The sequence below is a fragment of the Gorilla gorilla genome, chromosome Y (genome assembly GCF_029281585.2).
Source record: "Gorilla gorilla gorilla isolate KB3781 chromosome Y, NHGRI_mGorGor1-v2.1_pri, whole genome shotgun sequence".
NCBI lineage: Eukaryota > Metazoa > Chordata > Mammalia > Primates > Hominidae > Gorilla > Gorilla gorilla.
In genome coordinates this window covers 63190541-63767256 of record NC_073248.2, presented here as the reverse complement: position 1 = coordinate 63767256, position 576716 = coordinate 63190541, and positions in this window count along the sequence as shown.

Here is a 576716-nt window from a genome sequence, read left to right as displayed (position 1 = left end):
AGAATTAAATATATATTTGTTGAAATGTGAAATTTTATGTACAGTATAAAATATGTATTTGGTGAAATTTGATATATTATGTACAGTTAATAATGTATATTTAGCGCACTTTCATACTTTATGTACAGTATATAATATATATGTGGTGAAATTTGATATTTTATGTACAGTATATTATATATTTGGTGAAATTTGGTACTTTATGTACATTAAATAATATATATTTTGTGAAGTTTGATATTTTATGTACAGCATATAATATATATTTGGTGAAGTCTGATATTTTATGTACATTATGTAATATATATTTGGTGAAATTTGACATTATGTGCACAGTATTTAATATATATCTGGTGAAATTTGATACTTTATGTACAGTATATAATATATATGTAGTGTACTTTCATATTTTATGTATAGTATATATTACATATTTGGTGAAATATGATATTTCATGTACAGTATATAATATATATTTGGTGAAATTTGATATTTTATGTACAGTATATAATAAAGATTTGTTGAAATTTGATATTTTGTGTATAGTATTTAATATACATTTGATGAAACGTGATATTTTATGTACAGTATAAACTATATGTTTGGTGAAATTTGATATTTCGTGTACAGCATATAATATATATTTGGTTTACTTTGATATTTTATGTACAGTGTATAATATATATTTGGTCAAATTTGATATTTTATGTACAGTATGTAATATGTATTTGGTGTAATTTGATATTTTATGTACAGTATATAATATATATTTGGTGAAGTTTGATATTTTATGTAGAGTATATATTATGTATTTGGTGAAATTTGATATTTTATGTACAGTATATAATAAATATTTGCTTAAATTTCATATTTTATGTACAGTATATAATATATATTTGGTGAAATTTGATATTTTATGTACAGTATAAATTATATATTTACGGTACTTTCATATTTTTTGTACAGTATATTATACATAGTTGGTGAAATTTGATATATTATGTACAGTATGTAATACATATTTGGTGAAATTTGATATTTCATGTGCAGTACATAATAAATATTTGTTGAAATTTGATATTTTATATACAGTATTAAATATATATTTGTTGAAATGTGAAATTTTACGTACAGTATAATATATGTATTTGGTGAAATTTGATATTTTATGTACAGTTTATAATGTATATTTAGGGCACTTTCATACTTTATGTACAGTATATAATATATATTTGGTGAAATTTGATATTTTATGTACAGTATATTATATATTTTGTGAAATTTGGTACTTTGTGTACATTAAATAATATATATTTTGTTAAGTTTGATATTTTATGTACAGCATATAATATATATTTGGTGAAGTTTGATATTTTATGTACATTATGTAATATATATTTGGTGAAATTTGATACTATGTGCACAGTATTTAATATATATTTGGTGAAATTTGATATTTTATGTACAGTATATAATATATATTTGGTGAAATTTCCTATTTTATCTACAGTATGTAATATATATTTGGTGAAATTTGATATTTTATGTACAGTATATAATATACATTTAGTGTGCTTTCATACTTAATGTACAGTATATAATATATATTTTCTGAAATTTGATATTTTATGTATGTTACATAATATATGTGGTGAAATTTGATATTTTATGTACAGTATATAATATATATGTAGTGTACTTTCATATTTTATGTATAGTATATAATACATATTTGGTGAAATTTGATATTTTATGTACAGTATATAATATATATTTGGTGAAATTTGATATTTTACATACAGTATGTAATATATATTTGGTGAAATTTGATATTATAGGTACAGTATATAATATATATTTAGTGTTCTTTCATACTTTATGTACAGTATATAATACATATTTTGTGTAATTTGATATGTTATGTACAGTATATTATATATTTTTTGAAGTTTGATATTTTATGTACAGTATAAACTATATATTTGGTGAAATGTGATATTTCATCTACAGTATACAATATATATGAAGTGTACTTTCATATTTTATGTTGAGTATATAATACATATTTGGTGAAATTTGATATTTTATGTACAGTATATAATATATATTTGGTGAAATTTGATATTTTATGTACAGTATGTAATATATATTTAGTGTTCTTTCATACTTTTTGTACAGTATATAATACATATTTTGTGAAATTTGATATTTTATATACAGTATATAATATATATTTGGTGAAATTTGACATTTTACATACGGTACGTAATATATATTTGGTGAAATTTGATATTTTATGTACAGTATATAATATATATTTAGTGTTCTTTCATACTTTCTGTACAGTATATAATACATATTTTGTGTAATTTAATATTTTATATACAGTGTATTATATATTTTTAGAAGTTTGATATTTTATGTACATTATAAACTATATAGTTGGTGAAATGTGATATTTCGTGTACATTATATAATATATATGTAGTGTACTGTCATATTTTATGTATAGTATATAATACATATTTGGTGAAATTTGATATTTTATGTACAGTATATAATATATATTTGGTGAAATTAGATATTTTATGTACAGTATGTAATATATATTTGTTGAAATTTATATTTTATGTACAGTATATAATATATATTTAGTGTTCTTTCATACTTTATGTACAGTATATAATACATAGTTTGTGAAATTTGATATTTTATGTATGTTATATAATATATATGGTGAAATTTGATATTTTATGTACAGTATATAATATATATGTAGTGTACTTTCATATTTTATGTATAGTATATAATACATATTTGGTGATATTTGATATTTTATGTACAGTATATAATATATATTTAGTGTTCTTTCAGACTTTATGTACAGTATATAATACATATTTTGTGTAATTTGATATTTTATGTACCTTATATAACATATATGGTGAAATTTGATATCTTATGTACAGTATATAATATATATGTAGTGTACTTTCATATTTTATGTATAGTATATAATACATATTTGGTGAAATTTGATATTTTATGTACAGTATATAATATATATTTGGTGAAATTTGATATTTTACATACGGTACGTAATATATATTTGGTGAAATTTGATATTTTATGTACAGTATATAATATATATTTAGTGTTCTTTCATACTTTCTGTACAGTATATAATACATATTTTGTGTAATTTGATATTTTATGTACAGTGTATTATATATTTGGTGTTGTTTGATATTTTATGTACATTATGTAATATATATTTGGTGAAATTTGATATTATGTGCTCAGTATTTAATATATATTTGGTGAAATTTGATATTTTATGAACAGTATATAATATATATGTAGTGCACTTTCACATTTTATGTATAGTATATATTACATATTTGGTGAAATTTGATATTTTATGTACAGTATATAATATATATTTGGTGAAATTTGATATTTTATGTACAATATGTAATATATATTTGTTGAAATTTATATTTTATGTACAGTATATAATATATATTTAGTGTTCTTTCAAACTTTATGTACAGTATATACTACATAGTTTGTGAAATTTGATATTTTATGTATGTTATATAATATATATGGTGAAATTTGATATTTTATGTACAGTATATAATATATATTAGTGTACTTTCATATTTTATGTATAGTATATAATACATATTTGGTGATATTTGATATTTTTTGTACAGTATATAATATATATTTGGTGAAATTTGATATTTTACATAAAGTATGTAATACATATTTGGTGAAATTTGGTATTTTATGTACAGTACATAATATATATTTAGTGTTCTTTCAGACTTTATGTACAATATATAATACGTATTTTGTGTAATTTGATATTTTATGTACAGTATATTATATATTTTTTGAATTTTGATATTTTATGTACAGTATAAACTATATATTTGGTGAAATGTGATATTTCGTGTACAGTATATAATATATAAGTAGTGTACTTTCATATTTTATGTATAGTATATAATACATATTTGGTGAAATTTGATAATTTATCTACAGTATATAATATATATTTGGTGAAATTTGATATTTTATGTACAGAATGTAATATATATTTGTTGAAATTTATATTTTATGTACAGTATATAATGCATATTTAGTGTTCTTTCATACTTTATGTACAGTATATAATACATAGTTTGTGAAATTTGATATTTTATGTACGTTATATAATATATATGGTGAAATTTGATATTTTATGTACAGTATATAATATATATCTAGTGTACTTTCATATTTTATATGTATAGTATATAATACATATTTGGTGAAATTTGATATTTTATGTACAGTATATAATATGTATTTGGTGAAATTTGATATATTACATACTGTATGTAATATATATTTGGTGAAATTTGATATTTTATGTACAGTGTATAATATATATTTAGTGTTCTTTCATACTTTATGTACAGCATATAATACATATTTTGTGTAATTTGATATTTTATGTACCTTATATAACATATATGGTGAAATTTGATATCTTATGTACAGTATATAATATATATGTAGTGTACTTTCATATTTTATGTTTAGTATATAATACATATTTGGTGAAATTTGATATTTTATGTACAGTATAAAATATATATTTGGTGAAATTTGATATTTTACATACGGTACGTAATATATATTTGGTGAAATTTGATATTTTGTGTACAGTATATAATATATATTTAGTGTTCTTTCATACTTTCTGTACAGTATATAATACATATTTTGTGTAATTTGATATTTTATGTACAGTGTATTATATATTTTTTGAAGTTTGATATTTTATGTACAGTATAAACTATATATTTGGTGAAAAGTGATATTTCGTGTACATTATATAATATATATGTAGTGTACTGTCATATTTTATGTATGGTATATAATACATATTTGGTGAAATTTGATATTTTATGTACAGTATATAATATATATTTGTTGAAATTTATATTTTATGTACAGTATATAATATATATTTAGAGTTCTTTCAAACTTTATGTACAGTATATACTACATAGTTTGTGAAATTTGATATTTTATGTATGTTATATAATATATATGGTGAAATTTGATATTTTATGTACAGTATATAATATATATTAGTGTACTTTCATATTTTATGTATAGTATATAATACATATTTGGTGATATTTGATATTGTTTGTACAGTATATAATATATATTTGGTGAAATTTTATATTTTACATAAAGTATGTAATACATATTTGGTGAAATTTGATATTTTATGTACAGTATATAATATATATTTAGTGTTCTTTCATACTTTATGTACAGTATATAATACATATTTTGTGTAATTTGATATTTTATGTACAGTATATTATATATTTTTTGAAGTTTGACATTTTATCTACAGTATAAACTATATATTTGGTGAAATGTGATATTTCATATACAGTATATAATATATATGTAGTGTACTTTCATATTTTATGTATAGTATATAATACATATTTGGTGAAATTTTATATTTTATGTACAGTATATAATATATATTTGGTGTAATTTTATATTTTATGTACAGTATGTAATATATATTTGTTGAAATTTATATTTTATGTACAGTGTATAATGTATATTTAGTGTTCTTTCATACTTTATGTACAGTATATAATACATAGTTTGTGAAATTTGATATTTTATGTACGTTATATAATATATATGGTGAAATTTGATATTTTATGTACAGTATATAATATATATCTAGTGTACTTTCATATTTTATGTATAGTATATAATACATATTTGGTGAAATTTGATATTTTATGTACAGTATATAATACGTAATTGGTGAAATTTGATATATTACTTACAGTATGTATTATATATTTGGTGAGATTTGATATTTTATGTACAGTATATAATATATATTTAGTGCTCTTTCATACTTTATGTACAGTATATAATACATATTTTGTGTAATTTGATATTTTATGTACCTTACATAACATATATGGTGAAATTTGATATTTTATGTACAGTATATAATATATATGTAGTGTACTTTCATATTTTAGGTTTAGTATATAATACATATTTGGTGAAATTTAGTATTTTATGTACAGTATATAATATATATTTGGTGAAATTTGATGTTTTACATACCGAATGTAATATATATTTGGTGAAATTTGCTATTTTATGTACAGTATATAATACATATTTAGTGTTCTTTCATACTTTATGTACAGTATATAATACATATTTTGTGTAATTTGATATTTTATGTACAGTGTATTATATATTTTTTGAAGTTTGATATTTTATGTACAGTGTAAACTATATATTTGGTGAACTGTGATATTTCGTGTACAGTATATAATATATATGTAGTGTATTGTCATATTTTATTTATAGTATATAATACATATTTGGTGAAATTTGATATTTTATGTACAGTATATAATATATTTTTGGTGAAATTTGATATTTTATGTACAGTATGTAATATATATTTAGTGTTCGTTCATACTTTTTGTACAGTATATAATACATATTTTGTGAAATTTGATATTTTATATACGTTATATAACATATATGGTGAAATTTGATATTTTATATACAGTATATAATATGTATGTAGTGTACTTTCATATTTTATGTATAGTATATAGTACATATTAGGTGAAATTTGATATTTTACATAAAGTATGTAATACATATTTGGTGAAATTTGATATTTTATGTACAGTATATAATATATATTTAGTGTTCTTTCAGACTTTATGTACAGTATGTAATACGTATTTTGTGTAGTTTGATATTTTATGTACAGTATATGATATATTTTTTGAATTTTGATATTTTATGTACAGTATAAACTATATATTTGGTGAAATGTGATATTTCGTGTACAGTATATAATATATAAGTAGTGTACTTTCATATTTTATGTATAGTATATAATACATATTTGGTGAAATTTGATAATTTATGTACAGTATATAATATATATTTGGTGAAATTTGATATTTTATGTACAGTATGTAATATATATTTGTTGAAATTTATATTTTATGTACAGTATATAATGCATATTTAGTGTTCTTTCATACTTTATGTACAGTATATAATACTTAGTTTGTGAAATTTGATATTTTATGTACATTATATAATATATATGGTGAAATTTGATATTTTATGTACAGTATATAATATATATCTAGTGTACTTTCATATTTTATGTATAGTATATAATACATATTTGGTGAAATTTGATATTTTGTGTACAGTATATAATATGTATTTGGTGAAATTTGATATATTACATACTGTATGTAATATATATTTGGTGAAATTTGATATTTTATGTACAGTATATAATATATATTTAGTGTTCTTTCATACTTTATGTACAGCATGTAATACATATTTTGTGTAATTTGATATTTTATATACGTTATATAACATATATGGTGAAATTTGATATTTTATATACAGTATATAATATATATGTAGTGTACTTTCATATTTTATGTATAGTATATAGTACATAATAGGTGAAATTTGATATTTTATTTACAGTATATAATATATATTTGGTGAAATTTGATATTTTACATACAGTATGTAATATATATTTGTTGAAATTTGATATTTTATGTACAGTATATAATATATATTTAGTGTTCTTTCATACTTTATGTACAGTATATAATACATATTTTGTGTAATTTGATATTTTATGTACAGTATATTATATATTTTTTGAAGTTATGTTTATGAACAGTATAAACTATATATTTGGTGAAATGTGATATTTCGTGTACAGTATATAATGTATATGTAGTCAACTGTCATATTTTATGTATAGTATATAATACATATTTGGTGAAATTTTATATTTTATGTACAGTATATAATATATATTTGGTGAAATTTGATATTTTACATACCGAATGTAATATATATTTGTTGAAATGTGATATTTCGTGTACAGTATATAATATATATGTAGTGTACTGTCATATTTTATGTATAGTATATAATACATATTTCGTGAAATTTGATATTTTATGTACAGTATATAATATATATTTTGTGAAATTTGTTGTTTTATGTGCAGTATGTAATATATATTTGTTTAAATTTATATTTTATGTACTGTATATTATATGTATTTAGTGTTCTTTCATACTTTATGTACAGTATATAATACATAGTTTGTGAAATTTGATATTTTATGCATGTTATATAATATATATGGTGAAATTTGATATTTTATGTACAGTATATTATATATGAAGTGTACTTTCATATTTTATGTATAGTATATAATACATATTATGAGAAATTTGATATTTTATGTACAGTATATAATATATATTTGGTGAAATTTGATATTTTACATACAGTATGTAATACATATTTGGTGAAATTTGATATTTTATGTACAGTATATAATATATATTTAGTGTTCTTTCATACTTTATGTACAGTATATAATACCTATTTTGTGAAATTTGATATTTTATATACGTTATATAATATATATGGTGAAATTTGTTATTTTATGTACAGTATATAATATATATGTAGTGTACTTTCATATTTCATGTATAGTATATAATACATATTTGGTGATATTTGATATTTTATGTACAGTATATAATATATATTTGGTGAAATTTGATATTTTACATAAAGTATGTAATACATATTTGGTGAAATTTGATATTTTATGTACAGTATATAATATATATTTAGTGTTCTTTCATACTTTATGTACGGTATATAATACATATATTGTGTCATTTGATATTTTATGTACAGTATATTATATATATTTTGACGTTTGTTATTTTATATACAGTATCAACTATATATTTGGTGAAATGTGATATTTTGTGTACAGTATATAATATATATGTAGTGTACTTTCATATTTTATGTATAGTATATAATACATATTTGGTGAAATTTGATATTTTATGTACAGTATATAATATATATTTGGTGAAATTTGATATTTTATGTACAGTATGTAATATATATTTAGTGTTCTTTCATACTTTTTGTACAGTATATAATACATATTTTGTGAAATTTGATATTTTATATACGTTATATAACATAGATGGTGAAATTTGATATTTTATATACAGTATATAATATATATGTAGTGTACTTTCATATTTTATGTATAGTATATAGTACATAATAGGTGAAATTTGATATTTTATGTACAGTATATAATATATATTTGGTGAAATTTGATATTTTACATACAGTATGTAATATATATTTGTTGAAATTTGATATTTTATGTACAGTATATAATATATATTTAGTGTTCTTTCATACTTTATGTACAGTATATAATACATATTTTGTGTAATTTGATATTTTATGTACAGTATATTATATATTTTTTGAAGTTTTGTTTATGAACAGTATAAACTATATATTTGGTGAAATGTGATATTTCGTGTACAGTATATAATGTATATGTAGTCTACTGTCATATTTTATGTATAGTATATAATACATATTTGGTGAAATTTTATATTTTACGTACAGTATATAATATATATTTGGTGAAATTTGATATTTTACATACCGAATGTAATATATATTTGTTGAAATGTGATATTTCGTGTACAGTATATAATATATATGTAGTGTACTGTCATATTTTATGCATAGTATATAATACATATTTGGTGAAATTTGATATTTTATGTACAGTATATAATATATATTTTGTGAAATTTGTTGTTTTATGTGCAGTATGTAATATATATTTGTTTAAATTTATATTTTATGTACAGTATATAATATATATTTAGTGTTCTTTCATACTTTATGTACAGTATATAATACATAGTTTGGGAAATTTGATATTTTATGCATGTTATATAATATATATGGTGAAATTTGATATTTTATGTACAGTATATTATATATGAAGTGTACTTTCATATTTTATGTATAGTATATAGTACATATTATGTGAAATTTGATATTTTATGTACAGTATATAATATATATTTGGTGAAATTTGATATTTTACATACAGTATGTAATGCATATTTGGTGAAATTTGATATTTTATGTACAGTATATAATATATATTTAGTGTTCTTTCATACTTTATGTACAGTATATAATACCTATTTTGTGAAATTTGATATTTTATATACGTTATATAATATATATGGTGAAATTTGATATTTTATGTGCAGTATATAATATATATGTAGTGTACTTTTATATTTTATGTATAGTATATAATACATATTTGGTGATATTTGATATTTTATGTACAGTATATAATATATATTTGGTGAAATTTGATATTTTACATAAAGTATGTAATACATATTTGGTGAAATTTGATATTTTATGTACAGTATATAATATATATTTAGTGTTCTTTCATACTTTATGTACAGTATATAATACATATTTTGTGTCATTTGATATTTTATGTACAGTATATTATATATATTTTGACGTTTGTTATTTTATGTACAGTATAAACTATATATTTGGTGAAATGTGATATTTTGTGTACAGTATATAATATATATTTTGTGAATTGTCATATTTTATGTACAGTATATAATACATATTTGGTGAAATTTGATATTTTATGTACAGTATAAAATACATATGTAGTGTACTTTCATATTTTATGTGTAGTATATAATACATATTTGGTGAAATTTGATATTGTATGTACAGTATATAATATGTATTTGGTGAAATTTGATATTTTACATACAGTATGTAATATATATTTGCTGAAATTTGATATTTTATGTACAGTATATATAATATATTTAGTGTTCTTTCATACTTTATGTACAGCATATAATATATATTTTGTGAAATTTGATATTTTATGTACAGTATATTACATATTTTTTGAAGTTTGATATTTTATGTACAGTATAAACTATAAATTTCGTGAAATGTGATATTTCGTGTACAGTATATAATATATATGTAGTGAATTGTCATATTTTATGTACAGTATATAATACATATTTGGTGAAATTTGATATTTTCTGTACAGTATATAATATGTATTTGGTGAAATTTGATATTTTATGTGCAGTGTGAAATATATATTTGGTAAAATTTGATATTTTATCTACAGTATATAAAATATATTTAGTGTTCTTTCATACTTTATGTACAGCATATAATACATATTTTGTGTAATTTGATATTTTATGTACAGTATATTATATATTTTTTGAAGTTTGATATTTTATGTACAGTATAAACTATGTATTTGGTGAACTGTGATATTTCGTGTACAGTATATAATATATATGTAGTGTACTGTCATATTTTATGTATAGTATATAATACATATTTGGTGAAATTTGTTATTTTGTGTACAGTATATAATATATATTTAGTGAAATTTGATATTTTATGTACAGTATGTAATATATATTTGGTGAAATTTGATGTTTTATGTACAGTATATAATATATATTTAGTGTTCTTTCATACTTTTGTACAGTAGATAATACATATTTTGTGAAATTTCACATTTTATATACTTCATAAAACATATATGGAGAAATTTGATATTTTATACACAGTATATAAGATATATGTACTGTACTTTCATATTTTATGTATAGTATTTAATACATATTAGGTGAAATTTGATATTTTATGTACAGTATATAATATATATTTGGTGAAATTTGATATTTTATCTACAGTATATAAAATATATTTAGTGTTCTTTCATACTTTATGTACAGCATATAATACATATTTTGTGTAATTTGATATTTTATGTACAGTATATTATATATTTTTTGAAGTTTGATATTTTATTTACAGTATAAACTATGTATTTGGTGAACTGTGATATTTCGTGTACAGTATATAATATATATGTAGTGTACTGTCATATTTTATGTATGGTATATAATACATATTTGGTGAAATTTGTTATTTTGTGTACAGTATATAATATATATTTGGTGAAATTTGATATTTTATGCACAGTATGTAATATATATTTGGTGAAATTTGATGTTTTATGTACAGTATATAATATTTATTTAGTGTTCTTTCATACTTTTTGTACAGTATATAATACATATTTTGTGTAATTTCATATTTTATATACTTCATAAAACATATCTGGAGAAATTTGAAATTTTATATACAGTATATAAGATATATGTACTGTACTTTCATATTTTATGTATAGTATTTAATACATATTAGGTGAAATTTGATATTTTATGTAAAGTATATAATATATATTTGGTGAAATTTGATATTTTATCTAAAGTATATAAAATATATTTAGTGTTCTTTCATACTTTATCTACAGCATATAATACATATTTTGTGTAATTTGATATTTTATGTACAGTATATTATATATTTTTTGAAGTTTGATATTTTATGTACAGTATAAACTATGTATTTGGTGAACTGTGATATTTCGTGTACAGTATATAATATATATGTAGTGTACTGTCATATTTTATGTATAGTATATAATACATATTTGGTGAAATTTGTTATTTTGTGTACAATATATAATATATATTTGGTGAAATTTGATATTTTATGTACAGTATGTAATATATATTTGGTGAAATTTGATGTTTTATGTACAGTATATAATATATATTTAGTGTTCTTTCATACTTTTTGTACAGCATATAATACATATTTTGTGAAATTTCATATTTTATATACTTCATAAAACATATATGGAGAAATTTGATATTTTATATACAGTATATAAGATATATGTACTGTACTTTCATATTTTATGTATAGTATTTAATACATATTAGGTGAAATTTGATATTTTATGTACAGTATATAATATATATTTGGTGAAATTTGATATTTTACAGACAGAATGTAACATATATTTGGTGAAATTTGATATTTTATGTACAGTATATAATATATATCTAGTATTTTTTCATACTTTATGTACAGTATATAATACATATTTTGTGTAATTTGATATTTTATGTACAGTATATTATATATTTTTTGAAGTTTGATATTTTATGTACAGTATAAACTATATATTTCGTGAAATGTGATATTTCGTGTGCAGTATATAATATATATGTAGTGAATTGTCATTTTTTATGTACAGTATATAATACATATTTGGTGAAATTTGATATTTTATGTACAGTATATAATATATATTTGGTGAAATTTGATATTTTATGTACAGTGTGTAATATATATTTGGTAAAATTCGATATTTTATGTACAGCATATAATATATATTTAGTGTTCTTTCATACTTTATGTACAATATATAATATATAGTTTGTGAAATTTGATATTATATGTACGTTATATAATATATATGATGAAATTTGATATTTTATGTACAGTATATAATATATATTTGGTGAAATTTGATATTTTAAATACAGTATATAATATATATTTGGTGAAATTTGATATTTTATGTACAGTATATAATATATATTTAGTGTTCTTTCATACTTTCTGTACAGTATATAATACATATTTTGTGTAATTTGATATTTTATGTACAGTATATTATATATTTTTTGAAGTTTGATATTTTATGTACAGTATAAACTATATATTTCGTGAAATGTGATATTTCGTGTACAGTATATAATATATATGTAGTGTACTGTCGTATTTTATGTATAGTATATAATACATATTTGGTGAAATTTGATACTTTATGTACAGTATATAATATATATTTACTGAATTTAGATATTTTATGTACAGTATATAATATATATTTACTGAAATTTTATATTTTATGTACAGTATATAATATATATTTAGTGTTCTTTCATACTATCTGTACTGTATATAATACATACTTTGTGTAATTTGATATTTTATGTACAGTATATTATATATTTTTTGAAGCTTGATATTTTATGTACAGTGTATACTATATATTTGGTGAAATGTGATATTTCGTGTACAGTATATAATATATACGTAGTATATTGTAATATTTTATGTATAGTGTATAATACATATTTGGTGAAATTTGATATTTTATGTACAGTATGTAATATATATTTGATGAAATTTGATATTTTATGTACAGTATATAATATATATTTAGTGTTCTTTCATACTTTCTGTATAGTGTATAATACATATTTTGTGTAATTTGATATTTTATGTACAGTATATTATATATTTCCTGAAGTTTGATATTTTATGTACAGTATAAACTATTTATTTGGTGAAATGTGATATTTTTTGTACAGTATATAATATATATGTAGTGTACTGTGATATTTTATGTATAGTATATAATAAATATTTGGTTAAATTTGATATTTAATGTACAGTATATAATACATATTTAGTGTTCTTTCATACTTTATGTCCTGTATATAATACATATTTTGTGTAATTTGATATTTTATGTACAGTACATTATATACTTTTTGAAGTTTGATATTTTATGTACAGTATAAACTATGTATTTGGTGAACTGTGATAATTCGTGTACAGTATATAATATATATGTACTGTACTGTCATATTTTATGTATAGTATATAATACATATTTGGTGAAATTTGATATTTTGTGTACAGTATATAATATATATTTGGTGAAATTTGATATTTTATGTACAGTATGTAATATATATTTGGTGAAATTTGATATTTTATGTACAGTATATAATATATATTTAGTGTTCTTTCATACTTTCTGTACAGTATATAATACATATTTCCTGAAATTTCATATTTTATATACGTCCTATAACATATATGGAGAAATTTGATATTTTATATACAGTATATAATATATATTTAGTGTACTTTCATATTTTATGTATAGTATTTAATACATATTAGGTGAAATTTGATATTTTATGTACAGTATATAATATATATTTGGTGAAATTTGATATTTTACAGACAGTATGTAATATATATTTGGTGAAATTTGCTATTTTATGTACAATATATAATATATATTTAGTGTTCTTTCATACTTTATGTACAGTATATAATACATATTTTGTGTAATTTGATATTTTATGTACAGTATATTATATATTTTTTGAAGTTTGATATTTTATCTACAGTATAAACTATATATTTGGTGAAATGTGATATTTCATGTACAGTATATAATATATATGTAGTGTACTTTCATATTTTATGTATAGTACATAATACATATTTGATGAAATTTTATATTTTATATACAGTATATAATATATATTTGGTGAAATTTGATATTTTATGTACAGTATTTAGTAAATATTTGGTGAAATTTGATATTTTATGCACAGTATGTAATATATATTTAGTGTTCTTTCATACTTTACGTACTGTATATAATACAGAGTTTGTGAAATTTGATATTTTATGTACAGTATATAATGTATATTTTGTGAAATTTAATATTTTACATACCAAATGTAATATATATTTGTTGAAATTTGATATTTTATGTACAGTATATAATATATATTTAGTGTTCTTTCATACTTTATGTACAGTATATAATACATATTTTGTGTAATTTTATATTTTATGTACAGTGTATTATATATTTTTTGAAGTTTGATATTTTATGTACAGTATAAACTATATATTTCGTGAAATGTGATATTTCGTGTACAGTATATAATATATATGTAGTGAATTGTCATATTTTATGTACAGTATATAATACATATTTGGTGAAATTTGATATTTTATGTACATGATATAATATATATTTGGTGAAATTTGATATTTTATGTACAGTGTGTAATATATATTTGGTAAAATTCGATATTTTATGTACAGCATATAATATATATTTAGTGTTCTTTCATACTTTATGTACAGTATATAATATATATTTTGTGAAATTTGACATTATATGTACGTTATATAATATATATGGTGAAATTTGATATTTTATGTACAGTATATAATATATATTTAGTGTTCTTTCATAATTTCTGTACAGTATATAATACATATTTTGTGTAATTTGATATTTTATGTACAGTATGTAATATATATTTGGTGAAATTTGATATTTTATGTACAGTATGTAATATATATTTGGTGAAATTTGATATTTTATTTACAGTATATAATATATATTTAGTGTTCTTTCATACTTTTTGTACAGTATATAATACATATTTTTTGAAATTTCATATTTTATATACGTCATAAAACATATATGGAGAAATTTGATATTTTATATACAGTATATAATATAGATGTAGTTTACTTTCATATTTTATATATAGTATTTAATACATATTAGGTGAAATTTGATATTTTATGTACAGTATAAACTATATATTTGGTGAACTGTGATATTTCGTGTAAAGTATATAATATATATGTAGTGTATTGTCATATTTTATGTATAGTATATAATACATATTTGGTGAAATTTGATATTTTATGTAAAGTATATAATATATATTTGGTGAAATTTGATATTTTATGTACAGTATGTAATATATATTTGTTGAAATTTGATATTTTATGTACAGTATATAATATATATTTAGTGTTCTTTCATACTTTCTGCACAGTATATAATATATATTTTGTGTAATTTGATATTTTATATACAGTATATTATATATTTTTTGAAGTTTGATATTTTATGTACAGTGTAAACTATATATTTGGTGAAATGTGATATTTCATGTACAGTATATAATATATATGTAGTGTACTTTCATATTTTATGTATAATATATAATACATATTTGGTGAAATTTTATATTTTATGTACAGCATATAATATATATTTGGTGAAATTTGATATTTTATGTACAGTATTTAATACATATTTGGTGGAATTTGATATTTTATGTACAGTATATAAAATATATTTAGTGTTATTTCGTACTTTATGTACAGTATATAATACATTTTTTGTGTAATGTGATATTTTATGTACAGTATATTACATATTTTTTGAAGTTTGATATTTTACGTACAGTATAAACTATATATTTGGTGAAATGTGATATTTCGTGTACACTATATAATATATATGTAGTGTACTGTCATATTTTATGTAGAGTATATAATTCATATTTGGTGAAATTTGATATTTTGTGTACAGTATATAATATATATTTCGTGAAATTTGATATTTTATGTACAGTATGTAATATATATTTGGTGAAATTTGATATTTTATATACAGTATATAATATATATTTAGTGTTCTTTCATACTTTATGTATAGTACATAATACATATTTTGTGAAATTTGATATTTTATGTACGTTATATAATATATATTGTGAAATTTGATATTTTATGTACAGTATAAAATATATATGTAGTGTACTTTCATATTTTATGTATAGTATATAATACATATTTGGTGAAATTTGATATTTTATGTACAGCATATAATATGTATTTGGTGAAATTTGATATTTTACATACAGTATGTAATATATATTTGGTGAAATTTGATATTTAATGTACAGTATATAAAATTTATTTAGTGTTCTTTCATACTTTATGTACAGCATATAATACATAATTTGTGTAATTTGATATTTTATGTACAGTATATTACATATTTTTTGAAGTTTGATATTTTATGTACAGTATAAACTATATATTTCGTGAAATGTGATATTTCGTGTACAGTATATAATATATATCTAGTGAATTTTCATATTTTATGTATAGTATATAATACATATTTGGTGAAATTTGATATTTTATGTACAGTATATAATATATATTTGGTGAAATTTGATATTTTATGTACAGTGTGTAATATATATTTGGTAAAATTCGATATTTTATGTACAGCATATAATATATATTTAGTGTTCTTTCATACTTTATGTACAGTATATAATGTATATTTTGTGAAATTTGATATTATATGTACGTTATATAATATATATGGTGAAATTTGATATTTTATGTACAGTATATAATATATATTTGGTGAAATTTGATATTTTACATACAGTATATAATATATATTTGGTGAAATTTGATATTTTATGTACAGTATATAATATATATTTAGTGTTCTTTCATACATTCTGTACAGTATATAATACATATTTTGTGTAATTTGATATTTTACGTACAATATATTATATATTTTTTGAAGTTTGATATTTTATGCACAGTATAAACAATATATTTCGTGAAATGTGATATTTCATGTACAGTATATAATATATATGTAGTGTACTTTCATGTTTTATGTATAGTATATAATACATATTTGGTGAAATTTTATATTTTATGTACAGTATATAATATATATTTGGTGAAATTTGATATTTTATGTACAGTATTTAATACATATTTGGTGAAATTTGATATTTTATGTACAGTATATAATATATATGTAGTGTACTTTCATATTTTATGTATAGTATATAATAAATATTTGGTGATATTTGATATTTTATGTACAGTATATAATATATATTTGGTGAAATTTGATATTTTACATAAAGTATGTAATACATATTTGGTGAAATTTGATATTTTATGTACAGTATATAATATATGTTTAGTGTTCTTTCAGACTTTATGTACAGTATATAATACATATTTTGTGTAATTTGATATTTTATGTACAGCATATTATATATTTTTTGAATTTTGATATTTTATGTAGAGTATAAACTATATATTTGGTGAAATGTGATATTTCGTGTACAGTATATAATATATAAGTAGTGTACTTTCATATTTTATGTATAGTATATAATACATATTTGGTGAAATTTGATATTTTATGTACAGTATATAATATATATTTGGTGAAATTTGATATTTTATGTACAGTATGTAATATATATTTGTTGAAATTTGTATTTTATGTACAGTATATAATGCATATTTAGTGTTCTTTCATACTTCATGTACAGTATATAATACATAGTTTGTGAAATTTGATATTTTATGTACAGTATATAATATATATCTAGTGTACTTTCATATTTTATGTATAGTATATAATATTTATTTGGTGAAATTTGATATTTTATGTACAGTATATAATATGTATTTGGTGAAATTTGATATATTACATACAGTTTGTAATATATATTTGGTGAAATTTGATATTTTATGTACAGTATATAATATATATTTAGTGTTCTTTCATACTTTATGTACAGCATATAATACATATTTTGTGTAATTTGATATTTTATATACCTTATATAACATATATGGTGAAATTTGATATCTTATGTACAGTATATAATATATATGTAGTGTACTTTCATATTTTATGTATAGTATATAATACATATTTGGTGAAATTTGATATTTTATGTACAGTATATAATATATATTTGGTGAAATTTGATATTTTACATACGGTAGGTAATATATATTTGGTGAAATTTGATATTTTATGTACAGTATATAATATATATTTAGTGTTCTTTCATACTTTCTGTACAGTATATAATACATATTTTGTGTAATTTAATATTTTATATACAGTGTATTATATATTTTTTGAAGTTTGATATTTTATGTACAGTATAACCTATATATTTGGTGAAATGTGATATTTCGTGTACATTATATAATATATATGTAGTGTACTGTCATATTTTATGTATAGTATATAATACATATTTGGTGAAATTTGATATTTTATGTACAGTATATAATATATATTTGGTGAAATTAGATATTTTATGTACAGTATGTAATATATATTTGTTGAAATTTATATTTTATGTACAGTATATAATATATATTTAGTGTTCTTTCATACTTTATGTACAGTATATAATACATAGTTTGTGAAATTTGATATTTTATGTATGTTATATAATATATATGGTGAAATTTGATATTTTATGTACAGTATATAATATATATGTAGTGTACTTTCATATTTTATGTATAGTATATAATACATATTTGGTGATATTTGATATTTTATGTACAGTATATAATATATATTTAGTGTTCTTTCATACTTTATGTACAGTATATAATACATATTTTGTGTAATTTGATATTTTATGTACCTTATATAACATATATGGTGAAATTTGATATCTTATGTACAGTATATAATATATATGTAGTGTACTTTCATATTTTATGTATAGTATATAATACATATTTGGTGAAATTTGATATTTTATGTACAGTATATAATATATATTTGGTGAAATTTGATATTTTACATACGGTACGTAATATATATTTGGTGAAATTTGATATTTTATTTACAGTATATAATATATATTTAGTGTTCTTTCATACTTTCTGTACAGTATATAATACATATTTTGTGTAATTTGATATTTTATATACAGTGTATTATATATTTTTTGAAGTTTGATATTTTATGTACAGTATAAACTATATATTTGGTGAAATGTGATATTTCGTGTACATTATATAATATATATGTAGTGTACTGTCATATTTTATGTATAGTATATAATACGTATTTGGTGAAATTTGATATTTTATGTACAGTATATAATATATATTTGGTGAAATTAGATATTTTATGTACAGTATGTAATATATATTTGTTGAAATTTATATTTTATGTACAGTATATAATATATATTTAGTGTTCTTTCATACTTTATGTACAGTATATAATACATAGTTTGTGAAATTTGATATTTTATGTATGTTATATAATATATATGGTGAAATTTGATATTTTATGTACAGTATATAATATATATGTAGTGTACTTTCATATTTTATGTATAGTATATAATACATATTTGGTGAAATTTGATATTTTATGTACAGAATATAATATATATTTAGTGTTCTTTCAGACTTTATGTACAGTATATAATACATATTTTGTGTAATTTGATATTTTATGTACCTTATATAACATATATGGTGAAATTTGATATCTTATGTACAGTATATAATATATATGTAGTGTACTTTCATATTTTATGTATAGTATATAATACGTATTTGGTGAAATTTGATATTTTATGTACAGTATATAATATATATTTGGTGAAATTTGATATTTTACATATGGTACGTAATATATATTTGGTGAAATTTGATATTTTATGTACAGTACATAATATATATTTAGTGTTCTTTCATACTTTCTGTACAGTATATAATACATATTTTGTGTAATTTGATATTTTATGTACAGTATATTATATATTTTTTGAAGTTTGATATTTTATGTACAGTATAAACTATATATTTGGTGAAAAGTGATATTTCGTGTACATTATATAATATATATGAAGTGTACTGTCATATTTTATGTATAGTATATAATACATATTTGGTGAAATTTGATATTTTATGTACAGTATATAATATATATTTGGTGAAATTTGATATTTTATGTACAATATGTAATATATATTTGTTGAAATTTATATTTTATGTACAGTATATAATATATATTTAGTGTTCTTTCAAACTTTATGTACAGTATATACTACATAGTTTGTGAAATTTGATATTTTATGTATGTTATATAATATATATGGTGAAATTTGATATTTTATGTACAGTATATAATATATATTAGTGTACTTTCATATTTTATGTATAGTATATAATACATATTTGGTGATATTTGATATTTTATGTACAGTATATAATATATATTTGGTGAAATTTGATATTTTACATAAAGTATGTAATACATATTTGGTGAAATTTGATATTTTATGTACAGTATATAATATATATTTGGTGAAATTTGATATTTTATGTACAGTATGTAATATATATTTGTTGAAATTTATATTTTATGTACAGTATATAATGCATATTTAGTGTTCTTTCATACTTCATGTACAGTATATAATACATAGTTTGTGAAATTTGATATTTTATGTACAGTATATAATATATATCTAGTGTACTTTCATATTTTATGTATAGTATATAATATATATTTGGTGAAATTTGATATTTTATGTACAGTATATAATATGTATTTGGTGAAATTTGATATATTACATACAGTTTGTAATATATATTTGGTGAAATTTGATATTTTATGTACAGTATATAATATATATTTAGTGTTCTTTCATACTTTATGTACAGCATATAATACATATTTTGTGTAATTTGATATTTTATGTACCTTATATAACATATATGGTGAAATTTGATATCTTATGTACAGTATATAATATATATGTAGTGTACTTTCATATTTTATGTATAGTATATAATACATATTTGGTGAAATTTGATATTTTATGTACAGTATATAATATATATTTGGTGAAATTTGATATTTTACATACGGTACGTAATATATATTTGGTGAAATTTGATATTTTGTGTACAGTATATAATATATATTTAGTGTTCTTTCATACTTTCTGTACAGTATATAATACATATTTTGTGTAATTTAATATTTTATATACAGTGTATTATATATTTTTTGAAGTTTGATATTTTATGTACAGTATAAACTATATATTTGGTGAAATGTGATATTTCGTGTACATTATATAATATATATGAAGTGTACTGTCATATTTTATGTATAGTATATAATACATATTTGGTGAAATTTGATATTTTATGTACAGTATATAATATATATTTGGTGAAATTTGATATTTTATGTACAATATGTAATATATATTTGTTGAAATTTATATTTTATGTACAGTATATAACATATATTTAGTGTTCTTTCAAACTTTATGTACAGTATATACTACATAGTTTGTGAAATTTGATATTTTATGTATGTTATATAATATATATGGTGAAATTTGATATTTTATGTACAGTATATAATATATATTAGTGTACTTTCATATTTTATGTATAGTATATAATACATATTTGGTGATATTTGATATTTTTTGTACAGTATATAATATATATTTGGTGAAATTTGATATTTTACACAAAGTATGTAATACATATTTGGTGAAATTTGATATTTTATGTACAGTATATAATATATATTTAGTGTTCTTTCAGACTTTATGTACAGTATATAATACGTATTTTGTGTAATTTGATATTTTATGTACAGTATATTATATATTTTTTGAATTTTGATATTTTATGTACAGTATAAACTATATATTTGGTGAAATGTGATATTTCGTGTACAGTATATAATATATAAGTAGTGTACTTTCATATTTTATGTATAGTATATAATACATATTTGGTGAAATTTGATAATTTATCTACAGTATATAATATATATTTGGTGAAATTTGATATTTTATGTACAGTATGTAATATATATTTGTTGAAATTTATATTTTATGTACAGTATATAATGCATATTTAGTGTTCTTTCATACTTTATGTACAGTATATAATACATAGTATGTGAAATTTGATATTTTATGTACGTTATATAATATATATGGTGAAATTTGATATTTTATGTACAGTATATAATATATATCTAGTGTACTTTCATATTTTATGTATAGTATATAATACATATTTGGTGAAATTTTATATTTTATGTACAGTATATAATATGTATTTGGTGAAATTTGATATATTACATACTGTATGTAATATATATTTGGTGAAATTTGATATTTTATGTACAGTATATAATATATATTTAGTGTTCTTTCATACTTTATGTACAGCATATAATACATATTTTGTGTAATTTGATATTTTATGTACCTTATATAACATATATGGTGAAATTTGATATCTTATGTACAGTATATAATATATATGTAGTGTACTTTCATATTTTATGTATAGTATATAATACATATTTGGTGAAATTTGATATTTTATGTACAGTATATAATATATATTTGGTGAAATTTGATATTTTACATACGGTACGTAATATATATTTGGTGAAATTTGATATTTTGTGTACAGTATATAATATATATTTAGTGTTCTTTCATACTTTCTGTACAGTATATAATACATATTTTGTGTAATTTGATATTTTATGTACAGTGTATTATATATTATTTGAAGTTTGATATTTTATGTACAGTATAAACTATATATTTGGTGAAAAGTGATATTTCGTGTACATTATATAATATATATGTAGTGTACTGTCATATTTTATGTATGGTATATAATACATATTTGGTGAAATTTGATATTTTATGTACAGTATATAATATATATTTGGTGAAATTTGATATTTTATGTACAATATGTAATATATATTTGTTGAAATTTATATTTTATGTACAGTATATAATATATATTTAGAGTTCTTTCAAACTATATGTACAGTATATACTACATAGTTTGTGAAATTTGATATTTTATGTATGTTATATAATATATATGGTGAAATTTGATATTTTATGTACAGTATATAATATATATTAGTGTACTTTCATATTTTATGTATAGTATATAATACATATTTGGTGATATTTGATATTGTTTGTACAGTATATAATATATATTTGGTGAAATTTTATATTTTACATAAAGTATGTAATACATATTTGGTGAAATTTGATATTTTATGTACAGTATATAATATATATTTAGTGTTCTTTCATACTTTATGTACAGTATATAATACATATTTTGTGTAATTTGATATTTTATGTACAGTATATTATATATTTTTTGAAGTTTGACATTTTATCTACAGTATAAACTATATATTTGGTGAAATGTGATATTTCATATACAGTATATAATATATATGTAGTGTACTTTCATATTTTATGTATAGTATATAATACATATTTGGTGAAATTTTATATTTTATGTACAGTATATAATATATATTTGGTGTAATTTTATATTTTATGTACAGTATGTAATATATATTTGTTGAAATTTATATTTTATGTACAGTGTATAATGTATATTTAGTGTTCTTTCATACTTTATGTACAGTATATAATACATAGTTTGTGAAATTTGATATTTTATGTACGTTATATAATATATATGGTGAAATTTGATATTTTATGTACAGTATATAATATATATCTAGTGTACTTTCATATTTTATGTATAGTATATAATACATATTTGGTGAAATTTGATATTTTATGTACAGTATATAATATGTAATTGGTGAAATTTGATATATTACTTACAGTATGTATTATATATTTGGTGAGATTTGATATTTTATGTACAGTATATAATATATATTTAGTGCTCTTTCATACTTTATGTACAGTATATAATACATATTTTGTGTAATTTGATATTTTATGTACCTTACATAACATATATGGTGAAATTTGATATTTTATGTACAGTATATAATATATATGTAGTGTACTTTCATATTTTAGGTTTAGTATATAATACATATTTGGTGAAATTTAGTATTTTATGTACAGTATATAATATATATTTGGTGAAATTTGATGTTTTACATACCGAATGTAATATATATTTGGTGAAATTTGCTATTTTATGTACAGTATATAATACATATTTAGTGTTCTTTCATACTTTATGTACAGTATATAATACATATTTTGTGTAATTTGATATTTTATGTACAGTGTATTATATATTTTTTGAAGTTTGATATTTTATGTACAGTGTAAACTATATATTTGGTGAACTGTGATATTTCGAGTACAGTATATAATATATATGTAGTGTATTGTCATATTTTATTTATAGTATATAATACATATTTGGTGAAATTTGATATTTTATGTACAGTATATAATATATATTTGGTGAAATTTGATATTTTATGTACAGTATGTAATATATATTTAGTGTTCTTTCATACTTTTTGTACAGTATATAATACATATTTTGTGAAATTTGATATTTTATATACGTTATATAACATATATGGTGAAATTTGATATTTTATAAACAGTATATAATATGTATGTAGTGTACTTTCATATTTTATGTATAGTATATAGTACATATTAGGTGAAATTTGATATTTTACATAAAGTATGTAATACATATTTGGTGAAATTTGATATTTTATGTACAGTATATAATATATATTTAGTGTTCTTTCAGACTTTATGTACAGTATGTAATACGTATTTTGTGTAGTTTGATATTTTATGTACAGTATATTATATATTTTTTGAATTTTGATATTTTATGTACAGTATAAACTATATATTTGGTGAAATGTGATATTTCGTGTACAGTATATAATATATAAGTAGTGTACTTTCATATTTTATGTATAGTATATAATACATATTTGGTGAAATTTGATAATTTATGTACAGTATATAATATATATTTGGTGAAATTTGATATTTTATGTACAGTATGTAATATATATTTGTTGAAATTTATATTTTATGTACAGTATATAATATATATTTAGTGTTCTTTCATACTTTATGTACAGCATGTAATACATATTTTGTGTAATTTGATATTTTATGTACGTTATATAACATATATGGTGAAATTTGATATTTTATATACAGTATATAATATATATGTAGTGTACTTTCATATTTTATGTATAGTATATAGTACATAATAGGTGAAATTTGATATTTTATTTACAGTATATAATATATATTTGGTGAAATTTGATATTTTACATACAGTATGTAATATATATTTGTTGAAATTTGATATTTTATGTACAGTATATAATATATATTTAGTGTTCTTTCATACTTTATGTACAGTATATAATACATATTTTGTGTAATTTGATATTTTATGTACAGTATATTATATATTTTTTGAAGTTATGTTTATGAACAGTATAAACTATATATTTGGTGAAATGTGATATTTCGTGTACAGTATATAATGTATATGTAGTCAACTGTCATATTTTATGTATAGTATATAATACATATTTGGTGAAATTTTATATTTTATGTACAGTATATAATATATATTTGGTGAAATTTGATATTTTACATAGCGAATGTAATATATATTTGTTGAAATGTGATATTTCGTGTACAGTATATAATATATATGTAGTGTACTGTCATATTTTATGTATAGTATATAATACATATTTCGTGAAATTTGATATTTTATGTACAGTATATAATATATATTTTGTGAAATTTGTTGTTTTATGTGCAGTATGTAATATATATTTGTTTAAATTTATATTTTATGTACAGTATATAATATGTATTTAGTGTTCTTTCATACTTTATGTACAGTATATAATACATAGTTTGTGAAATTTGATATTTTATGCATGTTATATAATATATATGGTGAAATTTGATATTTTATGTACAGTATATTATATATGAAGTGTACTTTCATATTTTATGTATAGTATATAATACATATTATGTGAAATTTGATATTTTATGTACAGTATATAATATATATTTGGTGAAATTTGATATTTTACATACAGTATGTAATACATATTTGATGAAATTTGATATTTTATGTACAGTATATAATATATATTTAGTGTTCTTTCATACTTTATGTACAGTATATAATTCCTATTTTGTGAAATTTGATATTTTATATACGTTATATAATATATATGGTGAAATTTGATATTTTATGTACAGTATATAATATATATGTAGTGTACTTTCATATTTTATCTATAGTATATAATACATATTTGGTGATATTTGATATTTTATGTACAGTATATAATATATATTTGGTGAAATTTGATATTTTACATAAAGTATGTAATACATATTTGGTGAAATTTGATATTTTATGTACAGTATATAATATATATTTAGTGTTCTTTCATACTTTATGTACGGTATATAATACATATATTGTGTCATTTGATATTTTATGTACAGTATATTATATATATTTTGACGTTTGTTATTTTATGTACAGTATAAACTATATATTTGGTGAAATGTGATATTTTGTGTACAGTATATAATATATATGTAGTGTACTTTCATATTTTATGTATAGTATATAATACATATTTGGTGAAATTTGATATTTTATGTACAGTATATAATATATATTTGGTGAAATTTGATATTTTATGTACAGTATGTAATATATATTTAGTGTTCTTTCATACTTTTTGTACAGTATATAATACATATTTTGTGAAATTTGATATTTTATGTACCTTGTATAACATATATGGTGAAATTTGATATCTTATGTACAGTATATAATATATATGTAGTGTACTTTCATATTTTATGTATAGTATATAATACATATTTGGTGAAATTTGATATTTTATGTACAGTATATAATATATATTTGGTGAAATTTGATATTTTACATACGGTACGTAATATATATTTGGTGAAATTTGATATTTTGTGTACAGTATATAATATATATTTAGTGTTCTTTCATAATTTCTGTACAGTATATAATACATATTTTGTGTAATTTGATATTTTATGTACAGTGTATTATATATTTTTTGAAGTTTGATATTTTATGTACAGTATAAACTATATATTTGGTGAAAAGTGATATTTCGTGTACATTATATAATATATATGTAGTGTACTGTCATATTTTATGTATGGTATATAATACATATTTGGTGAAATTTGATATTTTATGTACTGTATATAATATATATTTGGTGAAATTTGATATTTTATGTACAATATGTAATATATATTTGTTGAAATTTATATTTTATGTACAGTATATAATATATATTTAGAGTTCTTTCAAACTTTATGTACAGTATATACTACATAGTTTGTGAAATTTGATATTTTATGTATGTTATATAATATATATGGTGAAATTTGATATTTTATGTACAGTATATAATATATATTAGTGTACTTTCATATTTTATGTATAGTATATAATACATATTTGGTGATATTTGATATTTTTTGTACAGTATATAATATATATTTGGTGAAATTTTATATTTTACATAAAGTATGTAATACATATTTGGTGAAATTTGATATTTTATGTACAGTATATAATATATATTTAGTGTTCTTTCATACTTTATGTACAGTATATAATACATATTTTGTGTAATTTGATATTTTATGTACAGTATATTATATATTTTTTGAAGTTTGACATTTTATCTACAGTATAAACTATATATTTGGTGAAATGTGATATTTCATATACAGTATATAATATATATGTAGTGTACTTTCATATTTTATGTATAGTATATAATACATATTTGGTGAAATTTTATATTTTATGTACAGTATATAATATATATTTGGTGTAATTTTATATTTTATGTACAGTATGTAATATATATTTGTTGAAATTTATATTTTATGTACAGTGTATAATGTATATTTAGTGTTCTTTCATACTTTATGTACAGTATATAATACATAGTTTGTGAAATTTGATATTTTATGTACGTTATATAATATATATGGTGAAATTTGATATTTTATGTACAGTATATAATATATATCTAGTGTACTTTCATATTTTATGTATAGTATATAATACATATTTGGTGAAATTTGATATTTTATGTACAGTATATAATATGTAATTGGTGAAATTTGATATATTACATACAGTATGTATTATATATTTGGTGAGATTTGATATTTTATGTACAGTATATAATATATATTTAGTGCTCTTTCATACTTTATGTACAGTATATAATACATATTTTGTGTAATTTGATATTTTATGTACCTTACATAACATATATGGTGAAATTTGATATTTTATGTACAGTATATAATATATATGTAGTGTACTTTCATATTTTAGGTTTAGTATATAATACATATTTGGTGAAATTTAGTATTTTATGTACAGTATATAATATATATTTGGTGAAATTTGATGTTTTACATACCGAATGTAATATATATTTGGTGAAATTTGCTATTTTATGTACAGTATATAATACATATTTAGTGTTCTTTCATACTTTATGTACAGTATATAATACATATTTTGTGTAATTTGATATTTTATGTACAGTGTATTATATATTTTTTGAAGTTTGATATTTTATGTACAGTGTAAACTATATATTTGGTGAACTGTGATATTTCGTGTACAGTATATAATATATATGTAGTGTATTGTCATATTTTATTTATAGTATATAATACATATTTGGTGAAATTTGATATTTTATGTACAGTATTTAATATATATTTAGTGTTCTTTCATACTTTTTGTACAGTATATAATACATATTTTGTGAAATTTGATATTTTATATACGTTATATAACATATATGGTGAAATTTGATATTTTATAAACAGTATATAATATGTATGTAGTGTACTTTCATATTTTATGTATAGTATATAGTACATATTAGGTGAAATTTGATATTTTACATAAAGTATGTAATACATATTTGGTGAAATTTGATATTTTATGTACAGTATATAATATATATTTAGTGTTCTTTCAGACTTTATCTACAGTATGTAATACGTATTTTGTGTAGTTTGATATTTTATGTACAGTATATTATATATTTTTTGAATTTTGATATTTTATGTACAGTATAAACTATATATTTGGTGAAATGTGATATTTCGTGTACAGTATATAATATATAAGTAGTGTACTTTCATATTTTATGTATAGTATATAATACATATTTGGTGAAATTTGATAATTTATGTACAGTATATAATATATATTTGGTGAAATTTGATATTTTATGTACAGTATGTAATATATATTTGTTGAAATTTATATTTTATGTACAGTATATAATATATATTTAGTGTTCTTTCATACTTTATGTACAGCATGTAATACATATTTTGTGTAATTTGATATTTTATGTACGTTATATAACATATATGGTGAAATTTGATATTTTATATACAGTATATAATATATATGTAGTGTACTTTCATATTTTATGTATAGTATATAGTACATAATAGGTGAAATTTGATATTTTATGTACAGTATAAAATATATATTTGGTGAAATTTGATATTTTACATACAGTATGTAATATATTTGTTGAAATTTGATATTTTATGTACAGTATATAATATATATTTAGTGTTCTTTCATACTTTATGTACAGTATATAATACATATTTTGTGTAATTTGATATTTTATGTACAGTATATTATATATTTTTTGAAGTTATGTTTATGAACAGTATAAACTATATATTTGGTGAAATGTGATATTTCGTGTACAGTATATAATGTATATGTAGTCAACTGTCATATTTTATGTATAGTATATAATACATATTTGGTGAAATTTTATATTTTATGTACAGTATATAATATATATTTGGTGAAATTTGATATTTTACATACCGAATGTAATATATATTTGTTGAAATGTGATATTTCGTGTACAGTATATAATATATATGTAGTGTACTGTCATATTTTATGTATAGTATATAATACATATTTGGTGAAATTTGATATTTTATGTACAGTATATAATATATATTTTGTGAAATTTGTTGTTTTATGTGCAGTATGTAATATATATTTGTTTAAATTTATATTTTATGTACAGTATATTATATGTATTTAGTGTTCTTTCATACTTTATGTACAGTATATAATACATAGTTTGTGAAATTTGATATTTTATGCATGTTATATAATATATATGGTGAAATTTGATATTTTATGTACAGTATATTATATATGAAGTGTACTTTCATATTTTATGTATAGTATATAATACATATTATGAGAAATTTGATATTTTATGTACAGTATATAATATATATTTGGTGAAATTTGATATTTTACATACAGTATGTAATACATATTTGGTGAAATTTGATATTTTATGTACAGTATATAATATATATTTAGTGTTCTTTCATACTTTATGTACAGTATATAATACCTATTTTGTGAAATTTGATATTTTATATACGTTATATAATATATATGGTGAAATTTGTTATTTTATGTACAGTATATAATATATATGTAGTGTACTTTCATATTTTATGTATAGTATATAATACATATTTGGTGATATTTGATATTTTATGTACAGTATATAATATATATTTGGTGAAATTTGATATTTTACATAAAGTATGTAATACATATTTGGTGAAATTTGATATTTTATGTACAGTATATAATATATATTTAGTGTTCTTTCATACTTTATGTACGGTATATAATACATATATTGTGTCATTTGATATTTTATGTACAGTATATTATATATATTTTGACGTTTGTTATTTTATGTACAGTATAAACTATATATTTGGTGAAATGTGATATTTTGTGTACAGTATATAATATATATGTAGTGTACTTTCATATTTTATGTATAGTATATAATACATATTTGGTGAAATTTGATATTTTATGTACAGTATATAATATATATTTGGTGAAATTTGATATTTTATGTGCAGTATGTAATATATATTTAGTGTTCTTTCATACTTTTTGTACAGTATATAATAGATATTTTGTGAAATTTGATATTTTATATACGTTATATAACATATATGGTGAAATTTGATATTTTATATATAGTATATAATATATATGTAGTGTACTTTCATATTTTATGTATAGTATATAGTACATAATAGGTGAAATTTGATATTTTATGTACAGTATATAATATATATTTGGTGAAATTTGATATTTTACATACAGTATGTAATATATATTTGTTGAAATTTGATATTTTATGTACAGTATATAATATATATTTAGTGTTCTTTCATACTTTATGTACAGTATATAATACATATTTTGTGTAATTTGATATTTTATGTACAGTATATTATATATTTTTTGAAGTTTTGTTTATGAACAGTATAAACTATATATTTGGTGAAATGTGATATTTCGTGTACAGTATATAATGTATATGTAGTCTACTGTCATATTTTATGTATAGTATATAATACATATTTGGTGAAATTTTATATTTTACGTACAGTATATAATATATATTTGGTGAAATTTGATATTTTACATACCGAATGTAATATATATTTGTTGAAATGTGATATTTCGTGTACAGTATATAATATATATGTAGTGTACTGTCATATTTTATGCATAGTATATAATACATATTTGGTGAAATTTGATATTTTATGTACAGTATATAATATATATTTTGTGAAATTTGTTGTTTTATGTGCAGTATGTAATATATATTTGTTTAAATTTATATTTTATGTACAGTATATAATATATATTTAGTGTTCTTTCATACTTTATGTACAGTATATAATACATAGTTTGTGAAATTTGATATTTTATGCATGTTATATAGTATATATGGTGAAATTTGATATTTTATGTACAGTATATTATATATGAAGTGTACTTTCATATTTTATGTATAGTATATAGTACATATTATGTGAAATTTGATATTTTATGTACAGTATATAATATATATTTGGTGAAATTTGATATTTTACATACAGTATGTAATACATATTTGGTGAAATTTGATATTTTATGTACAGTATATAATATATATTTAGTGTTCTTTCATACTTTATGTACAGTATATAATACCTATTTTGTGAAATTTGATATTTTATATACGTTATATAATATATATGGTGAAATTTGATATTTTATGTGCAGTATATAATATATATGTAGTGTACTTTTATATTTTATGTATAGTATATAATACATATTTGGTGATATTTGATATTTTATGTACAGTATATAATATATATTTGGTGAAATTTGATATTTTACATAAAGTATGTAATACATATTTGGTGAAATTTGATATTTTATGTACAGTATATAATATATATTTAGTGTTCTTTCATACTTTATGTACAGTATATAATACATATTTTGTGTCATTTGATATTTTATGTACAGTATATTATATATATTTTGACGTTTGTTATTTTATGTACAGTATAAACTATATATTTGGTGAAATGTGATATTTTGTGTACAGTATATAATATATATTTAGTGAATTGTCATATTTTATGTACAGTATATAATACATATTTGGTGAAATTTGATATTTTATGTACAGTATAAAATACATATGTAGTGTACTTTCATATTTTATGTGTAGTATATAATACATATTTGGTGAAATTTGATATTGTATGTACAGTATATAATATGTATTTGGTGAAATTTGATATTTTACATACAGTATGTAATATATATTTGCTGAAATTTGATATTTTATGTACAGTATATATAATATATTTAGTGTTCTTTCATACTTTATGTACAGCATATAATATATATTTTGTGAAATTTGATATTTTATGTACAGTATATTACATATTTTTTGAAGTATGATATTTTATGTACAGTATAAACTATAAATTTCGTGAAATGTGATATTTCGTGTACAGTATATAATATATATGTAGTGAATTGTCATATTTTATGTACAGTATATAATACATATTTGGTGAAATTTGATATTTTCTGTACAGTATATAATATATATTTGGTGAAATTTGATATTTTATGTGCAGTGTGAAATATATATTTGGTAAAATTTGATATTTTATCTACAGTATATAAAATATATTTAGTGTTCTTTCATACTTTATGTACAGCATATAATACATATTTTGTGTAATTTGATATTTTATGTACAGTATATTATATATTTTTTGAAGTTTGATATTTTATGTACAGTATAAACTATGTATTTGGTGAACTGTGATATTTCGTGTACAGTATATAATATATATGTAGTGTACTGTCATATTTTATGTATAGTATATAATACATATTTGGTGAAATTTGTTATTTTGTGTACAGTATATAATATATATTTGGTGAAATTTGATATTTTATGTACAGTATGTAATATATATTTGGTGAAATTTGATGTTTTATGTACAGTATATAATATATATTTAGTGTTCTTTCATACTTTTTGTACAGTATATAATACATATTTTGTGAAATTTCACATTTTATATACTTCATAAAACATATATGGAGAAATTTGATATTTTATACACAGTATATAAGATATATGTACTGTACTTTCATATTTTATGTATAGTATTTAATACATATTAGGTGAAATTTGATATTTTATGTAAAGTATATAATATATATTTGGTGAAATTTGATATTTTATCTAAAGTATATAAAATATATTTAGTGTTCTTTCATACTTTATCTACAGCATATAATACATATTTTGTGTAATTTGATATTTTATGTACAGTATATTATATATTTTTTGAAGTTTGATATTTTATGTACAGTATAAACTATGTATTTGTTGAACTGTGATATTTCGTGTACAGTATATAATATATATGTAGTGTACTGTCATATTTTATGTATAGTATATAATACATATTTGGTGAAATTTGTTATTTTGTGTACAATATATAATATATATTTGGTGAAATTTGATATTTTTTGTACAGTATGTAATATATATTTGGTGAAATTTGATGTTTTATGTACAGTATATAATATATATTTAGTGTTCTTTCATACTATTTGTACAGCATATAATACATATTTTGTGAAATTTCATATTTTATATACTTCATAAAACATATATGGAGAAATTTGATATTTTATATACAGTATATAAGATATATGTACTGTACTTTCATATTTTATGTATAGTATTTAATACATATTAGGTGAAATTTGATATTTTATGTACAGTATATAATATATATTTGGTGAAATTTGATATTTTACAGACAGAATGTAATATATATTTGTTGAAATTTGATATTTTATGTACAGTATATAATATATATCTAGTGTTCTTTCATACTTTATGTACAGTATATAATACATATTTTGTGTAATTTGATATTTTATGTACAGTATATTATATATTTTTTGAAGTTTGATATTTTATGTACAGTATAAACTATATATTTCGTGAAATGTGATATTTCGTGTGCAGTATATAATATATATGTAGTGAATTGTCATTTTTTATGTACAGTATATAATACATATTTGGTGAAATTTGATATTTTATGTACAGTATATAATATATATTTGGTGAAATTTGATATTTTATGTACAGTGTGTAATATATATTTGGTAAAATTCGATATTTTATGTACAGCATATAATATATATTTAGTGTTCTTTCATACTTTATGTACAATATATAATATATAGTTTGTGAAATTTGATATTATATGTACGTTATATAATATATTTGATGAAATTTGATATTTTATGTACAGTATATAATATATATTTGGTGAAATTTGATATTTTAAATACAGTATATAATATATATTTGGTGAAATTTGATATTTTATGTACAGTATATAATATATATTTAGTGTTCTTTCATACTTTCTGTACAGTATATAATACATATTTTGTGTAATTTGATATTTTATGTACAGTATATTATATATTTTTTGAAGTTTGATATTTTATGTACAGTATAAACTATATATTTCGTGAAATGTGATATTTCGTGTACAGTATATAATATATATGTAGTGTACTGTCGTATTTTATGTATAGTATATAATACATATTTGGTGAAATTTGATACTTTATGTACAGTATATAATATATATTTAGTGAATTTAGATATTTTATGTACAGTATATAATATATATTTACTGAAATTTTATATTTTATGTACAGTATATAATATATATTTAGTGTTCTTTCATACTATCTGTACTGTATATAATACATACTTTGTGTAATTTGATATTTTATGTACAGTATATTATATATTTTTTGAAGCTTGATATTTTATGTACAGTGTATACTATATATTTGGTGAAATGTGATATTTCGTGTACAGTATATAATATATACGTAGTGTATTGTAATATTTTATGTATAGTGTATAATACATATTTGGTGAAATTTGATATTTTATGTACAGTATGTAATATATATTTGGTGAAATTTGATATTTTATGTACAGTATATAATATATATTTAGTGTTCTTTCATACTTTCTGTATAGTGTATAATACATATTTTGTGTAATTTGATATTTTATGTACAGTATATTATATATTTCTTGAAGTTTGATATTTTATGTACAGTATAAACTATTTATTTGGTGAAATGTGATATTTTTTGTACAGTATATAATATATATGTAGTGTACTGTGATATTTTATGTATAGTATATAATAAATATTTGGTTAAATTTGATATTTAATGTACAGTATATAATACATATTTAGTGTTCTTTCATACTTTATGTCCTGTATATAATACATATTTTGTGTAATTTGATATTTTATGTACAGTATATTATATATTTTTTGAAGTTTGATATTTTATGTACAGTATAAACTATGTATTTGGTGAACTGTGATAATTCGTGTACAGTATATAATATATATGTACTGTACTGTCATATTTTATGTATAGTATATAATACATATTTGGTGAAATTTGATATTTTGTGTACAGTATATAATATATATTTGGTGAAATTTGATATTTTATGTACAGTATATAATATATATTTAGTGTTCTTTCATACTTTTTGTACAGTATATAATACATATTTCCTGAAATTTCATATTTTATATACGTCCTATAACATATATGGAGAAATTTGATATTTTATATACAGTATATAATATATATTTAGTGTACTTTCATATTTTATGTATAGTATTTAATACATATTAGGTGAAATTTGATATTTTATATACAGTATATAATATATATTTGGTGAAATTTGATATTTTACAGACAGTATGTAATATATATTTGGTGAAATTTGCTATTTTATGTACAGTATATAATATATATTTAGTGTTCTTTCATACTTTATGTACAGTATATAACACATATTTTGTGTAATTTGATATTTTATGTACAGTATATTATATATTTTTTGAAGTTTGATATTTTATCTACAGTATAAACTATATATTTGGTGAAATGTGATATTTCATGTACAGTATATAATATATATGTAGTGTACTTTCATATTTTATGTATAGTACATAATACATATTTGATGAAATTTTATATTTTATATACAGTATATAATATATATTTGGTGAAATTTGATATTTTATGTACAGTATTTAGTACATATTTGGTGAAATTTGATATTTTATGCACAGTATGTAATATATATTTAGTGTTCTTTCATACTTTACGTACAGTATATAATACAGAGTTTGTGAAATTTGATATTTTATGTACAGTATATAATGTATATTTGGTGAAATTTAATATTTTACATACCGAATGTAATATATATTTGTTGAAATTTGATATTTTATGTACAGTATATAATGTATATTTAGTGTTCTTTCATACTTTATGTACAGTATATAATACATATTTTGTGTAATTTTATATTTTATGTACAGTGTATTATATATTTTTTGAAGTTTCATATTTTATGTACAGTATAAACTATATATTTCGTGAAATGTGATATTTCGTGTACAGTATATAATATATATGTAGTGAATTGTCATATTTTATGTACAGTATATAATTCATATTTGGTGAAATTTGATATTTTATGTACAGTATATAATATATATTTGATGAAATTTGATATTTTATGTACAGTGTGTATTATATATTTGGTAAAATTCGATATTTTATGTACAGCATATAATATATATTTAGTGTTCTTTCATACTTTATGTACAGTATATAATATATATTTTATGAAATTTGATATTATATGTACGTTATATAATATATATGGTGAAATTTGATACTTTATGTACAGTATATAATATATATTTGGTGAAATTTGATATTTTACATACAGTATATAATATATATTTGGTGAAATTTGATATTTTATATACAGTATATAATATATATTTAGTGTTCTTTCATACTTTCTGTACAGTATATAATACATATTTTGTGTAATTTGATATTTTATGTACAGTATATTATATATTTTTTGAAGTTTGATATTTTATGTACAGTATAAACTATATATTTCGTTAAATGTGATATTTCGTGTACAGTACATAATATATATGTAGTGTAATGTCGTATTTTATGTATAGTATATAATACATATTTGGTGAAATTTGATACTTTATGTACAGTATATAATATATATTTGGTGAAATTAGATATTTTAAGTACAGTATATAATATATATTTGCTGAAATTTGATATTTTATGTACAGTATATAATATATATTTAGTGTTCTTTCATACATTCTGTACAGTATATAATACATGTTTTGTGTAATTTGATATTTTATGTACAGTATATTATATATTTTTTGAAGTTTGATATTTTATGTACAGTATAAACTATATATTTCGTGAAATGTGATATTTCGTGTACAGTATATAATATATATGTAGTGTATTGTAATATTTTATGTATAGTGTATAATACATATTTGGTGAAATTTGATATTTTATGAAGAGTATATAATATATATTTGGTGAAATTTGATATTTTATGTACAGTTTGTAATATATGTTTGTTGAAATTTGATATTTTATGTACAGTATATAATATGTATTTAGTGTTCTTTCATACTTTCTGTACAGTATATAATACATATTTTGTGTAATTTGATATTTTATGTACAGTATATTATATATTTTTTGAAGTTTGATATTTTATGTACAGTATAAACTATATATTTGGTGAAATGTGATATTTCGTGTACAGTATATAATATATATGTAGTGTACTTTCATATTTTATGTATAGTATATAATACATATTTGGTTAAATTTGATATTTAATGTACAGTATATAATACATATTTAGTGTTCTTTCATACTTTATATACAGTATATAATACATATTTTGTGTAATTTGATATTTTATGTACAGTATATTATACATTTTTTGAAGTTTGATATTTTATGTACAGTATAAACTTTGTATTTGGTGATCTGTGATATTTCGTTTACAGTATATAATATATATGTAGTGTACTGTCATATTTTATGTATAGTATATAATACATATTTGGTAAAATTTGATATTTTGTGTACAGTATATAATATGTATTTGGTGAAATTTGATATTTTATGTACAGTATGTAATATATATTTGGTGAAATTTGATATTTTATGTACAGTATATAATATTTATTTAGTGTTCTTTCATACTTTATGTACAGTATATAATACATATATTGTGTAATTTGATATTTTATGTACAGTATATTATATATTTTTTGAAGTTTGATATTTTATGCCCAGTATAAACTATATATATTGTGAAATGTGATATTTCGTGTACAGTATATAATATATATGTAGTGAATTGTCATATTTTATGTACAGTATATAATACATATTTGGTGAAATTTGATATTTTATGTACAGTATATAATATATATTTGGTGAAATTTGATATTTTATGTACAGTGTGTAATATATATTTGGTAAAATTCGATATTTTATGTACAGCATATAATACATATTTAGTGTTCTTTCAAACTTTATGTACAGTATATCATATATATTTTGTGAAATTTGACATTATATGTACTTTATATAATATATATGGTGAAATTTGATATTTTATGTACAGTATATAATATATATTTAGTGTTCTTTCATAATTTCTGTACAGTATATAATACATATTTTGTGTAATTTGATATTTTATGTACAGTATGTAATATATATTTGGTGAAATTTGATATTTTATGTACAGTATGTAATATATATTTGGTGAAATTTGATATTTTATGTACAGTATATAATATATATTTAGTGTTCTTTCATACTTTTTGTACAGTATATAATACATATTTTGTGAAATTTCATATTTTATATACGTCATAAAACATATATGGAGAAATTTGATATTTTATATACAGTATATAATATATATGTAGTGTACTTTCATATTTTATGTATAGTATTTAATACATATTAGGTGAAGTTTGATATTTTATGTACAGTATAAACTATATATTTGGTGAACTGTGATATTTCGTGTAAAGTATATAATATATATGTAGTGTATTGTCATATTTTATGTATAGTATATAATATATATTTGGTGAAATTTGATATTTTATGTAAAGTATATAATATATATTTGGTGAAATTTGATGTTTTATGTACAGTATGTAATATATATTTGTTGGAATATGATATTTTATGTACAGTATATAATATATATTTAGTGTTCTTTCATACTTTCTGTACAGTATATAATATATATTTTGTGTAATTTGATATTTTATATACAGTATATTATATATTTTTTGAAGTTTGATATTTTATGTACAGTATAAACTATATATTTGGTGAAATGTGATATTTCATGTACAGTATATAATATATATGTAGTGTACTTTCATATTTTATGTATAATATATAATACATATTTGGTGAAATTTTATGTTTTATGTACAGCATATAATATATATTTGGTGAAATTTGATATTTTATGTACAGTATTTAATACATATTTGGTGGAATTTGATATTTTATGTACAGTATATAAAATATATTTAGTATTCTTTCGTACTTTATGTACAGTATATAATACATTTTTTGTGTAATTTGATATTTTATGTACAGTATATTACATATTTTTTGAAGTTTGATATTTTAGGTACCGTATAAACTATATATTTGGTGAAATGTGATATTTTGTGTACAGTATATAATATATATGTAGTGCACTGTCATATTTTATGTAGAGTATATAATACATATTTGGTGAAATTTGATATTTTGTGTACAGTATATAATATATATTTGGTGAAATTTGATATTTTATGTACTGTATGTAATATATATTTGGTGAAATTTGATATTTTACGTACAGTATATAATATATATTTAGTGTTCTTTCATACTTTATGTACAGTACATAATACATATTTTGTGAAATTTGATATTTTATGTACGTTATAGAATATATATGGTGAAATATGATATTTTATGTACAGTATAAAATATATATGTAGTGTACTTTCATATTTTATGTATAGTATATAATACATATTTGGTGAAATTTGATATTTTATGTACAGTATGAAACATGTATTTGGTGTACATTGATATTTTATGTACAGTATATAGTATATATTTGGTGTACTTTGATATTTTATGTACAGTATATAATATATATTTGGTGTACTTTGATATTTTATGTACAGTGTATAATATATATTTGGTCAAATTTGATATTTTATGTACAGTATGTAATATGTATTTGGTGTACTTTGATATTTTATGTACAGTATATAATATATATTTGGTGAAGTTTGATATTTTATGTACAGTATAAATTATATATTTACGGTACTTTCATATTTTATGTACTGTTTATTATACATAGTTGGTGAAATTTGATATTTTATGTACAGTATGTAATACATATTTGGTGAAATTTGATATTTTATGTACAGTATATAATAAATATCTGTTGAAATTTGATATTTTATGTACAGTATTAAGTATATATTTGTTGAAATGTGAAATTTTATGTACAGTATAAAATATGTATTTGCTGAAATTTGATATTTTATGTACAGTTTATAATGTATATTTAGTGCACTTTCATATTTTATGTACAGTACATAATATATATTTGTGAAGTTTGATATTTTATGTACAGTATATTATATATTTTGTGAAATTTGGTACTTTATGTACATTAAAAAATATATATTTTGTGAAGTTTGATATTTTATGTACAGCATGTAATATATATTTGGTGAAGTTTGATATTTTATGTACATTATGTAATATATATTTGGTGAAATTTGATATTATGTGCTCAGTATTTAATATATATTTGGTGAAATTTGATATTTTATGTACAGTATATAATATATATGTAGTGCACTTTCATATTTTATGTATAGTATATATTACATATTTGGTGAAATTTGATATTTTATGTACAGTATATAATATATATTTGGTGAAATTTGATATTTTATGTACAGTATATAATAAATATTTGTTGAAATTTGATATTTTATGTATAGTATTTAATATACATTTGATGAAACGTGATATTTTATGTACAGTATAAACTATATATTTGGTGAAATTTGATATTTCGTGTACAGCATATAATATATATTTGGTGTACTATGATATTTTATGTACAGTATATAATATATATTTGGTCAAATTTGATATTTTATGTACAGTATGTAATATGTATTTGGTGTACTTTGATATTTTATGTACAGTATATAATATTTATTTGGTGAAGTTTGATATTTTATGTAGAGTATATATTATGTATTTGGTGAAATTTGATATTTTATGTACAGTATATAATACATATTTGCTTAAATTTCATATTTTATGTACAGTATACACTATATATTTGGTGAAATTTGATATTTTATGTACAGTATAAATTATATATTTACGATACTTTCATATTTTATGTACAGTTTATTATACATAGTTGGTGAAATTTGATATTTTATGTACAGTATGTAATACATATTTGGTGAAATTTGATATTTTATGTACAGTATATAATAAATATCTGTTGAAATTTGATATTTTATGTACAGTATTAAGTATATATTTGTTGAAATGTGAAATTTTATGTACAGTATAAAATATGTATTTGCTGAAATTTGGTATTTTATGTACAGTTTATAATGTATATTTAGTGCACTTTCATATTTTATGTACAGTACATAATATATATTTGTGAAGTTTGATATTTTATGTACAGTATATTATATATTTTGTGAAATTTGGTACTTTATGTACATTAAAAAATATATATTTTGTGAAGTTTGATATTTTATGTACAACATGTAATATATATTTGGTGAAGTTTGATATTTTATGTACATTATGTAATATATATTTGGTGAAATTTGATCTTTTATGTACAGTATATAATATATATGTAGTGCACTTTCATATTTTATGTATAGTATATATTACATATTTGGTGAAATTTGATATTTTATGTACAGTATATAATATATATTTGGTCAAATTTGATATTTTATGTACAGTATGTAATATGTATTTGGTGTACTTTGATATTTTATGTACAGTATATAATATTTATTTGGTGAAGTTTGATATTTTATGTAGAGTATATATTATGTATTTGGTGAAATTTGATATTTTATGTACAGTATATAATACATATTTGCTTAAATTTCATATTTTATGTACAGTATACACTATATATTTGGTGAAATTTGATATTTTATGTACAGTATAAATTATATATTTACGGTACTTTCATATTTTATGTACAGTTTATTATACATAGTTGGTGAAATTTGATATTTTATGTACAGTATGTAATATATATTTGGTGAAATTTGATATTATGTGCTCAGTATTTAATATATATTTGGTGAAATTTGATATTTTATGTACAGTATATAATATATATGTAGTGCACTTTCATATTTTATGTGTAGTATATACTACATATTTGGTGAAATTTGATATTTTATGTACAGTATATAATATATATTTGGTGAAATTTGATATTTTATGTACAGTATATAATAAATATTTGTTGAAATTTGATATTTTATGTATAGTATTTAATATACATTTGATGAAACGTGATATTTTATGTACAGTATAAACTATATATTTGGTGAAATTTGATATTTCGTGTACAGCATATAATATATATTTGGTGTACTTTGATATTTTATGTACAGTGTATAATATATATTTGGTCAAATTTGATATTTTATGTACAGTATGTAATATGTATTTGGTGTACTTTGATATTTTATGTACAGTATATAATATTTATTTGGTGGAGTTTGATATTTTATGTAGAGTATATATTATGTACTTGGTGAAATTTGATAATTTTAGTACAGTATATAATACATATTTGCTTAAATTTCATATTTTATGTACAGTATATAATATATATTTGGTGAAATTTGATATTTTATGTACAGTATAAATTATATATTTACGGTACTTTCATATTTTATGTACAGTTTATTATACATAGTTGGTGAAATTTGATATTTTATGTACAGTATGTAATACATATTTGGTGAAATTTGATATTTTATGTACAGTATATAAAAAATATCTGTTGAAATTTGATATTTTATGTACAGTATTAAGTATATATTTGTTGAAATATGAAATTTTATGTACAGTATAAAATATGTATTTGCTGAAATTTGATATTTTATGTACAGTTTATAATGTATATTTAGTGCACTTTCATATTTTATGTACAGTACATAATATATATTTTTGAAGTTTGATATTTTATGTACAGTATATTATATATTTTGTGAAATTTGGTACTTTATGTATATTAAAAAATATATATTTTGTGAAGTTTGATATTTTATGTACAGCATGTAATATATATTTGGTGAAGTTTGATATTTTATGTACATTATGTAATATATATTTGGTGAAATTTGATATTATGTGCTCAGTATTTAATATATATTTGGTGAAATTTGATATTTTATGTACAGTATATAATATATATGTAGTGCACTTTCATATTTTATGTATAGTATATATTACATATTTGGTGAAATTTGATATTTTATGTACAGTATATAATATATATTTGGTGAAATTTGATATTTTATGTACAGTATATAATAAATATTTGTTGAAGTTTGATATTTTATGTATAGTATTTAATATACATTTGATGAAACGTGATATTTTATGTACAGTATAAACTATATATTTGGTGAAATTTGATATTTCGTGTACAGCATATAATATATATTTGGTGTACTATGATATTTTATGTACAGTATATAATATATATTTGGTCAAATTTGATATTTTATGTACAGTATGTAATATGTATTTGGTGTACTTTGATATTTTATGTACAGTATATAATATTTATTTGGTGAAGTTTGATATTTTATGTAGAGTATATATTATGTATTTGGTGAAATTTGATATTTTATGTACAGTATATAGTACATATTTGTTAAAATTTCATATTTTATGTACAGTATACACTATATATTTGGTGAAATTTGATATTTTATATACAGTATAAATTATATATTTACGATACTTTCATATTTTATGTATAGTTTATTATACACAGTAGGTGAAATTTGATATTTTATGTACAGTATGAAATACATATTTGGTGAAATTTGATATTTTATGTACAGTATAAATTATATATTTACGGTACTTTCATGTTTTATGTACAGTATAATATACATAGTTGGGGAAATTTGATATTTTATGTACAGTATGTAATACATATTTCGTGAAATTTGATATTTTATGTACAGTATTTAATAAATGTTTGTTGAAATTTGATATTTTGTGTACAGGATTAAATATATATTTGTTGACATGTGAAATTCTATCTACAGTATAAAATATGTATTTGGTGAAATTTGATATTTTATGTACAGTATATAATATATATTTAGTGTTCTTTCATACTTTATGTACAGTACATAATACATATTTTGTGAAATTTGATATTTTATGTACGTTATATAATATATATGGTGAAATTTGATATTTTATGTACAGTATAAAATATGTATGTAGTGTACTTTCATATTTTATGTATAGTATATAATACATATTTGGTGAAATTTGATATTTTATGTACAGTATGAAACATATATTTGGTGTACATTGATATTTTATGTACAGTATATAGTATATATTTGGTGTACTTTGATATTTTATGTACAGTAAATAATATATATTTGGTGTACTTTGATATTTTATGTACAGTGTATAATATATATTTGGTCAAATTTGATATTTTATGTACAGTGTGTAATATGTATTTGGTGTACTTTGATATTTTATGTACAGTATATAATATATATTTGGTGAAGTTTGACATTTTATGTAGAGTATGTATTATGTATTTGGTGAAATTTGATATTTTTTGTACAGTATATAATAAATATTTGCTTAAATTTCATATTTTATGTACAGTATATAATATATATTTGGTGAAATTTGATATTTTATTTACAGTATAAATTATATATTTACGGTACTTTCATATTTTATGTACAGTTTATTATACATAGTTGGTGAAATTTGATATTTTATGTACAGTATGTAATACATATTTGGTGAAATTTGATATTTTATGTACAGTATATAATAAATATCTGTTGAAATTTGATATTTTATGTACAGTATTAAGTATATATTTGTTGAAATATGAAATTTTATGTACAGTAAAAAATATGTATTTGCTGAAATTTGATATTTTATGTGCAGTTTATAATGTACATTTAGTGCACTTTCATATTTTATGTACAGTACATAATATATATTTGTGAAGTTTGATATTTTATGTACAGTATATTATATATTTTGTGAAATTTGGTACTTTATGTACATTAAAAAATATATATTTTGTGAAGTTTGATATTTTATGTACAGCATGTAATATATATTTGGTGAAGTTTGATATTTTATGTACATTATGTAATATATATTTGGTGAAATTTGATATTATGTGCTCAGTAATTAATATATATTTGGTGAAATTTGATATTTTATGTACAGTATATAATATATATGTAGTGCACTTTCATATTTTATGTATAGTATATATTACATATTTGGTGAAATTTGATATTTTATGTACAGTATATAATATATATTTGGTGAAATTTGATATTTTATGTACAGTATATAATAACTATTTGTTGAAATTTGATATTTTATGTATAGTATTTAATATACATTTGATGAAACGTGATATTTTATGTACAGTATAAACTATATATTTGGTGAAATTTGATATTTCGTGTACAGCATATAATATATATTTGGTGTACTATGATATTTTATGTACAGTATATAATATATATTTGGTCAAATTTGATATTTTATGTACAGTATGTAATATGTATTTGGTGTACTTTGATATTTTATGTACAGTATATAATATTTATTTGGTGAAGTTTGATATTTTATGTAGAGTATATATTATGTATTTGATGAAATTTGATATTTTATGTACAGTATATAATACATATTTGCTTAAATTTCATATTTTATGTACAGTATACACTATATATTTGGTGAAATTTGATATTTTATGTACAGTATAAATTATATATTTACGATACTTTCATATTTTATGTATAGTTTATTATACATAGTAGGTGAAATTTGATATTTTATGTACAGTATGAAATACATATTTGGTGAAATTTGATATTTTATGTACAGTATAAATTATATATTAACGGTACTTTCATATTTTATGTACAGTATAATATACATAGTTGGGGAAATTTGATATTTTAGGTACAGTATGTAATACATATTTCGTGAAATTTGATATTTTTTGTACAGTTTATAATGTATATTTAGTGCACTTTCATACTTTATGTACAGTATATAATATATATGTGGTGAAATTTGATATTTTATGTACAGTATATTATACATTTGGTGAAATTTGGTACTTTATGTACATTAAATAATATATATTTTGTGAAGTTTGATATTTTATGTACAGCATATAATATATATTTGGTGAAGTTTGATATTTTATGTACATTATGTAATATATATTTGGTGAAATTTGATATTATGTGCACAGTATTTAATATATATTTGGTGAAATTTGATATTTTATGTACAGTATATAATATATATGTAGTGTACTTTCAGAATTTATGTATAGTATATATTACATATTTGATGAAATTTGATATTTTATTTACAGTATATAATATATATTTGTTGAAATTTTCTATTTTATGTACAGTATGTAATATATATTTGGTGAAATTTGACATTTTATGAACAGTATATAATATACATTTAGTGTGCTTTCATACTTTATGTACAGTATATACTATATATTTTGAGAAATTTGATATTTTATGTACGTTATATAATATATTTGGTGAAATGTGATATTTCGTGTACAGTATATAATATATATGTAGTGTACTGTCATATTTTATGTATAGTATATAATATATATTTGGTGAAATTTGATATTTTGTTTACAGTATATAATAAATATTTGGTGAAATTTTCTATTTAAGGTACACTATGTAATGTATATTTGGTGAAATTTGATATTTTATGTACAGTATATAACATATATTTAGTGTTCTTTCATACTTTATGTACAGTGTATAATATATATTTTGTGAAATTTGATATTTTATGTACGTTATATAAAATATATGGTGAAATTTGATATTTTATGTACAGTATATAATATATATGTAGTGTACTTTCATATTTTATGTATAGTATATAATACACATTTGGTGAAATTTGATATTTTATGTACAGTATATAATATATATTTGGTGAAATTTGATATTTAACATACAGTATGTAATATATATTTGGTGAAATTTGATATTATATGTACAGTATATAATATATATTTAGTGTTCTTTCATACTTTATGTACAGTATATAATATATATTTTTTGTAATTTGATATTTTATGTACAGTATATTATATATTTTTTGAAGTTTGATATTTTATGTACTGTGTAAACTATATATTTGGCGAAATGTGATATTTCGTGTACAGTATATAATATATATTTGGTGTACTTTGATATTTTATGTACAGTATATAAAATATATTTGGTCAAATTTGATATTTTATGTACGGTATGTAATATGTATTTGGTGTACTTTGATGTTTTATGTACTGTATATAATATATATTTGGTGAAGTTTGATATTTTATCTACAGTATATAATAAATATTTGTTGAAATTTGATATTTTTTGTATAGTATTTAATATACATTTGATCAAACGTGATATTTTATGTACAGTATAAAATATGTATTTGGTGAAATTTGACATTTTATGTACAGTTTATAATGTATATTTAGTGCACTTTCATACTTTATGTACAGTATATAATATATATTTTGTGAAATTTGATATTTTATGTACAGTATATTATATATTTTGTGAAATTTGGTACTTTATGTAGATTGAATAATATATATTTTGTGAAGTTTGATATTTTATGTACAGCATATAATATATATTTGGTGAAGTTTGATATTTTATGTACATAATGTAATATATATTTGGTGAAATTTGATATTATGTGCACAGTATTTAATATTTATTTGGTGAAATTTGATATTTTATGTACAGTATATAATAAAAATGTAGTGTACTTTCATATTTTATGTATAGTATATATTACATAATTGGTGAAATTTGATATTTTATGTACAGTATATAATATATATTTGGTGAAATTTGATATTTTATGTACAGAATATAATAAATATTTGTTGAAATTTGATATTTTATATATAGTATTTAATATACATTTGATGAAACGTGATATTTAATGTACAGTATAATCTATAAATTTGGTGAAATTTGATATTTCGTGTACAGCATATAATATATATTTGCTGTACTTTGATATTTTATGGACAGTATATAATATATATTTGGTCAAATTTGATATTTTATGTACCGTATGTAATATGTATTTGGTGTACTTTGATATTTTATCTACAGTATATAATATATATTTGGTGAAGTTTGATATTTTATGTAGAGTATATATTATGTATTTGGTGAAATTTGATATTTTATGTACAGTATATAATATATATTTGCTTAAATTTCATATTTTATGTACAGTATAGAATATATATTTGGTGAAATTTGATATTTTATGTACAGTATAAATTATATATTTACGGTACTTTCATATTTTATGTACAGTTTATTATACATAGTTGGTGAAATTTGATATTTGATGTACAGTATGAAATACATATTTGGTGAAATTTGATATTTTATGTACAGTATATAATAAATATCTGTTGAAATTTGATATTTTATGTACAGTATTATATATTTGTTGAAATGTGAAATTTTATGTACAGTATAAAATATGTATTTGGTGAAATTTGATATTTTATGTACAGTTTATAATGCATATTTAGTGCACTTTCATACTTTATGTACAGTATATAATATATATTTGGTGAAATTTGATATTTTATGTACAGTATATTATATATTTTGTGAAATTTGGTCCTTTATGTTCATTAAATAATATATATTTTGTGAAGTTTGATATTTTATGTACATTATGTTATATATATTTGGTGAAATTTCATATTATGTGCACATTATTTAATATATATTTTTTGTAATTTGATATTTTATGTACAGTATATTATATATTTTTTGAAGTTTGATATTTTATGTACAGTATAAACTATATAGATGGTGAAATGTGATATTTCGTGTGCACTATATAATATATATTTGGTGTACTTTGATATTTTCTGTACAGTATATAAAATATATTTGGTTAAATTTGATATTTTATGTACAGTATATAATATATATCTGGTGAAATTTGATATTTTATGTACAGTATATAATAAATATTTGTTGAAATTTGATATTTTATGTATAGTATTTAATATACATTTGATGAAACGTGGTGTTTTATGTACAGTATAAACTATATATTTGGTGAAATTTGATATTTCGTTTACAGCATATAATATATATTTGGTGTACTTTGATATTTTATGTACAGTTTATAATATATATTTGGTCAAATTTGATATTTTTTGTACAGTATGTAATATGTATTTGGTGTACTTTGATATTTTATGTACAGTATATAATATATATTTGGTGAAGCTTGATATTTTATGTAGAGTATATATTATGTATTTGGTGAAATTTGATATTTTATGTACAGTATATAATACATATTTGCTTAAATTTCATATTTTATGTACAGTATATAATATATATTTGGTGAAATTTGATATTTTATGTACAGTATAAATTATATATTTACGGTATTTTCATATTTTATGTACAGTTTATTATACATAGTTGGTGAAATTTGATATTTTATGTACAGTATGTAATACATATTTGGTGAAATTTGATATTTTATGTACAGTATATAATAAATATCTGTTGAAATTTGATATTATATGTATAGTATTAAATCTATATTTGTTGAAATGTGAAATTTTATGTACAGTATAAAATATGTATTTGGTGAAATTTGATATTTTATGTACAGTTTATAATGTATATTTAGTGCACTTTCATACTTTATGTACAGTATATAATATATATGAGGTGAAATTTGGTATTTTATGTACAGTATATTATATATTTGGTGAAATTTGGTACTTTATGTACATTAAATAATATACATTTTGTGAAGTTTGATATTTTATGTACAGCATATAATATATATTTGGTGAAGTTTGATATTTTATGTACATTATATAATATATAATTGGTGAAATTTGACATTATGTGCACAGTATTTAATATATATTTGGTGAAATTTGATATTTTATGTACAGTATATAATATATATGTAGTGTACTTTCATATTTTATGTATAGTATATATTACATATTTGGTAAAATTTGATATTTTATGTACAGTATATAATACATATTTGGTGAAATTTGATATTTTATGTACAGTATATAATAAATATTTGTTGAAATTTGATATTTTATGTATAGTATTTAATATACATTTGATGAAACGTGATATTTTATGTACAGTATAAAGTATATGTTTGGTGAAATTTGATATTTCTTGTGCAGCATATAATATATATTTGTGTATTTTGATATTTTATGTACAGTATATAATATATATTTGGTCAAATTTGATATTATATGTACGGTATGTAATATGTATTTGGTGTACTTTGATGTTTTATGTACAGTATATAATATATATTTGGTGAAGTTTGATATTTTATGTAGAGTATATATTATGTATTTGGTGAAATTTGATATTTTATGTACAGTATATAATACATATTTGCTTAAATATCATATTTTATGTACAGTATATAATATATATTTGGTGAAATTTGATATTTTATGTACAGTATAAATTATATATTTACGATACTTTCATATTTTATGTACTGTTTATTATACATAGTTGGTGAAATTTGATATTTTGGGTACAGTATGAAATACATATTTGGAGAAATTTGATATTTTATGTACAGTATATAATAAATATCTGTTGAAATTTGATATTTTATGTACAGTATTAAATATATATTTGTTGTAATGTAAAATTTTATGTACAGTATATAATATGTATTTGGTGAAATTTGATATTTTATGTACAGTTTATAATGTATATTTAGTGCACTTTCATACTCTATGTACAGTATATAATATATTTTTGGTGAAATTTGTCATTTTAAGTACAGTATATTATATATTTTGTGAAATTTGGTACTGTGTGTACATTAAATAATATATATTTTGTGAAGTTTGATATTTTATGTACAGCATATAATATATATTTGGTGAAGTTTGGTATTTTATGTACATTATGTAATATATATTTGGTGAAATTTGACATTATGTGCACAGTATTTAATATATATTTGGTGTAATTTGATATTTTATATACAGTATATAATATATATGTAGTGTACTTTCATATTTTATGTATAGTATATATTACATATTTGGTGAAATATGATATTTTATGTACAGTATTTAATATATATTTGGTGAAACTTGATATTTTATGTACAGTATATAACAAATATTTGTTGAAATTTGATATTTTATGTATAGTATTTAATATACATTTGATGAAACGTGATATTTTATGTACAGTATAAACTATATGTTTGGTGAAATTTGATATTTCGTGTACAGCATATAATATATATTAGGTGTACTTTGATATTTTATGTACAGTATATAATATATATTTGGTCAAATTTGATATTTAATGTACAGTATGTAATATGTATTTGGTGTACATTGATATTTTATGTACAGTATAACATATATATTTGGTGAAGTTTGATATTTTATGTAGAGTATATATTATGTATTTGGTGAAATTTGATATTTTATGTACAGTATATAATACATATTTGCTTAAATTTCATATTTTATGTACAGTATATAATATATCTTTGGTGAAATTTGATATTTTATGTACAGTATAAATTAAATATTTACGGTACTTTCATATTTTATGTACAGTATATTATACATAGTTGGTGAAATTTGATATTTTATGTACAATATGTAATACATATTTGGTGAAATTTAATATTTTATGTACAGTATATAATAAATATTTGTTGAAATTTGATATTTTATGTACAGTATTAAATATATATTTGTTGAAATGTGAAATTTTATGTACAGTATGAAATATGTATTTGGTGAAATTTGATATTTTCTGTACAGTTTATAATGTATATTTAGTGCACTTTAATACTTTATGTACAGTATATAATATATATTTGGTGAAATTTGATATTTTATGTACAGTATATTATATATTTTGTGAAATTTGGTACTTCATGTACATTAAATAATATATATTTTGTGAAGTTGGATATTTTACGTACAGCATATAATATATATTTGGTGAAGTTTGATATTTTATGTACATTATGTAATATATATTTGGTGAAATTTGATACTATTTGCACAGTATTTAATATATATTTGGAGAAATTTGATATTTTATGTACAGTATATAATATATATTTGGTCAAATTTGATATTTTATGTACAGTATGTATTTGGTGTACTTTGATATTTTATGAACAGTATATAATATATATTTGGTGAAGTTTGATATTTTATGTATAGTATATATTATGTATTTGGTGAAATTTGATATTTTATGTACAGTATATAATACATATTTGCTTAAATTTCATATTTTATGTACAGTATATAATATATATTTGGTGAAATTTGATATTTTATGTACAGTATAAATTATATATTTACGATACTTTCATATTTTATGTTCAGTTTATTATACATAGTTGGTGAAATTTGATATATTAGGTACAGTATGAAATACATATTTGGAGAAATTTGATATTTTATGTGCAGTATATAATAAATATCTGTTGAAATTTGATATTTTATGTACAGTATTAAATATATATTTGTTGAAATGTGAAATTTTATGTACAGTATAAAATATGTATTTGCTGAAATTTGATATTTTATGTACAGTTTATAATGTATATTTAGTGCACTTTCATACTTTATGTACAGTATATAATATATATGTGGAGAAATTTGATATTTTATGTACAGCATATTATATATTTGGTGAAATTTGGTACTTTATGTACTTTAAATAATATATATTTTGTGAAGTTTGATATTTTATGTACTGCTTATAATATATATTTGGTGAAGTTTGATATTTTATGTACATTATGTAATATATATTTGGTGAAATTTGACATTATGTGCACAGTATTTAATATATATTTGGTGAAATTTGATATTTTACATACAGTATATAATATATATGTAGTGTACTTTCATATTTTATGTATAGTATATATTACATATTTGGTGAAATATGATATTTTATGTACAGTACATAATATATATTCGGTGAAACTTGATATTTTATGTACAGTATATAATAAATATTTGTTTAAATTTCATATTTTATGTACCGTATAAACTATATATTTGGTGAAATTTGATATTTCGTGTACAGCATATAATATATATTTGGTGTACTTTGATATTTTATGTACAGTATATAATACATATTTGGTGAAATTTGATATTTAATGTACAGTATGTATTTGGTGTACTTTGATATTTTATGAACAGTATATAATATATATTTGGTGAAGTTTGATATTTTATGTAGAGTATATATTATGTATTTGGTGAAATTTGATATTTTATGTACAGTATATAATACATATTTGCTTAAATTTCATATTTTATGTACAGTATATAATATATCTTTGGTGAAATTTGATATTTTATGTACAGTATAAATTATATATTTACGATACTTTCATATTTTATGTACAGTTTATTATACATAGTTGGTGAAATTTGATATTTTAGGTACAGTATGAAATACATATTTGGAGAAATTTGATATTTTATGTACAGTATATAATAAATATCTGTTGAAATTTGATATTTTATGTACAGTATTAAATATATGTTTGTTGAAATGTGAAATTTTATGTTCAGTATAAAATATGTATTTGCTGAAATTTGATATTTTATGTACAGTTTATAATGTATATTTAGTGCACTTTCATACTTTATGTACAGTATATAATATATATGTGGAGAAATTTGATATTTTATGTACAGCATATTATATATTTGGTGAAATTTGGTACTTTATGTACTTTAAATAATATATATTTTGTGAAGTTTGATATTTTATGTACTGCTTATAATATATATTTGGTGAAGTTTGATATTTTATGTACATTATGTAATATATATTTGGTGAAATTTGACATTATGTGCACAGTATTTAATATATATTTGGTGAAATTTGATATTTTATATACAGTATATAATATACATGTAGTGTACTTTCATATTTTATGTATAGTATATAATACATATTTGGTGAAATATGATATTTTATGTACAGTACATAATATATATTTGGTGAAACTTGATATTTTATGTACAGTACATAATAAATATTTGTTGAAATTTGATATTTTATGTATAGTATTTAATATACATTTGATGAAACGTGATATTTTATGTACAGTATAAACTATATGTTTGGTGAAATTTGATATTTCGTGTACAGCATATAATATATATTTGGTGTACTTTGATATTTTATGTACAGTATATAATATATATTTGGTCAAATTTGATATTTAATGTACAGTATGTAATATGTATTTGGTGTACTTTGATATTTTATGTACAGTATAAAATATATATTTGGTGAAGTTTGATATTTTATGTAGAGTATATATTATGTATTTGGTGAAATTTGATATTTTATGTACAGTATATAATACATATTTGTTTAAATTTCATGTTTTATGTACAGTATATAATATATATTTGGTGAAATTTGATATTTTATGTACAGTATAAATTATATATTTACGGTACTTTCATATTTTATGTACAGTATATTATACATAGTTGGTGAAATTTGATATTTTATGTACAATATGTAATACATATTTGGTGAAATTTGATATTTTATGTACAGTATATAATAAATATTTGTTGAAACTTGATATTTTATGTACAGTATAATCTATATATTTGGTGAAATGTGATATTTCGTGTACAGTATATAATACATAAGCAGTGTACTTTCATATATTATGTATAGTATATAATATATATTTGGTGAAATTTGATATTTTATGTACAGTATATAATATATATTTGGTGAAATTTGATATATTATGTACAGTATATAATAAATATTTGTTGAAATTTGATATTTTATGTATAGTATTTAATATACATTTGATGAAACGTGATATTTTATGTACAGCATAAACTATATATTAGGTGAAATTTGATATTTCGTGTACAGCATATAATATATATTTGGTGTACTTTGATATTTTATGTACAGTATATAATATATATTTGGTCAAATTTGATATTTTATGTACAGTATGTAATATGTATTTGGGTACTTTGATATTCTATGTACAGTATATAATATATATTTGGTGAAGTTTGATATTTTATGTAGAGTATATGTTATGTATTTGGTGAAATTTGATATTTTATGTACAGTATAAATTAAATGTTTACGGTACTTTCATATTTTATGTACAGTATATTATACATAGTTGGTGAAATTTGATATTTTATGAACAATATGTAATACATATTTGGTGAAATTTGATATTTTATGTACAGTATATAATAAATATCTGTTGAAATTTGATATTTTATGTACAGTATTAAATATATATTTGTTGAAATGTGAAATTTTATGTACAGTATAAAATATGTATTTGGTGAAATTTGATATTTTATGTACAGTTTATGATGTATATTTAGTGCACTTTCATACTTTATGTACAGTATATAATATATATTTGGTGAAATTTGATATTTTATGTACAGTATATTGTATATTTTGTGAAATTTGGTACTTTATGTACATTAAATAATATTTATTTTGTGAAGTTGGATATTTTATGTACAGCATATAATACATATTTGGTGAAGTTTGATATTTTATGTACATTATGTAATATATATTTGATGAAATTTGATACTATGTGCACAGTATTTAACATATATTTGGAGAAATTTGATATTTTATGTACAGTATATAATATTTATGTAGTGTACTTCCATATTTTATGTATAGTATATATTACATATATGGTGAAATTTGATATTTTATGTACAGTATATAATATATATTTGGTGAAATTTGATATTTTATGTACAGTATATAATAAATATTTGTTGAAATTTGTTATTTTATGTATAGTATTTAATATACATTCGATGAAACTTGATATATTATGTACAGCATAAACTATATATTTGGTGAAATTTGATATTTCGTGTACAGCATATAATGTATATTTGTTGTACTTTGATATTTTATGTACAGTATATAAAATATATTTGGTTAAATTTGATATTTTATGTACAGTATGTAATATATATTTGGTCAAATTTGATATTTTATGTACAGTATGTAATATGTATTTGGTGTACTTTGATATTCTATGTACAGTATATAATATATATTTGGTGAAGTTTGATATTTTATGTAGAGTATATATTATGTATTTGGTGAAATTTGATATTTTTTGTACAGTATATAATAAATATTTGCTTAAATTTCATATTTTATGTACAGTATATAATATATATTTGGTGAAATTTGATATTTTATGTACAGTATAAATTATCTATTTATGGTACTTTCATGTTTTATGTACAGTATAATATACATAGTTGGTGAAATTTGATATTTTATGTACAGTATGTAATACATATTTGGTGAAATTTGATATTTTATGTACAGTATATAATAAATATTTGTTGAAATTTGATATTTTATGTATAGTATTAAGTATATATTTGTTGAAATGTGAAATTTTATGTACAGTATAAAATATGTATTTGGTGAAATTTGATATTTTATGTACAGTTTATAATGTATATTTAGTGCACTTTCATACTTTATGTACAGTATATAATATATATGTGGAGAAATTTGATATTTTATGTACAGCATGTTATATATTTGGTGAAATTTGGTACTTTATGTACTTTAAATAATATATATTTTGTGAAGTTTGATATTTTATGTACTGCTTATAATATATATTTGGTGAAGTTTGATATTTTATGTACATTATGTAATATATATTTGGTGAAATTTGACATTATGTGCACAGTATTTAATATATATTTGGTGAAATTTGATATTTTATATACAGTATATAATATACATGTAGTGTACTTTCATATTTTATGTATAGTATATAATACATATTTGGTGAAATATGATATTTTATGTACAGTACATAATATATATTTGGTGAAACTTGATATTTTATGTACAGTACATAATAAATATTTGTTGAAATTTGATATTTTATGTATAGTATTTAATATACATTTGATGAAACGTGATATTTTATGTACAGTATAAACTATATGTTTGGTGAAATTTGATATTTCGTGTACAGCATATAATATATATTTGGTGTACTTTGATATTTTATGTACAGTATATAATATATATTTGGTCAAATTTGATATTTAATGTACAGTATGTAATATGTATTTGGTGTACTTTGATATTTTATGTACAGTATAAAATATATATTTGGTGAAGTTTGATATTTTATGTAGAGTATATATTATGTATTTGGTGAAATTTGATATTTTATGTACAGTATATAATACATATTTGTTTAAATTTCATGTTTTATGTACAGTATATAATATATATTTGGTGAAATTTGATATTTTATGTACAGTATAAATTATATATTTACGGTACTTTCATATTTTATGTACAGTATATTATACATAGTTGGTGAAATTTGATATTTTATGTACAATATGTAATACATATTTGGTGAAATTTGATATTTTATGTACAGTATATAATAAATATTTGTTGAAACTTGATATTTTATGTACAGTATAATCTATATATTTGGTGAAATGTGATATTTCGTGTACAGTATATAATACATAAGCAGTGTACTTTCATATATTATGTATAGTATATAATATATATTTGGTGAAATTTGATATTTTATGTACAGTATATAATATATATTTGGTGAAATTTGATATATTATGTACAGTATATAATAAATATTTGTTGAAATTTGATATTTTATGTATAGTATTTAATATACATTTGATGAAACGTGATATTTTATGTACAGCATAAACTATATATTAGGTGAAATTTGATATTTCGTGTACAGCATATAATATATATTTGGTGTACTTTGATATTTTATGTACAGTATATAATATATATTTGGTCAAATTTGATATTTTATGTACAGTATGTAATATGTATTTGGGTACTTTGATATTCTATGTACAGTATATAATATATATTTGGTGAAGTTTGATATTTTATGTAGAGTATATGTTATGTATTTGGTGAAATTTGATATTTTATGTACAGTATAAATTAAATGTTTACGGTACTTTCATATTTTATGTACAGTATATTATACATAGTTGGTGAAATTTGATATTTTATGAACAATATGTAATACATATTTGGTGAAATTTGATATTTTATGTACAGTATATAATAAATATCTGTTGAAATTTGATATTTTATGTACAGTATTAAATATATATTTGTTGAAATGTGAAATTTTATGTACAGTATAAAATATGTATTTGGTGAAATTTGATATTTTATGTACAGTTTATAATGTATATTTAGTGCACTTTCATACTTTATGTACAGTATATAATATATATTTGGTGAAATTTGATATTTTATGTACAGTATATTGTATATTTTGTGAAATTTGGTACTTTATGTACATTAAATAATATTTATTTTGTGAAGTTGGATATTTTATGTACAGCATATAATACATATTTGGTGAAGTTTGATATTTTATGTACATTATGTAATATATATTTGATGAAATTTGATACTATGTGCACAGTATTTAACATATATTTGGAGAAATTTGATATTTTATGTACAGTATATAATATTTATGTAGTGTACTTCCATATTTTATGTATAGTATATATTACATATATGGTGAAATTTGATATTTTATGTACAGTATATAATATATATTTGGTGAAATTTGATATTTTATGTACAGTATATAATAAATATTTGTTGAAATTTGTTATTTTATGTATAGTATTTAATATACATTCGATGAAACTTGATATATTATGTACAGCATAAACTATATATTTGGTGAAATTTGATATTTCGTGTACAGCATATAATGTATATTTGTTGAACTTTGATATTTTATGTACAGTATATAAAATATATTTGGTTAAATTTGATATTTTATGTACAGTATGTAATATATATTTGGTCAAATTCGATATTTTATGTACAGTATGTAATATGTATTTGGTGTACTTTGATATTCTATGTACAGTATATAATATATATTTGGTGAAGTTTGATATTTTATGTAGAGTATATATTATGTATTTGGTGAAATTTGATATTTTTTGTACAGTATATAATAAATATTTGCTTAAATTTCATATTTTATGTACAGTATATAATATATATTTGGTGAAATTTGATATTTTATGTACAGTATAAATTATCTATTTATGGTACTTTCATGTTTTATGTACAGTATAATATACATAGTTGTTGAAATTTGATATTTTATGTACAGTATGTAATACATATTTGGTGAAATTTGATATTTTATGTACAGTATATAATAAATATTTGTTGAAATTTGATATTTTATGTATAGTATTAAGTATATATTTGTTGAAATGTGAAATTTTATGTACAGTATAAAATATGTATTTGGTGAAATTTGATATTTTATGTACAGTTTATAATGTATATTTAGTGCACTTTCATACTTTATGTACAGTATATAATATATATTTCATGAAATTTGATATTTTATGTACAGTATATTATATATTTTGTGAAGTTTGGTACCTTATGTACATTAAAAAATATATATTTTGTGAAGTTTGATATTTTATGTACAGCGTATAATATATATTTGGTGAAGTTTGATATTTTATGTACATTATGTAATATATATTTGGTGAAATTTGATATTATGTGCACAGTATTTAATATATATTTTTTGTAATTTGATATTTTATGTACAGTATATTATATATTTTTTGAAGTTTGATATTTTATGTACAGTGTAAACTATATAGTTGGTGAAATGTGATATTTCGTGTACAGTATATAATATATATTTGGTGAAGTTTGATATTTTATGTACATTATGTAATATTTATTTGGTGAAATTTGATATTATGTGCACAGTATTTTATATATATTTGGTGAAATTTGATATTTTATGTACAGTATACAATATATATGTAGTGTACTTTTATTTTATGTATAGTATATATTACATATTTGGTGAAATTTGATATTTTATGTACAGTATATAATATATATTTGGTGAAATTTTCTATTTTATGTACAATATGTAATATATATTTGGTGAAATTTGATATTTTATGTACAGTATATAATATACATTTAGTGTGGTTTCATACATTATGTACAGTATATAATATATATTTTGTGAAATTTGATATTTCATGGACGTTATATAATATATATGGAGAAATTTGATATTTTATGTACAGTATATAATATATATGTAGTGTACTTTCATATTTTATGTATAGTATATAATACATATTTGGTGAAATTTGATATTTTATGTACAGTATATAATATATATTTGGTGAAATTTGATATTTCACATACAGTATGAAATATATATTTGGTGAAATTTGATATTATATGTACAGTATATAATATATATTTAGTGTTCTTTCATAATTTATGTACAGTATATAATACATATTTTGTGTAATTTGATATTATATGTACAGTATATTATATATTTTTTGAAGTTTGATATTTTATGTACAGTATAAACTATATATTTGGTGAAAGGTGATATTTCATATACGTATATAATATATATGTAGTGTACTTTCATATTTTATCTATAGTATATAATACATATTTGGTTAAATTTGATATTTTATGTACAGTATATAATATATATTTGGTGAAATTTGATATTTTACAGACAGTATGTAATATATATTTCGTGAAATTTGATATTTTATGTACACTATATAATATATATTTGGTGAAATTTGCTATTTTACACACGGTATGTAATATATATTTGGTGAAATTTGATATTTTATGTACAGTATAAACAATATATTTAGTGAAATGTGATATCTCTTGTACAGTATATAATATATATGTAGTGTACTTTCATTTTTTATGTATAGTATATAATACATATTTGGTGAAATTTGATATTTTATGTACACTATACAATATATATTTGGTGAAATTTGATATTTTATATACTGTATGTAATATATATTTGGTGAAATTTGATATTTTATGTACAGTATATAATACATATTTAGTGTTCTTTCATACATTATGTACAGTATATAATATATATTTTGTGAAATTTCATATTTTATGTACGTTATATAATATATATGGTGAAATTTGATATTTTATGTACAGTATATAATATATATGTAGTCTACTTTCATATTTTATCTATAGTATATAATACATATTTGGTGAAATTTGATACTTTATATACAGTATATAATATGTATTTGGTGAAATTTGATATATTACATACTGTATGTAATATATATTTGGTGAAATTTGATATTTTATGTACAGTATATAGTATATGTTTAGTGTTCTTTCATACTTTATGTACAGTATATAATTCATATTTTGTGAAATTTGATATTTTATGTACGTTATATAACATATATGGTGAAATTTGATATTTTATATACAGTATATAATATACATGTAGTGCACTTTCATATTTTATGTATAGTATATAATACATATTAGGTGAAATTTGATATTTTCTGTACAGTATATTATATATTTTTGGTGGAATTTGATATTTTACAGACAGTATGTAATATATATTTGGTGAAATTTGATATTTTATGTACAGCATATAATATATATTTGGTGAAATTTGATATTTTACATACGGTACGTAATACATATTTGGTGAAATTTGATATTTTATGTACAGTATCTAATATATATTTAGTGTTCTTTCATACTTTCTGTACAGTATATAATACATATTTTGTGTAATTTGATATTTTATTTACACTATATTATATATTTTTTCAAGTTTGATATTTTATGTACAGTATAAGCTATGTATTTGGTGAACTGTGATATTTCGTGTACAGTATATAATATATATGTAGTGTACTGTCATATTTTATGTATAGTATATAATACATATTTGGTGAAATTTGGAATATTGTGTACAGTATATAATATGTATTTGGTGAAATTTGATATTTTATGTACAGTATGTAATATATATTTGGAGAAATTTGATATTTTATGTACAGTATATAATATATATTTAGTGTTCTTTCATACTTTTTGTACAGTATATAATACATATTTTGTGAAATTTCATATTTTATATACGTCATATAACATATATGGAGAAATTTGATATTTTATATACAGTATATAATATATGTAGTGTACTTTCATATTTTATGTATAGTATTTAATACATATTAGGTGAAATTTGATATTTTATATACAGTATATAATATATATTTGGTGAAATTTGATATTTTACAGACAGCATGTAATATATATTTGGTGAAATTTGATATTTTATGTACAGTATATAATATATATTTAGTGTTCTTTCATACTTTATGTACAGTATATAATACATATTTTGTGTAATTTGATATTTTATGTACAGTATATGATATATTTTTCTGAAGTTTGATATTATATGTACAGTATAATCTATATATTTCGTGAAATGTGATATTTCGTGTACAGTATATAATATATATGTAGTGAATTGTCATCTTTTATGTACAGTATATAATACATATTTGGTGAAATTTGATATTTTATGTACAGTATATAATATATATTTGGTGAAATTTGATATTTTATGTACAGTGTGTAATATATATTTGGTAAAATTCGATATTTTATGTACAGCATATAATATATATTTTGTGAAATTTGATATTTTATGTACGTTATATAATATATATGGTGAAATTTGATATTTTATGCACAGTATTTAATATATATTTGGTGAAATTTGATATTTTACATACAGTATATAATATATATTTGGTGAAATTTGATATTTTATGTACAGTATATAATATATATTTAGTGTTATTTCATACTTTCTGTACAGTATATAATACATATTTTGTGTAATTTGATATTTAATGTACAGTATATTATATATTTTTTGAAGTTTGATATTTTATGTACAGTATAAACTATTTCGTGAAATGTGATATTTCATGTACAGAATATACTATATATGTAGTGTACTGTCGCATTTTATGTATAGTGTATAATATATATTTGGTGAAATTTGATACTTTATGTACAGTATATAATATATATTTGGTGAAATTAGATACTTTATGTACAGTATATAATATATATTTGGTGAAATTTTTTATTTTACAGACAGTATGTAATATACATTTGCTGAAATTTGATATTTTATGTACAGTATATAATATATATTTAGTGTTCTTTCATACTTTCTGTACAGTATATAATACATATTTTGTGTAATTTGATATTTTATGTACAGTATATTATATATTTTTTGAAGTTTGATATTTTATGTACAGTATAAACTATATATTTGGTGAAATGTGATATTTCATGTACAGTGTATAATATATATGTAGTGTACTTTCATGTTTTATGTATAGTATATAATACATATTTGGTGAAATTTTATATTTTATGTACAGTATATAATATATATTTGGTGAAATTTGATATTTTATGTACAGTATTTAATATGTATTTGGTGAAATTTGATATTTTATGTACAGTATATAATATATATTTAGTGTTCTTTCATACTTTATGTACAGTACATAATACATAGTTTGTGAAATTTGATATTTTATGTACAGTATATAATGTATATTTGGTGAAATTTGATATTTTACATACCGAATGTAATATATATTTGTTGAAGTTTGATATTTTATGGACAGTATATAATATATATTTAGTGTTCTTTCATACTTTATGTACAGTATATAATACATATTTTGTGTAATTTTATATCTTATGTACAGTGTATTATATATTTCTTGAAGTTTGATATTTTACGTACATTATGTACTATATATTTGGTGAAATGTGATATTTCGTGTACAGTATATAATGTATATGTAGTGTACTGTCATATTTTATGTATAGTATATAATACATATTTGGTGAAATTTGATATTTTATGTACAGTATATAATATGTATTTGGTGAAATTTGATATTTTATGTGCAGTATGTAATATATATTTGTTGAAATTTATATTTTATGTACTGTATATAATATATATTTAGTGTTCTTTCATTCTTTATGTACGGTATATAATGCATAGTTTGTGAAATTTGATATTTTATGTACGTTATATAATATATATGGTGAAATTTGATATTTTATGTACAGTATATAATATATATGCAGTGTACTTTCATATTTTATGTATAGTATATAATACATATTTGGTGATATTTGATATTTTATGTACAGTATATAATATATATTTGCTGAAATTTGATATTTTACATAAAGTATGTAATACATATTTGTTGAAATTTGATATTTTATGTACAGTATATAATATATATTTAGTGTTCTTTCAGACTTTATGTACAGTATATAATACATATTTTGTGTAATTTGATATTTTATGTACAGTATATTATATATTTTTTGAATTTTGATATTTTATGTACAGTATAAACTATATATTTGGTGAAATGTGATATTTTGTGTACAGTATATAATATATAAGCAGTGTACTCTCATATTTTATGTATAGTATATAATACATATTAGGTGAAATTTGATATTTCATGTACAGTATATAATATATATTTGGTGAAATTTGATATTTTATGTACAGTATATAATATATACCTAGTGTACTTTCATATTTTATGTGTAGTATGTAATACATATTTGGTGAAATTTGATATTTTATGTTCAGTATATAATATGTATTTGGTGAAATTTGATATATTACATACAGTATGTAATATATATTTGGTGAAATTTGATATTTTATGTACAGTATATAATATATATTTAGTGTTCTTTCATACTTTATGTACAGCATATAATACATATTTTGTGTAATTTGATATTTTATGTACCTTATATAACATATATGGTGAAATTTGATATCTTATGTACAGTATATAATATATATGTAGTGTACTTTCATATTTTATGTATAGTATATAATACATATTTGGTGAAATTTGATATTTTATGTACAGTATATAATATATATTTGGTGAAATTTGATATTTTACATACGGTACGTAATATATATTTTTTGAAATTTGATATTTTATGTACAGTATATAATATATATTTAGTGTTCTTTCATACTTTCTGTACAGTATATAATACATATTTTGTGTAATTTGATATTTTATGTACAGTGTATTATATGTTTTTTGAAGTTTGATATGTTATGTACAGTATAAACTATATATTTGGTGAAATGTGAAATTTCGTGTACATTATATAATATATATGTAGTGTACTGTCATATTTTATGTATAGTATATAATACATATTTGGTGAAATTTGATATTTTATGTACAGTATATAATATATATTTGGTGAAATTTGATATTTTATGTAGAGTATGTAATATATATTTATTGAAATTTATATTTTATGTACAGTATATAATATATATTTAGTGTTCTTTCATACTTTATGTACAGTATATAATACATAGTTTGTGAAATTTGATATTTTATGTATGTTATATAATATATGGTGAAATTTGATATTTTATGTACAGTATATAATATATATGTAGTGTACTTTCATATTTTATGTATAGTATATAATACATATTTGGTGAAATTTGATATTTTATGTACAGTATATAATATGTATTTGGTGAAATTTGATATATTACATACAGTATGTATTATATATTTGGTGAAATTTGATATTTTATGTACAGTATATAATATATATTTAGTGTTCTTTCATACTTTATGTACGGTATATAATACATATTTTGTGTAATTTGATATTTTATGTACCTTATATAACATATATGGTGAAATTTGATATTTTATGAACAGTATATAATATATATGTAGTGCACTTTCATATTTTATATTTAGTATATAGTACATATTTGGTGAAATTTGGTATTTTATGTACAGTATATAATATATATTTGGTGAAATTTCATATTTTACACACCGAATGTAATATATATTTGGTGAAATTTGCTATTTTATGTACAGTATATAATACATATTTAGTGTTCTTTCATACTTTATGTACAGAATATAATACATATTTTGTGTAATTTGATATTTTATGTACAGTGTATTATATATTTTTTGAAGTTTGATATTTTATGTACAGCATAAACTATATATTTGGTGAACTGTGAGATTTCGTGTACAGTATATAATATATATGTAGTGTATTGTCATATTTTATGTATAGTATATAACACATATTTGGTGAAATTTGATATTTTATGTACAGTATATTATATATATTTGGTGAAATTTGATATTTTATGTACAGTATGTAATATATATTTAGTGTTCTTTCATACTTTTTGTACAGTATATAATACATATTTTGTGAAATTTCATATTTTATATACGTCATATAACATATATGGAGAAATTTGATATTTTATATACAGTATATCATATATGTAGTGTACTTTCATATTTTATGTATAGTATTTAATACATATTAGGTGAAATTTGATATTTTATATACAGTATATAATATATATTTGGTGAAATTTGATATTTTACAGACAGTATGTAATATATATTTGGTGAAATTTGATATTTTATGTACAGTATATAATATATATTTAGTGTTCTTTCATACTTTATGTACAGTATATAATACATATTTTGTGTAATTTGATATTTTATGTACAGTATATGATATATTTTTCTGAAGTTTGATATTATATGTACAGTATAATCTATATATTTCGTGAAATGTGATATTTCGTGTACAGTATATAATATATATGTAGTGAATTGTCATCTTTTATGTACAGTATATAATACATATTTGGTGAAATTTGATATTTTATGTACAGTATATAATATATATTTGGTGAAATTTGATATTTTATGTACAGTGTGTAATATATGTTTGGTAAAATTCGATATTTTATGTACAGCATATAATATATATTTTGTGAAATTTGATATTATATGTACTTTATATAATATATATGGTGAAATTTGATATTTTATGCACAGTATTTAATATATATTTGGTGAAATTTGATATTTTACATACAGTATATTATATATATTTGGTGAAATTTGATATTTTATATACAGTATATAATATATATTTAGTGTTCTTTCATACTTTCTGTACAGTATATAATACATATTTTGTGTAATTTGATATTTTACGTACAGTATATTATATATTTTTTGAAGTTTGATATTTTATGTACAGTATAAACTATTTCGTGAAATGTGATATTTCATGTACAGAATATACTATATATGTAGTGTACTGTCGTATTTTATGTATAGTGTATAATATATATTTGGTGAAATTTGATACTTTATGTACAGTATATAATATATATTTGGTGAAATTAGATTCTTTATGTACAGTATATAATATATATTTGGTGAAATTTTTTATTTTACAGACAGTATGTAATATACATTTGCTGAAATTTGATATTTTATGTACAGTATGTAATATATATTTGGTGAAATTTGATATTTTATGTACAGTATATAATATATATTTAGTGTTCTTTCATACTTTTTGTACAGTATATAATACATATTTTGTGAAATTTCATATTTTATATACGTCATAAAACATATATGGAGAAATTTGATATTTTATATACAGTATATAATATATATGTAGTGTACTTTCATATTTTATTTATAGTATATAATACATATTTGGTGAAATTTGATATTTTATGTACAGTATATAATATGTATTTGGTGAAATTTGATATATTACATACAGTATGTAATATATATTTGGTGAAATTTGATATTTTATGTACAGTATATAATATATATTTAGTGTTCTTTCATACTTTATGTACAGCATATAAAACATATTTTGTGTAATTTGATATTTTATGTACCTTATATAACATATATGGTGAAATTTGATATCTTATGTACAGTATATAATATATATGTAGTGTACTTTCATATTTTATGTATAGTATATAATACATATTTGGTGAAATTTGATATTTTATGTACAGTATATAATATATATTTGGTGAAATTTGATATTTTACATACGGTACGTAATATATATTTGGTGAAATTTGATATTTTATGTACAGTATATAATATATATTTAGTGTTCTTTCATACTTTCTGTACAGTATATAATACATATTTTGTGTAATTTGATATTTTATGTACAGTGTATTATATATTTTTTGAAGTTTGATATGTTATGTACAGTATAAACTATATATTTGGTGAAATGTGATATTTCGTGTACATTATATAATATATATGTAGTGTACTGTCATATTTTATGTATAGTATATAATACATATTTGGTGAAATTTGATATTTTATGTACAGTATATAATATATATTTGGTGAAATTAGACATTTTATGTACAGTATGTAATATATATTTGTTGAAATTTATATTTTGTGAACAGTATATAATATATATTTAGTGTTCTTTCATACTTTATGTACAGTAGATAATACATAGTTTGTGAAATTTGATATTTTATGTATGTTATATAATATATATGGTGAAATTTGATATTTTATGTACAGTATATAATATATATGTAGCGTACTTTCATATTTTATGTATAGTATATAATACATATTTGGTGAGATTTGATATTTTATGTACAGTATATAATATATATTTAGTGTTCTTTCATACTTTATGTACAGCATATAATACATATTTTGTGTAATTTGATATTTTATGTACCTTATATAACATATATGGTGAAATTTGATATCTTATGTACAGTATATAATATATATGTAGTGTACTTTCATATTTTATGTACAGTATATAATACATATTTGGTGAAATTTGATATTTTATGTACAGTATATAATATATATTTGGTGAAATTTGATATTTTACATACGGTACGTAATATATATTTGGTGAAATTTGATATTTTATGTACAGTATATAATATATATTTAGTGTTCTTTCATACTTTCTGTACAATATATAATACATATTTTGTGTAATTTGATATTTTATGTACAGTGTATTATATATTTTTTGAAGTTTGATATTTTATGTACAGTATAAACTATATATTTGGTGGAAAGTGATATTTCGTGTACATTATATAATATATATGTAGTGTACTGTCATATTTTATGTATAGTATATAATACATATTTGGTGAAATTTGATATTTTATGTACAGTATATAATATATATTTGGTGAAATTTGATATTTTATGTACAATATGTAATATATATTTGTTGAAATTTATATTTTATGTACAGTATATAATATATATTTAGTGTTCTTTCAAACTTTATGTACAGTATATACTACATAGTTTGTGAAATTTGATATTTTATGTATGATATATAACATATATGGTGAAATTTGATATTTTATGTACAGTATATAATATATATTAGTGTACTTTCATATTTTATGTATAGTATATAATACATATTTGGTGATATTTGATATTTTTTGTACAGTATATAATATATATTTGGTGAAATTTGATATTTTAAATAAAGTATGTAATACATATTTGGTGAAATTTGATATTTTATGTACAGTATATAATATATATTTAGTGTTCTTTCATACTTTATCTACAGTATATAATACATATTTTGTGTAATTTGATATTTTTTGTTCAGTATATTATATATTTTTTGAAGTTTGATATTTTATGTACAGTATAAACTATATATTTGGTGAAATGTGACATTTCATGTACAGTATATAATATATATGTAGTGTACTTTCATATTTTATGTATAGTATATAATACATATTTGGTGAAATTTTATATTTTATGTACAGTATATAATATATATTTGGTGTAATTTTATATTTTATGTACAGTATATAATATATATTTGTTGAAATTTATATTTTATGTACAGTGTATAATGTATATTTAGTGTTCTTCCATACTTTATGTACAGTATATAATACATAGTTTGTGAAATTTGATATTTTATCTACGTTATATAATATATATGGTGAAATTTGATATTTTATGTACAGTATATAATATATATCTAGTGTACTTTCATATTTTATGTATAGTATATAATACATATTTGGTGAAATTTGATATTTTATGTACAGTATATAATGTGTAATTGGTGAAATTTGATATATTACATACAGTATGTATTATATATTTGGTGAGATTTGATATTTTATGTACAGCATATAATATATATTTAGTGTTCTTTCATACTTTATGTAGAGTATATAATACATATTTTGTGTAATTTGATATTTTATGTACCTTTTATAACATATATGGTGAAATTTGATATTTTATGTACAGTATATAATATATATGTAGTGTACTTTCATATTTTATGTTTAGTATATAATACATATTTGGTGAAATTTGATATTTTATGTACAGTATGTAATATATATTTGTTGAAATTTATATTTTATGTACAGTATATTATATATATTTAGTGTTCTTTCATACTTTATGTACAGTATATAATACATAGTATGTGAAATTTGATATTTTATGTATGTTATATAATATATATGGTGAAATTTGATATTTTATGTACAGTATATAATATATATGTAGTGTACTTTCATATTTTATGTATAGTATATAATACATATTTGGTGATATTTGATATTTTGTGTACAGTATATAATATATATTTGGTGAAATTTGATATTTTACATACCGAATGTATTATATATTTGGTGAAATTTGCTATTTTATGTACAGTATATAATACATATTTAGTGTTCTTTCATACTTTATGTACAGTATATAATACATATTTTGTGTAATTTGATATTTTATGTACAGTGTATTATATATTTTTTGAAGTTTGATATTTTATGTACAGTATAAACTATATATTTGGTGAACTGTGATATTTCGTGTACAGTATATAATATATATGTAGTGTATTGTCATATTTTATGTATAGTATATAATACATATTTGGTGAAATTTGATATTTTATGTACAGTATATAATATATATTTGGTGAAATTTGATATTTTATGTGCAGTATGTAATATATATTTAGTGTTCTTTCATACTTTTTGTACAGTATATAATACATATTTTGTGAAATTTGATATTTTATATACGTTATATAACATATACGGTGAAATTTGATATTTCATGTACAGTATATAATATATATGTAGTGTACTTTCATATTTTATATATAGTATATAGTACATATTAGGTGAAATATGATATTTTATGTACAGTATATAATATATATTTGGTGAAATTTGATATTTTACAGACAGTATGTAATATATATTTGGTGAAATTTGATATTTTATGTACAGTATATAATATATATTTAGTGTTCTTTCATACTTTATGTACAGTATATACTACATATTTTGTGTAATTTGATATTTTATGAACAGTATATTATATATTTTTTGAAGTTTGATATTTTATGTACAGTATAAACTATATATTTAGTGAAATGTGATATTTCATGTACAGTATATAATATATATGTAGTGTACTTCCATATATTATGTATAGTATATAATACATATTTGGTGAATTTTGATATTTTATGAACAGTATATAATATATATTTGGTGAATTTTGATATTTTATGTACAGTATCTAATGCATATTTGGTGAAATTTGATATTTTATGTACACTATATAATATATATTTAGTGTTATTTCATACTTTATGTACAGCATATAATACATATTTTGGGAAATTTGATATTTTATGTACAGTGTATTATATATTTTTTGAAGTTTGATATTTTATGGTCAGTATAAACTATATATTTGGTGAAATGTGATATTTCGTGTACAGTATATAATATATAGGTAGTGTACTGTCATATTTTACGTATAGTATTTAATACATATTTGGTGAAATTTGATATTTTATGTACAGTATATAATATATATTTGGTGAAATTTGATATTTTATGTAGAGTATGTAATATATATTTGTTGAAATTTATATTTTATGTACAGTATATAATATATATTTAGTGTTCTTTCATACTTTATGTACAGTATATAATACATAGTTTGTGAAATTTGATATTTTATGTATGTTATATAATATATGGTGAAATTTGATATTTTATGTACAGTATATAATATATATGTAGCGTACTTTCATATTTTATGTATAGTATATAATACATATTTGGTGATATTTGATATTTTATGTACAGTATATAATATATATTTGGTGAAATTTGATATTTTACATAAAGAATGTAATACATATTTGGTGAAATTTGATATTTTATGTACAGTATATAATATATATTTAGTGTTCTTTCATACTTTATGTACAGTATATAATACATATTTTGTGTAATTTGATATTTTATGTACAGTATATTAAATATATTTTGAAGTTTATTATTTTATGTACAGTATAAACTATATATTTGGTGTAATGTGATATTTCGTGTACAGTATATAATATATATGTAGTGTACTTTCATATTTTATGAATAGTATATAATACATATTTGTTGAAATTTGATATTTTATGTACAGTACATAATATATATTTGGTGAACTTTGATATTTTATGTACAGTATGTAATATATATTTGTTGAAATATGATATTTTATGGACAGTATATAATATATATTTACTGTTCTTTCATAGTTTATGTACAGTATATAATACATATTTTGTGTAATTTGATATTTTATGTACAGTATATTATATGTTTTTTGAAGTTTGTTAGTTTATGTACAGTATAAACTATATATTTGGTGAAATGTGATATTTCATGTACAGTATAAAATATATATGTAATGTACTTTCATATTTTATGTATAGTATATAATACATATTTGGTGAAATTTTATATTTTATGTACAGTATATAATATATATTTGGTGAAATTTGATATTTTACATACAGAATGTAATATATATTTGTTGAAATGTGATATTTCCTGTACAGTATATAATATATATGTAGTGTACTGTCATATTTTAGGTATAGTATATAATACATATTTGGTGAAATTTGATATTTTATGTACAGTATATAATATATATTTTGTGAAATTTGATGTTTTATGTGCAGTATGTAATATATATTTGTTGAAATTTATATTTTATGTACAGTATATAATATATATTTAGTGTTCTTTCATACTTTATGTACAGTATATAATACCTCTTTGGTGAAATTTGATATTTTATGTACAGTATATAATATATATGTAGTGTACTTTCATATTTTATGTATAGTATATAATACATATTAGGTGAAATTTGATAATTTCTGTACAGTACAAAATTTATATTTGATGAAATTTGATATTTTACATACAGTATGTAATACATATTAGGTGAAATTTGATATTTTCTGTACAGTATATAATATATATCTAGTGTACTTTCATATTTTATGTATAGTATATAATACATATTTGGTGAAATTTGATATTTTATGTACAGTATATAATATTTATTTGGTGAAATTTGATATATTACATACAGTATGTAATATATATTTGGTGAAATTTGATATTTTATGTTCTGTATATAATATATATTTAGTGTTCTTTCATACTTTATGTACAGTATATAGTACATATTTTGTGTAATTTGATATTTTATGTACCTTATATAACATATATGGTGAAATTTGATATTTTATGTACAGTATATAATATATATGTAGTGTACTTTCATATTTTATGTATAGTATATAATACATATTTGGTGAAATTTGGTATTTTATGTACAGTATGTAATATATATTTGGTGAAATTTGATATTTTACATACCGAATGTATTATATATTTGGTGATATTTGCTATGTTATGTAGAGTATATAATACATATTTAGTGTTCTTTCATACTTTATGTACAGTACATAATACATATTTTGTGTTATTTGATATTTTATGTACAGTGTATTATATATTTTTTGAAGTTCCATATTTTATGTACCGTATAAACTATGAATTTGGTGAACTGTGATATTTCCTGTACAGTGTATAATATATATGTAGTGTATTGTCATATTTTATGTATAGTATATAATACATATTTGGTGAAATTTGATATTTCATGTACAGTATATAATATATATTTGGTGAAATTTGATATTTTATGTACAGTATTTAATATATATTTAGTGTTCGTTCATAGTTTTTGTACAGTATATAATACATATTTTGTGAAATTTGATATTTTAAATACGTTATATAACATATATGGTGAAATTTGATATTTTATATACAGTATATAATACATATGTAGTGTTCTTTCATATTTTATGTATAGTATATAATACATATTAGGTGAAATATGATATTTTATGTACAGTATATAATATATATTTGGTGAAATTTGATATTTTACAGACAGTATTTAATATATATTTGGTGAAATTTGATATTTTATGTACAGTATATAATATATATTTAGTGTTCTTTCATACTTTATGTACAGTATATAATACATATTTTGTGTAATTTGATATTTTATGTACCTTATAAAACACACATGGTGAAATTTGATATTTTATGTACAGTATATAATATATATGTAGTGTTCTTTCATATTTTATGTATAGTATATAATACATATTTGGTGAAATTTGGTATTTTATGTACAGTATGTAATATATATTTGGTGAAATTTGATATTTTACATACCGAATGTATTATATATTTGTTGATATTTGCTATGTTATGTACAGTATATAATACATATTTAGCGTTCTTTCAAACTTTATGTACAGTATATAATACATATTTTGTGTAATTTGATATTATATGTACAGTGTATTATACATTTTTTGAAGTTTGATATTTTATGTACACTATAAACTATGAATTTGGTGAACTGTGATATTTCCTGTACAGTGTATAATATATATGTAGTGTATTGTCATATTTTATGTATAGTATATAATACATACTTGGTGAAATTTGATATTTTATGTACAGTATATAATATATATTTGGTGAAATTTGATATTTTATGTACAGTATGTAATATATATTTAGTGTTCTTTCATACTTTTTGTACAGTATATAATACATATTTTGTGAAATTTGATATTTTATATACGTTATATAACATATAGGGTGAAATTTGATATTTATATACAGTATATAATATATATGTAGTGTTCTTTCATATTTTATGTATAGTATATCATACATATTAGGTGAAATATGATATTTTATGTACAGTATATTATATACATTTGCTGAAATTTGATATTTTACAGACAGTATGTAATATATATTTGGTGAAATTTGATATTTTATGTACAGTATATAATATATATTTACTGTTCTCTCATACCTTATAATACAGTATATAATACATATTTTGTGTAATTTGATATTTTATGTACAGTATATTATATATTTTTTGAAGTTTGATATATTATGTACAGTATAAACTATATATTTGGTGAAATGTGATATTTCATGTACACTATATAATATATATGTAGTGTACTTTCATATTTTATGTATAGTATATAATACATATTAGGTGAAATTTGATATTTTATGTACAGTATATAATATAAATTTAGTGTTCTTTCATACTTTATCTACAGTATATAATACATAGATTGTGAAATTTGATATTTTATGTATGTTATATAATATATGGTGAAATTTGATATTTTATGTACAGTATATAATATATATGTAGTGTACTTTTATATTTTATGTATGGTATATAATACATATTTGGTGATATTTGATATTTTATGTACAGTATAAAATATATATTTGGTGAAATTTGATATATTACATAAAGTATGTAATACATATTTGGTAAAATTTGATAATTTATGTACAGTATATAATATATATTTAGTGTTCTTTCACAGTTTATGTACAGTATATAATACATATTTTGTGTAATTTGATATTTTATATACAGTATATTAAATATATTTTGAAGTTTGTTATTTTATGTACAGTATAAACTATATATTTGGTGAAATGTGATATTTTGTGTACAGTATATAATATATATGCAGTGTACTTTCATATTTCATGTATAGTATATAATACATATTTGGTGAAATTTGATATTTTATGTACAGTACATAATATATATTTGGTGAACTTTGATATTTTATGTACAGTATGTAATATATATTTGTTGAAATATGATATTTTATGTACAGTATATAATATATATTTACTGTTCTTTCATAGTTTATGTACAGTATATAATACATATTTTGTGTAATTTGATATTTTATGTACAGTATATTATATGTTTTTTTAAGTTTGTTATTTTATGTACAGTATAAACTATATTTTTGGTGAAATGTGATATTTCATGTACAGTATAAAATATATATGTAGTGTACTTTCATATTTTATGTATAGTATATAATACATATTTGGTGAAATTTTATATTTTATGTACAGTATATAATATATATTCCGTCAAATTTGATATTTTACATACCGAATGCAATATATATTTGTTGAAATGTGATATTTCATGTACAGTATATAATAAATATGTAGTGTACTGTCATATTTTATGTATAGTGTATAATACATATTTGGTGAAATTTGATATTTTATGTACAGTATATAATATATATTTGGTGAAATTTGATATTTTATGTGCAGTATGTAATATATATTTGTTGAAATTTATATTTTATGTACAGTATATAATATATATTTAGTGTTCTTTCATACTTTATGTGCAGTATATAATACATAGTTTGTTAAATTTGATATTATATGCATGTTATATAATATATATGGTGAAATTTGATATTTTATGTACAGTATATAATATATATTTGGTGAAATTTGATATTTTATGTGCAGTATGTAATTTATATTTGTTGAAATTTATATTTTATGTACAGTATATAATATATATTTAGTGTTCTTTCATACTTTATGTGCAGTATATAATACATAGTTTGTGAAATTTGATATTTTATGCAGGTTATATAATACATATGGTGAAATTTGATATTTTATGTACAGTATGTAATATATATGTAGTGTACTTTCATATTTTATGTATAGTATATAATACATATTAGGTGAAATTTGATATTTTATGTACAGTATATAATATATATTTGGTGAAATTTGATATTTTACTTAAGGTATGTAATACATATTTGGTGAAAGTTGATATTTTATGTACAGTATATAATATATATTTAGTGTTCTTTCATACTTTATGTACACTATATAATACCTATTTTGTGAAATTTGATATTTTATATACGTTATATAATATATAAGGTGAAATTTGATATTTTATTTACAGTATATAATATATATGTAGTGTACTTTCATATTTTATGTATAGCATATAATACATATTTGGTGAAATTTGATATTTTATGTACAGTATATAATATATATTTGGTGAAATTTGATATTTTACATACCGAATGTAATATATATTTGTTGAAATTTGATATTTTATGTACAGTTTATAATATATATTTAGTGTTCTTTCAGACTTTATGTACAGTATATAATACGTATTTTGTGTAATTTGATATTTTATGTACAGTATATTATATATTTTTTGAATTTTGATATTTTATTTACAGTATAAACTATATATTTGGTGAAATGTGATATTTCGTGTATAGTATATAATATATAAGTAGTGTACTTTCATATTTTATGTATAGTATATAATACCTATTTGGTGAAATTTGATATTTTATGTACAGTATATAATATATATTTGGTGGAATTTGATATTTTATGTACAGTATGTAATATATATTTGTAGAAATTTATATTTTATGTACAGTATATAATGCATATTTAGTGTTCTTTCATACTTTATGTACAGTATATAATACATAGTTTGTGAAATTTGATATTTTATGCATGTTATATAATATATATGTTGAAATTTGATATTTTATGAACAGTATATAATATATATCTAGTGTACTTTCATATTTTATGTATAGTATATCATACATATTTGGTGAAATTTGATATTTTATGTACAGTATATAATATGTATTTGGTGAAATTTGATATATTACATACTGTATGTAATATATATTTGGTGAAATTTGATATTTTATGTACAGTATATAATATATATTTAGTGTTCTTTCATACTTTATGTACAGCATATAATACATATTTTGTGTAATTTGATATTTTATGTACCTTATATAACATATATGGTGAAATTTGATATCTTATGTACAGTATATAATATATATGTAGTGTACTTTCATATTTTATGTATAGTATATAATACATATTTGGTGAAATTTGATATTTTATGTACAGTATATAATATATATTTGGTGAAATTTGATATTTTCCATACGGTACGTAATATATATTTGGTGAAATTTGATATTTTATGTACAGTATATAATATATATTTAGTGTTCTTTCATACTTTCTGTACAGTATATAATACATATTTTGTGTAATTTGATATTTTATGTACAGTGTATTATATATTTTTTGAAGTTTGATATTTTATGTGCAGTATAAAGTATATATTTGGTGAAATGTGATATTTCGTGTACATTATATAATATATATGTAGTGTACTGTCATATTTTATGTATAGTATATAATACATATTTGGTGAACTTTGATATTTTATGTACCGTATCTAATGCATATTTGGTGAAATTTGATATTTTATGTACAGTATATAATATATATTTAGTGTTCTTTCATACTTTATGTACAGTATATAATATATATTTTGTGAAATTTGATATTTTATGTACGTTATATAATATATACGGTGAAATTTGATTTTTTATGTACAGTATATAATATATATGTAGTGTACTTTCATATTTTATGTATAGTGTATAATACATATTTGGTGAAATTTGATATTTTATGTACAGTATATAATGTATATTTGGTGAAATTTGATATTTTACATACCGAATGTAATATATATTTGTTGAAATTTGATATTTTATGTACAGTATATAATATAAATTTAGTGTTCTTTCATACTTTATGTACAGTATATAATACATATTTTGGGTGATTTGATATTTTATGTACAGTGTATTATATATTTTCTGAAGTTTGATATTTTATGTACAGTATAAACTATATATTTGGTGAAATGTGAAATTTCTTGTACAGTATATAATATATAGGTAGTGTACTGTCATATTTTACGTATAGTATATAATACATATTTGGTGAAATTTGATATTTTATGTACAGTATATAATATATATTTGGTGAAATTTGATATTTTATGTAGAGTATGTAATATATATTTGTTGAAATTTATATTTTATGTACAGTATATAATATATATTTAGTGTTCTTTCATACTTTATGTACAGCATATAATACATATTTTGTGTAATTTGATATTTTATGTACCTTATATAACATATATGGTGAAATTTGATATCTTATGTACAGTATATAATATATATGTAGTGTACTTTCATATTTTATGTATAGTATATAATACATATTTGGTGAAATTTGATATTTTCTGTACAGTATATAATATGTATTTGGTGAAATTTGATATAGTACATACAGTATGTATTATATATTTGGTGAAATTTGATATTTTATGTACAGTATATAATATATATTTAGTTTTCTTTCATACTTTATGTACAGTATATAATACATATTTTGTGTAATTTGATATTTTATGTACCTTATATAACATATATGGTGAAATTTGATATTTTATGTACAGTATATAATATATATGTAGTGTAGTTTCATATTTTATGTTTAGTATATAATACATATTTGGTGAAATTTGGTATTTTATGTACAGTATATGATATATATTTGGTGAAATTTGATATTTTACATACCGAATGTAATATATATTTGGTGAAATTTGCTATTTTATGTACAGTATATAATACATATTTAGTGTTCTTTCATACTTTATGAACAGTATATAATACATATTTTGTGTAATTTGATATTTTATGTACAGTGAATTATATATTTTTTGAAGTTTGATATTTTATGTACAGTATAAACTATATATTTGGTGAACTGTGATATTTCGTGTACAGTATACAATATAGATGTAGTGTATTGTCATATTTTATGTATAGTATATAATACATATTTGGTGAAATTTGATATTTTATGTACAGTATATAATATATATTTGGTGAAATTTGATATTTTATGTACAGTATCTAATATATATTTAGTGTTCTTTCATACTTTTTGTACAGTATATAATACATATTTTGTGAAATTTGATATTTTATGTACGTTATATTACATATATGGTGAAATTTGATATTTTATATACAGTATATAATATATATGTAGTGTACTTTCATATTTTATGTATAGTATATAGTACATATTAGGTGAAATATGATATTTCAAGTACAGTATATAATATATATTTGGTGAAATTTGAAATTTTACAGACAGTATGTAATATATATTTGGCGAAATTTGATATTTTATGTACAGTTTATAATATATATTTAGTGTTCTTTCATTCTTTATGTACAGTATATAATACATATTTTGGGTAATTTGATATTTTATGTTCAGTGTATTATATATTTTTTGAAGTTTGATATTTTATGTACAGTATAAACTATATATTTGGTGAAATGTGATATTTCGTGTACAGTATATAATATATAGGTAGTGTACTGTCATATTTTACGTATAGTATATAATACGTATTTGGTGAAATTTTATATTTTATGTACAGTATATAATACGTATTTGGTGAAATTTGATATTTTATGTAGAGTATGTAATATATATTTGTTGAAATTTATATTTTATGTACAGTATAAAATATATATTTAGTGTTCTTTCATACTTTATGTACAGTACATAATACATAGTTTGTGAAATTTGATATATTATGTATGTTATATAATATATGGTGATATTTGATATTTTATGTACAGTATATAATATATATGTAGTGTACTTTCATATTTTATGTATAGTATATAATACATATTTGGTGATATTTGGTATTTTATGTACAGTATATAGTATATATTTGGTGAAATTTGATATTTTACATAAAGAATGTAATACATATTTGGTGAAATTTGATATTTTATGTACAGTATATAATATATATTTAGTGTTCTTTCATACTTTATGTACAGTATATAATACATATTTTGTGTAATTTGATATTTTATGTACAGTATATTAAATATATTTTGAACTTTGTTATTTTATGTACAGTATAAACTATATATTTGGTGAAATGTGATATTTCGTGTACAGTATATAATATATATGTAGTGTACTTTCATATTTTATGTATGGTATATAATACATATTTGGTGAAATGTGATATTTTATGTACAGTACATAATATATATTTGGTGAACTTTGATATTTTATGTACAGTATGTAATATATATTTGTTGAAATATGATATTTTATGTACAGTATATAATATATATTTACTGTTCTTTCATTGTTTATGTACAGTATATAATACATATTTTGTGTAATTTGATATTTTATATACAGTATATTATATGTTTTTTGAAGTTTGTTAGTTTATGTACATTATAAACTATATATTTGGTGAAATGTGATATTTCATGTACAGTATAAAATATATATGTAGTGTACTTTCATATTTTATGTATAGTATATAATACATATTTGGTGAAATTTTATATTTTATGTACAGTATATAATATATATTTGGTGAAATTTGATATTTTACATACCGAATGTAATATATATTTGTTGAAATGTGATATTTCGTGTACAGTATATAATATATATGTAGTGTACTGTCATATTTTATGTATAGTATATAATACATATTTGGTGAAATTTGATATTTTATGTACAGTATATAATATATATTTTGTGAAATTTGATGTTTTATGTGCAGTATGTAATATATATTTGTTGAAATTTATATTTTATGTACAGTATATAATATATATTTAGTGTTCTTTCATACTTTATGTACAGTATATAATACATAGTTTGTGAAATTTGATATTTTATGTATGTTATATCATATATATGGTGAAATTTGATATTTTATGTACAGTATATAATATATATGTAGTGTACTTTCATATTTTATGTATAGTATATAATACATATTTGGTGATATTTCATATTTTATGTACAGTATATAATATATATATGGTGAAATTTGATATTTTACATAAAGTATGTATTATATATTTGGTGAAATTTGATATTTTATGTACAGTATATAATGTATATTTAGTGTTCTTTCATACTTTATGTACAGTATATAATACATATTTTGTGTAATTTGATATTTTATGTACAGTATATTATATATTTTTTGAAGTTTGATATTTTATATACAGTATAAACTATATATTTGGTGAAATGTGATATTTCGTGTACAGTATATAATACATATGTAGTGTACTTTCATATTTTATGTATAGTATATAATACATATTTGGTGAAATTTGATATTTTATGTACAGTATGTAATATATGTTTGGTGAAATTTGATATTTTATGTACAGTATGTAATATATATTTGTTGAAATTTATATTTTATGTACAGTATCTAATGTATATTTAGTGTTCTTTCATACTTTATGTACAGTATATAATAGATAGTTTGTGAAATTTGATATTTTATGTACCTTATAAAACACACATGGTGAAATTTGATATTTTATGTACAGTATATAATATATATGTAGTGTTCTTTCATATTTTATGTATAGTATATAATACATATTTGGTGAAATTTGGTATTTTATGTACAGTATGTAATATATATTTGGTGAAATTTGATATTTTACATACCGAATGTATTATATATTTGTTGATATTTGCTATGTTATGTACAGTATATAATACATATTTAGCGTTCTTTCAAACTTTATGTACAGTATATAATACATATTTTGTGTAATTTGATATTATATGTACAGTGTATTATACATTTTTTGAAGTTTGATATTTTATGTACACTATAAACTATGAATTTGGTGAACTGTGATATTTCCTGTACAGTGTATAATATATATGTAGTGTATTGTCATATTTTATGTATAGTATATAATACATACTTGGTGAAATTTGATATTTTATGTACAGTATATAATATATATTTGGTGAAATTTGATATTTTATGTACAGTATGTAATATATATTTAGTGTTCTTTCATACTTTTTGTACAGTATATAATACATATTTTGTGAAATTTGATATTTTATATACGTTATATAACATATAGGGTGAAATTTGATATTTATATACAGTATATAATATATATGTAGTGTTCTTTCATATTTTATGTATAGTATATCATACATATTAGGTGAAATATGATATTTTATGTACAGTATATTATATACATTTGCTGAAATTTGATATTTTACAGACAGTATGTAATATATATTTGGTGAAATTTGATATTTTATGTACAGTATATAATATATATTTACTGTTCTCTCATACCTTATAATACAGTATATAATACATATTTTGTGTAATTTGATATTTTATGTACAGTATATTATATATTTTTTGAAGTTTGATATATTATGTACAGTATAAACTATATATTTGGTGAAATGTGATATTTCATGTACACTATATAATATATATGTAGTGTACTTTCATATTTTATGTATAGTATATAATACATATTAGGTGAAATTTGATATTTTATGTACAGTATATAATATAAATTTAGTGTTCTTTCATACTTTATCTACAGTATATAATACATAGATTGTGAAATTTGATATTTTATGTATGTTATATAATATATGGTGAAATTTGATATTTTATGTACAGTATATAATATATATGTAGTGTACTTTTATATTTTATGTATGGTATATAATACATATTTGGTGATATTTGATATTTTATGTACAGTATAAAATATATATTTGGTGAAATTTGATATATTACATAAAGTATGTAATACATATTTGGTAAAATTTGATAATTTATGTACAGTATATAATATATATTTAGTGTTCTTTCACAGTTTATGTACAGTATATAATACATATTTTGTGTAATTTGATATTTTATATACAGTATATTAAATATATTTTGAAGTTTGTTATTTTATGTACAGTATAAACTATATATTTGGTGAAATGTGATATTTTGTGTACAGTATATAATATATATGCAGTGTACTTTCATATTTCATGTATAGTATATAATACATATTTGGTGAAATTTGATATTTTATGTACAGTACATAATATATATTTGGTGAACTTTGATATTTTATGTACAGTATGTAATATATATTTGTTGAAATATGATATTTTATGTACAGTATATAATATATATTTACTGTTCTTTCATAGTTTATGTACAGTATATAATACATATTTTGTGTAATTTGATATTTTATGTACAGTATATTATATGTTTTTTTAAGTTTGTTATTTTATGTACAGTATAAACTATATTTTTGGTGAAATGTGATATTTCATGTACAGTATAAAATATATATGTAGTGTACTTTCATATTTTATGTATAGTATATAATACATATTTGGTGAAATTTTATATTTTATGTACAGTATATAATATATATTCCGTCAAATTTGATATTTTACATACCGAATGCAATATATATTTGTTGAAATGTGATATTTCATGTACAGTATATAATAAATATGTAGTGTACTGTCATATTTTATGTATAGTGTATAATACATATTTGGTGAAATTTGATATTTTATGTACAGTATATAATATATATTTGGTGAAATTTGATATTTTATGTGCAGTATGTAATATATATTTGTTGAAATTTATATTTTATGTACAGTATATAATATATATTTAGTGTTCTTTCATACTTTATGTGCAGTATATAATACATAGTTTGTTAAATTTGATATTATATGCATGTTATATAATATATATGGTGAAATTTGATATTTTATGTACAGTATATAATATATATTTGGTGAAATTTGATATTTTATGTGCAGTATGTAATTTATATTTGTTGAAATTTATATTTTATGTACAGTATATAATATATATTTAGTGTTCTTTCATACTTTATGTGCAGTATATAATACATAGTTTGTGAAATTTGATATTTTATGCAGGTTATATAATACATATGGTGAAATTTGATATTTTATGTACAGTATGTAATATATATGTAGTGTACTTTCATATTTTATGTATAGTATATAATACATATTAGGTGAAATTTGATATTTTATGTACAGTATATAATATATATTTGGTGAAATTTGATATTTTACTTAAGGTATGTAATACATATTTGGTGAAAGTTGATATTTTATGTACAGTATATAATATATATTTAGTGTTCTTTCATACTTTATGTACACTATATAATACCTATTTTGTGAAATTTGATATTTTATATACGTTATATAATATATAAGGTGAAATTTGATATTTTATTTACAGTATATAATATATATGTAGTGTACTTTCATATTTTATGTATAGCATATAATACATATTTGGTGAAATTTGATATTTTATGTACAGTATATAATATATATTTGGTGAAATTTGATATTTTACATACCGAATGTAATATATATTTGTTGAAATTTGATATTTTATGTACAGTTTATAATATATATTTAGTGTTCTTTCAGACTTTATGTACAGTATATAATACGTATTTTGTGTAATTTGATATTTTATGTACAGTATATTATATATTTTTTGAATTTTGATATTTTATTTACAGTATAAACTATATATTTGGTGAAATGTGATATTTCGTGTATAGTATATAATATATAAGTAGTGTACTTTCATATTTTATGTATAGTATATAATACCTATTTGGTGAAATTTGATATTTTATGTACAGTATATAATATATATTTGGTGGAATTTGATATTTTATGTACAGTATGTAATATATATTTGTAGAAATTTATATTTTATGTACAGTATATAATGCATATTTAGTGTTCTTTCATACTTTATGTACAGTATATAATACATAGTTTGTGAAATTTGATATTTTATGCATGTTATATAATATATATGTTGAAATTTGATATTTTATGAACAGTATATAATATATATCTAGTGTACTTTCATATTTTATGTATAGTATATCATACATATTTGGTGAAATTTGATATTTTATGTACAGTATATAATATGTATTTGGTGAAATTTGATATATTACATACTGTATGTAATATATATTTGGTGAAATTTGATATTTTATGTACAGTATATAATATATATTTAGTGTTCTTTCATACTTTATGTACAGCATATAATACATATTTTGTGTAATTTGATATTTTATGTACCTTATATAACATATATGGTGAAATTTGATATCTTATGTACAGTATATAATATATATGTAGTGTACTTTCATATTTTATGTATAGTATATAATACATATTTGGTGAAATTTGATATTTTATGTACAGTATATAATATATATTTGGTGAAATTTGATATTTTACATACGGTACGTAATATATATTTGGTGAAATTTGATATTTTATGTACAGTATATAATATATATTTAGTGTTCTTTCATACTTTCTGTACAGTATATAATACATATTTTGTGTAATTTGATATTTTATGTACAGTGTATTATATATTTTTTGAAGTTTGATATTTTATGTGCAGTATAAAGTATATATTTGGTGAAATGTGATATTTCGTGTACATTATATAATATATATGTAGTGTACTGTCATATTTTATGTATAGTATATAATACATATTTGGTGAACTTTGATATTTTATGTACCGTATCTAATGCATATTTGGTGAAATTTGATATTTTATGTACAGTATATAATATATATTTAGTGTTCTTTCATACTTTATGTACAGTATATAATATATATTTTGTGAAATTTGATATTTTATGTACGTTATATAATATATACGGTGAAATTTGATTTTTTATGTACAGTATATAATATATATGTAGTGTACTTTCATATTTTATGTATAGTGTATAATACATATTTGGTGAAATTTGATATTTTATGTACAGTATATAATGTATATTTGGTGAAATTTGATATTTTACATACCGAATGTAATATATATTTGTTGAAATTTGATATTTTATGTACAGTATATAATATAAATTTAGTGTTCTTTCATACTTTATGTACAGTATATAATACATATTTTGGGTGATTTGATATTTTATGTACAGTGTATTATATATTTTCTGAAGTTTGATATTTTATGTACAGTATAAACTATATATTTGGTGAAATGTGAAATTTCTTGTACAGTATATAATATATAGGTAGTGTACTGTCATATTTTACGTATAGTATATAATACATATTTGGTGAAATTTGATATTTTATGTACAGTATATAATATATATTTGGTGAAATTTGATATTTTATGTAGAGTATGTAATATATATTTGTTGAAATTTATATTTTATGTACAGTATATAATATATATTTAGTGTTCTTTCATACTTTATGTACAGCATATAATACATATTTTGTGTAATTTGATATTTTATGTACCTTATATAACATATATGGTGAAATTTGATATCTTATGTACAGTATATAATATATATGTAGTGTACTTTCATATTTTATGTATAGTATATAATACATATTTGGTGAAATTTGATATTTTCTGTACAGTATATAATATGTATTTGGTGAAATTTGATATAGTACATACAGTATGTATTATATATTTGGTGAAATTTGATATTTTATGTACAGTATATAATATATATTTAGTTTTCTTTCATACTTTATGTACAGTATATAATACATATTTTGTGTAATTTGATATTTTATGTACCTTATATAACATATATGGTGAAATTTGATATTTTATGTACAGTATATAATATATATGTAGTGTAGTTTCATATTTTATGTTTAGTATATAATACATATTTGGTGAAATTTGGTATTTTATGTACAGTATATGATATATATTTGGTGAAATTTGATATTTTACATACCGAATGTAATATATATTTGGTGAAATTTGCTATTTTATGTACAGTATATAATACATATTTAGTGTTCTTTCATACTTTATGAACAGTATATAATACATATTTTGTGTAATTTGATATTTTATGTACAGTGAATTATATATTTTTTGAAGTTTGATATTTTATGTACAGTATAAACTATATATTTGGTGAACTGTGATATTTCGTGTACAGTATACAATATAGATGTAGTGTATTGTCATATTTTATGTATAGTATATAATACATATTTGGTGAAATTTGATATTTTATGTACAGTATATAATATATATTTGGTGAAATTTGATATTTTATGTACAGTATCTAATATATATTTAGTGTTCTTTCATACTTTTTGTACAGTATATAATACATATTTTGTGAAATTTGATATTTTATGTACGTTATATTACATATATGGTGAAATTTGATATTTTATATACAGTATATAATATTTATGTAGTGTACTTTCATATTTTATGTATAGTATATAGTACATATTAGGTGAAATATGATATTTCAAGTACAGTATATAATATATATTTGGTGAAATTTGAAATTTTACAGACAGTATGTAATATATATTTGGCGAAATTTGATATTTTATGTACAGTTTATAATATATATTTAGTGTTCTTTCATTCTTTATGTACAGTATATAATACATATTTTGGGTAATTTGATATTTTATGTTCAGTGTATTATATATTTTTTGAAGTTTGATATTTTATGTACAGTATAAACTATATATTTGGTGAAATGTGATATTTCGTGTACAGTATATAATATATAGGTAGTGTACTGTCATATTTTACGTATAGTATATAATACGTATTTGGTGAAATTTTATATTTTATGTACAGTATATAATACGTATTTGGTGAAATTTGATATTTTATGTAGAGTATGTAATATATATTTGTTGAAATTTATATTTTATGTACAGTATAAAATATATATTTAGTGTTCTTTCATACTTTATGTACAGTACATAATACATAGTTTGTGAAATTTGATATATTATGTATGTTATATAATATATGGTGATATTTGATATTTTATGTACAGTATATAATATATATGTAGTGTACTTTCATATTTTATGTATAGTATATAATACATATTTGGTGATATTTGGTATTTTATGTACAGTATATAGTATATATTTGGTGAAATTTGATATTTTACATAAAGAATGTAATACATATTTGGTGAAATTTGATATTTTATGTACAGTATATAATATATATTTAGTGTTCTTTCATACTTTATGTACAGTATATAATACATATTTTGTGTAATTTGATATTTTATGTACAGTATATTAAATATATTTTGAACTTTGTTATTTTATGTACAGTATAAACTATATATTTGGTGAAATGTGATATTTCGTGTACAGTATATAATATATATGTAGTGTACTTTCATATTTTATGTATGGTATATAATACATATTTGGTGAAATGTGATATTTTATGTACAGTACATAATATATATTTGGTGAACTTTGATATTTTATGTACAGTATGTAATATATATTTGTTGAAATATGATATTTTATGTACAGTATATAATATATATTTACTGTTCTTTCATTGTTTATGTACAGTATATAATACATATTTTGTGTAATTTGATATTTTATATACAGTATATTATATGTTTTTTGAAGTTTGTTAGTTTATGTACATTATAAACTATATATTTGGTGAAATGTGATATTTCATGTACAGTATAAAATATATATGTAGTGTACTTTCATATTTTATGTATAGTATATAATACATATTTGGTGAAATTTTATATTTTATGTACAGTATATAATATATATTTGGTGAAATTTGATATTTTACATACCGAATGTAATATATATTTGTTGAAATGTGATATTTCGTGTACAGTATATAATATATATGTAGTGTACTGTCATATTTTATGTATAGTATATAATACATATTTGGTGAAATTTGATATTTTATGTACAGTATATAATATATATTTTGTGAAATTTGATGTTTTATGTGCAGTATGTAATATATATTTGTTGAAATTTATATTTTATGTACAGTATATAATATATATTTAGTGTTCTTTCATACTTTATGTACAGTATATAATACATAGTTTGTGAAATTTGATATTTTATGTATGTTATATCATATATATGGTGAAATTTGATATTTTATGTACAGTATATAATATATATGTAGTGTACTTTCATATTTTATGTATAGTATATAATACATATTTGGTGATATTTCATATTTTATGTACAGTATATAATATATATATGGTGAAATTTGATATTTTACATAAAGTATGTATTATATATTTGGTGAAATTTGATATTTTATGTACAGTATATAATGTATATTTAGTGTTCTTTCATACTTTATGTACAGTATATAATACATATTTTGTGTAATTTGATATTTTATGTACAGTATATTATATATTTTTTGAAGTTTGATATTTTATATACAGTATAAACTATATATTTGGTGAAATGTGATATTTCGTGTACAGTATATAATACATATGTAGTGTACTTTCATATTTTATGTATAGTATATAATACATATTTGGTGAAATTTGATATTTTATGTACAGTATGTAATATATGTTTGGTGAAATTTGATATTTTATGTACAGTATGTAATATATATTTGTTGAAATTTATATTTTATGTACAGTATCTAATGTATATTTAGTGTTCTTTCATACTTTATGTACAGTATATAATAGATAGTTTGTGAAATTTGATATTTTATGTACGTTATATAATATATATGGTGAAATTTGATATTTTATGTACAGTATATAATATATATCTAGTGTACTTTCATATTTTATGTTTAGTATATAATACATATTTGGTGAAATTTTATATTTTATGTACAGTATATAATATATATTTGGTGAAATTTGATATTTTACATACCGAATGTAATATATATTTGGTGAAATTTGCTATTTTATGTACAGTATATAATACATATTTAGTGTTCTTTCCTACTTTATGTACAGTATATAATACATATTTTGTGTAATTTGATATTTTATGTACAGTGTATTATATATTTTTTGAAGTTTGATATTTTATGTACAGTATAAACTATATATTTGGTGAACTGTGATATTTCGTGTACAATATATAATATATATGTAGTGTATTGTCATATTTTATGTATAGTATATAATAAATATTTGGTGAAATTTGATATTTTATGTACAGTATGTAATACATATTTGGTGAAATTTGATATTTTATGTACAGTATGTAATATATATTTAGTGTTCTTTCATACTTTATGTACAGTATATAATACATATTTTGTGTAATTTGATATTTTATGTACAGTATATTATATATATTTTGAAGTTTGTTATTTTATGTACAGTATAAACTATATATTTGGTGAAATGTGATATTTCGTGTACAGTACATAATATATTTGTAGTGTACTTGCATATTTTATGTATAGTATATAATACATATTTGGTGAAATTTGATATTTTATGTACAGTATATAATATGTATTTGGTGAAATTTGATATTTTATGTGCAGTATGTAATATATATTTGTTGTAATTTATATTTTATGTACAGTATATAATATATATTTAGTGTTCTTTCATACTTTATGTACAGTATATAATACATATTTGGTGTAATTTGATATTTTATGTACCTTATATAACATATATGGTGAAATATGATATTTTATGTACAGTATATAATTTAAAGGTAGTGTACTTTCATATTTTATGTATAGTATATAATACATATTTGGTGAAATTTGGTATTTTATGTACAGTATATAATATATATTTGGTGAAATTTGATATTTTACATACCGAATGTTTTATATATTTGGTGAAATTTGCTATGTTCTGTACAGTATATAATACATATTTAGTGTTCTTTCATACTTTATGTACAGTATATAATACATATTTTGTGTAATTTGATATTTTATGTACAGTGTATTATATATTTTATGAAGTTTGATATTTTATGTACAGTATAAACTATGTATTTGGTGAACTGTGATATTTCCTGTACAGTATATAATATATATGTAGTGTATTGTCATATTTTATGTATAGTATATAATACATATGTGGTGAAATTTGATATTTTATGTACAGTATATAATATATATTTGGTGAAGTTTGATATTTTATGTACAGTATGTAATATATATTTAGTGTTCTTTCATACTTTCTGTACAGTATATAATACATATTTTGTGAAATTTGATATTTTATAAACGTTATATAACATATATGGTGAAATTTGATATTTTATATACAGTATATTATATATATGTAGTGTACTTTCATATTTTATGTATAGTATATAATACATATTAGGTGAAATATGATATTTTATGTTCAGTATATAATATATATTTGGTGGAATTTGATATTTTACAGACAGTATGTAATATATATTTGGTGAAATTTGATATTTTATGTACAGTATATAATATATATTTAGTGTTCTTTCATACTTTATGTACACTGTATAATACATATTTTGTGTAATTTGATATTTTATGTACAGTATATTATATATTTTTTGAAGTTTGATATTTTATGTACAGTATAAACTATATATTTGGTGAAATGTGATATTTCATGTACAGTATATAACACATATGTAGTGTACTTCCATATTTTATGTATAGTATATAATACATATTTGGTGAAATTTTATATTTTATGTACAGTGTATAATATATATTTGGTGAACTTTGATATTTTATGTACAGTATCTAATGCATATTTGGTGAAATTTGATATTTTATGTACATGATTTAATATATAATTAGTGTTCGTTCATACTTTATGTACAGTATATAATATATATTTTGTGAAATTGATATTTTATATACGTTATATAATATATATGGTAAAATTTGATTTTTTATGTACAGTATATAATATATATGTAGTGTACTTTCATATTTTATGTATAGTGTATAATACATATTTCGTGAAATTTGATATTTTTTATACAGTATTTAATGTATATTTGGTGAAATTTGATATTTTACGTACCGAATGTAATATATATTTGTTTAAGTTTGATATTTTATGTACAGTATATAATATGTATTTAATGTTCTTTCATACTTTATGTACAGTATATAATACATATTTTGTGTAATTTGATATTTTATGTACCTTACATAACATATATGGTGAAATTTGATATTTTATGTACAGTATATAATATATATGTAGTGTACTTTCATATTTTAGGTTTAGTATATAATACATATTTGGTGAAATTTAGTATTTTATGTACAGTATATAATATATATTTGGTGAAATTTGATGTTTTATGGACAGTATATAATATATATTTGGTGAAATTTGATATTTCACATACAGTATGTAATATATATTTGGTGAAATTTGAGATTTTATGTACAGTATATAATATATATTTAGTGCTCTTTCATACTTTCTGTACAGTATATAATACATATTTTGTGTAATTTGATATTTTATGTACAGTGTATTATATATTTTTTGAAGTTTGATATTTTATGTACAGTATAAACTATATATTTGGTGAAATGTGATATTTCGTGTACAGTATATAATATATATGTAGTGTACTGTCATATTTTATGTATAGTATATAATACATATTTGGTGAAATTTGATATTTTATGTAGAGTATCTAATATATATTTGTTGAAATTTATATTTTATGTACAGTATATAATATATATTTAGTGTTCTTTCATACTTTATGTACAGTATATAATTCATAGTTTGTGAAATTCGATATTTTATGTACGTTATATAATATATGGTGAAATTTGATATTTTAAGTACAGTATATAATATATATGTAGTGTACTTTTATATTTTATGTATAGTATATAATACATATTTGGTGATATTTGATATTTTTTGTACAGTATATAATAAATATTTGGTGAAATTTGATATTTTACATAAAGAATGTAATACATATTTGGTGAAATTTGATATTTTATGTACAGTATATAATATATATTTAGTGTTCTTTCATACTTTATCTACAGTATATAATACATATTTTGTGTAATTTGATATTTTATGTACAGTATATTAAATATATTTTGTAGTTTGTTATTTTATGTGGAGTATAAACTACATATTTGGTGAAATGCGATATTTTGTGTACAGTATATAATATATATGTAGTGTACTTTCATATTTTATGTATAGTATATAATACATATTTGGTGAAATTTGATATTTTATGAACAGTACATAATATATATTTGGTGAACTTTGATATTTTATGTACAGTATGTAATATATATTTGTTGAAATATGATATTTTATGTACAGTATATAATATATATTTACTGTTCTTTCATAGTTTAAGTACAGTATATAATACATATATTGTGTAATTTTATATTTTATGTACAGTATATTATATGTTTTTTGAAGTTTGTTATTTCATATACTGTATAAACTATATATTTGTTGAAATGTGATATTTCATGTACAGTATAAAATATATATGTAGTGTACTTTCATATTTTATGTATAGTATATAATATATATTTGGTGAAATTTTATATTTTATGTACAGTAGATAATATATATTTGGTCAAATTTGATATTTTACATACCGAATGTAATATATATTTGTTGAAATGTGATATTTCGTGTACAGTATATAATATATATGTAGTGTACTGTCATATTTTATTTATAGTATATAATACATATTTGGTGAAATTTGATATTTTATGTACAGTATATAATATATATTTGGTAAAATTTGATATTTTATGTGCAGTATGTAATATATATTTGTTGAAATTTATATTTTATGTACAGTATATAATATATATTTAGTGTTCTTTCATACTTTATGTACAGTATATAATACATAGTTTGTGAAATTTGATATTTTATGTACAGTATATAATGAATATTTGGTGAAATTTGATATTTTACATACCGAAGGTAATATATATTTGTTGAAATTTGATATTTTATGTACAGTATATAATATATATTTTGTGTTCTTTCATACTTTATGTACAGTATATAATACATATTTTGTGTAATTTTATATTTTATGTACAGCATATAATATATATTTGGTGAAGTTTGATATTTTATGTGCAGTATGTAATATATATTTAGTGTTCTTTCATACTTTCTGTACAGTATATAGTACATATTTTGTGAGATTTGATATTTTATATACGTTATATAACATATATGGTGAAATTTGATATTTTATATACAGTATATTATATATATGTAGTGTACTTTCATATTTTATGTATAGTATATAATACATATTAGGTGAAATATGATATTTTATGTACAGTATATAATATATATTTGGTGAAATTTGATACTTTACAGACAGTATGTAATATATATTTGTTGAAATTTGATATTTTATGTACAGTATATGATATATATTTAGTGTTCTTTCATACTTTATGTACAGTATATAATACATATTTTGTGTAATTTGATATTTTATGTACAGTATATTATATATTTTTTGAAGTTTGATATTTTATGTACAGTATAAACTATATATTTGGTGAAATGTGATATTTCATGTACAGTATATAATACATATGTAGTGTACTTTCATATTTTATGTATAGTATATAATACATATTTGGTGAAATTTTATATTTTATGTACAGTGTATAATATATATTTGGTGAACTTTGATATTTTATGTACAGTATCTGATGCATATTTGGTGAAATTTGATATTTTATGTACAGTATTTAATATATATTTAGTGTTCTTTCATACTTTATGTACAGTATATAATACATATTTGGTGTAATTTGATATTTTATGTACCTTATATAACATATATGGTGAAATATGATATTTTATGTACAGTATATAATTTAAAGGTAGTGTACTTTCATATTTTATGTATAGTATATAATACATATTTGGTGAAATTTGGTATTTTATGTACAGTATATAATATATATTTGGTGAAATTTGATATTTTACATACCGAATGTTTTATATATTTGGTGAAATTTGCTATGTTCTGTACAGTATATAATACATATTTAGTGTTCTTTCATACTTTATGTACAGTATATAATACATATTTTGTGTAATTTGATATTTTATGTACAGTGTATTATATATTTTTTGAAGTTTGATATTTTATGTACAGTATAAACTATGTATTTGGTGAACTGTGATATTTCCTGTACAGTATATAATATATATGTAGTGTATTGTCATATTTTATGTATAGTATATAATACATATTTGGTGAAATTTGATATTTTATGTACAGTATATAATATATATTTGGTGAAGTTTGATATTTTATGTACAGTATGTAATATATATTTAGTGTTCTTTCATACTTTCTGTACAGTATATAATACATATTTTGTGAAATTTGATATTTTATAAACGTTATATAACATATATGTTGAAATTTGATATTTTATATACAGTATATTATATATATGTAGTGTACTTTCATATTTTATGTATAGTATATAATACATATTAGGTGAAATATGATATTTTATGTACAGTATATAATATATATTTGGTGGAATTTGATATTTTACAGACAGTATGTAATATATATTTGGTGAAATTTGATATTTTATGTACAGTATATAATATATATTTAGTGTTCTTTCATACTTTATGTACACTGTATAATACATATTTTGTGTAATTTGATATTTTATGTACAGTATATTATATATTTTTTGAAGTTTGATATTTTATGTACAGTATAAACTATATATTTGGTGAAATGTGATATTTCATGTACAGTATATAATACATATGTAGTGTACTTTCATATTTTATGTATATTATATAATACATATTTGGTGAAATTTTATATTTTATGTACAGTGTATAATATATATTTGGTGAACTTTGATATTTTATGTACAGTATCTAATGCATATTTGGTGAAATTTGATATTTTATGTACAGTATTTAATATATATTTAGTGTTCTTTCATACTTTATGTACAGTATATAATATATATTTTGTGAAATTTGATATTTTATGTACGTTATATAATATATATGGTGAAATTTGATTTTTTATGTACAGTATATAATATATATGTAGTGTACTTTCATATTTTATGTATAGTGTATAATACATATTTCATGAAATTTGATATTTTTTGTACAGTATATAATGTATATTTGGTGAAATTTGATATTTTACGTACCGAATGTAATATATATTTGTTGAAGTTTGATATTTTATGTACAGTATATAATATATATTTAGTGTTCTTCCATACTTTATGTACAGTATATAATACATATTTTATGTAATTTGATATTTTATGTACAGTGTATTATATATTTTTTGAAGTTTGATATTTTATGTACAGTATAAACTATATATTTGGTGAAATGTGATATTTCGTGTACAGTATATAATATATATGTAGTGTACTGTCATATTTTATGTATAGTATATAATACATATTTGGTGAAATTTGATATTTTATGTACAGTATATAATATATATTTGGTGAAATTTGATATTTTATGTACAGTATGTAATATATATTTGTTGAAATTTATATTTTATGTACAGTATATAATATATATTTTGTGTTCTTTCATACTTTATGTACAGTATATAATTCAGAGTTTGTTAAATTTGATATTTTATGTACGTTATATAATATATGGTGAAATTTGTTATTTTAAGTACAGTATATAATATATATGTAGTGTACTTTTATATTTTATGTATAGTATATAATACATATTTGGTGATATTTGATATTTTATGTACAGTATATAATAAATATTTGGTGAAATTTTATATTTTACATAAAGAATGTAATACATATTTGGTGAAATTTGATATTTTATGTACAGTATATAATATATATTTAGTGTTCTTTCATACTTTATCTACAGTATATAATACATATTTTGTGTAATTTGATATTTTATGTACAATATATTAAATATATTTTGAAGTTTGTTATTTTATGTGGAGTATAAACTACATATTTGGTGAAATGTGATATTTTGTGTACAGTATATAATATATATGTAGTGTACTTTCATATTTTATGTATAGTATATAATACATATTTGGTGAAATTTGATATTTTATGAACAGTACATAATATATATTTGGTGAACTTTGATATTTTATGTACAGTATGTAATATATATTTGTTGAAATATGATATTTTATGTACAGTATATAATATATATTTACTGTTCTTTCATAGTTTAAGTACAGTATATAATACATATTTTGTGTAATTTGATATTTTATGTACAGTATATTATATGTTTTTTGAAGTTTGTTATTTTATGTACTGTATAAACTATATATTTGGTGAAATGTGATATTTCATGTACAGTATAAAATATATATGTAGTGTACTTTCATATTTTATGTATAGTATATAATATATATTTGGTGAAATTATATATTTTATGTACAGTATATAATATATATTTGGTCAAATTTGATATTTTACATACCGAATGTAATATATATTTGTTGAAATGTGATATTTCGTGTACAGTATATAATATATATGTAGTGTACTGTCATAGTTTATGTATAGTATATAATACATATTTGGTGAAATTTGATATTTTATGTACAGTATATAATATATATTTGGTGAAATTTGATATTTTATGTGCAGTATGTAATATATATTTGTTGAAATTTATATTTTATGTACAGTATATAATATATATTTAGTGTTCTTTCATACTTTATTTACAGTATATAATACATAGTTTGTGAAATTTGATATTTTATGTACAGTATATAATGTATATTTGGTGAAATTTGATATTTTACATACCGAAGGTAATATATATTTGTTGAAATTTGATATTTTATGTACAGTATATAATATATATTTTGTGTTCTTTCATACTTTATGTACAGTATATAATACATATTTTGTGTAATTTTATATTTTATGTACAGTGTATTATATATTTTTTGAAGTTTAATATTTTATGTACAGTATAAACTATATATTTGGTGAAATGTGATATTTCGTGTACATTATATAATATATATGTAGTGTACTTTCATATTTTATGTATAGTATATAATACATATTTGGTGATATTTGATATTTTATGTACAGTATATAATATATATTTGGTGAAATTTGATATTTTATGTAGAGTATGTAATATATATTTGTTGAAATTTATATTTTATGTACAGTATATAATGTATATTTAGCGTTCTTTCATACTTTATGTACAATATATAATACATGGTTTGTGAAATTTGATATTTTATGTATGTTATATAATATATATGGTGAAATTTGATATTTTATGTACAGTATATAATATATATCTAGTGTACTTTCATATTTTATGTATAGTATATAATACATATTTGGTGAAATTTGATATTTTATGTACAGTATATAATATGTATTTGGTGAAATTTCATATATTACATACAGTATATAATATATATTTGGTGAAATTTGATATATTATGCACAGTATATAATATATATTTAGTGATCTTTCATACTTTATGTACAGTATATAATACATATTTTGTGTAATTTGATATTTTATGTACAGTGTATTATATATTTTTTGAAGTTTGATATTTTATGTACAGTATAAACTATATATTTGGTGAAATGTGATATTTTGTGTACATTATATAATATATATGTAGTGTACTTTCATATTTTATGTATAGTATATAATACATATTTGGTGAAATTTGATATTTTATGTACAGTATGTAATATATATTTGTTGAAATTTATATTTTTTGTACAGAATATAATGTATACTTAGTGTTCTTTCATACTTTATGTACAGTATATAATACATAGTTTGTGAAAGTTGATATTATATGTAAGTTATATAATATATATGGTGAAGTTTGATATTTTATGTACAGTATATAATATATATGTAGTGTACTTTCATATTTTATGTATAGTATATAATACATATTTGGTGAAATTTGATATTTTATGTACAGTATGTAATATATATTTGTTGAAATTTATATTTTATGTACAGTATATAATATATATTTTGTGTTCTTTCAAACTTTATGTACAGTATATAATTCAGAGTTTGTTAAATTTGATATTTTATGTACGTTATATAATATATGGTGAAATTTGTTATTTTAAGTACAGTATATAATATATATGTAGTGTACTTTTATATTTTATGTATAGTATATAATACATATTTGGTGATATTTGATATTTTATGTACAGTATATAATAAATATTTGGTGAAATTTGATATTTTACATACAGAATGTAATACATATTTGGTGAAATTTGATATTTTATGTACAGTATATAATATATATTTAGTGTTCTTTCATACTTTATCTACAGTATATAATACATATTTTGTGTAATTTGATATTTTATGTACAATATATTAAATATATTTTGAAGTTTGTTATTTTATGTGGAGTATAAACTACATATTTGGTGAAATGTGATATTTTGTGTACAGTATATAATATATATGTAGTGTACTTTCATATTTTATGTATAGTATATAATACATATTTGGTGAAATTTGATATTTTATGAACAGTACATAATATATATTTGGTGAACTTTGATATTTTATGTACAGTATGTAATATATATTTGTTGAAATATGATATTTTATGTACAGTATATAATATATATTTACTGTTCTTTCATAGTTTAAGTACAGTATATAATACATATTTTGTGTAATTTGATATTTTATGTACAGTATATTATATGTTTTTTGAAGTTTGTTATTTTATGTACTGTATAAACTATATATTTGGTGAAATGTGATATTTCATGTACAGTATAAAATATATATGTAGTGTACTTTCATATTTTATGTATAGTATATAATATATATTTGGTGAAATTATATATTTTATGTACAGTATATAATATATATTTGGTCAAATTTGATATTTTACATACCGAATGTAATATATATTTGTTGAAATGTGATATTTCGTGTACAGTATATAATATATATGTAGTGTACTGTCATAGTTTATGTATAGTATATAATACATATTTGGTGAAATTTGATATTTTATGTACAGTATATAATATATATTTGGTGAAATTTGATATTTTATGTGCAGTATGTAATATATATTTGTTGAAATTTATATTTTATGTACAGTATATAATATATATTTAGTGTTCTTTCATACTTTATTTACAGTATATAATACATAGTTTGTGAAATTTGATATTTTATGTACAGTATATAATGTATATTTGGTGAAATTTGATATTTTACATACCGAAGGTAATATATATTTGTTGAAATTTGATATTTTATGTACAGTATATAATATATATTTTGTGTTCTTTCATACTTTATGTACAGTATATAATACATATTTTGTGTAATTTTATATTTTATGTACAGTGTATTATATATTTTTTGAAGTTTAATATTTTATGTACAGTATAAACTATATATTTGGTGAAATGTGATATTTCGTGTACATTATATAATATATATGTAGTGTACTTTCATATTTTATGTATAGTATATAATACATATTTGGTGATATTTGATATTTTATGTACAGTATATAATATATATTTGGTGAAATTTGATATTTTATGTAGCGTATGTAATATATATTTGTTGAAATTTATATTTTATGTACAGTATATAATGTATATTTAGCGTTCTTTCATACTTTATGTACAATATATAATACATGGTTTGTGAAATTTGATATTTTATGTATGTTATATAATATATGGTGAAATTTGATATTTTATGTACAGTATATAATATATATGTAGTGTACTTTCATATTTTATGTATAGTATATAATACATATTTGGTGAAATTTGATATTTTATGTACAGTATATAATATGTATTTGGTGAAATTTCATATATTACATACAGTATATAATATATATTTGGTGAAATTTGATATTTTATGCACAGTATATAATATATATTTAGTGATCTTTCATACTTTATGTACAGTATATAATACATATTTTGTGTAATTTGATATTTTATGTACAGTGTATTATATATTTTTTGAAGTTTGATATTTTATGTACAGTATAAACTATATATTTGGTGAAATGTGATATTTTGTGTACATTATATAATATATATGTAGTGTACTTTCATATTTTATGTATAGTATATAATACATATTTGGTGAAATTTGATATTTTATGTACAGTATGTAATATATATTTGTTGAAATTTATATTTTTTGTACAGAATATAATGTATACTTAGTGTTCTTTCATACTTTATGTACAGTATATAATACATAGTTTGTGAAAGTTGATATTATATGTAAGTTATATAATATATATGGTGAAGTTTGATATTTTATGTACAGTATATAATATATATGTAGTGTACTTTCATATTTTATGTATAGTATATAATACATATTTGGTGAAATTTGATATTTTATGTACAGTATATAATATATATTTGGTGAAATTTGATATTTTACATACCGAATGTACTATATATGGTGAAATTTGCTATTTTATGTACAGTATATAATACATATTTAGTGTTCTTTCTTACTTTATGTACAGTACATAATACATATTTTGTTAAATTTGATATTTGATGTACAGTATATTATATATTGTTTGAAGATTGATGTTTTATGTACAGTATAAAATATGTATTTGTGAACTGTGATATTTCGTGTACAGTATATAATATATATGTACTGTATTGTCATATTTTATGTATAGTATATAATACATATTTGGTGAAATTTGATATTTTATGTACAGTATATAATATATATTTGGTGAAATTTCATATTTTATGTACAGTATGTAATATATATTTAGTGTTCTTTCATACTTTTTGTACGGTATATAATACATATTTTGTGAAATTTGATATTTTATATACGTTATATAACATATATGGTGAAATTTGATATTTTATGTACAGTATATAATATATATGTAGTGTACTTTCATATTTTATGTATAGTATATAATACATATTTGGTGATATTTGATATTTTATGTACAGTATATAATATATATTTGGTGAAATTTGATATTTTACATACCGAATGTTTTATATATTTGGTGAAATTTGCTATGTTCTGTACAGTATATAATACATATTTAGTGTTCTTTCATACTTTATGTACAGTATATAATACATATTTTGTGTAATTTGATATTTTATGTACAGTGTATTATATATTTTTTGAAGTTTGATATTTTATGTACAGTATAAACTATGTATTTGGTGAACTGTGATATTTCCTGTACAGTATATAATATATATGTAGTGTATTGTCATATTTTATGTATAGTATATAATACATATTTGGTGAAATTTGATATTTTATGTACAGTATATAATATATATTTGGTGAAGTTTGATATTTTATGTACAGTATGTAATATATATTTAGTGTTCTTTCATACTTTCTGTACAGTATATAATACATATTTTGTGAAATTTGATATTTTATAAACGTTATATAACATATATGGTGAAATTTGATATTTTATATACAGTATATTATATATATGTAGTGTACTTTCATATTTTATGTATAGTATATAATACATATTAGGTGAAATATGATATTTTATGTACAGTATATAATATATATTTGGTGGAATTTGATATTTTACAGACAGTATGTAATATATATTTGGTGAAATTTGATATTTTATGTACAGTATATAATATATATTTAGTGTTCTTTCATACTTTATGTACACTGTATAATACATATTTTGTGTAATTTGATATTTTATGTACAGTATATTATATATTTTTTGAAGTTTGATATTTTATGTACAGTATAAACTATATATTTGGTGAAATGTGATATTTCATGTACAGTATATAATACATATGTAGTGTACTTTCATATTTTATGTATAGTATATAATACATATTTGGTGAAATTTTATATTTTATGTACAGTGTATAATATATATTTGGTGAACTTTGATATTTTATGTACAGTATCTAATGCATATTTGGTGAAATTTGATATTTTATGTACAGTATTTAATATATATTTAGTGTTCTTTCATACTTTATGTACAGTATATAATATATATTTTGTGAAATTTGATATTTTATGTACGTTATATAATATATATGGTGAAATTTGATTTTTTATGTACAGTATATAATATATATGTAGTGTACTTTCATATTTTATGTATAGTGTATAATACATATTTCATGAAATTTGATATTTTTTGTACAGTATATAATGCATATTTGGTGAAATTTGATATTTTACGTACCGAATGTAATATATATTTGTTGAAGTTTGATATTTTATGTACAGTATATAATATATATTTAGTGTTCTTCCATACTTTATGTACAGTATATAATACATATTTTATGTAATTTGATATTTTATGTACAGTGTATTATATATTTTTTGAAGTTTGATATTTTATGTACAGTATAAACTATATATTTGGTGAAATGTGATATTTCGTGTACAGTATATAATATATATGTAGTGTACTGTCATATTTTATGTATAGTATATAATACATATTTGGTGAAATTTGATATTTTATGTACAGTATATAATATATATTTGGTGAAATTTGATATTTTATGTACAGTATGTAATATATATTTGTTGAAATTTATATTTTATGTACAGTATATAATATATATTTTGTGTTCTTTCATACTTTATGTACAGTATATAATTCAGAGTTTGTTAAATTTGATATTTTATGTACGTTATATAATATATGGTGAAATTTGTTATTTTAAGTACAGTATATAATATATATGTAGTGTACTTTTATATTTTATGTATAGTATATAATACATATTTGGTGATATTTGATATTTTATGTACAGTATATAATAAATATTTGGTGAAATTTTATATTTTACATAAAGAATGTAATACATATTTGGTGAAATTTGATATTTTATGTACAGTATATAATATATATTTAGTGTTCTTTCATACTTTATCTACAGTATATAATACATATTTTGTGTAATTTGATATTTTATGTACAATATATTAAATATATTTTGAAGTTTGTTATTTTATGTGGAGTATAAACTACATATTTGGTGAAATGTGATATTTTGTGTACAGTATATAATATATATGTAGTGTACTTTCATATTTTATGTATAGTATATAATACATATTTGGTGAAATTTGATATTTTATGAACAGTACATAATATATATTTGGTGAACTTTGATATTTTATGTACAGTATGTAATATATATTTGTTGAAATATGATATTTTATGTACAGTATATAATATATATTTACTGTTCTTTCATAGTTTAAGTACAGTATATAATACATATTTTGTGTAATTTGATATTTTATGTACAGTATATTATATGTTTTTTGAAGTTTGTTATTTTATGTACTGTATAAACTATATATTTGGTGAAATGTGATATTTCATGTACAGTATAAAATATATATGTAGTGTACTTTCATATTTTATGTATAGTATATAATATATATTTGGTGAAATTATATATTTTATGTACAGTATATAATATATATTTGGTCAAATTTGATATTTTACATACCGAATGTAATATATATTTGTTGAAATGTGATATTTCGTGTACAGTATATAATATATATGTAGTGTACTGTCATAGTTTATGTATAGTATATAATACATATTTGGTGAAATTTGATATTTTATGTACAGTATATAATATATATTTGGTGAAATTTGATATTTTATGTGCAGTATGTAATATATATTTGTTGAAATTTATATTTTATGTACAGTATATAATATATATTTAGTGTTCTTTCATACTTTATTTACATTATATAATACATAGTTTGTGAAATTTGATATTTTATGTACAGTATATAATGTATATTTGGTGAAATTTGATATTTTACATACCGAAGGTAATATATATTTGTTGAAATTTGATATTTTATGTACAGTATATAATATATATTTTGTGTTCTTTCATACTTTATGTACAGTATATAATACATATTTTGTGTAATTTTATATTTTATGTACAGTGTATTATATATTTTTTGAAGTTTAATATTTTATGTACAGTATAAACTATATATTTGGTGAAATGTGATATTTCGTGTACATTATATAATATATATGTAGTGTACTTTCATATTTTATGTATAGTATATAATACATATTTGGTGATATTTGATATTTTATGTACAGTATATAATATATATTTGGTGAAATTTGATATTTTATGTAGAGTATGTAATATATATTTGTTGAAATTTATATTTTATGTACAGTATATAATGTATATTTAGCGTTCTTTCATACTTTATGTACAATATATAATACATGGTTTGTGAAATTTGATATTTTATGTATGTTATATAATATATATGGTGAAATTTGATATTTTATGTACAGTATATAATATATATCTAGTGTACTTTCATATTTTATGTATAGTATATAATACATATTTGGTGAAATTTGATATTTTATGTACAGTATATAATATGTATTTGGTGAAATTTCATATATTACATACAGTATATAATATATATTTGGTGAAATTTGATATATTATGCACAGTATATAATATATATTTAGTGATCTTTCATACTTTATGTACAGTATATAATACATATTTTGTGTAATTTGATATTTTATGTACAGTGTATTATATATTTTTTGAAGTTTGATATTTTATGTACAGTATAAACTATATATTTGGTGAAATGTGATATTTTGTGTACATTATATAATATATATGTAGTGTACTTTCATATTTTATGTATAGTATATAATACATATTTGGTGAAATTTGATATTTTATGTACAGTATGTAATATATATTTGTTGAAATTTATATTTTTTGTACAGAATATAATGTATACTTAGTGTTCTTTCATACTTTATGTACAGTATATAATACATAGTTTGTGAAAGTTGATATTATATGTAAGTTATATAATATATATGGTGAAGTTTGATATTTTATGTACAGTATATAATATATATGTAGTGTACTTTCATATTTTATGTATAGTATATAATACATATTTGGTGAAATTTGATATTTTATGTACAGTATGTAATATATATTTGTTGAAATTTATATTTTATGTACAGTATATAATATATATTTTGTGTTCTTTCATACTTTATGTACAGTATATAATTCAGAGTTTGTTAAATTTGATATTTTATGTACGTTATATAATATATGGTGAAATTTGTTATTTTAAGTACAGTATATAATATATATGTAGTGTACTTTTATATTTTATGTATAGTATATAATACATATTTGGTGATATTTGATATTTTATGTACAGTATATAATAAATATTTGGTGAAATTTGATATTTTACATACAGAATGTAATACATATTTGGTGAAATTTGATATTTTATGTACAGTATATAATATATATTTAGTGTTCTTTCATACTTTATCTACAGTATATAATACATATTTTGTGTAATTTGATATTTTATGTACAATATATTAAATATATTTTGAAGTTTCTTATTTTATGTGGAGTATAAACTACATATTTGGTGAAATGTGATATTTTGTGTACAGTATATAATATATATGTAGTGTACTTTCATATTTTATGTATAGTATATAATACATATTTGGTGAAATTTGATATTTTATGAACAGTACATAATATATATTTGGTGAACTTTGATATTTTATGTACAGTATGTAATATATATTTGTTGAAATATGATATTTTATGTACAGTATATAATATATATTTACTGTTCTTTCATAGTTTAAGTACAGTATATAATACATATTTTGTGTAATTTGATATTTTATGTACAGTATATTATATGTTTTTTGAAGTTTGTTATTTTATGTACTGTATAAACTATATATTTGGTGACATGTGATATTTCATGTACAGTATAAAATATATATGTAGTGTACTTTCATATTTTATGTATAGTATATAATATATATTTGGTGAAATTATATATTTTATGTACAGTATATAATATATATTTGGTCAAATTTGATATTTTACATACCGAATGTAATATATATTTGTTGAAATGTGATATTTCGTGTACAGTATATAATATATATGTAGTGTACTGTCATAGTTTATGTATAGTATATAATACATATTTGGTGAAATTTGATATTTTATGTACAGTATATAATATATATTTGGTGAAATTTGATATTTTATGTGCAGTATGTAATATATATTTGTTGAAATTTATATTTTATGTACAGTATATAATATATATTTAGTGTTCTTTCATACTTTATTTACAGTATATAATACATAGTTTGTGAAATTTGATATTTTATGTACAGTATATAATGTATATTTGGTGAAATTTGATATTTTACATACCGAAGGTAATATATATTTGTTGAAATTTGATATTTTATGTACAGTATATAATATATATTTTGTGTTCTTTCATACTTTATGTACAGTATATAATACATATTTTGTGTAATTTTATATTTTATGTACAGTGTATTATATATTTTTTGAAGTTTAATATTTTATGTACAGTATAAACTATATATTTGGTGAAATGTGATATTTCGTGTACATTATATAATATATATGTAGTGTACTTTCATATTTTATGTATAGTATATAATACATATTTGGTGATATTTGATATTTTATGTACAGTATATAATATATATTTGGTGAAATTTGATATTTTATGTAGCGTATGTAATATATATTTGTTGAAATTTATATTTTATGTACAGTATATAATGTATATTTAGCGTTCTTTCATACTTTATGTACAATATATAATACATGGTTTGTGAAATTTGATATTTTATGTATGTTATATAATATATGGTGAAATTTGATATTTTATGTACAGTATATAATATATATGTAGTGTACTTTCATATTTTATGTATAGTATATAATACATATTTGGTGAAATTTGATATTTTATGTACAGTATATAATATGTATTTGGTGAAATTTCATATATTACATACAGTATATAATATATATTTGGTGAAATTTGATATTTTATGCACAGTATATAATATATATTTAGTGATCTTTCATACTTTATGTACAGTATATAATACATATTTTGTGTAATTTGATATTTTATGTACAGTGTATTATATATTTTTTGAAGTTTGATATTTTATGTACAGTATAAACTATATATTTGGTGAAATGTGATATTTTGTGTACATTATATAATATATATGTAGTGTACTTTCATATTTTATGTATAGTATATAATACATATTTGGTGAAATTTGATATTTTATGTACAGTATGTAATATATATTTGTTGAAATTTATATTTTTTGTACAGAATATAATGTATACTTAGTGTTCTTTCATACTTTATGTACAGTATATAATACATAGTTTGTGAAAGTTGATATTATATGTAAGTTATATAATATATATGGTGAAGTTTGATATTTTATGTACAGTATATAATATATATGTAGTGTACTTTCATATTTTATGTATAGTATATAATACATATTTGGTGAAATTTGATATTTTATGTACAGTATATAATATATATTTGGTGAAATTTGATATTTTACATACCGAATGTACTATATATGGTGAAATTTGCTATTTTATGTACAGTATATAATACATATTTAGTGTTCTTTCTTACTTTATGTACAGTACATAATACATATTTTGTTAAATTTGATATTTGATGTACAGTATATTATATATTGTTTGAAGTTTGATGTTTTATGTACAGTATAAACTATGTATTTGTGAACTGTGATATTTCGTGTACAGTATATAATATATATGTACTGTATTGTCATATTTTATGTATAGTATATAATACATATTTGGTGAAATTTGATATTTTATGTTCAGTATATAATATATATTTGGTGAAATTTCATATTTTATGTACAGTATGTAATATATATTTAGTGTTCTTTCATACTTTTTGTACGGTATATAATACATATTTTGTGAAATTTGATATTTTATATACGTTATATAACATATATGGTGAAATTTGATATTTTATATACAGTATATAATATACTGTAGTGTACTTTCATATTTTATGTATAGTATATAATACATATTAGGTGAAATATGATATTTCATGTACAGTATGTAATATATATTTGGTGAAATTTGATATTTTACAGACAGTATGTAATATATATTTGGTGAAATTTGATATTTTATGTACAGTATATAATATATATTTAGTGTTCTTTCATACTTTATGTACAGTATATAATACATATTTTGTGTATTTTGATATTTTATGTACAGTATATTATATATTTTTTGAAGTTTGATATTTTATGTACAGTATAAACTATATATTTGGTGAAATGTGATATTTCATGTACAGTATATAATATATATGTAGTGTACTTTCATATTTTATGTATAGTATATAATACATATTTGGTGAAATTTGATATTTTATGTACAGTATATAATATATATTTGGTGAAATTTGATATTTTATGTACAGTATTTAATATATATTTAGTGTTCTTTCATACTTTATGTACGGTATATAACATATATTTTGTGAAATTTGATATTTTATGTACGTTATATAATATATATGGTGAAATTTGATTTTTTATGTACAGTATATAATATATATGTAGTGTACTTTCATATTTTATGAATAGTGTGTAATACATATTTGGTGAAATTTGATATTTTATGTACAGTATATAATGTATATATGGTGAAATTTGATATTTTAAATACCGAATGTAATATATATTTGTTGAAATTTGATATTTTATGTACAGTATATAATATATATTTAGTGTTCTTTCATACTTTATGTACAGTATATAATACATATTTTGTGTAATTTGATATTTTATGTACAGTGTATAATATATATTTGGTGAAATTTGATATGTGATGTTCAGTATATAATATATATTTGGTGAAATTTGATATTTTATGTACAGTATAATATATATTTGGTGTACTTTGATATTTTATGTACAGTATATAATAAATATTTGCTTTACTTTCATATTTTATGTACAGTATATAGTATATATTTGGTGGAATTTGATATTTTATGTACAGTATAATACGTTTGGTGTACTTCCATATTTTATGTACAGTATACAATATATATTTGGTGTACTTTGATAATTTATGTTCAGTGTATAACATATTTGGTGAAATTTGATATTTTATGTACAGTATAAAATATATATTTGGTATACTTTCATATTTTATGTACAGTATATAATATACATTTGGAGAAAGTTAATATTTTATATACAGTAAATAATATATATTTGGTGAAATTTGATATTGTATGTACAGTATAAAATATATATTTGGAGGAATTTGATATTTTATGTACAGTATATAATACATATGAGGTGTACTTCCATATTTTATGTACAGTATATAATATATATTTGTTGTAGTTAGATATTTTATGTACAGCACATAGTATATATTTGGTGAAATTTGATATTTTATGTACAGTATATAATATATATTTGGTGAAATTTGATATTTTATGTACCATATAAAATATATATATGGTGAAATATGATATTTTATCTACAGTATATAATATATATTTGGTGAAATTTGATATTTTATGTACGGTATATAATATACGTTTGGGGTACTTCCATATTTTATGTACAGTATATAATATATATTTGGTGTACTTTCATATTTTATGTACAGTATATAATATATATTTGGTGTACTTTCATATTTTATGTACAGTATATAATATATATTTGGTGAAATTTGATATTTTATGTACAGTATACAATGAATATGGTGAAATTTGATATTTTATGTACAGTATATAATATATATTTGCAGAAAATTGATATTTAATGCACAGTATATAATATATATTTGGTGAAATTTGATATTTTATATACAGTATGTAATATATATTTGGTGTAATTTCATATTTTATGTACAGTATATAGTATATATTTGGAAAATTTGATATTTTATGTACAGTATATAGTATATATTTGGTGAAATTTCATATATTATGTACAGTATATAATATTTATTTCATGAAATTTGATATTTTATCTACAGCATATAATATTTTTTGTTGAAATTTGTTATTGCATATACAGTATATAATATATATTTTGTGTACTTTAATATTTTATGTACAGTATATAATATATATTTGGTGTACTTTCATATTTTATGTACAGTACATAATATACATTTGGTGAAATTTGATATTTTATATACCGCAAATAATATATATTTGGTGAAATTTGTTATTGTATGTAGAGTATAAAATATATATTTGGAGGAATTTGATATTTTATGTACAGTATATATTACACATTTGGTGTACTTCCATATTTTATGTACAGTATATAATATATCTTTGGTGTAGTTTGATATTTTATATACAGTACGTAGTATATATTTGGTGAAATAAGATATTTTATGTACACTATATAATATATATTTGGTGAAATTTGATATTTTATGTACAGTATACAGTATATATTTGGTGAAATTTGATATTTTCTGTACAGTACATAATATATATTTGGTGAAATTTGATATTTTATGTACAGTATATAATATATACTTGGTGTACTTTGATATTTTATGTACAGTATATAATATATATTTGGTGAAATTTGATATTTTTTGTACAGTACATAATAGATATTTGGTGTACTTTCATATTTTATATACAGTATATAACATATATTTGGTTAAATTTGATATTTTATATACAGTATATAATATATATTTGTTGAAATTTGATCCTGTATGTACAGTATAAAATATATATTTGGAGGAATTTGATGTTTTATGTACAGTATGTAATATATATTACGTGTACTTCCATATTTTCTGTGGAGTATATAAGATATATCTGGTGTACCTTGAAATTTTATGTACAGTATATAGTATATATTTGGTGTAATTTGATATTTTATGTACAGTATATAGTATATATTTGGTGAAATTTCATATTTTAGGTACACTGTATAATATTTATTTCGTGAAATTTGACACTTTATGTACAGTATATAATATCTTTTGTTGAAATTTGATATTGTATATATAGTATATAATACATATTTGGTGTACTTTCATATTTTATGTACAGTATATAATAGGTATTTGGTGTACTTTCATATTTTATGTACGGAATATAATACATATTTGGTGTACTTTCATATTTTACGTACAGCATATAATATATAATTGGTGAAATGTGATATTTTATGTACAGTATATAATATACATTTGGTGAAATTTGATATTTTTTATATAGTACATAATATATAATTGGTGTAATTTCATATTTTATGTACAGTATGCAGTATATATTTGGTGTGCTTTCATGTTTTATGTACAGTGTATAATATATATTTGGTGTAGTTTGATATTTTATGTACATTATATAGTATATATTTTTTGAAATTTGATATTTTATGTACAGTATATAATATATATTAGGTGAAATTTGATATTTTATGTACAGTATAATATATATTTGGTGAAATTTGATATTTTATCTACAGCCTATTATATTTTTTGGTGAAATTTGTTATTTTATATACAGTATATAATATATATTTGGTGTGCTTTCATATTTTATGTACAGCATTTAATATATATTTGGTGAAATTTGATATTTTATATTAAGTATATAATGTGTATTTGGTGTAATTTCATATATTATTTACAGTATATAGTATATATTTGGTGTACTTTCATATTTTATGTACAGTATATAATATATATTTCATGTACTTTCATGTTTTATGGACGCTATATAGTATATATTTGGTGAAATTTGATATTTTATGTAGAGAATATAATATATATTTGGTGTATTTTCGTATTTTCTATACAGTATATAGTATATATTTGGTGAAATTTGATATTTCATGTACAGTATATAATATATATTTGGAGAAATTTGATATATTATGTACAGTATATAATATATATTTGGTGAAATTTGATATTATATGTACGGTATATAATATATATTTGGTGTACTTTGATATTTTATGTACCGTATATAATGCATATTTGGGGAATTTTGATATTTTATGTACAGTATATAATATATATTTTGTGAAATTAGATATTTTATGTACAGTATATAATGTATATTTGGTGTACTGTGATATTGTATGTACAGTATATAATGTATATTAGTTGTACTTTGATATTTTATGAACAGTGTATAATATATATTTGGTGTACTTTGATATTTTATGTACAGTATATAAAGAGTATTTAGTGTAATTTGATATTTTATGTACAGTATATTATACATATTTGGTGGACTTTGATATTTTATTTACAGTGTATAATATACATTTGGTGTCCTTTCATATTTTATGTACAGTATATAATATATTTGGGTTAATTTGATATTTTCCGTAGAGAGTATAATATATATGGTGTACTGTGATATTTGATGTACAGTACATAAGATATATTTGGAGTACTGTGATATTTGATGTACAGTATATAGCGTGTATTTGGTGTACGTTGATATTTTTTGTACAGTATAAAATAAGTTTTTGTTGAAATTTGACTTTTTATGTACTGTATGTAATATACGTTTGGTGTCCTTTGATATTTTATGTACAGTATATAATATATATTTGGGGTATTTTGATATTTTATGTACAGTATATAATATATATTTGGTGTATTGTGATATTTTATGTACAATATATAATACATATGGTGTACTTTTATATTTTATGTACAGTATATAATATGTATTTAGTGTAATTTGATATTTTTTGTACAGTATATAATACATATTTGGTGTGCTTTTATATTTTATGTACAGTATATGAAATATATTTGGTGTATTGTGATGTTTTATTTACAGTATATACTGTATATTTGGTGTAATTTCATATTTTATGTACAGTATGTAATATATATTTGGTGTCATTTGATATTTTATGTACAGTATATAATTTATAGTTTGTGTATTTTCACATTTTATGTAGAGTATATAATATATATTTGGTGTCCTTTTACGTTTTATGTACAGTATATAATATGTATTTAGTGTAATTTGATATTTTATGTACTCTATATGATATATATTTTGAGTGCTTTTATATTTTATGTACAGTAGATATATATTTGGTGTAGTTTGGTATTTTATGTACAGTGTATAATATATATTTTGTTTATTTTCAAATTTCATTTACAGTATATAATATATATTTCGTGTACTTTTATGTTTTATGTACAGTATATTATATATATTTAGTGGAATTTGATATTGTATGCACGGTATATAATATATATTTGGTGAATTTTGATATTTTATGCACTGTATATGATATATATTTGGTTTCCTTTGATATGTTATGTACAGCATATAATATATATTTGCGGTATTTTGATATTTTATGTGCAGTATATAATATATATTTGGTGTATTGTGATATTTTATGCACAGTATATAGTATATTTTTTGTGTACTTTGATATTTTATCTACAGTATATAATATACATTTTGTGTAATTTCATATTTTATGTACAGTATATAATATATATTTGGTGTACTTTTATATTTTTTGCACCGTATATAATATGTATTTAGTGAAATTTGATATTTCATGTACAGTATATAATGTATATTTAGTGTGCTTTTATAGTGTATGTATAGTATATAATATATATTTGGTGTAATTTTATATTTTCTGTACAGTAGATAATATATATTTAGTTTAATTTGATATTTTAGGAACAGTATATAATACATATTTGTTGAATTTGACATTTTATGTACAGTGTATAATATATGTTTGGTGTCCTTTGATATTTTATGTACAGTATATAATACATATTTTGGGTATTTTTCTAGTTTATGTACAGTATATATTATATTTATGGTGTACTGTGATATTTTATTTAGAGTATATAATATATTTTTAGTGTACTGTCATATTTAATATACAGTATATAATACATATTTGGTGAATTTTGCCTTTATATATACAGTGTATATTATACAATTGGTGTCCTTTGATATTTTATGTACAGTATATAATATATATTTGGGATATTTTGATATTTTATGTACAGTATATAATATGTATTTTTTGTATTGTGATATTTTATGCACAGTGTATAATATATATTTGGAGTGCTTTGATATTTTATGTACAGAATGTAATTTACATTTTGTGTATTTTCACATTTTATGTACAGTGTATTATATATTTTGTGTACTTTATATTTTATGTACAGTATAAAATATGTATTTAGTGTCATTGGTTATTATATGTGCAGTATATAATATATATTTGGTGTGCTTTTATATTTTATGTACAGTATATAATATATATTTGGTGTACTTTGATATTTTATACACAATATATAATATCTATTGTATGTAGTTTGATATTTTATGTAAAATATATAATATTTATTTTGTCTACTTTGATACTTTATGTACAATATATAATATATATAGTGTACTTTGATATTTTATGTACAATATATAAAACATATAGTGTGTAATTTGATATTTTGTGTACAATATGTAATATATATTTTATGTACTTTGATATTTTATGAGCAATATATTATAAATTTTTTCTGTACATTCATATTTTATGTACAATATAAAATATACATATTGTGTAGTCTGATATTTAATGTACAATATATAATGTATGTTTTGTGCTGTTTGATATCTTATGTACCATACATATGTTTTGTGTACGTTGATATTTTAAATACAATATATAATAAATTTTTTCTATATTTTATATTTTATGTACAATTTATAAAATGTTGTGTACCTTTATATTTTATGTAAGATATACAAATATCATATATTATATATAATATGTATCATATATTACCTATATCACACATTTTATGTTATACATATTGTATATGATAGGTTATATATCATAAATATATTTTGTATATTATATATCATATGTATCATATATTGTGTAGTTTTATATTTTATGTACAACTTATAAGATACATTTTGTGTAGTTTGATATTTTATGTACAATATATACGATATAATTTGTGTACTTTGGTATTTTAGGTGGAATATATAAGATATATATTTTGTAGTTTGATATTTTATGTACAATATATAAGAAGTATTTTGTGTACTTTTTTATTTTATGCAAAATATATAGGATATATTTTGTGTACTTTGCTATTTTTTGTAAAGTATATAGATATACTTTGTGTACTTTGATGTTTTATGTACAATACACTAATTAGAGTTTTGTACTTTGATATTTCATGTACAATATATCAGATATAGCTTGTGTGCTTTGAAATTTTATGTAGAACATATAAGATATGGTTTGTGTACTGTCATATTTTATGTACACTATATAAGATATAGTTTGTATACTTTGATATATTATGCACAACATGTAAGATATAGTTTGCCTACTTTGGTTTTTTATGTACAATATATAAGATATAGTTTGTGTACTTTGATATTTTATTTACAATATATAAGGTATGGTTGGTGTACTTTCATATTTTGTGTACAATATATCAGAAATATTGTGTGTACTTCGGTATTTTATGTACTGTATATAAGATATAGTTTGTGTACTTGGAAATTTTAGGAACAATATATAAGATATAGTTTGTGTACTTTGATATTTTATATAAAATATATAACATATAGTTTGTGTACTTTCATATTTTATGTACAACATATAATATATATTTTTTTTTTGATATTTTATGTACAATATAATACCTATTTTGTGTACTTTGATATTTTATGTAAACTATATAACATATATTTTGTGTAATTTGATATGTTATGTACAATATACAATATACGTTTGTGTTCATTGATATTTTTTGTAAGATATGTGAATATCATGTAATATATAATATGTATAATATATTACATATATCATACATTTTATGTAATATCTGTCATATATTTTATGTTATATATCATATATTATCAGTAATATATATCATATGTTCAAGGTAAAATATATCATATATTATATAATATATAGCATACGGTATAATATATATATAATATATTATATATTATATAGCATATATTACATAATATATCATATATCATACTATATATCACATATCATATAATAGACATCATACATTATATTATATATATCTTATGTTATATAATATTTGTCCCATATTATATTTTTTATAGTTGGTATATATTACCTATTATATATTATTTACTCATCATATAATCTATAATTTAAATATTATATAATGTATTATATATTTTGTTATACACATAATATATATAATGTATATTTTATATATTTTATATATGATATATTTAATATATAATATATAATCTATTATATACAATATATGTATAATATATATAAGATATATATCTTATATGTATGACATATATAATAATATATAATATAAGATATATATAAAAATATACATGACAAAATATAATATATTTTGTAGATCATTGTACAATACACATATTATATATTAGATAAAATATATAATATGTATTATATGTTATATATTATATAAATAATATATAATATGTAATATATAATGTCATACAATATATATTATATATTACATGTAATATATAATATATATAATATATAATATATGTAATATGACATGATATTATTTATGTGTATTATGAGATATTATGTATTATATATTATATATTACAGATATAATATATTATACAATATGTAATGCATATATATAATATATGTTATATATATAATTGTTTTTAGACAGAATCTTGTTCTGTTACACAAACTGGGTTGCATTGGCACCATCTTCACTCACTGCAATCTCTGCCTCGCAGGCTCAAGCGATTGTTCTGCCTAAGACTCCCAGGTAGCAGGGACTACACCATACTGGGACTACTCCAGCAGCCACCATACGTGGCTGAATTTTTAGTTTTAGTAGAGACAGGATTTCATATATATCATATATTATATATCATAACTTATATAAAATATGTATCATATATTACATATATCATACATTATATGTAATATATATCATATATTATATGTTACATATCACATACTATATGTTATATATCATATATTATCAATAATATATATCATATGTTCAATGAATTATATATCATACATTACTTAACATATAGCAAATGATATATCATATATATAATATATTACATAATATATAGCACATATCATATAATATATATGTCATAGTATATACCATACAACTCATATATAAGAGAATTGTTTATATTATATAATATATAACATATATAATATATTTCATAAAACATATATTACATATATCATGTATTTTATTTCTTATATTATATATAACATGCATCACATATTATATTTATCATACATTACATGTAATACATATCATATATTATATGTTATACATAATATATTATAGGCAATATATCATATATTATCAATAATATATATCAAATAGTCCATGTAATATATATCATACATTATATAATATATAGCATATGTTATAAAATATGTAAAATATATCATATAATATATAGCATATATTGTATAATGTATATCATATATCATATTATATACCATATGTGATATAATATACATCATACATTATATTATATATATCATAGGCTATATAATATTTGTCATATATTATATTTATCATAGACGTATATATTACCATTAATACAGTATTAACATAGAATATAGTATATAATTTAAATATTATATAATCTATTATATATTTTGTTTAACATATAATATGTACACTGTATATATTATATATGTTATATATGATATAATCAATATATCATATATAATCTATTAAATACATAATATATAAGAGATTATATATATTCTATACATGTCATAAAATACAATATATATTATAGATCATTATGTAATACCCATATTATTTATTGGATAAAATATATAATATATAGATTATATACATTACATATAATATAAAAAATATATATTATATGTAATATATTGTGTCATATAATATATATGACATATTATATATTATATGTAAAATATAATAAATATAACACATATTGTACATAATATGACCTTATATATTTATGTATATAATGAGATATGTTATATTATATATTATACACTACAGATATAATATATTATATAATATATAATGCATATGTATAATACATATTATATTTATAATTGTTTTTAGACAGGGTCTTGTTCTGTTGCTCAGACTGTTGTGCAATGGCACTGTCTTGGCTCACTGCAATCTCTGCCTCACGGGGTCAAGCGATTGTCCTGCCTCAGCCTCCCAGGTAGCTGGGACTACACCATACTGGGACTACTCCAGCTGCTACTTGCCTGGCTAATTTTTTTAGTGTTAGTAGAGACAGGATTTCACTGTATTGTCCAGGATGGTCTTGATCTCCTCACGTTGTGATCCTCTTGCCTTGGCCTCCCAAAGTGCTGGGATTAGAGGCCTGAGCCAAGATACATCTTTTTTAAATGAAGAAAAATGTCAAAGGTACTCTGCTTGGTACAATAATCAAATATATAAATTGAGGAATAAAACATAACCATGAAACTTACTGATAACTGCATATGGAAAATACAGAGGATAATGCTTTAAAAAACATATTTGGAAAGCACTAACTAATAATTTGAAGAGTTTGCATTTGACAGGCCAGTATGAACATACCTTGAATGCAGCAACACAGGTTCCACATGAGAAAAATCAAAATCAGGGAAAATGAAACCACAAAGTTTCAATATGCTCCGAGGTTTGAAAAGCTCAGCGCAGACAGTGGCACTTAGGACCAAGGGCAGGAGATCCCTAATCCCATCACCACGGCGATAGGGCATAAACATTCCAGGGTGAAGGCACAATCCACATTGTGACGTCGAACTGCTGCCAGGCAGTCAGGAGTGCTTTCACATGTACAGGAAGGTCATTGAAGGCTCAGTGTTTTGTTTCAGAAACTGAATCCCAAGCCCACACATTACTATGCTGTACCTCTAAAAATAAGTTGTGAGATGGGAAATAGGGCACCCCCAAATATATATATATATGTCTGTATATATATATATAATTTATATAATGTAATATATATAACTTATATAATATGTATAACATATATATAATTTTCTTTTACGTCCTGCATCCTTATATTATGTACAATATATTATGTATAATATAAAATATAATGATATGTTATTATTATATACAATATAGTACATGTAATAATATATAATTATTACATACAACATAATATATAATTATATACATAATTGTACAGTTATATATAAGTATATACAATATAATAATATATAGTATATATAATATATAATATATCATATATCATATGTTATAAAATATAGAATATCATATGTATAACACAGTATATAATATATGATATTTACTCTATGATATAATATATAATGTATAATATATTTCATATAATATGTAACATATTACACATATGTAATATATTAGATATTCTATAACATAAAGTATTATATATTAGATGTTATATATTATATAACATATTATATATTATATACTATTATAATATATATTATAATATAATATATGACGTGTATTAGATTAAACGTTGTATAATATATTACATTATTTATAGTTATACAGTATAACATATAATATATTGTGATATATTATATATACTATATTATGATATGATGTATATTATATATTAAGATATTTTGCATATAATATGTAATGTAATCATATAGAATAGAATATTATACACATTATATAATATATAACATATAAAATATATATCATATATAATATGAATCATGTATTATATATCATATATTATATATTATGTATTATATCTTACATATATCATACATTATATGTAATACATATCATATGTTTTATATCATATACTATATGTTATATATCACATATTATCAATAATATATATCGTATGTTCAATGTGATATATCATACATTACATAATATATAGAATATGTTATATAATATATATAATATATTGTATAATATATAGCATATATCATATAATATACATCATATGTCATAGTATATACCATACAACTCACATATAACAGAATTTTATATATTATATAGAGTATATAACTTATATAATATATTTCATGAATCATAGATAATATATATCATGTATTATATATCATATATTATATATAACAAGCATCACGTATTACATTCATCATACATTTTATGTAATATATATCGTTTGTTATATGTTACATATCACATATTATATGTAATATATCATAAATTATATGTTATATATCATATACTATATGTTATATGTCATACATTATCAATAATATATATCAAAAGTTCAATGTAATATATATCATATATTATATAACATATAGCATGTTATGAAATATATTTAATATATTATATAATGTATAGCATATATTATATAATGTATATCATATATCATATTATATACCGTATATCATATAATATACACCATACATTATAATATATATATTATATACTATATAATATATCTCATATATTATATTTCTCATTGTCGATATATATTACCTATAATACATTTTTTACATAGCTTACAGTATATAATTTAAATATTATATAATATACTATATATTTTGTTTAACATATAATATGCATAATGTATATATTATATATTTTATATAGGACATATTTGATATATCATATATAATCTATTATGTATAATATATAAGAGATTATATATATTACATACATGTCACAAAATATATTATATACTATAGATCATTTTATAATACACATATTATGTATTAGATAAAGTATATATTATATAGAATATATATCTTACATACAATATAAATAATATATATTATATGTAATATATAGTGTCATATAATTTATATGACATATTATGTATTATATGTAATATATAATAAATATAACAGATATTATATATAATATGACATTATATTTTTATGTATATTATGAGATATGATATATTACATATATTATACATTTCAGATATAATATATTATATAATATATAATGCATATGTATAATACATATTATATATATAATTGTTTTTAGACAGGGTCTTGTTCTGTTGCCCAGACTGTTGTGCAATGGCACAGTCTTGGCTCACTGCTATCTCTGCCTCACGGGGTCAATCGATTGTCCTGCCTCAGCCTCCCAGGTAGCTGGGACTACACCGTACTGGGACTACTCCAGCTGCCACCATGCCTGGCTATTTTTTTTAGTGTTAGTAGAGACAGGATTTCACTGTATTGGCCAGGATGGTCTTGATCTCCTCACGTTGTGATCCTCTTGCCTTGGCATCCCAAAGTGATGGGATTAGAGGCCTGAACCAAGATACATCTTTGTATTTGGTGTACTTTGATGTTTTATGTACAGTATATAATATATATTTGGTGAAGCTTGATATTTTATGTAGAGTATATATTATGTATTTGGTGAAATTTGATATTTTATGTACAGTATATAGTACATATTTGCTTAAATTTCATATTTTGTGTACAGTATATAATATATATTTGGTTAAATTTAATATTTTATGTACAGTATAAATTATATATTTACGGTACTTTCATATTTTATGTACAGTTTATTATACATAGTTGGTGAAATTTGATATTTTATGTACAGTATATAATAAATATCTGTTGAAATTTGATATTTTATGTACAGTATTAAATATATATTTGTTGAAATGTGAAATTTTATGTACAGTATAAAATATGTATTTGGTGAAATTTGATATTTTATGTACAGTTTATAATGTATATTTAGTGCACTTTCATACTCTATATACAGTATATAATATATATTTGGTGAAGTTTGATATTTTATGTAGAGTATATATTATGTATTTGTTGAAATTTGATATTTTATGTACAGTATATAATACATATTTGTTTAAATTTCATATTTTATGTACAGTATATACTATATATCTGGTGAAATTTGATATTTCATGTACAGCATATAATATATATTTGCTGTACTTTGATATTTTATGTACAGTATATAATATATATTTGGTCAAATTTGATATTTTATGTACAGTATGTATTTGGTATACTTTGATATTTTATGAACAGTATATAATATATATTTGGTGAAGTTTGATATTTTATGTAGAGTATATATTATGTATTTGGTGAAATTTGATATTTTATGTACAGTATATAATACATATTTGCTTAAATTTCATATTTTATGTACAGTATATAATATATATTTGGTGAAATTTGATATTTTATGTACAGTATAAATTACATATTTACGATACTTTCATATTTTATGTACAGTTTATTATTCATAGTTGGTGAAATTTGATATTTTAGGTACAGTATGAAATACATATTTGGAGAAATTTGATATTTTATGTACAGTATATAATAAATATCTGTTGAAATTTGATATTTTATGTACAGTATTAAATATATATTTGTTGAAATGTGAAATTTTATGTACAGTATAAAATATGTATTTGCTGAAATTTGATATTTTATGTACAGTTTATAATGTATATTTAGTGCACTTTCATACTTTATGTACAGTATATAATATATATGTGGAGAAATTTGATATTTTATGTACAGCATATTATATATTTGGTGAAATTTGGTACTTTATGAACTTTAAATAATATATATTTTGTGAAGTTTGATATTTTATGTACAGCCTATAATATATATTTGTTGAAGTTTGATATTTTATGTACATTATGTAATATATATTTGGTGAAATTTGACATAATGTGCACAGTATTTAAAATATATTTGGTGAAATTTGATATTTTATATACAGTATATAATATATATGTAGTGTACTTTCATATTTTATGTATAGTATATATTACATATTTGGTGAAATGTGATATTTTATGTACAGTATATAATATATATTTGGTGAAACTTGATATTTTATGTACAGTATATAATAAATATTTGTTGAAATTTGATATTTTATGTATAGTATTTAATATACATTTGATGAAACGTGATATTTTATGTACAGTATAAACTATATGTTTGGTGAAATTTGATATTTCGTGTACAGCATATAATATATATTTGGTGTACTTTGATATTTTATGTACAGTATATAATATATATTTGGTCAAATTTGATATTTTATGTACAGTATGTAATATGTATTTGGTGTACTTTGATATTTTATGTACAGTATATAATATATATTTGGTGAAGTTTGATATTTTATGTAGAGTATATATTATGTATTTGGTGAAATTTGATATTTTATGTACAGTATATAATACATATTTGTTTAAATTTCATATTTTATGCACAGTATAAACTATATATTTGGTGAAATTTGATATTTCGTGTACAGCATATAATATATATTTGGTGTACTTTGATAGTTTATGTTCAGTATATAATACATATTTGCTTAAATTTCATATTTTATGTACAGTATATAATATATATTTGGTGAAGTTTGATATTTTATGTAGAGTATATATTATGTATTTGGTGAAATTTGATATTTTATGTACAGTATATAATACATATTTGCTTAAATTTCATATTTTATGTACAGTATAAACTATATATTTGGTGAAATTTGATATTTCGTGTACAGCATATAATATATATTTGGTGTATTTGATATTTTATGTACAGTATATAATATATATTTGGTCAAATTTGATATTTTATGTACAGTATTTATTTGGTGTACTTTGATATTTTATGAACAGTATATAATATATATTTGGTGAAGTTTGATATTTTATGTAGAGTATATATTATGTATTTGGTGAAATTTGATATTTTATGTACAGTATATAATACATATTTGCTTAAATTTCATATTTTATGTACAGTACATAATATATATTTGGTGAAATTTGATATTTTATGTACAGTATAAATTACATATTTACGATACTTTCATATTTTATGTACAGTTTATTATTCATAGTTGGTGAAATTTGATATTTTAGGTACAGTATGAAATACATATTTGGAGAAATTTGATATTTTATGTACAGTATATAATAAATATCTGTTGAAATTTGATATTTTATGTACAGTATTAAATATATATTTGTTGAAATGTGAAATTTTATGTACAGTATAAAATATGTATTTGCTGAAATTTGATATTTTATGTACAGTTTATAATGTATATTTAGTGCACTTTCATACTTTATGTACAGTATATAATATATATGTGGAGAAATTTGATATTTTATGTACAGCATATTATATATTTGGTGAAATTTGGTACTTTATGTACTTTAAATAATATATATTTTGTGAAGTTTGATATTTTATGTACAGCCTATAATATATATTTGTTGAAGTTTGATATTTTATGTACATTATGTAATATATATTTGGTGAAATTTGACATAATGTGCACAGTATTTAAAATATATTTGGTGAAATTTGATATTTTATATACAGTATATAATATATATGTAGTGCACTTTCATATTTTATGTATAGTATATATTACATATTTGGTGAAATGTGATATTTTATGTACAGTATATAATATATATTTGGTGAAACTTGATATTTTATGTACAGTATATAATAAATATTTGTTGAAATTTGATATTTTATGTATAGTATTTAATATACATTTGATGAAACGTGATATTTTATGTACAGTATAAACTATATGTTTGGTGAAATTTGATATTTCGTGTACAGCATATAATATATATTTGGTGTACTTTGATATTTTATGTACAGTATATAATATATATTTGGTCAAATTTGATATTTTATGTACAGTATGTAATATGTATTTGGTGTACTTTTATATTTTATGTACAGTATATAATATATATTTGGTGAAGTTTGATATTTTATGTAGAGTATATATTATGTATTTGGTGAAATTTGATATTTTATGTACAGTATATAATACATATTTGTTTAAATTTCATATTTTATGCACAGTATAAACTATATATTTGGTGAAATTTGATATTTCGTGTACAGCATATAATATATATTTGGTGTACTTTGATATTTTATGTACAGTATATAATACATATTTGCTTAAATTTCATATTTTATGTACAGTATATAATATATATTTGGTGAAGTTTGATATTTTATGTAGAGTATATATTATGTATTTGGTGAAATTTGATATTTTATGTACAGTATATAATACATATTTGCTTAAATTTCATATTTTATGTACAGTATAAACTATATATTTGGTGAAATTTGATATTTCGTGTACAGCATATAATATATATTTGGTGTACTTTGATATTTTATGTACAGTATATAATATATATTTGGTCAAATTTGATATTTTATGTACAGTATTTATTTGGTGTACTTTGATATTTTATGAACAGTATATAATATATATTTGGTGAAGTTTGATATTTTATGTAGAGTATATATTATGTATTTGGTGAAATTTGATATTTTATGTACAGAATATAATACATATTTGCTTAAATTTCATATTTTATGTACATTATATAATATATATTTGGTGAAATTTGATATTTTATGTACAGTAGAAATTATATATTTGCGATACTTTCATATTTTATGTACAGTTTATTATACATAGTTGGTGAAATTTGATATTTTATGTACAGTATATAATACATATCTGTTGAAATTTGATATTTTATGTACAGTATTAAATATATATTTGTTGAAATGTGAAATTTTATCTACAGAATAAAATATGTATTTGGTGAAATTTGATATTTTATGTACAGTTTATAATGTATATTTAGTGCACTTTCATACTTTATGTACAGTATATAATATATATTTGGTGAAATTTGATATTTTATGTACAGTATATAATATATTTTGTGATATTTGGTACTTTAGGTACATTAAATAATATATATTTTGTTAAGTTTGATATTTTATGTACAGCGTATAATATATATTTGGTGAAGTTTGATATTTTATGTTCGTTATGTAGTATATATTTGGTGAAATTTGATACTATGTGCACAGTATTTATTATATATTTGGTGAAATTTGATATTTTATGTACAGTATATAATATTTATGTAGTGTACTTTCATATTTTATGTATAGTATATATTACATATATGGTGAAATTTGATATTTTATGTACAGTATGTAATATATATTTGGAGAAATTTGATATTTTATGTACAGGTTATAATAAATATTTATTGAAATTTGATATTTTATGTATAGTATTTAATATATATTTGATGAAACGTGATATATTATGTACAGCATAAACTATATATTTGGTGAAATTTGATATTTCGTGTACAGCATATAATATATATTTAGTGTACTTTGATATTTTATGTACGGTATATAATATATATTTGGTCAAATTTGATATTTTATGTACAGTATGTAATATGTATTTGGTGTACTTTTATATTTTATGTACAGTATATAATATATATTTGGTGAAGTTTGATATTTTATGTAGAGTATATATTATGTATTTGGTGAAATTTGATATTTTATGTACAGTACATAATACATATTTGCTTAAATTTCATATTTTATGTACAGTATATAATATATATTTGGTGAAATTTGGTATTTTATGTACAGTATAAATTGTATATTTAGGATACTTTCATATTTTATGTACAGTTTATTATACATAGTTGGTGAAATTTGATATTTTATGTACAGTATGAAATACATATTTGGTGAAATTTGATATTTTATGTACAGTATGTAATACATATTTCGTGAAATTTGATATTTTATGTACAGTATTAAGTATATATTTGTTGAAATGTGAAATTTTATGTACAGTATAAAATATGTATTTGGAGAAATTTGATATTTTATGTACAGTTTATAATGTATATTTAGTGCACTTTCATACTTTATGTACAGTATATAATATATATTTCGTGAAATTTGATATTTTATGTACAGTATATTATATATTTTGTGAAATTTGGTACTTTATGTACATTAAATAATATATATTTTGTGAATTTTGATATTTTATGTACAGCATATAATACATATTTGGTGAAGTTTGATATTTTATGTACGTTATGTAATATATATTTGGTGAAATTTGATATTATGCGCACAGTATTTCATATATATTTGGTGAAATTTGATATTTTATGTACAGTATATAATATATATGTAGTGTACTTTCATATTTTATGTATAGTATATATTACATATTTGGTGAAATGTGATATTTTATGTACAGTATATAATATATATTTGGTGAAATTTGATATTTTATGTACAGTATATAATAAATATTTGTTGAAATTTGATATTTTATGTATAGTATTTAATATACATTTGATGAATCGTGATACTTTATGTACAGTATAAACTATATATTTGGTGAAATTTGATATTTCGTGTACAGCATATAATATATATTTGGTGTACTTTGATATTTTATGTACAGTATATAATATATATTTGGTCAAATTTGATATTTAATGTACAGTATGTAATATGTATTTGGTGTACTTTTATATGTTATGTACAGTATATAATATATATTTGGTGAAGTTTGATATTTTATGTAGAGTATATATTATGTATTTGGTGAAATTTGATATTTTATGTACAGTATATAATACATATTTGCTTAAATTTCATATTTTAGGTACATTATATAATATATATTTGGTGACATTTGATATTTTATGTACAGTAGAAATTATATATTTACGATACTTTCATATTTTATGTACAGTTTATTATACATAGTTGGTGAAATTTGATATTTTATGTACAGTATATAATACATATCTGTTGAAATTTGATATTTTATGTACAGTATTAAATATATATTTGTTGAAATGTGAAATTTTATCTACAGAATAAAATATGTATTTGGTGAAATTTGATATTTTATGTACAGTTTATAATGTATATTTAGTGCACTTTCATACTTTATGTACAGTATATAATATATATTTGGTGAAATTTGATATTTTATGTACAGTATATAATATATTTTGTGATATTTGGTACTTTAGGTACATTAAATAATATATATTTTGTTAAGTTTGATATTTTATGTACTGCGTATAATATATATTTGGTGAAGTTTGATATTTTATGTTCGTTATGTAGTATATATTTGGTGAAATTTGATACTATGTGCACAGTATTTAATATATATTTGGTGAAATTTGATATTTTATGTACAGTATATAATATTTATGTAGTGTACTTTCATATTTTATGTATAGTATATATTACATGTATGGTGAAATTTGATATTTTATGTACAGTATGTAATATATATTTGGTGAAATTTGATATTTTATGTACAGGATATAATAAATATTTGTTGAAATTTGATATTTTATGTATAGTATTTAATATATATTTGATGAAACGTGATATATTATGTACAGCATAAACTATATATTTGGTGAAATTTGATATTTCGTGTACAGCATATAATATATATTTAGTGTACTTTGATATTTTATGTACGGTATATAATATATATTTGGTCAAATTTGATATTTTATGTACAGTATGTAATATGTATTTGGTGTACTTTTATATTTTATGTACAGTATATAATATATATTTGGTGAAGTTTGATATTTTATGTAGAGTATATATTATGTATTTGGTAAAATTTGATATTTTATGTACAGTATATAATACATATTTGCTTAAATTTCATATTTTATGTACAGTATATAATATATATTTGGTGAAATTTGATATTTTATGTACAGTATAACTTATATATTTAGGATACTTTCATATTTTATGTACAGTTTATTATACATAGTTGGTGAAATTTGGTATTTTATGTACAGTATATTATATATTTTGTGAAATTTGGTACTTTATGTACATTAAATAATATATATTTTTTGTAGTTTGATATTTTATGTACAGCATATAATATATATTTGGTGAAGTTTGACATTTTATGTACATTATGTAATATATATTTGGTGAAATTTGATACTATGTGCACAGTATTTAATATATATTTGGTGAAATTTGATATTTTATGTACAGTATATAATAAATATTTGCTTAAATTTCATATTTTATGTACAGTATATAATATATATTTGGTGAAATTTGATATTTTATGTACAGTATAAATTAAATATTTATGGTACTTTCATATTTTATGTACAGTATATTATACATAGTTGTGAAATTTGATATTTTATGTACAGTATGTAATACATATTTGGTGAAATTTGATATTTTATGTTCAGTATTAGGTATATATTTGTTGAAATGTGAAATTTTATGTACAGTATAAAATATGTATTTGGTGAAATTTGACATTTTATGTACAGTTTATAATGTATATTTAGTGCACTTTCATACTTTATGTACATTATATCATATATATTTCGTGAAATTTGATATTTTATGTACAGTATATTATATATTTTGTGAAATTTGGTACTTTATGTACATTAAATAATATATATTTTGTGAAGTTTGATATTTTATGTACAGCATATAATACATATTTGGTGAAGTTTGATATTTTATGTACGTTATGTAATATATATTTGGTGAAATTTGATATTATGTGCACAGTATTTCATATATATTTGGTGAAATTTGATATTTTATGTACAGTATATAATATATATGTAGTGTTCTTTCATATTTTATGTATAGTATATATTACATATTTGGTGAAATTTGATATTTTATGTACAGTATATAATATATATTTGGTGAAATTTGATATTTTATGTACAGTATATCATAAATATTTGTTGAAATTTGATATTTTATGTATAGTATTTAATATACATTTGATGAAACGTGATATTTTATGTACAGTATAAACTACATATTTGGTGAAATTTGATATTTCGTGTACAGCATATAATATATATTTGGTGTACTTTGATATTTTATGTACAGTATATAATATATATTTGGTGAAGTTTGATATTTTATGTAGAGTATATATTATGTATTTGGTGATATTTGATATTTTATAACAGTATATACTAAATATTTGCTTAAATTTCATATTTTATGTACAGTATATAATATATATTTGGTGAAATTTGATATTTTATGTACAGTATAAATTAAATATTTACGGTACTTTCATACTTTATGTACAGTATATTATACATAGTTGTGAAATTTGATATTTTATATACAGTATGTAATACATATTTGGTGAAATTTGATATTTTATGTACAGTATATAATAAATATTTGTTGAAATTTGATATTTTATGTACAGTATTAAATATATATTTGTTGAAATGTGAAATTTGATGTACAGTATAAAATATGTATTTGGTGAAATTTGATATTTTATGTACAGTTTATAATGTATATTTAGTGCACTTTCATACTTTATGTACGGTATATAATATATATTTCATGAAATTTGATATTTTATGGAAAGTATATTATATATTTTGTGAAATTTGGTACTTTATGTACATTAAATAATATTTATTTTGTGAAGTTGGATATTTTATGTACAGCATATAATACATATTTGGTGAAGTTTGATATTTTATGTACATTATGTAATATATATTTGGTGAAATTTGATACTATGTGCACAGTATTTAATATATATTTGGTGAAATTTGATATTTTATGTACAGTATATAATATATATTTGCTTAAATTTCATATTTTATGTACAGTATATAATATATATTTGGTTAAATTTGATATTTTATGTACAGTATAAATGAAATATTTACAGTACTTTCATATTTTATGTACAGTATATTATACATAGTTGTGAAATTTGATATTTCATGTACAGTATGTAATACATATTTGGTGAAATTTGATATTTCGTGTACAGCATATAATATATATTTGGTGTACTTTGATATTTTATGTACAGTATATAATATATATTTGGTCAAATTTGATATTTAATGTACAGTATGTAATATGTATTTGGTGTACTTTGATATTTTATGTACAGTATATAATATATATTTGGTGAAGTTTGATAATTTATGTAGAGTATATATTATGTATTTGGTGAAATTTGATATTTTATGTACAGTATATAATAAATATTTGCTTAAATTTCATATTTTATGTACAGTATGTAATATATATTTGGTGAAATTTGATATTTTATGTACAGTATAAATTAAATATTTACGGTACTTTCATATTTTATGCACAGTACATTATACATAGTTTTGAAATTTGATATTTTATGTACAGTATGTAATACATATTTGGTGAAATTTGATATTTTATGTACAGTACTAAGTATATATTTGTTGAAATGTGAAATTTTATGTACAGTATAAAATATGTATTTGGTGAAATTTGATATTTTATGTACAGTTTATAATGTATATTTAGTGCACTTTCATACTTTATGTACAGTATATAATATATATTTCGTGAAATTTTATATTTTATGTACAGTATATTATATATTTTGTGAAATTTGGTACTTTATGTACATTAAATAATATATATTGTTTGAAGTTTGATATTTTATCTACAGCATATAATACATATTTGGTGAAGTTTGATATTTTATGTACATTATGTAATATATATTTGGTGAAATTTGATATTATGTGTACAGTATTTAATATATATTTGGTGAAATTTGATATTTTATGTACAGTATATAATATATATGTTGTGTACTTTCATATTTTATGTATAGTATATATTACATATTTGGTGAAATTTGATATTTTGTGTACAGTATATAATATATATTTGGTGAAATTTGATATTTTATGTACAGTATATAATATATATTTGGTCAAATTTGATATTTTATGTACAGTATGTAATATGTATTTGGTGTACTTTGATATTTTATGTACAGTATATAATATATATTTGGTGAAGTTTGAAAATTTATGTAGGGTATATATTATGTATTTGGTGAAATTTGATATTTTATGTACAGTATATAATACATATTTGCTTAAATTTCATATTTTATGTACAGCATATAATATATATTTGGTGAAATTTGATATTTTATGTACAGTATAAATTATATATTTACGATACTTTCATATTTTATGTACAGTATGAAATACATATTTGGTGAAATTTGATATTTTATGTACAGTATATAATAAATATCTGTTGAAATTTGATATCTTATGTACAGTATTAAATATATATTTGTTGAAATGTGAAATTTTATGTACAGTACAAAATATGTATTTGTTGAAATTTGATATTTTATGTGCAGTTTATAATGTATATTAAGTGCACTTTCATACTTTATGTACAGTATATAATATATATTTCGTAAAATTTGATATTTTATGTACAGTATATTATATATTTTGTGAAATTTGGTACTTTATGTACATTAAATAATAAATATTTTGTGAAGTTTGATATTTTATGTACAGCATATAATATATATTTTGTGAAGTTTGATATTTTATGTACATTATGTAATATATATTTGGTGAAATTTGATACTATGTGCACAGTATTTAATATAAATTTGGTGAAATTTGATATTTTATGTACAGTATATAATAAATATTTGCTTAAATTTCATATTTTATGTACAGTATATAATATATATTTGGTGAAATTTGATATTTTATGTACAGTATAAATTAAATATTTATGGTACTTTCATATTTTATGTACAGTATATTATACATAGTTGTGAAATTTGATATTTTATGTACAGTATTAAGTATATATTTGTTGAAATGTGAAATTTTATGTACAGTATAAAATATGTATTTGGTGAAATTTGATATTTTATGTACAGTTTATAATGTATATTTAGTCCACTTTCATACTTTATGTACAGAATATCATATATATTTCGTGAAATTTGATATTTTATGTACAGTATATTATATATTTGGTGAAATTTGGTACTTTATGTACGTTAAATAATATATATTTTGTGAAGTTTGATATTTTATGTACAGCATATAATACATATTTGGTGAAGTTTGATATTTTATGTACGTTATGTAATATATATTTGGTGAAATTTGATATTATGTGCACAGTATTTCATATATATTTGGTGAAATTTGATATTTTATGTACAGTATATAATATATATGTAGTGTACTTTCATATTTTATGTATAGTATATATTACATATTTGGTGAAATTTCATATTATGTGCACAGTATTTAATATATATTTTTTGTAATTTGATATCTTATGTACAGTATATTATATATTTTTTGAAGTTTGATATTTTATGTACAGTATAAACTATATAGTTGGTGAAATGTGATATTTCGTGTACAGTATATAATATATATTTGGTGTACTTTGATATTTTATGTACAGCATATAAAATATATTTGTTTAAATTTGATATTTTATGTACAGTATATAATATATATCTGGTGAAATTTGATATTTTATGTACAGTATAAAATAAATATTTGTTGAAATTTGATATTTTATGTATAGTATTTAATATACATTTGATGAAACGTGATGTTTTATGTACAGTATAAACTATATATTTGGTGAAATTTGATATTTCGTGTACAGCATATAATAAATATTTGGTGTACTTTGATATTTTATGTACAGTTTACAATATATATTTGGTCAAATTTGATATTTTATGTACAGTATGTAATATGTATTTGGTGTACTTTGATATTTTATGTACAGTATATAATATATATTTGGTGAAGCTTGATATTTTATGTAGAGTATATATTATGTATTTGGTGAAATTTGATATTTTATGTACAGTATATAATACATATTTGCTTAAATTTCATATTTTATGTACAGTATATTATATATTGGTTAAATTTGATATTTTATGTACAGTATAAATTATATATTTACGGTACTTTCATATTTTATGTACAGTATATTATACATAGTTGGTGAAATTTGATATTTTATGTACAGTATGAAATACATATTTGGTGAAATTTGCTAGTTTATGTACAGTATATAATAAATATCTGTTGAAATTTGATATTATATGTACAGTATTAAATATATATTTGTTGACATGTGAAATTTTATGTACAGTATAAAATATGTATTTGGTGAAATTTGATATTTTATGTACAGTTTATAATGTATATTTAGTGCACTTTCATACTTTATGTACAGTATATAATATATATGAGGTGAAATTTGGTATTTTATGTACAGTATATTATATATTTGGTGAAATTTGGTACTTTATGTATATTAAATAATATATATTTTGTGAAGTTTGTTATTTTATGTACAGCATATAATATATATTTGGCAAAGTTTGATGTTTTATGTACATTATGTAATATATAATTGGTGAAATTTGACATTATGTGCACAGTATTTAATATATATTTGGTGAAATTTAATATTTTATGTACAGTATATAATATATATGTAGTGTACTTTCATATTTTATGTATAGTATATATTACATATTTGGTGAAATTTGATATTTTATGTACAGTATATAATATATATTTGGTGAAATTTGATATTTTATGTACAGCATATAATAAATATTTGTTGAAATTTGATATTTTATGTATAGTATTTAATATACATTTGATGAAACGTGATATTTTATGTACAGTATAAAGTATATGTTTGGTGAAATTTGATATTTCGTGCACAGCATATAATATATATTTGTGTACTTTGATATTTTATGTACAGTATATAATATATATTTGGTCAAATTTGATATTTTATGTACGGTATGTAATATGTATTTGGTGTACTTTGATGTTTTATATACAGTATATAATATATATTTGGTGAAGTTTGATATTTTATGTAGAGTATATATTATGTATTTGGTGAAATTTGATATTTTATGTACAGTATATAATAAATATTTGCTTAAATATCATATTTTATGTACAGTATATAATATATAATTGGTGAAATTTGATATTTTATGTACAGTATAAATTATATATTTATGGTACTTTCATATTTTATGTACAGTATATTATACATTGTTTGTGAAATTTGATATTTTATGTACAGTATGTAATACATATTTGGTGAAATTTGATATTTTATGTACAGTAAATAATAAATATCTGTTGAAATTTGATATTTTATGTACAGTATTAAATATATATTTGTTGAAATGTGAAATTTTATGTACAGTATAAAATATGTATTTGGTGAAATTTGATATTTTATGTACAGTTTATAATGGATATTTAGTGCACTTTCATACTCTATGTACAGTATATAATATATATTTGGTGAAATTTGTTATTTTAAGTACAGTATATTATATATTTTCTGAATTTTGGTACTTTATGTACATTAAATAATATATATTTTGTGAAGTTTGATATTTTACGTACAGCATATAATATATATTTGGTGAAGTTTGATATTTTATGTACATTATGTAATATATATTTGGTGAAATTTGATATTATGTGCACAGTATTCAATATATATTTGGTGAAATTTTCTATTTTATGTACAGTATGTAATATATATTTGGTGAAATTTGATATTTTATGTACAGTATATAATATACATTTAGTGTGCTTTCATACTTAATGTACAGTATATAATATATATTTCCTGAAAGTTGATATTTTATGTACGTTACATATTATATATGGTGAAATTTGGTATTTTATGTACAGTATATAATATATATGTAGTGTACTTTCATATTTTATGTATAGTATATAATACATATTTGGTAAAATTTGATATTTTATGTACAGTATATAATATATATTTGGTGAAATTTGATATTTTACATACAGAATGTAATATATATTTGGTGAAATTTGATATTATATGTACAGTATATAATATATATTTAGTGTTCTTTCATACTTTATGTACAGTGTATAATACATATTTTGTGTAATTTGATATTTTATGTACAGTATACTATATATTTTTTGAAGTTTGATATTTTATGTACAGTATAAACTATATATTTGGTGAAATGTGATATTTCGTGTACAGTATATAATATATATGTAGTGTACTTTCATATTTTATGTAGAGTATATAATACATATTTGGTGAAATTTGATATTTTATGTACAGTATATAATATATATTTGGTGAAATATTCTATTTTAAGTCCAGTATGTTATATATATTCGGTGAAATTTGATATTTTATGTACAGTATATAATATATATTTAGTGTTCTTTCCTACTTTATGTACAGTGTATAATATATATTTTGTGAAATTTGATATTTTATGTACGTTATATAATATATATGGTGAAATTTGAAATTTTATGTACAGTATATAATATATATGTAGTGTACTTTCGTATTTTATGTATAGTATATAATACATATTTGGTGAAATTTGATATTTTATGTACAGTATATAATATATATTTGGTGAAATTTGATATTTTACATACAGTATGTAATATATATTTGGTGAAATTTGATATTATATGTACAGTATATAATATATATTTACTGTTCTTTCATACTTTATGTACAGTATATAATATATATTTATTGTAATTTTATATTTTATGTACAGTATATTATATATTATTTGTAGTTTGATATTTCATGTACAGTATAAACTATATAGTTGGTGAAGTGTGATATTTTGTGTACAGTATATAATATATATTTGGTGTACTTTGATATTTTATGTACAGTATATAAAATATATTTGGTTAAATTTGATATTTTATGTACAGTGCATTATATATATTTGGTGAAATTTGACATTTTATGTACAGTATATAATAAATATTTGTTGAAATTTGATATTTAATGTATAGTATTTAATATACATTTGATGAAACGTGATATTTTATGTACAGTATAAACTATATATTTGGTGAAATTTGATATGTGCACAGTATTTAATATACATTTGGTGAAATTTGATAGTATATGTACAGTATATAATATATATGTAGTGTACTTTCATATTTTATGTATAGAATATATTACATATTTGGTGAAATTTGATATTTTATGTACAGTATATAATATATATTTGGTGAAATTTGATATTTTATGTACAGTATATAATAAATATTTGTTGAAATTTGATATTTTAAGTATAGTATTTAATATACATTTGATGAAACGTGATATTTTATGTACAGTATAAAGTATATGTTTGGTGAAATTTGATATTTCCTGTACAGCATATAATATATATTTGGTGTACTTTGATACTTTATGTACAGTATATAATATATATTTGGTCAAATTTGATATTTTATGTACAGTATGTAATATGTATATGGTGTATTTTGATATTTTATGAACAGTATATAATATATATTTGTTGAAGTTTGATATTTTATGTAGAGTATATATTATGTATTTGGTGAAATTTGATATTTTATGTACAGTATATAATAAATATTTGCTTAAATTTCATATTTTATGTACAGTATATAATATATATTTGGTGAAATTTGATATTTTATGTACAGTATAAATTATATATTTATGGTACTTTCATATTTTATGTACATTATATTATACATAGTTGGGGAAATTTGATATTTTATGTACAGTATGTAATACATATTTGGTGAAATTTGATATTTTATGTACAGTATATAATAAATATTTGTCGAAATTTGATATTTTATGTGCAGTATTAAATATATATTTGTTGAAATGTGAAATTTTATGTACAGTATAAAATATGTATTTGGTGAAATTTGATATTTTATGTACAGTTTATAATGTATGTTTAGTGCACTTTCATACTTTATGTAGAGTATATATTATATATTTGGTGAAATTTGATATTTTATGTACAGTATATTATATATTTTGTGAAATTTGGTACTTTATGTACATTAAATAATATATATTTTGTGAAGTTTGATATTTTATGTACAGCATGTAATATATATTTGGTGAAGTTTGATATTTTATGTACAGTATGTAATATATATTTGGTGAAATTTGATATTATCTGCACAGTATTTAATATATATTTGGTGAAATTTGATATTTTATGTACAGTATGTAATATATATGTAGTGTACTTTCAGATTTTATGTATAGTATATATTACATATTTGGTGAAATTTGATATTTTATGTACAGTATATAATATATATTTGGTGAAATTTGATATTTTATGTACAGTATATAATAAATATATGTTGAAATTTGATATTTTATGTATAGTATTTAATATACATTTGATGAAACGTGATATTTTATGTACAGTATAAACTATATATTTGGTGAAATTTGATATTTCATGTACAGCATATAATATATATTTTGTGTACTTTGATATTTTATGTACAGTATATAATATATATTTGGTCAAATTTGATATTTTATGTACAGTATGTAATATGTATTTGGTGTACTTAGATGTTTTATGTACAGTATATAATATATATTTGGTGAAGCTTGATATTTTATGTAGAGTATATATTATGTATTTGGTGAAATTTGATATTTTATGTACAGTATATAGTACATATTTGCTTAAATTTCATATTTTGTGTACAGTATATAATATATATTTGGTTAAATTTAATATTTTATGTACAGTATAAATTATATATTTACGGGACTTTCATATTTTATGTACAGTTTATTATACATAGTTGGTGAAATTTGATATTTTATGTACAGTATATAATAAATATCTGTTGAAATTTGATATTTTATGTACAGTATTAAATATATATTTGTTGAAATGTGAAATTTTATGTACAGTATAAAATATGTATTTGGTGAAATTTGATATTTTATGTACAGTTTATAATGTATATTTAGTGCACTTTCATACTCTATGTACAGTATATAATATATATTTGGTGAAGTTTGATATTTTATGTAGAGTATATATTATGTATTTGGTGAAATTTGATATTTTATGTACAGTATATAATACATATTTGTTTAAATTTCATATTTTATGTACAGTATATACTATATATTTGGTGAAATTTGATATTTCATGTACAGCATATAGTATATATTTGGTGTACTTTGATATTTTATGTATAGTATATAATATATATTTGGTCAAATTTGATATTTTATGTACAGTATGTATTTGGTGTACTTTGATATTTTATGAACAGTATATAATATATATTTGGTGAAGTTTGATATTTTATGTATAGTATATAATATACATTTGGTGAAATTTGATATTTTATGTACAGTATATAATAAATATTTGTTGAAATTTGATATTTTATGTATAGTATTTAATATACATTTGATGAAACGTGATATTTTATGTACAGTATAAACTATATGTTTGGTGAAATTTGATATTTCTTGTACTGCACATAATGTATATTTGGTGTACTTTGATATTTTATGTACAGTATATAATATATATTTGGTCAAATTTGATATTTTATGTAGAGTATGTAATATGTATTTGGTGTACTTTGATATTTTATGTACAGTATATAATATATATTTGGTGAAGTTTGATATTTTATGTAGAGTATATATTATGTATTTGGTGAAATTTGATATTTTATGTACAGTATATAATACATATTTGCTTAAATTTCATATTTTATGTACAGTATAAACTATATATTTGGTGAAATTTGATATTTCGTGTACAGCATATAAGATATATTTGGTGTACTTTGATATTTTATGTACAGTATATTATATATATTTGGTCAAATTTGATATTTTATGTACAGTATGTATTTGGTGTACTTTGATATTTTATGAACAGTATATAATATATATTTGGTGAAGTTTGATATTTTATGTATAGTATATATTATGTATTTGGTGAAATTTGATATTTTATGTACAGTATATAATACATATTTGCTTAAATTTCATATTTTATGTACAGTATATAATATATGTTTGGTGAAATTTGATATTTTAAGTACAGTATAAATTAAATATTTACGGTACTTTCATATTTTATGTACAGTATATTATACATAGTTGGTGAAATTTGCTATTTTATGTACAATATGTAATACATATTTGGTGAAATTTGATATTTTATGTACAGTATATAATAAATATTTGTTGAAATTTGATATTTTATGTACAGTATTAAATATATATTTGTTGAAATGTGAAATTTTATGTACAGTATAAAATATGTATTTGGTGAAATTTCATATTTTCTGTACAGTTTATAATGAATATTTAGTGCACTTTAATACTTTATGTACAGTATATAATATATATTTGGTGAAATTTGATATTTTATGTACAGTATATTATATATTTTCTGAAATTTGGTACTTCATGTACATTAAATAATATATATTTTTTGAAGTTGGATATTTTATGTACAGCATATAATATATATTTTGTGAAGTTTGATATTTTATTTACGTTATGTAATATATATTTGGTGAAATTTGATACTATTTGCACAGTATTTAATATATATTTGGAGAAATTTGATATTTTATGTACAGTATATAATATATATTTGGTGAAATTTGATATTTTATGTACAGTATATTACATATTTTTTGAATTTTGATATTTTGTGTACAGTATAATCTATATATTTGGTGCAATGTGATATTTCATGTACAGTATATAATATATAAGCAGTGTACTTTCATATATTATGTATAGTATATAATACATATTTGGTGAAATTTGATATTTTATGTACAGTATATAATATATATTTGGTGAAATTTGATATATTATGTACAGTATATAATAAATATTTGTTGAAATTTGATATTTTATGTATAGTATTTAATATAAATTTGATGAAACGTGATATTTTATGTACAGCATAAACTATATATTAGGTGAAATTTGATATTTCGTTTACAGCATATAATATATATTTGGTGTACTTTGATATTTTATGTACAGTATATAATATATATTTGGTCAAATTTGATATTTTATGTACAGTATGTAATATGTATTTGGGTACTTTGATATTCTATGTACAGTATATAATATATATTTGGTGAAGTTTGATATTTTATGTAGAGTATATATTATGTATTTGGTGAAATTTGATATTTTATGTACAGTATAAATTAAATATTTACGGTACTTTCATACTTTATGTACAGTATATTATACATAGTTGGTGAAATTTGATATTTTATGAACAATATGTAATACATATTTGGTGAAATTTGATATTTTATGTACAGTATATAATAAATATCTGTTGAAATTTGATATTTTATGTACAGTATTAAATATATATTTGTTGAAATGTGAAATTTTATGTACAGTATAAAATATGTATTTGGTGAAATTTGATATTTTATGTACAGTATATAATATTTATGTCGTGTACTTTCATATTTTATGTATAGTATATATTACATATATGGTGAAATTTGATATTTTATGTACAGTATATAATATATATTTGGTGAAATTTGATATTTTATGTACAGTATTTAATAAATATTTGTTGAAATTTGATATTTTATGTATAGTATTTAATATACATTTGATGAAACGTGATATTTTATGTACAGCATAAACTATATATTTGGTGAAATTTGATATTTCGTGTACAGCATATAATATATATTTGTTGTACTTTGATATTTTATGTACAGTATATAAAATATATTTGGTTAAATTTGATATTTTATGTACAGTATGTAATATATATTTGGTCAAATTTGATATTTTATGTACAGTATGTAATATGTATTTGGTGTACTTTGATATTCTATGTACAGTATATAATATATATTTGGTGAAGTTTGATATTTCATGTAGAGTATATATTATGTATTTGGTGAAATTTGATATTTTTTGTACATTATATAATAAATATTTGCTTAAATTTCATATTTTATGTACAGTATATAATATATATTTGGTGAAATTTGATATTTTATGTACAGTATAAATTATCTATTTATGGTACTTTCATATTTTGTGTACAGTATATTATACATAGTTGGTGAAATTTGATATTTTATGTACAGTATGTAATACATATGTGGTGAAATTTGATATTTTATGTACAGTATATAATAAATATTTGTTGAAATTTGATATTTTATGTACAGTATTAAGTATATATTTGTTGAAATGTGAAATTTTATGTACAGTATAAAATATGTATTTGGTGAAATTTGATATTTTATGTACAGTTTATAATGTATATTTAGTGCACTTTCATACTTTATGTACAGTATATAATATATATTTCATGAAATTTGATATTTTATGTACAGTATATTATATATTTTGTGAAATTTGGTACTTTATGTACATTAAAAAATATATATTTTGTGAAGTTTGATATTTTATGTACAGCATGTAATATATATTTGGTGAAGTTTGAAATTTTATGTACATTATGTAATATATATTTGGTGAAATTTGATATTATGTGCACAGTATTTAATATATATTTTTTGTAATTTGATATTTTATGTACAGTATATTATATATTTTTTGAAGTTTGATATTTTATGTACAGTGTAAACTATATAGTTGGTGAAATGTGATATTTCGTGTACAGTATATAATATATATTTGGTGAAGTTTGATATTTTATGAACATTACGTAATATTTATTTTTTGAAATTTGATATTATGTGCACAGTATTTTATATATATTTGGTGAAATTTGATATTTTATGTACAGTATATAATATATACGTAGTGTACTTTTATTTTATGTATAGTATATATTACATATTTGGTGAAATTTGATATTTTATGTACAGTATATAATATATATTTGGTGAAATTTTCTATTTTATGTACAGTATGTAATATATATTTGGTGAAATTTGATATTTTATGAACAGTATATAATATACATTTAGTGTGGTTTCATCCTTTATGTACAGTATATAATATATATTTTGTGAAATTTGATATTTCATGTACGTTATATAATATATATGGAGAAATTTGACATTTTTTGTACAGTATATAATATATATGTAGTGTACTTTCATATTTTATGTATAGTATATAATACATATTTGGTGAAATTTGATATTTTATGTACAGTATATAATAAATATTTGGTGAAATTTGATATTTCACATACAGTATGAAATATATATTTGGTGAAATTTGATATTATATGTACAGAATATAATATATATTTAGTGTTCTTTCATAATTTATGTACAGTATATAATACATATTTTGTGTAATTTGATATTATATGTACAGTATATTATATATTTTTTGAAGTTTGATATTTTATGTACTGTATAAACTATATATTTGGTGAAAGGTGATATTTCGTGTACAGTATATAATATATATGTAGTGTACTTTCATATATTATCTATAGTATATAATGCATATTTGGTGAAATTTGATATTTTATGTACAGTATATAATATATATTAGGTTAAATTTGATATTTTACAGACAGTATGTAATATATATTTCGTGAAATTTGATATTTTATGTACACTATATAATATATATTTGGTGAAATTTGATATTTTACACACGGTATGTAACATATATTTGGTGAAATTTGATGTTTTATGTACTGTATATAATATATATTTAGTGTTCTTTCTTACTTTCTGTACAGTATATAATACATATTTTGTGTAATTTAATATTTTATGTACAGTATATTATATATTTTTTGAAGTTTGATATTTTATGTACAGTATAAACAATATATTTAGTGAAATGTGATATCTCTTGTACAGTATATAATATATATGTAGTGTACTTTCATATTTTATGTATAGTATATAATACATATTTGGTGAAATTTGATATTTTATGTACAGTATATAATATATATTTGGTGAAATTTGATATTTTATGTACAGTATGTAATATATATTTGGTGAAATTTGATATTTTATGTACAGTATATAATATGTATTTAGTGTTCTTTCATACATTATGTACAGTATATAATATATATTTTGTGAAATTTCATATTTTATGTACGTTATATAATATATATGGTGAAATTTGATATTTTATGTACAGTATATAATATATATGTAGTGTACTTTCATATTTTATCTACAGTATATAATACATATTTGGTGAAATTTGATATTTTATGTACAGTATATAATGTGTATTTGGTGAAATTTGATATATTACATACTGTTTGTAATATATATTTGGTGAAATTTGACATTTTATGTACAGTATATAGTATATGTTTAGTGTTCTTTCATACATTATGTACAGTATATAATTCATATTTTGTGAAATTTGATATTTTATGTACGTTATATAACATATATGGTGAAATTTGATATTTTATATACAGTATATAATATACATGTAGTGTACTTTCATATTTTATGTATAGTATATAATACATATTAGGTGAAATTTGATATTTTCTGTACAGTATATTATATATTTTTGGTGGAATTTGATATTTTACAGACAGTATGTAATGTATATTTGGTGAAATTTGATATTTTATGTACAGCATATAATATATATTTGGTGAAATTTTATATTTTACATACGGTACGTAATATATATTTGGTGAAATTTGATATTTTATGTACAGTTTAGAATATATATTTAGTGTTCTTTCATATTTTCTGTACAGTATATAATACATATTTTGTGTAATTTGATATTTTATGTACACTATATTATATATTTTTTGAAGTTTGATATTTTATGTACAGTATAAACTATGTATTTGGTGAACTGTAATATTTCGTGTACAGTATATAATATATATGTAGTGTACTGTCATATTTTATGTATAGTATATAATACATATTTGGTGAAATTTGGTATTTTTTGTACAGTATATAATATATATTTGGTGAAATTTGATATTTTATGTACAGTATGTAATATATATTTGGTGAAATTTGATATTTTATGTACAGTATATAATATATATTTAGTGTTCTTTCATACTTTTTGTACAGTATATAATACATATTTTGTGAAATTTCATATTTTATACACGCCATATAACATATATATGGAGAAATTTGATATTTTATATACAGTATATAATATATGTAGTGTACTTTCATATTTTATGTATAGTATTTAATACATATTAGGTGAAATTTGATATTTTATATACAGTATATAATATATATTTTTTGAAATTTGATAGTTTACAGACAGTATGTAATATATATTTGCTGAAATTTGATATTTTATGTACAGTATATAATATATATTGTGAAATTTGATATTATATGTACGTTATATAATATATATGGTGAAATTTGATATTTTATGTACAGTATATAATATATATTTGGTGAAATTTGATATTTTACATACAGTATATAATATATATTTGGTGAAATTTGATATTTTATGTACAGTATATAATATATATTTAGTGTTCTTTCATACTTTCTCTACAGTATATAATACATATTTTGTGTAATTTGATATTTTATGTACAGTATATTATATATTTTTTGAAGTTTGATATTTTATATACAGTATAAACTATATATTTCGTGAAATGTGATATTTCGTTTACAGTATATAATATATATGTAGTGTACTGTCGTATTTTATGTATAGTATATAATACATATTTGGTGAAATTTGATACTTTATGTACAGTATATAATATATATTTGGTGAAATTAGATATTTTATGTACAGTATATAATATATATTTGCTGAAATATGATATTTTATGTACAGTATATAATATATATTTAGTGTTCTTTCATACTTTCTGTACACTATATAATACATATTTTGTGTAATTTGATATTTTATGTACAGTATATCATATATTTTTGGAAGTTTGATATTTTATATACAGTATAAACTATATATTTCGTGAAATGTGATATTTCGTGTACAGTATATAATATATATGTAGTGAATTGTCATATTTTATGTACAGTAAATAATATATATTTGGTGAAATTTGATATTTTCAGACAGTATGTGATATATATTTGGTGAAACTTGATATTTTATGTACAGTATATAATATATATTTAGTGTTCTTTCATATTTTATGTACAGTATATAATACATATTTTGTGTAATTTGATATTTTATGTACAGTATATTATATATTTTTTGAAGTTTGATATTTTATGTACAGTATAAACTATATATTTCATGAAATGTGATATTTCGTGTACAGTATATAATATATACGTAGTGAATTGTCATATTTTATGTACAGTATATAATACATATTTGGTGAAATTTGATATTTTATGTACAGTATATAATATATATTTGTTGAAATTTGATATTTTATGTACAGGGTGTAATATATATTTGGTAAAATTCGATATTTTATGTACAGCATATAATATATATTTAGTGTTCTTTCATACTTTATGTACAGTATATAATATGTATTTTGTGAAATTTGATATTATATGTACGTTATATAATATATATGGTGAAAGTTGATATTTTATGTACAGTATATAATATATATTTGGTGAAATTTGATATTTTACATACAGTATATAATATATATTTGGTGAAATTTGATATTTATGTACAGTATATAATATATATTTAGTGTTCTTTCATACTTTCTGTACAGTATATAATACATATTTCGTGTAATTTGATATTTTATGTACGGTATATTATATATTTTTTGAAGTTTGATATTTTATGTACAGTATAAACTATATATTTCGTGAAATGTGATATTTCGTGTACAGTATATAATATATATGTAGTGTACTGTCGTATTTTATGTATAGTATATAATACATATTTGGTGAAATTTGATACTTTATGTACAGTATATAATATATATTTGGTGAAATTAGATATTTTATGTACACTATGTAATAAATGTTTGTTGAAATTTGATATTTTATGTACAGTATATAATATTTATTTAGTGTACTTTCATACTTTCTGTACAGTATGAAATACATATTTTGTGTAATTTGATATTTTATTTACAGTATATTATATATTTTTTGAAGTTTGATATTTTATGTACAGTATAAACTATATATTTGGTGAAATGTGATATTGCGTGTACAGTATATAATATATATGTAGTGTACTGTCATATTTTATGTATAGTATATAATACATATTTGGTTAAATTTGATATTTAATGTACAGTATATAATACATATTTAGTGTTCTTTCATACTTTCTGTACAGTATATAATACATATTTTCTGTAATTTGATATTTTGTGTACAGTATATTATATATTTTTTGAAGTTTGATATTTTATATACAGTATAAACTATATATTTCGTGAAATGTGATATTTCGTTTACAGTATATAATATATTTGTAGTGTACTGTCGTATTTTATGTATAGTATATAATACATATTTGGTGAAATTTGATACTTTATGTACAGTATATAATATATATTTGGTGAAATTAGATATTTTATTTACAGTATATAATATATATTTGTTGAAATTTGATATTTTATGTACAGTATATAATATATATTTAGTGTTCTTTCATACTTTCTGTACACTATATAATACATATTTTGTATAATTTGATATTTTATGTGCAGTATATTATATATTTTTTGAAGTTTGATATTTTATGTACAGTATAAACTATATATTTCGTGAAATGTGATATTTCTTGTACAGTATATAATACATATGTAGTGAATTGTCATATTTTATGTACAGTATATTATATATATTTGGTGAAATTTGATATTTTACAGACAGTATGTAATATATATTTGGTGAAATTTGATATTTTATGTACAGTATATAATACATATTTAGTGTTCTTTCATATTTTATGTACAGTATATAATACATGTTTTGTGTAATTTGATATTTTATGTACAGTATATTATATATTTTTTGAAGTTTGATATTTTATGTACAGTATAAACTATATATTTGGTGAAATGTGATATTTCATGTACAGTATATAATATATATGTAGTGAATTGTCATATTTAATGTACAGTATATAATACATATTTGGTGAAATTTGATATTTTATGTACAGTATATAATATATATTTGTTGAAATTTGAAATTTAATCTACATTGTGTAATATATATTTGGTAAAATTCGATATTTTATGTACAGCATATAATATATATTTAGTGTTCTTTCATACTTTATGTACAGTATATAATATATATTTTGTGAAATTTGATATTATATGTACGTTATATAATATATATGGTGAAATTTGATATTTTATGTACAGTAAATAATATATATTTGGTGAAATTTGATATTTTACATACAGTATATAATATATATTTGGTGAAATTTGATATTTTATGTACAGTATATAATATATATTTAGTGTTCTTTCATACTTTCTCTACAGTATATAATACATATTTTGTGTAATTTGATATTTTATGTACAGTATATTATATATTTTTTGAAGTTTGATATTTTATATACAGTATAAACTATATATTTCGTGAAATGTGATATTTCGTTTACAGTATATAATATATATGTAGTGTACTGTCGTATTTTATGTATAGTATATAATACACATTTGGTGAAATTTGATACTTAATGTACAGTATATAATATATATTTGCTGAAATTTGATATTTTATGTACAGTATATAATATATATTTGCTGAAATTTGATATTTTATGTACAGTATATAATATATATTTAGTGTTCTTTCATACTTTCTGTACAGTATATAATACATATTTTGTGTAATTTGATATTTTATTTACAGTATATTATATATTTTTTGAAGTTTGATATTTAATGTACAGTATAAACTATATATTTCGTGAAAGGTGATATTTCGTGTACAGTATATAATATATATGTAGTGAATTGTCATATTTTATGTACAGTATATAATATATATTTGGTGAAATTTGATATTTTACAGACAGTATGTAATATATATTTGGTGAAATTTGATATTTTATGTACAGCATATAATATATATTTAGTGTTCTTTCATATTTTATGTACAGTATATAATACATATTTTGTGTAATTTGATATTTTATGTACAGTATATTATATATTTTTTGAAGTTTGATATTTTATGTACAGTATAAACTATATATTTCGTGAAATGTGATATTTCGTGTACAGTATATAATATATATGTAGTGAAAAGTCATATTTTATGTACAGTATATAATACATATTTGGTGAAATTTGATATTTTATGTACAGTATATAATATATATTTGGTGAAATGTGATATTTTATGTACAGGGTGTAATATATATTTGGTAAAATTCGATATTTTATATACAGCATATAATATATATTTAGTGTTCTTTCATACTTTATGTACAGTATATAATATGTATTTTGTGAAATTTGATATTATATGTACGTTATATAATATATATGGTGAAAGTTGATATTTTATGTACAGTATATAATATATATTTGGTGAAATTTGATATTTTACATACAGTATATAATATATATTTGGTGAAATTTGATATTTATGTACAGTATATAATATATATTTAGTGTTCTTTCATACTTTCTGTACAGTATATAATACATATTTTGTGTAATTTGATATTTTATGTACAGTATATTATATATTTTTGGAAGTTTGATATTTTATGTACAGTATAAACTATATATTTCGTGAAATGTGATATTTAATGTACAGTATATAATATATATGTAGTGTACTGTCATATTTTATGTATAGTATATAATACATATTTGGTGAAATTTGATACTTTATGTACAGTATATAATATATATTTGGTGAAATTAGATATTTTATGTACACTATGTAATAAATATTTGTTGAAATTTGATATTTTATGTACAGTATATAATTTTTATTTAGTGTTCTTTCATACTTTCTGTACAGTATATAATACATATTTTGTGTAATTTGATATTTTATTTACAGTATATTATATATTTTTTGAAGTTTGATATTTTATGTACAGTATAAAATATGTATTTGGTGAACTGTGATATTTCGTGTACAGTATATAATATATATGTAGTGTACTGTCATATTTTATGTATAGTATATAATACATATTTGTTGAAATTTGATATTTTGTGTACAGTATATAATATATATTTGGTGATATTTGATATTTTATGTACAGTATGTAATATATATTTGGTGAAATTTGACATTTTATGTACAGTATATAATATATATTTAGTGTTCTTTCATACTTTATGTACAGTATATAATACATATTTTGTGAAATTTGATATTTTATGTACGTTATATAATACATATGGTGAAATTTGATATTTTATGTACAGTATATAATATATATGTAGTGTACTTTCATATTTTATGTATAGTATATAATATATATTTGGTGAAATTTGATATTTTATGTACAGTATTTAATATGTATTTGGTGAAATTTGATATTTTACATACAGTATGTAATATATATTTGGTGAAATTTGATATTTTATCTACAGTATATAAAATATATTTAGTGTTCTTTCATACTTTATGTACAGTATATAATACATATTTTGTGTAATTTGATATTTTATGTACAGTATATTATATATTTTTTGAAGTTTGATATTTTATGTACAGTATAAACTATATATTTCGTGAAATGTGATATTTCGTGTACAGTATATAATATATATGTAGTGTACTGTCGTATTTTATGTATAGTATATAATACATATTTGGTGAAATTTGATACTTTATGTACAGTATATAATATATATTTGGTGAAATTAGATATATTATGTACAGTATATAATATATATTTACTGAAATTTTATATTTTATGTACAGTATATAATATATATTTAGTGTTCTTTCATACTATCTGTACTGTATATAATACATACTTTGTGTAATTTGATATTTTATGTACAGTATATTATATATTTTTTGAAGTTTGATATTTTATTTACCGTATAAACTATATATTTCGTGAAATGTGATATTTCGTGTACAGTATATAATATATATGTAGTGTATTGTAATATTTTATGTATAGTGTATAATACATATTTGGTGAAATTTGATATTTTATGAAGAGTATATAATATATATTTGGTGAAATTTGATATTTTATGTACAGTATGTAATATATATTTGTTGAAATTTGATATTTTATGTACAGTATATAATATATATTTAGTGTTCTTTCATACTTTCTGTATAGTGTATAATACATATTTTGTGTAATTTGATATTTTATGTACTGTATATTATATATTTTTTGAAGGTTGATATTTTATGTGCAGTATAAACTATATATTTGGTGAAATGTGATATTTCATGTACAGTATATAATATATATGTAGTGTACAGTCATATTTTATGTATAGTATATAATAAACATTTGGTTAAATTTGATATATAAAGTACAGTATATAATACATATTTAGTGTTCTTTCATACTTTATGTACAGTATATGATACATATTTTGTGTAATTTGATATTTTATGTACAGTATATTATATATTTTTTGAAGTTTGATATTTTATGTACAGTATAAACTATGTATTTGGTGAACTGTGATAATTCGTGTACAGTATATAATATATATGTAGTGTACTGTCATATTTTATGTATAGTATATAATACATATTTGGTGAAATTTGATATTTTGTGTACAGTATATAATATATATTTGGTGAAATTTGATATTTTATGTACAGTATGTAATATATATTTGGTGAAATTTGATATTTTATGTACAGTATATAATATATATTTAGTTTTCTTTCATACTTTTTGTACAGTGTATAATACATATTTCCTGAAATTTCATATTTTATATACGTCATATAACATATATGGAGAAATTTGGTATTTTATATACAGTATATAATATATATGTAGTGTACTTTCATATTTTATGTATAGTATTTAATACATATTAGGTGAAATTTGATATTTTATGTAGAGTATATAATATATATTTGGTGAAATTTGATATTTTACTGACAGTATGTAATATATATTTGGTGAAATTTGATATTTTATGTACAGTATATAATATATATTTAGCGTTCTTTCATACTTTATGTACAGTATATAATACATATTTTGTGTAATTTGATATTTTATGTACAGTATATTATATATTTTTTGAAGTTTGATATTTTATCTACAATATAAACTATATATTTGGTGAAATGTGATATTTCATGTACAGTATATAATATATATGTAGTGTACTTTCATATTTTATGTATAGTATATAATACATATTTGATGAAATTTTATATTTTATGTACAGTATATAATATATATTTGGTGAAATTTGATATTTTATGTACAGTATTTAATACATATTTGGTGAAATTTGATATTTTATGTACAGTATGTAATATATATTTAGTGTTCTTTCATAATTTACGTACAGTATATAATACATAGTTTGTGAAATTTGATATTTTATGTACAGTATATAATGTATATTTGGTGAAATTTAATATTTTACATACCGAATGTAATATATATTTGTTGAAATTTGATATTTTATGTACAGTATATAATATATATTTAGTGTTCTTTCATACTTTATGTACAGTATATAATACATATTTTGTGTAATTTTATATTTTATGTACGGTGAATTATATATTTTTTGAAGTTTGATATTTTATGTACGGTATAAACTATATATTTCGTGAAATGTGATATTTCGTGTACAGTATATAATATATATGTAGTGAATTGTCATATTTTATGTACAGTATATAATACATATTTGGTGAAATTTGATATTTTATGTACAGTATATAATATATATTTGGTGAAATTTGATATTTTATGTACAGTGTGTAATATATATTTGGTAGAATTCGATATTTTATGTACAGCATATAATATATATTTAGTGTTCTTTCATTCTTTATGTACAGTATATAATATATATTTTATGAAATTTTATATTATATGTACGTTATATAATATATATGGTGAAATTTGATAGTTTATGTACAGTATATAATATATATTTGGTGAAATTTGATATTTTACATACAGTATATAATATATATTTGGTGAAATTTGATATTTTATGTACAGTATATAATATATATTTAGTGTTCTTTCATACTTTCTGTACAGTATATAATACATATTTTGTGTAATTTGATATTTTATGTACAGTATATTATATATTTTTTGAAGTTTGATATTTTATGTACAGTATAAACTATATATTTCGTGAAATGTGATATTTCGTGTACAGTACATAATATATATGTATTGTAATGTCGTATTTTATGTATAGTATATAATACATATTTGGTGAAATTTGATACTTTATGTACAGTATATAATATATATTTGGTGAAATTAGATATTTTAAGTACAGTATATAATATATATTTGCTGAAATTTGATATTTTATATACAGTATATAATATATATAGTGTTCTTTCATACATTCTGTACAGTATATAATACATGTTTTGTGTAATTTGATATTTTATGTACAGTATATTATATATTTTTTGAAGTGTGATATTTTATGTACAGTATAAACTATATATTTCGTGAAATGTGATATTTCGTGTACAGTATATAATATATATGTAGTGTATTGTAATATTTTATGTATAGTGTATAATACATATTTGGTGAAATTTGATATTTTATGAAGAGTATATAATATATATTTGGTGAAATTTGATATTTTATGTACAGTATGTAATATATATTTGTTGAAATTTGATATTTTATGTACAGTATATAATATATATTTAGTGTTCTTTCATACTTTACGTACGGTATATAATACATAGTTTGTGAAATTTGATATTTTATGTACAGTATATAATGTATATTTGGTGAAATTTAATATTTTACATACCGAATGTAATATATATTTGTTGAAATTTGATATTTTATGTACCGTATATAATATATATTTAGTGTTCTTTCATACTTTATGTACAGTATATAATACATACTTTGTGTAATTTTATATTTTATGTACAGTGTATTATATATTTTTTGAAGTTTGATATTTTATGTACAGTGTAAACTATATATTTCGTGAAATGTGATATTTCGTGTACAGTATATAATATATATGTAGTGAATTGTCATATATTATGTACAGTATATAATACATATTTGGTGAAATTTGATATTTTATGTACAGTATATAATATATATTTGGTGAAATCTGATATTTTATGTACAGTGTGTAATATATATTTGGTAAAATTCGATATTTTATGGACAGCATATAATATATATTTAGTGTTCTTTCATACTTTATGTACAGTATATAATATATATTTTATGAAATTTGATATTATATGTACGTTATATAATATATATGGTGAAATTTGATAGTTTATGTACAGTATATAATACATATTTGGTGAAATTTGATATTTTACATACAGTATATAATATATATTTGGTGAAATTTGATATTTTATGTACAGTATATAATATATATTTAGTGTTCTTTCATACTTTCTGTACAGTATCTAATACATATTTTGTGTAATTTGATATTTTATGTACAGTATATTATATATTTTTTGAAGTTTGATATTTTATGTACAGTATAAACTATATATTTTGTGAAATGTGATATTTCGTGTACAGTATATAATATATATGTAGTGAATTGTCATATTTTATGTACAGTATATAATACATATTTGGTGAACTGTGATATTTCGTTTACAGTATATAATATATATGTAGTGTACTCTCATATTTTATGTATAGTATATAATACAGATTTGGTGAAATTTGATATTTTGTGTACAGTATATAATATGTATTTGGTGAAATTTGATATTTTATGTACAGTATCTAATATATATTTGGTGAAATTTGATATTTTATGTACAGCATATAATATATATTTATTGTTCTTTCATACATTATGTACAGTATATAATACATATATTGTGTAATTTGATATTTTATGTACAGTATATTATATATTTTTTGAAGTTTGATATTTTATGCCCAGTATAAACTATATATTTTGTGAAATGTGATATTTCGTGTACAGTATATAATATATATGTTGTGAATTGTCATATTTTATGTACAGTATATAATACATATTTGGTGAAATGTGATATTTCATGTACAGTATATAATATATATGTAGTGTACTTTCATATTTTATGTATAATATATAATACATATTTGGTGAAATTTTATATTTTATGTACAGCATATAATATATATTTGGTGAAATTTGATATTTTATGTACAGTATTTAATACATATTTGGTGGAATTTGATATTTTATGTACAGTATATAAAATATATTTAGTGTTCTTTCGTACTGTATGTACAGTATATAATACATTTTTTGTGTAATTTGATATTTTATGTACAGTATATTATATATTTTTTGAAGTTTGATATTTTATGTACAGTATAAACTATATATTTGGTGAAATGTGATATTTCTTCTACAGTATACAATATATATGTAGTGTACTTTCATATTTTATGTTGAGTATATAATACATATTTGGTGAAATTTGATATTTTATGTACAGTATATAATATATTTGGTGAAATATTCTATTTTATGTATAGTAGGTAATATATATTTGGTGAAATTTGATATTTTATGTACAGTATATAATATATATTTAGTGTTCTTTCAAACTTTATGTACAGTGTATAATATATATTTTGTGAAATTTGATATTTTATGTATATTATATAATATATATGGTGAAATTTGATATTTTATGTACACTGTATAATATATATGTAGTGTACTTTCTATTTTATGTATAGTATATAATACATAATTGGAGAAATTTGATATTTTATGTACAGTATATAATATATATTTGGTGAAATTTGATATATTGCATACAGTATGTAATGTATATTTGGTGAAATTTGATATTTTATGTACAGTATATAATGTATATTTAGTGTTCTTTCATACTTTATGTACAGTATATAATACATATTTTTTGTAATTTGATATTTTATGTACAGTATATTATATATTTTTTGAAGTTTGATATTTTATGTACAGTATATAATATATATTAGTTTAAATTTGATATTTTACGTACGGTATATTATATATATTTGGTGAAATTTGATATTTTATGTACAGTATACAATAAATATTTGTTGAAATTTGATATTTTATGTATAGTATTTAATATATATGTGGTGAAACGTGATATTTTATGTACAGTATATACTATATATTTGGTGAAATTTGATATTTCGTGTGCAGCATATAATTTATCTTTGGTGTACTTTGATATTTTATGTACAGTACATAATATATATTTGGTTAATTTTGATATTTTATGTACAGTATGTAATATGTATTTGGTGTACTTTGGTATTTTATGTACAGTATATAATATATATTTTGTGAAGTTTGATATTTTATGTAGAGTATATATTATGTATTTGGTGAAATTTGATATTTTATGTACAGTACATAATAAATATTTGCTTAAATTTCATATTTTATGTACAGTATATAATATATATTTGGTGAAATTTGATGTTTTAAGTACAGAATAAATTATATATTTACGGTACTTTCATATTTTATGTACAGTATAATATACATAGTTGGGGAAATTTGATATTTTATGTACAGTATGTAATACATATTTGGTGAAATTTGATATTTTATGTACAGTATTTAATAAATATTTGTTGAAATTTGATATTTTATGTACAGGATTAAATATATATTTGTTGAAATGTGAAATTCTCTCTACAGTATAAAATATGTATTTGGTGAAATTTGATATTTTATGTACAGTTTATAATGTATATTTAGTGCACTTTCATACTTTATGTACAGTATATAATATATATGTGGTGGAATTTGATATTTTATGTACAGTATATTATACATTTGGTGAAATTTGGTACTTTATGTACATTAAATAATATATATTTTGTGAAGTTTCATATTTTATGTACAGCATATAATATATATTTGGTGAAGTTTGATATTTTATGTACATTATGTAATATATATTTGGTGAAATTTGATATTATGTGCACAGTATTTAATATATATTTGGTGAAATTTGATATTTTATGTACAGTATATAATATACATTTAGTGTGCTTTCATACTTTATGTACAGTATATATTATATATTTTGAGAAATTTGATATTTTATGTACGTAATATAATATATATGGTGAAATTTGATATTTTATGTACAGTATATAATATATATGTAGTGTTCTTTCATATTTTATGTATAGTATATAATACATATTTGGTGAAATTTTATATTTTATGTACAGTATATAATATATATTTGGTGAAATTTCATATTTTACATACAGTATGTAATATATATTTGAAGAAATTTGATATTATATGTACAGTATATTATATATTTAGTGTTCTTTCATTCTTTATGTATCGTTTATAATACATATTTTGTGTAATTTGATATTTTATGTATAGTATATTATATATTTTTTGAAGTTTGATATTTTATGTACAGTATAAAGTATATATTTGGTGAAATGTGATATTTCGTGTACAGTATATAATATATATGTAGTGTACTGTCATATTTTATGTATAGTATATAATACATATTTGGTGAAATTTGATATTTTGTGTACAGTATATAATATATATTTGGTGAAATTTTTTATTTAATGTACACTATGTAATGTATATTTGGTGAAATTTGATATTTTATGTACAGTATATAACATATATTTAGTGTTCTTTCATACTTTATGTACAGTGTATAATATACATTTTTTGAAATTTGATATTTTATGTACGTTATATAAAATATATGGTGAAATTTGATATTTTATGTACAGTATATAATATATATGTAGTGTACTTTCATATTTTATGTATAGTATATAATACACATTTGGTGAAATTTGATATTTTATGTACAGTATAAAATATATATTTGGTGAAATTTGATATTTAACATACAGTATGTAATATATATTTGGTGAAATTTGATATTATATGTACAGTATATAATATATATTTAGTGTTCTTTCATACTTTATGTACAGTATATAATATATATTTTTTGTAATTTGATATTTTATGTACAGTATATTATATATTTTTTGAAGTTTGATATTTTATGTACTGTGTAAACTATATATTTGGTGAAATGTGATATTTCGTGTACAGTATATAATATGTATTTGGTGTACTTTGATATTTTATGTACAGTATATAAAATATATTTGGTCAAATTTGATATTTTATGTACGGTATGTAATATGTATTTGGTGTACTTTGATGTTTTATGTACAGTATATAATATATATTTGGTGAAGTTTGATATTTTATGTACAGTATATAATATATATTTGTTGAAATTTGATATTTTATGTATAGTATTTAATATACATTTGATGAAACGTGATATTTTATGTACAGTATAAAATATGTATTTGGTGAAATTTGATATTTTATGTACAGTTTATAATGTATATTTAGTGCACTTTCATACTTTATGTACAGTGTATAATATATATTTCGTGAAATTTGATATTTTATGTACAGTATATTATATATTTTGTGAAATTTGGTACTTTATGTACATTAAATAATATATATTTTGTGAAGTTTGATATTTTGTGTACAGCATATAATATATATTTGGTGAAGTTTGATATTTTATGTACATAATGTAATATATATTTGGTGAAATTTGATATTATGTGCGCAGTATTTAATATTTATTTGGTGAAATTTGATATTTTATGTACAGTATATAATATAAATGTAGTGTACTTTCATATATTATGTATAGTATATATTACATATTTGGTGAAATTTGATATTTTATGTACTGTATATAATATATATTTGGTGAAATTTGATATTTTATATACAGAATATAATAAATATTTGTTGAAATTTGATATTTTATATATAGTATTTAATATACATTTGATGAAACGTGATATTTTATGTACAGTATAAACTTTAAATTTGGTGAAATTTGATATTTCGTGTACAGCATACAATATATATTTGCTGTAGTTTGATATTTTATGTACAGTATATAATATATATTTGGTCAAATTTGATATTTTATGTACAGCATGTAATATGTATTTGGTGTACTTTGATATTTTATGTACAGTATATAATATATATTTGGTGAAGTTTGATATTTTATGTAGAGTATATATTATGTATTTGGTGAAATTTGATATTTTATGTACAGTATATAATACATATTTGCTTAAATTTCATATTTAATGTACAGTATATAATATATATTTGGTTAAATTTGATATTTTATGTACAGTATAAATTATATATTTACGGTACTTTCATATTTTATGTACAGTTTATTATACATAGTTGGTGAAATTTGATATTTTGTGTACAGTATGAAATACATATTTGGTGAAATTTGATATTTTATGTACAGTATATAATAAATATCTGTTGAAATTTGATATTTTATGTACAGTATTAAATATATATTTGTTGAAATGTGAAATTTTATGTACAGTATAAAATACGTATTTGGTGAAATTTGATATTTTATGTACAGTTTATAATGTATATTTAGTGCACTTTCATACTTTATGTACAGTATATAATATATATTTGGTGAAATTTGATATTTTATGTACAGTATATTATATATTTTGTGAAATTTGGTCCTTTATGTACATTAAATAATATATATTTTGTGAAGTTTGATATTTTATGTACATTATGTTATATATATTTGGTGAAATTTCATATTATGTGCACAGTATTTAATATATATTTTTTGTAATTTGATATTTTATGTACAGTATATTATATATTTTTTGAAGTTTGATATTTTATGTACAGTATAAACTATATAGTTGGTGAAATGTGATATTTCGTGTGCACTATATGATATATATTTGGTGTACTTTGATATTTTATGTACAGTATATAAAATATATTTGGTTAAATTTGATATTTTATGTACAGTATATAATATATATCTGGTGAAATTTGATATTTTATGTACAGTATATAATAAATATTTGTTGAAATTTGATATTTTATGTATAGTATTTAATATACATTTGATGAAACGTGATGTTTAATGTACAGTATAAACTATATATTTGGTGAAACTTGATATTTCGTGTACAGCATATAATATATATTTGGTGTACTTTGATATTTTATGTACAGTATATAATACATATTTGCTTAAATTTCATATTTTATGTACAGTATATAATATATATTTGGTGAAATTTGATATTTTATGTACAGTATTTAATACATATTTGGTGAAATTTGATATTTTATGTACAGTATATAATATATATGTAGTGTACTTTCATATTTTATGTATAGTATATAATACATATTTGGTGATATTTGATATTTTATGTACAGTATATAATATATATTTGGTGAAATTTGATATTTTACATAAAGTATGTAATACATATTTGGTGAAATTTGATATTTTATGTACAGTATATAATATATATTTAGTGTTCTTTCAGACTTTATGTACAGTATATAATACATATTTTGTGTAATTTGATATTTTATGTACAGTATATTATATATTTTTTGAATTTTGATATTTTATGTACAGTATAAACTATATATTAGGTGAAATGTGATATTTCGTGTACAGTATATAATATATAAGCAGTGTACTTTCATATTTTATGTATAGTACATAATACATATTTGGTGAAATTTGATATTTTATGTACAGTATATAATATATATTTGGTGAAATTTAATATTTTATGTACAGTATACAATATATATCTAGTGTACTTTCATATTTTATGTGTAGTATGTAATACATATTTGGTGAAATTTGATATTTTATGTACAGTATATAATATGTATTTGGTGAAATTTGATATATTACATACAGTATGTAATATATATTTGGTGAAATTTGATATTTTATGTACAGTATATAATATATATTTAGTGTTCTTTCATACTTTATGTACAGCATATTATACATATTTTGTGTAATTTGATATTTTATGTACCTTATATAACATATATGGTGAAATGTGATATTTCGTGTACATTATATAATATATATGTAGAGTACTGTCATATTTTATGTATAGTATATAATACATATTTGGTGAAATTTGATATTTTATGTACAGTATATAATATATATTTGGTGAAATTTGATATTTTACATATGGTACGTAATATATATTTGGTGAAATTTGATATTTTATGTACAGTATATAATATATATTTAGTGTTCTTTCATACTTTATGTACAGTATATAATACCTAGTTTGTGAAATTTGATATTTTATGTATGTTATATAATATCTATGGTGAAATTTGATATTTTATGTACAGTATATAATATATATATAGTGTACTTTCATATTTTATGTATAGTATATAATACATATTTGGTGATATTTGATATTTTATGTACAGTATATAATATATATTTGGTGAAATTTGATATATTACATAAAGTATGTAATACATATTTGGTGAAATTTGATATTTTATGTACAGTATATAATATATATTTAGTGTTCTTTCAGACTTTATGTACAGTATATAATACATATTTTGTGTAATTTGATATTTTATGTACAGTATATTATATATTTTTTGAATTTTGATATTTTATGTACAGTATAAACTATATATTTGGTGAAATGTGATATTTCGTGTACAGTATATAATATATAAGTAGTGTACTTTCATATTTTATGTATAGTATATAATACATATTTGGTGAAATTTGATATTTTATGTACAGTATATAATATAGATCTGGTGAAATTTGATATTTTATGTACAGTATGTATTATATATTTGTTGAAATTTATATTTTATGTACAGTATATAATGCATATTTAGTGTTCTTTCATACTTTATGTACAGTATATAATACATAGTTTGTGAAATTTGATATTTTATGCATGTTATATAATATATATGGTGAAATCTGATATTTTATGTACAGTATATAATATATATCTAGTGTACTTTCATATTTTATGTATAGTATATAATACATATTTGGTGAAATTTGATATTTTATGTACAGTATATTATATATTTTGTGAAATTTGGTCCTTTATGTACATTAAATAATATATATTTTGTGAAGTTTGATATTTTATGTACATTATGTTATATATATTTGGTGAAATTTCATATTATGTGCACAGTATTTAATATATATTTTTTGTAATTTGATATTTTATGTACAGTATATTATATATTTTTTGAAGTTTGATATTTTATGTACAGTATAAACTATATAGTTGGTGAAATGTGATATTTCGTGTGCACTATATGATATATATTTGGTGTACTTTGATATTTTATGTACAGTATATAAAATATATTTGGTTAAATTTGATATTTTATGTACAGTATATAATATATATCTGGTGAAATTTGATATTTTATGTACAGTATATAATAAATATTTGTTGAAATTTGATATTTTATGTATAGTATTTAATATACATTTGATGAAACGTGATGTTTAATGTACAGTATAAACTATATATTTGGTGAAACTTGATATTTCGTGTACAGCATATAATATATATTTGGTGTACTTTGATATTTTATGTACAGTATATAATACATATTTGCTTAAATTTCATATTTTATGTACAGTATATAATATATATTTGGTGATATTTGATATTTTATGTACAGTATTTAATACATATTTGGTGAAATTTGATATTTTATGTACAGTATATAATATATATGTAGTGTGCTTTCATATTTTATGTATAGTATATAATACATATTTGGTGATATTTAATATTTTATGTACAGTATATAATATATATTTGGTGAAATTTGATATTTTACATAAAGTATGTAATACATATTTGGTGAAATTTGATATTTTATGTACAGTATATAATATATATTTAGTGTTCTTTCAGACTTTATGTACAGTATATAATACATATTTTGTGTAATTTGATATTTTATGTACAGTATATTATATATTTTTTGAATTTTGATATTTTATGTACAGTATAAACTATATATTTGGTGAAATGTGATATTTCGTGTACAGTATATAATATATAAGCAGTGTACTTTCATATTTTATGTATAGTATATAATACATATTTGGTGAAATTTGATATTTTATGTACAGTATATAATATATATTTGGTGAAATTTAATATTTTATGTACAGTATACAATATATATCTAGTGTACTTTCATATTTTATGTGTAGTATGTAATACATATTTGGTGAAATTTGATATTTTATGTACAGTATATAATATGTATTTGGTGAAATTTGATATATTACATACAGTATGTAATATATATTTGGTGAAATTTGATATTTTATGTACAGTATATAATATATATTTAGTGTTCTTTCATACTTTATGTACAGCATATAATACATATTTTGCGTAATTTGATATTTTATGTACCTTATATAACATATATGGTGAAATGTGATATTTCGTGTACATTATATAATATATATGTAGAGTACTGTCATATTTTATGTATAGTATATAATACATATTTGGTGAAATTTGATATTTTATGTACAGTATATTATATATATTTGGTGAAATTTGATATTTTACATATGGTACGTAATATATATTTGGTGAAATTTGATATTTTATGTACAGTATATAATATATATTTAGTGTTCTTTCATACTTTATGTACAGTATATAATACCTAGTTTGTGAAATTTGATATTTTATGTATGTTATATAATATCTATGGTGAAATTTGATATTTTATGTACAGTATATAATATATATATAGTGTACTTTCATATTTTATGTATAGTATATAATACATATTTGGTGATATTTGATATTTTATGTACAGTACATAATATATATTTGGTGAAATTTGATATATTACATAAAGTATGTAATACATATTTGGTGAAATTTGATATTTTATGTACAGTATATAATATATATTTAGTGTTCTTTCAGACTTTATGTACAGTATATAATACATATTTTGTGTAATTTGATATTTTATGTACAGTATATTATATATTTTTTGAATTTTGATATTTTATGTACAGTATAAACTATATATTTGGTGAAATGTGATATTTCGTGTACAGTATATAATATATAAGTAGTGTACTTTCATATTTTATGTATAGTATATAATACATATTTGGTGAAATTTGATATTTTATGTACAGTATATAATATAGATCTGGTGAAATTTGATATTTTATGTACAGTATGTATTATATATTTGTTGAAATTTATATTTTATGTACAGTATATAATGCATATTTAGTGTTCTTTCATACTTTATGTACAGTATATAATACATAGTTTGTGAAATTTGATATTTTATGCATGTTATATAATATATATGGTGAAATCTGATATTTTATGTACAGTATATAATATATATCTAGTGTACTTTCATATTTTATGTATAGTATATAATACATATTTGGTGAAATTTGATATTTTATGTACAGTATATAATATATATCTGGTGAAATTTGATATTTTATGTACAGTATATAATAAATATTTGTTGAAATTTGATATTTTATGTATAGTATTTAATATACATTTGATGAAACGTGATGTTTAATGTACAGTATAAACTATATATTTGGTGAAACTTGATATTTCGTGTACAGCATATAATATATATTTGGTGTACTTTGATATTTTATGTACAGTATATAATACATATTTGCTTAAATTTCATATTTTATGTACAGTATATAATATATATTTGGTGAAATTTGATATTTTATGTACAGTATTTAATACATATTTGGTGAAATTTGATATTTTATGTACAGTATATAATATATATGTAGTGTACTTTCATATTTTATGTATAGTATATAATACATATTTGGTGATATTTGATATTTTATGTACAGTATATAATATATATTTGGTGAAATTTGATATTTTACATAATGTATGTAATACATATTTGGTGAAATTTGATATTTTATGTACAGTATATAATATATATTTAGTGTTCTTTCAGACTTTATGTACAGTATATAATACATATTTTGTGTAATTTGATATTTTATGTACAGTATATTATATATTTTTTGAATTTTGATATTTTATGTACAGTATAAACTATATATTTGGTGAAATGTGATATTTCGTGTACAGTATATAATATATAAGCAGTGTACTTTCATATTTTATGTATAGTATATAATACATATTTGGTGAAATTTGATATTTTATGTACAGTATATAATATATATTTGGTGAAATTTAATATTTTATGTACAGTATACAATATATATCTAGTGTACGTTCATATTTTATGTGTAGTATGTAATACATATTTGGTGAAATTTGATATTTTATGTACAGTATATAATATGTATTTGGTGAAATTTGATATATTACATACAGTATGTAATATATATTTGGTGAAATTTGATATTTTATGTACAGTATATAATATATATTTAGTGTTCTTTCATACTTTATGTACAGCATATTATACATATTTTGTGTAATTTGATATTTTATGTACCTTATATAACATATATGGTGAAATGTGATATTTCGTGTACATTATATAATATATATGTAGAGTACTGTCATATTTTATGTATAGTATATAATACATATTTGGTGAAATTTGATATTTTATGTACAGTATATAATATATATTTGGTGAAATTTGATATTTTACATATGGTACGTAATATATATTTGGTGAAATTTGATATTTTATGTACAGTATATAATATATATTTAGTGTTCTTTCATACTTTATGTACAGTATATAATACCTAGTTTGTGAAATTTGATATTTTATGTATGTTATATAATATCTATGGTGAAATTTGATATTTTATGTACAGTATATAATATATATATAGTGTACTTTCATATTTTATGTATAGTATATAATACATATTTGGTGATATTTGATATTTTATGTACAGTATATAATATATATTTGGTGAAATTTGATATATTACATAAAGTATGTAATACATATTTGGTGAAATTTGATATTTTATGTACAGTATATAATATATATTTAGTGTTCTTTCAGACTTTATGTACAGTATATAATACATATTTTGTGTAATTTGATATTTTATGTACAGTATATTATATATTTTTTGAATTTTGATATTTTATGTACAGTATAAACTATATATTTGGTGAAATGTGATATTTCGTGTACAGTATATAATATATAAGTAGTGTACTTTCATATTTTATGTATAGTATATAATACATATTTGGTGAAATTTGATATTTTATGTACAGTATATAATATAGATCTGGTGAAATTTGATATTTTATGTACAGTATGTATTATATATTTGTTGAAATTTATATTTTATGTACAGTATATAATGCATATTTAGTGTTCTTTCATACTTTATGTACAGTATATAATACATAGTTTGTGAAATTTGATATTTTATGCATGTTATATAATATATATGGTGAAATCTGATATTTTATGTACAGTATATAATATATATCTAGTGTACTTTCATATTTTATGTATAGTATATAATACATATTTGGTGAAATTTGATGTTTTATGTACAGTATATAATATGTATTTGGTGAAATTTGATATATTACATACAGTATGTAATATATATTTGGTGAAATTTGATATTTTATGTACAGTATATAATATATATTTAGTGTTCTTTCATACTTTATGTACAGCATATAATACATATTTTGTGTAATTTGATATTTTATGTACCTTATATAACATATATGGTGAAATTTGATATCTTATGTACAGTATATAATATATATGTAGTGTACTTTCATATTTTATGTATAGCATATAATACATATTTGGTGAAATTTGATATTTTATGTACAGTATATAATATATATTTGGTGAAATTTGATATTTTACATACGGTATGTAACATATATTTGGTGAAATTTGATATTTTATGTACAGTATATAATATATATTTAGTGTTCTTTCATACTTTCTGTACAGTATATAATACATATTTTGTGTAATTTGATATTTTATGTACAGTGTAATATATATTTTTTGAAGTTTGATATTTTATGTACACTATAAACTATATATTTGGTGAAATGTGATATTTCGTGTACATTATATAATATATATGTAGTGTACTGTCATATTTTATGTATAGTATATAATACATATTTGGTGAAATTTGATATTTTATGTACAGTATATAATATATATTTGGTGAAATTAGATATTTTATGTACAGTATGTAATATATATTTGTTGAAATTTATATTTTATGTACAGTATATAATATTTATTTAGTGTTCTTTCATACTTTATGTACAGTACATAATACATAGTTTGTGAAATTTCATATTTTATGTATGTTATATAATATATATGGTGAAATTTGATATTTTATGTACAGTATATAATATATATTAGTGTACTTTCTTATTTTAGGAATAGTATATAATACATATTGGGTTATATTTGATATTTTTTGTACAGTATATAATATATATTTGGTGAAATTTGATATTTTACATAAAGTATGTAATACATATTTGGTTAAATTTGATATTTTATGTACAGTATATAATATATATTTAGTGTTCTTTCATAGTTTATGTACAGTATATAATACATATTTTGTGTAATTTGATATTTTATGTACAGTATATTATATATTTTTTGAAATGTGATATTTCGTGTACAGTATATAATATATATGTAGTGTACTGTCATATTTTATGTATTGTATATAATACTCATTTGGTGAAATTTGATATTTTGTGTACAGTATATAATATAAATTTGGTGAAATTTGATATTTAATGAACAGTATATAATATATATTTGGTGAAATTTGATATTTTATGTAGAGTATGTAATATATATTTGTCGAAATTTATATTTTATGTACAGTATATAATATATATTTAGTGTTCTTTCATACTTTATGTAGAGTATATAATACATAGTTTGTGAAATTTGATATTTTATGTATGTTATATAATATATTGTGAAATTTGATATTTTATTTACAGTATATAATATATATGTAGTGTACTTTCATATTTTATGTATAGTATATAATACATATTTGGTGAAATTTGATATTTTATGTACAGTATATAATATGTATTTGGTGAAATTTGATACATTACATACAGTATGTATTATATATTTGGTGAAATTTGATATTCTATGTACAGTATATAATATATATTTAGTGTTCTTTCATACTTTATGTACAGTATATAATACATATTTTGGGTAATTTGATATTTTATGTACCTTATATAACATATATGGTGAAATTTGATATTTTATGTACAGTATATAATATATATGTAGTGCACTTTCATATTTTATATTTAGTATATAATACATATTGGGTGAAATTTGGTGTTTTATGTACAGTATATAATATATATTTGGTGAAATTTCATATTTTACATACCGAATGTAATATATATTTGGTGAAATTTGCTATTTTATGTACAGTATATAATACATATTTAGTGTTCTTTCATACTTTATGTACAGTATATAATACATATTTTGTGTAATTTGATATTTTATGTACAGTGTATTATATATTTTTTGAAGTTTGATATTTTATGTACAGTATAAACTATATATTTGGTGAACTGTGATATTTCGTGTACAGTATATAATATATATGTAGTGTATTGTCATATTTTATGTATAGTATATAATACATATTTGGTGAAATTTGATATTTTATGTACAGTATATAATATATATTTGGTGAAATTTGATATTTTATGTACATTATGTAATATATATTTAGTGTTCTTTCATACTTTTTGTACAGTATATAATACATATTTTGTGAAATTTGATATTTTATATACGTTACATAACATATATGGTGAAATTTGATATTTTATATACAGTATATAATATATATGTAGTGTACTTTCATATTTTATGTATAGTATATAGTACATATTAGGTGAAATATGATATTTTATGTACAGTATATAATATATATTTTGTGAAATTTGATATTTTACAGACAGTATGTAATATATATTTGGTGAAATTTGATATTTTATGTACAGCATATAATATATATTTAGCGTTCTTTCATACTTTATATACTGTATATAATACATATTTTGTGTAATTTGATATTTTATGTACAGTATATTATATATTTTTTGAAGTTTATATTTTATGTGCAGTATAAACTATATATTTAGTGAAATGTGATATTTCATATACAGTATATAATATATCTGTAGTGTACTTTCATATTTTATGTATAGTATATAATACATATTTGGTGAATTTTGATATTTTATGAACAGTATATAATATATATTTGGTGAACTTTGATATTTTATGTACAGTATCTAATGCATATTTGGTGAAATTTGATATGTTATGTACAGTATATAATATATATTTAGTGTTCTTTCATACTTTATGTACAGTATATAATAGATATTTTGGGAAATTTGATATTTTATGTACGTTATATAATATATACGGTGAAATTTGATTTTTTATGTACAGTATATAATATATATGTAGTGTACTTTCATATTTTATGTATAGTGTATAATACATATTTGGTGAAATTTGATATTTTATGTACAGTATATAATGTATATTTGGTGAAATTTGATATTTTACATACCGAATGTAATATATATTTGTTGAAATTTGATATTTAATGTACAGTATATAATATATATTTAGTGTTCTTTCATACTTTATGTACAGTATATAATACATATTTTTTGTAATTTGATATTTTATGTATAGTATATTATATATTTTTTGAAGTTTGATATTTTATGTACAGTATAAACTATATATTTGGTGAAATGTGATATTTTGTGTACAGTATATAATATATAGGTAGTGTACTGTCATATTTTATGTATAGTACATAATACATATTTGGTGAAATTTGATATTTTATGTACAGTATATAATATATATTTGGTGAAAATTGATATTTTATGTAGAGTATGTAACATATATTTGTTGAAATTTATATTTTATGTACAGTATATAATATATATTTAGTGTTCTTTCATACTTTACGTACAGTATATAATACATAGTTTGTGAAATTTGATATTTTATGTATGTTATATAATATATGGTGAAATTTGATATTTTATGTACAGTATATAATATATATGTAGTGTACTTTCATATTTTATGTATGGTATATAATACATATTTGGTGAAATTTGATATTTTATGTACAGTATATAATATGTATTTGGTGAAATTTGATATATTACATACAGTATGTATTATATATTTGGTGAAATTTGATGTTTTATGTACAGTATATAATGTATATTTAGTGTTCTCTCATACTTTATGTACAGTATATAATACATATTTTGTGTAATTTGATATTTTATGTACCTTATATAAAATATATGGTGAAATTTGATAGTTTATGTACAGTATTTAATATATATGTAGTGTACTTTCATATTTTATGTATAGTATATAATACATATTTGGTGAAATTTGGTATTTTATGTACAGTATATAATATATATTTGGTGAAATTTCATATTTTACATACCGAATGTAATATATATTTGGTGAAATTTGCTATTTTATGTACAGTATATAATACATATTTAGTGTTCTTTCATACTTTATGTACAGTATATAATACATATTTTGTGTAATTTGATATTTTATGTACAGTGTATTATATATTTTTTGAAGTTTGATATTTTATGTACAGTATAAACTATATATTTGGTGAACTGTGATATTTCGAGTACAGTATATAATATATAAGTAGTGTATTGTCATATTTTATGTATAGTATATAATACATATTTGGTGAAATTTGATATTTTATGTACAGTATATAGTATATATTTGGTGAAATTTGATATTTTATGTACAGTATGTAATATATATTTAGTGTTCTTTCATACTTTTTGTACAGTATATAATACATATTTTGTGAAATTTGATATTTTATATACGTTATATAACATATATGGTGAAATTTGATATTTTATATACATTATATAATATATATGTAGTGTACTTTCATATTTTATGTATAGTATATAGTGCATATTAGGTGAAATATGATATTTTTTGTACAGTATATAATATAAATTTGGTGAAATTTGATATTTTACAGACAGTATGTAATATATATTTGGTGAAATTTGATATTTTATCTACAGTATGTAATATATATTTAGTGTTCTTTCATACTTTATGTACAGTATAAAATACATATTTTGTGTAATTTGATATTTTATGTACCGTATATTATATATTTTTTGAAGTTTGATATTTTATGTGCAGTATAAACTATATATTTAGTGAAATGTGATATTTCATGTACAGTATATAATATATATGTAGTGTACTTTCATATTTTATGTATAGTATATAATACATATTTGGTGAATTTTGACATTTTATGAGCAGTATATAATATATATTTGGTGAACTTTGATATTTTATGTACAGTATCTAATGCATATTTGGTGAAATTTGATATTTTATGTACAGTATATAATATATATTTAGTGTTCTTTCATACTTTATGTACAGTATATAATATATATTTTGTGAAATTTGAAATATTATGTACATTATATAATATATATGGTAAAATTTGATTTTTTATGTACAGTATATAATATATATGTTGTGTACTTTCATATTTTATATATAGTGTATAATACATATTTGGTGAAATTTGATATTTTATGTAGAGTATATAATGTATATTTGGTGAAATTTGATATTTTACATACCGAATGTAATATATATTTTTTGAAATTTGATATTTTATGTACAGTATATAATATATATTTAGTGTTCTTTCATACTTTATGTACAGTATATAATACATATTTTGTGTAATTTGATATTTTATGTACAGTGTATTATATATTTTTTGAAGTTTGATATTTTATGTACAGTATAAACTATATATTTGGTGAACTGTGATATTTCGTGTACAGTATATAATATATGTAGTGTATTGTCATATTTTATGTATAGTATATAATACATATTTGGTGAAATTTGATATTTTATGTACAGTATATAATATATATTTGGTGAAATTTGATATTTTATGTACAGTATGTAATATATATTTAGTGTTCTTTCATACTTTTTGTACAGTATATAATACATATTTTGTGAAATTTGATATTTTATATACGTTATATAACATATATGGTGAAATTTGATATTTTATATACAGTATATAATATATATGTAGTGTACTTTCATATTTTATGTATAGTATATAATACATATTAGGTGAAATATGATATTTTATGTACAGTATATAATATATATTTAGTGAAATTTGATATTTTACAGACAGTATGTAATATATATTTGGTGAAATTTGATATTTTATGTACAGTATATAATATATATTTAGTGTTCTTTCATAATTTATGTACAGTATATAATACATATTTTGTTTAATTTGATATTTTATGTACAGTATATTATATATTTTTTGAAGTTTGATATTTTATGTGCAGTATAAACTATATATTTAATGAAATGTGATATTTCAATGCAGTATATAATATATATGTAGTGTACTTTCATATTTTATGTATAGTATATAATACATATTTGGTGAATTTTGACATTTTATGAACAGTATAAAATATATATTTGGTGAACTTTGATATTTTATGTACAGTATCTAATGCATATTTGGTGAAATTTGATATTTTATGTACAGTATATTATATATTTAGTGTTCTTTCATACTTTATGTACAGTATATAATATATATTTTGTGAAATTTGATATTTTATGTATGTTATATAATATATATGGTGAAATTTGATTTTTTATGTACAGTATATAATATATATGTAGTGTACTGTCATATTTTATGTATAGTGTATAATACATATTTGGTGAAATTTGATATTTTATGTACAGTATATAATGTATATTTGGTGAAATTTGATATTTTACATACCGAATGTAATATATATTTGTTGAAATTTGATATCTTATGTACAGTATATAATATATATGTAGTGTTCTTTCATATTTTCTGTACAGTGTATAATACATATTTTGTGTAAATTGATATTTTATGTACAGTATATTATATATTTTTTGAAGTTTGATATTTTATGTACAGTGTATACTATATATTTGGTGAAATGTGATATTTCGTGTACAGTATATAATATATATGTAGTGTACTGTCATATTTTATGTATTGTATATAATACTTATTAGGTGAAATTTGATATTTTGTGTACAGTATATAAGATAAATTTGGTGAAATTTGATATTTTATGTACAGTATGTAATATATATTTGGTGAAATTTGATACTTTATGTACAGTATATAATATATATTTAGTGTTCTTTCATACTTTATGTACAGTACATAATACATATTTTGTGAAATTTGATATTTTATGTACGTTATATAATACATATGGTGAAATTTGATATTTTATGTACAGTATATAATATATATGTAGTGTACTTTCATATTTTATGTATAGTATATAATACATATTTGGTGAAATTTGATATTTTATGTACAGTATTTAATATGTATTTGGTGAAATTTGATATTTTACATACCGAATGTAATATATATTTGTTGAAATTTGATATTTTATGTACAGTATATAATATATATTTAGTGTTCTTTCATACTTTATGTACAGTATATAATACATATTTTGTGTAATTTTATATTTTATGTACAGTGTATTATATATTTTTTGAAGTTTGATATTTTATGTACAGCATATACTATATATTTGGTGAAATGTGATATTTCGTGTACAGTATATAATATATATGTAGTGTACTGTCATATTTTATGTATAGTATATAATACATATTTGTTGAAATTTGATATTTTGTGTACAGTATATAATATATATTTGGTGAAATTTGATATTTTATATACAGTATGTAATATATATTTGGTGAAATTTGATATTTTATGTACAGTATATAATATATATTTAGTGTTCTTTCATACTTTATGTACAGTATATAATACATATTTTGTGAAATTTCATATTTTATGTACGTTATATAATACATATGGTGAAATTTGATATTTTATGTACAGTATATAATATATATGTAGTGTACTTTCATATTTTATGTATAGTATATAATACATATTTGGTGAAATTTGATATTTTATGTACAGTATTTAATATGTATTTGGTGAAATTTGATATTTTAAATACAGTATGTAATATATATTTGGTGAAATTTGATATTTTATGTACAGTATATAAAATATATTTATTGTTCTTTCATACTTTATGTACAGCATATAAAACATATTCTGTGTAGTTTGATATTTTATGTACAGTATATTATATATTTTTTGAAGTTTGATATTTTATTTACAGTATAAACTATGTATTTGGTGAACTGTGATATTTCGTGTACAGTATATAATATATATGTAGTGTACTGTCATATTTTATGTATAGTATATAATACATATTTGGTGAAATTTTATATTTTATGTACAGTATATAATATATATTTGGTGAAATTTGATATTTTATGTACAGTATGTAATATATATTTGGTGAAATTTGATGTTTTATGTACAGTATATAATATATATTTAGTGTTCTTTCATACTTTTTGTACAGTATATAATACATATTTTGTGAAATTTCATATTTTATATACTTCATAAAACATGTATGGAGAAATTTGATATTTTATATACAGTATATAATATATATGTACTGTACTTTCATATTTTATATATAGTATTTAATACATATTAGGTGAAATTTGATATTTTATGTACGGTATATAATATGTATTTGGTGAAATTTGATATTTTACAGACAGTATGTAATATATATTTGGTGAAATTTGATATTTTATGTACAGTATATAATATATATTTAGTGTTCTTTCATACTTTATGTACAGTATATAATACATATTTTGTGTAATTTGATATTTTATGTACAGTATATTATATATTTTTTGAAGTTTGATATTTTATCTATAGTATAAACTATATATTTTGTGAAATGTGATATTTCATGTACAGTATATAATATATATATAGTGTACTTTCAGATTTTATGTATAGTATAAAATACATATTTGGTGAAATTTTATATTTTATGTACAGTATATAATATATATTTGGTGAAATTTGATATTTTATGTGCAGTATTCAATACATATTTGGTGAAATTTGATATTTTATGTACAGTATGTAATATATATTTAGTGTTCTTTCATACTTTACGTACAGTATATAATACATAGTTTGTGAAATTTGATATTTTATGTACAGTATATAATGTATATTTGGTGAAATTTGATATTTTACATACCGAATGTAATATATATTTGTTGAAATTTGATATTTTATGTACAGTATATAATATATATTTAGTGTTCTTTCATACTTTATGTACAGTATATAATACATAATTTGTGTAATTTTATATTTTATGTACAGTGTATTATATATTTTTTGAAGTTTGATATTTTATGTACAGTATATACTATATATTTGGTGAAATGTGATATTTCGTGTACAGTATATTATATATATGTAGTGTACTGTCATGTTTAATGTACAGTATATAATACATATTTGGTGAAATTTGATATTTTGTGTACAGTATATAATATATATTTGGTGAAATTTGATATTTTATGTACAGTATATAATATATATTTGGTGAAATTTGATATTTTATGTACAGTATATAATATATATTTAGTGTTCTTTCATACTTTATGTACAGTACATAATTCATATTTTGTGAAATTTGATATTTTAAGTACGTTATATAATATATATGGTGAAATTTGATATTGTATGTACAGTATATAATATATATGTAGTGTACTTTCATATTTTATGTATAGTACATAATACATATTTGATGAAATTTGATATTTTATGTACAGTATGTAATATATATTTGGTGAAATTTGATATTTTATGTACAGTATATAAAATATATTTAGTGTTCTTTCATACTTTATGTACAGCATATAATTCATATTTTGTGTAATTTGATATTTTATGTACAGTATATTACATATTTTTTGAAGTTTGATATTCTATGTACAGTGTAAACTATATATTTCGTGAAATGTGATATTTCGTGTACAGTATATAATATATATGTAGTGAATTGTCATATTTTATGTACAGTATGTAATACATATTTGGTGAAATTTGATATTTTATGTACAGTATATAATATATATTTGGTGAAATTTGGTATTTTATGTACAGTGTGTAATATATATTTGGTAAAATTCGATATTTTATGTACAGCATATAATATATATTTAGTGTTCTTTCATACTTTATGTACAGTATATAATATATATTTTATGAAATTTGATATTATATGTACGTTATATAATATATATTGTGAAATTTGATATTTTATGTATGTTATATAATATATATGGTGAAATTTGATTTTTTATGTACACTATATAATATATATGTAGTGTACTTTCATATTTTATGTATAGTGTATAATACATATTTGGTGAAATTTGATATTTTATGTACAGTATATAATGTATATTTGGTGAAATTTGATATTTTACATTCGGAATGTAATATATATTTGTTGAAATTTGATATTTTATGTACAGTATATAATATGTATGTAGTGTTCTTTCATATTTTCTGTACAGTATATAATACATATTTTGTGTAATTTGATATTTTATGTACAGTATATTATATATTTTTTGAAGTTTCATATTTTATGTACAGTGTATACTATATATTTGGTGAAATGTGATATTTCGTGTACAGTATATAATATATATGTAGTGTACTGTCATATTTTATGTATTGTATATAATACTTATTTGGTGAAATTTGATATTTTGTGTACAGTATATAAGATAAATTTGGTGAAATTTGATATTTTATGTACAGTATGTAATATATATTTGGTGAAATTTGATATTTTATGTACAGTATATAATATATATTTAGTGTTCTTTCATACTTTATGTACAGTACATAATACATATTTTGTGAAATTTGATATTTTATGTTCGTTATATAATACTTATGGTGAAATTTGATATTTTATGTACAGTATATAATATATATGTAGTGTACTTTCATATTTTATGAATAGTATATAATACATATTTGTTGAAATTTGTTATTTTATGTACAGTATTTAATGTGTATTTGGTGAAATTTGATATTTTACATACCGAATGTAATATATATTTGTTGAAATTTGATATTTTATGTACAGTATATAATATATATTTAGTGTTCTTTCATACTTTATGTACAGTATATAATACATATTTTGTGTAATTTTATATTTTATGTACAGTGTATTATATATTTTTTGAAGTTTGATATTTTATGTACAGCCTATACTATATATTTGGTGAAATGTGATATTTCGTGTACAGTATATAATATATATGTAGTGTACTGTCATATTTTATGTATAGTATATAATACATATTTGTTGAAATTTGATATTTTGTGTACAGTATATAATATATATTTGGTGAAATTTGATATTTTATGTACAGTATGTAATATATATTTGGTGAAATTTGATATTTTATGTACAGTATATAATATATATTTAGTGTTCTTTCATACTTTATGTACAGTATATAATACATATTTTGTGAAATTTGATATTTTATGTACGTTATATAATACATATGGTCAAATTTGATATTTTATGTACAGTATATAATATATATGTAGTCTACTTACATATTTTATGTATAGTATATAATACATATTTGGTGAAATTTGATATTTTATGTACAGTATTTAATATGTATTTGGTGAAATTTTATATTTTACATACAGTATGTAATATATATTTGGTGAAATTTGATATTTTATGTACAGTATGTAATATATATTTGGTGAAATTTGATGTTTTATGTACAGTATATAATATACATTTAGTGTTCTTTCATACTATTTGTACAGTATATAATACATATTTTGTGAAATTTCATATTTTATATACTTCATAAAACATATATGGAGAAATTTAATATTTTATATTCAGTATATAATATATATGTACTGTACTTTCATATTTTATATATAGTATTTAATACATATTAGGTGAAATTTGATATTTTATGTACGGTATATAATATGTATTTGGTGAAATTTGATATTTTACAGACAGTATGTAATATATATTTGGTGAAATTTGATATTTTATGTACAGTATATAATATATATTTAGTGTTCTTTCATACTTTATGTACAGTATATAATACATATTTTGTGTAATTTGATATTTTATGTACAGTATATTATATATTTTTTGAAGTTTGATATTTTATCTACAGTATAAACTATATATTTGGTGAAATGTGATATTTCATGTACAGTATATAATATATATGTAGTGTACTTTCATATTTTATGTATAGTATATAATACATATTTGGTGAAATTTTATATTTTATGTACAGTATTTAATATATATTTGGTGAAATTTGATATTTTATGTACAGTATTTAATACATATTTGGTGATATTTGATATTTTATGTTCAGTATGTAATATATATTTAGTGTTCTTTCATACTTTACGTACAGTATATAATACATAGTTTGTGAAATTTGATATTTTATGTACAGTATATAATGTATATTTGGTGAAATTTGATATTTTACGTACCGAATGTAATATATATTTGTTGAAATTTGATATTTTATGTACAGTATATAATATATATTTAGTGTTCTTTCATACTTTATGTACAGTATATAATACATATTTTGTGTAATTTTATATTTTATGTACAGTGTATTATATATTTTTTGAAGTTTGATATTTTATGTACAGTATATACTATATATTTGGTGAAATGTGATATTTCGTGTACAGTATATTATATATATGTAGTGTACTGTCATGTTTTATGTACAGTATATAATACATATTTGGTGAAATTTGATATTTTGTGTACAGTATATAATATATGTTTGGTGAAATTTGATATTTTATGTACAGTATATAATATATATTTGGTGAAATTTGATATTTTATGTACAGTATATAATATATATTTAGTGTTCTTTCATACTTTATGTACAGTACATAATTCATATTTTGTGAAATTTGATATTTTAAGTACGTTATATAATATATATGGTGAAATTTGATATTTTATGTACAGTATATAATATATATGTAGTGTACTTTCATATTTTATGTTTAGTATATAATACATATTTGATGAAATTTGATATTTTATGTACAGTATGTAATATATATTTGGTGAAATTTGATATTTTATGTACAGTATATAAAATATATTTAGTGTTCTTTCATACTTTATGTACAGCATATAATACATATTTTGTGTAATTTGATATTTTATGTACAGTATATTACATATTTTTTGAAGTTTGATATTTTATGTACAGTGTAAACTATATATTTCTTGAAATGTGATATTTCGTGTACAGTATATAATATATATGTAGTGAATTGTCATATTTTATGTACAGTATATAATACATATTTGGTGAAATTTGATATTTTATGTACAGTACATAATATATATTTGGTGAAATTTGATATTTTATTTACAGTGTGTAATATATATTTGGTAAAATTCGACATTTTATGTACAGCATATAATATATATTTAGTGTTCTTTCATACTTTATGTACAGTATATAATATATATTTTATGAAATTTGATATTATATGTACGTTATATAATATATATGGTGAAATTTGATATTTTATGTACAGTATATAATATATATTTGGTGAAATTTGATAATTTATGTATGTTATATAATATATATGGTGAAATTTGATTTTTTATGTACACTATATAATATATATGTAGTGTACTTTCATATTTTATGTATAGTGTATAGTACATATTTGGTGAAATTTGATATTTTATGAACAGTATATAATGTATATTTGGTGAAATTTGATATTTTTCATTCCGAATGTAATATATATTTGTTGAAATTTGATATTTTATGTACAGTAAATAATATATATGTAGTGTTCTTTCATATTTTCTGTACAGTATATAATACATATTTTGTGTAATTTGATATTTTATGTACAGTATATTATATATTTCTTGAAGTTTGATATTTTATGTACAGTGTATACTATATATTTGGTGAAATGTGATATTTCGTGTACAGTATATAATATATATGTAGTGTACTGTCATATTTTATGTATTGTATATAATACTTATTTGGTGAAATTTGATATTTTGTGTACAGTATATAAGATAAATTTGGTGAAATTTGATATTTTATGTACAGTATGTAAAATATATTTGGTGAAATTTGATATTTTATGTACAGTATATAATATATATTTAGTGTTCTTTCATACTTTATGTACAGTACATAATACATATTTTGTGAAATTTGATATTTTATGTTCGTTATATAATACATATGGTGAAATTTGATATTTTATGTACAGTATATAATAGATATGTAGTGTACTTTCATATGTCATGTATAGTATATAATACATATTTGTTGAAATTTGATATTTTATGTACAGTATTTAATATGTATTTGGTGAAATTTGATATTTTACATACCGAATGTAATATATATTTGTTGAAATTTGATATTTTATGTACAGTATATAATATATATTTAGTGTTCTTTCATACTTTATGTACAGTATATAATACATATTTTGTGTAATTTTATATTTTATGTACAGTGTATTATATATTTTTTGAAGTTTGATATTTTATGTACAGCATATACTATATAATTGGTGAAATGTGATATTTCGTGTACAGTATATAATATATATATAGTGTACTGTCATATTTTATGTATAGTATATAATACATATTTGTTGAAATTTGATATTTTGTGTACAGTATATAATATATATTTGGTGAAATTTGATATTTTATGTACAGTATGTAATATATATTTGGTGAAATTTGATATTTTATGTACAGTATATAATATATATTTAGTGTTCTTTCATACTTTATGTACAGTATATAATACATATTTTGTGAAATTTGATATTTTATGTACGTTATATAATACATATGGTCAAATTTGATATTTTATGTACAGTATATAATATATATGTAGTGTACTTTCATATTTTATGTACAGTATATAATACATATTTGGTGAAATTTGATATTTTATGTAAAGTATTTAATATGTATTTGGTGAAATTTTATATTTTACATACAGTATGTAATATATATTTGGTGAAATTTGATATTTTATGTACAGTATATAAAATATATTTATTGTTCTTTCATACTTTATGTACAGCATATAATACATATTTTGTGTAATTTGATATTTTATGTACAGTATATTATATATTTTTTGAAGTTTGATATTTTATGTACAGTATAAACTATGTATTTGGTGAACTGTGATATTTCGTGTGCAGTTTATAATATATATGTAGTGTACTGTCATATTTTATGTATAGTATATAATACATATTTGGTGAAATTTTATATTTTATGTATAGTATATAATATATATTTGGTGAAATTTGATATTTTATGTACAGTATGTAATATATATTTGGTGAAATTTGATGTTTTATGTACAGTATATAATATATATTTAGTGTTCTTTCATTCTTTTTGTACAGTATATAATACATATTTTGTGAAATTTCATATTTTATATACTTCATAAAACATATATGGAGAAATTTAATATTTTATATTCAGTATATAATATATATGTACTGTACTTTCATATTTTATATATAGTATTTAATACATATTAGGTGAAATTTGATATTTTATGTACAGTATATAATATTTATTTGGTGAAATTTGATATTTTACAGACAGTATGTAATATATATTTGGTGAAATTTGATATTTTATGTACAGTATATAATATATATTTAGTGTTCTTTCAAACTTTATCTACAGTATATACTACATAGTTTGTGAAATTTGATATTTTATGTATGTTATATAATATATATGGTGAAATTTGATATTTTATGTACAGTGTATAATATATATTAGTGTACTTTCATATTTTATGTATGGTATATAATACATATTTGGTGATATTTGATATTTTTTGTACAGTATATAATATATATTTGGTGAAATTTGATATTTTACATAAAGTATGTAATACATATTTGGTGAAATTTGATATTTTATGTACAGTATATAATATATATTTAGTGTTCTTGCATACTTTATGTACAGTATATAATACATATTTTGTGTAATTTGATATTTTATGTACATTATATTATATATTTTTTGAAGTTTGATATTTTATGTACAGTATAAACTATATATTTGATGAAATGTGATATTTCATGTACAGTATATAATATATATGTAGTGTACTTTCATATTTTATGTATAGTATATAATACATATTTGGTGAAATTTTATATTTTATGTACAGTATATAATATATATTTGGTGTAATTTTATATTTTATGTACAGTATGTAATATATATTTGTTGAAATTTATATTTTATGTACAGTATATAATGCATATTTAGTGTTCTTTCATACTTCATGTACAGTATATAATACATAGTTTGTGAAATTTGATATTTTATGTACAGTATATAATATATATCTAGTGTACTTTCATATTTTATGTATAGTATATAATACATATTTGGTGAAATTTGATATTTTATGTACAGTATATAATATGTATTTGGTGAAATTTGATATATTACATACAGTATGTAATATATATTTGGTGAAATTTGATATTTTATGTACAGTATATAATATATATTTAGTGTTCTTTCATACTTTATGTACAGCATATAATACATATTTTGTGTAATTTGATATTTTATGTACCTTATATAACATATATGGTGAAATTTGATATCTTATGTACAGTATATAATATATATGTAGTGTACTTTCATATTTTATGTATAGTATATAATACATATTTGGTGAAATTTGATATTTTATGTACAGTATATAATATATATTTTGTGAAATTTGATATTTTACATACGGTACGTAATATATATTTGGTGAAATTTGATATTTTATGTACAGTATATAATATATATTTAGTGTTCTTTCATACTTTCTGTACAGTATATAATACATATTTTGTGTAATTTAATATTTTATATACAGTGTATTATATATTTTTTGAAGTTTGATATTTTATGTACAGTATAAACTATATATTTGGTGAAATGTCATATTTCGTGTACATTATATAATATATATGTAGTGTACTGTCATATTTTATGTATAGTATATAATACAGATTTGGTGAAATTTGATATTTTATGTACAGTATATAATATATATTTGGTGAAATTTGATATTTTATGTACAGTATGTAATATATATTTGTTGAAATTTATATTTTATGTACAGTATATAGTATATATTTAGTGTTCTTTCATTCTTTATGTACAGTATATAATACATAGTTTGTGAAATTTGATATTTTATGTATGTTATATAATATATATGGTGAAATTTGATATTTTATGTACAGTATATAATATATATGTAGTGTACTTTCATATTTTATGTATAGTATATAATACATATTTGGTGATATTTGATATTTTATGTACAGTATATAATATATATTTGGTGAAATTTGATATTTTACATAAAGTATGTAATACATATTTGGTGAAATTTGATATTTTATGTACAGTATATAATATATATTTAGTGTTCTTTCAGACTTTATGTACAGTATATAATACATATTTTGTGTAATTTGATATTTTATGTACAGCATATTATATAATTTTTGAATTTTGAGATTTTATGTACAGTATAAACTATATATTTGGTGAAATGTGATATTTCGTGTACAGTATATAATATATAAGTAGTGTACTTTCATATTTTATGTATAGTATATAATACATATTTGGTGAAATTTGATATTTTATGTACAGTATATAATATATATTTGGTGAAATTTGATATTTTATGTACAGTATGTAATATATATTTGTTGAAATTTATATTTTATGTACAGTATATAATGCATATTTAGTGTTCTTTCATACTTCATGTACAGTATATAATACATAGTTTGTGAAATTTGATATTTTATGTACGTTATATAATATATATGGTGAAATTTGATATTTTATGTACAGTATATAATATATATCTAGTGTACTTTCATATTTTATGTATAGTATATAATACATATTTGGTGAAATTTGATATTTTATGTACAGTATATAATATGTATTTGGTGAAATTTGATATATTACATACAGTATGTAATATATATTTGGTGAAATTTGATATTTTATGTACAGTATATAATATATATTTAGTGTTCTTTCATACTTTATGTACAGCATATAATACATATTTTGTGTAATTTGATATTTTATGTACCTTATATAACATATATGGTGAAATTTGGTATCTTATGTACAGTATATAATATATATGTAGTGTACTTTCATATTTTATGTATAGTATATAATACATATTTGGTGAAATTTGATATTTTATGTACAGTATATAATATATATTTGGTGAAATTTGATATTTTACATACGGTACGTAATATATATTTGGTGAAATTTGATATTTTATGTACAGTATATAATATATATTTAGTGTTCTTTCATACTTTCTGTACAGTATATAATACATATTTTGTGTAATTTTATATTTTATGTACAGTGAATTATATATTTTTTGAAGTTTGATATTTTATGTACAGTATAAACTATATATTTGGTGAAAAGTGATATTTCGTGTACATTATATAATATATATGTAGTGTACTGTCATATTTTATGTATAGTATATAATACATATTTGGTGAAATTTGATATTTTATGTAAAGTATATAATATATATTTGGTGAAATTTGATATTTTATGTACAACATGTAATATATATTTGTTGAAATTTATATTTTATGTACAGTATATAATATATATTTAGAGTTCTTTCAAACTTTATGTACAGTATATACTACATAGTTTGTGAAATTTGATATTTTATGTATGTTATATAATATATATGGTGAAATTTGATATTTTATGTACAGTGCATAATATATATTAGTGTACTTTCATATTTTATGTATAGTATATAATACATATTTGGTGATATTTGATATTTTTTGTAGAGTATATAATATATATTTGGTGAAATTTGATATTTTACATAAAGTATGTAATACATATTTGGTGAAATTTGATATTTTATGTACAGTATATAATATATATTTAGTGTTCTTTCATACTTTATGTACAGTATATAATACATATTTTGTGTAATTTGATATTTTATGTACAGTGTATTATATATTTTTTGAAGTTTGATATTTTATGTACAGTATAAACTATATATTTGGTGAAATGTGATATTTCATGTACAGTATATAATATATATGTAGTGTACTTTCATATTTTATGTATAGTATATAATACATATTTGGTGAAATTTTATATTTTATGTACAGTATATAATATATATTTGGTGTAATTTTATATTTTATGTACAGTATGTAATATATATTTGTTGAAATTTATATTTTATGTACAGTGTATAATGTATATTTAGTGTTCTTTCATACTTTATGTACAGTATATAATACATATTTTGTGAAATTTGATATTTTATGTACGTTATATAATATATATGGTGAAATTTGATATTTTATGTACAGTATATAATATATATCTAGTGTACTTTCATATTTTATGTATAGTATATAATACATATTTGGTGAAATTTGATATTTTATGTACAGTATAATATTTATTTGGTGAAATTTGATATATTACATACTGTATGTAATATATATTTGGTGAAATTTGATATTTTATGTACAGTATATAATATATATTTAGTGTTCTTTCATACGTTATGTACAGCATATAATACATATTTTGTGCAATTTGATATTTTATGTACCTTATATAACATATATGGTGAAATTTGATATCTTATGTACAGTATATAATATATATGTAGTGTACTTTCATATTTTATGTATAGTATATAATACATATTTGGTGAAATTTGATATTTTATGTACAGTATATAATATATATTTGGTGAAATTTGATATTTTACATGCGGTACGTAATATATATTTGGTGAAATTTGATATTTTATGTACAGTATATAATATATATTTAGTGTTCTTTCATACTTTCTGTACAGTATATAATACATATTTTGTGTAATTTGATATTTTATGTACAGTGTGTTATATATTTTTTGAAGTATGATATTTTATGTACAGTATAAACTATATATTTGGTGAAAAGTGATATTTCGTGTACATTATATAATATATATGTAGTGTACTGTCATATTTTATGTATAGTATATAATACATATTTGGTGAAATTTGATATTTTATGTACAGTATATAATATATATTTGGTGAAATTTGATATTTTATGTACAATATGTAATATACATTTGTTGAAATTTATATTTTATGTACAGTATATAATATATATTTAGTGTTCTTTCAAACTTTATGTACAGTATATACAACATAGTTTGTGAAATTTGATATTTTATGTATGTTATATAATATATATGGTGAAATTTGATATTTTATGTACAGTATATAATATATATTAGTGTACTTTCATATTTTATGTATAGTATATATTACATATTTGGTGATATTTGATATTTTTTGTACAGTATATAATATATACTTGGTGAAATTTGATATTTTACATAAAGTATGTAATACATATTTGGTGAAATTTGATATTTTATGTACAGTATATAATATATATTTAGTGTTCTTTCAGACTTTATGTACAGTATATAATACGTATTTTGTGTAATTTGATATTTTATGTACAGTATATTATATATTTTTTGAATTTTGATATTTTATGTACAGTATAAACTATATATTTGGTGAAATGTGATATTTCGTGTACAGTATATAATATATAAGTAGTGTACTTTCATATGTTATGTATAGTATATAATACATATTTGGTGAAATTTGATATTTTATGTACAGTATATAATATATATTTGGTGAAATTTGATATTTTATGTACAGAATGTAATATATATTTGTTGAAATTTATATTTTATGTACAGTATATAATGCATATTTAGTGTTCTTTCATACTTTATGTACAGTATATAATACATAGTTTGTGAAATTTGATATTTTATGTACGTTATATAATATATATGGTGAAATTCGATATTTTATGTACAGTATATAATATATATCTAGTGTACTTTCATATTTTATGTATAGTATATAATACATATTTGGTGAAATTTGATATTTTATGTACAGTATATAATATGTATTTGGTGAAATTTGATATATTACATACTGTATGTAATACATATTTGGTGAAATTTGATATTTTATGTACAGTATATAATATATATTTAGTGTTCTTTCATACTTTATGTACAGCATATAATACATATTTTGTGTAATTTTTTATTTTATGTACCTTATATAACATATATGGTGAAATTTGATATCTTATGTACAGTATATAATATATATGTAGTGTACTTTCATATTTTATGTATAGTATATAATACATATTTGGTGAAATTTGATATTTTATGTACAGTATATAATATATATTTGGTGAAATTTGATATTTTACATACGGTACGTAATATATATTTGGTGAAATTTGATATTTTATGTACAGTATATAATATATATTTAGTGTTCTTTCATACTTTCTGTACAGTATATAATACATATTTTGTGTAATTTGATATTTTATGTACAGTGTATTATATATTTTTTGAAGTTTGATATTTTGTGTACAGTATAAACTATATATTTGGTGAAAAGTGATATTTCGTGTACATTATATAATATATATGTAGTGTACTGTCATATTTTATGTATAGTATATAATACATATTTGTTGAAATTTGATATTTTATGTACAGTATATAATATATATTTGGTGAAATTTGATATTTTATGTACAATATGTAATATATATTTGTTGAAATTTATATTTTATGTACAGTATATAATATATATTTAGAGTTCTTTCAAACTTTATGTACAGTATATACTACATAGTTTGTGAAATTTGATATTTTATGTATGTTATATAATATATATGGTGAAATTTGATATTTTATGTACAGTGAATAATATATGTTAGTGTACTTTAATATTTTATGTATAGTATATAATACATATTTGGTGATATTTGATATTTTTTGTACAGTATATAATATATATTTGGTGAAATTTGATATTTTACATAAAGTATGTAATACATATTTGGTGAAATTTGATATTTTATGTACAGTATATAATATATATTTAGTGTTCTTTCATACTTTATGTACAGTATATAATACATATTTTGTGTAATTTGATATTTTATGTACAGTATATTATGTATTTTTTGAAGTTTGATATTTTATGTACAGTATAAACTATATATTTGGTGAAATGTGATATTTCATGTACAGTATATTATATATGTAGTGTACTTTCATATTTTATGTATAGTATATAATACATATTTGGTGAAATTTTATATTTTATGTACAGTATATAATATATATTTGGTGTAATTTTATATTTTATGTACAGTATGTAATATATATTTGTTGAAATTTATATTTTATGTACAGTGTATAATGTATATTTAGTGTTCTTTCATACTTTATGTACAGTATATAATACATAGTTTGTGAAATTTGATATTTTATGTACGTTATATAATACATATGGTGAAATTTGATATTTTATGTACAGTATATAATATATATCTAGTGTACATTCATATTTTATGTATAGTATATAATACATATTTGGTGAAATTTGATAATTTATGTACAGTATATAATATGTATTTGGTGAAATTTGATATATTACATACTGTATGTAATATATATTTGGTGAAATTTGATATTTTATGTACAGTATATAATATATATTTAGTGTTCTTTCATACTTTATGTACAGCATATAATACATATTTTGTGTAATTTGATATTTTATGTACCTTATATAACATATATGGTGAAATTTGATATCTTATGTACAGTATATAATATATATTTGGTGAAATTTGATATTTTACATACGGTACATAATATATATTTGATGAAATTTGATATTTTATGTACAGTATATAATATATATTTAGTGTTCTTTCATACTTTATGTACAGTATATAATACATATTTTGTGAAATTTGATATTTTATGTACAGTATATAATGTATATTTGGTGAAATTTGATATTTTACATACCGAATGTAATATATATTTGTTGAAATTTGACATTTTATGTACAGTATATAATATATATTTAGTGTTCTTTCATACTTTATGTACAGTATATAATACATATTTTGTGTAATTTTATATTATATGTACAGTGTATTATATATTTTTTGAAGTTTGATATTTTATGTACAATATATACTATATATTTGGTGAAATGTGATATTTCGTGTACAGTATATAATATATATGTAGTGTACTGTCATGTTTTATGTACAGTATATAATACATATTTGGTGAAATTTCATATTTTGTGTACAGTAAATAATATATATTTGGTGAAATTTGATATTTTATGTACAGTATGTAATATATATTTGGTGAAATTTGATATTTTATGTACAGTATATAATATATATTTAGTGTTCTTTCATACTTTATGTACAGTACATAATTCATATTTTGTGAAATTTGATATTTTAAGTACGTTTTATAATATATATGGTGAAATTTGATATTTTATGTACAGTATATAATATATATGTAGTGTACTTTCATATTTTATGTATAGTACATAATACATATTTGATGAAATTTGATATTTTATGTACAGTATGTAATATATATTTGGTGAAATTTGATATTTTATGTACAGTATGTAATATATATTTGGTGAAATTTGATATTTTATGTACAGTATATAATATATATTTAGTGTTCTTTCATACTTTATGTACAGTATATAATACATATTTTGTGAAATTTGATATTTTATGTACGTTATATAATACATATGGTGAAATTTGATATTTTATGTACAGTATATAATATATATGTAGTGTACTTTCGTATTTTATGTATAGTATATAATACATATTTGGTGAAATTTGATATTTTATGTACAGTATTTAATATGTATTTGGTGAAATTTGATATTTTACATACAGTATGTAATATATATTTGGTGAAATTTGATATTTTACGTACAGTCTATAAAATATATTTATTGTTCTTTCATACTTTATGTACAGCATGTAATACATATTTTGTGTAATTTGGTATTTTATGTACAATATATTATATATTTTTTGAAGTTTGATATTTTATGTACAGTATAAACTATGTATTTGGTGAACTGTGATATTTCGTGTACAGTATATAATATATATGTAGTGTACTTTCATATTTTATGTATAGTATATAATACATATTTGGTGAAATTTGATATTTTATGTACAGTATATAATATATATGTAGTGTACTTTCATATTTTATGTATAGTATATAATACATATTTGGTGAAATTTTATATTTTATGTACAGTATTTAATATATATTTGGTGAAATTTGATATTTTATGTACAGTATTTAATACATATTTGGTGAAATTTGATATTTTATGTTCGAATGTAATATATATTTAGTGTTCTTTCATACTTTACGTCAGTATATAATACATAGTTTGTGAAATTTGATATTTTATGTACATTATATAATGTATATTTGGTGAAATTTGATATTTTACATACCGAATGTAATATATATTTCTTGAAATTTGATATTTTATGTACAGTATATAATATATATTTAGTGTTCTTTCATACTTTGTGTACAGTATATAATACATATTTTGTGTAATTTGATATTTTATGTACAGTATATTACATATTTTTTGAAGTTTGATATTTTATGTACAGTGTAAACTGTATATTTCGTGAAATGTGATATTTCGTGTACAGTATATAATATATATGTAGTGAATTGTCATATTTTATGTACAGTATATAATACATATTTGGTGAAATTTGATATTTTATGTACAGTATATAATATATATTTGGTGAAATTTGATATTTTATGTACAGTGTGTAATATATATTTGGTAAAATTCGATATTTTATGTACAGCATATAATATATATTTAGTGTTCTTTCATACTATATGTACAGTATATAATATATATTTTATGAAATTTGATATTATATATACGTTATATAATATATATGGTGAAATTTGATATTTTATGTACAGTATATAATATATTGGTGAAATTTGATATTTTACATACAGTATATAATATATATTTGGTGAAATTTGATATTTTATGTACAGTATATAATATATATTTAGTGTTCTTTCATACTTTCTGTACAGTATATAAAACATATTTTGTGTAATTTGATATTTTATGTACAGTATATTATATATTTTTTGAAGTTTGATATTTTATGTACAGTATAAACTATATATTTCGTGAAATGTGATATTTCGTATACAGTATATAATATATATGTAGTGCAATGTCGTATTTTATGTACAGTATATAATACATATTTGGTGAAATTTGATACTTTATGTACAGTATATAATATGTATTTGGTGAAATTTGATATTTTATGTACAGTGTGTAATATAAATTTGGTAAAATTCGATATTTTATGTACAGCATATAATATATATTTAGTTTTCTTTCATACTTTATGTACAGTATATAATATATATTTTGTGAAATTTGACATTATATGTACTTTATATAATATATATGGTGAAATTTGATATTTTATGTACAGTATATAATATATATTTAGTGTTCTTTCATAATTTCTGTACAGTATATAATACATATTTTGTGTAATTTGATATTTTATGTACAGTATGTAATATATATTTGGTGAAACTTCATATTTTATGTACAGTATGTAATATATATTTGGTGAAATTTGATATTTTATGTACAGTATATAATATATATTTAGTGTTCTTTCATACTTTTTGTACAGTATATAATACATATTTTGTGAAATTTCATATTTTATATACGTCATAAAACATATATGGAGAAATTTGATATTTTATATACAGTATATAATATATATGTAGTTTACTTTCATATTTTATGTATAGTATTTAATACATATTAGGTGAAATTTGATATTTTATGTACAGTATAAACTATATATTAGGTGAACTGTGATATTTCGTGTAAAGTATATAATATATATGTAGTGTATTGTCATATTTTATGTATAGTATATAATACATATTTGGTGAAATTTGATATTTTATGTACAGCATATAATATGTATTTGGAGAAATTTGATATTTTACATACAGTATGTAATATATATTTGGTGAAATTTGATATTTAATGTACAGTATATAAAATTTATTTAGTGTTCTTTCATACTTTATGTACAGCATATAATACATATTTTGTGTAGTTTGATATTTTATGTACAGTATATTACATATTTTTTGAAGTTTGATATTTTATGTACAGTATAAACTATATATTTCGTGAAATGTGATATTTCGTGTACAGTATATAATACATATGTAGTGAATTTTCATATTTTATGTATAGTATATAGTACATGTTTGGTGAAATTTGATATTTTATGTACAGTATATAATATATATTTGGTGAAATTTGATATTTTATATACAGTGTGTAATATATATTTGGTAAAATTCGATATTTTATGTACAGCATATAATATATATTTAGGGTTCTTTCATACTTTATGTACAGTATATAATGTATATTTTGTGAAATTTGATATTATATGTACGTTATATAATATATATGGTGAAATTTGATATTTTATGTACAGTATATAATATATATTTGGTGAAATTTGATATTTTACATACAGTATATAATATATATTTGGTGAAATTTGATATTTTATGTACAGTATATAACATATATTTAGTGTTCTTTCATACATTCTGTACAGTATATAATACATATTTTGTGTAATTTGATATTTTACGTACAATATATTATATATTTTTTGAAGTTTGATATTTTATGCACAGTATAAACAATATATTTCGTGAAATGTGATATTTCATGTACAGTATATAATATATATGTAGTGTACTGTCATATTTTATGTATAGTATATAATACATATTTGGTGAAATTTGATATTTTATGTACAGTATATAATATATATTTGGTGAAATTTGATATTTTATGTACAGTATTTAATACATATTTGGTGAAATTTGATATTTTATGTACAGTATATAATATATTTTTAGTGTTCTTTCATACTTTATGTACAGTACATAATACATAGTTTGTGAAATTTGAAATTTTATGTACAGTATATAATGTATATTTGGTGAAATTTGATATTTTACATACCGAATGTAATATATATTTGTAGAAATTTGATATTTTATGTACAGTATATAATATATATTTAGTGTTCTTTCATACTTTATGTACAGTACATAATACATAGTTTGTGAAATTTGAAATTTTATGTACAGTATATAATGTATATTTGGTGAAATTTGATATTTTACATACCGAATGTAATATATATTTGTTGAAATTTGATATTTTATGTACAGTATATAATATATATTTGGTGAAATTTGATATTTTATGTACAGTATGTAATATATATTTGTTGAAATTTATATTTTATGTACTGTATATAATATATATTTAGTGTTATTTCATTCTTTATGTACAGTATATAATACATAGTTTGTGAAATTTGATATTTTATGCATGTTATATAATATATATGGTGAAATTTGATATTTTATGTACAGTATATAATATATATGTAGTGTACTTTCATATTTTATGTATAGTATATAATACATATTTGGTGATATTTGATATTTTATGTACAGTATATAATATATATTTGGTGAACTTTGATATTTTACATAAAGTATGTAATACATATTTGGTGAAATTTGATATTTTATGTACAGTATATAATATATGTTTAGTGTTCTTTCAGACTTTATGTACAGTATATAATACATATTTTGTGTAATTTGATATTTTGTGTACAGCATATTATATATTTTTTGAATTTTGATATTTTATGAAGAGTATAAACTATATATTTGGTGAAATGTGATATTTCGTGTACAGCATATAATATATAAGCAGTGTACTTTCATATTTTATGTATAGTATATAATACATATTTGGTGAAATTTGATATTTTATGTACAGTATATAATATATATTTGGTGAAATTTGATATTTTATGTACAGTATGTAATATATATTTGTTGAAATTTATATTTTATGTACAGTATATAATGCATATTTTGTGTTCTTTCATACTTTATGTACAGTATATAATACATAGTTTGTGAAATTTGATATTTTATGTACGTTATATAATATATATGGTGAAATTTGATATTTTATGTACAGTATATAATATATATGAAGTGTACTTTCATATTTTATGTATAGTATATAATACATATTTGGTGAAATTTGATATTTTCTGTATAGTATATAATATGTATTTGGTGAAATTTGATATATTACATACAGTATGTATTATATATTTGGTGAAATTTGATATTTTATGTACAGTATATAATATATATTTAGTGTTCTTTCATACTTTATGTACAGTATATAATACATATTTTGTGTAATTTGATATTTTATGTACCTTATATAACATATATGGTGAAATTTGATATTTTATGTACAGTATATAATATATATGTAGTGTACTTTCATATTTTATGTTTAGTATATAATATATATTTGGTGAAATTTGGTATTTTATGTACAGTATATGATATATATTTGGTGAAATTTGATATTTTACATACCGAATGTAATATATATTTGGTGAAATTTGCTATTTTATGTACAGTATATAGTACATATTTAGTGTTCTTTCATACTTTATGTACAGTATATAATACATATTTTGGGTAATTTGATATTTTATGTTCAGTGTATTATATATTTTTTGAAGTTTGATATTTTATGTACAGTATAAACTATATATTTGGTGAAATGTGATATTTCGTGTACAGTGTATAATATATAGGTAGTGTACTGTCATATTTTACGTATAGTATACAATACATATTTGGTGAAATTTTATATTTTGTGTACAGTATATAATATGTATTTGGTGAAATTTGATATTTTATGTAGAGTATGTAATATATATTTGTTGAAATTTATATTTTATGTACAGTATATAATATATATTTAGTGTTCTTTCATACTTTTTGTACAGTATATAATAGATAGTTTGTGAAATTTGATATTTTATGTATGTTATATAATATATGGTGATATTTGATATTTTATGTACAGTATATAATATATATGTAGTGTACTTTCATATTTTATGTATAGTATATAATACATATTTGGTGATATTTGATATTTTATGTACAGTATATAATATATATTTGGTGAAATTTGATATTTTACATAAAGAATGTAATACACATTTGGTGAAATTTGATATTTTATGTACAGTATATAATATATATTTCGTGTTCTTTCATACTTTATGTCCAGTATATAATACATATTTTGTGTAATTTGATATTTTATGTACAGTTTATTAAATATATTTTGAAGTTTGTTATTTTATGTACAGTATAAACTATATATTTGGTGAAATGTGATATTTCGTGTACAGTATATAATATATATGTAGCGTACTTTCATATTTTATGTATAGTATATAATACATATTTGGTGAAATGTGATATTTTATGTACAGTACATAATATATATTTGGTGAACTTTGATATTTTATGTACAGTATGTAATATATATTTGTTGAAATATGATATTTTATGTACAGTATATAATATATATTTACTGTTCTTTCATAGTTTATGTACAGTATATAATACATATTTTGTGTAATTTGATATTTTATATATAGTATATTATATGTTTTTTGTAGTTTGTTAGTTTATGTACAGTATAAACTATATATTTGGTGAAATGTGATATTTCATGTACAGTATAAAATATATATGTAGTGTACTTTCATATTTTATGTATATTATATAATACATATTTTGTGAAATTTTATATTTTATGTACAGTATATAATATATATTTGGTGAAATTTGATATTTTACATACCGAACGTAATATATATCTGTTGAAATGTGATATTTCGTGTACAGTATATAATATATATGTAGTGTACTGTCATATTTTATGTATAGTATATAATACATATTTGGTGTAATTTGATATTTTATGTACAGTACATAATATATATTTGGTGAAATTTGATATTTTATGTACAGTATGTAATATACATTTGTTGAAATTTGATATTTTATGTACAGTATATAATGTTTATTTAGTGTTCTTTCATACTTTATTTACAGTATATAATACATATTTTGTGTAATTTGATATTTTATGTACAGTATATTATATGTTTTCTAAGTTTGTTATTTCATGAACAGTATAAACTATATATTGGGTGAAATGTGATATTTCATGTACAGTATATAATATATATGTAGTGTGCTGTCATATTTTATGTATAGTATATAATACATATTTGGTGAAATTTTATATTTTATGTACAGTATATAATATATATTAGGTGAAATTAGATATTTTACATACTGAATGTAATATATATTTGGGGAAATTTGATATCTTATGTACAGTATATAATATATATTTAGTGTACTTTCAGACTTTATGTACAGTATATAATACATATTTTGTGTAATTTGATATTTTATGTACAGTATATTATATATTTTTTGAAGTTTGATATTTTATGTACAGTATAAACTATGTATTTGGTGAACTGCGATATTTCGTGTACAATATATAATATATATGTAGTGTACTGTCATATTTTATGTATGGTATATAATACATATTTGGTGAAATTTTATATTTTATGTACAGTATATAATATATATTTGATGAAATTTGATATATTACATACTGAATGTAATATATATTCGGGGAAATTTGATATTTTTTGTGCAGTGTATAATATATATTTAGTGTTCTTTCATACTTTATGTACAGTATATAATATATAGTTTGTGAAATTTGATATTTTATGTACGTTATATAATATATAGGGTGAAATTTGATATTTTATGTACAGTATATAATATATATGTAGTGTACTTTCATATTTTATGTATAGTATATAATACATATTTGGTGAATTTTGATATTTTATGTACAGTATATAATATATATTTGGTGAAATTTGATATTTTATGTATAGTGTGTAATATTTATTTCTTGAAATTTATATTTTATGTACAGAATATAATATATATTTAGTGTTCTTTCATACTTTATGTACAGTATATAATACATAGTTTGTGAAATTTGATATTTTATGTACGTTATATAATATATATGGTGAAATTTGATATTTTATGTACAGTATATAATATATATGTAGTGTACTTTCATATTTTATGTTTAGTATATAATATATATTTGGTGATGTTTGATATTTTATGTACAGTATATAATATATATTTGGTGAAATTTGATATTTTACATACTGTATGTAATACATATTTGGTGAAATTTGATATTTTATGTACAGTATATAATATATATTTAGTGTTCTTTCATACTTTATGTACAGTATATAATACATATTTTGTGAAATTTTGTATTTTATATACTTTAAATAATATATATGGTGAAATTTGATATTTTATTTACAGTATATAACATATATGTAGTGTACTTTCATATTTTATGTATAGTATATAATACATATTTGGTGAAATTTGATATTTTATGTACAGTATATAATATATATTTGGTGAAATTTGATATTTTACATACAGTATGTAATATACATTTGGTGAAATTTGATATTTTATGTACAGTATATAATATATATTTAGTGTTCTTTCATACTTTATGCACAGTATATAATACAAATTTTGTGTAATTTGATATTTTATGTACAGTATATTATTTATTTTTTGAAGTTTGTTATTTTACGTACAGTATCAACTATATATTTGGTGAAATGTGATATTTCGTGTACAGTATATAATATATATGTAGTGTACTTTCATATTTTATGTATAGTATATAATACATATTTGGTGAAATTTGATATTTTATGTACAGTACATAATATATATTTGGTGAAATTTGATATTTTAAGTACAGTATGTAATATATATTTGTTGAAATTTGATATTTTATGTATAGTATATAATATATGTTTAGTGTTCTTTCATACTTTATGTACAGTTTATAATACATATTTTGAGTAATTTTATATTTTATGTACATTATGTTATATATTTTTTGAAGTTTGATATTTTATGTACAGTATAAACTATGTATTTGGTGAACTGTGATATTTTGTGTACAGTATATAATATATATGTAGTGTACTGTCATATTTTATGTATAGGTTATAATACATATTTGGTGAAATTTGATATTTTATGTACAGTATATAATATATATTCGTTGAAATTTGATATTTTATGTACAGTATGTAATATATATTTGGTGAATTTTGATATTTTATGTACAGTATATAATATATATTTAGTGTTCTTTCATACTTTATGTACAGTATATAATATATATTTTGTGAAATTTGATATTTTATGTACGTTATATAATATATATGGTGAAATTTGATATTTTATGTACAGTATATAATATATATTTAGTGTTCTTTCATACTTTATGTACAGTATATAATACATGTTTTGTGTAATTTGATATTTTATGTACAGTATATTATATATTTTTTTAAGTTTGTTATTTTATATACAGTATCAACTATATATTTGGTGAAATGTGATATTTCGCGTACAGTATATAATATATATGTAGTGTACTTTGATATATTTTATGTATAGTATATAATACATATTTGGTGAAATTTGATATTGGATGTACAGTACATAATATATATTTGGTGAAATTTGATATTTTATGGACAGAAAGTAATATATATTTGTTGAAATTTGATATTTTATGTACAGTATATAATATATGTTTAGTGTTCTTTCATACTTTATGTACAGTATATAATACATATTTTGTGGAATTTGATATTTTATGTACAGTATATTATATATTTTTTTAAGTTTGATATTTTATGTACAGTATAAACTATGTATTTGGTGAACTGTGATATTTTGTGTACAGTATATAATATATATGTAGTGTACTGTCATATTTTATGTATAGTATATAATACATATTTGGTGAAATTTGATATTTTATGTACAGTATATAATATATATTTGGTGAAATTTGATATTTTACATACAGTTTGTAATACATATTTGGTGAAATTTGATATTTTATGTACAGTATATAATATATATTTAGTGTTCTTTCATACTTTGTGTACAGTATATAATACCTATTTTGTGAAATTTGATATTTTATATACGTTATATGATATATATGGTGAAATTTGATATTTTATTTACAGTATATAATATATATGTAGTGTACTTTCATATTTTATGTATAGTATATAATACATATTTGGTGAAATTTGATATTTTAGGGACAGTATATAATATATATTTGGTGAAATTTGATATTTTACATACAGTATGTAATATTTATTTGGTGAAATTAGATATTTTATGTACAGTATGTAATATATATTTTGTGTTCTTTCAAACTTTATTTACACTATATAATGTATATTTTGTGTAATTTGATGTTTTATGTACAGTATATTATATATTTTTTGAAGTTTGTTATTTTATGTACAGTATAACCTATATATTTGGTGAAATGTTATATTTCGTGTACAGTATATAATATATATGTAGTGTACTTTCATATTTTATGTATAGTATATAATACATATTTGGTGAAATTTGATATTTTATGTACAGTACAAAATATATATTTGGTGAAATTTGATATTTTATGTACAGTATGTAATATACAAGTGTTGAAATTTGATATTTTATGTACAGAATATAATATATATTTAGTGTTCTTTCATACTTTATGTACAGTATATAATACATAGTGTGTGAAATTTGATATTTTATGTATGTTATATAATATATACGGTGAAATTTGATATTTTATGTACAGTATATAATATATATGTAGTGTACTTTCATATTTTATGTTTAGTATATAATACATATTTGGTGATGTTTGATATTTTATGTACAGTATATAATATATATTTGGTTAAATTTGATATTTTACATACAGTATGTAATACATATTTGGAGAAATTTGATATTTTATGTACAGTATATAATATATATTTAGTGATCTTTCATACTTTATGTACAGTATATAATACATATTTTGTGGAATTTTGTATTTTATATACGTTAAATAATATATATGGTGAAATTTGATATTTTATTTACAGTATATAACATATATGTAGTGTACTTTCATATTTTATGTATAGTATATAATACATATTTGGTGAAATTTGATATTTTATGTACAGTACATAACATATATTAGGTGAAATTTGATATTTTAAGTACAGTACGTTATATATATTTGTTGAAATTTGATATTTTATGTACAGTATATAATATATATTAGTTTAAATTTGATATTTTATGTAGGGTATATTATATATATTTGGTGAAATTTGATATTTTATGTACAGTATATAATAAATATTTGTTGAAATTTGATATTTTATGTATAGTATTTAATATATATGTGGTGAAACGTGATATTTTATGTACAGTATAAACTATATATTTGGTGAAATTTGATATTTCGTGTGCAGCATATAATTTATCTTTGGTGTACTTTGATATTTTATGTACAGTACATAATATATATTTGGTCAATTTTGATATTTTATGTACAGTATGTAATATGTATTTGGTGTACTTTGGTATTTTATGTACAGTATATAATATATATTTTGTGAAGTTTGATATTTTATGTAGAGTATATATTATGTATTTGGTGAAATTTGATATTTTATGTACAGTATATAATAAATATTTGCTTAAATTTCATATTTTATGTACAGTATATAATATATATTTGGTGAAATTTGATGTTTTAAGTACAGTATAAATTATATATTTACGGTACTTTCATATTTTATGTACAGTATAATATACATAGTTGGGGAAATTTGATATTTTATATACAGTATGTAATACATCTTTGGTGAAATTTGATATTTTATGTACAGTATTTAATAAATATTTGTTGAAATTTGATATTTTATGTACAGGATTAAATATATATTTGTTGAAATGTGAAATTCTATCTACAGTATAAAATATGTATTTGGTGAAATTTGATATTTTATGTACAGTTTATAATGTATATTTAGTGCACTTTCATACTTTATGTACAGTATATAATATATATGTGGTGAAATTTAACATTTTATGTACAGTATATTATACATTTGGTGAAATTTGGTACTTTATGTACATTAAATAATATATATTTTGTGAAGTTTGATATTTTATGTACAGCATATAATATATATTTGGTGAAGTTTGATATTTTATGTACATTATGTAATACATATTTGGTGAAATTTAATATTATGTGCACAGTATTTAATATATATTTGGTGAAATTTGATATTTTATGTACATTATATAATATATATGTAGTGTACTTTCAGAATTTATGTATAGTATATATTACATATTTGGTGAAATTTGATATTTTATTTACAGTATATAATATATATTTGTTGAAATTTTCTATTTTATGTACAGTATGTAATATATATTTGGTGAAATTTGATATTTTATGAACAGTATATAATATACATTTAGTGTGCTTTCATACTTTATGTACAGTATATATTATATATTTTGAGAAATTTGATATTATATGTATGTTATTTAATATATATGGTGAAATTTGATATTTTATGTACAGTATATAATATATATGTAGTGTTCTTTCATATTTTATGTATAGTATATAATACATATTTGGTGAAATTTTATATTTTATGTACAGTATATAATATATATTTGGTGAAATTTCATATTTTACATACAGTATGTAATATATATTTGAAGAAATTTGATATTATATGTACAGTATATTATATATTTAGTGTTCTTTCATTCTTTATGTATCGTATATAATACATATTTTGTGTAATTTCATATTTTATGTATAGTATATTATATATTTTTTGAAGTTTGATATTTTATGTACATTATAAAGTATATATTTGGTGAAATGTGATATTTCGTGTACAGTATATAATATATATGTAGTGTACTGTCATATTTTATGTATAGTATATAATACATATTTGGTGAAATTTGATATTTTATGTACAGTATTTAATATGTATTTGGTGAAATTTGATATTATACATACAGTATATAATACATATTTGGTGAAATTTGATATTTTGTGTACAGTATATAATATATATTTGGTGAAATTTGATATTTTATGTACAGTATGTAATATATATTTGGTGAAATTTGATATTTTATGTACAGTATATAATATATATTTACTGTTCTTTCATACTTTATGTACAGTATATAATTCATATTTTGTGAAATTTGATATTTTAAGTACGTTATATAATATATATGGTGAAATTTGATATTTTATATACAGTATATAATATATATGTAGTGTACTTTCATATTTTATGTATAGTATATAATAAATATTTGATGAAATTTGATATTTTATGTACACTATATAATATATATTTGGTGAAATTTGATATTTTATGTACAGTATGTAATATATATTTAGTGTTCTTTCATACTTTATGTACAGCATATAATACATATTTTGTGTAATTTGATATTTTATGTACTGTATATTACATATTTTTTGAAGTTTGATATTTTATGTACAGTATAAACTATATATTTCTTGAAATGTGACATTTCGTGTACAGTATATAATACATATGTAGTGAATTGTCATATTTTATGTTCAGTATATAATACATATTTGGTGAAATTTGATATTTTATGTACAGTATATAATATATATTTGGTGAAATTTGATATTTTATGTACAGTGTGTAATATATATTTGGTAAAATTCGATATTTTATGTACAGCATATAATATATATTTAGTGTTCTTTCATACTTTAAGTACAGTATATAATATATATTTTGTGAAATTTGATATTTTAAATACAGTATATAATATATATTTGGTGAAATTTGATGTTTTATGTACAGTATATAATATATATTTAGTGTTCTTTCATGCTTTTTGTACAGTATATAATACATATTTTCTGAAATTTCATATTTTATATACGTCATATAACATATATGGAGAAATTTGGTATTTTATATACAGTATATAATATATATGTAGTGTACTTTCATATTTTATGTTTAGTATTTAATACATATTAGGTGAAATTTGATATTTTATGTGCAGTATATAATGTATATTTGGTGAAATTTGATATTTTACATACCGAATGTAATATATATTTGTTGAAATTTGATATTTTATGTACAGTATATAATATATATTTAGTGTTCTTTCATACTTTATGTACAGTATATAATACATATTTTGTGTAATTTTATATTTTATGTACAGTGTATTATATATTTTTTGAAGTTTGATATTTTATGTACAGTATATACTATATATTTGGTGAACTGTGATATTTCGTGTACAGTATATAATATATATGTAGTGTACTGTCATATTTTATGTATAGTATATAATACATATGTGTTGAAATTTGATATTTTGTGTACAGTATATAATATATATTTGGTGAAATTTGATATTTTATGTACAGTATGTAATATATATTTAGTGTTCTTTCATACTTTATGTACAGTATATAATACATATTTTGTGAAATTTGATATTTTATGTACGTTATATAATACACATGGTGAAATTAGATATATTATGTACAGTATATAATATATATGTAGTGTACTTTCATATTTTATGTATAGTATATAATACATATTTGGTGAAATTTGATATTTTATGCACAGTATTTAATATGTATTTGGTGAAATTTGATATTTTACATACGGTATGTAATACATATTTGGTGAAATTTGATATTTTATGTACAGTATATAAAATATATTTAGTGTTCTTTCATACATTATGTACAGTATATAATACATATTTTGTGTAATTTGATATTTTATGTACACTATATTATATATTTTTTGAAGTTTGATATTTTATGTACAGTATAAACTATGTATTTGGTGAACCGTGATATTTCGTGTACAGTATATAATATATATGTAGTGTACTGTCATATTTTATGTATAGTATATAATACATATTTGGTCAAATTTGATATTTTGTGTACAGTATATAATATATATTTGGTGAAATTTGATATTTTATGTACAGTATGTAATATATATTTGGTGAAATTTGATATTTTATGTACAGTATATAATATATATTTAGTGTTCTTTCATACTTTTTGTACAGTATATAATACATATTTTGTGAAATTTCATATTTTATAAACGTCATAAAACATATATGGAGAAATTTGATATTTTATATACAGTATAGAATATATACACAGTATATAGTGTATATTTGGTGAAATTTGGTATTTTATGTACAGTATATAATATATATTAGGTGTACTTTCATATTCCATGTACAGTATAGAATATATATTTGGTGAAATTTGATATTTTATGTACAGTATGTTATGTATTTGGTGAAATTTGGTTTTTTACATACAGTATATAATATATATATTTGGTGTACTTTTATATTTTATGTACAGTATATAATATATATTTGTGAAATTTGATATTTCATGTACATTATATAATATATATTTGTTGTACTTTGATATTTTATGTACAGTACATAATGTGTATTTGTTGTACTTTGATATTTTATGAACAGTATATAATATATATTTGTGAAATTTGATATTTTATGTACAGTATATAATATATATTTGGTGTACTTTGCTGTTTTATGTACAGTATATAATATATATTTGGTGATATTTGATATTTTATGTACAGTATGTAACATATATTTGGTGTACTTCGATATTTTATGTACAGTATTTTGTATATATTTGGTGTACTTTGATATTTTATGTACAGTATATAATATATATTTGGTGTACTTTGATATTTTATGTACAGTACATAATGTGTATTTGTTGTGCTTTGATATTTTAAGTGCAGTATATAATATATATTTGGTGATATTTGATATTTTATGTACAGTATGTAACATATATTTGGTGTACTTTGATATTTTATGTACAATATATAATATATATTTGTTAAATTTGATATTTTATGTACAGTATATAATATATGTTTGGTGTACATTGCTGTTTTATGTACAGTATATAATATATATTTGGTGATATTTGATATATTGTGCGCAGTATGTAACATATATTTGGTGTACTTTGATATTTTATGTACAGTATATAGTATATACTTGGTGTACTTTGATATTTTATGTACAGTATATAATATATATTTGTTGTACTTTGATATTTTATGTACAGTATATAGTATATATTTGGTGTACTTTGATATTTTATGTACAGTATATAATATATATTTGGTGTTCTTTGATATTTTATGTAGAGTATATAATATATATTTGGTGAAATTTGATATTTTATATACAGTATGTAATATATATTTGGTGAAATTTGGTATTTTATGTACAGTATATAATATACATTTGGTGAAATTTGATATATTATGTCCAGTATATAATATATGTTTGGTGTACTATGGTATTTTATTTACCGTATATAATATATATTTGGTGTACTTTCATATTTTATGTAGAGTATATAGTATATAATTGGTGAAATTAGATATTTTATGTACGGTACATAGTGAATATTTGGTGAAATTTGATGTTATATGTACAGTATATAGTGTATATTTGGTGAAATTTGGTATTTTATGTACAGTATATAATATATATTAAGTGTACTTTCATATTCCACGTACAGTATAGAATATATATTTGGTGAAATTTGATATTTTATGTACAGTATGTTATGTATTTGGTGAAATTTGGTTTTTTATGTACAGTATATAATATATATTTGGTGTACTTTGATATTTTATGTACAGTATATAATATATATTTGTTAAATTTGATATTTTATGTTCAGTATATAATATATACTTGGTGTACTTTGATATTTTATGTACAGCACATAATGTGTATTTGTTGTACTTTGATAATTTATGTACAGTATATAATATATATTTGTGAAATTTGATATTTTATGTACAGTATATAATATGTATTTGGTGTACTTTGCTGTTTTATGTACTGTATATAATATATATTTGGTGATATTTTATATTTTATGTACAGTGTGTAACATATATTTGGTGTACTTTGATATTTTATGTACAGTATATAGTATATATTTGGTGTACTTTCATATTTTATGTACAGTATATAATATATATTTGGTGTACTTTGAAATTTTATGTACAGTATATAATGTGTATTTGTAGTACTTTGATATTTTATGTACAGTATATAATATATATTTGTGAAATTTGATATTTTATGTACAGTGTATAGTATATATTTGGTGTACTTTGCTGTTTTATGTACAGTATATAATATATATTTGGTGATATTTGATATTTTATGTACAGTATGAAACATATATTTGGTGTACATTGATATTTTATGTACAGTATATAGTATATATTTGGTGTACTTTGATATTTTATGTACAGTATATAATATATATTTGGTGTACTTTTATAATTTATTTACAGTATATAATATATATTTGGTGACATTTGATATTTTATGTACAGTATGTAATATATATTTGGTGAAATTTCGTATTTTATGTACAGTATATAATATACATTTGGTGAAATTTGATAAATTATGTCCAGAGTATAATATATGTTTGGTGTACTTTGATATTTTATGTACCGTATATAATATATATTTGGTGTTCTTTCACATTTTATGTAGAGTATATAGTATATAATTGGTGAAATTAGATATTTTTTGTACGGTATATAAGGAATATTTGGTGGAATTTGATATTATATGTACAGTATATAGTGTATATTTGGTGAAATTTGGTATTTTATGTACAGTATATAATATATATTAGGTGTACTTTCATATTCCATGTACAGTACAGAATATATATTTGGTGAAATTTCATGTTTTATGTTCAGTATGTTATATATTTGGTGAAATTTGGTTTTTTATGTACAGTATATAATATACATTTGGTATACTTTGATATTTTATGTACAGTGTATAATATATATTTGTGAAATTTGATATTTTATGTACAGTATATAATATATATTTGGTGTACTTTGCTGTTTTATGTACTGTATATAATATATATTTGGTGATATTTGATATTTTATGTACAGTATGTAACATATTTGGTGTAATTTGATATTTTATGTACAGTATATGGTATATACTTGGTGTACTTTGATATTTCATGTACAGTATATAATATATATTTGGTGTACTTTGATATTTTATGTACAGTATATAATGTGTATTTGTAGTACTTTGATAATCTATGTACAGTATATAATGTATATTTGTGAAATTTGATATTTTATGTACAGTGTATAATATATATTTGGTGAACTTTGCTGTTTTATGTACAGTATATAATATATATTTGGTGATATTTGATATTTTATGTACAGTATGTAACATATATTTGGTGTACTTTGATATTTTATGTACAGTATTTTGTATATATTTGGTGTACTTTGATATTTTACGTACAGTATATAATATATACAGTATATAATATATATAGGTGAAATTTGATATTTTATATACAGTATGTAATATATATTTGGTGAAATTTGGTATTTGATGTACAGTATATAATATACATTTGGTGAAATTTGATATATTATGTCCAGTATATAATATATGTTTGGTGTACTATGGTATTTTATTTACCGTATATAATATATATTTGGTGTACTTTCATATTTTATGTAGAGTATATAGTATATAATTGGTGAAATTAGATATTTTATGTACGGTACATAGTGAATATTTGGTGAAATTTGATGTTATATGTACAGTATATAGTGTATATTTGGTGAAATTTGGTATTTTATGTACAGTATATAATATATATTAAGTGTACTTTCATATTCCACGTACAGTATAGAATATATATTTGGTGAAATTTGATATTTTATGTACAGTATGTTATGTATTTGGTGAAATTTGGTTTTTTATGTACAGTATATAATATATATTTGGTGTACTTTGATATTTTATGTACAGTATATAATATATATTTGTTAAATTTGATATTTTATGTTCAGTATATAATATATACTTGGTGTACTTTGATATTTTATGTACAGCACATAATGTGTATTTGTTGTACTTTGATAATTTATGTACAGTATATAATATATATTTGTGAAATTTGATATTTTATGTACAGTATATAATATGTATTTGGTGTACTTTGCTGTTTTATGTACTGTATATAATATATATTTGGTGATATTTTATATTTTATGTACAGTGTGTAACATATATTTGGTGTACTTTGATATTTTATGTACAGTATATAGTATATATTTGGTGTACTTTCATATTTTATGTACAGTATATAATATATATTTGGTGTACTTTGAAATTTTATGTACAGTATATAATGTGTATTTGTAGTACTTTGATATTTTATGTACAGTATATAATATATATTTGTGAAATTTGATATTTTATGTACAGTGTATAGTATATATTTGGTGTACTTTGCTGTTTTATGTACAGTATATAATATATATTTGGTGATATTTGATATTTTATGTACAGTATGAAACATATATTTGGTGTACATTGATATTTTATGTACAGTATATAGTATATATTTGGTGTACTTTGATATTTTATGTACAGTATATAATATATATTTGGTGTACTTTTATAATTTATTTACAGTATATAATATATATTTGGTGACATTTGATATTTTATGTACAGTATGTAATATATATTTGGTGAAATTTCGTATTTTATGTACAGTATATAATATACATTTGGTGAAATTTGATAAATTATGTCCAGAGTATAATATATGTTTGGTGTACTTTGATATTTTATGTACCGTATATAATATATATTTGGTGTTCTTTCACATTTTATGTAGAGTATATAGTATATAATTGGTGAAATTAGATATTTTTTGTACGGTATATAAGGAATATTTGGTGGAATTTGATATTATATGTACAGTATATAGTGTATATTTGGTGAAATTTGGTATTTTATGTACAGTATATAATATATATTAGGTGTACTTTCATATTCCATGTACAGTACAGAATATATATTTGGTGAAATTTCATGTTTTATGTTCAGTATGTTATATATTTGGTGAAATTTGGTTTTTTATGTACAGTATATAATATACATTTGGTATACTTTGATATTTTATGTACAGTGTATAATATATATTTGTGAAATTTGATATTTTATGTACAGTATATAATATATATTTGGTGTACTTTGCTGTTTTATGTACTGTATATAATATATATTTGGTGATATTTGATATTTTATGTACAGTATGTAACATATTTGGTGTAATTTGATATTTTATGTACAGTATATGGTATATACTTGGTGTACTTTGATATTTCATGTACAGTATATAATATATATTTGGTGTACTTTGATATTTTATGTACAGTATATAATGTGTATTTGTAGTACTTTGATAATCTATGTACAGTATATAATGTATATTTGTGAAATTTGATATTTTATGTACAGTGTATAATATATATTTGGTGAACTTTGCTGTTTTATGTACAGTATATAATATATATTTGGTGATATTTGATATTTTATGTACAGTATGTAACATATATTTGGTGTACTTTGATATTTTATGTACAGTATTTTGTATATATTTGGTGTACTTTGATATTTTATGTACAGTATATAATATATACAGTATATAATATATATAGGTGAAATTTGATATTTTATGTACAGTATATAATATATATTTGCTGAAATTTGATATTTTACAGACAGTATGTAATATATATTTGGTTAAATTTGATATTTTATGTACAGTATATAATATATATTTAGTATTCTTTCATAATTTATGTACAGTATATAATACATATTTTGTGTAATTTGATATTTTATGTACAGTATATTATATATTTTTTGAAGTTTGATATTTTATGTACAGTATAAACTATATATTTCGTGAAATGTGATATTTCGTGTACAGTATATAATATATATGTAGTGAATAGTCATATTTTATGTACAGTATATAATACATATTTGGTGAAATTTGATATTTTATGTACAGTATATAATATATATTTGGTGAACTTTGATATTTTATGTACAGTATTTAATGCATATTTGGTGAAATTTGATATTTTATGTACAGTATTTAATATATATTTAGTGTTCTTTCATACTTTATATACAGAATATAACATATATTATGTGAAATTTGATATTTTATGTACGTTATATAATATATATGGTGAAATTTGATTTTTTATGTACAGTATATAATATATATGTAGTGTACTTTCATATTTTCTGAATAGTGTGTAATACATATTTGGTGAAATTTGATATTTTATGTACAGTATATAATGAATATTTGGTGAAATTTGATATTTTACATACCGAATGTAATATATATTTGTTGAAATTTGATATTTTATGTACAGTATATAATATATATTTAGTGTTCTTTCATACTTTATGTACAGTATATAATACATATTTTGTGTAATTTGATATTTTATGTACAGTGTATTATATATTTTTGGAAGTTTGATATTTTATGTCCAGTATAAACTATATATTTGGTGAAATGTGATATTTCGTGTTCAGTATATAATATATATGTAGTGTACTGTCATATTTTATGTATAGTATATAATACATATTTGGTGAAATTTGATATTTTATGTACAGTATATAATATATATTTGGTGAAATTTGATATTTTACATACAGTATGTAATACATATTTGGTGAAATTTGATATTTTATGTACAGTATATAATATATATTTACTGTTCTTTCATTGTTTAAGTACAGTATATTATACATATTTTGTGTAATTTGGTATCTTATGTACAGTATATTATATGTTTTTTGAAGTTTGTTATTTCATGTATTGTATAAACTATATATTTGGTGAAATGTGATATTTCATGTACAGTATAAAATATATATGTAGTGTACTTTCATATTTTATGTATAGTATATAATATATATTTGGTGAAATTTTATATTTTATGTACAGTATATAATATATATTTGGTCAAATTTGATATTTTACATACCGAATGTAATATATATTTGTTGAAATGTGATATTTGGTGTACAGTATATAATATATATGTAGTGTACTGTCATATTTTATGTATAGTACATAATACATATTTGGTGAAATTTGATATTTTATGTACAGTATATAATATATATTTGGTGAAATTTGATATTTAATGTGCAGTATGTAATATATATTTGTTGAAATTTATATTTTATGTACAGTATATAATATACATTTAGTGTTCTTTCATACTTTATGTACAGTATATAATACATAGTTTGTGAAATTTGATATTTTATGTACAGTATATAATGTATATTTGGTGAAATTTGATATTTTACATACCGAATGTAATATATATTTCTTGAAATTTGATATTTTATGTACAGTACATAATATATATTTTGTGTTCTTTCATACTTTATGTACAGTATATAATACATATTTTGTGTAGTTTTATATTTTATGTACAGTGTATAATATATATTTGGTGAAGTTTGATATTTTATGTGCAGTATGTAATATATAATTAGTGTTCTTTCATACTTTCTGTACAGTATATAATACATATTTTGTGAAATTTGATATTTTATATACGTTATATGCTATATGGTGAAATTTGATATTTTATTTACAGTATATAATATATATGTAGTGTACTTTCATATTTTATGTATAGTATATAATACATATTAGGTGAAATTTGATATTTTATGTACAGTACATAATATATATATGGTAAAATTTAGTATTTTATGTACAGTATGTAATATACATTTGTTGAAATTTGATATTTTATGTACAGTATATAATATTTATTTAGTGTTCTTTCATACTTTATGTACAGTATATAATACATATTTTGTGTAATTTAATATTTTATGTACAGTATATTATATGTTTTTGAAGTTTGTTATTTTATGTACAGTATAAACTATGTATTTGGTGAACTGCAATATTTCGTGTACAATATATAATATATAAGTAGTGTACTGTCATATTTTATGTATAGTATATAATACATATTTGGTGAAATTTTATATTTTATGTGCAGTATATAATATATATTTGGTGAAATTTGATATTTTACATACTGAATGTAATATATATTTGGGGAAATTTGATATTTTTTGTGCAGTATATAATATATATTTAGTGTTTTTTCATACTTTATGTACAGTATATAATATATATTTTGTGAAATTTGACATTTTATGTACGTTATATAATATATAGGGTGAAATTTGATATTTTATGTACAGTATATAATATATAAGTAGTGTACTTTCATATTTTATGTATAGTATATAATACATATTTGGTGAAATTTGATATTTTATGTACAGTATATAATATATATTTTGTGAAATTTGATATTTTATCTACAGTATGTAATATATATTTGGTGAAATTTGATATTTTATGTACAGTATATAATATGTAAGTTGTGTTCTTTCATACTTTATGTACAGTATATAATATATCATTTGTGAAATTTGATATTTTATTTACGTTATATAATATATATGGTGAAATTTGATATTTTATGTACAGTATATAATATATATGTAGTGTACTTTCATATTTTTTGTATAGTATATAATACATGTTTAGTGAAATTTGATATTTTATGTACAGTATATAATATATATTTGGTGAAATTTGATATTTTACATACAGTAAGTAACATATATTTCGTGAAATTTGATATTTTATGTACAGTATATAATATATATTTAGTGTTATTTCATACTTTATGTACAGTATATAATACATATTTTGTGTAATTTGATATTTTATGTACAGTGTATTATATATTTTTGGAAGTTTGATATTTTATCTACAGTATAAACTATATATTTGGTGAAATGTGATATTTCGTGTTCAGTATATAATATATATGTAGTGTACTGTCATATTTTATGTATAGTATATAATATATATTTGGTGAAATTTGATATTTTATGTACAGTATATAATATATATTTGGTGAAATTTGATATTTTACATACAGTATGTAATACATATTTGATGAAATTTGATATTTTATGTACAGTATATAATAAATATTTAGTGTTCTTTCATACTTTATGTACAGTATATAATACCTATTTTGTGAAATTTGATATTTTATACACGTTATATGTTATATGTGGTGAAATTTGATATTTTATTTACAGTATATAATATATATGTAGTGTACTTTCATAATTTATGTATAGTATATAATACATATTAGGTGAAATTTGATATTTTATGTACAGTATAAAATATATATTTGGTGAAATTTGATATTTTACATACAGTATGTAATATTTATTTGGTGAATTTAGATATTTTATGTACAGTATATAATATATATTTTGTGATCTTTAATACTTTATGTACAGTATATAATGCATATTTTGTGTAATTTGATATTTTATGTACAGTATATTATATATTTTTTGAAGTTTGTTATTTTATGTTCAGTATAAACTATATATTTGGTGAAATGTGATATTTCGTGTACAGTATATAATATATATGTAGTGTACTTTTATATTTTATGTATAGTATATAATACATATTTGGTGTAATTTGATATTTTATGTACAGTACATAATATATATTTGGTGAAATTTGATATTTTATGTACAGTATGTAATATTCATTTGTTGAAATTTGATATTTTATGTACAGTATATAATGTTTATTTAGTGTTCTTTCATACTTTATTTACAGTATATAATACATATTTTGTGTAATTTGATATTTTATGTACAGTATATTATATGTTTTCTAAGTTTGTTATTTCATGAACTGTATAAACTATATGTTGGGTGAAATGTGATATTTCATGTACAGTATATAATATATATGTAGTGTGCTGTCATATTTTATGTATAGTATATAATACATATTTGGTGAAATTTTATATTTTATGTACAGTATATAATATATATTAGGTGAAATTAGATATTTTACATACTGAATGTAATATATATTTGGGGAAATTTGATATCTTATGTACAGTATATAATATATATTTAGTGTTCTTTCAGACTTTATGTACAGTATATAATACATATTTTGTGTAATTTGATATTTTATGTACAGTATATTATATATTTTTTGAAGTTTGATATTTTATGTACAGTATAAACTATGTATTTGGTGAACTGCGATATTTCGTGTACAATATATAATATATATGTAGTGTACTGTCATATTTTATGTATGGTATATAATACATATTTGGTGAAATTTTATATTTTATGTACAGTATATAATATATATTTGATGAAATTTGATATATTACATACTGAATGTAATATATATTCGGGGAAATTTGATATTTTTTGTGCAGTGTATAATATATATTTAGTGTTCTTTCATACTTTATGTACAGTATATAATATATAGTTTGTGAAATTTGATATTTTATGTACGTTATATAATATATAGGGTGAAATTTGATATTTTATGTACAGTATATAATATATATGTAGTGTACTTTCATATTTTATGTATAGTATATAATACATATTTGGTGAATTTTGATATTTTATGTACAGTATATAATATATATTTGGTGAAATTTGATATTTTATGTATAGTGTGTAATATTTATTTCTTGAAATTTATATTTTATGTACAGAATATAATATATATTTAGTGTTCTTTCATACTTTATGTACAGTATATAATATATATTTTGTGTAATTTGATATTTTATATACGTCATATAACATATATGGAGAAATTTGATATTTTATATACAGTATATAATATATATGTAGTGTACTTTCATATTTTATGTATAGTATTTAATACATATTAGGTGAAATTTGATATTTTATGTACAGTATATAATATATATTTGGTTTACTTTGATATTTTATTTACAGTATATAATATATATTTGGTGAAATTTGATATTTTATGTACAGTATGTAATATATATTTGGTGAAATTTGGTATTTTATGTACAGTATATAATATACATTTGGTGAAATTTGTTATATTATGTCCAGTATATAATATATGTTTGGTGTACTTTGATATTTTATGTACAGTATCTAATGCATATTTGGTGTACTTTCATATTTTATGTAGAGTATATAGTATATAATTGGTGAAATTAGATATTTTTTGTACGGTATATAATGAATATTTGGTGAAATTTGATATTATATGTACAGTATATAGTGTATATTTGGTGAAATTTGGTATTTTATGTACAGTATATAATATATATTAGGTGTACTTTCATATTCCATGTACAGTACAGAATATATATTTGGTGAAATTTCATATTTTATGTTCAGTATGTTATATATTTGGTGAAATTTGGTTTTTTATGTACAGTATATAATATATATTTGGTGTACTTTGATATTTTATGTACAGTGTATAATATATATTTGTGAAATTTGATTTTTTATGTACAGTATATAATATATATTTGGTGTACTTTGATATTTTATGTACAGTACATAATGTATATTTGTTGTACTTTGATATTTTATGTACAGTATATAATACATATTTGGTGAAATTTGATATTTTATATACAGAATATAATAAATATTTGTTGAAATTTGATATTTTATATATAGTATTTAATATACATTTGATGAAACGTGATATTTTATGTACAGTATAAACTTTAAATTTGGTGAAATTTGATATTTCGTGTACAGCATACAATATATATTTGCTGTAGTTTGATATTTTATGTACAGTATATAATATATATTTGGTCAAATTTGATATTTTATGTACAGCATGTAATATGTATTTGGTGTACTTTGATATTTTATGTACAGTATATAATATATATTTGGTGAAGTTTGATATTTTATGTAGAGTATATATTATGTATTTGGTGAAATTTGATATTTTATGTACAGTATATAATACATATTTGCTTAAATTTCATATTTAATGTACAGTATATAATATATATTTGGTTAAATTTGATATTTTATGTACAGTATAAATTATATATTTACGGTACTTTCATATTTTATGTACAGTTTATTATACATAGTTGGTGAAATTTGATATTTTATGTACAGTATGAAATACATATTTGGTGAAATTTGATATTTTATGTACAGTATATAATAAATATCTGTTGAAATTTGATATTTTATGTACAGTATTAAATATATATTTGTTGAAATGTGAAATTTTATGTACAGTATAAAATACGTATTTGGTGAAATTTGATATTTTATGTACAGTTTATAATGTATATTTAGTGCACTTTCATACTTTATGTACAGTATATAATATATATTTGGTGAAATTTGATATTTTATGTACAGTATATTATATATTTTGTGAAATTTGGTCCTTTATGTACATTAAATAATATATATTTTGTGAAGTTTGATATTTTATGTACATTATGTTATATATATTTGGTGAAATTTCATATTATGTGCACAGTATTTAATATATATTTTTTGTAATTTGATATTTTATGTACAGTATATTATATATTTTTTGAAGTTTGATATTTTATGTACAGTATAAACTATATAGTTGGTGAAATGTGATATTTCGTGTGCACTATATGATATATATTTGGTGTACTTTGATATTTTATGTACAGTATATAAAATATATTTGGTTAAATTTGATATTTTATGTACAGTATATAATATATATCTGGTGAAATTTGATATTTTATGTACAGTATATAATAAATATTTGTTGAAATTTGATATTTTATGTATAGTATTTAATATACATTTGATGAAACGTGATGTTTAATGTACAGTATAAACTATATATTTGGTGAAACTTGATATTTCGTGTACAGCATATAATATATATTTGGTGTACTTTGATATTTTATGTACAGTATATAATACATATTTGCTTAAATTTCATATTTTATGTACAGTATATAATATATATTTGGTGAAATTTGATATTTTATGTACAGTATTTAATACATATTTGGTGAAATTTGATATTTTATGTACAGTATATAATATATATGTAGTGTACTTTCATATTTTATGTATAGTATATAATACATATTTGGTGATATTTGATATTTTATGTACAGTATATAATATATATTTGGTGAAATTTGATATTTTACATAAAGTATGTAATACATATTTGGTGAAATTTGATATTTTATGTACAGTATATAATATATATTTAGTGTTCTTTCAGACTTTATGTACAGTATATAATACATATTTTGTGTAATTTGATATTTTATGTACAGTATATTATATATTTTTTGAATTTTGATATTTTATGTACAGTATAAACTATATATTTGGTGAAATGTGATATTTCGTGTACAGTATATAATATATAAGCAGTGTACTTTCATATTTTATGTATAGTACATAATACATATTTGGTGAAATTTGATATTTTATGTACAGTATATAATATATATTTGGTGAAATTTAATATTTTATGTACATTATACAATATATATCTAGTGTACTTTCATATTTTATGTGTAGTATGTAATACATATTTGGTGAAATTTGATATTTTATGTACAGTATATAATATGTATTTGGTGAAATTTGATATATTACATACAGTATGTAATATATATTTGGTGAAATTTGATATTTTATGTACAGTATATAATATATATTTAGTGTTCTTTCATACTTTATGTACAGCATATTATACATATTTTGTGTAATTTGATATTTTATGTACCTTATATAACATATATGGTGAAATGTGATATTTCGTGTACATTATATAATATATATGTAGAGTACTGTCATATTTTATGTATAGTATATAATACATATTTGGTGAAATTTGATATTTTATGTACAGTATATAATATATATTTGGTGAAATTTGATATTTTACATATGGTACGTAATATATATTTGGTGAAATTTGATATTTTATGTACAGTATATAATATATATTTAGTGTTCTTTCATACTTTATGTACAGTATATAATACCTAGTTTGTGAAATTTGATATTTTATGTATGTTATATAATATCTATGGTGAAATTTGATATTTTATGTACAGTATATAATATATATATAGTGTACTTTCATATTTTATGTATAGTATATAATACATATTTGGTGATATTTGATATTTTATGTACAGTATATAATATATATTTGGTGAAATTTGATATATTACATAAAGTATGTAATACATATTTGGTGAAATTTGATATTTTATGTACAGTATATAATATATATTTAGTGTTCTTTCAGACTTTATGTACAGTATATAATACATATTTTGTGTAATTTGATATTTTATGTACAGTATATTATATATTTTTTGAATTTTGATATTTTATGTACAGTATAAACTATATATTTGGTGAAATGTGATATTTCGTGTACAGTATATAATATATAAGTAGTGTACTTTCATATTTTATGTATAGTATATAATACATATTTGGTGAAATTTGATATTTTATGTACAGTATATAATATAGATCTGGTGAAATTTGATATTTTATGTACAGTATGTATTATATATTTGTTGAAATTTATATTTTATGTACAGTATATAATGCATATTTAGTGTTCTTTCATACTTTATGTACAGTATATAATACATAGTTTGTGAAATTTGATATTTTATGCATGTTATATAATATATATGGTGAAATCTGATATTTTATGTACAGTATATAATATATATCTAGTGTACTTTCATATTTTATGTATAGTATATAATACATATTTGGTGAAATTTGATATTTTATGTACAGTATATTATATATTTTGTGAAATTTGGTCCTTTATGTACATTAAATAATATATATTTTGTGAAGTTTGATATTTTATGTACATTATGTTATATATATTTGGTGAAATTTCATATTATGTGCACAGTATTTAATATATATTTTTTGTAATTTGATATTTTATGTACAGTATATTATATATTTTTTGAAGTTTGATATTTTATGTACAGTATAAACTATATAGTTGGTGAAATGTGATATTTCGTGTGCACTATATGATATATATTTGGTGTACTTTGATATTTTATGTACAGTATATAAAATATATTTGGTTAAATTTGATATTTTATGTACAGTATATAATATATATCTGGTGAAATTTGATATTTTATGTACAGTATATAATAAATATTTGTTGAAATTTGATATTTTATGTATAGTATTTAATATACATTTGATGAAACGTGATGTTTAATGTACAGTATAAACTATATATTTGGTGAAACTTGATATTTCGTGTACAGCATATAATATATATTTGGTGTACTTTGATATTTTATGTACAGTATATAATACATATTTGCTTAAATTTCATATTTTATGTACAGTATATAATATATATTTGGTGATATTTGATATTTTATGTACAGTATTTAATACATATTTGGTGAAATTTGATATTTTATGTACAGTATATAATATATATGTAGTGTACTTTCATATTTTATGTATAGTATATAATACATATTTGGTGATATTTAATATTTTATGTACAGTATATAATATATATTTGGTGAAATTTGATATTTTACATAAAGTATGTAATACATATTTGGTGAAATTTGATATTTTATGTACAGTATATAATATATATTTAGTGTTCTTTCAGACTTTATGTACAGTATATAATACATATTTTGTGTAATTTGATATTTTATGTACAGTATATTATATATTTTTTGAATTTTGATATTTTATGTACAGTATAAACTATATATTTGGTGAAATGTGATATTTCGTGTACAGTATATAATATATAAGCAGTGTACTTTCATATTTTATGTATAGTATATAATACATATTTGGTGAAATTTGATATTTTATGTACAGTATATAATATATATTTGGTGAAATTTAATATTTTATGTACAGTATACAATATATATCTAGTGTACTTTCATATTTTATGTGTAGTATGTAATACATATTTGGTGAAATTTGATATTTTATGTACAGTATATAATATGTATTTGGTGAAATTTGATATATTACATACAGTATGTAATATATATTTGGTGAAATTTGATATTTTATGTACAGTATATAATATATATTTAGTGTTCTTTCATACTTTATGTACAGCATATAATACATATTTTGTGTAATTTGATATTTTATGTACCTTATATAACATATATGGTGAAATGTGATATTTCGTGTACATTATATAATATATATGTAGAGTACTGTCATATTTTATGTATAGTATATAATACATATTTGGTGAAATTTGATATTTTATGTACAGTATATTATATATATTTGGTGAAATTTGATATTTTACATATGGTACGTAATATATATTTGGTGAAATTTGATATTTTATGTACAGTATATAATATATATTTAGTGTTCTTTCATACTTTATGTACAGTATATAATACCTAGTTTGTGAAATTTGATATTTTATGTATGTTATATAATATCTATGGTGAAATTTGATATTTTATGTACAGTATATAATATATATATAGTGTACTTTCATATTTTATGTATAGTATATAATACATATTTGGTGATATTTGATATTTTATGTACAGTACATAATATATATTTGGTGAAATTTGATATATTACATAAAGTATGTAATACATATTTGGTGAAATTTGATATTTTATGTACAGTATATAATATATATTTAGTGTTCTTTCAGACTTTATGTACAGTATATAATACATATTTTGTGTAATTTGATATTTTATGTACAGTATATTATATATTTTTTGAATTTTGATATTTTATGTACAGTATAAACTATATATTTGGTGAAATGTGATATTTCGTGTACAGTATATAATATATAAGTAGTGTACTTTCATATTTTATGTATAGTATATAATACATATTTGGTGAAATTTGATATTTTATGTACAGTATATAATATAGATCTGGTGAAATTTGATATTTTATGTACAGTATGTATTATATATTTGTTGAAATTTATATTTTATGTACAGTATATAATGCATATTTAGTGTTCTTTCATACTTTATGTACAGTATATAATACATAGTTTGTGAAATTTGATATTTTATGCATGTTATATAATATATATGGTGAAATCTGATATTTTATGTACAGTATATAATATATATCTAGTGTACTTTCATATTTTATGTATAGTATATAATACATATTTGGTGAAATTTGATATTTTATGTACAGTATATAATATATATCTGGTGAAATTTGATATTTTATGTACAGTATATAATAAATATTTGTTGAAATTTGATATTTTATGTATAGTATTTAATATACATTTGATGAAACGTGATGTTTAATGTACAGTATAAACTATGTATTTGGTGAAACTTGATATTTCGTGTACAGCATATAATATATATTTGGTGTACTTTGATATTTTATGTACAGTATATAATACATATTTGCTTAAATTTCATATTTTATGTACAGTATATAATATATATTTGGTGAAATTTGATATTTTATGTACAGTATTTAATACATATTTGGTGAAATTTGATATTTTATGTACAGTATATAATATATATGTAGTGTACTTTCATATTTTATGTATAGTATATAATACATATTTGGTGATATTTGATATTTTATGTACAGTATATAATATATATTTGGTGAAATTTGATATTTTACATAATGTATGTAATACATATTTCGTGAAATTTGATATTTTATGTACAGTATATAATATATATTTAGTGTTCTTTCAGACTTTATGTACAGTATATAATACATATTTTGTGTAATTTGATATTTTATGTACAGTATATTATATATTTTTTGAATTTTGATATTTTATGTACAGTATAAACTATATATTTGGTGAAATGTGATATTTCGTGTACAGTATATAATATATAAGCAGTGTACTTTCATATTTTATGTATAGTATATAATACATATTTGGTGAAATTTGATATTTTATGTACAGTATATAATATATATTTGGTGAAATTTGATATTTTACATATGGTACGTAATATATATTTGGTGAAATTTGATATTTTATGTACAGTATATAATATATATTTAGTGTTCTTTCATACTTTATGTACAGTATATAATACCTAGTTTGTGAAATTTGATATTTTATGTATGTTATATAATATCTATGGTGAAATTTGATATTTTATGTACAGTATATAATATATATATAGTGTACTTTCATATTTTATGTATAGTATATAATACATATTTGGTGATATTTGATATTTTATGTACAGTATATAATATATATTTGGTGAAATTTGATATATTACATAAAGTATGTAATACATATTTGGTGAAATTTGATATTTTATGTACAGTATATAATATATATTTAGTGTTCTTTCAGACTTTATGTACAGTATATAATACATATTTTGTGTAATTTGATATTTTATGTACAGTATATTATATATTTTTTGAATTTTGATATTTTATGTACAGTATAAACTATATATTTGGTGAAATGTGATATTTCGTGTACAGTATATAATATATAAGTAGTGTACTTTCATATTTTATGTATAGTATATAATACATATTTGGTGAAATTTGATATTTTATGTACAGTATATAATATAGATCTGGTGAAATTTGATATTTTATGTACAGTATGTATTATATATTTGTTGAAATTTATATTTTATGTACAGTATATAATGCATATTTAGTGTTCTTTCATACTTTATGTACAGTATATAATACATAGTTTGTGAAATTTGATATTTTATGCATGTTATATAATATATATGGTGAAATCTGATATTTTATGTACAGTATATAATATATATCTAGTGTACTTTCATATTTTATGTATAGTATATAATACATATTTGGTGAAATTTGATGTTTTATGTACAGTATATAATATGTATTTGGTGAAATTTGATATATTACATACAGTATGTAATATATATTTGGTGAAATTTGATATTTTATGTACAGTATATAATATATATTTAGTGTTCTTTCATACTTTATGTACAGCATATAATACATATTTTGTGTAATTTGATATTTTATGTACCTTATATAACATATATGGTGAAATTTGATATCTTATGTACAGTATATAATATATATGTAGTGTACTTTCATATTTTATGTATAGCATATAATACATATTTGGTGAAATTTGATATTTTATGTACAGTATATAATATATATTTGGTGAAATTTGATATTTTACATACGGTATGTAACATATATTTGGTGAAATTTGATATTTTATGTACAGTATATAATATATATTTAGTGTTCTTTCATACTTTCTGTACAGTATATAATACATATTTTGTGTAATTTGATATTTTATGTACAGTGTAATATATATTTTTTGAAGTTTGATATTTTATGTACACTATAAACTATATATTTGGTGAAATGTGATATTTCGTGTACATTATATAATATATATGTAGTGTACTGTCATATTTTATGTATAGTATATAATACATATTTGGTGAAATTTGATATTTTATGTACAGTATATAATATATATTTGGTGAAATTAGATATTTTATGTACAGTATGTAATATATATTTGTTGAAATTTATATTTTATGTACAGTATATAATATTTATTTAGTGTTCTTTCATACTTTATGTACAGTACATAATACATAGTTTGTGAAATTTGATATTTTATGTATGTTATATAATATATATGGTGAAATTTGATATTTTATGTACAGTATATAATATATATTAGTGTACTTTCTTATTTTAGGAATAGTATATAATACATATTGGGTTATATTTGATATTTTTTGTACAGTATATAATATATATTTGGTGAAATTTGATATTTTACATAAAGTATGTAATACATATTTGGTTAAATTTGATATTTTATGTACAGTATATAATATATATTTAGTGTTCTTTCATAGTTTATGTACAGTATATAATACATATTTTGTGTAATTTGATATTTTATGTACAGTATATTATATATTTTTTGAAATGTGATATTTCGTGTACAGTATATAATATATATGTAGTGTACTGTCATATTTTATGTATTGTATATAATACTCATTTGGTGAAATTTGATATTTTGTGTACAGTATATAATATAAATTTGGTGAAATTTGATATTTAATGAACAGTATATAATATATATTTGGTGAAATTTGATATTTTATGTAGAGTATGTAATATATATTTGTCGAAATTTATATTTTATGTACAGTATATAATATATATTTAGTGTTCTTTCATACTTTATGTAGAGTATATAATACATAGTTTGTGAAATTTGATATTTTATGTATGTTATATAATATATTGTGAAATTTGATATTTTATTTACAGTATATAATATATATGTAGTGTACTTTCATATTTTATGTATAGTATATAATACATATTTGGTGAAATTTGATATTTTATGTACAGTATATAATATGTATTTGGTGAAATTTGATACATTACATACAGTATGTATTATATATTTGGTGAAATTTGATATTCTATGTACAGTATATAATATATATTTAGTGTTCTTTCATACTTTATGTACAGTATATAATACATATTTTGGGTAATTTGATATTTTATGTACCTTATATAACATATATGGTGAAATTTGATATTTTATGTACAGTATATAATATATATGTAGCGCACTTTCATATTTTATATTTAGTATATAATACATATTGGGTGAAATTTGGTGTTTTATGTACAGTATATAATATATATTTGGTGAAATTTCATATTTTACATACCGAATGTAATATATATTTGGTGAAATTTGCTATTTTATGTACAGTATATAATACATATTTAGTGTTCTTTCATACTTTATGTACAGTATATAATACATATTTTGTGTAATTTGATATTTTATGTACAGTGTATTATATATTTTTTGAAGTTTGATATTTTATGTACAGTATAAACTATATATTTGGTGAACTGTGATATTTCGTGTACAGTATATAATATATATGTAGTGTATTGTCATATTTTATGTATAGTATATAATACATATTTGGTGAAATTTGATATTTTATGTACAGTATATAATATATATTTGGTGAAATTTGATATTTTATGTACATTATGTAATATATATTTAGTGTTCTTTCATACTTTTTGTACAGTATATAATACATATTTTGTGAAATTTGATATTTTATATACGTTACATAACATATATGGTGAAATTTGATATTTTATATACAGTATATAATATATATGTAGTGTACTTTCATATTTTATGTATAGTATATAGTACATATTAGGTGAAATATGATATTTTATGTACAGTATATAATATATATTTTGTGAAATTTGATATTTTACAGACAGTATGTAATATATATTTGGTGAAATTTGATATTTTATGTACAGCATATAATATATATTTAGCGTTCTTTCATACTTTATATACTGTATATAATACATATTTTGTGTAATTTGATATTTTATGTACAGTATATTATATATTTTTTGAAGTTTATATTTTATGTGCAGTATAAACTATATATTTAGTGAAATGTGATATTTCATATACAGTATATAATATATCTGTAGTGTACTTTCATATTTTATGTATAGTATATAATACATATTTGGTGAATTTTGATATTTTATGAACAGTATATAATATATATTTGGTGAACTTTGATATTTTATGTACAGTATCTAATGCATATTTGGTGAAATTTGATATGTTATGTACAGTATATAATATATATTTAGTGTTCTTTCATACTTTATGTACAGTATATAATAGATATTTTGGGAAATTTGATATTTTATGTACGTTATATAATATATACGGTGAAATTTGATTTTTTATGTACAGTATATAATATATATGTAGTGTACTTTCATATTTTATGTATAGTGTATAATACATATTTGGTGAAATTTGATATTTTATGTACAGTATATAATGTATATTTGGTGAAATTTGATATTTTACATACCGAATGTAATATATATTTGTTGAAATTTGATATTTAATGTACAGTATATAATATATATTTAGTGTTCTTTCATACTTTATGTACAGTATATAATACATATTTTTTGTAATTTGATATTTTATGTACAGTATATTATATATTTTTTGAAGTTTGATATTTTATGTACAGTATAAACTATATATTTGGTGAAATGTGATATTTTGTGTACAGTATATAATATATAGGTAGTGTACTGTCATATTTTATGTATAGTACATAATACATATTTGGTGAAATTTGATATTTTATGTACAGTATATAATATATATTTGGTGAAAATTGATATTTTATGTAGAGTATGTAACATATATTTGTTGAAATTTATATTTTATGTACAGTATATAATATATATTTAGTGTTCTTTCATACTTTACGTACAGTATATAATACATAGTTTGTGAAATTTGATATTTTATGTATGTTATATAATATATGGTGAAATTTGATATTTTATGTACAGTATATAATATATATGTAGTGTACTTTCATATTTTATGTATGGTATATAATACATATTTGGTGAAATTTGATATTTTATGTACAGTATATAATATGTATTTGGTGAAATTTGATATATTACATACAGTATGTATTATATATTTGGTGAAATTTGATGTTTTATGTACAGTATATAATGTATATTTAGTGTTCTCTCATACTTTATGTACAGTATATAATACATATTTTGTGTAATTTGATATTTTATGTACCTTATATAAAATATATGGTGAAATTTGATAGTTTATGTACAGTATTTAATATATATGTAGTGTACTTTCATATTTTATGTATAGTATATAATACATATTTGGTGAAATTTGGTATTTTATGTACAGTATATAATATATATTTGGTGAAATTTCATATTTTACATACCGAATGTAATATATATTTGGTGAAATTTGCTATTTTATGTACAGTATATAATACATATTTAGTGTTCTTTCATACTTTATGTACAGTATATAATACATATTTTGTGTAATTTGATATTTTATGTACAGTGTATTATATATTTTTTGAAGTTTGATATTTTATGTACAGTATAAACTATATATTTGGTGAACTGTGATATTTCGAGTACAGTATATAATATATAAGTAGTGTATTGTCATATTTTATGTATAGTATATAATACATATTTGGTGAAATTTGATATTTTATGTACAGTATATAGTATATATTTGGTGAAATTTGATATTTTATGTACAGTATGTAATATATATTTAGTGTTCTTTCATACTTTTTGTACAGTATATAATACATATTTTGTGAAATTTGATATTTTATATACGTTATATAACATATATGGTGAAATTTGATATTTTATATACATTATATAATATATATGTAGTGTACTTTCATATTTTATGTATAGTATATAGTGCATATTAGGTGAAATATGATATTTTTTGTACAGTATATAATATAAATTTGGTGAAATTTGATATTTTACAGACAGTATGTAATATATATTTGGTGAAATTTGATATTTTATCTACAGTATGTAATATATATTTAGTGTTCTTTCATACTTTATGTACAGTATAAAATACATATTTTGTGTAATTTGATATTTTATGTACCGTATATTATATATTTTTTGAAGTTTGATATTTTATGTGCAGTATAAACTATATATTTAGTGAAATGTGATATTTCATGTACAGTATATAATATATATGTAGTGTACTTTCATATTTTATGTATAGTATATAATACATATTTGGTGAATTTTGACATTTTATGAACAGTATATAATATATATTTGGTGAACTTTGATATTTTATGTACAGTATCTAATGCATATTTGGTGAAATTTGATATTTTATGTACAGTATATAATATATATTTAGTGTTCTTTCATACTTTATGTACAGTATATAATATATATTTTGTGAAATTTGAAATATTATGTACATTATATAATATATATGGTAAAATTTGATTTTTTATGTACAGTATATAATATATATGTTGTGTACTTTCATATTTTATATATAGTGTATAATACATATTTGGTGAAATTTGATATTTTATGTAGAGTATATAATGTATATTTGGTGAAATTTGATATTTTACATACCGAATGTAATATATATTTTTTGAAATTTGATATTTTATGTACAGTATATAATATATATTTAGTGTTCTTTCATACTTTATGTACAGTATATAATACATATTTTGTGTAATTTGATATTTTATGTACAGTGTATTATATATTTTTTGAAGTTTGATATTTTATGTACAGTATAAACTATATATTTGGTGAACTGTGATATTTCGTGTACAGTATATAATATATGTAGTGTATTGTCATATTTTATGTATAGTATATAATACATATTTGGTGAAATTTGATATTTTATGTACAGTATATAATATATATTTGGTGAAATTTGATATTTTATGTACAGTATGTAATATATATTTAGTGTTCTTTCATACTTTTTGTACAGTATATAATACATATTTTGTGAAATTTGATATTTTATATACGTTATATAACATATATGGTGAAATTTGATATTTTATATACAGTATATAATATATATGTAGTGTACTTTCATATTTTATGTATAGTATATAATACATATTAGGTGAAATATGATATTTTATGTACAGTATATAATATATATTTAGTGAAATTTGATATTTTACAGACAGTATGTAATATATATTTGGTGAAATTTGATATTTTATGTACAGTATATAATATATATTTAGTGTTCTTTCATAATTTATGTACAGTATATAATACATATTTTGTTTAATTTGATATTTTATGTACAGTATATTATATATTTTTTGAAGTTTGATATTTTATGTGCAGTATAAACTATATATTTAATGAAATGTGATATTTCAATGCAGTATATAATATATATGTAGTGTACTTTCATATTTTATGTATAGTATATAATACATATTTGGTGAATTTTGACATTTTATGAACAGTATAAAATATATATTTGGTGAACTTTGATATTTTATGTACAGTATCTAATGCATATTTGGTGAAATTTGATATTTTATGTACAGTATATTATATATTTAGTGTTCTTTCATACTTTATGTACAGTATATAATATATATTTTGTGAAATTTGATATTTTATGTATGTTATATAATATATATGGTGAAATTTGATTTTTTATGTACAGTATATAATATATATGTAGTGTACTGTCATATTTTATGTATAGTGTATAATACATATTTGGTGAAATTTGATATTTTATGTACAGTATATAATGTATATTTGGTGAAATTTGATATTTTACATACCGAATGTAATATATATTTGTTGAAATTTGATATCTTATGTACAGTATATAATATATATGTAGTGTTCTTTCATATTTTCTGTACAGTGTATAATACATATTTTGTGTAAATTGATATTTTATGTACAGTATATTATATATTTTTTGAAGTTTGATATTTTATGTACAGTGTATACTATATATTTGGTGAAATGTGATATTTCGTGTACAGTATATAATATATATGTAGTGTACTGTCATATTTTATGTATTGTATATAATACTTATTAGGTGAAATTTGATATTTTGTGTACAGTATATAAGATAAATTTGGTGAAATTTGATATTTTATGTACAGTATGTAATATATATTTGGTGAAATTTGATACTTTATGTACAGTATATAATATATATTTAGTGTTCTTTCATACTTTATGTACAGTACATAATACATATTTTGTGAAATTTGATATTTTATGTACGTTATATAATACATATGGTGAAATTTGATATTTTATGTACAGTATATAATATATATGTAGTGTACTTTCATATTTTATGTATAGTATATAATACATATTTGGTGAAATTTGATATTTTATGTACAGTATTTAATATGTATTTGGTGAAATTTGATATTTTACATACCGAATGTAATATATATTTGTTGAAATTTGATATTTTATGTACAGTATATAATATATATTTAGTGTTCTTTCATACTTTATGTACAGTATATAATACATATTTTGTGTAATTTTATATTTTATGTACAGTGTATTATATATTTTTTGAAGTTTGATATTTTATGTACAGCATATACTATATATTTGGTGAAATGTGATATTTCGTGTACAGTATATAATATATATGTAGTGTACTGTCATATTTTATGTATAGTATATAATACATATTTGTTGAAATTTGATATTTTGTGTACAGTATATAATATATATTTGGTGAAATTTGATATTTTATATACAGTATGTAATATATATTTGGTGAAATTTGATATTTTATGTACAGTATATAATATATATTTAGTGTTCTTTCATACTTTATGTACAGTATATAATACATATTTTGTGAAATTTCATATTTTATGTACGTTATATAATACATATGGTGAAATTTGATATTTTATGTACAGTATATAATATATATGTAGTGTACTTTCATATTTTATGTATAGTATATAATACATATTTGGTGAAATTTGATATTTTATGTACAGTATTTAATATGTATTTGGTGAAATTTGATATTTTAAATACAGTATGTAATATATATTTGGTGAAATTTGATATTTTATGTACAGTATATAAAATATATTTATTGTTCTTTCATACTTTATGTACAGCATATAAAACATATTCTGTGTAGTTTGATATTTTATGTACAGTATATTATATATTTTTTGAAGTTTGATATTTTATTTACAGTATAAACTATGTATTTGGTGAACTGTGATATTTCGTGTACAGTATATAATATATATGTAGTGTACTGTCATATTTTATGTATAGTATATAATACATATTTGGTGAAATTTTATATTTTATGTACAGTATATAATATATATTTGGTGAAATTTGATATTTTATGTACAGTATGTAATATATATTTGGTGAAATTTGATGTTTTATGTACAGTATATAATATATATTTAGTGTTCTTTCATACTTTTTGTACAGTATATAATACATATTTTGTGAAATTTCATATTTTATATACTTCATAAAACATGTATGGAGAAATTTGATATTTTATATACAGTATATAATATATATGTACTGTACTTTCATATTTTATATATAGTATTTAATACATATTAGGTGAAATTTGATATTTTATGTACGGTATATAATATGTATTTGGTGAAATTTGATATTTTACAGACAGTATGTAATATATATTTGGTGAAATTTGATATTTTATGTACAGTATATAATATATATTTAGTGTTCTTTCATACTTTATGTACAGTATATAATACATATTTTGTGTAATTTGATATTTTATGTACAGTATATTATATATTTTTTGAAGTTTGATATTTTATCTACAGTATAAACTATATATTTTGTGAAATGTGATATTTCATGTACAGTATATAATATATATATAGTGTACTTTCAGATTTTATGTATAGTATAAAATACATATTTGGTGAAATTTTATATTTTATGTACAGTATATAATATATATTTGGTGAAATTTGATATTTTATGTGCAGTATTCAATACATATTTGGTGAAATTTGATATTTTATGTACAGTATGTAATATATATTTAGTGTTCTTTCATACTTTACGTACAGTATATAATACATAGTTTATGAAATTTGATATTTTATGTACAGTATATAATGTATATTTGGTGAAATTTGATATTTTACATACCGAATGTAATATATATTTGTTGAAATTTGATATTTTATGTACAGTATATAATATATATTTAGTGTTCTTTCATACTTTATGTACAGTATATAATACATAATTTGTGTAATTTTATATTTTATGTACAGTGTATTATATATTTTTTGAAGTTTGATATTTTATGTACAGTATATACTATATATTTGGTGAAATGTGATATTTCGTGTACAGTATATTATATATATGTAGTGTACTGTCATGTTTAATGTACAGTATATAATACATATTTGGTGAAATTTGATATTTTGTGTACAGTATATAATATATATTTGGTGAAATTTGATATTTTATGTACAGTATATAATATATATTTGGTGAAATTTGATATTTTATGTACAGTATATAATATATATTTAGTGTTCTTTCATACTTTATGTACAGTACATAATTCATATTTTGTGAAATTTGATATTTTAAGTACGTTATATAATATATATGGTGAAATTTGATATTGTATGTACAGTATATAATATATATGTAGTGTACTTTCATATTTTATGTATAGTACATAATACATATTTGATGAAATTTGATATTTTATGTACAGTATGTAATATATATTTGGTGAAATTTGATATTTTATGTACAGTATATAAAATATATTTAGTGTTCTTTCATACTTTATGTACAGCATATAATTCATATTTTGTGTAATTTGATATTTTATGTACAGTATATTACATATTTTTTGAAGTTTGATATTCTATGTACAGTGTAAACTATATATTTCGTGAAATGTGATATTTCGTGTACAGTATATAATATATATGTAGTGAATTGTCATATTTTATGTACAGTATGTAATACATATTTGGTGAAATTTGATATTTTATGTACAGTATATAATATATATTTGGTGAAATTTGGTATTTTATGTACAGTGTGTAATATATATTTGGTAAAATTCGATATTTTATGTACAGCATATAATATATATTTAGTGTTCTTTCATACTTTATGTACAGTATATAATATATATTTTATGAAATTTGATATTATATGTACGTTATATAATATATATTGTGAAATTTGATATTTTATGTATGTTATATAATATATATGGTGAAATTTGATTTTTTATGTACACTATATAATATATATGTAGTGTACTTTCATATTTTATGTATAGTGTATAATACATATTTGGTGAAATTTGATATTTTATGTACAGTATATAATGTATATTTGGTGAAATTTGATATTTTACATTCGGAATGTAATATATATTTGTTGAAATTTGATATTTTATGTACAGTATATAATATGTATGTAGTGTTCTTTCATATTTTCTGTACAGTATATAATACATATTTTGTGTAATTTGATATTTTATGTACAGTATATTATATATTTTTTGAAGTTTCATATTTTATGTACAGTGTATACTATATATTTGGTGAAATGTGATATTTCGTGTACAGTATATAATATATATGTAGTGTACTGTCATATTTTATGTATTGTATATAATACTTATTTGGTGAAATTTGATATTTTGTGTACAGTATATAAGATAAATTTGGTGAAATTTGATATTTTATGTACAGTATGTAATATATATTTGGTGAAATTTGATATTTTATGTACAGTATATAATATATATTTAGTGTTCTTTCATACTTTATGTACAGTACATAATACATATTTTGTGAAATTTGATATTTTATGTTCGTTATATAATACTTATGGTGAAATTTGATATTTTATGTACAGTATATAATATATATGTAGTGTACTTTCATATTTTATGTATAGTATATAATACATATTTGTTGAAATTTGTTATTTTATGTACAGTATTTAATATGTATTTGGTGAAATTTGATATTTTACATACCGAATGTAATATATATTTGTTGAAATTTGATATTTTATGTACAGTATATAATATATATTTAGTGTTCTTTCATACTTTATGTACAGTATATAATACATATTTTGTGTAATTTTATATTTTATGTACAGTGTATTATATATTTTTTGAAGTTTGATATTTTATGTACAGCCTATACTATATATTTGGTGAAATGTGATATTTCGTGTACAGTATATAATATATATGTAGTGTACTGTCATATTTTATGTATAGTATATAATACATATTTGTTGAAATTTGATATTTTGTGTACAGTATATAATATATATTTGGTGAAATTTGATATTTTATGTACAGTATGTAATATATATTTGGTGAAATTTGATATTTTATGTACAGTATATAATATATATTTAGTGTTCTTTCATACTTTATGTACAGTATATAATACATATTTTGTGAAATTTGATATTTTATGTACGTTATATAATACATATGGTCAAATTTGATATTTTATGTACAGTATATAATATATATGTAGTCTACTTACATATTTTATGTATAGTATATAATACATATTTGGTGAAATTTGATATTTTATGTACAGTATTTAATATGTATTTGGTGAAATTTTATATTTTACATACAGTATGTAATATATATTTGGTGAAATTTGATATTTTATGTACAGTATGTAATATATATTTGGTGAAATTTGATGTTTTATGTACAGTATATAATATACATTTAGTGTTCTTTCATACTATTTGTACAGTATATAATACATATTTTGTGAAATTTCATATTTTATATACTTCATAAAACATATATGGAGAAATTTAATATTTTATATTCAGTATATAATATATATGTACTGTACTTTCATATTTTATATATAGTATTTAATACATATTAGGTGAAATTTGATATTTTATGTACGGTATATAATATGTATTTGGTGAAATTTGATATTTTACAGACAGTATGTAATATATATTTGGTGAAATTTGATATTTTATGTACAGTATATAATATATATTTAGTGTTCTTTCATACTTTATGTACAGTATATAATACATATTTTGTGTAATTTGATATTTTATGTACAGTATATTATATATTTTTTGAAGTTTGATATTTTATCTACAGTATAAACTATATATTTGGTGAAATGTGATATTTCATGTACAGTATATAATATATATGTAGTGTACTTTCATATTTTATGTATAGTATATAATACATATTTGGTGAAATTTTATATTTTATGTACAGTATTTAATATATATTTGGTGAAATTTGATATTTTATGTACAGTATTTAATACATATTTGGTGATATTTGATATTTTATGTTCAGTATGTAATATATATTTAGTGTTCTTTCATACTTTACGTACAGTATATAATACATAGTTTGTGAAATTTGATATTTTATGTACAGTATATAATGTATATTTGGTGAAATTTGATATTTTACGTACCGAATGTAATATATATTTGTTGAAATTTGATATTTTATGTACAGTATATAATATATATTTAGTGTTCTTTCATACTTTATGTACAGTATATAATACATATTTTGTGTAATTTTATATTTTATGTACAGTGTATTATATATTTTTTGAAGTTTGATATTTTATGTACAGTATATACTATATATTTGGTGAAATGTGATATTTCGTGTACAGTATATTATATATATGTAGTGTACTGTCATGTTTTATGTACAGTATATAATACATATTTGGTGAAATTTGATATTTTGTGTACAGTATATAATATATGTTTGGTGAAATTTGATATTTTATGTACAGTATATAATATATATTTGGTGAAATTTGATATTTTATGTACAGTATATAATATATATTTAGTGTTCTTTCATACTTTATGTACAGTACATAATTCATATTTTGTGAAATTTGATATTTTAAGTACGTTATATAATATATATGGTGAAATTTGATATTTTATGTACAGTATATAATATATATGTAGTGTACTTTCATATTTTATGTTTAGTATATAATACATATTTGATGAAATTTGATATTTTATGTACAGTATGTAATATATATTTGGTGAAATTTGATATTTTATGTACAGTATATAAAATATATTTAGTGTTCTTTCATACTTTATGTACAGCATATAATACATATTTTGTGTAATTTGATATTTTATGTACAGTATATTACATATTTTTTGAAGTTTGATATTTTATGTACAGTGTAAACTATATATTTCTTGAAATGTGATATTTCGTGTACAGTATATAATATATATGTAGTGAATTGTCATATTTTATGTACAGTATATAATACATATTTGGTGAAATTTGATATTTTATGTACAGTACATAATATATATTTGGTGAAATTTGATATTTTATGTACAGTGTGTAATATATATTTGGTAAAATTCGACATTTTATGTACAGCATATAATATATATTTAGTGTTCTTTCATACTTTATGTACAGTATATAATATATATTTTATGAAATTTGATATTATATGTACGTTATATAATATATATGGTGAAATTTGATATTTTATGTACAGTATATAATATATATTTGGTGAAATTTGATAATTTATGTATGTTATATAATATATATGGTGAAATTTGATTTTTTATGTACACTATATAATATATATGTAGTGTACTTTCATATTTTATGTATAGTGTATAGTACATATTTGGTGAAATTTGATATTTTATGAACAGTATATAATGTATATTTGGTGAAATTTGATATTTTTCATTCCGAATGTAATATATATTTGTTGAAATTTGATATTTTATGTACAGTAAATAATATATATGTAGTGTTCTTTCATATTTTCTGTACAGTATATAATACATATTTTGTGTAATTTGATATTTTATGTACAGTATATTATATATTTCTTGAAGTTTGATATTTTATGTACAGTGTATACTATATATTTGGTGAAATGTGATATTTCGTGTACAGTATATAATATATATGTAGTGTACTGTCATATTTTATGTATTGTATATAATACTTATTTGGTGAAATTTGATATTTTGTGTACAGTATATAAGATAAATTTGGTGAAATTTGATATTTTATGTACAGTATGTAAAATATATTTGGTGAAATTTGATATTTTATGTACAGTATATAATATATATTTAGTGTTCTTTCATACTTTATGTACAGTACATAATACATATTTTGTGAAATTTGATATTTTATGTTCGTTATATAATACATATGGTGAAATTTGATATTTTATGTACAGTATATAATAGATATGTAGTGTACTTTCATATGTCATGTATAGTATATAATACATATTTGTTGAAATTTGATATTTTATGTACAGTATTTAATATGTATTTGGTGAAATTTGATATTTTACATACCGAATGTAATATATATTTGTTGAAATTTGATATTTTATGTACAGTATATAATATATATTTAGTGTTCTTTCATACTTTATGTACAGTATATAATACATATTTTGTGTAATTTTATATTTTATGTACAGTGTATTATATATTTTTTGAAGTTTGATATTTTATGTACAGCATATACTATATAATTGGTGAAATGTGATATTTCGTGTACAGTATATAATATATATATAGTGTACTGTCATATTTTATGTATAGTATATAATACATATTTGTTGAAATTTGATATTTTGTGTACAGTATATAATATATATTTGGTGAAATTTGATATTTTATGTACAGTATGTAATATATATTTGGTGAAATTTGATATTTTATGTACAGTATATAATATATATTTAGTGTTCTTTCATACTTTATGTACAGTATATAATACATATTTTGTGAAATTTGATATTTTATGTACGTTATATAATACATATGGTCAAATTTGATATTTTATGTACAGTATATAATATATATGTAGTGTACTTTCATATTTTATGTACAGTATATAATACATATTTGGTGAAATTTGATATTTTATGTAAAGTATTTAATATGTATTTGGTGAAATTTTATATTTTACATACAGTATGTAATATATATTTGGTGAAATTTGATATTTTATGTACAGTATATAAAATATATTTATTGTTCTTTCATACTTTATGTACAGCATATAATACATATTTTGTGTAATTTGATATTTTATGTACAGTATATTATATATTTTTTGAAGTTTGATATTTTATGTACAGTATAAACTATGTATTTGGTGAACTGTGATATTTCGTGTGCAGTATATAATATATATGTAGTGTACTGTCATATTTTATGTATAGTATATAATACATATTTGGTGAAATTTTATATTTTATGTATAGTATATAATATATATTTGGTGAAATTTGATATTTTATGTACAGTATGTAATATATATTTGGTGAAATTTGATGTTTTATGTACAGTATATAATATATATTTAGTGTTCTTTCATTCTTTTTGTACAGTATATAATACATATTTTGTGAAATTTCATATTTTATATACTTCATAAAACATATATGGAGAAATTTAATATTTTATATTCAGTATATAATATATATGTACTGTACTTTCATATTTTATATATAGTATTTAATACATATTAGGTGAAATTTGATATTTTATGTACAGTATATAATATTTATTTGGTGAAATTTGATATTTTACAGACAGTATGTAATATATATTTGGTGAAATTTGATATTTTATGTACAGTATATAATATATATTTAGTGTTCTTTCAAACTTTATCTACAGTATATACTACATAGTTTGTGAAATTTGATATTTTATGTATGTTATATAATATATATGGTGAAATTTGATATTTTATGTACAGTGTATAATATATATTAGTGTACTTTCATATTTTATGTATGGTATATAATACATATTTGGTGATATTTGATATTTTTTGTACAGTATATAATATATATTTGGTGAAATTTGATATTTTACATAAAGTATGTAATACATATTTGGTGAAATTTGATATTTTATGTACAGTATATAATATATATTTAGTGTTCTTGCATACTTTATGTACAGTATATAATACATATTTTGTGTAATTTGATATTTTATGTACAGTATATTATATATTTTTTGAAGTTTGATATTTTATGTACAGTATAAACTATATATTTGATGAAATGTGATATTTCATGTACAGTATATAATATATATGTAGTGTACTTTCATATTTTATGTATAGTATATAATACATATTTGGTGAAATTTTATATTTTATGTACAGTATATAATATATATTTGGTGTAATTTTATATTTTATGTACAGTATGTAATATATATTTGTTGAAATTTATATTTTATGTACAGTATATAATGCATATTTAGTGTTCTTTCATACTTCATGTACAGTATATAATACATAGTTTGTGAAATTTGATATTTTATGTACAGTATATAATATATATCTAGTGTACTTTCATATTTTATGTATAGTATATAATACATATTTGGTGAAATTTGATATTTTATGTACAGTATATAATATGTATTTGGTGAAATTTGATATATTACATACAGTATGTAATATATATTTGGTGAAATTTGATATTTTATGTACAGTATATAATATATATTTAGTGTTCTTTCATACTTTATGTACAGCATATAATACATATTTTGTGTAATTTGATATTTTATGTACCTTATATAACATATATGGTGAAATTTGATATCTTATGTACAGTATATAATATATATGTAGTGTACTTTCATATTTTATGTATAGTATATAATACATATTTGGTGAAATTTGATATTTTATGTACAGTATATAATATATATTTTGTGAAATTTGATATTTTACATACGGTACGTAATATATATTTGGTGAAATTTGATATTTTATGTACAGTATATAATATATATTTAGTGTTCTTTCATACTTTCTGTACAGTATATAATACATATTTTGTGTAATTTAATATTTTATATACAGTGTATTATATATTTTTTGAAGTTTGATATTTTATGTACAGTATAAACTATATATTTGGTGAAATGTCATATTTCGTGTACATTATATAATATATATGTAGTGTACTGTCATATTTTATGTATAGTATATAATACAGATTTGGTGAAATTTGATATTTTATGTACAGTATATAATATATATTTGGTGAAATTTGATATTTTATGTACAGTATGTAATATATATTTGTTGAAATTTATATTTTATGTACAGTATATAGTATATATTTAGTGTTCTTTCATTCTTTATGTACAGTATATAATACATAGTTTGTGAAATTTGATATTTTATGTATGTTATATAATATATATGGTGAAATTTGATATTTTATGTACAGTATATAATATATATGTAGTGTACTTTCATATTTTATGTATAGTATATAATACATATTTGGTGATATTTGATATTTTATGTACAGTATATAATATATATTTGGTGAAATTTGATATTTTACATAAAGTATGTAATACATATTTGGTGAAATTTGATATTTTATGTACAGTATATAATATATATTTAGTGTTCTTTCAGACTTTATGTACAGTATATAATACATATTTTGTGTAATTTGATATTTTATGTACAGCATATTATATAATTTTTGAATTTTGAGATTTTATGTACAGTATAAACTATATATTTGGTGAAATGTGATATTTCGTGTACAGTATATAATATATAAGTAGTGTACTTTCATATTTTATGTATAGTATATAATACATATTTGGTGAAATTTGATATTTTATGTACAGTATATAATATATATTTGGTGAAATTTGATATTTTATGTACAGTATGTAATATATATTTGTTGAAATTTATATTTTATGTACAGTATATAATGCATATTTAGTGTTCTTTCATACTTCATGTACAGTATATAATACATAGTTTGTGAAATTTGATATTTTATGTACGTTATATAATATATATGGTGAAATTTGATATTTTATGTACAGTATATAATATATATCTAGTGTACTTTCATATTTTATGTATAGTATATAATACATATTTGGTGAAATTTGATATTTTATGTACAGTATATAATATGTATTTGGTGAAATTTGATATATTACATACAGTATGTAATATATATATGGTGAAATTTGATATTTTATGTACAGTATATAATATATATTTAGTGTTCTTTCATACTTTATGTACAGCATATAATACATATTTTGTGTAATTTGATATTTTATGTACCTTATATAACATATATGGTGAAATTTGATAACTTATGTACAGTATATAATATATATGTAGTGTACTTTCATATTTTTTGTATAGTATATAATATATATTTGGTGAAATTTGATATTTTATGTACAGTATATAATATATATTTGGTGAAATTTGATATTTTACATACGGTACGTAATATATATTTGGTGAAATTTGATATTTTATGTACAGTATATAATATATATTTAGTGTTCTTTCATACTTTCTGTACAGTATATAATACATATTTTGTGTAATTTGATATTATATGTACAGTGTATTATATATTTTTTGAAGTTTGATATTTTATGTACAGTATAAACTATATATTTGGTGAAATGTGATATTTCGTGTACATTATATAATATATATGTAGTGTACTGTCATATTTTATGTATAGTATATAATAAATATTTGGTGAAATTTGATATTTTATGTAAAGTATATAATATATATTTGGTGAAATTAGATATTTTATGTATAGTATGTAATATATATTTGTTGAAATTTATATTTTATGTACAGTATATAATATATATTTAGTGTTCTTTCATACTTTATGTACAGTATATAATACATAGTTTGTGAAATTTGATATTTTATGTATGTTATATAATATATATGGTGAAATTTGATATTTTATGTACAGTATATAATATATATGTAGTGTACTTTCATATTTTATGTATAGTATATAATACATATTTGGTGATATTTGATATTTTATTTACAGTATATAATATATATTTGGTGAAATTTGGTATTTTACATAAAGTATGTAATACATATTTGGTGAAATTTGATATTTTATGTACAGTATATAATATATATTTAGTGTTCTTTCAGACTTTATGTACAGTATATAATACATATTTTGTGTAATTTGATATTTTATGTACAGTATATTATTTATTTTTTGAATTTTGATATTTTATGTACTGTATAAACTATATATTTGGTGAAATGTGATATTTCGTGTGCAGTATATAATATATAAGTAGTGTACTTTCATATTTTATGTATAGTATATAATACATATTTGGTGAAATTTGATATTTTATGTACAGTATATAATATATATTTGGTGAAATTTGATATTTTATGTACAGTATGTAATATATATTTGTTGAAATTTATATTTTATGTACAGTATATAATGCATATTTAGTGTTCTTTCATACTTTACGTACAGTATATAATACATATTTTGTGTAATTTGATATTTTATGTACAGTATATTATATATTTTTTGAATTTTGATATTTTATGTACTGTAAAAACTATATATTTGGTGAAATGTGATATTTCGTGTACAGTATATAATATATAAGTAGTGTACTTTCATATTTTATGTATAGTATATAATACATATTTGGTGAAATTTGATATTTTATGTACAGTATATAATATATATTTGGTGAAATTTGATACTTTATGTACAGTTTGTAATATATATTTGTTGAAATTTATATTTTATGTACAGTATATAATGCATATTTAGTGTTCTTTCATACTTTATGTACAGTATATAATACATACTTTTTGAAATTTGGTATTTTATGTACGATATATAATATATATGGTGAAATTTGATATTTTATGTACAGTATATAATATATATCTAGTGTACTTTCATATTTTATGTATACTATATAATACATATTTGGTGAAATTTGATATTTTATGTACAGTATATAATATGTATTTGGTGAAATTTGATATATTACATACTGTATGTAATATATATTTGGTGAAATTTGATATTTTATGTACAGTATATAATATATATTTAGTGTTCTTTCATACTTTATGTACAGCATATAATACATATTTTGTGTAACTTGATATTTTATGTACCTTATATAACATATATGGTGAAATTTGAAATCTTATGTACAGTATATAATATATATGTAGTGTACTTTCATATTTTATGTATAGTATATAATACATATTTGGTGAAATTTGATATTTTATGTACAGTATATAATATATATTTGGTGAAATTTGATATTTTACATACGGTACGTAATATATATTTGGTGAAATTTGATATTTTATGTACAGTATATAATATATATTTAGTGTTCTTTCATACTTTCTGTACAGTATATAATACATATTTTGTGTAATTTGATATTTTATGTACAGTGTGTTATATATTTTTTGAAGTTTGATATTTTATGTACAGTATAAACTATATATTTGGTGAAAAGTGATATTTCGTGTACATTATATAATATATATGTAGTGTACTGTCATATTTTATGTATAGTATATAATACATATTTGGTGAAATTTGATATTTTATGTACAGTATATAATATATATTTGGTGAAATTTGATATTTTATGTACAATATGTAATATATATTTGTTGAAATTTATATCTTATGTACAGTATATAATATATATTTAGTTTTCTTTCAAACTTTTTGTACACTATATATTACATAGTTTGTGAAATTTGATATTTTATGTATGTTATATAATATATATGGTGAAATTTGATATTTTATGTACAGTATATAATATATATTAGTGTACTTTCATATTTTATGTATAGTATATAATACATATTTGGTGATATTTGATATTTTTTGTACAGTATATAATATATATTTGGTGAAATTTGATATTTTACATAAAGTATGTAATACATATTTGGTGAAATTTGATATTTTATGTACAGTATATAATATATATTTAGTGTTCTTTCAGACTTTATGTACAGTATATAATACGTATTTTGTGTAATTTGATATTTTATGTACAGTATATTATATATTTTTTGAATTTTGATATTTTATGTACAGTATAAGCTATATATTTGGTGAAATGTGATATTTCGTGTACAGTATATAATATATAAGTAGTGTACTTTCATATTTTATGTATAGTATATAATACATATTTGGTGAAATTTGATATTTTATGTACAGTATATAATATATCTTTGGTGAAATTTGATATTTTATGTACAGTATGTAATATATATTTGTTGAAATTTATATTTTATGTACAGTATATAATGCATATTTAGTGTTCTTTCATACTTTATGTACAGTATATAATACATAGTTTGTAAAATTTGATATTTTATGTACGTTATATAATATAAATGGTGAAATTTGATATTTTATGTACAGTATATAATATATATCTAGTGTACTTTCATATTTTATGTATAGTATATAATACATATTTGGTGAAATTTGATATTTTATGTACAGTATATAATATGTATTTGGTGAAATTTGATATATTACATACTGTATGTAATATATATTTGTTGAAATTTGATATTTTATGTACAGTATATAATATATATTTAGTGTTCTTTCATACTTTATGTACAGCATATAATACATATTTTGTGTAATTTGATATTTTATGTACCTTATATAACATATATGGTGAAATTTGGTATCTTATGTACAGTATATAATATATATGTAGTGTACTTTCATATTTTATGTATAGTATATAATACATATTTGGTGAAATTTGATATTTTATGTACAGTATATAATATATATTTGGTGAAATTTGATATTTTACATACGGTACGTAATATATATTTGGTGAAATTTGATATTTTATGTACAGTATATAATATATATTTAGTGTTCTTTCATACTTTCTGTACAGTATATAATACATATTTTGTGTAATTTTATATTTTATGTACAGTGAATTATATATTTTTTGATGTTTGATATTTTATGTACAGTATAAACTATATATTTGGTGAAAAGTGATATTTCGTGTACATTATATAATATATATGTAGTGTACTGTCATATTTTATGTATAGTATATAATACATATTTGGTGAAATTTGATATTTTATGTAAAGTATATAATATATATTTGGTGAAATTTGATATTTTATGTACAACATGTAATATATATTTGTTGAAATTTATATTTTATGTACAGTATATAATATATATTTAGAGTTCTTTCAAACTTTATGTACAGTATATACTACATAGTTTGTGAAATTTGATATTTTATGTATGTTATATAATATATATGGTGAAATTTGATATTTTATGTACAGTGCATAATATATATTAGTGTACTTTCATATTTTATGTATAGTATATAATACATATTTGGTGATATTTGATATTTTTTGTAGAGTATATAATATATATTTGGTGAAATTTGATATTTTACATAAAGTATGTAATACATATTTGGTGAAATTTGATATTTTATGTACAGTATATAATATATATTTAGTGTTCTTTCATACTTTATGTACAGTATATAATACATATTTTGTGTAATTTGATATTTTATGTACAGTGTATTATATATTTTTTGAAGTTTGATATTTTATGTACAGTATAAACTATATATTTGGTGAAATGTGATATTTCATGTACAGTATATAATATATATGTAGTGTACTTTCATATTTTATGTATAGTATATAATACATATTTGGTGAAATTTTATATTTTATGTACAGTATATAATATATATTTGGTGTAATTTTATATTTTATGTACAGTATGTAATATATATTTGTTGAAATTTATATTTTATGTACAGTGTATAATGTATATTTAGTGTTCTTTCATACTTTATGTACAGTATATAATACATATTTTGTGAAATTTGATATTTTATGTACGTTATATAATATATATGGTGAAATTTGATATTTTATGTACAGTATATAATATATATCTAGTGTACTTTCATATTTTATGTATAGTATATAATACATATTTGGTGAAATTTGATATTTTATGTACAGTATATAATATATCTTTGGTGAAATTTGATATTTTATGTACAGTATGTAATATATATTTGTTGAAATTTATATTTTATGTACAGTATATAATGCATATTTAGTGTTCTTTCATACTTTATGTACAGTATATAATACATAGTTTGTAAAATTTGATATTTTATGTACGTTATATAATATAAATGGTGAAATTTGATATTTTATGTACAGTATATAATATATATCTAGTGTACTTTCATATTTTATGTATAGTATATAATACATATTTGGTGAAATTTGATATTTTATGTACAGTATATAATATGTATTTGGTGAAATTTGATATATTACATACTGTATGTAATATATATTTGGTGAAATTTGATATTTTATGTACAGTATATAATATATATTTAGTGTTCTTTCATACTTTATGTACAGCATATAATACATATTTTGTGTAATTTGATATTTTATGTACCTTATATAACATATATGGTGAAATTTGGTATCTTATGTACAGTATATAATATATATGTAGTGTACTTTCATATTTTATGTATAGTATATAATACATATTTGGTGAAATTTGATATTTTATGTACAGTATATAATATATATTTGGTGAAATTTGATATTTTACATACGGTACGTAATATATATTTGGTGAAATTTGATATTTTATGTACAGTATATAATATATATTTAGTGTTCTTTCATACTTTCTGTACAGTATATAATACATATTTTGTGTAATTTTATATTTTATGTACAGTGAATTATATATTTTTTGAAGTTTGATATTTTATGTACAGTATAAACTATATATTTGGTGAAAAGTGATATTTCGTGTACATTATATAATATATATGTAGTGTACTGTCATATTTTATGTATAGTATATAATACATATTTGGTGAAATTTGATATTTTATGTAAAGTATATAATATATATTTGGTGAAATTTGATATTTTATGTACAACATGTAATATATATTTGTTGAAATTTATATTTTATGTACAGTATATAATATATATTTAGAGTTCTTTCAAACTTTATGTACAGTATATACTACATAGTTTGTGAAATTTGATATTTTATGTATGTTATATAATATATATGGTGAAATTTGATATTTTATGTACAGTGCATAATATATATTAGTGTACTTTCATATTTTATGTATAGTATATAATACATATTTGGTGATATTTGATATTTTTTGTAGAGTATATAATATATATTTGGTGAAATTTGATATTTTACATAAAGTATGTAATACATATTTGGTGAAATTTGATATTTTATGTACAGTATATAATATATATTTAGTGTTCTTTCATACTTTATGTACAGTATATAATACATATTTTGTGTAATTTGATATTTTATGTACAGTGTATTATATATTTTTTGAAGTTTGATATTTTATGTACAGTATAAACTATATATTTGGTGAAATGTGATATTTCATGTACAGTATATAATATATATGTAGTGTACTTTCATATTTTATGTATAGTATATAATACATATTTGGTGAAATTTTATATTTTATGTACAGTATATAATATATATTTGGTGTAATTTTATATTTTATGTACAGTATGTAATATATATTTGTTGAAATTTATATTTTATGTACAGTGTATAATGTATATTTAGTGTTCTTTCATACTTTATGTACAGTATATAATACATATTTTGTGAAATTTGATATTTTATGTACGTTATATAATATATATGGTGAAATTTGATATTTTATGTACAGTATATAATATATATCTAGTGTACTTTCATATTTTATGTATAGTATATAATACATATTTGGTGAAATTTGATATTTTATGTACAGTATAATATTTATTTGGTGAAATTTGATATATTACATACTGTATGTAATATATATTTGGTGAAATTTGATATTTTATGTACAGTATATAATATATATTTAGTGTTCTTTCATACGTTATGTACAGCATATAATACATATTTTGTGCAATTTGATATTTTATGTACCTTATATAACATATATGGTGAAATTTGATATCTTATGTACAGTATATAATATATATGTAGTGTACTTTCATATTTTATGTATAGTATATAATACATATTTGGTGAAATTTGATATTTTATGTACAGTATATAATATATATTTGGTGAAATTTGATATTTTACATACGGTACGTAATATATATTTGGTGAAATTTGATATTTTATGTACAGTATATAATATATATTTAGTGTTCTTTCATACTTTCTGTACAGTATATAATACATATTTTGTGTAATTTGATATTTTATGTACAGTGTGTTATATATTTTTTGAAGTTTGATATTTTATGTACAGTATAAACTATATATTTGGTGAAAAGTGATATTTCGTGTACATTATATAATATATATGTAGTGTACTGTCATATTTTATGTATAGTATATAATACATATTTGGTGAAATTTGATATTTTATGTACAGTATATAATATATATTTGGTGAAATTTGATATTTTATGTACAATATGTAATATACATTTGTTGAAATTTATATTTTATGTACAGTATATAATATATATTTAGTGTTCTTTCAAACTTTATGTACAGTATATACAACATAGTTTGTGAAATTTGATATTTTATGTATGTTATATAATATATATGGTGAAATTTGATATTTTATGTACAGTATATAATATATATTAGTGTACTTTCATATTTTATGTATAGTATATATTACATATTTGGTGATATTTGATATTTTTTGTACAGTATGTAATATATACTTGGTGAAATTTGATATTTTACATAAAGTATGTAATACATATTTGGTGAAATTTGATATTTTATGTACAGTATATAATATATATTTAGTGTTCTTTCAGACTTTATGTACAGTATATAATACGTATTTTGTGTAATTTGATATTTTATGTACAGAATATTATAATTTTTTTGAATTTTGATATTTTATGTACAGTATAAACTATATATTTGGTGAAATGTGATATTTCGTGTACAGTATATAATATATAAGTAGTGTACTTTCATATGTTATGTATAGTATATAATACATATTTGGTGAAATTTGATATTTTATGTACAGTATATAATATATATTTGGTGAAATTTGATATTTTATGTACAGTATGTAATATATATTTGTTGAAATTTATATTTTATGTACAGTATATAATGCATATTTAGTGTTCTTTCATACTTTATGTACAGTATATAATACATAGTTTGTGAAATTTGATATTTTATGTACGTTATATAATATATATGGTGAAATTCGATATTTTATGTACAGTATATAATATATATCTAGTGTACTTTCATATTTTATGTATAGTATATAATACATATTTGGTGAAATTTGATATTTTATGTACAGTATATTATATGTATTTGGTGAAATTTGATATATTACATACTGTATGTAATACATATTTGGTGAAATTTGATATTTTATGTACAGTATATAATATATATTTAGTGTTCTTTCATACTTTATGTACAGCATATAATACATATTTTGTGTAATTTTTTATTTTATGTACCTTATATAACATATATGGTGAAATTTGATATCTTATGTACAGTATATAATATATATGTAGTGTACTTTCATATTTTATGTATAGTATATAATACATATTTGGTGAAATTTGATATTTTATGTACAGTATATAATATATATTTGGTGAAATTTGATATTTTACATACGGTACGTAATATATATTTGGTGAAATTTGATATTTTATGTACAGTATATAATATATATTTAGTGTTCTTTCATACTTTCTGTACAGTATATAATACATATTTTGTGTAATTTGATATTTTATGTACAGTGTATTATATATTTTTTGAAGTTTGATATTTTGTGTACAGTATAAACTATATATTTGGTGAAAAGTGATATTTCGTGTACATTATATAATATATATGTAGTGTACTGTCATATTTTATGTATAGTATATAATACATATTTGGTGAAATTTGATATTTTATGTACAGTATATAATATATATTTGGTGAAATTTGATATTTTATGTACAATATGTAATATATATTTGTTGAAATTTATATTTTATGTACAGTATATAATATATATTTAGAGTTCTTTCAAACTTTATGTACAGTATATACTACATAGTTTGTGAAATTTGATATTTTATGTATGTTATATAATATATATGGTGAAATTTGATATTTTATGTACAGTGAATAATATATGTTAGTGTACTTTAATATTTTATGTATAGTATATAATACATATTTGGTGATATTTGATATTTTTTGTACAGTATATAATATATATTTGGTGAAATTTGATATTTTACATAAAGTATGTAATACATATTTGGTGAAATTTGATATTTTATGTACAGTATATAATATATATTTAGTGTTCTTTCATACTTTATGTACAGTATATAATACATATTTTGTGTAATTTGATATTTTATGTACAGTATATTATGTATTTTTTGAAGTTTGATATTTTATGTACAGTATAAACTATATATTTGGTGAAATGTGATATTTCATGTACAGTATATTATATATGTAGTGTACTTTCATATTTTATGTATAGTATATAATACATATTTGGTGAAATTTTATATTTTATGTACAGTATATAATATATATTTGGTGTAATTTTATATTTTATGTACAGTATGTAATATATATTTGTTGAAATTTATATTTTATGTACAGTGTATAATGTATATTTAGTGTTCTTTCATACTTTATGTACAGTATATAATACATAGTTTGTGAAATTTGATATTTTATGTACGTTATATAATATATATGGTGAAATTTGATATTTTATGTACAGTATATAATATATATCTAGTGTACATTCATATTTTATGTATAGTATATAATACATATTTGGTGAAATTTGATAATTTATGTACAGTATATAATATGTATTTGGTGAAATTTGATATATTACATACTGTATGTAATATATATTTGGTGAAATTTGATATTTTATGTACAGTATATAATATATATTTAGTGTTCTTTCATACTTTATGTACAGCATATAATACATATTTTGTGTAATTTGATATTTTATGTACCTTATATAACATATATGGTGAAATTCGATATCTTATGTACAGTATATAATATATATTTGGTGAAATTTGATATTTTACATACGGTACATAATATATATTTGATGAAATTTGATATTTTATGTACAGTATATAATATATATTTAGTGTTCTTTCATACTTTATGTACAGTATATAATACATATTTTGTGAAATTTGATATTTTATGTACAGTATATAATGTATATTTGGTGAAATTTGATATTTTACATACCGAATGTAATATATATTTGTTGAAATTTGACATTTTATGTACAGTATATAATATATATTTACTGTTCTTTCATACTTTATGTACAGTATATAATACATATTTTGTGTAATTTTATATTATATGTACAGTGTATTATATATTTTTTGAAGTTTGATATTTTATGTACAATATATACTATATATTTGGTGAAATGTGATATTTCGTGTACAGTATATAATATATATGTAGTGTACTGTCATGTTTTATGTACAGTATATAATACATATTTGGTGAAATTTCATATTTTGTGTACAGTAAATAATATATATTTGGTGAAATTTGATATTTTATGTACAGTATGTAATATACATTTGGTGAAATTTGATATTTTATGTACAGTATATAATATATATTTAGTGTTCTTTCATACTTTATGTACAGTACATAATTCATATTTTGTGAAATTTGATATTTTAAGTACGTTTTATAATATATATGGTGAAATTTGATATTTTATGTACAGTATATAATATATATGTAGTGTACTTTCATATTTTATGTATAGTACATAATACATATTTGATGAAATTTGATATTTTATGTACAGTATGTAATATATATTTGGTGAAATTTGATATTTTATGTACAGTATGTAATATATATTTGGTGAAATTTGATATTTTATGTACAGTATATAATATATATTTAGTGTTCTTTCATACTTTATGTACAGTATATAATACATATTTTGTGAAATTTGATATTTTATGTACGTTATATAATACATATGGTGAAATTTGATATTTTATGTACAGTATATAATATATATGTAGTGTACTTTCGTATTTTATGTATAGTATATAATACATATTTGGTGAAATTTGATGTTTTATGTACAGTATTTAATATGTATTTGGTGAAATTTGATATTTTACATACAGTATGTAATATATATTTGGTGAAATTTGATATTTTACGTACAGTCTATAAAATATATTTATTGTTCTTTCATACTTTATGTACAGCATGTAATACATATTTTGTGTAATTTGGTATTTTATGTACAATATATTATATATTTTTTGAAGTTTGATATTTTATGTACAGTATAAACTATGTATTTGGTGAACTGTGATATTTCGTGTACAGTATATAATATATATGTAGTGTACTTTCATATTTTATGTATAGTATATAATACATATTTGGTGAAATTTGATATTTTATGTACAGTATATAATATATATGTAGTGTACTTTCATATTTTATGTATAGTATATAATACATATTTGGTGAAATTTTATATTTTATGTACAGTATTTAATATATATTTGGTGAAATTTGATATTTTATGTACAGTATTTAATACATATTTGGTGAAATTTGATATTTTATGTTCGAATGTAATATATATTTAGTGTTCTTTCATACTTTACGTACAGTATATAATACATAGTTTGTGAAATTTGATATTTTATGTACATTATATAATGTATATTTGGTGAAATTTGATATTTTACATACCGAATGTAATATATATTTCTTGAAATTTGATATTTTATGTACAGTATATAATATATATTTAGTGTTCTTTCATACTTTGTGTACAGTATATAATACATATTTTGTGTAATTTGATATTTTATGTACAGTATATTACATATTTTTTGAAGTTTGATATTTTATGTACAGTGTAAACTGTATATTTCGTGAAATGTGATATTTCGTGTACAGTATATAATATATATGTAGTGAATTGTCATATTTTATGTACAGTATATAATACATATTTGGTGAAATTTGATATTTTATGTACAGTATATAATATATATTTGGTGAAATTTGATATTTTATGTACAGTGTGTAATATATATTTGGTAAAATTCGATATTTTATGTACAGCATATAATATATATTTAGTGTTCTTTCATACTATATGTACAGTATATAATATATATTTTATGAAATTTGATATTATATATACGTTATATAATATATATGGTGAAATTTGATATTTTATGTACAGTATATAATATATTGGTGAAATTTGATATTTTACATACAGTATATAATATATATTTGGTGAAATTTGATATTTTATGTACAGTATATAATATATATTTAGTGTTCTTTCATACTTTCTGTACAGTATATAAAACATATTTTGTGTAATTTGATATTTTATGTACAGTATATTATATATTTTTTGAAGTTTGATATTTTATGTACAGTATAAACTATATATTTCGTGAAATGTGATATTTCGTATACAGTATATAATATATATGTAGTGCAATGTCGTATTTTATGTACAGTATATAATACATATTTGGTGAAATTTGATACTTTATGTACAGTATATAATATGTATTTGGTGAAATTTGATATTTTATGTACAGTGTGTAATATAAATTTGGTAAAATTCGATATTTTATGTACAGCATATAATATATATTTAGTTTTCTTTCATACTTTATGTACAGTATATAATATATATTTTGTGAAATTTGACATTATATGTACTTTATATAATATATATGGTGAAATTTGATATTTTATGTACAGTATATAATATATATTTAGTGTTCTTTCATAATTTCTGTACAGTATATAATACATATTTTGTGTAATTTGATATTTTATGTACAGTATGTAATATATATTTGGTGAAACTTCATATTTTATGTACAGTATGTAATATATATTTGGTGAAATTTGATATTTTATGTACAGTATATAATATATATTTAGTGTTCTTTCATACTTTTTGTACAGTATATAATACATATTTTGTGAAATTTCATATTTTATATACGTCATAAAACATATATGGAGAAATTTGATATTTTATATACAGTATATAATATATATGTAGTTTACTTTCATATTTTATGTATAGTATTTAATACATATTAGGTGAAATTTGATATTTTATGTACAGTATAAACTATATATTAGGTGAACTGTGATATTTCGTGTAAAGTATATAATATATATGTAGTGTATTGTCATATTTTATGTATAGTATATAATACATATTTGGTGAAATTTGATATTTTATGTACAGCATATAATATGTATTTGGAGAAATTTGATATTTTACATACAGTATGTAATATATATTTGGTGAAATTTGATATTTAATGTACAGTATATAAAATTTATTTAGTGTTCTTTCATACTTTATGTACAGCATATAATACATATTTTGTGTAGTTTGATATTTTATGTACAGTATATTACATATTTTTTGAAGTTTGATATTTTATGTACAGTATAAACTATATATTTCGTGAAATGTGATATTTCGTGTACAGTATATAATACATATGTAGTGAATTTTCATATTTTATGTATAGTATATAGTACATGTTTGGTGAAATTTGATATTTTATGTACAGTATATAATATATATTTGGTGAAATTTGATATTTTATATACAGTGTGTAATATATATTTGGTAAAATTCGATATTTTATGTACAGCATATAATATATATTTAGGGTTCTTTCATACTTTATGTACAGTATATAATGTATATTTTGTGAAATTTGATATTATATGTACGTTATATAATATATATGGTGAAATTTGATATTTTATGTACAGTATATAATATATATTTGGTGAAATTTGATATTTTACATACAGTATATAATATATATTTGGTGAAATTTGATATTTTATGTACAGTATATAACATATATTTAGTGTTCTTTCATACATTCTGTACAGTATATAATACATATTTTGTGTAATTTGATATTTTACGTACAATATATTATATATTTTTTGAAGTTTGATATTTTATGCACAGTATAAACAATATATTTCGTGAAATGTGATATTTCATGTACAGTATATAATATATATGTAGTGTACTTTCATGTTTTATGTATAGCATATAATACATATTTGGTGAAATTTTATATTTTATGTACAGTATATAATATATATTTGGTGAAATTTGATATTTTATGTACAGTATTTAATACATATTTGGTGAAATTTGATATTTTATGTACAGTATATAATATATTTTTAGTGTTCTTTCATACTTTATGTACAGTACATAATACATAGTTTGTGAAATTTGAAATTTTATGTACAGTATATAATGTATATTTGGTGAAATTTGATATTTTACATACCGAATGTAATATATATTTGTAGAAATTTGATATTTTATGTACAGTATATAATATATATTTAGTGTTCTTTCATACTTTATGTACAGTACATAATACATAGTTTGTGAAATTTGAAATTTTATGTACAGTATATAATGTATATTTGGTGAAATTTGATATTTTACATACCGAATGTAATATATATTTGTTGAAATTTGATATTTTATGTACAGTATATAATATATATTTGGTGAAATTTGATATGTTATGTACAGTATGTAATATATATTTTTTGAAATTTATATTTTATGTACTGTATATAATATATATTTAGTGTTATTTCATTCTTTATGTACAGTATATAATACATAGTTTGTGAAATTTGATATTTTATGCATGTTATATAATATATATGGTGAAATTTGATATTTTATGTACAGTATATAATATATATGTAGTGTACTTTCATATTTTATGTATAGTATATAATACATATTTGGTGATATTTGATATTTTATGTACAGTATATAATATATATTTGGTGAACTTTGATATTTTACATAAAGTATGTAATACATATTTGGTGAAATTTGATATTTTATGTACAGTATATAATATATGTTTAGTGTTCTTTCAGACTTTATGTACAGTATATAATACATATTTTGTGTAATTTGATATTTTGTGTACAGCATATTATATATTTTTTGAATTTTGATATTTTATGAAGAGTATAAACTATATATTTGGTGAAATGTGATATTTCGTGTACAGCATATAATATATAAGCAGTGTACTTTCATATTTTATGTATAGTATATAATACATATTTGGTGAAATTTGATATTTTATGTACAGTATATAATATATATTTGGTGAAATTTGATATTTTATGTACAGTATGTAATATATATTTGTTGAAATTTATATTTTATGTACAGTATATAATGCATATTTTGTGTTCTTTCATACTTTATGTACAGTATATAATACATAGTTTGTGAAATTTGATATTTTATGTACGTTATATAATATATATGGTGAAATTTGATATTTTATGTACAGTATATAATATATATGTAGTGTACTTTCATATTTTATGTATAGTATATAATACATATTTGGTGAAATTTGATATTTTCTGTATAGTATATAATATGTATTTGGTGAAATTTGATATATTACATACAGTATGTATTATATATTTGGTGAAATTTGATATTTTATGTACAGTATATAATATATATTTAGTGTTCTTTCATACTTTATGTACAGTATATAATACATATTTTGTGTAATTTGATATTTTATGTACCTTATATAACATATATGGTGAAATTTGATATTTTATGTACAGTATATAATATATATGTAGTGTACTTTCATATTTTATGTTTAGTATATAATATATATTTGGTGAAATTTGGTATTTTATGTACAGTATATGATATATATTTGGTGAAATTTGATATTTTACATACCGAATGTAATATATATTTGGTGAAATTTGCTATTTTATGTACAGTATATAGTACATATTTAGTGTTCTTTCATACTTTATGTACAGTATATAATACATATTTTGGGTAATTTGATATTTTATGTTCAGTGTATTATATATTTTTTGAAGTTTGATATTTTATGTACAGTATAAACTATATATTTGGTGAAATGTGATATTTCGTGTACAGTATATAATATATAGGTAGTGTACTGTCATATTTTACGTATAGTATACAATACATATTTGGTGAAATTTTATATTTTGTGTACAGTATATAATATGTATTTGGTGAAATTTGATATTTTATGTAGAGTATGTAATATATATTTGTTGAAATTTATATTTTATGTACAGTATATAATATATATTTAGTGTTCTTTCATACTTTTTGTACAGTATATAATAGATAGTTTGTGAAATTTGATATTTTATGTATGTTATATAATATATGGTGATATTTGATATTTTATGTACAGTATATAATATATATGTAGTGTACTTTCATATTTTATGTATAGTATATAATACATATTTGGTGATATTTGATATTTTATGTACAGTATATAATATATATTTGGTGAAATTTGATATTTTACATAAAGAATGTAATACACATTTGGTGAAATTTGATATTTTATGTACAGTATATAATATATATTTCGTGTTCTTTCATACTTTATGTCCAGTATATAATACATATTTTGTGTAATTTGATATTTTATGTACAGTTTATTAAATATATTTTGAAGTTTGTTATTTTATGTACAGTATAAACTATATATTTGGTGAAATGTGATATTTCGTGTACAGTATATAATATATATGTAGCGTACTTTCATATTTTATGTATAGTATATAATACATATTTGGTGAAATGTGATATTTTATGTACAGTACATAATATATATTTGGTGAACTTTGATATTTTATGTACAGTATGTAATATATATTTGTTGAAATATGATATTTTATGTACAGTATATAATATATATTTACTGTTCTTTCATAGTTTATGTACAGTATATAATACATATTTTGTGTAATTTGATATTTTATATATAGTATATTATATGTTTTTTGTAGTTTGTTAGTTTATGTACAGTATAAACTATATATTTGGTGAAATGTGATATTTCATGTACAGTATAAAATATATATGTAGTGTACTTTCATATTTTATGTATATTATATAATACATATTTTGTGAAATTTTATATTTTATGTACAGTATATAATATATATTTGGTGAAATTTGATATTTTACATACCGAACGTAATATATATCTGTTGAAATGTGATATTTCGTGTACAGTATATAATATATATGTAGTGTACTGTCATATTTTATGTATAGTATATAATACATATTTGGTGTAATTTGATATTTTATGTACAGTACATAATATATATTTGGTGAAATTTGATATTTTATGTACAGTATGTAATATACATTTGTTGAAATTTGATATTTTATGTACAGTATATAATGTTTATTTAGTGTTCTTTCATACTTTATTTACAGTATATAATACATATTTTGTGTAATTTGATATTTTATGTACAGTATATTATATGTTTTCTAAGTTTGTTATTTCATGAACAGTATAAACTATATATTGGGTGAAATGTGATATTTCATGTACAGTATATAATATATATGTAGTGTGCTGTCATATTTTATGTATAGTATATAATACATATTTGGTGAAATTTTATATTTTATGTACAGTATATAATATATATTAGGTGAAATTAGATATTTTACATACTGAATGTAATATATATTTGGGGAAATTTGATATCTTATGTACAGTATATAATATATATTTAGTGTACTTTCAGACTTTATGTACAGTATATAATACATATTTTGTGTAATTTGATATTTTATGTACAGTATATTATATATTTTTTGAAGTTTGATATTTTATGTACAGTATAAACTATGTATTTGGTGAACTGCGATATTTCGTGTACAATATATAATATATATGTAGTGTACTGTCATATTTTATGTATGGTATATAATACATATTTGGTGAAATTTTATATTTTATGTACAGTATATAATATATATTTGATGAAATTTGATATATTACATACTGAATGTAATATATATTCGGGGAAATTTGATATTTTTTGTGCAGTGTATAATATATATTTAGTGTTCTTTCATACTTTATGTACAGTATATAATATATAGTTTGTGAAATTTGATATTTTATGTACGTTATATAATATATAGGGTGAAATTTGATATTTTATGTACAGTATATAATATATATGTAGTGTACTTTCATATTTTATGTATAGTATATAATACATATTTGGTGAATTTTGATATTTTATGTACAGTATATAATATATATTTGGTGAAATTTGATATTTTATGTATAGTGTGTAATATTTATTTCTTGAAATTTATATTTTATGTACAGAATATAATATATATTTAGTGTTCTTTCATACTTTATGTACAGTATATAATACATAGTTTGTGAAATTTGATATTTTATGTACGTTATATAATATATATGGTGAAATTTGATATTTTATGTACAGTATATAATATATATGTAGTGTACTTTCATATTTTATGTTTAGTATATAATATATATTTGGTGATGTTTGATATTTTATGTACAGTATATAATATATATTTGGTGAAATTTGATATTTTACATACTGTATGTAATACATATTTGGTGAAATTTGATATTTTATGTACAGTATATAATATATATTTAGTGTTCTTTCATACTTTATGTACAGTATATAATACATATTTTGTGAAATTTTGTATTTTATATACTTTAAATAATATATATGGTGAAATTTGATATTTTATTTACAGTATATAACATATATGTAGTGTACTTTCATATTTTATGTATAGTATATAATACATATTTGGTGAAATTTGATATTTTATGTACAGTATATAATATATATTTGGTGAAATTTGATATTTTACATACAGTATGTAATATACATTTGGTGAAATTTGATATTTTATGTACAGTATATAATATATATTTAGTGTTCTTTCATACTTTATGCACAGTATATAATACAAATTTTGTGTAATTTGATATTTTATGTACAGTATATTATTTATTTTTTGAAGTTTGTTATTTTACGTACAGTATCAACTATATATTTGGTGAAATGTGATATTTCGTGTACAGTATATAATATATATGTAGTGTACTTTCATATTTTATGTATAGTATATAATACATATTTGGTGAAATTTGATATTTTATGTACAGTACATAATATATATTTGGTGAAATTTGATATTTTAAGTACAGTATGTAATATATATTTGTTGAAATTTGATATTTTATGTATAGTATATAATATATGTTTAGTGTTCTTTCATACTTTATGTACAGTTTATAATACATATTTTGAGTAATTTTATATTTTATGTACATTATGTTATATATTTTTTGAAGTTTGATATTTTATGTACAGTATAAACTATGTATTTGGTGAACTGTGATATTTTGTGTACAGTATATAATATATATGTAGTGTACTGTCATATTTTATGTATAGGTTATAATACATATTTGGTGAAATTTGATATTTTATGTACAGTATATAATATATATTCGTTGAAATTTGATATTTTATGTACAGTATGTAATATATATTTGGTGAATTTTGATATTTTATGTACAGTATATAATATATATTTAGTGTTCTTTCATACTTTATGTACAGTATATAATATATATTTTGTGAAATTTGATATTTTATGTACGTTATATAATATATATGGTGAAATTTGATATTTTATGTACAGTATATAATATATATTTAGTGTTCTTTCATACTTTATGTACAGTATATAATACATGTTTTGTGTAATTTGATATTTTATGTACAGTATATTATATATTTTTTTAAGTTTGTTATTTTATATACAGTATCAACTATATATTTGGTGAAATGTGATATTTCGCGTACAGTATATAATATATATGTAGTGTACTTTCATATTTTATGTATAGTATATAATACATATTTGGTGAAATTTGATATTGGATGTACAGTACATAATATATATTTGGTGAAATTTGATATTTTATGGACAGAAAGTAATATATATTTGTTGAAATTTGATATTTTATGTACAGTATATAATATATGTTTAGTGTTCTTTCATACTTTATGTACAGTATATAATACATATTTTGTGGAATTTGATATTTTATGTACAGTATATTATATATTTTTTTAAGTTTGATATTTTATGTACAGTATAAACTATGTATTTGGTGAACTGTGATATTTTGTGTACAGTATATAATATATATGTAGTGTACTGTCATATTTTATGTATAGTATATAATACATATTTGGTGAAATTTGATATTTTATGTACAGTATATAATATATATTTGGTGAAATTTGATATTTTACATACAGTTTGTAATACATATTTGGTGAAATTTGATATTTTATGTACAGTATATAATATATATTTAGTGTTCTTTCATACTTTGTGTACAGTATATAATACCTATTTTGTGAAATTTGATATTTTATATACGTTATATGATATATATGGTGAAATTTGATATTTTATTTACAGTATATAATATATATGTAGTGTACTTTCATATTTTATGTATAGTATATAATACATATTTGGTGAAATTTGATATTTTAGGGACAGTATATAATATATATTTGGTGAAATTTGATATTTTACATACAGTATGTAATATTTATTTGGTGAAATTAGATATTTTATGTACAGTATGTAATATATATTTTGTGTTCTTTCAAACTTTATTTACACTATATAATGTATATTTTGTGTAATTTGATGTTTTATGTACAGTATATTATATATTTTTTGAAGTTTGTTATTTTATGTACAGTATAACCTATATATTTGGTGAAATGTTATATTTCGTGTACAGTATATAATATATATGTAGTGTACTTTCATATTTTATGTATAGTATATAATACATATTTGGTGAAATTTGATATTTTATGTACAGTACAAAATATATATTTGGTGAAATTTGATATTTTATGTACAGTATGTAATATACAAGTGTTGAAATTTGATATTTTATGTACAGAATATAATATATATTTAGTGTTCTTTCATACTTTATGTACAGTATATAATACATAGTGTGTGAAATTTGATATTTTATGTATGTTATATAATATATACGGTGAAATTTGATATTTTATGTACAGTATATAATATATATGTAGTGTACTTTCATATTTTATGTTTAGTATATAATACATATTTGGTGATGTTTGATATTTTATGTACAGTATATAATATATATTTGGTTAAATTTGATATTTTACATACAGTATGTAATACATATTTGGAGAAATTTGATATTTTATGTACAGTATATAATATATATTTAGTGATCTTTCATACTTTATGTACAGTATATAATACATATTTTGTGGAATTTTGTATTTTATATACGTTAAATAATATATATGGTGAAATTTGATATTTTATTTACAGTATATAACATATATGTAGTGTACTTTCATATTTTATGTATAGTATATAATACATATTTGGTGAAATTTGATATTTTATGTACAGTACATAACATATATTAGGTGAAATTTGATATTTTAAGTACAGTACGTTATATATATTTGTTGAAATTTGATATTTTATGTACAGTATATAATATATATTAGTTTAAATTTGATATTTTATGTAGGGTATATTATATATATTTGGTGAAATTTGATATTTTATGTACAGTATATAATAAATATTTGTTGAAATTTGATATTTTATGTATAGTATTTAATATATATGTGGTGAAACGTGATATTTTATGTACAGTATAAACTATATATTTGGTGAAATTTGATATTTCGTGTGCAGCATATAATTTATCTTTGGTGTACTTTGATATTTTATGTACAGTACATAATATATATTTGGTCAATTTTGATATTTTATGTACAGTATGTAATATGTATTTGGTGTACTTTGGTATTTTATGTACAGTATATAATATATATTTTGTGAAGTTTGATATTTTATGTAGAGTATATATTATGTATTTGGTGAAATTTGATATTTTATGTACAGTATATAATAAATATTTGCTTAAATTTCATATTTTATGTACAGTATATAATATATATTTGGTGAAATTTGATGTTTTAAGTACAGTATAAATTATATATTTACGGTACTTTCATATTTTATGTACAGTATAATATACATAGTTGGGGAAATTTGATATTTTATATACAGTATGTAATACATCTTTGGTGAAATTTGATATTTTATGTACAGTATTTAATAAATATTTGTTGAAATTTGATATTTTATGTACAGGATTAAATATATATTTGTTGAAATGTGAAATTCTATCTACAGTATAAAATATGTATTTGGTGAAATTTGATATTTTATGTACAGTTTATAATGTATATTTAGTGCACTTTCATACTTTATGTACAGTATATAATATATATGTGGTGAAATTTAACATTTTATGTACAGTATATTATACATTTGGTGAAATTTGGTACTTTATGTACATTAAATAATATATATTTTGTGAAGTTTGATATTTTATGTACAGCATATAATATATATTTGGTGAAGTTTGATATTTTATGTACAGTATGTAATACATATTTGGTGAAATTTAATATTATGTGCACAGTATTTAATATATATTTGGTGAAATTTGATATTTTATGTACATTATATAATATATATGTAGTGTACTTTCAGAATTTATGTATAGTATATATTACATATTTGGTGAAATTTGATATTTTATTTACAGTATATAATATATATTTGTTGAAATTTTCTATTTTATGTACAGTATGTAATATATATTTGGTGAAATTTGATATTTTATGAACAGTATATAATATACATTTAGTGTGCTTTCATACTTTATGTACAGTATATATTATATATTTTGAGAAATTTGATATTATATGTATGTTATTTAATATATATGGTGAAATTTGATATTTTATGTACAGTATATAATATATATGTAGTGTTCTTTCATATTTTATGTATAGTATATAATACATATTTGGTGAAATTTTATATTTTATGTACAGTATATAATATATATTTGGTGAAATTTCATATTTTACATACAGTATGTAATATATATTTGAAGAAATTTGATATTATATGTACAGTATATTATATATTTAGTGTTCTTTCATTCTTTATGTATCGTATATAATACATATTTTGTGTAATTTCATATTTTATGTATAGTATATTATATATTTTTTGAAGTTTGATATTTTATGTACATTATAAAGTATATATTTGGTGAAATGTGATATTTCGTGTACAGTATATAATATATATGTAGTGTACTGTCATATTTTATGTATAGTATATAATACATATTTGGTGAAATTTGATATTTTATGTACAGTATTTAATATGTATTTGGTGAAATTTGATATTATACATACAGTATATAATACATATTTGGTGAAATTTGATATTTTGTGTACAGTATATAATATATATTTGGTGAAATTTGATATTTTATGTACAGTATGTAATATATATTTGGTGAAATTTGATATTTTATGTACAGTATATAATATATATTTACTGTTCTTTCATACTTTATGTACAGTATATAATTCATATTTTGTGAAATTTGATATTTTAAGTACGTTATATAATATATATGGTGAAATTTGATATTTTATATACAGTATATAATATATATGTAGTGTACTTTCATATTTTATGTATAGTATATAATAAATATTTGATGAAATTTGATATTTTATGTACACTATATAATATATATTTGGTGAAATTTGATATTTTATGTACAGTATGTAATATATATTTAGTGTTCTTTCATACTTTATGTACAGCATATAATACATATTTTGTGTAATTTGATATTTTATGTACTGTATATTACATATTTTTTGAAGTTTGATATTTTATGTACAGTATAAACTATATATTTCTTGAAATGTGACATTTCGTGTACAGTATATAATACATATGTAGTGAATTGTCATATTTTATGTTCAGTATATAATACATATTTGGTGAAATTTGATATTTTATGTACAGTATATAATATATATTTGGTGAAATTTGATATTTTATGTACAGTGTGTAATATATATTTGGTAAAATTCGATATTTTATGTACAGCATATAATATATATTTAGTGTTCTTTCATACTTTAAGTACAGTATATAATATATATTTTGTGAAATTTGATATTTTAAATACAGTATATAATATATATTTGGTGAAATTTGATGTTTTATGTACAGTATATAATATATATTTAGTGTTCTTTCATGCTTTTTGTACAGTATATAATACATATTTTCTGAAATTTCATATTTTATATACGTCATATAACATATATGGAGAAATTTGGTATTTTATATACAGTATATAATATATATGTAGTGTACTTTCATATTTTATGTTTAGTATTTAATACATATTAGGTGAAATTTGATATTTTATGTGCAGTATATAATGTATATTTGGTGAAATTTGATATTTTACATACCGAATGTAATATATATTTGTTGAAATTTGATATTTTATGTACAGTATATAATATATATTTAGTGTTCTTTCATACTTTATGTACAGTATATAATACATATTTTGTGTAATTTTATATTTTATGTACAGTGTATTATATATTTTTTGAAGTTTGATATTTTATGTACAGTATATACTATATATTTGGTGAACTGTGATATTTCGTGTACAGTATATAATATATATGTAGTGTACTGTCATATTTTATGTATAGTATATAATACATATGTGTTGAAATTTGATATTTTGTGTACAGTATATAATATATATTTGGTGAAATTTGATATTTTATGTACAGTATGTAATATATATTTAGTGTTCTTTCATACTTTATGTACAGTATATAATACATATTTTGTGAAATTTGATATTTTATGTACGTTATATAATACACATGGTGAAATTAGATATATTATGTACAGTATATAATATATATGTAGTGTACTTTCATATTTTATGTATAGTATATAATACATATTTGGTGAAATTTGATATTTTATGCACAGTATTTAATATGTATTTGGTGAAATTTGATATTTTACATACGGTATGTAATACATATTTGGTGAAATTTGATATTTTATGTACAGTATATAAAATATATTTAGTGTTCTTTCATACATTATGTACAGTATATAATACATATTTTGTGTAATTTGATATTTTATGTACACTATATTATATATTTTTTGAAGTTTGATATTTTATGTACAGTATAAACTATGTATTTGGTGAACCGTGATATTTCGTGTACAGTATATAATATATATGTAGTGTACTGTCATATTTTATGTATAGTATATAATACATATTTGGTCAAATTTGATATTTTGTGTACAGTATATAATATATATTTGGTGAAATTTGATATTTTATGTACAGTATGTAATATATATTTGGTGAAATTTGATATTTTATGTACAGTATATAATATATATTTAGTGTTCTTTCATACTTTTTGTACAGTATATAATACATATTTTGTGAAATTTCATATTTTATAAACGTCATAAAACATATATGGAGAAATTTGATATTTTATATACAGTATAGAATATATACACAGTATATAGTGTATATTTGGTGAAATTTGGTATTTTATGTACAGTATATTATATATATTAAGTGTACTTTCATATTCCATGTACAGTATAGAATATATATTTGGTGAAATTTGATATTTTATGTACAGTATGTTATGTATTTGGTGAAATTTGGTTTTTTACATACAGTATATAATATATATATTTGGTGTACTTTTATATTTTATGTACAGTATATAATATATATTTGTGAAATTTGATATTTCATGTACATTATATAATATATATTTGTTGTACTTTGATATTTTATGTACAGTACATAATGTGTATTTGTTGTACTTTGATATTTTATGAACAGTATATAATATATATTTGTGAAATTTGATATTTTATGTACAGTATATAATATATATTTGGTGTACTTTGCTGTTTTATGTACAGTATATAATATATATTTGGTGATATTTGATATTTTATGTACAGTATGTAACATATATTTGGTGTACTTTGATATTTTATGTACAGTATTTTGTATATATTTGGTGTACTTTGATATTTTATGTACAGTATATAATATATATTTGGTGTACTTTGATATTTTATGTACAGTACATAATGTGTATTTGTTGTGCTTTGATATTTTAAGTGCAGTATATAATATATATTTGGTGATATTTGATATTTTATGTACAGTATGTAACATATATTTGGTGTACTTTGATATTTTATGTACAATATATAATATATATTTGTTAAATTTGATATTTTATGTACAGTATATAATATATGTTTGGTGTACATTGCTGTTTTATGTACAGTATATAATATATATTTGGTGATATTTGATATATTGTGCGCAGTATGTAACATATATTTGGTGTACTTTGATATTTTATGTACAGTATATAGTATATACTTGGTGTACTTTGATATTTTATGTACAGTATATAATATATATTTGTTGTACTTTGATATTTTATGTACAGTATATAGTATATATTTGGTGTACTTTGATATTTTATGTACAGTATATAATATATATTTGGTGTTCTTTGATATTTTATGTAGAGTATATAATATATATTTGGTGAAATTTGATATTTTATATACAGTATGTAATATATATTTGGTGAAATTTGGTATTTTATGTACAGTATATAATATACATTTGGTGAAATTTGATATATTATGTCCAGTATATAATATATGTTTGGTGTACTATGGTATTTTATTTACCGTATATAATATATATTTGGTGTACTTTCATATTTTATGTAGAGTATATAGTATATAATTGGTGAAATTAGATATTTTATGTACGGTACATAGTGAATATTTGGTGAAATTTGATGTTATATGTACAGTATATAGTGTATATTTGGTGAAATTTGGTATTTTATGTACAGTATATAATATATATTAAGTGTACTTTCATATTCCACGTACAGTATAGAATATATATTTGGTGAAATTTGATATTTTATGTACAGTATGTTATGTATTTGGTGAAATTTGGTTTTTTATGTACAGTATATAATATATATTTGGTGTACTTTGATATTTTATGTACAGTATATAATATATATTTGTTAAATTTGATATTTTATGTTCAGTATATAATATATACTTGGTGTACTTTGATATTTTATGTACAGCACATAATGTGTATTTGTTGTACTTTGATAATTTATGTACAGTATATAATATATATTTGTGAAATTTGATATTTTATGTACAGTATATAATATGTATTTGGTGTACTTTGCTGTTTTATGTACTGTATATAATATATATTTGGTGATATTTTATATTTTATGTACAGTGTGTAACATATATTTGGTGTACTTTGATATTTTATGTACAGTATATAGTATATATTTGGTGTACTTTCATATTTTATGTACAGTATATAATATATATTTGGTGTACTTTGAAATTCTATGTACAGTATATAATGTGTATTTGTAGTACTTTGATATTTTATGTACAGTATATAATATATATTTGTGAAATTTGATATTTTATGTACAGTGTATAGTATATATTTGGTGTACTTTGCTGTTTTATGTACAGTATATAATATATATTTGGTGATATTTGATATTTTATGTACAGTATGAAACATATATTTGGTGTACATTGATATTTTATGTACAGTATATAGTATATATTTGGTGTACTTTGATATTTTATGTACAGTATATAATATATATTTGATGTACTTTTATAATTTATTTACAGTATATAATATATATTTGGTGACATTTGATATTTTATGTACAGTATGTAATATATATTTGGTGAAATTTCGTATTTTATGTACAGTATATAATATACATTTGGTGAAATTTGATAAATTATGTCCAGAGTATAATATATGTTTGGTGTACTTTGATATTTTATGTACCGTATATAATATATATTTGGTGTTCTTTCACATTTTATGTAGAGTATATAGTATATAATTGGTGAAATTAGATATTTTTTGTACGGTATATAAGGAATATTTGGTGGAATTTGATATTATATGTACAGTATATAGTGTATATTTGGTGAAATTTGGTATTTTATGTACAGTATATAATATATATTAGGTGTACTTTCATATTCCATGTACAGTACAGAATATATATTTGGTGAAATTTCATGTTTTATGTTCAGTATGTTATATATTTGGTGAAATTTGGTTTTTTATGTACAGTATATAATATACATTTGGTATACTTTGATATTTTATGTACAGTGTATAATATATATTTGTGAAATTTGATATTTTATGTACAGTATATAATATATATTTGGTGTACTTTGCTGTTTTATGTACTGTATATAATATATATTTGGTGATATTTGATATTTTATGTACAGTATGTAACATATTTGGTGTAATTTGATATTTTATGTACAGTATATGGTATATACTTGGTGTACTTTGATATTTCATGTACAGTATATAATATATATTTGGTGTACTTTGATATTTTATGTACAGTATATAATGTGTATTTGTAGTACTTTGATAATCTATGTACAGTATATAATGTATATTTGTGAAATTTGATATTTTATGTACAGTGTATAATATATATTTGGTGAACTTTGCTGTTTTATGTACAGTATATAATATATATTTGGTGATATTTGATATTTTATGTACAGTATGTAACATATATTTGGTGTACTTTGATATTTTATGTACAGTATTTTGTATATATTTGGTGTACTTTGATATTTTACGTACAGTATATAATATATACAGTATATAATATATATAGGTGAAATTTGATATTTTATATACAGTATGTAATATATATTTGGTGAAATTTGGTATTTTATGTACAGTATATAATATACATTTGGTGAAATTTGATATATTATGTCCAGTATATAATATATGTTTGGTGTAATATGGTATTTTATTTACCGTATATAATATATATTTGGTGTACTTTCATATTTTATGTAGAGTATATAGTATATAATTGGTGAAATTAGATATTTTATGTACGGTACATAGTGAATATTTGGTGAAATTTGATGTTATATGTACAGTATATAGTGTATATTTGGTGAAATTTGGTATTTTATGTACAGTATATAATATATATTAAGTGTACTTTCATATTCCACGTACAGTATAGAATATATATTTGGTGAAATTTGATATTTTATGTACAGTATGTTATGTATTTGGTGAAATTTGGTTTTTTATGTACAGTATATAATATATATTTGGTGTACTTTGATATTTTATGTACAGTATATAATATATATTTGTTAAATTTGATATTTTATGTTCAGTATATAATATATACTTGGTGTACTTTGATATTTTATGTACAGCACATAATGTGTATTTGTTGTACTTTGATAATTTATGTACAGTATATAATATATATTTGTGAAATTTGATATTTTATGTACAGTATATAATATGTATTTGGTGTACTTTGCTGTTTTATGTACTGTATATAATATATATTTGGTGATATTTTATATTTTATGTACAGTGTGTAACATATATTTGGTGTACTTTGATATTTTATGTACAGTATATAGTATATATTTGGTGTACTTTCATATTTTATGTACAGTATATAATATATATTTGGTGTACTTTGAAATTTTATGTACAGTATATAATGTGTATTTGTAGTACTTTGATATTTTATGTACAGTATATAATATATATTTGTGAAATTTGATATTTTATGTACAGTGTATAGTATATATTTGGTGTACTTTGCTGTTTTATGTACAGTATATAATATATATTTGGTGATATTTGATATTTTATGTACAGTATGAAACATATATTTGGTGTACATTGATATTTTATGTACAGTATATAGTATATATTTGGTGTACTTTGATATTTTATGTACAGTATATAATATATATTTGGTGTACTTTTATAATTTATTTACAGTATATAATATATATTTGGTGACATTTGATATTTTATGTACAGTATGTAATATATATTTGGTGAAATTTCGTATTTTATGTACAGTATATAATATACATTTGGTGAAATTTGATAAATTATGTCCAGAGTATAATATATGTTTGGTGTACTTTGATATTTTATGTACCGTATATAATATATATTTGGTGTTCTTTCACATTTTATGTAGAGTATATAGTATATAATTGGTGAAATTAGATATTTTTTGTACGGTATATAAGGAATATTTGGTGGAATTTGATATTATATGTACAGTATATAGTGTATATTTGGTGAAATTTGGTATTTTATGTACAGTATATAATATATATTAGGTGTACTTTCATATTCCATGTACAGTACAGAATATATATTTGGTGAAATTTCATGTTTTATGTTCAGTATGTTATATATTTGGTGAAATTTGGTTTTTTATGTACAGTATATAATATACATTTGGTATACTTTGATATTTTATGTACAGTGTATAATATATATTTGTGAAATTTGATATTTTATGTACAGTATATAATATATATTTGGTGTACTTTGCTGTTTTATGTACTGTATATAATATATATTTGGTGATATTTGATATTTTATGTACAGTATGTAACATATTTGGTGTAATTTGATATTTTATGTACAGTATATGGTATATACTTGGTGTACTTTGATATTTCATGTACAGTATATAATATATATTTGGTGTACTTTGATATTTTATGTACAGTATATAATGTGTATTTGTAGTACTTTGATAATCTATGTACAGTATATAATGTATATTTGTGAAATTTGATATTTTATGTACAGTGTATAATATATATTTGGTGAACTTTGCTGTTTTATGTACAGTATATAATATATATTTGGTGATATTTGATATTTTATGTACAGTATGTAACATATATTTGGTGTACTTTGATATTTTATGTACAGTATTTTGTATATATTTGGTGTACTTTGATATTTTATGTACAGTATATAATATATACAGTATATAATATATATAGGTGAAATTTGATATTTTATGTACAGTATATAATATATATTTGCTGAAATTTGATATTTTACAGACAGTATGTAATATATATTTGGTTAAATTTGATATTTTATGTACAGTATATAATATATATTTAGTATTCTTTCATAATTTATGTACAGTATATAATACATATTTTGTGTAATTTGATATTTTATGTACAGTATATTATATATTTTTTGAAGTTTGATATTTTATGTACAGTATAAACTATATATTTCGTGAAATGTGATATTTCGTGTACAGTATATAATATATATGTAGTGAATAGTCATATTTTATGTACAGTATATAATACATATTTGGTGAAATTTGATATTTTATGTACAGTATATAATATATATTTGGTGAACTTTGATATTTTATGTACAGTATTTAATGCATATTTGGTGAAATTTGATATTTTATGTACAGTATTTAATATATATTTAGTGTTCTTTCATACTTTATATACAGAATATAACATATATTATGTGAAATTTGATATTTTATGTACGTTATATAATATATATGGTGAAATTTGATTTTTTATGTACAGTATATAATATATATGTAGTGTACTTTCATATTTTCTGAATAGTGTGTAATACATATTTGGTGAAATTTGATATTTTATGTACAGTATATAATGAATATTTGGTGAAATTTGATATTTTACATACCGAATGTAATATATATTTGTTGAAATTTGATATTTTATGTACAGTATATAATATATATTTAGTGTTCTTTCATACTTTATGTACAGTATATAATACATATTTTGTGTAATTTGATATTTTATGTACAGTGTATTATATATTTTTGGAAGTTTGATATTTTATGTCCAGTATAAACTATATATTTGGTGAAATGTGATATTTCGTGTTCAGTATATAATATATATGTAGTGTACTGTCATATTTTATGTATAGTATATAATACATATTTGGTGAAATTTGATATTTTATGTACAGTATATAATATATATTTGGTGAAATTTGATATTTTACATACAGTATGTAATACATATTTGGTGAAATTTGATATTTTATGTACAGTATATAATATATATTTACTGTTCTTTCATTGTTTAAGTACAGTATATTATACATATTTTGTGTAATTTGGTATCTTATGTACAGTATATTATATGTTTTTTGAAGTTTGTTATTTCATGTATTGTATAAACTATATATTTGGTGAAATGTGATATTTCATGTACAGTATAAAATATATATGTAGTGTACTTTCATATTTTATGTATAGTATATAATATATATTTGGTGAAATTTTATATTTTATGTACAGTATATAATATATATTTGGTCAAATTTGATATTTTACATACCGAATGTAATATATATTTGTTGAAATGTGATATTTGGTGTACAGTATATAATATATATGTAGTGTACTGTCATATTTTATGTATAGTACATAATACATATTTGGTGAAATTTGATATTTTATGTACAGTATATAATATATATTTGGTGAAATTTGATATTTAATGTGCAGTATGTAATATATATTTGTTGAAATTTATATTTTATGTACAGTATATAATATACATTTAGTGTTCTTTCATACTTTATGTACAGTATATAATACATAGTTTGTGAAATTTGATATTTTATGTACAGTATATAATGTATATTTGGTGAAATTTGATATTTTACATACCGAATGTAATATATATTTCTTGAAATTTGATATTTTATGTACAGTACATAATATATATTTTGTGTTCTTTCATACTTCATGTACAGTATATAATACATATTTTGTGTAGTTTTATATTTTATGTACAGTGTATAATATATATTTGGTGAAGTTTGATATTTTATGTGCAGTATGTAATACATAATTAGTGTTCTTTCATACTTTCTGTACAGTATATAATACATATTTTGTGAAATTTGATATTTTATATACGTTATATGCTATATGGTGAAATTTGATATTTTATTTACAGTATATAATATATATGTAGTGTACTTTCATATTTTATGTATAGTATATAATACATATTAGGTGAAATTTGATATTTTATGTACAGTACATAATATATATATGGTAAAATTTGGTATTTTATGTACAGTATGTAATATACATTTGTTGAAATTTGATATTTTATGTACAGTATATAATATTTATTTAGTGTTCTTTCATACTTTATGTACAGTATATAATACATATTTTGTGTAATTTAATATTTTATGTACAGTATATTATATGTTTTTGAAGTTTGTTATTTTATGTACAGTATAAACTATGTATTTGGTGAACTGCAATATTTCGTGTACAATATATAATATATAAGTAGTGTACTGTCATATTTTATGTATAGTATATAATACATATTTGGTGAAATTTTATATTTTATGTGCAGTATATAATATATATTTGGTGAAATTTGATATTTTACATACTGAATGTAATATATATTTGGGGAAATTTGATATTTTTTGTGCAGTATATAATATATATTTAGTGTTTTTTCATACTTTATGTACAGTATATAATATATATTTTGTGAAATTTGACATTTTATGTACGTTATATAATATATAGGGTGAAATTTGATATTTTATGTACAGTATATAATATATAAGTAGTGTACTTTCATATTTTATGTATAGTATATAATACATATTTGGTGAAATTTGATATTTTATGTACAGTATATAATATATATTTTGTGAAATTTGATATTTTATCTACAGTATGTAATATATATTTGGTGAAATTTGATATTTTATGTACAGTATATAATATGTAAGTTGTGTTCTTTCATACTTTATGTACAGTATATAATATATCATTTGTGAAATTTGATATTTTATGTACGTTATATAATATATATGGTGAAATTTGATATTTTATGTACAGTATATAATATATATGTAGTGTACTTTCATATTTTTTGTATAGTATATAATACATGTTTAGTGAAATTTGATATTTTATGTACAGTATATAATATATATTTGGTGAAATTTGATATTTTACATACAGTAAGTAACATATATTTCGTGAAATTTGATATTTTATGTACAGTATATAATATATATTTAGTGTTATTTCATACTTTATGTACAGCATATAATACATATTTTGTGTAATTTGATATTTTATGTACAGTGTATTATATATTTTTGGAAGTTTGATATTTTATCTACAGTATAAACTATATATTTGGTGAAATGTGATATTTCGTGTTCAGTATATAATATATATGTAGTGTACTGTCATATTTTATGTATAGTATATAATATATATTTGGTGAAATTTGATATTTTATGTACAGTATATAATATATATTTGGTGAAATTTGATATTTTACATACAGTATGTAATACATATTTGATGAAATTTGATATTTTATGTACAGTATATAATAAATATTTAGTGTTCTTTCATACTTTATGTACAGTATATAATACCTATTTTGTGAAATTTGATATTTTATACACGTTATATGTTATATGTGGTGAAATTTGATATTTTATTTACAGTATATAATATATATGTAGTGTACTTTCATAATTTATGTATAGTATATAATACATATTAGGTGAAATTTGATATTTTATGTACAGTATAAAATATATATTTGGTGAAATTTGATATTTTACATACAGTATGTAATATTTATTTGGTGAATTTAGATATTTTATGTACAGTATATAATATATATTTTGTGATCTTTAATACTTTATGTACAGTATATAATGCATATTTTGTGTAATTTGATATTTTATGTACAGTATATTATATATTTTTTGAAGTTTGTTATTTTATGTTCAGTATAAACTATATATTTGGTGAAATGTGATATTTCGTGTACAGTATATAATATATATGTAGTGTACTTTTATATTTTATGTATAGTATATAATACATATTTGGTGTAATTTGATATTTTATGTACAGTACATAATATATATTTGGTGAAATTTGATATTTTATGTACAGTATGTAATATTCATTTGTTGAAATTTGATATTTTATGTACAGTATATAATGTTTATTTAGTGTTCTTTCATACTTTATTTACAGTATATAATACATATTTTGTGTAATTTGATATTTTATGTACAGTATATTATATGTTTTCTAAGTTTGTTATTTCATGAACTGTATAAACTATATGTTGGGTGAAATGTGATATTTCATGTACAGTATATAATATATATGTAGTGTGCTGTCATATTTTATGTATAGTATATAATACATATTTGGTGAAATTTTATATTTTATGTACAGTATATAATATATATTAGGTGAAATTAGATATTTTACATACTGAATGTAATATATATTTGGGGAAATTTGATATCTTATGTACAGTATATAATATATATTTAGTGTTCTTTCAGACTTTATGTACAGTATATAATACATATTTTGTGTAATTTGATATTTTATGTACAGTATATTATATATTTTTTGAAGTTTGATATTTTATGTACAGTATAAACTATGTATTTGGTGAACTGCGATATTTCGTGTACAATATATAATATATATGTAGTGTACTGTCATATTTTATGTATGGTATATAATACATATTTGGTGAAATTTTATATTTTATGTACAGTATATAATATATATTTGATGAAATTTGATATATTACATACTGAATGTAATATATATTCGGGGAAATTTGATATTTTTTGTGCAGTGTATAATATATATTTAGTGTTCTTTCATACTTTATGTACAGTATATAATATATAGTTTGTGAAATTTGATATTTTATGTACGTTATATAATATATAGGGTGAAATTTGATATTTTATGTACAGTATATAATATATATGTAGTGTACTTTCATATTTTATGTATAGTATATAATACATATTTGGTGAATTTTGATATTTTATGTACAGTATATAATATATATTTGGTGAAATTTGATATTTTATGTATAGTGTGTAATATTTATTTCTTGAAATTTATATTTTATGTACAGAATATAATATATATTTAGTGTTCTTTCATACTTTATGTACAGTATATAATATATATTTTGTGTAATTTGATATTTTATATACGTCATATAACATATATGGAGAAATTTGATATTTTATATACAGTATATAATATATATGTAGTGTAATTTCATATTTTATGTATAGTATTTAATACATATTAGGTGAAATTTGATATTTTATGTACAGTATATAATATATATTTGGTTTACTTTGATATTTTATTTACAGTATATAATATATATTTGGTGAAATTTGATATTTTATGTACAGTATGTAATATATATTTGGTGAAATTTGGTATTTTATGTACAGTATATAATATACATTTGGTGAAATTTGTTATATTATGTCCAGTATATAATATATGTTTGGTGTACTTTGATATTTTATGTACAGTATCTAATGCATATTTGGTGTACTTTCATATTTTATGTAGAGTATATAGTATATAATTGGTGAAATTAGATATTTTTTGTACGGTATATAATGAATATTTGGTGAAATTTGATATTATATGTACAGTATATAGTGTATATTTGGTGAAATTTGGTATTTTATGTACAGTATATAATATATATTAGGTGTACTTTCATATTCCATGTACAGTACAGAATATATATTTGGTGAAATTTCATATTTTATGTTCAGTATGTTATATATTTGGTGAAATTTGGTTTTTTATGTACAGTATATAATATATATTTGGTGTACTTTGATATTTTATGTACAGTGTATAATATATATTTGTGAAATTTGATTTTTTATGTACAGTATATAATATATATTTGGTGTACTTTGATATTTTATGTACAGTACATAATGTATATTTGTTGTACTTTGATATTTTATGTACAGTATATAATATATATTTGTGAAATTTGATATTTTATGTACACTATATAATATATATTTGGTGTACTTTGCTGTTTTATGTACTGTATATAATATATATTTGGTGATATTTGATATTTTATGTACAGTATGTAACATATTTGGTGTACTTTGATATTTTATGTACAGTATATAGTATATATTTGGTGTACTTTGATATTTCATGTACAGTATATAATATATATTTGGTGTACTTTGATATTTTATGTACAGTATATAATGTGTATTTGTAGTACTTTGATAATCTATGTACAGTATATTATATATATTTGTGAAATTTGATATTTTATGTACAGTGTATAATACATATTTGGTGTACTTTGCTGTTTTATGTACAGTATATAATATATATTTGGTGATATTTGATATTTTATGTACAGTATGTAATATATATTTGTTGAAATTTGATATTTTATGTACAGTATATAATATATATTTAGTGTTCTTTCATACTTTCTGTACAGTATATAATATATATTTTGTGTAATTTGATATTTTATATACAGTATATTATATATTTTTTGAAGTTTGATATTTTATGTACAGTATAAACTATATATTTGGTGAAATGTGATATTTTATGTACAGTATATAATATATATGTAGTGTACTTTCATATTTTATGTATAGTATATAATACATATTTGGTGAAATTTGATACTTTATCTACAGTTTATAATATATATCTGGTGAAATTAGATATTTTATGTAGAGTATATAATATATATTTGCTGAAATTTGATATTTTATGTACAGTATATAATATATATTTAGTGTTCTTTCATACTTTCTGTACAGTATATAATACATATTTTGTGTAATTTGATATTTTATGTACAGTATATTATATATTTTTTGAAGTTTGATATTTTATGTACAGTATAAACTATATATTTCGTGAAATGTGATATTTCGTGTACAGTACATAATATATATGTAGTGTATTGTAATATTTTATGTACAGTGTATAATACATATTTGGTGAAATTTGATATTTTATGAAGAGTATATAATATATATTTTGTGAAATTTGATATTTTATGTACAGTATGTAATATATATTTGTTGAAATTTGATATTTTATATACAGTATATAATATATATTTAGTGTTCTTTCATACTTTCTGTACAGTATATAATACATATTTTGTGTAATTTCATATTTTATGTACAGTATATTATATATTTTTTGAAGTTTGATATTTTATGTACAGTATAAACTATATATTTTGTGAAACGTGATATTTCGTGTACAGTATATAATATATATGTAGTGTACTTTCATATTTTATGTATAGTATATAATACATATTTGGTGAAATTTGATATTTTATATACAGTGTATAATATATATTTGGTGAAATTTGATATTTTATGTACAGTATGTAATATATATTTGTTGAAATTTATATTTTATGTACAGTATATAATATATATTTAGTGTTTTTTCATACTTTATGTACAGTATATAATACATAGTTTGTGAAATTTGATATTTTATGTATGTTATATAATATCTATGGTGAAATTTGATATCTTATGTACAGTATATAATATATATGTAGTGTACTTTCATATTTTATGTATAGTATATAATACATATTTGGTGATATTTGATATTTTATGTACAGTATATAATATATATTTGGTGAAATTTGATATTTTACATAAAGTATGTAATACATATTTGGTGAAATTTGATATTTTATGTACAGTATATAATATATATTTAGTGTTCTTTCAGACTTTATGTACAGTATATAATACATATTTTGTGTAATTTGATATTTTATGTACAGTATATTATATATTTTTTGAATTTTGATATTTTATGTACAGTATAAACTATATATTTGGTGAAATGTGATATTTCGTGTACAGTATATAATATATAAGTAGTGTACTTTCATATTTTATGTATAGTATATAATACATATTTGGTGAAATTTGATATTTTATGTACAGTATATAATATATATCTGGTGAAATTTGATATTTTATGTACAGTATGTAATATATATTTGTTGAAATTTATATTTTATGTACAGTATATAATGCATATTTAGTGTTCTTTCATACTTTATGTACAGTATATAATACATAGTTTGTGAAATTTGATATTTTATGTACAGTATATAATATATATTTAGTGTTCTCTCATACTTTCTGTACAGTATATAATACATATTTTGTGTAATTTGATATTTTATGTACAGTATATTATATATTTTTTGAAGTTTGATATTTTATGTACAGTATAAACTATATATTTTGTGAAATGTGATATTTCGTGTACAGTATATAATATATATGTAGTGTACTTTCATATTTTATGTATAGTATATAATACATATTTGGTTAAATTAGATATTTAATGTACAGTATATAATACATATTTAGTGTTCTTTTATAATTTATGTACAGTATATAATACATATTTTGTGTAATTTGATATTTTATGTACAGTATATTTTATATTTTTTGAAGTTTGATATTTTATGTACAGTAAAAACTATGTATTTGGTGAACTGTGATATTTCGTGTACAGTATATAATATATATGTAGTGTACTGTCATATTTTATGTATAGTATATAATACATATTTGGTGAAGTTTGATATTTTGTGTACAGTATATAATATATATTTGGTGAAATTTGATATTTTATGTACAGTATCTAATATATATTTGGTGAAATTTGATATTTTATGTACAGTATATAATATATATATAGTGTTCTTTCATACTTTTTCTACAGAGTATAATACATATTTTGTGAAATTTCATATTTTATATACGTCATATAACATATATGGAGAAATTTGATATTTTATATACAGTATATAATATACATGTAGTGTACTTTCATATTTCATGTATAGTATTTAATACATATTAGGTGAAATTTGATATTTTATGTACAGTATATAATATATATTTGGTGAAATTTGATATTTTACAGACAGTATGTAATACATATTTGGTGAAATTTGATATTTTTTGTACAGTATATAATATATATTTAGTGTTCTTTCATACTTTCTGTACAGTATATAATACATATTTTGTGTAATTTGATATTTTATGTACAGTATATTATATATTTTTTGAATTTTGATATTTTATGTACAGTGTAAACTATTTATTTGGTGAAATGTGATATTTCGTGTACAGTGTATAATATATAAGTAGTGTACTTTCATATTTTATGTATAGTATATAATACATATTTGGTGAAATTTGATATTTTATGTACAGTATATAATATATATCTGGTGAAATTTGATATTTTATGTACAGTATGTAATATATATTTGTTGAAATTTATATTTTATGTACAGTATATAATGCATATTTAGTGTTCTTTCATACTTTATGTACAGTATATAATACATAGTTTGTGAAATTTGATATTTTATGTACAGTATATAATATATATTTAGTGTTCTCTCATACTTTCTGTACAGTATATAATACATATTTTGTGTAATTTGATATTTTATGTACAGTATATTATATATTTTTTGAAGTTTGATATTTTATGTACAGTATAAACTATATATTTTGTGAAATGTGATATTTCGTGTACAGTATATAATATATATGTAGTGTACTTTCATATTTTATGTATAGTATATAATACATATTTGGTTAAATTAGATATTTAATGTACAGTATATAATACATATTTAGTGTTCTTTTATAATTTATGTACAGTATATAATACATATTTTGTGTAATTTGATATTTTATGTACAGTATATTTTATATTTTTTGAAGTTTGATATTTTATGTACAGTAAAAACTATGTATTTGGTGAACTGTGATATTTCGTGTACAGTATATAATATATATGTAGTGTACTGTCATATTTTATGTATAGTATATAATACATATTTGGTGAAGTTTGATATTTTGTGTACAGTATATAATATATATTTGGTGAAATTTGATATTTTATGTACAGTATCTAATATATATTTGGTGAAATTTGATATTTTATGTACAGTATATAATATATATATAGTGTTCTTTCATACTTTTTCTACAGAGTATAATACATATTTTGTGAAATTTCATATTTTATATACGTCATATAACATATATGGAGAAATTTGATATTTTATATACAGTATATAATATACATGTAGTGTACTTTCATATTTCATGTATAGTATTTAATACATATTAGGTGAAATTTGATATTTTATGTACAGTATATAATATATATTTGGTGAAATTTGATATTTTACAGACAGTATGTAATACATATTTGGTGAAATTTGATATTTTTTGTACAGTATATAATATATATTTAGTGTTCTTTCATACTTTCTGTACAGTATATAATACATATTTTGTGTAATTTGATATTTTATGTACAGTATATTATATATTTTTTGAATTTTGATATTTTATGTACAGTGTAAACTATTTATTTGGTGAAATGTGATATTTCGTGTACAGTGTATAATATATAAGTAGTGTACTTTCATATTTTATGTATAGTATATAATACATATTTGGTGAAATTTGATATTTTATGTACAGTATATAATATATATCTGGTGAAATTTGATATTTTATGTACAGTATGTAATATATATTTGTTGAAATTTATATTTTATGTACAGTATATAATGCATATTTAGTGTTCTTTCATACTTTATGTACAGTATATAATACATAGTTTGTGAAATTTGATATTTTATGTACTGTATATAATATATATTTAGTGTTCTTTCATACTTTCTGTACAGTATATAATACATATTTTGTGTAATTTGATATTTCATGTACAGTATATTATATATTTTTTGAAGTTTGATATTTTATGTACAGTATAAACTATATATTTTGTGAAATGTGATATTTCGTGTACAGTATATAATATATATGTAGTGTACTTTCATATTTTATGTATAGTATATAATACATATTTGGTTAAATTAGATATTTAATGTACAGTATATAATTCATATTTAGTGTTCTTTCATACTTTATGTACAGTATATAATACATATTTTGTGTAATTTGATATTTTATGTACAGTATATTTTATATTTTTTGAAGTTTGATATTTTATGTACAGTAAAAACTATGTATTTGGTGAACTGTGATATTTCGTGTACAGTATATAATATATATGTAGTGTACTGTCATATTTTATGTATAGTATATAATATATATTTGGTGAAGTTTGATATTTTGTGTACAGTATATAATATATATTTGGTGAAATTTGATATTTCATGTATAGTATTTAATACATATTAGGTGATATTTGATATTTTATGTACAGTATATAATATATATTTGGTGAAATTTGATATTTTACAGACAGTATGTAATATATATTTGGTGAAATTTGATATTTTTTGTACAGTATATAATATATATTTAGTGTTCTTTCATACTTTCTGTACAGTATATAATACATATTTTGTGTAATTTGATATTTTATGTACAGTATATTATATATTTTTTGAAGTTTGATATTTTATGTACAGTATAAACTATATATTTGGTGAAATGTGATATTTCATGTACAGTGTATAATATATATGTAGTGTACTTTCATGTTTTATGTATAGTATATAATACATATTTGGTGAAATTTTATATTTTATGTACAGTATATAATATATATTTGGTGAAATTTGATATTTTATGTACAGTATTTAATACATATTTGGTGAAATTTGATATTTTATGTACAGTATATAATATATATTTAGTGTTCTTTCATACTTTATGTACAGTACATAATACATAGTTTGTGAAATTTGATATTTTATGTACAGTATATAATGTATATTTGGTGAAATTTGATATTAAACATACAGAATGTAATATATATTTGTTGAAATTTGATATTTTATTTACATTATATAATATATATTTAGTGTTCTTTCATACTTTATGTACAGTATATAATACATATGTTGTGTAATTTTATATTTTATGTACAGTGTATTATATATTTCTTGAAGTTTGATATTTTATGTACAGTATATACTATATATTTGGTGAAATGTGATATTTCGTGTACAGTATATAATATATATGTAGTGTACTGTCATATTTTATGTATAGTATATAATACATATTTGGTGAAATTTGATATTTTATGTACAGTATATAATATATATTTGGTGAAATTTGATATTTTATGTACAGTATGTAATATATATTTGTTGAAATTTATATTTTATGTACAGTATATAATATATATTTAGTGTTCTTTCATACTTTATGTACAGTATATAATACATAGTTTGTGAAATTTGATATTTTATGTATGTCATATAATATCTATGGTGAAATTTGATATCTTATGTACAGTATATAATATATATGTAGTGTACTTTCATATTTTATGTATAGTATATAATACATATTTGGTGATATTTGATATTTTCTGTACAGTATATAATATATATTTGGTGAAATTTGATATTTTACATAAAGTATGTAATACATATTTGGTGCAATTTGATATTTTATGTACAGTATATAATATATATTTAGTGTTCTTTCAGACTTTATGTACAGTATATAATACATATTTTGTGTAATTTGATATTTTATGTACAGTATATTATATATTTTTCGAATTTTGATATTTTATGTACAGTATAAACTATATATTTGGTGAAATGTGATATTTCGTGTACAGTATATAATATATAAGTAGTGTACTTTCATATTTTATGTGTAGTATATAATACATATTTGGTGAAATTTGATATTTTATGTACAGTATATAATATATATCTGGTGAAATTTGATATTTTATGTACAGTCTGTAATATATATTTGTTGAAATTTATATTTTATGTACAGTATATAATGCATATTTAGTGTTCTTTCATACTTTATGTACAGTATATAATACATAGTTTGTGAAATTTGATATTTTATGTACAGTATATAATATGTATTTAGTGTTCTTTCATACTTTCTGTACAGTATATAATACATATTTTGTGTAATTTGATATTTTATGTACAGTATATTATATATTTTTTGAAGTTTGATATTTTATGTACAGTATAAACTATATATTTTGTGAAATGTGATATTTCATGTACAGTATATAATATATATGTAGTGTACTTTCATATTTTATGTATAGTATATAATACATATTTGGTTAAATTAGATATTTAATGTACAGTATATAATACATATTTAGTGTTCTTTCATACTTTATGTACAGTATATAATACATATTTTGTGTAATTTGATATTTTATGTACAGTATATTTTATATTTTTTGAAGTTTGATATTTTATGTACAGTAAAAACTATGTATTTGGTGAACTGTGATATTTCGTGTACAGTATATAATATATATGTAGTGTACTGTCATATTTTATGTATAGTATATAATACATATTTGGTGAAGTTTGATATTTTGTGTACAGTATATAATATATATTTGGTGAAATTTGATATTTTATGTGCAGTATGTAATATATATTTGGTGAAATTTGATATTTTATGTACAGTATATAATATATATATAGTGTTCTTTCATACTTTTTGTACAGAGTATAATACATATTTTGTGAAATTTCATATTTTATATACGTCATATAACATATATGGAGAAATTTGATATTTTATATACAGTATATAATATACATGTAGTGTACTTTCATATTTCATGTATAGTATTTAATACATATTAGGTGAAATTTGATATTTTATGTGCAGTATATAATATATATTTGGTGAAATTTGATATTTTACAGACAGTATGTAATATACATTTGGTGAAATTTGATATTTTTTGTACAGTATATAATATATATTTAGTGTTCTTTCATACTTTCTGTACAGTATATAATACATATTTTGTGTAATTTGATATTTTATGTACAGTATATTATATATTTTTTGAAGTTTGATATTTTATGTACAGTATAAACTATATATTTGGTGAAATGTGATATTTCATGTACAGTGTATAATATATATGTAGTGTACTTTCATGTTTTATGTATAGTATATAATACATATTTGGTGAAATTTTATATTTTATGTACAGTATATAATATATATTTGGTGAAATTTGATATTTTATGTACATTATTTAATACATATTTGGTGAAATTTGATATTTTATGTACAGTATATAATATATATTTAGTGTTCTTTCATACTTTATGTACAGTACATAATACATAGTTTGTCAAATTTGATATTTTATGTACAGTATATAATGTATATTTGGTGAAATTTGATATTAAACATACAGAATGTAATATATATTTGTTGAAATTTGATATTTTATTTACAGTATATAATATATATTTAGTGTTCTTTCATACTTTATGTACAGTATATAATACATATGTTGTGTAATTTTATATTTTATGTACAGTGTATTATATATTTCTTGAAGTTTGATATTTTATGTACAGTATATACTATATATTTGGTGAAATGTGATATTTCGTGTACAGTATATAATATATATGTAGTGTACTGTCATATTTTATGTATAGTATATAATACATATTTGGTGATATTTGATATTTTATGTACAGTATATAATATATATTTGGTGAAATTTGATATTTTACATAAAGTATGTAATACATATTTGGTGAAATTTGATATTTTATGTACAGTATATAATATATATTTAGTGTTCTTTCAGACTTTATGTACAGTATATAATACATATTTTGTGTAATTTGATATTTTATGTACAGTATATTATATATTTTTTGAATTTTGATATTTTATGTACAGTATAAACTATATATTTGGTGAAATGTGATATTTCGTGTACAGTATATAATATATAAGTAGTGTACTTTCATATTTTATGTATAGTATATAATACATATTTGGTGAAATTTGATATTTTATGTACAGTATATAATATATATCTGGTGAAATTTGATATTTTATGTACAGTATGTAATATATATTTGTTGAAATTTATATTTTATGTACAGTATATAATGCATATTTAGTGTTCTTTCATACTTTATGTACAGTATATAATACATAGTTTGTGAAATTTGATATTTTATGTACAGTATATAATATATATTTAGTGTTCTTTCATACTTTCTGTACAGTATATAATACATATTTTGTGTAATTTGATATTTTATGTACAGTATATTATATATTTTTTGAAGTTTGATATTTTATGTACAGTATAAACTATATATTTTGTGAAATGTGATATTTCGTGTACAGTATATAATATATATGTAGTGTACTTTCATATTTTATGTATAGTATATAATACATATTTGGTTAAATTAGATATTTAATGTACAGTATATAATACATATTTAGTGTTCTTTCATACTTTATGTACAGTATATAATACATATTTTGTGTAATTTGATATTTTATGTACAGTATATTTTATATTTTTTGAAGTTTGATATTTTATGTACAGTAAAAACTATGTATTTGGTGAACTGTGATATTTCGTGTACAGTATATAATATATATGTAGTGTACTGTCATATTTTATGTATAGTATATAATACATATTTGGTGAAGTTTGATATTTTGTGTACAGTATATAATATATATTTGGTGAAATTTGATATTTTATGTACAGTATGTAATATATATTTGGTGAAATTTGATATTTTATGTACAGTATATAATATATATAGTGTTCTTTCATACTTTTTGTACAGAGTATAATACATATTTTGTGAAATTTCATATTTTATATACGTCATATAACATATATGGAGAAATTTGATATTTTATATACAGTATATAATATAAATGTAGTGTACTTTCATATTTCATGTATAGTATTTAATACATATTAGGTGAAATTTGATATTTTATGTACAGTATATAATATATATTTGGTGAAATTTGATATTTTACAGACAGTATGTAATATACATTTGGTGAAATTTGATATTTTTTGTACAGTATATAATATATATTTAGTGTTCTTTCATACTTTCTGTACAGTATATAATACATATTTTGTGTAATTTGATATTTTATGTACAGTATATTATATATTTTTTGAAGTTTGATATTTTATGTACAGTATAAACTATATATTTGGTGAAATGTGATATTTCATGTACAGTGTATAATATATATGTAGTGTACTTTCATGTTTTATGTATAGTATATAATACATATTTGGTGAAATTTTATATTTTATGTACAGTATATAATATATACTTGGTGAAATTTGATATTTTATGTATAGTATTTAATACATATTTGGTGAAATTTGATATTTTATGTACAGTATATAATATATATTTAGTGTTCTTTCATACTTTATGTACAGTACATAATACATAGTTTGTGAAATTTGATATTTTATGTACAGTATATAATGTATATTTGGTGAAAATTGATATTAAACATACAGAATGTAATATATATTTGTTGAAATTTGATATTTTATTTACAGTATATAATATATATTTAGTGTTCTTTCATACTTTATGTACAGTATATAATACATATGTTGTGTAATTTTATATTTTATGTACAGTGTATTATATATTTCTTGAAGTTTGATATTTTATGTACAGTATATACTATATATTTGGTGAAATGTGATATTTCGTGTATAGTATATAATATATATGTAGTGTACTGTCATATTTTATGTATAGTATATAATACATATTTGGTGAAATTTGATATTTTATGTACAGTATATAATATATATTTGGTGAAATTTGATATTTTATGTACAGTATGTAATATATATTTGTTGAAATTTATATTTTATGTACAGTATATAATATATATTTAGTGTTCTTTCATACTTTATGTACAGTATATAATACCTAGTTTGTGAAATTTGATATTTTATGTATGTTATATAATATCTATGGTGAAATTTGATATCTTATGTACAGTATATAATATATATGTAGTGTACTTTCATATTTTATGTATAGTATATAATACATATTTGGTTAAATTAGATATTTAATGTACAGTATATAATTCATATTTAGTGTTCTTTCATACTTTATGTACAGTATATAATACATATTTTGTGTAATTTGATATTTTATGTACAGTATATTTTATATTTTTTGAAGTTTGATATTTTATGTACAGTAAAAACTATGTATTTGGTGAACTGTGATATTTCGTGTACAGTATATAATATATATGTAGTGTACTGTCATATTTTATGTATAGTATATAATATATATTTGGTGAAGTTTGATATTTTGTGTACAGTATATAATATATATTTGGTGAAATTTGATATTTCATGTATAGTATTTAATACATATTAGGTGATATTTGATATTTTTGGAACAGTATATAATATATATTTGGTGAAATTTGATATTTTACAGACAGTATGTAATATATATTTGGTGAAATTTGATATTTTTTGTACAGTATATAATATATATTTAGTGTTCTTTCATACTTTCTGTACAGTATATAATACATATTTTGTGTAATTTGATATTTTATGTACAGTATATTATATATTTTTTGAAGTTTGATATTTTATGTACAGTATAAACTATATATTTGGTGAAATGTGATATTTCATGTACAGTGTATAATATATATGTAGTGTACTTTCATGTTTTATGTATAGTATATAATACATATTTGGTGAAATTTTATATTTTATGTACAGTATATAATATATATTTGGTGAAATTTGATATTTTATGTACAGTATTTAATACATATTTGGTGAAATTTGATATTTTATGTACAGTATATAATATATATTTAGTGTTCTTTCATACTTTATGTACAGTACATAATACATAGTTTGTGAAATTTGATATTTTATGTACAGTATATAATGTATATTTGGTGAAATTTGATATTAAACATACAGAATGTAATATATATTTGTTGAAATTTGATATTTTATTTACAGTATATAATATATATTTAGTGTTCTTTCATACTTTATGTACAGTATATAATACATATGTTGTGTAATTTTATATTTTATGTACAGTGTATTATATATTTCTTGAAGTTTGATATTTTATGTACAGTATATACTATATATTTGGTGAAATGTGATATTTCGTGTACAGTATATAATATATATGTAGTGTACTGTCATATTTTATGTATAGTATATAATACATATTTGGTGAAATTTGATATTTTATGTACAGTATATAATATATATTTGGTGAAATTTGATATTTTATGTACAGTATGTAATATATATTTGTTGAAATTTATATTTTATGTACAGTATATAATATATATTTAGTGTTCTTTCATACTTTATGTACAGTATATAATACATAGTTTGTGAAATTTGATATTTTATGTATGTCATATAATATCTATGGTGAAATTTGATATCTTATGTACAGTATATAATATATATGTAGTGTACTTTCATATTTTATGTATAGTATATAATACATATTTGGTGATATTTGATATTTTCTGTACAGTATATAATATATATTTGGTGAAATTTGATATTTTACATAAAGTATGTAATACATATTTGGTGGAATTTGATATTTTATGTACAGTATATAATATATATTTAGTGTTCTTTCAGACTTTATGTACAGTATATAATACATATTTTGTGTAATTTGATATTTTATGTACAGTATATTATATATTTTTCGAATTTTGATATTTTATGTACAGTATAAACTATATATTTGGTGAAATGTGATATTTCGTGTACAGTATATAATATATAAGTAGTGTACTTTCATATTTTATGTGTAGTATATAATACATATTTGGTGAAATTTGATATTTTATGTACAGTATATAATATATATCTGGTGAAATTTGATATTTTATGTACAGTCTGTAATATATATTTGTTGAAATTTATATTTTATGTACAGTATATAATGCATATTTAGTGTTCTTTCATACTTTATGTACAGTATATAATACATAGTTTGTGAAATTTGATATTTTATGTACAGTATATAATATGTATTTAGTGTTCTTTCATACTTTCTGTACAGTATATAATACATATTTTGTGTAATTTGATATTTTATGTACAGTATATTATATATTTTTTGAAGTTTGATATTTTATGTACAGTATAAACTATATATTTTGTGAAATGTGATATTTCATGTACAGTATATAATATATATGTAGTGTACTTTCATATTTTATGTATAGTATATAATACATATTTGGTTAAATTAGATATTTAATGTACAGTATATAATACATATTTAGTGTTCTTTCATACTTTATGTACAGTATATAATACATATTTTGTGTAATTTGATATTTTATGTACAGTATATTTTATATTTTTTGAAGTTTGATATTTTATGTACAGTAAAAACTATGTATTTGGTGAACTGTGATATTTCGTGTACAGTATATAATATATATGTAGTGTACTGTCATATTTTATGTATAGTATATAATACATATTTGGTGAAGTTTGATATTTTGTGTACAGTATATAATATATATTTGGTGAAATTTGATATTTTATGTACAGTATGTAATATATATTTGGTGAAATTTGATATTTTATGTACAGTATATAATATATATATAGTGTTCTTTCATACTTTTTGTACAGAGTATAATACATATTTTGTGAAATTTCATATTTTATATACGTCATATAACATATATGGAGAAATTTGATATTTTATATACAGTATATAATATACATGTAGTGTACTTTCATATTTCATGTATAGTATTTAATACATATTAGGTGAAATTTGATATTTTATGTGCAGTATATAATATATATTTGGTGAAATTTGATATTTTACAGACAGTATGTAATATACATTTGGTGAAATTTGATATTTTTTGTACAGTATATAATATATATTTAGTGTTCTTTCATACTTTCTGTACAGTATATAATACATATTTTGTGTAATTTGATATTTTATGTACAGTATATTATATATTTTTTGAAGTTTGATATTTTATGTACAGTATAAACTATATATTTGGTGAAATGTGATATTTCATGTACAGTGTATAATATATATGTAGTGTACTTTCATGTTTTATGTATAGTATATAATACATATTTGGTGAAATTTTATATTTTATGTACAGTATATAATATATATTTGGTGAAATTTGATATTTTATGTACATTATTTAATACATATTTGGTGAAATTTGATATTTTATGTACAGTATATAATATATATTTAGTGTTCTTTCATACTTTATGTACAGTACATAATACATAGTTTGTCAAATTTGATATTTTATGTACAGTATATAATGTATATTTGGTGAAATTTGATATTAAACATACAGAATGTAATATATATTTGTTGAAATTTGATATTTTATTTACAGTATACAATATATATTTAGTGTTCTTTCATACTTTATGTACAGTATATAATACATATGTTGTGTAATTTTATATTTTATGTACAGTGTATTATATATTTCTTGAAGTTTGATATTTTATGTACAGTATATACTATATATTTGGTGAAATGTGATATTTCGTGTACAGTATATAATATATATGTAGTGTACTGTCATATTTTATGTATAGTATATAATACATATTTGGTGAAATTTGATATTTTATGTACAGTATATAATATGTATTTGGTGAAATTTGATATTTTATGTACAGTATGTAATATATATTTGTTGAAATTTATATTTTATGTACAGTATATAATATATATTTAGTGTTCTTTCATACTTTATGTACAGTATATAATACATAGTTTGTGAAATTTGATATTTTATGTATGTTATATAATATCTATGGTGAAATTTGATATCTTATGTACAGTATATAATATATATGTAGTGTACTTTCATATTTTATGTATAGTATATAATACATATTTGGTGATATTTGATATTTTATGTACAGTATATAATATATATTTGGTGAAATTTGATATTTTACATAAAGTATGTAATACATATTTGGTGAAATTTGATATTTTATGTACAGTATATAATATATATTTAGTGTTCTTTCAGACTTTATGTACAGTATATAATACATATTTTGTGTAATTTGATATTTTATGTACAGTATATTATATATTTTTTGAATTTTGATATTTTATGTACAGTATAAACTATATATTTGGTGAAATGTGATATTTCGTGTACAGTATATAATATATAAGTAGTGTACTTTCATATTTTATGTATAGTATATAATACATATTTGGTGAAATTTGATATTTTATGTACAGTATATAATATATATCTGGTGAAATTTGATATTTTATGTACAGTATGTAATATATATTTGTTGAAATTTATATTTTATGTACAGTATATAATGCATATTTAGTGTTCTTTCATACTTTATGTACAGTATATAATACATAGTTTGTGAAATTTGATATTTTATGTACAGTATATAATATATATTTAGTGTTCTTTCATACTTTCTGTACAGTATATAATACATATTTTGTGTAATTTGATATTTTATGTACAGTATATTATATATTTTTTGAAGTTTGATATTTTATGTACAGTATAAACTATATATTTTGTGAAATGTGATATTTCGTGTACAGTATATAATATATATGTAGTGTACTTTCATATTTTATGTATAGTATATAATACATATTTGGTTAAATTAGATATTTAATGTACAGTATATAATACATATTTAGTGTTCTTTCATACTTTATGTACAGTATATAATACATATTTTGTGTAATTTGATAATTTATGTACAGTATATTTTATATTTTTTGAAGTTTGATATTTTATGTACAGTAAAAACTATGTATTTGGTGAACTGTGATATTTCGTGTACAGTATATAATATATATGTAGTGTACTGTCATATTTTATGTATAGTATATAATACATATTTGGTGAAGTTTGATATTTTGTGTACAGTATATAATATATATTTGGTGAAATTTGATATTTTATGTACAGTATGTAATATATATTTGGTGAAATTTGATATTTTATGTACAGTATATAATATATATAGTGTTCTTTCATACTTTTTGTACAGAGTATAATACATATTTTGTGAAATTTCATATTTTATATACGTCATATAACATATATGGAGAAATTTGATATTTTATATACAGTATATAATATAAATGTAGTGTACTTTCATATTTCATGTATAGTATTTAATACATATTAGGTGAAATTTGATATTTTATGTACAGTATATAATATATATTTGGTGAAATTTGATATTTTACAGACAGTATGTAATATACATTTGGTGAAATTTGATATTTTTTGTACAGTATATAATATATATTTAGTGTTCTTTCATACTTTCTGTACAGTATATAATACATATTTTGTGTAATTTGATATTTTATGTACAGTATATTATATATTTTTTGAAGTTTGATATTTTATGTACAGTATAAACTATATATTTGGTGAAATGTGATATTTCATGTACAGTGTATAATATATATGTAGTGTACTTTCATGTTTTATGTATAGTATATAATACATATTTGGTGAAATTTTATATTTTATGTACAGTATATAATATATACTTGGTGAAATTTGATATTTTATGTATAGTATTTAATACATATTTGGTGAAATTTGATATTTTATGTACAGTATATAATATATATTTAGTGTTCTTTCATACTTTATGTACAGTACATAATACATAGTTTGTGAAATTTGATATTTTATGTACAGTATATAATGTATATTTGGTGAAAATTGATATTAAACATACAGAATGTAATATATATTTGTTGAAATTTGATATTTTATTTACAGTATATAATATATATTTAGTGTTCTTTCATACTTTATGTACAGTATATAATACATATGTTGTGTAATTTTATATTTTATGTACAGTGTATTATATATTTCTTGAAGTTTGATATTTTATGTACAGTATATACTATATATTTGGTGAAATGTGATATTTCGTGTATAGTATATAATATATATGTAGTGTACTGTCATATTTTATGTATAGTATATAATACATATTTGGTGAAATTTGATATTTTATGTACAGTATATAATATATATTTGGTGAAATTTGATATTTTATGTACAGTATGTAATATATATTTGTTGAAATTTATATTTTATGTACAGTATATAATATATATTTAGTGTTCTTTCATACTTTATGTACAGTATATAATACCTAGTTTGTGAAATTTGATATTTTATGTATGTTATATAATATCTATGGTGAAATTTGATATCTTATGTACAGTATATAATATATATGTAGTGTACTTTCATATTTTATGTATAGTATATAATACATATTTGGTGATATTTGATATTTTCTGTACAGTATATAATATATATTTGGTGAAATTTGATATTTTACATAAAGTATGTAATACATATTTGGTGAAATTTGATATTTTATGTACAGTATATAATATATATTTAGTGTTCTTTCAGACTTTATGTACAGTATATAATACATATTTTGTGTAATTTGATATTTTATGTACAGTATATTATATATTTTTTGAATTTTGATATTTTATGTACAGTATAAACTATACATTTGGTGAAATGTGATATTTCGTGTACAGTATATAATATATAAGTAGTGTACTTTCATATTTTATGCATAGTATATAATACATATTTGGTGAAATTTGATATTTTATGTACAGTATATAATATATATCTGGTGAAATTTGATATTTTATGTACAGTATGTAATATATATTTGTTGAAATTTATATTTTATGTACAGTATATAATGCATATTTAGTGTTCTTTCATACTTTATGTACAGTATATAATACATAGTTTGTGAAATTTGATATTTTATGTACAGTATATAATATATATTTAGTGTTCTTTCATACTTTCTGTACAGTATATTATACATATTTTGTGTAATTTGATATTTTATGTACAGTATATTATATATTTTTTGAAGTTTGATATTTTATGTACAGTATAAACTATATATTTTGTGAAATGTGATATTTCGTGTACAGTATATAATATATATGTACTGTACTTTCATATTTTATGTATAGTATATAATACATATTTGGTTAAATTAGATATTTAATGTACAGTATATAATACATATTTAGTGTTCTTTCATACTTTATGTACAGTATATAATACATATTTTGTGTAATTTGATAATTTATGTACAGTATATTTTATATTTTTTGAAGTTTGATATTTTATGTACAGTAAAAACTATGTATTTGGTGAACTGTGATATTTCGTGTACAGTATATAATATATATGTAGTGTACTGTCATATTTTATGTATAGTATATAATACATATTTGGTGAAGTTTGATATTTTGTGTACAGTATATAATATATATTTGGTGAAATTTGATATTTTATGTACAGTATGTAATATATATTTGGTGAAATTTGATATTTTATGTACAGTATATAATATATATAGCGTTCTTTCATACTTTTTGTACAGAGTATAATACATATTTTGTGAAATTTCATATTTTATATACGTCATATAACATATATGGAGAAATTTGGTATTTTATAAAGTATATAATATACATGTAGTGTACTTTCATATTTCATGTATAGTATTTAATACATATTAGGTGAAATTTGATATTTTATGTACAGTATATAATATATATTTGGTGAAATTTGATATTTTACAGACAGTATGTAATATACATTTGGTGAAATTTGATATTTTTTGTACAGTATATAATATATATTTAGTGTTCTTTCATACTTTCTGTACAGTATATAATACATATTTTGTGTAATTTGATATTTTATGTACAGTATATTATATATTTTTTGAAGTTTGATATTTTATGTACAGTATAAACTATATATTTTGTGAAATGTGATATTTCGTGTACAGTATATAATATATATGTAGTGTACTTTCATATTTTATGTATAGTATATAATACATATTTGGTTAAATTAGATATTTAATGTACAGTATATAATACATATTTAGTGTTCTTTCATACTTTATGTACAGTATATAATACATATTTTGTGTAATTTGATAATTTATGTACAGTATATTTTATATTTTTTGAAGTTTGATATTTTATGTACAGTAAAAACTATGTATTTGGTGAACTGTGATATTTCGTGTACAGTATATAATATATATGTAGTGTACTGTCATATTTTATGTATAGTATATAATACATATTTGGTGAAGTTTGATATTTTGTGTACAGTATATAATATATATTTGGTGAAATTTGATATTTTATGTACAGTATGTAATATATATTTGGTGAAATTTGATATTTTATGTACAGTATATAATATATATAGTGTTCTTTCATACTTTTTGTACAGAGTATAATACATATTTTGTGAAATTTCATATTTTATATACGTCATATAACATATATGGAGAAATTTGGTATTTTATAAAGTATATAATATACATGTAGTGTACTTTCATATTTCATGTATAGTATTTAATACATATTAGGTGAAATTTGATATTTTATGTACAGTATATAATATATATTTGGTGAAATTTGATATTTTACAGACAGTATGTAATATACATTTGGTGAAATTTGATATTTTTTGTACAGTATATAATATATATTTAGTGTTCTTTCATACTTTCTGTACAGTATATAATACATATTTTGTGTAATTTGATATTTTATGTACAGTATATTATATATTTTTTGAAGTTTGATATTTTATGTACAGTATAAACTATATATTTGGTGAAATGTGATATTTCATGTACAGTGTATAATATATATGTAGTGTACTTTCATGTTTTATGTATAGTATATAATACATATTTGGTGAAATTTTATATTTTATGTACAGTATATAATATATATTTGGTGAAATTTGATATTTTATGTACAGTATTTAATACATATTTGGTGAAATTTGATATTTTATGTACAGTATATAATATATATTTAGTGTTCTTTCATACTTTATGTACAGTACATAATACATAGTTTGTCAAATTTGATATTTTATGTACAGTATATAATGTATATTTGGTGAAATTTGATATTAAACATACAGAATGTAATATATATTTGTTGAAATTTGATATTTTATTTACAGTATATAATATATATTTAGTGTTCTTTCATACTTTATGTACAGTATATAATACATATGTTGTGTAATTTTATATTTTATGTACAGTGTATTATATATTTCTTGAAGTTTGATATTTTATGTACAGTATATACTATATATTTGGTGAAATGTGATATTTCGTGTACAGTATATAATATATATGTAGTGTACTGTCATATTTTATGTATAGTATATAATACATATTTGGTGAAATTTGATATTTTATGTACAGTATATAATATGTATTTGGTGAAATTTGATATTTTATGTACAGTATGTAATATATATTTGTTGAAATTTATATTTTATGTACAGTATATAATATATATTTAGTGTTCTTTCATACTTTATGTACAGTATATAATACATAGTTTGTGAAATTTGATATTTTATGTATGTTATATAATATCTATGGTGAAATTTGATATCTTATGTACAGTATATAATATATATGTAGTGTACTTTCATATTTTATGTATAGTATATAATACATATTTGGTGAAATTTGATATTTTATGTACAGTATATAATATGTATTTGGTGAAATTTGATATTTTATGTACAGTATGTAATATATATTTGTTGAAATTTATATTTTATGTACAGTATATAATATATATTTAGTGTTCTTTCATACTTTATGTACAGTATATAATACATAGTTTGTGAAATTTGATATTTTATGTATGTTATATAATATCTATGGTGAAATTTGATATCTTATGTACAGTATATAATATATATGTAGTGTACTTTCATATTTTATGTATAGTATATAATACATATTTGGTGATATTTGATATTTTATGTACAGTATATAATATATATTTGGTGAAATTTGATATTTTACATAAAGTATGTAATACATATTTGGTGAAATTTGATATTTTATGTACAGTATATAATATATATTTAGTGTTCTTTCAGACTTTATGTACAGTATATAATACATATTTTGTGTAATTTGATATTTTATGTACAGTATATTATATATTTTTTGAATTTTGATATTTTATGTACAGTATAAACTATATATTTGGTGAAATGTGATATTTCGTGTACAGTATATAATATATAAGTAGTGTACTTTCATATTTTATGTATAGTATATAATACATATTTGGTGAAATTTGATATTTTATGTACAGTATATAATATATATCTGGTGAAATTTGATATTTTATGTACAGTATGTAATATATATTTGTTGAAATTTATATTTTATGTACAGTATATAATGCATATTTAGTGTTCTTTCATACTTTATGTACAGTATATAATACATAGTTTGTGAAATTTGATATTTTATGTACAGTATATAATATATATTTAGTGTTCTTTCATACTTTCTGTACAGTATATAATACATATTTTGTGTAATTTGATATTTTATGTACAGTATATTATATATTTTTTGAAGTTTGATATTTTATGTACAGTATAAACTATATATTTTGTGAAATGTGATATTTCGTGTACAGTATATAATATATATGTAGTGTACTTTCATATTTTATGTATAGTATATAATACATATTTGGTTAAATTAGATATTTAATGTACAGTATATAATACATATTTAGTGTTCTTTCATACTTTATGTACAGTATATAATACATATTTTGTGTAATTTGATATTTTATGTACAGTATATTTTATATTTTTGAATTTTGATATTTTATGTACAGTAAAAACTATGTATTTGGTGAACTGTGATATTTCGTGTACAGTATATAATATATATGTAGTGTACTGTCATATTTTATGTATAGTATATAATACATATTTGGTGAAGTTTGATATTTTGTGTACAGTATATAATATATATTTGGTGAAATTTGATATTTTATGTACAGTATATAATATATATATAGTGTTCTTTCATACTTTTTGTACAGAGTATAATACATATTTTGTGAAATTTCATATTTTATATACGTCATATAACATATATGGAGAAATTTGATATTTTATATACAGTATATAATATACCTGTAGTGTACTTTCATATTTCATGTATAGTATTTAATACATATTAGGTGAAATTTGATATTTTATGTACAGTATATAATATATATTTGGTGAAATTTGATATTTTACAGACAGTATGTAATATATATTTGGTCAAATTTGATATTTTTTGTACAGTATATAATATATATTTAGTGTTCTTTCATACTTTCTGTACAGTATATAATACATATTTTGTGTAATTTGATTTTTTATGTACAGTATATTATATATTTTTTGAAGTTTGATATTTTATGTACAGTATAAACTATATATTTGGTGAAATGTGATATTTCATGTACAGTGTATAATATATATGTAGTGTACTTTCATGTTTTATGTATAGTATATAATACATATTTGGTGAAATTTGATATTTTATGTACAGTATATAATATATATTTGGTGAAATTTGATATTTTATGTACGGTATTTAATACATATTTGGTGAAATTTGATATTTTATGTACAGTATATAATATATATTTAGTGTTCTTTCATACTTTATGTACAGTACATAATACATAGTTTGTGAAATTTGATATTTTATGTACAGTATATAATGTATATTTGGTGAAATTTGATATTAAACATACAGAATGTAATATATATTTGTTGAAATTTGATATTTTATTTACAGTATATAATATATATTTAGTGTTCTTTCATACTTTATGTACAGTATATAATACATATGTTGTGTAATTTTATATTTTATGTACAGTGTATTATATATTTCTTGAAGTTTGATATTTTATGTACAGTATATACTATATATTTGGTGAAATGTGATATTTCGTGTACAGTATATAATATATATGTGGTGTACTGTCATATTTTATGTATAGTATATAATACATATTTGGTGAAATTTGATATTTTATGTACAGTATATAATATATATTTGGTGAAATTTGATATTTTATGTACAGTATGTTATATATATTTGTTGAAATTTATATTTTATGTACAGTATATAATATATATTTAGTGTTCTTTCATACTTTATGTACAGTATATAATACATAGTTTGTGAAATTTGATATTTTATGTATGTTATATAATATCTATGGTGAAATTTGATATCTTATGTACAGTATATAATATATATGTAGTGTACTTTCATATTTTATGTATAGTATATAATACATATTTGGTGATATTTGATATTTTATGTACAGTATATAATATATATTTGGTGAAATTTGATATTTTACATAAAGTATGTAATACATATTTGGTGAAATTTGATATTTTATGTACAGTATATAATATATATTTAGTGTTCTTTCAGACTTTATGTACAGTATATAATACATATTTTGTGTAATTTGATATTTTATGTACAGTATATTATATATTTTTTGAATTTTGATATTTTATATACAGTATAAACTATATATTTGGTGAAATGTGATATTTCGTGTACAGTATATAATATATAAGTAGTGTACTTTCATATTTTATGTATAGTATATAATACATATTTGATGAAATTTGATATTTTATGTACAGTATATAATATATATCTGGTGAAATGATATTTTATGTACAGTATGTAATATATATTTGTTGAAATTTATATTTTATGTACAGTATATAATGCATATTTAGTGTTCTTTCATACTTTATGTACAGTATATAATACATAGTTTGTGAAATTTGATATTTTATGTACAGTATGTAATATATATTTAGTGTTCTCTCATACTTTCTGTACAGTATATAATACATATTTTGTTTAATTTGATATTTTATGTACAGTATATTATATATTTTTTGAAGTTTGATATTTTATGTACAGTATTAACTATATATTTTGTGAAATGTGATATTTCGTGTACAGTATATAATATATATGTAGTGTACTTTCATATTTTATGTATAGTATATAATACATATTTGGTTAAATTAGATATTTAATGTACAGTATATAATACATATTTAGTGTTCTTTCATAATTTATGTACAGTATAAAATACATATTTTGTGTAATTTGATATTTTATGTACAGTATATTTTATATTTTTTGAAGTTTGATATTTTATGTACAGTAAAAACTATGTATTTGGTGAACTGTGATATTTCGTGTACAGTATATAATATATATGTAGTGTACTGTCATATTTTATGTGTAGTATATAATACATATTTGGTGAAGTTTGATATTTTGTGTACAGTATATAATATATATTTGGTGAAATTTGATATTTTATGTACAGTATGTAATATATATTTGGTGAAATTTGATATTTTATGTACAGTATATAATATATATAGTGTTCTTTCATACTTTTTGTACAGAGTATAATACATATTTTGTGAAATTTCATATTTTATATACGTCATATAACATATATGGAGAAATTTGATATTTTATATACAGTATATAATATACATGTAGTGTACTTTCATATTTCATGTATAGTATTTAATACATATTAGGTGAAATTTTATATTTTATGTACAGTATATAATATATATTTGGTGAAATTTGATATTTTACAGACAGTATGTAATATATATTTGGTGAAATTTGATATTTTTTGTACAGTATATAATATATATTTAGTGTTCTTTCATACTTTCTGTACAGTATATAATACATATTTTGTGTAATTTGATATTTTATGTACAGCATATTATATATTTTTTGAAGTTTGATATTTTATGTACAGTATAAACTATATATTTGGTGAAATGTGATATTTCATGTACAGTGTATAATATATATGTAGTGTACTTTCATGTTTTATGTATAGTATGTAATACATATGTGGTGAAATTTTATATTTTATGTACAGTATATAATATATATTTGGTGAAATTTGATATTTTATGTACAGTATTTAATACATATTTGGTGAAATTTGATATTTTATGTACAGTATATAATATATATTTAGTGTTCTTTCATACTTTATGTACAGTACATAATTCATAGTTTGTGAAATTTGATATTTTATGTACAGTATATAATGTATATTTGGTGAAATTTGATATTAAACATACAGAATGTAATATATATTTGTTGAAATTTGATATTTTATTTACAGTATATAATATATATTTAGTGTTCTTTCATACTTTATGTACAGTATATAATACATATGTTGTGTAATTTTATATTTTATGTACAGTGTATTATATATTTCTTGAAGTTTGATATTTTATGTACAGTATATACTATATATTTGGTGAAATGTGATATTTCGTGTACAGTATATAATATATATGTAGTGTACTGTCATATTTTATGCATAGTATATAATACATATTTGGTGAAATTTGATATTTTATGTACAGTATATAATATATATTTGGTGAAATTTGATATTTTATGTACAGTATGTAATATATATTTGTTGAAATTCATATTTTATTTACAGTATATAATATATATTTAGTGTTCTTTCATACTTTATGTACAGTATATAATACATAGTTTGTGAAATTTGATATTTTATGTATGTTATATAATATCTATCGTGAAATTTGATATCTTATGTACAGTATATAATATATATGTAGTGTACTTTCATATTTTATGTATAGTATATAATACATATTTGGTGATATTTGATATTTTATGTACAGTATATAATATATATTTGGTGAAATTTGATATTTTACATAAAGTATGTAATACATATTTGGTGAAATTTGATATTTTATGTACAGTATATAATATATATTTAGTGTTCTTTCAGACTTTATGTACAGTATATAATACATATTTTGTGTAATTTGATATTTTATGTACAGTATATTATATATTTTTCGAATTTTGATATTTTATGTACAGTATAAACTATATATTTGGTGAAATGTGATATTTCGTGTACAGTATATAATATATAAGTAGTGTACTTTCATATTTTATGTATAGTATATAATACATATTTGGTGAAATTTGATATTTTATGTACAGTATATAATATATATCTGGTGAAATTTGATATTTTATGTACAGTATGTAATATATATTTGTTGAAATTTATATTTTATGTACAGTATATAATGCATATTTAGTGTTCTTTCATACTTTATGTACAGTATATAATACATAGTTTGTGAAATTTGATATTTTATGTACAGTATATAATATATATTTAGTGTTCTTTCATACTTTCTGTACAGTATATAATACATATTTTGTGTAATTTGATATTTTATGTACAGTATATTATATATTTTTTGAAGTTTGATATTTTATGTACAGTATAAACTATATATTTTGTGAAATGTGATATTTCGTGTACAGTATATAATATATATGTAGTGTACTTTCATATTTTATGTATAGTATATAATACATATTTGGTTAAATTAGATATTTAATGTACAGTATATAATACATATTTAGTGTTCTTTCATAATTTATGTACAGTATAAAATACATATTTTGTGTAATTTGATATTTTATGTACAGTATATTTTATATTTTTTGAAGTTTGATATTTTATGTACAGTAAAAACTATGTATTTGGTGAACTGTGATATTTCGTGTACAGTATATAATATATATGTAGTGTACTGTCATATTTTATGTGTAGTATATAATACATATTTGGTGAAGTTTGATATTTTGTGTACAGTATATAATATATATTTGGTGAAATTTGATATTTTATGTACAGTATGTAATATATATTTGGTGAAATTTGATATTTTATGTACAGTATATAATATATATAGTGTTCTTTCATACTTTTTGTACAGAGTATAATACATATTTTGTGAAATTTCATATTTTATATACGTCATATAACATATATGGAGAAATTTGATATTTTATATACAGTATATAATATACATGTAGTGTACTTTCATATTTCATGTATAGTATTTAATACATATTAGGTGAAATTTTATATTTTATGTACAGTATATAATATATATTTGGTGAAATTTGATATTTTACAGACAGTATGTAATATATATTTGGTGAAATTTGATATTTTTTGTACAGTATATAATATATATTTAGTGTTCTTTCATACTTTCTGTACAGTATATAATACATATTTTGTGTAATTTGATATTTTATGTACAGCATATTATATATTTTTTGAAGTTTGATATTTTATGTACAGTATAAACTATATATTTGGTGAAATGTGATATTTCATGTACAGTGTATAATATATATGTAGTGTACTTTCATGTTTTATGTATAGTATGTAATACATATGTGGTGAAATTTTATATTTTATGTACAGTATATAATATATATTTGGTGAAATTTGATATTTTATGTACAGTATTTAATACATATTTGGTGAAATTTGATATTTTATGTACAGTATATAATATATATTTAGTGTTCTTTCATACTTTATGTACAGTACATAATTCATAGTTTGTGAAATTTGATATTTTATGTACAGTATATAATGTATATTTGGTGAAATTTGATATTAAACATACAGAATGTAATATATATTTGTTGAAATTTGATATTTTATTTACAGTATATAATATATATTTAGTGTTCTTTCATACTTTATGTACAGTATATAATACATATGTTGTGTAATTTTATATTTTATGTACAGTGTATTATATATTTCTTGAAGTTTGATATTTTATGTACAGTATATACTATATATTTGGTGAAATGTGATATTTCGTGTACAGTATATAATATATATGTAGTGTACTGTCATATTTTATGCATAGTATATAATACATATTTGGTGAAATTTGATATTTTATGTACAGTATATAATATATATTTGGTGAAATTTGATATTTTATGTACAGTATGTAATATATATTTGTTGAAATTCATATTTTATTTACAGTATATAATATATATTTAGTGTTCTTTCATACTTTATGTACAGTATATAATACATAGTTTGTGAAATTTGATATTTTATGTATGTTATATAATATCTATCGTGAAATTTGATATCTTATGTACAGTATATAATATATATGTAGTGTACTTTCATATTTTATGTATAGTATATAATACATATTTGGTGATATTTGATATTTTATGTACAGTATATAATATATATTTGGTGAAATTTGATATTTTACATAAAGTATGTAATACATATTTGGTGAAATTTGATATTTTATGTACAGTATATAATATATATTTAGTGTTCTTTCAGACTTTATGTACAGTATATAATACATATTTTGTGTAATTTGATATTTTATGTACAGTATATTATATATTTTTCGAATTTTGATATTTTATGTACAGTATAAACTATATATTTGGTGAAATGTGATATTTCGTGTACAGTATATAATATATAAGTAGTGTACTTTCATATTTTATGTATAGTATATAATACATATTTGGTGAAATTTGATATTTTATGTACAGTATATAATATATATCTGGTGAAATTTGATATTTTATGTACAGTATGTAATATATATTTGTTGAAATTTATATTTTATGTACAGTATATAATGCATATTTAGTGTTCTTTCATACTTTATGTACAGTATATAATACATAGTTTGTGAAATTTGATATTTTATGTACAGTATATAATATATATTTAGTGTTCTTTCATACTTTCTGTACAGTATATAATACATATTTTGTGTAATTTGATATTTTATGTACAGTATATTATATATTTTTTGAAGTTTGATATTTTATGTACAGTATAAACTATATATTTTGTGAAATGTGATATTTCGTGTACAGTATATAATATATATGTAGTGTACTTTCATATTTTATGTATAGTATATAATACATATTTGGTTAAATTAGATATTTAATGTACAGTATATAATACATATTTAGTGTTCTTTCATACTTTATGTACAGTATATAATACATATTTTGTGTAATTTGATATTTTATGTACAGTATATTTTATATTTTGTGAAGTTTGATATTTTATGTACAGTAAAAACTATGTATTTGGTGAACTGTGATATTTCGTGTACAGTATATAATATATATGTAGTGTACTGTCATATTTTATGTATAGTATATAATACATATTTGGTGAAGTTTGATTTTTTGTGTACAGTATATAATATCTATTCGGTGAAATTTGATATTTTATGTACAGTATGTAATATATATTTGGTGAAATTTGATATTTTATGTACAGTATATAATATATATAGTGTTCTTTCATACTTTTTGTACAGAGTATAATACATATTTTGTGAAATTTCATATTTTATATACGTCATATAACATATATGGAGAAATTTGATATTTTATATACAGTATATAATATACCTGTAGTGTACTTTCATATTTCATGTATAGTATTTAATACATATTAGGTGATATTTGATATTTTATGTACAGTATATAATATATATTTGGTGAAATTTGATATTTTACAGACAGTATGTAATATATATTTGGTGAAATTTGATATTTTTTGTACAGTATATAATATATATTTAGTGTTCTTTCATACTTTCTGTACAGTATATAATACATATTTTGTGTAATTTGATATTTTATGTACAGTATATTATATATTTTTTGAAGTTTGATATTTTATCTACAGTATAAACTATATATTTGGTGAAATGTGATATTTCATGTACAGTGTATAATATATATGTAGTGTACTTTCATGTTTTATGTATAGTATATAATACATATTTGGTGAAATTTCATATTTTATGTACAGTATATAATATATATTTGGTGAAATTTGATATTTTATGTACAGTATGTAATATATATTTGGTGAAATTTGATATTTTATGTACAGTATATAATATATATAGTGTTCTTTCATACTTTTTGTACAGAGTATAATACATATTTTGTGAAATTTCATATTTTATATACGTCATATAACATATATGGAGAAATTTGATATTTTATATACAGTATATAATATACCTGTAGTGTACTTTCATATTTCATGTATAGTATTTAATACATATTAGGTGATATTTGATATTTTATGTACAGTATATAATATATATTTGGTGAAATTTGATATTTTACAGACAGTATGTAATATATATTTGGTGAAATTTGATATTTTTTGTACAGTATATAATATATATTTAGTGTTCTTTCATACTTTCTGTAGAGTATGTAATACATATTTTGTGTAATTTGATATTTTATGTACAGTATATTATATATTTTTCGAATTTTGATATTTTATGTACAGTATAAACTATATATTTGGTGAAATGTGATATTTCGTGTACAGTATATAATATATAAGTGGTGTACTTTCATATTTTATGTGTAGTATATAATACATATTTGGTGAAATTTGATATTTTATGTACAGTATATAATATATATCTGGTGAAATTTGATATTTTATGTACAGTATGTAATATATATTTGTTGAAATTTATATTTTATGTACAGTATATAATGCATATTTAGTGTTCTTTCATACTTTATGTACAGTATATAATACATAGTTTGTGAAATTTGATATTTTATGTACAGTATATAATATATATTTAGTGTTCTTTCATACTTTCTGTACAGTATATAATACATATTTTGTGTAATTTGATATTTTATGTACAGTATATTATATATTTTTTGAAGTTTGATATTTTATGTACAGTATAAACTATATATTTTGTGAAATGTGATATTTCGTGTACAGTATATAATATATATGTAGTGTACTTTCATATTTTATGTATAGTATATAATACATATTTGGTTAAATTAGATATTTAATGTACAGTATATAATACATATTTAGTGTTCTTTCATAATTTATGTACAGTATATAATACATATTTTGTGTAATTTGATATTTTATGTACAGTATATTTTATATTTTTTGAAGTTTGATATTTTATGTACAGTAAAAACTATGTATTTGGTGAACTGTGATATTTCGTGTACAGTATATAATATATATGTAGTGTACTGTCATATTTTATGTATAGTATATAATACATATTTGGTGAAGTTTGATATTTTGTGTACAGTATATAATATATATTTGGTGAAATTTGATATTTTATGTACAGTATGTAATATATATTTGGTGAAATTTGATATTTTATGTACAGTATATAATATATATATAGTGTTCTTTCATAATTTTTGTACAGAGTATAATACATATTTTGTGAAATTTCATATTTTATATACGTCATATAACATATATGGAGAAATTTGATATTTTATATACAGTATATAATATACATGTAGTGTACTTTCATATTTCATGTATAGTATTTAATACATATTAGGTGAAATTTGATATTTTATGTGCAGTATATAATATATATTTGGTTAAATTTGATATTTTACAGACAGTATGTAATATATATTTGGTGAAATTTGATATTTTTTGTACAGTATATAATATATATTTAGTGTTCTTTCATACTTTCTGTACAGTATATAATACATATTTTGTGTAATTTGATATTTTATGTACAGTATATTATATATTTTTTGAATTTTGATATTTTATGTACAGTATAAACTATATATTTGGTGAAATGTGATATTTCATGTACAGTGTATAATATATATGTAGTGTACTTTCATGTTTTATGTATAGTATATAATACATATTTGGTGAAATTTTATATTTTATGTACAGTATATAATATATATTTGGTGAAATTTGATATTTTATGTACAGTATTTAATACATATTTGGTGAAATTTGATATTTTATGTACAGTATATAATATATATTTAGTGTTCTTTCATACTTTATGTACAGTACTTAATACATAGTTTGTGAAATTTGATATTTTATGTACAGTATATAATGTATATTTGGTGAAATTTGATATTAAACATACAGAATGTAATATATATTTGTTGAAATTTGATATTTTATTTACAGTATATAATATATATTTAGTGTTCTTTCATACTTTATGTACAGTATATAATACATATGTTGTGTAATTTTATATTTTATGTACAGTGTATTATATATTTCTTGAAGTTTGATATTTTATGTACAGTATATACTATATATTTGGTGTAATGTGATATTTCGTGTACAGTATATAATATATATGTAGTGTACTGTCATATTTTATGTATAGTATATAATACATATTTGGTGAAATTTGATATTTTATGTACAGTATATAATATATATTTGGTGAAATTTGATATTTTATGTACAGTATGTAATATATATTTGTTGAAATTTATATTTTATGTACAGTATATAATATATATTTAGTGTTCTTTCATACTTTATGTACAGTATATAATACATAGTTTGTGAAATTTGATATTTTATGTATGTTATATAATATCTATGGTGAAATTTGATATCTTATGTACAGTATATAATATATATGTAGTGTACTTTCATATTTTATGTATAGTATATAATACATATTTGGTGATATTTGATATTTTATGTACAGTATATAATATATATTTGGTGAAATTTGATATTTTACATAAAGTATGTAATACATATTTGGTGAAATTTGATATTTTATGTACAGTATATAATATATATTTAGTGTTCTTTCAGACTTTATGTACAGTATATAATACATATTTTGTGTAATTTGATATTTTATGTACAGTATATTATATATTTTTCGAATTTTGATATTTTATGTACAGTATAAACTATATATTTGGTGAAATGTGATATTTCGTGTACAGTATATAATATATATGTAGTGTACTGTCATATTTTATGTATAGTATATAATACATATTTGGTGAAATTTGATATTTTATGTACAGTATATAATATATATTTGGTGAAATTTGATATTTTATGTACAGTATGTAATATATATTTGTTGAAATTTATATTTTATGTACAGTATATAATATATATTTAGTGTTCTTTCATACTTTATGTACAGTATATAATACATAGTTTGTGAAATTTGATATTTTATGTATGTTATATAATATCTATGGTGAAATTTGATATCTTATGTACAGTATATAATATATATGTAGTGTACTTTCATATTTTATGTATAGTATATAATACATATTTGGTGATATTTGATATTTTCTGTACAGTATATAATATATATTTGGTGAAATTTGATATTTTACATAAAGTATGTAATACATATTTGGTGGAATTTGATATTTTATGTACAGTATATAATATATATTTAGTGTTCTTTCAGACTTTATGTACAGTATATAATACATATTTTGTGTAATTTGATATTTTATGTACAGTATATTATATATTTTTCGAATTTTGATATTTTATGTACAGTATAAACTATATATTTGGTGAAATGTGATATTTCGTGTACAGTATATAATATATAAGTAGTGTACTTTCATATTTTATGTGTAGTATATAATACATATTTGGTGAAATTTGATATTTTATGTACAGTATATAATATATATCTGGTGAAATTTGATATTTTATGTACAGTCTGTAATATATATTTGTTGAAATTTATATTTTATGTACAGTATATAATGCATATTTAGTGTTCTTTCATACTTTATGTACAGTATATAATACATAGTTTGTGAAATTTGATATTTTATGTACAGTATATAATATGTATTTAGTGTTCTTTCATACTTTCTGTACAGTATATAATACATATTTTGTGTAATTTGATAGTTTATGTACAGTATATTTTATATTTTTTGAAGTTTGATATTTTATGTACAGTAAAAACTATGTATTTGGTGAACTGTGATATTTCGTGTACAGTATATAATATATATGTAGTGTACTGTCATATTTTATGTATAGTATATAATACATATTTGGTGAAGTTTGATATTTTGTGTACAGTATATAATATATATTTGGTGAAATTTGATATTTTATGTACAGTATGTAATATATATTTGGTGAAATTTGATATTTTATGTACAGTATATAATATATATAGTGTTCTTTCATACTTTTTGTACAGAGTATAATACATATTTTGTGAAATTTCATATTTTATATACGTCATATAACATATATGGAGAAATTTGATATTTTATATACAGTATATAATATACATGTAGTGTACTTTCATATTTCATGTATAGTATTTAATACATATTAGGTGAAATTTGATATTTTATGTACAGTATATAATATATATTTGGTGAAATTTGATATTTTACAGACAGTATGTAATATACATTTGGTGAAATTTGATATTTTTTGTACAGTATATAATATATATTTAGTGTTCTTTCATACTTTCTGTACAGTATATAATACATATTTTGTGTAATTTGATATTTTATGTACAGTATATTATATATTTTTTGAAGTTTGATATTTTATGTACAGTATAAACTATATATTTGGTGAAATGTGATATTTCATGTACAGTGTATAATATATATGTAGTGTACTTTCATGTTTTATGTATAGTATATAATACATATTTGGTGAAATTTTATATTTTATGTACAGTATATAATATATACTTGGTGAAATTTGATATTTTATGTATAGTATTTAATACATATTTGGTGAAATTTGATATTTTATGTACAGTATATAATATATATTTAGTGTTCTTTCATACTTTATGTACAGTACATAATACATAGTTTGTGAAATTTGATATTTTATGTACAGTATATAATGTATATTTGGTGAAAATTGATATTAAACATACAGAATGTAATATATATTTGTTGAAATTTGATATTTTATTTACAGTATATAATATATATTTAGTGTTCTTTCATACTTTATGTACAGTATATAATACATATGTTGTGTAATTTTATATTTTATGTACAGTGTATTATATATTTCTTCAAGTTTGATATTTTATGTACAGTATATACTATATATTTGGTGAAATGTGATATTTCGTGTATAGTATATAATATATATGTAGTGTACTGTCATATTTTATGTATAGTATATAATACATATTTGGTGAAATTTGATATTTTATGTACAGTATTTAATATATATTTGGTGAAATTTGATATTTTATGTACAGTATGTAATATATATTTGTTGAAATTTATATTTTATGTACAGTATATAATATATATTTAGTGTTCTTTCATACTTTATGTACAGTATATAATACCTAGTTTGTGAAATTTGATATTTTATGTATGTTATATAATATCTATGGTGAAATTTGATATCTTATGTACAGTATATAATATATATGTAGTGTACTTTCATATTTTATGTATAGTATATAATACATATTTGGTGATATTTGATATTTTCTGTACAGTATATAATATATATTTGGTGAAATTTGATATTTTACATAAAGTATGTAATACATATTTGGTGAAATTTGATATTTTATGTACAGTATATAATATATATTTAGTGTTCTTTCAGACTTTATGTACAGTATATAATACATATTTTGTGTAATTTGATATTTTATGTACAGTATATTATATATTTTTTGAATTTTGATATTTTATGTACAGTATAAACTATACATTTGGTGAAATGTGATATTTCGTGTACAGTATATAATATATAAGTAGTGTACTTTCATATTTTATGCATAGTATATAATACATATTTGGTGAAATTTGATATTTTATGTACAGTATATAATATATATCTGGTGAAATTTGATATTTTATGTACAGTATGTAATATATATTTGTTGAAATTTATATTTTATGTACAGTATATAATGCATATTTAGTGTTCTTTCATACTTTATGTACAGTATATAATACATAGTTTGTGAAATTTGATATTTTATGTACAGTATATAATATATATTTAGTGTTCTTTCATACTTTCTGTACAGTATATAATACATATTTTGTGTAATTTGATATTTTATGTACAGTATATTATATATTTTTTGAAGTTTGATATTTTATGTACAGTATAAACTATATATTTTGTGAAATGTGATATTTCGTGTACAGTATATAATATATATGTACTGTACTTTCATATTTTATGTATAGTATATAATACATATTTGGTTAAATTAGATATTTAATGTACAGTATATAATACATATTTAGTGTTCTTTCATACTTTATGTACAGTATATAATACATATTTTGTGTAATTTGATATTTTATGTACAGTATATTTTATATTTTTTGAAGTTTGATATTTTATGTACAGTAAAAACTATGTATTTGGTGAACTGTGATATTTCGTGTACAGTATATAATATATATGTAGTGTACTGTCATATTTTATGTATAGTATATAATACATATTTGGTGAAGTTTGATATTTTGTGTACAGTATATAATATATATTTGGTGAAATTTGATATTTTATGTACAGTATGTAATATATATTTGGTGAAATTTGATATTTTATGTACAGTATATAATATATAGATAGTGTTCTTTCATACTTTTTGTACAGAGTATAATACATATTTTGTGAAATTTCATATTTTATATACGTCATATAACATATATGGAGAAATTTGATATTTTATATACAGTATATAATATACATGTAGTGTACTTTCATATTTCATGTATAGTATTTAATACATATTAGGTGAAATTTGATATTTTATGTACAGTATATAATATATATTTGGTGAAATTTGATATTTTACAGACAGTATGTAATATACATTTGGTGAAATTTGATATTTTTTGTACAGTATATAATATATATTTAGTGTTCTTTCATACTTTCTGTACAGTATATAATACATATTTTGTGTAATTTGATATTTTATGTACAGTATATTATATATTTTTTGAAGTTTGATATTTTATGTACAGTATAAACTATATATTTGGTGAAATGTGATATTTCATGTACAGTGTATAATATATATGTAGTGTACTTTCATGTTTTATGTATAGTATATAGTACATATTTGGTGAAATTTTATATTTTATGTACAGTATATAATATATACTTGGTGAAATTTGATATTTTATGTATAGTATTTAATACATATTTGGTGAAATTTGATATTTTATGTACAGTATATAATATATATTTAGTGTTCTTTCATACTTTATGTACAGTACATAATACATAGTTTGTGAAATTTGATATTTTATGTACAGTATATAATGTATATTTGGTGAAAATTGATATTAAACATACAGAATGTAATATATATTTGTTGAAATTTGATATTTTATTTACAGTATATAATATATATTTAGTGTTCTTTCATACTTTATGTACAGTATATAATACATATGTTGTGTAATTTTATATTTTATGTACAGTGTATTATATATTTCTTGAAGTTTGATATTTTATGTACAGTATATACTATATATTTGGTGAAATGTGATATTTCGTGTACAGTATATAATATATATGTAGTGTACTGTCATATTTTATGTATAGTATATAATACATATTTGGTGAAATTTGATATTTTATGTACAGTATATAATATGTATTTGGTGAAATTTGATATTTTATGTACAGTATGTAATATATATTTGTTGAAATTTATATTTTATGTACAGTATATAATATATATTTAGTGTTCTTTCATACTTTATGTACAGTATATAATACATAGTTTGTGAAATTTGATATTTTATGTATGTTATATAATATCTATGGTGAAATTTGATATCTTATGTACAGTATATAATATATATGTAGTGTACTTTCATATTTTATGTATAGTATATAATACATATTTGGTGATATTTGATATTTTATGTACAGTATATAATATATATTTGGTGAAATTTGATATTTTACATAAAGTATGTAATACATATTTGGTGAAATTTGATATTTTATGTACAGTATATAATATATATTTAGTGTTCTTTCAGACTTTATGTACAGTATATAATACATATTTTGTGTAATTTGATATTTTATGTACAGTATATTATATATTTTTTGAATTTTGATATTTTATGTACAGTATAAACTATATATTTGGTGAAATGTGATATTTCGTGTACAGTATATAATATATAAGTAGTGTACTTTCATATTTTATGTATAGTATATAATACATATTTGGTGAAATTTGATATTTTATGTACAGTATATAATATATATCTGGTGAAATTTGATATTTTATGTACAGTATGTAATATATATTTGTTGAAATTTATATTTTATGTACAGTATATAATGCATATTTAGTGTTCTTTCATACTTTATGTACAGTATATAATACATAGTTTGTGAAATTTGATATTTTATGTACAGTATATAATATATATTTAGTGTTCTTTCATACTTTCTGTACAGTATATAATACATATTTTGTGTAATTTGATATTTTATGTACAGTATATTATATATTTTTTGAAGTTTGATATTTTATGTACAGTATAAACTATATATTTTGTGAAATGTGATATTTCGTGTACAGTATATAATATATATGTAGTGTACTTTCATATTTTATGTATAGTATATAATACATATTTGGTTAAATTAGATATTTAATGTACAGTATATAATACATATTTAGTGTTCTTTCATACTTTATGTACAGTATATAATACATATTTTGTGTAATTTGATAATTTATGTACAGTATATTTTATATTTTTTGAAGTTTGATATTTTATGTACAGTAAAAACTATGTATTTGGTGAACTGTGATATTTCGTGTACAGTATATAATATATATGTAGTGTACTGTCATATTTTATGTATAGTATATAATACATATTTGGTGAAGTTTGATATTTTGTGTACAGTATATAATATATATTTGGTGAAATTTGATATTTTATGTACAGTATGTAATATATATTTGGTGAAATTTGATATTTTATGTACAGTATATAATATATATAGTGTTCTTTCATACTTTTTGTACAGAGTATAATACATATTTTGTGAAATTTCATATTTTATATACGTCATATAACATATATGGAGAAATTTGATATTTTATATACAGTATATAATATACATGTAGTGTACTTTCATATTTCATGTATAGTATTTAATACATATTAGGTGAAATTTGATATTTTATGTACAGTATATAATATATATTTGGTGAAATTTGATATTTTACAGACAGTATGTAATATACATTTGGTGAAATTTGATATTTTTTGTACAGTATATAATATATATTTAGTGTTCTTTCATACTTTCTGTACAGTATATAATACATATTTTGTGTAATTTGATATTTTATGTACAGTATATTATATATTTTTTGAAGTTTGATATTTTATGTACAGTATAAACTATATATTTGGTGAAATGTGATATTTCATGTACAGTGTATAATATATATGTAGTGTACTTTCATGTTTTATGTATAGTATATAATACATATTTGGTGAAATTTTATATTTTATGTACAGTATATAATATATACTTGGTGAAATTTGATATTTTATGTATAGTATTTAATACATATTTGGTGAAATTTGATATTTTATGTACAGTATATAATATATATTTAGTGTTCTTTCATACTTTATGTACAGTACATAATACATAGTTTGTGAAATTTGATATTTTATGTACAGTATATAATGTATATTTGGTGAAAATTGATATTAAACATACAGAATGTAATATATATTTGTTGAAATTTGATATTTTATTTACAGTATATAATATATATTTAGTGTTCTTTCATACTTTATGTACAGTATATAATACATATGTTGTGTAATTTTATATTTTATGTACAGTGTATTATATATTTCTTGAAGTTTGATATTTTATGTACAGTATATACTATATATTTGGTGAAATGTGATATTTCGTGTATAGTATATAATATATATGTAGTGTACTGTCATATTTTATGTATAGTATATAATACATATTTGGTGAAATTTGATATTTTATGTACAGTATATAATATGTATTTGGTGAAATTTGATATTTTATGTACAGTATGTAATATATATTTGTTGAAATTTATATTTTATGTACAGTATATAATATATATTTAGTGTTCTTTCATACTTTATGTACAGTATATAATACCTAGTTTGTGAAATTTGATATTTTATGTATGTTATATAATATCTATGGTGAAATTTGATATCTTATGTACAGTATATAATATATATGTAGTGTACTTTCATATTTTATGTATAGTATATAATACATATTTGGTGATATTTGATATTTTATGTACAGTATATAATATATATTTGGTGAAATTTGATATTTTACATAAAGTATGTAATACATATTTGGTGAAATTTGATATTTTATGTACAGTATATAATATATATTTAGTGTTCTTTCAGACTTTATGTACAGTATATAATACATATTTTGTGTAATTTGATATTTTATGTACAGTATATTATATATTTTTTGAATTTTGATATTTTATGTACAGTATAAACTATACATTTGGTGAAATGTGATATTTCGTGTACAGTATATAATATATAAGTAGTGTACTTTCATATTTTATGCATAGTATATAATACATATTTGGTGAAATTTGATATTTTATGTACAGTATATAATATATATCTGGTGAAATTTGATATTTTATGTACAGTATGTAATATATATTTGTTGAAATTTATATTTTATGTACAGTATATAATGCATATTTAGTGTTCTTTCATACTTTATGTACAGTATATAATACATAGTTTGTGAAATTTGATATTTTATGTACAGTATATAATATATATTTAGTGTTCTTTCATACTTTCTGTACAGTATATAATACATATTTTGTGTAATTTGATATTTTATGTACAGTATATTATATATTTTTTGAAGTTTGATATTTTATGTACAGTATAAACTATATATTTTGTGAAATGTGATATTTCGTGTACAGTATATAATATATATGTACTGTACTTTCATATTTTATGTATAGTATATAATACATATTTGGTTAAATTAGATATTTAATGTACAGTATATAATACATATTTAGTGTTCTTTCATACTTTATGTACAGTATATAATACATATTTTGTGTAATTTGATATTTTATGTACAGTATATTTTATATTTTTTGAAGTTTGATATTTTATGTACAGTAAAAACTATGTATTTGGTGAACTGTGATATTTCGTGTACAGTATATAATATATATGTAGTGTACTGTCATATTTTATGTATAGTATATAATACATATTTGGTGAAGTTTGATATTTTGTGTACAGTATATAATATATATTTGGTGAAATTTGATATTTTATGTACAGTATGTAATATATATTTGGTGAAATTTGATATTTTATGTACAGTATATAATATATAGATAGTGTTCTTTCATACTTTTTGTACAGAGTATAATACATATTTTGTGAAATTTCATATTTTATATACGTCATATAACATATATGGAGAAATTTGGTATTTTATAAAGTATATAATATACATGTAGTGTACTTTCATATTTCATGTATAGTATTTAATACATATTAGGTGAAATTTGATATTTTATGTACAGTATATAATATATATTTGGTGAAATTTGATATTTTACAGACAGTATGTAATATACATTTGGTGAAATTTGATATTTTTTGTACAGTATATAATATATATTTAGTGTTCTTTCATACTTTCTGTACAGTATATAATACATATTTTGTGTAATTTGATATTTTATGTACAGTATATTATATATTTTTTGAAGTTTGATATTTTATGTACAGTATAAACTATATATTTGGTGAAATGTGATATTTCATGTACAGTGTATAATATATATGTAGTGTACTTTCATGTTTTATGTATAGTATATAATACATATTTGGTGAAATTTTATATTTTATGTACAGTATATAATATATATTTGGTGAAATTTGATATTTTATGTACAGTATTTAATACATATTTGGTGAAATTTGATATTTTATGTACAGTATATAATATATATTTAGTGTTCTTTCATACTTTATGTACAGTACATAATACATAGTTTGTCAAATTTGATATTTTATGTACAGTATATAATGTATATTTGGTGAAATTTGATATTAAACATACAGAATGTAATATATATTTGTTGAAATTTGATATTTTATTTACAGTATATAATATATATTTAGTGTTCTTTCATACTTTATGTACAGTATATAATACATATGTTGTGTAATTTTATATTTTATGTACAGTGTATTATATATTTCTTGAAGTTTGATATTTTATGTACAGTATATACTATATATTTGGTGAAATGTGATATTTCGTGTACAGTATATAATATATATGTAGTGTACTGTCATATTTTATGTATAGTATATAATACATATTTGGTGAAATTTGATATTTTATGTACAGTATATAATATGTATTTGGTGAAATTTGATATTTTATGTACAGTATGTAATATATATTTGTTGAAATTTATATTTTATGTACAGTATATAATATATATTTAGTGTTCTTTCATACTTTATGTACAGTATATAATACATAGTTTGTGAAATTTGATATTTTATGTATGTTATATAATATCTATGGTGAAATTTGATATCTTATGTACAGTATATAATATATATGTAGTGTACTTTCATATTTTATGTATAGTATATAATACATATTTGGTGATATTTGATATTTTATGTACAGTATATAATATATATTTGGTGAAATTTGATATTTTACATAAAGTATGTAATACATATTTGGTGAAATTTGATATTTTATGTACAGTATATAATATATATTTAGTGTTCTTTCAGACTTTATGTACAGTATATAATACATATTTTGTGTAATTTGATATTTTATGTACAGTATATTATATATTTTTTGAATTTTGATATTTTATGTACAGTATAAACTATATATTTGGTGAAATGTGATATTTCGTGTACAGTATATAATATATAAGTAGTGTACTTTCATATTTTATGTATAGTATATAATACATATTTGGTGAAATTTGATATTTTATGTACAGTATATAATATATATCTGGTGAAATTTGATATTTTATGTACAGTATGTAATATATATTTGTTGAAATTTATATTTTATGTACAGTATATAATGCATATTTAGTGTTCTTTCATACTTTATGTACAGTATATAATACATAGTTTGTGAAATTTGATATTTTATGTACAGTATATAATATATATTTAGTGTTCTTTCATACTTTCTGTACAGTATATAATACATATTTTGTGTAATTTGATATTTTATGTACAGTATATTATATATTTTTTGAAGTTTGATATTTTATGTACAGTATAAACTATATATTTTGTGAAATGTGATATTTCGTGTACAGTATATAATATATATGTAGTGTACTTTCATATTTTATGTATAGTATATAATACATATTTGGTTAAATTAGATATTTAATGTACAGTATATAATACATATTTAGTGTTCTTTCATACTTTATGTACAGTATATAATACATATTTTGTGTAATTTGATATTTTATGTACAGTATATTTTATATTTTTTGAAGTTTGATATTTTATGTACAGTAAAAACTATGTATTTGGTGAACTGTGATATTTCGTGTACAGTATATAATATATATGTAGTGTACTGTCATATTTTATGTATAGTATATAATACATATTTGGTGAAGTTTGATATTTTGTGTACAGTATATAATATATATTTGGTGAAATTTGATATTTTATGTACAGTATGTAATATATATTTGGTGAAATTTGATATTTTATGTACAGTATATAATATATAGATAGTGTTCTTTCATACTTTTTGTACAGAGTATAATACATATTTTGTGAAATTTCATATTTTATATACGTCATATAACATATATGGAGAAATTTGGTATTTTATAAAGTATATAATATACATGTAGTGTACTTTCATATTTCATGTATAGTATTTAATACATATTAGGTGAAATTTGATATTTTATGTACAGTATATAATATATATTTGGTGAAATTTGATATTTTACAGACAGTATGTAATATATATTTGGTGAAATTTGATATTTTTTGTACAGTATATAATATATATTTAGTGTTCTTTCATACTTTCTGTACAGTATATAATACATATTTTGTGTAATTTGATATTTTATGTACAGTATATTATATATTTTTTGAAGTTTGATATTTTATGTACAGTATAAACTATATATTTGGTGAAATGTGATATTTCATGTACAGTGTATAATATATATGTAGTGTACTTTCATGTTTTATGTATAGTATATAATACATATTTGGTGAAATTTTATATTTTATGTACAGTATATAATATATATTTGGTGAAATTTGATATTTTATGTACAGTATTTAATACATATTTGGTGAAATTTGATATTTTATGTACAGTATATAATATATATTTAGTGTTCTTTCATACTTTATGTACAGTACATAATACATAGTTTGTGAAATTTGATATTTTATGTACAGTATATAATGTATATTTGGTGAAATTTGATATTAAACATACAGAATGTAATATATATTTGTTGAAATTTGATATTTTATTTACAGTATATAATATATATTTAGTGTTCTTTCAGACTTTATGTACAGTATATAATACACATGTTGTGTAATTTTATATTTTATGTACAGTGTATTATATATTTCTTGAAGTTTGATATTTTATGTACAGTATATACTATATATTTGGTGAAATGTGATATTTCGTGTACAGTATATAATATATATGTAGTGTACTGTCATATTTTATGTATAGTATATAATACATATTTGGTGAAATTTGATATTTTATGTACAGTATATAATATATATTTGGTGAAATTTGATATTTTATGTACAGTATGTAATATATATTTGTTGAAATTTATATTTTATGTACAGTATATAATATATATTTAGTGTTCTTTCATACTTTATGTACAGTATATAATACCTAGTTTGTGAAATTTGATATTTTATGTATGTTATATAATATCTATGGTGAAATTTGATATCTTATGTACAGTATATAATATACATGTAGTGTACTTTCATATTTTATGTATAGTATATAATACATATTTGGTGATATTTGATATTTTATGTACAGTATATAATATATATTTGGTGAAATTTGATATTTTACATAAAGTATGTAATACATATTTGGTGAAATTTGATATTTTATGTACAGTATATAATATATATTTAGTGTTCTTTCAGACTTTATGTACAGTATATAATACATATTTTGTGTAATTTGATATTTTATGTACAGTATATTATATATTTTTTGAATTTTGATATTTTATGTACAGTATAAACTATACATTTGGTGAAATGTGATATTTCGTGTACAGTATATAATATATAAGTAGTGTACTTTCATATTTTATGCATAGTATATAATACATATTTGGTGAAATTTGATATTTTATGTACAGTATATAATATATATCTGGTGAAATTTGATATTTTATGTACAGTATGTAATATATATTTGTTGAAATTTATATTTTATGTACAGTATATAATGCATATTTAGTGTTCTTTCATACTTTATGTACAGTATATAATACATAGTTTGTGAAATTTGATATTTTATGTACAGTATATAATATATATTTAGTGTTCTTTCATACTTTCTGTACAGTATATAATACATATTTTGTGTAATTTGATATTTTATGTACAGTATATTATATATTTTTTGAAGTTTGATATTTTATGTACAGTATAAACTATATATTTTGTGAAATGTGATATTTCGTGTACAGTATATAATATATATGTAGTGTACTTTCATATTTTATGTATAGTATATAATACATATTTGGTTAAATTAGATATTTAATGTACAGTATATAATACATATTTAGTGTTCTTTCATACTTTATGTACAGTATATAATACATATTTTGTGTAATTTGATATTTTATGTACAGTATATTTTATATTTTTGAATTTTGATATTTTATGTACAGTAAAAACTATGTATTTGGTGAACTGTGATATTTCGTGTACAGTATATAATATATATGTAGTGTACTGTCATATTTTATGTATAGTATATAATACATATTTGGTGAAGTTTGATATTTTGTGTACAGTATATAATATATATTTGGTGAAATTTGATATTTTATGTACAGTATATAATATATATATAGTGTTCTTTCATACTTTTTGTACAGAGTATAATACATATTTTGTGAAATTTCATATTTTATATACGTCATATAACATATATGGAGAAATTTGATATTTTATATACAGTATATAATATACCTGTAGTGTACTTTCATATTTCATGTATAGTATTTAATACATATTAGGTGAAATTTGATATTTTATGTACAGTATATAATATATATTTGGTGAAATTTGATATTTTACAGACAGTATGTAATATATATTTGGTGAAATTTGATATTTTTTGTACAGTATATAATATATATTTAGTGTTCTTTCATACTTTCTGTACAGTATATAATACATATTTTGTGTAATTTGATTTTTTATGTACAGTATATTATATATTTTTTGAAGTTTGATATTTTATGTACAGTATAAACTATATATTTGGTGAAATGTGATATTTCATGTACAGTGTATAATATATATGTAGTGTACTTTCATGTTTTATGTATAGTATATAATACATATTTGGTGAAATTTGATATTTTATGTACAGTATATAATATATATTTGGTGAAATTTGATATTGTATGTACGGTATTTAATACATATTTGGTGAAATTTGATATTTTATGTACAGTATATAATATATATTTAGTGTTCTTTCATACTTTATGTACAGTACATAATACATAGTTTGTGAAATTTGATATTTTATGTACAGTATATAATGTATATTTGGTGAAATTTGATATTAAACATACAGAATGTAATATATATTTGTTGAAATTTGATATTTTATTTACAGTATATAATATATATTTAGTGTTCTTTCATACTTTATGTACAGTATATAATACATATGTTGTGTAATTTTATATTTTATGTACAGTGTATTATATATTTCTTGAAGTTTGATATTTTATGTACAGTATATACTATATATTTGGTGAAATGTGATATTTCGTGTACAGTATATAATATATATGTGGTGTACTGTCATATTTTATGCATAGTATATAATACATATTTGGTGAAATTTGATATTTTATGTACAGTATATAATATATATTTGGTGAAATTTGATATTTTATGTACAGTATGTAATATATATTTGTTGAAATTCATATTTTATTTACAGTATATAATATATATTTAGTGTTCTTTCATACTTTATGTACAGTATATAATACATAGTTTGTGAAATTTGATATTTTATGTATGTTATATAATATCTATCGTGAAATTTGATATCTTATGTACAGTATATAATATATATGTAGTGTACTTTCATATTTTATGTATAGTATATAATACATATTTGGTGATATTTGATATTTTATGTACAGTATATAATATATATTTGGTGAAATTTGATATTTTACATAAAGTATGTAATACATATTTGGTGAAATTTGATATTTTATGTACAGTATATAATATATATTTAGTGTTCTTTCAGACTTTATGTACAGTATATAATACATATTTTGTGTAATTTGATATTTTATGTACAGTATATTATATATTTTTCGAATTTTGATATTTTATGTACAGTATAAACTATATATTTGGTGAAATGTGATATTTCGTGTACAGTATATAATATATAAGTAGTGTACTTTCATATTTTATGTATAGTATATAATACATATTTGGTGAAATTTGATATTTTATGTACAGTATATAATATATATCTGGTGAAATTTGATATTTTATGTACAGTATGTAATATATATTTGTTGAAATTTATATTTTATGTACAGTATATAATGCATATTTAGTGTTCTTTCATACTTTATGTACAGTATATAATACATAGTTTGTGAAATTTGATATTTTATGTACAGTATATAATATATATTTAGTGTTCTTTCATACTTTCTGTACAGTATATAATACATATTTTGTGTAATTTGATATTTTATGTACAGTATATTATATATTTTTTGAAGTTTGATATTTTATGTACAGTATAAACTATATATTTTGTGAAATGTGATATTTCGTGTACAGTATATAATATATATGTAGTGTACTTTCATATTTTATGTATAGTATATAATACATATTTGGTTAAATTAGATATTTAATGTACAGTATATAATACATATTTAGTGTTCTTTCATACTTTATGTACAGTATATAATACATATTTTGTGTAATTTGATATTTTATGTACAGTATATTTTATATTTTGTGAAGTTTGATATTTTATGTACAGTAAAAACTATGTATTTGGTGAACTGTGATATTTCGTGTACAGTATATAATATATATGTAGTGTACTGTCATATTTTATGTATAGTATATAATACATATTTGGTGAAGTTTGATATTTTGTGTACAGTATATAATATCTATTCGGTGAAATTTGATATTTTATGTACAGTATGTAATATATATTTGGTGAAATTTGATATTTTATGTACAGTATATAATATATATAGTGTTCTTTCATACTTTTTGTACAGAGTATAATACATATTTTGTGAAATTTCATATTTTATATACGTCATATAACATATATGGAGAAATTTGATATTTTATATACAGTATATAATATACCTGTAGTGTACTTTCATATTTCATGTATAGTATTTAATACATATTAGGTGATATTTGATATTTTATGTACAGTATATAATATATATTTGGTGAAATTTGATATTTTACAGACAGTATGTAATATATATTTGGTGAAATTTGATATTTTTTGTACAGTATATAATATATATTTAGTGTTCTTTCATACTTTCTGTACAGTATATAATACATATTTTGTGTAATTTGATATTTTATGTACAGTATATTATATATTTTTTGAAGTTTGATATTTTATGTACAGTATAAACTATATATTTGGTGAAATGTGATATTTCATGTACAGTGTATAATATATATGTAGTGTACTTTCATGTTTTATGTATAGTATATAATACATATTTGGTGAAATTTCATATTTTATGTACAGTATATAATATATATTTGTTGAAATTTGATATTTTATTTACAGTATATAATATATATTTAGTGTTCTTTCATACTTTATGTACAGTATATAATACATATGTTGTGTAATTTTATATTTTATGTACAGTGTATTATATATTTCTTGAAGTTTGATATTTTATGTACAGTATATACTATATATTTGGTGAAATGTGATATTTCGTGTACAGTATATAATATATATGTAGTGTACTGTCATATTTTATGCATAGTATATAATACATATTTGGTGAAATTTGATATTTTATGTACAGTATATAATATATATTTGGTGAAATTTGATATTTTATGTACAGTATGTAATATATATTTGTTGAAATTCATATTTTATTTACAGTATATAATATATATTTAGTGTTCTTTCATACTTTATGTACAGTATATAATACATAGTTTGTGAAATTTGATATTTTATGTATGTTATATAATATCTATCGTGAAATTTGATATCTTATGTACAGTATATAATATATATGTAGTGTACTTTCATATTTTATGTATAGTATATAATACATATTTGGTGATATTTGATATTTTATGTACAGTATATAATATATATTTGGTGAAATTTGATATTTTACATAAAGTATGTAATACATATTTGGTGAAATTTGATATTTTATGTACAGTATATAATATATATTTAGTGTTCTTTCAGACTTTATGTACAGTATATAATACATATTTTGTGTAATTTGATATTTTATGTACAGTATATTATATATTTTTCGAATTTTGATATTTTATGTACAGTATAAACTATACATTTGGTGAAATGTGATATTTCGTGTACAGTATATAATATATAAGTAGTGTACTTTCATATTTTATGCATAGTATATAATACATATTTGGTGAAATTTGATATTTTATGTACAGTATATAATATATATCTGGTGAAATTTGATATTTTATGTACAGTATGTAATATATATTTGTTGAAATTTATATTTTATGTACAGTATATAATGCATATTTAGTGTTCTTTCATACTTTATGTACAGTATATAATACATAGTTTGTGAAATTTGATATTTTATGTACAGTATATAATATATATTTAGTGTTCTTTCATACTTTCTGTACAGTATATAATACATATTTTGTGTAATTTGATATTTTATGTACAGTATATTATATATTTTTTGAAGTTTGATATTTTATGTACAGTATAAACTATATATTTTGTGAAATGTGATATTTCGTGTACAGTATATAATATATATGTAGTGTACTTTCATATTTTATGTATAGTATATAATACATATTTGGTTAAATTAGATATTTAATGTACAGTATATAATACATATTTAGTGTTCTTTCATACTTTATGTACAGTATATAATACATATTTTGTGTAATTTGATATTTTATGTACAGTATATTTTATATTTTGTGAAGTTTGATATTTTATGTACAGTAAAAACTATGTATTTGGTGAACTGTGATATTTCGTGTACAGTATATAATATATATGTAGTGTACTGTCATATTTTATGTATAGTATATAATACATATTTGGTGAAGTTTGATATTTTGTGTACAGTATATAATATATATTTGGTGAAATTTGATATTTTATGTACAGTATATAATATATATATAGTGTTCTTTCATACTTTTTGTACAGAGTATAATACATATTTTGTGAAATTTCATATTTTATATACGTCATATAACATATATGGAGAAATTTGATATTTTATATACAGTATATAATATACCTGTAGTGTACTTTCATATTTCATGTATAGTATTTAATACATATTAGGTGAAATTTGATATTTTATGTACAGTATATAATATATATTTGGTGAAATTTGATATTTTACAGACAGTATGTAATATATATTTGGTGAAATTTGATATTTTTTGTACAGTATATAATATATATTTAGTGTTCTTTCATACTTTCTGTACAGTATATAATACATATTTTGTGTAATTTGATTTTTTATGTACAGTATATTATATATTTTTTGAAGTTTGATATTTTATGTACAGTATAAACTATATATTTGGTGAAATGTGATATTTCATGTACAGTGTATAATATATATGTAGTGTACTTTCATGTTTTATGTATAGTATATAATACATATTTGGTGAAATTTGATATTTTATGTACAGTATATAATATATATTTGGTGAAATTTGATATTTTATGTACGGTATTTAATACATATTTGGTGAAATTTGATATTTTATGTACAGTATATAATATATATTTAGTGTTCTTTCATACTTTATGTACAGTACATAATACATAGTTTGTGAAATTTGATATTTTATGTACAGTATATAATGTATATTTGGTGAAATTTGATATTAAACATACAGAATGTAATATATATTTGTTGAAATTTGATATTTTATTTACAGTATATAATATATATTTAGTGTTCTTTCATACTTTATGTACAGTATATAATACATATGTTGTGTAATTTTATATTTTATGTACAGTGTATTATATATTTCTTGAAGTTTGATATTTTATGTACAGTATATACTATATATTTGGTGAAATGTGATATTTCGTGTACAGTATATTATATATGTGGTGTACTGTCATATTTTATGTATAGTATATAATACATATTTGGTGAAATTTGATATTTTATGTACAGTATATAATATATATTTGGTGAAATTTGATATTTTATGTACAGTATGTAATATATATTTGTTGAAATTTATATTTTATGTACAGTATATAATATATATTTAGTGTTCTTTCATACTTTATGTACAGTATATAATACATAGTTTGTGAAATTTGATATTTTATGTATGTTATATAATATCTATGGTGAAATTTGATATCTTATGTACAGTATATAATATATATGTAGTGTACTTTCATATTTTATGTATAGTATATAATACATATTTGGTGATATTTGATATTTTATGTACAGTATATAATATATATTTGGTGAAATTTGATATTTTACATAAAGTATGTAATACATATTTGGTGAAATTTGATATTTTATGTACAGTATATAATATATATTTAGTGTTCTTTCAGACTTTATGTACAGTATATAATACATATTTTGTGTAATTTGATATTTTATGTACAGTATATTATATATTTTTTGAATTTTGATATTTTATATACAGTATAAACTATATATTTGGTGAAATGTGATATTTCGTGTACAGTATATAATATATAAGTAGTGTACTTTCATATTTTATGTATAGTATATAATACATATTTGATGAAATTTGATATTTTATGTACAGTATATAATATATATCTGGTGAAATGATATTTTATGTACAGTATGTAATATATATTTGTAGAAATTTATATTTTATGTACAGTATATAATGCATATTTAGTGTTCTTTCATACTTTATGTACAGTATATAATACATAGTTTGTGAAATTTGATATTTTATGTACAGTATGTAATATATATTTAGTGTTCTCTCATATTTTCTGTACAGTATATAATACATATTTTGTTTAATTTGATATTTTATGTACAGTATATTATATATTTTTTGAAGTTTGATATTTTATGTACAGTATTAACTATATATTTTGTGAAATGTGATATTTCGTGTACAGTATATAATATATATGTAGTGTACTTTCATATTTTATGTATAGTATATAATACATATTTGGTTAAATTAGATATTTAATGTACAGTATATAATACATATTTAGTGTTCTTTCATAATTTATGTACAGTATAAAATACATATTTTGTGTAATTTGATATTTTATGTACAGTATATTTTATATTTTTTGAAGTTTGATATTTTATGTACAGTAAAAACTATGTATTTGGTGAACTGTGATATTTCGTGTACAGTATATAATATATATGTAGTGTACTGTCATATTTTATGTGTAGTATATAATACATATTTGGTGAAGTTTGATATTTTGTGTACAGTATATAATATATATTTGGTGAAATTTGATATTTTATGTACAGTATGTAATATATATTTGGTGAAATTTGATATTTTATGTACAGTATATAATATATATAGTGTTCTTTCATACTTTTTGTACAGAGTATAATACATATTTTGTGAAATTTCATATTTTATATACGTCATATAACATATATGGAGAAATTTGATATTTTATATACAGTATATAATATACATGTAGTGTACTTTCATATTTCATGTATAGTATTTAATACATATTAGGTGAAATTTTATATTTTATGTACAGTATATAATATATATTTGGTGAAATTTGATATTTTACAGACAGTATGTAATATATATTTGGTGAAATTTGATATTTTTTGTACAGTATATAATATATATTTAGTGTTCTTTCATACTTTCTGTACAGTATATAATACATATTTTGTGTAATTTGATATTTTATGTACAGTATATTATATATTTTTTGAAGTTTGATATTTTATGTACAGTATAAACTATATATTTGGTGAAATGTGATATTTCATGTACAGTGTATAATATATATGTAGTGTACTTTCATGTTTTATGTATAGTATGTAATACATATTTGGTGAAATTTTATATTTTATGTACAGTATATAATATATATTTGGTGAAATTTGATATTTTATGTACAGTATTTAATACATATTTGGTGAAATTTGATATTTTATGTACAGTATATAATATATATTTAGTGTTCTTTCATACTTTATGTACAGTACATAATTCATAGTTTGTGAAATTTGATATTTTATGTACAGTATATAATGTATATTTGGTGAAATTTGATATTAAACATACAGAATGTAATATATATTTGTTGAAATTTGATATTTTATTTACAGTATATAATATATATTTAGTGTTCTTTCATACTTTATGTACAGTATATAATACATATGTTGTGTAATTTTATATTTTATGTACAGTGTATTATATATTTCTTGAAGTTTGATATTTTATGTACAGTATATACTATATATTTGGTGAAATGTGATATTTCGTGTACAGTATATAATATATATGTAGTGTACTGTCATATTTTATGCATAGTATATAATACATATTTGGTGAAATTTGATATTTTATGTACAGTATATAATATATATTTGGTGAAATTTGATATTTTATGTACAGTATGTAATATATATTTGTTGAAATTCATATTTTATTTACAGTATATAATATATATTTAGTGTTCTTTCATACTTTATGTACAGTATATAATACATAGTTTGTGAAATTTGATATTTTATGTATGTTATATAATATCTATCGTGAAATTTGATATCTTATGTACAGTATATAATATATATGTAGTGTACTTTCATATTTTATGTATAGTATATAATACATATTTGGTGATATTTGATATTTTATGTACAGTATATAATATATATTTGGTGAAATTTGATATTTTACATAAAGTATGTAATACATATTTGGTGAAATTTGATATTTTATGTACAGTATATAATATATATTTAGTGTTCTTTCAGACTTTATGTACAGTATATAATACATATTTTGTGTAATTTGATATTTTATGTACAGTATATTATATATTTTTCGAATTTTGATATTTTATGTACAGTATAAACTATATATTTGGTGAAATGTGATATTTCGTGTACAGTATATAATATATAAGTAGTGTACTTTCATATTTTATGTATAGTATATAATACATATTTGGTGAAATTTGATATTTTATGTACAGTATATAATATATATCTGGTGAAATTTGATATTTTATGTACAGTATGTAATATATATTTGTTGAAATTTATATTTTATGTACAGTATATAATGCATATTTAGTGTTCTTTCATACTTTATGTACAGTATATAATACATAGTTTGTGAAATTTGATATTTTATGTACAGTATATAATATATATTTAGTGTTCTTTCATACTTTCTGTACAGTATATAATACATATTTTGTGTAATTTGATATTTTATGTACAGTATATTATATATTTTTTGAAGTTTGATATTTTATGTACAGTATAAACTATATATTTTGTGAAATGTGATATTTCGTGTACAGTATATAATATATATGTAGTGTACTTTCATATTTTATGTATAGTATATAATACATATTTGGTTAAATTAGATATTTAATGTACAGTATATAATACATATTTAGTGTTCTTTCATACTTTATGTACAGTATATAATACATATTTTGTGTAATTTGATATTTTATGTACAGTATATTTTATATTTTGTGAAGTTTGATATTTTATGTACAGTAAAAACTATGTATTTGGTGAACTGTGATATTTCGTGTACAGTATATAATATATATGTAGTGTACTGTCATATTTTATGTATAGTATATAATACATATTTGGTGAAGTTTGATATTTTGTGTACAGTATATAATATCTATTCGGTGAAATTTGATATTTTATGTACAGTATGTAATATATATTTGGTGAAATTTGATATTTTATGTACAGTATATAATATATATAGTGTTCTTTCATACTTTTTGTACAGAGTATAATACATATTTTGTGAAATTTCATATTTTATATACGTCATATAACATATATGGAGAAATTTGATATTTTATATACAGTATATAATATACCTGTAGTGTACTTTCATATTTCATGTATAGTATTTAATACATATTAGGTGATATTTGATATTTTATGTACAGTATATAATATATATTTGGTGAAATTTGATATTTTACAGACAGTATGTAATATATATTTGGTGAAATTTGATATTTTTTGTACAGTATATAATACATATTTAGTGTTCTTTCATACTTTCTGTACAGTATATAATACATATTTTGTGTAATTTGATATTTTATGTACAGTATATTATATATTTTTTGAAGTTTGATATTTTATGTACAGTATAAACTATATATTTGGTGAAATGTGATATTTCATGTACAGTGTATAATATATATGTAGTGTACTTTCATGTTTTATGTATAGTATATAATACATATTTGGTGAAATTTCATATTTTATGTACAGTATATAATATATATTTGGTGAAATTTGATATTTTATGTACAGTATGTAATATATATTTGGTGAAATTTGATATTTTATGTACAGTATATAATATATATAGTGTTCTTTCATACTTTTTGTACAGAGTATAATACATATTTTGTGAAATTTCATATTTTATATACGTCATATAACATATATGGAGAAATTTGATATTTTATATACAGTATATAATATACCTGTAGTGTACTTTCATATTTCATGTATAGTATTTAATACATATTAGGTGATATTTGATATTTTATGTACAGTATATAATATATATTTGGTGAAATTTGATATTTTACAGACAGTATGTAATATATATTTGGTGAAATTTGATATTTTTTGTACAGTATATAATATATATTTAGTGTTCTTTCATACTTTCTGTACAGTATGTAATACATATTTTGTGTAATTTGATATTTTATGTACAGTATATTATATATTTTTTGAAGTTTGATATTTTATGTACAGTATAAACTATATATTTGGTGAAATGTGATATTTCATGTACAGTGTATAATATATATGTAGTGTACTTTCATGTTTTATGTATAGTATATAATACATATTTGGTGAAATTTCATATTTTATGTACAGTATATAATATATATTTGGTGAAATTTGATATTTTATGTACAGTATGTAATATATATTTGGTGAAATTTGATATTTTATGTACAGTATATAATATATATAGTGTTCTTTCATACTTTTTGTACAGAGTATAATACATATTTTGTGAAATTTCATATTTTATATACGTCATATAACATATATGGAGAAATTTGATATTTTATATACAGTATATAATATACCTGTAGTGTACTTTCATATTTCATGTATAGTATTTAATACATATTAGGTGATATTTGATATTTTATGTACAGTATATAATATATATTTGGTGAAATTTGATATTTTACAGACAGTATGTAATATATATTTGGTGAAATTTGATATTTTTTGTACAGTATATAATATATATTTAGTGTTCTTTCATACTTTCTGTACAGTATGTAATACATATTTTGTGTAATTTGATATTTTATGTACAGTATATTATATATTTTTTGAAGTTTGATATTTTATGTACAGTATAAACTATATATTTGGTGAAATGTGATATTTCATGTACAGTGTATAATATATATGTAGTGTACTTTCATGTTTTATGTATAGTATATAATACATATTTGGTGAAATTTCATATTTTATGTACAGTATATAATATATATTTGGTGAAATTTGATATTTTATGTACAGTATTTAATACATATTTGGTGAAATTTGATATTTTATGTACAGTATATAATATATATTTAGTGTTCTTTCATACTTTATGTACAGTACATAATACATAGTTTGTGAAATTTGATATTTTATGTACAGTATATAATGTATATTTGGTGAAATTTGATATTAAACATACAGAATGTAATATATATTTGTTGAAATTTGATATTTTATTTACAGTATATAATATATATTTAGTGTTCTTTCATACTTTATGTACAGTATATGATACATATGTTGGGTAATTTTATATTTTATGTAAAGTGTATTATATATTTCTTGAAGTTTGACATTTTATGTACAGTATATACTATATATTTGGTTAAATGTGATATTTCGTGTACAGTATATAATATATATGTAGTGTACTGTCATATTTTATGTATAGTATATAATACATATTTGGTGAAATTTGATATTTTATGTACAGTATATAATATATATTTGGTGAAATTTGATATTTTATGTACAGTATGTAATATATATTTGTTGAAATTTATATTTTATGTACAGTATATAATATATATTTAGTGTTCTTTCATACTTTATGTACAGTATATAATACATAGTTTGTGAAATTTGATATTTTATGTATGTTATATAATATCTATGGTGAAATTTGATATCTTATGTACAGTATATAATATATATGTAGTGTACTTTCATATTTTATGTATAGTATATAATACATATTTGGTGATATTTGATATTTTATGTACAGTATATAATATATATTTGGTGAAATTTGATATTTTACATAAAGTATGTAATACATATTTGGTGGAATTTGATATTTTATGTACAGTATATAATATATATTTAGTGTTCTTTCAGACTTTATGTACAGTATATAATACATATTTTGTGTAATTTGATATTTTATGTACAGTATATTATATATTTTTCGAATTTTGATATTTTATGTACAGTATAAACTATATATTTGGTGAAATGTGATATTTCGTGTACAGTATATAATATATAAGTGGTGTACTTTCATATTTTATGTGTAGTATATAATACATATTTGGTGAAATTTGATATTTTATGTACAGTATATAATATATATCTGGTGAAATTTGATATTTTATGTACAGTCTGTAATATATATTTGTTGAAATTTATATTTTATGTACAGTATATAATGCATATTTAGTGTTCTTTCATACTTTATGTACAGTATATAATACATAGTTTGTGAAATTTGATATTTTATGTACAGTATATAATATATATTTAGTGTTCTTTCATACTTTCTGTACAGTATATAATACATATTTTGTGTAATTTGATATTTTATGTACAGTATATTATATATTTTTTGAAGTTTGATATTTTATGTACAGTATAAACTATATATTTTGTGAAATGTGATATTTCGTGTACAGTATATAATATATATGTAGTGTACTTTCATATTTTATGTATAGTATATAATACATATTTGGTTAAATTAGATATTTAATGTACAGTATATAATACATATTTAGTGTTCTTTCATACTTTATGTACAGTATATAATACATATTTTGTGTAATTTGATATTTTATGTACAGTATATTTTATATTTTTTGAAGTTTGATATTTTATGTACAGTAAAAACTATGTATTTGGTGAACTGTGATATTTCGTGTACAGTATATAATATATATGTAGTGTACTGTCATATTTTATGTATAGTATATAATACATATTTGGTGAAGTTTGATATTTTGTGTACAGTATATAATATATATTTGGTGAAATTTGATATTTTATGTACAGTATGTAATATATATTTGGTGAAATTTGATATTTTATGTACAGTATATAATATATATATAGTGTTCTTTCATAATTTTTGTACAGAGTATAATACATATTTTGTGAAATTTCATATTTTATATACGTCATATAACATATATGGAGAAATTTGATATTTTATATACAGTATATAATATACATGTAGTGTACTTTCATATTTCATGTATAGTATTTAATACATATTTGGTGATATTTGATATTTTATGTACAGTATATAATATATATTTGGTGAAATTTGATATTTTACAGACAGTATGTAATATATATTTGGTGAAATTTGATATTTTTTGTACAGTATATAATATATATTTAGTGTTCTTTCATACTTTCTGTACAGTATATAATACATATTTTGTGTAATTTGATATTTTATGTACAGTATATTATATATTTTTTGAATTTTGATATTTTATGTACTGTGTAAACTATTTATTTGGTGAAATGTGATATTTCGTGTACAGTATATAATATATAAGTAGTGTACTTTCATATTTTATGTATAGTATATAATACATATTTGGTGAAATTTGATATTTTATGTACAGTATATAATATATATCTGGTGAAATTTGATATTTTATGTACAGTATGTAATATATATTTGTTGAAATTTATATTTTATGTACAGTATATAATGCATATTTAGTGTTCTTTCATACTTTATGTACAGTATATAATACATAGTTTGTGAAATTTGATATTTTATGTACTGTATATAATATATATTTAGTGTTCTTTCATACTTTCTGTACAGTATATAATACATATTTTGTGTAATTTGATATTTTATGTACAGTATATTATATATTTTTTGAAGTTTGATATTTTATGTACAGTATAAACTATATATTTTGTGAAATGTGATATTTCGTGTACAGTATATAATATATATGTAGTGTACTTTCATATTTTATGTATAGTATATAATACATATTTGGTTAAATTAGATATTTAATGTACAGTATATAATACATATTTAGTGTTCTTTCATACTTTATGTACAGTATATAATACATATTTTGTGTAATTTGATATTTTATGTACAGTATATTTTATATTTTTTGAAGTTTGATATTTTATGTACAGTAAAAACTATGTATTTGGTGAACTGTGATATTTCGTGTACAGTATATAATAAATATGTAGTGTACTGTCATATTTTATGTATAGTATATAATACATATTTGGTGAAGTTTGATATTTTGTGTACAGTATATAATATATATTTGGTGAAATTTGATATATTATGTACAGTATGTAATATATATTTGGTGAAATTTGATATTTTATGTACAGTATATAATATATATATAGTGTTCTTTCATACTTTTTGCACAGAGTATAATACATATTTTGGGAAATTTCATATTTTATATACGTCATCTAACATATATGGAGAAATTTGATATTTTATATACAGTATATAATATACATGTAGTGTACTTTCATATTTCATGTATAGTATTTAATACATATTAGGTGAAATTTGATATTTTATGTACAGTATATAATATATATTTGGTGAAATTTGATATTTTACAGACAGTATGTAATATATATTTGGTGAAATTTGATATTTTTTGTACAGTATATAATATATATTTAGTGTTCTTTCATACTTTCTGTACAGTATATAATACATATTTTGTGTAATTTGATATTTTATGTACAGTATATTATTTATTTTTTGAAGTTTGATATTTTATGTACAGTATAAACTATATATTTGGTGAAATGTGATATTTCATGTACAGTGTATAATATATATGTAGTGTACTTTCATGTTTTATGTATAGTATGTAATACATATTTGGTGAAATTTTATATTTTATGTACAGTATATAATATATATTTGGTGAAATTTGATATTTTATGTACAGTATTTAATACATATTTGGTGAAATTTGATATTTTATGTACAGTATATAATATATATTTAGTGTTCTTTCATACTTTATGTACAGTACATAATACATAGTTTGTGAAATTTGATATTTTATGTACAGTATATAATGTATATTTGGAGAAATTTGATATTAAACATACAGAATGTAATATATATTTGTTGAAATTTGATATTTTATTTACAGTATATAATATATATTTAGTGTTCTTTCATACTTTATGTACAGTATATAATACATATGTTGTGTAATTTTATATTTTATGTACAGTGTATTATATATTTCTTGAAGTTTGATATTTTATGTACAATATATACTATATATTTGGTGAAATGTGATATTTCGTGTACAGTATATAATATATATGTAGTGTACTGTCATATTTTATGTATAGTATATAATACATATTTGGTGAAATTTGATATTTTATGTACAGTATATAATATATATTTGGTGAAATTTGATATTTTATGTACAGTATGTAATATATATTTGTTGAAATTTATATGTTATGTACAGTATATAATATATATTTAGTGTTCTTTCATACTTTATGTACAGTATATAATACATAGTTTGTGAAATTTGATATTTTAGGTATGATATATAATATCTATGGTGAAATTTGATATCTTATGTACAGTATATAATATATATGTAGTGTACTTTCATATTTTATGTATAGTATATAATACATATTTGGTGATATTTGATATTTTATGTACAGTATATAATATATATTTGGTGAAATTTGATATTTTACATAAAGTATGTAATACATATTTGGTGAAATTTGATATTTTATGTACAGTATATAATATATATTTAGTGTTCTTTCAGACTTTATGTACAGTATATAATACATATTTTGTGTAATTTGATATTTTATGTACAGTATATTATATATTTTTTGAATTTTGATATTTTATGTACAGTATAAACTATATATTTGGTGAAATGTGATATTTCGTGTACAGTATATAATATATCAGTAGTGTACTTTCATATTTTATGTATAGTATATAATACATATTTGGTGAAATTTGATATTTTATGTACAGTATATAATATATATCTGGTGAAATTTGATATTTTATGTACAGTATGTAATATATATTTGTTGAAATTTATATTTTATGTACAGTATATAATGCATATTTAGTGTTCTTTCATACTTTATGTACAGTATATAATACATAGTTTGTGAAATTTGATATTTTATGTACAGTATATAATATATATTTAGTGTTCTTTCATACTTTCTGTACAGTATATAATACATATTTTGTGTAATTTGATATTTTATGTACAGTATATTATATATTTTTTGAAGTTTGATATTTTATGTACAGTATAAACTATATATTTTGTGAAATGTGATATTTCGTGTACAGTATATAATATATATGTAGTGTACTTTCATATTTTATGTATAGTATATAATACATATTTGGTTAAATTAGATATTTAATGTACAGTATATAATACATATTTAGTGTTCTTTCATACTTTTTGTACAGAGTATAATACATATTTTGTGAAATTTCATATTTTATATACGTCGTATAACATATATGGAGAAATTTGATATTTTATATACAGTATATAATATATATGTAGTGTACTTTCATATTTCATGTATAGTATTTAATACATATTAGGTGAAATTTGATATTTTATGTACAGTATATAATATATATTTGTTGAAATTTGATATTTTACAGACAGTATGTAATATATATTTGGTGAAATTTGATATTTTTTGTACAGTATATAATATATATTTAGTGTTCTTTCATACTTTCTGTACAGTATATAATACATATTTTGTGTAATTTGATATTTTATGTACAGTATATTATATATTTTTTGAAGTTTGATATTTTATGTACAGTATAAACTATATATTTGGTGAAATGTGATATTTCATGTACAGTGTATAATATATATGTAGTGTTCTTTCATGTTTTATGTATAGTATATAATACATATTTGGTGAAATTTTATATTTTATGTACAGTATATAATATATATTTGGTGAAATTTGATATTTTATGTACATTATTTAATACATATTTGGTGAAATTTGATATTTTATGTACAGTATATAATATATATTTAGTGTTCTTTCATACTTTATGTACAGTACATAATACATAGTTTGTGAAATTTGATATTTTATGTACAGTATATAATGTATATTTGGTGAAATTTGATATTAAACATACAGAATGTAATATATATTTGTTGAAATTTGATATTTTATTTACAGTATATAATATATATTTAGTGTTCTTTCATACTTTATGTACAGTATATAATACATATGTTGTGTAATTTTGTATTTTATGTACAGTGTATTATATATTTCTTGAAGTTTGATATTTTATGTACAGTATATACTATATATTTGGTGAAATGTGATATTTCGTGTACAGTATATAATATATATGTAGTGTACTGTCATATTTTATGTATAGTATATAATACATATTTGGTGAAATTTGATATTTTATGTACAGTATATAATATATATTTGGTGAAATTTGATATTTTATGTACAGTATGTAATATATATTTGTTGAAATTTATATTTTATGTACAGTATATAATATATATTTAGTGTTCTTTCATACTTTATGTACAGTATATAATACATAGTTTGTGAAATTTGATATTTTATGTATGTTATATAATATCTATGGTGAAATTTGATATCTTATATACAGTATATAATATATATGTAGTGTACTTTCATATTTTATGTATAGTATATAATACATATTTGGTGATATTTGATATTTTATGTACAGTATATAATATATATTTGGTGAAATTTGATATTTTACATAAAGTATGTAATACATATTTGGTGAAATTTGATATTTTATGTACAGTATATAATATATATTTAGTGTTCTTTCAGACTTTATGTACAGTATATAATACATATTTTGTGTAATTTGACATTTTATGTACAGTATATTATATATTTTTTGAATTTTGATATTTTATGTACAGTATAAACTATATATTTGGTGAAATGTGATATTTCGTGTACAGTATATAATATATAAGTAGTGTACTTTCATATTTTATGTATAGTATATAATACATATTTGGTGAAATTTGGTATTTTATGTACAGTATATAATATATATCTGGTGAAATTTTATATTTTATGTACAGTATGTAATATATATTTGTTGAAATTTATATTTTATGTACAGTATATAATGCATATTTAGTGTTCTTTCATACTTTATGTACAGTATATAATACATAGTTTGTGAAATTTGATATTTTATGTACAGTATGTAATATATATTTGTTGAAATTTATATTTTATGTACAGTATATAATGCATATTTAGTGTTCTTTCATACTTTATGTACAGTATATAATACATAGTTTGTGAAATTTGATATTTTATGTACAGTATATAATATATATTTAGTGTTCTTTCATACTTTCTGTACAGTATATAATACATATTTTGTGTAATTTGATATTTTATGTACAGTATATTATATATTTTTTGAAGTTTGATATTTTATGTACAGTATAAACTATATATTTTGTGAAATGTGATATTTCGTGTACAGTATATAATATATATGTAGTGTACTTTCATATTTTATGTATAGTATATAATACATATTTGGTTAAATTAGATATTTAATGTACAGTATATAATACATATTTAGTGTTCTTTCATACTTTATGTACAGTATATAATACATATTTTGTGTAATTTGATATTTTATGTACAGTATATTTTATATTTTGTGAAGTTTGATATTTTATGTACAGTAAAAACTATGTATTTGGTGAACTGTGATATTTCGTGTACAGTATATAATATATATGTAGTGTACTGTCATATTTTATGTATAGTATATAATACATATTTGGTGAAGTTTGATATTTTGTGTACAGTATATAATATCTATTTGGTGAAATTTGATATTTTATGTACAGTATGTAATATATATTTGGTGAAATTTGATATTTTATGTACAGTATATAATATATATAGTGTTCTTTCATACTTTTTGTACAGAGTATAATACATATTTTGTGAAATTTCATATTTTATATACATCATATAACATATATGGAGAAATTTGATATTTTATATACAGTATATAATATACCTGTAGTGTACTTTCATATTTCATGTATAGTATTTAATACATATTAGGTGATATTTGATATTTTATGTACAGTATATAATATATATTTGGTGAAATTTGATATTTTACAGACAGTATGTAATATATATTTGGTGAAATTTGATATTTTTTGTACAGTATATAATACATATTTAGTGTTCTTTCATACTTTCTGTACAGTATATAATACATATTTTGTGTAATTTGATATTTTATGTACAGTATATTATATATTTTTTGAAGTTTGATATTTTATGTACAGTATAAACTATATATTTGGTGAAATGTGATATTTCATGTACAGTGTATAATATATATGTAGTGTACTTTCATGTTTTATGTATAGTATATAATACATATTTGGTGAAATTTCATATTTTATGTACAGTATATAATATATATTTGGTGAAATTTGAAATTTTATGTACAGTATGTAATATATATTTGGTGAAATTTGATATTTTATGTACAGTATATAATATATATAGTGTTCTTTCATACTTTTTGTACAGAGTATAATACATATTTTGTGAAATTTCATATTTTATATACGTCATATAACATATATGGAGAAATTTGATATTTTATATACAGTATATAATATACCTGTAGTGTACTTTCATATTTCATGTATAGTATTTAATACATATTAGGTGATATTTGATATTTTATGTACAGTATATAATATATATTTGGTGAAATTTGATATTTTACAGACAGTATGTAATATATATTTGGTGAAATTTGATATTTTTTGTACAGTATATAATATATATTTAGTGTTCTTTCATACTTTCTGTACAGTATGTAATACATATTTTGTGTAATTTGATATTTTATGTACAGTATATTATATATTTTTTGAAGTTTGATATTTTATGTACAGTATAAACTATATATTTGGTGAAATGTGATATTTCATGTACAGTGTATAATATATATGTAGTGTACTTTCATGTTTTATGTATAGTATATAATACATATTTGGTGAAATTTCATATTTTATGTACAGTATATAATATATATTTGGTGAAATTTGATATTTTATGTACAGTATTTAATACATATTTGGTGAAATTTGATATTTTATGTACAGTATATAATATATATTTAGTGTTCTTTCATACTTTATGTACAGTACATAATACATAGTTTGTGAAATTTGATATTTTATGTACAGTATATAATGTATATTTGGTGAAATTTGATATTAAACATACAGAATGTAATATATATTTGTTGAAATTTGATATTTTATTTACAGTATATAATATATATTTAGTGTTCTTTCATACTTTATGTACAGTATATAATACATATGTTGGGTAATTTTATATTTTATGTAAAGTGTATTATATATTTCTTGAAGTTTGATATTTTATGTACAGTATATACTATATATTTGGTGAAATGTGATATTTCGTGTACAGTATATAATATATATGTAGTGTACTGTCATATTTTATGTATAGTATATAATACATATTTGGTGAAATTTGATATTTTATGTACAGTATATAATATATATTTGGTGAAATTTGATATTTTATGTACAGTATGTAATATATATTTGTTGAAATTTATATTTTATGTACAGTATATAATATATATTTAGTGTTCTTTCATACTTTATGTACAGTATATAATACATAGTTTGTGAAATTTGATATTTTATGTATGTTATATAATATCTATGGTGAAATTTGATATCTTATGTACAGTATATAATATATATGTAGTGTACTTTCATATTTTATGTATAGTATATAATACATATTTGGTGATATTTGATATTTTATGTACAGTATATAATATATATTTGGTGAAATTTGATATTTTACATAAAGTATGTAATACATATTTGGTGGAATTTGATATTTTATGTACAGTATATAATATATATTTAGTGTTCTTTCAGACTTTATGTACAGTATATAATACATATTTTGTGTAATTTGATATTTTATGTACAGTATATTATATATTTTTCGAATTTTGATATTTTATGTACAGTATAAACTATATATTTGGTGAAATGTGATATTTCGTGTACAGTATATAATATATAAGTGGTGTACTTTCATATTTTATGTGTAGTATATAATACATATTTGGTGAAATTTGATATTTTATGTACAGTATATAATATATATCTGGTGAAATTTGATATTTTATGTACAGTATGTAATATATATTTGTTGAAATTTATATTTTATGTACAGTATATAATGCATATTTAGTGTTCTTTCATACTTTATGTACAGTATATAATACATAGTTTGTGAAATTTGATATTTTATGTACAGTATATAATATATATTTAGTGTTCTTTCATACTTTCTGTACAGTATATAACACATATTTTGTGTAATTTGATATTTTATGTACAGTATATTATATATTTTTTGAAGTTTGATATTTTATGTACAGTATAAACTATATATTTTGTGAAATGTGATATTTCGTGTACAGTATATAATATATATGTAGTGTACTTTCATATTTTATGTATAGTATATAATACATATTTGGTTAAATTAGATATTTAATGTACAGTATATAATACATATTTAGTGTTCTTTCATACTTTATGTACAGTATATAATACATATTTTGTGTAATTTGATATTTTATGTACAGTATATTTTATATTTTTTGAAGTTTGATATTTTATGTACAGTAAAAACTATGTATTTGGTGAACTGTGATATTTCGTGTACAGTATATAATATATATGTAGTGTACTGTCATATTTTATGTATAGTATATAATACATATTTGGTGAAGTTTGATATTTTGTGTACAGTATATAATATATATTTGGTGAAATTTGATATTTTATGTACAGTATGTAATATATATTTGGTGAAATTTGATATTTTATGTACAGTATATAATATATATAGTGTTCTTTCATACTTTTTGTACAGAGTATAATACATATTTTGTGAAATTTCATATTTTATATACGTCATATAACATATATGGAGAAATTTGATATTTTATATACAGTATATAATATACATGTAGTGTACTTTCATATTTCATGTATAGTATTTAATACATACTAGGTGAAATTTGATATTTTATGTGCAGTATATAATATATATTTGGTTAAATTTGATATTTTACAGACAGTATGTAATATATATTTGGTGAAATTTGATATTTTTTGTACAGTATATAATATATATTTAGTGTTCTTTCATACTTTCTGTACAGTATATAATACATATTTTGTGTAATTTGATATTTTATGTACAGTATATTATATATTTTTTGAATTTTGATATTTTATGTACAGTATAAACTATATATTTGGTGAAATGTGATATTTCATGTACAGTGTATAATATATATGTAGTGTACTTTCATGTTTTATGTATAGTATATAATACATATTTGGTGAAATTTTATATTTTATGTACAGTATATAATATATATTTGGTGAAATTTGATATTTTATGTACAGTATTTAATACATATTTGGTGAAATTTGATATTTTATGTACAGTATATAATATATATTTAGTGTTCTTTCATACTTTATGTACAGTACTTAATACATACTTTGTGAAATTTGATATATTATGTACAGTATATAATGTATATTTGGTGAAATTTGATATTAAACATACAGAATGTAATATATATTTGTTGAAATTTGATATTTTATTTACAGTATATAATATATATTTAGTGTTCTTTCATACTTTATGTACATTATATAATACATATGTTGTGTAATTTTATATTTTATGTACAGTGTATTATATATTTCTTGAAGTTTGATATTTTATGTACAGTATATACTATATATTTGGTGTAATGTGATATTTCGTGTACAGTATATAATATATATGTAGTGTACTGTCATATTTTATGTATAGTATATAATACATATTTGGTGAAATTTGATATTTTATGTACAGTATATAATATATATTTGGTGAAATTTGATATTTTATGTACAGTATGTAATATATATTTGTTGAAATTTATATTTTATGTACAGTATATAATATATATTTAGTGTTCTTTCATACTTTATGTACAGTATATAATACATAGTTTGTGAAATTTGATATTTTATGTATGTTATATAATATCTATGGTGAAATTTGATATCTTATGTACAGTATATAATATATATGTAGTGTACTTTCATATTTTATGTATAGTATATAATACATATTTGGTGATATTTGATATTTTATGTACAGTATATAATATATATTTGGTGAAATTTGATATTTTACATAAAGTATGTAATACATATTTGGTGAAATTTGATATTTTATGTACAGTATATAATATATATTTAGTGTTCTTTCAGACTTTATGTACAGTATATAATACATATTTTGTGTAATTTGATATTTTATGTACAGTATATTATATATTTTTCGAATTTTGATATTTTATGTACAGTATAAACTATATATTTGGTGAAATGTGATATTTCGTGTACAGTATATAATATATAAGTGGTGTACTTTCATATTTTATGTGTAGTATATAATACATATTTGGTGAAATTTGATATTTTATGTACAGTATATAATATATATCTGGTGAAATTTGATATTTTATGTACAGTATGTAATATATATTTGTTGAAATTTATATTTTATGTACAGTATATAATGCATATTTAGTGTTCTTTCATACTTTATGTACAGTATATAATACATAGTTTGTGAAATTTGATATTTTATGTACAGTATATAATATATATTTAGTGTTCTTTCATACTTTCTGTACAGTATATAATACATATTTTGTGTAATTTGATATTTTATGTACAGTATATTATATATTTTTTGAAGTTTGATATTTTATGTACAGTATAAACTATATATTTTGTGAAATGTGATATTTCGTGTACAGTATATAATATATATGTAGTGTACTTTCATATTTTATGTATAGTATATAATACATATTTGGTTAAATTAGATATTTAATGTACAGTATATAATACGTATTTAGTGTTCTTTCATACTTTATGTACAGTATATAATACATATTTTGTGTAATTTGATATTTTATGTACAGTATATTTTATATTTTTTGAAGTTTGATATTTTATGTACAGTAAAAACTATGTATTTGGTGAACTGTGATATTTCGTGTACAGTATATAATATATATGTAGTGTACTGTCATATTTTATGTATAGTATATAATACATATTTGGTGAAGTTTGATATTTTGTGTACAGTATATAATATATATTTGGTGAAATTTGATATTTTATGTACAGTATGTAATATATATTTGGTGAAATTTGATATTTTATGTACAGTATATAATATATATATAGTGTTCTTTCATACTTTTTGTACAGAGTATAATACATATTTTGTGAAATTTCATATTTTATATACGTCATATAACATATATGGAGAAATTTGATATTTTATATACAGTATATAATATACATGTAGTGTACTTTCATATTTCATGTATAGTATTTAATACATATTAGGTGAAATTTGATATTTTATGTGCAGTATATAATATATATTTGGTTAAATTTGATATTTTACAGACAGTATGTAATATATATTTGGTGAAATTTGATATTTTTTGTCCAGTATATAATATATATTTAGTGTTCTTTCATACTTTCTGTACAGTATATAATACATATTTTGTGTAATTTGATATTTTATGTACAGTATATTATATATTTTTTGAAGTTTGATATTTTATGTACAGTATAAACTATATATTTGGTGAAATGTGATATTTCATGTACAGTGTATAATATATATGTAGTGTACTTTCATGTTTTATGTATAGTATATAATACATATTTGGTGAAATTTTATATTTTATGTACAGTATATAATATATATTTGGTGAAATTTGATATTTTATGTACAGTATTTAATACATATTTGGTGAAATTTGATATTTTATGTACAGTATATAATATATATTTAGTGTTCTTTCATACTTTATGTACAGTACATAATACATAGTTTGTGAAATTTGATATTTTATGTACAGTATATAATGTATATTTGGTGAAATTTGATATTAAACATACAGAATGTAATATATATTTGTTGAAATTTCATATTTTATTTACAGTATATAATATATATTTAGTGTTCTTTCATACTTTATGTACAGTATATAATACATATGTTGTGTAATTTTATATTTTATGTACAGTGTATTATATATTTCTTGAAGTTTGATATTTTATGTACAGTACATACTATATATTTGGTGAAATGTGATATTTCGTGTACAGTATATAATATATATGTAGTGTACTGTCATATTTTATGTATAGTATATAATACATATTTGGTGAAATTTGATATTTTATGTACAGTATATAATATACATTTGGTGAAATTTGATATTTTATGTACAGTATGTAATATATATTTGTTGAAATTTATATTTTATGTACAGTATATAATATATATTTAGTGTTCTTTCATACTTTATGTACAGTATATAATACATAGTTTGTGAAATTTGATATTTTATGTATGTTATATAATATCTATGGTGAAATTTGATATCTTATGTACAGTATATAATATATATGTAGTGTACTTTCATATTTTATGTATAGTATATAATACATATTTGGTGATATTTGATATTTTATGTACAGTATATAATATATATTTGGTGAAATTTGATATTTTACATAAAGTATGTAATACATATTTGGTGAAATTTGATATTTTATGTACAGTATATAATATATATTTAGTGTTCTTTCAGACTTTATGTACAGTATATAATACATATTTTGTGTAATTTGATATTTTATGTACAGTATATTATATATTTTTCGAATTTTGATATTTTATGTACAGTATAAACTATATATTTGGTGAAATGTGATATTTCGTGTACAGTATATAATATATAAGTGGTGTACTTTCATATTTTATGTGTAGTATATAATACATATTTGGTGAAATTTGATATTTTATGTACAGTATATAATATATATCTGGTGAAATTTGATATTTTATGTACAGTATGTAATATATATTTGTTGAAATTTATATTTTATGTACAGTATATAATGCATATTTAGTGTTCTTTCATACTTTATGTACAGTATATAATACATAGTTTGTGAAATTTGATATTTTATGTACAGTATATAATATATATTTAGTGTTCTTTCATACTTTCTGTACAGTACATAATACATATTTTGTGTAATTTGATATTTTATGTACAGTATATTATATATTTCTTGAAGTTTGATATTTTATGTACAGTATAAACTATATATTTTGTGAAATGTGATATTTCGTGTACAGTATATAATATATATGTAGTGTACTTTCATATTTTATGTATAGTATATAATACATATTTGGTTAAATTAGATATTTAATGTACAGTATATAATACATATTTAGTGTTCTTTCATACTATATGTACAGTATATAATACATATTTTGTGTAATTTGATATTTTATGTACATTATATTTTATATTTTTTGAAGTTTGATATTTTATGTCCAGTAAAACTATGTATTTGGTGAACTGTGATATTTCGTGTACAGTATATAATATATATGTAGTGTACTGTCATATTTTATGTATAGTATATAATACATATTTGGTGAAGTTTGATATTTTGTGTACAGTATATAATATATATTTGGTTAAATTTGATATTTTATGTACAGTATGTAATATATATTTGGTGAAATTTGATATTTTATGTACAGTATATAATATATATAGTGTTCTTTCATACTTTTTGTACAGAGTATAATACATATTTTGTGAAATTTCATATTTTATATACGTCATATAACATATATGGAGAAATTTGATATTTTATATACAGTATATAATATACATGTAGTGTACTTTCATATTTCATGTATAGTATTTAATACATATTAGGTGAAATTTGATATTTTATGTACAGTATATAATATATATTTGGTGAAATTTGATATTTTACAGACAGTATGTAATATATATTTGGTCAAATATGATATTTTTTGTACAGTATATAATATATATTTAGTGTTCTTTCATACTTTCTGTATAGTGTATAATACATATTTTGTGTAATTTGATATTTTATGTACAGTATATTATATATTTTTTGAAGTTTGATATTTTATGTACAGTATAAACTATATATTTGGTGAAATGTGATATTTCATGTACAGTGTATAATATATATGTAGTGTACTTTCATGTTTTATGTATAGTATATAATACATATTTGGTGAAATTTTATATTTTATGTACAGTATATAATATATATTTGGTGAAATTTGATATTTTATGTACAGTATTTAATACATATTTGGTGAAATTTGATATTTTATGTACAGTATATAATATATATTTAGTGTTCTTTCATACTTTATGTACAGTACATAATACATAGTTTGTGAAATTTGATATTTTATGTACAGTATATAATGTATATTTGGTGAAATTTGATATTAAACATACAGAATGTAATATATATTTGTTGAAATTTGATATTTTATTTACAGTATATAATATATATTTAGTGTTCTTTCATACTTTATGTACAGTATATAATACATATGTTGTGTAATTTTATATTTTATGTACAGTGTATTATATATTTCTTGAAGTTTGATATTTTATGTACAGTATATACTATATATTTGGTGAAATGTGATATTTCGTGTACAGTATATAATATATATGTAGTGTACTGTCATATTTTATGTATAGTATATAATACATATTTGGTGAAATTTGATATTTTATGTACAGTATATAATATATATTTGGTGAAATTTGATATTTTATGTACAGTGTGTAATATATATTTGTTGAAATTTATATTTTATGTACAGTATATAATATATATTTAGTGTTCTTTCATACTTTATGTACAGTATATAATACATAGTTTGTGAAATTTGATATTTTATGTATGTTATATAATATCTATGGTGAAATTTGATATCTTATGTACAGTATATAATATATATGTAGTGTACTTTCATATTTTATGTATAGTATATAATACATATTTGGTGATATTTGATATTTTATGTACAGTATATAATATATATTTGGTGAAATTTGATATTTTACATAAAGTATGTAATACATATTTGGTGAAATTTGATATTTTATGTACAGTATATAATATATATTTAGTGTTCTTTCAGACTTTATGTACAGTATATAATACATATTTTGTGTAATTTGATATTTTATGTACAGTATATTATATATTTTTTGAATTTTGATATTTTATGTACAGTATAAACTATATATTTGGTGAAATGTGATATTTCGTGTACAGTATATAATATATATGTGGTGTACTGTCATATTTTATGTATAGTATATAATACATATTTGGTGAAATTTGATATTTTATGTACAGTATATAATATATATTTGGTGAAATTTGATATTTTATGTACAGTATGTAATATATATTTGTTGAAATTTATATTTTATGTACAGTATATAATGCATATTTAGTGTTCTTTCATACTTTATGTACAGTATATAATACATAGTTTGTGAAATTTGATATTTTATGTACAGTATATAATATATATTTAGTGTTCTTTCATACTTTCTGTACAGTATATAATACATATTTTGTGTAATTTGATATTTTATGTACAGTATATTATATATTTTTTGAAGTTTGATATTTTATGTACAGTATAAACTATATATTTTGTGAAATGTGATATTTCGTGTACAGTATATAATATATATGTAGTGTACTTTCATATTTTATGTATAGTATATAATACATATTTGGTTAAATTAGATATTTAATGTACAGTATATAATACATATTTAGTGTTCTTTCATACTATATGTACATTATATAATACATATTTTGTGTAATTTGATATTTTATGTACATTATATTTTATATTTTTTGAAGTTTGATATTTTATGTCCAGTAAAACTATGTATTTGGTGAACTGTGATATTTCGTGTACAGTATATAATATATATGTAGTGTACTGTCATATTTTATGTATAGTATATAATACATATTTGGTGAAGTTTGATATTTTGTGTACAGTATATAATATATATTTGGTTAAATTTGATATTTTATGTACAGTATGTAATATATATTTGGTGAAATTTGATATTTTATGTACAGTATATAATATATATATAGTGTTCTTTCATACTTTTTGTACAGAGTATAATACATATTTTGTGAAATTTCATATTTTATATACGTCATATAACATATATGGAGAAATTTGATATTTTATATACAGTATATAATATACATGTAGTGTACTTTCATATTTCATGTATAGTATTTAATACATATTAGGTGAAATTTGATATTTTATGTACAGTATATAATATATATTTGGTGAAATTTGATATTTTACAGACAGTATGTAATATATATTTGGTCAAATTTGATATTTTTTGTACAGTATATAATATATATTTAGTGTTCTTTCATACTTTCTGTATAGTGTATAATACATATTTTGTGTAATTTGATATTTTATGTACAGTATATTATATATTTTTTGAAGTTTGATATTTTATGTACAGTATAAACTATATATTTGGTGAAATGTGATATTTCATGTACAGTGTATAATATATATGTAGTGTACTTTCATGTTTTATGTATAGTATATAATACATATTTGGTGAAATTTTATATTTTATGTACAGTATATAATATATATTTGGTGAAATTTGATATTTTATGTACAGTATTTAATACATATTTGGTGAAATTTGATATTTTATGTACAGTATATAATATATATTTAGTGTTCTTTCATACTTTATGTACAGTACATAATACATAGTTTGTGAAATTTGATATTTTATGTACAGTATATAATGTATATTTGGTGAAATTTGATATTAAACATACAGAATGTAATATATATTTGTTGAAATTTGATATTTTATTTACAGTATATAATATATATTTAGTGTTCTTTCATACTTTATGTACAGTATATAATACATATGTTGTGTAATTTTATATTTTATGTACAGTGTATTATATATTTCTTGAAGTTTGATATTTTATGTACAGTATATACTATATATTTGGTGAAATGTGATATTTCGTGTACAGTATATAATATATATGTAGTGTACTGTCATATTTTATGTATAGTATATAATACATATTTGGTGAAATTTGATATTTTATGTACAGTATATAATATATATTTGGTGAAATTTGATATTTTATGTACAGTATGTAATATATATTTGTTGAAATTTATATTTTATGTACAGTATATAATATATATTTAGTGTTCTTTCATACTTTATGTACAGTATATAATACATAGTTTGTGAAATTTGATATTTTATGTATGTTATATAATATCTATGGTGAAATTTGATATCTTATGTACAGTATATAATATATATGTAGTGTACTTTCATATTTTATGTATAGTATATAATACATATTTGGTGATATTTGATATTTTATGTACAGTATATAATATATATTTGGTGAAATTTGATATTTTACATAAAGTATGTAATACATATTTGGTGAAATTTGATATTTTATGTACAGTATATAATATATATTTAGTGTTCTTTCAGACTTTATGTACAGTATATAATACATATTTTGTGTAATTTGATATTTTATGTACAGTATATTATATATTTTTTGAATTTTGATATTTTATGTACAGTATAAACTATATATTTGGTGAAATGTGATATTTCGTGTACAGTATATAATATATATGTGGTGTACTGTCATATTTTATGTATAGTATATAATACATATTTGGTGAAATTTGATATTTTATGTACAGTATATAATATATATTTGGTGAAATTTGATATTTTATGTACAGTATGTAATATATATTTGTTGAAATTTATATTTTATGTACAGTATATAATGCATATTTAGTGTTCTTTCATACTTTATGTACAGTATATAATACATAGTTTGTGAAATTTGATATTTTATGTACAGTATATAATATATATTTAGTGTTCTTTCATACTTTCTGTACAGTATATAATACATATTTTGTGTAATTTGATATTTTATGTACAGTATATTATATATTTTTTGAAGTTTGATATTTTATGTACAGTATAAACTATATATTTTGTGAAATGTGATATTTCGTGTACAGTATATAATATATATGTAGTGTACTTTCATATTTTATGTATAGTATATAATACATATTTGGTTAAATTAGATATTTAATGTACAGTATATAATACATATTTAGTGTTCTTTCATACTATATGTACAGTATATAATACATATTTTGTGTAATTTGATATTTTATGTACATTATATTTTATATTTTTTGAAGTTTGATATTTTATGTCCAGTAAAACTATGTATTTGGTGAACTGTGATATTTCGTGTACAGTATATAATATATATGTAGTGTACTGTCATATTTTATGTATAGTATATAATACATATTTGGTGAAGTTTGATATTTTGTGTACAGTATATAATATATATTTGGTTAAATTTGATATTTTATGTACAGTATGTAATATATATTTGGTGAAATTTGATATTTTATGTACAGTATATAATATATATATAGTGTTCTTTCATACTTTTTGTACAGAGTATAATACATATTTTGTGAAATTTCATATTTTATATACGTCATATAACACATATGGAGAAATATCATATTTTATATACAGTATATAATATACCTGTAGTGTACTTTCATATTTCATGTATAGTATTTAATACATATTAGGTGAAATTTGATATTTTATGTACAGTATATAATATATATTTGGTGAAATTTGATATTTTAAAGACAGTATGTAATATATATTTGGTGAAATTTGATATTTTTTGTACAGTATATAATATATATTTAGTGTTCTTTCATACTTTCTGTACAGTATATAATACATATTTTGTGTAATTTGATATTTTATGTACAGTATATTATATATTTTTTGAAGTTTGATATTTTATGTACAGTATAAACTATATATTTGGTGAAATGTGATATTTCATGTACAGTGTATAATATATATGTAGTGTACTTTCATGTTTTATGTATAGTATATAATACATATTTGGTGAAATTTTATATTTTATGTACAGTATATAATATATATTTGGTGAAATTTGATATTTTATGTACAGTATTTAATACATACTTGGTGAAATTTGATATTTTATGTACAGTATATAATATATATTTAGTGTTCTTTCATACTTTATGTACAGTACATAATACATAGTTTGTGAAATTTGATATTTTATGTACAGTATATAATGTATATTTGGTGAAATTTGATATTAAACATACAGAATGTAATATATATTTGTTGAAATTTGATATTTTATTTACAGTATATAATATATATTTAGTGTTCTTTCATACTTTATGTACAGTATATAATACATATGTTGTGTAATTTTATATTTTATGTACAGTGTATTATATATTTCTTGAAGTTTGATATTTTATGTACAGTATATACTATATATTTGGTGAAATGTGATATTTCGTGTACAGTATATAATATATATGTGGTGTACTGTCATATTTTATGTATAGTATATAATACATATTTGGTGAAATTTGATATTTTATGTACAGTATATAATATATATTTGGTGAAATTTGATATTTTATGTACAGTATGTAATATATATTTGTTGAAATTTATATTTTATGTACAGTATATAATATATATTTAGTGTTCTTTCATACTTTATGTACAGTATATAATACATAGTTTGTGAAATTTGATATTTTATGTATGTTATATAATATCTATGGTGAAATTTGATATCTTATGTACAGTATATAATATATATGTAGTGTACTTTCATATTTTATGTATAGTATATAATACATATTTGGTGATATTTGATATTTTATGTACAGTATATAATATATATTTGGTGAAATTTGATATTTTACTTGAAGTATGTAATACATATTTGGTGAAATTTGATATTTTATGTACAGTATATAATATATATTTAGTGTTCTTTCAGACTTTATAGACAGTATATAATACATATTTTGTGTAATTTGATATTTTATGTACAGTATATTATATATTTTTTGAATTTTGATATTTTATGTACAGTATAAACTATATATTTGGTGAAATGTGATATTTCGTGTACAGTATATAATATATAAGTAGTGTACTTTCATATTTTATGTATAGTATATAATACATATTTGGTGAAATTTGGTATTTTATGTACAGTATATAATATATATCTGGTGAAATTTGATATTTTATGTACAGTATGTAATATATATTTGTTGAAATTTATATTTTATGTACAGTATATAATGCATATTTAGTGTTCTTTCATACTTTATGTACAGTATATAATACATAGTTTGTGAAATTTGATATTTTATGTAAAGTATATAATATATATTTACTGTTCTTTCATACTTTCTGTACAGTATATAATACATATTTTGTGTAATTTGATATTTTATGTACAGTATATTATATATTTTTTGAAGTTTGATATTTTATGTACAGTATAAACTATATATTTTGTGAAATGTGATATTTCGTGTACAGTATATAATATATATGTAGTGTACTTTCATATTTTATGTATAGTATATAATACATATTTGGTTAAATTAGATATTTAATGTACAGTATATAATACATATTTAGTGTTCTTTCATACTTTATGTACAGTATATAATACATATTTTGTGTAATTTGATAATTTATGTACAGTATATTTTATATTTTTTGAAGTTTGATATTTTATGTACAGTAAAAACTATGTATTTGGTGAACTGTGATATTTCGTGTACAGTATATAATATATATGTAGTGTACTGTCATATTTTATGTATAGTATATAATACATATTTGGTGAAGTTTGATATTTTGTGTACAGTATATAATATATATTTGGTGAAATTTGATATTTTATGTACAGTATGTAATATATATTTGGTGAAATTTGATATTTTATGTACAGTATATAATATATATATAGTGTTCTTTCATACTTTTTGTACAGAGTATAATACATATTTTGTGAAATTTCATATTTTATATACGTCATATAACATATATGGAGAAATTTGATATTTTATATACAGTATATAATATACATGTAGTGTACTTTCATATTTCATGTATAGTATTTAATACATATTAGGTGAAATTTGATATTTTATGTACAGTATATAATATATATTTGGTGAAATTTGATATTTTACAGACAGTATGTAATATATATTTGGTGAAATTTGATATTTTTTGTACAGTATATAATATATATTTAGTGTTCTTTCATACTTTCTGTACAGTATATAATACATATTTTGTGTAATTTGATATTTTATGTACAGTATATTATATATTTTTTGAATTTTGATATTTTATGTACTGTGTAAACTATTTATTTGGTGAAATGTGATATTTCGTGTACAGTATATAATATATAAGTAGTGTACTTTCATATTTTATGTATAGTATATAATACATATTTGGTGAAATTTGATATTTTATGTACAGTATATAATATATATCTGGTGAAATTTGATATTTTATGTACAGTATGTAATATATATTTGTTGAAATTTATATTTTATGTACAGTATATAATGCATATTTAGTGTTCTTTCATACTTTATGTACAGTATATAATACATAGTTTGTGAAATTTGATATTTTATGTACTGTATATAATATATATTTAGTGTTCTTTCATACTTTCTGTACAGTATATAATACATATTTTGTGTAATTTGATATTTTATGTACAGTATATTATATATTTTTTGAAGTTTGATATTTTATGTACAGTATAAACTATATATTTTGTGAAATGTGATATTTCGTGTACAGTATATAATATATATGTAGTGTACTTTCATATTTTATGTATAGTATATAATACATATTTGGTTAAATTAGATATTTAATGTACAGTATATAATACATATTTAGTGTTCTTTCATACTTTATGTACAGTATATAATACATATTTTGTGTAATTTGATATTTTATGTACAGTATATTTTATATTTTTTGAAGTTTGATATTTTATGTACAGTAAAAACTATGTATTTGGTGAACTGTGATATTTCGTGTACAGTATATAATATATATGTAGTGTACTGTCATATTTTATGTATAGTATATAATACATATTTGGTGAAGTTTGATATTTTGTGTACAGTATATAATATATATTTGGTGAAATTTGATATATTATGTACAGTATGTAATATATATTTGGTGAAATTTGATATTTTATGTACAGTATATAATATATATATAGTGTTCTTTCATACTTTTTGCACAGAGTATAATACATATTTTGGGAAATTTCATATTTTATATACGTCATCTAACATATATGGAGAAATTTGATATTTTATATACAGTATATAATATACATGTAGTGTACTTTCATATTTCATGTATAGTATTTAATACATATTAGGTGAAATTTGATATTTTATGTACAGTATATAATATATATTTGGTGAAATTTGATATTTTACAGACAGTATGTAATATATATTTGGTGAAATTTGATATTTTTTGTACAGTATATAATATATATTTAGTGTTCTTTCATACTTTCTGTACAGTATATAATACATATTTTGTGTAATTTGATATTTTATGTACAGTATATTATTTATTTTTTGAAGTTTGATATTTTATGTACAGTATAAACTATATATTTGGTGAAATGTGATATTTCATGTACAGTGTATAATATATATGTAGTGTACTTTCATGTTTTATGTATAGTATGTAATACATATTTGGTGAAATTTTATATTTTATGTACAGTATATAATATATATTTGGTGAAATTTTATATTTTATGTACAGTATTTAATACATATTTGGTGAAATTTGATATTTTATGTACAGTATATAATATATATTTAGTGTTCTTTCATACTTTATGTACAGTACATAATACATAGTTTGTGAAATTTGATATTTTATGTACAGTACATAATGTATATTTGGAGAAATTTGATATTAAACATACAGAATGTAATATATATTTGTTGAAATTTGATATTTTATTTACAGTATATAATATATATTTAGTGTTCTTTCATACTTTATGTACAGTATATAATACATATGTTGTGTAATTTTATATTTTATGTACAGTGTATTATATATTTCTTGAAGTTTGATATTTTATGTACAATATATACTATATATTTGGTGAAATGTGATATTTCGTGTACAGTATATAATATATATGTAGTGTACTGTCATATTTTATGTATAGTATATAATACATATTTGGTGAAATTTGATATTTTATGTACAGTATATAATATATATTTGGTGAAATTTGATATTTTATGTACAGTATGTAATATATATTTGTTGAAATTTATATGTTATGTACAGTATATAATATATATTTAGTGTTTTTTCATACTTTATGTACAGTATATAATACATAGTTTGTGAAATTTGATATTTTAGGGATGATATATAATATCTATGGTGAAATTTGATATCTTATATACAGTATATAATATATATGTAGTGTACTTTCATATTTTATGTATAGTATATAATACATATTTGGTGATATTTGATATTTTATGTACAGTATATAATATATATTTGGTGAAATTTGATATTTTACATAAAGTATGTAATACATATTTGGTGAAATTTGATATTTTATGTACAGTATATAATATATATTTAGTGTTCTTTCAGACTTTATGTACAGTATATAATACATATTTTGTGTAATTTGATATTTTATGTACAGTATATTATATATTTTTTGAATTTTGATATTTTATGTACAGTATAAACTATATATTTGGTGAAATGTGATATTTCGTGTACAGTATATAATATATCAGTAGTGTACTTTCATATTTTATGTATAGTATATAATACATATTTGGTGAAATTTGATATTTTATGTACAGTATATAATATATATCTGGTGAAATTTGATATTTTATGTACAGTATGTAATATATATTTGTTGAAATTTATATTTTATGTACAGTATATAATGCATATTTAGTGTTCTTTCATACTTTATGTACAGTATATAATACATAGTTTGTGAAATTTGATATTTTATGTACAGTATATAATATATATTTAGTGTTCTTTCATACTTTCTGTACAGTATATAATACATATTTTGTGTAATTTGATATTTTATGTACAGTATATTATATATTTTTTGAAGTTTGATATTTTATGTACAGTATAAACTATATATTTTGTGAAATGTGATATTTCGTGTACAGTATATAATATATATGTAGTGTACTTTCATATTTTATGTATAGTATATAATACATATTTGGTTAAATTAGATATTTAATGTACAGTATATAATACATATTTAGTGTTCTTTCATACTTTTTGTACAGAGTATAATACATATTTTGTGAAATTTCATATTTTATATACGTCGTATAACATATATGGAGAAATTTGATATTTTATATACAGTATATAATATATATGTAGTGTACTTTCATATTTCATGTATAGTATTTAATACATATTAGGTGAAATTTGATATTTTATGTACAGTATATAATATATATTTGGTGAAATTTGATATTTTACAGACAGTATGTAATATATATTTGGTGAAATTTGATATTTTTTGTACAGTATATAATATATATTTAGTGTTCTTTCATACTTTCTGTACAGTATATAATACATATTTTGTGTAATTTGATATTTTATGTACAGTATATTATATATTTTTGAAGTTTGATATTTTATGTACAGTATAAACTATATATTTGGTGAAATGTGATATTTCATGTACAGTGTATAATATATATGTAGTGTACTTTCATGTTTTATGTATAGTATATAATACATATTTGGTGAAATTTTATATTTTATGTACAGTATATAATATATATTTGGTGAAATTTGATATTTTATGTACATTATTTAATACATATTTGGTGAAATTTGATATTTTATGTACAGTATATAATATATATTTAGTGTTCTTTCATACTTTATGTACAGTACATAATACATAGTTTGTGAAATTTGATATTTTATGTACAGTATATAATGTATATTTGGTGAAATTTGATATTAAACATACAGAATGTAATATATATTTGTTGAAATTTGATATTTTATTTACAGTATATAATATATATTTAGTGTTCTTTCATACTTTATGTACAGTATATAATACATATGTTGTGTAATTTTGTATTTTATGTACAGTGTATTATATATTTCTTGAAGTTTGATATTTTATGTACAGTATATACTATATATTTGGTGAAATGTGATATTTCGTGTACAGTATATAATATATATGTAGTGTACTGTCATATTTTATGTATAGTATATAATACATATTTGGTGAAATTTGATATTTTATGTACAGTATATAATATATATTTGGTGAAATTTGATATTTTATGTACAGTATGTAATATATATTTGTTGAAATTTATATTTTATGTACAGTATATAATATATATTTAGTGTTCTTTCATACTTTATGTACAGTATATAATACATAGTTTGTGAAATTTGATATTTTATGTATGTTATATAACATCTATGGTGAAATTTGATATCTTATGTACAGTATATAATATATATGTAGTGTACTTTCATATTTTATGTATAGTATATAATACATATTTGGTGATATTTGATATTTTATGTACAGTATATAATATATATTTGGTGAAATTTGATATTTTACATAAAGTATGTAATACATATTTGGTGAAATTTGATATTTTATGTACAGTATATAATATATATTTAGTGTTCTTTCAGACTTTATGTACAGTATATAATACATATTTTGTGTAATTTGATATTTTATGTACAGTATATTATATATTTTTTGAATTTTGATATTTTATGTACAGTATAAACTATATATTTGGTGAAATGTGATATTTCGTGTACAGTATATAATATATAAGTAGTGTACTTTCATATTTTATGTATAGTATATAATACCTATTTGGTGAAATTTGATATTTTATGTACAGTATATAATATATATCTGGTGAAATTTGATATTTTATGTACAGTATGTAATATATATTTGTTGAAATTTATATTTTATGTACAGTATATATTCATATTTAGTGTTCTTTCATACTTTATGTACAGTATATAATACATAGTTGGTGAAATTTGATATTTTATGTACAGTATATAATATATATTTAGTGTTCTTTCATACTTTCTGTACAGTATATAATACATATTTTGTGTAATTTGATATTTTATGTACAGTATATTATATATTTTTTGAAGTTTGATATTTTATGTACAGTATAAACTATATATTTGGTGAAATGTGATATTTCGTGTACAGTATATAATATATATGTAGTGTACTTTCATATTTTATGTATAGTATATAATACATATTTGGTTAAATTAGATATTTAATGTACAGTATATAATACATATTTAGTGTTCTTTCATACTTTATGTACAGTATATAATACATATTTTGTGTAATTTGATATTTTATGTACAGTATATTTTATATATTTTGAAGTTTTATATTTTATGTACAGTAAAAACTATGTATTTGGTGAACTGTGATATTTCGTGTACAGTATATAATATATACGTAGTGTACTGTCATATTTTATGTATAGTATATAATACATATTTGGTGAAGTTTGATATTTTGTGTACAGTATATAATATATATTTGGTGAAATTTGATATTTTATGTACAGTATGTAATACATATTTGGTGAAATTTGATATTTTATGTACAGTATATAATATATATATAGTGTTCTTTCATACTTTTTGTACAGAGTATAATACATATTTTGTGAAATTTCATATTTTATATACGTCATATAACATATATGGAGAAATTTGATATTTTATATACAGTATATAATATACCTGTAGTGTACTTTCATATTTCATGTATAGTATTTAATACATATTAGGTGAAATTTGATATTTTATGTACAGTATATAATATATATTTGGTGAAATTTGATATTTTACAGACAGTATGTAATATATATTTGGTGAAATTTGATATTTTTTGTACAGTATATAATATATATTTAGTGTTCTTTCATACTTTCTGTACAGTATATAATACATATTTTGTGTAATTTGATATTTTATGTACAGTATATTATATATTTTTTGAAGTTTGATATTTTATGTACAGTATAAACTATATATTTGGTGAAATGTGATATTTCATGTACAGTGTATAATATATATGTAGTGTACTTTCATGTTTTATGTATAGTATATAATACATATTTGGTGAAATTTTATATTTTATGTACAGTATATAATATATATTTGGTGAAATTTGATATTTTATGTACAGTATTTAATACATATTTGGTGAAATTTGATATTTTATGTACAGTATATAATATATATTTAGTGTTCTTTCATACTTTATGTACAGTACATAATACATAGTTTGTGAAATTTGATATTTTATGTACAGTATATAATGTATATTTGGTGAAATTTGATATTAAACATACAGAATGTAATATATATTTGTTGAAATTTGATATTTTATTTACAGTATATAATATATATTTAGTGTTCTTTCATACTTTATGTACAGTATATAATACATATGTTGTGTAATTTTATATTTTATGTACAGTGTATTATATATTTCTTGAAGTTTGATATTTTATGTACAGTATATACTATATATTTGGTGAAGTGTGATATTTCGTGTACAGTATATAATATATATGTGGTGTACTGTCATATTTTATGTATAGTATATAATACATATTTGGTGAAATTTGATATTTTATGTACAGTATATAATATATATTTGGTGAAATTTGATATTTTATGTACAGTATGTAATATATATTTGTTGAAATTTATATTTTATGTACAGTATATAATGCATATTTAGTGTTCTTTCATACTTTATGTACAGTATATAATACATAGTTTGTGAAATTTGATATTTTATGTACAGTATATAATATATATTTAGTGTTCTTTCATACTTTCTGTACAGTATATAATACATATTTTGTGTAATTTGATATTTTATGTACAGTATATTATATATTTTTGAAGTTTGATATTTTATGTACAGTATAAACTATATATTTTGTGAAATGTGATATTTCATGTACAGTATATAATATATATGTAGTGTACTTTCATATTTTATGTATAGTATATAATACATATTTGGTTAAATTAGATATTTAATGTACAGTATATAATACATATTTAGTGTTCTTTCATACTATATGTACAGTATATAATACATATTTTGTGTAATTTGATATTTTATGTACAGTATATTTTATATTTTTTGAAGTTTGATATTTTATGTACAGTAAAAACTATGTATTTGGTGAACTGTGATATTTCCTGTACAGTATATAATATATATGTAGTGTACTGTCATATTTTATGTATAGTATATAATACATATTTGGTGAAGTTTGATATTTTGTGCACAGTATATAATATATATTTGGTGAAATTTGATATTTTTTGTACAGTATGTAATATATATTTGGTGAAATTTGATATTTTATGTACAGTATATAATATATATATAGTGTTCTTTCATACTTTCTGTACACAGTATAATACATATTTTGTGAAATTTCATATTTTATATACGTCATATAACATATATGGAGAAATTTGATACTTTATATACAGTATATAATATACATGTAGTGTACTTTCATATTTCATGTATAGTATTTAATACATATTAGGTGAAATTTGATATTTTATGTACAGTAAATAATATATATTTGGTGAAATTTGATATTTTTTGTACAGTATACAATATATATTTAGTGTTCTTTCATACTTTCTGTACAGTATATAATACATATTTTGTGTAATTTGATATTTTATGTACAGTATATTATATATTTTTTGAAGTTTGATATTTTATGTACAGTATAAACTATATATTTGGTGAAATGTGATATTTCATGTACAGTGTATAATATATATGTAGTGTACTTTCATGTTTTATGTATAGTATGTAATACATATTTGGTGAAATTTTATATTTTATGTACAGTATATAATATATATTTGGTGAAATTTGATATTTTATGTACAGTATTTAATACATATTTGGTGAAATTTGATATTTTATGTACAGTATATAATATATATTTAGTGTTCTTTCATACTTTATGTACAGTACATAATACATAGTTTGTGAAATTTGATATTTTATGTACAGTATATAATGTATATTTGGTGAAATTTGATATTAAACATACAGAATGTAATATATATTTGTTGAAATTTGATATTTTATTTACAGTATATAATATATATTTAGTGTTCTTTCATACTTTATGTACAGTATATAATACATATGTTGTGTAATTTTATATTTTATGTACAGTGTATTATATATTTCTTGAAGTTTGATATTTTATGTACAGTATATACTATATATTTGGTGAAGTGTGATATTTCGTGTACAGTATATAATATATATGTGGTGTACTGTCATATTTTATGTATAGTATATAATACATATTTGGTGAAATTTGATATTTTATGTACAGTATATAATATATATTTGGTGAAATTTGATATTTTATGTACAGTATGTAATATATATTTGTTGAAATTTATATTTTATGTACAGTATATAATGCATATTTAGTGTTCTTTCATACTTTATGTACAGTATATAATACATAGTTTGTGAAATTTGATATTTTATGTACAGTATATAATATATATTTAGTGTTCTTTCATACTTTCTGTACAGTATATAATACATATTTTGTGTAATTTGATATTTTATGTACAGTATATTATATATTTTTTGAAGTTTGATATTTTATGTACAGTATAAACTATATATTTTGTGAAATGTGATATTTCATGTACAGTATATAATATATATGTAGTGTACTTTCATATTTTATGTATAGTATATAATACATATTTGGTTAAATTAGATATTTAATGTACAGTATATAATACATATTTAGTGTTCTTTCATACTATATGTACAGTATATAATACATATTTTGTGTAATTTGATATTTTATGTACAGTATATTTTATATTTTTTGAAGTTTGATATTTTATGTACAGTAAAAACTATGTATTTGGTGAACTGTGATATTTCGTGTACAGTATATAATATATATGTAGTGTACTGTCATATTTTATGTATAGTATATAATACATATTTGGTGAAGTTTGATATTTTGTGTACAGTATATAATATATATTTGGTGAAATTTGATATTTTATGTACAGTATGTAATATATATTTGGTGAAATTTGATATTTTATGTACAGTATATAATATATATATAGTGTTCTTTCATACTTTTTGTACAGAGTACAATACATATTTTGTGAAATTTCATATTTTATATACGTCTTATAACATATATGGAGAAATTTGATATTTTATATACAGTATATAATATACATGTAGTGTACTTTCATATTTCATGTATAGTATTTAATACATATTAGGTGAAATTTGATATTTTATGTACAGTATATAATATATATTTGGTGAAATTTGATATTTTACAGACAGTATGTAATATATATTTGGTGAAATTTGATATTTTTTGTACAGTATATAATATATATTTAGTGTTCTTTCATACTTTCTGTACGGTATATAATACATATTTTGTGTAATTTGATATTTTATGTACAGTATATTATATATTTTTTGAAGTTTGATATTTTATGTACAGTATAAACTATATATTTGGTGAAATGTGATATTTCATGTACAGTGTATAATATATATGTAGTGTACTTTCATGTTTTATGTATAGTATATAATACATATTTGGTGAAATTTTATATTTTATGTACAGTATATAATATATATTTGGTGAAATTTGATATTTTATGTACAGTATTTAATACATATTTGGTGAAATTTGATATTTTATGTACAGTATATAATATATATTTAGTGTTCTTTCATACTTTATGTACAGTACATAATACACAGTTTGTGAAATTTGATATTTTATGTACAGTATATAATGTATATTTGGTGAAATTTGATATTAAACATACAGAATGTAATATACATTTGTTGAAATTTGATATTTTATTTACAGTATATAATATATATTTAGTGTTCTTTCATACTTTATGTACAGTATATAATACATATGTTGTGTAATTTTATATTTTATGTACAGTGTATTATATATTTCTTGAAGTTTGATATTTTATGTACAGTATATACTATATATTTGGTGAAATGTGATATTTCGTGTACAGTATATAATATATATGTAGTGTACTGTCATATTTTATGTATAGTACATAATACATATTTGGTGAAATTTGATATTTTATGTACAATATATAATATATATTTGGTGAAATTTGATATTTTATGAACAGTATGTAATATATATTTGTTGAAATTTATATTTTATGTACAGTATATAATATATATTTAGTGTTCTTTCATACTTTATGTACAGTATATAATACATAGTTTGTGAAATTTGATATTTTATGTATGTTATATAATATCTATGGTGAAATTTGATATCTTATGTACAGTATATAATATATATGTAGTGTACTTTCATATTTTATGTATAGTATATAATACATATTTGGTGATATTTGATATTTTATGTACAGTATATAATATATATTTGGTGAAATTTGATATTTTACATAAAGTATGTAATACATATTTGGTGAAATTTGATATTTTATGTACAGTATATAATATATATTTAGTGTTCTTTCAGACTTTATGTACAGTATATAATACATATTTTGTGTAATTTGATATTTTATGTACAGTATATTATATATTTTTTGAATTTTGATATTTTATGTACAGTATAAACTATATATTTGGTGAAATGTGATATTTCGTGTACAGTATATAATATATAAGTAGTGTACTTTCATATTTTATGTATAGTATATAATACCTATTTGGTGAAATTTGATATTTTATGTACAGTATATAATATATATCTGGTGAAATTTGATATTTTATGTACAGTATGTAATATATATTTGTTGAAATTTATATTTTATGTACAGTATATATTCATATTTAGTGTTCTTTCATACTTTATGTACAGTATATAATACATAGTTGGTGAAATTTGATATTTTATGTACAGTATATAATATATATTTAGTGTTCTTTCATACTTTCTGTACAGTATATAATACATATTTTGTGTAATTTGATATTTTATGTACAGTATATTATATATTTTTTGAAGTTTGATATTTTATGTACAGTATAAACTATATATTTGGTGAAATGTGATATTTCGTGTACAGTATATAATATATATGTAGTGTACTTTCATATTTTATGTATAGTATATAATACATATTTGGTTAAATTACATATTTAATGTACAGTATATAATACATATTTAGTGTTCTTTCATACTTTATGTACAGTATATAATACATATTTTGTGTAATTTGATATTTTATGTACAGTATATTTTATATTTTTTGAAGTTTTATATTTTATGTACAGTAAAAACTATGTATTTGGTGAACTGTGATATTTCGTGTACAGTATATAATATATACGTAGTGTACTGTCATATTTTATGTATAGTATATAATACATATTTGGTGAAGTTTGATATTTTGTGTACAGTATATAATATATATTTGGTGAAATTTGATATTTTATGTACAGTATGTAATATATATTTGGTGAAATTTGATATTTTATGTACAGTATATAATATATATATAGTGTTCTTTCATACTTTTTGTACAGAGTATAATACATATTTTGTGAAATTTCATATTTTATATACGTCATATAACATATATGGAGAAATTTGATATTTTATATACAGTATATAATATACCTGTAGTGTACTTTCATATTTCATGTATAGTATTTAATACATATTAGGTGAAATTTGATATTTTATGTACAGTATATAATATATATTTGGTGAAATTTGATATTTTACAGACAGTATGTAATATATATTTGGTGAAATTTGATATTTTTTGTACAGTATATAATATATATTTAGTGTTCTTTCATACTTTCTGTACAGTATATAATACATATTTTGTGTAATTTGATATTTTATGTACAGTATATTATATATTTTTTGAAGTTTGATATTTTATGTACAGTATAAACTATATATTTGGTGAAATGTGATATTTCATGTACAGTGTATAATATATATGTAGTGTACTTTCATGTTTTATGTATAGTATATAATACATATTTGGTGAAATTTTATATTTTATGTACAGTATATAATATATATTTGGTGAAATTTGATATTTTATGTACAGTATTTAATACATATTTGGTGAAATTTGATATTTTATGTACAGTATATAATATATATTTAGTGTTCTTTCATACTTTATGTACTGTACATAATACATAGTTTGTGAAATTTGATATTTTATGTACAGTATATAATGTATATTTGGTGAAGTTTGATATTAAACATACAGAATGTAATATATATTTGTTGAAATTTGATATTTTATTTACAGTATATAATATATATTTAGTGTTCTTTCATACTTTATGTACAGTATATAATACATATGTTGTGTAATTTTATATTTTATGTACAGTGTATTATATATTTCTTGAAGTTTGATATTTTATGTACAGTATATACTATATATTTGGTGAAATGTGATATTTCGTGTACAGTATATAATATATATGTAGTGTACTGTCATATTTTATGTATAGTATATAATACATATTTGGTGAAATTTGATATTTTATGTACAGTATATAATATATATTTGGTGAAATTTGATATTTTATGTACAGTATGTAATATATATTTGTTGAAATTTATATTTTATGTACAGTATATAATATATATTTAGTGTTCTTTCATACTTTATGTACAGTATATAATACATAGTTTGTGAAATTTGATATTTTATGTATGTTATATAACATCTATGGTGAAATTTGATATCTTATGTACAGTATATAATATATATGTAGTGTACTTTCATATTTTATGTATAGTATATAATACATATTTGGTGATATTTGATATTTTATGTACAGTATATAATATATATTTGGTGAAATTTGATATTTTACATAAAGTATGTAATACATATTTGGTGAAATTTGATATTTTATGTACAGTATATAATATATATTTAGTGTTCTTTCAGACTTTATGTACAGTATATAATACATATTTTGTGTAATTTGATATTTTATGTACAGTATATTATATATTTTTTGAATTTTGATATTTTATGTACAGTATAAACTATATATTTGGTGAAATGTGATATTTCGTGTACAGTATATAATATATAAGTAGTGTACTTTCATATTTTATGTATAGTATATAATACCTATTTGGTGAAATTTGATATTTTATGTACAGTATATAATATATATCTGGTGAAATTTGATATTTTATGTACAGTATGTAATATATATTTGTTGAAATTTATATTTTATGTACAGTATATAATGCATATTTAGTGTTCTTTCATACTTTATGAACAGTATATAATACATAGTTGGTGAAATTTGATATTTTATGTACAGTATATAATATATATTTAGTGTTCTTTCATACTTTCTGTACAGTATATAATACATATTTTGTGTAATTTGATATTTTATGTACAGTATATTATATATTTTTTGAAGTTTGATATTTTATGTACAGTATAAACTATATATTTTGTGAAATGTGATATTTCGTGTACAGTATATAATATATATGTAGTGTACTTTCATATTTTATGTATAGTATATAATACATATTTGGTTAAATTAGATATTTAATGTACAGTATATAATACATATTTAGTGTTCTTTCATACTTTATGTACAGTATATAATACATATTTTGTGTAATTTGATATTTTATGTACAGTATATTTTATATATTTTGAAGTTTGATATTTTATGTACAGTAAAAACTATGTATTTGGTGAACTGTGATATTTCGTGTACAGTATATAATATATATGTAGTGTACTGTCATATTTTATGTATAGTATATAATACATATTTGGTGAAGTTTGATATTTTGTGTACAGTATATAATATATATTTGGTGAAATTTGATATTTTATGTACAGTATGTAATATATATTTGGTGAAATTTGATATTTTATGTACAGTATATAATATATATATAGTGTTCTTTCATACTTTTTGTACAGAGTATAATACATATTTTGTGAAATTTCATATTTTATATACGTCATATAACATATATGGAGAAATTTGATATTTTATATACAGTATATAATATACCTGTAGTGTACTTTCATATTTCATGTATAGTATTTAATACATATTAGGTGAAATTTGATATTTTATGTACAGTATATAATATATATTTGGTGAAATTTGATATTTTACAGACAGTATGTAATATATATTTGGTGAAATTTGATATTTTTTGTACAGTATATAATATATATTTAGTGTTCTTTCATACTTTCTGTACAGTATATAATACATATTTTGTGTAATTTGATATTTTATGTACAGTATATTATATATTTTTTGAAGTTTGATATTTTATGTACAGTATAAACTATATATTTGGTGAAATGTGATATTTCATGTACAGTGTATAATATATATGTAGTGTACTTTCATGTTTTATGTATAGTATATAATACATATTTGGTGAAATTTTATATTTTATGTACAGTATATAATATATATTTGGTGAAATTTGATATTTTATGTACAGTATTTAATTCATATTTGGTGAAATTTGATATTTTATGTACAGTATATAATATATATTTAGTGTTCTTTCATACTTTATGTACAGTACATAATACATAGTTTGTGAAATTTGATATTTTATGTACAGTATATAATGTATATTTGGTGAAATTTGATATTAAACATACAGAATGTAATATATATTTGTTGAAATTTGATATTTTATTTACAGTATATAATATATATTTAGTGTTCTTTCATACTTTATGTACAGTATATAATACATATGTTGTGTAATTTTATATTTTATGTACAGTGTATTATATATTTCTTGAAGTTTGATATTTTATGTACAGTATATACTATATATTTGGTGAAGTGTGATATTTCGTGTACAGTATATAATATATATGTGGTGTACTGTCATATTTTATGTATAGTATATAATACATATTTGGTGAAATTTGATATTTTATGTACAGTATATAATATATATTTGGTGAAATTTGATATTTTATGTACAGTATGTAATATATATTTGTTGAAATTTATATTTTATGTACAGTATATAATGCATATTTAGTGTTCTTTCATACTTTATGTACAGTATATAATACATAGTTTGTGAAATTTGATATTTTATGTACAGTATATAATATATATTTAGTGTTCTTTCATACTTTCTGTACAGTATATAATACATATTTTGTGTAATTTGATATTTTATGTACAGTATATTATATATTTTTGAAGTTTGATATTTTATGTACAGTATAAACTATATATTTTGTGAAATGTGATATTTCATGTACAGTATATAATATATATGTAGTGTACTTTCATATTTTATGTATAGTATATAATACATATTTGGTTAAATTAGATATTTAATGTACAGTATATAATACATATTTAGTGTTCTTTCATACTATATGTACAGTATATAATACATATTTTGTGTAATTTGATATTTTATGTACAGTATATTTTATATTTTTTGAAGTTTGATATTTTATGTACAGTAAAAACTATGTATTTGGTGAACTGTGATATTTCCTGTACAGTATATAATATATATGTAGTGTACTGTCATATTTTATGTATAGTATATAATACATATTTGGTGAAGTTTGATATTTTGTGCACAGTATATAATATATATTTGGTGAAATTTGATATTTTTTGTACAGTATGTAATATATATTTGGTGAAATTTGATATTTTATGTACAGTATATAATATATATATAGTGTTCTTTCATACTTTCTGTACACAGTATAATACATATTTTGTGAAATTTCATATTTTATATACGTCATATAACATATATGGAGAAATTTGATATTTTATATACAGTATATAATATACATGTAGTGTACTTTCATATTTCATGTATAGTATTTAATACATATTAGGTGAAATTTGATATTTTATGTACAGTAAATAATATATATTTGGTGAAATTTGATATTTTTTGTACAGTATACAATATATATTTAGTGTTCTTTCATACTTTCTGTACAGTATATAATACATATTTTGTGTAATTTGATATTTTATGTACAGTATATTATATATTTTTTGAAGTTTGATATTTTATGTACAGTATAAACTATATATTTGGTGAAATGTGATATTTCATGTACAGTGTATAATATATATGTAGTGTACTTTCATGTTTTATGTATAGTATATAATACATATTTGGTGAAATTTTATATTTTATGTACAGTATATAATATATATTTGGTGAAATTTGATATTTTATGTACAGTATTTAATACATATTTGGTGAAATTTGATATTTTATGTACAGTATATAATATATATTTAGTGTTCTTTCATACTTTATGTACAGTACATAATACATAGTTTGTGAAATTTGATATTTTATGTACAGTATATAATGTATATTTGGTGAAATTTGATATTAAACATACAGAATGTAATATATATTTGTTGAAATTTGATATTTTATTTACAGTATATAATATATATTTAGTGTTCTTTCATACTTTATGTACAGTATATAATACATATGTTGTGTAATTTTATATTTTATGTACAGTGTATTATATATTTCTTGAAGTTTGATATTTTATGTACAGTATATACTATATATTTGGTGAAGTGTGATATTTCGTGTACAGTATATAATATATATGTGGTGTACTGTCATATTTTATGTATAGTATATAATACATATTTGGTGAAATTTGATATTTTATGTACAGTATATAATATATATTTGGTGAAATTTGATATTTTATGTACAGTATGTAATATATATTTGTTGAAATTTATATTTTATGTACAGTATATAATGCATATTTAGTGTTCTTTCATACTTTATGTACAGTATATAATACATAGTTTGTGAAATTTGATATTTTATGTACAGTATATAATATATATTTAGTGTTCTTTCATACTTTCTGTACAGTTTATAATACATATTTTGTGTAATTTGATATTTTATGTACAGTATATTATATATTTTTTGAAGTTTGATATTTTATGTACAGTATAAACTATATATTTTGTGAAATGTGATATTTCATGTACAGTATATAATATATATGTAGTGTACTTTCATATTTTATGTATAGTATATAATACATATATGGTTAAATTAGATATTTAATGTACAGTATATAATACATATTTAGTGTTCTTTCATACTATATGTACAGTATATAATACATATTTTGTGTATTTTAATATTTTATGTACAGTATATTTTATATTTTTTGAAGTTTGATATTTTATGTACAGTAAAAACTATGTATTTGGTGAACTGTGATATTTCGTGTACAGTATATAATATATATGTAGTGTACTGTCATATTTTATATATAGTATATAATACATATTTGGTGAAGTTTGATATTTTGTGCACAGTATATAATATATATTTGGTGAAATTTGATATTTTTTGTACAGTATGTAATATATATTTGGTGAAATTTGATATTTTATGTACAGTATATAATATATATATAGTGTTCTTTCATACTTTCTGTACACAGTATAATACATATTTTGTGAAATTTCATATTTTATATACGTCATATAACATATATGGAGAAATTTGATACTTTATATACAGTATATAATATACATGTAGTGTACTTTCATATTTCATGTATAGTATTTAATACATATTAGGTGAAATTTGATATTTTATGTACAGTAAATAATATATATTTGGTGAAATTTGATATTTTTTGTACAGTATACAATATATATTTAGTGTTCTTTCATACTTTCTGTACAGTATATAATACATATTTTGTGTAATTTGATATTTTATGTACAGTATATTATATATTTTTTGAAGTTTGATATTTTATGTACAGTATAAACTATATATTTGGTGAAATGTGATATTTCATGTACAGTGTATAATATATATGTAGTGTACTTTCATGTTTTATGTATAGTATATAATACATATTTGGTGAAATTTTATATTTTATGTACAGTATATAATATATATTTGGTGAAATTTGATATTTTATGTACAGTATTTAATACATATTTGGTGAAATTTGATATTTTATGTACAGTATATAATATATATTTAGTGTTCTTTCATACTTTATGTACAGTACATAATACATAGTTTGTGAAATTTGATATTTTATGTACAGTATATAATGTATATTTGGTGAAATTTGATATTAAACATACAGAATGTAATATATATTTGTTGAAATTTGATATTTTATTTACAGTATATAATATATATTTAGTGTTCTTTCATACTTTATGTACAGTATATAATACATATGTTGTGTAATTTTATATTTTATGTACAGTGTATTATATATTTCTTGAAGTTTGATATTTTATGTACAGTATATACTATATATTTGGTGAAGTGTGATATTTCGTGTACAGTATATAATATATATGTGGTGTACTGTCATATTTTATGTATAGTATATAATACATATTTGGTGAAATTTGATATTTTATGTACAGTATATAATATATATTTGGTGAAATTTGATATTTTATGTACAGTATGTAATATATATTTGTTGAAATTTATATTTTATGTACAGTATATAATGCATATTTAGTGTTCTTTCATACTTTATGTACAGTATATAATACATAGTTTGTGAAATTTGATATTTTATGTACAGTATATAATATATATTTAGTGTTCTTTCATACTTTCTGTACAGTATATAATACATATTTTGTGTAATTTGATATTTTATGTACAGTATATTATATATTTTTGAAGTTTGATATTTTATGTACAGTATAAACTATATATTTTGTGAAATGTGATATTTCATGTACAGTATATAATATATATGTAGTGTACTTTCATATTTTATGTATAGTATATAATACATATTTGGTTAAATTAGATATTTAATGTACAGTATATAATACATATTTAGTGTTCTTTCATACTATATGTACAGTATATAATACATATTTTGTGTAATTTGATATTTTATGTACAGTATATTTTATATTTTTTGAAGTTTGATATTTTATGTACAGTAAAAACTATGTATTTGGTGAACTGTGATATTTCCTGTACAGTATATAATATATATGTAGTGTACTGTCATATTTTATGTATAGTATATAATACATATTTGGTGAAGTTTGATATTTTGTGCACAGTATATAATATATATTTGGTGAAATTTGATATTTTTTGTACAGTATGTAATATATATTTGGTGAAATTTGATATTTTATGTACAGTATATAATATATATATAGTGTTCTTTCATACTTTCTGTACACAGTATAATACATATTTTGTGAAATTTCATATTTTATATACGTCATATAACATATATGGAGAAATTTGATACTTTATATACAGTATATAATATACATGTAGTGTACTTTCATATTTCATGTATAGTATTTAATACATATTAGGTGAAATTTGATATTTTATGTACAGTAAATAATATATATTTGGTGAAATTTGATATTTTTTGTACAGTATACAATATATATTTAGTGTTCTTTCATACTTTCTGTACAGTATATAATACATATTTTGTGTAATTTGATATTTTATGTACAGTATATTATATATTTTTTGAAGTTTGATATTTTATGTACAGTATAAACTATATATTTGGTGAAATGTGATATTTCATGTACAGTGTATAATATATATGTAGTGTACTTTCATGTTTTATGTATAGTATGTAATACATATTTGGTGAAATTTTATATTTTATGTACAGTATATAATATATATATATATATATATAATATATATATATATATATATATATAGTGTTCTTTCATACTTTTTGTACAGAGTATAATACATATTTTGTGAAATTTCATATTTTATATACGTCTTATAACATATATGGAGAAATTTGATATTTTATATACAGTATATAATATACATGTAGTGTACTTTCATATTTCATGTATAGTATTTAATACATATTAGGTGAAATTTGATATTTTATGTACAGTATATAATATATATTTGGTGAAATTTGATATTTTACAGACAGTATGTAATATATATTGGGTGAAATTTGATATTTTTTGTACAGTATATAATATATATTTAGTGTTCTCTCATACTTTCTGTACGGTATATAATACATATTTTGTGTAATTTGATATTTTATGTACAGTATATTATATATTTTTTGAAGTTTGATATTTTATGTACAGTATAAACTATATATTTGGTGAAATGTGATATTTCATGTACAGTGTATAATATATATGTAGTGTACTTTCATGTTTTATGTATAGTATATAATACATATTTGGTGAAATTTTATATTTTATGTACAGTATATAATATATATTTGGTGAAATTTGATATTTTATGTACAGTATTTAATACATATTTGGTGAAATTTGATATTTTATGTACAGTATATAATATATATTTAGTGTTCTTTCATACTTTATGTACAGTACATAATACATAGTTTGTGAAATTTGATATTTTATGTACAGTGTATAATGTATATTTGGTGAAATTTGATATTAAACATACAGAATGTAATATACATTTGTTGAAATTTAATATTTTATTTACAGTATATAATATATATTTAGTGTTCTTTCATACTTTATGTACAGTATATAATACATATGTTGTGTAATTTTATATTTTATGTACAGTGTATTATATATTTCTTGAAGTTTGATATTTTATGTACAGTATATACTATATATTTGGTGAAATGTGATATTTCGTGTACAGTATATAATATATATGTAGTGTACTGTCATATTTTATGTATAGTACATAATACATATTTGGTGAAATTTGATATTTTATGTACAGTATATAATATATATTTGGTGAAATTTGATATTTTATGTACAGTATGTAATATATATTTGTTGAAATTTATATTTTATGTACAGTATATAATATATATTTAGTGTTCTTTCATACTTTATGTACAGTATATAATACATAGTTTGTGAAATTTGATATTTTATGTATGTTATATAATATCTATGGTGAAATTTGATATCTTATGTACAGTATATAATATATATGTAGTGTACTTTCATATTTTATGTATAGTATATAATACATATTTGGTGATATTTGATATTTTATGTACAGTATATAATATATATTTGGTGAAATTTGATATTTTACATAAAGTATGTAATACATATTTGGTGAAATTTGATATTTTATGTACAGTATATAATATATATTTAGTGTTCTTTCAGACTTTATGTACAGTATATAATACATATTTTGTGTAATTTGATATTTTACGTACAGTATATTATATATTTTTTGAATTTTGATATTTTATGTACAGTATAAACTATATATTTGGTGAAATGTGATATTTCGTGTACAGTATATAATATATAAGTAGTGTACTTTCATATTTTATGTATAGTATATAATACCTATTTGGTGAAATTTGATATTTTATGTACAGTATATAATATATATCTGGTGAAATTTGATATTTTATGTACAGTATGTAATATATATTTGTTGAAATTTATATTTTATGTACAGTATATATTCATATTTAGTGTTCTTTCATACTTTATGTACAGTATATAATACATAGTTGGTGAAATTTGATATTTTATGTACAGTATATAATATATATTTAGTGTTCTTTCATACTTTCTGTACAGTATATAATACATATTTTGTGTAATTTGATATTTTATGTACAGTATATTATATATTTTTTGAAGTTTGATATTTTATGTACAGTATAAACTATATATTTGGTGAAATGTGATATTTCGTGTACAGTATATAATATATATGTAGTGTACTTTCATATTTTATGTATAGTATATAATACATATTTGGTTAAATTAGATATTTAATGTACAGTATATAATACATATTTAGTGTTCTTTCATACTTTATGTACAGTATATAATACATATTTTGTGTAATTTGATATTTTATGTACAGTATATTTTATATATTTTGAAGTTTGATATTTTATGTACAGTAAAAACTATGTATTTTGTGAACTGTGATATTTCGTGTACAGTATATAATATATATGTAGTGTACTGTCATATTTTATGTATAGTATATAATACATATTTGGTGAAGTTTGATATTTTGTGTACAGTATATAATATATATTTGGTGAAATTTGATATTTTATGTACAGTATGTAATATATATTTGGTGAAATTTGATATTTTATGTACAGTATATAATATATATATAGTGTTCTTTCATACTTTTTGTACAGAGTATAATACATATTTTGTGAAATTTCATATTTTATATACGTCATATAACATATATGGAGAAATTTGATATTTTATATACAGTATATAATATACCTGTAGTGTACTTTCATATTTCATGTATAGTATTTAATACATATTAGGTGAAATTTGATATTTTATGTACAGTATATAATATATATTTGGTGAAATTTGATATTTTACAGACAGTATGTAATATATATTTGGTGAAATTTGATATTTTTTGTACAGTATATAATATATATTTAGTGTTCTTTCATACTTTCTGTACAGTATATAATACATATTTTGTGTAATTTGATATTTTATGTACAGTATATTATATATTTTTTGAAGTTTGATATTTTATGTACAGTATAAACTATATATTTGGTGAAATGTGATATTTCATGTACAGTGTATAATATATATGTAGTGTACTTTCATGTTTTATGTATAGTATATAATACATATTTGGAGAAATTTTATATTTTATGTACAGTATATAATATATATTTGGTGAAATTTGATATTTTATGTACAGTATTTAATACATATTTGGTGAAATTTGATATTTTATGTACAGTATATAATATATATTTAGTGTTCTTTCATACTTTATGTACAGTACATAATACATAGTTTGTGAAATTTGATATTTTATGTACAGTATATAATGTATATTTGGTGAAATTTGATATTAAACATACAGAATGTAATATATATTTGTTGAAATTTGATATTTTATTTACAGTATATAATATATATTTAGTGTTCTTTCATACTTTATGTACAGTATATAATACATATGTTGTGTAATTTTATATTTTATGTACAGTGTATTATATATTTCTTGAAGTTTGATATTTTATGTACAGTATATACTATATATTTGGTGAAATGTGATATTTCGTGTACAGTATATAATATATATGTAGTGTACTGTCATATTTTATGTATAGTATATAATACATATTTGGTGAAATTTGATATTTTATGTACAGTATATAATATATATTTGGTGAAATTTGATATTTTATGTACAGTATGTAATATATATTTGTTGAAATTTATATTTTATGTACAGTATATAATATATATTTAGTGTTCTTTCATACTTTATGTACAGTATACAATACATAGTTTGTGAAATTTGATATTTTATGTATGTTATATAATATCTATGGTGAAATTTGATATCTTATGTACAGTATATAATATATACGTAGTGTACTTTCATATTTTATGTACAGTATATAATACATATTTGGTGATATTTGATATTTTATGTACAGTATATAATATATATTTGGTGAAATTTGATATTTTACATAAAGTATGTAATACATATTTGGTGAAATTTGATATTTTATGTACAGTATATAATATATATTTAGTGTTCTTTCAGACTTTATGTACAGTATATAATACATATTTTGTGTAATTTGATATTTTATGTACAGTATATTATATATATTTTGAATTTTGATATTTTATGTACAGTATAAACTATATATTTGGTGAAATGTGATATTTCGTGTAGAGTATATAATATATAAGTAGTGTACTTTCATATTTTATGTATAGTATATAATACATATTTGGTGAAATTTTATATTTTATGTACAGTATATAATATATATCTGGTGAAATTTGATATTTTATGTACAGTATGTAATATATATTTGTTGAAATTTATATTTTATGAACAGTATATAATGCATATTTAGTGTTCTTTCATACTTTATGTACAGTATATAATACATAGTTTGTGAAATTTGATATTTTATGTACAGTATATAATATATATTTAGTGTTCTTTCATACTTTCTGTACAGTATATAATACACATTTTGTGTAATTTGATATTTTATGTACAGTATATTATATATTTTTTGAAGTTTGATATTTTATGTACAGTATAAACTATATATTTTGTGAAATGTGATATTTCGTGTACAGTATATAATATATATGTAGTGTACTTTCATATTTTATGTATAGTATATAATACATATTTGGTTAAATTAGATATTTAATGTACAGTATATAATACATATTTAGTGTTCTTTCATACTTTATGTACAGTATATAATACATATTTTGTGTAATTTGATATTTTATGTACAGTATATTATATATTTTTTGAAGTTTGATATTTTATGTACAGTATAAACTATATATTTGGTGAAATGTGATATTTCATTTACAGTGTATAATATATATGTAGTGTACTTTCATGTTTTATGTATAGTATATAATATATATTTGGTGAAATTTTATATTTTATGTACAGTATATAATATATATTTGGTGAAATTTGATATTTTATGTACAGTATTTAATACATATTTGGTGAAATTTGATATTTTATGTACAGTATATAATATATATTTAGTGTTCTTTCATACTTTATGTACAGTACATAATACATAGTTTGTGAATTTTGATATTTTATGTACAGTATATAATGTATATTTGGCGAAATTTGATATTAAACATACAGAATGTAATATATATTTGTTGAAATTTGATATTTTATTTACAGTATATAATATATATTTAGTGTTCTTTCATACTTTATGTACAGTATATAATACATATGTTGTGTAATTTTATATTTTATGTACAGTGTATTATATATTTCTTGAAGTTTGATATTTTATGTACAGTATATACTATATATTTGTGAAATGTGATATTTCGTGTACAGTATATAATATATATGTAGTGTACTGTCATATTTTATGTATAGTATATAATACATATTTGGTGAAATTTGATATTTTATGTACAGTATATAATATATATTTGGTGAAATTTGATATTTTATGTACAGTATGTAATATATATTTGTTGAAATTTATATTTTATGTACAGTATATAATATATATTTAGTGTTCTTTCATACTTTATGTACAGTATATAATACATAGTTTGTGAAATTTGATATTTTATGTATGTTATATAATATCTATGGTGAAATTTGATATCTTATGTACAGTATATAATATATATGTAGTGTACTTTCATATTTTATGTATAGTATATAATACATATTTGGTGATATTTGATATTTTATGTACAGTATATAATATATATTTGGTGAAATTTGATATTTTACATAAAGTATGTAATACATATTTGGTGAAATTTGATATTTTATGTACAGTATATAATATATATTTAGTGTTCTTTCAGACTTTATGTACAGTATATAATACATATTTTGTGTAATTTGATATTTTATGTACAGTATATTATATATTTTTTGAATTTTGATATTTTATGTACAGTATAAACTATATATTTGGTGAAATGTGATATTTCGTGTACAGTATATAATATATAAGTAGTGTACTTTCATATTTTATGTATAGTATATAATACATATTTGGTGAAATTTGATATTTTATGTACAGTATATAATATATATCTGGTGAAATTTGATATTTTATGTACAGTATGTAATATATATTTGTTGAAATTTATATTTTATGTACAGTATATAATGCATATTTAGTGTTCTTTCATACTTTATGTACAGTATATAATACATAGTTTGTGAAATTTGATATTTTATGTACAGTATATAATATATATTTAGTGTTCTTTCATACTTTCTGTACAGTATATAATACATATTTTGTGTAATTTGATATTTTATGTACAGTATATTATATATTTTTTGAAGTTTGATATTTTATGTACAGTATAAACTATATATTTTGTGAAATGTGATATTTCGTGTACAGTATATAATATATATGTAGTGTACTTTCATATTTTATGTATAGTATATAATACATATTTGGTTAAATTAGATAATTAATGTACTGTATATAATACATATTTAGTGTTCTTTCATACTTTATGTACAGTATATAATACATATTTTGTGTAATTTGATATTTTATGTACAGTATATTTTATATTTTTTGAAGTTTGATATTTTATGTACAGTAAAATCTATGTATTTGGTGAACTGTGATATTTCGTGTACAGTATATAATATATACGTAGTGTACTGTCATATTTTATGTATAGTATATAATACATATTTGGTGAAGTTTGATATTTTGTGTACAGTATATAATATATATTTGGTGAAATTTGATATTTTATGTACAGTATGTAATATATATTTGGTGAAATTTGATATTTTATGTACAGTATATAATATATATATAGTGTTCTTTCATACTTTTTGTACAGAGTATAATACATATTTTGTGAAATTTCATATTTTATATACGTCTTATAACATATATGGAGAAATTTGATATTTTATATACAGTACATAATATACCTGTAGTGTACTTTCATATTTCATGTATAGTATTTAATACATATTAGGTGAAATTTGATATTTTATGTACAGTATATAATATATATTTGGTGAAATTTGATATTTTACAGACAGTATGTAATATATATTTGGTGAAATTTGATATTTTTTGTACAGTATATAATATATATTTAGTGTTCTTTCATACTTTCTGTACAGTATATAATACATATTTTGTGTAATTTGATATTTTATGTACAGTATATTATATATTTTTTGAAGTTTGATATTTTATGTACAGTATAAACTATATATTTGGTGAAATGTGATATTTCATGTACAGTGTATAATATATATGTAGTGTACTTTCATGTTTTATGTATAGTATATAATACATATTTGGTGAAATTTTATATTTTATGTACAGTATATAATATATATTTGGTGAAATTTGATATTTTATGTACAGTATTTAATACATATTTGGTGAAATTTGATATTTTATGTACAGTATATAATATATATTTAGTGTTCTTTCATACTTTATGTACTGTACATAATACATAGTTTGTGAAATTTGATATTTTATGTACAGTATATAATGTATATTTGGTGAAATTTGATATTAAACATACAGAATGTAATATATATTTGTTGAAATTTGATATTTTATTTACAGTATATAATATATATTTAGTGTTCTTTCATACTTTATGTACAGTATATAATACATATGTTGTGTAATTTTATATTTTATGTACAGTGTATTATATATTTCTTGAAGTTTGATATTTTATGTACAGTATATACTATATATTTGGTGAAATGTGATATTTCGTGTACAGTATATAATATATATGTAGTGTACTGTCATATTTTATGTATAGTATATAATACATATTTGGTGAAATTTGATATTTTATCTACAGTATATAATATATATTTGGTGAAATTTGATATTTTATGTACAGTATGTAATATATATTTGTTGAAATTTATATTTTATGTACAGTATATAATATATATTTAGTGTTCTTTCATACTTTATGTACAGTATATAATACATAGTTTGTGAAATTTGATATTTTATGTATGTTATATAATATCTATGGTGAAATTTGATATCTTATGTACAGTATATAATATATATGTAGTGTACTTTCATATTTTATGTATAGTATATAATACATATTTGGTGATATTTGATATTTTATGTACAGTATATAATATATATTTGGTGAAATTTGATATTTTACATAAAGTATGTAATACATATTTGGTGAAATTTGATATTTTATGTACAGTATATAATATATATTTAGTGTTCTTTCAGACTTTATGTACAGTATATAATACATATTTTGTGTAATTTGATATTTTATGTACAGTATATTATATATTTTTTGAATTTTGATATTTTATGTACAGTATAAACTATATATTTGGTGAAATGTGATATTTCGTGTACAGTATATAATATATAAGTAGTGTACTTTCATATTTTATGTATAGTATATAATACATATTTGGTGAAATTTGATATTTTATGTACAGTATATAATATATATCTGGTGAAATTTGATATTTTATGTACAGTATGTAATATATATTTGTTGAAATTTATATTTTATGTACAGTATATAATGCATATTTAGTGTTCTTTCATACTTTATGTACAGTATATAATACATAGTTGGTGAAATTTGATATTTTATGTACAGTATATAATATATATTTAGTGTTCTTTCATACTTTCTGTACAGTATATAATACATATTTTGTGTAATTTGATATTTTATGTACAGTATATTATATATTTTTTGAAGTTTGATATTTTATGTACAGTATAAACTATATATTTTGTGAAATGTGATATTTCGTGTACAGTATATAATATATATGTAGTGTACTTTCATATTTTATGTATAGTATATAATACATATTTGGTTAAATTAGATACTTAATGTACAGTATATAATACATATTTAGTGTTCTTTCATACTTTATGTACAGTATATAATACATATTTTGTGTAATTTGATATTTTATGTACAGTATATTTTATATATTTTGAAGTTTGATATTTTATGTACAGTAAAAACTATGTATTTGGTGAACTGTGATATTTCGTGTACAGTATATAATATATATGTTGTGTACTGTCATATTTTATGTATAGTATATAATACATATTTGGTGAAGTTTGATATTTTGTGTACAGTATATAATATATATTTGGTGAAATTTGATATTTTATGTACAGTATGTAATATATATTTGGTGAAATTTGATATTTTATGTACAGTATATAATATATATATAGTGTTCTTTCATACTTTTTGTACAGAGTATAATACATATTTTGTGAAATTTCATATTTTATATACGTCATATAACATATATGGAGAAATTTGATATTTTATATACAGTATATAATATACCTGTAGTGTACTTTCATATTTCATGTATAGTATTTAATACATATTAGGTGAAATTTGATATTTTATGTACAGTATATAATATATATTTGGTGAAATTTGATATTTTACAGACAGTATGTAATATATATTTGGTGAAATTTGATATTTTTTGTACAGTATATAATATATATTTAGTGTTCTTTCATACTTTCTGTACAGTATATAATACATATTTTGTGTAATTTGATATTTTATGTACAGTATATTATATATTTTTTGAAGTTTGATATTTTATGTACAGTATAAACTATATATTTGGTGAAATGTGATATTTCATGTACAGTGTATAATATATATGTAGTGTACTTTCATGTTTTATGTATAGTATATAATACATATTTGGTGAAATTTTATATTTTATGTACAGTATATAATATATATTTGGTGAAATTTGATATTTTATGTACAGTATTTAATACATATTTGGTGAAATTTGATATTTTATGTACAGTATATAATATATATTTAGTGTTCTTTCATACTTTATGTACAGTACATAATACATAGTTTGTGAAATTTGATATTTTATGTACAGTATATAATGTATATTTGGTGAAATTTGATATTAAACATACAGAATGTAATATATATTTGTTGAAATTTGATATTTTATTTACAGTATATAATATATATTTAGTGTTCTTTCATACTTTATGTACAGTATATAATACATATGTTGTGTAATTTTATATTTTATGTACAGTGTATTATATATTTCTTGAAGTTTGATATTTTATGTACAGTATATACTATATATTTGGTGAAGTGTGATATTTCGTGTACAGTATATAATATATATGTGGTGTACTGTCATATTTTATGTATAGTATATAATACATATTTGGTGAAATTTGATATTTTATGTACAGTATATAATATATATTTGGTGAAATTTGATATTTTATGTACAGTATGTAATATATATTTGTTGAAATTTATATTTTATGTACAGTATATAATGCATATTAAGTGTTCTTTCATACTTTATGTACAGTATATAATACATAGTTTGTGAAATTTGATATTTTATGTACAGTATATAATATATATTTAGTGTTCTTTCATACTTTCTGTACAGTATATAATACATATTTTGTGTAATTTGATATTTTATGTACAGTGTATTACATATTTTTTGAATTTTGATATTTTATGTACAGTATAATCTATATATTTGGTGAAATGTGATATTTCGTGTACAGTATATAATATATAAGCAGTGTACTTTCATATATTATGTATAGTATATAATACATATTTGGTGAAATTTGATATTTTATGTACAGTATATAATATATATTTGGTGAAATTTGATATATTATGTACAGTATATAATAAATATTTGTTGAAATTTGATATTTTATGTATAGTATTTAATATACATTTGATGAAACGTGATATTTTATGTACAGCATAAACTATATATTAGGTGAAATTTGATATTTCGTGTACAGCATATAATATATATTTGGTGTACTTTGATATTTTATGTACAGTATATAATATATATTTGGTCAAATTTGATATTTTATGTACAGTATGTAATATGTATTTGGGTACTTTGATATTCTATGTACAGTATATAATATATATTTGGTGAAGTTTGATATTTTATGTAGAGTATATGTTATGTATTTGGTGAAATTTGATATTTTATGTACAGTATAAATTAAGTATTTACGGTACTTTCTTATTTTATGTACAGTATATTATACATAGTTGGTGAAATTTGATATTTTATGAACAATATGTAATACATATTTGGTGAAATTTGATATTTTATGTTCATTATGTAATATATATTTGATGAAATTTGATACTATGTGCACAGTATTTAATATATATTTGGAGAAATTTGATATCTTATGTACAGTATATAATATTTATGTAGTGTACTTTCATATTTTATGTATAGTATATATTACATATATGGTGAAATTTGATATTTTATGTACAGTATATAATATATATTTGGTGAAATTTGATATTTTATGTACAGTATATAATAAATATTTGTTGAAATTTGATATTTTATGTATAGTATTTAATATACATTTGATGAAACGTGATATTTTATGTACAGCATAAACTATATATTTGGTGAAATTTGATATTTCGTGTACAGCATATAATATATATTTGTTGTACTTTGATATTTTATGTACAGTATATAAAATATATTTGTTTAAATTTGATATTTTATGTACAGTATGTAATATATATTTGGTCAAATTTGATATTTTATGTACAGTATGTAATATGTATTTGGTGTACTTTGATATTCTATGTACAGTATATAATATATATTTGGTGAAGTTTGATATTTTATGTAGAGTATATATTATGTATTTGGTGAAATTTGATATTTTTTGTACAGTATATAATAAATATTTGCTTAAATTTCATATTTTATGTACAGTATATAATATATATTTGGTGAAATTTGATATTTTATGTACAGTATAAATTATCTATTTATGGTACTTTCATATTTTATGTACAGTATATTATACATAGTTGGTGAAATTTGATATTTTATGTACAGTATGTAATACATATTTGGTGAAATTTGATATTTTATGTACAGTATATAATAAATATTTGTTGAAATTTGATATTTTATGTACAGTATTAAGTATATATTTGATGAAATGTGTAATTTTATGTACAGTATAAAATATGTATTTGGTGAAATTTGATATTTTATGTACAGTTTATAATGTATATTTAGTGCACTTTCATACTTTATGTACAGTATATAATATATATTTCATGAAATTTGATATTTTATGTACACTATATTATATATTTTGTGAAATTTGGTACTTTATGTACATTAAAAAATATATATTTTGTGAAGTTTGATATTTTATGTACAGCATATAATATATATTTGGTGAAGTTTGATATTTTATGTACATTATGTAATATATATTTGGTGAAATTTGATATTATGTGCACAGTATTTAATATATATTTTTTGTAATTTGATATTTTATGTACAGTATATTATATATTTTTTGAAGTTTGATATTTTATGTACAGTGTAAACTATATAGTTGGTGAAATGTGATATTTCGTGTACAGTATATAATATATATTTGGTGAAGTTTGATATTTTATGTACATTACGTAATATTTATTTGGTGAAATTTGATATTATGTGCACAGTATTTTATATATATTTGGAGAAATTTGATATTTTATGTACAGTATATAATATATACGTAGTGTACTTTTGTTTTATGTATAGTATATATTACATATTTTGTGAAATTTGATATTTTATGTACAGTATATAATATATATTTGGTGAAATTTTCTATTTTATGTACAGTATGTAATATATATTTGGTGAAATTTGATATTTTATGAACAGTATATAATATACATTTAGTGTGGTTTCATACTTTATGTACAGTATATAATATATATTTTGTGAAATTTGATATTTCATGGACGTTATATAATATATATGGAGAAATTTGATATTTTATGTACAGTATATAATATATATGTAGTGTACTTTCATATTTTATGTATAGTATATAATACATATTTGGTGAAATTTGATATTTTATGTACAGTATATAATATATATTTGGTGAAATTTGATATTTCACATACAGTATGAAATATATATTTGGTGAAATTTGATATTATATGTACAGTATATAATATATATTTAGTGTTCTTTCATAATTTATGTACAGAATATAATACATATTTTGTGTAATTTGATATTATATGTACAGTATATTATATATTTTTTGAAGTTTGATATTTTATGTACAGTATAAACTATATATTTGGTGAAAGGTGATATTTCGTGTACAGTATATAATATATATGTAGTGTACTTTCATATTTTATCTATACTATATAATACATATTTGCTGAAATTTGATATTTTATGAACAGTATATAATATATATTTGGTGAAATTTGATATTTTACAGAGAGTATTTAATATATATTTCGTGAAATTTGATATTTTATGTACACTATAAAATATATATTTGGTGAAATTTGATATTTTACACACGGTATGTAATATATATTTGGTGAAATTTGATATTTTATGTACAGTATATAATATATATTTAGTGTTCTTTCTTACTTTCTGAACAGTATATAATACATATTTTGTGTAATTTGATATTTTATGTACAGTGTATTATATGTTTTTTGAAGTTTGACATTTTATGTACAGTATAAACAATATATTTAGTGAAATGTGATATCTCTTGTACAGTATATAATATATATGTAGTATACTTTCATTTTTTATTTATAGTATATAATACATATTTGGTGAAATGTGATATTTTATGTAAACTATATAATATATATTTGGTGAAATTTGATATTTTATGTACAGTATGTAATATATATTTGGTGAAATTTGATACTTTATGTACAGTATATAATATATATTTAGTGTTCTTTCATACATTATGTACAGTATATAATATATATTTTGTGAAATTTGATATTTTATGTATGTTATATAATATATATGGTGAAATTTGATATTTTATGTACAGTATATAATATATATGTAGTGTACTTTCATATTTTATCTATAGTATATAATACATATTTGGTTAAATTTGATATTTTATGTACAGTATATAATATGTATTTGGTGAAATTTGATATATTACATACTGTATGTAATATATATTTGGTGAAATTTGATATTTTATGTACAGTATATAGTATATGTTTAGTGTTCTTTCATACTTTATGTACAGTATATAATTCATATTTTGTGAAATTTGATATTTTATGTACGTTATATAACATATATGGTGAAATTTGATATTTTATATACAGTATATAATATACATGTAGTGCACTTTCATATTTTATGTATAGTATATAATACATATTAGGTGAAATTTGATATTTTCTGTACAGTACATTATATATTTTTGGTGGAATTTGATATTTTACAGACAGTATGTAATATATATTTGGTGAAATTTGATATTTTATGTACAGCATATAATATATATTTGGTGAAATTTGATATTTTACATACGGTACGTAATATATATTTGGTGAAATTTGATATTTTATGTACAGTATATAATACATATTTAGTGTTCTTTCATGCTTTCTGTACAGTATATAATACATATTTTGTGTAATTTGATATTTTATTTACACTATATTATATATTTTTTGAAGTTTGATATTTTATGTACAGTATAAACTATGTATTTGGTGAACTGTGATATTTCCTGTACAGTATATAATATATATGTAGTGTACTGTCATATTTTATGTATGGTATATAATACATATTTGGTGAAATTTGATATTTTATGTAGAGTATGTAATATATATTTGTTGAAATTAATATTTTATGTACAGTATATAATATATATTTAGTGTTCTTTCATACTTTATGTACAGTATATAATACATAGTTTGTGAAATTTGATATTTTATGTATGTTATATAATATATGGTGAAATTTGATATTTTATGTACAGTATATAATATATATGTAGTGTACTTTCATATTTTATATATAGTATATAATACATATTTGGTGAAATTTGATATTTTATGTACGGTATATAATATGTATTTGGTGAAATTTGATATTTTACAGACAGTATGTAATATATATTTGGTGAAATTTGTTATTTTATGTACAGTATATAATATATATTTAGTGTTCTTTCATACTTTATGTACAGTATATAATACATATTTTGTGTAATTTGATATTTTATGTACAGTATATTATATATTTTTTGAAGTTTGATATTTTATGTGCAGTATAAACTATATATTGTTAAATGTGATATTTCAATGCAGTATATAATATATATGTAGTGTACTTTCATATTTTATGTATAGTATACAATACATATTTGGTGAATTTTGACATTTTATGAACAGTATAAAATATATATTTGGTGAACTTTGATATTTTATGTACAGTATCTAATGCATATTTGGTGAAATTTGATATTTTATGTACAGTATATAATATATATTTAGTGTTCTTTCATACTTTATGTACAGTATATAATATATATTTTGTGAAATTTGATATTTTATATATGTTATATAATATATATGGTGAAATTTGATTTTTTATGTACACTATATAATATATATGTAGTGTACTTTCATATTTTATGTATAGAGTATAATACATATTTGGTGAAATTTGATATTTTATGTACAGTATATAATGTATATTTGGTGAAATTTGATATTTTACATACCGAATGTAATATATATTTGTTGAAATTTGATATTTTATGTACAGTATATAATATATATGTAGTGTTCTTTCATATTTTCTGTACAGTTTATAATACATATTTTGTGTAATTTGATATTTTATGTACAGTATATTATATATTTTTTGAAGTTTGATATTTTATGTACAGTGTATACTATATATTTGGTGAAATGTGATATTTCGTGTACAGTATATAATATATATGTAGTGTACTGTCATATTTTATGTATTGTATATAATACTTATTTGGTGAAATTTGATATTTTGTGTACAGTATATAAGATAAATTTGGTGAAATTTGATATTTTATGTACAGTATGTAATATATATTTGGTGAAATTTGATATTTTATGTACAGTATATAATATATATTTAGTGTTCTTTCATACTTTATGTACAGTACATAATACATATTTTGTGAAATTTGATATTTTATGTACGTTATATAATACATATGGTGAAATTTGATATTTTATGTACAGTATATAATATATATGAGGTGTACTTTCATATTTTATGTATAGTATATAATACATATTTGGTGAAATTTGATATTTTATGTACAGTATTTAATATGTATTTGGTGAAATTTGATATTTTACATACAGTATGTAATATATATTTGGTGAAATTTGATATTTTATGTACAGTATATAAAATATATTTATTGTTCTTTCATACTTTATGTACAGCATATAAAACATATTTTGTGTAATTTGATATTTTATGTACAGTATATTATATATTTTTTGAAGTTTGATATTTTATGTACAGTATAAACTATGTATTTGGTGAACTGTGATATTTCGTGTACAGTATATAATATATATGTAGTGTACTGTCATATTTTATGTATAGTGTATAATACATATTTGGTGAAATTTTATATTTTATGTACAGTATATAATATATATTTGGTGAAATTTGATATTTTATGTTCAGTATGTAATATATATTTGGTGAAATTTGATGTTTTATGTACAGTATATAATATATATTTAGTGTTCTTTCATACTTTTTGTACAGTATATAATACATATTTTGTGAAATTTCATATTTTATATACTTCATAAAACATATATGGAGAAATTTGATATTTTATATACAGTATATAATATATATGTACTGTACTTTCATATTTTATATATAGTATTTAATACATATTAGGTGAAATTTGATATTTTATGTACGGTATATAATATGTATTTGGTGAAATTTGATATTTTACAGACAGTATGTAATATATATTTGGTGAAATTTGATATTTTATGTACAGTATATAATATATATTTAGTGTTCTTTCAGACTTTATGTACAGTATATAATACATATTTTGTGTAATTTGATATTTTATGTACAGTATATTATATATTTTTTGAAGTTTGATATTTTATCTACAGTATAAACTATATATTTTTGAAACGTGATATTTCATGTACAGTATATAATATATATGTAGTGTACTTTCATATTTTATGTATAGTATATAATAAATATTTGGTGAAATTTGATATTTTATGTACAGTATTTAATATGTATTTGGTGAAATTTGATATTTTACATACAGTATGTAATATATATTTGTTGAAATTTGATATTTTATGTACAGTATATATAGTATATTTAGTGTTCTTTCATACTTTATGTACAGCATATAATACATATTTTGTGAAATTTGATATTTTATGTACAGTATATTACATATTTTTTGAAGTTTGATATTTTATGTACAGTATAAACTATAAATTTCGTGAAATGTGATATTTCGTGTACAGTATATAATATATATGTAGTGAATTGTCATATTTTATGTACAGTATATAATTCATATTTGGTGAAATTTGATATTTTATGTACAGTATATAATATATACGTAGTGTACTTTTGTTTTATGTATAGTATATATTACATATTTTGTGAAATTTGATATTTTATGTACAGTATATAATATATATTTGGTGAAATTTTCTATTTTATGTACAGTATGTAATATATATTTGGTGAAATTTGATATTTTATGAACAGTATATAATATACATTTAGTGTGGTTTCATACTTTATGTACAGTATATAATATATATTTTGTGAAATTTGATATTTCATGGACGTTATATAATATATATGGAGAAATTTGATATTTTATGTACAGTATATAATATATATGTAGTGTACTTTCATATTTTATGTATAGTATATAATACATATTTGGTGAAATTTGATATTTTATGTACAGTATATAATATATATTTGGTGAAATTTGATATTTCACATACAGTATGAAATATATATTTGGTGAAATTTGATATTATATGTACAGTATATAATATATATTTAGTGTTCTTTCATAATTTATGTACAGAATATAATACATATTTTGTGTAATTTGATATTATATGTACAGTATATTATATATTTTTTGAAGTTTGATATTTTATGTACAGTATAAACTATATATTTGGTGAAAGGTGATATTTCGTGTACAGTATATAATATATATGTAGTGTACTTTCATATTTTATCTATACTATATAATACATATTTGCTGAAATTTGATATTTTATGAACAGTATATAATATATATTTGGTGAAATTTGATATTTTACAGAGAGTATTTAATATATATTTCGTGAAATTTGATATTTTATGTACACTATAAAATATATATTTGGTGAAATTTGATATTTTACACACGGTATGTAATATATATTTGGTGAAATTTGATATTTTATGTACAGTATATAATATATATTTAGTGTTCTTTCTTACTTTCTGAACAGTATATAATACATATTTTGTGTAATTTGATATTTTATGTACAGTGTATTATATGTTTTTTGAAGTTTGACATTTTATGTACAGTATAAACAATATATTTAGTGAAATGTGATATCTCTTGTACAGTATATAATATATATGTAGTATACTTTCATTTTTTATTTATAGTATATAATACATATTTGGTGAAATGTGATATTTTATGTACACTATATAATATATATTTGGTGAAATTTGATATTTTATGTACAGTATGTAATATATATTTGGTGAAATTTGATACTTTATGTACAGTATATAATATATATTTAGTGTTCTTTCATACATTATGTACAGTATATAATATATATTTTGTGAAATTTGATATTTTATGTATGTTATATAATATATATGGTGAAATTTGATATTTTATGTACAGTATATAATATATATGTAGTGTACTTTCATATTTTATCTATAGTATATAATACATATTTGGTTAAATTTGATATTTTATGTACAGTATATAATATGTATTTGGTGAAATTTGATATATTACATACTGTATGTAATATATATTTGGTGAAATTTGATATTTTATGTACAGTATATAGTATATGTTTAGTGTTCTTTCATACTTTATGTACAGTATATAATTCATATTTTGTGAAATTTGATATTTTATGTACGTTATATAACATATATGGTGAAATTTGATATTTTATATACAGTATATAATATACATGTAGTGCACTTTCATATTTTATGTATAGTATATAATACATATTAGGTGAAATTTGATATTTTCTGTACAGTACATTATATATTTTTGGTGGAATTTGATATTTTACAGACAGTATGTAATATATATTTGGTGAAATTTGATATTTTATGTACAGCATATAATATATATTTGGTGAAATTTGATATTTTACATACGGTACGTAATATATATTTGGTGAAATTTGATATTTTATGTACAGTATATAATACATATTTAGTGTTCTTTCATGCTTTCTGTACAGTATATAATACATATTTTGTGTAATTTGATATTTTATTTACACTATATTATATATTTTTTGAAGTTTGATATTTTATGTACAGTATAAACTATGTATTTGGTGAACTGTGATATTTCCTGTACAGTATATAATATATATGTAGTGTACTGTCATATTTTATGTATGGTATATAATACATATTTGGTGAAATTTGATATTTTATGTAGAGTATGTAATATATATTTGTTGAAATTAATATTTTATGTACAGTATATAATATATATTTAGTGTTCTTTCATACTTTATGTACAGTATATAATACATAGTTTGTGAAATTTGATATTTTATGTATGTTATATAATATATGGTGAAATTTGATATTTTATGTACAGTATATAATATATATGTAGTGTACTTTCATATTTTATATATAGTATATAATACATATTTGGTGAAATTTGATATTTTATGTACGGTATATAATATGTATTTGGTGAAATTTGATATTTTACAGACAGTATGTAATATATATTTGGTGAAATTTGTTATTTTATGTACAGTATATAATATATATTTAGTGTTCTTTCATACTTTATGTACAGTATATAATACATATTTTGTGTAATTTGATATTTTATGTACAGTATATTATATATTTTTTGAAGTTTGATATTTTATGTGCAGTATAAACTATATATTGTTAAATGTGATATTTCAATGCAGTATATAATATATATGTAGTGTACTTTCATATTTTATGTATAGTATACAATACATATTTGGTGAATTTTGACATTTTATGAACAGTATAAAATATATATTTGGTGAACTTTGATATTTTATGTACAGTATCTAATGCATATTTGGTGAAATTTGATATTTTATGTACAGTATATAATATATATTTAGTGTTCTTTCATACTTTATGTACAGTATATAATATATATTTTGTGAAATTTGATATTTTATATATGTTATATAATATATATGGTGAAATTTGATTTTTTATGTACACTATATAATATATATGTAGTGTACTTTCATATTTTATGTATAGAGTATAATACATATTTGGTGAAATTTGATATTTTATGTACAGTATATAATGTATATTTGGTGAAATTTGATATTTTACATACCGAATGTAATATATATTTGTTGAAATTTGATATTTTATGTACAGTATATAATATATATGTAGTGTTCTTTCATATTTTCTGTACAGTTTATAATACATATTTTGTGTAATTTGATATTTTATGTACAGTATATTATATATTTTTTGAAGTTTGATATTTTATGTACAGTGTATACTATATATTTGGTGAAATGTGATATTTCGTGTACAGTATATAATATATATGTAGTGTACTGTCATATTTTATGTATTGTATATAATACTTATTTGGTGAAATTTGATATTTTGTGTACAGTATATAAGATAAATTTGGTGAAATTTGATATTTTATGTACAGTATGTAATATATATTTGGTGAAATTTGATATTTTATGTACAGTATATAATATATATTTAGTGTTCTTTCATACTTTATGTACAGTACATAATACATATTTTGTGAAATTTGATATTTTATGTACGTTATATAATACATATGGTGAAATTTGATATTTTATGTACAGTATATAATATATATGAGGTGTACTTTCATATTTTATGTATAGTATATAATACATATTTGGTGAAATTTGATATTTTATGTACAGTATTTAATATGTATTTGGTGAAATTTGATATTTTACATACAGTATGTAATACATATTTGGTGAAATTTGATATTTTATGTACAGTATATAAAATATATTTATTGTTCTTTCATACTTTATGTACAGCATATAAAACATATTTTGTGTAATTTGATATTTTATGTACAGTATATTATATATTTTTTGAAGTTTGATATTTTATGTACAGTATAAACTATGTATTTGGTGAACTGTGATATTTCGTGTACAGTATATAATATATATGTAGTGTACTGTCATATTTTATGTATAGTGTATAATACATATTTGGTGAAATTTTATATTTTATGTACAGTATATAATATATATTTGGTGAAATTTGATATTTTATGTTCAGTATGTAATATATATTTGGTGAAATTTGATGTTTTATGTACAGTATATAATATATATTTAGTGTTCTTTCATACTTTTTGTACAGTATATAATACATATTTTGTGAAATTTCATATTTTATATACTTCATAAAACATATATGGAGAAATTTGATATTTTATATACAGTATATAATATATATGTACTGTACTTTCATATTTTATATATAGTATTTAATACATATTAGGTGAAATTTGATATTTTATGTACGGTATATAATATGTATTTGGTGAAATTTGATATTTTACAGACAGTATGTAATATATATTTGGTGAAATTTGATATTTTATGTACAGTATATAATATATATTTAGTGTTCTTTCAGACTTTATGTACAGTATATAATACATATTTTGTGTAATTTGATATTTTATGTACAGTATATTATATATTTTTTGAAGTTTGATATTTTATCTACAGTATAAACTATATATTTTTGAAACGTGATATTTCATGTACAGTATATAATATATATGTAGTGTACTTTCATATTTTATGTATAGTATATAATAAATATTTGGTGAAATTTGATATTTTATGTACAGTATTTAATATGTATTTGGTGAAATTTGATATTTTACATACAGTATGTAATATATATTTGTTGAAATTTGATATTTTATGTACAGTATATATAGTATATTTAGTGTTCTTTCATACTTTATGTACAGCATATAATACATATTTTGTGAAATTTGATATTTTATGTACAGTATATTACATATTTTTTGAAGTTTGATATTTTATGTACAGTATAAACTATAAATTTCGTGAAATGTGATATTTCGTGTACAGTATATAATATATATGTAGTGAATTGTCATATTTTATGTACAGTATATAATTCATATTTGGTGAAATTTGATATTTTATGTACAGTATATAATATATATTTGGTGAAATTTGATATTTTATGTGCAGTGTGAAATATATATTTGGTAAAATTTGATATTTAATGTACAGCATATAATATATATTTAGTGTTCTTTCATACTTTATGTACAGTATATAATATATATTTTGTGAAATTTGATATTATATGTACGTTGTATAATATATATGGTGAAATTTGATATTTTATGTACAGTATATAATATATATTTGGTGAAATTTCATATTTTACATACAGTATGTAATATACATTAGGTGAAATTTGATATTTTATGTACAGTATATAATATATATTCAGTGTTCTTTCATAATTTCTGTACAGTATATAATACATATTTTGTGTAATTTGATATTTTATGTACAGTATGTAATATATATTTGGTGAAATTTGATATTTTATGTACAGTATGTAATATATATTTGGTGAAATTTGATATTTTATGTACAGTATATATTATATATTTAGTGTTCTTTCATACTTTTTGTACAGTATATAATACATATTTTGTGAAATTTCATATTTTATATACGTCATAAAACATATATGGAGAAATTTGATATTTTATATACAGTATATAATATATATGTAGTGTACTTTCATATTTTATGTATAGTATTTAATACATATTAGGTGAAATTTGATATTTTATGTACAGTATAAACTATATATTTGGTGAACTGTGATATTTCGTGTAAAGTATATAATATATATGTAGTGTATTGTCATATTTTATGTATAGTATATAATACATATTTGGTGAAATTTGATATTGTATGTAAAGTATATAATATATATTTGGTGAAATTTGATATTTTATGTACAGTATGTAATATATATTTGTTGAAATTTGATATTTTATGTACAGTATATAATATATATTTAGTGTTCTTTCATACTTTCTGTACAGTATATAATATATATTTTGTGTAATTTGATATTTTATATACAGTATATTATATATTTTTTGAAGTTTGATATTTTATGTACAGTATAAACTATATATTTGGTGAAATGTGATATTTCATGTACAGTTTATAATATATATGCAGTGTACTTTCATATTTTATGTATAATATATAATACATATTTCGTGAAATTTTATATTTTATGTACAGCATATAATATATATTTGGTGAAATTTGATATTTTATGTACAGTATTTAATACATATTTGGTGGAATTTGATATTTTATGTACAGTATATAAAATATATTTAGTGTTCTTTCGTACTTTATGTACAGTATATAATACATTTTTTGTGTAATTTGATGTTTTATGTACAGTATATTACATATTTTTTGAAGTTTGATATTTTACGTACAGTATAAACTATATATTTGGTGAAATGTGATATTTTGTGTACAGTATATAATATATATGTAGTGTACTGTCATATTTTATGTAGAGTATATAATACATATTTGGTGAAATTTGATATTTTGTGTACAGTATATAATATATATTTGGTGAAATTTGATATTTTATGTACAGTATGTAATATATATTTGGTGAAATTTGATATTTTATGTACAGTATATAATATATATTTAGTGTTCTTTCATACTTTATGTACAGTACATAATACATATTTTGTGAAATTTGATATTTTATGTACGTTATATAATATATATGGTGAAATTTGTTATTTTATGTACAGTATAAAATATATATGTAGTGTACTTTCATATTTTATGTATAGTATATAATACATATTTGGTGAAATTTGATATTTTATGTACAGTATGAAACATATATATGGTGTACATTGATATTTTATGTACAGTATATAGTATATATTTGGTGTACTTTGATATTTTATGTACGGTATATAATATATATTTGGTGTACTTTGATATTTTATGTACAGTGTATAATATATATTTGGTCAAATTTGATATTTTATGTACAGTATGTAATATGTATTTGCTGTACTTTGATATTTTATGTACAGTATATAGTATATATTTGGTGAAGTTTGATATTTTATGCAGAGTATATATTATGTATTTGGTGAAATTTGATATTTTTTGTACAGTATATAATAAATATTTGCTTAAATTTCATATTTTATGTACAGTATATAATATATATTTGGTGAAATTTGATATTTTATGTACAGTATAAATTATATATTTACGGTACTTTCATATTTTATGTACAGTTTATTATACATAGTTGGTGAAATTTGATATTTTATGTACAGTATGTAATACATATTTGGTGAAATTTGATATTTTATGTACAGTATATAATAAATATCTGTTGAAATTTGATATTTTATGTACAGTATTAAGTATATATTTGTTGAAATGTGAAATTTTATGTACAGTATGAAATATGTATTTGCTGAAATTTGATATTTTATGTACAGTTTACAATGTATATTTAGTGCACTTTCATATTTTATGTACAGTACATAATATATATTTGTGAAGTTTGATATTTTATGTACAGTATATTATATATTTTGTGAAATTTAGTACTTTATGTACATTAAAAAACATATATTTTGTTAAGTTTGATATTTTATGTACAGCATGTAATATATATTTGGTGAAGTTTGATATTTTATGTACATTATGTAACATATATTTGGTGAAATTTGATATTATGTGCTCAGTATTTAATATATATTTGGTGAAATTTGATATTTTATGTACAGTATATAATATATATGTAGTGCACTTTCACATTTTATGTATAGTATATATTACATATTTGGTGAAATTTGATATTTTATGTACAGTATATAATATATGTTTGGTGAAATTTGATATTTTATGTACAGTATATAATAAATATTTGTTGAAATTTGATATTTTATGTATAGTATTTAATATACATTTGATGAAACGTGATATTTTATGTACAGTATAAACTATATATTTGGTGAAATTTGATATTTCGTGTACAGCATATAATATATATTTGGTGTACTATGATATTTTATGTACAGTATATAATATATATTTGGTCAAATTTGATATTTTATGTACAGTATGTAATATGTATTTGGTGTACTTTGATATTTTATGTACAGTATATAATATTTATTTGGTGAAGTTTGATATTTTATGTATAGTATATATTATGTATTTGGTGAAATTTGATATTTTATGTACAGTATATAATACATATTTGGTGAAATTTCATATTTTATGTACAGTATACACTATATATTTGGTGAAATTTGATATTTTATGTACAGTATAAATTATATATTTATGATAGTTTCATATTTTATGTATAGTTTATTATACATAGTTGGTGAAATTTGATATTTTATGTACAGTATGAAATACATATTTGGTGAAATTTCATATTTTATGTACAGTATATAATAAATATCTGTTGAAATTTGATATTTTGTGTACAGAATTAAATATATATTTGTTGAAATGTGAAATTTTATGTACAGTATAAAATATGTATTTCGTGAAATTTGATATATTATGTACAGTTAATAATGTATATTTAGTGCACTTTCATACTTTATGTACAGTATATAATATATATGTGGTGAAATTTGATATTTTATGTACAGTATATTATATATTTGGTGAAATTTGGTACTTTATGTACATTAAATAATATATATTTTGTGAAGTTTGATATTTTATGTACAGCATATAATATATATTTGGTGAAGTCTGATATTTTATGTACATTATGTAATATATATTTGGTGAAATTTGACATTATGTGCACAGTATTTAATATATATTTGGTGAAATTTGATACTTTATGTACAGTATATAATATATATGTAGTGTACTTTCATATTTTATGTATAGTATATATTACATATTTGGTGAAATATGATATTTCATGTACAGTATATAATATATATTTGGTGAAATTTGATATTTTATGTACAGTATATAATAAAGATTTGTTGAAATTTGATATTTTATGTATAGTATTTAATATACATTTGATGAAACGTGATATTTTATGTACAGTATAAACTATATGTTTGGTGAAATTTGATATTTCGTGTACAGCATATAATATATATTTGGTTTACTTTGATATTTTATGTACAGTGTATAATATATATTTGGTCAAATTTGATATTTTATGTACAGTATGTAATATGTATTTGGTGTAATTTGATATTTTATGTACAGTATATAATATATATTTGGTGAAGTTTGATATTTTATGTAGAGTATATATTATGTATTTGGTGAAATTTGATATTTTATGTACAGTATATAATAAATATTTGCTTAAATTTCATATTTTATGTACAGTATATAATATATATTTGGTGAAATTTCATATTTTACGTACAGTATAAATTATATATTTACGGTACTTTCATATTTTTTGTACAGTATATTATACATAGTTGGTGAAATTTGATATATTATGTACAGTATGTAATACATATTTGGTGAAATTTGATATTTTATGTGCAGTACATAATAAATATTTGTTGAAATTTGATATTTTATATACAGTATTAAATATATATTTGCTGAAATGTGAAATTTTACGTACAGTATAATATATGTATTTGGTGAAATTTGATATTTTATGTACAGTTTATAATGTATATTTAGGGCACTTTCATACTTTATGTACAGTATATAATATATATTTGGTGAAATTTGATATTTTATGTACAGTATATTATATATTTTGTGAAATTTGGTACTTTGTGTACATTAAATAATATATATTTTGTTAAGTTTGATATTTTATGTACAGCATATAATATATATTTGGTAAAGTTTGATATTTTATGTACATTATGTAATATATATTTGGTGAAATTTGATACTATGTGCACAGTATTTAATATATATTTGGTGAAATTTGATATTTTATGTACAGTATATAATATATATTTGGTGAAATTTCCTATTTTATCTACAGTATGTAATATATATTTGGTGAAATTTGATATTTTATGTACAGTATATAATATACATTTAGTGTGCTTTCATACTTAATGTACAGTATATAATATATATTTTCTGAAATTTGATATTTTATGTATGTTACATAATATATGTGGTGAAATTTGATATTTTATGTACAGTATATAATATATATGTAGTGTACTTTCGTATTTTATGTATAGTATATAATACATATTTGGTGAAATTTGATATTTTATGTACAGTATATAATATATATTTGGTGAAATTTGATATTTTACATACAGTATGTAATATATATTTGGTGAAATTTGATATTATAGGTACAGTATATAATATATATTTAGTGTTCTTTCATACTTTATGTACAGTATATAATACATATTTTGTGTAATTTGATATGTTATGTACAGTATATTATATATTTTTTGATGTTTGATATTTTATGTACAGTATAAACTATATATTTGGTGAAATGTGATATTTCATCTACAGTATACAATATATATGAAGTGTACTTTCATATTTTATGTTGAGTATATAATACATATTTGGTGAAATTTGATATTTTATGTACAGTATATAATATATATTTGGTGAAATTTGATATTTTATGTACAGTATGTAATATATATTTAGTGTTCTTTCATACTTTTTGTACAGTATATAATACATATTTTGTGAAATTTGATATTTTATATACGTTATATAACATATATGGTGAAATTTGATATTTTATATACAGTATATAATATATATGTAGTGTACTTTCATATTTTATGTATAGTATATAATACATATTTGGTGAAATATGATATTTTATGTACAGTATATAATATATATTTGGTGAAATTTGATATTTTACAGACAGTATGTAATATATATTTGGTGAAATTTGATATTTTATGTAAAGTATATAATATATATTTAGTGTTCTCTCATACTTTATGTACAGTATATAATACATATTTTGTTTAATTTGATATTTTATGTACAGTATATTATATATTTTTTGAAGTTTGATATTTTATGTGCAGTATAAACTATATATTTAGTGAAATGTGATATTTCAATGCAGTATATAATATATATGTAGTGTACTTTCATATTTTATGTATAGTATATAATACATATTTGGTGAATTTTGACATTTTATGAACAGTATATAATATATATTTGGTGAACTTTGATATTTTATGTACAGTATCTAATGCATATTTGGTGAAATTTGATATTTTATGTACAGTATATAATATATATTTAGTGTTCTTTCATACTTTATGTACAGTATATAATATATATTTTGTGAAATTTGATATTTTATGTACATTATATAATATATATGGTGAAATTTGATTATTTATGTACACTATATAATATATACGTAGTGTACTTTCGTATTTTATGTATAGTGTATAATACATATTTGGTGAAATTTGATATTTTATGTACAGTATATAATGTATATTTGGTGAAATTTGATATTTTACATACCGAATGTAATATATATTTGTTGAAATTAGATATTTTATGTACAGTATATAATATATATTTTGTGTTCTTTCAAACTTTATGTACAGTATATAATGTATATTTTGTGTAATTTTTATATTTTATGTACAGTGTATTATATATTTTTTGAAGTTTGATATTTTATGTACAGTATAAACTATGTATTTGGTGAACTGTGATATTTCGTGTACAGTATATAATATATATGTAGTGTACTGTCATACTTTATGTATAGTATATAATGCATATTTGGTGTAATTTGATATTTTATGTACAGTATATAATATATATTTGGTGAAATTTGATATTTTATATACAGTATGTAATATATATTTGGTGAAATTTGATATTTTATGTACAGTATATAGTATATATTTAGTGTTCTTTCATACTTTATGTACAGTATATAATATATATTTTGTGAAATTTGATATTTTACGTACGTTATATAATATATATGGTGAAATTTGATATTTTATGTACAGTATAAAATACATATGTAGTGTACTTTCATATTTTATGTGTAGTATATAATACATATTTGGTGAAATTTGATATTGTATGTACAGTATATAATATGTATTTGGTGAAATTTGATATTTTACATAAAGTATGTAATATATATTTGTTGAAATTTGATATTTTATGTACAGTATATAAAATATATTTAGTGTTCTTTCATACTTTATGTACAGCATATAATACATATTTTGTGAAATTTGATATTTTATGTACAGTATATTACATATTTTTTGAAGTTTGATATTTTATGTACAGTATAAACTATAAATTTCGTGAAATGTGATATTTCGTGTACAGTATATAATATATATGTAGTGAATTGTCATATTTTATGTACAGTATATTATACATATTTGGTGAAATTTGATATTTTATGTACAGTATAAAATACATATGTAGTGTACTTTCATATTTTATGTGTAGTATATAATACATATTTGGTGAAATTTGATATTGTATGTACAGTATATAATATGTATTTGGTGAAATTTGATATTTTTTGTACAGTATATAATAAATATTTGCTTAAATTTCATATTTTATGTACAGTATATAATATATATTTGGTGAAATTTGATATTTTATGTACAGTATAAATTATATATTTACGGTACTTTCATATTTTATGTACAGTTTATTATACATAGTTGGTGAAATTTGATATTTTATGTACAGTATGTAATACATATTTGGTGAAATTTGATATTTTATGTACCGTATATAATAAATATCTGTTGAAATTTGATATTTTATGTACAGTATTAAGTATATATTTGTTGAAATGTGAAATTTTATGTACAGTATAAAATATGTATTTGCTGAAATTTGATATTTTATGTACAGTTTATAATGTATATTTAGTGCACTTTCATATTTTATGTACAGTACATAACATATATTTGTGAAGTTTGATATTTTATGTACAGTATATTATATATTTTGTGAAATTTGGTACTTTATGTACTTTAAAAAATATATATTTTGTGAAGTTTGATATTTTATGTACAGCATGTAATATATATTTGGTGAAGTTTGATATTTTATGTACATTATGTAATATATATTTGGTGAAATTTGATATTATGTGCTCAGTATTTAATATATATTTGGTGAAATTTGATATTTTATGTACAGTATATAATATATATGTAGTGCACTTTCACATTTTATGTATAGTATATATTACATATTTGGTGAAATTTGATATTTTATGTACAGTATATAATATATGTTTGGTGAAATTTGATATTTTATGTACAGTATATAATAAATATTTGTTGAAATTTGATATTTTATGTATAGTATTTAATATACACTTGATGAAACGTGATATTTTATGTACAGTATAAACTATATATTTGGTGAAATTTGATATTTCGTGTACAGCATATAATATATATTTGGTGTACTATGATATTTTATGTACAGTATATAATATATATTTGGTCAAATTTGATATTTTATGTACAGTATGTAATATGTATTTGGTGTACTTTGATATTTTATGTACAGTATATAATATTTATTTGGTGAAGTTTGATATTTTATGTATAGTATATATTATGTATTTGGTGAAATTTGATATTTTATGTACAGTATATAATACATATTTGGTGAAATTTCATATTTTATGTACAGTATACACTATATATTTGGTGAAATTTGATATTTTATGTACAGTATAAATTATATATTTATGATAGTTTCATATTTTATGTATAGTTTATTATACATAGTTGGTGAAATTTGATATTTTATGTACAGTATGAAATACATATTTGGTGAAATTTCATATTTTATGTACAGTATATAATAAATATCTGTTGAAATTTGATATTTTATGTACAGAATTAAATATATATTTGTTGAAATGTGAAATTTTATGTACAGTATAAAATATGTATTCGGTGAAATTTGATATATTATGTACAGTTAATAATGTATATTTAGTGCACTTTCATACTTTATGTACAGTATATAATATATATGTGGTGAAATTTGATATTTTATGTACAGTATATTATATATTTGGTGAAATTTGGTACTTTATGTACATTAAATAATATATATTTTGTGAAGTTTGATATTTTATGTACAGCATATAATATATATTTGGTGAAGTCTGATATTTTATGTACATTATGTAATATATATTTGGTGAAATTTGACATTATGTGCACAGTATTTAATATATATTTGGTGAAATTTGATACTTTATGTACAGTATATAATATATATGTAGTGTACTTTCATATTTTATGTATAGTATATATTACATATTTGGTGAAATATGATATTTCATGTACAGTATATAATATATATTTGGTGAAATTTGATATTTTATGTACAGTATATAATAAAGATTTGTTGAAATTTGATATTTTATGTATAGTATTTAATATACATTTGATGAAACGTGATATTTTATGTACAGTATAAACTATATGTTTGGTGAAATTTGATATTTCGTGTACAGCATATAATATATATTTGGTTTACTTTGATATTTTATGTACAGTGTATAATATATATTTGGTCAAATTTGATATTTTATGTACAGTATGTAATATGTATTTGGTGTAATTTGATATTTTATGTACAGTATATAATATATATTTGGTGAAGTTTGATATTTTATGTAGAGTATGTATTATGTATTTGGTGAAATTTGATATTTTATGTACAGTATATAATAAATATTTGCTTAAATTTCATATTTTATGTACAGTATATAATATATATTTGGTGAAATTTGATATTTTATGTACAGTATAAATTATATATTTACGGTACTTTCATATTTTTTGTACAGTATATTATACATAGTTGGTGAAATTTGATATATTATGTACAGTATGTAATACATATTTGGTGAAATTTGATATTTCATGTGCAGTACATAATAAATATTTGTTGAAATTTGATATTTTATATACAGTATTAAATATATACTTGTTGAAATGTGAAATTTTACGTACAGTATAATATACGTATTTGGTGAAATTTGATATTTTATGTACAGTTTATAATGTATATTTAGGGCACTTTCATACTTTATGTACAGTATATAATATATATTTGGTGAAATTTGATATTTTATGTACAGTATATTATATATTTTGTGAAATTTGGTACTTTGTGTACATTAAATAATATATATTTTGTTAAGTTTGATATTTTATGTACAGCATATAATATATATTTGGTGAAGTTTGATATTTTATGTACATTATGTAATATATATTTGGTGAAATTTGATACTATGTGCACAGTATTTAATATATATTTGGTGAAATTTGATATTTTATGTACAGTATATAATATATATTTGGTGAAATTTCCTATTTTATCTACAGTATGTAATATATATTTGGTGAAATTTGATATTTTATGTACAGTATATAATATACATTTAGTGTGCTTTCATACTTAATGTACAGTATATAATATATATTTTCTGAAATTTGATATTTTATGTATGTTACATAATATATGTGGTGAAATTTGATATTTTATGTACAGTATATAATATATATTTGGTGAAATTTGATATTTTACATACAGTATGTAATATATATTTGGTGAAATTTGATATTATAGGTACAGTATATAATATATATTTAGTGTTCTTTCATACTTTATGTACAGTATATAATACATATTTTGTGTAATTTGATATGTTATGTACAGTATATTATATATTTTTTGAAGTTTGATATTTTATGTACAGTATAAACTATATATTTGGTGAAATGTGATATTTCATCTACAGTATACAATATATATGAAGTGTACTTTCATATTTTATGTTGAGTATATAATACATATTTGGTGAAATTTGATATTTTATGTACAGTATATAATATATATTTGGTGAAATTTGATATTTTATGTACAGTATGTAATATATATTTAGTGTTCTTTCATACTTTTTGTACAGTATATAATACATATTTTGTGAAATTTGATATTTTATATACAGTATATAATATATATTTGGTGAAATTTGATATTTTACATACGGTACGTAATATATATTTGGTGAAATTTGATATTTTATGTACAGTATATAATATATATTTAGTGTTCTTTCATACTTTCTGTACAGTATATAATACATATTTTGTGTAATTTAATATTTTATATACAGTGTATTATATATTTTTAGAAGTTTGATATTTTATGTACAGTATAAACTATATATTTGGTGAAATGTGATATTTCGTGTACATTATATAATATATATGTAGTGTACTGTCATATTTTATGTATAGTATATAATACATATTTGGTGAAATTTGATATTTTATGTACAGTATATAATATATATTTGGTGAAATTAGATATTTTATGTACAGTATGTAATATATATTTGTTGAAATTTATATTTTATGTACAGTATATAATATATATTTAGTGTTCTTTCATACTTTATGTACAGTATATAATACATAGTTTGTGAAATTTGATATTTTATGTACGTTATATAATATATATGGTGAAATTTGATATTTTATGTACAGTATATAATATATATCTAGTGTACTTTCATATTTTATGTATAGTATATAATACATATTTGGTGAAATTTGATATTTTATGTACAGTATATAATATGTAATTGGTGAAATTTGATATATTACTTACAGTATGTATTATATATTTGGTGAGATTTGATATTTTATGTACAGTATATAATATATATTTAGTGCTCTTTCATACTTTATGTACAGTATATAATACATATTTTGTGTAATTTGATATTTTATGTACCTTACATAACATATATGGTGAAATTTGATATTTTATGTACAGTATATAATATATATGTAGTGTACTTTCATATTTTAGGTTTAGTATATAATACATATTTGGTGAAATTTAGTATTTTATGTACAGTATATAATATATATTTGGTGAAATTTGATGTTTTACATACCGAATGTAATATATATTTGGTGAAATTTGCTATTTTATGTACAGTATATAATACATATTTAGTGTTCTTTCATACTTTATGTACAGTATATAATACATATTTTGTGTAATTTGATATTTTATGTACAGTGTATTATATATTTTTTGAAGTTTGATATTTTATGTACAGTGTAAACTATATATTTGGTGAACTGTGATATTTCGTGTACAGTATATAATATATATGTAGTGTATTGTCATATTTTATTTATAGTATATAATACATATTTGGTGAAATTTGATATTTTATGTACAGTATATAATATATATTTGGTGAAATTTGATATTTTATGTACAGTATGTAATATATATTTGGTGTTCTTTCATACTTTTTGTACAGTATATAATACATATTTTGTGAAATTTGATATTTTATATACGTTATATAACATATATTGTGAAATTTGATATTTTATATACAGTATATAATATGTATGTAGTGTACTTTCATATTTTATGTATAGTATATAGTACATATTAGGTGAAATTTGATATTTTACATAAAGTATGTAATACATATTTGGTGAAATTTGATATTTTATGTACAGTATATAATATATATTTAGTGTTCTTTCAGACTTTATGTACAGTATGTAATACGTATTTTGTGTAGTTTGATATTTTATGTACAGTATATTATATATTTTTTGAATTTTGATATTTTATGTACAGTATAAACTATATATTTGGTGAAATGTGATATTTCGTGTACAGTATATAATATATAAGTAGTGTACTTTCATATTTTATGTATAGTATATAATACATATTTGGTGAAATTTGATAATTTATGTACAGTATATAATATATATTTGGTGAAATTTGATATTTTATGTACAGTATGTAATATATATTTGTTGAAATTTATATTTTATGTACAGTATATAATGCATATTTAGTGTTCTTTCATACTTTATGTACAGTATATAATACATAGTTTGTGAAATTTGATATTTTATGTACATTATATAATATATATGGTGAAATTTGATATTTTATGTACAGTATATAATATATATCTAGTGTACTTTCATATTTTATATGTATAGTATATAATACATATTTGGTGAAATTTGATATTTTATGTACAGTATATAATATGTACTTGGTGAAATTTGATATAATACATACTGTATGTAATATATATTTGGTGAAATTTGATATTTTATGTACAGTGTATAATATATATTTAGTGTTCTTTCATACTTTATGTACAGCATATAATACATATTTTGTGTAATTTGATATTTTATGTACCTTATATAACATATATGGTGAAATTTGATATCTTATGTACAGTATATAATATATATGTAGTGTACTTTCATATTTTATGTTTAGTATATAATACATATTTGGTGAAATTTGATATTTTATGTACAGTATATAATATATATTTGGTGAAATTTGATATTTTACATACGGTACGTAATATATATTTGGTGAAATTTGATATTTTGTGTACAGTATATAATATATATTTAGTGTTCTTTCATACTTTCTGTACAGTATATAATACATATTTTGTGTAATTTGATATTTTATGTACAGTGTATTATATATTTTTTGAAGTTTGATATTTTATGTACAGTATAAACTATATATTTGGTGAAAAGTGATATTTCGTGTACATTATATAATATATATGTAGTGTACTGTCATATTTTATGTATGGTATATAATACATATTTGGTGAAATTTGATATTTTATGTACAGTATATAATATATATTTGGTGAAATTTGATATTTTATGTACAATATGTAATATATATTTGTTGAAATTTATATTTTATGTACAGTATATAATATATATTTAGAGTTCTTTCAAACTTTATGTACAGTATATACTACATAGTTTGTGAAATTTGATATTTTATGTATGTTATATAATATATATGGTGAAATTTGATATTTTATGTACAGTATATAATATATATTAGTGTACTTTCATATTTTATGTATAGTATATAATACATATTTGGTGATATTTGATATTTTTTGTACAGTATATAATATATATTTGGTGAAATTTTATATTTTACATAAAGTATGTAATACATATTTGGTGAAATTTGATATTTTATGTACAGTATATAATATATATTTAGTGTTCTTTCATACTTTATGTACAGTATATAATACATATTTTGTGTAATTTGATATTTTATATACGTTATATAACATATATGGTGAAATTTGATATTTTATATACAGTATAAAATATGTATGTAGTGTACTTTCATATTTTATGTATAGTATATAGTACATATTAGGTGAAATTTGATATTTTACATAAAGTATGTAATACATATTTGGTGAAATTTGATATTTTATGTACAGTATATAATATATATTTAGTGTTCTTTCAGACTTTATGTTCAGTATGTAATACGTATTTTGTGTAGTTTGATATTTTATGTACAGTATATTATATATTTTTTGAATTTTGATATTTTATGTACAGTATAAACTATATATTTGGTGAAATGTGATATTTCGTGTACAGTATATAATATATAAGTAGTGTACTTTCATATTTTATGTATAGTATATAATACATATTTGGTGAAATTTGATAATTTATGTACAGTATATAATATATATTTGGTGAAATTTGATATTTTATGTACAGTATGTAATATATATTTGTTGAAATTTATATTTTATGTACAGTATATAATGCATATTTAGTGTTCTTTCATACTTTATGTACAGTATATAATACATAGTTTGTGAAATTTGATATTTTATGTACATTATATAATATATATGGTGAAATTTGATATTTTATATACAGTATATAATATATATCTAGTGTACTTTCATATTTTATGTATAGTATATAATACATATTTGGTGAAATTTGATATTTTATGTACAGTATATAATATGTATTTGGTGAAATTTGATATATTACATACTGTATGTAATATATATTTGGTGAAATTTGATATTTTATGTACAGTATATAATATATATTTAGTGTTCTTTCATACTTTATGTACAGCATGTAATACATATTTTGTGTAATTTGATATTTTATATACGTTATATAACATATATGGTGAAATTTGATATTTTATATACAGTATATAATATGTATGTAGTGTACTTTCATATTTTATGTATAGTATATAGTACATAATAGGTGAAATTTGATATTTTATTTACAGTATATAATATATATTTGGTGAAATTTGATATTTTACATACAGTATGTAATATATATTTGTTGAAATTTGATATTTTATGTACAGTATATAATATATATTTAGTGTTCTTTCATACTTTATGTACAGTATATAATACATATTTTGTGTAATTTGATATTTTATGTACAGTATATTATATATTTTTTGAAGTTATGTTTATGAACAGTATAAACTATATATTTGGTGAAATGTGATATTTCGTGTACAGTATATAATGTATATGTAGTCAACTGTCATATTTTATGTATAGTATATAATACATATTTGGTGAAATTTTATATTTTATGTACAGTATATAATATATATTTGGTGAAATTTGATATTTTACATACCGAATGTAATATATATTTGTTGAAATGTGATATTTCGTGTACAGTATATAATATATATGTAGTGTACTGTCATATTTTATGTATAGTATATAATACATATTTGGTGAAATTTGATATTTTATGTACAGTATATAATATATATTTTGTGAAATTTGTTGTTTTATGTGCAGTATGTAATATATATTTGTTTAAATTTATATTTTATGTACAGTATATTATATGTATTTAGTGTTCTTTCATACTTTATGTACAGTATATAATACATAGTTTGTGAAATTTGATATTTTATGCATGTTATATAATATATGGTGAAATTTGATATTTTATGTACAGTATATTATATATGAAGTGTACTTTCATATTTTATGTATAGTATATAATACATATTATGAGAAATTTGATATTTTATGTACAGTATATAATATATATTTGGTGAAATTTGATATTTTACATACAGTATGTAATACATATTTGGTGAAATTTGATATTTTATGTACAGTATATAATATATATTTAGTGTTCTTTCATACTTTATGTACAGTATATAATACCTATTTTGTGAAATTTGATATTTTATATACATTATATAATATATATGGTGAAATTTGTTATTTTATGTACAGTATATAATATATATGTAGTGTACTTTCATATTTTATGTATAGTATATAATACATATTTGGTGATATTTGATATTTTATGTACAGTATATAATATATATTTGGTGAAATTTGATATTTTACATAAAGTATGTATTACATATTTGGTGAAATTTGATATTTTATGTACAGTATATAATATATATTTAGTGTTCTTTCATACTTTATGTACGGTATATAATACATATATTGTGTCATTTGATATTTTATGTACAGTATATTATATATATTTTGACGTTTGTTATTTTATGTACAGTAAAAACTATATATTTGGTGAAATGTGATATTTTGTGTACAGTATATAATATATATGTAGTGTACTTTCATATTTTATGTATAGTATATAATACATATTTGGTGAAATTTGATATTTTATATACAGTGTATAATATATATTTGGTGAAATTTGATATTTTATGTACAGTATGTAATATATATTTAGTGTTCTTTCATACTTTTTGTACAGTATATAATACATATTTTGTGAAATTTGATATTTTATATAGGTTATATAACATATATGGTGAAATTTGATATTTTATATACAGTATATAATATATATGTAGTGTACTTTCATATTTTATGTATAGTATATAGTACATAATAGGTGAAATTTGATATTTTATGTACAGTATATAATATATATTTGGTGAAATTTGATATTTTACATACAGTATGTAATATATATTTGTTGAAATTTGATATTTTATGTACAGTATATAATATATATTTAGTGTTCTTTCATACTTTATGTACAGTATATAATGCATATTTTGTGTAATTTGATATTTTATGTACAGTATATTATATATTTTTTGAAGTTATGTTTATGAACAGTATAAACTATATATTTGGTGAAATGTGATATTTCGTGTACAGTATATAATGTATATGTAGTCTACTGTCATATTTTATGTATAGTATATAATACATATTTGGTGAAATTTTATATTTTACGTACAGTATATAATATATATTTGGTGAAATTTGATATTTTACATACCGAATGTAATATATATTTGTTGAAATGTGATATTTCGTGTACAGTATATAATATATATGTAGTGTACTGTCATATTTTATGCATAGTATATAATACATATTTGGTGAAATTTGATATTTTATGTACAGTATATAATATATATTTGGTGAAATTTGATATTTTATGTACAGTATGTAATATATATTTGGTGAAATTTATATTTTATGTACAGTATATAATATATATTTAGTGTTCTTTCATACTTTATGTACAGTACATAATACATAGTTTGTGAAATTTGATATTTTATGTACAGTATATTATATATATTTTGACGTTTGTTATTTTATGTACAGTATAAACTATATATTTGGTGAAATGTGATATTTTGTGTACAGTATATAATATATATTTAGTGAATTGTCATATTTTATGTACAGTATATAATACATATTTGGTGAAATTTGATATTTTATGTACAGTATAAAATACATATGTAGTGTAATTTCATATTTTATGTGTAGTATATAATACATATTTGGTGAAATTTGATATTGTATGTACAGTATATAATATGTATTTGGTGAAATTTGATATTTTACATACAGTATGTAATATATATTTGCTGAAATTTGATATTTTATGTACAGTATATATAATATATTTAGTGTTCTTTCATACTTTATGTACAGCATATAATATATATTTTGTGAAATTTGATATTTTATGTACAGTATATTACATATTTTTTGAAGTTTGATATTTTATGTACAGTATAAACTATAAATTTCGTGAAATGTGATATTTCGTGTACAGTATATAATATATATGTAGTGAATTGTCATATTTTATGTACAGTATATAATACATATTTGGTGAAATTTGATATTTTATGTACAGTATATAATATATATTTGGTGAAATTTGATATTTTATGTGCAGTGTGAAATATATATTTGGTAAAATTTGATATTTTATCTACAGTATATAAAATATATTTAGTGTTCTTTCATACTTTATGTACAGCATATAATACATATTTTGTGTAATTTGATATTTTATGTACAGTATATTATATATTTTTTGAAGTTTGATATTTTATGTACAGTATAAACTATGTATTTGGTGAACTGTGATATTTCGTGTACAGTATATAATATATATGTAGTGTACTGTCATATTTTATGTATAGTATATAATACATATTTGGTGAAATTTGTTATTTTGTGTACAGTATATAATATATATTTGGTGAAATTTGATATTTTATGTACAGTATGTAATGTATATTTGGTGAAATTTGATGTTTTATGTACAGTATATAATATATATTTAGTGTTCTTCCATACTTTTTGTACAGTATATAATACATATTTTGTGAAATTTCACATTTTATATACTTCATAAAACATATATGGAGAAATTTGATATTTTATACACAGTATATAAGATATATGTACTGTACTTTCATATTTTATGTATAGTATTTAATACATATTAGGTGAAATTTGATATTTTATGTACAGTATATAATATATATTTGGTGAAATTTGATATTTTATCTACAGTATATAAAATATATTTAGTGTTCTTTCATACTTTATGTACAGCATATAATACATATTTTGTGTAATTTGATATTTTATGTACAGTATATTATATATTTTTTGAAGTTTGATATTTTATTTACAGTATAAACTATGTATTTGGTGAACTGTGATATTTCGTGTACAGTATATAATATATATGTAGTGTACTGTCATATTTTATGTATAGTATATAATACATATTTGGTGAAATTTGTTATTTTGTGTACAGTATATAATATATATTTGGTGAAATTTGATGTTTTATGCACAGTATGTAATATATATTTGGTGAAATTTGATGTTTTATGTACAGTATATAATATTTATTTAGTGTTCTTTCATACTTTTTGTACAGTATATAATACATATTTTGTGTAATTTCATATTTTATATACTTCATAAAACATATCTGGAGAAATTTGAAATTTTATATACAGTATATAAGATATATGTACTGTACTTTCATATTTTATGTATAGTATTTAATACATATTAGGTGAAATTTGATATTTTATCTACAGTATATAAAATATATTTAGTGTTCTTTCATACTTTATCTACAGCATATAATACATATTTTGTGTAATTTGATATTTTATGTACAGTATATTATATATTTTTTGAACTTTGATATTTTATGTACAGTATAAACTATGTATTTGGTGAACTGTGATATTTCGTGTACAGTATATAATATATATGTAGTGTACTGTCATATTTTATGTATAGTATATAATACATATTTGGTGAAATTTGTTATTTTGTGTACAGTATATAATATATATTTGGTGAAATTTGATATTTTATGTACAGAGTGTAATATATATTTGGTGAAATTTGATGTTTTATGTACAGTATATAATATATATTTAGTGTTCTTTCATACTTTTTGTACAGTATATAATACATATTTTGTGAAATTTCATATTTTATATACTTCATAAAACATATATGGAGAAATTTGATATTTTATATACAGTATATAAGATATATGTACTGTACTTTCATATTTTATGTATAGTATTTAATACATATTAGGTGAAATTTGATATTTTATGTACAGTATATAATATATATTTGGTGAAATTTGATATTTTACAGACAGAATGTAACATATATTTGGTGAATTTTGATATTTTATGTACAGTATATAATATATATCTAGTATTTTTTCATACTTTATGTACAGTATATAATACATATTTTGTGTAATTTGATATTTTATGTACAGTATATTATATATTTTTTGAAGTTTTATATTTTATGTACAGTATAAACTATATATTTCGTGAAATGTGATATTTCGTGTGCAGTATATAATATATATGTAGTGAATTGTCATTTTTTATGTACAGTATATAATACATATTTGGTGAAATTTGATATTTTATGTACAGTATATAATATATATTTGGTGAAATTTGATATTTTATGTACAGTGTGTAATATATATTTGGTAAAATTCGATATTTTATGTACAGCATATAATATATATTTAGTGTTCTTTCATACTTTATGTACAATATATAATATATAGTTTGTGAAATTTGATATTATATGTACGTTATATAATATATATGATGAAATTTGATATTTTATGTACAGTATATAATATATATTTGGTGAAATTTGATATTTTAAATACAGTATATAATATATATTTGGTGAAATTTGATATTTTATGTACAGTATATAATATATATTTAGTGTTCTTTCCTACTTTCTGTACAGTATATAATACATATTTTGTGTAATTTGATATTTTATGTACAGTATATTATATATTTTTTGAAGTTTGATATTTTATGTACAGTATAAACTATATATTTCGTGAACTGTGATATTTCGTGTACAGTATATAATATATATGTAGTGTACTGTCGTATTTTATGTATAGTATATAATACATATTTGGTGAAATTTGATACTTTATGTACAGTATATAATATATATTTAGTGAATTTAGATATTTTATGTACAGTATATAATATATATTTACTGAAATTTTATATTTTATGTACAGTATATAATATATATTTAGTGTTCTTTCATACTATCTGTACTGTATATAATACATACTTTGTGTAATTTGATATTTTATGTACAGTATATTATATATTTTTTGAAGCTTGATATTTTATGTACAGTGTATACTATATATTTGGTGAAATGTGATATTTCGTGTACAGTATATAATATATCCGTAGTGTATTGTAATATTTTATGTATAGTGTATAATACATATTTGGGGAAATTTGATATTTTATGTACAGTATGTAATATATATTTGTTGAAATTTGATATTTTATGTACAGTATATAATATATATTTAGTGTTCTTTCATACTTTCTGTATAGTGTATAATACATATTTTGTGTAATTTGATATTTTATGTACAGTATATTATATATTTCTTGAAGTTTGATATTTTATGTACAGTATAAACTATTTATTTGGTGAAATGTGATATTTTGTGTACAGTATATAATATATATTTGGTGAAATTTGATATTTTATGTACAGTATATAATATATATTTAGTGTTCTTTCATACTTTTTGTACAGTATATAATACATATTTCCTGAAATTTCATATTTTATATACGTCCTATAACATATATGGAGAAATTTGATATTTTATATACAGTATATAATATATATTTAGTGTACTTTCATATTTTATGTATAGTATTTAATACATATTAGGTGAAATTTGATATTTTATGTACAGTATATAATATATATTTGGTGAAAATTGATATTTTACAGACAGTATGTAATATATATTTGGTGAAATTTGGTATTTTATGTACAATATATAATATATATTTAGTGTTCTTTCATACTTTATGTACAGTATATAATACATATTTTGTGTAATTTGATATTTTATGTACAGTATATTATATATTTTTTGATGTTTGATATTTTATCTACAGTATAAACTATATATTTTGTGAAATGTGATATTTCATGTACAGTATATAATATATATGTAGTGTACTTTCATATTTTATGTATAGTACATAATACATATTTGATGAAATTTTATATTTTATATACAGTATATATTATATATTTGGTGAAATTTGATATTTTATGTACAGTATGTAATATATATTTAGTGTTCTTTCATAATTTACGTACTGTATATAATACAGAGTTTGTGAAATTTGATATTTTATGTACAGTATATAATGTATATTTGGTGAAATTTAATATTTTACATACCGAATGTAATATATATTTGTTGAAATTTGATATTTTATGTACAGTATATAATATATATTTAGTGTTCTTTCATACTTTATGTACAGTATATAATACATATTTTGTGTAATTCGATATTTTATGTACAGTATATTATATATTTTTTGAAGTTTGATATTTTATGTACAGTATAAACTATGTATTTGGTGAACTGTGATAATTCGTGTACAGTATATAATATATATGTAGTGTACTGTCATATTTTATGTATAGTATATAATACATATTTGGTGAAATTTGATATTTTGTGTACAGTATATAATATATATTTGGTGAAATTTGATATTTTATGTACAGTATGTAATATATATTTGGTGAAATTTGATATTTTATGTACAGTATATAATATATATTTAGTGTTCTTTCATACTTTTTGTACAGTATATAATACATATTTCCTGAAATTTCATATTTTATATACGTCCTATAACATATATGGAGAAATTTGATATTTTATATACAGTATATAATATATATTTAGTGTACTTTCATATTTTATGTATAGTATTTAATACATATTAGGTGAAATTTGATATTTTATATACAGTATATAATATATATTTGGTGAAATTTGATATTTTACAGACAGTATGTAATATATATTTGGTGAAATTTGCTATTTTATGTACAGTATATAATATATATTTAGTGTTCTTCCATACTTTATGTACAGTATATAATACATATTTTGTGTAATTTGATATTTTATGTACAGTATATTACATATTTTTTGAAGTTTGATATTTTATCTACAGTATAAACTATATATTTGGTGAAATGTGATATTTCATGTACAGTATATAATATATATGTAGTGTACTTTCATATTTTATGTATAGTACATAATACATATTTGATGAAATTTTATATTTTATATACAGTATATAATATATATTTGGTGAAATTTGATATTTTATGTACAGTATTTAGTACATATTTGGTGAAATTTGATATTTTATGCACAGTATGTAATATATATTTAGTGTTCTTTCATACTTTACGTACAGTATATAATACAGAGTTTGTGAAATTTGATATTTTATGTACAGTATATAATGTATATTTGGTGAAATTTAATATTTTACATACCGAATGTAATATATATTTGTTGAAATTTGATATTTTATGTACAGTATATAATATATATTTGATGAAATTTGATATTTTATGTACAGTGTGTAATATATATTTGGTAAAATTCGATATTTTATGTACAGCATATAATATATATTTAGTGTTCTTTCATACTTTATGTACAGTATATAATATATATTTTATGAAATTTGATATTATATGTACGTTATATAATATATATGGTGAAATTTGATAGTTTATGTACAGTATATAATATATATTTGGTGAAATTTGATATTTTACATACAGTATATAATATATATTTGGTGAAATTTGATATTTTATGTACAGTATATAATATATATTTAGTGTTCTTTCATACTTTCTGTACAGTATATAATACATATTTTGTGTAATTTGATATTTTATGTACAGTATATTATATATTTTTTGAAGTTTGATATTTTATGTACAGTATAAACTATATATTTGGTGAAATGTGATATTTCGTGTACAGTACATAATATATATGTAGTGTAATGTCGTATTTTATGTATAGTATATAATACATATTTGGTGAAATTTGATACTTTATGTACAGTATATAATATATATTTGGTGAAATTAGATATTTTAAGTACAGTATATAATATATATTTGCTGAAATTTGATATTTTATGTACAGTATATAATATATATTTAGTGTTCTTTCATACATTCTGTACAGTATATAATACATGTCTTGTGTAATTTGATATTTTATGTACAGTATATTATATATTTTTTGAATTTTGATATTTTATGTACAGTATAAACTATATATTTCGTGAAATGTGATATTTCGTGTACAGTATATAATATATATGTAGTGTATTGTAATATTTTATGTATAGTGTATAATACATATTTGGTGAAATTTGATATTTTATGAAGAGTATATAATATATATTTGGTGAAATTTGATATTTTATGTACAGTTTGTAATATATATTTGTTGAAATTTGATATTTTATGTACAGTATACAATATGTATTTAGTGTTCTTTCATACTTTCTGTACAGTATATAATACATATTTTGTGTAATTTGATATTTTATGTACAGTATATTATATATTTTTTGAAGTTTGATATTTTATGTACAGTATAAACTATATATTTGGTGAAATGTGATATTTCGTGTACAGTATATAATATATATGTAGTGTACTTTCATATTTTATGTATAGTATATAATACATATTTGGTTAAATTTGATATTTAATGTACAGTATATAATACATATTTAGTGTTCTTTCATACTTTATGTACAGTATATAATACATATTTTGTGTAATTTGATATTTTATGTACAGTATATTATATATTTTTTGAAGTTTGATATTTTATGTACAGTATAAACTATGTATTTGGTGATCTGTGATATTTCGTTTACAGTATATAATATATATGTAGTGTACTGTCATATTTTATGTATAGTATATAATACATATTTGGTAAAATTTGATATTTTGTGTACAGTATATAATATGTATTTGGTGAAATTTGATATTTTATGTACAGTATGTAATATATATTTGGTGAAATTTGATATTTTATGTACAGCATATAATATATATTTATTGTTCTTTCATACTTTATGTACAGTATATAATACATATATTGTGTAATTTGATATTTTATGTACAGTATATTATATATTTTTTGAAGTTTGATATTTTATGCCCAGTATAAACTATATATTTTGTGAAATGTGATATTTCGTGTACAGTATATAATATATATGTAGTGAATTGTCATATTTTATGTACAGTATATAATACATATTTGGTGAAATTTGATATTTTATGTACAGTATATAATATATATTTGGTGAAATTTGATATTTTATGGACAGTGTGTAATATATATTTGGTAAAATTCGATATTTTATGTACAGCATATAATATATATTTAGTGTTCTTTCATACTTTATGTACAGTATATCATATATATTTTGTGAAATTTGACATTATATGTACGTTATATAATATATATGGTGAAATTTGATATTTTGTGTACAGTATATAATATATATTTAGTGTTTTTCATAATTTCTGTACAGTATATAATACATATTTTGTGTAATTTGATATTTTATGTACAGTATGTAATATATATTTGGTGAAATTTGATATTTTATGTACAGTATGTAATATATATTTGGTGAAATTTGATATTTTATGTACGGTATATAATATATATTTAGTGTTCTTTCATACTTTTTGTACAGTATATAATACATATTTTGTGAAATTTCATATTTTATATACGTCATAAAACATATATGGAGAAATTTGATATTTTATATACAGTATATAATATATATGTAGTGTACTTTCATATTTTATGTATAGTATTTAATACATATTAGGTGAAGTTTGATATTTTATGTACAGTATAAACTATATATTTGGTGAACTGTGACATTTCGTGTAAAGTATATAATATATATGTAGTGTATTGTAATATTTTATGTATAGTATATAATACATATTTGGTGAAATTTGATATTTTATGTAAAGTATATAATATATATTTGGTGAAATTTGATATTTTGTGTACAGTATATAATATATATTTGGTGAAATATGATATTTTATGTACAGTATGTAATATATATTTGGTGAAATTTGATATTTTATGTACAGTATATAATATATATTTAGTGTTCTTTCATACTTTTTGTACAGTATATAATACATATTTCCTGAAATTTCATATTTTATATACGTCCTATAACATATATGGAGAAATTTGATATTTTATATACAGTATATAATATATATGTAGTGTACTTTCATATTTTATGTATAGTATTTAATACATATTAGGTGAAATTTGATATTCTATGTACAGTATATAATATATATTTGGTGAAATTTGATATTTTACAGACAGTATGTAATATATATTTGGTGAAATTTGATATTTTATGTACAGTATATAATATATATTTAGTGTTCTTTCATACTTTATGTACAGTATATAATACATATTTTGTGTAATTTGATATTTTATGTACAGTATATTATATATTTTTTGAAGTTTTGTTTATTAACAGTATAAACTATATATTTGGTGAAATGTGATATTTCATGTACAGTATATAATATATATGTAGTGTACTTTCATATTTTATGTATAGTATATAATACATATTTGATGAAATTTTATATTTTATATACAGTATATAATATATATTTGGTGAAATTTGATATTTTATGTACAGAATTTAGTACATATTTGGTGAAATTTGATATTTTATGTACAGTATGTAATATATATTTAGTGTTCTTTCATACTTTATGTACAGTATATAATACATAGTTTGTGAAATTTGATATTTTATGTACAGTATATAATGTATATTTGGTGAAATTTAATATTTTACATACCGAATGTAATATATATTTGTTGAAATTTGATATTTTATGTACAGTATATAATATTTATTTAGTGTTCTTTCATACTTTATGTACAGTATATAATACATATATTGTGTAATTTGATATTTTATGTACAGTATATTATATATTTTTTGAAGTTTGATATTTTATGCCCAGTATAAACTATATATATTGTGAAATGTGATATTTCGTGTACAGTATATAATATATATGTAGTGAATTGTCATATTTTATGTACAGTAAATAATACATATTTGGTGAAATTTGATATTTTATGTACAGTATATAATATATATTTGATGAAATTTGATATTTTATGTACAGTGTGTAATATATATTTGGTAAAATTCGATATTTTATGTACAGCATATAATACATATTTAGTGTTCTTTCATACTTTATGTACAGTATATCATATATATTTTGTGAAATTTGACATTATATGTACTTTATATAATATATATGGTGAAATTTGATATTTTATGTACAGTATATAATATATATTTAGTGTTCTTTCATAATTTCTGTACAGTATATAATACATATTTTGTGTAATTTGATATTTTATGTACAGTATGTAATATATATTTGGTGAAATTTGATATTTTATGTACAGTATGTAATATATATTTGGTGAAATTTGATATTTTATGTACAGTATATAATATATATTTAGTGTTCTTTCATACTTTTTGTACAGTATATAATACATATTGTGTGAAATTTCATATTTTATATACGTCATAAAACATATATGGAGAAATTTGATATTTTATATACAGTATATAATATATATGTAGTGTACTTTCATATTTTATGTATAGTATTTAATACATATTATTTGAAGTTTGATATTTTATGTACAGTATAAACTATATATTTGGTGAACTGTGATATTTCGTGTAAAGTATATAATATATATGTAGTGTATTGTCATATTTTATGTATAGTATATAATATATATTTGGTGAAATTTGATATTTTATGTAAAGTATATAATATATATTTGGTGAAATTTGATATTTTATGTACAGTATGTAATATATATTTGTTGAAATTTGATATTTTATGTACAGTATATAATATATATTTAGTGTTCTTTCATACTTTCTGTACAGTATATAATATATATTTTGTGTAATTTGATATTTTATATACAGTATATTATATATTTTTTGAAGTTTGATATTTTATGTACAGTATAAACTATATATTTGGTGAAATGTGATATTTCATGTACAGTATATAATATATATGTAGTGTACTTTCATATTTTATGTATAATATATAATACATATTTGGTGAAATTTTATGTTTTATGTACAGCATATAATATATATTTGGTGAAATTTGATATTTTATGTACAGTATTTAATACATATTTGGTGGAATTTGATATTTTATGTACAGTATATAAAATATATTTAGTATTCTTTCGTACTTTATGTACAGTATATAATACATTTTTTGTGTAATTTGATATTTTATGTACAGTATATTACATATTTTTTGAAGTTTGATATTTTAGGTACAGTATAAACTATATATTTGGTGAAATGTGATATTTTGTGTACAGCATATAATATATATGTAGTGCACTGTCATATTTTATGTAGAGTATATAATACATATTTGGTGAAATTTGATATTTTGTGTACAGTATATAATATATATTTGGTGAAATTTGATATTTTATGTACTGTATGTAATATATATTTGGTGAAATTTGATATTTTATGTACAGTATATAATATATATTTAGTGTTCTTTCATACTTTATGTACAGTACATAATACATATTTTGTGAAATTTGATATTTTATGTACAGTGTGTAATATGTATTTGGTGTACTTTGATATTTTATGTACAGTATATAATATATATTTGGTGAAGTTTGACATTTTATGTAGAGTATGTATTATGTATTTGGTGAAATTTGATATTTTTTGTACAGTATATAATAAATATTTGCTTAAATTTCATATTTTATGTACAGTATATAATATATATTTGGTGAAATTTGATATTTTATGTACAGTATAAATTATATATTTATGGTACTTTCATATTTTATGTACAGTTTATTATACATAGTTGGTGAAATTTGATATTTTATGTACAGTATGTAATACATATTTGGTGAAATTTGATATTTTATGTACAGTATATAATAAATATCTGTTGAAATTTGATATTTTATGTACAGTATTAAGTATATATTTGTTGAAATATGAAATTTTATGTACAGTATAAAATATGTATTTGCTGAAATTTGATATTTTATGTACAGTTTATAATGTACATTTAGTGCACTTTCATATTTTATGTACAGTACATAATATATATTTGTGAAGTTTGTTATTTTATGTACAGTATATTATATATTTTGTGTAATTTGGTACTTTATGTACATTAAAAAATATATATTTTGTGAAGTTTGATATTTTATGTACAGCATGTAATATATATTTGGTGAAGTTTGATATTTTATGTACATTATGTAATATATATTTGGTGAAATTTGATATTATGTGCTCAGTATTTAATATATATTTGGTGAAATTTGATATTTTATGTACAGTATATAATATATATGTAGTGCACTTTCATATTTTATGTATAGTATATATTACATATTTGGTAAAATTTGATATTTTATGTACAGTATATAATATATATTTGGTGAAATTTGATATTTTATGTACAGTATATAATAACTATTTGTTGAAATTTGATATTTTATGTATAGTATTTAATATACATTTGATGAAACGTGATATTTTATGAACAGTATAAACTATATATTTGGTGAAATTTGATATTTCGTGTACAGCATATAATATATATTTGGTGTACTATGATATTTTATGTACAGTATATAATATATATTTGGTCAAATTTGATATTTTATGTACAGTATATAATATGTATTTGGTGTACTTTGATATTTTATGTACAGTATATAATATTTATTTGGTGAAGTTTGATATTTTATGTATAGTATATATTATGTATTTGGTGAAATTTGATATTTTATGTACAGTATATAATACATATTTGCTTAAATTTCATATTTTATGTACAGTATACACTATATATTTGGTGAAATTTGATATTTTATGTACAGTATAAATTATATATTTACGTTACTTTCATATTTTATGTATAGTTTATTATACATAGTAGGTGAAATTTGATATTTTATGTACAGTATGAAATACATATTTGGTGAAATTTGATATTTTATGTACAGTATAAATTATATATTAACGGTACTTTCATATTTTATGTACAGTATAATATACATAGTTGGGGAAATTTGATATTTTAGGTACAGTATGTAATACATATTTCGTGAAATTTGATATTTTATGTACAGTTTATAATGTATATTTAGTGCACTTTCATACTTTATGTACAGTATATAATATATATGTGGTGAAATTTGATATTTTATGTACAGTATATTATACATTTGGTGAAATTTGGTACTTTATGTACATTAAATAATATATATTTTGTGAAGTTTGATATTTTATGTACAGCATATAATATATATTTGGTGAAGTTTGATATTTTATGTACATTATGTAATATATATTTGGTGAAATTTGATATTATGTGCACAGTATTTAATATATATTTGGTGAAATTTGATATTTTATGTACAGTATATAATATATATGTAGTGTACTTTCAGAATTTATGTATAGTATATATTACATATTTGATGAAATTTGATATTTTATTTACAGTATATAATATATATTTGTTGAAATTTTCTATTTTATGTACAGTATGTAATATATATTTGGTGAAATTTGACATTTTATGAACAGTATATAATATACATTTAGTGTGCTTTCATACTTTATGTACAGTATATACTATATATTTTGAGAAATTTGATATTTTATGTACGTTATATAATATTTATGGTGAAATTTGATATTTTATGTACAGTGTATAATAACTATTTGTTGAAATTTGATATTTTATGTATAGTATTTAATATACATTTGATGAAACGTGATATTTTATGAACAGTATAAACTATATATTTGGTGAAATTTGATATTTCGTGTACAGCATATAATATATATTTGGTGTACTATGATATTTTATGTACAGTATATAATATATATTTGGTCAAATTTGATATTTTATGTACAGTATATAATATGTATTTGGTGTACTTTGATATTTTATGTACAGTATATAATATTTATTTGGTGAAGTTTGATATTTTATGTATAGTATATATTATGTATTTGGTGAAATTTGATATTTTATGTACAGTATATAATACATATTTGCTTAAATTTCATATTTTATGTACAGTATACACTATATATTTGGTGAAATTTGATATTTTATGTACAGTATAAATTATATATTTACGTTACTTTCATATTTTATGTATAGTTTATTATACATAGTAGGAGAAATTTGATATTTTATGTACAGTATGAAATACATATTTGGTGAAATTTGATATTTTATGTACAGTATAAATTATATATTAACGGTACTTTCATATTTTATGTACAGTATAATATACATAGTTGGGGAAATTTGATATTTTAGGTACAGTATGTAATACATATTTCGTGAAATTTGATATTTTATGTACAGTTTATAATGTATATTTAGTGCACTTTCATACTTTATGTACAGTATATAATATATATGTGGTGAAATTTGATATTTTATGTACAGTATATTATACATTTGGTGAAATTTGGTACTTTATGTACATTAAATAATATATATTTTGTGAAGTTTGATATTTTATGTACAGCATATAATATATATTTGGTGAAGTTTGATATTTTATGTACATTATGTAATATATATTTGGTGAAATTTGATATTATGTGCACAGTATTTAATATATATTTTGTGAAATTTGATATTTTATGTACAGTATATAATATATATGTAGTGTACTTTCAGAATTTATGTATAGTATATATTACATATTTGATGAAATTTGATATTTTATTTACAGTATATAATATATATTTGTTGAAATTTTCTATTTTATGTACAGTATGTAATATATATTTGGTGAAATTTGACATTTTATGAACAGTATATAATATACATTTAGTGTGCTTTCATACTTTATGTACAGTATATACTATATATTTTGAGAAATTTGATATTTTATGTACGTTATATAATATTTATGGTGAAATTTGATATTTTATGTACAGTGTATAATATATATGTAGTGTTCTTTCATATTTTATGTATAGTATATAATATATATTTGGTGAAATTTTATATTTTATGTACAGTATATAATATATATTTGGTGAAATTTCATATTTTACATACAGTATGTAATATATATTTGAAGAAATTTGATATATGTACAGTATATTATATATTTAGTGTTCTTTCATTCTTTATGTATCGTTTATAATACATATTTTGTGTAATTTGATATTTTATGTACAGTATAAAGTATATATTTGGTGAAATGTGATATTTCGTGTACAGTATATAATATATATGTAGTGTACTGTCATATTTTATGTATAGTATATAATATATATTTGGTGAAATTTGATATTTTGTTTACAGTATATAATAAATATTTGGTGAAATTTTCTATATAAGGTACACTATGTAATGTATATTTGGTGAAATTTGATATTTTATGTACAGTATATAACATATATTTAGTGTTCTTTCATACTTTATGTACAGTGTATAATATATATTTTGTGAAATTTGATATTTTATGTACGTTATATAAAATATATGGTGAAATTTGATATTTTATGTACAGTATATAATATATATGTAGTGTACTTTCATATTTTATGTATAGTATATAATACACATTTGGTGAAATTTGATATTTTATGTACAGTATATAATATATATTTGGTGAAATTTGATATTTAACATACAGTATGTAATATATATTTGGTGAAATTTGATATTATATGTACAGTATATAATATATATTTAGTGTTCTTTCATACTTTATGTACAGTATATAATATATATTTTTTGTAATTTGATATTTTATGTACAGTATATTATATATTTTTTGAAGTTTGATATTTTATGTACTGTGTAAACTATATATTTGGTGAAATGTGATATTTCGTGTACAGTATATAATATATATTTGGTGTACTTTGATATTTTATGTACAGTATATAAAATATATTTGGTCAAATTTGATATTTTATGTACGGTATGTAATATGTATTTGGTGTACTTTGATGTTTTATGTACAGTATATAATATATATTTGGTGAAGTTTGATATTTTATGTACAGTATATAATAAATATTTGTTGAAATTTGATATTTTTTGTATAGTATTTAATATACATTTGATCAAACGTGATATTTTATGTACAGTATAAAATATGTATTTGGTGAAATTTGACATTTTATGTACAGTTTATAATGTATATTTAGTGCACTTTCATACTTTATGTACAGTATATAATATATATTTTGTGAAATTTGATATTTTATGTACAGTATATTATATATTTTGTGAAATTTGGTACTTTATGTAGATTGAATAATATATATTTTGTGAAGTTTGATATTTTATGTACAGCATATAATATATATTTGGTGAAGTTTGATATTTTATGTACATAATGTAATATATATTTGGTGAAATTTGATATTATGTGCACAGTATTTAATATTTATTTGGTGAAATTTGATATTTTATGTACAGTATATAATATATATTTGGTGAAATTTGATATTTTATGTACAGAATATAATAAATATTTGTTGAAATTTGATATTTTATATATAGTATTTAATATACGTTTGATGAAACGTGATATTTTATGTACAGTATAATCTATAAATTTGGTGAAATTTGATATTTCGTGTACAGCATATAATATATATTTGCTGTACTTTGATATTTTATGGACAGTATATAATATATATTTGGTCAAATTTGATATTTTATGTACCGTATGTAATATGTATTTGGTGTACTTTGATATTTTATCTACAGTATATAATATATATTTGGTGAAGTTTGATATTTTATGTAGAGTATATATTATGTATTTGGTGAAATTTGATATTTTATGTACAGTATATAATACATATTTGCTTAAATTTCATATTTTATGTACAGTATAGAATATATATTTGGTGAAATTTGATATTTTATGTACAGTATAAATTATATATTTACGGTACTTTCATATTTTATGTACAGTTTATTATACATAGTTGGTGAAATTTGATATTTGATGTACAGTATGAAATACATATTTGGTGAAATTTGATATTTTATGTACAGTATATAATAAATATCTGTTGAAATTTGATATTTTATGTACAGTATTATATATTTGTTGAAATGTGAAATTTTATGTACAGTATAAAATATGTATTTGGTGAAATTTGATATTTTATGTACAGTTTATAATGTATATTTAGTGCACTTTCATACTTTATGTACAGTATATAATATATATTTGGTGAAATTTGATATTTTATGTACAGTATATTATATATTTTGTGAAATTTGGTCCTTTATGTACATTAAATAATATATATTTTGTGAAGTTTGATATTTTATGTACATTATGTTATATATATTTGGTGAAATTTCATATTATGTGCACAGTATTTAATATATATTTTTTGTAATTTGATATTTTATGTACAGTATATTATATATTTTTTGAAGTTTGATATTTTATGTACAGTATAAACTATATATTTGGTGAAATTTGATATTTTATGTACAGTATATAATATATATGTAGTGTACTTTCATATTTTATGTATAGTGTATATTACATATTTGGTAAAATTTGATATTTTATGTACAGTATATAATATATATTTGGTGAAATTTGATATTTTATGTACAGTATATAATAAATATTTGTTGAAATTTGATATTTTATGTATAGTATTTAATATACATTTGATGAAACGTGATATTTTATGTACAGTATAAAGTATATGTTTGGTGAAATTTGATATTTCTTGTGCAGCATATAATATATATTTGTGTATTTTGATATTTTATGTACAGTATATAATATATATTTGGTCAAATTTGATATTATATGTACGGTATGTAATATGTATTTGGTGTACTTTGATGTTTTATGTACAGTATATAATATATATTTGGTGAAGTTTGATATTTTATGTAGAGTATATATTATGTATTTGGTGAAATTTGATATTTTATGTACAGTATATAATACATATTTGCTTAAATATCATATTTTATGTACAGTATATAATATATATTTGGTGAAATTTGATATTTTATGTACAGTATAAATTATATATTTACGATACTTTCATATTTTATGTACAGTTTATTATACATAGTTGGTGAAATTTGATATTTTGGGTACAGTATGAAATACATATTTGGAGAAATTTGATATTTTATGTACAGTATATAATAAATATCTGTTGAAATTTGATATTTTATGTACAGTATTAAATATATATTTGTGGTAATGTGAAATTTTATGTACAGTATATAATATGTATTTGGTGAAATTTGATATTTTATGTACAGTTTATAATGTATATTTAGTGCACTTTCATACTCTATGTACAGTATATAATATATTTTTGGTGAAATTTGTCATTTTAAGTACAGTATATTATATATTTTGTGAAATTTGGTACTGTGTGTACATTAAATAATATATATTTTGTGAAGTTTGATATTTTATGTACAGCATATAATATATATTTGGTGAAGTTTGGTATTTTATGTACATTATGTAATATATATTTGGTGAAATGTGACATTATGTGCACAGTATTTAATATATATTTGGTGAAATTTGATATTTTATATACAGTATATAATATATATGTAGTGTACTTTCATATTTTATGTATAGTATATATTACATATTTGGTGAAATATGATATTTTATGTACAGAATTTAATATATATTTGGTGAAACTTGATATTTTATGTACAGTATATAACAAATATTTGTTGAAATTTGATATTTTATGTATAGTATTTAATATACATTTGATGAAACGTGATATTTTATGTACAGTATAAACTATATGTTTGGTGAAATTTGATATTTCGTGTACAGCATATAATATATATTTGGTGTACTTTGATATTTTATGTACAGTATATAATATATATTTGGTCAAATTTAATATTTAATGTACAGTATGTAATATGTATTTGGTGTACTTTGATATTTTATGTACAGTATAACATATATATTTGGTGAAGTTTGATATTTTATGTAGAGTATATATTATGTATTTGGTGAAATTTGATATTTTATGTACAGTATATAATACATATTTGCTTAAATTTCATATTTTATGTACAGTATATAATATATCTTTGGTGAAATTTGATATTTTATGTACAGTATAAATTAAATATTTACGGTACTTTCATATTTTATGTACAGTATATTATACATGGTGAAATTTGATATTTTATGTACAATATGTAATACATATTTGGTGAAATTTAATATTTTATGTACAGTATATAATAAATATTTGTTGAAATTTGATATTTTATGTACAGTATTAAATATATATTTGTTGAAATGTGAAATTTTATGTACAGTATGAAATATGTATTTGGTGAAATTTGATATTTTCTGTACAGTTTATAATGTATATTTAGTGCACTTTAATACTTTATGTACAGTATATAATATATATTTGGTGAAATTTGATATTTTATGTACAGTATATTATATATTTTGTGAAATTTGGTACTTCATGTACATTAAATAATATATATTTTGTGAAGATGGATATTTTACGTACAGCATATAATATATATTTGGTTAAGTTTGATATTTTATGTACATTATGTAATATATATTTGGTGAAATTTGATACTATTTGCACAGTATTTAATATATATTTGGAGAAATTTGATATTTTATGTACAGTATATAATATATATTTGGTCAAATTTGATATTTTATGTACAGTATGTATTTGGTGTACTTTGATATTTTATGAACAGTATATAATATATATTTGGTGAAGTTTGATATTTTATGTAGAGTATATATTATGTATTTGGTGAAATTTGATATTTTATGTACAGTATATAATACATATTTGCTTAAATTTCATATTTTATGTACAGTATATAATATATATTTGGTGAAATTTGATATTTTATGTACAGTATAAATTATATATTTACGATACTTTCATATTTTATGTTCAGTTTATTATACATAGTTGGTGAAATTTGATATATTAGGTACAGTATGAAATACATATTTGGAGAAATTTGATATTTTATGTGCAGTATATAATAAATATCTGTTGAAATTTGATATTTTATGTACAGTATTAAATATATATTTGTTGAAATGTGAAATTTTATGTACAGTATAAAATATGTATTTGCTGAAATTTGATATTTTATGTACAGTTTATAATGTATATTTAGTGCACTTTCATACTTTATGTACAGTATATAATATATATGTGGAGAAATTTGATATTTTATGTACAGCATATTATATATTTGGTGAAATTTGGTACTTTATGTACTTTAAATAATATATATTTTGTGAAGTTTGATATTTTATGTACTGCTTATAATATATATTTGGTGAAGTTTGATATTTTATGTACATTATGTAATATATATTTGGTGAAATTTGACATTATGTGCACAGTATTTAATATATATTTGGTGAAATTTGATATTTTACATACAGTATATAATATATATGTAGTGTACTTTCATATTTTATGTATAGTATATATTACATATTTGGTGAAATATGATATTTTATGTACAGTACATAATATATATTTGGTGAAACTTGATATTTTATGTACAGTATATAATAAATATTTGTTTAAATTTCATATTTTATGTACAGTATAAACTATATATTTGGTGAAATTTGATATTTCGTGTACAGCATATAATATATATTTGGTGTACTTTGATATTTTATGTACAGTATATAATACATATTTGGTGAAATTTGATATTTTATGTACAGTATGTATTTGGTGTACTTTGATATTTTATGAACAGTATATAATATATATTTGGTGAAGTTTGATATTTTATGTAGAGTATATATTATGTATTTGGTGAAATTTGATATTTTATGTACAGTATATAATACATATTTGCTTAAATTTCATATTTTATGTACAGTACATAATATATCTTTGGTGAAATTTGATATTTTATGTACAGTATAAATTATATATTTACGGTACTTTCATATTTTATGTACAGTATATTATACATAGTTGGTGAAATTTGATATTTTATGTACAATATGTAATACATATTTGGTGAAATTTGATATTTTATGTACAGTATATAATAAATATTTGTTGAAACTTGATATTTTATGTACAGTATAATCTATATATTTGGTGAAATGTGATATTTCGTGTACAGTATATAATACATAAGCAGTGTACTTTCATATATTATGTATAGTATATAGTATATATTTGGTGAAATTTGATATTTTATGTACAGTATATAATATATATTTGGTGAAATTTGATATATTATGTACAGTATATAATAAATATTTGTTGAAATTTGATATTTTATGTATAGTATTTAATATACATTTGATGAAACGTGATATTTTATGTACAGCATAAACTATATATTAGGTGAAATTTGATATTTCGTGTACAGCATATAATATATATTTGGTGTACTTTGATATTTTATGTACAGTATATAATATATATTTGGTCAAATTTGATATTTTATGTACAGTATGTAATATGTATTTGGGTACTTTTATATTCTATTTACAGTATATAATATATATTTGGTGAAGTTTGATATTTTATGTAGAGTATATGTTATGTATTTGGTGAAATTTGATATTTTATGTACAGTATAAATTAAATATTTACGGTACTTTCATATTTTATGTACAGTATATTATACATAGTTGGTGAAATTTGATATTTTATGAACAATATGTAATACATATTTGGTGAAATTTGATATTTTATGTACAGTATATAATAAATATCTGTTGAAATTTGATATTTTATGTACAGTATTAAATATATATTTGTTGAAATGTGAAATTTTATGTACAGTATAAAATATGTATTTGGTGAAATTTGATATTTTATGTACAGTTTATAATGTATATTTAGTGCACTTTCATACTTTATGTACAGTATATAATATATATTTGGTGAAATTTGATATTTTATGTACAGTATATTGTATATTTTGTGAAATTTGGTACTTTATGTACATTAAATAATATTTATTTTGTGAAGTTGGATATTTTATGTACAGCATATAATACATATTTGGTGAAGTTTGATATTTTATGTACATTATGTAATATATATTTGATGAAATTTGATACTATGTGCACAGTATTTAACATATATTTGGAGAAATTTGATATTTTATGTACAGTATATAATATTTATGTAGTGTACTTCCATATTTTATGTATAGTATATATTACATATATGGTGAAATTTGATATTTTATGTACAGTATATAATATATATTTGGTGAAATTTGATATTTTATGTACAGTATATAATAAATATTTGTTGAAATTTGTTATTTTATGTATAGTATTTAATATACATTCGATGAAACTTGATATATTATGTACAGCATAAACTATATATTTGGTGAAATTTGATATTTCGTGTACAGCATATAATGTATATTTGTTGTACTTTGATATTTTATGTACAGTATATAAAATATATTTGGTTAAATTTGATATTTTATGTACAGTATGTAATATATATTTGGTCAAATTTGATATTTTATGTACAGTATGTAATATGTATTTGGTGTACTTTGATATTCTATGTACAGTATATAATATATATTTGGTGAAGTTTGATATTTTATGTAGAGTATATATTATGTATTTGGTGAAATTTGATATTTTTTGTACAGTATATAATAAATATTTGCTTAAATTTCATATTTTATGTACAGTATATAATATATATTTGGTGAAATTTGATATTTTATGTACAGTATAAATTATCTATTTATGGTACTTTCATGTTTTATGTACAGTATAATATACATAGTTGGTGAAATTTGATATTTTATGTACAGTATGTAATACATATTTGGTGAAATTTGATATTTTATGTACAGTATATAATAAATATTTGTTGAAATTTGATATTTTATGTACAGTATTAAGTATATATTTGTTGAAATGTGAAATTTTATGTACAGTATAAAATATGTATTTGGTGAAATTTGATATTTTATGTACAGTTTATAATGTATATTTAGTGCACTTTCATACTTTATGTACAGTATATAATATATATTTCATGAAATTTGATATTTTATGTACAGTATATTATATATTTTGTGAAATTTGGTACCTTATGTACATTAAAAAATATATATTTTGTGAAGTTTGATATTTTATGTACAGCGTATAATATATATTTGGTGAAGTTTGATATTTTATGTACATTATGTAATATATATTTGGTGAAATTTGATATTATGTGCACAGTATTTAATATATATTTTTTGTAATTTGATATTTTATGTACAGTATATTATATATTTTTTGAAGTTTGATATTTTATGTACAGTGTAAACTATATAGTTGGTGAAATGTGATATTTCGTGTACAGTATATAATATATATTTGGTGAAGTTTGATATTTTATGTACATTATGTAATATTTATTTGGTGAAATTTGATATTATGTGCACAGTATTTTATATATATTTGGTGAAATTTGATATTTTATGTACAGTATACAATATATATGTAGTGTACTTTTATTTTATGTATAGTATATATTACATATTTGGTGAAATTTGATATTTTATGTACAGTATATAATATATATTTGGTGAAATTTTCTATTTTATGTACAATATGTAATATATATTTGTTGAAATTTGATATTTTATGTACAGTATATAATATACATTTAGTGTGGTTTCATACATTATGTACAGTATATAATATATATTTTGTGAAATTTGATATTTCATGGACGTTATATAATATATATGGAGAAATTTGATATTTTATGTACAGTATATAATATATATGTAGTGTACTTTCATATTTTATGTATAGTATATAATACATATTTGGTGAAATTTGATATTTTATGTACAGTATATAATATATATTTGGTGAAATTTGATATTTCACATACAGTATGAAATATATATTTGGTGAAATTTGATATTATATGTACAGTATATAATATATATTTAGTGTTCTTTCATAATTTATGTACAGTATAGAATACATATTTTGTGTAATTTGATATTTTATGTACAGTATATTATATATTTTTTGAAGTTTGATATTTTATGTACAGTATAAACTATATATTTGGTGAAAGGTGATATTTCATATACGTATATAATATATATGTAGTGTACTTTCATATTTTATCTATAGTATATAATACATATTTGGTTAAATTTGATATTTTATGTACAGTATATAATATATATTTGGTGAAATTTGATATTTTACAGACAGTATGTAATATATATTTCTTGAAATTTGATATTTTATGTACACTATATAATATATATTTGGTGAAATTTGCTATTTTACACACGGTATGTAATATATATTTGGTGAAATTTGATATTTTATGTACAGTATATAATATATATTTAGTGTTCTTTCTTACTTTCTGTACAGTATATTATACATATTTTGTGTAATTTGATATTTTATGTACAGTATATTATATATTTTTTGAAGTTTGATATTTTATGTACAGTATAAACAATATATTTAGTGAAATGTGATATCTCTTGTACAGTATATAATATATATGTAGTGTACTTTCATTTTTTATGTATAGTATATAATACATATTTGGTGAAATTTGATATTTTATGTACACTATACAATATATATTTGGTGAAATTTGATATTTTATATACTGTATGTAATATATATTTGGTGAAATTTGATATTTTATGTACAGTATATAATACATATTTAGTGTTCTTTCATACATTATGTACAGTATATAATATATATTTTGTGAAATTTCATATTTTATGTACGTTATATAATATATATGGTGAAATTTGATATTTTATGTACAGTATATAATATATATGTAGTCTACTTTCATATTTTATCTATAGTATATAATACATATTTGGTGAAATTTGATACTTTATATACAGTATATAATATGTATTTGGTGAAATTTGATATATTACATACTGTATGTAATATATATTTGGTGAAATTTGATATTTTATGTACAGTATATAGTATATGTTTAGTGTTCTTTCATACTTTATGTACAGTATATAATTCATATTTTGTGAAATTTGATATTTTATGTACGTTATATAACATATATGGTGAAATTCGATATTTTATATACAGTATATAATATACATGTAGTGCACTTTCATATTTTATGTATAGTATATAATACATATTAGGTGAAATTTGATATTTTCTGTACAGTATATTATATATTTTTGGTGGAATTTGATATTTTACAGACAGTATGTAATATATATTTGGTGAAATTTGATATTTTATGTACAGCATATAATATATATTTGGTGAAATTTGATATTTTACATACGGTACGTAATACATATTTGGTGAAATTTGATATTTTATGTACAGTATCTAATATATATTTAGTGTTCTTTCATACTTTCTGTACAGTATATAATACATATTTTGTGTAATTTGATATTTTATTTACACTATATTATATATTTTTTCAAGTTTGATATTTTATGTACAGTATAAGCTATGTATTTGGTGAACTGTGATATTTTGTGTACAGTATATAATATATATGTAGTGTACTGTCATATTTTATGTATAGTATATAATACATATTTGGTGAAATTTGGTATATTGTGTACAGTATATAATATGTATTTGGTGAAATTTGATATTTTATGTACAGTATGTAATATATATTTGGAGAAATTTGATATTTTATGTACAGTATATAATATATATTTAGTGTTCTTTCATACTTTTTGTACAGTATATAATACATATTTTGTGAAATTTCATATTTTATATACGTCATATAACATATATGGAGAAATTTGATATTTTATATACAGTATATAATATATGTAGTGTACTTTCCTATTTTATGTATAGTATTTAATACATATTAGGTGAAATTTGATATTTTATATACAGTATATAATATATATTTGGTGAAATTTGATATTTTACAGACAGTATGTAATATATATTTGGTGAAATTTGATATTTTATGTACAGTATATAATATATATTTAGTGTTCTTTCATACTTTATGTACAGTATATAATACATATTTTGTGTAATTTGATATTTTATGTACAGTATATGATATATTTTTCTGAAGTTTGATATTATATGTACAGTATAATCTATATATTTCGTGAAATGTGATATTTCGTGTACAGTATATAATATATATGTAGTGAATTGTCATCTTTTATGTACAGTATATAATACATATTTGGTGAAATTTGATATTTTATGTACAGTATATAATATATATTTGGTGAAATTTGATATTTTATGTACAGTGTGTAATATATATTTGGTAAAATTCGATATTTTATGTACAGCATATAATATATATTTTGTGAAATTTGATATTATATGTACGTTATATAATATATATGGTGAAATTTGATATTTTATGCACAGTATTTAATATATATTTGGTGAAATTTGATATTTTACATACAGTATATAATATATATTTGGTGAAATTTGATATTTTATGTACAGTATATAATATATATTTAGTGTTATTTCATACTTTCTCTACAGTATATAATACATATTTTGTGTAATTTGATATTTTATGTACAGTATATTATATATTTTTTGAAGTTTGATATTTTATGTACAGTATAAACTATTTCGTGAAATGTGATATTTCATGTACAGAATATACTATATATGTAGTGTACTGTCGTATTTTATGTATAGTGTATAATATATATTTGGTGAAATTTGATACTTTATGTACAGTATATAATATATATTTTGTGAAATTAGATACTTTATGTACAGTATATAATATATATTTGGTGAAATTTTTTATTTTACAGACAGTATGTAATATACATTTGCTGAAATTTGATATTTTATGTACAGTATATAATATATATTTAGTGTTCTTTCATACTTTCTGTACAGTATATAATACATATTTTGTGTAATTTGATATTTTATGTACAGTATATTATATATTTTTTGAAGTTTGATATTTTATGTACAGTATAAACTATATATTTGGTGAAATGTGATATTTCATGTACAGTGTATAATATATATGTAGTGTACTTTCATGTTTTATGTATAGTATATAATACATATTTGGTGAAATTTTATATTTTATATACAGTATATAATATATATTTGGTGAAATTTGATATTTTATGTACAGTATTTAATATGTATTTGGTGAAATTTGATATTTTATGTACAGTATATAATATATATTTAGTGTTCTTTCATACTTTATGTACAGTACATAATACATAGTTTGTGAAATTTGATATTTTATGTACAGTATATAATGTATATTTGGTGAAATTTGATATTTTACATACCGAATGTAATATATATTTGTTGAAGTTTGATATTTTATGGACAGTATATAATATATATTTAGTGTTCTTTCATACTTTATGTACAGTATATAATACATATTTTGTGTAATTTTATATCTTATGTACAGTGTATTATATATTTCTTGAAGTTTGATATTTTACGTACATTATATACTATATATTTGGTGAAATGTGATATTTCGTGTACAGTATATAATGTATATGTAGTGTACTGTCATATTTTATGTATAGTATATAATACATATTTGGTGAAATTTGATATTTTATGTACAGAATATAATATGTATTTGGTGAAATTTGATATTTAATGTGCAGTATGTAATATATATTTGTTGAAATTTATATTTTATGTACTGTATATAATATATATTTAGTGTTCTTTCATTCTTTATGTACGGTATATAATACATAGTTTGTGAAATTTGATATTTTATGTACGTTATATAATATATATGGTGAAATTTGATATTTTATGTACAGTATATAATATATATGCAGTGTACTTTCATATTTTATGTATAGTATATAATACATATTTGGTGATATTTGATATTTTATGTACAGTATATAATATATATTTGCTGAAATTTGATATTTTACATAAAGTATGTAATACATATTTGTTGAAATTTGATATTTTATGTACAGTATATAATATATATTTAGTGTTCTTTCAGACTTTATGTACAGTATATAATACATATTTTGTGTAATTTGATATTTTATGTACAGTATATTATATATTTTTTGAATTTTGATATTTTATGTACAGTATAAACTATATATTTGGTGAAATGTGATATTTTGTGTACAGTATATAATATATAAGCAGTGTACTCTCATATTTTATGTATAGTATATAATACATATTAGGTGAAATTTGATATTTCATGTACAGTATATAATATATATTTGGTGAAATTTGATATTTTATGTACAGTATATAATATATACCTAGTGTACTTTCATATTTTATGTGTAGTATGTAATACATATTTGGTGAAATTTGATATTTTATGTTCAGTATATAATATGTATTTGGTGAAATTTGATATATTACATACAGTATGTAATATATATTTGGTGAAATTTGATATTTTATGTACAGTATATAATATATATTTAGTGTTCTTTCATACTTTATGTACAGCATATAATACATATTTTGTGTAATTTGATATTTTATGTACCTTATATAATATATATGGTGAAATTTGATATCTTATGTACAGTATATAATATATATGTAGTGTACTTTCATATTTAATGTATAGTATATAATACATATTTGGTGAAATTTGATATTTTATGTACAGTATATAATATATATTTGGTGAAATTTGATATTTTACATACGGTACGTAATATATATTTTTTGAAATTTGATATTTTATGTACAGTATATAATATATATTTAGTGTTCTTTCATACTTTCTGTACAGTATATAATACATATTTTGTGTAATTTGATATTTTATGTACAGTGTATTATATATTTTTTGAAGTTTGATATGTTATGTACAGTATAAACTATATATTTGGTGAAATGTGAAATTTCGTGTACATTATATAATATATATGTAGTGTACTGTCATATTTTATGTATAGTATATAATACATATTTGGTGAAATTTGATATTTTATGTACTGTATATAATATATATTTGGTGAAATTTGATATTTTATGTAGAGTATGTAATATATATTTATTGAAATTTATATTTTATGTACAGTATATAATATATATTTAGTGTTCTTTCATACTTTATGTACAGTATATAATACATAGTTTGTGAAATTTGATATTTTATGTATGTTATATAATATATGGTGAAATTTGATATTTTATGTACAGTATATAATATATATGTAGTGTACTTTCATATTTTATGTATAGTATATAATACATATTTGGTGAAATTTGATATTTTATGTACAGTATATAATATGTATTTGGTGAAATTTGATATATTACATACAGTATGTATTATATATTTGGTGAAATTTGATATTTTATGTACAGTATATAATATATATTTAGTGTTCTTTCATACTTTATGTACGGTATATAATACATATTTTGTGTAATTTGATATTTTATGTACCTTATATAACATATATGGTGAAATTTGATATTTTATGAACAGTATATAATATATATGTAGTGCACTTTCATATTTTATATTTAGTATATAGTACATATTTGGTGAAATTTGGTATTTTATGTACAGTATATAATATATATTTGGTGAAATTTCATATTTTACATACCGAATGTAATATATATTTGGTGAAATTTGCTATTTTATGTACAGTATATAATACATATTTAGTGTTCTTTCATACTTTATGTACAGTATATAATACATATTTTGTGTAATTTGATATTTTATGTACAGTGTATTATATATTTTTTGAAGTTTGATATTTTATGTACAGCATAAACTATATATTTGGTGAACAGTGAGATTTCGTGTACAGTATATAATATATATGTAGTGTATTGTCATATTTTATGTATAGTATATAACACATATTTGGTGAAATTTGATATTTTATGTACAGTATATTATATATATATTTGGTGAAATTTGATATTTTATGTACAGTATGTAATATATATTTAGTGTTCTTTCATACTTTTTGTACAGTATATAATACATATTTTGTGAAATTTCATATTTTATATACGTCATATAACATATATGGAGAAATTTGATATTTTATATACAGTATATCATATATGTAGTGTATTTTCATATTTTATGTATAGTATTTAATACATATTAGGTGAAATTTGATATTTTATATACAGTATATAATATATATTTGGTGAAATTTGATATTTTACAGACAGTATGTAATATATATTTGGTGAAATTTGATATTTTATGTACAGTATATAATATATATTTAGTGTTCTTTCATACTTTATGTACAGTATATAATACATATTTTGTGTAATTTGATATTTTATGTACAGTATATGATATATTTTTCTGAAGTTTGATATTATATGTACAGTATAATCTATATATTTCGTGAAATGTGATATTTCGTGTACAGTATATAATATATATGTAGTGAATTGTCATCTTTTATGTACAGTATATAATACATATTTGGTGAAATTTGATATTTTATGTACAGTATATAATACATATTTGGTGAAATTTGATATTTTATGTACAGTGTGTAATATATGTTTGGTAAAATTCGATATTTTATGTACAGCATATAATATATATTTTGTGAAATTTGATATTATATGTACTTTATATAATATATATGGTGAAATTTGATATTTTATGCACAGTATTTAATATATATTTGGTGAAATTTGATATTTTACATACAGTATATAATATATATTTGGTGAAATTTGATATTTTATGTACAGTATATAATATATATTTAGTGTTCTTTCATACTTTCTGTACAGTCTATAATACATATTTTGTGTAATTTGATATTTTACGTACAGTATATTATATATTTTTTGAAGTTTGATATTTTATGTACAGTATAAACTATTTCGTGAAATGTGATATTTCATGTACAGAATATACTATATATGTAGTGTACTGTCGTATTTTATGTATAGTGTATAATATATATTTGGTGAAATTTGATACTTTATGTACAGAATATAATATATATTTGGTGAAATTAGATTCTTTATGTACAGTATATAATATATATTTGGTGAAATTTTTTATTTTACAGACAGTATGTAATATACATTTGCTGAAATTTGATATTTTATGTACAGTATGTAATATATATTTGGTGAAATTTGATATTTTATGTACAGTATATAATATATATTTAGTGTTCTTTCATAGTTTTTGTACAGTATATAATACATATTTTGTGAAATTTCATATTTTATATACGTCATAAAACATATATGGAGAAATTTGATATTTTATATACAGTATATAATATATATGTAGTGTACTTTCATATTTTATTTATAGTATATAATACATATTTGGTGAAATTTGATATTTTATGTACAGTATATAATATGTATTTGGTGAAATTTGATATATTACATACAGTATGTAATATATATTTGGTGAAATTTGATATTTTATGTACAGTATATAATATATATTTAGTGTTCTTTCATACTTTATGTACAGCATATAAAACATATTTTGTGTAATTTGATATTTTATGTACCTTATATAACATATATGGTGAAATTTGATATCTTATGTACAGTATATAATATATATGTAGTGTACTTTCATATTTTATGTATAGTATATAATACATATTTGGTGAAATTTGATATTTTATGTACAGTATATAATATATATTTGGTGAAATTTGATATTTTACATACGGTACGTAATATATATTTGGTGAAATTTGATATTTTATGTACAGTATATAATATATATTTAGTGTTCTTTCATACTTTCTGTACAGTATATAATACATATTTTGTGTAATTTGATATTTTATGTACAGTGTATTATATATTTTTTGAAGTTTAATATGTTATGTAGAGTATAAACTATATATTTGGTGAAATGTGATATTTCGTGTACATTATATAATATATATGTAGTGTACTGTCATATTTTATGTATAGTATATAATACATATTTGGTGAAATTTGATATTTTATGTACAGTATATAATATATATTTGGTGAAATTTGATATTTTATGTAGAGTATGTAATATATATTTGTTGAAATTTATATTTTATGTACAGTATATAATATATATTTAGTGTTCTTTCATACTTTATGTACAGTATATAATACATAGTTTGTGAAATTTGATATTTTATGTATGTTATATAATATATGGTGAAATTTGATATTTTATGTACAGTATATAATATATATGTAGTGTACTTTCATATTTTATGTATAGTATATAATACATATTTGGTGAAATTTGATATTTTATGTACAGTATATAATATGTATTTGGTGAAATTTGATATATTACATACAGTATGTATTATATATTTGGTGAAATTTGATATTTTATGTACAGTATATAATATATATTTAGTGTTCTTTCATACTTTATGTACGGTATATAATACATATTTTGTGTAATTTGATATTTTATGTACCTTATATAACATATATGTTGAAATTTGATATTTTATGAACAGTATATAATATATATGTAGTGCACTTTCATATTTTATATTTAGTATATAGTACATATTTGGTGAAATTTGGTATTTTATGTACAGTATATAATATATATTTGGTGAAATTTCATATTTTACATACCGAATGTAATATATATTTGGTGAAATTTGCTATTTTATGTACAGTATATAATACATATTTAGTGTTCTTTCATACTTTATGTACAGTATATAATACATATTTTGTGTAATTTGATATTTTATGTACAGTGTATTATATATTTTTTGACGTTTGATATTTTATGTACAGCATAAACTATATATTTGGTGAACTGTGAGATTTCGTGTACAGTATATAATATATATGTAGTGTATTGTCATATTTTATGTATAGTATATAATACATATTTGGTGAAATTTGATATTTTATGTACAGTATATAATATATATTTGGTGAAATTTGATATTTTATGTACAGTATGTAATATATATTTAGTGTTCTTTCATACTTTTTGTACAGTATATAATACATATTTTGTGAAATTTCATATTTTATATACGTCATATAACATATATGGAGAAATTTGATATTTTATATACAGTATATAATATATGTAGTGTACTTTCATATTTTATGTATAGTATTTAATACATATTAGGTGAAATTTGATATTTTATATACAGTATATAATATATATTTGGTGAAATTTGATATTTTACAGACAGTATGTAATATATATTTGGTGAAATTTGATATTTTATGTACAGTATATAATATATATTTAGTGTTCTTTCATACTTTATGTACAGTATATAATACATATTTTGTGTAATTTGATATTTTATGTACAGTATATGATATATTTTTCTGAAGTTTGATATTATATGTACAGTATAATCTATATATTTCGTGAAATGTGATATTTCGTGTACAGTATATAATATATATGTAGTGAATTGTCATCTTTTATGTACAGTATATAATACATATTTGGTGAAATTTGATATTTTATGTACAGTATATAATATATATTTGGTGAAATTTGATATTTTATGTACAGTGTGTAATATATATTTGGTAAAATTCAATATTTTATGTACAGCATATAATATATATTTTGTGAAATTTGATATTATATGTACTTTATATAATATATATGGTGAAATTTGATATTTTATGCACAGTATTTAATATATATTTGGTGAAATTTGATATTTTACATACAGTATATAATATATATTTGGTGAAATTTGATATTTTATGTACAGTATATAATATATATTTAGTGTTCTTTCATACTTTCTGTACAGTATATAATACATATTTTGTGTAATTTGATATTTTACGTACAGTATATTATATATTTTTTGAACTTTGATATTTTATGTACAGTATAAACTATTTCGTGAAATGTGATATTTCATGTACAGAATATACTATATATGTAGTGTACTGTCGTATTTTATGTATAGTGTATAATATATATTTGGTGAAATTTGATACTTTATGTACAGTATATAATATATATTTGGTGAAATTAGATTCTTTATGTACAGTATATAATATATATTTGGTGAAATTTTTTATTTTACAGACAGTATGTAATATACATTTGCTGAAATTTGATATTTTATGTACAGTATGTAATATATATTTGGTGAAATTTGATATTTTATGTACAGTATATAATATATATTTAGTGTTCTTTCATACTTTTTGTACAGTATATAATACATACTTTGTGAAATTTCATATTTTATATACGTCATAAAACATATATGGAGAAATTTGATATTTTATATACAGTATACAATATATATGTAGTGTACTTTCATATTTTATGTATAGTATATAATACATATTTGGTGAAATTTGATATTTTATGTACAGTATATAATATGTATTTGGTTAAATTTGATATATTACATACAGTATGTAATATATATTTGGTGAAATTTGATATTTTATGTACAGTATATAATATATATTTAGTGTTCTTTCATACTTTATGTACAGCATATAATACATATTTTGTGCAATTTGATATTTTATGTACCTTATATAACATATATGGTGAAATTTGATATCTTATGTACAGTATATAATATATATGTAGTGTACTTTCATATTTTTTGTATATTATATAATACCTATTTGGTGAAATTTGATATTTTATGTACAGTATATAATATATATTTGGTGAAATTTGATATTTTACATACGGTACGTAATATATATTTGGTGAAATTTGATATTTTATGTACAGTATATAATATATATTTAGTGTTCTTTCATACTTTCTGTACAGTATATAATACATATTTTGTGTAATTTGATATTTTATGTACAGTGTATTATATATTTTTTGAAGTTTGATATTTTATGTACAGTATAAACTATATATTTGGTGAAATGTGATATTTCGTGTACATTATATAATATATATGTAGTGTACTGTCATATTTTGTGTATAGTATATAATACATATTTGGTGAAATTTGATATTTTATGTACAGTATATAATATATATTTGGTGAAATTAGACATTTTATGTACAGAATGTAATATATATTTGTTGAAATTTATATTTTGTGAACAGTATATAATATATATTTAGTGTTCTTTCATACTTTATGTAGAGTAGATAATACATAGTTTGTGAAATTTGATATTTTATGTATGTTATATAATATATATGGTGAAATTTGATATTTTATGTACAGTATATAATATATATGTAGCGTACTTTCATATTTTATGTATAGTATATAATACATATTTGGTGATATTTGATATTTTATGTACAGTATATAATATATATTTAGTGTTCTTTCATACTTTATGTACAGCATATAATACATATTTTGTGTAATTTGATATTTTATGTACCTTATATAACATATATGGTGAAATTTGATATCTTATGTACAGTATATAATATATATGTAGTGTACTTTCATATTTTATGTACAGTATATAATACATATTTGGTGAATTTTGATATTTTATGTACAGTATATAATATATATTTGGTGAAATTTGATATTTTATGTACAGTATATAATATATATTTAGTGTTCTTTCATACTTTCTGTACAATATATAATACATATTTTGTGTAATTTGATATTTTATGTACAGTGTATTATATATTATTTGAAGTTTGATATTTTATGTACAGTATGAACTATATATTTGGTGAAAAGTGATATTTCGTGTACATTATATAATATATATGTAGTGTACTGTCATATTTTATGTATAGTATATAATACATATTTGGTGAAATTTGATATTTTATGTACAGTATATAATATATATTTGGTGAAATTTGATATTTTATGTACAATATGTAATATATATTTGTTGAAATTTATATTTTATGTACAGTATATAATATATATTTAGTGTTCTTTAAAACTTTATGTACAGTATATACTACATAGTTTGTGAAATTTGATATTTTATGTATGATATATAACATATATGGTGAAATTTGATATTTTATGTACAGTATATAATATATATTAGTGTACTTTCATATTTTATGTATAGTATATAATACATATTTGGTGATATTTGATATTTTTTGTACAGTATATAATATATATTTGGTGAAATTTGATATTTTAAATAAAGTATGTAATACATATTTGGTGAAATTTGATATTTTATGTACAGTATATAATATATATTTAGTGTTCTTTCATACTTTATGTACAGTATATAATACATATTTTGTGTAATTTGATATTTTTTGTTCAGTATATTATATATTTTTTGAAGTTTGATATTTTATGTACAGTATAAACTATATATTTGGTGAAATGTGACATTTCATGTACAGTATATAATATATATGTAGTGTACTTTCATATTTTATGTATAGTATATAATACATATTTTGTGAAATTTTATATTTTATGTACAGTATATAATATATATTTGGTGTAATTTTATATTTTATGTACAGTATATAATATATATTTGTTGAAATTTATATTTTATGTACAGTGTATAATGTATATTTAGTGTTCTTCCATACTTTATGTACAGTATATAATACATAGTTTGTGAAATTTGATATTTTATCTACGTTATATAATATATATGGTGAAATTTGATATTTTATGTACAGTATATAATATATATCTAGTGTACTTTCATATTTTATGTATAGTATATAATACATATTTGGTGAAATTTGATATTTTATGTACAGTATATAATGTGTAATTGGTGAAATTTGATATATTACATACAGTATGTATTATATATTTGGTGAGATTTGATATTTTATGTACAGCATATAATATATATTTAGTGTTCTTTCATACTTTATGTAGAGTATATAATACATATTTTGTGTAATTTGATATTTTATGTACCTTATATAACATATATGGTGAAATTTGATATTTTATGTACAGTATATAATATATATGTAGTGTACTTTCATATTTTATGTTTAGTATATAATACATATTTGGTGAAATTTGGTATTTTATGTACAGTATATGATATATATTTGGTGAAATTTCATATTTTACATACCGAATGTAATATATATTTGGTGAAATTTGCTATTTTATGTACAGTATATAATACATATTTAGTGTTCTTTCATACTTTATGTACAGTATATAATACATATTTGGTGAAATTTGATATTTTATGTACAGTATATAATATATATTTGGTGAAATTTGATATTTTATGTACAGTATGTAATATATATTTAGTGTTCTTTCATACTATTTGTACAGTATATAATACATATTTTGTGAAATTTGATATTTTATATACGTTACATAACATATATGGTGAAATTTGATATTTTATATACAGTATATAATATATATGTACTGTACTTTCATATTTTATGTATAGTATATAGTACATATTAGGTGAAATATGATATTTTATGTACAGTATATAAAATATATTTGGTGAAATTTGATATTTACAGACAGTATGTAATATATATTTGGTGAAATTTGATATTTTATGTACAGTTTATAATATATATTTAGTGTTCTTTCATTCTTTATGTACAGTATATAATACATATTTTGGGTAATTTGATATTTTATGTTCAGTGTATTATATATTTTTTGAAGTTTGATATTTTATGTACAGTATAAACCATATATTTGGTGAAATGTGATATTTCGTGTACAGTATATAATATATAGGTAGTGTACTGTCATATTTTACGTATAGTATATAATACATATTTGGTGAAATTTTATATTTTATGTACCGTATATAATATGTATTTGGTGAAATTTGATATTTTATGTAGAGTATGTAATATATATTTGTTGAAATTTATATTTTATGTACAGTATATAATATATATTTAGTGTTCTTTCATACTTTATGTACAGTATATAATACATAGTTTGTGAAATTTGATATTTTATGTATGTTATATAATATATGGTGATATTTGATATGTTATGTACAGTATATAATATATATGTAGTGTACTTTCATATTTTATGTATAGTATATAATACATATTTGGTGATATTTGATATTTTATGTACAATATATAATATATATTTGGTGAAATTTGATATTTTACATAAAGAATGTAATACATATTTGGTGAAATTTGATATCTTATGTACAGTATATAATATATATTTAGTGTTCTTTCATACTTTATGTACAGTATATAATACATATTTTGTGTAATTTGATATTTTATGTACAGTATATTAAATATATTTTGAAGTTTGTTATTTTATGTACAGTATAAACTATATATTTGGTGAAATGTGATATTTCGTGTACAGCATATAATATATATGTAGTGTACTTTCATATTTTATGTATAGTATATAATACATATTTGGTGAAATGTGATATTTTATGTACAGTACATAATATATATTTGGTGAACTTTGATATTTTATGTACAGTATGTAATATATATTAGTTGAAATATGATATTTTATGTACTGTATATAATATATATTTACTGTTCTTTCATAGTTTATGTACAGTATATAATACATATTTTGTGTAATTTGATATTTTATATACAGTATATTATATGTTTTTTGAAGTTTGTTAGTTTATGTACAGTATAAACTATATATTTGGTGAAATGTGATATTTCATGTACAGTATAAAATATATATGTAGTGTACTTTCATATTTTATGTATAGTATATAATACATATTTGGTGAAATTTTATATTTTATGTACAGTATATAATATATATTTGGTGAAATTTGATATTTTACATACCGAATGTAATATATATTTGTTGAAATGTGATATTTCGTGTACAGTATATAATATATATGTAGTGTACTGTCATATTTTATGTATAGTATATAATACATATTTGGTGAAATTTGATATTTTATGTACAGTATATAATATATATTTTGTGAAATTTGTTGTTTTATGTGCAGTATGTAATATATATTTGTTGAAATTTATATTTTATGTAGAGTATATAATATATATTTAGTGTTCTTTCATACTTTATGTACAGTATATAATAAATAGTTTGTGAAATTTGATATTTTATGCATGTTATATAATATATATGGTGAAATTTGATATTTTATGTACAGTATATTATATATGTAGTGTACTTTCATATTTTATGTATAGTATATAATACATATTAGGTGAAATTTGATATTTTATGTACAGTATATAATATATATTTGGTGAAATTTGATATTTTACATACAGTATGTAATACATATTTGGTGAAATTTGATATTTTATGTACAGTATATAATATATATTTAGTGTTCTTTCATACTTTATGTACAGTATATAATACCTATTTTGTGAAATTTGATATTTTATATACGTTATATAATATATATGGTGAAATTTGATATTTTATGTACAGTATATAATATATATGTAGTGTACTTTCATATTTTATGTATAGTATATAATACATATTTGGTGATATTTGATATTTTATGTACAGTATATAATATATATTTGGTGAAATTTGATATTTTACATAAAGTATGTAATACATATTTGGTGAAATTTGATATTTTATGTACAGTATATAATATATATTTAGTGTTCTTTCATACTTTATGTACAGTATATAATACATATTTTGTGTCATTTGATATTTCATGTACAGTATATTATATATATTTTGACGTTTGTTATTTTATGTACAGTATAAACTATATATTTGGTGAAATGTGATATTTCGTGTACAGTATATAATATATATGTAGTGTACTTTCATATTTTATGTATAGTATATAATACATATTTGGTGAAATTTGATATTTTATGTACAGTATATAATATATATTTAGTGAAATTTGATATTTTATGTACAGTATGTAATATATATTTGTTGAAATTTATATTTTATGTACAGTATATTATATATATTTAGTGTTCTTTCATACTTTATGTACAGTATATAATACATAGTTTGTGAAATTTGATATTTTATGTATGTTATATAATATATATGGTGAAATTTGATATTTTATGTACAGTATATAATATATATGTAGTGTACTTTCATATTTTATGTATACTATATAATACATATTTGGTGATATTTGATATTTTATGTACAGTATATAATATATATTTGGTGAAATTTGATATTTTACATAAAGTATGTATTATATATTTGGTGAAATTTGATATTTTATGTACAGTATATAATGTATATTTAGTGTTCTTTCATACTTAATGTACAGTATGTAATACATATTTTGTGTAATGTGATATTTTATGCACAGTATATTATATATTTTTTGAAGTTTGATATTTTATGTACAGTATAAACTATATATTTGGTGAAATGTGATATTTCGTGTACAGTATATAATACATATGTAGTGTAGTTTCATATTTTATGTATAGTATATAATACATATTTGGTGAAATTTGATATTTTATGTACAGTATATAATATATATTTGGTGAAATTTGATATTTTATGTACAGTATGTAATATATATTTGTTGAAATTTATATTTTATGTACAGTATATTATATATATGTAGTGTTCTTTCATACTTTATGTACAGTATATAATACATAGTATGTGAAATTTGATATTTTATGTATGTTATATAATATAAATGGTGAAATTTGATATTTTATGTACAGTATATAATATATATGTAGTGTACTTTCATATTTTATCTATAGTATATAATACATATTTGGTGATATTTGATATTTTATGTACAGTATATAATATATATTTGGTGAAATTTGATATTTTACATAAAGTATGTATTACATATTTGGTGAAATTTGATATTTTATGTACAGTATATAATGTATATTTAGTGTTCTTTCATACTTTATGTACAGTATATAATACATCTTTTGTGTTATTTGATATTTTATGTACAGTATATTATATATTTTTTGAAGTTTGATATTTTATGTACAGTATAAACTATATATTTGGTGAAATGTGATATTTCGTGTACAGTATATAATACATATGTAGTGTACTTTCATATTTTATGTATAGTATATAATACATATTTGGTGAAATTTGATATTTTATGTACAGTATGTAATATATATTTGGTGAAATTTGATATTTTATGTACAGTATATAATACATATTTAGTGTTCTTTCATACTTTATGTACAGTATATAATACATATTTTGTGTAATTTGATATTTTATGTACGTTATATAATATATATGGTGAAATTTGATATTTTATGTACAGTATATAATATATATCTAGTGTACTTTCATATTTTATGTATAGTATATAATACATATTTGGTGAAATTTGATATTTTATGTACAGTATATAATATTTATTTGGTGAAATTTGATATATTACATACAGTATGTAATATATATCTGGTGAAATTTGATATTTTATGTACAGTATATAATATATATTTACTTTTCTTTCATACTTTATGTACAGTATACAATACATATTTTGTGTAATTGTTATTTTATGTACCTTATATAACATATAGGGTGAAATTTGATACTTTATGTACAGTATATAATATATATGTAGCGTACTTTCATATTTTATGTTTAGTATATAATACATATTTGGTGAAATTTTATATTTTATGTACAGTATATAATATATATTTGGTGAAATTTGATATTTTACATACCGAATGTAATATATATTTGGTGAAATTTGCTATTTTATGTACAGTATATAATACATATTTAGTGTTCTTTCATACTTTATGTACAGTATATAATACATATTTTGTGTAATTTGATATTTTATGTACAGTGTATTATATATTTTTTGAAGTTTGATATTTTATGTACAGTATAAACTATATATTTGGTGAACTGTGATATTTCGTGTACAGTATATAATATATATGTAGTGTATTGTCATATTTTATGTATAGTATATAATACATATTTGGTGAAATTTGATATTTTATGTACAGTATATAATATATATTTGGTGAAATTTGATATTTTATGTGCAGTATGTAATATATATTTAGTGTTCTTTCATACTTTTTGTACAGTATATAATACATATTTTGTGAAATTTGATATTTTATATACGTTATATAACATATACGGTGAAATTTGATATTTCATGTACAGTATATAATATATATGTAGTGTACTTTCATATTTTATGTATAGTATATAGTACATATTAGGTGAAATATGATATTTTATGTACAGTATATAATATATATTTGGTGAAATTTGATATTTTACAGACAGTATGTAATATATATTTGGTGAAATTTGATATTTTATGTACAGTATATAATATATATTTAGTGTTCTTTCATACTTTATGTACAGTATATACTGCATATTTTGTGTAATTTGATATTTTATGAACAGTATATTATATATTTTTTGAAGTTTGATATTTTATGTACAGTATAAACTATATATTTAGTGAAATGTGATATTTCATGTACAGTATATAATATATATGTAGTGTACTTCCATATATTATGTATAGTATATAATACATATTTGGTGAATTTTGATATTTTATGAACAGTATATAATATATATTTGGTGAATTTTGATATTTTATGTACAGTATCTAATGCATATTTGGTGAAATTTGATATTTTATGTACACTATATAATATTTATTTAGTGTTATTTCATACTTTATGTACAGTATATAATATATATTTTGTGAAATTTGATATTTTATGTACGTTATATAATATATATGGTGAAATTTGATTTTTTATGTACAGTATATAATATATATGTAGTGTACTTTTATATTTTATGTATAGTGTATAATACATATTTGCTGAAATTTGATATTTTATGTACAGTATATAATGTATATATGGTGAAATTTGATATTTTACATACCGAAAGTAATATATATTTGTTGAAATTTGATATTTTATGTACAGTATATAATATATATTTAGTGTTCTTTCATACTTTATGTACAGCATATAATACATATTTTGGGAAATTTGATATTTTATGTACAGTGTATTATATATTTTTTGAAGTTTGATATTTTATGGTCAGTATAAACTATATATTTGGTGAAATGTGATATTTCGTGTACAGTATATAATATATAGGTAGTGTACTGTCATATTTTACGTATAGTATATAATACATATTTGGTGAAATTTGATATTTTATGTACAGTATATAATATATATTTGGTGAAATTTGATATTTTATGTAGAGTATGTAATATATATTTGTTGAAATTTATATTTTATGTACAGTATATAATATATATTTAGTGTTCTTTCATACTTTATGTACAGTATATAATACATAGTTTGTGAAATATGATATTTTATGTATGTTATATAATATATGGTGAAATTTGATATTTTATGTACAGTATATAATATATATGTAGCGTACTTTCATATTTTATGTATAGTATATAATACATATTTGGTGATATTTGATATTTTATGTACAGTATATAATATATATTTGGTGAAATTTGATATTTTACATAAAGAATGTAATACATATTTGGTGAAATTTGATATTTTATGTACAGTATATAATATATATTTAGTGTTCTTTCATAGTTTATGTACAGTATATAATACATATTTTGTGTAATTTGATATTTTATGTACAGTATATTAAATATATTTTGAAGTTTATTATTTTATGTACAGTATAAACTATATATTTGGTGAAATGTGATATTTCGTGTACAGTATATAATATATATGTAGTGTACTGTCATATTTTAGGTATACTATATAATACATATTTGGTGAAATTTGATATTTTATGTACAGTATATAATATATATTTAGTGAAATTTGATGTTTTATGTGCAGTATGTAATATATATTTGTTGAAATTTATATTTTATGTACAGTATATAATATATATTTAGTGTTCTTTCATACTTTATGTACAGTATATAATACATATTTTGTGTAATTTTATATTTTATGTACAGTGTATTATATATTTTTTGAAGTTTGATATTTTATGTACAGTATATACTATATATTTGGTGAAATGTGATATTTCGTGTACAGTATATAATATATATGCAGTGTACTTTCATATTTCATGTATAGTATATAATACATATTTGGTGAAATTTGATATTTTATGTACAGTACATAATATATATTTGGTGAACTTTGATATTTTATGTACAGTATGTAATATATATTTGTTGAAATATGATATTTTATGTACAGTATATAATATATATTTACTGTTCTTTCATAGTTTATGTACAGTATATAATACATATTTTGTGTAATTTGATATTTTATGTACAGTATATTATATGTTTTTTTAAGTTTGTTATTTTATGTACAGTATAAACTATATTTTTGGTGAAATGTGATATTTCATGTACAGTATAAAATATATATGTAGTGTACTTTCATATTTTATGTATAGTATATAATACATATTTGGTGAAATTTTATATTTTATGTATAGTATATAATATATATTCCGTCAAATTTGATATTTTACATACCGAATGTAATATATATTTGTTGAAATGTGATATTCCATGTACAGTATATAATAAATATGTAGTGTACTGTCATATTTTATGTATAGTGTATAATACATATTTGGTGAAATTTGATATTTTATGTACAGTATATAATATATATTTGGTGAAATTTGATATTTTATGTGCAGTATGTAATATATATTTGTTGAAATTTATATTTTATGTACAGTATATAATATATATTTAGTGTTCTTTCATACTTTATGTGCAGTATATAATACATAGTTTGTTAAATTTGATATTTTATGCATGTTATATAATATATATGGTGAAATTTGATATTTTATGTACAGTATATAATATATATTTGGTGAAATTTGATATTTTACATACAGTATGTAATACATATTTAGTGAAATTTGATATTTTATGTACAGTATATAATATATATTTAGTGTTCTTTCATACTTTATGTACAGTATATAATACATATTTTGTGTAATTTGATATTTTATGTACAGTATATTATATATATTTTGAAGTTTGTTATTTTATGTACATTATAAACTATATATTTGGTGAAATGTGATATTTCGTGTACAGTATATAATATATATGTAGTGTACTTCCATATTTTATGTATAGTATATAATACATATTTGGTGAAATTTGATATTTTATGTACAGTATATAATATGTATTTGGTGAAATTTGATATTTTATGTGCAGTATGTAATATATATTTGTTGAAATTTATATTTTATGTACAGTACATAATATATATTTAGTGTTCTTTCATACTTTATGTACAGTATATAATACATAGTTTGTGAAATTTGATATTTTATGCATGTTATATAATATATATGGTGAAATTTGATATTTTATGTACAGTATATAATATATATGTAGTGTACTTTCATATTTTATGTAATGTATATAATACATATTGGGTGAAATTTGATATTTTATGTACAGTATATAATATATATTTGGAGAAATTTGATATTTTACTTACGGTATGTAATACATATTTGGTGAAATTTGATATTTTATGTACAGTATATAATATATATTTAGTGTTCTTTCATACTTTATGTACAGTATATAATACCTATTTTGTGAAATTTGATATTTTATATAAGTTATATTATATATATGGTGAAATTTGATATTTTATTTACAGTATATAATATATATGTAGTGTACTTTCATATTTTATGAATAGTATATAATACATATTTGGTGAAATTTGATATTTTATGTACAGTATATAATATATATTTGGTGAAATTTGATATTTTACATACCGAATGTAATATATATTTGTTGAAATTTGATATTTTATGTACAGTTTATAATATATATTTAGTGTTCTTTCAGACTTTATGTACAGTATATAATACTTATTTTGTGTAATTTGATATTTTATGTACAGTATATTATATATTTTTTGAATTTTGATATTTTATTTACAGTATAAACTATATATTTGGTGAAATGTGATATTTCGTGTATAGTATATAATATATAAGTAGTGTACTTTCATATTTTATGTACAGTATATAATACATATTTGGAGAAATTTGATATTTTATGTACAGTATATAATATATATTTGGTGAAATTTGATATTTTATGTACAGTATGTAATATATATTTGTAGAAATTTATATTTTATGTACAGTATATAATGCATATTTAGTGTTCTTTCATACTTTATGTACAGTATATAATACATAGTTTGTGAAATTTGATATTTTATGTATGTTATATAATATATATGGTGAAATTTGATATTTTATTTACAGTATATAATATATATCTAGTGTACTTTCATGTTTTATGTATAGTATATAATACATATTTGGTGAAATTTGATATTTTATGTACAGTATATAATATGTATTTGGTGAAATTTGATATATTACATACAGTATGTAATATATATTTGGTGAAATTTGATATTTTATGTACAGTATATAATATATATTTAGTGTTCTTTCATACTTTATGTACAGCATATAATACATATTTTGTGTAATTTCATATTTTATGTACCTTATATAACATATATGGTGAAATTTGATATCTTATGTACAGTATATAATATATATGTAGTGTACTTTCATATTTTATGTATAGTATATAATACATATTTGGTGAAATTTGATATTTTATGTACAGTATATAATATATATTTGGTGAAATTTGATATTTTACATACGGTACCTAATATATATTTGGTGAAATTTGATATTTTATGTACAGTATATAATATATATTTAGTGTTCTTTCATACTTTCTGTACAGTATATAATACATATATTGTGTAATTTGATATTTTATGTACAGTGTATTATATATTTTTTGAAGTTTGATATTTTTTGTACAGTATAAACTATATATTTGGTGAAATGTGATATTTCGTGTACAGTATATAATATATATGTAGTGTACTTCCATATTTTATGTATAGTATATAATACATATTTGGTGAAATTTAATATTTTATGTACAGTATATAATATGTATTTGGTGAAATTTGATATTTTATGTACAGTATATAATATGTATTTGGTGAAATTTGATATTTTATGTGCAGTATGTAATATATATTTGTTGAAATTTATATTTTATGTACAGTATATAATATATATTTAGTGTTCTTTCATACTTTATGTACAGTATATAATACATAGTTTGTGAAATTTGATATTTTATGCATGTTATATAATATATATGGTGAAATTTGATATTTTATGTACAGTATATAATATATATGTAGTGTACTTTCATATTTTATGTAATGTATATAATACATATTGGGTGAAATTTGATATTTTATGTACAGTATATAATATATATTTGGTGAAATTTGATATTTTACTTACGGTATGTAATACATATTTGGTGAAATTTGATATTTTATGTACAGTATATAATATATATTTAGTGTTCTTTCATACTTTATGTACAGTATATAATACCTATTTTGTGAAATTTGATATTTTATATACGTTATATTATATATATGGTGAAATTTGATATTTTATTTACAGTATATAATATATATGTAGTGTACTTTCATATTTTATGTATAGTATATAATACATATTTGGTGAAATTTGATATTTTATGTACAGTATATAATATATATTTGGTGAAATTTGATATTTTACATACCGAATGTAATATATATTTGTTGAAATTTGATATTTTATGTACAGTTTATAATATATATTTAGTGTTCTTTCAGACTTTATGTACAGTATATAATACGTATTTTGTGTAATTTGATATTTTATGTACAGTATATTATATATTTTTTGAATTTTGATATTTTATTTACAGTATAAACTATATATTTGGTGAAATGTGATATTTCGTGTATAGTATATAATATATAAGTAGTGTACTTTCATATTTTATGTATAGTATATAATACATATTTGGTGAAATTTGATATTTTATGTACAGTATATAATATATATTTGGTGAAATTTGATATTTTATGTACAGTATGTAATATATATTTGTAGAAATTTATATTTTATGTACAGTATATAATGCATATTTAGTGTTCTTTCATACTTTATGTACAGCATATAATACATAGTTTGTGAAATTTGATATTTTATGTATGTTATATAATATATATGGTGAAATTTGATATTTTATTTACAGTATATAATATATATCTAGTGTACTTTCATATTTTATGTATAGTATATAATACATATTTGGTGAAATTTGATATTTTATGTACAGTATATAATATGTATTTGGTGAAATTTGATATATTACATACAGTATGTAATATATATTTGGTGAAATTTGATATTTTATGTACAGTATATAATATATATTTAGTGTTCTTTCATACTTTATGTACAGCATATAATACATATTTTGTGTAATTTGATATTTTATGTACCTTATATAACATATATGGTGAAATTTGATATCTTATGTACAGTATATAATATATATGTAGTGTACTTTCATATTTTATGTATAGTATATAATACATATTTGGTGAAATTTGATATTTTATGTACAGTATATAATATATATTTGGTGAAATTTGATATTTTACATACGGTACCTAATATATATTTGGTGAAATTTGATATTTTATGTACAGTATATAATATATATTTAGTGTTCTTTCATACTTTCTGTACAGTATATAATACATATATTGAGTAATTTGATATTTTATGTACAGTGTATTATATATTTTTTGAAGTTTGATATTTTATGTACAGTATAAACTATATATTTGGTGAAATGTGATATTTCGTGTACAGTATATAATATATATGTAGTGTACTTCCATATTTTATGTATAGTATATAATACATATTTGGTGAAATTTGATATTTTATGTACAGTATATAATATGTATTTGGTGAAATTTGATATTTTATGTACAGTATATAATATGTATTTGGTGAAATTTGATATTTTATGTGCAGTATGTAATATATATTTGTTGAAATTTATATTTTATGTACAGTATATAATATATATTTAGTGTTCTTTCATACTTTATGTACAGTATATAATACATAGTTTGTGAAATTTGATATTTTATGCATGTTATGTAATATATATGGTGAAATTTGATATTTTATGTACAGTATATAATATATATGTAGTGTACTTTCATATTTTATGTAATGTATATAATACATACTGGGTGAAATTTGATATTTTATGTACAGTATATAATATATATTTGGTGAAATTTGATATTTTACTTACGGTATGTAATACATATTTGGTGAAATTTGATATTTTATGTACAGTATATAATATATATTTAGTGTTCTTTCATACTTTATGTACAGTATATAATACCTATTTTGTGAAATTTGATATTTTATATACGTTATATTATATATATGGTGAAATTTGATATTTTATTTACAGTATATAATATATATGTAGTGTACTTTCATATTTTATGTATAGTATATAATACATATTTGGTGAAATTTGATATTTTATGTACAGTATATAATATATATTTGGTGAAATTTGATATTTTACATACCTAATGTAATATATATTTGTTGAAATTTGATATTTTATGTACAGTTTATAATATATATTTAGTGTTCTTTCAGACTTTATGTACAGTATATAATACGTATTTTGTGTAATTTGATATTTTATGTACAGTATATTATATATTTTTTGAATTTTGATATTTTATTTACAGTATAAACTATATATTTGGTGAAATGTGATATTTCGTGTATAGTATATAATATATAAGTAGTGTACTTTCATATTTTATGTATAGTATATAATACATATTTGGTGAAATTTGATATTTTATGTACAGTATATAATATATATTTGGTGAAATTTGATATTTTATGTACAGTATGTAATATATATTTGTAGAAATTTATATTTTATGTACAGTATATAATGCATATTTAGTGTTCTTTCATACTTTATGTACAGTATATAATACATAGTTTGTGATATTTGATATTTTATGTATGTTATATAATATATATGGTGAAATTTGATATTTTATTTACAGTATATAATATATATCTAGTGTACTTTCATATTTTATGTATAGTATATAATACATATTTGGTGAAATTTGATATTTTATGTACAGTATATAATATGTATTTGGTGAAATTTGATATATTACATACAGTATGTAATATATATTTGGTGAAATTTGATATTTTATGTACAGTATATAATATATATTTAGTGTTCTTTCATACTTTATGTACAGCATATAATACATATTTTGTGTAATTTGATATTTTATGTACCTTATATAACATATATGGTGAAATTTGATATCTTATGTACAGTATATAATATATATGTAGTGTACTTTCATATTTTATGTATAGTATATAATACATATTTGGTGAAATTTGATATTTTATGTACAGTATATAATATATATTTGGTGAAATTTGATATTTTACATACGGTACCTAATATATATTTGGTGAAATTTGATATTTTATGTACAGTATATAATATATATTTAGTGTTCTTTCATACTTTCTGTACAGTATATAATACATATATTGTGTAATTTGATATTTTATGTACAGTGTATTATATATTTTTTGAAGTTTGATATTTTATGTACAGTATAAACTATATATTTGGTGAAATGTGATATTTCGTGTACAGTATATAATATATATGTAGTGTACTTCCATATTTTATGTATAGTATATAATACATATTTGGTGAAATTTGATATTTTATGTACAGTATATAATATGTATTTGGTGAAATTTGATATTTTATGTGCAGTATGTAATATATATTTGTTGAAATTTATATTTTATGTACAGTATATAATATATTTAGTGTTCTTTCATACTTTATGTACAGTATATAATACATAGTTTGTGAAATTTGATATTTTATGCATGTTATATAATACATATGGTGAAATTTGATATTTTATGTACAGTATGTAATATATATGTAGTGTACTTTCATATTTTATGTATAGTATATAATACATATTAGGTGAAATTTGATATTTTATGTACAGTATATAATATATATTTGGTGAAATTTGATATTTTACTTAAGGTATGTAATACATATTTGGTGAAATTTGATATTTTATGTACAGTATATAATATATATTTAGTGTTCTTTCATACTTTATGTACACTATATAATACCTATTTTGTGAAATTTGATATTTTATATACGTTATATAATATATATGGTGAAATTTGATATTTTATTTACAGTATATAATATATATGTAGTGTACTTTCATATTTTATGTATAGCATATAATACATATTTGGTGAAATTTGATATTTTATGTACAGTATATAATATATATTTGGTGAAATTTGATATTTTACATACCGAATGTAATATATATTTGTTGAAATTTGATATTTTATGTACAGTTTATAATATATATTTAGTGTTCTTTCAGACTTTATGTACAGTATATAATACGTATTTTGTGTAATTTGATATTTTATGTACAGTATATTATATATTTTTTGAATTTTGATATTTTATTTACAGTATAAACTATATATTTGGTGAAATGTGATATTTCGTGTATAGTATATAATATATAAGTAGTGTACTTTCATATTTTATGTATAGTATATAATACCTATTTGGTGAAATTTGATATTTTATGTACAGTATATAATATATATTTGGTGGAATTTGATATTTTATGTACAGTATGTAATATATATTTGTAGAAATTTATATTTTATGTACAGTATATAATGCATATTTAGTGTTCTTTCATACTTTATGTACAGTATATAATACATAGTTTGTGAAATTTGATATTTTATGCATGTTATATAATATATATGTTGAAATTTGATATTTTATGAACAGTATATAATATATATCTAGTGTACTTTCATATTTTATGTATAGTATATAATACATATTTGGTGAAATTTGATATTTTATGTACAGTATATAATATGTATTTGGTGAAATTTGATATATTACATACTGTATGTAATATATATTTGGTGAAATTTGATATTTTATGTACAGTATATAATATATATTTAGTGTTCTTTCATACTTTATGTACAGCATATAATACATATTTTGTGTAATTTGATATTTTATGTACCTTATATAACATATATGGTGAAATTTGATATCTTATGTACAGTATATAATATATATGTAGTGTACTTTCATATTTTATGTATAGTATATAATACATATTTGGTGAAATTTGATATTTTATGTACAGTATATAATATATATTTGGTGAAATTTGATATTTTACATACGGTACGTAATATATATTTGGTGAAATTTGATATTTTATGTACAGTATATAATATATATTTAGTGTTCTTTCATACTTTCTGTACAGTATATAATACATATTTTGTGTAATTTGATATTTTATGTACAGTGTATTATATATTTTTTGAAGTTTGATATTTTATGTGCAGTATAAAGTATATATTTGGTGAAATGTGATATTTCGTGTACATTATATAATATATATGTAGTGTACTGTCATATTTTATGTATAGTATATAATACATATTTGGTGAACTTTGATATTTTATGTACAGTATCTAATGCATATTTGGTGAAATTTGATATTTTATGTACAGTATATAATATATATTTAGTGTTCTTTCATACTTTATGTACAGTATATAATATATATTTTGTGAAATTTGATATTTTATGTACGTTATATAATATATACGGTGAAATTTGATTTTTTATGTACAGTATATAATATATAGGTAGTGTACTTTCATATTTTATGTATAGTGTATAATACATATTTGGTGAAATTTGATATTTTATGTACAGTATATAATGTATATTTGGTGAAATTTGATATTTTACATACCGAATGTAATATATATTTGTTGAAATTTGATATTTTATGTACAGTATATAATATAAATTTAGTGTTCTTTCATACTTTATGTACAGTATATAATACATATTTTGGGTGATTTGATATTTTATGTACAGTGTATTATATATTTTCTGAAGTTTGATATTTTATGTACAGTATAAACTATATATTTGGTGAAATGTGAAATTTCTTGTACATTATATAATATATAGGTAGTGTACTGTCATATTTTACGTATAGTATATAATACATATTTGGTGAAATTTGATATATTATGTACAGTATATAATATATATTTGGTGAAATTTGATATTTTATGTAGAGTATGTAATATATATTTGTTGAAATTTATATTTTATGTACAGTATATAATATATATTTAGTGTTCTTTCATACTTTATGTACAGCATATAATGCATATTTTGTGTAATTTGATATTTTATGTACCTTATATAACATATATGGTGAAATTTGATATCTTATGTACAGTATATAATATATATGTAGTGTACTTTCATATTTTATGTATAGTATATAATACATATTTGGTGAAATTTGATATTTTCTGTACAGTATATAATATGTATTTGGTGAAATTTGATATAGTACATACAGTATGTATTATATATTTGGTGAAATTTGATATTTTATGTACCGTATATAATATATATTTAGTTTTCTTTCATACTTTATGTACAGTATATAATACATATTTTGTGTAATTTGATATTTTATGTACCTTATATAACATATATGGTGAAATTTGATATTTTATGTACAGTATATAATATATATGTAGTGTAGTTTCATATTTTATGTTTAGTATATAATACATATTTGGTGAAATTTGGTATTTTATGTACAGTATATGATATATATTTGGTGAAATTTGATATTTTACATACCGAATGTAATATATATTTGGTGAAATTTGCTATTTTATGTACAGTATATAATACATATTTAGTGTTCTTTCATACTTTATGAACAGTATATAATACATATTTTGTGTAATTTGATATTTTATGTACAGTGAATTATATATTTTTTGAAGTTTGATATTTTATGTACAGTATAAACTATATATTTGGTGAACTGTGATATTTCGTGTACAGTATACAATATAGATGTAGTGTATTGTCATATTTTATGTATAGTATATAATACATATTTGGTGAAATTTGATATTTTATGTACAGTATATAATATATATTTGGTGAAATTTGATATTTTATGTACAGTATCTAATATATATTTAGTGTTCTTTCATACTTTTTGTACAGTATATAATACATATTTTGTGAAATTTGATATTTTATGTACGTTATATTACATATATGGTGAAATTTGATATTTTATATACAGTATATAATATATATGTAGTGTACTTTCATATTTTATGTATAGTATATAGTACATATTAGGTGAAATATGATATTTCAAGTACAGTATATAATATATATTTGGTGAAATTTGAAATTTTACAGACAGTATGTAATATATATTTGGCGAAATTTGATATTTTATGTACAGTTTATAATATATATTTAGTGTTCTTTCATTCTTTATGTACAGTATATAATACATATTTTGGGTAATTTGATATTTTATGTTCAGTGTATTATATATTTTTTGAAGTTTGATATTTTATGTACAGTATAAACTATATATTTGGTGAAATGTGATATTTCGTGTACAGTATATAATATATAGGTAGTGTACTGTCATATTTTACGTATAGTATATAATACGTATTTGGTGAAATTTTATATTTTATGTACAGTATATAATACGTATTTGGTGAAATTTGATATTTTATGTAGAGTATGTAATATATATTTGTTGAAATTTATATTTTATGTACAGTATAAAATATATATTTAGTGTTCTTTCATACTTTATGTACAGTACATAATACATAGTTTGTGAAATTTGATATATTATGTATGTTATATAATATATGGTGATATTTGATATTTTATGTACAGTATATAATATATATGTAGTGTACTTTCATATTTTATGTATAGTATATAATACATATTTGGTGATATTTGGTATTTTATGTACAGTATATAGTATATATTTGGTGAAATTTGATATTTTACATAAAGAATGTAATACATATTTGGTGAAATTTGATATTTTATGTACAGTATATAATATATATTTAGTGTTCTTTCATACTTTATGTACAGTATATAATACATATTTTGTGTAATTTGATATTTTATGTACAGTATATTAAATATATTTTGAACTTTGTTATTTTATGTACAGTATAAACTATATATTTGGTGAAATGTGATATTTCGTGTACAGTATATAATATATATGTAGTGTACTTTCATATTTTATGTATGGTATATAATACATATTTGGTGAAATGTGATATTTTATGTACAGTACATAATATATATTTGGTGAACTTTGATATTTTATGTACAGTATGTAATATATATTTGTTGAAATATGATATTTTATGTACAGTATATAATATATATTTACTGTTCTTTCATTGTTTATGTACAGTATATAATACATATTTTGTGTAATTTGGTATTTTATATACAGTATATTATATGTTTTTTGAAGTTTGTTAGTTTATGTACATTATAAACTATATATTTGGTGAAATGTGATATTTCATGTACAGTATAAAATATATATGTAGTGTACTTTCATATTTTATGTATAGTATATAATACATATTTGGTGAAATTTTATATTTTATGTACAGTATATAATATATATTTGGTGAAATTTGATATTTTACATACCGAATGTAATATATATTTGTTGAAATGTGATATTTCGTGTACAGTATATAATATATATGTAGTGTACTGTCATATTTTATGTATAGTATATAATACATATTTGGTGAAATTTGATATTTTATGTACAGTATATAATATATATTTTGTGAAATTTGATGTTTTATGTGCAGTATGTAATATATATTTGTTGAAATTTATATTTTATGTACAGTATATAATATATATTTAGTGTTCTTTCATACTTTATGTACAGTATATAATACATAGTTTGTGAAATTTGATATTTTATGTATGTTATATCATATATATGGTGAAATTTGATATTTTATCTACAGTATATAATATATATGTAGTGTACTTTCATATTTTATGTATAGTATATAATACATATTTGGTGATATTTCATATTTTATGTACAGTATATAATATATATATGGTGAAATTTGATATTTTACATAAAGTATGTATTATATATTTGGTGAAATTTGATATTTTATGTACAGTATATAATGTATATTTAGTGTTCTTTCATACTTTATGTACAGTATATAATACATATTTTGTGTAATTTGATATTTTATGTACAGTATATTATATATTTTTTGAAGTTTGATATTTTATATACAGTATAAACTATATATTTGGTGAAATGTGATATTTCGTGTACAGTATATAATACATATGTAGTGTACTTTCATATTTTATGTATAGTATATAATACATATTTGGTGAAATTTGATATTTTATGTACAGTATGTAATATATATTTGGTGAAATTTGATATTTTATGTACAGTATGTAATATATATTTGTTGAAATTTATATTTTATGTACAGTATCTAATGTATATTTAGTGTTCTTTCATACTTTATGTACAGTATATAATAGATAGTTTGTGAAATTTGATATTTTATGTACGTTATATAATATATATGGTGAAATTTGATATTTTATGTACAGTATATAATATATATCTAGTGTACTTTCATATTTTATGTTTAGTATATAATACATATTTGGTGAAATTTTATATTTTATGTACAGTATATAATATATATTTGGTGAAATTTGATATTTTACATACCGAATGTAATATATATTTGGTGAAATTTGCTATTTTATGTACAGTATATAATACATATTTAGTGTTCTTTCCTACTTTATGTACAGTATATAATACATATTTTGTGTAATTTGATATTTTATGTACAGTGTATTATATATTTTTTGAAGTTTGATATTTTATGTACAGTATAAACTATATATTTGGTGAACTGTGATATTTCGTGTACAGTATATAATATATATGTAGTGTATTGTCATATTTTATGTATAGTATATAATAAATATTTGGTGAAATTTGATATTTTATGTACAGTATGTAATACATATTTGGTGAAATTTGATATTTTATGTACAGTATGTAATATATATTTAGTGTTCTTTCATACTTTATGTACAGTATATAATACATATTTTGTGTAATTTGATATTTTATGTACAGTATATTATATATATTTTGAAGTTTGTTATTTTATGTACAGTATAAACTATATATTTGGTGAAATGTGATATTTCGTGTACAGTACATAATATATTTGTAGTGTACTTCCATATTTTATGTATAGTATATAATACATATTTGGTGAAATTTGATATTTTATGTACAGTATATAATATGTATTTGGTGAAATTTGATATTTTATGTGCAGTATGTAATATATATTTGTTGTAATTTATATTTTATGTACAGTATATAATATATATTTAGTGTTCTTTCATACTTTATGTACAGTATATAATACATATTTGGTGTAATTTGATATTTTATGTACCTTATATAACATATATGGTGAAATATGATATTTTATGTACAGTATATAATTTAAAGGTAGTGTACTTTCATATTTTATGTATAGTATATAATACATATTTGGTGAAATTTGGTATTTTATGTACAGTGTATAATATATATTTGGTGAAATTTGATATTTTACATACCGAATGTTTTATATATTTGGTGAAATTTGCTATGTTCTGTACAGTATATAATACATATTTAGTGTTCTTTCATACTTTATGTACAGTATATAATACATATTTTGTGTAATTTGATATTTTATGTACAGTGTATTATATATTTTTTGAAGTTTGATATTTTATGTACAGTATAAACTATGTATTTGGTGAACTGTGATATTTCCTGTACAGTATATAATATATATGTAGTGTATTGTCATATTTTATGTATAGTATATAATACATATTTGGTGAAATTTGATATTTTATGTACAGTATATAATATATATTTGGTGAATTTTGATATTTTATGTACAGTATGTAATATATATTTAGTGTTCTTTCATACTTTATGTACAGTATATAATATATATTTTGTGAAATTGATATTTTATATACGTTATATAATATATATGGTGAAATTTGATTTTTTATGTGCAGTATATAATATATATGTAGTGTACTTTCATATTTTATGTATAGTGTATAATACATATTTCGTGAAATTTGATATTTTTTATACAGTATTTAATGTATATTTGGTGAAATTTGATATTTTACGTACCGAATGTAATATATATTTGTTTAAGTTTGATATTTTATGTACAGTATATAATATGTATTTAATGTTCTTTCATACTTTATGTACAGTACATAATACATATTTTGTGTAATTTGATATTTTATGTACAGTGTATTATATATTTTTTGAAGTTTGATATTTTATGTACAGTATAAACTATATATTTGGTGAAATGTGATATTTCGTGTACAGTATATAATATATATGTAGTGTACTGTCGTATTTTATGTATAGTATATAATACATATTTGGTGAAATTTGTTATTTTATGTACAGTATCTAATATATATTTGTTGAAATTTATATTTTATGTACACTATATAATATATATTTAGTGTTCTTTCATACTTTATGTACAGTATATAATTCATAGTTTGTGAAATTCGATATTTTATGTACGTTATATAATATATGGTGAAATTTGATATTTTAAGTACAGTATATAATATATATGTAGTGTACTTTTATATTTTATGTATAGTATATAATACATATTTGGTGATATTTGATATTTTTTGTACAGTATATAATAAATATTTGGTGAAATTTGATATTTTACATAAAGAATGTAATACATATTTGGTGAAATTTGATATTTTATGTACAGTATATAATATATATTTAGTGTTCTTTCATACTTTATCTACAGTATATAATACATATTTTGTGTAATTTGATATTTTATGTACAGTATATTAAATATATTTTGTAGTTTGTTATTTTATGTGGAGTATAAACTACATATTTGGTGAAATGCGATATTTTGTGTACAGTATATAATATATATGTAGTGTACTTTCATATTTTATGTATAGTATATAATACATATTTGGTGAAATTTGATATTTTATGAACAGTACATAATATATATTTGGTGAACTTTGATATTTTATGTACAGTATGTAATATATATTTGTTGAAATATGATATTTTATGTACAGTATATAATATATATTTACTGTTCTTTCATAGTTTAAGTACAGTATATAATACATATTTTGTGTAATTTTATATTTTATGTACAGTATATTATGTTTTTTGAAGTTTGTTATTTCATATACTGTATAAACTATATATTTGTTGAAATGTGATATTTCATGTACAGTATAAAATATATATGTAGTGTACTTTCATATTTTATGTATAGTATATAATATATATTTGGTGAAATTTTATATTTTATGTACAGTATATAATATATATTTGGTCAAATTTGATATTTTACATACCGAATGTAATATATATTTGTTGAAATGTGATATTTCGTGTACAGTATATAATATATATGTAGTGTACTGTCATATTTTATTTATAGTATATAATACATATTTGGTGAAATTTGATATTTTATGTACAGTATATAATATATATTTGGTAAAATTTGATATTTTATGTGCAGTATGTAATATATATTTGTTGAAATTTATATTTTATGTACAGTATATAATATATATTTAGTGTTCTTTCATACTTTATGTACAGTATATAATACATAGTTTGTGAAATTTGATATTTTATGTACAGTATATAATGAATATTTGGTGAAATTTGATATTTTACATACCGAAGGTAATATATATTTGTTGAAATTTGATATTTTATGTACAGTATATAATATATATTTTGTGTTCTTTCATACTTTATATACAGTATATAATACATATTTTGTGTAATTTTATATTTTATGTACAGTGTATAATATATATTTGGTGAAGTTTGATATTTTATGTGCAGTATGTAATATATATTTAGTGTTCTTTCATACTTTCTGTACAGTATATAGTACATTTTTTGTGAGATTTGATATTTTATATACGTTATATAACATATATGGTGAAATTTGATATTTTATATACAGTATATTATATATATGTAGTGTACTTTCATATTTTATGTATAGTATATAATACATATTAGGTGAAATATGATATTTTATGTACAGTATATAATATATATTTGGTGAAATTTGATACTTTACAGACAGTATGTAATATATATTTGTTGAAATTTGATATTTTTTGTACAGTATATGATATATATTTAGTGTTCTTTCATACTTTATGTACAGTATATAATACATATTTTGTGTAATTTGATATTTTATGTACAGTATATTATATATTTTTTGAAGTTTGATATTTTATGTACAGTATAAACTATATATTTGGTGAAATGTGATATTTCATGTACAGTATATAATACATATGTAGTGTACTTTCATATTTTATGTATAGTATATAATACATATTTGGTGAAATTTTATATTTTATGTACAGTGTATAATATATATTTGGTGAACTTTGATATTTTATGTACAGTATCTAATGCATATTTGGTGAAATTTGATATTTTATGTACAGTATTTAATATATATTTAGTGTTCTTTCATACTTTATGTACAGTATATAATATATATTTTGTGAAATTTGATATTTTATGTACGTTATATAATATATATGGTGAAATTTGATATTTTATGTACAGTATATAATATATATGTAGTGTACTTTCATATTTTATGAATAGTGTATAATACATATTTCGTGAAATTTGATATTTTTTGTACAGTATATAATGTATATTTGGTGAAATCTGATATTTTACGTACCGAATGTAATATATATTTGTTGAAGTTTGATATTTTATGTACAGTATATAATATATATTTAGTGTTCTTTCATACTTTATGTACAGTGTATAATACATATTTTGTGTAATTTGATATTTTATGTACAGTGTATTATATATTTTTTGAAGTTTGATATTTTATGTACAGTATAAACTATATATTTGGTGAAATGTGATATTTCGTGTACAGTATATAATATATATGTAGTGTACTGTCATATTTTATGTATAGTATATAATACATATTTGGTGAAATTTTATATTTTATGTACAGTGTATAATATATATTTGGTGAACTTTGATATTTTATGTACAGTATCTAATGCATATTTGGTGAAATTTGATATTTTATGTACAGTATTTAATATATATTTAGTGTTCTTTCATACTTTATGTACAGTATATAATATATATTTTGTGAAATTTGATATTTTATGTACGTTATATAATATATGGTGAAATTTGTTATTTTAAGTACAGTATATGATATATATGTAGTGTACTTTTATATTTTATGTATAGTATATAATACATATTTGGTGATATTTGATATTTTATGTACAGTATATAATAAATATTTGGTGAAATTTGATATTTTACATAAAGAATGTAATACATATTTGGTGAAATTTGATATTTTATGTACAGTATATAATATATATTTAGTGTTCTTTCATACTTTATCTACAGTATATAATATATATTTTGTGTAATTTGATATTTTATGTACAGTATATTAAATATATTTTGAAGTTTGTTATTTTATGTGGAGTATAAACTACATATTTGGTGAAATGTGATATTTTGTGTACAGTATATAATATATATGTAGTGTACTTTCATATTTTATGTATAGTATATAATACATATTTCGTGAAATTTGATATTTTATGAACAGTACATAATATATATTTGGTGAACTTTGATATTTTATGTACAGTATGTAATATATATTTGTTGAAATATGATATTTTATGTACAGTATATAATATATATTTACTGTTCTTTCATAGTTTAAGTACAGTATATAATACATATTTTGTGTAATTTGATATTTTATGTACAGTATATTATATGTTTTTTGAAGTTTGTTATTTTATGTACTGTATAAACTATATATTTGGTGAAATGTGATATTTCATGTACAGTATAAAATATATATGTAGTGTACTTTCATATTTTATGTATAGTATATAATATATATTTGGTGAAATTATATATTTTATGTACAGTATATAATATATATTTGGTCAAATTTGATATTTTACATACCGAATGTAATATATATTTGTTGAAATGTGATATTTCGTGTACAGTATATAATATATATGTAGTGTACTGTCATATTTTATGTATAGTATATAATACATATTTGGTGAAATTTGATGTTTTATGTACAGTATATAATATATATTTGGTGAAATTTGATATTTTATGTGCAGTATGTAATATATATTTGTTGTAATTTATATTTTATGTACAGTATATAATATATATTTAGTGTTCTTTCATACTTTATTTACAGTATATAACACATAGTTTGTGAAATTTGATATTTTATGTACAGTATATAATGTATATTTGGTGAAATTTGATATTTTACATACCGAAGGTAATATATATTTGTTGAAATTTGATATTTTATGTACAGTATATAATATATATTTTGTGTTCTTTCATACTTTATGTACAGTATATAATACATATTTTGTGTAATTTTATATTTTATGTACAGTGTATTATATATTTTTTGAAGTTTAATATTTTATGTACAGTATAAACTATATATTTGGTGAAATGTGATATTTCGTGTACATTATATAATACATATGTAGTGTACTTTCATATTTTATGTATAGTATATAATACATATTTGGTGATATTTGATATTTTATGTACAGTATATAATATATATTTGGTGAAATTTGATATTTTATGTAGAGTATGTAATATATATTTGTTGAAATTTATATTTTATGTACAGTATATAATGTATATTTAGCGTTCTTTCATACTTTATGTACAATATATAATACATGGTTTGTGAAATTTGATATTTTATGTATGTTATATAATATATATGGTGAAATTTGATATTTTATGTACAGTATATAATATATATCTAGTGTACTTTCATATTTTATGTATAGTATATAATACATATTTGGTGAAATTTGATATTTTATGGACAGTATATAATATGTATTTGGTGAAATTTCATATATTACATACAGTATATAATATATATTTGGTGAAATTTGATATTTTATGCACAGTATATAATATATATTTAGTGATCTTTCATACTTTATGTACAGTATATAATTCATATTTTGTGTAATTTGATATTTTATGTACAGTGTATTATATATTTTTTGAAGTTTGATATTTTATGTACAGTATAAACTATATATTTGGTGAAATGTGATATTTTGTGTACATTATATAATATATATGTAGTGTACTTTCATATTTTATGTATAGTATATAATATATATTTGGTGAAATTTGATATTTTATGTACAGTATGTAATATATATTTGTTGAAATTTATATTTTTTGTACAGAATATAATGTATACTTAGTGTTCTTTCATACTTTATGTACAGTATATAATACATAGTTTGTGAAAGTTGATATTATGTGTAAGTTATATAATATATATGGTGAAGTTTGATATTTTATGTACAGTATATAATATATATGTAGTGTACTTTCATATTTTATGTATAGTATATAATACATATTTGGTGAAATTTGATATTTTATGTACAGTATATAATATATATTTGGTGAAATTTGATATTTTACATACCGAATGTACTATATATTTGGTGAAATTTGCTATTTTATGTACAGTATATAATACATATTTAGTGTTCTTTCTTACTTTATGTACAGTACATAATACATATTTTGTGAAATTTGATATTTGATGTACAGTATATTATATATTGTTTGAAGTTTGACATTTTATGTACAGTATAAACTATGTATTTGTGAACTGTGATATTTCGTGTACAGTATATAATATATATGTACTGTATTGTCATATTTTATGTATAGTATATAATACATATTTGGTGAAATTTGATATTTTATGTACAGTATATAATATATATTTGGTGAAATTTCATATTTTATGTACAGTATGTAATATATATTTAGTGTTCTTTCATACTTTTTGTACGGTATATAATACATATTTTGTGAAATTTGATATTTTATATACGTTATATAACATATATGGTGAAATTTGATATTTTATATACAGTATATAATATACTGTAGTGTACTTTCATATTTTATGTATAGTATATAATACATATTAGGTGAAATATGATATTTCATGTACAGTATGTAATATATATTTGGTGAAATTTGATATTTTACAGACAGTATGTAATATATATTTGGTGAAATTTGATATTTTATGTACAGTATATAATATATATTTAGTGTTCTTTCATACTTTATGTACAGTATATAATACATATTTTGTGTATTTTGATATGTTGTGTACAGTATATTATATATTTTTTGAAGTTTGATATTTTATGTACAGTATAAACTATATATTTGGTGAAATGTGATATTTCATGTACAGTATACAATATATATGTAGTGTACTTTCATATTTTATGTATAGTATATAATACATATTTGGTGAAATTTGATATTTTATGTACAGTATATAATATATATTTGGTGAAATTTGATATTTTATGTACAGTATTTAATATATATTTAGTGTTCTTTCATACTTTATGTACAGTATATAACATATATTTTGTGAAATTTGATATTTTATGTACGTTATATAATATATATGGTGAAATTTGATTTTTTATGTACAGTATATAATATATATGTAGTGTACTTTCATATTTTATGAATAGTGTGTAATACATATTTGGTGAAATTTGATATTTTATGTACAGTATATAATGTATATATGGTGAAATTTGATATTTTACATACCGAATGTAATATATATTTGTTGAAATTTGATATTTTATGTACAGTATATAATATATATTTAGTGTTCTTTCATACTTTATGTACAGTATATAATACATATTTTGTGTAATTTGATATTTTATGTACAGTGTATTATATATTTTTGGAACTTTGATATTTTATGTACAGTATAAACTATATATTTGGTGAAATGTGATATTTCGTGTTCAGTATATAATATATATGTAGTGTACTGTCATATTTTATGTATAGTATATAATACATATTTGGTGAAATTTGATATTTTATGTACAGTATATAATATATATTTTGTGAAATTTGATATTTTACATACAGTATGTAATACATATTTGGTGAAATTTGATATTTTATGTACAGTATATAATATATATTTAGTGTTCTTTCATACTTTATGTACAGTATATAATACCTATTTTGTGAAATTTGATATTTTATTTACGTTATATGTTATATATGGTGAAATTTGATATTTTATTTACAGTATATAATATATATGTAGTGTACTTTCATATTTTATGTATAGTATATAATACATATTAGGTTAAATTTGATATTTTATGTACAGTACATAATATATATTTGGTAAAATTTGATATTTTATGTACAGTATGTAATATACATTTGTTGAAATTTGATATTTTATGTACAGTATATAATATTTACTAAGTGTTCTTTCATACTTTATGTACAGTATATAATACATATTTTGTGTAATTTAATATTTTATGTACAGTATATTATATGTTTTTGAAGTTTGTTATTTTATGTACAGTATAAACTATATATTTGGTGAAATGTGATATTTCATGTACAGTATATAATATATATGTAGTGTACTGTCATATTTTATGTATAGTATATAATACATATTTGGTGAAATTTTATATTTTATGTACAGTATATTATATATATTAGGTGAAATTTGATATTTTACATACTGAATGTAATATATATTTTGGGAAATTTGATATTTTATGTACAGTATATAATATATATTTAGTGTTGTTTCATACTTTATGTACAGTATATAATACATATTTTGTGTAATTTGATATTTTATGTACAGTATATTATATATATTTTTAAGTTTGATATTTTATGTAAAGTATAAATTATGTATTTGGTGAATTGCGATATTTCGTGTACAATATATAATATATATGTAGTGTACTGTCATATTTTATGTATAGTATATAATACATATTTGGTGAAATTTTATATTTTATGTACAGTATATAATATATATTTGGTGAAATTTGATATTTTACATACTGAATGTAATATATATTTGGGGAAATTTGATATTTTTCGTGCAGTATATAATATATATTTAGTGTTTTTTCATACTTTATGTACAGTATATAATATATATTTTGTGAAATTTGACATTTTATGTACGTTATATAATAAATAGGGTGAAATTTGATATTTTATGTACAGTATATAATATATAAGTAGTGTACTTTCATATTTTTTGTATAGTATATAATACATATTTGGTGAAATTTGATATTTTATGTACAGTATATAATATATATTTTGTGAAATTTGATATTTTATCTACAGTATGTAATATATATTTGGTGAAATTTGATATTCTATGTACAGTATATAATATGTAAGTTGTGTTCTTTCATAATTTATGTACAGTATATAATATGTCATTTGTGAAATTTGATATTTTATGTACGTTATATAATATATATGGTGAAATTTGATATTTTATGTACAGTATATAATATATATGTAGTGTACTTTCATATTTTTTGTATAGTATATAATACATGTTTAGTGAAATTTGATATTTTATGTACAGTATATAATGTATATTTGGTGAAATTTGATATTTTACATACAGTAAGTAACAAATATTTGGTGAAATTTGATATTTTATGTACAGTATATAATATATATTTAGTGTTATTTCATACTTTATGTACAGTATATAATACATATTTTGTGTAATTTGATATTTTATGTACAGTGTATTATATATTTTTGGAAGTTTGATATTTTATGTACAGTATAAACTATATATTTGGTGAAATGTGATATTTCGTGTTCAGTATATAATATATATGTAGTGTACTGTCATATTTTATGTATAGTATATAATATATATTTGGTGAAATTTGATATTTTATGTACAGTATATAATATATATTTGGTGAAATTTGATATTTTACATACAGTATGTAATACATATTTGGTGAAATTTGATATTTTATGTACAGTATATAATAAATATTTAGTGTTCTTTCATACTTTATGTACCGTATATAATACCTATTTTGTGAAATTTGATATTTTATACACGTTATATATTATATGTGGTGAAATTTGATATTTTATTTACAGTATATAATATATATGTAGTGTACTTTCATAATTTATGTATAGTATATAATACATATTAGGTGAAATTTGATATTGTATGTACAGTATATATTTGGAGGAATTTGATATTTTAGGTACACTATATAATATATATTTGGTGAAGTTTGTTATTTTATGTAAAGTACATAGCATATATTTGGTGAAATTTGATATTTTATATACAGTGTATAATATATATTTGGTGAAATTTGATATGTGATGTTCAGTATATAATATATATTTGGTGAAATTTGATATTTTATGTACAGTATATAATATATATTTGGTGTACTTTGATATTTTATGTACAGTATATAATAAATATTTGCTTTACTTTCATATTTTATGTACAGTATATAGTATATATTTGGTGGAATTTGATATTTTATGTACAGTATAATACGTTTGGTGTACTTCCATATTTTATGTACAGTATACAATATATATTTGGTGTACTTTGATAATTTATGTTCAGTGTATAACATATTTGGTGAAATTTGATATTTTATGTACAGTATAAAATATATATTTGGTATACTTTCATATTTTATGTACAGTATATAATATACATTTGGAGAAAGTTAATATTTTATATACAGTAAATAATATATATTTGATGAAATTTGATATTGTATGTACAGTATAAAATATATATTTGGAGGAATTTGATATTTTATGTACAGTATATAATACATATTAGGTGTACTTCCATATTTTATGTACAGTATATAATATATATTTGTTGTAGTTAGATATTTTATGTACAGCACATAGTATATATTTGGTGAAATTTGATATTTTATGTACAGTATATAATATATATTTGGTGAAATTTGATATTTTATGTACCATATATAATATATATATGGTGAAATATGATATTTTATCTACAGTATATAATATATATTTGGTGAAATTTGATATTTTATGTACGGTATATAATATACGTTTGGGGTACTTCCATATTTTATGTACAGTATATAATATATATTTGGTGTACTTTCATATTTTATGTACAGTATATAATATATATTTGGTGTACTTTCATATTTTATGTACAGTATATAATATATATTTGGTGAAATTTGATATTTTATGTACAGTATACAATGAATATGGTCAAATTTGATATTTTATGTACAGTACATAATATATATTTGCAGAAAATTGATATTTAATGCACAGTATATAATATATATTTGGTGAAATTTGATATTTTATATACAGTATGTAATATATATTTGGTGTAATTTCATATTTTATGTACAGTATATAGTATATATTTGGAAAATTTGATATTTTATGTACAGTATATAGTATATATTTGGTGAAATTTCATATATTATGTACAGTATATAATATTTATTTCATGAAATTTGATATTTTATCTACAGCATATAATATTTTTTGTTGAAATTTGTTATTGCATATACAGTATATAATATATATTTTGTGTACTTTAATATTTTATGTACAGTATATAATATATATTTGGTGTACTTTCATATTTTATGTACAGTACATAATATACATTTGGTGAAATTTGATATTTTATATACCGCAAATAATATATATTTGGTGAAATTTGTTATTGTATGCAGAGTATAAAATATATATTTGGAGGAATTTGATATTTTATGTACAGTACATATTACACATTTGGTGTACTTCCATATTTTATGTACAGTATATAATATATCTTTGGTGTAGTTTGATATTTTATGTACAGTACGTAGTATATATTTGGTGAAATAAGATATTTTATGTACACTATATAATATATATTTGGTGAAATTTGATATTTTATGTACAGTATACAGTATATATTTGGTGAAATTTGATATTTTCTGTACAGTACATAATATATATTTGGTGAAATTTGATATTTTATGTACAGTATATAATATATACTTGGTGTACTTTGATATTTTATGTACAGTATATAATATATATTTGGTGAAATTTGATATTTTTTGTACAGTACATAATAGATATTTGGTGTACTTTCATATTTTATATACAGTATATAACATATATTTGGTTAAATTTGATATTTTATATACAGTATATAATATATATTTGTTGAAATTTGATCCTGTATGTACAGTATAAAATATATATTTGGAGGAATTTGATGTTTTATGTACAGTATGTAATATATATTACGTGTACTTCCATATTTTCTGTGGAGTATATAAGATATATCTGGTGTACTTTGAAATTTTATGTACAGTATATAGTATATATTTGGTGTAATTTGATATTTTATGTACAGTATATAGTATATATTTGGTGAAATTTCATATTTTAGGTACACTGTATAATATTTATTTCGTGAAATTTGACACTTTATGTACAGTATATAATATCTTTTGTTGAAATTTGATATTGTATATATAGTATATAATACATATTTGGTGTACTTTCATATTTTATGTACAGTATATAATAGGTATTTGGTGTACTTTCATATTTTATGTACGGAATATAATACATATTTGGTGTACTTTCATATTTTACGTACAGCATATAATATATAATTGGTGAAATGTGATATTTTATGTACAGTATATAATATACATTTGGTGAAATTTGATATTTTTTATATAGTACATAATATATAATTGGTGTAATTTCATATTTTATGTACAGTATGCAGTATATATTTGGTGTGCTTTCATGTTTTATGTACAGTGTATAATATATATTTGGTGTAGTTTGATATTTTATGTACATTATATAGTATATATTTCTTGAAATTTGATATTTTATGTACAGTATATAATATATATTAGGTGAAATTTGATATTTTATGTACAGTATAATATATATTTGGTGAAATTTGATATTTTATCTACAGCCTATTATATTTTTTGGTGAAATTTGTTATTTTATATACAGTATATAATATATATTTGGTGTGCTTTCATATTTTATGTACAGCATATAATATATATTTGGTGAAATTTGATATTTTATATAAAGTATATAATGTGTATTTGGTGTAATTTCATATATTATTTACAGTATATAGTATATATTTGGTGTACTTTCATATTTTATGTACAGTATATAATATATATTTCATGTACTTTCATGTTTTATGGACGCTATATAGTATATATTTGGTGAAATTTGATATTTTATGTAGAGAATATAATATATATTTGGTGTATTTTCGTATTTTCTATACAGTATATAGTATATATTTGGTGAAATTTGATATTTCATGTACAGTATATAATATATATTTGGAGAAATTTGATATATTATGTACAGTATATAATATATATTTGGTGAAATTTGATATTATATGTACGGTATATAATATATATTTGGTGTACTTTGATATTTTATGTACCGTATATAATGCATATTTGGGGAATTTTGATATTTTATGTACAGTATATAATATATATTTTGTGAAATTAGATATTTTATGTACAGTATATAATGTATATTTGGTGTACTGTGATATTGTATGTACAGTATATAATGTATATTAGTTGTACTTTGATATTTTATGAACAGTGTATAATATATATTTGGTGTACTTTGATATTTTATGTACAGTATATAAAGAGTATTTAGTGTAATTTGATATTTTATGTACAGTATATTATACATATTTGGTGGACTTTGATATTTTATTTACAGTGTATAATATACATTTGGTGTCCTTTCATATTTTATGTACAGTATATAATATATTTGGGTTAATTTGATATTTTCCGTAGAGAGTATAATATATATGGTGTACTGTGATATTTGATGTACAGTACATAAGATATATTTGGAGTACTGTGATATTTGATGTACAGTATATAGCGTGTATTTGGTGTACGTTGATATTTTTTGTACAGTATAAAATAAGATTTTGTTGAAATTTGACTTTTTATGTAGTGTATGTAATATACGTTTGGTGTCCTTTGATATTTTATGTACAGTATATAATATATATTTGGGGTATTTTGATATTTTATGTACAGTATATAATATATATTTGGTGTATTGTGATATTTTATGTACAATATATAATACATAGGGTGTACTTTTATATTTTATGTACAGTATATAATATGTGTTTAGTGTAATTTGATATTTTTTGTACAGTATATAATACATATTTGGTGTGCTTTTATATTTTATGTACAGTATATGAAATATATTTGGTGTATTGTGATGTTTTATTTACAGTATATACTGTATATTTGGTGTAATTTCATATTTTATGTACAGTATGTAATATATATTTGGTGTCATTTTATTTTTTATGTACAGTATATAATTTATAGTTTGTGTATTTTCACATTTTATGTACAGTATATAATATATATTTGGTGTCCTTTTACGTTTTATGTACAGTATATAATATGTATTTAGTGTAATTTGATATTTTATGTACTCTATATGATATATATTTTGAGTGCTTTTATATTTTATGTACAGTAGATATATATTTGGTGTAGTTTGGTATTTTATGTACAGTGTATAATATATATTTTGTGTATTTTCAAATTTCATTTACAGTATATAATATATATTTCGTGTACTTTTATGTTTTATGTACAGTATATTATATATATTTAGTGGAATTTGATATTGTATGCACGGTATATAATATATATTTGGTGAATTTTGACATTTTATGCACTGTATATGATATATATTTGGTTTCCTTTGATATGTTATGTACAGCATATAATATATATTTGCGGTATTTTGATATTTTATGTGCAGTATATAATATATATTTGGTGTATTGTGATATTTTATGCACAGTATATAGTATATTTTTTGTGTACTTTGATATTTTATCTACAGTATATAATATACATTTTGTGTAATTTCATATTTTATGTACAGTATATAATATATATTTGGTGTACTTTTATATTTTTTGCACCGTATATAATATGTATTTAGTGTAATTTGATATTTCATGTACAGTATATAATGTATATTTAGTGTGCTTTTATAGTGTATGTATAGTATATAATATATATTTGGTGTAATTTTATATTTTCTGTACAGTAGATAATATATATTTAGTTTAATTTGATATTTTAGGTACAGTATATAATACATATTTGTTGAATTTGACATTTTATGTACAGTGTATAATATATGTTTGGTGTCCTTTGATATTTTATGTACAGTATATAATACATATTTTGGGTATTTTTCTAAGTTATGTACAGTATATATTATATTTGTGGTGTACTGTGATATTTTATTTACAGTATATAATATATTTTTAGTGTACTGTCATATTTAATATACAGTATATAATACATATTTGGTGAATTTTGCCTTTATATATACAGTGTATATTATACAATTGGTGTCCTTTGATATTTTATGTACAGTATATAATATATATTTGGGATATTTTGATATTTTATGTACAGTATATAATATGTATTTTTTGTATTGTGATATTTTATGCACAGTGTATAATATATATTTGGAGTGCTTTGATATTTTATGTACAGAATGTAATTTACATTTTGTGTATTTTCACATTTTATGTACAGTGTATTATATATTTTGTGTACTTTATATTTTATGTACAGTATAAAATATGTATTTAGTGTCATTGGTTATTATATGTGCAGTATATAATATATATTTGGTGTGCTTTTATATTTTATGTACAGTATATAATATATATTTGGTGTACTTTGATATTTTATACACAATATATAATATCTATTGTATGTAGTTTGATATTTTATGTAAAATATATAATATTTATTTTGTCTACTTTGATACTTTATGTACAATATATAATATATATAGTGTACTTTGATATTTTATGTACAATATATAAAACATATAGTGTGTAATTTGATATTTTGTGTACAATATGTAATATATATTTTATGTACTTTGATATTTTATGAGCAATATATTATAAATTTTTTCTGTACATTCATATTTTATGTACAATATAAAATATACATATTGTGTAGTCTGATATTTAATGTACAATATATAATGTATGTTTTGTGCTGTTTGATATCTTATGTACCATACATATGTTTTGTGTACGTTGATATTTTAAGTACAATATATAATAAATTTTTTCTATATTTTATATTTTATGTACAATTTATAAAATGTTGTGTACCTTTATATTTTATGTAAGATATACAAATATCATATATTATATATAATATGTATCATATATTACCTATATCACACATTTTATGTTATACATATTGTATATGATAGGTTATATATCATAAATATATTTTGTATATTATAAATCATATGTATCATATATTGTGTAGTTTTATATTTTATGTACAACTTATAAGATACATTTTGTGTAGTTTGATATTTTATGTACAATATATACGATATAATTTGTGTACTTTGGTATTTTAGGTGGAATATATAAGATATATATTTTGTAGTTTGATATTTTATGTACAATATATAAGAAGTATTTTGTGTACTTTTTTATTTTATGCACAATATATAAGATATATTTTGTGTACTTTGCTATTTTTTGTAAAGTATATAGATATACTTTGTGTACTTTGATGTTTTATGTACAATACACTAATTAGAGTTTTGTACTTTGATATTTCATGTACAATATATCAGATATAGCTTGTGTGCTTTGAAATTTTATGTAGAACATATAAGATATGGTTTGTGTACTGTCATATTTTATGTACACTATATAAGATATAGTTTGTATACTTTGATATATTATGCACAACATGTAAGATATAGTTTGCCTACTTTGGTTTTTTATGTACAATATATAAGATATAGTTTGTGTACTTTGATATTTTATTTACAATATATAAGGTATGGTTGGTGTACTTTCATATTTTGTGTACAATATATCAGAAATATTGTGTGTACTTCGGTATTTTATGTACTGTATATAAGATATAGTTTGTGTACTTGGAAATTTTAGGAACAATATATAAGATATAGTTTGTGTACTTTGATATTTTATGTAAAATATATAACATATAGTTTGTGTACTTTCATATTTTATGTACAACATATAATATATATTTATTTTTTGATATTTTATGTACAATATAATACCTATTTTGTGTACTTTGATATTTTATGTAAACTATATAACATATATTTTGTGTAATTTGATATGTTATGTACAATATACAATATACGTTTGTGTTCATTGATATTTTTTGTAAGATATGTGAATATCATGTAATATATAATATGTATAATATATTACATATATCATACATTTTATGTAATATCTGTCATATATTTTATGTTATATATCATATATTATCAGTAATATATATCATATGTTCAAGGTAAAATATATCATACATTAAATAATATATAGCATACGGTATAATATATATATAATATATTATATATTATATAGCATATATTACATAATATATCATATATCATACTATATATCACATATCATATAATAGACATCATACATTATATTATATATATCTTATGTTATATAATATTTGTCCCATATTATATTTTTTATAGTTGGTATATATTACCTATTATATATTATTTACTCATCATATAATCTATAATTTAAATATTATATAATGTATTATATATTTTGTTATACACATAATATATATAATGTATATTTTATATATTTTATATATGATATATTTAATATATAATATATAATCTATTATATACAATATATGTATAATATATATAAGATATATATCTTATATGTATGACATATATAATAATATATAATATAAGATATATATAAAAATATACATGACAAAATATAATATATTTTGTAGATCATTGTACAATACACATATTATATATTAGATAAAATATATAATATGTATTATATGTTATATATTATATAAATAATATATAATATGTAATATATAATGTCATACAATATATATTATATATTACATGTAATATATAATATATATAATATATAATATATGTAATATGACATGATATTATTTATGTGTATTATGAGATATTATGTATTATATATTATATATTACAGATATAATATATTATACAATATGTAATGCATATATATAATATATGTTATATATATAATTGTTTTTAGACAGAATCTTGTTCTGTTACACAAACTGGGTTGCATTGGCACCATCTTCGCTCACTGCAATCTCTGCCTCGCAGGCTCAAGCGATTGTTCTGCCTAAGACTCCCAGGTAGCAGGGACTACACCATACTGGGACTACTCCAGCAGCCACCATACGTGGCTGAATTTTTAGTTTTAGTAGAGACAGGATTTCATATATATCATATATTATATATCATAACTTATATAAAATATGTATCATATATTACATATATCATACATTATATGTAATATATATCATATATTATATGTTACATATCACATACTATATGTTATATATCATATATTATCAATAATATATATCATATGTTCAATGAATTATATATCATACATTACTTAACATATAGCAAATGATATATCATATATATAATATATTACATAATATATAGCACATATCATATAATATATATGTCATAGTATATACCATACAACTCATATATAAGAGAATTGTTTATATTATATAATATATAACATATATAATATATTTCATAAAACATATATTACATATATCATGTATTTTATTTCTTATATTATATATAACATGCATCACATATTATATTTATCATACATTACATGTAATACATATCATATATTATATGTTATACATAATATATTATAGGCAATATATCATATATTATCAATAATATATATCAAATAGTCCATGTAATATATATCATACATTATATAATATATAGCATATGTTATAAAATATGTAAAATATATCATATAATATATAGCATATATTGTATAATGTATATCATATATCATATTATATACCATATGTGATATAATATACATCATACATTATATTATATATATCATAGGCTATATAATATTTGTCATATATTATATTTATCATAGACGTATATATTACCATTAATACAGTATTAACATAGAATATAGTATATAATTTAAATATTATATAATCTATTATATATTTTGTTTAACATATAATATGTACACTGTATATATTATATATGTTATATATGATATAATCAATATATCATATATAATCTATTAAATACATAATATATAAGAGATTATATATATTCTATACATGTCATAAAATACAATATATATTATAGATCATTATGTAATACCCATATTATTTATTGGATAAAATATATAATATATAGATTATATACATTACATATAATATAAAAAATATATATTATATGTAATATATTGTGTCATATAATATATATGACATATTATATATTATATGTAAAATATAATAAATATAACACATATTGTACATAATATGACCTTATATATTTATGTATATAATGAGATATGTTATATTATATATTATACACTACAGATATAATATATTATATAATATATAATGCATATGTATAATACATATTATATTTATAATTGTTTTTAGACAGGGTCTTGTTCTGTTGCTCAGACTGTTGTGCAATGGCACTGTCTTGGCTCACTGCAATCTCTGCCTCACGGGGTCAAGCGATTGTCCTGCCTCAGCCTCCCAGGTAGCTGGGACTACACCATACTGGGACTACTCCAGCTGCTACTTGCCTGGCTAATTTTTTTAGTGTTAGTAGAGACAGGATTTCACTGTATTGTCCAGGATGGTCTTGATCTCCTCACGTTGTGATCCTCTTGCCTTGGCCTCCCAAAGTGCTGGGATTAGAGGCCTGAGCCAAGATACATCTTTTTTAAATGAAGAAAAATGTCAAAGGTACTCTGCTTGGTACAATAATCAAATATATAAATTGAGGAATAAAACATAACCATGAAACTTACTGATAACTGCATATGGAAAATACAGAGGATAATGCTTTAAAAAACATATTTGGAAAGCACTAACTAATAATTTGAAGAGTTTGCATTTGACAGGCCAGTATGAACATACCTTGAATGCAGCAACACAGGTTCCACATGAGAAAAATCAAAATCAGGGAAAATGAAACCACAAAGTTTCAATATGCTCCGAGGTTTGAAAAGCTCAGCGCAGACAGTGGCACTTAGGACCAAGGGCAGGAGATCCCTAATCCCATCACCACGGCGATAGGGCATAAACATTCCAGGGTGAAGGCACAATCCACATTGTGACGTCGAACTGCTGCCAGGCAGTCAGGAGTGCTTTCACATGTACAGGAAGGTCATTGAAGGCTCAGTGTTTTGTTTCAAAAACTGAATCCCAAGCCCACACATTACTATGCTGTACCTCTAAAAATAAGTTGTGAGATGGGAAATAGGGCACCCCCAAATATATATATATATGTCTGTATATATATATATAATTTATATAATGTAATATATATAACTTATATAATATGTATAACATATATATAATTTTCTTTTACGTCCTGCATCCTTATATTATGTACAATATATTATGTATAATATAAAATATAATGATATGTTATTATTATATACAATATAGTACATGTAATAATATATAATTATTACATACAACATAATATATAATTATATACATAATTGTACAGTTATATATAAGTATATACAATATAATAATATATAGTATATATAATATATAATATATCATATATCATATGTTATAAAATATAGAATATCATATGTATAACACAGTATATAATATATGATATTTACTCTATGATATAATATATAATGTATAATATATTTCATATAATATGTAACATATTACACATATGTAATATATTAGATATTCTATAACATAAAGTATTATATATTAGATGTTATATATTATATAACATATTATATATTATATACTATTATAAAATATATTATAATATAATATATGACGTGTATTAGATTAAACGTTGTATAATATATTACATTATTTATAGTTATACAGTATAACATATAATATATTGTGATATATTATATATACTATATTATGATATGATGTATATTATATATTAAGATATTTTGCATATAATATGTAATGTAATCATATAGAATAGAATATTATACACATTATATAATATATAACATATAAAATATATATCATATATAATATGAATCATGTATTATATATCATATATTATATATTATGTATTATATCTTACATATATCATACATTATATGTAATACATATCATATGTTTTATATCATATACTATATGTTATATATCACATATTATCAATAATATATATCGTATGTTCAATGTGATATATCATACATTACATAATATATAGAATATGTTATATAATATATATAATATATTGTATAATATATAGCATATATCATATAATATACATCATATGTCATAGTATATACCATACAAATCACATATAACAGAATTTTATATATTATATAGAGTATATAACTTATATAATATATTTCATGAATCATAGATAATATATATCATGTATTATATATCATATATTATATATAACAAGCATCACGTATTACATTCATCATACATTTTATGTAATATATATCGTTTGTTATATGTTACATATCACATATTATATGTAATATATCATAAATTATATGTTATATATCATATACTATATGTTATATGTCATACATTATCAATAATATATATCAAATGTTCAATGTAATATATATCATATATTATATAATATATAGCATGTTATGAAATATATTTAATATATTATATAATGTATAGCATATATTATATAATGTATATCATATATCATATTATATACCGTATATCATATAATATACACCATACATTATAATATATATATTATATACTATATAATATATCTCATATATTATATTTCTCATTGTCGATATATATTACCTATAATACATTTTTTACATAGCTTACAGTATATAATTTAAATATTATATAATATACTATATATTTTGTTTAACATATAATATGCATAATGTATATATTATATATTTTATATAGGACATATTTGATATATCATATATAATCTATTATGTATAATATATAAGAGATTATATATATTACATACATGTCACAAAATATATTATATACTATAGATCATTTTATAATACACATATTATGTATTAGATAAAGTATATATTATATAGAATATATATCTTACATACAATATAAATAATATATATTATATGTAATATATAGTGTCATATAATTTATATGACATATTATGTATTATATGTAATATATAATAAATATAACAGATATTATATATAATATGACATTATATTTTTATGTATATTATGAGATATGATATATTACATATATTATACATTTCAGATATAATATATTATATAATATATAATGCATATGTATAATACATATTATATATATAATTCTTTTTAGACAGGGTCTTGTTCTGTTGCCCAGACTGTTGTGCAATGGCACAGTCTTGGCTCACTGCTATCTCTGCCTCACGGGGTCAATCGATTGTCCTGCCTCAGCCTCCCAGGTAGCTGGGACTACACCGTACTGGGACTACTCCAGCTGCCACCATGCCTGGCTACTTTTTTTAGTGTTAGTAGAGACAGGATTTCACTGTATTGGCCAGGATGGTCTTGATCTCCTCACGTTGTGATCCTCTTGCCTTGGCCTCCCAAAGTGATGGGATTAGAGGCCTGAACCAAGATACATCTTTGTATTTGGTGTACTTTGATGTTTTATGTACAGTATATAATATATATTTGGTGAAGCTTGATATTTTATGTAGAGTATATATTATGTATTTGGTGAAATTTGATATTTTATGTACAGTATATAGTACATATTTGCTTAAATTTCATATTTTGTGTACAGTATATAATATATATTTGGTTAAATTTAATATTTAATGTACAGTATAAATTATATATTTACGGTACTTTCATATTTTATGTACAGTTTATTATACATAGTTGGTGAAATTTGATATTTTATGTACAGTATATAATAAATATCTGTTGAAATTTGATATTTTATGTACAGTATTAAATATATATTTGTTGAAATGTGAAATTTTATGTACAGTATAAAATATGTATTTGGTGAAATTTGATATTTTATGTACAGTTTATAATGTATATTTAGTGCACTTTCATACTCTATGTACAGTATATAATATATATTTGGTGAAGTTTGATATTTTATGTAGAGTATATATTATGTATTTGGTGAAATTTGATATTTTATGTACAGTATATAATACATATTTGTTTAAATTTCATATTTTATGTACAGTATATACTATATATCTGGTGAAATTTGATATTTCATGTACAGCATATAATATATATTTGCTGTACTTTGATATTTTATGTACAGTATATAATATATATTTGGTCAAATTTGATATTTTATGTACAGTATGTATTTGGTATACTTTGATATTTTATGAACAGTATATAATATATATTTGGTGAAGTTTGATATTTTATGTAGAGTATATATTATGTATTTGGTGAAATTTGATATTTTATGTACAGTATATAATACATATTTGCTTAAATTTCATATTTTATGTACAGTATATAATATATATTTGGTGAAATTTGATATTTTATGTACAGTATAAATTATATATTTACGATACTTTCATATTTTATGTACAGTTTATTATACATAGTTGGTGAAATTTGATATTTTATGTACAGTATGAAATACATATTTGGAGAAATTTGATATTTTATGTACAGTATATAATAAATATCTGTTGAAATTTGATATTTTATGTACAGTATTAAATATATATTTCTTGAAATGTGAAATTTTATGTACAGTATAAAATATGTATTTGGTGAAATTTGATATTTTATGTACAGTTTATAATGTATATTTAGTGCACTTTCATCCTTTATGTACAGTATATAATATATATGTGGAGAAATTTGATATTTTATGTACAGCATATTATATATTTGGTGAAATTTGTTACTTTATGTACTTTAAATAATATATATTTTGTGAAGTTTGATATTTTATGTACAGCTTATAATATATATTTGGTGAAGTTTGATATTTTATGTACATTATGTAATATATATTTGGTGAAATTTGACATTATGTGCACAGTATTTAATATATATTTGGTGAAATTTGATATTTTATATACAGTATATAATATATATGTAGTGTACTTTCGTATTTCATGTATAGTATATATTACATATTTGGTGAAATATGATATTTTATGTACAGTATATAATAAATATTTGTTGAAATTTGATATTTTATGTATAGTATTTAATATACATTTGATGAAACGTGATATTTTATGTACAGTATAAACTATATGTTTGGTGAAATTTGATATTTCGTGTACTGCACATAATGTATATTTGGTGTACTTTGATATTTTATGTACAGTATATAATATATATTTGGTCAAATTTGATATTTTATGTACAGTATGTAATATGTATTTGGTGTACTTTGATATTTTATGTACAGTATATAATATATATTTGGTGAAGTTTGATATTTTATGTAGAGTATATATTATGTATTTGGTGAAATTTGATATTTTATGTACAGTATATAATACATATTTGCTTAAATTTCATATTTTATGTACAGTATAAACTATATATTTGGTGAAATTTGATATTTCGTGTACAGCATATAATATATATTTGGTGTACTTTGATATTTTATGTACAGTATATAATATATATTTGGTCAAATTTGATATTTTATGTACAGTATTTATTTGGTGTACTTTGATATTTTATGAACAGTATATAATATATATTTGGTGAAGTTTGATATTTTATGTAGAGTATATATTATGTATTTGGTGAAATTTGATATTTTATGTACAGTATATAATACATATTTGCTTAAATTTCATATTTTATGTACAGTATATAATATATATTTGGTGAAATTTGATATTTTATCTCAGTATAAATTACATATTTACGATACTTTCATATTTTATGTACAGTTTATTATTCATAGTTGGTGAAATTTGATATTTTAGGTACAGTATGAAATACATATTTGGAGAAATTTGATATTTTATGTACAGTATATAATAAATATCTGTTGAAATTTGATATTTTATGTACAGTATTAAATATATATTTGTTGAAATGTGAAATTTTATGTACAGTATAAAATATGTATTTGCTGAAATTTGATATTTTATGTACAGTTTATAATGTATATTTAGTGCACTTTCATACTTTATGTACAGTATATAATATATATGTGGAGAAATTTGATATTTTATGTACAGCATATTATATATTTGGTGAAATTTGGTACTTTATGTACTTTAAATAATATATATTTTGTGAAGTTTGATATTTTATGTACAGCCTATAATATATATTTGTTGAAGTTTGATATTTTATGTACATTATGTAATATATATTTGGTGAAATTTGACATAATGTGCACAGTATTTAAAATATATTTGGTGAAATTTGATATTTTATATACAGTATATAATATATATGTAGTGTACTTTCATATTTTATGTATAGTATATATTACATATTTGGTGAAATATGATATTTTATGTACAGTATATAATATATATTTGGTGAAACTTGATATTTTATGTACAGTATATAATAAATATTTGTTGATATTTGATATTTTATGTATAGTATTTAATATACATTTGATGAAACGTGATATTTTATGTAAAGTATAAACTATATGTTTGGTGAAAATTGATATTTCGTGTACAGCATATAATATATATTTGGTGTACTTTGATATTTTATGTACAGTATATAATATATATTTGGTCAAATTTGATATTTTATGTACAGTATGTAATATGTATTTGGTGTACTTTGATATTTTATGTACAGTATATAATATATATTTGGTGAAGTTTGATATTTTATGTAGAGTATATATTATGTATTTGGTGAAATTTGATATTTTATGTACAGTATATAATACATATTTGTTTAAATTTCATATTTTATGCACAGTATAAACTATATATTTGGTGAAATTTGATATTTCGTTTACAGCATATAATATATATTCGGTGTACTTTGATATTTTATGTACAGTATATAATACATATTTGCTTAAATTTCATATTTTATGTACAGTATATAATATATATTTGGTGAAATTTGATATTTTATGTACAGTATAAATTATATATTTACGATACTTTCATATTTTATGTACAGTTTATTATACATATTTGGTGAAATTTGATATTTTATGTACAGTATGAAATACATATTTGGTGAAATTTGATATTTTATGTACAGTATGTAATACATATTTGGTGAAATTTGATATTTTATGTACAGTATTAAGTATATATTTGTCAAAATGTGAAATTTTATGTACAGTATAAAATATGTATTTGGTGAAATTTGATATTTTATGTACAGTTTGTAATGTATATTTAGTGCACTTTCATACTTTATGTACAGTTTATAATATATATTTCGTGAAATTTGATATTTTATGTACAGTATATTATATATTTTGTGAAATTTGGTACTTTATGTACAGTAAATAATATATATTTTGTGAAGTTTGATATTTTATGTACAGGATATAATACATATTTGGTGAAGTTTGACATTTTATGTACATTATGTAATATATATTTGGTGAAATTTGATACTATGTGCACAGTATTTAATATATATTTGGTGAAATTTGATATTTTATGTACAGTATATAATATATATGTAGTGTACTTTCATATTTTATGTATAGTATATATTACATATTTGGTGAAATTTGATATTTCATGTACAGTATATAATATATATTTGGTGAAATTTGATATTTTATGTACAGAATATAATAAATATTTGTTGAAATTTGATATTTTATGTATAGTATTTAATATACATTTGATGAAAAGTGATATTTTATGTACAGTATAAACTATATGTTTGGTGAAATTTGATATTTCGTGTACAGCATATAATATATATTTGGTGTACTTTGATATTTTATGTACAGTATATAATACATATTTGCTTAAATTTCATATTTTATGTACAGTATATAATATATATTTGGTGAAATTTGATATTTTACGTACAGTAGAAATTATATATTTACGATACTTTCATATTTTATGTACAGTTTATTATACATAGTTGGTGAAATTTGATATTTTATGTACAGTATATTATATATTTTGTGAAATTTGGTACTTTATGTACATTAAATAATATATATTTTGTGAATTTTGATATTTTATGTACAGCATATAATACATATTTGGTGAAGTTTGATATTTTATGTACGTTATGTAATATATATTTGGTGAAATTTGATATTATGTGCACAGTATTTAATATATATTTGGTGAAATTTGATATTTTATGTACAGTATATAATATATATGTAGTGTACTTTCATATTTTATGTATAGTATATATTACATATTTGGTGAAATTTGATATTTTATGTACAGTATATAATATATATTTGGTGAAATTTGATATTTTATGTACAGTATATAATAAATATTTGTTGAAATTTGATATTTTATGTATAGTATTTAATATACATTTGATGAAACGTGATATTTTATGTACAGTATAAACTATATATTTGGTGAAATTTGATATTTCGTGTACAGCATATAATGTATATTTGGTGTACTTTGATATTTTATGTACAGTATATAATATATATTTGGTCAAATTTGATATTTAATGTACAGTATGTAATATGTATTTGGTGTACTTTTATATGTTATGTACAGTATATAATATATATTTGGTGAAGTTTGATATTTTATGTAGAGTATATATTATGTATTTGGTGAAATTTGATATTTTATGTACAGTATATAATACATATTTGCTTAAATTTCATATTTCATGTACATTATATAATATATATTTGGTGAAATTTGATATTTTATGTACAGTATAAATTATATATTTACGATACTTTCAAATTTTATGTACAGTTTATTATACATAGTTGGTGAAATTTGATATTTTATGTACAGTATATAATACATATCTGTTGAAATTTGATATTTTATGTACAGTATTAAATATATATTTGTTGAAATGTGAAATTTTATCTACAGAATAAAATATGTATTTGGTGAAATTTGATATTTTATGTACAGTTTATAATGTATATTTAGTGCACTTTCATACTTTATGTACAGTATATAATATATATTTGGTGAAATTTGATATTTTATGTACAGTATATTATATATTTTGTGATATTTGGTACTTTATGTACATTAAATAATATATATTTTGTGAAGTTTGATATTTTATGTACAGCATATAATATATATTTGGTGAAGTTTGATATTTTATGTTCGTTATGTAGTATATATTTGGTGAAATTTGATACTATGTGCACAGTATTTAATATATATTTGGTGAAATTTGATATTTTATGTACAGTTTATAATGTATATTTAGTGCACTTTCATACTTTAAGTACAGTATATAATATATATTTCGTGAAATTTGATATTTTATGTACAGTATATTATATATTTTGTGAAATTCGGTACTTTATGTACATTAAATAATATATATTTTGTGAAGTTTGATATTTTATGTACAGCATATAATACATATTTGGTGAAGTTTGATATTTTATGTACGTTATGTAATATATATTTGGTGAAATTTGATATTATGTGCACAGTATTTAATATATATTTGGTGAAATTTGATATTTTATGTACAGTATATAATATATATGTAGTGTACTTTCATATTTTATGTATAGTATATATTACATATTTGGTGAAATTTGATATTTTATGTACAGTATATAATATATATTTGGTGAAATTTGATATTTTATGTACAGTATATAATAAATATTTGTTGAAATTTGATATTTTATGTATAGTATTTAATATACATTTGATGAAACGTGATATTTTATGTACAGTATAAACTATATATTTGGTGAAATTTGATATTTCGTGTACAGCATATAATATATATTTGGTGTACTTTGATATTTTATGTACAGTATATAATATATATTTGGTCAAATTTGATATTTAATGTACAGTATGTAATATGTATTTGGTGTACTTTGATATTTTATGTACAGTATATAATATCTATTTGGTGAAGTTTGATATTTTATGTAGAGTATATATTATGTATTTGGTGAAATTTGATATTTTATGAACAGTATATAGTACATATTTCCTTAAATTTCATATTTTATGTACAGTATATAATATATATTTGGTGAAATTTGATATTTTCTGTACAGTAAAAATTTTATATTTACGATACTTTCATATTTTATGTACAGTTTATTATACATAGTTGGTGAAATTTGATATTTTATGTAGAGTATGAAATAAATATTTGGTGAAATTTGATATTTTATGTACAGTATGTAATACATATTTGGTGAAATTTGATATTTTATGTACAGTATTAAGTATATATTTGTTGAAATGTGAAATTTTATGTACAGTATAAAATATGTATTTGGTGAAATTTGATATTTTATGTACAGTTTATAATGTATATTTAGTGTACTTTCATACTTTATGTACAGTATATAATATATATTTCGTGAAATTTGATATTTTATGTACAGTATATTATATATTTTGTGATATTTGGTACTTTATGTACATTAAATAATACATATTTTGTGAAGTTTGATATTTTATGTACAGCGTATAATATATATTTGGTGAAGTTTGATATTTTACGTACGTTATGTAGTATATATTTGGTGAAATTTGATACTATGTGCACAGTATTTAATATATATTTGGTGAAATTTGATATTTTATGTACAGTATATAATATTTATGTAGTGTACTTTCATATTTTATGAATAGTATATATTACATATATGGTGAAATTTGATATTTTATGTACAGTATGTAATATATATTTGGTGAAATTTGATATTTTATGTACAGGATATAATAAATATTTGTTGAAATTTGATATTTTATGTATAGTATTTAATATATATTTGATGAAACGTGATATATTATGTACAGCATAAACTATATATTTGGTGAAATTTGATATTTCGTGTACAGCATATAATATATATTTGGTGTACTTTGATATTTTATGTACAGTATATAATATATATTTGGTCAAATTTGATATTTTATGTAGAGTATGTAATGTGTATTTGGTGTACTTTGATATTTTATGTACAGTATATAATATATATTTGGTGAAGTTTGATATTTTATGTAGAGTATATATTATGTATTTGGTGAAATTTGATATTTTATGTACAGTACATAATACATATTTGCTTAAATTTCATATTTTATGTACAGTATATAATATATATTTGGTGAAATTTGATATTTTATGTACAGTATAAATTATATATTTAGGATACTTTCATATTTTATGTACAGTTTATTATACATAGTTGGTGAAATTTGATATTTTATGTACAGTATGAAATACATATTTGGTGAAATTTGATATTTTATGTACAGTATGTAATACATATTTGGTGAAATTTGATATTTTATGTACAGTATTAAGTATATATTTGTTGAAATGTGAGATTTTATGTACAGTATAAAATATGTATTTGGAGAAATTTGATATTTTATGTACAGTTTATAATGTATATTTAGTGCACTTTCATACTTTATGTACAGTATATAATATATATTTCGTGAAACTTGATATTTTATGTACAGTATATTATATATTTTGTGAAATTTGGTACTTTATGTACATTAAATAATATATATTTTGTGAATTTTGATATTTTATGTACAGCATATAATACATATTTGGTGAAGTTTGATATTTTATGTACGTTATGTAATATATATTTGGTGAAATTTGATATTATGTGCACAGTATTTCATATATATTTGGTGAAATTTGATATTTTATGTACAGTATATAATATATATGTAGTGTACTTTCATATTTTATGTATAGTATATATTACATATTTGGTGAAATTTGATATTTTATGTACAGTATATAATATATATTTGGTGAAATTTGATATTTTATGTACAGTATATAATAAATATTTGTTGAAATTTGATATTTTATGAATAGTATTTAATATACATTTGATGAATCGTGATATTTTATGTACAGTATAAACTATATATTTGGTGAAATTTGATATTTCGTGTACAGCATATAATATATATTTGGTGTACTTTGATATTTTATGTACAGTATATAATATATATTTGGTCAAATTTGATATTTAATGTACAGTATGTAATATGTATTTGGTGTACTTTTATATGTTATGTACAGTATATAATATATATTTGGTGAAGTTTGATATTTTATGTAGAGTATATATTATGTATTTGGTGAAATTTGATATTTTATGTACAGTATATAATACATATTTGCTTAAATTTCATATTTTATGTACATTATATAATATATATTTGGTGAAATTTGATATTTTATGTACAGTAGAAATTATATATTTACGATAATTTCATATTTTATGTACAGTTTATTATACATAGTTGGTGAAATTTGATATTTTATGTACAGTATATAATACATATCTGTTGAAATTTGATATTTTATGTACAGTATTAAATATATATTTGTTGAAATGTGAAATTTTATCTACAGAATAAAATATGTATTTGGTGAAATTTGATATTTTATGTACAGTTTATAATGTATATTTAGTGCACTTTCATACTTTATGTACAGTATATAATATATATTTGGTGAAATTTGATATTTTATGTACAGTATATAATATATTTTGTGATATTTGGTACTTTAGGTACATTAAATAATATATATTTTTGTTAAGTTTGATATTTTATGTACTGCGTATAATATATATTTGGTGAAGTTTGATATTTTATGTTCGTTATGTAGTATATATTTGGTGAAATTTGATACTATGTGCACAGTATTTAATATATATTTGGTGAAATTTGATATTTTATGTACAGTATATAATATTTATGTAGTGTACTTTCATATTTTATGTATAGTATATATTACATATATGGTGAAATTTGATATTTTATGTACAGTATGTAATATATATTTGGTGAAATTTGATATTTTATGTACAGGATATAATAAATATTTGTTGAAATTTGATATTTTATGTATAGTATTTAATATATATTTGATGAAACGTGATATATTATGTACAGCATAAACTATATATTTGGTGAAATTTGATATTTCGTGTACAGCATATAATATATATTTAGTGTACTTTGATATTTTATGTACGGTATATAATATATATTTGGTCAAATTTGATATTTTATGTACAGTATGTAATATGTATTTGGTGTAGTTTTATATTTTATGTACATTATATAATATATATTTGGTGAAGTTTGATATTTTATGTAGAGTATATATTATGTATTTGGTGAAATTTGATATTTTATGTACAGTACATAATACATATTTGCTTAAATTTCATATTTTATGTACAGTATATAATATACATTTGGTGAAATTTGATATTTTATGTACAGTATAAATTATATATTTAGGATACTTTCATATTTTATGTACAGTTTATTATACATAGTTGGTGAAATTTGATATTTTATGTACAGTATGAAATACATATTTGGTGAAATTTGATATTTTATGTACAGTATGTAATACATATTTGGTGAAATTTGATATTTTATGTACAGTATTAAGTATATATTTGTTGAAATGAGAAATTTTATGTACAGTATAAAATATGTATTTGGAGAAATTTGATATTTTATGTACAGTTTATAATGTATATTTAGTGCACTTTCATGCTTTATGTACAGTATATAATATATATTTCGTGAAATTTGATATTTTATGTACAGTATATTATATATTTTGTGAAATTTGGTACTTTATGTACATTAAATAATATATATTTTGTGAATCTTGATATTTTATGTACAGCATATAATACATATTTGGTGAAGTTTGATATTTTATGTACGTTATGTAATATATATTTGGTGAAATTTGATATTATGTGCACAGTATTTCATATATATTTGGTGAAATTTGATATTTTATGTACAGTATATAATATATATGTAGTGTACTTTCATATTTTATGTATAGTATATATTACATATTTGGTGAAATTTGATATTTTATGTACAGTATATAATATATATTTGGTGAAATTTGATATTTTATGTACAGTATATAGTAAATATTTGTTGAAATTTGATATTTTATGTATAGTATTTAATATACATTTGATGAATCGTGATATTTTATGTACAGTATAAACTATATATTTGGTGAAATTTGATATTTCGTGTACAGCATATAATATATATTTGGTGTACTTTGATATTTTATGTACAGTATATAATATATATTTGGTCAAATTTGATATTTAATGTACAGTATGTAATATGTATTTGGTGTACTTTTATATGTTATGTACAGTATATAATATATATTTGGTGAAGTTTGATATTTTATGTAGAGTATATATTATGTATTTGGTGAAATTTGATATTTTATGTACAGTATATAATACATATTTGCTTAAATTTCATATTTTATGTACATTATATAATATATATTTGGTGAAATTTGATATTTTATGTACAGTAGAAATTATATATTTACGATAATTTCATATTTTATGTACAGTTTATTATACATAGTTGGTGAAATTTGATATTTTATGTACAGTATATAATACATATCTGTTGAAATTTGATATTTTATGTACAGTATTAAATATATATTTGTTGAAATGTGAAATTTTATCTACAGAATAAAATATGTATTTGGTGAAATTTGATATTTTATGTACAGTTTATAATGTATATTTAGTGCACTTTCATACTTTATGTACAGTATATAATATACATTTGGTGAAATTTGATATTTTATGTACAGTATATAATATATTTTGTGATATTTGGTACTTTAGGTACATTAAATAATATATATTTTTGTTTAGTTTGATATTTTATGTACTGCGTATAATATATATTTGGTGAAGTTTGATATTTTATGTTCGTTATGTAGTATATATTTGGTGAAATTTGATACTATGTGCACAGTATTTAATATATATTTGGTGAAATTTGATATTTTATGTACAGTATATAATATTTATGTAGTGTACTTTCATATTTTATGTATAGTATATATTACATATATGGTGAAATTTGATATTTTATGTACAGTATGTAATATATATTTGGTGAAATTTGATATTTTATGTACAGGATATAATAAATATTTGTTGAAATTTGATATTTTATGTATAGTATTTAATATATATTTGATGAAACATGATATATTATGTACAGCATAAACTATATATTTGGTGAAATTTGATATTTCGTGTACAGCATATAATATATATTTAGTGTACTTTGATATTTTATGTACGGTATATAATATATATTTGGTCAAATTTGATATTTTATGTACAGTATGTAATATGTATTTGGTGTACTTTTATATTTTATGTACAGTATATAATATATATTTGGTGAAGTTTGATATTTTATGTAGAGTATATATTATGTATTTGGTGAAATTTGATATTTTATGTACAGTATATAATACATATTTGCTTAAATTTCATATTTTATGTACAGTATATAATATATATTTGGTGAAATTTGATATTTTATGTACAGTATAACTTATATATTTAGGATACTTTCATATTTTATGTACAGTTTATTATACATAGTTGTTGAAATTTGGTATTTTATGTACAGTATATTATATATTTTGTGAAATTTGGTACTTTATGTACATTAAATAATATATATTTTTTGAAGTTTGATATTTTATGTACAGCATATAATATATATTTGGTGAAGTTTGACATTTTATGTACATTATGTAATATATATTTGGTGAAATTTGATACTATGTGCACAGTATTTAATATATATTTGGTGAAATTTGATATTTTATGTACAGTATATAATAAATATTTGCTTAAATTTCATATTTTATGTACAGTATATAATATATATTTGGTGAAATTTGATATTTTATGTACAGTATAAATTAAATATTTATGGTACTTTCATATTTTATGTACAGTATATTATACATAGTTGTGAAATTTGATATTTTATGTACAGTATGTAATACATATTTGGTGAAATTTGATATTTTATGTTCAGTATTAGGTATATATTTGTTGAAATGTGAAATTTTATGTACAGTATAAAATATGTATTTGGTGAAATTTGACATTTTATGTACAGTTTATAATGTATATTTAGTGCACTTTCATACTTTATGTACATTATATCATATATATTTCGTGAAATTTGATATTTTATGTACAGTATATTATATATTTTGTGAAATTTGGTACTTTATGTACATTAAATAATATATATTTTGTGAAGTTTGATATTTTATGTACAGCATATAATACATATTTGGTGAAGTTTGATATTTTATGTACGTTATGTAATATATATTTGGTGAAATTTGATATTATGTGCACAGTATTTCATATATATTTGGTGAAATTTGATATTTTATGTACAGTATATAATATATATGTAGTGTTCTTTCATATTTTATGTATAGTATATATTACATATTTGGTGAAATTTGATATTTTATGTACAGTATATAATATATATTTGGTGAAATTTGATATTTTATGTACAGTATATCATAAATATTTGTTGAAATTTGATATTTTATGTATAGTATTTAATATACATTTGATGAAACGTGATATTTTATGTACAGTATAAACTATATATTTGGTGAAATTTGATATTTCGTGTACAGCATATAATATATATTTGGTGTACTTTGATATTTTATGTACAGTATATAATATATATTTGGTGAAGTTTGATATTTTATGTAGAGTATATATTATGTATTTGGTGATATTTGATATTTTATAACAGTATATACTAAATATTTGCTTAAATTTCATATTTTATGTACAGTATATAATATATATTTGGTGAAATTTGATATTTTATGTACAGTATAAATTAAATATTTACGGTACTTTCATACTTTATGTACAGTATATTATACATAGTTGTGAAATTTGATATTTTATATACAGTATGTAATACATATTTGGTGAAATTTGATATTTTATGTACAGTATATAATAAATATTTGTTGAAATTTGATATTTTATGTACAGTATTAAATATATATTTGTTGAAATGTGAAATTTTATGTACAGTATAAAATATGTATTTGGTGAAATTTGATATTTTATGTACAGTTTATAATGTATATTTAGTGCACTTTCATACTTTATGTACGGTATATAATATATATTTCATGAAATTTGATATTTTATGTACAGTATATTATATATTTTGTGAAATTTGGTACTTTATGTACATTAAATAATATATATTTTGTGAAGTTTGATATTTTATGTACAGCATATAATATATATTTTGTGAAGTTTGATATTTTATGTACATTATGTAATATATATTTGGTGAAATTTGATACTATGTGCACAGTATTTAATATAAATTTGGTGAAATTTGATATTTTATGTACAGTATATAATAAATATTTGCTTAAATTTCATATTTTATGTACAGTATATAATATATATTTGGTGAAATTTGATATTTTATGTACAGTATAAATTAAATATTTATGGTACTTTCATATTTTATGTACAGTATATTATACATAGTTGTGAAATTTGATATTTTATGTACAGTATTAAGTATATATTTGTTGAAATGTGAAATTTTATGTACAGTATAAAATATGTGTTTGGTGAAATTTGATATTTTATGTACAGTTTATAATGTATATTTAGTCCACTTTCATACTTTATGTACAGTATATCATATATATTTCGTGAAATTTGATATTTTATGTACAGTATATTATATATTTTGTGAAATTTGGTACTTTATGTACGTTAAATAATATATATTTTGTGAAGTTTGATATTTTATGTACAGCATATAATACATATTTGGTGAAGTTTGATATTTTATGTACGTTATGTAATATATATTTGGTGAAATTTGATATTATGTGCACAGTATTTCATATATATTTGGTGAAATTTGATATTTTATGTACAGTATATAATATATATGTAGTGTACTTTCATATTTTATGTATAGTATATATTACATATTTGGTGAAATTTCATATTATGTGCACAGTATTTAATATATATTTTTTGTAATTTGATATCTTATGTACAGTATATTATATATTTTTTGAAGTTTGATATTTTATGTACACTATAAACTATATAGTTGGTGAAATGTGATATTTCATGTACAGTATATAATATATATTTGGTGTGCTTTGATATTTTATGTACAGCATATAAAATATATTTGTTTAAATTTGATATTTTATGTACAGTATATAATATATATCTGGTGAAATTTGATATTTTATGTACAGTATATAATAAATATTTGTTGAAATTTGATATTTTATGTATAGTATTTAATATACATTTGATGAAACGTGATGTTTTATGTACAGTATAAACTATATATTTGGTGAAATTTGATATTTCGTGTACAGCATATAATATATATTTGGTGTACTTTGATATTTTATGTACAGTTTATAATATATATTTGGTCAAATTTGATATTTTATGTACAGTATGTAATATGTATTTGGTGTACTTTGATATTTTATGTACAGTATATAATATATATTTGGTGAAGCTTGATATTTTATGTAGAGTATATATTATGTATTTGGTGAAATTTGATATTTTATGTACAGTATATAATACATATTTGCTTAAATTTCTTATTTTATGTACAGTATATTATATATTGGTTAAATTTGATATTTTATGTACAGTATAAATTGTATATTTACGGTACTTTCATATTTTATGTACAGTATATTATACATAGTTGGTGAAATTTGATATTTTATGTACAGTATGAAATACATATTTGGTGAAATTTGCTAGTTTATGTACAGTATATAATAAATATCTGTTGAAATTTGATATTATATGTACAGTATTAAATATATATTTGTTGAAATGTGAAATTTTATGTACAGTATAAAATATGTATTTGGTGAAATTTGATATTTTATGTACAGTTTATAATGTATATTTAGTGCACTTTCATACTTTATGTACAGTATATAATATATATGAGGTGAAATTTGGTATTTTATGTACAGTATATTATATATTTGGTGAAATTTGGTACTTTATGTATATTAAATAATATATATTTTGTGAAGGTTGTTATTTTATGTACAGCATATAATATATATTTGGCAAAGTTTGATGTTTTATGTACATTATGTAATATATAATTGGTGAAATTTGACATTATGTGCACAGTATTTAATATATATTTGGTGAAATTTAATATTTTATGTACAGTATATAATATATATGTAGTGTACTTTCATATTTTATGTATAGTATATATTACATATTTGGTGAAATTTGATATTTTATGTACAGTATATAATATATATTTGGTGAAATTTGATATTTTATACAGTATATAATAAATATTTGTTGAAATTTGATATTTTATGTATAGTATTTAATATACATTTGATGAAACGTGATATTTTATGTACAGTATAAAGTATATGTTTGGTGAAATTTGATATTTCGTGTACAGCATATAATATATATTTGTGTACTTTGATATTTTATGTACAGTATATAATATATATTTGGTCAAATTTGATATTTTATGTATGGTATGTAATATGTATTTGGTGTACTTTGATGTTTTATATACAGTATATAATATATATTTGGTGAAGTTTGATATTTTATGTAGAGTATATATTATGTATTTGGTGAACTTTGATATTTTATGTACAGTATATAATAAATATTTGCTTAAATATCATATTTTATGTACAGTATGTAATATATAATTGGTGAAATTTGATATTTTATGTACAGTATAAATTATATATTTATGGTACTTTCATATTTTATGTACAGTATATTATACATTGTTTGTGGAATTTGATATTTTATGTACAGTATGTAATACATATTTGGTGAAATTTGATATTTTATGTACAGTAAATAATAAATATCTGTTGAAATTTGATATTTTATGTACAGTATTAAATATATATTTGTTGAAATGTGAAATTTTATGTACAGTATAAAATATGTATTTGGTGAAATTTGATATTTTATGTACAGTTTATAATGGATATTTAGTGCACTTTCATACTCTATGTACAGTATATAATATATATTTGGTGAAGTTTGATATTTTATGTAGAGTATATATTATGTATTTGGTGAAATTTGATATTTTATGTACTGTATATAATACATATTTGTTTAAATTTCATATTTTATGTACAGTATATACTATATATTTGGTGAAATTTGATATTTCATGTACAGCATATAGTATATATTTGGTGTACTTTGATATTTTATGTACAGTATATAATATATATTTGGTCAAATTTGATATTTTATGTACAGTATGTATTTGGTGTACTTTGATATTTTATGAACAGTATATAATATATATTTGGTGAAGTTTGATATTTTATGTATAGTATATAATATACATTTGGTGAAATTTGATATTTTATGTACAGTATATAATAAATATTTGTTGAAATTTGATATTTTATGTATAGTATTTAATATACATTTGATGAAACGTGATATTTTATGTACAGTATAAACTATATGTTTGGTGAAATTTGATATTTCGTGTACTGCACATAATGTATATTTGGTGTACTTTGATATTTTATGTACAGTATATAATATATATTTGGTCAAATTTGATATTTTATGTAGAGTATGTAATATGTATTTGGTGTACTTTGATATTTTATGTACAGTATATAATATATATTTGGTGAAGTTTGATATTTTATGTAGAGTATATATTATGTATTTGGTGAAATTTGATATTTTATGTACAGTATATAATACATATTTGCTTAAATTTCATATTTTATGTACAGTATAAACTATATATTTGGTGAAATTTGATATTTCGTGTACAGCATATAAGATATATTTGGTGTACTTTGATATTTTATGTACAGTATGTAATATATATTTGGTCAAATTTGATATTTTATGTACAGTATGTAATATGTATTTGGTGTACTTTGATATTCTATGTACAGTATATACTATATATTTGGTGAAGTTTGATATTTCATGTAGAGTATATATTATGTATTTGGTGAAATTTGATATTTTTTGTACAGTATATAATAAATATTTGCTTAAATTTCATATTTTATCTACAGTATATAATATATATTTGGTGAAATTTGATATTTTATGTACAGTATAAATTATCTATTTATGGTACTTTCATATTTTGTGTACAGTATATTATACATAGTTGGTGAAATTTGATATTTTATGTACAGTATGTAATACATATGTGGTGAAATTTGATATTTTATGTACAGTATATAATAAATATTTGTTGAAATTTGATATTTTATGTACAGTATTAAGTATATATTTGTTGAAATGTGAAATTTTATGTACAGTATAAAATATGTATTTGGTGAAATTTGATATTTTATGTACAGTTTATAATGTATATTTGTTGAAATTTATATTTTATGTACAGTATATAATATATATTTAGTGTTCTTTCATACTTTATGTACAGTATATAATACATATGTTGTGTAATTTTATATTTTATGTACAGTGTATTATATATTTCTTGAAGTTTGATATTTTATGTACAGTATATACTATATATTTGGTGAAATGTGATATTTCGTGTATAGTATATAATATATATGTAGTGTACTGTCATATTTTATGTATAGTATATAATACATATTTGGTGAAATTTGATATTTTATGTACAGTATATAATATATATTTGGTGAAATTTGATATTTTATGTACAGTATGTAATATATATTTGTTGAAATTTATATTTTATGTACAGTATATAATATATATTTAGTGTTCTTTCATACTTTATGTACAGTATATAATACCTAGTTTGTGAAATTTGATATTTTATGTATGTTATATAATATCTATGGTGAAATTTGATATCTTATGTACAGTATATAATATATATGTAGTGTACTTTCATATTTTATGTATAGTATATAATACATATTTGGTGATATTTGATATTTTCTGTACAGTATATAATATATATTTGGTGAAATTTGATATTTTACATAAAGTATGTAATACATATTTGGTGAAATTTGATATTTTATGTACAGTATATAATATATATTTAGTGTTCTTTCAGACTTTATGTACAGTATATAATACATATTTTGTGTAATTTGATATTTTATGTACAGTATATTATATATTTTTTGAATTTTGATATTTTATGTACAGTATAAACTATACATTTGGTGAAATGTGATATTTCGTGTACAGTATATAATATATAAGTAGTGTACTTTCATATTTTATGCATAGTATATAATACATATTTGGTGAAATTTGATATTTTATGTACAGTATATAATATATATCTGGTGAAATTTGATATTTTATGTACAGTATGTAATATATATTTGTTGAAATTTATATTTTATGTACAGTATATAATGCATATTTAGTGTTCTTTCATACTTTATGTACAGTATATAATACATAGTTTGTGAAATTTGATATTTTATGTACAGTATATAATATATATTTAGTGTTCTTTCATACTTTCTGTACAGTATATAATACATATTTTGTGTAATTTGATATTTTATGTACAGTATATTATATATTTTTTGAAGTTTGATATTTTATGTACAGTATAAACTATATATTTTGTGAAATGTGATATTTCGTGTACAGTATATAATATATATGTACTGTACTTTCATATTTTATGTATAGTATATAATACATATTTGGTTAAATTAGATATTTAATGTACAGTATATAATACATATTTAGTGTTCTTTCATACTTTATGTACAGTATATAATACATATTTTGTGTAATTTGATATTTTATGTACAGTATATTTTATATTTTTTGAAGTTTGATATTTTATGTACAGTAAAAACTATGTATTTGGTGAACTGTGATATTTCGTGTACAGTATATAATATATATGTAGTGTACTGTCATATTTTATGTATAGTATATAATACATATTTGGTGAAGTTTGATATTTTGTGTACAGTATATAATATATATTTGGTGAAATTTGATATTTTATGTACAGTATGTAATATATATTTGGTGAAATTTGATATTTTATGTACAGTATATAATATATAGATAGTGTTCTTTCATACTTTTTGTACAGAGTATAATACATATTTTGTGAAATTTCATATTTTATATACGTCATATAACATATATGGAGAAATTTGGTATTTTATAAAGTATATAATATACATGTAGTGTACTTTCATATTTCATGTATAGTATTTAATACATATTAGGTGAAATTTGATATTTTATGTACAGTATATAATATATATTTGGTGAAATTTGATATTTTACAGACAGTATGTAATATACATTTGGTGAAATTTGATATTTTTTGTACAGTATATAATATATATTTAGTGTTCTTTCATACTTTCTGTACAGTATATAATACATATTTTGTGTAATTTGATATTTTATGTACAGTATATTATATATTTTTTGAAGTTTGATATTTTATGTACAGTATAAACTATATATTTGGTGAAATGTGATATTTCATGTACAGTGTATAATATATATGTAGTGTACTTTCATGTTTTATGTATAGTATATAATACATATTTGGTGAAATTTTATATTTTATGTACAGTATATAATATATATTTGGTGAAATTTGATATTTTATGTACAGTATTTAATACATATTTGGTGAAATTTGATATTTTATGTACAGTATATAATATATATTTAGTGTTCTTTCATACTTTATGTACAGTACATAATACATAGTTTGTCAAATTTGATATTTTATGTACAGTATATAATGTATATTTGGTGAAATTTGATATTAAACATACAGAATGTAATATATATTTGTTGAAATTTGATATTTTATTTACAGTATATAATATATATTTAGTGTTCTTTCATACTTTATGTACAGTATATAATACATATGTTGTGTAATTTTATATTTTATGTACAGTGTATTATATATTTCTTGAAGTTTGATATTTTATGTACAGTATATACTATATATTTGGTGAAATGTGATATTTCGTGTACAGTATATAATATATATGTAGTGTACTGTCATATTTTATGTATAGTATATAATACATATTTGGTGAAATTTGATATTTTATGTACAGTATATAATATGTATTTGGTGAAATTTGATATTTTATGTACAGTATGTAATATATATTTGTTGAAATTTATATTTTATGTACAGTATATAATATATATTTAGTGTTCTTTCATACTTTATGTACAGTATATAACACATAGTTTGTGAAATTTGATATTTTATGTATGTTATATAATATCTATGGTGAAATTTGATATCTTATGTACAGTATATAATATATATGTAGTGTACTTTCATATTTTATGTATAGTATATAATACATATTTGGTGAAATTTGATATTTTATGTACAGTATATAATATGTATTTGGTGAAATTTGATATTTTATGTACAGTATGTAATATATATTTGTTGAAATTTATATTTTATGTACAGTATATAATATATATTTAGTGTTCTTTCATACTTTATGTACAGTATATAATACATAGTTTGTGAAATTTGATATTTTATGTATGTTATATAATATCTATGGTGAAATTTGATATCTTATGTACAGTATATAATATATATGTAGTGTACTTTCATATTTAATGTATAGTATATAATACATATTTGGTGATATTTGATATTTTATGTACAGTATATAATATATATTTGGTGAAATTTGATATTTTACATAAAGTATGTAATACATATTTGGTGAAATTTGATATTTTATGTACAGTATATAATATATATGTAGTGTTCTTTCAGACTTTATGTACAGTATATAATACATATTTTGTGTAATTTGATATTTTATGTACAGTATATTATATATTTTTTGAATTTTGATATTTTATGTACAGTATAAACTATATATTTGGTGAAATGTGATATTTCGTGTACAGTATATAATATATAAGCAGTGTACTTTCATATTTTATGTATAGTATATAATACATATTTGGTGAAATTAGATATTTTATGTACAGTATATAATATATATTTGGTGAAATTTAATATTTTATGTACAGTATACAATATATATCTAGTGTACTTTCATATTTTATGTGTAGTATGTAATACATATTTGGTGAAATTTGATATTTTATGTACAGTATATAATATGTATTTGGTGAAATTTGATATATTACATACAGTATGTAATATATATTTGGTGAAATTTGATATTTTATGTACAGTATATAATATATATTTAGTGTTCTTTCATACTTTATGTACAGCATATAATACATATTTTGTGTAATTTGATACTTTATGTACCTTATATAACATATATGGTGAAATGTGATATTTCGTGTACATTATATAATATATATGTAGAGTACTGTCATATTTTATGTATAGTATATAATACATATTTGGTGAAATTTGATATTTTATGTACAGTATATAATATATATTTGGTGAAATTTGATATTTTACATATGGTACGTAATATATATTTGGTGAAATTTGATATTTTATGTACAGTATATAATATATATTTAGTGTTCTTTCATACTTTATGTACAGTATATAATACCTAGTTTGTGAAATTTGATATTTTATGTATGTTATATAATATCTATGGTGAAATTTGATATTTTATGTACAGTATATAATATATATATAGTGTACTTTCATATTTTATGTATAGTATATAATACATATTTGGTGATATTTGATATTTTATGTACAGTATATAATATATATTTGGTGAAATTTGATATTTTACATACGGTATGTAATATATATTTGGTGAAATTTGATATTTTATGTACAGTATATAATATATATTTAGTGTTCTTTCATACTTTCTGTACAGTATATAATACATATTTTGTGTAATTTGATATTTTATGTACAGTGTAATATATATTTTTTGAAGTTTGATATTTTATGTACACTATAAACTATATATTTGGTGAAATGTGATATTTCGTGTACATTATATAATATATATGTAGTGTACTGTCATATTTTATGTATAGTATATAATACATATTTGGTGAAATTTGATATTTTATGTACAGTATATAATATATATTTGGTGAAATTAGATATTTTATGTACAGTATGTAATATATATTTGTTGAAATTTATATTTTATGTACAGTATATAATATTTATTTAGTGTTCTTTCATACTTTATGTACAGTATATAATACATAGTTTGTGAAATTTGATATTTTATGTATGTTATATAATATATATGGTGAAATTTGATATTTTATGTACAGTATGTAATATATATTTAGTGTTCTTTCATACTTTATGTACAGTATAAAATACATATTTTGTGTAATTTGATATTTTATGTACCGTATATTATATATTTTTTGAAGTTTGATATTTTATGTGCAGTATAAACTATATATTTAGTGAAATGTGATATTTCATGTACAGTATATAATATATATGTAGTGTACTTTCATATTTTATGTATAGTATATAATACCTATTTGGTGAATTTTGACATTTTATGAACAGTATATAATATATATTTGGTGAACTTTGATATTTTATGTACACTATCTAATGCATATTTGGTGAAATTTGATATTTTATGTACAGTATATAATATATATTTAGTGTTCTTTCATACTTTATGTACAGTATATAATATATATTTTGTGAAATTTGAAATTTTATGTACATTATATAATATATATGGTAAAATTTGATTTTTTATGTACAGTATATAATATATATGTAGTGTACTTTCATATTTTATGTATAGTGTATAATACATATTTGGTGAAATTTGATATTTTATGTACAGTATATAATGTATATTTGGTGAAATTTGATATTTTACATACCGAATGTAATATATATTTGTTGAAATTTGATATTTTATGTACAGTATATAATATATATGTAGTGTTCTTTCATATTTTCTGTACAGTATATAATACATATTTTGTGTAATTTGATATTTTATGTACAGTATATTATATATTTTTGAAGTTTGATATTTTATGTACAGTATATACTATATATTTGGTGAAATGTGATATTTCGTGTACAGTATATAATATATATGTAGTGTACTGTCATATTTTATGTATTGTATATAATACTTATTTGGTGAAATTTGATATTTTGTGTACAGTACATAATATAAATTTGGTGAAATTTGATATTTTATGTACAGTATATAATATATATTTGTTGAAATTTGATATTTTATGTACAGTATGTAATATATATTTGTTGAAATTTATATTTTATGTACAGTATATAATATTTATTTAGTGTTCTTTCATACTTTATGTACAGTATATAATACATAGTTTGTGAAATTTGATATTTTATGTATGTCATATAATATATATGGTGAAATTTGATATTTTATGTACAGTATATAATATATATTAGTGTACTTTCTTATTTTAGGTATAGTATATAATACATATTTGGTGATATTTGATATTTTTTGTACAGTATATAATATATATTTGGTGAAATTTGATATTTTACATAAAGTATGTAATACATATTTGGTGAAATTTGATATTTTATGTACAGTATATAATATATATTTAGTGTTCTTTCATAGGTTATGTACAGTATATAATACATATTTTGTGTAATTTGATATTTTATGTACAGTATATTATATATTTTTTGAAATGTGATATTTCGTGTACAGTATATAATATATATGTAGTGTACTGTCATATTTTATGTATTGTATATAATACTCATTTGGTGAAATTTGATATTTTGTGTACAGTATATAATATAAATTTGGTGAAATTTGATATTTAATGAACAGTATATAATATATATTTGGTGAAATTTGATATTTTATTTAGAGTATGTAATATATATTTGTTGAAATTTATATTTTATGTACAGTATATAATATATATTTAGTGATCTTTCATACTTTATGTACAGTATATAATACATAGTTTGTGAAATTTGATATTTTATGTATGTTATATAATATATGGTGAAATTTGATATTTTATGTACAGTATATAATATATATGTAGTGTACTTTCATATTTTATGTATAGTATATAATACATATTTGGTGAAATTTGATATTTTATGTACAGTATATAATATGTATTTGGTGAAATTTGATATATTACATACAGTATGTATTATATATTTGGTGAAATTTGATATTCTATGTACAGTATATAATATATATTTAGTGTTCTTTCATACTTTATGTACAGTATATAATACATATTTTTTGTAATTTGATATTTTATGTACCTTATATAACATATATGGTGAAATTTGATATTTTATCTACAGTATATAATATATATGTAGTGCACTTTCATATTTTATATTTAGTATATAATACATATTGGGTGAAATTTGGTATTTTATGTACAGTATATAATATATATTTGGTGAAATTTCATATTTTACATACCGAATGTAATATATATTTGGTGAAATTTGCTATTTTATGTACAGTATATAATACATATTTAGTGTTCTTTCATACTTTATGTACAGTATATAATACATATTTTGTGTAATTTGATATTTTATGTACAGTGTATTATATATTTTTTGAAGTTTGATATTTTATGTACAGTATAAACTATATATTTGGTGAACTGTGATATTTCGTGTACAGTATATAATATATATGTAGTGTATTGTCATATTTTATGTATAGTATATAATACATATTTGGTGAAATTTGATATTTTATGTACAGTATATAATATATATTTGGTGAAATTTGATATTTTATGTACATTATGTAATATATATTTAGTGTTCTTTCATACTTTTTGTACAGTATATAATACATATTTTGTGAAATTTGATATTTTATATACGTTACATAACATATATGGTGAAATTTGATATTTTATATACAGTATATAATATATATGTAGTGTACTTTCATATTTTATGTATAGTATATAGTACATATTAGGTGAAATATGATATTTTATGTACAGTATATAATATATATTTTGTGAAATTTGATATTTTACAGACAGTATGTAATATATATTTGGTGAAATTTGATATTTTATGTACAGTATATAATATATATTTAGCGTTCTTTCATACTTTATATACAGTATATAATACATATTTTGTGTAATTTGATATTTTATGTACAGTACATTATATATTTTTTGAAGTTTATATTTTATGTGCAGTATAAACTATATATTTAGTGAAATGTGATATTTCATATACAGTATATAATATATATGTAGTGTACTTTCATATTTTATGTATAGTATATAATACATATTTGGTGAATTTTGATATTTTATGAACAGTATATAATATATATTTGGTGAACTTTGATATTTTATGTACAGTATCTAATGCATATTTGGTGAAATTTGATATGTTATGTACAGTATATAATATATATTTAGTGTTCTTTCATACTTTATGTACAGTATATAATATATATTTTGGGAAATTTGATATTTTATGTACGTTATATAATATATACGGTGAAATTTGATTTTTTATGTACAGTATATAATATATATGTAGTGTACTTTCATATTTTATGTATAGTGTATAATACATATTTGGTGAAATTTGATATTTTATGTACAGTATATAATGTATATTTGGTGAAATTTGATATTTTACATACCGAATGTAATATATATTTGTTGAAATTTGATATTTAATGTACAGTATATAATATATATTTAGTGTTCTTTCATACTTTATGTACAGTATATAATACATATTTTTTGTAATTTGATATTTTATGTACAGTATATTATATATTTTTTGAAGTTTGATATTTTATGTACAGTATAAACTATATATTTGGTGAAATGTGATATTTTGTGTACAGTATATAATATATAGGTAGTGTACTGTCATATTTTATGTATAGTACATAATACATATTTGGTGAAATTTGATATTTTATGTACAGTATATAATATATATTTGGTGAAATTTGATATTTTATGTAGAGTATGTAACATATATTTGTTGAAATTTATATTTTATGTACAGTATATAATATATATTTAGTGTTCTTTCATACTTTACGTACAGTATATAATACATAGTTTGTGAAATTTGATATTTTATGTATGTTATATAATATATGGTGAAATTTGATATTTTATGTACAGTATATAATATATATGTAGTGTACTTTCATATTTTATGTATAGTATATAATACATATTTGGTGAAATTTGATATTTTATGTACAGTATATAATATGTATTTGGTGAAATTTGATATATTACATACAGTATGTATTATATATTTGGTGAAATTTGATGTTTTATGTACAGTATATAATGTATATTTAGTGTTCTCTCATACTTTATGTACAGTATATAATACATATTTTGTGTAATTTGATATTTTATGTTCCTTATATAAAATATATGGTGAAATTTGATAGTTTATGTACAGTATATAATATATATGTAGTGTACTTTCATATTTTATGTATAGTATATAATACATATTTGGTGAAATTTGGTATTTTATGTACAGTATATAATATATATTTGGTGAAATTTCATATTTTACATACCGAATGTAATATATATTTGGTGAAATTTGCTATTTTATGTACAGTATATAATACATATTTAGTGTTCTTTCATACTTTATGTACAGTATATAATACATATTTTGTTTAATTTGATATTTTATGTACAGTATATTATATATTTTTTGAAGTTTGATATTTTATGTACAGTATAAACTATATATTTGGTGAACTGTGATATTTCGTGTACAGTATATAATATATAAGTAGTGTATTGTCATATTTTATGTATAGTATATAATACATATTTGGTGAAATTTGATATTTTATGTACAGTATATAGTATATATTTGGTGAAATTTGATATTTTATGTACAGTATGTAATATATATTTAGTGTTCTTTCATACTTTTTGTACAGTATATAATACATATTTTGTGAAATTTGATATTTTATATACGTTATATAACATATATGGTGAAATTTGATATTTTATATACATTATATAATATATATGTAGTGTACTTTCATATTTTATGTATAGTATATAGTGCATATTAGGTGAAATATGATATTTTTTGTACAGTATATAATATAAATTTGGTGAAATTTGATATTTTACAGACAGTATGTAATATATATTTGGTGAAATTTGATATTTTATGTACAGTATGTAATATATATTTAGTGTTCTTTCATACTTTATGTACAGTATAAAATACATATTTTGTGTAATTTGATATTTTATGTACCGTATATTATATATTTTTTGAAGTTTGATATTTTATGTGCAGTATAAACTATATATTTAGTGAAATGTGATATTTCATGTACAGTATATAATATATATGTAGTGTACTTTCATATTTTATGTATAGTATATAATACATATTTGGTGAATTTTGACATTTTATGAACAGTATATAATATATATTTGGTGAACTTTGATATTTTATGTACAGTATCTAATGCATATTTGGTGAAATTTGATATTTTATGTACAGTATATAATATATATTTAGTGTTCTTTCATACTTTATGTACAGTATATAATATATATTTTGTGAAATTTGAAATTTTATGTACATTATATAATATATATGGTAAAATTTGATTTTTTATGTACAGTGTATAATATATATGTAGTGTACTTTCATATTTTATGTATAGTGTATAATACATATTTGGTGAAATTTGATATTTTATGTACAGTATATAATGTATATTTGCTGAAATTTGATATTTTACATACCGAATGTAATATATATTTGTTGAAATTTGATATTTTATGTACAGTATATAATATATATTTAGTGTTCTTTCATACTTTATGTACAGTATATAATACATATTTTGTGTAATTTGATATTTTATGTACAGTGTATTATATATTTTTTGAAGTTTGATATTTTATGTACAGTATAAACTATATATTTTGTGAACTGTGATATTTCGTGTACAGTATATAATATATGTAGTGTATTGTCATATTTTATGTATAGTATATAATACATATTTGGTGAAATTTGATATTTTATGTACAGTATATAATATATATTTGGTGAAATTTGATATTTTATGTACAGTATGTAATATATATTTAGTGTTCTTTCATACTTTTTGTACAGTATATAATACATATTTTGTGAAATTTGATATTTTATATACGTTATATAACATATATGGTGAAATTTGATATTTTATATACAGTATATAATATATATGTAGTGTACTTTCATATTTTATGTATAGTATATAATACATATTAGGTGAAATATGATATTTTATGTACAGTATATAATATATATTTAGTGAAATTTGATATTTTACAGACAGTATGTAATATATATTTGGTGAAATTTGATATTTTATGTACAGTATATAATATATATTTAGTGTCCTTTCATAATTTATGTACAGTATATAATACATATTTTGTTTAATTTGATATTTTATGTACAGTATATTATATATTTTTTGAAGTTTGATATTTTATGTGCAGTATAAACTATATATTTAGTGAAATGTGATATTTCAATGCAGTATATAATATATATGTAGTGTACTTTCATATTTTATGTATAGTATATAATACATATTTGGTGAATTTTGACATTTTATGAACAGTATAAAATATATATTTGGTGAACATTGATATCTTATGTACAGTATCTAATGCATATTTGGTGAAATTTGATATTTTATGTACAGTATATTATATATTTAGTGTTCTTTCATACTTTATGTACAGTATATAATATATATATTGTGAAATTTTATATTTTATGTATGTTATATAATACATATGGTGAAATTTGATATTTTATGTACAGTATGTAATATATATTTGGTGAAATTTGATGTTTTATGTACAGTATATAATATATATTTAGTGTTCTTTCATACTTTATGTACAGTACATAATACATATTTTGTGAAATTTGATATTTTATGTTCGTTATATAATACTTATGGTGAAATTTGATATTTTATGTACAGTATATAATATATATGTAGTGTACTTTCATATTTTATGTATAGTATATAATACATATTTGTTGAAATTTGTTATTTTATGTACAGTATTTAATATGTATTTGGTGAAATTTGATATTTTACATACCGAATGTAATATATATTTGTTGAAATTTGATATTTTATGTACAGTATATAATATATATTTAGTGTTCTTTCATACTTTATGTACAGTATATAATACATATTTTGTGTAATTTTATATTTTATGTACAGTGTATTATATATTTTTTGAAGTTTGATATTTTATGTACAGCATATAGTATATATTTGGTGAAATGTGATATTTCGTGTACAGTATATAATATATATGTAGTGTACTGTCATATTTTATGTATAGTATATAATACATATTTGTTGAAATTTATATTTTGTGTACAGTATATAATATATATTTGGTGAAATTTGATATTTTATGTACAGTATGTAATATATATTTGGTGAAATTTGATATTTTATGTACAGTATATAATATATATTTAGTGTTCTTTCATACTTTATGTACAGTATATAATACGTATTTTGTGAAATTTGATATTTTATGTACGTTATATAATACATATGGTCAAATTTGATATTTTATGTACAGTATATAATATATATGTAGTCTACTTACATATTTTATGTATAGTATATAATACATATTTGGTGAAATTTGATATTTTATGTACAGTATTTAATATGTATTTGGTGAAATTTTATATTTTACATACAGTATGTAATATATATTTGGTGAAATTTGATATTTTATGTACAGTATGTAATATATATTTGGTGAAATTTGATGTTTTATGTACAGTATATAATATACATTTAGTGTTCTTTCATACTTTTTGTACAGTATATAATACATATTTTGTGAAATTTCATATTTTATATACTTCATAAAACATATATGGAGAAATTTAATATTTTATATTCAGTATATAATATATATGTACTGTACTTTCATATTTTATATATAGTATTTAATACATATTAGGTGAAATTTGATATTTTATGTACGGTATATAATATGTATTTGGTGAAATTTGATATTTTACAGACAGTATGTAATATATATTTGGTGAAATTTGATATTTTATGTACAGTATATAATATATATTTAGTGTTCTTTCATACTTTATGTACAGTATATAATACATATTTTGTGTAATTTGATATTTTATGTACAGTATATTATATATTTTTTGAAGTTTGATATTTTATCTACAGTATAAACTATATATTTGGTGAAATGTGATATTTCATGTACAGTATATAATATATATGTAGTGTACTTTCATATTTTATGTATAGTATATAATACATATTTGGTGAAATTTTATATTTTATGTACAGTATTTAATATATATTTGGTGAAATTTGATATTTTATGTACAGTATTTAATACATATTTGGTGAAATTTGATATTTTATGTTCAGTATGTAATATATATTTAGTGTTCTTTCATACTTTACGTACAGTATATAATACATAGTTTGTGAAATTTGATATTTTATGTACAGTATATAATGTATATTTGGTGAAAATTGATATTTTACATACCGAATGTAATATATATTTGTTGAAATTTGATATTTTATGTACAGTATATAATATATATTTAGTGTTCTTTCATACTTTATGTACAGTATATAATACATATTTTGTGTAATTTTATATTTTATGTACAGTGTATTATATATTTTTTGAAGTTTGATATTTTATGTACAGTATATACTATATATTTGGTGAAATGTGATATTTCGTGTACAGTATATTATATATATGTAGTGTACTGTCATGTTTTATGTACAGTATATAATACATATTTGGTGAAATTTGATATTTTGTGTACAGTACATAATATATGTTTGGTGAAATTTGATATTTTATGTACAGTATACAATATATATTTGGTGAAATTTGATATTTTATGTACAGTATATAATATATATTTAGTGTTCTTTCATACTTTATGTACAGTACATAATTCATATTTTGTGAAATTTGATATTTTAAGTACGCTATATAATATATATGGTGAAATTTGATATTGTATGTACAGTATATAATATATATGTAGTGTACTTTCATATTTTATGTTTAGTATATAATACATATTTGATGAAATTTGATATTTTATGTACAGTATGTAATATATATTTCGTGAAATTTGATATTTTATGTACAGTATATAAAATATATTTAGTGTTCTTTCATACTTTATGTACAGCATATAATACATATTTTGTGTAATTTGATATTTTATGTACAGTATATTACATATTTTTTGAAGTTTGATATTTTATGTACAGTGTAAACTATATATTTCGTGAAATGTGATATTGCGTGTACAGTATATAATATATATGTAGTGAATTGTCATATTTTATGTACAGTATATAATACATATTTGGTGAAATTTGATATTTTATGTACAGTACATAATATATATTTGGTGAAATTTGATATTTTATGTACAGTGTGTAATATATATTTGGTAAAATTCGATATTTTATGTACAGCTTATAATATATATTTAGTGTTCTTTCATACTTTATGTACAGTATATAATATATATTTTATGAAATTTGATATTATATGTACGCTATATAATATATATGGTGAAATTTGATATTTTATGTACAGTATATAATATATATTTGGTGAAATTTGATAATTTATGTATGTTATATAATATATATGGTGAAATTTGATTTTTTATGTACACTATATAATATATATGTAGTGTACTTTCATATTTTATGTATAGTGTATAGTACATATTTGGTGAAATTTGATATTTTATGGACAGTATATAATGTATATTTGGTGAAATTTGATATTTTTCATTCCGAATGTAATATATATTTGTTGAAATTTGATATTTTATGTACAGTATATAATATATATGTAGTGTTCTTTCATATTTTCTGTACAGTATATAATACATATTTTGTGTAATTTGATATTTTATGTACAGTATATTACATATTTTTTGAAGTTTGATATTTTATGTACAGTGTATAGTATATATTTGGTGAAATGTGATATTTCGTGTACAGTATATAATATATATGTAGTGTACTGTCATATTTTATGTATTGTATATAATACTTATTTGGTGAAATTTGATATTTTGTGTACAGTATATAAGATAAATTTGGTGAAATTTGATATTTTATGTACAGTATGTAAAATATATTTGGTGAAATTTGATATTTTATGTACAGTATATAATATATATTTAGTGTTCTTTCATACTTTATGTACAGTACATAATACATATTTTGTGAAATTTGATATTTTATGTTCGTTATGTAATACATATGGTGAAATTTGATATTTTATGTACAGTATATAATAGATATGTAGTGTACTTTCATATTTTATGTATAGTATATAATACATATTTGTTGAAATTTGATATTTTATGTACAGTATTTAATATGAATTTGGTGAAATTTGATATTTTACATACCGAAAGTAATATATATTTGTTGAAATTTGATATTTTATGTACAGTATATAATATATATTTAGTGTTCTTTCATACTTTATGTACAGTATATAATACATATTTTGTGTAATTTTATATTTTATGTACAGTGCATTATATATTTTTTGAAGTTTGATATTTTATGTACAGCATATACTATATATTTGGTGAAATGTGATATTTCGTGTACAGTATATAATATATATGTAGTGTACTGTCATATTTTATGTATAGTATATAATACATATTTGTTGAAGTTTGATATTTTGTGTACAGTATATAATATATATTTGGTGAAATTTGATATTTTATGTACAGTATGTAATATATATTTGGTGAAATTTGACATTTTATGTACAGTATATAATATATATTTAGTGTTCTTTCATACTTTATGTACAGTATATAATACATATTTTGTGAAATTTGATATTTTATGTACGTTATATAATACATATGGTCAAATTTGATATTTTATGTACAGTATATAATATATATGTAGTGTACTTTCATATTTTATGTATAGTATATAATACATATTTGGTGAAATTTGATATTTTATGTACAATATTTAATATGTATTTGGTGAAATTTTATATTTTACATACAGTATGTAATATATATTTGGTGAAATTTGATATTTTATGTACAGTATATAAAATATATTTATTGTTCTTTCATACTTTATGTACAGCATATAATACATATTTTGTGTAATTTGATATTTTATGTACAGTATATTATATATTTTTTGAAGTTTGATATTTTATTTACAGTATAAACTATGTATTTGGTGAACTGTGATATTTCGTGTACAGTATATAGTATATATGTAGTGTACTGTCATATTTTATGTATAGTATATAATACATATTTGGTGAAATTTTATATTTTATGTATAGTATATAATATATATTTGGTGAAATTTGATATTTTATGTACAGTATGTAATATATATTTGGTGAAATTTGATGTTTTATGTACAGTATATAATATATATTTAGTGTTCTTTCATTCTTTTTGTACAGTATATAATACATATTTTGTGAAATTTCATATTTTATATACTTCATAAAACATATATGGAGAAATTTAATATTTTATATTCAGTATATAATATATATGTACTGTACTTTCATATTTTATATATAGTATTTAATACATATTAGGTGAAATTTGATATTTTATGTACAGTATATAATATTTATTTGGTGAAATTTGATATTTTACAGTCAGTATGTAATATATATTTGGTGAAATTTGATATTTTATGTACAGTATATAATATATATTTAGTGTTCTTTCATACTTTATGTACAGTATATAATACATATTTTGTGTAATTTGATATTTTATGTACAGTATATTATATATTTTTTGAAGTTTGATATTTTATCTACAGTATAAACTATATATTTGGTGAAATGTGATATTTCATGTACAGTATATAATATATATGTAGTGTACTTTTATATTTTATGTATACTGTATAATACATATTTGGTGAAATTTGATATTTTATGTACAGTATATAATTTATATTTAGTGTTCTTTCAAACTTTATGTACAGTATATACTACATAGTTTGTGAAATTTGATATTTTATGTATGTTATATAATATATATGGTGAAATTTGATATTTTATGTACAGTGTATAATATATATTAGTGTACTTTCATATTTTATGTATAGTATATAATACATATTTGGTGATATTTGATATTTTTTGTACAGTATATAATATATATTTGGTGAAATTTGATATTTTACATAAAGTATGTAATACATATTTGGTGAAATTTGATATTTTATGTACAGTATATAATATATATTTAGTGTTCTTGCATACTTTATGTACAGTATATAATACATATTTTGTGTAATTTGATATTTTATGTACAGTATATTATATATTTTTTGAAGTTTGATATTTTATGTACAGTATAAACTATATATTTGATTAAATGTGATATTTCATGTACAGTATATAATATATATGTAGTGTACTTTCATATTTTATGTATAGTATATAATACATATTTGGTGAAATTTTATATTTTATGTACAGTATATAATATATATTTGGTGTAATTTTATATTTTATGTACAGTATGTAATATATATTTGTTGAAATTTATATTTTATGTACAGTGTATAATGCATATTTAGTGTTCTTTCATACTTCATGTACAGTATATAATACATAGTTTGTGAAATTTGATATTTTATGTACAGTATATAATATATATCTAGTGTACTTTCATATTTTATGTATAGTATATAATACATATTTGGTGAAATTTGATATTTTATGTACAGTATATAATATGTATTTGGTGAAATTTGATATATTACATACAGTATGTAATATATATTTGGTGAAATTTGATATTTTATGTACAGTATATAATATATATTTAGTGTTCTTTCATACTTTATGTACAGCATATAATACATATTTTGTGTAATTTGATATTTTATGTACCTTATATAACATATATGGTGAAATTTGATATCTTATGTACAGTATATAATATATATGTAGTGTACTTTCATATTTTATGTATAGTATATAATACATATTTGGTGAAATTTGATATTTTATGTACAGTATATAATATATATTTTGTGAAATTTGATATTTTACATACGGTACGTAATATATATTTGGTGAAATTTGATATTTTATGTACAGTATATAATATATATTTAGTGTTCTTTCATACTTTCTGTACAGTATATAATACATATTTTGTGTAATTTAATATTTTATATACAGTGTATTATATATTTTTTGAAGTTTGATATTTTATGTACAGTATAAACTATATATTTGGTGAAATGTGATATTTCGTGTACATTATATAATATATATGTAGTGTACTGTCATATTTTATGTATAGTATATAATAAATATTTGGTGAAATTTGATATTTTATGTAAAGTATATAATATATATTTGGTGAAATTAGATATTTTATGTATAGTATGTAATATATATTTGTTGAAATTTATATTTTATGTACAGTATATAATATATATTTAGTGTTCTTTCATACTTTATGTACAGTATATAATACATAGCTTGTGAAATTTGATATTTTATGTATGTTATATAATATATATGGTGAAATTTGATATTTTATGTACAGTATATAATATATATGTAGTGTACTTTCATATTTTATGTATAGTATATAATACATATTTGGTGATATTTGATATTTTATTTACAGTATATAATATATATTTGGTGAAATTTGGTATTTTACATAAAGTATGTAATACATATTTGGTGAAATTTGATATTTTATGTACAGTATATAATATATATTTAGTGTTCTTTCAGACTTTATGTACAGTATATAATACATATTTTGTGTAATTTGATATTTTATGTACAGTATATTATATATTTTTTGAATTTTGATATTTTTATACTGTATAAACTATATATTTGGTGAAATGTGATATTTCGTGTGCAGTATATAATATATAAGTAGTGTACTTTCATATTTTATGTATAGTATATAATACATATTTGGTGAAATTTGATATTTTATGTACAGTATATAATATATATTTGGTGAAATTTGATATTTTATGTACAGTATGTAATATATATTTGTTGAAATTTATATTTTATGTACAGTATATAATGCATATTTAGTGTTCTTTCATACTTTACATACAGTATATAATACATATTTTGTGTAATTTGATATTTTATGTACAGTATATTATATATCTTTTGAATTTTGATATTTTATGTACTGTAAAAACTATATATTTGGTGAAATGTGATATTTCGTGTACAGTATATAATATATAAGTAGTGTACTTTCATATTTTATGTATAGTATATAATACATATATGGTGAAATTTGATATTTTATGTACAGTATATAATATATATTTGGTGAAATTTGATATTTTACAGACAGTATGTAATATATATTTGGTGAAATTTGATATTTTATGTACAGTATATAATATATATTTAGTGTCCTTTCATACTTTCTGTACAGTATATAATACATATTTTGTGTAATTTGATATTTTATGTACAGTGTATTATATATTTTTTGAAGTTTGATATTTTATGTACAGTATAAACTATATATTTGGTGAAATGTGATATTTCGTGTACATTATATAATATATATGCAGTGTACTGTCATATTTTATGTATAGTATATAATACATATTTGGTGAAATTTGATATTTTATGTACAGTATATAATATATATTTGGTGAAATTTGATAATTTTATGTACAGTATGTAATATATATTTGTTGAAATTTATATTTTATGTACAGTATATAATATATATTTAGTGGTCTTTCATACTTTATGTACAGTATATAATACATAGTTTGTGAAATTTGATATTTTATGTATGTTATATAATATATATGGTGAAATTTGATATTTTATGTACAGTATATAATATATATGTAGTGTACTTTCATATTTTATGTATAGTATATAATACATATTTGGTGATATTTGATATTTTATGTACAGTATATAATATATATTTGGTGAAATTTGATATTTTACATAAAGTATGTAATACATATTTGGTGAAATTTGATATTTTATGTACAGTATATAATATATATTTAGTGTTCTTTCAGACTTTATATACAGTATATAATACGTATTTTGTGTAATTTTATATTTTATGTACAGTATATTATTTATTTTTTGAATTTTGATATTTTATGTACAGTATAAACTATATATTTGGTGAAATGTGATATTTCGTGTACAGTATATAATATATAAGTAGTGTACTTTCATATTTTATGTATAGTATATAATACATATTTGGTGAAATTTGATATTTTATGTACAGTATATAATATATATTTGGTGAAATTTGATACTTTATGTACAGTTTGTAATATATATTTGTTGAAATTTATATTTTATGTGCAGTATATAATGCATATTTAGTGTTCTTTCATACTTTATGTACAGTATATAATACATAGTTTTTGAAATTTGATATTTTATGTACGTTATATAATATATATGGTGAAATTTGATATTTTATGTACAGTATATAATATATATCTAGTGTACTTTCATATTTTATGTATACTATATAATACAAATTTGGTGAAATTTGATATTTTATGTACAGTATATAATATGTATTTGGTGAAATTTGATATATTACATACTGTATGTAATATATATTTGGTGAAATTTGATATTTTATGTACAGTATATAATATATATTTAGTGTTCTTTCATACTTTATGTACAGCATATAATACATATTTTGTGTAATTTGATATTTTATGTACCTTATATAACATATATGGTGAAATTTGATATCTTATGTACAGTATATAATATATATGTAGTGTACTTTCATATTTTATGTATAGTATATAATACATATTTGGTGAAATTTGATATTTTATGTACAGTATATAATATATATTTGGTGAAATTTGATATTTTACATACGGTACGTAATATATATTTGGTGAAATTTGATATTTTATGTACAGTATATAATATATATTTAGTGTTCTTTCATACTTTCTGTACAGTATATAATTCATATTTTGTGTAATTTGATATTTTATGTACAGTGTGTTATATATTTTTTGAAGTTTGATATTTTATGTACAGTATAAACTATATATTTGGTGAAAAGTGATATTTCGTGTACATTATATAATATATATGTAGTGTACTGTCATATTTTATGTATAGTATATAATACATATTTGGTGAAATTTGATATTTTATGTACAGTATATAATATATATTTGGTGAAATTTGATATTTTATGTACAATATGTAATATATAATTGTTGAAATTTATATTTTATGTACAGTATATAATATATATTTAGTTTTCTTTCAAACTTTTTGTACACTATATACTACATAGTTTGTGAAATTTGATATTTTATGCATGTTATATAATATATATGGTGAAATTTGATATTTTATGTACAGTATATAATATACATTAGTGTACTTTCATATTTTATGTATAGTATATAATACATATTTGGTGATATTTGATATTTTTTGTACAGTATATAATATATATTTGGTGAAATTTGATATTTTACATAAAGTATGTAATACATATTTGGTGAAATTTGATATTTTATGTACAGTATATAATATATATTTAGTGTTCTTTCAGACTTTATGTACAGTATATAATACGTATTTTGTGTAATTTGATATTTTATGTACAGTATATTATATATTTTTTGAATTTTGATATTTTATGTACAGTATAAACTATATATTTGGTGAAATGTGATATTTCGTGTACAGTATATAATATATAAGTAGTGTACTTTCATATTTTATGTATAGTATATAATACATATTTGGTGAAATTTGATATTTTATGTACAGTATATAATATATATTTGGTGAAATTTGATATTTTATGTACAGTATGTAATATATATTTGTTGAAATTTATATTTTATGTACAGTATATGATGCATATTTAGTGTTCTTTCATACTTTATGTACAGTATATAATACATAGTTTGTAAAATTTGATATTTTATGTACGTTATATAATATATATGGTGAAATTTGATATTTTATATACAGTATATAATATATATCTAGTGTACTTTCATATTTTATGTATAGTATATAATACATATTTGTTGAAATTTGATATTTTATGTACAGTATATAATATGTATTTGGTGAAATTTGATATATTACATACTGTATGTAATATATATTTGGTGAAATTTGATATTTTAGGTACAGTATATAATATATATTTAGTGTTCTTTCATACTTTATGTACAGCATATAATACATATTTTGTGTAATTTGATATTTTATGTACCTTATATAACATATATGGTGAAATTTGATATCTTATGTACAGTATATAATATATATGTAGTGTACTTTCATATTTTCTGTATAGTATATAATACATATTTGGTGAAATTTGATATTTTATGTACAGTATATAATATATATTTGGTGAAATTTGATATTTTACATACGGTACGTAATATATATTTGGTGAAATTTGATATTTTATGTACAGTATATAATATATATTTAGTGTTCTTTCATACTTTCTGTACAGTATATAATACATATTTTGTGTAATTTGATATTTTATGTACAGTGAATTATATATTTTTTGAAGTTTGATATTTTATGTACAGTATAAACTATATATTTGGTGAAAAGTGATATTTCGTGTACATTATATAATATATATGTTGTGTACTGTCATATTTTATGTATAGTATATAATACATATTTGGTGAAATTTGATATTTTATGTACAGTATATAATATATATTTGGTGAAATTTGATATTTTATGTACAATATGTAATATATATTTGTTGAAATTTATATTTTATGTACAGTATATAATATATATTTAGAGTTCTTTCAAACTTTATGTACAGTATATACTACATAGTTTGTGAAATTTGATATTTTATGAATGTTATATAATATATATGGTGAAATTTGATATTTTATGTACAGTGCATTATATATATTAGTGTACTTTCATATTTTATGTATAGTATATAATACATATTTGGTGATATTTGATATTTTTTGTAGAGTATATAATATATATTTGGTGAAATTTGATATTTTACATAAAGTATGTAATACATATTTGGTGAAATTTGATATTTTATGTACAGTATATAATATATATTTAGTGTTCTTTCATACTTTATGTACAGTATATAATACATATTTTGTGTAATTTGATATTTTATGTACAGTATATTATATATTTTTTGAAGTTTGATATTTTATGTACAGTATAAACTATATATTTGGTGAAATGTGATATTTCATGTACAGTATATAATATATATGTAGTGTACTTTCATATTTTATGTATAATATATAATACATATTTGGTGAAATTTTATATTTTATGTACAGTATATAATATATATTTGGTGTAATTTTATATTTTATGTACAGTATGTAATATATATTTGTTGAAATTTATATTTTATGTACAGTGTATAATGTATATTTAGTGTTCTTTCATACTTTATGTACAGTATATAATACATAGTTTGTGAAATTTGATATTTTATGTACGTTATATAATATATATGGTGAAATTTGATATTTTATGTACAGTATATAATATATATCTAGTGTACTTTCATATTTTATGTATAGTATATAATACATATTTGGTGAAATTTGATATTTTATGTACAGTATATAATATGTATTTGGTGAAATTTGATATATTACATACTGTATGTAATATATATTTGGTGAAATTTGATATTTTATGTACAGTATATAATATATATTTAGTGTTCTTTCATACTTTATGTACAGCATATAATACATATTTTGTGTAATTTGATATTTTATGTACCTTATATAACATATATGGTGAAATTTGATATCTTATGTACAGTATATAATATATATTTGGTGAAATTTGATATTTTACATACGGTACATAATATATATTTGATGAAATTTGATATTTTATGTACAGTATATAATATATATTTAGTGTTCTTTCATACTTTATGTACAGTATATAATACATATTTTGTGAAATTTGATATTTTATGTACAGTATATAATGTATATTTGGTGAAATTTGATATTTTACATACCGAATGTAATATATATTTGTTGAAATTTGATATTTTATGTACAGTATATAATATATATTTAGTGTTCTTTCATACTTTATGTACAGTATATAATACATATTTTGTGTAATTTTATATTATATGTACAGTGTATTATATATTTTTTGAAGTTTGATATTTTATGTACAATATATACTATATATTTGGTGAAATGTGATATTTCGTGTACAGTATATAATATATATGTAGTGTACTGTCATGTTTTATGTACAGTATATAATACATATTTGGTGAAATTTCATATTTTGTGTACAGTAAATAATATATATTTGGTGAAATTTGATATTTTATGTACAGTATGTAATATATATTTGGTGAAATTTGATATTTTATGTACAGTATATAATATATATTTAATGTTCTTTCATACTTTATGTACAGTACATAATTCATATTTTGTGAAATTTGATATTTTAAGTACGTTTTATAATATATATGGTGAAATTTGATATTTTATGTACAGTATATAATATATATGTAGTGTACTTTCATATTTTATGTATAGTACATAATACATATTTGATGAAATTTGATATTTTATGTACAGTATGTAATATATATTTGGTGAAATTTGATATTTTATGTACAGTATGTAATATATATTTGGTGAAATTTGATATTTTATGTACAGTATATAATATATATTTAGTGTTCTTTCATACTTTATGTACAGTATATAATACATATTTTGTGAAATTTGATATTTTATGTACGTTATATAATACATATGGTGAAATTTGATATTTTATGTACAGTATATAATATATATGTAGTGTACTTTCGTATTTTATGTATAGTATATAATACATATTTGGTGAAATTTGATATTTTATGTACAGTATTTAATATGTATTTGGTGAAATTTGATATTTTACATACAGTATGTAATATATATTTGGTGAAATTTGATATTTTACGTACAGTCTATAAAATATATTTATTGTTCTTTCATACTTTATGTACAGCATGTAATACATATTTTGTGTAATTTGGTATTTTATGTACAGTATATTATATATTTTTTGAAGTTTGATATTTTATGTACAGTATAAACTATATATTTGGTGAAATGTGATATTTCATGTACAGTATATAATATATATGTAGTGTACTTTCATATTTTATGTATAGTATATAATACATATTTGGTGAAATTTTATATTTTATGTACAGTATATAATATATATTTGGTGTAATTTTATATTTTATGTACAGTATGTAATATATATTTGTTGAAATTTATATTTTATGTACAGTGTATAATGTATATTTAGTGTTCTTTCATATTTTATGTACAGTATATAATACATAGTTTGTGAAATTTTATATTTTATGTACGTTATATAATATATATGGTGAAATTTGATATTTTATGTACAGTATATAATATATATGTAGTGTACTTTCATATTTTATGTATAGTATATAATACATATTTGGTGAAATTTGATATTTTATGTACAGTATATAATATATATTTGGTGAAATTTGATATTTTACATACGGTACGTAATATATATTTGGTGAAATTTGATATTTTATGTACAGTATATAATATATATTTAGTGTTCTTTCATACTTTCTGTACAGTATATAATACATATTTTGTGTAATTTGATATTTTATGTACAGTGTATTATATATTTTTTGAAGTTTGATATTTTATGTACAGTATAAACTATATATTTGGTGAAAAGTGATATTTCGTGTACATTATATAATATATATGTAGTGTACTGTCATATTTTATGTATAGTATATAATACATATTTGGTGAAATTTGATATTTTATGTACAGTATATAATATATATTTGGTGAAATTTGATATTTTATGTACAATATGTAATATATATTTGTTGAAATTTATATTTTATGTACAGTATATAATATATATTTAGAGTTCTTTCAAACTTTATGTACAGTATATACTACATAGTTTGTGAAATTTGATATTTTATGTATGTTATATAATATATATGGTGAAATTTGATATTTTATGTACAGTGAATAATATATGTTAGTGTACTTTCATATTTTATGTATAGTATATAATACATATTTGGTGATATTTGATATTTTTTGTACAGTATATAATATAAATTTGGTGAAATTTGATATTTTACATAAAGTATGTAATACATATTTGGTGAAATTTGATATTTATGTACAGTATATAATATATATTTAGTGTTCTTTCATACTTTATGTACAGTATATAATACATATTTTGTGTAATTTGATATTTTATGTACAGTATATTATATATTTTTTGAAGTTTGATATTTTATGTACAGTATAAACTATATATTTGGTGAAATGTGATATTTCATGAACAGTATATTATATATGTAGTGTACTTTCATATTTTATGTATAGTTTATAATACATATTTGGTGAAATTTTATATTTTATGTACAGTATATAACATATATTTGGTGTAATTTTATATTTTATGTACAGTATGTAATATATATTTGTTGAAATTTATATTTTATGTACAGTGTATAATGTATATTTAGTGTTCTTTCATACTTTATGTACAGTATATAATACATAGTTTGTGAAATTTGATATTTTATGTACGTTATATAATATATATGGTGAAATTTGATATTTTATGTACAGTATATAATATATATCTAGTGTACTTTCATGTTTTATATATAGTATATAATACATATTTGGTGAAATTTGATAATTTATGTACAGTATATAATATGTATTTGGTGAAATTTGATATATTACATACTGTATGTAATATATATTTGGTGAAATTTGATATTTTATGTACAGTATATAATATATATTTAGTGTTCTTTCATACTTTATGTACAGCATATAATACATATTTTGTGTAATTTGATATTTTATGTACCTTATATAACATATATGGTGAAATTTGATATCTTATGTACAGTATATAATATATATGTAGTGTACTTTCATATTTTATGTATAGTATATAATACATATTTGGTGAAATTTGATATTTTATGTACAGTATATAATATATATTTAGTGTTCTTTCATACTTTCTGTACAGTATATAATACATATTTTGTGTAATTTGATATTTTATGTACAGTGTATTATATATTTTTTGAAGTTTGATATTTTATGTACAGTATAAACTATATATTTGGTGAAAAGTGATATTTCGTGTACATTATATAATATATATGTAGTGTACTGTCATATTTTATGTATAGTATATAATACATATTTGGTGAAATTTGATATTTTATGTACAGTATATAATATATATTTGGTGAAATTTGATATTTTATGTACAATATGTAATATGTATTTGTTGAAATTTATATTTTATGTACAGTATATAATATATATTTAGAGTTCTTTCAAACTTTATGTACAGTATATACTACATAGTTTGTGAAATTTGATATTTTATGTATGTTATATAATATATATGGTGAAATTTGATATTTTATGTACAGTGAATAATATATGTTAGTGTACTTTCATATTTTATGTATAGTATATAATACATATTTGGTGATATTTGATATTTTTTGTACAGTATATAATATATATTTGGTGAAATTTGATATTCTACATAAAGTATGTAATACATATTTGGTGAAATTTGATATTTTATGTACAGTATATAATATATATTTAGAGTTCTTTCATACTTTATGTACAGTATATAATACATATTTTGTGTAATTTGATATTTTATGTACAGTATATTATATATTTTTTGAAGTTTGATATTTTATGTACAGTATAAACTATATATTTGGTGAAATGTGATATTTCATGTACAGTATATTATATATGTAGTGTACTTTCATATTTTATGTATAGTATATAATACATATTTGGTGAAATTTTATATTTTATGTACAGTATATAATATATATTTGGTGTAATTTTATATTTTATGTACAGTATGTAATATATATTTGTTGAAATTTATATTTTATGTACAGTGTATAATGTATATTTAGTGTTCTTTCATACTTTATGTACAGTATATAATACATAGTTTGTGAAATTTGATATTTTATGTACGTTATATAATATATATGGTGAAATTTGATATTTTATGTACAGTATATAATATATATCTAGTGTACTTTCATGTTTTATGTATAGTATATAATACATATTTGGTGAAATTTGATAATTTATGTACAGTATATAATATGTATTTGGTGAAATTTGATATATTACATACTGTATGTAATATATATTTGGTGAAATTTGATATTTTATGTACAGTATATAATATATATTTAGTGTTCTTTCATACTTTATGTACAGCATATAATACATATTTTGTGTAATTTGATATTTTATGTACCTTATATAACATATATGGTGAAATTTGATATCTTATGTACAGTATATAATATATATTTGGTGAAATTTGATATTTTACATACGGTATATAATATATATTTGATGAAATTTGATATTTTATGTACAGTATATAATATATATTTAGAGTTCTTTCATACTTTATGTACAGTATATAATACATATTTTGTGTAATTTGATATTTTATGTACAGTATATTATATATTTTTTGAAGTTTGATATTTTATGTACAGTATAAACTATATATTTGGTGAAATGTGATATTTCATGTACAGTATACTATATATGTAGTGTACTTTCATATTTTATGTAGAGTATATAATACATATTTGGTGAAATTTTATATTTTATGTACAGTATATAATATATATTTGGTGTAATTTTATATTTTATGTACAGTATGTAATATATATTTGTTGAAATTTATATTTTATGTACAGTGTATAATGTATATTTAGTGTTCTTTCATACTTTATGTACAGTATATAATACATAGTTTGTGAAATTTGATATTTTATGTACGTTATATAATATATATGGTGAAATTTGATATTTTATGTACAGTATATAATATATATCTAGTGTACTTTCATGTTTTATGTATAGTATATAATACATATTTGGTGAAATTTGATAATTTATGTACAGTATATAATATGTATTTGGTGAAATTTGATATATTACATACTGTATGTAATATATATTTGGTGAAATTTGATATTTTATGTACAGTATATAATATATATTTAGTGTTCTTTCATACTTTATGTACAGCATATAATACATATTTTGTGTAATTTGATATTTTATGTACCTTATATAACATATATGGTGGAATTTGATATCTTATGTACAGTATATAATATATATTTGGTGAAATTTGATATTTTACATACGGTACATAATATATATTTGATGAAATTTGATATTTTATGTACAGTATATAATATATATTTAGTGTTCTTTCATACTTTATGTACAGTATATAATACATATTTTGTGAAATTTGATATTTTATGTACAGTATATAATGTATATTTGGTGAAATTTGATATTTTACATACCGAATGTAATATATATTTGTTGAAATTTGATATTTTATGTACAGTATATAATATATATTTAGTGTTCTTTCATACTTTATGTACAGTATATAATACATATTTTGTGTAATTTTATATTATATGTACAGTGTATTATATATTTTTTGAAGTTTGATATTTTATGTACAATATATACTATATATTTGGTGAAATGTGATATTTCGTGTACAGTATATAATATATATGTAGTGTACTGTCATGTTTTATGTACAGTATATAATACATATTTGGTGAAATTTCATATTTTGTGTACAGTAAATAATATATATTTGGTGAAATTTGATATTTTATGTACAGTATGTAATATATATTTGGTTAAATTTGATATTTTATGTACAGTATATAATATATATTTAGTGTTCTTTCATACTTTATGTACAGTACATAATTCATATTTTGTGAAATTTGATATTTTAAGTACGTTTTATAATATATATGGTGAAATTTGATATTTTATGTACAGTATATAATATATATGTAGTGTACTTTCATATTTTATGTATAGTACATAATACATATTTGATGAAATTTGATATTTTATGTACAGTATGTAATATATATTTGGTGAAATTTGATATTTTATGTACAGTATGTAATATATATTTGGTGAAATTTGATATTTTATGTACAGTATATAATATATATTTAGTGTTCTTTCATACTTTATGTACAGTATATAATACATATTTTGTGAAATTTGATATTTTATGTACGTTATATAATACATATGGTGAAATTTGATATTTTATGTACAGTATATAATATATATGTAGTGTACTTTCGTATTTTATGTATAGTATATAATACATATTTGGTGAAATTTGATATTTTATGTACAGTATTTAATATGTATTTGGTGAAATTTGATATTTTACATACAGTATGTAATATATATTTGGTGAAATTTGATATTTTACGTACAGTCTATAAAATATATTTATTGTTCTTTCATACTTTATGTACAGCATGTAATACATATTTTGTGTAATTTGGTATTTTATGTACAGTATATTATATATTTTTTGAAGTTTGATATTTTATGTACAGTATAAACTATGTATTTGGTGAACTGTGATATTTCGTGTACAGTATATAATATATATGTAGTGTACTTTCATATTTTATGTATAGTATGTAATACATATTTGGTGAAATTTGATATTTTATGTACAGTATATAATATATATGTAGTGTACTTTCATATTTTATGTATAGTATATAATACATATTTGGTGAAATTTTATATTTTATGTACAGTATTTAATATATATTTGGTGAAATTTGATATTTTATGTACAGTATTTAATACATATTTGGTGAAATTTGATATTTTATGTTCAGTATGTAATATATATTTAGTGTTCTTTCATACTTTACGTACAGTATATAATACATAGTTTGTGAAATTTGATATTTTATGTACAGTATATAATGTATATTTGGTGAAATTTGATATTTTACATACCGAATGTAATATATATTTGTTGAAATTTGATATTTTATGTACAGTATATAATATATATTTAGTGTTCTTTCATACTTTATGTACAGTATATAATACATATTTTGTGTAATTTTATATTATATGTACAGTGTATTATATATTTTTTGAAGTTTGATATTTTATGTACAATATATACTATATATTTGGTGAAATGTGATATTTCGTGTACAGTATATAATATATATGTAGTGTACTGTCATGTTTTATGTACAGTATATAATACATATTTGGTGAAATTTCATAGTTGTGTACAGTAAATAATATATATTTGGTGAAATTTGATATTTTATGTACAGTATGTAATATATATTTGGTGAAATTTGATATTTTATGTACAGTGTATAATATATATTTGGTGAAATTAGATATTTTAAGTACAGTATATAATATATATTTGCTGAAATTTGATATTTTATGTACAGTATATAATATATATTTAGTTTTCTTTCATACTTTCTGTACAGTATATAATACATGTTTTGTGTAATTTGATATTTTATGTACAGTATATTATATATATTTTGAAGTTTGATATTTTATGTACAGTATAAACTATATATTTCGTGAAATGTGATATTTCGTGTACAGTATATAATATATATGTAGTGTATTGTAATATTTTATGTATAGTGTATAATACGTATTTGGTGAAATTTGATATTTTATGAAGAGTATATAATATGTATTTGGTGAAATTTGATATTTTATGTACAGAATGTAATATATATTTGTTGAAATTTGATATTTTATGTACAGTATATAATATATATTTAGTGTTCTTTCATACTTTCTGTACAGTATATAATACATATTTTGTGTAATTTGATATTTTATGTACAGTATATTATATATTTTTTGAAGTTTGATATTTTATGTACAGTATAAACTATATATTTGGTGAAAAGTGATATTTCGTGTACAGTATATAATATATATGTAGTGTACTTTCATATTTTATGTATAGTATATAATACATATTTGGTAAAATTTGATATTTAATGTACAGTATATAATACATATTTAGTGTTCTTTCATACTTTATATACAGTATATAATACATATTTTGTGTAATTTGATATTTTATATACAGTATATTATATATTTTTTGAAGTTTGATATTTTATGTACAGTATAAACTATGTATTTGGTGAAATGTGATATTTCGTTTACAGTATATAATATATATGTAGTGTACTGTCATATTTTATGTATAGTATATAATACATATTTGGTGAAATTTTATATTTTATGTACAGTATTTAATATATATTTGGTGAAATTTGATATTTTATGTACAGTATTTAATACATATTTGGTGAAATTTGATATTTTATGTACGGTATGTAATATATATTTAGTGTTCTTTCATACTTTACGTACAGTATGTAATACATAGTTTGTGAAATTTGATATTTTATGTACAGTATATAATGTATATTTGGTGAAATTTGATATTTTACATACCGAATGTAATATATATTTGTTGAAATTTGATATTTTATGTACAGTATATAATATATATTTAGTGTTCTTTCATACTTTATGTACAGTATATAATACATATTTTGTGTAATTTTATATTTTATGTACAGTGTATTATATATTTTTTGAAGTTTGATATTTTATGTACAGTATATACTATATATTTGGTGAAATGTGATATTTCGTGTACAGTATATAATATATATGTAGTGTACTGTCATGTTTTATGTACAGTATATAATACATATTTCGTGAAATTTGATATTTTGTGTACAGTATATAATATATATTTGGTGAAATTTGATATTTTATGTACAGTATGTAATATATATTTGGTGAAATTTCATATTTTATGTACAGTATATAATATATATTTAGTGTTCTTTCATACTTTATGTACAGGACATAATTCATATTTTGTGAAATTTGATATTTTAAGTACGTTTTATAATATATATGGTGAAATTTGATATTTTATGTACAGTATATAATATATATGTAGTGTACTTTCATATTTTATGTATAGTATATAATACATATTTGATGAAATTTGATATTTTATGTACAGTATGTAATATATATTTGGTGAAATTTTATATTTTATGTACAGTATATAAAATATTTTTAGTGTTCTTTCATACTTTATGTACAGCATATAGTACATATTTTGTGTAATTTGATATTTTATGTACAGTATATTACATATTTTTTGAAGTTTGATATTTTATGTACAGTGTAAACTATATATTTCGTGAAATGTGATATTTCGTGTACAGTATATAATATATATGTAGTGAATTGTCATATTTTATGTACAGTATATAATACATATTTGGTGAAATTTGATATATTATGTACAGTATATAATATATATTTGGTGAAATTTGATATTTTATGTACAGTGTGTAATATATATTTGGTAAAATTCGATATTTTATGTACAGCATATAATATATATTTAGTGTTCTTTCATACTATATGTACAGTATATAATATATATTTTATGAAATTTGATATTATATGTACGTTATATAATATATATGGTGAAATTTGATATTTTATGTACAGTATATAATATATTGGTGAAATTTGATATTTTACATACAGTATATAATATATATTTGGTGAAATTTCATATTTTATGTACAGTATATAATATATATTTAGTGTTCTTTCATACTTTCTGTACAGTATATAAAACATATTTTGTGTAATTTGATATTTTATGTACAGTATATTATATATTTTTTGAAGTTTGATATTTTATGTACAGTATAAACTATATATTTCGTGAAATGTGATATTTCGTATACAGTATATAATATATATGTAGTGCAATGTCGTATTTTATGTACAGTATATAATACATATTTGGTGAAATTTGATACTTTATGTACAGTATATAATATATATTTGGTGAAATTTGATATTTTATGTACAGTGTGTAATATATATTTGGTAAAACTCGATATTTTATGTACAGCATATAATATATATTTAGTGTTCTTTCATACTTTATGTACAGTATATAATATATATTTTGTGAAATTTGACATTATATGTACTTTATATAATATATATGGTGAAATTTGATATTTTATGTACAGTATATAATATATATTTAGTGTTCTTTCATAATTTCTGTACAGTATATAATACATATTTTGTGTAATTTGATATTTTATGTACAGTATGTAATATATATTTGGTGAAACTTAATATTTTATGTACAGTATGTAATATATATTTGGTGAAATTTGATATTTTATGTACAGTATATAATATATATTTAGTGTTCTTTCATACTTTTTGTACAGTATATAATACATATTTTGTGAAATTTCATATTTTATATACGTCATAAAACATATATGGAGAAATTTGATATTTTATATACAGTATATAATATATATGTAGTTTACTTTCATATTTTATGAATAGTATTTAATACATATTAGGTGAAATTTGATATTTTATGTACAGTATAAACTATATATTTGGTGAACTGTGATATTTCGTGTAAAGTATATAATACATACGTAGTGTATTGTCATATTTTATGTATAGTATATAATACATATTTGGTGAAATTTGATATTTTATGTACAGCATATAATATGTATTTGGTGAAATTTGATATTTTACATACAGTATGTAATATATATTTGGTGAAATTTGATATTTAATGTACAGTATATAAAATTTATTTAGTGTTCTTTCATACTTTATGTACAGCATATAATACATATTTTGTGTAATTTGATATTTTATGTACAGTATATTACATATTTTTTGAACTTTGATATTTTATGTACAGTATAAACTATATATTTCGTGAAATGTGATATTTCGTGTACAGTATATAATACATATGTAGTGAATTTTCATATTTTATGTATAGTATATAATACATGTTTGGTGAAATTTGATATTTTATGTACAGTATATAATATATATTTGGTGAAATTTGATATTTTATATACAGTGTGTAATATATATTTAGTAAAATTCGATATTTTATGTACAGCATATAATATATATTTAGGGTTCTTTCATACTTTATGTACAGTATATAATGTATATTTTGTGAAATTTGATATTATATGTACGTTATATAATATATATGGTGAAATTTGATATTTTATGTACAGTATATAATATATATTTGGTGAAATTTGATATTTTACATACAGTATATAATATATATTTGGTGAAATTTGATATTTTATGTACAGTATATAACATATATTTAGTGTTCTTTCATACATTCTGTACAGTATATAATACATATTTTGTGTAATTTGATATTTTACGTACAATATATTATATATTTTTTGAAGTTTGATATTTTATGCACAGTATAAACAATATATTTCGTGAAATGTGATATTTCATGTACAGTATATAATATATATGTAGTGTACTTTCATGTTTTATGTATAGCATATAATACATATTTGGTGAAATTTTATATTTTATGTACAGTATATAATATATATTTGGTGAAATTTGATATTTTATGTACAGTATTTAATACATATTTGGTGAAATTTGATATTTTATGTACAGTATATAATATATATTTAGTGTTCTTTCATACTTTATGTACAGTACATAATACATAGTTTGTGAAATTTGAAATTTTATGTACAGTATATAATGTATATTTGGTGAAATTTGATATTTTACATACCGAATGTAATATATATTTGTTGAAATTTGATATTTTATGTACAGTATATAATATATATTTAGTGTTCTTTCATACTTTATGTACAGTACATAATACATAGTTTGTGAAATTTGAAATTTTATGTACAGTATATAATGTATATTTGGTGAAATTTGATATTTTACATACCGAATGTAATATATATTTGTTGAAATTTGATATTTTATGTACAGTATATAATATATATTTGGTGAAATTTGATATTTTATGTACAGTATGTAATATATATTTGTTGAAATTTATATTTTATGTACTGTATATAATATATATTTAGTGTTATTTCATTCTTTATGTACAGTATATAATACATAGTTTGTGAAATTTGATATTTTATGCATGTTATATAATATATATGGTGAAATTTGATATTTTATGTACAGTATATAATATATATGTAGTGTACTTTCATATTTTATGTATAGTATATAATACATATTTGGTGATATTTGATATTTTATGTACAGTATATAATATATATTTGGTGAACTTTGATATTTTACATAAAGTATGTAATACATATTTGGTGAAATTTGATATTTTATGTACAGTATATAATATATGTTTAGTGTTCTTTCAGACTTTATGTACAGTATATAATACATATTTTGTGTAATTTGATATTTTGTGTACAGCATATTATATATTTTTTGAATTTTGATATTTTATGTAGATTATAAACTATATATTTGTTGAAATGCGATATTTCGTGTACAGTATATAATATATAAGTAGTGTACTTTCATATTTTATGTATACTATATAATACATATTTGGTGAAATTTGATATTTTATGTACAGTATATAATATATATTTGGTGAAATTTGATATTTTATGTACAGTATGTAATATATATTTGTTGAAATTTATATTTTATGTACAGTATATAATGCATATTTAGTGTTCTTTCATACTTCATGTACAGTATATAATACATAGTTTGTGAAATTTGATATTTTATGTACAGTATATAACATATATCTAGTGTACTTTCATATTTTATGTATAGTATATAATACATATTTGGTGAAATTTGATATTTTATGTACAGTATATAATATGTATTTGGTGAAATTTGATATATTACATACAGTATGTAATATATATTTGGTGAAATTTGATATTTTATGTACAGTATATAATATATATTTAGTGTTCTTTCATACTTTATGTACAGTATATAATACATATTTTGTGTAATTTGATATTTTATGTACAGCATATTATATATTTTTTGAATTTTGAGATTTTATGTACAGTATAATCTATATATTTGGTGAAATGTGATATTTCGTGTACAGTATATAATATATAAGTAGTGTACTTTCATATATTATGTATAGTATATAATACATATTTGGTGAAATTTGATATTTTATGTACAGTATATAATATATATTTGGTGAAATTTGATATTTTATGTACAGTATGTAATATATATTTCTTGAAATTTATATTTTATGTACAGTATATAATGCATATTTAGTGTTCTTTCATACTTCATGTACAGTATATAATATATAGTTTGTGAAATTTGATATTTTATGTACGTTATATAATATATATGGTGAAATTTGATATATTATATACAGTATATAATATATATCTAGTGTACTTTCATATTTTATGTATAGTATATATTACATATTTGGTGAAATTTGATATTTTATGTACAGTATATAATATGTATTTGGTGAAATTTGATATATTACATACAGTATGTAATATATATTTGGTGAAATTTGATATTTTATGTACAGTATATAATATATATTTAGTGTTCTTTCATACTTTATGTACAGCATATAATACATATCTTGTGTAATTTGATATTTTATGTACCTTATATAACATATATGGTGAAATTTGATATCTTATGTACAGTATATAATATATATGTAGTGTACTTTCATATTTTTTGTAAAGTATATAATACATATTTGGTGAAATTTGATATTTTATGTACAGTATATAATATATATTTGGTGAAATTTGATATTTTACATACGGTACGTAATATATATTTGGTGAAATTTGATATTTTATATACAGTATATAATATATATTTAGTGTTCTTTCATACTTTCTGTACAGTATATAATACATATTTTGTGTAATTTGATATTTTATATACAGTGTATTATATATTTTTTGAAGTTTGATATTTTATGTACAATATATACTATATATTTGGTGAAATGTGATATTTCGTGTACAGTATATAATATATATGTAGTGTACTGTCATGTTTTATGTACAGTATATAATACATATTTGGTGAAATTTCATATTTTGTGTACAGTAAATAATATATATTTGGTGAAATTTGATATTTTATGTACAGTATGTAATATATATTTGGTGAAATTTGATATTTTATGTACAGTGTATAATATATATTTGGTGAAATTAGATATTTTAAGTACAGTATATAATATATATTTGCTGAAATTTGATATTTTATGTACAGTATATAATATATATTTAGTGTTCTTTCATACTTTCTGTACAGTATATAATACGTTTTGTGTAATTTGATATTTTATGTACAGTATATTATATATTTTTTGAAGTTTGATATTTTATGTACAGTATAAACTATATATTTCGTGAAATGTGATATTTCGTGTACAGTATATAATATATATGTAGTGTATTGTAATATTTTATGTATAGTGTATAATACGTATTTGGTGAAATTTGATATTTTATGAAGAGTATATAATATGTATTTGGTGAAATTTGATATTTTATGTACAGAATGTAATATATATTTGTTGAAATTTGATATTTTATGTACAGTATATAATATATATTTAGTGTTCTTTCATACTTTCTGTACAGTATATAATACATATTTTGTGTAATTTGATATTTTATGTACAGTATATTATATATTTTTTGAAGTTTGATATTTTATGTACAGTATAAACTATATATTTGGTGAAAAGTGATATTTCGTGTACAGTATATAATATATATGTAGTGTACTTTCATATTTTATGTATAGTATATAATACATATTTGGTAAAATTTGATATTTAATGTACAGTATATAATACATATTTAGTGTTCTTTCATACTTTATATACAGTATATAATACATATTTTGTGTAATTTGATATTTTATATACAGTATATTATATATTTTTTGAAGTTTGATATTTTATGTACAGTATACACTATGTATTTGGTGAAATGTGATATTTCGTTTACAGTATATAATATATATGTAGTGTACTGTCATATTTTATGTATAGTATATAATACATATTTGGTGAAATTTTATATTTTATGTACAGTATTTAATATATATTTGGTGAAATTTGATATTTTATGTACAGTATTTAATACATATTTGGTGAAATTTGATATTTTATGTACAGTATGTAATATATATTTAGTGTTCTTTCATACTTTACGTACAGTATGTAATACATAGTTTGTGAAATTTGATATTTTATGTACAGTATATAATGTATATTTGGTGAAATTTGATATTTTACATACCGAATGTAATATATATTTGTTGAAATTTGATATTTTATGTACAGTATATAATATATATTTAGTGTTCTTTCATACTTTATGTACAGTATATAATACATATTTTGTGTAATTTTATATTTTATGTACAGTGTATTATATATTTTTTGAAGTTTGATATTTTATGTACAGTATATACTATATATTTGGTGAAATGTGATATTTCGTGTACAGTATATAATATATATGTAGTGTACTGTCATGTTTTATGTACAGTATATAATACATATTTGGTGAAATTTGATATTTTGTGTACAGTATATAATATATATTTGGTGAAATTTGATATTTTATGTACAGTATGTAATATATATTTGGTGAAATTTCATATTTTATGTACAGTATATAATATATATTTAGTGTTCTTTCATACTTTATGTACAGTACATAATTCATATTTTGTGAAATTTGATATTTTAAGTACGTTTTATAATATATATGGTGAAATTTGATATTTTATGTACAGTATATAATATATATGTAGTGTACTTTCATATTTTATGTATAGTATATAATACATATTTGATGAAATTTGATATTTTATGTACAGTATGTAATATATATTTGGTGAAATTTGATATTTTATGTACAGTATATAAAATATTTTTAGTGTTCTTTCATACTTTATGTACAGCATATAGTACATATTTTGTGTAATTTGATATTTTATGTACAGTATATTACATATTTTTTGAAGTTTGATATTTTATGTACAGTGTAAACTATATATTTCGTGAAATGTGATATTTCGTGTACAGTGTATAATATATATGTAGTGAATTGTCATATTTTATGTACAGTATATAATACATATTTGGTGAAATTTGATATTTTATGTACAGTATATAATATATATTTGGTGAAATTTGATATTTTATGTACAGTGTGTAATATATATTTGGTAAAATTCGATATTTTATGTACAGCATATAATATATATTTAGTGTTCTTTCATACTATATGTACAGTATATAATATATATTTTATGAAATTTGATATTATATGTACGTTATATAATACATATGGTGAAATTTGATATTTTATGTACAGTATATAATATATTGGTGAAATTTGATATTTTACATACAGTATATAATATATATTTGGTGAAATTTGATATTTTATGTACAGTATATAATATATATTTAGTGTTCTTTCATACTTTCTGTACAGTATATAAAACATATTTTGTGTAATTTGATATTTTATGTACAGTATATTATATATTTTTTGAAGTTTGATATTTTATGTACAGTATAAACTATATATTTCGTGAAATGTGATATTTCGTATACAGTATATAATATATATGTAGTGCAATGTCGTATTTTATGTACAGTATATAATACATATTTGGTGAAATTTGATACTTTATGTACAGTATATAATATATATTTGGTGAAATTTGATATTTTATGTACAGTGTGTAATATATATTTGGTAAAATTCGATATTTTATGTACAGCATATAATATATATTTAGTGTTCTTTCATACTTTATGTACAGTATATAATATATATTTTGTGAAATTTGACATTATATGTACTTTATATAATATATATGGTGAAATTTGATATTTTATGTACAGTATATAATATATATTTACTGTTCTTTCATAATTTCTGTACAGTATATAATACATATTTTGTGTAATTTGATATTTTATGTACAGTATGTAATATATATTTGGTGAAACTTAATATTTTATGTACAGTATGTAATATATATTTGGTGAAATTTGATATTTTATGTACAGTATATAATATATATTTAGTGTTCTTTCATACTTTTTGTACAGTATATAATACATATTTTGTGAAATTTCATATTTTATATATGTCATAAAACATATATGGAGAAATTTGATATTTTATATACAGTATATAATATATATGTAGTTTACTTTCATATTTTATGAATAGTATTTAATACATATTAGGTGAAATTTGATATTTTATGTACAGTATAAACTATATATTTGGTGAACTGTGATATTTCGTGTAAAGTATATAATACATATGTAGTGTATTGTCATATTTTATGTATAGTATATAATACATATTTGGTGAAATTTGATATTTTATGTACAGCATATAATATGTATTTGGTGAAATTTGATATTTTACATACAGTATGTAATATATATTTGGTGAAATTTGATCTTTAATGTACAGTATATAAAATTTATTTAGTGTTCTTTCATACTTTATGTACAGCATATAATACATATTTTGTGTAATTTGATATTTTATGTACAGTATATTACATATTTTTTGAAGTTTGATATTTTATGTACAGTATAAACTATATATTTCGTGAAATGTGATATTTCGTGTACAGTATATAATACATATGTAGTGAATTTTCATATTTTATGTATAGTATATAATACATGTTTGGTGAAATTTGATATTTTATGTACAGTATATAATATATATTTGGTGAAATTTGATATTTTATATACAGTGTGTAATATATATTTAGTAAAATTCGATATTTTATGTACAGCATATAATATATATTTAGGGTTCTTTCATACTTTATGTACAGTATATAATGTATATTTTGTGAAATTTGATATTATATGTACGTTATATAATATATATGGTGAAATTTGATATTTTATGTACAGTATATAATATATATTTGGTGAAAATTGATATTTTACATACAGTATATAATATATATTTGGTGAAATTTGACATTTTATGTACAGTATATAACATATATTTAGTGTTCTTTCATACATTCTGTACAGTATATAATACATATTTTGTGTAATTTGATATTTTACGTACAATATATTATATATTTTTTGAAGTTTGATATTTTATGCACAGTATAAACAATATATTTCGTGAAATGTGATATTTCATGTGCAGTATATAATATATATGTAGTGTACTTTCGTGTTTTATGTATAGCATATAATACATATTTGGTGAAATTTTATATTTTATGTACAGTATATAATATATATTTGGTGAAATTTGATATTTTATGTACAGTATTTAATACATATTTGGTGAAATTTGATATTTTATGTACAGTATATAATATATATTTAGTGTTCTTTCATACATTATGTACAGTACATAATACATAGTTTGTGAAATTTGAAATTTTATGTACAGTATATAATGTATATTTGGTGAAATTTGATATTTTACATACCGAATGTAATATATATTTGTTGAAATTTGATATTTTATGTACACTATATAATATATATTTGGTGAAATTTGATATTTTATGTACAGTATGTAATATATATTTGTTGAAATTTATATTTTATGTACTGTATATAATATATATTTAGTGTTATTTCATTCTTTATGTACAGTATATAATACATAGTTTGTGAAATTTGATATTTTATGCATGTTATATAATATATATGGTGAAATTTGATATTTTATGTACAGTATATAATATATATGTAGTGTACTTTCATATTTTATGTATAGTATATAATACATATTTGGTGATATTTGATATTTTATGTACAGTATATAATATATATTTGGTGAACTTTGATATTTTACATAAAGTATGTAATACATATTTGTTGAAATTTGATATTTTATGTTCAGTATATAATATATGTTTAGTGTTCTTTCAGACTTTATGTACAGTATATAATACATATTTTGTGTAATTTGATATTTTGTGTACATCATATTATATATTTTTTGAATTTTGATATTTTATGTAGATTGTAAACTATATATTTGTTGAAATGTGATATTTCGTGTACAGTATATAATATATAAGTAGTGTACTTTCATATTTTATGTATACTATATAATACATATTTGGTGAAATTTGATATTTTATGTACAGTATATAATATATATTTCGTGAAATTTGATATTTTATGTACAGTATGTAATATATATTTGTTGAAATTTATATTTTATGTACAGTATATAATGCATATTTAGTGTTCTTTCATACTTCATGTACAGTATATAATACATAGTTTGTGAAATTTGATATTTTATGTACAGTATATAACATATATCTAGTGTACTTTCATATTTTATGTATAGTATATAATACATATTTGGTGAAATTTGATATTTTATGTACAGTATATAATATGTATTTGGTGAAATTTGATATATTACATACAGTATGTAATATATATTTGGTGAAATTTGATATTTTATGTACAGTATATAATATATATTTAGTGTTCTTTCATACTTTATGTACAGTATATAATACATATTTTGTGTAATTTGATATTTTATGTACAGCATATTATATATTTTTTGAATTTTGAGATTTTATGTACAGTATAAACTATATATTTGGTGAAATGTGATATTTCGTGTACAGTATATAATATATAAGTAGTGTACTTTCATATATTATGTATAGTATATAATACATATTTGGTGAAATTTGATATTTTATGTACAGTATATAATATATATTTGGTGAAATTTGATATTTTATGTACAGTCTGTAATATATATTTCTTGAAATTTATATTTTATGTACAGTATATAATGCATATTTAGTGTTCTTTCATACTTCATGTACAGTATATAATACATAGTTTGTGAAATTTGATATTTTATGTACGTTATATAATATATATGGTGAAATTTGATATATTATGTACAGTATATAATATATATCTAGTGTACTTTCATATTTTATGTATAGTATATATTACATATTTGGTGAAATTTGATATTTTATGTACAGTATATAATATGTATTTGGTGAAATTTGATATATTACATACAGTATGTAATATATATTTGGTGAAATTTGATATTTTATGTACAGTATATAATATATATTTAGTGTTCTTTCATACTTTATGTACAGCATATAATACATATCTTGTGTAATTTGATATTTTATGTACCTTATATAACATATATGGTGAAATTTGATATCTTATGTACAGTATATAATATATATGTAGTGTACTTTCATATTTTTTGTAAAGTATATAATACATATTTGGTGAAATTTGATATTTTATGTACAGTATATAATATATATTTGGTGAAATTTGATATTTTACATACGGTACGTAATATATATTTGGTGAAATTTGATATTTTATATACAGTATATAATATATATTTAGTGTTCTTTCATACTTTCTGTACAGTATATAATACATATTTTGTGTAATTTGATATTTTATATACAGTGTATTATATATTTTTTGAAGTTTGATATTTTATGTACAGTATAAACTATATATTTGGAGAAATGTGATATTTCGTGTACATTATATAATATATATGTAGTGTACTGTCATATTTTGTGTATAGTATATAATACATATTTGTTGAAATTTGATACTTTATGTACAGTATATAATATATATTTGGTGAAATTAGATATTTTATGTACAGTATGTAATATATATTTGTTGAAATTTATATTTTATGTACAGTATATAATATATATTTAGTGTTCTTTCATACTTTATGTACAGTATATAATACATAGTTTGTGAAATTTGATATTTTATGTATGTTATATAATATATATGGTGAAATTTGATATTTTATGTACAGTATATAATATATATGTAGTGTACTTTCATATTTTATGTATAGTATATAATACATATTTGGTGATATTTGATATTTTATGTACAGTATATAATATATATTTGGTGAAATTTGGTATTTTACATAAAGTATGTAATACATATTTGGTGAAATTTGATATTTTATGTACAGTATATAATATATATTTAGTGTTCTTTCAGACTTTATGTACAGTATATAATACATATTTTGTGTAATTTGATATTTTATGTACAGTATATTATATATTTTTTGAATTTTGATATTTTATGTACAGTATAAACTATATATTTGGTGAAATGTGATATTTCGTGTACAGTATATAATATATAAGTAGTGTACTTTCATATTTTATGTATAGTATATAATACATATTCGGTGAAATTTGATATTTTATGTACAGTATATAATATATATCTGGTGAAATTTGATATTTTATGTACAGTATGTAATATATATTTCTTGAAATTTATATTTTATGTACAGTATATAATGCATATTTAGTGTTCTTTCATACTTTATGTACAGTATATAATACATAGTTTGTGAAATTTGATATTTTATGTACAGTACATAATATATATTTGGTGAAATTTGATATTTTACAGACAGTATGTAATATATATTTGGTGAAATTTGATATTTTTTGTACAGTATATAATATATATTTAGTGTTCTTTCATACTTTCTGTACAGTATATAATACATATTTTGTGTAATTTGATATTTTATGTACAGTATATTATATATTTTTTGAAGTTTGATATTTTATGTACAGTATAAACTATATATTTGGTGAAATGTGATATTTCATGTACAGTGTATAATATATATGTAGTGTACTTTCATGTTTTATGTATAGTATATAATACATATTTGTTGAAATTTTATATTTTATGTACAGTATATAATATATACTTGGTGAAATTTGATATTTTATGTATAGTATTTAATACATATTTGGTGAAATTTGATATTTTATGTACAGTATATAATATATATTTAGTGTTCTTTCATACTTTATGTACAGTACATAATACATAGTTTGTGAAATTTGATATTTTATGTACAGTATATAATGTATATTTGGTGAAATTTGATATTAAACATACAGAATGTAATATATATTTGTTGAAATTTGATATTTTATTTACAGTATATAATGTATATTTAGTGTTCTTTCATACTTTATGTACAGTATATAATACATATGTTGTGTAATTTTATATTTTATGTACAGTGTATTATATATTTCTTGAAGTTTGATATTTTATGTACAGTATATACTATATATTTGGTGAAATGTGATATTTCGTGTATAGTATATAATATATATGTAGTGTACTGTCATATTTTATGTATAGTATATAATACATATTTGGTGAAATTTGATATTTTATGTACAGTATATAATATATATTTGGTGAAATTTGATATTTTATGTACAGTATGTAATATATATTTGTTGAAATTTATATTTTATGTACAGTATATAATATATATTTAGTGTTCTTTCATACTTTATGTACGGTATATAATACATAGTTTGTGAAATTTGATATTTTATGTATGTTATATAATATCTATGGTGAAATTTGATATCTTATGTACAGTATATAATATATATGTAGTGTACTTTCATATTTTATGTATAGTATATAATACATATTTGGTGATATTTGATATTTTATGTACAGTATATAATATATATTTGGTGAAATTTGATATTTTACATAAAGTATGTAATACATATTTGGTGAAATTTGATATTTTATGTACAGTATATAATATATATTTAGTGTTCTTTCAGACTTTATGTACAGTATATAATACATATTTTGTGTAATTTGATATTTTATGTACAGTATATTATATATTTTTTGAATTTTGATATTTTATGTACAGTATAAACTATATATTTGGTGAAATGTGATATTTCGTGTACAGTATATAATATATAAGTAGTGTACTTTCATATTTTATGCATAGTATATAATACATATTTGGTGAAATTTGGTATTTTATGTACAGTATATAATATATATCTGGTGAAATTTGATATTTTATGTACAGTATGTAATATATATTTGTTGAAATTTATATTTTATGTACAGTATATAATGCATATTTAGTGTTCTTTCATACTTTATGTACAGTATATAATACATAGTTTGTGAAATTTGATATTTTATGTACAGTATATAATATATATTTAGTGTTCTTTCATACTTTCTGTACAGTATATAATACATATTTTGTGTAATTTGATATTTTATGTACAGTATATTATATATTTTTTGAAGTTTGATATTTTATGTACAGTATAAACTATATATTTTGTGAAATGTGATTTTTCGTGTACAGTATATAATATATATGTAGTGTACTTTCATATTTTATGTATAGTATATAATACATATTTGGTTAAATTAGATATTTAATGTACAGTATATAATACATATTTAGTGTTCTTTCATACTTTATGTACAGTATATAATACATATTTTGTATAATTTGATATTTTATGTACAGTATATTTTATATTTTGTGAAGTTTGATATTTTATGTACAGTAAAAACTATGTATTTGGTGAACTGTGATATTTCGTGTACAGTATATAATATATATGTAGTGTACTGTCATATTTTATGTATAGTATATAATACATATTTGGTGAAGTTTGATATTTTGTGTACAGTATATAATATATATTTGGTGAAATTTGATATTTTATGTACAGTATGTAATATATATTTGGTGAAATTTGATATTTTATGTACAGTATATAATATATATATAGTGTTCTTTCATACTTTTTGTACAGAGTATAATACATATTTTGTGAAATTTCATATTTTATATACGTCATATAACATATATGGAGAAATTTGATATTTTATATACAGTATATAATATACATGTAGTGTACTTTCATATTTCATGTATAGTATTTAATACATATTAGGTGAAATTTGATATTTTATGTACAGTATATAATATATATTTGGTGAAATTTGATATTTTACAGAGTATGTAATATATATTTGGTGAAATTTGATATTTTTTGTACAGTATATAATATATATTTAGTGTTCTTTCATACTTTCTGTACAGTATATAATACATATTTTGTGTAATTTGATATTTCATGTACAGTATATTATATAATTTTTGAAGTTTGATATTTTATGTACAGTATAAACTATATATTTGGTGAAATGTGATATTTAATGTACAGTGTATAATATATATGTAGTGTACTTTCATGTTTTATGTATAGTATATAATACATATTTGGTGAAATTTTATATTTTATGAACAGTATATAATATATATTTGGTGAAATTTGATATTTTATGTACAGTATTTAATACATATTTGGTGAAATTTGATATTTTATGTACAGTATATAATATATATTTAGTGTTCTTTCATACTTTATGTACAGTACATAATACATAGTTTGTGAAATTTGATATTTTATGTACAGTATATAATGTATATTTGGTGAAATTTGATATTAAACATACAGAATGTAATATATATTTGTTGAAATTTGATATTTTATTTACAGTGTATAATATATATTTAGTGTTCTTTCATACTTTATGTACAGTATATAATACACATGTTGTGTAATTTTATATTTTATGTACAGTGTATTATATATTTCTTGAAGTTTGATATTTTATGTACAGTATATACTATATATTTGGTGAAATGTGATATTTCGTGTACAGTATATAATATATATGTAGTGTACTGTCATATTTTATGTATAGTATATAATACATATTTGGTGAAATTTGATATTTTATGTACAGTATATAATATATATTTGGTGAAATTTGATATTTTATGTACAGTATGTAATATATATTTGTTGAAATTTATATTTTATGTACAGTATATAATATATATTTAGTGTTCTTTCATACTTTATGTACAGTATATAATACATAGTTTGTGAAATTTGATATTTTATGTATGTTATATAATATCTATGATGAAATTTGATATCTTATGTACAGTATATAATATACATGTAGTGTACTTTCATATTTTATGTATAGTATATAATACATATTTGGTGATATTTGATATTTTATGTACAGTATATAATATATATTTGGTGAAATTTGATATTTTACATAAAGTATGTAATACATATTTGGTGAAATTTGATATTTTATTTACAGTATATAATATATATTTAGTGTTCTTTCAGACTTTATGTACAGTATATAATACATATTTTGTGTAATTTGATATTTTATGTACAGTATATTTTATATTTTTTGAATTTTGATATTTTATGTACAGTATAAACTATATATTTGGTGAAATGTGATATTTCGTGTACAGTATATAATATATAAGTAGTGTACTTTCATATTTTATGTATAGTATATAATACATATTTGGTGAAATTTGATATTTTATGTACAGTATATAATATATATCTGGTGAAATTTGATATTTTATGTACAGTATGTAATATATATTTGTTGAAATTTATATTTTATGTACAGTATATAATGCATATTTAGTGTTCTTTCATACTTTATGTACAGTATATAATACATAGTTTGTGAAATTTGATATTTTATGTACAGTATATAATATATATTTAGTGTTCTTTCATACTTTCTGTACAGTATATAATACATATTTTGTGTAATTTGATATTTTATGTACAGTATATTATATATTTTTTGAAGTTTGATATTTTATGTACAGTATAAACTATATATTTTGTGAAATGTGATATTTCGTGTACAGTATATAATATATATGTAGTGTACTTTCATATTTTATGTATAGTATATAATACATATTTGGTTAAATTAGATATTTAATGTACAGTATATAATACATATTTAGTGTTCTTTCATACTTTATGTACAGTATATAATACATATTTTGTGTAATTTGATATTTTATGTACAGTATATTTTATATTTTGTGAATTTTGATATTTTATGTACAGTAAAAACTATGTATTTGGTGAACTGTGATATTTCGTGTACAGTATATAATATATATGTAGTGTACTGTCATATTTTATGTATAGTATATAGTACATATTTGGTGAAGTTTGATATTTTGTGTACAGTATATAATATCTATTTGGTGAAATTTGATATTTTATGTACAGTATGTAATATATATTTGGTGAAATTTGATATTTTATGTACAGTATATAATATATATATAGTGTTCTTTCATACTTTTTGTACAGAGTATAATACATATTTTGTGAAATTTCATATTTTATATACGTCATATAACATATATGGAGAAATTTGATATTTTATATACAGTATATAATATACCTGTAGTGTACTTTCATATTTCATGTATAGTATTTAATACATATTAGGTGATATTTGATATTTTATGTACAGTATATAATATATATTTGGTGAAATTTGATATTTTACAGACAGTATGTAATATATATTTGGTGAAATTTGATATTTTTTGTACAGTATATAATATATATTTAGTGTTCTTTCATACTTTCTGTACAGTATATAATACATATTTTGTGTAATTTGATATTTTATGTACAGTATATTATATATTTTTTGAAGTTTGATATTTTATGTACAGTATAAACTATATATTTGGTGAAATGTGATATTTCATGTACAGTGTATAATATATATGTAGTGTGCTTTCATGTTTTATCTATAGTATGTAATACATATTTGGTGAAATTTTATATTTTATGTACAGTATATAATGTATATTTGGTGAAATTTGATATTTTATGTACAGTATTTAATACATATTTGGTGAAATTTGATATTTTATGTACAGTATATAATATATATTTAGTGTTCTTTCATACTTTATGTACAGTACATAATACATAGTTTGTGAAATTTGATATTTTATGTACCGTATATAATGTATATTTGGTGAAATTTGATATTAAACATACAGAATGTAATATATACTTGTTGAAATTTGATATTTTATTTACAGTATATAATATATATTTAGTGTTCTTTCATACTTTATGTACAGTATATAATACATAGTTTGTGAAATTTGATATTTTATGTATGTTATATAATATCTATGGTGAAATTTGATATCTTATGTACAGTATATAATATATATGTAGTGTACTTTCATATTTTATGTATAGTACATAATACATATTTGGTGATATTTGATATTTTATGTACAGTATATAATATATATTTGGTGAAATTTGATATTTTAGATAAAGTATGTAATACATATTTGGTGAAATTTGATATTTTATGTACAGTATATAATATATATTTAGTGTTCTTTCAGACTTTATGTACAGTATATAATACATATTTTGTGTAATTTGATATTTTATGTACAGTATATTATATATTTTTTGAATTTTGATATTTTATGTACAGTATAAACTATATATTTGGTGAAATCTGATATTTCGTGTACAGTATATAATATATAAGTAGTGTACTTTCATATTTTATGTGTAGTATATAATACATATTTGGTGAAATTTGATATTTTATGTACAGTATATAATATGTATCTGGTGAAATTTGATATTTTATGTACAGTCTGTAATATATATTTGTTGAAATTTATATTTTATGTACAGTATATAATGCATATTTAGTGTTCTTTCATACTTTATGTACAGTATATAATACATAGTTTGTGAAATTTGATATTTTATGTACAGTATATAATATATATTTAGTGTTCTTTCATACTTTCTGTACAGTATATAATACATATTTTGTGTAATTTGATATTTTATGTACAGTATATTATATATTTTTTGAAGTTTGATATTTTATGTACAGTATAAACTATATATTTGGTGAAATGTGATATTTCGTGTACAGTATATAATATATATGTAGTGTACTTTCATATTTTATGTATAGTATATAATACATATTTGGTTAAATTAGATATTTAATGTACAGTATATAATACATATTTAGTGTTCTTTCATACTTTATGTACAGTATATAATACATATTTTGTGTAATTTGATATTTTATGTAAAGTATATTTTATATTTTGTGAAGTTTGATATTTTATGTACAGTAAAAACTATGTATTTGGTGAACTGTGATATTTCGTGTACAGTATATAATATATATGTAGTGTACTGTCATATTTTATGTATAGTATATAATACATATTTGGTGAAGTTTGATATTTTGTGTACAGTATATAATATCTATTTGGTGAAATTTGATATTTTATGTACAGTATGTAATATATATTTGGTGAAATTTGATATTTTATGTACAGTATATAATATATATATAGTGTTCTTTCATACTTTTTGTACAGAGTATAATACATATTTTGTGAAATTTCATATTTTATATACGTCATATAACATATATGGAGAAATTTGATATTTTATATACAGTATATAATATACCTGTAGTGTACTTTCATATTTCATGTATAGTATTTAATACATATTAGGTGATATTTGATATTTTATGTACAGTATATAATATATATTTGGTGAAATTTGATATTTTACAGACAGTATGTAATATATATTTGGTGAAATTTGATATTTTTTGTACAGTATATAATATATATTTAGTGTTCTTTCATACTTTCTGTACAGTATATAATACATATTTTGTGTAATTTGATATTTTATGTACAGTATATTATATATTTTTTGAAGTTTGATATTTTATGTACAGTATAAACTATATATTTGGTGAAATGTGATATTTCATGTACAGTGTATAATATATATGTAGTGTACTTTCATGTTTTATGTATAGTATATAATACATATTTGGTGAAATTTTATATTTTATGTACAGTATATAATGTATATTTGGTGAAATTTGATATTTTATGTACAGTATTTAATACATATTTGGTGAAATTTGATATTTTATGTACAGTATATAATATATATTTAGTGTTCTTTCATACTTTATGTACAGTACATAATACATAGTTTGTGAAATTTGATATTTTATGTACCGTATATAATGTATATTTGGTGAAATTTGATATTAAACATACAGAATATAATATATACTTGTTGAAATTTGATATTTTATTTACAGTATATAATATATATTTAGTGTTCTTTCATACTTTATGTACAGTATATAATACATATGTTTGGTAATATTATATTTTATGTACAGTGTATTATATATTTCTTGAAGTTTGATATTTTATGTACAGTATATACTATATATTTGGTGAAATGTGATATTTCGTGTACAGTATATAATATATATGTAGTGTACTGTCATATTTTATGTATAGTATATAATACATATTTGGTGAAATTTGATATTTTATGTACAGTATATAATATATATTTGGTGAAATTTGATATTTTATGTACAGTATGTAATATATATTTGTTGAAATTTATATTTTATGTACAGTATATAATATATATTTAGTGTTCTTTCATACTTTATGTACAGTATATAATACATAGTTTGTGAAATTTGATATTTTATGTATGTTATATAATATCTATGGTGAAATTTGATATCTTATGTACAGTATATAATATATATGTAGTGTACTTTCATATTTTATGTATAGTACATAATACATATTTGGTGATATTTGATATTTTATGTACAGTATATAATATATATTTGGTGAAATTTGATATTTTACATAAAGAATGTAATACATATTTGGTGAAATTTGATATTTTATGTACAGTATATAATATATATTTAGTGTTCTTTCAGACTTTATGTACAGTATATAATACATATTTTGGGTAATTTGATATTTTATGTACAGTATATTATATATTTTTTGAATTTTGATATTTTATGTACAGTATAAACTATATATTTGGTGAAATCTGATATTTCGTGTACAGTATATAATATATAAGTAGTGTACTTTCATATTTTATGTGTAGTATATAATACATATTTGGTGAAATTTGATATTTTATGTACAGTATATAATATGTATCTGGTGAAATTTGATATTTTATGTACAGTCTGTAATATATATTTGTTGAAATTTATATTTTATGTACAGTATATAATGCATATTTAGTGTTCTTTCATACATTATGTACAGTATATAATACATAGTTTGTGAAATTTGATATTTTATGTACAGTATATAATATATATTTAGTGTTCTCTCATACTTTCTGTACAGTATATAATACATATTTTGTGTAATTTGATATTTTATGTACAGTATATTATATATTTTTTGAAGTTTGATATTTTATGTACAGTATAAACTATATATTTTGTGAAATGTGATATTTCGTGTACAGTATATAATATATATGTAGTGTACTTTCATATTTTATGTGTAGTATATAATACATATTTGGTTAAATTAGATATTTAATGTACAGTATATAATTCATATTTAGTGTTCTTTCATACTTTATGTACAGTATATAATACATATTTTGTGTAATTTGATATTTTATGTACAGTATATTTTATATTTTTTGAAGTTTGATATTTTATGTACAGTAAAAACTATGTATTTGGTGAACTGTGATATTTCGTGTACAGTATATAATATATATGTAGTGTACTGTCATATTTTATGTATAGTATATAATACATATTTGGTGAAGTTTGATATTTTGTGTACAGTATATAATATATATTTGGTGAAATTTGATATTTTATGTACAGTATGTAATATATATTTGGTGAAATTTGATATTTTATGTACAGTATATAATATATATATAGTGTTCTTTCATACTTTTTGTACAGAGTATAATACATATTTTGTGAAATTTCATATTTTATATACGTCATATAACATGTATGGAGAAATTTGATATTTTATATACAGTATATAATATACATGTAGTGTACTTTCATATTTCATGTATAGTATTTAATACATATTAGGTGAAATTTGATATTTTATGTGCAGTATATAATATATATTTGGTGAAATTTGATATTTTACAGACAGTATGTAATATATATTTGGTGAAATTTGATATTTTTTGTACAGTATATAATATATATTTAGTGTTCTTTCATACTTTCTGTACAGTATATAATACATATTTTGTGTAATTTGATATTTTATGTACAGTATATTATATATTTTTTGAAGTTTGATATTTTATGTACAGTATAAACTATATATTTGGTGAAATGTGATATTTCATGTACAGTGTATAATATATATGTAGTGTACTTTCATGTTTTATGTATAGTATATAATACATATTTGGTGAAATTTTATATTTTATGTACAGTATATAATATATATTTGGTGAAATTTGATATTTTATGTACAGTATATAATACATATTTGGTGAAATTTGATATTTTATGTACAGTATATAATATATATTTAGTGTTCTTTCATACTTTATGTACAGTACATAATACATAGTTTGTCAAATTTGATATTTTATGTACAGTATATAATGTATATTTGGTGAAATTTGATATTAAACATACAGAATGTAATATATATTTGTTGAAATTTTATATTTTATTTACAGTATATAATATATATTTAGTGTTCTTTCATACTTTATGGACAGTATATAATACATATGTTGTGTAATTTTATATTTTATGTACAGTGTATTATATATTTCTTGAAGTTTGATATTTTATGTACAGTATATACTATATATATGGTGAAATGTGATATTTCGTGTACAGTATATAATATATATGTAGTGTACTGTCATATTTTATGTATAGTATATAATACATATTTGGTGAAATTTGATATTTTATGTACAGTATATAATATATATTTGGTGAAATTTGATATTTTATGTACAGTGTGTAATATATATTTGTTGAAATTTATATTTTATGTACAGTATATAATATATATTTAGTGTTCTTTCATACTTTATGTACAGTATATAATGCATAGTTTGTGAAATTTGATATTTTATGTATGTTATATAATATCTATGGTGAAATTTGTCATCTTATGTACAGTATATAATATATATGTAGTGTACTTTCATATTTTATGTATAGTATATAATACATATTTGGTGATATTTGATATTTTATGTACAGTATATAATATATATTTGGTGAAATTTGATATTTTACATAAAGTATGTAATACATATTTGGTGAAATTTGATATTTTATATACAGTATATAATATATATTTAGTGTTCTTTCAGACTTTATGTACAGTATATAATACATATTTTGTGTAATTTGATATTTTATGTACAGTATATTATATATTTTTTGAATTTTGATATTTTATGTACAGTATAAACTATATATTTGGTGAAATGTGATATTTCGTGTACAGTATATAATATATAAGTAGTGTACTTTCATATTTTATGTGTAGTATATAATACATATTTGGTGAAATTTGATATTTTATGTACAGTATATAATATATATCTGGTGAAATTTGATATTTTATGTACAGTATGTAATATATATTTGTTGAAATTTATATTTTATGTACAGTATATAATGCATATTTAGTGTTCTTTCATACTTTATGTACAGTATATAATACATAGTTTGTGAAATTTGATATTTTATGTACAGTATATAATATATATTTAGTGTTCTTTCATACTTTATGTACAGTATATAATACATATGTTGTGTAATTTTATATTTTATGTACAGTGTATTATATATTTCTTGAAGTTTGATATTTTATGTACAGTATAAACTATATATTTGGTGAAATGTGATATTTCGTGTACAGTATATAATATATAAGTAGTGTACTTTCATATTTTATGTATAGTATATAATACATATTTGGTGAAATTTGATATTTTATGTACAGTATATAATATATATCTGGTGAAATTTGATATTTTATGTACAGTATGTAATATATATTTGTTGAAATTTATATTTTATGTACAGTATATAATGCATATTTAGTGTTCTTTCATACTTTATGTACAGTATATAATACATAGTTTGTGAAATTTGATATTTTATGTACAGTATATAATATATATTTAGTGTTCTTTCATACTTTATGTACAGTATATAATACATAGTTTGTGAAATTTGATATTTTATGTATGTTATATAATATCTATGGTGAAATTTGATATCTTATGTACAGTATATAATATATATGTAGTGTACTTTCATATTTTATGTATAGTATATAATACATATTTGGTGATATTTGATATTTTATGTACAGTATATAATATATATTTGGTGAAATTTGATATTTTACATAAAGTATGTAATACATATTTGGTGAAATTTGATATTTTATGTACAGTATATAATATATATTTAGTGTTCTTTCAGACTTTATGTACAGTATATAATACATATTTTGTGTAATTTGATATTTTATGTACAGTATATTATATATTTTTTGAATTTTGATATTTTATGTACAGTATAAACTATATATTTGGTGAAATGTGATATTTCATGTACAGTATATAATATATAAGTAGTGTACCTTCATATTTTATGTATAGTATATAATACATATTTGGTGAAATTTGATATTTTATGTACAGTATATAATATATATCTGGTGAAATTTGATATTTTATGTACAGTATGTAATATATATTTGTTGAAATTTATATTTTATGTACAGTATATAATGCATATTTAGTGTTCTTTCATAATTTATGTACAGTATATAATACATAGTTTGTGAAATTTGATATTTTATGTACAGTATATAATATATATTTAGTGTTCTTTCATACTTTCTGAACAGTATATATTACATATTTTGTGCAATTTTATATTTTATGTACAGTGTATTATATATTTTTTGAAGTTTGATATTTTATGTACAGTATATACTATATATTTGGTGAAATGTGATATTTCGTGTACAGTATATAATATATATGTAGTGTACTGTCATATTTTATGTATAGTATATAATACATATTTGGTGAAATTTGATATTTTATGTACAGTATATAATATATATTTGGTGAAATTTGATATTTTATGTACAGTATGTAATATATATTTGTTGAAATTTATATTTTATGTACAGTATATAATATATATTTAGTGTTCTTTCATACTTTATGTACAGTATATAATACATAGTTTGTGAAATTTGATATTTTATGTATGTTATATAATATCTATGGTGAAATTTGATATCTTATGTACAGTATATAATATATATGTAGTGTACTTTCATATTTTATGTATAGTATATAATACATATTTGGTGATATTTGATATTTTATGTACAGTATATAATATGTATTTGGTGAAATTTGATATTTTACATAAAGTATGTAATACATATTTGGTGAAATTTGATATTTTATGTACAGTATATAATATATATTTAGTGTTCTTTCAGACTTTATGTACAGTATATAATACATATTTTGTGTAATTTGATATTTTATGTAAAGTATATTATATATTTTTTGAATTTTGATATTTTATGTACAGTATAAACTGTATATTTGGTGAAATGTGATATTTCGTGTACAGTATATAATATATAAGTAGTGTACTTTCATATTTTATGTATAGTATATAATACATATTTGGTGAAATTTGATATTTTATGTACAGTATATAATATATATCTGGTGAAATTTGATATTTTATGTACAGTATGTAATATATATTTGTTGAAATTTATATTTTATGTACAGT